This window comes from Ochlerotatus camptorhynchus, unplaced genomic scaffold (genome assembly GCF_037179485.1).
Source record: "Ochlerotatus camptorhynchus isolate MF236.1 unplaced genomic scaffold, CSIRO-AGI_Acam_v1.1 ptg000626l, whole genome shotgun sequence".
Taxonomy (NCBI): Eukaryota; Metazoa; Arthropoda; class Insecta; order Diptera; family Culicidae; genus Ochlerotatus; species Ochlerotatus camptorhynchus.
The window spans coordinates 887,588-1,420,000 of record NW_027041105.1 but is presented as its reverse complement, the minus strand read 5'-3'; the positions used below and the strand labels follow the sequence as shown (position 1 = coordinate 1,420,000).

Genomic DNA, 532,413 nt, shown 5'->3' with positions numbered 1-532,413 from the left:
CCCGCCTGGTATTGCCCCACGAACTCTCTTGCATATGGTGACAGACGGCGGCATAGAATTTGGGAGAGTACCTTGTAGGCGGCACTCAGCAGTGTGATCGCGCGGTAGTTGCAGCAATCCAACTTGTCGCCCTTTTTGTAGATTTGGCATACGACACCTTCCATCCACTCCTCCGGTAATATCTCCTCCTCCCAAATCTTGGCAATTACCCAGTGCAGCGCTCTAGCCAGTGCTTCACCACCGTATTTTAATAGCTCACTTGGTAGTTGATCTACACCAGTTGCTTTGTTGTTCTTCAGCCGACCGATCTCCTCCTCAACTTCTTGAAGATCAGGGGCCGGTAGTCTGTCGTCTTCTGCGCGTGCTCCAAGGTCTGTTGCCGTGCCACCTTCGTTTTCTGCTGCTTCACCGTTGAGGTGCTCGTCATAGTACTGCTTCCACCTCTCAATCACCTCACACTCGTTCGTGAGAAGGTTACCGTCCAAGTCCTTGCACATATCGGCTTGCGGCACGTAGCCTTTGCGCGAACTATTTAGCTTCTCGTAGAACTTCCGTGTGTCGTTTACGCGGTACAAATTTTCCATCGCCTCGCGATCTCGGTCTTCCTGCTGACGCTTCTTCCTTCGGAAAACCGAGTTTTGTCTGTTCCGCGCTTGTCTGTATCGCTCCACATTCAATCTCGTGCGGTGTTGCAGCATTCTCGCCCGTGCTGCATTCTTCTCCTCTACTAACAGTTTGCATTCGCCGTCAAACCAGTCATTTCTTCGGTCGCGGCGTTGGGTCGCGGCGTTCGACTTCAACGTTTGTTATGCACCGTCGAGAGTTTTGAGCGCATGCATACTGCAACTAGGTAGTGGTCCGAATCTATGTTCGCACTGCGGTACGTGCGGACGTTGATAATGTCGGAGAAGAATTTCCCGTCGATTAGAACGTGATCGATTTGGTTTTCTGTGTGTTGGTCAGGTGATCTCCAGGTGGCTTTGTTGATATCCTTGTGGGGGAAAAAGGTACTTCAAACAACCATGCCCCGGGAGGCTGCAAAGTTCACGCATCGTTGGCCGTTGTCGTTCGATACGGCATGCAGGCTGTTTGTCCCGATTGCCGGTCTATACATTGCCTCCCATCCTACCTGAGCGTTCATGTCGCCGATGACGATTTTGACGTCCCGTTGCGAACAGTCGTCGTACACCTGCTCCAGCTGCGCATAGAACGCTTCTTTCTCGTCGTCGGGTCTCCCTTCGTGTGGGCAGTGCACGTTGATGATGCTGTAGTTGAAGAAACGGCCCTTAATCCTCAACTTGCACATCCTCGCGTTGATCGGCTGCCAACCAATCACGCGTTGGCGCATCTTACCCAGCACTACAAAGCCGGTTCCCAGCTCGTTGGTGGTGCCACAGCTCTGGTAGAAAGTAGCCGCTCGATGCCCGCTTTTCCATACCTTTTGTCCCGTCCAGCAAAGTTCCTGCAGTGCTACGGCTTCGAAGTTGCGTGGTTGAAGTTCGTCATAGATTAACCTATCGCAACCCGGGAAGCCGAGCGATTTGCAGTTCCATGTTCCGAGTTTCCAATCGTAGTCCTTATTTCGTCGCGTAGGTCTGTGCCGATTGTTCCGATCCGTATTTCTTTCTTCGGTATTTGCAACTTTGTTTTTTTTGTCTAGGAAAAAACTAGGACGCATGATCAGCCGCTAGGACGGTGGCACTAGGACGGTGATCAGCCGCTCCTAACATGGAGAACAGACGCCGTTTTGAGCCGCACCTCCATGGTGAACAGACGCTCAGGTTTGGTGAAGCATTTCCTCTATCACCGTACTATGGTTACCGCGCCAGTGTTCGCGTCGCACCTCTTCACTTTGCTATTGCCGGACTGGCAACATTGCCCAGGCTACGCCACCCAGCTGTGTCCATGTTTCAGCTGGTAGTCTTTTGTTATCATATGACTCGAGGAGGAGTGAAGTAGGAACTTGTGAGGACCAGGGCTAGGTATTCCGCTCCTTCCAGGTTGTCAACTCACCATTTTGTAGCCCAAACCTATATTTCAATCAATGCTATCGATATCTATCTTATATCGATTAGTAAATTGAATGCACAGGTAGATTAATATTGTAAATATAACTATACAAATCATAATTCAAGCTGAGCATTGCATTAGGTCCTAAGTAAAATTGCCAGATTCTCTTCGTCGACTTTCTCTCTGTATCTCCACGGCCATGTAAATACATTCCTAGGTATTTCCAGCACACAGATCTGTAAAAGAAGCTTTTATCTTGCATCTAATACGACAAACACAACATGAAACGGTTTTGTACTCAAGTTATTAACGAAAGAGAATGTCGACGAAGAGAATCGATCAATGTTACTTAGGACCTAATTCAATGTTCAGCTTGAATTGTCTTTATGATGTTCATAAAGAAAATAGCAAGCATGCTGATTTACTCGTAAGGAAAAAAATAACAAAACGTAGATTTCAATGATAAATGTGGAAGCTCTTTTAAAAAATATCAAATTTTGTTTTTAATCATATTTTTTAGAAATATCAAAAAATATCAAAATATAAACTCAACTGAAATTAAAAACATAATTTGATATAATTTTTATAATATTTTGATATCCGACTTTGCTCGGGTATCGAAGTCAGCATGGGTAACCAATTGGCTACAAAGTTGAAATTAATCAGTTAAGACCAAATCAATAGTTGAGGGATTTCATGCTGAAGAAAATCATTTTGGGCTGTTTGGATATTGCCTAGTGTAACAGCCTGCAGAACATTCATCAAATAGTATTTAAGCGTTGGAATTGCTTCAAGCAAAATTATCAATAATGATAAATTATTCAACCTATTACGAAGATCACCCCAGAGAAAATTCTTTTACTGCCCTACGCTTCGAAATGGTAACTAGGCAGCTATAAATGTAAGTTGTCCAAATTCTGTTTTGACAGAAACCCCCAAAGTTTCAAAAACATTGGTTCAATGAAGAAAGTATTTGATATTTGATACGCCATTGAGCAATGATGGTAACGCCATTACAACCGGCTCCATCAAGGCGATCATTACGGTATACGAAATAATTAAAGTCTCTCTTTTTACCTTATTACCAGGTTTGAGAAAAGTTTCTGTTATAACAGAAATATGCACGTTATGAATTCGTAAAAAGTTAAAGAGCTTGTCCTCATTATCTTTAATAGATATTCATTGTTTTAAATTCATTACTGAATTTTGGAGTCATGACGATATTGTTCGCAAATTTAACTCCAGTTTGCATTGCATCAAACAAGAAGTTAATTTTCAGCATACCAGTAATCATATCGATCAATGATTTCTGAAAAATAACTCCATTTTAGGGGCGGTGATGCTACCTAAGTCAAAAAAGTCATGATAACTAGAATTTTGATTTCGTTTTCTCAATTTACTTGCTATTGTATTTACTTGTACTATTGTAGCTCAATTTACGTGCTGAACATTGTTAGCAGCGGGTATGGATGATGAATTTGAAGCTTGTACATTGTTGGTATCTACGGGTACGAATGTAGAATTTGTTCCTCGCTGACCGCTGGAGCATTTTCCTCCTGACCCTTAGTACGAGATTGTAAGATCGCTTTGCGAGCCTTGCGTTCCCAACAATTGGATTTATGATTTCCACCTCAATTTGAACGTTTAAATTTCTAAGAATCTTATTTCACAGGACAGACGTTCTTTGCATGAGATAAATCACCACAATTCATGCATTTAGCTGGCATGTAGCAATGTTTTGTGACCCCATCCCTGGCATGGAACATAAGGCTAGCTTTTATAAAGGGGTGTTACCAATCTTTCGGTCATTTTCAAACTGTAGGTAAAATGAATACTTTTAACTCTATCAATGCTTAATCATGTTTATTAACAAAAGAAGATTTAAATTATATTTTTTTGTAAAAACAAAAGCTTTTGATATTATTAAAAATGGCGTTCGAAAATACCCGTGTCCGCTGTGCACTCCTGACTGGCCGATAGGTTTTATCTGCAACGACTAATCTGTAACACATAAAGGCATGCAATTAGCAATCTATATAAGATTCTTTTGCTAATTTCTCACTCACATAAAAAAATGTTATTTAACAAAATGGCGGCCATACGAAAAAAAGTGGTCGATTTTGTCTTATTTTTTACTGTTTTCGGGCACTTGGAAAAAATGTTAAATATTAATATATTGACATGAAAATGGGAGATTAGCCGAAGGAAGACAAGTATAAAGAACCAAAATTAAAAAGCTTAAGTCAATTAGTTGTATAGTTTCTGAGAAAACTTAAAGGCCAGCGAAAAAAAAAAGTGGTTCGGAGAAAAACGCGTTTAAAGATTTGACTGTACTGTACGGTACCCTTTGCTTCAATACGCGAAAAATCGGATACCGATTTCGCGTATCGAAAAACGACTTGGGGGAATGAAACCAGATAGTATATAGTACTACTAAAAATTAAAAAAAAAATCGATTTTTTGAAAAAAAAATAATAAATAAAAGTTTGGTAACACCCCCTTAAGGTTATTTTGTTCACTTGACTTGAAGTGAACTAAATAAAAATAATTAGAAATCCCTTAGTGCGAATCGCCAGTATGGGATTTCATTTTTACTTTGATTACTTGGACTGGCCGGCGTCGCTGGTGTAGTGACTGCTTTCTCACCCCCAATGGGTCTGGATACAATCCCAGCCGAGGTGGTCGGTGGGATTTTTCTGAGGCATAAAAATCTCTGGCCACGTCTTCCTTCGGAACGGCTTGGTCCCGGCTCATGTGTGTTGAATGTGTGTTGAATGGGTGTGATATCCTACGCAGGTGTGGAAACTGCCTTCCTGCACATTCGGTTGCCGTCAATGGATGGCAATCGATGTCCGTCGGTGATTGGCACTAGATTGCGGAACAGAGACCGACGTTAATTAAAAGAAAGAAGAAGTACTTGGACTGGCTCAACTCCACGTAAATTTGTCAATACATCTTTGATCTAATCCAGGGATTCATCACTGGGCAGACCTTTCAAGACAATCTTGAACAGACGTTCAGTTTTGGTGTCGGCATCATAGAGAAGTCAACTTCCACTTGACACAGTTCCTGTCTGGTCATGGATGCTTCAGGAAGTACCTGCATCGGTTCGGACACACAACGTCACTCTTCTGTCTGAGCAGTAACGCAGATCATGTCAGCGCTGCAGCGAAAATGGCGAGAAGACCAACTAGAAAGTAGTGATGTGCTCACACAAGTGCGAACTGAAAGCCGAATCCGGGAGAACTCTCCGTCAGAGTAGGCTGAATCCACCACCGGGGATAACCGAGTAGAACGTGACGCTGGGAGCTAAATGGCTCACAAATTGGAGGGATGATCAGCGAACTGGAAGCACCAATTAGCTGAGGTAAAGTGAGGTGCGAAATGCACGGCCCCCTCCGAAGTAATACGACAAGTGGTTCCGGGGGAAAAGGGCAAGGCGTCCAAGGAGGTTTTAGTGTGGTAAGAATCCCACACACCGTGTCACCGCGACTGTGCGCCCAGTCGTCAAGCGGTGGCACGATGGCCTTTGTAAAGGTTTCCTCCTTGCCAAAAAACACACACACACACACGCACACACTATTATATTTAAGTCCACCTGCGGTATATTTTGCACAGTTTATCACATATTTATTTTCAGTAAAATTTTTCATTTAGTGTCAGTAAATTGAAAATACACTGGAGTCGCTTTTTACGCGGTTTTTAACACGGTTTTTGTTTACGCGATTTTTTACGCGGATTTCGGAATTTACGCGGTTTTTTTACGCGGCACGCATCACCCACGTAAAAAGCGACTCCAGTGTATTGGCAATCTAACGATAGCATAAAGCGCCACTTGGCAAATAGGAGAACTAGAAAACTGATGATGGTATCATAATTTTGCACGGCGAGGTATGGGAGAATATTTTAAAAACGCTTTTATTTAACGAATAAATTTGGTTGTGCATACAAGGCTAGAAAAGTTCAGTTCTAAAAATCTAAACGAAAACTAAAAAACATAAAATTTTAAAATTATACGTCTATCGGATACCTTTTGAGATTTCTTCCCCCGAAGCAGCTTTTAAAAAATGACAAATATATTTTTTTTTCAGATAATAAATGCTTTTCAAGATTTCTTTCCTATACCTCAACGTGCAAAATTTTAAGACCATCATCATTTTTCTATTTCTCCTATTCGCCACGAGCGCTATCATACGCATTTTCACACTCGTGCTGAATCGGTCCAAAACCAATGTTGCCTGGGTGGCATAACTGAACCCAACTTTCAGAATTATAATTTTTAAATGTACTAGGGTAAACGCTCCTATAGTTGCGGTACGTTAGAAGCGTTAGGCTCCTATAGTTGTGTATTGAGTTTCCATGCACAACTATAGGAACCTAACGCTTCTAACGCACCGCAACTATAGGAGCGTTTCCCCTATACATTTTGAACATGCGAATGTGGTTATTGTGTCAATTAAACCCGATTGAAACCGTTTCTTAGCTCGTTGAAGCGAAGTCAAAATTGGATGCCTTAGCAACAAAATAATAGTCCTCCCGTAGCTCACATGACCAATGAGAAAAACTCAGAGCGAGGGTTACTTCTACTCAGTTGTATGACAAATTTATTAAAACTGCAGGTACTCAGCGCTGAGTTCCAGCAGTTTTTTTTTTTTTTTTTTTTTCTCCATACTTCTGAGTAGAAGTGACTCTCCCTCTGAGTTATTTTCATCGGCAATGTGAGCTAATACCCCGTACAGACTATGGCCGCGGCCAGGGTAGACGCGACACGCGATGCAACTCACGCAAAAAAAATAAATAATAAGATTCTTTTGAATTGGTTGCATCGCATCGCGAATCGCGTCTACCCTGGTCGCCACCTATGGTTTATACCCCGTACAGACTATGGCCCATACCATGTAATATAGGCTGTCTTGCAATGACCACTCATACATCTAGTTTTCATTGGAAATCCTATGTATGAGTGCTCATTGCAAGACAGCCTATATTACGTGATATAAGCCATAGTCTGTACGAGGTATAAATCTAGATAGAGCAGGAATTTGGGCGTAACAGCTTTTGTAAACAATGACTTCTATCGACGATTTCTAGGAATTTAAGGCACGTCCACGCAGACCAACCTAACCATCGGATAGGGGAAGTCTTTCCCTACCCGATGAGGATGTTGGTTTGCGTGGGCTAGCCTTAAATTTCTAGAAATCATCAAGAGAAGTCATTGTTTACAAAAGCTGTTAGGCCCTAATTCCAGCTCTATCTATAAATCTCAATTCTAGATGCTTGAGAAATCAGATCAGCACAGAAAACCAAAATCTTTCCTGCAGCGAAGATAGAGTCATCCCCCTCGATACTTCATCATTTCTCAATAGTGATGGAGTAAAACGATATGCACTAAACTAAGGACACGGGATATACTGTAACCCGTCAGCCTGACGAGCTTTCCGTTGAAAGTAAAATGGCTTAAGCGCCACTCCCGAGGGAGACCATTTACCAATTTTGAGGTTGCCCGACCGTATGAGACCTTGCAGGATTAGGTTCCTATTTTTCCCAAATTTTGTTCGGGAAGCGAGTTGGCTGACTAGAGCTATTCGATTAGAAAAAGTATGTCACAAATAGTGAAGTAAATGCAACTGAGGAGAAAATGCTGACAATAAAACGCCCGGGCCAAGATTAACCAATGCGAGTGGTTATCATCACATACCAAGACTCTACTTTCACCCTGAGACAACCCGTGTTAGATTTGGAAGTTTTCCAGTTGGTTCCGGAGCCAACCTCTCCAGTAAAAACCTCAAAAGAGAAAAAAAAACTACAGCAGGAAAAAAGACCGGTGACATGAAAGTCTTCCAAACAGATTCACTTCTATCTCATCAAGGCAGATCTATAACAACCTTTTTTGGCATAACGAAATTACAGGACTTTATTGCATATTTGCCAATCCAAAACCAAAGAGAGCTTTATTCCATAATGTTTATTGTCTAGTCTACTTACAGGCGCGAAAGTTCATGTTCTGTTCATTTTGTTTGCTTTGTCTACCTAGTGCCTAATTGCCTCTAACTTTCCCTCACTGAACGAAGTATTCCGATTGTTTTTAATAGAAAAATCAGATGCATACGCTAAGATTCAATTTTAATAAGTTCTATATGAATCTTATAATCATTATATGATGCTCTAATAGAGATAATGTGATTAACTCATAATAACTATATGAGTTTCCATTAAATTTCATGTGATTTACAGCTATCATGAAGGATGTGCAAAATCAGATAGAATGTATGTGATTTTCCAATGTGAAAAAAACATAGTGTTTTCAAGATGGCGGCTAGCAAGCAAACTTTGTTCGCTGATCTCGGATTTCCTGACGATTTACTGGAGTTATTTAATCGTAGGTGTATTTTCTAATTTATTGGCGGGTAATTTAACATTTGTTATATTTCTAGAATGTGGAATTACTCTGTTTGAATTAGTTTCGTGTTCGTTTGAGGATTTCAAGAACAGATTGAAATCAACGTCAGTCCAGTGGGAATACGAAGTTCTCTTCGACGCTATTGAAGCTTGGCGAAAGCGCAATGTAAGTTTTTTGATTATATTTGTATTTAAATGCATATTTTAATATAGTTTAATCAATTTAGAGATTGTTTGTGGTAAGACAATTTCCGACAAAACCAGAGCCACTTGAGTCAACAGAGCTAGAAGAAAGACAACCGGTTCACATCGTAGACACTTCTGAGGAACACGACGATCATCCAAGTACGCCAGCTATAGACAATTCTGGTCGAAGAGTGAAAAAAGAATTATATGATGTTCCGGATGTCACATCATGCATTAACGAAACGCTTGTGGCAGCTGGATCGGATGAAAACGATGACCCAGTGATTGCATACGAAGAATGCTCATACGTACCTCGGCAAATCTCAGCACCAGCAACTATATCAACACAAACAACTATATCAGAAGTGAATAGTCCAATAGATGAATCGGAACATCCATCTGTAGAAGCAAGCCCCGCATTTTCGCCAAAAGTCTTGCTGTCGTTGTTGGAAGCAACAGAGGAACGAAAAGAAATTATTGAGAAGTCGAAGGTCGGTGAATTATCAGAGGCAAAACAGTTGCAACTAGCTGGGACCATTGCCAGATTCCACCTGAAGAACAGAAACAGGCTTAGGACAGAGGATTTGGAAGTTTACAGTTTGGTATTGACAACACTGTTTAAATTCGAAAGAAAGGTAAGTTTAATAGATTTTGTGTTGATGTTTTTTTTTCTGATTATGTACTGATTACAGGAAAACTATTACATTTGCCGTGGTGGAGATCGACGAAATCATGGTGGCAAAATTGCAAACAAGGTTGCAAACTTGAAGCAAAAAAAGCGTAAAAGTGAATGCAAAGAGCAGGAGCATGCAAAAAACTTAAAACTGTCTGCGGAATCTGTACAAATCCATGAGCCGACGTCAAAAGCAGCTATTGAGTGGCTGAATCTAAATCAAGAACCGTGGGATACGGTCTTGTACAACTGGCCTATAAGTTTCAGTTACCGGAAACAGTATCTCAACCACCACAATTTCGTTACTCGATTGTTTACGACGTTTCCACACTATAAGGCACCTCATGGTTATCAATTGGTAAGTTTTTTTTCATTGTATATTGCTTATTTGTGTCGATTTACCATCAATGCTTCTGCTTATTGCTATAAATCAGTTTAGTGAAGTACTTTTGAAGCTATTATCAGTTGAGTGAAGTATTTTTGAAGCTATGTTCAAGCTCCAATACTGGAGAAAGTCTGAATTAGTCTTATTCACAACCATAGTGGAAGCCGGGGTAAACAGAAATGCAAAATGTAAAAAGAAACATCCCATTTTCATAACATATTGAAACATAAACGGATTTGGTTAGTTTTATTTATTATAATAAAAAGGTACAGTGGGGTAAGTGAAAATTAGGTGAGGCAAGTGGGTAATTGCTTTCAAACCAGTGAACTATAATAAAATTAATTCAATTTATTTGAATTACCCATTAATTCGTAATGCTGTCTTAAGGAGCCAACTTAATAAAACATTGTCCGTTGCTATTGTGGCTTAAGACAATTTACCAGCTTGTCCGAACCAATTTTCACTTACCCCACTGTACCTTACATAATAAAACTGACGAAATTCGTTGAAATTTGACTATTTTATGAAAATCGAATGTTTTTTATTACCCTGTTTTCCCCTATCGATAGTTTTTGTTTTTTTTTTTTTTATCAGAAATATAGGTATACATTCTCATTTTTCTTTAAAGGTCGATATCGATTATCGTTTCTTGGAATTGGGCGCGTCCGATGGATTAACTAAACTGGAACACCTTACACCAGCTATTGTATCGTACATTGCTAGAAAGGGCACTGACCCATCTGTTGTCAATTTGCTGAAACATCTCACGAACAGCAACACAAATGCAGGTAAAGCGCTGTCCAGACTCAGCAGTTATAACATGTTATAATGGTTGTCAAATAATTGCAACACAGAAATCACCATCAAGATAGCGCTATAACATGTTATAACTCTATAGTCTGAACGTACTATAAGACTTATTATTTGATAGTTAATTTGTTGATGTAATAACGATGGTTTTCTTCCGTAGATACTAGATTGTCCACCTTGCTGCTAGGCTTAAGCACAGTACTACCACCACTCATAGTTGGCCTCCGATTCAAACCAACAATTCACCTGGCACAGGAGGATACAATCATCTTCGCCGAATCAATAGACCAGGTAGCATCAAAAGTTCAAGCAATTTACGCGTCATATGCTGAACGGAAAATACCTATTGTGCCAAAACTTGTTGTACTGGGAACCGGCATAGATCATATCGACGGGCGCTTCTTCGTGTGCTATTTGGACATCTGTTATGAACTGCAGTCTCTTGCAAGAGCTATTGACGTGCTGATCAAGATATCTGTTACTCTTGGAGTACCATACTCCAAAGTGTCCAAACTTGTTTGGCATTTCTTAGCAAGCTCTGCCTACGGTATCAAACATCCGGAATCTTACGCGAGTATCAATCGGCTGAATGGTTTTTTGAAAGCAGCTAAGGATCAACTGTAAATCATGTTCAACTGTATGTTAAAAGAGTGTAACGATGTTTTCGAGACAGCAGAATCGTATCTGGATCACCTTAAAGAGTTCCACCGGGTACCAACTATCTATCGTTATGAATGCATGAAGTTGGATTGCCGTCAAATTTTTACCAAATATCATCCGTTTAGAAAGCACATCATAGGCCATTCCGAACATCGAGCTGCGAATATACAGTATGATACAACCAATATCAACGATGATACCAATGTCATAGACGAACACGTGGAAGCTACATGTGAAGAATCTCCACATTCCAGTGCTAAAAGGCAAAAGTTTGAGGAAGCTACCACCAGCTACGATCTAGAACGGGATAATACTGAGAAACATGACAAGGTAGACCAGGCAGCTGTAATGTTTACATTAAGTTTGCATAATAAGAATAATATTACTAGAAAAGATGTATACGATATTCAAAACGAAGCAGGTATTATATTTTCGGAGCTAGCACATTTGTTGGGTGATTTGAATATGGCGTTAGAAGATGTAGAGGATGAATTCAATTTTAAAAACTACCTTGAAAAGATGAAAAACGTGTTTAGATTTATAAGCTCAGATTTTAAATTGTTTAATTACTTGCGTAAAACTGGAAACTTTCAATTACCAACAATAGTAACGGTAGAGAAAAATAAGATAAAGTCTAAGCTCATACAATTTGAAGCAGACGTTGAAATAGGACAGGACAAAAACTTCCTTATTCTAATGCCTATAGAATTCCAAATAAAGTCGTTTTTAGAATCGCATAATGTACTGCAAGCAATCATTTCACACACCGCAAAACTAGAAAAGGCTGCAAAAATTGTAAACTTCGTCAATGGAACTAAATGGCACGAAATCAAGCAAAAGTACATTAACGACACAGTGCTACCTATCTGGTTGTATACAGATGAATATGAAATTAACGATAGTCAAAGCTCCCATAGTAACAGGCATGCTGTATACGGAATTTATTACAATTTTCCGACTATTCCAGAAGAATTTCAAGCAAAACTAAGTCATATATTTGTAGCAGGCATGTTGAAGAAAGTCGATGTAAAAGATAGTGGAATTAACAACCTAATGAACGCATTGATAGAGGAATTCTCTCAATTGGAACAAAACGCAGTAGAATTGAAGCTTAATAACGAAACGATCAAAGTCAGATTTATACTATGTCTTCTACAAGGAGATAATTTGGGCATACATACAACTTTGCTTATGTCAAGTGGTTTTAACGCAAACTTCTACTGTCGGTTCTGTCGACGGCCTAAGGAACTATTGAAAAATGATACTAAAGAACACGCTGATTGTATACGACGCAGAGCCGATTATACAGAAGACTTAGATATTGATATGCATAGCGAGACAGGCATAGCAGGATACTCAGTTTTTAATAATTTACCATCATTTCACGTAGTGGAAAACAAAAGCGTAGATCCAATGCATGATTTATTTAGTACGGGTGTGTGTAAATACGGCTTTACTGAAATACTTGATTACTGCATTTATCGTAAAAAATATTTAACTATTAATGACTTCAATATTACCCGGAAAAATATTGGGAAGCTTAGTTTGGATGATGAGCTTAAACGAATGCCAGAATTATCAGAAACTTACAATAGTAAAGAAAAACGCAAATCCGTGTCTATGCGTCTCACTTCCAATGAAATGCGCATATTTTGCCATTATTTTACATTAATAGTTGGAAGATTTGTTCCCCAGGATGATGAGGTTTGGAATTACTGCAAAGCATTAGTACAATTAGTAGACATGTGTTTGAAACGCTCATTTACTGACACGGAGCTTGACATGTTGAGAGAAGTAATTTGCAATCATCATAACTTATATTTGAAATTTTTTAAAAGAGATTTAAAACCTAAGCACCATTTTTTAGTCCACTATCCTGGAGTAATTCGTACATCTGGACCTGTAGAAAAAATGATGTGCTTTAGAAACGAAGCCAAACACAAAGGATTCAAGCAATATTCGCACATAATGCCATCTCGCAAAAACATTTGCTACACTTTGTGCATAAAAGCATCATTACAATTCACTTATGATCTTGTAAATAACAATTTCTTAAAAGTTTCTGTTGAAGGAAATTTTAATTTATTTGACATCCGATTGCGTAATTATTACAAAATGATCATTCAACCATTATGTATTAGTTCTGGGTTTGAAATAATGTGTTCAAATAGTATTGTATTCAAAGGAACAAACTATAAAATTGGAAACTTCATGTCACTACTCACCAACATGCATCAATATCTATTTGAAATATTAGATATAGTTAGATACGAAGACACGTTTTATCTGGTTCTTCAATCGTGGAAAGTAGGTATATACAGTAATCACTACTTAGCTTATGAAGCCATTGAATGTCTTCCTATAGTTGATATTATATCCATAGAAGCATTCAGTTTGCCACCAATAATGGTACACAATATCGATAATCGCTTCTACTTTCGTAACAAGCCTAGTTTCAATGTGGAATATTAGGATCTTAGATATAAGTAAGGATATGATGTACTTAATATTACGAAACCGTTATACAAACTTGAAATATATGTCTATATGTCAAATTCTTATGTATCTAGTACACATACTGTTCATACAATTTTATTTGGAACATAAGGCTATTTTCAATCGAATCAGATTCACATGCGATTATTTTAAAAAATGGAATAGGGTGTTAGTCTATTTATTTTCCAACCTGTATGAACTGTATAAACTACTAGACTCGTTCTGTATACATTATTTCCACTAATTCCAAATAATTCCCATATATTTTCATTAGAAAATGACAATAAAAAGTACTTGATAATACATTACATGTCATTAGATTTTCCAATACAATCTATTTTAATATCGCATAGAGTTCATATGATGTGTCATATGGTTCGAATCGCGATTCAATTGAATTTTTATGTTCATTTCATATAAAAGTTATGTGATAAACTTATAAACACTATCTATGTGATTTTCAAATAACTCTCATGTGAAAACCATTATGGATGAAATCCATATGATTTTTTTAATGGTTTTTAGATGGAATATTCTTAGAGTGCTCTTTATCTACCTGTCTGTTGAGCGTGTGTGTGTTGGGTTATGTTCTGATATGTTTCATCCTCCTGTGCGTGTTCAAACGGCTCTCATTTGGGTTCACGTGCAAACGTTTAGAAAGTGTACGCCTCGCAAGACCGGAAAAGTGCTACGGTTCCGAGATGTTTTTAAGACAGGTGGGCAGGAACTCACGGTCTCCCAGTGTTGGTGAGTTCTTTGCCGTTAATGTCCACGAAAAGTTCACTATTTTGCCATACAGAAATTCAATACAAAATTTTTTATCTGCGGATTGAACCGCCCATTTTGTTATGGCAAGTTTTGCTATAAGAAATGCTCCTCGTGTGTATTAGCGAAATTCACATCAAAGCATGATTAATTGCGTAGGAAATCAGTTTGGCACGGCATTTGTGACCAGCATAAAACTTCCGGTCGTATGAAACAGGTCAAAAACTGTCCAAATCCGCAGATAAAAATTTTTGTATTGAATTTCTGTATGGCAAAATAGTGAACTTTTCGTGAACATTAACGGCAAAGAACTCACCAACACTGGGAGACCGTGAATTCCTGCCCACCTGTCTTAAAAACATCTCGGACCACTCCTGCCTCTTCCACTGATCAGTCCAAAGTGATCGATAAATTTTTAGGGATCCTCAGATTAAACGCATTATCGTAATCTTCGGCACCGGAAATCACGTCAATCTAACGAAGTTAGATATTCGTGATACAACGAAAATTGTTCTCGTGCTCTCATCAATTGCATCCCCCGCTACAGGAATGTTTCTCTAACAAACAACTCCAATCATCCAATTCGCTGCTCGGCTCAAAATTCAGGGATAGGAGAGAAATTCGAGAAAGGTTAACAAATCATCAAAGGATCTGTACCGGGTCGATGTACGTACGCGCTAAACGACGATCGAGCAACCTTCCGCCTGCTTGCAGTAATTGGACATGAATACCACCCCGGCTCTCACTACTGAACTAGAACTCATTTACAATTTGCCAAGTGGTGGATATCTACTTCACTCTCGAATTCATTACCTACTAATAGAATTCACTCAACGACTGCGGTGATTATTTATGAGATTTATTTTAAATTCATGTTCCTAACAAATATTGATGAAAATTGAATTCAGAAATATGGTACTCGTTACAATACTACAATACCAGAACAACATGTGAAAAGGGCATACAAGCTTTTTGTAAACAATCCTTCTTATGCCCTTTTCTCGCCACCCATATGACACCAACGCAAACCTTTAACATCACCGGGTAGGGGACACTTTCCCCTTCCCGATGATATTGCTGGTTTGCGTGGGTGACCCTCGGTTGGTGAGAAAAGGGCCTACAAAGGTTTGTTTACAAAAAGCTTGTATGCCCTTTTCAAATGTTGCTCTGGAATAGATCAAATTACTGGTCGCAGTGGTTTCATGTCCCGAATAGAGGAAAAACGGGAGGACTCGACAGGATCTATTGAATTCAATAACGATTCTTTGACTTGTTTAACCTGAATTGTCTCCTATCTCCCCTAAAATGAGCCAGAATTGATAGCATCACTTTCTACCTAAAATATATGTGCTCCGATTTTTTACCCACAACATATGAATACAATCGTATGCTTCCTGTTCAGGTATAATTTATGTGTCTTATAAAGTGTAAGGTACGAACAACATTAATTTGAGCCTGCTTCAAAACAGTCTACACTCTACTTTCAATCAGGCATATTATTTCCAAGTAGGATCCTGCATCATAGTTTTAACACGTTTCATTTTCTACAGGCAACTTAATTTACAATGGTCGCGCAAAACGCGGATAATCAACGCCACAAGCTGGATTCCATCGAAATCACAGGACGACCCAGCTTCTCACACCGTGATCTGGACTACAAGATGAAAATGCTGCAGCTTACCTTGGTGTATCGCCGCTCTGTAGTGGAAGATCGCCTGCCATCGATTGATCAACCAAACAGGCACTCAATTGCTCAAGAAACGTTTGCCAAAGTAAAACCCTTTGCGATTGGACAACCCTTTCATCGGCCAAAGATTCTCGCTGTGGAACCGAAGTTGAAACAGAACATAGACCAAAAACCTAGTAAACCACTGGTCAGTATAACAAGTGCCACCTTGCCGTCGAATCCTCAGCATAGTAAAGTGCAACGGTTGGTCCAAATGTTTGAAACCGGTACCAACACTACTGCAAAAATACATTCCCGTTCGCTCTTAAAACAACCGATAAAGCAACAAGCAACAATTGAATTGAAGACACCGCAGCAAAGTCCGCCTAAGAACAACGCAACAGTTCTCAAGAAAGAAGAATCCGCACCAAATGACGACGAGATTAGAGCTAACTTGAAGCAACGTAAAAAGGTAAAGCTTTTATGCAAATTCTTTGAGCAACAAGCTAAGAATTGATTCGTTCTTTTATTTGACAGCTTGACTCCTCGTGAAAGGCTGTATGCTATATAATAAATTTGTGCGTATTATATTCACTATACTTTGCATGTAATAAAGCAAAACTGATTTTGATTTGGAAATAAATAAATATATGACTAAACCTGGATCTCTAAAAATTTATTTTTGTGATTAGCACTCACTGTCTTAGATTAAGACTCATACTAGACAAAATATAATGCTGTCCATGTAAGTATTGGTTGTGATGTTAATCTCAAAATTCAAACTTCTTTTGTTATAAATTCAATATAATTGGCATTGTTGAGATTCTCTAAATTAATGGTACAATTCACCATAAAATTGACATTTCACGGTCTAGTACAAATGTATTCATGTTGAAAAACAGTATTTGCAATGATTCATAACCATAACCATAACCAAAATATGAGTTTGTGCAAAAATTGCTCTAACTTTGGTTCTAGTTGACCAAACGATGAAACAATGTAATATGTGATTGCTATGACACATGTTGCTTTACGTTGCAAATGAGTATTATCGGTACAGTTGAAAACCCCACAAGCGGCAAGCGATTGACGTTGACGGCGACTCTGTAGCTCTTTACTCCACTCCCTCCGCTGGCAAAAAAGTCATCCAAAAACACTTTGCTTGAAGCCGATTTTGTTGGCTCTTTGGTTCGATTATACGTCAGTCACAGACAAACAGACATAACACTGGCAATTTGTTCATCGAACACGCATTTAACGGTCAATTTAAATGTTTTTAGTTGGTAATACCGCCACCTGTAGCGCGCATAGTCAATAACCCTTGCGTTTGACGTTTACACACTACCGCCATTTGTTCAGCGTACTACCCATCACAGTATACTCAACAGATGGCGGTAGTGTTTTAGCAACGATGTTTTAAATTGAAAAGTATTCAATGTGTTATGTCTGTTTGTCTGTGCGTCAGTTATTGACAGCTGATGTAAAAATTACGTGTTTCAGTTCCGTTTATGCGTTTGTTTTTACGGCCATGGTAACGTTGTGGTATTGATGAACATTTCTCAAGTGAATAGTTTTTTTTTCAATTATTCTCTCGGTGTTTCTCAGTTTTGTTTCTATCGCTCTATGAAATTAAAAGAAAGAACTGCATGAAAGTGAGTTCACGGTGGCTGCAAGAAAAAATGACCGTCCTATCAAAGATGAATACTAAGATGAAACTGTCGGAAGAAAAACTTTCTATTTTAGTGTCCTCTTTCACGGTCCCTTTCCTCCAATGAATACCCCCCGTATTCAAGGTAATTTTGTGGTTTTGCTGCCCCCTCGACAGAGATGAAATTTCGCGCTCGTTTTTATCAAAACAAACACACCAAAATCAGAGGTGTCCGATTTTTTAATTACTCGATTAACAACTAATCGATTTTTTTTTGTTCGCTGTGCTGCCATATTTCCATCAATGAGAGTGTAGCACATGTTTGAAACGATCGGTGATGATCCTCTGGAGAAGTTAATGCTTATATCGGCATGATATAACCGATTACAAATATTTTACTTCTCGGTTCGTTAATCGATTAATCGATAATTCGAATGAAAATCGGCCATCACTAGATTAATGTGAAACGTCATTTCAAATATATGAAACGTACATAAATAATGATACAATTTGAAAGGGACCGGGGCTCATCACAAATTACGTCCACACGGTAACTGAAATAAACACGAGTGTTCACCGGTTGGTCCTATCGGTTGGTCATACTCGGATGGGTGAAACTCATCGCTATGCCATGATGATGGTAACGTATGACCGAAGCTTAAAATCATTCCAACATCAACGCCGCCGTTAAGCCTGGTACGCAGCTGAAAAGTAATGACGTTTTTATGTGCTACCGGATAGGACACGGAATGCAAAAGAAATTATTTTTCCTCAGCATTTCTTGACCCAGTACGCAGTTCAAAAGAAATCGGTAAAGGAAACATCGATTACATTAGTATCGTGATCGACATGAAGGTGGCGCATTCTGAATGCAATTTCACTTTCCTTGCGGAATAATGGTCTGATCAATTATTCCGTTAGGTAATGTTGGCGTTTATTGCAAAACTGATGTTTTGGATGCATTTAAACAACATAAACACTAATAAGTGTTGATTTTACAATTTGACGACATCTCCCTATAATCTCAAAATTTAGCAGACTATAGCTGTCAAATTTTCTTTTGGGAAAAATCCTCAAAAATTACTTTTCCGTTTTCTTTTCAGCTGCGTACCAGGCTTTATCACTGACGGCAGCTTCAAGAACCAACGGCCGTGCCAGAGGATTGTTTACTACAATGTTAAAATCCATAAGCTAACGTCAGACTGTCCGTGAAACATGGCAGACTTCGTACTATCGTTTCACTCCACGGAAAATTCCCATAAGAAACTGTCAATCTTTTCTTGAAGAGACGATTTTTCGGCGGTGCCGTCAACGCCAATTTTACTCTTGTTATGTCCGTTAAACATAGTGTCGGACATAGTGTTTAACGTTGTTTTACGTCTGACGATATGTTTAATGTACAGAACGGGAGAAAAACACGAATGCCGTGTTTGGGGTTTTCCGGTGTCCAACTTGACCGACAAGAATTGGCATTGACGGCACCGTCAAAAAAATGTCCTTTCTAGAAAAGATTGACAGTCTCTTATGGGATTTTTCGGTGGAGTGAAAGGATAGTACGAAGTCCACCATGTGTCACGCACAGTCTGACTTTTGCTTATAGATTTTATCATGGGCCCATGCATTAATTATGTCACACTAAATCGACGAGAAATTTACCCTCCCCCCCCCCCCCTCATATCGTGACGTTTTTCCTATACCTACACGGTAACCGCAAAATACCCAATAATGGCTACAAAGTAAGCATTTTCGAGGGAAACTGGGACTACTTATTAAATGAGTAAAATTTTACCCATTTATGACACAAACGACACAAAGTTATGATTATAATTTAATTAAAAAAAATTTCTTTTGATTTGGAGATATGCACACAGGTTTCAGTGTACATGTCAACTTCAATTAAATAAAATGCTATACTAAGTATTCGGCTCTCCAAATTGTATTTTAAATTTAACAACAAAATATTAACAAGTAAGTTTTCTGCCTTACCGTTTTTGTCATCTCTGAGAAACTATTAAGAGAAATTTGATGATGATTCCAAATGAGTTTTTATGAGATTTTAATAATTTCTAGGGATAATATCAAAGTATTTCAGAGATCAATTCCTAGAGAATTGTGGAAAGAACTCTAAGAGCACTTTGACTAGAACTCCAACTCTCAAACGATTCCTGGTCCATTGCTATTGAATATTCCAAAAAAGTTCTGAGAAGGATTAGGGGAGAGATCTAATCACATTTAAAAAAAAAATCAGGGTGTTGAATTCTTAGGATAGCTCCAAATTTATTCTAGGGCAAATTCCAATGCAATTCTAAAAATAATTTCAAGTGAATTCTGAAGAGAGTTCCGAGGGGGGCGACACATCTAAATCTCAATTCTAGATGCTCAAAAAATCTCACACTAGCGAATCAATCGTCGAAAAATCATCTTTCATTTCTCGCATCTACTTGCATCGCGCTTCATCTTTTTGCAGGAAATCTTCAAAATCGACATAAATCTTTCTTCTATCTACTCAGCGTGCGTGCAGCTAGCTACAGCAAAACACAATCTTTTCTGCATCGTAGATAGAGTCGTCCCCCTCGGAGAGTTCCAAGGGAATTTTGAGAAGAAAACCAAGAGAAACGGTTTTTCAGGGTAAAATTTCAATTAAATTCTTAGAAGATTTTTAAATACAGAACAATTCTAAGCAGAATTTCTAAAGAGCATAATAGAAAAAGCGATTATTTTCCATTCAATTTCACCTAGTATTTTGTATCCATGACAGATTTGACGTATTTCGATTACAATGTGCAGTCTTTACTGTAGTATTCAAATATTGACGCATTGTCGCAATTTTCATTGGAATTTATTAGACTGCCTTATGATGTACATTTGTAGTTTTAGTTCAGTGTACTAAAGATGTTAATGCTCAGGACCAGGCAGACATTTCTCGCACGGATCTGAACAGGTACGGATTTATATATCATGAACATCATAATTCATCAACCTTTTAACGTTCTTACGTGCAAACCCGTCCATCAAAACGTACCTATCCTGTGGTCTCACTCATTTCTACCAAAGCAAGGCATTTAAAGCTCTCTTCCTGTTGGATATCCCCAGTTACTTGTAAATTGGTTTCTCAACAGTACGCTTGGGTAGAAATATCAAAATCGAATCGAAGGAAGATGTGTCAAATCGAAAATAATCACAGTATCCAGAGGACGTACTCGAGGTCCGACTTTGACTACAAGATTAAAATGTTTCAGCTAAGGAACATTTTCGAACATGGCTACTGCCAAACAGCAATATCGGTACCCAGGATGTCATCGAAGCCTAGAGTAATCGGAATGGTGCCCAAGTGTTATAACAACAATGGTAATTTATCAAAAGCCAACGAAAAATCGGCACCACCTGCCGGTTACCGTAATATTAGAAATCGAGATACTGCTACTAGCCCGAGCAAAAGTAATGTAAAACGATTGAAACAGTTCTTTGAAAACATTACCAAATGATGGGAATTATTTGCATATTCTGAGTTAGTTGGATAAGTGTTATTGTATGTATATTATGTTTTAAAATAAATAATTTATTATTCAAAGCTGTTTTAAGGATTTTTAAGCAGGCTTGCAATTGCTCATTACAGCTAAAATGCTATTTTTCGTAATTATGAAACAATGAGATACCACAGACAAACAGACATAACACATTAAATACTTTTCAATTTAAAACATCGTTGCTAAAACACTACCGCCATCTGTTGAGTATACTGTGATGGGTAGTACGCTGAACAGATGGCGGTAGCATAGAGGTAACTCTAAGACCACTGGGTCCCGAAGACAATCATTATTATTTTTGGCTCACTCAGTACCAGAACAACGGTCCCAAGCAGTCCCAAGCTATTTCACTCACCCCTGCATGTTCTGCATGAATCCACACACCCCTGATGTTATCTGTCAAACTTTCATAGCGAATCAAAACAAACATAGTGTAGTAATAGAATTTCAACTAGAATAGGGTACGTTAATCGTTTGCTTGGGACCAATAGGCTACTAAAGTGGTGAGCCAATTTAAAATCGTTAGTTTCGTATTGATTGTTGGCGGTAGTGTGTAAACGTCAAACGCAAGGGTTATTGACTATGCGCGCTACAGGTGGCGGTATTACCAACTAAAACATTTAAATTGACCGTTAAATGCGTGTTCGATGAACAAATTGCCAGTGTTATGTCTGTTTCTCTGTGGAGATACTATAATCACAGACAAACAGACGTAACTCTTAGAAAAACTTGTTCTTGAAAACATAGTATCTCAAAACATATAACCTCAGTAACGACATCTCTCTGGCTTCTCGCGGAAAACAAGCTTGCTCGCTAACTCGTAAACAATATTGCATAGAATTTCTATAGAATATATAGAGACGTCAAAATGATCCGATGCCAGCGCTGCGGCGAGTAGTTCGCGGAACAGATAATATTCAAATCAACCGTTAAATGCATGAACGAAGATACACAATGAAGGGTTACGTCCGTTTGTCTGTGCTATAATGATAATTTTTATTTGTAGGATGCAAGAAAAGGTGGTAAAGTTTATGTATGACATATCAAATTTGTCAATTTTGCTTTCAGAAGGTCACAACTAGCGATTAGCTGTAACGATGAGCAACGCGATGAGCGAGCAATCAGCGATCATAAAATCGCTAGTTGTGACCTTCTGAAAGCAAAATTGACAAATTTTATGTATCATACACAAACTTTACCACCGCTTCTTGGATCCTACAAATAAAAATTACCATTATAATATCTCATTGTTTCATAATTACGAAAAATAGCATTTTAGCTGTAATGAGCAATTGCAAGCCTGTTTTTAAGGAATAATGATAATGGGTTGTTCTGGTTGCTCGGAATGTTTGTCTCAACATGCAACTGCACAGATGTTAATTCCGACAGATGAAACCAAAGATGAATACTAAGATGAAACTGTCGGAAGAAAAACTTTCTATTTTAGTGTCCTCTTTCACGGTCCCTTTCCTCCAATGAATACCCCCCGTATTCAAGGTAATTTTGTGGTTTTGCTGCCCCCTCGACAGAGATGAAATTTCGCGCTCGTTTTTATCAAAACAAACACACCAAAATCAGAGGTGTCCGATTTTTTAATTACTCGATTAACAACTAATCGATTTTTTTTTGTTCGCTGTGCTGCCATATTTCCATCAATGAGAGTGTAGCACATGTTTGAAACGATCGGTGATGATCCTCTGGAGAAGTTAATGCTTATATCGGCATGATATAACCGATTACAAATATTTTACTTCTCGGTTCGTTAATCGATTAATCGATAATTCGAATGAAAATCGGCCATCACTAGATTAATGTGAAACGTCATTTCAAATATATGAAACGTACATAAATAATGATACAATTTGAAAGGGACCGGGGCTCATCACAAATTACGTCCACACGGTAACTGAAATAAACACGAGTGTTCACCGGTTGGATGAAACTGTCGGAAGAAAAACTTTCTATTTTAGTGTCCTCTTTCACGGTCTGTTTCATCCAATGAATACCCCCCGTATTCAAGGTAATTTTTTGGTTTTGCTGCCCCCTTGATAGAGATGAAATTTTGCGCTCATTTTTATCAAAACAAACACCAAAATCAGAGATGTCCAATTTTTTAATTACTCGATTAACAACTAATCGATTATTTTTTGTTCGCTGTGCTGCCATTTTTCAACCAATGAGAGTGCAGCACATGTTTGAAACGATCGGTGGTGATGATCCTATGGAGATGTTAATGCTTATATCGGCACGATATAACCATATATTTTACTTTTCGGTTCGTTAATCGATTAATCAATTATTCGAATGAAAATCGGCCATCACTAGATGAATGTGAAACGTCATTTCAAATATAAGGACCGTACATAAATAATGATACAATTTGAAAGGGACCGGGGCTAATCACAAATTACGTCCCCACGGTAACTGTCACGAGTGTTCACCGGTTGACTGCACTTCTGAATAATTTTATTGGACTGCAGACTGCATCATAACTGTACTATTTTCAAATACACTTTCTGTTCATGCTTTGTAATGGATTAAATCAGCCACAAAATTGTTGTCCACGGAATGTCAGACTATAATATCGAGGGTAAATTATTCGACTTCAGTGCGTGGCACTGTTTTTGAAAGTGTAATGTCGTGCGCATAACTGTTGGAGCCTTAACAACAAGCCTGCATTAGTTTATCGGTATGCTAATGCGCTTCATCGGAAGTTTTCATCTCAATGAGTAATTCCCCTATAAATGGAGTTCGCTGAGAATCGATGTAGAACGGTTGTGTTTTTTTCCACTGCGTGCTTTTATGTTTTTATAGTTTGAGCTACTTTTGTGCTGGCATCTTAATGAAATGTGATGCTCGTTATCGATTTTTCTTATGAATTTCTTTCGAAAATTAAAGAAATTTAAAGAAATGGTTAGTCGGGATGTATAAGATTATCGGTACAGTTGAAAACCGGAGAGCCACACACGCAACAATCGATTTTACGCTTGTTCTGTACGTTGAATATAGTGTCGGACATAGAGGGCTCTATTCGCACAATGATACACTATAATGCGCACTGGGTCCGACGTTATGTTTAACGTACAGAACGAGAATAAAATCGAATGTCGCGTGTGGGGTTTTCCGGTGCCAAACTTGACTGGCAATATAGAACAATTGTGTGACAAATGAGGGGTTGGGGGTATTACAAAATCCAATTTTTGCGTCACATAATATCTGAACGGGCCCTTAAAATTGAAACGTTACACTGAAAACTAATCTTATTCAGAGAGTGAGTCACACTTTTCCCATTTTTCGTATGATAAATTTCTAAAAAAAAATGATACTCATAAAAATTTCTCCATACAAATGAGTAAAAGTCATTCGACAGCCATTACTCATATTCATCGGACCTGTGCTCGTTCTACTCTGCTTAACTTGGTGAAATATTGCAGCGAAAATGAGTGTAGTTCGTAAAAACCGAGGGGGGCGACACATCTAAATCTCAATTCTAGATGCTCAAAAAATCTCACACTAGCCAATAAATCTTTGAAAAATCTTCTTTCATTTCTCGCATCTACTTGCATCGCGCATCATCTTTTTGCAGGAAATCTTCAAAATCGTGATAAATCTTCTTTCTATCTACTCAGCGTACGCGCAGCTAGCCACAGCAAAACACAATATTTCCTGCATCGTAGATAGAGTCGTCCCCCTCGGTAAAAACCAAGTACCCGGCAAGATGACAGATAACCTTAGTTTCACGTACCCACTTGCAAATAGTAGATGTCGCCACACATCATAAACAAAGGGATTGTCCTTCACCGCCGCAACAACATTTCTCTATGGGGATTCAACTTTTTGTTTCTCCATGTGTGGATGTCAAACAACAGGCTAAAATGCTATATGATAAGAGCGAATTTATTATTTTCGTGGTGAAATGAAATAATCCAAACAAATTGAAACCGATTGATGGAGGTTCATTTTCTTATATAATCAAATGACAATAAAAATACTTTGTTGTCTTCTAATTTGTTTTGCTCTTGAATATAATCAGCCTACAGATTTTTTTGATCATAGTGGTGCGATAAAGGCTTGCCATGGGCCGTATGAATAAACAAAATTTTACTTTCCTGTGTTTCTCTATTCTTGTGTTCTTGTGTATTCTTCTAACATGCAAGACTTCTGAAACTAAACTGAAAACACTCATTAATCACCACAAATATTTCAACGTTGGAAGATATTCCATACGGCTTGAACATAGAATCACAGACAAACAAACATAACACTGGCAATTTGTTCATCGAACACGCATTTAACGGTCAATTTAAATGTTTTAGTTGGTAATACCGCCACCTGTAGCGCGCATAGTCAATAACCCTTGCGTTTGACGTTTACACACTACCGCCATCTGTTCAGCGTACTACCCATCACAGTATACTCAACAGATGGCGGTAGTGTTTTAGCAACGATGTTTTAAATTGAAAAGTATTCAATGTGTTATGTCTGTTTGTCTGTGATAGAATCCTAATGAGCATCTGCAATATTCATCAACATGTTTTTTTAACTATCAGGACTTCTTTTTAAGCAGGATGCAGTAAAAAATCATCGCAATATCTTGATAAAATTGTGCATCGATTGTTATTTAAAACTCCGGCTTGAGGAATATGCCAAAAACATTGGAAGTATTCAGAATTCTATCCGCAAAAAACTTACAAAACTGATTATATTTCGCGGTGAGTAGTAGTTTGCTGGGTGATGAGGAACATTTTGTAGATCCATTTAAAATTGAAGAAATACATATAATTAAATGAATTAAATCAAATGAGGGTCTCACAAAAAATATTTATAATGAGCTTCTAAAACGAATAAATTAAAGTGATTATCTTGTGTTGCACCCATCCGTATCATTAACGTTATTCCTCACCAAACTTGAAGTCTCAAGAAACAGATGAGTTGGCAGCTTTGTTTATATATTTGTCGATTCAATTTTGGAATCGGTAAAGTAGAATTCGATGAAGTATAATATTGTACAGCATTTGGAGTGCAAAGCTATTGATACCACCATGTGAAGCCCATAGATTCCAAGTGTGTCACAATTCGAACCAATAGTATTTAGGCATGGTTCACAGCATAAGATTCACACAAAAAATGGATGTGTTTCACAATAAGTGCAGAATTAAGTGTGAGATACATGATGATGACGTGTGGGATTTTTTGAGAGTAACGTCGCGTGTGTGATTTGGTGCGACAATAAAATGAATTTTAAACTTTAGTTTTGTTTACCGGACATCATTTCTGCATTCGCCCTTTTCAGATAACACTTCTGAAATTTGTGAATTTGACAGAACCACCAGCACCTACCAGCACCAAATTGTCGGGGTACACTGGCAATGTACTGGAGCTGTCAAGTTGCCTCCGACTTGGTAAAAACACACTTGTTGTTAACTTCAGTGTCCTTCCAGTTCGTCCCAATACGGGAAAAGTGCAAAAATTCTTCGGGAAAAATAGTAAGCTTCAATATTTGGACGTTAGATGCATTCAGTTTCATAACGTCCGAAATTGTGTTTTTATTGAGATGATTGATAATGAAGTTTATTTGTTTATTTGTTTATTTGTTATGGTTGCATCAACAGACTAGAAATAGTCCCAATGATGTGTTGTAAAAAAGTACAGATTATACAGACGACATACATATACTACAGTTACTACAGTTACAAACGAAAATAACTTGGAAAGCATTGTCAAGTTACTAAAAATTTATAAGTCTTAAATTTTACACTTAGCTGTTGGGTATCAAGCGCCTTCGGTCAGCAAAAAAGGCAGAGAATCTTCGGCGACACACGACGCCTTTGCGCTATGAAAAGGCGCACAACCATAAACACGCGTTCCTCTGTGCGAAGAGTGAGTTGTTCGACTTTTGCGAATGCGACTCGAAAGCGCCATTCCATCATACATCACGGTCGACAACGAAACAACGTTGGTAACGTACGACAAGCAACGAAAAACGTGCCGCCATTGTGGCCGAGCAGAACATCCCAAACAGAATTTTTTGAATGTAGCCACATCGAACAATAGCACCGCTCCAGCAGCTCCACCAACCGAGGAGGTACCCAACAAAAAATTTGAGCTGGTTAACTGTTGATTAAGCCACTTTTTAGCTTAAAACGCATATTTTTGAGTTAATAAGCTCTTAATTAGCTTCCAATGTTTGTTGGGTATTCAGTCTCGCTGATTTTCCGTCGATGGATATCGAACAAAACCAGCCAACGACATCGGTCTCAGTAGAAGAACAACAGCGAAACACCGACAATCAAACCGAGGATCATCACACTTCAAACGTTAAAAGTAACAACGAAAACTCTAGCTCCAGGTCATCAAACGGCGATCAAACGCCACAAATGATTTCATTGAAAATACCAACAAACGCTGGCTGTCGAAGCACAAGGAGAACGAAAAAAAAGAAAGTTCGTGCTGATCAGTGCACCCATAGAAGACTGGTCAGTAAACAGATCGTTTAGATGAATATAATGCAAAAATAAAAGCGGAAAGGGATTATAAAATTAATTATAAATAATGGTCATCGGCCCAAAAAGAGTAAAAGCGACTCACAACCGATTGAAAGTGGCTCACTCTCTGAGTTAATTTCGTTTTCAGTGTACCGCTGAATTCAGCACGCAGCCATGCGTTGAGTTTGGCGAATTGCCCCCTTCATATATAGTTTATAGACGACGCCTTTTGCAAATACATTTGACACATCATCTCAAAACAACGCGCTTCGGTTTTCGGGTTTCTGGCCGCTACTTGTTTACGTTGTTGTTTTGGGACAAATTATTGGAAAATTATCTCGATTCTACATTTAATTAGTAAAAAAATATGAGCGCAATGGAGGAGGAATACGAAGAGGAAGGATGGATTAACCGGAACAATCAACCTGGCGAAGAAGAGGTATGTTGTGACTCCCTCAAAATGTGTGTGTCGCCCGCTGTTTCCTCCAGTTGTTTACGTTTGATAGCTAATATTTTTGTTCCTCCTTTAATGTTAAATTAACTTCCAGGCTGATGGACACGAAGAACCCCTGGAAAATCCCCAGGAAGTGCTCAACGAATGCTTGGGGAAATTTGCCACTTCCGATTACATTATGGAACCGGGAATTTTCACCCAGCTGAAACGGTACTTCCAAGCGGGTGGTACTCCGGAACAAGTAATCAACCAACTCTCAGCTAACTATACCGCGGTTGCTCAGATGGCCAATCTCCTGGCGGAATGGTTGATATTGGCTGGAGTTCGCGTTACCGATGTACAGGCAATGGTTGAAAACCATCTCAAGGACATGATTCTCAAAACGTTCGATCCGAAGAAGGCAGATAAAATTTTCACCGAAGAAGGTGAAACACCAGCCTGGTTGACGGAAATGATTGAACACCATACATGGCGGTCTTTGATCTACAGGCTAGCTGAGGAATATCCGGATTGTCTTATGTTGAATTTCACCATCAAACTTATCTCGGATGCCGGATTTCAGAGCGAAATTACTTCAATTTCCACGGCAGCCCAGCAGATTGAAGTATTCTCAAGGGTGCTGAAGACGGCGATTGCTAAATTTCTGAACCATCCAGACGATTGGCAATCTGCTATCCACGAATGTGCCAAAATGGTATGTCACGGCCAGCATACGTACGTTTATAGCCAAGTGTTGGTTCAAGTTCTATCGCAAGAACCCAAAGGAGGATTCATTATGAAGCGCTTGGCTCAGGAAATCACGAAATATGCATCGAAAAAGTAGGTTTATCAACTTGTCATTTTATGCATTCAATTATATTAATGGTCCTCCTTTCATAGCAATCATAATGTAACACCTATTACGATGGCCCTAAATGGTTCTGCTCGGCATCCACAAGCTTGTGAAGCTCTTACTTCCATGCTTACTAGAAATGCCCTCAATCCGGCTGATATAACGGTCTTGTACCGGAACTATTCCTCCCTGGAAGCACCACCGATCGACCTGATCCGTAATCCTCAATTTTTGGATTTACTGGTCGATTCGCTATTTAAAGTAGGCGTCAAAATTAATCAAGAACACAAATCCAAGTACATTTATCTGTTGGCCTATGCGGCGAGTGTATGTGAAACATCCGCGAAAAAAGGGCAACCCAAAGGCCATCGGAATATAAACAAGGATGAACTGAAGCCAACTATCCAGGTAAGTTATTTATTAGTGTATCATGAATTGTTTCTATATTTTCCAACATCCTAGGCAGTGGAAAAGGTGCACACCATCTGCAATGTGAATCGTGGTTCTACTGAACTGATCGCTGAAATAGCCACCTTGTACAATTGCATCCGCTTCCCGGTGGTTGGAGTGGGTGTAATTCGATGGGTCGAAAATACCGTTACAGAACCTTCCTATTTTAAACTGTGCACTGAGAGTTGTCCCCTTCACCTGGCCCTGCTGGACGAAGTCGCTCAGGTTCATTCGTCGTTACACGATCAAATCCTTCGGCTGCTGATACAACTGTTTGAATCAAAACAAGATGAGCTGGAAATTCTCGTGCAGCTGGAAATGAAAAAAATGTTGCTCGATCGTATGGTCAACCTGTTGACCAGGGGATGTGTGGTTCCAGTCGTGAAATACATCCGTCAGTGTTGCACCCGGGGAGACACCGATATCTCGTTGATACGTTATTTTGTCACCGAAGTGCTCGAAACGATAACGCACCCGTACTCGCCAGAGTTTGTGCAATTATTTTTGCCCATGGTGGAAAACGAAGAAATTACGGGATCGATGCGCGGAGAAGGTGATAACGATCCAGTTTCGGAGTTCATCGTGCATTGTAAAGCACATTACACGACTATTTAGATCAAGGTAGGTAAGCGTATTGAAAATGATGGTAGTCGTATGAATTTGGAATATAGTATAGGGAATTCGAGCTGCACATTTCACTCCATCCGAACGCATTGTAGGAATTGTCTGTCGATAACTATTTGTGATGTTACCTAACTGGTTACAGTTACAGATAATATATATATTATGTATAAATTTCCTCTAAAGTTAACAGCGATATAAATGTGGAGAAACTTAGGCGTTCACCTTGTTGTCCACCTAAAATATTCACAAGTATTTTCAGCTATCAAGAGTTTTTATTTAGTTTTTATCTGCTGTTCGAAGAAGTCGTCTCCACTGTACTCGATCCATGGCCACACTTCGCCAGTCTCGTAGTCTGCGAAGGGTCCGCAGGTTGCCTTCTTTTTGGTCAATCCAACTTGCCCGCTGCGCGCCTCTTCTTCTTTCTTCGTGTTCCAGTTGAGTCGCTTTCGAGAACCATTTTCACTGGGTCGTTGTGCGGCATTCTTACGACGTGCCCAGCCCACCGTAGTCTGCCAATTTTTGCAATGTGCAATTCGTGGTTCATTCGCCTCCTCCAGGCTCCGTCATCCATCTGCATACCACCGTAGCTGGTACGCAACACCTTCCGTTCGAAAACACCAAGGGCGCGTTGGTCCTCCTCGAGCTTAGTCCAGTTGTTGTGGCCGTAGAGGACCACCGGTCTAATCAGCGTTTTGTAGATAGTCAACTTCGTCGAATTTTATTCGATCGTAGGGTTCTTGGATTTTCTCTGCCGGTATTATTTTCGGCGGTCACCAGTGAGCCCAAATACACGGATTCGACGACCACTTCGATTTCGTCACCGTCAATCTGAACTCGGGGTGGAAGGCTAACATTGTCTTCCCTAGAACCTCGTCCTCTCAAGTATTTCGTCATCGTCTCAAAGTTCCGTGCCATGATATCGATGTCATCGGTGAAGCCAAGAAGCTGGATGGTCTTCCTGAAGATCGTGCCATTCTCGTCTATCCCAGCTCTTCTGATCACACTTTCTAACGCGATGTTAAATAGCAGACACGAAAATGTGAAGTTCTTTTGACACCTGCAATTCTAGGAACTTCGTAAAAGTTCCTGCAGTTTTTCGGAAGATAATAAAACCGCTTTAATGTTCCTTAAAGCATCCAGTAAGTTCCCCATATTTAGAGACTGTTAACCCCATATTTACAAACAAAATTAGAACATGTAGGCATCGATTGTAATATCAGATCCTACGCACTGCAAGAAGAATGATCAATCTTGAAATAAATTCACGCTAAAAAAATTGAGAATAGTGACTAATTACAAGAAAAAGTGACTTTAGGGACTTTGCCTTGAAAAAAGAGTATTCTAGTAGTGGCTTGAAAAAAGTGACCAAGTCATCCAAAAGTGACTCACTACCAGCCCTACACTGGCAACTAAGCTCAATGCCCTCTCCAGCATGACATAATAAACCCAAATACCGTAAAACGGGGTAACTTTGATAGTTTATTGAAGTATATTCTAAATATTTGTTACAACAATGAATGTTTTTCATTTTTTTTAACAGGTGCTGAGGATCCTTAAGTCAATTCGTAAGTAATATTTTTGTTTATTTGTTTATTTGTTATGTTTGCATCAACAGACTAGAAATAGTCCCAATGATGTATTGTGAAAAAAAGTACAGATTATACAGACTACATATGCTACAGTTACAAACGAAAATAACTAGGAAAGCATTGTCAAGTTACTAAAAATGTATAAGTATTAAATATTACGCTTAGCTGTTGGACGTCAAGCCACCGACAAACCGACATGAATGACCATAGCTAAAACAATAATTGTTTTGACCAAAGCACACTACAGACATCTGGCTCCGTGTTCTCGGGAAACATTTAGATAAACTATGAACCCGCATTCAAAAGTTATGAATTGGTTCATGTCTGATCTATTCTGAACAAATTATTTTTATCTAGATAAAAAATTCCTATGGTTTTGACAGTTCGGATCAGGGCTCTACAATTTCGAAGCTCTAAAATGAACTCGTGTTTTGTTTCTCTCATACATACGTGTTCGACGCTTCATTTCTATAACGCCTAGCTAGACTATCAGCAAGAAACGAAAATAAAAAAGAAGGACGCTTGGAAGGAAAGGCTGGCTGTGGAACTTCTCGTCGTTGCTTTGCTCATCGCTTTCAATGTAAATAACGTCGATTTTCTAGTTAAACGAACTTCATTATGGCTTTCAATCCCCTTTCACGAACACTCTATCGCCGCTCTTTCAATTTGTTTAAAATGCGTTATGTCCCGTTTTCGATCATTTTTTTAGATAAATATATGGATGGAAGATAAATTAGAAATATGACGTGTAATCTTCAAGTGTTTTGACGTGAGAAATGCTTTAAATGTGTTATTTCATTTTCCGTCATATACGTCATGAAACCTCTGTTGATGTGTTTCATGAAAGAGAAAACTATCAAAGTCGAGCGCTCTTTCGCTCATCCATTTCGACGAAGCTTGAAAGGAAGACCAATGGAGCGACGGGAGAAAGAGAGACAAGCGATTGAACATTTGTTTGTGCACGCCGACTGAGGTTCTAGAATGCTGCGAAGCTGTTCGACTTTAACAGAAAAAGAAAGCCAGCAGTCTCTTCGTCGCATCGATTTGGTCGATTGAAGCTGATATTGTGACGCCCTGGTTCGGATCACTGCACATTTAAATCGGCCGTTTACGATTTTCGGGCATGAGTTAGAATTAAGTGTCATGTCGGTTTGTTGGTGGTCAAGCGCCTTCGGTCAGCAAAAAAGGCATAGAATCTTCGGCGAAGCATATTCCGTGTCTAGTGGTAATCGAACATCGACGCTACTGCAAGCCGTAAATAGCGCTCCCTAAGCTATAATTAGTTCGAAGAAGTAGAAGTCTCAGCATAAGACTGTTGCGTAGTGATTGAGGTTGAACATTAATGTTCACTTGTTGCAGAATTGCTTCGCAGTCGATTCTTCCTTGCAGAGTATCGACGACGATTAAGGCTCTGAAAACATCTCTTCGGATGCGTAAGGGTTGACGATGGGTTGACCACCAGTCGGTTTAGACTACACCAGTCACCAAAGATGTCAATCTGATTTTGGAGAGAAAGGCAGTCGGCGAGTGAGCGGATGCGCAGAAAAACTTTCAGATCGTCTGCAAACGATAATCGTGGCCCTGTGATAACATGGTGAAGGTCGTCGAAGTAAAGGAGAAATACCAATGGTCTCAGATGGCTACCCTGAGGTATACCGAACTTTGCGCAGAAGCTTGCTGAGCGACAAGTACCCAAAGTTACTGTCAGTTGGCGCTTCGTGAGGAATAAACGAAACCATCTCAAAAGATTCCCACCGATCCCTAGCCTATCAAGCTTAGCGATTGCAATTTTGTGGTTCAGCTTATGGAAGGCTGCCGTAAGATCTGTGTAGATAACGTCCGTTTGGGGCCGAGCAATCAAACTGCCTGTGATGTAAGATGTTAGGCACAGCAGGTTCGTAGTTGTGGAACGCCCAGTTATGAATCCGTGTTGATCTATAATTAGATAGGGTAGAGAACTACTTCGGCCTAATCGCCCGTTTTGGGCCTATTGAGCAGAAAACTTCAAATAAATCCATGATTTCAGAGTTAACAAGTCAATTATGCGTTTGGTACGATACTTTAGTTAATGAGCTACCGAACGAAGTCAATGAGAATGCGTGATATGAAGGTTTGCACCCATTATTCCCAAAAACAAAAGAAGCGCTCCGACCGAATCAATTTTTATCTTCATCCGATAGGCCAAAGTAAATTCATTGGCGTTTCAATGCGTTAGGCCGAGTTTAGAATCCGTAGGCCGAGTTTGGTGTCAAGAAGCAGTCTAACACTTTTGATAATATCTCAACGATTGATTTCTCTTTATCAAATCTTGAGGTACATCCAGAAAAGTAAATAAATTTGGAAGCCATCAGTAATAATAACATTCCGTTTGGTGCTAAACTGCGCTAGATTAAAAAAATTGTATGTGCGGGTTGTGCTTAATAGGACGGAAATGGGGTAGTTAACCCTATTGCTTTCAATGCGCATTTAGGGACTCTATGACAACCAATTCCAAAAGTTTTGATACAGCACTCAGCGACGTGATTCCCCGGTAGTTGTTTGCGTCGCGTTTACTTCCCTTTTTATGAACAGGAAACATATCCGCAGTCTTCCAGCAAGACGGAAAGAGAGAGCTGGAATATGCGACGAAGTGGATCTAAAAGACAAAAGTGATGTTCTTTTTAAGAATAATCGATGGAACACCATCGGGTTCAGCCTTAGCTGAAGTCTTAAGTTTAGATGCTGCTCTAGAAATCATATCTATAGTGGCTTCGACTTAGCGCTTAGCGTTTTGTTGACCAAAGGAACATTACTGGCCGCGGAAGTAATTAGTTCTTTTCAACGAAGATCGTTCTTCATCCACGGGACGCGAGAGTCGATATGTATGATCTTTTTGGAAACGTGCCTGTCAATGACATATGCCAAGACGTGAGAAAAGGTTTGTGCAGCAATGTTGACGTCTACAGGATCTTTAAATAAAGAATTAAAAAAAAAGTACAGGATCTAGAATATGCTCCCAATCTAGGTTAGACAGCACATGGACAATACTGCGATGGTCAGCTCTACGGATGTCATATGACACAGCGTTTGGAGTGCTGATGAAATCGTGGACAATATTATTTTCAATCACGATAACTAAAGTAGGGTGATGATGCACTTCCTTGACTAAAGTTTTGGGTGCCGTGGAGAGGAAAGGAGATGTATCACGAGCACTCACAAAGCAAAGATCCAGGGTGCGGTTGTTTTCACTCAACAGGCCATTGATTTGTGACAGAACTGCGGTACTATAACTGTTGTGAATGCGATAAATTAGCAATAATTGAAGAACGTTCTCGAATCACCCAAGACGATGCAAAGAAGTAAAAGTTCAAAGTCAAATATAAACAGCTGTTCTGTTTATCATCCCTTCTGCTTAGTCAGGTTCAATGAATACGAGAGCATCGAAAATGGCACAAAGTTCCAGGTCAATGCCATGTAATAAGAGAACGCATAAGCGGTACGCTCTCGTTTGCACCATAGGATTTACCCAACGGCTGCACGCAGCATAAAGCAAAGCAATAAAACTCAGCATAGGGAAACTATACGCTTGCACCAGTTTAGCTTAGGTATAAGCGCTGCATAGGAGTCAAGTGCATCCTAGACGTATGCATTAGACTGCCAGCGAAAATGGTAATTTTTAATTTCGCTAACAAACCATGTACAAAATGTTTATTGCCTCGAAAAATGACCCTATGCAAAATTTGAGCTCAATCGGACATGATTTAGGGGTGGCGCAAACGCGTCAAAGTTTGAGTTTTTCACTCTCGAAAATCTCCCAAGGGGAGGGTACATGAAATTTCGGAAATCAAAAAAAATTTTTTTGATGCCAAATGTCTTAAAAATGCATGAAACGTCAAGATTTGGTGTTATTTCAAAAATCGACTTTCTGGGACTTAGAATTTTTTTTCATGAGTTCTATATGGAATATAGAAGATTGATGAGTCGGCTTCTAAAACTGTTCACAATTGTCTCCAACCTGCTTATATATCGAATTAAACCACCATTTAGGATCTAATACGAAATAATTCACTAGGGTGGTCCAATTATTCTTCATTAGGGTGGTCCAAAAATCAAAATAGGTATGTAAAAACCATTACTTTTTACCAAACGCATGTATCTGAAAATATCATCATGTTGTGTTTTTTTGAATTTTTAAGAATCCAAACTTCAAAACATTTGATGATATTACTTGTTAGTATCTGAGACCACGAAAATAGAAGCATAGACAGACATAAATCGTAGAATAATTCCGAAAATTGTACAGGACAACCGTTAGTGCTGTTTAGTTTACAGTACAATCTGACGAAAGTACAATGACTTTTTAACATATCCACCTAATACAGGACAACCCTTTATATGTGTTTCTTTTAAATTCCTACCCTATAGAGGTGCCAAAAAAGTATCCGCATAAAGCATATTGTTTATCTGGCTTCCTTTTGGGTATTAATTAAAAAACACACACTAACAGTGTTCTCCTACAGGCAAGCAACGGTCTCAAGTACTTATTTCTGCGTAAACTTTTCTGGGAGATTTTCGAGAGTGAAAAAAGTCAAACTTTGACGCGTTTGCGCCACCCCTAAATCATGTCCGATTGAGCTCAAATTTAGCATAGGGTCATTTTTCGAGGCAATAAACATTTTGTATATGGTTTGTTAGCGAAATTTGATGGTCAACTTTTTCCCATACATTCATTGGCAGTCTAGTATGCATACATACGAGATTATTCTGGAAGGATTGCGTTGGTCCCGAAATGCCTCACATGATCTTGAAGGAGAACGATGGATAAGTTTAGATTAGGAATACTTTCTGTCTCTTTCGTTCTAATTAACATTACGTTAGGAAGATCTTAGCAGGAGACAAATCTTTCTAGGCTCAAACCCCTATATAAGGCAAATTTTGTACTTAATAAATCGAATGTTTTCGTTAGTCTTAAAACGTCTGTCGATCTGTTAAGATCCGAATTCCTTCCAGCCAGTACCTTCATCTGGTTTTAAACTAAGATTACTGATGAGACCAGAACCTCTAATTTAGTGAGAAGTTCAGTCCTCAGTCTACAATCAAAGTCCAAACACCTGATGCTAAAGGCACTCCTTTTCTTTCTATCAAAATCTGAACCACGCTATTGTAACAGTCTCTTAATTTAGTAGAGTAACTGTCTTAGCGTCTTGAACAGTTTTTTGATAGAATCGAGAAAAAAGGCACTCGCTCCAGCTGTCCCGGCAGGGCAACGGCGTACCATCCAAACCGTTCGGTGTGGTAAGTAAACCTTCGCGTGATTAAACAAAGCTCGGGACAGCTTGTTTTAACTCCTCTGCCATCCGTGCCGAACAATAACTGTCCAGGAGTTGGATGGTTCCTCGTGATCAGGGCAAAAGAAACCACTATGGGTTGGAGTCCATGCAATGTCCGGTAACTTCGTCGGAAGGGCCTGCTTTGTGTGAAGCGACCAAGACGGATCGACAATGTGCGTCAATAAGCCTCCACAGAAACAAAATCCATTGGCAAAAATACTATATTGATGGTTTAAATTAAATACTCCCACCAATAGATTTTGGCAGAAACGAAATTCATTTAATTTTACTATTTTTTCTATCAAAACTACTATGCCATTTGAGTAAGCATAGTAGTTTTGACAGAATGGTAGTAAATTTGATTATATTTATAGTCAATTATACTGAAATCATGGTAGATTTAACGGTATTAAGCGTAGTTATACTGAAAATAAGTGTTTTCTGCAAAATAGTATTCCTAACTATTATCTGTGTTTCAGTGATCCCCCAGTAGTTTTCCTACTATTATTCGTGTTTCGATCGCAGCGAAATATTTCGTAGCCAGCACCAAAGACATAGTTTGGAATGGTTCGACAATTGAGCCATGTTCCGTTAAAAACTAAAATGTCGTCACAGTGATTCACGACGGCCAGATGATAATATTCTACGAGGCCGTTCATACCGCATCGTTCTGATAGTAAATCGATATGTCCGACCTCCGCTGTTCGGGAACAATGGAAGGTTCAGCGTGTAGTTGCATTTGGGAGCTGGTAGATGTCACTTGACGGAGGAAGGATGTTCTAGTTGGGCCGCTGAAAACCAAGATACTTTCAGGCGATAATATATTCGTCGGTTGATCATACTTGCCAATAACAGGAGTGTGGAAGACCCCTTCTCCCATCTCAAACGCAGGGTCGGGACGACTACTGGTCGCTGGCAGGAGGGGTTCGACTGCGATGAGCGTAATAGGGGCTTCCTCAGGGCAGACGGCAAGAATGCGTCCCGGAGAGCTTTAACAGATGTTTAACATAAATTATTGCATTTGCACTATTTTTTGTCTTGTAACCGAACATCAGTTTTTGCTTTGGGGTTACTTTGATAATACTCGATTAATGTTGAAAAAATATGCGTAAAACTCACACAATCTAGTTCAAGAAATATGAAACTTTGAATGAATATTTAATAAGAAACATCATAAGCAAAAGTGTAGTGGTAAGCGTGATTACCTCTCACCCCAGCAGGCCTGGGTTCAATCCCAGTCGGCGCCGCCGGGATGTTCTGAGGCATAACATCTCTGATCACGCCTTCCTTCGGATGGAAAGTAAAGCCGTTGGTCCCCGGTTCATGAGTTGATGGGTCGATAGGTAGGGTCCAGATGTGGGAGCTGCCTTCCTGGCACGTCGGTAGCATTGGTGCTCAGCACGGAAAACAAGATCGACGGAAAAAACAAACCAAAGGAAAAAAAATCATAAGCAAAAAGAAGACAGCATTATTTTTTAGATGACTCTATCGGAAATACATTTGATAAGTGATTTTTGAGTGCCTTTTCAAACAGGAGAAAATAAGAAAATTTATTTTTTCTGATATTTGGAAATATGTAACACAAACTTTATAAAAACTCTATACGTTATCAAAGATAATACCCTAAGCTACAAATTTGAACCAATGTTTTGAATTGGAAAATAGTGCAGAAGGTAAATTTAGTCAATCTCAGTTCTAATATCAAAGTTACCCGCATTATCAAAGATACCCCGTTTTACGGTACCATAGGTCCTTGCCCTTTTGACGTAGGACTACGTCTTTGATTTCTATATGGGAGTACACTTTGTGAAAACCGAAATGGAACATGTAACAAATTAAGAAAGATTTTGAACGTTAATAACTCAGCTGCCCCTGGTCCAATTTCAATAATTTTATCACCAATCGATCAGAAATATGGCTACGCATTGATAAAAAAGGTTCCAAATGTTGATTTTCAACAAGAAACTATTGAAAAACTGGTAAATGTTCAGCATTGTCCAAAAGCGTCGAATTAACTAACAAATCCACCAATTACCTACATGCATATGCTGCTTCCCCAGCATAGTCATCAGAGAGTAGACGAAGTAGACGAAACAAGTCGAAGTGGCATTCGCCTCCGATCCTCGGGCGCGTGCGAATAGGGAGGATGGAATTGCGTAATACTTTTCACACTCATCGCCATGTTCAGAACCAAACGCAAATTCTTCGAGATAACCACCATCCGTCGTCTGGCTCGCCGTGGCGGTGTCTGACGTATCTCCGGTTTGATTTACGAGGTGTGCTGAAGGTGTTCATGAAAAATGAGATCCGTGATGCTGTCACCTACACTAAACACGCCAATCGTAAGCGGCCATGGATGTCATCTACGTTTTTGAAGTGACAGAGACGCACTCTGTTTGGTTTCGGAGGTTAAATCATCACCAACATTGGAAACAAAACGGCTCTTTTCAGGACCACCAAGCTTATTATAGAAAAGAGTAGGAATAGAATTCATCTGCCTTTTTGTCCATATTCAGAACCACCGACCACACAAAATGCTCATGTAATCAAACTGGAAGCAGGGATACAAATTATTTTGATCAACCTTGATCAACTTTGAATCGCCACGGCCGGATATTTTCGATGGAAGAAGCAACAATCTAGCATCTAATTCGACGAAGACGTCAGGAAACATTTCTGGATCAACAATAGAATAGGGCCCATCAGCATTTGTAAACAAACCGTTCCAAAGCCTCACAAATCGAAGGCCACTCACACAAACCAACACCAACATCTTGTAGGTAGAAGTTTCCCCTATCCGATGATGGTGTTGGTTTGTGTGGGTGGCCTTCGCTTTGTTAGTAAAGGGCTTTGGAACGGTTTGTTTACAAATGCTGATGGGCTCTTTTCTATTGTTGATTTGTGAAGCCGAGTTATTTACGAAAGAGAGTGTCGATGAAGAGAATCGATCAATGTAGATAGGACCTATTGAAAAGTGATGCGAGATTTGTTTTCCGTACTGAGCTCCAATGCTACCGACGCCAGGGAGGCAGCTCCCAGAGATGTTATGCCTTAGAACATGCCGATGGCGCCGACCCCAGGCCTGCTGGGGTGAGAGGTAATCACGCTAACCACAGACGCCGATATCTATCACGGCGAATGAGAACGACCCAAATTTGAGTTCTCAGAAATAAGAAATAAAGTGCATGAACTCAGCGATGAGTAAATTTGCCTCATGTTTTCCCAGGTTTTTCCAGGATTTTGCAGGGAAAAATTCCCGAATTTGAGAAAAGTAAAGATTTGATTCACTCAGTCTATTGGAACTACTCCGAGACTGAATAAAATTTTCGTCAATCTCCTCATTTTCTGGCAGATTTTTTAGGTTTTCCACACGAAATCATGAGACAAATTTACTCATCGCTGAGTTCCTACACTTTTGGCGATTATGAGTGAACTAAACTCAAATTTGGGTCGTTCTCATTTGCCGTGTACGCAAAAAGAAAATAGCCAGTGTCGCTACTTGATAGCAAACTACTCATAATGGGAGGAGTCTTTGTAGCTTTTATACCACTTGGTTGCACATCATTCTGCTTTAACCTAAAAAATATAAAGCAGCGCTGCTGTCTGGTATCAGCTCGTCACTCTTTGCTCGACTGTTGAGCTGTTCAGTTCGTTTTCTTTTTCGCTCGATTTCTCGCTTCGATTCGGTTTGTGCTGTCGCGTTGCGCCGTGGAAGCGTCGCCACCTTCGCGCGTTCTGGCAAGTTTACTGCAACTTGCCAACACGAAACAAATGGTGCGTAAACGTACCAATGATTCAGCAGCGGGCCCTTCAAAGAAGGTGGTAATCCAGCACAGCGCGTCGCAGGATGACGCCGGAAAACGGGTACTGCAAGCCAACCAGTTTGCGGTGCTCCCCGAAGAAAATGGCGATGGTGACGTCGTTCCCATCGCTGCAAGAGAGCGGATTCCCCCGCTTTTCACGCCGGAGAAGGATGTTGCCAAGCTGCGTGCCGAACTGGCAAAACACAAGCTGCTGCCTCGCTTCAAGCTTTGCAGCATCGGCACCAAAATCATGTGCTCCAGCCTGGAGGAGTACAATCAAACAGGATGTTTCCTAAAGGAAAACAACGTTGACTTCTTCACGCACGATCTGCCATCGAGCAAGCCACTGAAGCTGGTATTGCGTGGATTACCGTCGTTCGAGGCGGCTGTGGTTAAATCCGAGCTGGAGCGGCTTGGGCTCAAACCTGAGGCGGTGTTCCCAATAAACCGGCGTTCCAACCACAACACCAGCTTCCGTGACCAGTTGTTCCTGGTGCACTTCACGAAGGGATCCACCAGTCTAGCGGTTCTGAGATCCAAAATCCGGGACCTGTTTCAGGTCATCATCAGTTGGGAACATTACAAATCCCAACATCGTGATGTTACGCAGTGTATGAACTGCCTCTCCTACGGCCATGGCACCAAAAACTGCCATATGAAGACTATCTGCGGCAAGTGTGCTGGAACTCACTCGACTGCGTCCTGTGAGCAAGATGATGACATCGAGCCAACGTGTGTCAACTGCGGTGGTAACCACCAAGCCTCCAATCGCGGATGTCCCAAGCGAGTGGAGTTCATCAATATCCGTCGGAAGGCTACGATCAATAATCAGCCCGGTCGCCTCCGTAATCATCGTTCGCCTCCTGCACGCACGGAAGTCCAGTACCCAGCTCTCCAGCCCCGTCGACATGTTCCGAACTTAGAACCACTTCCGCTCAACAACCAACAAGTCAAGCATGTGAGTATTCCTAACAATCGAACAGTCCAACATCGTCTCGCTGCTGCTGCTGCCCAGCCAATGCCAGGTCCCTCCACCGCCCCTGGTTTATCATACGCTGGTGTTGTCTCAGGTGAGCCTGTCGACGATTCTCCGTTCTCCTCGGAGGAACTTGTAACGCTCGTGGCCGAGGTCATCATCATCTTGCGCACCTGCAAGACTCGATCTGAACAGCTTCATGCTGCCCTGTCCCTTGTCACTAAGTATGGACCGTGAAGCCATCAAGATCGTAAATTGGAACGCTTGCTCCTTGAAGAGCAAAAACATCGAGTTTGTTGAGTTTCTCAATGAACGAAACATCGACATTGCCATCATAACTGAAACCCACCTGAAGCCTGAAACAAACGTCTACCTTCCCGATTTCCGGCTCGTGAGGCTAGATCGAACCAACTCTGGAGGAGGAGGAGTGGCTATTGCAATAAGGAGAAACATCTGCTGTCGACTGATGCCCAGCTTTCAGCTGAAGATCATTGAAGCCGTAGGGGTGGAAGTTTCTACTCCTATCGGCCCCATCACCATCGTCGCGGCTTACTGCCCCAAACAAGTCAACATCAGGGACGGATCGGCAGCAGATCTGCGACGAGATATTATCAAGCTAACACGACGACGGGAAAACTTTATCATCGCTGGTGACCTGAACGCCAAACATCTAGCTTGGGGCAACAATCGGCGCAATCAAAACGGCACCATCCTGAACAACGACCTGCAGGAAGCGCAGTACAACATCTTGAGTCCGGAAACTCCCACCCGGTTGAGTCGGTCCGGTGTTCACGCTACCATCGATATCTTCATCAGCAACATGGGCAACAACATCGCTCAACCTATCACCTATCAGGAACTCAGCTCGGACCACTACCCGGTGGTGACTGAGGTGGGATCCTCCGTAAATCGATTTGAAGCTTTCCGGCGCAACTATCATCGTGTTGACTGGGGTCAGTTCCAACATTGCGTCGACACCGCTGTAGACTACGATGTCCAACCGGAATCGTCCGAAGATGTTGACCGGTGTCTGCGCTCCATTGATCAAGCAATTCCCCGGGCCAGGGAGCTACATGTGCCAGTATCCAGACAGGTGAGTAATACTCTGAACCTTGACAGGCCTACTAAAGACCTCATTAGACTCCGCAACACGATTCGTAGGCAGTACCAGCGTACTGGGCTGCCTAACCTGAAGACCAATTGCAACCGTTTGAACAAAATCATCTGCAGTATCACAGGCAATGGCTAGTGTCGCTGCCACCCCCGTAGTTGTCCCTGACGAAAGTAGAATATCGGGTGATGAGGTGATAGCAGCGATTAAATCAACAAAGAACATGAAGGCCGCTGGTGTCGATGGAGTGGTCAACCTCGAGCTGAAAAACTTGAGTGTTGACTTCTTCAAGCACCTTGCAGTGGTCTTCAACAAGTGTTTAATGCTTGGCTACTTCCCTGCTTGCTGGAAGCTAGCCAAAGTTATTCCAATTCACAAACCTGGCAAAGACCCTAGCAGTGCCAAAAGCTATCGCACGATTGTCTTGTCCTCCATCTCGAAGCTATTCGAAAAATTGATACTCAGCCGTCTGCTGGTGTTTTCAAATGATAATAACATCTTTCTCAAAGAGCAATTCGGGTTTAGGAAAGGCCACTCTACCATCCACCAACTCTCACGGGTTACTAACATCATCAAGCGGAACAAGTCCGTTTCCAATACATCTGCCATGGCATTGTTGGACGTCGAGAAGGCGTTCGACAATGTCTGGCATGATGGTCTAGTGTACAAGCTGCATCGATACAACTTTCCGAACTACCTCGTGAAGATCATCAAAAACTACTTGTCGGGCAGATCATTCCAGGTCTACTTGAACAATGTCTCCTCTGATACGTTCAACGTTGATGCAGGGGTCCCTCAAGGTAGCCTGCTTGGGCCTATCCTATTCAACATTTTCACGTCAGACGTTCCTCCCCTGCCGGGTGGTGGTATCCTGTCAATGTTCGCAGATGACACCTCCATCATCTATAAGGGTCGAGTGATCCGTGCTCTGGCGAGTAAACTACAATCAGGCCTGGATGTTTTGTCCGACTATTTTAAGAGCTGGAAGATTTGTATCAATGCAGCTAAAACACAAACCATTCTGTTTCCACATTCGTATTCACCTCGGCTTGTTCCCCCTGCTAACGTCAAGATCCATCTTGATAGCACTCCCATTGAATGGTCGAGTGAAGTAGTCTACCTTGGTCTCACCCTCGATAGCAAATTGCTATTCCGATCCCATGTGGACAAGACATCCACCAAGTGTAACATCTTGATCAGGTCGCTCTACCCTCTGATAAACAGGAAGTCCACCCTGTCCCTCAAAAACAAGCCTGCTGTCCACAAGCAAATCATTCTGCCGGCTATTGAGTATGGTATACCAATCTGGGAGAGTTGTGCAAAGTGCCACCACTTAAAGCTTCAGAGGATCCAAAACAAGATCCTCAGAATGATCCTTAACAGTCCACCGCGAACTCGTAATTCTGAGATTCGCCACCTGGCCGGTCTTCAAACACTCGAGGAGCGAAAGACTTCCACGCTGGAAAGGTTCAAAGTCGCCTGTCTGCGATCAAACCACCAGATCATTCGTGATTTGGCAACCTAGTTTAAGTAGTTAGGTGCTCAAGTAGGTAGGTTATCAAATTTTTAAATTCAAACCAAAACAATCCCACAAAGGGTATCCTGTAAATTAGCGCTAAACGCAATCATCACATTAGAATAACAAATTAACTAGAATAAAGATGAAGAGCCAAAGGCTAACCAATTGAAATGTTAAATCAAATGTTGAAACATAAAACCCAGAAAATAAACGTAAATTTTACTACTACTGCTCATTTTCGCTTCAGACGGCGTGGTCAGCAATTGCAGCAGAAGGTCGTGGCTGGTCGTGGCAAAGGAGGTGCCAATCGTCATCGCAAATTCTTCGAGGTAACCACCATCCGTCGTCTGGCTCGCCGTGGCAGTGTCTGACGTATCTCCGGTCTGATCTACGAGGTGTGCTGAAGGTGTTCGTGGAAAATTAGGTCCGTGATGCTGTCACGTACTCTAAACACGCCAAACGTAAGTGGCCATGGATGTCCTCTTCAATAAAACGGCCCTTTTCAGGGCCATCAAGCTTACATCAGTAAAGAGTTGGAATAGAATTTATCTGTGCTTGTTTGTCCATATTCAGAACCACAAGCCCCCAACGACCACACGCACTTGGAAGCAGGGGTGCAAGTGATTTTGATTGATTCTCGTAATCAACTTTCTTTTTGAAAAAGATTACCACAAATTTGGATCGCCTACAATTCAAAAACGGAAGGAGTTGAGATAATAAATATTATTGATCAATTAAAAGAACTTAATGCTCTTCACATTTATTCCGTCCACTAGCGGTCCTACGTCAAGCTTCCGTTCGTGCCCCTAGGCACAGACCCTTCTACTTTTTTAATTCAACCGCTAGTCAGATGCTACTTGCAGTATGTTGAATTGACCACTTTGTCAAACAGTTTTGGCGTGACTTTCTACCAGCGATTTCACAAAACTGCACCAACTAATTTCTATTTTTTATGAAACGCACAAATGTTGGCTACTTTTCTCGTGGTTCTAGAAGAAATCTCAAAATAATGTTTTATTTCAAAGTTCGAAGGGGAATTAACGTCATTTTAACTGCTCGAATAAAGTGGTTAATGCAAAATGATGACGAAATTTGATCTTGCTGTTGAGTGGAGCCGCATGCAGGGCAAGACCCAAGCTAGGATGGTGGCTACTTACATACGCATACATACATACATACCAACCGTCAACATACATCAAAGAGTAGAAAGGAATACCATGTGGATAAATTGAGATACACAAAAGCAAGTATTGATCGAATCATCTGTATATATTTGCCCAACTTCAATTTGCAATAATTGTAAAATGAATGTTTTTGTCTTGTGGTCGTTCTTAATACTAGAACAACTGTCGTTTATAGTGTATTGCTTTCTTTTGAACCATTGGAACAAGGTAAAAGGACAATTCAATCTCACCCACTGTGATCAAATCGTGCTTTTATCAGTCGTGTTGGTATTCAATTTTGATTGAATTTGCATTGAGAATTGGGTTCAGTTTAATCGAGAATGATAGTTGAAAGTTGCTTTAAGTCCTGTCGTTTCCGTTGGTCGTTCTTCTCATCAATCTAATTTGTCTCCAAAATGTCTCATCTTTTGACTAGAATGCCTCAATCTAGCTATTATAATTTGTAGTTCGTTCTTAAAATTAAAAGCCACTCAGGCATTGCGTTCACATTGCACCGATCTGTGTGTTTGTGTGTACAAACTTAAAACAAAATCGCAGGAATAACATAAAACTAAAATAATGTAAAAAGTCGTCTTGAGCGTTGCATCTACCACCAGGGCAGACGCGTTTCTTAGTTGGACTTTTTGGCGTCCTTGGACTCTTCCTTGGCCTGTCCGCGGCCGAGGATCTTAGCCAAACTGTCCCAGATACCACCGAAGAACAATGCACAGCTCAGGTTCTCGAATGGCACAAATGGATCGTGAATGCCGAGCAGTATCGACGACAGCTTGAAGTAAACCAAGAAGATCACAATGCCGAAGTAGACGAGGGCATGTGGAGCGGAGATCAGGTCGGTCTTCTTGTCCAACACGAAAATAATGGATGCAATCAGCGAGGCCTTAGTGTAGCTGAAAGATTAAATTGTGTTAAATCATGGCTGTTGCTGTAGATGAAGTCAAATGTATATAATTACAAGCTTGGCTGCAAGAATTCCATGGCAGTTGGAGTCCATACACCGCGGATCAATCGTTCCAGCAGCTTGGTGAAACCAGCTCCATTGCCCTTCAGAGTACCGATGATGATCATGATGATGAACGCATTAGGGTACAACTTGGCAGCATGGGTCACACCATCGTGGATCTACAAATAGAAACTTCGTTAGTATGGAGCTAAATGTGGAAGATCAACAGTCCCAACCTTCTTGGCGCGATAGATTTCCTTCATGGCACTGGCAACCAGCTTCACTGGCAAGAACTTGGCAACCTTGTAACCGATGTCGAATGGAGTGTAGAAAACAATGTACCAGCAAGCCGTGGCCACGAGCAACTGTGGGGTGTTCTTCAACGGGGCAAGGATCGGTTCTCCCAGCAGTCCGTTCGCGACCATTCCACCGGCAAAGACAACCAGCATCGTTGATAGCCAGCATGCAAGCGGGTGCTTGCGGGAGAATGCTTGCGCTCCGGCACCGAGATCCTCCTTAACCGACAAGGCGCACAGTAAACTGTGCGCAATGTCGAAGTAGGGGAACATCTTCAGCTTTATCACCTGATTGGCGATATCGAGGAATGCTTCCGGATCCATGGTCGGTGTTTTTGTTGGTCGAGTTCGATTCCACAAGCGCTAGTCTGCAAAAGGGACGCAAGCGAATTTAAGCAATGCTTTAGAGCTTCCTGATTTGAATTTGCAACAATGAGTGCGAGCCACTTAAAGAGTAGATTTGTCGTCCCTAATTTAAATTATACTTTCGCTGAACACTGAACTGTGTGCGTGTATTGAGCCCGGAGATGAAGTAGAAGTCTGGCACCCACCATATAATTTTGACTGAATAGGAACGGCGTTAGTAGACCTTCTGAAATGACCACAATTATTGATTACCAGTGTACATTTCGATCCATTCAAAAGTAAAAATACTTTCCATCCAATTTCAATAATTCAAAGCGAAGCTAGGCCTATTTATAATGCCTGTTCAGTTCAACATTGATATGTTTGATCAAATATTGTTGGAGATTTGTGTTCATATTGGATAGAGTGCAATAATTGTCAAGCTCCGCATTTCTTAATATTGCCTGTTAAGATAAAATCCGTAACGCTTTGCTATTAAAATGTTTCGCTAGTTTGTGCTTTACCGGCAATATAAAAAAAAAAACAAAAGTTAAATTTGAGTACTTCTACCTACGCCACAGGCATTTTCGCGGTGTATGAAATAAAAATCAAGCAATATGTATGAACAATTGCACATAAATGTTATTGTTAATTTCCTCATGTGTAGAAGTTAGCACAAGTCCTGCTGCACCAACATTGTAAATAGTAGCACTTCAAACAAACAAAACCTACGTCATAAATGAAATAGGTATTAGTCTCAAAGAAACTTCTGCACGACTACGTAACGTGAACAACACATTATTTCTTCATTAGCATTCTATTTTTCACTTCACCAACTGGGAAAAAATCATCGGCTAGCTACGTGGTTACATTTTCACAAACCCACGCTTCAGGTTATGATCCTATGTACACACACAAACCTGGCCGTGAAAATCGTTCACCTCACACTTGACTTTCGCGAGGACGATGTCACCGAAAATTTCTCCTCTCCCTCTTAACACGTTTTTCTTCCTGGGTGTCGGCCGACACCAGGCGAAATCGATCACGCGTGGATTTGGTTGTAATAAACCCAAATATTCGATACTTATCCAGGTTTTTCACGAACGTGTTCTCCGTTTTCAAATGCACCAACACACGCACAGACCCAAATTTCCCCAGTCGGTCTAAACTTATCCTACTGCTCTGAAGATCACAGTTTAGTAGCGTACCGTAGCACACGTCCGCACAGGCCGAGCTCCAGGGGCGAAAAGAGTCAGAATTCACGCACGATCCCCTGCCAGACTGCCAGCTAGATCTAGCTCGGAGCCTCGGTCTGGGTTCTGGGTGCAACTTTCTAATACTTTGAGCGCAAATGCACTCGATGCAGAATTAAATATGCAAAATTAAAACGTACTTCTCTGGATAGATAGGAGGAAGCCTCTCGGGAAGGAGAAGAATTTTCCTGCTGCCGCTTGCTAGACGAATTTTCCGTACACTGCCTTCAGTACACACACGCATACGTACGCACTCCGTGAGCAACCCGGCGGCGGTGCTTTTCAGGGGGGTTCTAAATTTAGCCCACACGAAGAGGTAATCGTCTTCAGAAAGAGAGAAAAAGATTCGTTCTTGCTTCGTGTACTGCGCCAAGAAGATCGGTTAGTGCACGCGCACTTTCTTCCTTGTGATCGCGTCGTGACGCCATCATCACTATATTAAAAAGAAACCGTTGGCACTCACGTGAGCGGAGAAGCGAGAAGATCTCAAGTTCTCGCGGAGAACTTAGTAAGGCGATAGTTAATTGAGTTTAAGCACTTTGAGTATCTATTCGTACCCTTTGCAGCATATAGGGGAAAGTGGGGCAGTTTGGTTACATTAAGAAAATCATCACTAATTATACAAAATTCAGTGGAATATTCGAATGATGTTTAACCAAATCGATAGTTTCAAGTCTAGCATTTAGCATTAGCATCGAACAAGTTGCACAATATCGTAGGTGGTACAAATTCAAAACTATTAAGAGCAAGACGGATATCTATTACTGGACAGATAGTAAGTAAGAAATAATTACTATCTCCCAGATAAAGATATATCCCGCTCCAACAGTTAAGGATTGTCCTGACCACGTCCTTACAACTGGTAGGGATAGGAAAGGTATGTTAGTCCAACATTTACTTAAGAGAGATGCAGAGAACTCTACGACCCCTCATAAATGTCTCGGGAATTTAGGAATTATGTTAGTAGGGAAGGTAGACCATAGGATACACCCAGTCAGTTTCAAGCCCTATTTACATCATGAATACAAATTGAATATTAAAAGTAGAAACTTTTGAATCTTATGCAAGGACATTTAAAAAAATCGTTTTGTAACCGAAATAAAACCGTTGGGGTACAATGAGTCAGCAATGAACAGTTTTAGCATAAAAAGATTTAATATAAACAATTGTTTTCTGTAGAATAAGTTAAATTTAAGAAGTACTGCCTATTTAAGGCTATATTTTTTCAGTCTTGCCGTCTTGCCAATGACTGATTTGTCACCAAAGCAGCTGTTTCAAAACGTTATTTCGAATAATATAGTAAAATTTATGAAAGGAATAATGCAAAATTGAAGAATTTAAGTTGAAATATCACTGGTGCTAATATTCCCTGCGCTTTGGTCAGATAGCGTATAGGGCGTCGTTGTGACAATTTGGTCGTGGCACATTTCGAGAGTCACATGGTGATTGCAGTTTGCTCAAAGGTGCCTGAGTAAAATGCAAGTACTTTTGATGACTACCCGTAGTTGTTACAATGAAGAATACACCCATATTCTCGTTTATATCTGAACGTGTTTGCCATACAGAAACATTTTTATTTTATTTTGTGTGGTGGATGGGTTTCGGGTGTTGACGGGCATATGGATGATAATATTTAGTTTACGTTAGGATAACGTTGAAAAATTGAGAAATGTATCGCTTCACTTCGCAACCGATGAACCATTCTGACGGCCCACATTGCCGTGCAGGCGCCGTGTGTTGGCAGGGTCCAATATTGGACAGTTTGATGTTTATAAAGTACCATCAGTTAAAACTGTATTTTTGAGCTTTATCTCTATACATTCTTAGGTGTTTCTTAACAGATTATCATGTTTTTTTTTTTTTTTTTTTTTTTCCTTGGATTTGTTTTCCGTCGATCTTGTTTTCCGTGCTGAGCACCAATGCTACCGACGCCAGGAAGGCAGCTCCCACACCTGGACCCTACCACCTATCGACCCATCAACTCATGAACCGGGGACCAACGGCTTTACTTCCCTTCCGAAGGAAGGCGTGATCAGAGATGTTATGCCTCAGAACATCCCGGCGGCGCCGACTGGGATTGAACCCAGGCCAGCTGGGGTGAGAGGCAATCACGCTTACCACTACACCACCGGCACCGCTAGCAGATTATCATGTTGGTGTACGCTGATTCAAAGAGTAAAAGGTATTAACATTGAGCTGTCCATAGTTGGGCTTTGTTGCACTTGTGTTACTTGCACAACATTTCATGTGAGTACTAAAGAAACCATATAATCACAAATAACTTTAAATGTAGGTTCAAATGGCACTGAGATATGGTTGGTTGGGTATTCAGATGAATCTATTACTTTAAAAAACTAATCCTGGTTGTATCTCTTTTTCTGTTTGAGATTACTAACCGCACCGAGCGTTCATACCGGGTGGTAAGCGAACCTGAAGAAGAAGAAGCTGACTATACAGGATGAGTGGTACCATGAGGCCCTTCTCGGAACGAGTGTATTGTTGATGAACCTGGCCTACGATTCAAGGTTGGATTCTGTGATGAAAAGTATCACATAAAAGGTAAAATAGGTAGCATCATCTTTATCGAAATGTAAATATTATTGACAATAATCATAACTAGATGATATGCAAATTTATGCGTTAATTCTGCATTTCAACACCTTTGCCTCTCCTTTCTCTTATCCTTGAACAATGCATCTACGCTTCTATGATAAGGATCAACTTAACCCTTATTCAATCGACTCGCATAAGTCATTATCTAAGAACCATCTCATCTTTATCTATTTGATTGCTGCATGGAAGGTTTATAATTGGTTATCACCATTACACTGGTACCAGGCTCAATGCCATCTCCAGCATGGCACAATAACAATAAATATCATTAGTGCTCATATTGCCCCGAATGGACTTAAGTTATATTTTCTTAAGAAAATCTTTAATTCTTATTAAAATGTAGAAAACATCTTGTCATATAAGAAATCATTCGTAAATTAGGTTGGACATCATTTCCTCTTCCATCATATGCATGCTTATAAACATACAAACATTAAGAGAGCGACGTGAATATGCAATGGTTTCGTTTGTAAACGATATCGTTTCGCAGCGCATTAACTTAGTAGAACTTTTATCAAAATTAATTTTTTATGCACCTACTCGACAACTCAGAAATCGAAATTAATTTGCAATAACCCATCATCGCACAAATTATGCAAAATTTGGGCCATTAAATCGCATGATGGCGTCTTACAATCAATATTGGCAAACCATTGACTTTTCAATGTCTCGGCATAAACTAAAACAATATTTTAACTCCACACGGAATCATAACTCGTAAGAAGTAAAAATAGAATAGCAGACATTTTTTTTATTCTTAAGAAAAACAAATTTGTATATGTATTTGTACTAGTCTACATCTATTGATGAAATAAATAAATAAAAATAAACCAATGCCATTTACAAAGCAGCTGAATGAATATCAACGATAAGTTCTGAGAAACTACTGATAGACCTTACTTTCTGATTCAGAAATCTTATAACAGTTTTTACCACAAACGAAGTGACAGACGACTAACTGGCGAAGAAATCAATTAAAATAATGTGGTTCGCTGTAATATAATTTTCTTAGAAGCTTGTGCCATCATCCACCAGATGGGATACTATTTTTGTTTTAGTTTTGCACAAAGTTGATTTTGTGTACAATGATTCTTTGACAGTTTGCACACTGTATGTGTATCATTTTGTCATTTTTTTATGCATTTCAGTTTTGAGTAGAGTGAAAGAGATAGAACCAAAACATTCTAGTACATTTAGTGAAAATGCTAGTTCAATCCAGTAGTAGCAACAATCAATACGAAACTAACGATTTTAAATTGGCTCACCACTTTAGTAGCCTATTGGTCCCAAGCAAACGATTAACGTACCCTATTCTAGTTGAAATTCTATTACTACACTATGTTTGTTTTGATTCGCTATGAAAGTTTGACAGATAACATCAGGGGTGTGTGGATTCATGCAGAACATGCAGGGGTGAGTGAAATAGCTTGGGACTGCTTGGGACCGTTGTTCTGGTACTGAGTGAGCCAAAAATAATAATGATTTTCTTCGGGACCCAGTGGTCTTAGAGTTACCTCTATGGTAGTAGTGTTGCCATGTGGTACACCGAAAAATTGCAATAGCAGGTTAGTCACCAAAGTTTTCGAGCCGCTCCGTCTGTCACTTAGTTTGTGGTTTTGACGGGCTGCAAAATTGTGAGTTGACAACCTGCAAGGAGCGTGGTACCTAGCTGCGGTCCTCACAAGTCCCTACCTCACGTCTCCACGAGTCATGGACACATAAGTCATGGGTGGCGTAACCTAGGCAATGTTGTCAATCCGATAATAGCAAAGTAAGGAGGTGCGGCGTGAACACTGGCACGATAATCGAAGCACGGTGTTAGAGGAAATACTTCGCCAACCCGAGCGTCCACCACGGAGGACAGAAACCAACAGAGAAAGAAAAAAAAGATAAAGAATTGGAACTAGATGCACATGAGGATCCAGTGGAGGTGCCAAGGTGTTTTTATCCTAGGCAAAAGGTAAGCTCGAAATTCGCTATTATCATCGACCGTAAAAAATAGGGGAAAAGTTGGCTTCGGCAATACCTTAACCTATTACCGTCAGGGGGTAAACAACGTCCTTGAGAGCTCAATTTTGGCATGTGGATACATTGTGTTTCAGAGCAACTATTGGCCAAATTTGAGTGCTCTAGGACTTTGTTTACCCCCCTGACGATAATAGGTTAAGGTATTGCCGGAGCCAACATTTCCCCTACATGAATTATCGCGAATCTTAATCGTTCGTTACGTACCAAAAGATAATTTAATCGTACTTTGATGCGAAGCACTGTGGATTGTGAGATGGGTTTAATCCCCAGCTCTTCTTCATGACTCTTAAAATGCATGATCACTAAACTAAATGAATATTTTCTTTCGACATTCGACTATCGAAAGATTAAATGAGCTACACATAAACAATATATACTATTGGTTGCATCGCCAGCTTGAGGAATCCTAACCGAATACCCTACCCTACCCTCCAACTCCGTAGCACTTATGAGGGTGTCGCTAAGTCGGTGGCCTCTCATTAAGGAATTAAGTCATCAACATCTCCTTCCCTTTCCCTAGTTATGGTAAATATGGGTGTGACCGGGAATAGCGACAGTCATGCTTCTATTACTCTTGTTTAGATTGGAACCAATGTTTACTCCCCAGCATTATTCCTGAAAGTAGTCTAATAGTACGTTCAGACTACAGAGTTATAACATGTTATCGCTATCTTGATGGTGGTTTCTGTGTTGCAATTATTTTCCAACCGTTATAACATGTTATAACTCGCCAGTCTGGACAGCGTTTAACTGAGAATTTGAAAAGAGTTGTGTGTTTCGCTGGTATCCAATCTACGAAAATCGAAGTCATGGCAAGCAATCAAACCATGTGATCCCACTTACCCCATATCCATTCACAATGCATGCTATATCTTATATTTGTGCATTTATTTTTTTGAAACTGCATTTTATTTTGGGATTTGCAAACTAATTGAATCATACCACATAACTTAAATTTGATAATGGACCATCCAATAAATGACGTAGCCAGTGATGGAAAAAATCGCATCGCATAACGTTCAATTTGAAATCATTTACAAACATGTTCTTGGAAATATTTCAATCTCAGTTATCATCTCTATGGAGAGTAACGCATTCCCGTGAATGAAGGAGAGAAAGCAAAAGAAAGATAAACATACGACAGCGATCATTGATGTTTTTGTTCATGCGTTGGTTCATTCCTACAATGCATTCATCGTTCTATGAATGACAGACAGAAGAATCGTTTATGAATGCATTCATTGATTCACAAAGATTGTTTACAAAACATTCATCTGGATCGTTCATAAGTTGGTTTTGTTTTTCTCGGCTTTGTTCACTGCTATTTGGATTAATTTTGCGATTTCAAGGTGCTATTTGATACCAGTGTGATATCACAGGTAAGTACTATTCAGGATGAAACTGAGCTAAACTGATACTTTTTTGCATTTTTTGAATGAAACGACGATGCACACAGAAATACACCATGCTGCAGGTCATTCAGCAGGAGGGTGGCAAGTTCTGCTGCAAGGCTGAGGAATCATGCGGATACAAGCAGGACACACTGATGCCCGGTAATTTCAAACGGCACTTATTCAAACAACATGCTACAGTATATGCTGCGCTGAATTTGCCGATGCCGTCAGCCGAAAGTGGATCAGAGCCGGTCAAGAAAAAAACAAAGAAGCTTCAAGTGGACTCCTCAAAGGATGTTATTCTTCTCGGCACATTACAACTTGCCACCGTAAACCACCTGCCATACTCGTTCCCGGAAATGAGTGGTTTCAAAACGCTTCTGGATCCGTTGTATAAAGCTGCAGGTATTACGATGAATCGTAGAATTGTGGCAGGAATGGTGGATGATTCCGCTATTAAAGCTCGGCAGCTCATTGCAAAGGAATTGCAGCAACAACCACTGCTAACGATTGAAGTCGATGGAGCTTCCAGAGGGAGTCGTCACTTTCTTGGCATCAATGCTCGAATCATTGTTGATGGTGAAGTTATCGTCCGCAATCTGGGTAAAGTATTAGCTCACATATCGGATGGGATATTACATAAATAATACATAAATCCTCGATGATCGCCGTAGTTCCGTATAATCACCGCTATTTCTCGATTGATTTTCAACCGATTAAGCTGATTTTTTGCATGTGAGTAAGGTTAACCGTCAACTTGTAACCTCCAGAAAATCAGCTTAGTGAGAAAAAGTGGTGAGTTGATGGAACCTCCTGATTATCAGAAGGAACGGGGTGTAAGTCAAACAGAAATTTCTACTATTGTAGTATAATATGAGCTGTAAATACTTATCAACATACCCCTCCCCCTCTAGAAATGTCTACGCAATATATGGGCAGCCCTTAACGTAAATGGAGTAGGTATATAAAATTATGATCAAAGTATCGATAACTGCATTTTACGCATGTCATGTGGACTGATACTTACACCACTTTCCGTCTAACCCCCTCATATAGTCTCAATTGTATGTAGGCAATTTGGTTAATGGCTCATAATTTGTTTACCACGTAACCATTGCACATTCCGACTTGATTAAGGGAGGTCCTGAAAAAATATAGTTTTTTTTGCTCTTAATTTAATTTTTATCATTTCTATGAACTTTTTAAGCTTAAAACGATTGTTATTTTTGCCGTTTTTAAATAAGGGTGTTCTTAAAATTATCGGTGTAGAAAATCCAGCTATTTTGTTTTAGAAAATAAAGACGCATGCTCTCCGAAAAAGTTGTAGCTGAGATAATTTGAAGCTATTGTTGTTGAATTTTTTTTTTACCTTTAATTAACCATGTTTTTATTACTTCATGCGTGAAGTTAACGATTCACATAGTTGGAAATGTTGAGTAGCTAAGATAATTTCAAGCTACTCTGTTATTACGGCTTAACGTTATCGTTTTTATTTTTTCCTTGATTTGTTTTCCGTCGATCTTATTTTCCGTGCTGAGCACCAATGCTACCGACGCCAGGGAGGCAACTCACACACCTGGACCCTACATATCGACCCATCAACTCATGAACCGGGGACCAACGGCTTTACTTCCCTCAGAGATGTTATGCCTCTGAACATCCCGGTGACGCCGACTGGGATTGAACCCAGGCCTGCTGGGGCTTAACGTTCTCATTTTAGAACAATTTTACTAGAGCATGCGCCTTTATTTTTAAAATGTAGTTTTTCTATGTTAATAATCTGAGGACCACCCTAGTTGTACAAACTACAAAAAAGGAGCTTTTCATGCTTAAAAAGTTCACAGAAGACACTTAACCTTTCAACATTAACATAAAGGCACTAGGTCTTTTGTCTTGCTAAATTGCCATCCCAAACCATTGTGCATTGGTGTTATTTTTTTTATATTTTTATTACTTTTTTTTAGCATTCATGTTTTATTTTGACAATATAGTATTTAACACTCGATTTTTTTTTTATTTTAGCAATTAAAGAAACACAAGAACGGCAAACAAAAGAACATCTCAAAAAGTTGATTGAGGACGTTCTGAGCGACTTCGGCGTTAAACTCCAACAAGTCTACTCGGTCACTCATGACAATGGAGCTAACATGGTAGCCTCAGTCGGGGAAATCAAAAAGATATTCGAGTCTGCTCACATCAAAGTCTATGATACGTATCTCGATAACGCCTCACAAATAGACGATGACACTTCTGACTCGGAGGACCAGCGCATGGATGAAAGCATAGATGAAGATGATAACTCCGACGATGAGAACGACGATTTCGTAAATGGGAAAGATGGTGACAACGTTATTTCTGAGGCAATTCCCGTGGCAGATGACTCTTTCGACGTTAATATGTCTGATATCTTAGGCAGCGTACGTTGCGCTGCTCATACTGCTCAACTAGCTGTTTGGGATGTGGTAAAACCATACGAAAAACGCATTTCGAAGATTCAAAAACTCGTTGTAAAGATGCGGCAACGAGAATATTATAAATTTACGAAACTTCACGATGCTCATTTACCACCGTTAAGCAACAAGACACGTTGGAACAGCACCTTTGTCATGTTGAATTCTCTGTTGACACAGAAGTCATTTTTCACCATGGTTAAGAAATCGTATCCAGAAGTTGGTAAGTACCTAGATACGCTACTTGTTTTTAATAAGTATATAGAGAAACCATGAAGAATTACTCAACTACAACCTACAACAGGCAGCCATTACCCTATACAGGGTGATTCGGAATAACTGTCCCTTTTTAAAATGGTCATAACGATTGAACGCTTGCATGAATTTTTGATATCATTATATTCCAGATATTCTACATATATAATCTTCAACTAAGCATAGTTTATTTCAAATCTCTCTCCCTTTACCTTAATTATCAGCCACATTTGTCATGAAAATTAACCATAGCTGGCACGCACGCTTTAGTTCCAGCACTTTTTGAGTCCTGGTGATGCGTTTAAGCTCTGATATTGAACGGATTTTCCAAGCATGCTTCCTTCGTACCTCTATAATGATGCAAAAATAAATGTTACATTCTTGCGAAGAGATTTCAGTTTCTAAAAGATAACACACGATTTTTTAAAGATTTATGCCATTCTTCATTTTGACGTCAATGGCTGCTTGAAATCACAAACGAATGAAATTTCAAATCCTACTATCAATACAAGCTGATATTTGTACACACTTAAAACAAAAATACTTGAACATATTCCCATTTTACCCATTGAGAATTGCATATTTGTGAAATCGGTGACAGTTATTCTGAATCACCCTGCATTAAAAAAAAACACTTGTTTTTTAATCTATTGAAATACACAATCCACGTTTTACATTTTATTGCAGATTTTACTTCACACTGGAAGTTTATCGAGAAGTTTTGTGAAGCATTTGAAGCACCATTTGTCCTTACTTTGCAGTTGCAAAAACAACATGTCGATCTGAGTGAGTTTTACGCATGCTGGTTGATATGCCAGGCTAAGCTAACGAGATTGGCAAATAACTCTTTGGCCAAAAAACTTTTGAAAGCATTTCAAAAGCGTTTGCAAAAACTCACTGAGAGCATGCAGTTCAAGGCATGTATCTTCCTTGATCCCCGCTTCAATTTCCTGGGATCCAAGAGAATTTCTTCGAATGATAAAGAACAGATCCAAGTATGTATAAAAACCATATATTGTTTCTAGATGAAGTTTTCGGCATAATTCTTTGTTCATTCCTTGGTAGCCGATTTTTGGTAATAAATATACCATTTGTGGTCAGTACTCTTAATATCAAAAACCAGGCAAAGAATTCGTAAAAAGGGATACCGGCTAAAAGTTCATCCACAAACAACGTTACCACTCTATTAAAAAGGCAAACAAAACAAGAATTCTTGCAAGAGCACGGTGGTTGGTTCAGTTCTCCCATAGTTATTTCTTGGCTATGTTCCATCCAATTAAACTGATTTTTTCCTACGTGATGAGTATCAACCTAATATATGCTCATCACTCATCCATTCACCGTGCTATTCGATGGCTACCTGTAATAAATCTATAGAAAAGCACCTACTGCATTACAAATTGAAAAAAAAATTACTCAATATTCTCAAAATCCCTTTAATTCGATAGTACATAGATAGAAAGAAATTGCGGTGGGTGGACGGCACAACATACTGTGTAAATTGAGGGTTCCTGCATATATATTTTTGCTCGATTTTTTGTGCCATTTAATATATTCAATATGTTGACTTCATGTTGAGCATTTTATTGTTGCTATCAGACCATAACAATTCTTATGGTGTAATATAATGTTGCAGGAATTTCTCATCAAACTCCATGGCTGTGTAAATGGAAAAGCCGACGATTCCAGCGATGTTTCAAACAACGACATAAACGAAGATGATCTGGAGATAATCTTGGCAGGATTTTTTAATGAAGATGCACAAGGAAACTCATCGATGACCAGCAAATGTTCCATTGCTCAGAAAATTAAGCAGCTCGAAATGAGGGAGAAGGTACCTATTATTGAAACTTCACGTCCAGGATCATCTAAGAGCAATGAACCACCAGCTCATTTTGATCTGGTTAAATACTGGGAAGCTCAAAAATTCATCAATCCCGAGCTTTACAGAGTTGCGATGATCGTTCTGTCAAGTTCAGCTACACAGGTTTCAGTTGAACGTGGATTTAGTGCACTGAAGCTTATGCTATCTGATCGCAGGATGAACCTAACAGCAGCATCCGTCGAGAATTCTCTCTTGCTAAAACTCAATCCAGACCTTCTCCCTAAGATTTCTCTGTTGATGAGTGAGGAAGACGACTGAAACTGATGTGATTTAGGCTGCTTTGATTATGGTTCTGTTGAATATAAATAAATCTTTCGAACTGGCTGGAATTATTATTATTTTTTAAAAGGTTGCTCCCCTAGCAAAGTTGGAAGTTTTATCAAGGTTTGAAAGCATTCTACAAGTCAAAATCATGGTCTACAAAACCCTCATAAAGGTAGGGAAATATTTGTTGGTGATCGTGAGCTCTTATTCGCGAGAAATAAGCAATTGAAAACATTGTTTACAAAAGCATTTCGCTCCATTTAGGGTAGGTGTTCTAGTCACCCAAGTAACAATTCAGTAACCATTGGGCATCCACTCTGATTTATTATGGTTTTTAACGGTAATGAACAATCCATTTAGTTTAAATTCAGCATTTCAAAGTGAAAAACATTCCTGTAATTCAGCTTTTTGCTGTTTTAAAAACCTTTTATAGTCTAGCAAAGAAGTCATAAACAGTATTGTTTTAAAAATAAATTTAAAACAGTTCTTAATCCCTCCTTTAAACTTACATTCTTAGCTGAGTGGTGCGAAGACGGACCTCAAAATCGAACCACTTTCGAGCTGTCAAATCGAACCACTTTTTTTATCATTGTGGTTCGTTGAAATAGATAGAAGTATTGTTATCGTCCAAAATAAAAAATAAATATTTTTCAGTAATGTTTTTGATCTTTTTAAAAACGTGATTCGAAACGACTCAAACAATTAAAAATAACAGTATTATTGCGTATTTTGGACCAAAGTAGACTCCTGCGCTGAAAAAAACCCCTCCGATTTTTTTCGCTCAGGAACGACTGTGACTTCGGAGAACGTTCTAAGGAGATTTGTGATGATAGTACAAAAGTTCCAGGAAATTTCAACAGATTTTTCCCGCGACAGAAGAGGTTTCAGTGGATATTTTAGTTGCTGCCAGCGAGGTTCTACGGGGGTTCTATAGAGTTTTCATGTTCGAGTTTCACACGATTTGGAGGGAAGTCAAATCGTTGCCATTGGAGGTCCCAGGGAATTTCGACAGCACTTTCATAGATATCGTCCATCTTTATAATTGCAAAAGTGAGCAAAACACTTCATTCTGAATCCTGATGAATGTGGGCGTCTTAGTGGAATACCTGTATAATGAGAGAGAAAAGGATTAGTATTTTCCATTTAATTCCACTACTTTATTTGCTTATCCTTGACAGATACGCGTATTTCGTCTACAATGTGCAGACTTCTTCAGTGTCTTGTACTAATACTCGACTGGTCGAGTATTAGTACAAGACACTGAAGAAGTCTGCACATTGTAGACGAAATACGCGTATCTGTCAAGGATAAGCAAATAAAGTAGTGGAATTAAATGGAAAATACTAATCCTTTTCTCTCTCATTATTCATTCTGAATTTTATTCCACTCCGTAAAAACTTCAGCTATGAACAATGTCAACAAACAATCACAAAGTCACGAATCGGCTCTGCACAAAAAACCGTTTGACACTTCTCTCTACCAACCGACGGTGATGAAACGTTTATTTCAACACTACCAACATGAAGAAAATTTCACTTCGCACCACTCAGATTCTTAGTTTTTCAATCTATATATCCTTGGATATAACTATATTTTGGTAAATTTAGCAATGAGCAAACTTTTAAATGCGAAAATCCAAAAAAAAAATCTCGGCCAAGCTCGATCTGAAGAATAATTGTTATTTTCAATGTAAATTAATTAGTCAAATCGACGTTTTACGAGGGCGGATTCATTTTTTTCGATGTTTTCACGTACATTTCACATAATATCTAATAAGGCACTTAGATACAATGAGAACTATTGTAATAAATTTGGATATTCCACAAGATGTTTATACCATCAGTTTCTATTTTAATTATTTTGATAAGCTCAGATTCATAAATCCTCTTCTATCTTGATTGATGCTTTCCTAGTGGAGCGGCTAGGGGAAATGGCTAGGAAAGGGTTTTTATTGTATATTATAGCTTTCAAATGGTTTTCAATGCGTTCGAGAGCTCCGAGAATACATTCTTCAGAACTTTCTCCAGGGTGGGCCAACTAGACATATTCTAGTCTTAATGAGGTTTTGGTGGATGCATTAATGATAAAATAGCCTTGACCAGGGTTTTATGAATGTTGTTTTATAGTTGCTTTGTAGTATTTCATAAAACATAAAATGTTACTTAGGCATAGTGGTGTACCTATAGTTGCGGTTTCGGGGTTGTGCCGGAATGGTGAGTAATACACGGATAAGATTATTGTTTATCGGTAGCTCTCCTAAAATAAAACATATTTGCATATTTCAAACTTAAAATTAGCCCAAAAAATGTTGGAAATTTATTAATTTTCCGTAAGATTTTCACTACTTTGCACTAATAGTTGTGGTAGTATTTTTATAATAGTTGAATCCATAAGAACCTAACGCATTCCACTATTATATTAACCAAAGATAGGAACTATCATTACTACTGGAACAGTGTTCCTATTAATGGAAGACGAGTTTTCAAAAAAAGTATGAACTTTTATTGCAATGTGATATTTTTATAGCAAAATAAAGCATTAGATTGACGTATAAAAGCTTGTGTGTACATTACGTAACATTATTCCTGAAGAAATCAATTCAGGAGAATACGAATGAATAACAAATATAATTGGAAAAGTGAGCCAGTTTTTGACCCTACCGGTTCTCTTATTGGCCCTATCTTAATTGCCAATATTTTCATTATTTTATAAATTTATATCGATACAAGTTTGGAACAAATATGTTACCATTATCTATGAAATTGAATCCATGAAAATTATTTCCAATTTGATTTAACCCTACGGCCGAACACTGAAACTTTAGTACCATAACTAGCACACTTACCCTGTTTTGTTATCAAAACAGTATCCCTCATGTCTTGATAACGCGAAATTAACGATTTCCGTATTTTACGTAGGGTTTCAGATAACCTCGTCAGTAAAGGCACGATATTAGCAAGCCGGAGGCAGCGAGTTCGGTCGAAGGAATCTTTCGAGTTGTTGGTTTGCATAGAAAGCTCTCAATTAATAACAGTATGTTGAGAGTTCGCAATGCGCTCCCTACAGATGCGTAAAAATTCTAGAAGACGGATACGAAGTGCATCTAGAAAATTTTGTTACGAACCGAAAAACAAAACTTGCTAAATAAGCGCAAACAGCTACAAGCCTAGAAGAATAGCATTTGCGACTTTACTTCTATTCCATTCTACACACAAATTCATGAATGCAATCTTGCATTCATATGGATTCATAAATTTGATTCACGAATGATTTTTTAGAAAGCAATCCTATTGACGAGTGCACGGATGGATTTGAGTTCACTCACTCGACAAAAAGTGACACAACAGCGGGGCCCTGTTTACTAAAAATGAACACATGTGTTCATTTTTAGTAAACAGGGCCCCGCTGTTGTGTCACTTTTTGTCGAGTGAGTGAACTCAAATTCATCTGTGCACTCGTCAATGACTCAAATGATTCCTAATGAATGTGGATAAAGCGTATGTTGTTTTGTTAGAGTCATTCAGGCGCTTCATTTGCTGATTCATGAATTCATCGGTATAAACAATCTACAGAGTTCATTGGGAGAGTTTTTATGCGGCTGGGAATGATCGAAAAAGAAACGTCAAGCAAAGCATACAGTCAGCAAGAAGAATTCAAGTGAATGAAATTTTCCATCCTTGGACGTAGCTTATTCTTGACCAATTTTAGACCCCCTTTCATCTCGTACCATACCTAATACATGGCCATTAACAACTTCTGAAATATCTCCCTCCTCCCTCAAATCGAAGACAACAAACCAAGAAGACTGACAACTCTTCCATTTTCTCATACGAACGCTTCTTGATATGATGTCATTTTCGTGTGGCAGGTTTGAAAGAAAACTGTTGATTTTTTCGGTTCCACTTCCCCCACACGAAACGAAAATCAATTATTTTATTCATGTGTTTCACTTATACATATTTGCCAAAACATCAGCCTTATACCTTCCATAAGATAAACCACATAGGTCATATAATAATGCATAAAAGGTATGTGTTACCGCTTATAAATTTCATTTGTCACATGATCTTCATTAAATTTTTGCAAGGCGTCTGCTTAATAGTTGACTTATACATTTTATGAATAATCAGCAATAGAATTTGCCAAAAGGTATCAGGAGATTTCTATCCGTGGTAGTGTTGTAGGTACTTTAGTTGTTTATGGTTAGATCGGAATTGAAAATTACTCAACCGATTCCAGTAACTTTTCGTAGGGAATAAAGACAGCGTTTCTCAATCTATGGGTCATAACCCACCGGTGGGTCGCGTGCTGTCGCAAAAGTTCCGATCATGTTGTCAGGAAAATTTATCGCAATTTAAAATTAATATTATTAATGGTTTGTAATATATCGGTCTACTTTATTTGAATTAAACTGCGTATTGGTAACCATAAAAATAATGATATATTAATCGTAAAACTATAACAGATATAATAAATTATTATGCGAGGCAAGTAGACAATGGTTTGGAATTGTGAATTGTGTCCAATGTGACACTGGGCGCTTGACATAACCATCATTGTACTTGTTTTTGAATTCTCATGTGATTTGAGTTGTCACAAAATGGGTTTTAATCCAATTTAGAAACTGGCCACTTCGCCGGGGGTACTCATAAAATGTCCGGATGTGTCCAACGTGGTCCTGGGCACTTGATATAACTACCATTGTACTTGTTTTTGAAATAGTCATGTGATTTGAGGTGTCGGAATAATGGCTTTTGGTCCAAGTCAGAAACTGGTCACTTCCCCGGGAGCAGGGTTGCTTCCACTCACTTGCTATAAAAAAACGATTTTCTGAATTTTGAAATCATTCGATGTTATAATGATATTTTGTACTTGTTAGATACAAGAAGCGGATGAAAGGCAAGTGTTTGACTCATAAAACCTGTCAATTTTGCTACCAGAGTGTTACAATAAGCGATTTTATGATTCGTGAGCGTTCACTCTGAGTGAGCGCTCGCGAGTCGTAAAATCGCTGATTGTGACTATCTGAAAGCGAATTGGACAGGTTTCATGTGTCAAACACTTGCCTTTCAACCTCTTCTTGTATCTAACAAGTACAAAATATGATTATAACATCTAATGATTTCAAAATTCAGAAAATCATGTTTTTATAGCAAGTGAGTGGAAGCAAGCCTGCCCGGGAGTATCCGGAACATATCCGGATGTGGCCAATTTCGTCCTGGATGCTCAACATGACCACCATTGATTTTCTTTTATGAATTATGGTGTGATTTGAGATCACCTGATAGATTTAACACGTTTCAGGCCGATTCTAGGATTGCGACGCGTATTCACCGGAACATGTTCCGGTCATATCAGTGGACCGATTCAAAAGAAAACTATAACTAACTAAAACTAATTATAACTAAAAATCCTCTGAAGATTTCTAATTAGAATCTACGTTGTGTATAGTGTACCGTGTGGTGCCCGTTCACCACTTTTGACCTCCATTCCCAACTCATTGTGTCAAAATTTGTTGAAAAAGTTCCCAATATGAGTTCTAAACTAGAAATACTCAAAGGGAGAGATAGGCGGAGAAAACAAAATACAATTCGGCAGTAGGGATTTGTACCTAAATGTTCTTGCAACCCTTGCCAGAATTTCACAGGACTTTTATTTTTGATTCGATTGACGTGCAAAATAACAATTGATTGCATCGCAATATGTTGCACATTTCATGGTGCCATTTATTAACCAACTAAGATCAATTAATCAATAGAGTTAGAATATTGTTTTTGATTCCAAAAACTAGTTGAATTTGAGAAGCACACGAAGCATAAAGGTGATTGAATTTCTGTTCGATTGCAATACTCTCACATTTAATATAGTAAGAATAGGAAATCCTCGGCCAAATTCTAATGGGAATGTTCGATTGGCTCAGATTTTGGTAGTTCATTTGGCTCAAAACATTCTCTTCATTCTTTGAGTATTTCTATTCTAAACATGCGTTTAACCGACTAATTCACTCGTTTAAGATGCCTGATCATATTTAACCATCGGCACTTTTATTTATTGTTTATTATCAAAAAAAAAAAAACTTTTGTCTAGACTTTTGTTTACATCCATTTGAGCGGTGAATGGCGACCATGGATACCCAACAATGAATAAGGGTTCCCTCCACCGGTCACTCCAAAAATAAACTTAAAATAGACATTGCTACCAATATTTCATAACAATATCTAATACCTATAGAGACGAACCAGCCTAGGGCTGAAAGTCTCTTTAATAAAAAAAAAACAAAAAATCTAATACCTTAATATCATAAAAACCATATAATGCGTTAAATGGCCTGAAAAGATGGGCAATTCGAAAAGTAAATATTTTCACTACGGCATGAACGGTAAATGGGATCCCTGGTTACATGCACTTATGTGTCTCGAAATCAATGTTAACAGCATTGTTTTGGATGTTTTATATTTTATCCACAATCTTATGATATTGACCTTTGAGCTAGTGCAAAAATATGATCAATATATTTATGAAAAGTAATTTAACTAACTTAAATGAACTTAATTTTGCTCTTAAGTAGGCGGTGAGCGGGCACCACACTGTAGCAAATCCATGTAATAGTGTAATATGATTTTTTTGGAATTACAGTGCGGATTCGATTTTTGCAACGTTTGTCTTTTGTTTGTGCCTTTAATTTGCTTTGCACTTTAAATTCTAAAATTCTGTTTTGATTTTCCGGATAATTTTGATGTTTGTACGTGATCAAATATCCGGTTTGGAAAACTTCAAAGGTCAGACGAAAGAAGAAGAAAACTTTAAATTAACGAGAATCATGTTACCCAAATTGGACCCTTACTTTGCATCACTATTTGCTACGTTGTTTAATTCACTATGTATCTTTGTTTTTGCTGTGCAGTCTTGTAGTATACATCTGGCATCGGGTTTATAGTTAAGCTAATTAAGTAACTCACTGGTCCTAGCAACATTCCACCGAACTGATTGGATTGCATACATTGCATATTTATTACCTTATAACACAAAAGACTAACACAATTCACAGCTACAATGTTTTTCACTTAGCTAATATGTCATAAAATTAGATCCTTCTACTAATTTGTGTTTCTTCTTAAAACTTGGATTCCGAAATATTGTTCGCACCATGTTATTTGTTGCACACATCATAGTAAGAAAAAATCTTGTAAAATATTTATTTTCGAATCGCAATCTTCATTCCACGTCGATTGTACATTTGAAAATTTAAATAAAATGCGTGTGTCCGTACCGATAAAATATGTACATCTCAATGATAAAAACACTTCCACAAACTATCAAAAATTATAACTTACCGGTACGATTTGTGTACCTCTGCAACTAAAAGGTGTGGGAGGTCTTGTCTACAGTTCGTTCCACTCTGTGTGTATTTAGGCCGGTCACATATCTTTCACCAAAAAATTATCAACCGCGAGTTTACCAATCTCCGACAGATGATTAGATAACTGAATGGAAAAAAGTGACTCTACAATTGCTTTTTTTGAATGCATTTTTGAAAACCTAAAAAGTGGAACCTACTGATGTAGGAGAAGGAAAGTAAAATGTTATCATTTTATCCGTGGCATAATAGAAACATGACGGTAAACATAATTATGTAAAAGCATAAAATATCTAACCAGTAAGCTTGCGTGAAAAAATATAAACAACAACGATCTTTTAAAAGGCGCAAAGGGCCTATCAACTTTACAGCACAAGGTACTGTCATTTGATTGTCAACATTTCAATACGGTAAGAAAAAAGGACTCAGCGGCCATTTGCGGCTTTTACGCTTTTACCACTTTTGCTTATAAATATTTATTTTGAATTAACGACTTAATTTTTTCACTATATATTGTCGGCGTTGGTGGTGTAGTGATAAGCGTGACTGCTTTCTCACCCCAATGGGTCTGAGTTCAATCCCAGCCGAGGTCGGTGGGATTTTTCTGATGCATAAACATCTCTGGTCACGTCTTGATGATGATGATGATGATGATGATGGTCCCACCTCTTACCCCTACAAAGGTTTGAGCTGGACGAGTTATCTTTAAGATAATTAAATATAAACATTTTAACCAGGTTTGCAAACAAAATCGAGCTGGTTACAATTACAGATATAAATGTCCTGTTAAATATGCTATAGGCATCAACCAAAAACATTCAAAGGTGTAACTAGTTATCAAAAGTCCAAGTATAGTCCTCGACAATACTTCCATTTACACGTGACCTGGGATTTACACGTTTAAGATTCCGCAGTGCCAGGACTATATCCAAGGAAACGACTTCCAGCCAACCCTTTACTAATTCAAGGCTTTTGCCACAATTTCCACGTATTAGTCATTTATACCTGTATTCCGCGCGCGAGGCTCAAACCATCGTAGACTACTCAAAGCTATTTTTACTATTACTACTACAAAATCAAAAAACTAAAAATCCATCATCACCATCGAGGCAAGCAATGTAGTTTTTTGTATATGCTACACCAATTACTAAAATGTCTATATGACAGTCTCCATACAAAATAATCCGTTAGAGATAACTTTGTCAAGATACATGATTTATCCATTCATAAAAATTTAACTGCTCAATAAACAGCTTTTACATGTGAAATGCAGCGTCTCTTGAATTCTGTAAGTGTAGTTGCACGCTTGATGTGTCTAGGCATCGAATTGAAAACATTTATAGGGTAGACGTACCAGTTATGGCTATACGTTCCCATTATGGTGTGTTCCAATTATGGCCTATGGAATTCCATAGGCCATATTTGGAACACACCATAATGGGAACGTATAGCCATAACTGGTACGTCTACCCTACCTTTGAAAAATAATGAATTTTGTGAAGCATTATTCAAAAGATGTGCTGTTCTTACTTCATCCGCGTTTCTAGTGTTATATCTATGAAAATCACTTCCTCTTTCAATCCGATCACACAAATATCGAGGCAGCAAACCGTTAACTACTTTAAAAATGAACACCATAGTCAAAAACACAATTCTTTGCTTCACTGACAGCCATTGCAAAGCGTCCAGCATAAAAGTTGAGGAAGTGAATCTATTACATCTTAAAATCAAACGCATTACTTTATTCTGCAAACGCTGTAATCTCGATATTTGTGTTTCATTGGCCAAAAATAAAATGGAAGGGCAAAAGTCTAGATGAGGGGAGATGATTGATTTGTATATCTGTATTTTACTACCAATAGTTAAATCGTTTTTCAAGCGACATAGGATTCCATACTTCTTGGCAATTTTCTTGATGACATTTTCAATATGAGAATTGAACTTGAGTTTGTCATCAAATCACGCCAAGATATTTAATTTCCTGAACGCGATCAAGTGTCTCATCATCAATAACAACAGAGACATCATCATCTACACGATTCCGCGAAATTACCATGAATTTAGTTTTACTTATATTCAATTTCAATTGTTTATACTTCAACCATCTACTTAGAGAACGCAAATCTTCATTCAAGCGTGAAACGGCTTCTTCTAAATCTTTAGCTGCAATGAATAACACAGTATCGTCAGCAAAAAGATTAATATCACAAAACCGTAAAACTCGTCGCAAGTCATTAATATACATAATAAATAAAAGGGGCCCTAATACACTTCCCTGAGGCACTCCAAGGTAATTGTCAACGGGACAAGATACAAAATCATTAAAAACAGTCCTTTGTGTTCTGTCAGATAAATAGCTTTCAAACCATTTGTATGCAGAACCCGAAATTCCAAAGCGCTTGATTGTTCTTAACAATAAGGGCCTAGAAATTGTCTCAAAAGCGCGTTTTAGATCCAAAAACACAGCAACAATCGTATCTTTATGCTCCAAATTTTCTTTCCATTTAGCTAACACTAAGTTTAACGCGGTTTCACAAGAATGGCCTTCCCGGTATCCCGATTGTTCCGGTATCAACAAACAGTTACTATTTAAATATTCTAACAGCTGGCCTTTTACAACAAGTTCTAAAATTTTCTCTAATGTGTGCAACATGTTGATGGGACGAAACTCTTCGGCTTTAATCGTCCCAGCAACTTTTTGTATAGGAACAACTAAAGATTCTTTCCAAATATGCGGCACGTGCCCAGATTGCAATGATTGATTAATAAGGTCCCGCAGAGTGTGTCGAATGACATGAAAGCAATCTTGAATAACTCTAGCATTAACATTATCTACTCCAGCCGTTTTTCCTAATGAAAAGCAAATATTTTTAAGTTCATCTAATGTAATTGGGTGAAAACCATTAAATCTACAATTACTATTAATCGGCTGTTTTATTTCGTCCGGTTCATTGATCAGTTCAATAGATTGATTGATCAGTGAAACGCTCTCGACGAAATAGTCATTAAACTTAGAAGCAATTACTTGTTCTGACTGTTCTAATATGCCATCAAAAGTTATGGTCCGCGATTTACAATTACTAGGCTTCATCAAAGATTTCAAAATTTTCCATAACTCTTTGCTGTTGTTTTGATGCTGATCAATTTTCCTCTGAATATATTCACATCGAGTTTTCTTAATCGATTGTGAATATTTATTACGCACGACCGTGTACCTATTCCAATGATTATCACTATTAGATCTACAAAACTTTTAGTACCATTTGTCCATCTTACGTTTAAGACGCAAAAGATCCAAATTGTACCAGCTGTTCGAGTTTTTCAAAGAAACAAACTTTTGTTCAACTAATTTATTGGTACAAGTTTTCAAAACGTTAGTAAGAACAGCTGCATCTTCATCTAAAGTTCCGGTAACTAATGGAAAATCCACGCTTCTCTCAACAAGATTCGAAACAGCTTGCTTCGAATATTTTCTCCAGCACTTCAATTTTACAAAATTATCGTTATCGTTAACACTGTCTAAAACATTAATTACTAAAGTTTCATGATCGGTTATTTTCAAATCAGCTTGAGTAACTGAACTGACAGAATCAAAATTAGAATAAACATGGTCAATCAAAGTTCTACTGTGCCGGGAAATACGCGTACATTCACTTACTAATTGTTTTAAATTAAAGAAATCAGCTAATTGCTTCAGATGGTTCGAATTGCTAGTATCATGCCAATTAATGTTAAAATCACCCGCAAGTATATTTAATTTACTAGAATCTAAAAATGTCTCGAACCAGTTCTCTAAAATTTCAATAAAACGCTGATTACTTGAACTGGGAGAATGATACAAAACACCATAATTACCCATCTTCATGCCACGTTCAACTGTAATGCCTAAGAACCAATTGCCATCAATAACTTCGTTTTGGCGAATATTGAATTGAACTGATTCTTTGACATAAATAGCAACACCGCCAGTGTGCCTCGAATGTGACAAACAAGCAGCAGCTTTATATCCCGGAATGCTATACTGATCAAAAGATTCAATTTCTACAATATGTGTTTCTGCTAACAAAACCAAAAGTGGACGATTTTCTTCTACAATCTGACGTAATGTTACGTAGTTTGTAGATAACCCCGCAATATTCAAATATAAAATCTCTAATTTACTCACATTACTACTGGAACTTGGTTGCTATTTATTGAAATATAAGCTGCTTTTTTTCTGATCATATAGTTTTTTATACACAAAACAATTAGAACTAAATGCTGCGTGGTTGACGTCCAGATTTAATTTACGCTCCTTATTAGTTTTTAAACAATTAACGCATTTCAATACAGTTGACGTACACTTAGAGGTGCTATGTTGTTTGCTGCATCTAGAGCATCGTTCGCAATTTTTGCAATCCGTGTTTTTGTGCCCAAATTCTCCACATCTGAAGCATCGCAAAACATTAATCGCGGGAACTATCGAGCACCGATCAAACCCTACATTTACTTTTTTCGCACATAACAAACATTTATACGTCTCGATATCGACTTCAATCACAACACTAAACTTGTTGTAAGTGAAGCGTGGATTTTCAAACATGTTAACTACTTTTACATCATTAATTGCGATGTCTTCATTTTGACTTTTTAAGAAGTCAATGAAGACATCGGAGGAATACTGATCGCTCATGGCCACCACTTTTAACATTGGCACCGATGTGGGAACAACAGCGTTGTAGTTTTCACCCAAATTGCTTTCAATGCCCTTTTTCACCTCATTTACATTGTATCCTGTTGCACACTCAACAATAATGGAGCCATCTTTCCCGTTTCTAAAGTTACTGATTTTGTGTGTTTTTGGATCCAGGTTTGTTTTCAAAAACTTGCGAGTTTCCTCGCAGTCTTGTTTGGACTCTTTAGGTTTAATCACAATGACCGGGCGAGCCTTACGGTTGTTCAGTTTTTTACTTTCAAACTTACTTTTATCATTTTCAACTTTATTTTTACTGATATCCTTACTTTTACTGTCCCCTTGTCCGTTTTTCAAAGCATCAGCGAAACTACATTTAACTTTATCATTAGTAGAATTCTCTTCGTCATGACTATTACTATTACCATCGGGGATTTGACCCGCTTCAGAGGGAATCGGCCCAGATCCACTGCTATTATTCATTGCAACTAAATTTTTGTCCGCAATAATTCTCGAAAATGAACTAGTCATATTTTCCAATTTTTCATTTAATAATATTTCAAGTCCGCCAACGGCTTCCTTCAGGGTACCATTTACATTTAAACGGATAGCTTCCATACCGGTCTTCAACGCGTTATCAATTTGAGCAGCAATCTGATCTCGCATGTTTGTGATTGAGGCCGAAATAGAAGATATTCTTTTCACTTCTTCCTCAATATTTCTAACATGCGAGATCGAATCACTCGGCTCGTCACAACTAGACAGACAATCGTCACACTTGTATAGGAGATTAACATTCTCCATGACAACCTTTGCCGTACTCCTAGTAAGTGTAGTGCATCTCATGTGGAACACACGAGAACACTTACCACTACAGGTTAACGGCAGATCGCTTGCCATTACCCCCGACTCGCATTTTGGACATTCCATTTCTACCTAAACACAGTCAACAGACGCTGCATGCAACAATACACAGGGTACAGAAGAGACAATTAAATATCGATTTCACCGCCGCAGCTACTATAGGAAAGCAATTGCTTCCTTTCAGTGAGCCGGGGGGATCGAAGAATAAGCAAAATTTTACGAGAACGGCTACTTTTGTAACCTGTTCTCCTACTTATCCTGTTATCAAATACAATTGGGCACGCGTCCACGCGTTGCAATTGATCAATCGCGGCACACAACACAATTTCACACGTAATTAAAAATAATTTTTTCACTGCACAACAAATTGAACTACACTGTTTGCCATCACACAGAGCAACACGTCTTCCTTCGAAAGGGAAGTAAAACCATAGAGGTAACTCCATAGAGGTAACTCTAAGACTAGTAGGTCCTGAAGAAAATCATTATTATTTTTGGCTCACTCAGTACCAGAACAACGGTCCCAAGCAGTCCCAAGCTATTTCACTCACCCCTGCATGTTCTGCATGAATCCACACACCCCTGATGTTATCTGTCAAACTTTCATAGCGAATCAAAACAAACATAGTGTAGTAATAGAATTTCAACTAGAATAGGGTACGTTAATCGTTTGCTTGGGACCAATAGGCTACTAAAGTGGTGAGCCAATTTAAAATCGTTAGTTTCGTATTGATTGTTGGTAACTCTAAGACCACTGGGTCCCGAAGGAAATCATTATTATTTTTGGCTCACTCAGTACCAGAACAACGGTCCCAAGCAGTCCCAAGCTATTTCACTCACCCCTGCATGTTCTGCATGAATCCACACACCCCTGATGTTATCTGTCAAACTTTCATAGCGAATCAAAACAAACATAGTGTAGTAATAGAATTTCAACTAGAATAGGGTACGTTAATCGTTTGCTTGGGACCAATAGCACAAACGAAGTGACAGACGGAGCGGCTCGAAAACTTTGGTGACTAACCTGCTATTTCAATTTTTCAGTGTACCACATGGCAACACCACTATTATGTACTGGATTGTACCACATGGCAACACTACTACTGGATTGTACTAGCATTTTCACCAAATGTATTAGAATGTTTTGGTTCTATCTCTTTCACTCTACTCAAAACTGAAATGCATAAAAAAATGACAAAATGATACGCACTCTTTGCACACTGTCAAAGAATCATTGTACACAAAATCAACTTTGTTCAAATCAAAACAAAAAAACTAACCCATCTGGTGGATGATGGCACAAGCTTCCAAGAAAATTCTATTACAGTGAACCACATTATTTCAATGGATTTCTTCGCCAGTTAGTCGTCTGTCACTTCGTTTGTGCCAATAGGCTACTAAAGTGGTGAGCCAATTTAAAATCGTTAGTTTCGTATTGATTGTTGGTAAAACCGTTGGTCCCGGCCCATTAGTGTTTGAATAGGTGCGATCTCGGGTGCGATATCCTACGCAGGTGTGGAAGCTGCCTTCCTTCACATTCGATTGCCTTCAATGGATGGCAATCGATGTCCGTCGGTGATTGGCTCTAGATTGCGGAACAGAGACCAACGTTAAATAAAGGAAAGAAGAAGAAGAAAGTCACTATATTTAAAATGCGACTATACTTAATTCGAACAGTTCTTCTAGGTCCTCGAAAAAAGTATCCATTTTTTTACTTTAATTAAGAAATAGTAATGTGTTAGTTCAGTTTTTGGAAATCGCTGGGATAAAATCACACCAAAACTGCTTTACAAAGTGCTCCACTCCTGCCATTACACCATACTGTTTGAAACAATTGAAAACTTCACTTCTAGATAGAGCTGGAATTCGGGCCTAACAGCATTTGTAAAAAGAAAGATTTTCGCTATCCGATGGTTAAGTTGGTCTGCGTGGGAGCTCGCGTGGGAGTGCCTTGAATTCCTAGAAATCATCGATAGAAGTCATTGTTTACTAAAGCTGTTGCGCCCTAATTCCAGCTCTATCTAGACTTTTTCACTTGATGGAATATATCTCAGAGTAAAGGCCCACGCACATTAGATCCGGATCGGACGCGTTGCGGCAAAGTGAAAGCTAAATCTATTGTCTAACTGTCAAATTTACGTCAACGCAACGCAAACGGATCTAATGTGGGTGGCCCTTAAGAGAGTTTCTTAGAGTAACTCTAGCTTGCTCTAATTTTTTTTTCACTGTCCGCTCCCTCGGTGTAGCTCTCACAAACTCCGGCAAACAGTTCACACGGAAACCGCAAAATACTCAAAAATGACTATAAAGGACTCAATTTTTACTATAAAGTATGCATATTCGGCTAAAACGGGACTATACCTAAAATGTGTGTATTTTTTACACCTTTTACTCGACCTTTTATGAGTATCTGTTACTCATAAATGCATAAATTTTATTCATTATTGTACTAGTAATTACTCATAAATGTGTAAAATTTTACCGCACGTTGGACACCTCTTCGACCAGTGAACGGGTCATCAATTCCAGCTTGAGAAGGGTTCTTGACCGAAAGCAATTTTTTTTTTCGCAAAACCGGAATGAAAATTAACTTTTTTATACTGATTTTCTCGTTCTTGTTAGAAAAACCAGTTAGCTCTCCTTAGCATTGATCGATTTTCTTCGTCGACTTTCTCTTTCGGTAATAACTCGAGCCCACAACCTTTCCTTGTTGTGTTTGTTGTATTAGCTTCTAGATAAAAGCTTATTTTATCGATTTGTGTGCTGAAAATACCTGGGAATGTCTTAAAATGGTCGTGGGGATACAAAGAAAAAGTCGACGAAGAGAATCTGTCAATGTTACTTAGGACCTAATGCAATGTTCAGCTTGAATACAGTCTCTTTAGTTTTGCTGAGTACCACCCATATTCTTATTTTCGTTCGAACCGTATTTTGCATACCAAAAAACTTTTTTTTTTTGTCCGCTAAAAAAAATAACTCTAGTATGCGTGTTCGCGACGCGCGTGTCACGTTCATCAGACGAAGCCGAAGGGGCTTCGTCCTTTATTATTATTTTTCGAGAGGAACTCGCAATCCGCGAAGGATCACGCGGCGAACTTTCGGCGTGCGGTTATTCACAGACCAGACCGGAGGAAGGGGTTCGAATGCCTCACGGAGGATCCTAATCGAATTGGTAGGTTTCGACTGGCTTCGAGCTCGTCGTTCCAACAGCAGGAACCGATACCACTTGAAGCGAGATTCGCCTACTTTCGAACAGGATTCCTTAGGACTTGGCTGAGTGCTCTACGGTTGGGATATGGTTGGACGGTAGCTGCCCAGCTCAGATGGGGGCAGTAGCGCGATTCCAACAGATACACCAGCGGTAAACCTGATCAGCCTAGTCGGGGAGTGCCCAAACTCTGAAACGGGTTCCGACCAATAAAGGTGCTCGGCCGGTACTTGCCCAGCTCAGATGGGGGCAGTAGCGTCGATTCCGAGGAAACTCTTATTGGAAACGGATTACCGCGAGAGAGTTTGATAGGCTGGAGGCGAAGAGTGTTATTGAGGTGATATGTAGGAGTAAGGGTGGACCTGGCGACAAGTCCGTACACTTGGATAGGATAGTGAAAACTGAATATATTTTGGTTGTATCAAAACGCTTTTATAGCGTCCCTTAGACCTAAGTTTTGGGCGTCGGTGCCCACGTACGCATGTGCGTCTATCTTCCCGCACAGGGGTTCTAGACGCACTTTCTTCCTAATTCTAGATTTCCCTTGGTCACGCATCCTAGTAGGGGAACGTTTTCATTTTTAACTTTTATGACCCAAGTTCTCGCGCCTCGCTGGTGCATGTAAATTACTTTAAATCAATCCGCACCAGGCTTCCTGTTTACATTGGCCCGCTCCCCAGATCTAGCCTATAGCTTGGATGCGTACGCATGCATCGCTGCCTATCTAGGCCTAAGTGCATTTTTCCATTGATTTTGCTCTCTGCGGTGGAACCGTCGCTAGCTCGGTTTTATTGCCCTTTGTGTTTTTGGAAGGATGCCGAACGCAAGATTGTCCCTTGGGACGATTTCATTGCTTTCTATTAATGCTTCAACTATCCTTCCCAAGACTGGTTCTATTACGATAATTCGTTTATCTTGGCGTTGTTACGCATCTTTTTAGGGAACCAGATTTTATTACCTTTGCGCCAGGCTCGCATTGCCGGGCGCACCGAGCTCCATGCGACCGATTCATTACCATTCCATTCACATAGCACGCGGACTGCCTTGGCATCGAGCGTCTAATACACCGCAGCGCTGCACGCATTGCAGGGCTGCATATGGTTCACCGTGGAGCGAAGAAAGTGGAAAGTAAATGCGTACTGATTCTATATGCGTCAGCCAGATCTGGCGGTGTGGCATGTTTACTTCTCGTTTACGAGGCGTGAGTTAGGGTAGGTTTGGTCTTGACTTTGTGCTTCTTGCACCTCTCTTAGACAAATTTCTTGCTTTCGCTTATTTCCCGTACGAGGGCGGTGACCTATCGTGGGAACTTGAAAATGCATAATGAATTGCGATATTTTACGTTGCATCTGCAACAATGCGATTAAGTGTGTAGTAAAGCCTGTAGACTATTATCAACACTATTATCATAGAGGTAACTCTAAGACCACTGGGTCCCGAAGAAAATCATTATTATTTTTGGCTCACTCAGTACCAGAACAACGGTCCCAAGCAGTCCCAAGCTATTTCACTCACCCCTGCATGTTCTGCATGAATCCACACACCCCTGATGTTATCTGTCAAACTTTCATAGCGAATCAAAACAAACATAGTGTAGTAATAGAATTTCAACTAGAATAGGGTACGTTAATCGTTTGCTTGGGACCAATAGGCTACTAAAGTGGTGAGCCAATTTAAAATCGTTAGTTTCGTATTGATTGTTGCTATTATACTAGACCCTCTCTAGAGTAGAGCATACTTTACCTATTAGTGGAGGTGGAATATTTTTAGTATAAATGGGTATTTTTTACCCATTAAGGGTATTCGCCAAACACCGCAAAAATAGCAGCGAATAAATAATAATCATAATGGCGGTTGTTTTCGTTCAGTGTGGCACGTTTATGTCATTTGACGTTCTTTTTTTGTGTGCTGTCAAAATTCAATAATAATTGACTGAGGTGTGTGAGTTGATGAAATTACAGACAGATTTCTTAAAAAAAAATTAGATTATTTACGCTCTAATCCCATTTTATCCAAGCGGAACAATTAAACTTCTCAGTTGATAACGTTATTTTGTTGAGCTATTTCCCACAGAGCGGTGACCCCGCATTGGTTAGGACAAAGTTGTTATCTATGAACCAAGGTGCGAGCTTGGAAGTGTTTTTGTTAGCTGCAACTAAATGTTACACGAAGCAATAAATGATATGCGTGGGAGATTGTAAATCTTAGCTGTTTATTTTCCAGGCGCAATCGCATAATAGCATTGATTAGTCATTGATAAAATCCTTAAGGTGATCTGGAGGAAAACGTGTTAAATAATGGTGAAGCTATACGCCATCAGTGTGTTCTACAAGGCCCCCAATGAGGCTCGATTACTGAAGTCGGCATACGACCTGCAGAGTTTCTCATTTTTTCAAAGAGGTTCGGTACAGGAATTTATCAGGTAATAAACATTGGTTCCCTTGAAGGGTATCCCATATTATGTTACTTATTTCAGTTTTGCAAGCAAAACCCTCGTCGAGCGTACCCAAGCGGCTACACGTCAATCCGTAAAGCAGGACGTTTATATGTGCCACGTATATGTCCGAGCGGACAACCTGGGCGCTGTGCTAATCTCAGACCACGAATATCCCCATCGGGTGGCTCATACCCTGTTGACCAAAATTCTGGACGATTTCAACGCCAAGGTGGTTAAAGATCAGTGGCCTTCTGGAAGTGAATCTTCAATTGATTTTACTACACTGCCCGCAACGCTCAGTAAGTACCAGGATCCACGGGAAGCCGATGCTCTCACAAAAATGCAGGAAGATCTGGATGAAACGAAGATTATCCTTCGAAATACGATAGAAGCTGTGCTGGAGCGCGGGGAAAAGTTGGACGACCTGGTGTACAAATCCGAATCGCTTTCGATACAGAGCAAAGCGTTTTACAAGACGGCTAAGAAGACCAATTCTTGTTGCAACTTTGGCTAAGTTCGCTTGAAGGCAATCATGCAGTCAAGAAAATTTCAACCCACCAAAATATTGAACACAAAGAAAATATCTCTTTTGGTTAGGTTGTTGGAATTCTGGAATTATTTGGCAGTGGAAAGCATTCTCAAGATTGAACTGTATTATTTGTGCTAGACAAATCTTAATTAAACAACAACATTTTACTATTAGTTTTACCGAATACGACGCAAGATTATGTTATGTTTCTTGAGTTGAACTGCGAAAAATATTATATTGTTTGTCAATGTTTCCCAATACTCCATTTTTTGTCATTTGAACATCACCATGAAATATTGTCATGGATAATTGGCTTTAGTTCAAATGTTTCAAATAAGAAGAGAAGTAGACCGTTTTTTCTAGGTTCAACGTTTTTCTTTTAGGTTATCTAATTTGTTATATTTTTAAAAGATACGCGAAATCAAACATGCATAAATAAAGCATAATGGGTTAACATCATTGTAGTAGTATATACGTGAATACTGCTACAAACACTGACGTGAAATTATCACTATTCCGTCATTTATTGGAAACTATAACAAAAAGCTTGTGCGTTATGTGATTACATACTGCTGGTCGTAACAAGTGGGATAAGTGGAGGAACGAACATATACATACATATACCTAAACAAATAATAACGATAAAGCTATTAATGATGTTTTGAAAAAGTTGCTGTTCACATATTGAGCATTCTACTACGGCATTACTGGCATTATGGAGCCTTGCAGGTCGGAAGTAAATAAAATAGCCTCTCGCCATGGATGGTGTTCTTGTTGCTTCTTTACTTATCACTTTCTAGTATTAAACATCTTTCTTGCTCATATGCATGTCTAATCAAATCCCTAATTTAAAGCTAAAAAAAGTAAAAGACAAATGTTCAATAATTGCCAATTGTTTAGAGAAAAGTCTGAACCCTGATCCAAATAACTAGCGTTCACTCAGAGTGAGCGCTCGTGTTTCGTAGAATCGTTCATTGTGACTATATACAAGCGAGGGTTTGTATGTCGGACACTTGCCTTTTGGTCTCTTCTTGTGTCTAATAGCGAATTCGTTTATTATTCAGTTCCAACCTGGATCGGGTATCAAGATTGGGTCTGCTTGTTTTCTGACAAACGCCAGTTTGATCGTTTGTTTTTAAAACCCAGCTCAGGTTGAGGTTCGCACTGACAAAAAGTTCGGGTTCGCACTGGGTTGGAACTGGTTCCAACCCCGATAATAAACGAATTCGCTATAACATGTACTTACAGGTATAGCATCTGATGGTTTCAGGATTCCGGGGATCATCTTTTGTGGTGAATGAGTGGAAGCAGGCCTGGTTGCGTGAAATACATTTGGGAGAATATCTTTTTGAGATTTTAGTAGTCACGTTTTGTTTGTAGTTTATATTTTATTACTTTCATATACTGCCTTTATACGCATAACTGTCCCATGTTCTATGCAATCCTTATGCACCGTGGGACTCTTATGCGTATAACGGCAGTATAATTATCGTAAATAATAGTTATTCAATAATAGATCATTCATCCATATATTCAATAATAAATTTACGAATGACTATATTTTGGATACCTAACAATTGGACAGAATCAGTAGCAAGAATAGGTTGCAGAATGTTCGCCTTCGAAAATATCGATACGTTTTTCAGGGTTGTAGTTTTGGTTTCCAGGTTTTGGGTTGTCAGGGTTCTAGTTTTGGTTTTTGGTTCAACCACAAAAGACATTGGCGGATTCTGGTTCGGAATGACAGGTTGCTATTTTGAGCAACTTATCGTCGTAAAATTATAAATTATATTAAGGTATTAGTCAACAAATGTGGATAGTAAGTTAGACATGTTATGGTATGAACTTTTGCTATCATTATTAACAGGTAAATTTTAATTTTTTTAGATTACTACATTATACTGTTAACACTCTCACTCAATTCAATAAGGCATATTTAATTGACCTGCATTGGGTTATTATTTTGCATGCAATGATATGGGAAAAGGGGGGACTCCCGATTCTGCATGGAGAGTGTATGGGAGCCGTTCTAGGGTTTGGTTGGGGCATGTGATTCATTTTAGACATTATAGTTTGACGTGATAACCATATTCCACTCACGTTCTGGAATGTGGCCTTGAGACTTGAGATCTGGCCTTTATAAGACCCCCTTCTGTCTCTCAAAATCAAAATCAATAATCAAAACTAACAAAAACACGCAATAGGACTATCAATTTCTGAAATTTAATTTCTCGCATGAAAGGCAACATATAGAACAACTCGCCCTATGAACTCAATAAAACCGGTATGATTTACGATTTGAGGATTGCTTAACTGCAACCAGGTCCCAGGGCTTGTCTGCATCTCTACATTTTGAAAGATGCACATTAGTGATGCCAGTTGTGATGTAGCGGACCAAAAGTTTGTTGGAATTTAACTACAAACCAAAATTAAATAATTGTGTAGTATTGAATTATGATTTTAACTATGAATTGTTTTTTCTAAATTATTGAGTCTAATGGCTGCAATTTTATTTTAGTTCAACACTTTTGGAATGCGACATCACACAGGTACTCCCTTTGAATTTGGCTTGATCGAGTGACGTTTTTCTTTTCTTTAGATCAAGAAGATGAAGTTTTGAAGAAGACAACGATCATAAATCACAGAATAGAAAAAAAGTTGGTCGCCTTGTGAGACTTAGGTTAAGAAAATCTTTAATGTTTATTAAAAATTAAATTAATTAAAATATCGCGTCATATAAGAAACCAATGAGCCGGCGCCGGTGGTGTAGTGGTAAGCGTGACTGCTTTCTAACACCCCAATGGGTCTGGGTTCAATCCCAGCCGAGGTCGGTGGGATTTTTCTGAGGCATAAAAATCTCTGGTCACGTCTTCCTTCGGAAGGGAAGTAAAGCCGTTGGTCCCGGCCCATGTGTGTTGTGAATGGGTGCGATATCCTACGCAGGTGTGGAAGCTGCCTTCCTGCACATTCGATTGCCGTCAATGGATGGCAATCGATGTCCGTCGGTGATTGGCACTAGATTGCGGAACAGAGGAATAAAGGAAAAGAAAAGAAGAAACCAATGACCATTTATAAAGGTGCTGAAGGGATATCAATGATAAGTAATAAGAAAGAAACTATTGATAGACCTTATTTTCTGATTCAGAAATCTTATAACAATTTTGACATTTTGAGCTAGTTTAACATTTTTCGAATATTTGCTCTAGAGAAAAGTATTTTGTTCGACATAAATCAAATATAGTTGAAGTAGTTTATTAAAAAAAAGTTCAATAAGTTGATTTTTAAGCGGGTGGCCACATTGCCCCACTTTCCCCTACATAGAACATCGACCAAAGGAGGCATCGACTTGTGGAAATATCGACTTAGAGTACGAGTACACGGTAAGAAAAAAGTACCTAACGGCCATACCACAGACAAACAGACATAACACATTGAATATTTCTCAATGTAAAACATCGTCGCTAAAACATTACCGCCATCTGTTGAACACAGTGTGGTGGGTAGTACGCTGAACAGATGGCGGTAGTGTGTAAACGTCAAACGCAAGGGAATTTACTATGCGCGCCACAGGTGGCGGTGCTACCAACTAAGTTACTATTAAATTGACCGTTAAATGCTTGTTCGATGAACAACTTGCGACTGTTATGTCTGTTTGTCTGTGGCCATACTTTTACCTACTATTGACTAGTTTGTCTCCTTTTCTTCTGCTAATGTTGTCAAAAACGGAGAAGCAAAACCACCCAACAGGGGTAGTTCAGTGTGGGAATCCAACGTTGAGTATAATCATATTTACCTACTTTTGGGTACAACTAACTTACTTTTGGGTAGAAAGCGAGTGGAAAATTCCATACGAATTGCACACAAGTAAATGAAAACCGCTTTATACCTTGTACAGACATACAAAGTTCACTGTTGTACATGGTTGTACCAACAATCAATACGAAACTAACGATTTTAAATTGACTCACCACTTTAGTAGCCTATTGGTCCCAAGCAAACGATTAACGTACCTTATTCTAGTTGAAATTCTATTACTACACTATGTTTGTTTTGATTCGCTATGAAAGTTTGACAGATAACATCAGGGGTGTGTGGATTCATGCAGAACATGCAGGGGTGAGTGAAATAGCTTAGGACTGCTTGGGACCGTTGTTCTGGTACTGAGTGAGCCAAAAATAATAATGATTTTCTTCGGGACCCAGTGGTCTTAGAGTTACCTCTATGGTTGTACCAACAATCAATACGAAACTAACGATTTTAAATTGGCTCACCACTTTAGTAGCCTATTGGTCCCAAGCAAACGATTAACGTACCCTATTCTAGTTGAAATTCTATTACTACACTATGTTTGTTTTGATTCGCTATGAAAGTTTGACAGATAACATCAGGGGTGTGTGGATTCATGCAGAACATGCAGGGGTGAGTGAAACAGCTTGGGACTGCTTGGGACCGTTGCTCTGGTATTGAGTGAGCCAAAAATAATAATGATTTTCTTCGGGACCCAGTGGTCTTAGAGTTACCTCTATGGTTGTACTACCGTTTTACTGCTTTAAGCTAGTACCACAAATTGTACTTTTTGAGGTACTAGATTAAAGGAGTACAACACAACGGTACTAACTTAGAGGTAACACTAAGCCCAGAAGGTCCCGAAGAATCGAATTCAAATTTTTGGCTCAGCTCTGGTACTATCTTCGGTCCAAAGTTAACCGATGCAAAGTTAACCGAAACATAGGAAAATCCACGAACCCCTCATTTTATCTGTCAAAGTTTCAAAGCGAATCAAAACAAACATTGTGTAGTACTAGAATTTCGACTAGAATGGGGCACGTTAATCGATTTGCTTGGGACCAATACTGCCCATAATCGCATATCAGTCCCATATGGATAGGAAATCAAGCAAAGATGGGACTGATATGCGATTATGGGTAGAATAGGCAAGTCGCATTTCAACCTTATTGCATATCGCATATTAGCTTATTGCGTGCTCCCAACTTAGTGTTCTAGATGCACTTCAACAGTTATTAATTGAGAGCTTTCGATGCCTGTACCATTTTTGCATTGGTATAATTGTGTGGCAAGTCCAATCATACTTCTATGCCCAGGGAAGTCGAGAAATTTTCCAACCCGAAAAATTCCTAGACCGGACCGGGAATTGAACCCAGCCACCTCCAGCATGGTCTTGCTTTGTAGCTGCGCCTTTACCGACTGAGCTAAGGGAGGCCCCTTTATTGTTGCTTATTATTTTAATAGAAATTTTCCCTTCTTTCAAACATAAGCTGTTTTTTTTAATCATTATTGGAGCTGGCGTAGCATTAGTGATTGTGTATTGTTGTTTTACATCAACAGGCTGGATGAAGCTCCAATGATGTTAATGTTATCAACTATAGTAAAAAACGTACATTCGAGCATGGTCATAACATAAAAAAAACATTCATCTTACATATAGTCAGTTACTCCTGCCGTCGAAAAACGGAAGAAAACTTTCGACGAAGCGCATCACGGGTGAGATGAAAGTAGAAGACAGATGCAACTCTGTTGAACAATCTCTGCAACCAGCAAATCGCACCGTATGATCCATAATATGTGCGACTTAGATGTAACCTTAGCATGAGGTTGTTACGAAGCGGTCGGGGTTGAACATTCAGGTCAATTTGCCTCAAGATAGCTTCGCAATCTGTCCTTCCCTGCAGATATCGGCGACGGTTAGGTCTCTGCTTGTGTCCGTTCTAGTCCGGAGAGGTTCTAGGTCGATAAGTTGACATTGGCTTTCGTAACTGGGTAATCGAAACGGTGCATTACAAGGCAATCTACGTTGCGCAAAACGAAGAAGGCGACGTTGAACAGATTCGATTCTCTCGGCAGCGTTGTTGTACTGTGCGCTGAACAATACTCAAGCGTCAAATCGAACAAGTGAACAATAGATGCTGTAAAAAATGTTATATTCTCCTTAAAAGACATTGAAACTATCTGCAGATTCAGAATCCAGTAATTTCTTGATCAATTTTCCCTTTTGATAACACATTGCGTGCAATTTCCTAGCGGAATCAACTCACTTGAACTGCGAAATTAACGTCCAAAATCTGGTCGATGCCGGACTTGCTCTATTCGATGTCAAGTCAATTGAACGCCGACTATCAGATCGGGGGTGAGTAGAATTCAACTCACTTGCCTTGGCTTAAACGGGAATATGAGTGATTGACTTAAGAGGAAGTCTATGAAGAGATTCGATCAATGCAGATAGAACCTTTTAAAATATTCATCTAGAAAATTTATCAATAAAAAAAAGAAACTCTTCATTAATTCATGTTCGATATTTCGGACAGTTTCAGCTAATTAAAATCTTGTCTCTTTTTTGCTGATTTTAAGTTTCATTTAAACATAGACCACAATTTATCGCTTATAAAACCGGTCCGCGACTTTAGCCGCCCAAAGCTCAGGATGGGCCACCTTTTTGTGGGTGTACATGTTCGAACTCGAATTACACGTTCGTGGACAGTATGGGCACGAATACAGGACCTCCCCGCGGTGGTTCGCCTCGTGCTCCTTCAACCGCAAAATACGCTTAAATTGTTTACCACAGTAACTGCAAGCAAATGACGGCCGTTCCTCGTGGTTGAACCGCTTATGGCTGGCTAAGGCTAGCTCGTTTACCGCTTCTTTTCCACAAATATCGCACGTAACCGGACCACCGGCTAGACATCGCTTTAGATGATTCATGTACGTATCCTTATTCTTGAGCCACTTCTTACAGTGTTCGCACTGCTTCTTCAAACTTGCTGCTCCTTCTTCCGAGTGCGAAAGACGATGGTTCTCCAGAAGTGATTTATGGACGAACCCTTTGGCACATATGTCACATACCCAACTAGAAGCGGCTCCGTGTATGTTTTGCTGGTGAGCCCGCAGGAGGACGGCAGTACCAAATCTGAAGAAGGAATCTTAACATTACTAAAAATACGCTACCTAGGCCTAGATACTGACGATTTATCACAATCTTTGCAGTTGAAGATTTTCTGCTCCATAGAAATGTGATACTTCATATGGTTTCGTAGCAAATAGTCCTTGTAGAAGGCAGCATCGCATATCTCACATTTGAAGGGCTTTTCCGAGTCCGGCGTGTGCACCCATTTGTTATGTTTCTCCAATCCGTCGCTCTCGGTGAAAGACTTGTTGCAAAGCTTTCGAAATTAAAAATATAATAGTTATGTTATCATCAACCGTAAGAAATGACTGGAATTCCAGCACAACTCACCTCACAACGGAACATATCCGGATTGATGTGCCGCTGGCAGTGTTCGAACAACCTTCGCTTCTTGCAAAACTTGCGCCCACAGCAGACAGCGTACCCGCGCATGTCGTGCTCGGTTTTGTAATGTTTCTCCAGTTGATAGTAGCTTTTACCAACAAATTCACACTTTTCGCATATGAGAGTACAAAACCGTCGTATGATTTCATCCTGTTCGGCGATTTCTCCAGCGGTTTTCAGTGTTTTCCTAGGTGGCGCGGATACAACACGTGACGTTGGCGAAGAATACTCTGGAATTGTTGTAGCTGGCGGATGTTCTGTACTAGTAATTATCGGCTCCGGAATGTTTGAGTCAGCGGTAATCTTCGTCTCACAATCCACCGTTGTGGCTGGCGTTGAAAAGATTACCATCGTTTCTGAATGATGCGCTCGCATGTGAGTGTTTAATGTACGGACTGAATTAAAATATTTGTTACATTTATCACAATAAATATTCAAACTCTCTACATTTTGATGCCAATTTTTGTGACCGGAGAGTTGCCACTCGCTAGCAAAAGCCTTCTCGCATTGATCACACTTGTACTTTTTCTCCGACTCAATCGTATGGCATACCACTTTGTGCAATTGCAAACCCTCTTCATCCTTAAAACTTCTCACTGGTTCACACAATTCACACTGGAATGGCGAATCATCCTTATCGTGACTGCCGGATTCATGTTTGCACACGTGCTCAAACAAACTAGATTTCTTTTGAAAGCTACGTTCACAACATGTAACGTAACCCTGTATGTGATGTATTTTTCTATAGTGCAACAATAATCGAGAAAATGTTGTTGATCTATGATCACATGCATCACATTTAAGTTGGACATATGTTGCTATTAATTCATTCCGTTCGAGATTCATCTTTCTCTGAGAGTTAACATGTCGCTTTTTACGAATCGGTTCGCTACTAAACTTAGTTGAAGATTTCCGTCTAGTAGATCTACATCTCTCAGCTATGGGAACAGTTGAATTCTCTTCTGAATCGTCAGACGTTCCTGACTCGTTCTTGACCTAAAATAAAAACTAATATAACATCCAATTTCAGAAAATAATCAAGACTAGATACCTCAGCATCCAATCCATCCATACTAATTCGACCCTCTATTTCATCCTGATCATTAAGATTCTCACAATTTACGTCATCATCCGAATCCTCATTACTTTGTATCTCAAAACTCTGTTTCATTGGAACATCCTCTGTTTTGAGCAATTCACACGCAAACAGTTGCTGTTGATGTTCGTTTTCATCAAACAGTTGTTCCGTCTTGATGACGGCTTCCAACAAATGCTCCCGATCCCAAAGCTGTTCAACTTCACAGTAGAATTTGTGGAAATCTTCAATCTTCTCCCAACAGCTGGTACAAAGGACCCGATGTTCATACTCGTTGACCTTTTTGATAGAAGAAACGAAATGTGCTGCTCTCATTACATGATCACTTCGAGAATTCAAATTCAATACTAACCTTGAACCAAAAGTGCCTTCTGAGGATAGCCTCGACATCCTCTACACTGGTTTCGTCCGTTATTCGAAGGTAATTTTCAGTTTTTCTCTGGCAAGTCAAGCAGTCTTCCAGCGTTTCGGTCATTTTTGTTTTGTTTTGACTGCCTAAAAGTGCATCCGATGCATTCGGATATAAACAAATTCTGACATTTTAGGCAGTGTTGCCATGTCCTGTAGGTTCATGGATCTCAGAGGATCTCAGTGGCTGCATGTATACACGGAGAAGCGAAACAACTCAGAATCGAAATTGAAAGTACTTAAAAATAAGTATTTATCCAACACTATGCTGTTTTGGATACATTTCTGTTCTCATTGATGAGCTCTTTTAACTTAATCTTGCAGTATAATCAAAACAGCTACTTTTACTTTGAAAGTATCCAAATTGCGCAAATTGCGATTGTACTTCGTTTTGGATGAAAAATCGCGACGAGTGCCAGTTTTATTTCGGCTATGTCTCCTGCCGAGAACAAAATTTTACCAACAATCAATACGAAACTAACGATATTAAATTGGCTCACTACTTGACTAGCCTATTGGTCCCAAGCAATTCGATTACGTACCCCATTCTAGTCAAAATTCTAGTACTACAGTATGTTTGTTTTGATTCGCTATGAAAGTTTGACAGATAAAGTGAGGGGTTAGTGGATTTTCCTATGTTTCGAGGGGTGAATCGATTAGCTTGGGACCAAAGAAAGTACCAGAGCTGAGCCAAAAAGTTGAGCACGCTTCTTCAGGTCCTTCTGGTCTTACCTCTATGATTTTACCCGTTCCGAATTTTAACATCGGAGTTGCGTACCATAACTAGTTAAATTCACGTACTAGTTTACTGTTCCGGAGAGGAAAAAGGTAAGTTCTACATGGTTCTACCATAGAGGTAACTCTAAGACCACTGGGTTCCGAAGAAAATCATTATTATTTTTGGCTCACTCAGTACCAGAACAACGGTCCCAAGCAGTCCCAAGCTATTTCATTCACCCCTGCATGTTCTGCATGAATCCACACACCCCTGATGTTATCTGTCAAACTTTCATAGCGAATCAAAACAAACATAGTGTAGTAATAGAATTTCAACTAGAATAGGGTACGTTAATCGTTTGCTTGGGACCAATAGGCTACTAAAGTGGTGAGCTAATTTAAAATCGTTAGTTTCGTATTGATTGTTGGTTCTACTAAACAATACGTGATAGATTTCCCGAAAAGTGGCAGTAATAACAACAATCAACGATTTTAAATTGGCTCACCACTTTAGTAGCCTATTGGTCCCAAGCAAACGATTAACGTACCCTATTCTAGTTGAAATTCTATTACTACACTATGTTTGTTTTGATTCGCTATGAAAGTTTGACAGATAACATCAGGGGTGTGTGGATTCATGCAGAACATGCAGGGGTGAGTGAAATAGCTTGGGACTGCTTGGGACCGTTGTTCTGGTACTGAGTGAGCCAAAAATAATAATGATTTTCTTCGGGACCTACTAGTCTTAGAGTTACCTCTATGGTAATAATCCTCGAATTAAACATAATTCCTTCTTAAACACCGTGCCAAAAGCACGTAAAAATTCCATAAGAATCACTTATGAGTATTAGCCACAAGAAATCGATATGAATCCCATAGATTTGCCTCATGAAAAATAATGTCGACATAAAAATAATTAAACGGAGCAGAATGGTTTCGGTTCCATGGACGTTGAGATTACAGGTCTTGTGTCTGGATCACTCGTCTTTCAGCGCTTGGGTAAATGGAATGGCTAAAGGCGTATAAGAGCTACCTTATGTTAGACGAAAATCCTTCATAAGTCACACTTATGAAATTCATATGTGTTGTTCATAAGTCGAGCCTTATGAAATTCTTAAAGCCCAAACGCAATATGGGCGGAAGCGGAACGGAAACGGAAAGTTTGACAGTTGGCACAAATGACATCAAGATGCCTAACCGAAGTCGATTTGGTTCTAACTAGTTTTCAATCCGGCTTTTCCGCTTGCCGCTTTTTCTTTTGAATAATAGGGCGTCATATGACTGGATCACCCAGACAACCAGAATACATATATTGCAAAGATAACCGTGAAAAATTAATGTAAATTTTTGCGATACATAGCGCACACGTTGTTAACGCTAGATTTAGCGTAAAATACCATATTTCGGGTAAATTTAAGCGAGATTTTGCTTAAACCAGCAGTAATTCATACAAGCTTGTAGACAGTTTCGCTGTTGATGCCGACTTTAGCTTAAAATATTATACGAAAGTAAATATCACCCGAATTTTTTCTGTGTTGTTTTTTATAATACAAACAGCAATCCTAACGACTGCGCCATTGTCGTGACCCGTTTCCAGCCTCGGTCGTATGTCTCAACAAATAGCTAGCCGTTAATCGCCTGCTACGGCCGCTACGCTTCCATTACTGCGTGAACGAGCAACGCAGGGAATCCGGGCTCCCATCGTCTATGGAATTCAACTGAGAAGTTGCTGGCACTGTTCAGGATATATGCCACCTTTTTTCCGAAAAGTTTGCCAGTGTATTCACTAATGAGATACTAACTGACGACCATATTAACCTGGCTGCCAGGAACGTTCCAGTAAACGACCAAACGCTGGGTGCAATTGATGTTAATGCAGAAATGATTTCTAAGGCCGGGAATCTGCTCAAGTCATCCTTCAATCCTGGACCTGATGGAGTTCCATCTGTATTTTTGAAGAGCCATATTGCTAACTTGTTAATTCCGCTTCTTCGCCTGTTTCGAATGTCTCTCTCAGGTGGCATATTTCCATCTTGCTGGAAATTTGCGCACATGTTTCCCGTCCACAAAAAAGGAAGGAAACGAGCTGTGGATAACTATCGAGCAATTACATCGTTAAGTGCCGTTTCGAAGCTATTCGACACGGACAGAAAATTGTTTGTATTGAACCAAAAAAATCTTTAATTGTATTTAAGCAAACAATTCCAGTTGAAATTATATTGCTTTTTGTTGTTTCAATAATACTTATTCATATAAATTCAAAATAGGATTCTTTTTGTTTTAATCAGCCACTTTTCAAATGCAACTATTGTAAAAATAACAATATTCTATTATTAAGCCAACAATAGTTAATTTTAATTTAGCATTTATTTGCTGTGTCCATTCTCTGGGCCATTAAAGCAAAAATAAATAAATACCAACCATTCCCTCGTTTTCACCCGAACAAAAATGTAAACAATAACAATACTTACGCGTTCCACGTAAGTATTGTTTTTAATTGTAAATTTCGGGAAATAAGTGCAAGATTTTCGAAAATCTTGAGACTTGAGTTAAGTAAGTATGCTGCAATTCGAGCTGCAGGTAATAAATATAATCAATTTTTCTGTTTTTTTTCCTTTATTTTTTTCCGTCGATCTTGTTTTCCGTACTGAGTACCAATGCTCCCGACGCCAGGAAGGCAGCTCCCACATCTGGACCCTACATATCGACCCATCAACTCATGAACCGGGGGCAGAAATTCAATTACAATTTCTGCAATTTTGTTTCAAAATGAAAACGAAACATAAAAAAAATTGCCATATTATTTTTACATCAATAAACACATTTTTATTTCTACTGCGTGAATTGTCAGATTGAATCAACAAGAAATCTCTTTTAAAAACAAACATATTTTTGTTGTTAACCCAGCTGCCAAATTTGACAGCTTACGTCAAAACCATGAAAGCTCTTGTAAATTCTAAAAGATTTTCTTTTTGATTTAACAATCCATGGGTTTTTAGAAACAAAAATACTGGATTGTTGAAACAATTATGATTTCTTTTTGCAGCCAAAACAAAATGAATTTCTTATTGATTTTACGTCAAATATTATTACGTTTAAAATATTTTTTTCTGCGTGGAGCTAGTGATTATGGAAGCGTTGCTGTCCCATTGCAAGCAGTATTTGAGTGCTGATCAACATAGGTTTACTGTTGGCCGCTCTACAACCACCAATCTGCTGTGTCTCACATCGTATATAACCGAAAGCATATGGGATCGGGTTCTAACGGACGTTATTTATTCAGACCTATCAGCAGCATTCGACAAGTTGAACCATGCTATTGCGATTGCTAAACTCGGCAGACTCGGCGTATGCGGTAATCTTCTGAGTTGGTTTTGATCATATCTTACCGGTCGGCAACTAAAGGTTGCCATAGGAGATTGCAGATCAGCTACCGTCTTCGCCACATCAGGTATACCTCAGGGAAGCCACATGGGACCGTTAATTGTTATACTGTATTTCAACGACGTGCATCTGGTCATCGATGCTCCTCAGTTATCATATGCAGTGCAGATGACCTCAAAATCTTCCTACGAATCTGCTCCATTGCTGACTGTCATTTTCTTCAACGTCAACTGAATGTATTCGCTAGTTGGTGCAGGTTAAACAGAATGGTAGTGAACCCAGCCAAATGCTCTGCTATTACGTTCTCACGAAAAAAAAAACAACCGATAATATTTAGCTATGACCTGCTTGGCTCGACAATCGAACGCGTGAATCAGGTGAAAGACTTGGGTGTGATCTTGGATTCGCAGCTTTCATTCAAGCAATACATTGCATATGTTGTTGATAAGGCGTCAAGAACTTCAGGGTTCATTTTTAGGATAGCTAAAAACTTCACTGATATCTACTGTCTAAAATCTCTCTATTGTTCGCTTGTACGATCGACGCTTGAGTATTGTTCAGCGGTTTGGAACCCAAACTACAACAACGGTGCCGAGAGAATTGAATCTGTTCAACGTCGTTTTCTTCGTTTTGCGTTGCGTAGATTGCCTTGGAATGATCCGTTTCGATTACCCAGTTACGAAAGTCGTTGTCAACTTATCGACCTAGAACTTCTCCGGACTAGAAGAGACACAAGAAGAGCCTTAACCGTGGCCGATATCATGCAAGGAAGGACAGATTGCGAGGCTATCCTGAGGCAAATTGACCTGAATGTTCAACCCCGACCGCTTCGTAATAACCTTATGCTAAGACTGCCTCTACGTCACACCAATTATGGAGTATACGGTGCGATTTGCGGACTGCAGAGAACATTCAACAAAGTTGCATCTGTTTTCGACTTTCATCTCTCCCGTGATACGCTTCGTCGAAAGTTTTCTTCTGTTTCTCGCCGGCACGAGTAAAGGCCCAAGCGCAATGACGGCGGAAGCGGAACGGCAACGGCAGCGAAAAAGCCCGATCTGAGTAAGCCTACTTGTCGGATTGATAACTAGTTAGATCCAAATCGACTTCGGTTAGGCATCTTGATGTCATTAGTGACAACTGTCAAACTTTCCGTTTCCGTTCCGCTTCCGCCCACATTGCGTTTGGGCCTTAACTGATTATAAGATATATGTTTTTTAATGTTTTTTATCTTATGACCATGCTTGAATGTATTTTTCTGTTTTACCATAGTTGATAAGGTTAACATCATTGGGGCTTCATCCAGCCTGTTGATGTAAAACAACAATAAAACAATAAAACAATAAAATTGCTGCTGTTGTTACTGCTGCTGCTGCTGCTGATATCCGTCGCTTCCAAAGTTCGTTACAAGAATGTCTTCAACAATTTTTTTTTCCTTTGGTTTGTTTTTTTCCGTCGATCTTGTTTTCCGTGCTGAGCACCAATGCTATCGACGTGCCAGGAAGGCAGCTCCCACACCTGGACCCTACCTATCGACCCATCAACTCATGAACCGGGGACCAACGGCTTTACTTCCCATCCGAAGGATGGCGTGATCAGAGATGTTATGCCTCAGAACATCCCGGCGGCGCCGACTGGGATTGAACCCAGGCCTGCTGGGGTGAGAGGTAATCACACTTACCACTACACCACCGGCGCCGTTAGTCTTCAACAAGTATAGGTATAGCTCATATTTATACCATCCGTTTTTTCCCTCATTTATCCAGCACTGCTTGCTGTGTAAGAATTTTCCCTCACATCTGTCATGCTTCACGCTAATTTAGCTCGACTCAAATGGAGTGTTTCATTACTTGACGCAACTCTCAAGCTTTTGTTTTATTTATTTTATTATTATTAAATATTATTCCACATAAACCTTATCTACCACACAAATGAGATGCCTAATTTATGTACAAATATAAAAATATAATGCTCGATGTAATGCTTAAAAACATTTGTTTAACTGATACTATATTTCACTGAATGAATAACAAACAACTAAAAGCCAGTTGACAAGTTTTAACTTCATAATATTGATGTTGCTGATTGCAACTGCCCCAAAAATTCAAAAAATGTTTGTTTCCGTCGTATCGTTTTGGTGTCTTCTCTTCAGTGTTTGCATCATAAGGAATAAACGCACCAAAGACACTGAGCCGATTAGACGGAAACTCGCAATATTAGCGCTATTATCACACTTTTTAATGAGTGAAACGCGCGCATTTCCCAACTAACAATTTTAGCTGCAGATTAGCTTATACAGCCGAAAATTGGCTTATACAGCTAATTTTTGCCTGTATAAGCTAGTCTGCAGCTAAAATTGTTTGTTGGGTTGTCCAGTTGGTGTGAAATGTACAATTAGTTAAGGTGAAATAAGAATATCCAGTTAAATAAATACTATATGAGATGACCGTCGTTTAATTTCGATTTTAGCTATTCAAACTTACGTTGTTCTACGGTAGAAGAGACTTTTTTGTTTAAATGGTATGCGGTTTTCTTTTGAATTTGGCATCATTTTTAATGCCCTATCAGCGAAAATGCTGACTTGTTGACACGCATGCACTCAAAAGGCACTCATTCACTCAAATTGCTGACCGAACGAAGCGACGCGCGGGCAAACTGGGTGACGCCACTTGACAGGTTGATGGGTGACTGATAGAGGAAAATTTTCTCCCTGTCTTGGATGCCACAAACAAGTGACTCGTGAGTGTGACTCTCGTTTAATAGTGGAAAATAGTGCAAAAGTGATCAATTATCGCCGGAAAATAGTGAAAAAGTGTACCCGAGTGGGTGGGGAACAATTCATAACAATTTTCGGTAAGTTCAAATCATTGGTTAGCACCGAAAACTGAAGTTGAAAATTGTGCTTACGCCAGCCATAGCACAGGATTGTAGCCAGCTATTTCGATCTCTTCGTTTCCACTTCCTCCCCTGTACGCGCGTTCCGCTCTCTTCCCCTCTCCTCGTGTCTAAATTTGGAGTGCCGTTGCCAGGGTTGCCAAAACTACAAATTTTTAACCAATCAAAAACAACAGATTTTTAGGTTCACCATAGATTATACAAAAAGGCTACTACACAGCAAAAAAAGTTGTTGAATATTACATCGAAACTGCTGCAACCAGGTCAATCAATCGGATGTGTAATATCACATTGTACGATGTACATCGATTCTGCGAACAAAATTACATCCATTGATGTAATATTGTATCTGCTTTTTGCTATTACATCATTATTTCATACATCAGCTTGAATTACGTTGATCGATATTACATTTTTTTTTGCTGTGTAGCTACTGACTTAGTCTTCTATTGTTGAAATAGTTCGCTTCAGTATAATTTTCGAATAACATACTTTTATCCACTCTAATCAAATTGTTATGGTTATTTTGCTTAACGACGTTTTCAGGTATCCAATCCATCGTGGAATAGTTATATTATTTGGGTTATCGTACGTTTATGGTTATTTTTTATTAGGGCATCTATTTTTAAAAAAATCATGTAAACTTTCAGATACGTCTTTTGCAAGGAAAATACAATTTTCTTATATTTATTTGCATAGTGCAATAAAAAACTGTGATCATTTTTTTTAAGAATATTTTTATTGGGCTTAGGCGGAACGATTAGGCTTTAAAAAAAACGAAGATAAAAATATTGTTTGATTTCAATTTGGCAACCCTGGCCGTTACTCGTTGATGGTGAACGGAAGGGAGTTCCACGACATCGCATTTGCGTTTGCTCGCTGTGAGTGGACTCCATCTTGAGTTTCATTCGTTCTCGTGAACCAAAGTAATTTTGTTATGTGCGTGTGGGATATAGCATGAGTGTTGGGATTGGACCGTGCTGGTAGAGCTTTTCTCAAATTGCGACGAAAAAGAGCGACTTTTGTTGTGAATTCGTGATAAAATTGGGTGGCTTCGATATTTGAAAGAGTTCTCTATCGAATTCATTTTACTTAGGTGGTTATGTTTATAATTTTGAATCATTAGTATCTGTAGTATCGGTGCCGTTATTTTCTGTAAGTATCTACCTTACATTATTTCCTTTGTCAGTTATGTCTTTCTGATCTGAGAAAGTATCAGTTTTATTCAGTACCTTTATATCATTGACCGACAAGATTGTAGTACCGTGGTACTCCTTTAATCTAGTACGTCGATTGTGGTACTGGACTAAAGGAGTACGGTACAACGGTATTACAATCATATTTGTCATAGGCATTACTTAAATACAGTGGGATAAGTGTTATCGATTTTATATTGGTATGTATTGACTCGACGACATCAGCGCAATTTTGTACTAAGGGAAATTGCCTAATGTTGTCCTATGGATCTAAGATTGGGCCCATCGCTTGACCAGTTCACTTTTACCTACTTTTGACTAGTTGGTCTCCTTTTCTCCTTCTAATGTTGTCAAAAACGGAGGAGCAAAACCACCCAACAGGGGTAGTAAAGTGTGGAAACCCAACGTTGAGTATAATCATATTTACCTACTTTTGGGTACAACTAACCTACTTTTGGGTAGAAAGCGAGTGGAAAATTCCATACGAATTGCACACAAGTAAATGAAAACTACATTAAACCACTTTGCCTACTCTTGGTTCCTGCACTAGAGTGCCGAGATGAGTGAAAAGAACTTACTTTTGGGTACTTTTTTCTTACCGTGTAGATGAACGCTTCATTGGGTCGTATGAATAAAAAGAGTTTACTTTACTTTCCCGTGCTTTTCTTACGGGAAAAGTAAAGTAAACGCTTTTATTCATACGACCTATTGGGACGGTACTAATGGATATTTTTGGTTGCTATTGAAAATTTAGTCGATTGCTGAATTTATGTATGCCCACCACCCCCCACCCAACCCTTCTAAAATGCAACGTCCCTTGTCTGAAGTTGCGGTTACAATAAAATCTTAAAGATTGTAAAATTTAGCAAACAAAAGCAGTAAATTAAATGGTATTAGCCACAGAATTGTTCGCAAGAGAATTAATGTTTTTTTATCGTAGATATACTTAGGCCGTTCGCAATGCTGTTGTATTTTATAAGGACTGTTTCAATTTGAAACTAGAACAGAAACGCACCTCTCGCAATGCTGAGTTGCAGTTTCATTATTCGAGCACTATTTTGCACCAGATTTGCAACTGCTCGACTATTTATCGACTGTTTTATTTCTGAGCGAGTTTGAAACACGATTGGAACTCTGTTTCAAATTTCTTTGGATGTGTTAGAGATGTTTCGAGAGCTTCACAAATAAAAACGGAGAATTTCATAGAGAACAGTAAAGTTTATGGAACTTGATGATTACAAACATCTTTTAGAACTGTGCGTTGCGCTGATCGTGTTGCAGTTTTATTTTTGACAGTTTCAAATTATAGAATTGACGAGTAGTTTAAAACAATTTTGAAACTCAGCATTGCGAACGGCCTTATGGTGGGAAGCTCCAACCGATATTATCTTCGGATTAAATCCCGATCAAGAATGTCCGACTGCTTTGATGTCACCATCCGAGTTAATCAAGACGATTTTAAGCAAACAGGGCCGGTATGAAAAGTTAATCCGAGTTGGAGCTTACCACCTTTAATGATACATATGCTAAACCCTTGAGGCACACTTAACCTAATTTTTCTTAGTCCGGAATTGAAAATCATTAAAAAAACCTAATGACTTCGGAGCCTCAAACATTTTCAAAGTCCTGAGGTGGTTTTACCGATCAGACCTTATAATGGGGTTCGACTCGTGTCGTGTTAGTTAAACTTCCCCTTTTGAACAGTTTTCCTAGACCGGGATCTTAAATTTCTGTGTTCTGGACCTTCACATATTTCTAGCGTTCAGAATCAGAATCATAAGGGCCTACCTAACTGCAATGATTGATTTTCTTCATAGATTTTCTCTTTTATTAATAACTCAGCTAGAATAATATTTCTCTTTGATGTTGCTTCTGTTAGTCAATAGGTACAACCTTTTGCATCACTGTGTTGGAAACATTTCGAAAATAGTTTCACTAAGAGAATCGATCATCGCAGTTAGGCCCTTATGATTCTGAACGCTAGTTTTCTTCTTCTTTTACTTCACAGTGCTCTCAATTTAGTGTTCTAAATGCACTTCTACAGTTATTAATTGAGGGCATTCGATGGCTGTAGCATTTTTGCAATAATATAATATGCCCAGAGAAATCGATAAATTTTCCAACCCGAAAAGATCCTAGACCAACAAGCCTGTATCATTGAATTCAGGTTTAATTGAGAACTACGCCGCTAGAGACGCTTCACTTTTATGTTACTTATAACGGGCGCTATAATATATGGATCTTCTGGAAACAAACCAGCCACCAGCAACATGGTCTTGCTTTGCGCTTTTACCGACTGAGCTAAAGGAGGCCCCAAGGAGGCTAGATTTGCAATGCCTAAATTAACTAGATAGTTTCTGTAATTTCTAGATTTCTTAAAGAAAGCGTACATGTCCCTCACCTCGATCTAATATGAAGTCTTCAATAACATTTTATGCCAATTCTTATTTAAGAATTGAGCTGCATAAGAAATTTCACTATCAACATGCATGTTTCTTATCATTGTTTATCATGCTACATAAAAGTTGTTTTATTTTTTCGGGCAGCCGGGACACTTGTATGATAATCTATGAACATGAGCATTATTTGTAGAATAAATTATGAGCACATCCAAAAATTATACAAGTGTGATCATGGATAATGGTCATAATTTATTATTCAAATAATGCTCATGCTCATAGTTTGTCATTCAAGTGTATACGCGTGTATTGACTGTATTCACTTTCAGTTGATTTTCATTTTACTGGTGCATTTTGTACGTTTTCAATATTTGGTTCCATTTGGTGAATTTTCAAATAAACCTGCTATTCCACCAGACTTATAACTGACAGGCGAGGAATCAATTTTAACAAACACCTTCTCGAAAATAATTTAAGTGAACAGTCGTCCCGCATAAACGATAACGATAAGGAGTGCCTAACAACCTATTCGGGTTATCATCCCAACAATATATGGTACGGTGGCACGATTTGTGGTATCGTTAATGTATGGTGCTCGTTTATTAGGGATCATATTGAACACAGCCTTAAGACCCTTAAGGTGAATCGTGTGGATACTTTATTTCTGATTGATCTTACTCTCGAAATTTCAACATCACAAATATCAGCTCCTACAAAACATACAACAATGAAACCGGAAGTTAGCGTTTGCTGTAGTGCAGCAAACAGGGAGTTCCAATTTGACGAGCGATGTCGCAACATTTTCCGAGATTTGTGCTCTAGAAAACTTGAAAGGATAGGGTATAACAGGGCCATTTTTGGACTCCTCAAGGAATGATCTTAAATGGTAGTTCCATTTTCCCTCAAATTGCAAATTATACATAGTCATTATTGAGTATTTTTCGAGTTTTGATAACGAAAAACTTGATTTAAGTTTTGAACGTCTAGTTATTTTTTTTAATTTGGGAAGGGTCGAAAACTAGTGCTAGGTCAGGTCGAACTGACTTTTGATTGCCCTAATATAAAGTGTTCTAGTCCTAACTATTTCCTAACACCTTCTTCCAGCTTCAGCTCGAGTCTGGCCGCACAATGTCAGCTCAGCAATTCTCTCTCCGGTGGAATAACTACACCAACTACATTACCGGAGCGTTCGATTCGCTACGCTACGAGGAAGATCTCGTAGATGTGACGCTCTGCTGTGAAGGGCGCAAAATCCGCGCTCACAAAATCCTCCTATCGGCATGCAGTGCGTACTTCAAGGAGATATTTAAAGAAAATCCCTGTCAGCATCCGGTCATCATATTCAAGAATGTCAAGTACACCGATCTCATGTCGATCGTGGAGTTCATGTACCAAGGTGAAGTTAGCGTGGTACAAGAATCGCTGCCATCGTTCTTGCATACGGCCGAGCTACTCTCGATCCGAGGACTTACGGATAACAGCGGAGATACCAGACAGCAGCAGACTCAACAAGCAACATCTTCACTGGCTCAGCAGATCATCCAGACACAAAATCAAACTCTGCTGGATAAGGCAACGATTACGACGGCTGAATCCGTATATCTTACATTGCCGTCAAATTCCACCATCGTCCATCAACCTGCGAAGCTTCTGCAGGCCCAAATTCAAACCACTCCACAAATTCTGAACAAAACCATAATCAAAACGACTCCCGCTGAAATTCCTTCGTTGACAGCCACAGGTGCCACCATTACCGTCCCAATCTCCCAACCTCAGCAACAGCAGACCATTGCCGCCAAGATCCATGTTCAACCGCAACAAACGGCAACAGTACAGCAGCAGCAAACTCAACAGGTTCAAGTTCAGCAACAAGTTCAAGTTCAAACCCAACAGCAGCAGCCTCAACAGCAACAGCAGCAAACTCAAGCCACTACTCTGCAGGAGGTAGTCGACAGTGTCGTCAGCCAGCCCAAGAAGAAAAAAATCAAAGTACAACAAATCATAACGTCAACACCGAATCAATCTATAGCAGGCGGAACTACGACAACGGTTGTGACTGCTCAAATCCCACAAAGTGCAGCCACTCAGGTAGCGGACACGGAAATCTACGAAACGTCAACGGAAACCTATCACATTACTACGGCCAAATCAGAAGCGGAGGACAACCGGGTACAAGAACAAGAGCAAGGTATATGGATGGTCTATGATTTCAATGTTTCTTTGGTATCAACAAGATCTATTTTACAGTCGAATCCTACGCAGAATCGGCGCAAGCAACAGGCGCTTCGTTGAAAATGGAAATACCAGAATACATCGACTGTGGCGAAGCTATCAACACATCCAATGCGAACAATACGTCCTATATTCAAGGTTACTCATTAATTTTATTTAAGCTTGTTTAATTTTACGTTCGATCTAACATTTGATTTTTTTTTTCTGCAGAAGAAAGCTACGAATTGGTCGGTGAAGCCGAACACATTGAAAAAGATGTGGACGACGAGGATATGAATCAGGACAACATCGAAATGGAAGCCACGGAGATGGATATGAGTAAGATGAGCTGTCAATTTTCTGGTGGGCCAACGCGAACTAATCGCGTGCAAATGCTTTTGTTTATCTTTTACAGGCCGTATTTTCCAGGGAGCATCCGATGAGACTAAGGCAAATTTGCTGCAAGGTAAGTACCCTTTTTGCGTGTTTATGTTTACTTGTGTAAAGGTTGAAAATGGTTGAAAATGCGCCTACCGTCGAATTCGTGCACTGAACCGCAGAGTAGTTGTTATTAAGCTTTAAGTGAAACCATATTTTAAAATGCCGCACTCGTGTGATTCTGCATCTATGTTCAACAAAATGCCATAAATGCGGACAACGTAACCGTCTCCCATTGGTCATTGAGTAACACTCATTGGCAATGCGTTGCTGGCATGGAGTGCTCCAAACATGGACATCTATTTGTCACTTGTAACGATCTGCATTTTGGATAGGGAATTTCGTTACTGCCATATTGCTATGCAAGTAGAGTGTGTGTGTGTGTGTTTACAATTTAATACGCACTGTCTGGCAGTGGTATTGTGGATAAAATCTCCCTGCAATAATTTTTTATGAATGCAAGAAACTTGAACCTTCCCAGTCGGCGCCGCCGGGATGTTCTGAGGCATAACATCTCTGATCACGCCTAGTAAGGAAAGCCGTTGGTCCCCGGTTCATGAGTTGATGGGTTGATAAGTAGGGTCCAGCTGTAGGAGCTTCTTCCCTCTTCGGTAGCATTGGTGCTCAGCACGGAAAACAAGATTGACGGAAAACAAAAAAAAAGAAGTTTGAGCCCGGCTCTTCGATTAACCCTTAAATGCATGATTTTTTATTTTGTGGTGATTTTTTTTTCTTGTAGTATATATTGCTCTTACTATTAAAATGTTGTTTCACCATGTTTAAAGACCAACATAGGTATGTTGCCAAATGGCAACACTATGCATTTAAGGGTTAAGATAGTTCTACCATAGCTCCAATAGTCCATTTCAAGAACGCAAGCATTTCCAAGCTATTTTCACAAGGCCCGCTCCAATGCATTACCGATGCTAATATACACATTGATAATGTACTAAAACTTTCAATCAAGCAGTAATGCAATTATAAATTAAGGTATGGCTGATATGTAAAAATAAGTTAAAAGGGGCTTAAATGTTTTAAGCGATAAATCACTTAAATCCCGAAAATATCGTATATAAATCGATTCTTCATTTATAAGGCATACTAGCTGAAACCCGTGCGAGCGTTGCTTCGCTTGCTACTAAATGAACGGAAATTTAATAGAATAGTTATGCAGAAATTTCTGTTTCATTTGTATGGGATGGATCTCGAACCATGATAAGAACTGAAGGAACTACGTGGACAGGACGGGGCAATAATGAACAGGCCGAGACTTAACGAACAAAAGAATGTTTTACTAAAGCAAACTTGAATTGCTCACATGGAGCTTTTGAATTGGAATGACAGCGAAAAATAACAGGAGTGAACAGGTCAGGTAATCCAACGACTACTTTGATTTCAAGAACCTTTCCCGGCCCCATAACCTCTGCATACAAATTTTCTCGCCGACCATTTCAGTAGTTTCCGATTCTATAAGGGTCAGACATACAGACAGAAATTCATTTTTATATATATATATAGATTAGCTATTCGAATTTTGACGTAGGACTACGTCTGTGATTTTTATAAGGGGGCATACTTTGTGAAAACCGAAAATGGAACATGTAACGAAATTATGAAAGATTTTGAACGTTATTAACTCAGCTGTCACTAGACCAATTTCAATCATTTTATCACCAATCGATTAGAAATACTTCGATGCGTCTATTGCAATGCTTCCAACTGTTGATTTTTTTAACAAGGAACTGTTGAAAAAGTGGTAAATGTCAAGCATTGTCCAAAAGCGTTGAAATTGTTTCTGCGTTCAAAGTCTTCAAAACGTGTTCGTTCAGAACTATTTACATGATTGCTTATGAATGTTCCCAAGAATTAGCTTTAAAATCATATACTTTCACAGAATTCAAAATTCCTCTAACATAAATTTTATATTATCTCTGATCCGTTAAAATTTTTGTTTGCAACGACCAGTCGATCTCTGCAGAAACCTCAAAAAATAAAAACGTGTAATTTATCCTAAGATTCTCTTCGAATTATCAATTAAACGACCAAGAATTCATTTCAGCCAGTGCTGAGATTTGTCATTGTCATTGAAAGACTTCATGTGATATTGACAAAATAAATTCTGACTTCTTCACTGGAAGAAATAATTCTCAAAAAAAAAAACCTTCGTCAAAATCTCATTCATTTTGACGTAGGACTACGTCTGTGATTTCTATTTGAGAGCGTTTTGTGAAAACCGAAAATGGAACATGTAACAAAATAATGAAAGATTTTGAACGTTAATAACTCAGCTGCCCCTGGACCAATTTCAATAATTTTATCACTAATCGATCAGATATATTTCTACGCATCTGTTAAATTTAAGACATCATTTTTCAAAATTTCACTAATGAAAATTTCACAACTGTGCAACTGTTGCTTTGATAACTAAAATGGTCACCGATTGCCTGCGAAAAGCGATTTCCCTAACACAGATTTCAAAGTTGAATTCTATCCGGTCTCACCAAACGGTGTTTATTCAATCACCGCGTGGTGAGTAGTTGTGGTATTTTCCAGTACACAACGAAAGGCAAGCAGCTAGCTACCAAGGCGGGCCTCAACCGCTGATCGGATTCAGTTCCTATCACCGTGTGTGGTGATGTCCGGCCGTCGACATCAGCTGTAGCATCAACAGTGCTTTCGGCGCGTGGCGTTGAACATTGTTCTCCAGTACACAACGAAAGGCTGCCTGCAAGCAGTGAGCTGCAGCCTACATTCACACATCGCTGTCAAGCATAGTAACATACCGGTTACTACTTGAACTTATTAGGAAAAAAAAATGTGAATTTAGAAAAATGCGATGCTTTCCTGTTATTGCCAACACGTGATTTTTGTCTATCAAATTTATCGAACGCTTTATTCAATTTAGGATTGTACTGGGTCATTCGGATAGGTACTGTATCTGGATTTAGAAAATCAGGATATTTGGTTATCTTCATTGAGTCGACACCCTGTAAGAGGAAAAAAAATGATCTTTTGGTACAGCTTTTATCTTAAAATAGTTCAGAGTTGGTTGGAAATGCTATCTAATATGAAGCTTTAGTGTGATAATTTATTAGCTAGAGAATGGTCTTAGAAGAGGGTAAGTGGATAGGACCGTTAGAGTATGGCAGTATGACAATTGAATAGAAGTTGAAAATAAACGAAGGGTCATTAATGCGATAGTACGAGTCAAAGGCACACTATTTTGCCTAACCCGTACGATGTACACTGAAGTCTTTTTTACACGGTTTTTCGCGATTTACACGGTACGTTTTTAACGATTTCTCGACAACGATACAACCTATCGACTTGATTCCAATTACATTATCCGTTTCAAGCTATAGGTAATCGAATGACGTACTTTAAAAAAATCACAATTTTTGGTGTAAACACAGAAATTTTTAAAATATGTCTATATGGACAATAGCATGCTATAATTACAAATGGCATCAAAATCCGATTTTTTTCAAACAATTATACAATTTTGAACGGTACATATCCCCCGTGTTAAAAAAGACCTGAGTGTATGTCTTCAATATTCAATACTTCAAATCTCCGTGTACATCTATGGGTTACGCTTTTGCCTAACCCATAGATGTAGTGTGCGTTTGACTCGTGCTGTCGCATTAATGGCCCTTCGCTTATTTTCAACTTCTATTCAATTTTCATACTGCCGTACTCTAACGGAACTATCCACCTATCCTCTTCTAAGACCATTCTCTAGCTAATAAATGATCACACTAAAGCTTCATGTTAGACAGCATTTCCAACCAACTCTGAAAATCGCAAACTTCGCGTATGAAGTAACATAACAGCACTTTGAATGTTAAAATAGTTGTTAATTTACTGTAAAATCAATTAAAATAATTGATTCCCATACTCTTTACTTTACTTTACTCTCGCCTTACTACTAAAAGAGTAAGCTATTGTGTCGATCACACAATTCTCTCCCACACGAGCTCAATCTCTTTCCATGTGTTTTGATGACACACGATTTATGTTTTCCCTCTCACAGACTTCAGAACATAGTACCTGTCACTGAAAAAAAGACCATTTCTCTTATTCAACGATGCCATTTATCCTGATTTTTGTACACGAAAAAAGTTGGAATCCCTTCGTTTATTTAGCTACCGTTAGGTTCTGGAACAATTTTGTTAGTTCAAAAATAGTTATGGTTTGGAACTATTTTTTTTTTTGAAGTAATAAACTTGGTGCAGTACCTTACTGTTGGGAATCTCGTGAATCGGATGCAGAAGAAAACAAACTAGTCCTTTCAGCAGCCTTTTATGCGTTGGCAGCTTTAAAGCTGAAATATATTCTTTGATAGTAATAATTAGCATGCTTTATGGCTATATACACAAATGTGTCTTACATTCTAGCCTACGCTTTCGTCCAATTCTCTCCGATCTTCACAGCATCAATCTTCCAATTCAAGAATTCTTCTTGCTACGCGATCGACCAATAATCCACTTCAGCAAGTCGTCCGTTTTCGTTCCCGTTCCACGAGTAACAGCAAACCACCTACAATCCAGAATCGAACTCCAATAAAGGTTTCCACTGCAACTTCAATTCCGTTTCTTACCGATACTTTAGAACTGCCTTACTGTTCAAATTTCACTGGCCAAGACTTTAAAATAGCTTGAATACTAATTAATTATATTCACTTTAGAAATCAATCTCCGCTTTCCTGTTACGTTGTCTTTTTTTTCCTTGTTCTTTCTATGCTGCCCTTTGTCGATCGGCTGACAGCTGTCACTCCGTGTCAGGAGTTCCCGGGACTCACCTCGAAGTTGTTCAGAGTTGCCGTTCGTCGCACGGTGGGTTCGATAACACCTTACGGTATCAAAATAAACAAGGGAGTCCCAACTTTTATCGTGTACAAAAATCAGCCCTTATGTTTTATCTAGTTCGTTTATTTGTAAGGCTCAATCGCGTTAGCTTTACGGAGCCGATAATTCATTGTTCTTAGTTTGTAACAAAATTCACCTAATTCTACTCTAACGGAACTATCCACCTACCCTCTTCTAAAGATCATTCTCTAGCTAATAAATCATCACACTAAAAGCTTCATGTTAGCATTTCCAACCAACTCTGAAAATCGTTAACTTCGCGTATGAAGTAACATAAAAAACACTTTGAACCTAATTCTATGTCTAGTAGGAGTTGGACCGAACGCTCGCGGTTTACACAAGGTTAGAGGGGTACATTGTCGAAGGATATGAAAAGAGGAGGAGCTTGGGGGTAGGGTTTCGTTGTCTCATCAGCGCGATGTCGCGGTCAGCCCTTATTTATAACATTAGATTTCCATTCGAAGTCCTTCTTTTTTAGCAATCTCAACACAACACCCCAACCACAGAATAATTTCACGTCTTTTTTTTTTCTTGCGTCAGGTAACCTTCACATATTTGTATTTGTAAGTAACAAGTAAGCCTCTTAAAGTTTGTGTTTAACACATGAAAGCTTGAAGATGCTAATTTCAAATAACAGACTGTAGTGGTAATTTTTATACGATAGATGGAGTAGATGAAAGCATAGAGTTGATAGTTCCGTTAGAGTACGGCAGTCAAAGTACATAACTCTGGATGGGAGCATACCATCAATTACTGTCAATGGTCGAAAGGTACAGTAGCAACACCTACCCCACCCGTGTCCCCTCGAGATCGTCAAGTCGACGATGACAGGAGCACATATCGTGGTAGGGGTAAACAATAGTTGCAATTTCCAAACCTACGACTGGATGCCTTCCTTCAAATAACAATTGAAGTGCGGTAAAAATCGGTAGAACTGTTTCAAACACGCAGTTGGTACATGAGTGGTCGGTTTTCATCTCTTTTTGCCAGTGGTGGCGGGGGGGGGGGGACACCCCTCACCATCCCTCTCCAAAGGGGGAGTTTGGTAAAGAGAGATGAAAAAACCGATTTGTACCTTCCTTAAAAGTTGTCCTAGTTCGCTATTCTAATATCTATATACAATCTTCACACTGCCGTACTCTAACGGAACTATCAACTCTATGCTTTCATCTACTCCATCTATCGTATAAAAATTACCACTACAGTCTGTTATTTGAAATTAGCATCTTCAACTATGTAAATCGTTGACTTCACGTAGAAGTAATACTAAAAACATATAGTCAAAGTACATGAAAGCTGCAAATATCGTTTTCTGAGTGTTGCAATAAGCGATTTAATTATTTTATCATTCATCACAAAGGCGTCGCGCGTCTCATTTGTTTACCTGTGCACCAAGCTTTGTTCGTTATAGTTTACCACCACATGTTAGTTTTTGTTTTATTTTTCAATGCTCCATGAATTCGAGGGACATTTTCTCCATCGCTATATTGATCACTACCTAACGTAACATTTGAATGGCCCTTTTCGCGCTAACCGAAATAGGAGGAATTGCAAAACTTAACTAATTCCAGCTGAACATTGCATTAGGTTCAAAGTAATATTGATCGATTCTCTTCGTCGACTTTCCATTTCGTTAATAACTTGATTGCCGGTGGAAGCATAACTGTCCCATGTTACAAAACACAAAAATGAGAAAACTGCAGTTAAAGATTGAACAGACGTTTTGCTGCTATCGTAAAATTTCACGGAAAAATTCGGTTGTGCTTCGAAAAACTGACGTAATACAACTATTCCATAGAAAGTTTGTCAAAATTTTGCATAGAAAGAAATTTTTCCATTACAAAATCTTCTGTGACACTTATGCTGCGAATTTCTCTGACGAGTTGAAAAATGTACGCATATCTGTCCCACTGTGAACAACTTATCAGTTGCTGCTGTTGTTATGTTTGACACTTCGTGAGTGACGGTTGGAGTTTTTTCTTTAAAATTGTTAATTTCAGTACCAACATTTCAAAGGGGCGTAATTACATTTGTAAACATCTGGATTTCTCATGGAAAAAAGCTCACTCATGAAAGTTAATGACACCACAGAGACACAGGCAGAAGAATGTTTCATCTAGCATTGCTAATTTGGAGGGGTGAGCATGTACTTGCGAGATATCGACGGCTAAAGCCAATGTTTACAAAAGCAATTACCCCCTTTTGAAATGTTGACACTGATTTGAATGTGGGCCGGAATAAAGCCCTACAGAAAATTTAAAGCAGTACGGTGGTCCCAGTGGTAGTGATAGCTATTCGTCCTTACCTTAAGGTGATACTCTAAGGAAGTCTTAGCGTGAAACTTTAAAGGCCAAATGTAAGCTTCCACAAAACATAAACATTTGAAATTGCTACTCCTTGTTTGCTGTGCTACTACAAACAGAGAGTAGCAATTTCAAATTTGTATGTTTTGTGGAAGCTGACATTTGTGCCTTTGAAGTTTCACGCTAAGGCTTCCTTAGAGTATCACCTTAACTAGACAATTGCTCCTGTTGGCGCATACGCACGATCATTTCCAGTGTCTGCATGTACACGTTACACGTACAGTACACGTTGAACTTATTCAAGCCTCGCCTTTGCGTGGACATCATGAGAAAATTGTTTTTCTCAAAAAGGACGATACGAGCTAGGTAACGCAAGCAACATCAACAGTGAGAACCTTAAATACTGCAAACTGTTTTCCAAGAAACAACTCCAGCTGATCGCCAACGATACGTTCTCTACTGAAGCTAACGTACTCTGGTAAAGGTCTCCTCGTTGAATTGAAGTAGATAGGAAGGCCTCTCTGTTGGCAGTTGTCGTACCTGTTATTGGAGCAGACGAAACATCATTTTTAGTTGGCCTTCCGACCAAGCAACATGCTTCAGAATGATAGTTATTTAAGGTTAACCGTTGTATGCATTTCTTTTATTTAAAAAAATCTCATCATTTTACTCTATAGTGTATTATCAGACAGACTATAACTTTTGAAGAATTTTTTATACATATTAAAAATTGGAGCAGTGGGACAGATATGCGTCCATTTTTGCAATGGGACAAAACGACTTCAATTTTTTTTTTAATTTTTCTAGAATAAACAGCATGTTTTAATATAATATTTAAAAAATATGTATTGATTTATAACGTTAAGCATCATAACCTCAAAAAAGTCAAAATGTTACATGGGACAGTTATGCTTCCACCGGCAGTTGAGCACATAACCATTTCTTGTTGTGTTTGTCGTTTTAGATGCTAGATAAAAGCTTCTTTTATCGATCTGTGTGCTGAAAATACTTGGGAATGTATTTACATGGCCGTAGAGATACAAAGAGGAAGTCGACGCAGATAATCTGTCAATGTTACTTAGGACCTAATGCAATGTTCAGCTTGAATTTTCGTTTTTATCAAAAGGCTAACTCTTTCGACTGAAGTGTAATAAAGAAGATCCGTCAAACACTTCCGAAAACATTTTTTGATACAAAACAAAATTCATAGTCCCCTGGGTAGCGAACTTGAATTAATCAACTCTTTATTCATCAGAACAACACTTTCAGAATGAACCAGGGGAAGTTCATAAGTTTTGACAGCGTACCGGCGCAACTATCGGTAATTGAGAGATTCACAACTGACAAGAGAGTGAGAGCCGGCTTTTGCGCTCTCTTTCTCCATTGCCCTCTTTGTCTGCAATCAGATATCCAAGTGCACAGCGAGAAATGCACACTTGGGCACCCATACATCACAAATGTTCTAATTTAAACTCACGCATTCAAACCGGTTTGCAAGTATGATAACGTCCAAAGCGTACCAGACTGCTGTTTCCGTGTTGCTCCCGTTTGACGCGTGACTGCTGAAAGCTTGAATTACAATCAGTGGTGCAAACCGCCATGTATTGTGGAAAATTTGTGGTATGTTTCAAGAGGTGATAGAAGGTCTGCTTGGCTTACATCAGGCAGTTGGCCATTCACAAACTTACCACCCGCCACCCAAAAGAGCTCGCTTTTAGGTGCACTATTTAATGAGTTTTGTCATGGTAGTGATATCGACATGCTTTGAAATCAATGCATTAGGGATTAGGCAGACCATCCCAACTGAATTTAACGCTTTTTGTGGTCTGGAGTAAAGAAGTACAGCTATAATGTGACCATAAAAGCTGTAAAAATCTAAACGCATTTTTTTAATTGTTTACACCTGTGTCGTGCACAGGTTGAACATGTGGAAGCGACGCCACTGATTCATCATTCTTCGCGAACAGCGATCAGACTATCAAAAGCCCCAATTCTAATTCTAATAACAGTTGACAATTCACACTTTCTAATAGAGTGACAAATTCGAAAAAAATAACAGGTAAAACTCTAGGCAATATAAAAACAAAAAAGTTCGAAGGTTCAACAAAAAACTGCAACTTAAATTAAAATTCAAGTACTGTCCATAAAAGCATAATTGTCCCATATGAATAGCAAATCAGGCGAAGAGGGAACAATTATGCGAGTATCGGCAGTGTAGGCTCCCATACATTGTTCTCCGTATTCAGAAAGAGACGAAATCGCCATCCTTTTGACCAAGTTAAAGTTGCCATTGCCATGTTCTTCAGCTTTTGCGTTATTCCAATTTTGAAGGAAATATAGTCAATCGTTGATGTGTCTTTCCATGGAGGCACTAATTACCTTACTGTTATTTCGCCATCGTAAAGAAGAGAAACTCAGAATCTCGTACCATATTACGTATATCGTCTTCAGATGTGTAACTAGCGATCCTTCAGAAATACATCCAAAACCGACGTGATGGAGAGCTAGTGCTACAACCCGAGAAGCTTGGTGAATTACCTTTGGTACCACATAGCAATCTTGACGGATTGGATGCTTTCAAACTGCATTGGGTGATTTACTGACATTATCAGGTGTGCTTGATGTACACATTATGTATGCACGATCCCTTAGCAAACGGTGTTACACTAAACGATTCTTGGTAACGCGAACGCCTACAATTTAGGGAAAAAGTACTCCCTCCTCTCCCTGTCTCTTTTTTCAAATATTTCGTAAGGTACGATCTAGTTGATTTATTGTTTTTTGTCAACATCAACGGTCTCAATATAGCCCCAATGCTGGTTTGAAAAAAGCAAACCATCATTGGGGTTGCGTTGATATTGACAAGCAAATATATTAATAAATGTACAAACTAACCCATCTTTGCTCATCTTACCCTACGAGACTTCTGTCGCAAATTCGTGATCTTCCTCTATCTTGTCCCCCTTGACAGGCATATTTCCGTCCAGTGATAGTTATGCACAACATGCGCGATTTTATGTTCGTTAAATCGAGTGTCAGCTTGGGGTTCTATGTAATTTGAAGGTTGTCTCTGTCATATGCTTGCCGAATTCGTGAAAGCTCCTATTTATAGTCCCGAGAGGTCCGAAGCATAACGAACTGTTACAGCATTTAGTTTAAAGTGCTGCACAACTTAGTGGAATGATGTGATTAGTTATTAGTGCGATAAACGGAAAAATAGAATAAAACCGATATTCGATCCGTGAGACCTATCCGGGTATGTACTGTCATAATATATCAATGTTTTTTTTAAACCTTTTTTTTTTCAATGCCCGTTTATTTGCCATCCTGATTTTCATTCACATTAGAAACTTAATCAGGACAATCATAGATACCCACTTAAGTTTGACACGTAATTTATTTTACTCGGATCTCATTTAACTAAGTTTGTTCTATTTTTTCGTTCATCAACACTGGTCTGCTGGGGTGCAAATTCGGTATCCCTTTCCCCTGGATGAGTTGCCTTGTTTGTTGTGTTTGTCCCCGTCGTCTTGTTTTAGCGGAAATAAGTGGTGAAAGTTTTGGAGCAAGCGTCTAACATTTGGTCTTCTCTCTCTCTCTCTTGTTATCTTCCAGACGCTGAGCTCCGTTTCCGCTGCAGTATCTGCTGGAAGGGCTTCAAGCATCCGATGTCATTAACCCTGCACAAGGATCTGCACTCGGGCAAGACCAAGTGTCCAGTATGTTTGCGCTCGTTCTCACGTAGCTACGATATGCGCATCCACTTGAGCAAGATACATAAAATTACGCTTAAATTGGACGCTAAAATTAACATTAAAAATGTTACCAACCTAAAGTAAGCGAATGAAAGGAATACTTGAGGGTTTCGTTCGTTTGTGTCTGTTTGTGTGGATGAAAACCTTTTCTGTCTGTGAAGTGTTCTTGTCGCTATTCTGGGTAGGCTACCATTCTTGTAAAACGAAGCGTCGATTTACATGATCAAAATTTGCCATTTGCATTCGTTCTAATATTACGTAACGCATAAAAAAGCGAATTTTTCAGAACCGTCGGTCACGTACTTTTCTTAACCGTAATACATGGTATGTAACGCTGCGTCATCATTCTCATTTTGTATTACGTAATATTTGAACGGGTTCTTATCACTAACAATCATGTAATAGAATATTTTGACTAGTTTCAATTCAGATATTTGACCCCTGGACTCTCTTGAGGTGTTTGGTACATATTGTCATGATGGATCTCTTGTTTCTATCACAATGTCCAATGTGTTGTTACGTTATTATAGTTAATAGTCAAAAGATAGACCTACCTACATATTTACAGTGGCTTAGCTTAGCGATCATGCATAATTTCCGTAACATTTTAAGGAACAGAAACTGCCTACAATCGTATATCAGTCCTATCTTTACTAGATGTCATATCCATGTGGGTCTAACATGCGATTATGGGTAGATAATGTCTGAGGATGTATGCCCTTTTATATAAGTAGGTGGACTGATACGCGTCTTAAAAAACAATTAAGTTCCACTACTTTCGAAAATTGATCAAAAATATCCTACGTCATTTTATGCATGGTCCCTATTCATCGCTATTCATCATAACCGTAGCCAACCATATTAGGAACAGTAGAGTAAAATTAATTCTTCAAATGTTCTTGTGCTGTGCTCTATACCACCCACAATCGCATTATTGCTTTGCGCTTATGGGTAGTACGTGTGTGGAAAAAAATGATTACAAACGATAGTGTTAAGAGCGAGCCATGGACAATGCATCCGGATTGTCGGAACGTGCACCGTACTTTACTGTTCCTTATATGATATGGTATGACAACATTTTCCACCTTTTAATGTGAAAATATGTGCATATAATCGTGCATGCCATATCAGATCTCAGACGACGACAATGGAAACATTATCAACGTGACTAATTTATTACTATTCTGACAGTTGCAATTTTTGAATGGGGGAACAATCATCATTACGGAAGAGCCAGCAGGATGCGATTAGTTGAGGAGAATTGAGTAGCTTATAAGATCCCACAAAAGCTTCCTAGAAGCACCAAAAATGTTGAACATTTTAATAATTTTAGTTTTATCTTTTGGTCTATTGTTAATAGATGGATTTAAAGTGATTTTTTGTATAATATGTGTACAACAAAGTATAGTGAACATACTATGGACTGATGATGATGCTTACAACAGGCTATTTTTTGTACAATTGGATTTACTAAAAAAATAAAAAAAAAAAAATATGAAATATTAGTTTTCAAATTAAACATTGAGAAAATAGTGTAGTACATATCACAATTTAAAAAAATAAATCAAAAAAACGCACATCTATTTTCAACCTTCACGTTTGTTTTGAAACAGGGGAGCAGATAATCATATTTATTTCTCAAAATTTTCGCTGTGTGAAACGATCTAAAGTGCTAAACAGTGCTTGTGTTTGCCTAAAGTGAAAAAGCTAATTTCGTGACATTCAATTTCATCAAGTATTTCTAGTTTCAATTTTGCTCAAACACTTCTTCGTACTTTGTTGTTGTTCTTAGTATTCGATCGGCTACCGATTCCAAGCATCGATAGTTTAGAAAATTGAATCCATAGAATATGACTAGTTTAGTTAGGAAATGAACGTGATTTGTTTCCCCTGAATCAAACAAATTTACACTTTTTTTGTTTTCGTTGAAGAAGAGAACCACAAGCTGATCAATATCTCGTTTCTTTTCTCTCTACTCTCTCTATTTCGCAGAAGTGTTTGAGCAAAAAATGAAACCGAAGAAGTACAAGTGCAAAGACTGCGATAAGAGCTTCGCCGCCTGGAAGTCGCTCACGATGCATAATCACATCCACAAGGGGCTCACCAAGTGCACGATCTGCGGAGCGGTACTCTCACGGACGGCTAATCTCAAGCGGCACATGAAGCTGAAGCACGAACGGGAGGAATCGTTCAAAGCGGAACAACAGGGTTGCATCCCGCAGACGGGCTGAGCTCTGCACAAGCTCTTGTAATGTGTAGAATTAAGGCGTTTAATATATTGGAGAAGATACTAAAATGGAAATATTATTGTGTAATACAAGATGTGAAATGTGCTCAGAGTTTTTGTTATTGCTATTTGTGCAATTCCCTGCAAAGTCTACAGCGAAGACTGTTAGTAAATTTGAAATTTCGTGGGACGGCTGGCAGCAACGATGGAAAAGTTTGCGAAAATCCACTAGGGCTTGGATCTAATGTTGGACCCACTAAACACAACTCGCATTTTGCATCTCTTTTTCGAGTGAACTTTTTCACGAAATTGAATGTTTCTACTACAGATGTCTTCCAAATTTATTTACCTTTCCACATAACGTTAGATTTGATAAAGAGTCATAACTTCATGCCATAGGACGAGATTAATTTTTATGCTGAAGACCATATTATTATTATTCGGTGTTTATTTTTATAATTGCTGTTTTTGTGTCATTATATTAATCCTTGTATTTTCAAAAGATATGGAGTTTTTACGCCTATTTGCCAAATAGGGTTTTCCCCATTAATCTTCATTTAGACAACAAAAGTCCGATGAAGAGAATAATGACTAAATAAATAAATTGTTAAGATATTGTCAACAATCTAACACCCTTTCTTGACTCCAAACTCGGCCTACGAGTTTCGAATTCCGTCCTAACGCATTGAAACACCATTTATTTTACTTTGGCGTACACGCAGAGAAAATATTTTTGAACATAGCAATATTCAGTATAGTTTCAACAAAAAAGTTGTATTATCTCCCGGCTTATAAGGCAATATCTTTGGTTCAACAATAATCATGCTTTCGTTTCAATAATATTTATTGTTGAATTCAAAAGTGGGATGATACGACCACGTAGTAATATTTTTTTAAAAAGCAAAATGATTTTTTGAGAAACAACAATATCTGGTGTTTAAAAGGAACATAGTTAATTTTTGGACCCAAAATGCTATTTTTCTTGGTTTAAATAAAAATTTATTTAGCTCAATAAATAAATATGGTTGTTTTTATAATTCGTGGTATTTTCTTGTTTTATTTTTTAAATAAGTGAGAAATTTTTTTGATGCGTATATTATGCCATAATTGCTTCAGTAAGCTCACAAGCTCTATCCAGAAGTTCCGACGATGACAGCTTAGAGAAGCGGGTTTTGAACTCGTCAACAACGATGTGGATGACACTTTTTTTTGTCAGATCTGGAGAGGAACGCGGTTTTGCTGTACTTCCTTAGGATGGCTTGCCCTTTCGATGACGCGTTCAATAAGAAGGTGGCAGTATAGGCTTCTCGAGTCACTTGAGTCTCTTCAGAGGGCCGCGCGTTGTTGTCTAGGGTCGCAGATGAATTGTTGTTCGCTGACTTTTGAAAGCCCCTGTAATGAAAGGGAATAGCTAGTTAGTTGCAATAAACAAGAATGATTTGATGATAATTTACCTGTGCCTCCCTTCAAGAGTTCAATTCATGAATGAATCTGGTTCGCTCAGCAAGAAACGGCGAAGGAAGGAGTTCCTCAATTTCCTTGCTCTGTATGATTTTCAATGTTTCGATGGTGTAACAATTAACTGCAATAATAATGTTAGGATACCGTAACTGAATAAAAAAAAAACTACCTACCGAGAAATGCTTCAATAACTCGTTAGGACATTCTATAACTATTCAATAAAATTATCAACTTGATTTCTTCAACCGACACCTTTTATACATCCAGTTCTTCAATAATTATTGAATTATCGGAACCGGAACACATTTTGATACGCAAAACTTTACTGGCACGTGAACAAAATGGCGAAGGACGGGTTCGGTTTCTAGCTTATCCACACTGAACAAAAAAATATAATTCAATCAACAATCATGGTATCTGAATTAATTTTATGTTGCCCTTGAAATAAACCATGCGTTTTGTTAAATCTACAATTTTGATGCTTTGGAAATTTGAGCAAGAGAACAAAAAATAATATTGTTATTAAAAAAAAATTAAAAATGTTTGAACAAAAATACCCCATTGAAACAATAATAAAGCGATCGTTGACCACTACAATATTATTTTTTGTTTTAAACCATCAACAATTCTCTGCGTGTACGGATGAAGTTTAAAATGGATTAGGCCGGAGCTCTTCTTTTGTTTTGAGAAAAATTGGTGTTAACATTCCGTATGTTCTTAATTCTTATAGAAAATCTTTGGTTTGGTAGCTTTTAATGTAATGAAACAAATAAATGATTCGTTACGCCAAAATCATGGATATATTTGATATTTTCTGCTGGATATGCCCAACATGGGCGGAAGTATTTCACAGGATGACCAGAGAACCGCGAACCAGGAAAAATATATTAACCATACCATAGGAACACTTTTTTACACCAGAATTTCAGAATAAACCATTCAACAGTGTGATTCTTTACCAAATGAATGTAGGGCTGGTAGCAGGTGACTGTTTAGTGACTAGGTCACTTTTTGCATTGACGTTTTCTATCACTCGAACTGGTTCAAGATTGAACAATCAAGTGGGAGCAGGAGTAACTGGCCCAGGGATAGAAATATCGGTTCCTATGGGCAGATGGCCAACTGTGTTCCAAGCTGAAATTCAAGCAATTTTAGAGTGTTCCGTTATATGTTTGCGTAGAAACTATAAGAGTTCAAATATATGCGTCATGTCCGATAGTCAAGCTGCTCTAAATGCTTTAAAGTCGGCGACATGTACATCAAAACTTGTCAGGGAATGTGTTTAACCACTTCAAAAATTGTCTTGTCAGAATCAAGTCAACTTACATTGGGTTCCTGGTCATTGCGAGATTGAGGGAAATGAAAGAGCTGATGCACTAGCAAGACTCGGATCTTCTCATAAGTTCATCGGGCCAGAGCTCTTTTGTGGCTTATCGGCAGCATCTCTTAGAATGGAGCTAAAAGCGTGGGAATCTTCAAAAGTGGAGGAAAACTGGAAGAACACTTCCATTGCTAGGCAGTCGAAGCAATTCAATCATTTCTGTGACCCACAAAATCCTGGAACTTGCTAAAAAAGATCTTAGTATATATGCAGGTCTTGTAACAGGTCATTGTCCGAGCCGTTATCACTTGAAGCTGATTGGAAAACTTCAAGATGATGTATGTCGCTTCTGTGGCATAGAAATGGAAGACTCGGAACATTTGCTATGCCACTGTCCGGCAATTTTCAATAAAAGGCGTAAGTTCTTCGACAAGGGGCTGATAGAACCCTTTGACATTTGGAGAACAACTCCCAGTACGGCAGTGCACTTTATTCGAAGTATAATGCCGTGCTGGGATAATGCTATTAGTCAAACGATGGCGATCACTCCTAATAATAGTGATACGGCATCTTGATATAGCTAAAGAAAAAAATGGGGAATATATCACAATATTTGCCAAATAGGGTTTTCCCCATTAATCTTCATTTAGACAACAAAAGTCCGATGAAGAGAATAATGACTAAATAAATAAATTGTTAAGACATTGTCAACAATATAACACCCTTTCTTGACTTCAAACTCGGCCTACGAGTTTCGGATTCCGTCCTAACGCATTGAAACACCATTTATTTTACTGGCGCGCGGATGAAGTTTAAAATGGAATGGAAAAATGGATTAGGCCGGAGCTCTTCTTTTGTTTTGAGAATAATTGGTGTAAACATTCCGTATGTTCTTAATTCCTATGGATTTACGCCAAAATCACGGATATATTTGATATTTTCTGCTCGATATGCCCAACATGGGCGGAAGTATTTCACAGGATGACCAGCGAACCGGGAAATATCCGGGAACACTGTTTTACACCAGAATTTCAGAATAAACCATTCAACAGTGTGATGCTTTACCAAATGAATGAAGTTTGTCACTTTTTGCATCAAAAAGTTGCTATTTCCCTAAAAATTGTCACTGAAGTCACTTTTTCTTAACCTATTGATGAGGATTTGAAATTGGAAAATATCATCAAAATGTTTAAATTGAGTATATGGAACTAAGTAAGTCTACAGTAGTCGTACGGCGAAATATGCATATCGGAAAAAAACTGGGAATAGTGTTGAATCTCGATGACAAATTGGGGAAAATATAGTTTCTTTTCCCGAAAATAAATTCTGAACTTTGGAAACTTCTGTGCTGGTTTGTGCTAGATTTTCAGAAGTCTTAAAAGAATTATCTAGAAATTTTAATGGAAATTCCAAAGGAAAATGGACGAGAATTTTAAAGTAATTCTAGGGATGACGCCAAGATATTTCAGAGACGAATACCAAACTACACACTACGAAAGTTTGGATGAGAATTCTTAGTCCAAATTCTAATACCTAAGTAAGGGAATTTACGTATTCTCGGCAACTTAAGCGGTGACCATCTTTATATAGCCTTGTTCTCTAAGGAACGCACACATATGCAGTATTGATTTGTTTACAATCTTTTGGTGCCAGCTGCTCTAACAATTTCAGTCGATGTCGCATTAAAGTCTAAAAGAAGTTTTATCTACAAACTATAATTTCAATTTATTCAAAAATATTTGATTTACGTTAAATATAGCGCTAGAAATACGCGATAACAATGTGAACTAATCGTATTTATTGACTGGTGATGTAAGTACTTCATTGAATAAGGTTTTGCACCGCCAGGGTTAACCTAATCGGATGCCAGTTCAGTGGTACTGTTAACGTGGACTTCATCGATTTTTTCTTGTGAGATTTTCTCGATAATTTTTTATTGCTGATTGCATCTGAAACTGGACTGTCCCAAAAATGCGAAAAGTGTGATAAAAGTGCACGTCAAATCGTTTTGATGATGATGCATCATAAGGAATAAGTGCACCGAAGACACCAAGACGATTAGACGTAAACTTGCAATTTTATCACACTTTTTAATAAGTAAAAACGCGCTTATTAGTCCAATTTGGTGTGAAATGCGCAATAACTGCTGTGAGATGTAAACCACACTTTTGCAATGTCCGCGAGCAATAATTGTAATTATTACGTGTTTTGGGAATGAAATGCTGTTTCAAGTGATCCATATGAAAATCAAGTGATTTTCACGTAAATTTTATTGGACGGTCGTCAAAATTGGCTTCACTTAAAAGTTACGTGAATTGTTTAGTAATCGTCACTGGGTTTTGTAGTAATTTTTATTTGAATTCGTGGTATGGGTTGATGCATATATTATGTCACGCTCTAGGGGGGCCCCTCCTAGACCCCCTGTCTAAGATTTTTTGACAAGCAATGCATTAAGTATAGGAGCATACGGTGGTAAATTCAGCGGGTCACTCCATGGAAGATAGCGCAGTGCGTATCTGACGAATTTGCGTTGAACAGTTTCGAATCGTCCACTCCGACGAATTTGTTTCGAGAAGCTGTGTTGCTGTGGCGTCGCGTCGGTTGGTTTTTCATTTCGTTTGTTTTTGGTGCTTTGCCTCCCTCCCAAGAAGAGTTTTACCGGGTATTTTTTTTTTTCTTTTCTTGGTGCTGGCGTTCTGCCTTCCGGAGGATGCACACGAATGAGGTGTCAAGCAAAAATTCGGTGCAAATGAAAAACTTCGAATGTGATTCAAAATGTCGTGTTGGGTTGTAAATACAACGCGGAAGATTTTTTCGATTACCGCGAGTGAACAAATCGATCCTTTTTTGGAGGCAGAATTTGGTGAGATCCATCTGATTTATAATCAATAATGGAAGTGTGTTTGCAGTACCATTATTCATATGATAACGGTAGTGTTTACATGCGGGGCTTATTGTATGTGAAAGTAACCTCGGAATAGACGTGAATTACCAGGCATTCTGAAATGGGTTGCTGAATCTGCAGTAGAGCTATCGATTTCTAACTCCCGGATTAAACTTGTTTCAAATTATAACATCAAGGATTGTTGTAAGCAAATTTCTTCCATAATACCACTGCCGGCCAGTGGGGGTTAGATTGAATACACACACACAAAAAAAGCTGCTCTAACAATTTCAGTCGAAGGAATGGATCGCATCATTCGAGCAGTTTAAAATGACGTTTTCTACCACTCGAACTTTACCACGGAGCATTATTATAAGATTCTTTCTTCTAGAACCTCTAGAAAATAAGGTTTTATTTATTCTAGGCCTAATAAATCTTAAATCTATTGCCTTATTTGCTTAAAATCTCTGGTAGAAGGTCGTCCGAAAACTGCTCGACAATATGATTAATTGTCAAAAACTGTTTTGAAACGCTTTTCCAAAGCTCCAATCTTCTCTGGTGAGAACGACTATTGTAGGCAACATCTTTTTATTCGATAACCTTTGCATTTGAGCTGCACACAGCTGTGCTTTCATCGGCAACTCGAAATCAGCAGCATTTTGTAGTGCGTGTGTTTTATTTCAAGTAAATCCTGCTAGATTGTCTTTTCTCAGTGGTAAAAATATAAGCAATTTGAAGCTGAAAGCCTAAAGAATCGTTCGAATGCATTCAGCGAAGTGTTTTCATAAGAAAATCCAGTGAAATTAGCGTTTCAATTTGGGTTGCCGAAGTCGTCATGTTCCCTATTTAAAATAAGTTAAAAGATTTTTTTTATGAGAGCTCCGATAACAATTCCAAAGATCTCCCGTGATCTCCACAGATGTCCAAATTCTGGGGATAGTTCTGGACAGAGGTGGTAATAGTACATTTTTTTGCAAAACCATCGTCCAGAGCAAAACAAAACAGCCAGCACACGGGCGGTCGTGTATTTCTACATAGGGTCAGGTGGGGCAAGAGTGCCATATGGGGCAAAAGTGCCACCTGCTTGTATCGAAGCCTGAAATACATGTTTGATATTTCTTATTAATGGGATGCTATAAAAAGCCCTTCAGATATACTGCATCAAATTTGGTTATACATTATGATGTAAATATTATCAAAAAATCTAAAAAACTTACACGTTATCGAAAACTTCAAAATGTTATAAGAAATAGGTAGGGTCCCTCGCAAAACGCTATCGAAATATGTGCTGCTGGCGTTGGAACCTGGGTCGCAACATTTGGGGCGCTTCGAGCAAGTTTTTTTTCTGTGCAACAGGAACAGGAACTAGTTGAGCATGTTATCAAACTGGAACTGGAACTGGAATTTTTATTACAACGAACAATAAAATTGCACAATGCTTTTTTTAAGGCTTAATTTTTTTTAAATACATGTTTAAAGGAGTACTTGACACTGTTGGTTAAATCTTTCCCCTTGTTGACTAATTAAAAAGTAGTTTAAGAAGAATATGAACCGTTTGATTGCGAAATTTTGATGATTTTCAGTCTATTGACAGTCTATTATCATCTCCTTTATTTACGCATAATTTTAACATCTATGCTTATGCATGGTTAGTATTATCATGGCTATAATGGCTATAATGGCTATAATTATCCAGAAATAAGCAAAATTCTACATGACATAAATTTATGTCGCACGCGCGCGCCGCTGGTCTTGTCTGCTTCATTGTGAGAAAATGTTCTGTCGCCTGCAGAAAACAGTTTAGAAAAGTCGTGACATTTTTCCGCTTGCCAGTTTGTGTTTGTGTGTCTTCACTATGGTAATTGCGCAAAGTATCAAATGTTAAGGAAAAAACGTTAAACTCCAGGAGTTCTTAGCGAATTATTAAGGTTAATTTACCTAGATAGGTATATAGATTTTTATGATTTTGGACGCAGAAACAAATTAAAAATGCTTTGTTTAAACATTAGTTTAAATGTATATTACTCACAATAAAATTTACAAAATTCCGGGAAAATCCAGAAAATTGCAAATGCTATTGATTACGTAATCAAAAGAAAATTATTCAAATCACTTCACAAGCTCTTCATATGGGATTTCGTTGAGAGATTCGATATAATTAGAGGAATGTAGATAATGAAATGTAGGTTCCATGTCAAAAAAATTGAATTTATTCCATTATCAAACCGTATTTGAATTTCTGAGTCACCATATAAATGTCACTCTTGGTTACTTATTTATTATTTAAAAGGCACTATTTGGTCACTATTTCCGTAATTGTAGTCGCTATTATTATATCGCATCAACACTACCAGCCTTGTATCTTGCTCTATTAGCTGTATAATTTTCTTCAGTTTCCCGTCTTATTTTTTTCATTTAATCACCCAGTAATATTTAAAATTGACTTTGGGTAGTTTCAATTTCAGGTGTAAAATTCATGGGCCTTAAAAGATAATCACCCCTATTCTGTATTTCGTTTCGAACGAAATTCCCATACAAAAAAATATTTTTTTGTATGGGAATTTCGTTCGAAACGAAATACAGAATAGGGGTGAATATTAAAGATGCTGGACTTAGGAAACAAATATTTGTAGAAACCGAAAATGAACTATTCTTTACCGGTGTTTTAATTTTTCGTTTCTCTTAATATGAATTCCAGAATTAGCCTGGAATTCTGTTCTGAATTAGCATGGTATTCTTCTGAAATTAAACAGAAAACACTCCGCGTAATAATTATCGTTTAATTATTTTTGAAATTTCCTTGACATCCCTTCTAAGAATTTGATTGGAATCCTTTTTAGAATTCCCTTGTACCTATTCGGATTCCGTCGAGATTCTTTTCAAAATTTTCTATTAACTCTATTCAAAGCAGCAGAAATCTTTCGAAATTTTATTTAGAAACCTCTTGGAGTATTTTAAAGAATGTCTTTCTAATTATTTGCAATCAATTTTGTTGGAGCTCTAGGGTTGAAATTATCCCCTGAACAATCTTTTTTTTTTTTTTTATAATGCGTTTATTTTTCCAGGCTCATTTGCCGTAGCTTTGCGGAGCCGATATTCATCGTTTGGGTACAAAATTACTTAAAACTAACGTTAGTAAAGCGGGGGCCGATTACTCGCGGCTTTCTCGAGGTTAGGGGTAACAAATTGTAACAAACGGGTGGCAGGGTAGGGATTGAGAACACAAGGTTTTTTAGAGCAATGTGCTCTTGATCTAGAACTAAGCGACATACTGGAGAAAAAGACAAACATGGGGGTACACTGATGGAGACCTAGCAACTTGAGAGAACACAAGATGACACTAACTACTAAATCCTCAGATCTATCCGTTTTAAAAACACATAAATTAAATTAAAATAATCGAGATCTCGGCTCGCCAAGATGTCTCTAACGGGCCGCATAGGTTGTTTTCCTCGGGCCCTGAGGGATGCGGATAACTCGGATCTAGCAACACAATGTAGGGTGCATGACCAAAGCACGTGGTCGATATCGTGGTAGCCACTACCACAAGCGCACAAATTGCTGCCTGCGAGCCCGATTCGGAAGAAATGCGAGTCTAACGAGTAGTGATTGGACATGAGCCTTGACATGACACGTATAAAGTCACGGCTCATGTCCAATCCTTTGAACCATGGCTTGTTCGACACCTGTGGGAGAATAGAATGTAACCATCTTCCCAGATCACTCTCATTCCATTTTTGTTGCCAGTTGGTGAGGACGTGCTGACGGGTAATTGAAAAAAATTCCGCAAAGGCGATTTGTCGATCAAAAATATCGCCTTCCATAGCGCCCACCTTAGCTAGCGAGTCCGCTTTCTCATTACCCGGAATTGAGCAATGAGATGGGACCCAAGCTAAGGTGATAGTATAGGAGCAGTTAGATAAAGTACTCAATTTAGCTCGGATTTCGGTCAGGAAATACGAGGAGTGCTTCATCGGCCTCATTGATCGAATAGCCTCCAACGAGCTAAGGCTATCAGTGAAAATAAAATAGTGATCAGATGGTAGTGAGGCAATTTGCTCTACTGCGTAGAATATGGCTGCTAGTTCCGCAACCTATACGGAACAGGGTTTTTGCAGTTGATATGAGGCGCTATGAAATTCGTTGAATACTCCAAATCCAGTGGAAGCGTTTATAGTTGACCCATCTGTGAAAAAACTCTTATTGTTACTAATATGGTGGTACTTGTTTGCAAAAATTAAGGGAACAACCATCGACCGATGGTGATCTGGTATTCCACGGATTTCTTGCAACATGGTCAGATCAAAATTTACAGAGGAACTATAAAAGTCTTGGAGGCAAACACGAGAGGAATTGAATGAAGAAGGGCCAATCTCCAGCGTCATGTAATCGTAATAGAGACTCATGAATCTTGTTTGAGGATTTCTGTCGAGCAGCTTCTCAAAGTTTTCTATTACCAATGGGTTCATTACTTCACAACGGATAAGAAACCGAAAGGACAGCTCCGCGGAACGATCTGTCAGTGGAAGAACACATTCATCATCAGAGACATTGAATATACTGAAGAAGCTATCCACAATACCAGAAAACGTGAACATGGGAGCATGTTCTTGCTGATTATTCAGCTGATTTTCTGGCCGAAAAACTGGAACATCTGGGGTTTAAGATGATCCTGGAAGTGACGGAAAGTTCTTCTCATAATTACAAGGTTTATAACCCGGTGGAATGGGTTTCGGTGAATTTCCGTTACTTCTTGATTTTTCCAAGGTGGAAGGGTGGTCCGTACGAGTGGCCTTACGAGGCTTTTCGGTGGTGTGTTGTTTTGCTCGTTTTCTCGTATTGCCTTTAAAGACAAACGGACTACCCTCACCGCCCTCTGAGTCAGAGTCTAGATCATCAACTGGCAAAATGGAGAACGTGTTACTGCTTTTTGGTGTGGTCTGAGAAGATGAAGCGGTATTCTTCAAGAGTTCTGCTAGAGTTCTCTTGGAGCGAGCTTGCAGAGACCGCTTAAGTTTTTCTCCCTGCTGTTTATACCTCGGGCAGTCAGTCAGGGTATGTAGGCTTTCCTTGCAGTACACGCATTTTGGAGGAGCACCGCAAGGGCCCTCTTGATGTTGCTCGCCACACTGATCGCAGCGTGGTTTGTTCGAGCAGTAGTCCGATGTATGACCAAGTTGTTTACATTTCGAGCAGTTCATTACCCGAGGTACAAACAGACGTACAGGCAGCCGAACCTTGCCAATAGCGACGTAGTGAGGTAACGCTGAACCCGAAGAGGTCACACGAAACGAGTTTGACAAGGAATACGTTTTTTTGGAGCCTACTACGGATACTGACTGCATTTGAAGGCAGTCCAATATCTTCACCTTCGGCAGGGCACGGTTTTTAAAGATTCCGAAGGAATCGGGACCCAAGAAATCATCACTAGTCAAACTCGCTTCGGTGACCACTCCTTCAATTTCTACCTCACTACTGGGTATGTAGACTCGGTATTCCAATGAAAAAAGCTCGCACGCAACAATTTGGTTAGCCTGCTTCCGGTCATCAACGGTAACGCGCAGTTTTATTGGTGTTACCTTTAAAATATCGGTAACGGCCGAAAAATGTGTTGTTAGATCCTTAGAGATCCTCGGAATGTTCAAAGGTTTTTGTTTGGGCCGGAAAAAAACAACCCATGGGCCTTTCGAGGCTTCTGGGTAAGCCTTTAGGCGGGGGAGCGCAGAGGTTTTCGGGGGAAATGGTGTGGGGGGTGCAGGTGGACGAGGAGGAGATGGTGGGGGAGAGGGTTGTGGGCGATATCTTTTCTTGGGATATGCTCCAGTATTTTTGCTGGAGAGCGAGTCAACTGGAACGTCAAGGGTTTCCATTTCCACAACTTCCTCGAGACTTTCGTGTGAGGTGGAATTAAGAGTTTTGTCGTCTGAGATGGAAAGCGACCATCCCCCGCCTTTATCATTTTCATCCATTGCGGTTAAATATCGCCGCAATGGTGTTTTTGGTAAATATTTTACAAATAATTACAGTAATTTCAAATAATATGAAAAATAGAAAAACAAAAATGCAAAAAATAAACAAAAAAAAAAAAAATTGATATAGTTTTACTCTACTAAAGAGTAATATGAAAGAAACAAAAAAAACCAAGAAAAAAAAAATAGAAAAAAAAATATATATATACTGAAAAAAAAATTGGATCACCCTAACTATACTCTACTTAAAAATAGTACGAGAAAAAAAAAATAAAAAAAAAAAATATTATAGATGTATACTATTTACAAGATTTTGGATCACCCTAATTATGACCCAGCCTAATCTAATACTGGACCATGCGGGAAGATGCGATACTGGTGAAAACAAAGCGACACGTTATACCTATTGCACTGAGGCGGCAGATGACTGGTGCGATGCTATTGTATTCCCCAACGGCTGTTGGGTCGATAGCCTTGCAGCTGGTTTGCCTCTTTCGCCTCGGTAGGCAATTTAACGTGCTTTCGTTGTTGCTATCAATGGGCCGATAGTGGTGATGATTTTACAGATGTTGATGTTAAAGCTGGACCGTAATCAAAGCGCTCGGCGTATGATTAACGGCTTCCTCACTCGCGCACTAGTTGTCTTAACACTATGCCAACTAACTTTGGCGAGAAAAAACCCTCGCGTGGGGAAAAACTCAAAAACTCAAAAACTAGTGTCGTACAACGAGACCGATGCGACTTGATCGGCTCAGCGTGCGAGACGGAATAAACTGAACAATCTTAGAACTCTATTTCTTGATGAATTCTCATCATAATTCTCTTGGAGTGGCGCCGCCGGGATGTTCTGATGCATAACATCTCTGATCACGCCTTCCTTCGGAAGGAAAGTAAAGCCGTTGGTACCCGGTTCATGAGTTGATGGGTCGATAGGTAGGGTCCAGGTTTGGGAGCTCCCTGGCGTCGGTAGCATTGGTGCTCAGCACGGACAACAAGATCGACGGAAAACAAAATCAAGGAAATAAAATTCTCTTGGAATTCTTCTTAAATCTGTCATTTTCCTCACGATCCCCATAAAAATCTCCTCAGCATCACTTAGGAATTTTCCTTAGTTTTTTTTCACAACCTTCTTTTGAAATCTTCTAAAATTACCTAAGAATTTGATTCAGAACTTGCATTCTTCTCCACACAAATCCCTCCAAATTCATCGAACAACTTCTAAGGACTTTCTTGTCAGATTAATTTTCAGGACAAATAAGGACTTTCATGGTCAAAACTTCTCATTCGAAAATTGTGAGAATCCTCCTCAATATTTGTTTGAAATCAACACTTTGGATACTTTTAAATTTTACTAAAAATTCCAGGGTTTGTCCGCAAGATTCTATAGATTGATCTGTAATTTGTTATAACTCTTAAAATGCTTCCAAGTCTCTGAGTCTTGACAATTATGACTCTACGACCCTTAAGTATGATTTTTTTTTTCAATTCTGTGATTCAATTTTCAAAATGGCACATTTTAATTATATTTTCTTCAAATCTTGCATCTCGAATATTGTTATTAATCAAACATTTTGAAGAAAAGTTTTAGTTCCAGACTACACAAATGTTAAAGCCCCAGAATCGTGTTCTTTGTACCGAGCTTTGTACATCAGCGCGAGTACTGAAAGGTTAATATTAACGTCATGTTAGTATACTGCCAATAATCGCAAGTCAGTCCCATCGGTAAAAACCTGGAAATGAGAAAACAGCGTTCAAAGATTTTACAAATTTTCTGATTTGACACTTATTTTAGAGGGAATAATTTAAAAATAAACGTACAATGTGATAGAATGCATCTATATTTACCAAAAAATATTGGATAAAATTTAGTGAAATTTTTATTTTATGGTCAAAATCTGAGTGGGACTGACTTGCGATTACATTTAACGTCAATGGGATAAATAACCGATTCCATGACGATGCTGCATTAGAGTTTAGCACAGTACTGAACTGTAGAAAGATACCATGGTCCCATAGAACGTTATTGTATGTTACTGAATTTGTTCCGCTGCTTCCAGAGCAATGGCCGGAACATATTTCGGTGAGCATGGGTCTTCATCAGACCAGAGTCAAACATGCCAAACCCACCATGCGATAAATCAATTCACATGAGAATTCAAAAATAAGATCAATAAGAGTCATGATGTGTGACCAGCACCATGTTGGCCACACCCGGACATGTTCCGGGTATTCCCGGGGATGTGGTAAATCCTTTTTAAATCAAAATCTATCAAGCGATACATCAAATCTAGACTAACATTTGAAAGGGGCGTAAGAGCCAAAATGTAAACAAACCATATTTTGCCACATATAGAGAGAATAGTTCACAAGCTACTCGATAAACACGAAAAAGTAGAAGAAAATATCACTTCAAATCATCAAAAACGTTTCTTCTTACATGGCGTATTTCCAACTTTCAACTCTATGATGCATCTGGTTGTTATGCCTTGCGCCAGAACTACGAATTATATCGTTTTAATGTGTCAAACGTATTGAGTCTGTAGTATCTAGTCACGCCCGATTCATTTGAAATGCATCCGATTGATAGTTCACGTGTAAACAACGAACAAAAAGAAGACCAAAAAAATCTCCGGGCGTAATTCCACTCTCACAAAATTTGCGAACGAAGAACCAAGGCGGAACAACAAACAAAAAAATCCCGAGGGTGTACTTCCACGGCGTATCACCAGTGTTGGCAGTTCAAAGGGTGGAAGATCCGGGGGGTAACAACATGTATGAAATTATCAGGGCGTATGATGTTTTCTTCTCGATTTCACGACAAAGAAAACTTTTTTTGAGTTTTTAGTGATGCATGATGATAGATTACACTATTAACTATATGTCAAGCTTATAAAATCATCCAGAAAATGGAAAGTCGTGAAATAGGATTAATTTTTAGGTCATCAAAATTCAGAAGCGATTTTCTCGATATGGTGAATTTGGAATTACGCCCTTTTCAAATGTTAGTCTAGAAATCAGATGAGAATTCAAAGCCATATCCATTGGCGGTTCAACCATAGAGGTAACTCTAAGACTAGTAGGTCCCGAAGAAACGTGCTCAACTTTTTGGCTCAGCTCTGGTACTATCTTCGGTCCCAAGCTAATCGATTCACCCCTCGAAACATAGGAAAATCCTCTAACCCCTCATTTATCTGTCAAACTTTCATAGCGAATCAAAACAAACATAGTGTAGTACTAGAATTTTGACTAGAATGGGGTACGTAATCGATTTGCTTGGGACCAATAGGCTAGTCATGTATTGAGCCAATTTAAAATCGTTAGTTTCGTATTGATTGTTGGTCAAACTGAGTATCGTAAGAACTATATTGGCCATATCCGGACATGTTCTAGATACCCTAGGGAACGTGGACAAAATCTGTCTTGAGACAAATCTAATGATGCGATGTGTTGTCGAACAATTTTAATTCTATAGAAGCAATCCTAAAAACATATCTGTGACGTTGTTTCATAGTTTATTTAATGAAATCTTATTTTTTTTTTCTAATGGGACTGACTTAGAGGTAACTCTAAAACGCTGTCCAGACTGGAGAGTTATAACATATTTGCAACACAGGAACCACTAGCGCATCAAGATAGCGCTATAACATGTTATAACCATAGAGGTAACTCTATGATAGAACCTTACTGACTGCATTAGTGTGTAGACTTGTTTCGATAAGAATCAGGGCAACGTTTAAATCGGGCAATCAGCATGATTTCAGTCAACGATATAAAAACGATTGGGTAGGACGGGGCTAGTTAGTTGGGCAAGATGAGCATCCTTGAATTTTTCATCAAATATCCTAATTTTTTGAAAACTGCACATACGTACCATAGAGGTAACTCTAAGACCAGAAGGTCCCGAAGAAACGGGCTCAACTTTTTGGCTCAGCTCTGGTACTATCTTCGGTCCCAAGCTAATCGATGCACCCCTCGAAACATAGAAAAATCCACGAGCCCCTCATTTTATCTGTCAAACTTTCATAGCGAATCATAACAAACATAGAGTAGTACTAGAATTTTGACAAGAACGGGGTACGTTAATCGATTTGCTTGGGACCAATAGGCTAGTCAAGTAGTGAGCCAATTTAAAATCGTTAGTTTCGTATTGATTGTTGTACGTACCCTTAAACAATGATCCTACGATGCAACTTTCCAAAAATTATTGAGATATACGGTTGAAAACAAGCTCTTATTCCGTGTTTTTTTTTCGTAGTCGATTTACCCGAAAAACGATAAATTTTGACAGCGCACCTTCCCAATGGTCAGTTCACACTGCCAACCTCGAGCTAGATTATAAAAATAAACGAACAAATTAACGTTTGTTAGAAAACAAGGAGTTTTTTTTTGTCTTCTAAAAGCATCTCTCGGAACTGGTATGCTTCTTTATTGATTGTGATAGTGTAGTATGGAAGGGGGTCAAGGGCCAAGTCTCCGATACTTTTATGCACCGTACATGCTATACCAGTTGACAGGGGGTGGCATCATATGAGGTTAAATATGTTTTGTGTAATCTACGAATGTGAAATCATCACCGGTAGGGTAACGTATAGGTAAGACCCCATCTCAACAGAAGAGAAGAGACAAGGGAGGGGGGTTTGTGTCGATTCATAGATAACTGTAACTTAAGGTGGTTAATTCGAGTATAAGTAAAATATAGGTAAAATTAGTAAGAAAACATCTGATTGTTTATAATGCCTGACTTTACCGTGATGTTGTTGGCGCTCTTGATGACGCCACCCTCTATAGGTTTGACGATGAGTCCGATGAAAATCCCAGCATGGCGTTTATTTCCTCATCAGGGAATCCCTAGAATTTCGTTGGGTTAAGGTCATCGCTGCTGCTATCGTCTGATACTATTCCATCGCTCGCTTCGTACACAAATTCAACCGTTGTAGTTGTGTTGTAGGTTGTGTTTTGAAATTGTTTTCTGTTATTTGCCAGCTCTTTCTAGAAATTCAATGAATGGGCCGAGCTGTAATACGGCGACCAACTTTTTTATTCCCCGTGATTTATGATCGTTGTCTTCTTCAAAGCTTTGTTGCGGTTCCCCGGTAGCGGTAGATCCTTCTTCACTATGAAGCACTTATTTTCTTCCGGAATTCGTGGCTCCACAAACCGGAAAAGCGCTGAGATGTCCCGGTAATATTTTGCAAAAGACTCACTGGCTCCTTGGAAACGAAAACTGACTTCCAGGCGAAGAATCTGGGAGTATCCACTTGGCAAAAACTCTGCGGATCTCCCGCTTGAAAGCGTCCCATGATGGTAACAATTGTTGTGACGTTGCACGGGCATACCAGTCGAGTGCGTCTTCCTGCAACAAATGCTTGATAGAAGTCAGCAGTGTCTCGTCGCTCATTCCTTCCGTTCTGGCAAATGTCTCGACGCGATCCAAAAACACGTTGAGGGAGGTGGTGTCCTTCTCTCCTCGAAACTTGAATGGCCAATTATGCACTGCTTTCAGCATTCTTCTTTCATCATCCCGCCTTACTGGAGGCCTTTCTTGGCAAAGCAAGCGATGCAGTAGATCATCCCGAATCCTGTGATACTCTTCTGTGGCTTGCACTTCTCGGGCTCGAGCATCCCTTGCTTGTGCGTTCCTTTCTCCCTCTTCTCTGGCCCGCGCGTCTCTGGTCTGTGCGTCCCAGGCTCGTGCTTCTGCTTCTCTGGCTCGCGCCTCCCTCGTTTGTGCTTCCCTTTCCTCGGCTTCTCTGGCTCGTGCTTCCCTGGACTCGTACTCGTGGACGTCGTACGGTGGAGGTGGAATATCGTTACATTTTTTTACGTTGAGTTGGAGGAGACTTTTGCTACACCAGGTGTAGAATAGATTTATTTCATTCTGGAATATTCCTGCGTCGGATTCATTTCTTATTTCTATGAAGAGCTTCATGTCGTCTGCATACACAAGTAATTCAGTAATCTTAAGTATGAAGGAAATGTCGTTTACGTACAAAATAAAAAGAAGTGGGCTCAAATGAGATCCCTGGCGGATAGAATTTCGATCTATCAATAAGCGGAACCAATTCAATATATTGTAGACCAACAATTGAAAAGATACTATCAATTTTATGAACAAAAACACAAAAAACGTTGATTATTCTTTCCTCGCCAATCTACCGCAAATTACCAGCATCATCGGATAGGGGAAACTTTCCCCAAGAACCAGCCTGCGGCTGAAAATCTCCTAAATAAAGAGCCTTGAGTCACGAGAAAATGGTTTCCGAAGTTTTGATCGCAATAGCTGATGTGCTCTTTTCTGTTGTTGGTCGTGATTTCCTCGATTGGATCCGCTATTTGACAGCTCAATTGGTTCCCGATATTCTATCCGCCAGACTATGAATATAGCGACTATAACTAGAATGGGTTCTAAAAATTTATTTTGAAGGCGTACAATTTGCTTACGGTTTGTTAAGTAGGACTGGATCCAGTTCAAAAGTCCAGCTTCCATTCCTACTTTCTGTACCTTAAAGACTATGAATATAGTGATTACAGCATAGACAAACACTTAGCCTTGGTCACTCCCGAAGAAACTTGCTCAATCTTGGTTCAGTAAGTACCAGACCTTCGGTCCCAAGCTAATTAGAGCACCCCTCGAAACGTAGAACGATCCCCTCATTAAACTCTGTCAAATTTACAAGGCGAATCAAAACAAATACAAATTCTAGTACTAGAATGAGATACGCTTATAAATGTACTAGAACCAATGGGGGCTAGTCACGTAATGAGCCAGTTTAAGCCCATTAGTTTCGTACTGATTATTGACTATAGTGTCACATCTATCATAATTGAACCCGGGCGAAGCACCCCACCAGACCACGCCACTGGGCCATTGAACAGTTATAAAGTACCTGGTCGTGTTGGTGCTGTTTATGGTGTTTATAGTTGGAAATGCGTTTTTAAGTACATTAGGCATTTTTAGATTGTTGTGGCTTTTTAAGGCCATGTCATTATTTTCAGGGTGATTTTGGCATTTTTAATACTACTTACTAGTAGCCTACTGTAGGATTTGTGAGACATTCGTGGACTTTTTAAAGTATATTTTTTTTACGATTTTCATGTTTTTAAATAATTTTATAAGTTGTTGTAAACCATCATCTCCGGACATTAGAGTTAGATCTTGTCTTAGTGCTATGTAGGACGAACATTGATGATGACAAATCGAAGAATCAAAAGCGTTTTAGCAGATGTGTGTTGTGATTCGTTGAGCTTAATATGTGTGATACAGAAATCCCTTTTCCTAACGAGAAAGAGTTAACAAAGAAAGCATAAGTTGTGACAATTTTCAATCTTATCAAGTCTCGACCAGCAATTGAAAAGGGCCTGTCAGCTTTTGTAAAAAGAAATGTAATGGCCTTTTCCAGCGAACCGTAGCTCGCCTATGCAAAGCAACAACACCATCGGTACGGGAAATTCTCCCTTTCCGGATAGTGTTGTTGGTTTGTGTAGGCGAGGTTCGGTTTGCGCGAAAAGGGCATTATAAGCTATGTTTTCAATAACTGATAGGCCCTTTTCAATTGTTGGTCGAGATAGTATTTACCATATTTTCCAAATTTTATTCTACCCTACGTACATTTATAATGTTCGCACTGAGCACTTTGTTGTCATTATTAGTTGAATAGTTATCTAAATAATTCCGCTATTGCTCAACTCAAATCAGTCAAACCAACTTCCAATGTCTTTCTCTGTTCTCTTTCTCTCTTCTTTTAGATATTGTAAGTACGAACAAATGGTCGCAATGTCAGATCTGTAAATTGGTCATAACGTCTGTAAATCTTTGGCGACACATGCGAACGCAACACACGAACCAAGAACCACAAAAGTGTAACCGTTGTAACAAACAGTTCAAGAACAAATACAGCCTTCGTGAGCATGTGCGCATGGCTCATGAAAACAAACAGCAGCACCAGTCGGAACATCATCAACAACAACAACATTCACTCGACGCTGGTGGCAGTGGAGGTTTATCACCACGATCGACCTCAATTCCAATGGGTTCGGTCCTGGAAGGAAACAGTCCCACGGAATCGGTTGATGCTTCCACGGCTGTTGGACTGAGCGTGCTGTCCGAAGCGCACCTGACTGCAGCATCGACAATGAAACTGTTCTGATTTTAGGCTTTGATTCCTTCCTTATAATAGATCATTGAAAGTACAAACAGCGGGTCATCGGAATAGGTGTTATTGGTAGTAGATCTACATTAAGTGGTGACCCTAGACCTGAAGTATTTGTTATTTTTGTTTATGTGCTTAAACTAGTCAAGATTAATGTATATATGTATATACGAAGGACTCTCTAATTTGTAATTTTAAGCATGTACAAATTAAATGTCAGTGATATAATGTATTTAACTTATTGATATGTAAACTAACTTAAGTAATAAAATGCGAAATGATTCGGAAACACGTTTGTGCATTTGTCGTTCGTTCAAAGTTTAGATACTGCTCATTGTGAGAATGTTCTTTTCCTTAAACGGTTTAATTGTATGCATATAGACTACCCATAATCGCGTACCAGTCCCATTTCTTCTTCTTCTTCTCTTGGCTTTATTACATTATGCCGGTTCTCAACTTAGTGCTCTTTGAGTACTCCCACCGTTGTTAATTGAAAGCTTCCTAAGCGAAAAATTCCTAGGCTGGACCAGAAATTGAACCCAGCCACCTCCAGCAGGGTCTTGCTTTACCTATAGCTACGCCTTTACCGACTGAGCTAATGGAGGCCCATATGGATAGAAAGTCAAGCAAAGATGGGACTGACATGCGATTATGTGCAGTATAGATATCAGGCGAATAACTTCTAACAGTTGATTTAATTTGTATCGTTTTAGTTTCCCACTCATCCGAGAATAAGCAACTGCACACCTGTTCCGAGTGTCACCGGCAGTTCTGCTCGATGAATGCAATGAAACGACACAAGCTAGCCAAGCACGGCGATAACAAGGTCTCATACAGCTGCGTGATGTGCAATGCGACGTTCAAAACGAAATGGTCCCTATCGACACACAAGAGCAAGTATCATCGTGATAAGGTAATGGTTCTCCCGGTAAAGACGGAAGTATCCGATAGTACACCTTCTACACCTACCGCAGCCATAATCAGCACAACAAACAGTACAACGCCAGGAACCCCGACAGCAACTCCGGTACCGGTTGCGGTGCGTAAACTCGGGCAGACTACGGTTACACCGGCGAGTATCAGCAGGAAGACTTTTCAAATATCCACCAGCGGGAGGATCACTCCATGAGGGACGATAAATCCGGTAAATTGTGCTGCAACTTCCAACAAATCATCAGAACCGAAGAAGCAATCACCGGAAGCGAGAAAATCAATTAAGACAACTAAGTTATAAAGTTCATGAAATTCGAATCGTATGTTACGATGGCTAGTAGCGCTTTGTACAAATGCAAAACTGTTTCTTTTTAGTTTTTTTTTTCGTTTGAACAATGCGAGAATAGTTAACAGTTTTTTCGCAATATCTCAATTGAATTTTGTTCAATTTAAGTTAAAATCAACTCTTTTACTTTGAAAATTTAATTAGGGACGGTAAGTAAAAAAACAGTGTAAGGAAATGTTCACTGTTGGCTATTGCATATTGCATTACTAATTGTGAGAAGAAGCAGAACATACTTTCAAATTGTGAAAAAATCTTAACCGCCAGTAGAACTCATTGGATGGAAAAATCAAATACTTTTAAGCTGATGACTGTAGTGAAATGTTTGTGAATAAGAAGCCTTTTCATATGTGTAAGCAAGTTTAGTTTCATTTTGAAAGATATTCCCCTGCTTATATTCCTAGACGATAAATCAAAGCAAATAACACACAATTTGTGAAACTCTTAGCTTAAATTTATTATTGTTTGCAAACGATGTTTAGCTCGATTCTTCTTTAGGTTTCGCATCTTCCAACGTAGTCGAGGGCTCAAATCCAGGTGGATAGGTACCATTCTTCATGTGAAGCCTGTAGTGGGCCGTAAGATTGTGTTTAACGGTGAAAAATTTGAGACATATTTCACATGGATACTCGGCAATACCGGAGTGCACCGTGGAGTGGACTTTTAGTTTGCATCTAAAAAGAAATTCGATACATTAACACATCTTCTTCAACATCCAACGAAGCTGATCCTACTTTCGTCTGAACTTCTTCCCGCAAATGTCGCAGGAAAACCGTGGCTCTTCAGTGTGTATCTTCCGATGTATTAGCCAGTAGGCAGTCCCTTTGATGCGTTTACCGCATACTTCGCAGTCGTAAAATCGGCTTGTAGATTTGTGACGGCTGCGATGCTGTTGTAGGGCAAACTTCGAATGCAACTTAGCTTCGCAACCTTCAACATCACATGCAAAAGGTTGCACACCCAAATGGCGATTCAGGTGTCCCTCTAACCCTTGCTGGGATACTAACTCACCGCAGGTCACGCAAACCACTTTCTCTCGATTATCTCTCTCGCTATCGGATTTTGCTCTTCCTCTTCGTCTTCTAGGTGCCAGGATCTTGCTACCGGTGTCATCGTTAGTCGTAATGCAATCAAAGCTCTCGCTTTCCATTTCTATTTCATCCTTTACTTGGTTATCAAACGTCATGGAGTCTGAATTACGATATTGTACGACATCCAGACAAGGCTCGCCATTACTATCTGTATATTGAATTTCAATAACCTGATCTTCGGCCACAAACTCTTCTTTAATAAATTCTTCGACATGGTCATCAATTAAGGCTACGTTTTCCGGCAACAGTTGGGAAGGGCTTGTTTCTGGATCATATACGACATCTTCGTCAAAATCATACTTCCTGGAAACTGCGTCTATATCCTGCTGATGTCGTTCAACCAATTCGGCTGCCTTTTGAAAAATGTCAACTTCATTCAAAATTGACCATGCGTCTGATTCGAGTTCGTACGAACTATTTTTCAGAAGAACTTCACTCTGCAAACAAGCTATTTTGAAGGTGTTGATCAGCGAAACAATATGCCGGCAATGCACGCAAATACGTGTGGTTGGGTCTTCTCGAAGGGGCTGGAATTAAAAGAATGTCTATTATTTGAAGACCGTTCAGTTTGGAAGTACCGAATAGTGACAGAAGCTAGCGGGTTAGATGCAATTACACATGGAACGTAATAACGTTCCATGTGTAAAATGCATCTACACTTAACGACTCAAAGGGATCAAGCAAATCTCGATAATGAATTGAAAAGGGCCCATAAGCCTTTGTAAACAAAACTTTCCCCTATATGATGATGCTGTAGGTTTGCGTCTGACTTTAAAAACTGTCGCATTAATGGGCCTTCGCTCATTTTCAACTTCTATTCAATTTTCATACTGCCGTACTCTAACGGAAATATCCACCTACCCTCTTCTAAAGATCTTTCTCTAGCTAATAATTTATCACACTAAAGCTTCACGTTAGCATTTCCAACCAACTCTACTAAACTTGTTTTAAAACATTATCCCATCCGGATAATGTTTTAAAACAACAAACAAACAAACTTTTCGTGAAAAAAATGTCTGCCCCCCCTAACATAGCCATGTATCTATGGACCATGCACTTACTACGTAAGATTTTAAAGGAATAGTTTTCCTACAAGGGAGGGAAGAAATCTCAGTAAAATTTTACATAGGGGCAAATTTATGTAATGTCGGCCTAAGTGTCCCTAATTTGGGCCCATACATTCAGCAAGTGACTAAATTTTCAATAGCAACCAAAAATATCCATTAGTACCGTCCCAATGACGCGGTCATCTAGATACAATTGATAAATAACAGATTTTTAGCGATGGGCCCAATCTTAGATCCATAGGCCAACACTAGAGCCATTTCCCCTAACCATGAAGAATACAGAACATGTTAATGTTCGATGTAAGATCTTACGAAGACGGAGCTGGGATAGAAAAACTTTAAGGAATAAGTGCACAGTTCCCTACACAGGATTATTTTATGCGATTGATACGTCCTCGTAAAACTAAAATCGCGTTAAAGGCATGTAATTTCGAACAATATGCTCAACAAGTCTACTGGACTTGATCTAAAAGAGCTCTGTTACGTCTCTTGAAGACCCACACAATCTGCACCGTAGATCCATGACAGTTTTTAATATAATCCATAAAACCTCTACTTAGCCCAACTTACGATATCTACCTGAATAGAAACGGCTGCGAATATTGTTTGCTCATCCGCAGATCCATTGCTGAATATTTCCACCAGCTGCTCATTGCTGTAAACTCGAAGGCATAGGCGGCACATGGGTGACTGGAGATCAGATTCGTTCTCCATTATGTTATTTGAATTTTATTGGTACATTTATTTTCGGAAACTTAGGCACTCCACCAAACAAAGCTGACGAAATATTAAATTTTAATAACAATAATCAGTGTTTACTTCTAGCCAGTCGGATGTTTATAAGCAAAGCTGAGAGACAGTTATTGGCTTGACGGCGACTCTGTAGCTCTTTACTCCTACGGTGAAATCCATAAGCAAACGTCAGACTGTGCGTGAAACATGGCGGACTTTATACTATCCTTTCACTCCATCGAAAAATCCCATGAAAAACTGTCAATCTTTTCTAGAAGAGACAATTTTTCGACGGTGCCGTTAACGCCAATATGTCAAACAGCTAGCAGCCCTGCGGGAAAGTGCAGCTACTGTGCATGATTGGGTCATTAGGGATGTCAGCTATTCATAATGGTTTGTTTACAGCTAAGAGAAGAGGAGACAATACGGGGGCGAAAACGAACCACTTTTCTGACAAACGCGAACCAGCTCGTGATCGAGCTCGTGATTGGCCGATTTGCAGTTTTTTTTAAATTCTTTATTTAAGATTTGAAGTACGTAAGATAGAGATAGAGATAGATATAGACAGATATAGAGATAGAGATGAAAAACTAAAAAGCCAGTTGTCTCCTCTTCCTCTTAGATTTACAGTTTGGAAAATCAAGAGCCACATGTGAAAAGGACATCAAGGTTTTTGTAAGCGAACTTTTGTAGACCCGTTTCTCGCCAATCGAAAGTCGCCCACGCAAACCAACAACAAAATCGGGAAGGGGAATTTTCTCTTGATGGTTTGCGTGGGTGTCATGTGGGTGGCGATAAAGGGTATAAGAAGATTTCAAGGTGAACATTGTATTAGGTCCTAAGTAACATTGACAGATTCTCTTCGTCGACTTTCTCTTTGTAGTCCCACGGCCATGTAAATATATTCTCAGGTATTTTCGGCACACAGAACGATAAAAGAAGCTTTTATCTAGCATATCTAGACCAACAATTGCAAAAGGCGGAACAACCAAACATAAACAATGGCTTTAAACGAAAATTTCTCGATAATCAAAGCACATCCAAGCAATCTAACACCGTCATCATCGGTCAGTCGATGGCTCAAATTCTTCGCTAGGTTCTCTAGCATTCTCCCGGCGCCGTTTTGGACTTCGTTAGAACTGGATTCCGAAAATAGATTTTTTTATGCTAAATATAAAAAGATAAAATCGACAATGAGCATGCATAAGGGCGTATACGCGATGATCGATTCTCTTCATCGTTTTTCTCTTTGCATTGCTCCAGCTAAGCGAAACAATTTTATAGAATTTGTTCAATGCAGAGTTGTAAGAGGTTGTACTGGTTATCAAAAGCAACAGCAAACGTACCGATAAACGTTAAATCTAGCGAGTTAATAACAAAAGAGAAAATCGATGAAGAGAATCGATCATCGCTTATACGCCCTTATGAATGCTCACTGTCGAAATGAAGAACGGATTTGACTAAATACGAAGCACAACGGCTTAAAAAACGAGAGACGACGGGTATCGATAAAGAGAAATTGGTGAAATCTTCGGTGTTTCTGTTTAAATAATAGAATCTCAATTGTGGCGACGGCTACTTTTCCCACACACAGAAATCAAAACAAAGACGCGAAAAGTTGCCGTCGAGGCAGCTGTCAAAATGCAATGTCATATATAACAGGTTTGGCAATGAGGATTAGACATCCCTTTCACTCTGTCACTGTTTTTATGTAACCACGAGTTTGACGTCATAGTCGTCGTTACATAAGAACAGCGGCATGATGAAAGTGATGACACATTCTCATTGCCGGACTTGTTCTTTATGACATTCGTTAAACTGCATGGTAAGAGTATGTGTGAGGTGTGCAAATATTCACTGTGCCAAAAATTTTTGCACAGCAGTCTAATGAGGTGCAAAATGCGCAATACTGTGCAAAAGCTAAAAAGCTCAATAAAATCCTGCAAATTGAATTAATGTATGAAAGCAAACATGATAATAAACAAAATTTGAAAATAAAATTGCCTAAAACTTAACACTAGTTTTATTTAATTCACTAACAAAGTGTATTTATAATTGACGGAACAGTCTATCACAATATAAATACTTACTAACTATAGCTGTAGGTCGAGCCGCAGGTAGCATTCACCATCCAAACAGATCCGTAAAGGTAAAGTTTTAGAATCAGAATTATATATTTTGAACATTAAAACATTTACTGGCAGCGCAAGAATCACCCTTTGATACCTGCACCATTTTTAACTTTGAGAAAATTCCGATTAGAACAACTTACCCAGAATCTGATCTCATCAGAACAATTCTAGTTTTCCCAGATTTTGATAACTTCTTACTGGATACAAGAATGGGTGCCATCTACGGTGCCGTACTCTAACGGAACTATCAACTCTATAATTTCATCTCCTCATCTATCGTATAAATGACCAGTTAAAGTCTGATATTTGACATTAGACATCTCCAACTTGATAAATATTTCATTTTTTCAATGTATTTTGAATAATTTCATGTATATTCTAGATTTAACATATGAGGAATTCCAGACGAATTGGCAGATCCATTAATTGCAGATTAGAGTCGGTGTATAATGAGTCACGCCAAGAGTGAAACCAAGTCGACCTATTGAACTGTCAAACCGGCTACCTATCGTGCAAAGTAAACAAACATTACGATGCTATGAAAGGTCCACGAAAGGTATTGCAATAAAATATAAAATAAAATTGAAGAAATGATCATAAACACGCAGTGAGCATTAAATTGTCATGGGATACGTTTGCTAATGATCAGTAATGAGAATTTCTACTATTGTTTGATAAGATAATTTGACAAAATCACTGATATAATGATTCACTACAGCCGCAATTTTTTGTTCTAGCTAGAAGTCATTTGAAGTTGATGTAGAAGCATAGAGGTAACTCTAAGACTAGAAGGTCCCGAAGAAACGTGCTCAACTTTTTGGCTCAGCTCTGGTACTCTCTTCGGTCCCAAGCTAATCGATTCACCCCTCGAAACATAGGAAAATCCACTAACCCCTCATTTTATCTGTCAAACTTTTATAGCTAATCAAAACAAACATAGTTTAGTACTGGAATTTATACTAGAATAGGGTACGTTAATCGTTTGCTTGGGACCAATAGGCTAGTCAAGTAGTGAGCCAATTTAAAATCGTTAGTTTCGTATTGATTGTTGGTAGAAGTCCTCTGTTGCCAAGTGAAAAGAAAGGGAATCCTTCGAAAACCGTGATGCGAGTTCAACCACAAACGAAGTGACAGACGGAGCGGCTCGAAAACTTTGATGACTAACCTGCTATTGCAATTTTTCAGTGTACCACATGGCAACACCACTACTACTGGATTGTACCACATGGCAACACTACTACTGGATTGAAATAGCATTTTCACCAAATGTACTAGAATGTTTTGGTTCTATCAACAATCAATATGAAACTAACGATTTTAAATTGGCTCACCACTTTAGTAGCCTATTGGTCCCAAGCAAACGATTAACGTACCCTATTCTATTCGAAATTCTAGTACTACGCAATGTTTGTTTTGATTCGCTATGAAAGTTTGACAGATAAAATGAGGGGTTATTGGTTTTTCCTATGTTTCGAGGGGTGATTCGACAAGCTTGGGACCGAAGATAGTACCAGAGGTGAGCCAAAAAGTTGAGCACGTTTCTTCGGGACCTACTTGTCTTAGAGTTCCCTCTATGGTTCTATCTCTTTCACTCCACTCAAAACTGAAATGCATAAAAAAATGAAAAAATTATACACTCTTTGCACACTGTCAAAGAATCATTGTACACAAAATCAACTTTGTGCAAAACCATAACAAAAATACTATCCCATCTGGTGGATGATGGCACAAGCCTCTAAGAAAATTCTATTACAGCGAACCGCATTATTTTAATTGATTTGTTCGCCAGTTAGTCGTCTGTCACTTCGTTTGTGGTTCAACTGTTTTTCTCTTGGCGTGACTCATTATACATCGACTCTATTGCAGATCACCATTTTAAATCAAGCCTTAATTTTGAAAAGGGCCTATAGAAAAATGTTAAGCTTATGTCCAGAAAACTGTTACTCGAAAAATGTTTGTCCAATCGGTTTGATACATTCGACAATGTTGTAGGGAACATGTGGTACTAGTTGAAAAAAAAATTGCACTCTAAAAAAATGATCACCATTTTTAATTAATTTAGAATTAAAAATTTAAAATCGTTCCGCTCGTAAATGTTTTTTTTTTAATTTTTTTGTATGGTTTTAGGGGACAATAAATTCCACCTTTTGCATTATAGGTCAAAATGGAGAAATGATGGACAAAAAAGTTTTGATTTTTGAAAAAAAAATGGAGAAATATCTAAAACTTAGTTCAATTGTTTTTTTTCAACTAGATACATTGAAAGCACATCAAATTAACAATAAAAAAGCACGAGCATAATTTTTTGCTAAGTCACACCGTTTTCGAGATGTAGCAGTTTGAACGAAGATTTTTTTAAATGTAGGTAATTTTTGGCAATTTTCGAACGTATTTCTGCGGTTCTCCAGTTCCAACAAAAAAAATTTTACGAAAGATTGGGAAATTTCCTTGTGAGACAGGCACAATCGCGTTATCTGCCGCTCAAAGGTAAATGCTCCGAACGAATTTGATTGCAATGATTCCAACCCAAAAGAAAGCACTTGCTCATTTTTGTATGTGTTGCTTCCATCTTCGCTCAAACGCAGCGCTATTATACCTGTCACTTGTAATCTGACAAAGTTTCCAGTCTTCCTGATATGTTGTCTTCAAATTAAGCTAGTGGAATTCAATGAAAATTACTAATCATTCTCTTATACAGGTATTCCACTATAGACGTTCACATTCATCACAATTCTTACAACACTGTCCTATCTAACTTAATGTTTTATTTTATTTTTGTAAGCATTTGGAATGCTGAAGGAAGAACATACAGGAAACTGACTTGAAAATTTGCTGTAGAATGAACAAAAGGCACAAACTACGTGTTCTCAAAATAGAAATCTAACCGTATTCATGTTTCCTGATGAATGTGTGCGTCTTAAAGGAATACCTGTATAATGAGAGAGAGAGAAGGATTAGTAATTTCCATTTAATTCCACTACCTTATTTGCTTATCCTTGACAGATACGCGTATTTCGTCTACAATGTGCAGACTTCTTCAGTGTCTTGAACTAATACCCGACTTGAATACAGTCGAGTATTAGTACAAGACACTGAAGAAGTCTGCACATTGTAGACGAAATACGCGTATCTGTCAAGGATAAGCAAATAAGGTAGTGGAATTAAATGGAAATTACTAATTCTTCTCTCTCTCTCTCTTTATACGCATTCATGTTACTTTTATGAATTGTATCATCAATACTGCCAATGTAACATATATATTTAGTACATACTTAGAAATACCTAATCTTACACGTGACGGAATCCATCTTTGACATAAAGGATGAGACGTAAACAGACATGTCATGTAAAATTAAGTGCTCCGAGACTGAACAGTTCGAAATTACGCTTGATTGAGCTGAATTTTGCGTCTGTTATGATTCAAATTTATGTCAAAATTGACGCTCGTATATGTCAGTCTCAGAGCACCTAAATTTACTTGAAGTTTTCTAAGTGTGTAGGATGGGTCAACATGATGATTTTGACGTAGGATTATGTCTTTCGGCAACATATGGGGGTGCAATTTCAAAAAACCAAAATTGATCGCATTACGAAAAGTGGTCAGGTTTTGACTACATATAACCATAGAGGTAACTCTAAGACCACTGGGTCCCGAAGAAAATCATTATTATTTTTGGCTCACTCAGTACCAGAACAACGGTCCCAAGCAGTCCCAAGCTATTTCACTCACCCCTGCATGTTCTGCATGAATCCACACACCCCTGATGTTATCTGTCAAACTTTCATAGCGAATCAAAACAAACATAGTGTAGTAATAGAATTTCAACTAGAATAGGGTACGTTAATCGTTTGCTTGGGACCAATAGGCTACTAAAGTGGTGAGCCAATTTAAAATCGTTAGTTTCGTATTGATTGTTGATATAACTCTGTCAATAGCGGATGGATTTTAATTCTAAACAAACCAATCGATTAGAATTTTTGCTATGAATCTGCTAAATAGAACACTTTAATAATTTTCAATAGGTCACAGTGGTAGTGATCAAAATTATCACCGATTGCCTGCAAACAGCGCATTCCTTAACACAGATTTCTAAATCGAATTCGATTCTGTCTCCCTGAACGGTGGTTATTCAATTACTGTGTGTGGTGGTGTCCGGTCGGTCGTCACCAGCAATAGTGCTTTCGGAGCGTGGCGTTGAACATTGTACACAATGAAAGGCTGCCTCACCGCTACTGAACGGGATCCAACTTCGTGAGTAGGTGAGGGCCATCTATGCCAAGCGCGTCACCTTCGTTCCAAACAACATACAGCACGCCAGCCTCATCCTTGTTGATCACCCTAATCACCCTAAATCAACATTACTAAACCATCCTGCAAAATGGTTATTTACATGACCAACATAAATTTGATAAAGAGTATTTTTTGGACATTTTTCAAGGTCATAAATCGGATGTCGGTTCCCATATGTTTAGATCTAACATACCATATATTTTTAAGGTAACATTGGCGGAATCCAAAGTCGGTCGCGGTATGAAACTGGCCTGATTTTGATCCAGAGATGATGGATTTTAATTCTGAACACGCAAATCGATAGCAAATTTTCCACGAATATTTTAAAATTAAGGATGCATCATTTTTAAGATGTCACTATTGAAAATTGCACGAATGTGTAGCTGTTGCTAAAATGGTCACCGATGGCCTGCGAAAAGCGCTTTCTCTAACACAGATTTCAAAATTGAATTCCATCCGGTCTTACCGAACGCTGTTCATTCAATCATCGCGTGTAGTGAGTGGTGGTGTTCTCCAGTACACAACGAAAGGTTCCCGCAAGCAGCTAGCTACCAAGGCTGTCCTCAACCGCTGATCGGATTCAGTTGCTCGTCGTGAGCCGCTATGGGCCATCTATGCCGAGCGCGTCATTGCCGTTCCAAACAACATACAGCTCGTCAGCCTCATCCGTGTTGAATACCCTAATAGCTCAGCATTACTCAACCATAACGACAAAACGGTTCTTTTCAGGATCACCATAAATTAATGCTGTTTAAGAATTAATATTCATTGAACGTTCGCTCGCCTTGCTGCCAGCCACATCACCCCTAAAGCTCTTTGATAATGGAACCAGCAACCAAACGTTTGTGGTTAAATGCGTCAAGTATTAAAGTGGTACATAAAAATTCTTGCAATGACTTAATACCACATGACCATGTCAAATAACCAGAAGCCGGCGCCGGTGGTGTAGTGGTAAGCGTGACTGCTTTCTCACACCCCAATGGGTCTGGGTTCAATCCCAGCCGAGGCCGGTGGGATTTTTCTGAGGCATAAAAATCTCTGGTCACGTCTTCCTTCGGAAGAGAAGTAAAGCCGTTGGTCCCGGCCCATGTGCGTTGAATGGGTGCGATATCCTACGCAGGTGTGGAAGCTGCCTTCCTTCATATTCGATTGCCGTTAATGGATGGCAATCGATGTTCGTCGGTGATTGGCACTAGATTGCGGAACAGAGACCGATGTTAAATAAAGGAAAGAAGAAGAAAAAGAAGAAGAAGAAATAGCCAGAAACTTTTCGTAAGGTTTTCTTTCTTCTCGAATTTATATGATTGATCCCGAATATCTCGCGATTGGAAATATTTTAGCAAGAAATTCCTCCAATCAATTTTCGCTTTTTTACTATCTATTGAATAAACCAAAAGTTCCGTGCGTTTTGTGCACGAAAATGCGTTTCCCGTGATGGGAAAAGTGGTTTCCCTAACACAGTCGCCGAATATTGATACCAAGCACTGTCGGACGGTACACAGCAAAAAAAGTTGTTGAATATTACATCGAAACTGCTGCAACCAGGTCAATCCATCGGTTGTGTAATATTACATTGTACGATGTACATCGATTTTGCGAACAAAATTACATCCATTGATGTAATATTGTATCTGATTTTTGCTATTACATCATTATTTCATACATCAGCTTGAATTACGTTGATCGATATTACATTTTTTTTTTGCTGTGTACCTATCTCTATGTCTTTTGTTGCAAAGTCAAGCCTCTCCTATTAAGAGAATTATGCCAAAAAAAATCTTGCCGAATTCTCTTAAAATTTGCATCAAAAAGCATAAACGTAGGTATCGTCCAGTAGGCTCAGATTCTGTGATTGATGTGTTTTCACTAATTCATATTTAATTTCCGCACCGCTATCATCTCCAAGAACATCGAGGACAAATTTCCACAGCATTGTTCTAAACTGGCTTCCAAGCTTCTAACTCATCGGTCCTTTTCAGGACCACAAATGACTGATAAATGAGTTAACTACAGAGTTAGAGCTTGTATCCAAGACATATCGTCCAGAATTGACATGTACTACATGGACATCGAAAGAGCACCTTACAAACAGAACTCTCAAATTGCTTCCGAATTTCAACCTATCGAACTTTTTCACTGATAACGAGTTAAGAAATCAATTTAATATGGTTCTAATGTTGGCCTATGGATTTAAGATTAGACCCATCGCTAAAAATCTGCTATTTATCAATAACGGTTCTAATGGATATTTTTGGTCGCTATTGAAAATTTGGTCGATTGCTGAATTTATGTATGTATGGTCCCAAATTAAGGGCATTTAGGCCGACATTACATCCATTTCCCCTACTGTACTTTTGCTGTGACATCAAAATTACCTCTCGCAATCCTACGTTAAAAGTATTCCTGATGAATGTGGGCGTCTTAGTGGAATACCTGTATAATGAGAGAGAGAAGGATTAGTATTTTCCATTTAATTCCACTACTTTATTTGCTTATCCTTGGCAGATACGCGTATTTCGTCTACAATGTGCAGACTTCTTCAGTGTCTTGTACTAATACTCGACTGTATTCAAGTCGGGTATTAGTACAAGACACTGAAGAAGTCTGCACATTGTAGACGAAATACGCGTATCTGTCAAGGATAAGCAAATAAAGTAGTGGAATTAAATGGAAAATACTAATCCTTCTCTCTTTCAAAAGTATTGTTAATAATATTGATGCAAATATCGATGAAGAAAATATTGTTGCCAATATAGACGCAAAATCTTAAAACTTTGATTTCGTGTTTCAATATGTCCCCTCATTTTCCCTTTATGATTGACTACAGCAGTAGATGGGGCCAGACCCTGAGCATCATCGGATATAACAAAATTAGTGAGAAGCTACCCTGTATTGATTACCCAGTAAAAACATTATTGGAAAGATTGACGTGAAAATATTGACGAAACTTCTATCGTGTGGGGTGCATTATGCGCCTATGGGTAAAGTAGAAGATGTTAAAAGCATCCTCAATGCCTCCTGCTTGGAATTGAAGTCAGGTAGAAATTAACAAATCATTTATAAGTTTAAATAAAAAATCAGTTTGTAAAAGTTTATTCAGATTTATAGGAAGCTTTTCACGGTTTCAGTTGTTAAATACATCGAACACAATAGAAATAAATATACATTTATACTACACAATCTCTGCTGGACGGTTCTCGCATGTACGGCTTTTGATTTGTTTATAAACTTGGGCAGTTTTTATCTAGATACAACCATCAGTGAAATCTAATCAGCGTTGAAAGTGTCCCAATCAGTACAACACATATCATTGCAAAGCTTGAAGATATCCTTAAATTCATAGCACCATTGCACAGATCTCCTTGACAGAAGCACATGTAGACCTTTTTGTAGTTGTACACAGTGTAGGCGCACCGATCCTCCGAATCCGATGGACCCCGCTGTACGCACATTCGCTGTGTGGCCATGTCGTAATCTGAATGAAAATGATTTTCGTCAGTCAGATACGTTCACGCAATCTTTCCAGCAATATTTACCATCTTCCCTGAACGATCCTTGACCCTCGATCACCTTTCCGCACCAACCGGAAGCACACGGAACGGCCGTCACGCCACGTTCATTTTCCGCCTGGGTTGCATTGAACGTGAACGGGTCCTTGCAACTCCCGAGCTCGCCTCGCGATCTGCATTGGTAGCATCTTTTCAGTAGAGCTGTAGAGCAGCAAACAAATAAAAAAAAATGCAGATTGAATAACAAATAAGCATACATTTAATTGGCGAATCCAGCAAAAGGAAAACCAATTTTGTGTGACTCAATATGTGCATCATCAGACACGACACAGAACGATGCCCTTGACGTGCTGAAAAAAGGTTCGGTTGTTTGGAGCCAGCTCGAGGTGTGATATTTAGAGTGACTTAAACGAGAGGAGTGCTGCATAGGCGACGAACCCGATTCTCAAGGTCTTTTTTGTTAGGATCTAGAATTTAACTTTCGATTTCGGTAGCTTGAAAACCTGTCACTAATGATTTGTGATGTTGAGCTGTTGCTGTCCCTTTCTGGCTCAACGAATCCAACTTACCATTGGTTTGGGAGATCTGATTAGAAAGTAATATCACACCAAGTGAAAGAAGCGCTAAATCGAACGGTTTCCACATTGCTAGTTTCTATTCTACTTGATGCACGGAGATCTTTAGATACACTAGAAATATACCAATGGGTACACCACGACGCAAAGGAGGAAGCAATTAATCCGTCGAAAAAGTTGACTTGACTGGTTTCAGCAGCGACTGCAATCCTCCGTGTTCGTGGTACTTCTTCTGTCAAGATTGGTTTCTTGACTTTTGTAAGCGTGTATGTGTGGGGGTGATCGCGATCTACCTAACAAACACAGCACTGAAAGACGAAAGTAAACTATAAGGAAAATGCAAATGCATCCAACGAGATCTGACAGGTAAGCGATGTAGCTTACCTGGGTAGACGACTCCCGAGTAAAAGTAGACAGCTAATTTCGGTTTTACTTCGAAACGTTCGAAACAAGTCATTGATACATGGAAATAGTTTCACAGTGAACGCGATCCTGACATCAGTCAGATTATGGAATTCAAACTGATTGATTTATTTGATTTATCGATTAATGAAGATGCGGTGACTACACTCAGAAAAAATCTAAACTACCTAGTTTAAAAGTCGCACTAAATCGCTATTCGCATGGTTGACCCCTAGCTAGGAATAAAGAGAGAGAATACGAACTTAGTATAAACATCGATTATACATAGGACAGTATAAAGTGCGTTTATAAATACTTTGTTTAACGGTGGATTATCCGTAGAATGTCATTTCAATGTTATTATTGTTATTGATTGAAAAGAAATAATATCGAATCAAGCGTAACTATTCAAATCGTATCTGCTTTTGTAAATAATCACTTCAATCGACGATTTGTCTTAACCGCTAACTCACGCACGCAAACAAATACCATCATCAGGTAGGGGAATCTTTCCCCTACTAGCTGTTGTTGTTAATTTCTTTGAGTGAGCTAGCAGTTGCCATAAATCGTCGATAGAAGTGATTGTTTACAAAACCAAATACGTCGATTTGAATAGTTACGCTTGAAATGATATAAAGTTTATTTTCATAAATTGAAAATTGTAAAATCAGTGTTCGAAAGCTCATTTTCAAAAAAAAAATCTTCCGCAGTTCTTCGGAGAATCATTTCGCTTAAGAACTACACTCAAAAAATATTCAAATCTAAATAGTATAAAACCTACACACTACGAAAAAGACATGTAAATTTCAGTGTCCTGAGACTGACACATGCAAGCGGCCCTTTTGACATAAGAATCATTGAAAAGGACGAGAAAATCAATTCAATGAAACGCACTTTTCGTCGAGTTGCATATGTTTCAGTTTCAGGACACTTAATTTTACATGCCATGTTTGTTTACGTTCCATGATTTACATCAAAGCTGAATTACGTCTCGTGTAAAAATAATAATTTCTAAGTGTGTGTACGCTAACCTTACCGACGCATAGCTCGGTATTAAAAGAGTGTATACTAATTACAATCTGGGGACAAATGACCGAATCTTGGAACCAGAATTCTCGACCATCGCTCACATCGACATGCTACACCTACCCTTTGCGACGTTTTTCATCAGCTACGCGGTAGAATCTCATAGAAATACTAACCACCAGTGAATAATTGAACATTTTGAACGAATTCCAAACTATACTTACGACTCACTGCTTTGTTTCGAATCCGTCTCCAATTCGTTGATGGTCTCTGATCCACATTTTTATCCTGTATGTAGGGGAAATGACGGCTTCGGCATGACAGACTATTTTTGGCAACCCAAATTGAAACGGTAATTTCACTAGATTTTCTTAAGAAAACACTTCGCTGAATGCATTCAAACTATTCGTTAGGCTTTCAGCTTCAATTTGATTATATGTTTACCACTGAGAAAAAGCAATCTAGCAGGGTTTTCTTGAAATGAAACACACGCACTATAAAATGCTGCTGATTTCGAGTTGCCGATGAAAACACAGCTGTTAACCGCAGCTCATATAGAAAGGTTGCCGAATAAAAAGAGGATGCCCACAATAGTCGCTCTCACTAGAGAAGATTGGAGCATTGTAAAAGCGTTTCAAAACAGTTTTTGATAATTCTTTCCACTGAAATTGTTAGAGCAGCTGTCAGCAAAAGATTGTAAATAAACCAATACTGCATATGTGTGCGTTCCATAGAGAAAAAGGCTATAGAAAGACGGTCGCTGCTTAGGTTGCCGAGAATACGTAAATTCCCCTACTTATCTTTCAACTACCACAGCCGGTTCGATAGCATTGATCTTGGTTCAGAAATACCGCATTATCATCCATGTCGTGTAGGATCATCATCAGTAGCTCGCTTCGGACCATGTAAACTACGTAGCCAGTCACGCTTTTCAGCATGTAATTAGAGGCGCCTGTGTGGATTATGTGATTGTGACAACAATCATAATCTTGTCACCGTAAGCACCACGCTCAAAAGCATCAAAGCTGTCGTTCTCCGGGTGTATCTCAAATGAAGCTTGCGTTTCTTTGTGTTAGATGAATTCTGAAATAAGTTGGATTCTAATTTAAACAAAATGCAAACACTTGTAACTCACGTTTTTGGTTACTGCTTTGATTAGTGAGATTAGCACGGTAGTCAAGTCAAATTGTAAGGGCCGTCAAAATGGCACGGTTTCCTCTTTCGTTGTCCTCTACCAGGAGATTTGCGCGCTTGTTCAACTCAACCATCAAATTCCGCTAGCACATACCATACCAGCAGAATCTTCGGAATCTTTGACGATTTGCTGGATTTCAGATATGATGGGCCACTCAATCGATTCTGAGACAACAGAGTAACTGACTGCTTTTCGCTGGTGGATTTCTGTAATATGCAAACAAATAAGTACTTCCGGAAAACAAAAACTTACTCCATCTCCATCTCGTTGTCGCTGCTAACCTTATGAATCCGGTAACGTTTTCGGTATGAACATGGATCGAAATTCTTAAAATCACAAACTTTTCAAAGCTGATGGGAAGAAAACTAAACGCAATTTCCTGTTCAAACGGTACATTGAACATTAAAAGAAAAACTACAAACTCGCCTGTCAAAATCAAAAAAAAAAAAAAAAAGGCGTACGCTGACCGAATTCTGCAACATTATTCGGACTTAGTATAATTTTGAAGTAGATTGTAAACGGATCAATGTACAAACATTGATTAACCATTGAAATGATTAAATTTTAATCATTTTTTGTTAGGTGAAACTAACGATTTTAAATTGGTTCACTACTTGACTAGCCTATTGGTCCCAAGCAAATCGACTAACGTACCCGATTATAGTATAAATTCCAGTACTACACAATATTTGTTTTGGTTCGCTATGAAAGTTTGACAGATAGAATGAGGGGTTAGTGGATTTTCCTATGTTTCGAGGGGTGAATCGATTAGCTTGGGACCGAAGATAGTACCAGAGCTGAGCCAAAAAGTTGAGCTCGTTTCTTCGGGACCTGCTGGTCTTAGAGTTACCTCTATGATAAAAGTTCCCGAACGAGATGTGCGGAACAGTTCAGCAAACGACTCCGATAGAGAATTCCAATTTATTTCTCTCAACCTCGAGAAACCTCAGCTAGCTCAGGTCATTGTCTCCTGTATAGCTATGTCATGTTTCGTCGCGGAGTAGAATGAAATTATCTCGCTTAACTTTTGCCATTCTGCTGATTCTTTCTTTTTCTAGATTAGGTGCTATCAAAGACAACATATCAAGAAAACTGGCAACTCTTCCATTTTCTCGTACACCGCTATGAGACAGGTAAAATCGCGTCATCTGCCGCTCAAAGGTAAATGCTTCGAACGAATTTGATAGCAAAGATTACATCCTCAGAGGAAAGGTTTATGTATTTTCTCATTTCTCTATGCGCTGCTTCCACCTTCCCTCAAGCGCAGCGCTACTGTATCTGTCGCTTGGAATCTGGCAAAGTTGCCAGTCTTCTTGATATGATGTCTTTGATGTTATGCTTTATGCATGATGATATTTAGATTACATAGATGTAAGAGCTACGTGCGTTATAATTGGTGTAAGTATACATTTATAATTCATTTAATACACACTTATAAGGTTTTCACTTTTTGTAACTCTTGTTTTACGTTACTCACAATAACAATTCGATGCACGGAGAACAAATTCGTTAAGTTAAGATAACATTCCTAATAGCTACTTTCACATGGAAAAATATTGTTATTTGAAAGAAACCTATAGTTATTCCAACATTAATTTGACCGTCAACTCAATCATATCTACCTAATAGATTCAACTGTTCATCTTATCCTCAATTCAACTATAACTTTGATCAATTATAACAACCGTCAAATGTAATTTATTGATATAATTTGGTTTCAAGTGATCATCATAAATCCACATACTTTTAACTTGTGATGCGTAGAGCAGGCGATAAGATAGCTGGCTCTCACGCAAATGAACACGGTTCAAATCTAAGTTGAATGTTCTTGTTCACCTTTTTATGATTTTGCAGTTGTGTTTTTGAGATCGATAAAGAAGCAAAACAAACTTCCTTAATATGTCGATAATGAAGAGCAGTTCGTTTAATGAACATTGTAAAATTTCGCTTTCCTAACAATAGTTTTCTTGAATCAACTAAAACATAGTTGTATTTTGAAGTTTAGCGTTTGTTCATCTACTGAAAAATATAGTTGAGCCAACCGAGGAGCCAACTATGGACTATAGTTGTTGCCTTCTATATATAGTCAAATCAACTTTAGTTTCGGGTTATCTCTAAAACAATTGAACAATATAGTTATTTTGACCGGAAAAATAATTGCGTCTGCTATAATTTATTCTCGGTGTGGCTACTCACGAGTTACCAATAAAAAAGTTCACGAGTCATATTTCGCGATCTATTTCATCACATATCGGGAACGAAAAGTTGTGCAAAGGAAGCTAGAGTGAAACATACACTAATAAAATTCTAAACTTATAGTTTATTTGGTTCGTACACATACTTCTTATAACATATTCAAAACATTATTTTTATATGAGTAAACATAAACATCATAACAAACCCCTTATCTGTTATAAGATAGCCCATAACACTTATATGAGTGACATATTTTATTTATATGTGTGATACCATAAAAAATATGTTTTGCATCATTATGCATCACATAATTTTGATGTTTGAGCGCTGAGTGGTGCTAACTTCTAACTGATTGGTGCAAGGCAAACGTGAGTAGGTGCATATAAATGATTTGTTTGAAATAACATTTTTTTTGCGAATTTTTCCGCAGGGATACGTCCAGGACGAGCAGGCTAGACCCTCTGATGCACCTTTCGACAGAAACGGGATGACTCAAACGGAAAACGTCTCCACGCGGAAAATCCCTCTGAAATTACCGATGTAGGCGAAATGTATGTAATGTCAGCCCAAGTGTCCCTAATTTGGGCCCTGACATCAATTCAGCAATCGACTAAATTTTCAATAGCAACCAAAAATATCAATTAATACCGTCCCAATGACGCGTTCATCTAAATTCAATTGATAAATAGCAGATTTTTAGTGATGGGCCCAATCTTAGATCCATAGGCCAACATTAGAGCCATTTCCCCTATTACGTATGAAGTAACAAAAAAAAAAAACACCGGATGCATGTATCTTTATTATTTTATTGTGTATATTTTTTTTTAATATTTTTAGTACATATAAAATATATGTACTTGACACGTAAACATTATTGTGTGTACCATGACTTTCATTTTAAAACGATACATAATCTTTATTTTCAACCAAGAAATAAATGTTATAAACCTCACACATAAATTTTATTTGCTTCGGCTAATGAAATTCATTTATTTTAGAACATTGATTTTATTTGCGGGAAACCAAATAATTTTTGAGTTCTCAAACATATTTTTTATTTGTGAAGGCTAATTGCAAAAAAATATGTGGTTTCACACATAAATGATATACGGATATTCTCCTCGGTGATATATTTTAACATACCTACACAGCTAAAAATAAATTTTAATATTACATCCAAGAGAATGCACTTTAATCACAGACAAACAGACATAACACTCACAAGTTGTTCATCGAACAAGCATTTAACAGTAAATTTAAAAGTATCTCAGTTGGTAGTACTGCCACTTGTGGCGCGCATAGTCAATTCCCTTGCGTTTGACGTTTACACACTACCGCCATCTGTTCAGCGTACTACCCACCACAGTCTACTCAACAGATGGCGGTAATGTTTTAGCGACGATGTTTTACAGTGAGAAATATTCAATGTGTTATGTCTGTTTGTCTGTGCTTCAATCATGTCGAAAATCTCATGCAATTTTTATGGCCACAACAATAAACAAATGCAGTAAAAGCAACGTCAGTTCATGCACTGTATTATTGATAATTTTGTCCTTTTTGGCAAGTAATAGGGGAAATGACGGCTTCGGCATGACAGACTATTTCCGGCAACCCAAATTGAAACACTATTTTTACTGGATTTTCTTACGAAAACACTTCGCTGAATGCATGCAAACGATTCTTTATGCTTTCAGCTTCAATTTGACTATATTTTTATCACTGAGAAAAAGCAATCTAGCAGGGTTTTCTTGAAATGAAACACACGCACTACAAATTGTAGCTGATTTCGAGTTGCCGATAATAGAACAGCAGATTTACATGCAGTTTAAATGGAACGGTTGCCGAAGAAAAACTGGCTGCCGACAATACTCGCTCTCACTAGAGAAGATTGGAGCTTTGTAAAAGCGTTTCAAAACAGTTTTTGACAATTCTTTCGACTGAAATTGTTAGAGCAGCTGGCAGCAAAAGATTGTAAACAAACCAATATTGCATATGTGTGCGTTCCATAGAGAAAAAGGCTATAGAAAGAAGGTCGCTGCTCAGGTTGCCGAGAATACGTAAATTCCCCTATTACACCATATTTTCAACACGATTGAAGTGCATCCACTTTAATGTGATATTAAAATTATTTTTTGCTGTGTACGCTCTCTTTTACTCTAATTACTATGCGGAGAACCAAAACTACTCAAACGGTTGAGTTCTTTAAACTTACTATTGAGTTGATGCCTCTAACTTGCTCTCTTGTTGTTGTCAAAAACGAAAAGAGCAAAACAACCCAAAATTGAGTTCTATTCACCCAACTCGACAGTTCCGTGTGCCAAGTTAAAATTGAGTAAGTTGTGTAAAACTCAATTTTGAGAATTTTGAACTTGACGTTGAGTGAAAACAACTTAAAAGTAAGTGATCCTGTTTACATGCGAGTGAATGACAACAACTCAAAATTGAGTAGGCGCTAGAACTCTAAATTGAGTTGGCGCACGGAACTGCCAACCTGGGTGAAAAGAACTCAAAATTAAGTTCTTTTCTCTTTCCGTGTAGATTGGATGGCTTGAAAGCTCAAGCTAAACATTGCATGAAAGTAACGAGCCAGACGGGCTACGTTCAAAAACCCCTAACCCCTGGTCAAGCCACGGAGGTCGTCTGGGGTGGGCTTCATCCGCCTCTTTTATGGGTTAGCTCACCTTTTAATTCTCAGGGTCGGCCACCGACCTCTTGAGGACTCAGAATCAACCGATCACTTACTTTACACATCAACAACTAACCACCGAACGGACTACAAACCCTCATCTGCCGAACAGGCTGGCTCTTTCGAAAAAAGGAATACTAATCAATAGAGAGAGAATTTAAATTCAAATGTTTATTTGAGCCGTTCTGTATAACCGTTGCAGCGCTGGGTCTCGTTGGTTGTGGGAGTCGGAAGGATGGATGGGTGATGAAACGTACCTTTCGCAGGGTTAGCCGAATAGTGCCGGCGGGCTTCGACGGGTGATACAAGCGGCGACGGCGGCGGTACTTTCAGCAGCGGCGGCCGCAGAGTTGCTACGGCGGAGATGTGTGCCGTCCGTATTTTTACCACGTGGGTTCCACGTACAGTGGAGTCGGTCGAATCCGCTCTGAGACCGTTAACGGTAGGTCCCCAGCGGAGGTGGTCGGGTTACGGTTAATCTGCCTACACGCTAGGAAACGGCTTGGTGTGCAGCAGAACGGGCGCGTGAGTATCGGTGGATCTTCTGCTATGACACCGTACAGCGTGGTGTATAGTAGACCTCACAATTGCGGACACTTAATGACGAACTGTTCGCACTCTATTCGCGTTACTTGTTATGTAACCGATCCAATAACTCACGATTTAGCTCCTCGGAGCGTCACTTGCACCAAATCGACCGAACTTTAATCACTTTTTGTGAGGAATTTTTATATAGACTTAATTGTTTCCTGGTCCTGACAAGAGTGATCGAGGCCTTCCCAATCCACTCCTATCCAAGCCATCCATCTCCTATTCCTTTTCTCTTCCATCCCATCATCTTCTTTTCACTCCCGGATCCAGTGCTGATGTGATGACTTTATTCCCTCTTTAATCCGCATTACTCCAACAAAGGTTTTTTATACCACTTCACCTCTGGCGGTGGCTCCATAGTAGAATTAATTTTGAATTCATTTTAACAATACTAGGTATCATATTTATGATTTTATATTTATGTTTTACTCGCAGTTTTCTATTATTTACAAGAACCAGTCCAAAAGGAAAAGTTTCAACAATTATCAAAATTCAAGAATACTTCATAAACAAAACGTAAATATAAATTCGGATAGATGACGGTTTATTGTTGCGGATTCTGTGAATCGGTAACATGCATTAGGTCCAGGGGGCGACACATCTAAATCTCAATTCTAGATGCTCAAAAAATCTCACACTAGCGAATAAATCTTCGAAAAATCTTCTTTCATTTCTCGCATCTACTTGCATCGCGAATCATCTTTTTGCAGGAAATCTTCAAAATCGTGATAAATCTTCTTTCTATCTACTCAGCGTACGCGCAGCTAGCCACAGCAAAACACAATATTTCCTGCATCGTAAATAGAGTCGTCCCCCTCGCATTAGGTCCTAAGTAACATTGATCGATTCTCTTCGTCGATTTTCTCTTTCGTTAATATCTTGAGCACATAACCTTTTTTTTGTTGTGTTTGTCGTATTAATGCTAGATAAAAGCTTCTTTTATCGATCTGTGTGCTGAAAATCCCTTGGAATGTTTTTTCATGGTCGTGGGGATACAATGAGAAAGTCGACGAAGATAATCGATCAATGTTACCTAGGACCTAATGCAATGTTCAGCTTAAACTGTAATTTTCTCGCAGTGATTGGTCGCATTCAACGAGACATTAGCTCCCGTAGGGAACTGGGACGGGACTTGACAACCCTAATAAAATTTGTATGGTTATTTTTCTTAACGACGTGATTGGAACAAATCCAAATCATTTGTGGAGAAGTTCTATAATTTGGGTTATCGTTCGCTTATGGTACACTGAAGTCTTTTTTTACACGGTTTTTTTTGTACGGTTATTTTTACAAGGTTTTCCACGATTTACACGGTACGTTTTTAACGATTTCTCGACAACGATACAACCTATCGACTTGATTCCAATCACATTATCCGTTTCAAGCTATAGGTAATCGAATGGCATACTTAGAAAAAAATCACATTTTTTGGTGTAAATACAGAAATTTTTAAAATATGTCTGTATGGACCATATCATGCTTTAATTACTGATGAGTATTCACTCGAGATACACTGGTCAATCTTTCATTAAACTGAAACACTACTGGTTGTCGCAAAGACCGAAACGAAAGTGATCAGCTCGATCGGTTCGTATATTAACAAAAGCTCTCGATCTCGCCCGCAGGCGTTACATGCGTTTTCATACATTGACAGTTGATGGAGAAGGTTGGTATCCAACAGTTCTTCCCCTTTGGAAAGCTCAAACTGTAAACAAGCAAATTAAATCGATATTTCACAAAGAAAAACCTGAATCTATTTTCATCTATTCGTACCATACTCGAAAGTATTATGTTAAATCTAATTTAATATTTATAACTTTTAATTCGAAAGTGATATTTACCACCACGCAAAAAACAGAATTCACTCCATACCTTCACTTCTTCCGATCAATATATTCGATCATTCTGGATACCAAAATTCATCATCCCTCGTTGACTTCCGAATACGTTTAGACCGCCTTACGCCAACATCGGTCATATCGCTCCATTCTTGCTTCCGCTTCCTGTTCCGATTTCGTGGTACCGGATCCCCGACTGGCTCCTCAGCTACCAATCCATCACGAATTCCCGATCCATTCGGATCATCTTCAATCCTCGGTCTTTGCCGATTCATCGTCATTGGTTGTTGATGTTGTTGTATGGAAATCGTAACGTTGGGCCTTGAGAACGCCCCACTATTTTTAGTGATCCGTAGCTGATTCCGGTGTGCCATAGTGACCACGCTTCCAAGCTGTACCTGAATTGTCATTGTCGTCGTCCTCTGTCCTCAAATACTGTAGTCGTTCACACAGGTCCGCGCTGGATTGTCCCACCTCCTCTTCGTCCGTCTCCTCAACGAAATGCACTGAATCACGCCTCATGTTCCTCAGTTTAAAGCATTTACGTTTGATGTGACCTCGTACGCCACAGAAGTCACACACCAAATCAGCATGGGGTCGAGTTTGGTTCCTTCTCCACTCCACAGGTTTAAAATTAGCGCTGTTCCTATTATTTCCCTGCCCACGCCTTCCAAATGTACCTCTTCCAGGTTGTGCTCCATTAAAAGGTCTATTAAAGCCCAATCTACTTTTCACAGGTCCCCTACTGGAACCTGCTTGATCAGAAAAACGATACACTGCCGCTAATTTTGCTAACGCTGAGCCATTAGGAGATTGAATTGAAGCTATTTGCACTGCATTTCCCACATCTTGCAACCTCCGAGCATTGGCCCCTGCCATCTCCCAAGTTGTGCAAATCTTTTCAGCCGAAGCTAGAGTCAATTTTTCTTCGTTGAATAAACGTTGTTGAAGTAATCTATCGCGCACACCTGCTACAATTCTATCTCTTATCGCCGAATCTTTAAAATCTGCAGAACTCTGCCTGCAGTTTTACCGAAAGAATAAAATCCTCAACCGATTCGTCGGGTTGCTGAACACGGTTGTTAAATTTATAACGCTGTATCAAATCCGTTTCTGTTTTATCAAAACGAGACTTCAGCCCGGCTACCATGTCGTCATATGACGCGTTCGTTAAAGCGTCATTAGGAAACAACAATTTAAGTTCAGTGAACACTGTTGGACCACTCATCGTAATGAGGTGTGCTTTTTTCATTTAAGTCTCCACCTGGTTCACCAAAAAGAAATAACCAAGGCGTTCAATCCAGTCGGCAAAAGAGTTACCCTTACGGTATGGTTCTATTGTAAGGGAAATATTGGTTTGAGCCATTTTCTATGGAATTTAGCTTTGTACGCGCTTTATTACAAAGTTCACACAAAAAAAGGTAAAAAGAAATGGAATAGGCTTACCGAGATTGCTGATGCTGTCGACCTTTGCCGTACACAGCTGGACCTTCTACCCTTTGGCAGACGATGTTTTAAGAAGCAGTGGGCAGAAAAAGGAACAGGACCAAGGTGATATAACCCGGTTGGCGTACTTGATTTGGAGGCGATAAAACTGCACCGGATGTACAGATAACGGCGACTCTAATCGTTGCTGTTTTAATTGGTCCGAACTAAAGTCCAGCACGTTGTCGGTTTTCTGGCCAGAGATGACTATTGCGTCGCCTTTTTAATAAAAACCGTTTTTCCTCGTCGACACTGATGAGTATTCACTCGAGATACACTGGTCAATCTTTCATTAAACTGAAACACTACTGGTTGTCGCAAAGACCGAAACGAAAGTGATCAGCTCGATCGGTTCGTATATTAACAAAACCTCTAGATCTCGCCCGCAGGCGTTACATGCGTTTTCATACATTGACAGTTGATGGAGAAGGTTGGTATCCAACAATTACAAATTGCATCAAAATCCGATTTTTTTTTAAAACATTTAAGCATGCGAAAAATCAAAATCTCGTAAGTTTTTTTTTACACGGTTTTTTTTACACGGTACGTATCCCCCGTGTAAAAAAAGACCTGAGTGTATTTGTTTATTAGGGAATCATGTAGCGAGCCAATTTTCTGTCAAATCCGAGCCAGTTTCTGATTGGTCGTTTTGACAGTAGCAATCGTGGAACAAAAAGGACAGAGGGATCCAGCCCAGTGGCAGACGCGTAGTCAACATGTTATACCGTGACAGCGGGCCCAGCATAGCAAAATAAACGATTTGGGCCCGGGACATGCTGCCTACTGTCAAACGCTGCTGTTGGTATAGACCTTGTTATTGGCCTGGAGGGATCGCATCAATCTGGCTGGCAGTGATGCCGGAATCAATGTTTACGTCACTGTCAACGTCAATGAAAGTTGAAATTGAGTGCACTGTGTGTTTTAAGCGATGGATATTGTTGTTTGTTTATGGTTGTTTTTATTGCGTTGAGCAAAAATGATGTACAAGCTGCTAAACTGCGGTAGAAACTCCGAATAAAATCCAAATTAAAATAGAAAAAAAAAACATATTTAACATTCTTGGCATCATTGGTCAACTCCTAAGAGGAAGAGGTGACAATTGGCTTCTTCCTCTTTTATTTCTATCTCTATCTCTATCTTTATCTATCTCTATCTCTATCTTACGCACATGAAATCGGCCAATCAGTAGCTGGTTCACGTTTGACAGAAAAGTGGTTCTTTTTCGCCGCCGTATTGTCACCTCTTCTCTTAGGTCAACTCCGTCAAACACCACGCACAATTTTCCGAAGGGCATTTTTCAAAAACATTAAGCAGAGTGAGAAGCTTGATTGTCAAGTCCCGTCCCGGGTACGGAAGTACGGCCGATCTATTCCAGTTGTCGCTTGCCTGCACACTTACTTCAGCTTATTCACCGGGTGAGTCGATCGTACTCAATTGCGTCTGATGCATTAGGTTGTCAAAATCTTAGTAAACGAGAAATGTCAAACTGAGTAAAAGCCACTCAGTCAGCCAAATCCGGGACTTAGAAAAAATGCCTGCCATGGTGGAGCAAAGTCTTTAGCTTCAGTTAAATGAATCTGGGGCAGGTAATTTCCATTTTTTATCAAAACAAATAAAAAACAAACTTCCCGGCTGAAAATATCACAGAGTGTCTTTGATTCACTCTGCGTAAGAACGTCGTCTGCTCAAAAGTGAGTAAAAGTGCGCCCGACCGATTTTCCCCCTCACCTATTCAACATCTCCCAGTACGGGTTGAATAAATTGAAACCTCGTCCACACTCCGAATCGACCATATTCGGAAAGTATTATTGAAAAAGGGGTGCTACAAATTTCACTACAGCAGCAGCGTAACAGACTATGATAATCAAATCAGTTATTTAAGATACATTTAATAAAGAAAGTAACCAAAGAAATCTACCATAAATTCACATAAATATTACTGCAAAATCCAGTGACATTTAGTTGAAAATCTCGTAACTTTCGAGTGAAGCCAATTGGGCGATGATCGTCCGATAAAATTTACGTGAAAATCACCAAATTTTCATATGAACCACTTGAAATAAAAATTCATTTCCAAAACACGTACTATTCACCTGAAAAGTACGATGGAAAATATCTATGTACCTTTTCAGGTGAATATTACGTGAATTTTATTTGCAGTGTATGTATTTACAGGCTGTTCGGGAGATATTGCTTAGAGAACTCAATACCATATCCTTTACTGCCTGCACATTGTAGGCGAAATTTGCGTAAATAAGTAAGAAATAAAGGTATTTAACCTTATCCGTTGCCATTTGACCTTTCATTATCGGAGTAACACATTGATGTTGATTTTCGGATCTCTGCATTTGAAATACCATTAGCTCAATTTTTCATAATTATTTTATTTTTGTATATATAATATATTTTAAATTTTTCATATACTTAAAGACATACTTTTTGTTTCCACTTTTCACTTAATTCTGAATGACATCTTCACCAAGTAACTTTTCTTTCGAGTTATTTTCATTCAAGCATGCTTTTGATTCCTTGCTGGATATCTCGCCATGTTGCAAATTTTTCTTGTGTTAGTAAAAACTAAGGGGACATTTGATAGAAACATCTTTCATCCTGTCTTGGAAAACATCGTTCCGTTCCGTTTTTGGCACAAATTGCACACTAATAATAGAAAGAAAGTAATCTTTGGAAGAAATTATAAACCTCTGTATAAATTTAATACAATTGTCAACGGGCAACTAAGAAAATCGTATGCTTACGTTCTAACTGAAGCCTAATTAACTTATTTCTACTAGAAAAGTATAATTTTTTTTGGCATCGATTCTACCGTTTTCGCTATAGCTCTGTTTGATAAATCTGTACAGGAAATTTTGAAAACAAATATCAAAATTAAACGAAGAGCACGAAATTCTTTGGATTGCTAGCTTTGGGACCGAAAATTATGAAACTATAATTTCATTTTGTACAAACTTATGATGGTTACTTTAATCGAAGAGAAATCAAATGTACATTTCCTTATGACCTATTAAGAGCAATCGAAGAAGATTCATTCATTAAAGTGAGCGCTGAAATTTGGGAGAAATTCGTTGTTTAGGAAACCTTGCCGTTTGTGCGGAAATGAAATGAGGGAGAGGGATCTATGCAGTATAGATTTTGAGCATATATAAGTTAAATCAATAATAAGGCAAAAATTTGCTAAAATTAGCGCGAGAATGTATCGAGAGCACGACTAGCGCATGTGCGACTGCCCTCACGTGGCAAATGTGGGAAGCATTCGTGTGTTAAGCGTTTCTCTTTGCTCGATGTGTCGGGGGTTCGCGTTCTGGCTATTATTGGCACGTACACGCTGGCTAGTCGGAGTTTGAATTCATTGTGGCATTCCATTCGTTATTAATTTTATATTATTGTCTGGTAACAAGATCAACTCCTTACAATTTGTTTTCTTTTATATTCTGTCTGTTAGTTACACGTTTTCGTTATATGTTGTTGTAATTTGCCTAAAGTAGTGAGAAACTTTTCGCTCGGGAAAAGAATGTATTTTTCGAGAACTTTCCCATCAATCAGCTTCCTTTAGTTCATTTTCTTTTCTTTTTTTTTACTGGAATGGTTATTTTTTAAGTTTTGTTGTTTTGAATTTTTTACGCTTGAATTTATGATTATTCGTAGAAATATTTAACAATACTTTATTATTAAATATAATATTTTCTTATTTTCCACTTACGTTCCTTAAGTCATAATTCAATAACTAAATAATGCTCAATAATAATATTCAGTAGTAATAATAAAAATAGTAATTCAAGTTAATGTTAATTCAAAAGACACTTGTTTTGCGTCATCAGCAACGCGCGTGTTAGCGCCGTGGGCTGTGACAATACGTTTGCTAAATTAACAGTTTCGTTGTTCGCTCGGTTTTACTGTTCATTGATTTCTTTGTAGACTGTATTTTGTAAAAAAGATTACAATATAACTCGATGTACTATTTCCATATCTTCAACCAGCATCTTACGTCAAATATGTCTTATAAATGTATAATACAGCTTAACATATTACATATTTTACAATGAGATAACCTTAGTCTTGCTATAGTTTCCATTTTGCTACTCAAAACAAAACGTTGCTCGGCGTTGTTGCAAGTATTTACACAGATATACTTATTAGTTTACGTTTTAGCAATTATCCAAACGTGTTTACATTACATGCTGCAAGCGGACAATTGATTCAAACCCTATTCTGGCAGCGAAGGCCGCTGCGTCGATGGGGGTTGCTGAAACCATTTGGTGATGAAGATGATCAATGCAAGCGGTTGGTGTCTGAATCGTTTAGTGTTCTGGGTAATTTCTTTACAATTTTCTGATCGTTGATTATTTTTTTATCCGTATTTAAGGAAGGAGTTAAAGGGATTCGTTTTCATCCGTTACTTTAGATAGGATAGATATTTATCGTTTGGAAGAAAAAGTATGGGGAAAAGTGTACTTTGTAGTATAATAGAAAGTTTGAGATATTAGTTGTCAATTCGTTTCAAAGGTTAAATTTTACTTTATTGTATTGTCTTGTTAACACCGTGTGGTCCAAAAATGCGTATATATTTTTTTTCTGATTTCTTTTCTTTATCTAGAGTATTTCCATAGGTTTTGAAATAAAACATAAAATTAAAAGAATAATTGCTAGACCCAGCCTTGAATGATGTTTATTTGTTTTTTTTTGCAATAGTTGTTTTCATGTTTGGCATAAAATCAACACTTTTTCCTTCATTATGGCAACTGAATTCACGTGAGTATTTTACAGGTTGTGCACATCGTGAGTTTTTTTTTCATCACACAGTGACACGCAGCTTAAACGCTAAATCACTTATCAGTTAGCAAAAAATAAGTAATCCGAGAGTCGTAACAGGCTAAATTCTAGACACTACACAAATAAACCTTAGCGAAGGAATGAGATTCGAGTTGCTTGCTTAAGAGTTTTACCTTTTTCACCTTTCTTATGTAGGCATAAGAAGAGTATAGCCGGAGACAATCAACACTGTATAGGGTTGGTCTCTCGAGGATCGATAAGAAATTTTAAATGCACAGCTTCTATTAACACCTCAACGCCCCGTGACACTGACTGGGTCACTAGCGATGTGCGTCAAAATATAATAAAACTGGGATCAGTTCACTGTTGATTTTGAAGTTTTCAATTTTTAAGTACGATCATTCGTTTTGCCTTGTTTGTTGCCGAAAATACCGCGAATGAATTTATTAACCAATAATCAACACTAACTAAATCAAGTTATCGAAAAAGTTCGAACAACTTTTCGATGGAGCAGTTATATACATAATGTTGTTTGTTTGCCTTTTCTAATGTACTCCACCGATTCCACTGCCGTAGCCCATGAAGCTCGAGTTGAGATAACTGTCCACAAGTAGGCGTCGATCAAAGTATGAAACTGGCGGTATCGAGGTTTGGAATGGCACAGTAGGCGGTGGTCCTCCCATCGAAGGTGGCGGCGGCGGAGGCGGAGGCGGCGGAGGTGGCGGTGGTCCAGGAAAAACTAGCGAACTAGTACATCCTGGCCGACGGCCGCGTCTGCCGGGTCGGTTCTGTGGCGGATGGTGAGACAGCGCTGAGGCAGCCGTCATTGGTGAGTAACCACCGGCGACGGCTGGGGACGGAACTTCCCGCCCCTGATCCTCATCTTATTTACCTTCCCTGTATGGCTTGCAGTACGAGTATCGGTGGTTCATGTGCTGGCTGTAGGAACCCGAGTGCGAGAATCGTTTGAGACATTTGCAACACTGGAATGGTTTCTCGCCGCTGTGCAGCCGTTTGTGCTCCGTCAGGTGGTGTTTGTGTTTGAAGGCCTTTGGACACTCGACGCACTTGTAGGGACGCTGACCTGTGGGTGGGCGAAAAGTGTGAACACAGGTTAGTGGAGATGCTGGTATACTATTACTATGACTAATAAATATTCACTCAAGGATACGGTGACTAGGGTTGGCAATACCGGAGGTTTATTTCTAAAACCGGTAAAACCGGTATTAGGAGGAACTATAGAAAAACTGCATAATTATAAGAAAATATGTTTCTTGGTAAATGATTCGATTCAGTAGGAAATGCACTCATCAAAGCTAGGCTTGTTCGTTAAAGTAAAATTTAAGAAAGTAAAGAGCGTTTATCGTATTATCTCCCAAACGAGAACGGATCTTACTGACGAAGTAAGTAGGATGTACAATACAAAGGGCATCGTAAATCATCTTCATATATTTGCCTTTCAAACCCTCAGCATAGGCAGTAGGCAAACTCTTGTTTAATAACTTTTTTCAAACTGTTTGCAGACGTTGACGCTGAACTAGTTCTGCAAACTTTGACTGCTGCAACCGTCTTTCAAATTTTTCCTTCACGGTCAAACCATCGTTCTTTACATCAGCTGTATCAACCAGTCAATTCAGCTCCTCTCTTCGCTCGTCTTATGCATGTTTTCTGTTGTCTTCCAAATCAATCAAACGACGAAGAATTTCAAGCGAATGCTTTATCAAAGTAGACCGCGATGTCTTGAAGAATACTCCAAAGAAGGAGGGTCTAGTATAAGAGAGGAGCGGATTCAAAACAAACTGCCATGGCAACCTATGTCTAGGTGAATTCTAGCAACACTGCCAATGCAATCAAGGTAGGCGCTGCTCGATTGGCTCTAACTTTGACAGTTCGTTTGGCTCAAAACCAGCCTGTCCGATTCTCTCTTATACTAAACCCTCTCTACAAAGTCATTTGTCATTGTATGTATATAAATTATATTATTCTTTTTTGTTTTCAATATTACAAACATTCATTTATTTATATTTCAGTCACTATGGTAAACATGTAAAAAAAAACAATGAAATATGCTGGACAAATCCAACAAAAATACCGAAAATACCGGTTTTTTATCGCACAAAAACCGGTTTTTCGGTATTGTAAAATAGCACGGTAATACCGGTAAAACCGGTTAATCAACCCTAACGGTGACTGCGTATATTCTATTCAAACTCTATCTACGATGTAGGAAATTTGTATTTTACTGTGGTTAGCTGCGCGCACGCTGAGTAGATAGAAAGAAGATTGGTGACGATTCTGAAGATTTCTTGCAAAAAGATGATGTGCGATGCAAGTAGATGTGAGAAATGAAAGAAATTTTTCGAAGATTGATTCGCTAGTGTGAGATATGTTGAGCATCTAGAATTGAGATTTAGAAGTGTCGCCCCCCTCGATTCAAATGCACGACATGATCAATAATCTATGTAGAATTGATTTGCGATGTTCCAATTTCCTAACATATAAATCATAAGGAGATAGCAGAATAATGTGGAATGTCTTGAGTTGTATCGAAGCCTCATTGATTCACGGAATTCTCAATTTAAGGAATTCTAACAAAAGCGGCGCCCGTGGTGTAGTGGTAGGCGTGTTTACCTCTCACTCTAAAAGTGCCTGGGTTCAATCCCAGGCGGTGCCACCATAGAGGTAACTCTAAGACCAGAAGGTGCCGAAGAAACGAGCTTAACTTTTTGGCTCAGCTCTGGTACTATCTTCGGTCCCAAGCTAATCGATTCACCCCTCGAAACATAGGAAAATCCACTAACCCCTCATTTTATCTGTCAAACTTTCATAGCGAATCAAAACAAACATAGTGTAGTACTGGAATTTATACTAGAATGGGTTACGTTAGTCGATTTGCTTGGGACAAAAGGCTAGTCAAGTAGTGAGCCAATTTAAAATCGTTAGTTTCGTATTGATTGTTTGTGCCACCGGATTTTCGAGGCATAAAATCTCTGATCACGCCTTCCGGGAAGTAAAGCCATTGGTCCCCGGTCTATGAGTTGATGGGTCGATAGGTGGGTCCAGGTGTGGGAGCTGCCTCCTGACGTCGGGTAGCATTGGTACTCAGTACGGAAACCAAGATTGACGGAAAAAAAGTCAAGGAAAAAAAAACCCGCTTCAAAATTACAAAATATTGAAGTAGCAAACAAAAAATTCAGCCCTTTTCAAAAACGTCCCTTGTTGATTCTAAAACTTCACATTTTTTAAATTTATTATTAATATATTAAATGATACGAGATGTTCAGATATTAATTTTTGCTTCATCCCTTTTTATTTATTTTTGCATTGGCTCGACAAACTATGATCAATGGTACACAAAACGACATCCATAGGCCTCCGTAGAACTGGTTCCGGATATTCCGGATCATGATTTCAGATGATCAAACTCTCTCTCATAGCCACTTTAAAAATAGCTCTGGATATTCCGGGTTGTTGTTCCATATGGTCGAAATGATTATCTTTCATGGTTATGACAAGTGAAATATCAAATCACATCTTCATGAAATATGACCAATGACACTCAAAACAGGTACAGGTAACGGATTTACATTCTGCAAATTCATGATTAATCATTATCATATCATACTATATATCATCAAACCATATCTACTCGACGAAATATTTATCACCACTTCTTATTTGGCTGCGTTACGTCCTCTCTGGGATTCTACCACAGTTCTCAACTTAGCGTTCTTTGAGCACTTCCACAATTTTCCCAACCCGAAAAATGCATTACCAGGACTGGGAATCGAACCCAGTCACCTTCAGCATGGTCTTGCTTTATAGCTATGGCTTAACCGATTGAGCTAAGTCAATGGCATTCACATAAAAAATCATTACACAAAATGGACCTCGGCTTCAGATGTTCCAAAAAAACGTTTGGTTACAGGCAAATCCGTTGTTTATTATTTTTTGGATCTAAGATTCCAAATATTTGGTATCCATGGTCTTTATTCAGAAACTGGCAAATATGTATGAATGAATGTATTCACCGGGGAAGGTGGTACCTAAATTCTCTATAAAACGATCTGCGTTGTTTATGGACAGACCCAAAGCAACTGTCACTCTATCAGCCAGTTTCAGATACGCGATTAGAGGAAACATTCATCTGATGTTAGGTCCTATCAACATTCCACAAGACTAGTTTGTGAGAGCGTTTAAACCCCACCTCCCCCTGCATAAACAATCATCCATACAAATTTATTCAATTTTGTATGGACTGTGGATATTCGCCAACCTCCCTTCCCCCTAAAACATAAAATATTTCCATCTTGGTTGGCTATTTGGTTTGGCTTTGACCTGGGCCTTGGTCCAATTCTAATCGACTAGCTTGATGTTCTTGTTGAAACTCTTCTCGCAGCTCCACTGCCATGACTGATGCCTCTGCTGCGACATCTTGCCTTGTTCTAATCCAGCTTTCGTTTCCGCCCGTCCATAGTGAATCGTCGATTCACCTTCACTTATGTTTCCGAAAGTCTGTTTATACCGACTTCAGATGTGTCGTATTCATTTTAGCTATATAATGCCATATAGGGGAATTGGATGTAATGTCGGCTTAAATGCCCCTAATTTGGGCCCATACATAAATTCAGCAATCGACTAAATTTTTTATAACGACAAAAAATATCCATTAGTACCGTCCCAATGACGCGTTCATGAAGATAAAATTGATAAATAGCAGATTTTTAGCGATGGGCCCAATCTTAGATTCATAGGCCAACATGAGAGCCACTTCCCCTATATTCGGTACATCTTAAATCACCTTTCAGGTGTCCAACTGGCTCTATGATTGTTGTTATGAGTGCCATTGGCCATATTTCGTTGAGTAGATGTCATCTGTCGAAATCTTTGGCAGTGGTTTGTTTACACCTCTATAGAGAACAACTGGTGCAAGTTTGATCAAAGTAGACAATCGCGTTCAGAAATAACGTCAAATGGAACTCGAAAGAAGAAAAAATATTGCGCACAAACACCTGGAAGTGCTGAAGATGCCAAACACAACAGTTTGTCGAGTGCTGAAAACCTACAAGGAAACCCTGAGTGTGGAAAGCAATCAGTGGACCTACGAATAAACTGGAATCAGAGATCGTCAGCTGCGCAGCAAGGTGTTGAGGTGCGTTAATGCCAACCCCGGTCTTTCGATCCGATATGTGGCCAGAAGGTACAACACAACGCCAATTTTCAAACAGTGCGGAACATCCTTGCCATGGAAGGATACAAGTCGTACAAAGCCAGTAAACATCCAAACCGGTTCATGCAGCAGAATTCCGAGGCCAAAAAGCGTGCAAAGCTCTTGTACGACTGTGTTTTGACGAAACACAACGGTTGCACTTTGATCGATGACGAAACATACGTCAAACTCGATTTTAAGCAGCATCCTGGTCAAAAGTTTTAGATCGCGACTGGACGTGGGGATGTGCCGGGAAGATTCAAGTTCATGCTTGCCGACAATTTCGCAAAGAAGGTCATGATTTGGCAAGCGATTTGCAGTTGTGGCCTGAAAACGGAACCATTCGTCACATCCTCGACGAGTTTACATCGAAGAATGCCTGAAAAAGCGTGTATTGTCGCTGCCACTACTCCAAAATGGTTCTGAAGTGGTATGCTGCCAACAAGATCGATTTTGTCCCCAAGCTAGTGAATCCTCCGAATTGCCCGGAACTTCGACCAATCGAAAATTGCTGGGCAATTTCAAAGCAGAGACTTCGACGAAGCGCCGGGGCAGTCAAGGGCATCCAGCAAATGGGGGCAACATGGAAGAAATGCGCTGATTCCGTGTCCGTTTCTACTGTGAGGGCGCTGATGGCCTCTATCAAGAGGAAGGTTCGAGATTTCGTTTGAACTGGAGAAATTTAACCATATAATGCTGAAACTTTGAAGTTTTAATAAAAGTACTGTAAAGCAACTATTAGTGGACTGTTTTAAACTTATTGAATCACGAATTACAGGTCTTTTTGTGTGTACCAATTAACTTTTAGTCAGCCTTTATGGCAAGGATAGATAACACATTTCTAGATAGAGCTAGAAATAGAGCATAACATCTTTTGTAAACAATGACTTCTCTCGATGATTTCTCGGAAGTCATGGCTCTCCCTGGCAAATCGACATGACCATCGAGTAGAGGAAGACTTCTCCTACCCGATGGATAGGGTGGTTTGTGTAGGCGTGCCTTGAATTCCGATAAATCAACAAGAGAAGTCTTTGTTTACAAAGGCTGTTACGCCCTAATTCCAGCTCTATCTAGATTTGACTATGTGAAGCCATCCATAAGTATATCCCGGTGGCCATAAGGCTCTGTTTTAATTGTTAGAGCTATTGCTCATATTTTGTCGAGTAGATGTGATTTGACATGTCGTTTGATAAGGTTAAGATAAATAGCAAATTTAACCATTTAGAAGCATAATCCTGAATATCCGGAACCGGTTCTACGGTGGCTATATGGCTCTATGGTTGTCGTTTTAAGTGCCATTGGTCATATTTCGTCGAATAGATGTGCTTTGATATGTCGCTTGATATGGTTATGAGAGATATCATATACATAATCCAGAATATCCGGAACCGATTCCAAGGTAGGCATGAGGTTTTGTGATTTTTGGGAGTTTAATAAGGAACCCAAGTAACATTACAGGTTTTATCGCGGTTTTATAGCGTTCTACAAGCCTAAATCATGGTCTGCAATACCCTTATTAAACCAAAATTGTTACTTGGGAAGGCATATGATAACGATTGAAAAAAAAACACTCCCGTTCGATAGCTATTTTTGTAGTAAATTTTCTTAGCTACAACTTTGCTGAAGATCGTTTTTAACTCAAACGACAAATGAAGTGGTTAAGAATTATTTAAAAGATTAGTAATCTTATGACATAACCATGCAGCTACTTTGTGGGCAACACTGTTAATACAAATATTGCTTCCTGAGCAGTTAATTAAGCATAATCTTAAGGCATCAGGGGATTTTTATTTTTACAGGTGTGATAACTCATTTATCGTTATCTGATCGACAAAAAAAAAACACCTTTAGGAGCTCGACAAGGGTACCCGGGTACCCACAAATTGAAAAACTTGCTACTGCGGCAAATTTAAACCGATTTTGAATCTTTTGGCCCCACTGGATTCAGAAACTTATCCACTGCCTTGCCAATAATGTCCATCCGGAATCGTCTGGTTCCCAGGAATCTGGATTTCCGGTGTAATGTTCCAGAACTAAGCAGTTTCTTGCCAGTTATGCTCGAATTTCGAAGGAATAGATATCAGAATATCAGAATTTACTTCAAAAAACAATTTCATCTCACTTGAGACCAATTTTAAGGTTTATCTCCAGAATGGCCATTCTGGAGCAGGCTCCCGTAGAGCCTCTAGTGGCCATAGAAGTGTTTGGGAAGAAACCCCTGCAGTATGAGTAGCAAAATTCATGACTTTACAGCAGGTTACTGTTTATCATAATTTTGTGATCATCCAATGGATTGCCCCCGGAACGGTCATTCCGGAGCAGGCTCTCGTAGGCCCTCTAGTGGCCATAGAAGTGTTTGGGAAGGAACCTCTACAATATGGGTATCGTAATTCATGAATTTCCAGACTGTTTATCATAACTTTGTGATCATCCGACGGATTGTCCCCGGAAAGTGGTCTCTTGGGTAGTCACCACAGCTGAGCACGTTAGATGCTTTTTTGTTGGTTTCCGTCAAAATGATCGAACGCATTTCCGGTGTGATAATCGTTCGGAAAATATCCACCGCTGTAAACCAATTTGTTCCGCGATGAGCCTGCGTCTGCTGGGTCCTGGCTTGTCCATTTCCAGAAAACTTTTCGAAGGAAATTTCAATTTTTCCACGATTGCGTAGCTTCGTCACCCGGGAAGACTAAATAACACTGCTCTTCAAACAGGGTCGTCAAACTGATATAAACATTTCACGGATACACATAAACCTTGCAACAGACTTTTGACTGCAAAATCTCACCAACACTTAAGCGGGCTAAAGGTGAATAATAAAACATTTTTCAAGAGTAACACGAGAAAAGGGTCTACAAGTTTTTCGTAAACAAACCTTCTCACGCCAAAGTTTTCATCGGGAAAATTCTCTTCCATTGACATTGACATGGTTACCCTATTACGCAATAGGTATTACTGCGCTTTGTGAGAAAGTATTAGTGAAAATCCGTGGCAAATAATAGCAAACCGCTGTCAGCTCTACGGGAACCTGCTCCGGAATGGCCGTTCCGAGGACAATCCATCAAATGGCCACAAAATTATGATAAACGGTCTTCTGTTGTAAATTCATGAATTTTGATACCCATGCTGTAGTGGTTTTTTCCCAAACACTTCTATGGCCACTAGAGGCCCTACGGGAACCTGCTCTGGAATGGCCGTTCCGGGGACAAACCTTAAACTGGGCCTCAAGTGAACAGAAATTGTTTCTTGAAGCGAAAGTGGCAAGAAAGTGCTTAGTTCTGGAACACTATACAGGAATTCCAGATTTGTGGGTACCCGGGTACCCTTGTCGAGCTCCTAAAGGGTATACAATTTCAGGAAAATTGCCGAAAATTGAATTCAGTTTAGGAGTAGTACCAATGGACTGAGTGAATTCAATCTTCACTTTTCTTATATTCGGGAATGTTATCCTGGACAAACCTGGAAAAAACATGACCCAATTTTACTCATCGCTTAGTTCCTGCACTTTATGTGATTTATGAGTAAACTAAACTAAAATTTGGGTCGTTATAATTCGCTGTGCACGCCATTTTAAGAAAATCATAAAAAGGGACATGCATAAAGGACGTAAAATTTGAGGGGGAAAGGGGGGTGGGGGTTCAGAAGTTGTTGTCGGCCATGTATTAGGTATAGCGAAATACGTTACGAAGCGGGAGGAGGGTCTAACATTGGTCAAAAATTAGCTACGTCATTTATGGATGGCCCTAAATAAACAAGAAAACGATAATTTTCATAGCTTTGCTTCGTTAGTTTTTAGGTCATATCTGAAAAACGGTAGGAGACCACCAGTGAAAAATTAAAGTTTTCAAGCAAGAAAACAATCACTAGAAACAGGCGAACCAGCCTTTAGGATGAAAACCTCTTAAATAAACAAAAAAAAAAATCATTAGAAACAATTTCATTACCCTTCCATTGGGAAAAACAAATCTCACCAACGCCCAAGATCACGGTTGATTTTCGTAGACAAAAATCAACAAGCAAACTACTGCGGTTGATTTTGCAAGCTGTGATATCGCAGTTAGGAATATCAAGCTAACAAAACTCACCAACTGCAAATCTCACCAAACTGTGGTGAGATTGAGTTTAATAGTTTTTGCTTTACACCCGAATGCAACCGAAACTTCCATAACGGCTTGCAGCAGTCCCTTCGCGTCTGCCATCAGTGAAGATTAAAAAGAGATAGCAAACTATGTTTTCTCTTTCTAAAAAAACGATGTGCAATGGAATCATTTTTGTGTCGAGTCAACTCTCAGGCTGATTTTTGCACATTGTGAATAGTCTCGCAATATCAAAGGAGCTTGTAAAATCAATATCAAGCATGATATTTTGTTGCAATCTCACGCGTGATATTGCGAGCGCATAAGAGCGGCAAAATATCAATTGATTTCTGATTTTGCCAACACTGACCCTGGCAACGGGTTTTCCTGATTTTCCTAACAACCCGAAATGTTTTGAATTTGTTTTCGTTCATATAACCATAAACTGTATCTGTGGGAAAACTTTCATTAAATTCTGAGACGTTTTGATCCATTATGCCCGTTACTAATAAAAAAATCCCCACTTGCTCAGTTTTCTTGTCTTGATGTTCATGTTTATTTTAAGTTCTAGATTAATTTATTTGTATTGTACGTAGTATATTATTGTCATGTTTTATATGAAGGCAAAACTATTTTCATTTGTTAAATGGGCGTAATTGGTAAGCAAGTGTCAACAACGGTGCTCATCATCAACACACGCAGAAGATCAGAAAACAAAAATGCAACGTAGTCTAATCACGAGCAAGTTAGTGCGAATTAGTGTCTTGCTGTAAACAACACACGTATCGCTTGTTTGTTACAAACCAATAAAACCTGCTCCAAAAATAACCATGTAAATCTAGTTTACCGGATAGAAGTCATGAATCATTGGATCGTAGATTGAACTAAGATTCCTCAAAACAACTATCTGCCAATGCGACCACAGTGGAGCAAATCCACGCCAACTGACGAATCGATTTTACTTTACCCTCACAGTTCGAACAAGTTGTGTAAATTTCTGTTACTATGATGCCCATAAATGGAGCGTCATTTGTCATACAAGTTTACATTTTAGATCGTGTAAAGTTATGAGACATTTCATGAAATCTCGATTAATTTTTCGATGGGACGTATCAGCTTTTGCAAACAATGCATTTGATCGTCAATTTGTCATAACTGGTAGCTCGCTCGTACACGCATGCTAACGCTACTATCAGATAGGGAAAAATTTTCCATCTTTGTTGCAACATTTCTTACAAGTTGCTAGTTTACATGCATGTATGTTTAACATCATCAGTTAAATTCAGAACTTCGCATAATTGTTCGCTAGGGGCAATGAAACAAGTTTGTGCTGGGATTATGCCATTTTGTCTCTCGCCTAACTTTCCAAAATGGCGTTTACGAGATTTTTCAATACATCATAGCCCGAAAACGGCTCATCAAATCGAAATGAAATCTGACTGGATTGCGTTGTCAGAAAAAAAATATACACTGAAAAAATAAATCACATTTTTTGTTAAAAAATGCAAAACCTGTTGAAAACTACAATAGCAAAAAAAGGTGCTTAATTCGACAGTGAGCATGCAGAAGGGCGTAAACGCCAACCTGTTACAACTCTGCATTTACCAATTCTAGATTATTTTTTTCCGCTTAGCTGTAGTAATGCAAAGAGAAAATCGACGAAGAGAATCGATCATAGCGTTTACGCCCTTATGCAAGCTCACTGTCGAATTCATATTTTTAATCTTATGCTTATTTGAAAGCATATAAAAAATTATATCTTTTCTGATGTTCGACACTTTAAAATTGACCAAAATCGTAGAGCGTCAACTTTTAGTAAGCATTTTGCATATTTTTTTAGACGTCATTTCGTTTAAATGAGCATTTCGTGCTATGATTTATTGAGAAATATCGAAAACGCGATATCGGAAAATAAGGCGGAAGGATTCAAAATGGTCGAACTCCAGCACAACCCTAATACAAATTGTTATGGTTATTTTCCTTAACGACGTGTTCTGGGTATATTCCAAACCTTTTGTGGAATAGTTAAATCATTTGGGTTATCATTCGTTTATGGTACATTTTTATCAGGGAAACTTGATCCATAGAGGCTGCCAACAATTATGCGAAGTTTCGTGGAATTCTAAGAGGTAAAGCTAGAAATTCGTTTATTTGTTCGCTATTTGGGGTGGATTTTCTCATGAACCGACGCTTGTTTACTAACCCCACGTTAGCAAGAGAATGACGTCTGACACGTTAGCGAAAACAGCATCGCACAACGCGCTTCTGCCGGGTCAACCCTTATCGCGCTAAATAGCCACGGAGGCCGTGCTCCAATTTTTCTACGAAGCTATCAGCGGCTCGAGTGAATGAGTTGTAAAAGTGAAATATTCCACTTACCTGAATGTTCGTACTTGTGCCGCTGGAGCGAGCTGTGCTTGTTGAAGGCCTTATCGCACTGATCGCACACGTACTGGCCTTCGGCGTCCGGTTGCTCCTTGCCGGTGTTGGCCGTCGAGTAGAGCACCCGTTTGGGAACGTTCAGCATTGATTGCATGTGTAGCAGTTTTTGTTCGTCGTACGGTGATTGACTGTGCAGTTTAACGGCGGCTTCGTACTGTTCCAAATCACGCCACGCCCGTTTTTCCGCTCCGGGACTCAGGCTATCCGCTCGGTGTGGTGGCCGTGCCAGTTCCGGAGAAAACTGCTGCAGAAGACGATCCATACCAACGAAACCGGTCGCTGCTGGAGCCAACGGTGGATAGCCAGTGACGACTGGAGGGCGTATCTGTTGTTGGCGTGGGTGGGATGCGGCTTCGTTCGGAGAGGGTGTTTGACGGATCATCATGTCGGTGGAGAATTGATTGTACGGATAGAATCCCTTGAAGGGCGTGGAACTACGAGATGACTTTACACTGAGATTCATAGCTTCGTCCAGCAAGGTAGAAGTTTCCGGTTGCGTGAGAGGAGCCGTTCCGTACCGTGGTGAGCTGGAGGGGATGGAGTCAGTTTTCTTGACAGACAGGTCTAGCGGTTGGTCGGTTTCCGAAGAGTGAATGGCTGCAGGAGCGTCCGTTGGGAACAGCACAGGTCCGGTGCTTTCAGTTGGTATTGGGCCGCGAGTGATGGGAAGGTTTCCCATTTTTCTTTCTCGCGATCGGTTGTTCTGGAACCACACTTGCACAACCCGAGCCTCCATGCCAACGCGCTTGGCAATCATCTGGAATTCTTCCCGATTTGGCTTATTGTTCATGGCGTAATACTTTTTGAGTTCGTTCTGTTGTTCTTCGGAGATAGCGGTTCGTACACGAACTTTCCCACTACGCTCCGAAGATATTTTGGAACCATCGAAATCCATGTCATCTTCGCTGCCACTGTTCAGTGGCAAGTAGTTGTTTGCAGCTGCTGCAGCAGCAGCTGCGGCTGCCATCTGTTTCTGGAACAGCAGAGATTGACACAATACCTGTTCGTGCTGAATCAATTCCGCCTGATGGTTGAAGGTAGCTTGGCACTGTTGACACTGGAGGATGGAAGACTTATCTTCCATTTTATCCGATTCCTCGTCGTCCTTGTACTCCTGTTTGATTTGTGGTACAGGAGAGGATACCTGCACAGGACTAGGGCTGCGATGATCAATATCGATATTAAGTTCCGGGGATGACATCGATTCCGGTCGTTCCGTTTTAATCTGCTCACCACCACTCGCATTTACCGGTGTCGATTGTCTATGTGCTACCTGTTCTCCGACGGACATACGATGAGCTGCATCGAGTATTTTCTGTTTTACATCATCGAAAATATTACGGTAATCATTCTCCGATGAGACCTCAGCCCTCGCAGAATGATGATGTTCGACGACAACCGGTGAAGGCTGGGTGGAACGCCGCTCGATTGGAAACTTCTGCTCCTCTTCCTCGTCATCTTCGTCCACTTTGATGTCTTTCTTGTCGGAATCTTCATCATCTTCCTGAACGTCGTCTTCATCGTCGACGTCCATCACGAGTTTCGGTTCCTCCTCTTCTGCGACCTCTTCGATCATGTCTTCCGCATCGGAATGGACGCTCGGTGATTTGGATCTTCTGCCCATGTCCGACTTGAGAGTGGCATTGAATTGCTGTTGAGTTTTGAGAATCAGTGACTCCATTGATTCTGCACCGGGAGCTGAGCCAGCAGCTGCCGACAATTCAAGCAAACGCTGTATACTGTAAGGACTGAAGGCGGCACTGCTCGGATTCAGAGCGGAAATGGGATAGAAGTGATTGAACGAGGCCAGCAGGGCAGCCGTTTCGTAGTTTGGCGGATGCAGCATGGGAAAAAATGCATTGGAGTTGGAGCCGTTGCTAACATTTTGACCGTTGGGCAGCTGTCCATTGGATAGTCCTGCCGCTGCCGGGCTACCTCCGGGAAGATAGGATCCCGATCGTCGACCAGTTTTGTCAGATTTTCCACTTCCCGGAGGGCTGTTATTATTGTTCGCCACGGTAGCATTGTTGTTGTTCAGTTTCAGCCCCATGCTAATACATTTCTTCGACGTCATGTGGCTCGAGTAGGAACCGGAATGGGAGAACCGTTTGCCGCAGTTGGTGCAGCCGAATGGTTTCTCACCCGAATGTATGCGCACGTGTTCCTTCAGGTGATGCTTGAATTTGAACGCCTTATCACAGTCGGTACATTTGAATTTACGCAGCAGCGTCGATTCGTCGTGGGAGATCATGTGACGCTGGAGACGGTACACGTTGGCAAACTGCTTGTGGCATACCTTGCAGCTCTGTAATGAAACCGAGAGATAGTGGAAGCATTGGATTAGTCAACTGATAATCGGCGTAAAAAGCTGGAAATGGTAGTACTAGAGTATACAATACGCATAAAAACGTGAACCGATTCCTAGCTACGGTGCTGATTAGGAACACGGAGGAAATTACTCCGCGACGCGTTGTATCAGAATGTGGCGTGGAATTGAGTTCGATTTATTTATAAAAAAGCGATTTGTTTTGAAAGAGTCTGATAGGTGCAAACGGGTCGAGTGGAAAAAAAAATATGAACGAACGGGTGGAGGGCGGGTGGTTCAGCACGCTTAAAGTGGAGCAAAAATCTACGCGCTTCGAACTGATTGATCGATTTATGATGGGAATTTTATATGAAGCACACGATACGCACCATTTTGGACCAGCTTTCAATCACGCGTGAAATGCGCTCGTATGCACACACGTACGCAGATGGATGGGCCAGCATTGAACGCTAGTGCGCTGGAAGCCGATGATCAAATGGACGGGAAAATGTAATAAAATTCGTATAATAAAAAAGCAGGAGCAAAAAAAAACGGAATATTTTTTAACGAATATCTGTGTTCAAACTACCGCAACGCGGCAATGCGCCAGTAATTTCCGTTTGCAATCAAAATATTTTTGTTTTTACACGTTCGATTTTTATGGTGTAAATTAAACAAGCTGGTGCTTTTATTGACACCCGATCGAGAGGAGAGGCGATCCGCAGCGGAACGGGTTGGCCAGACGGCAGTCAGGATTTAGCCGATATATTTTTATCTTCCCGTGCGAAGACTCGAGTGGTGAAATGTACCAACGAAAAAAAAAAAAAACGAACCGTCAATCGTGCATACCATGATGGAGTGTTTGAGTGCATGTGTGTGTGTGTGTGTGTGGAAAAAAACCTGTGAGGTAAGAATGTACTCCAGCATCGAGACAACGCAGATGTACATACGTCGCTTTACTTAAGCGGATACCACAATCCGCTCTTCAAAGGGAAGAGAGATTTAAAAATAAAAAAGGCCATGATGCATGAAGAATACCGCGCACACGGTTCTTGGCACCGGGCAAGCACCTTTTCTTTGTGTGCTATGTCCTTTGGAACAGATGTGTTGCAGTTGCTTAACTCTAGTAACACATAAGACTAATAGCGTTTTGTGCTGATCGCGAGAAATTAGTCATTTATCAAAATCGAAAATTTTGAACTACGAGAAATACGCGGAAACTATTTTTAAAACAACACTAACACAGTTGCAGGGTCACTGTTTTTTTTTTGGTTGTCTAACATAGTTTTCCTGGATTGATTGAAACAGCCAAATATGATAAAAAATACCCCAAATATCATCACAAGTTTTATCGAGGTTCTACAAAAGTGAAGTCTATAAGCTAATGATAAACCCAACACTGTTACTTGTGTCACAGATTACGATTTCGTATAGCTTTTGACCCATAGGAATGCAGTTTTTTCGGAGAATCGTTGAGTCTCAACGAAATTTTTAGAAGAAACTCGAATGAATTCCGGGGAGAATCAAAACTTAATTTAAGAGGATCGCAACAAACAATTTTGTTGTTGTTTATATACGAGAAAGGCACTTGTCATCGGTAGGTTGTTTGATTTTGCGTTTTTGCGCCACTTAAGCGTTTTTGGATCATTGTGGCCTTTCATCATCTGTCTTCAATATTGGTGGGTCGTCCTTAAAATTATAGCTACAAAGTTTCATAAAGCTAAGCATGTTATGTGCTCAGTTGATGATTGAATGTTGTGGTGTGTTATCAAAAGCTCCCCCAGCAAATTTAATTCCTTCGTCATCCAAAAGCAATTTGAAAATACGACGTAGTAGGTATGTTTGTTTTGCTCAAAACGATGAAAATTAATTGAGCCAAACATTGAGGCCTACACGTACGTCGTAAAGCAGTCTCAAGAGCCGAGTGAAACTTTTCCTCAAATTGGAACCAAACAGTCCTACACCTTGGCGTACACAAACATACTTGAAGCGAATATTTTTAGCCTAATCTCTGCGCGTCTATCCGCGGCGAGAGGTGCGACAGAAAAATGTGGACCAATAAAAAGTAACAAATTTCAATCTCACGATTTAATTCAATCCATCACCATGTAAATTTAGGACTAGGTACACTACGGCAGCACCCGAGAATGCGAACGTTGTTGGGTAGAGTGACAAACGGCGCGCGGCGTCCACCGCATGCAGAATGGCGCTAATCGAAGTAGCACACACTTGGACGAGTGTCGGTTTCGAACCGGTGAAATCGAACGTTTCCCAACTGCATCGGAATGAAGCTTAGTAGCGATAATCAAGTCTGGCGTTGATCTCCGCGAACCAATTGGGCATGTAGGCATCTTCTGATTTACTTATGCACACCGTTCTGTGATCGAATTTCCGAACGAAAACATGCTGAATAGGTGCGAGGACTGTGCGTAGGTATGTGGAAATCTACGGTATGCTGAAGGGCTATAATTAGCATCTAGTTTCCGTTCGAGTGTGGAAAGAATTTCTTCTTGAGCAGCCAGCAAAAAATGCAAACAAAGGATTAAGCCCGATTACCTATTTTGGTTGCTTTCTTTGGCCAGCCTGCTTGACTTGCTAGATCAAAATATTTTCGTTCGAAAGTGTCTTTGCGCGACAGGAAAAAATACGTAGCTCTGCTTACAATTCCCTTTTGTTTTGATTCGATTGTACCCGAGGGGTGATCCGAATCAAAATAAGCGCTCGAATTCTCCGAACGAACGCCACCCACGTAGCTTGCGCGGTCATCAGTTTACGTAAAGACAGAGCTAATTCATTCACGAATTGCTTAAAATCCCACCGCTAATTTTGTGCTGTCACATAGAAGTCGCGCGCGTACCGGGCGCCATTTTACCACCTGTCATCTTCGTCATCTAGCATATGCGCGCTCGGCTAGAGACGCTCTTTGTATACCTCCGGGAAAACCTAGCACCCAGCATTTATCTCCAATTTATAATCCAGCGCATTTCGCCACCTGCTCGGCACTTTCGCTCTCACATCACTCTCTAATCTCCTCGCTGGCCGTCATCCGAAAGCCATATATTTTACCGTCCTCCTCCTTTCGAAGCAGTGCACCCCACTGTCGTACCGATGCTCTTTTTTCACTTCACACCTAACGCTAATTATTTCCACTTTTAATTATAAACAGAACATCACAGCCCCAGTAAGAGGGATTTTCGTGAGCCGATAGATACCGGTTGAGGGGGCACCACATGTGACACCGCGCTGCTGGTGTTTGACGTGTATACGCACCTAGGCCGCTGCCGCACATGGGCGCCACGGTATCTCTCAAAGCCGTGAAAAGTGCTGCACGATTATGTTTCGGAAAAAGATCTCTGCAGCAGCGGTCGTCAACCCAAAGTGGTGCGACCAAACAAACGAGCTCGACAAAGTAAGTTTTGATTAATCAGCCGCCGAAAGCGGAACATGAAATTGAACTTCTCACTGGGCGTTTATCTTGTTTCGACCCGCCGCCACAGGGGTGCTAACAAATTGACTAACCCGAGATTTTTCCTATTATGAGGTAGGTATTTCATATTAGCTGTTGTCTATTATTTACGGTAAAGTTTGTTATAACAAGCATCACCAGATATCAGCGATGTTACAGGGATGTTTGCGATGAAACAAACCTTTGAAAAACGCTCCGTAGCTACTACGATTTACTGTCCTGCCCGTGCTTGTTTAGTTGGAGGAGCGTAGCTTTTTTCTAGAATCTTAAGGTGGTTAAATCGAGGAACTGATTCTAGACAGGACGTCGACTCAATGAAGAAAATCAAATTCTCTGATTTTACAGCAATTATAAAAAAAATCCAGGTGCAGTGCCTCCCCGGTTTTGGACAACTTCATCAGCTATTAATTTTCTCAGATATGTACTAGTGCTACCCTCAGGATCTAATTTCAACTCAGGAGTGTGCCAACAGTGCAAGCTGAATTTATATCGGGCCCAAAATACGCTTTTATTTGAGTAATTTTTGGTCTACTTGCAAAAATACAACCAAACGTTCGTAACAATATTCAAAATTCGAAATAAACAACCATCCTCAAACTAAACCCAGTAATTAAGTTATTTGAAACTAGCAAAGTCAGTAATACTGTGATTACGAAATATTTCCCACAATTTTAATTAAATTACCCGAGATTTCCTGATTTTCCAGGTCCAAAAATTGATTCCCTGATATTCCATGATTATCCAAGTTTTTTTCTCAGGTAGACGACATCTTGCTAAAGTGCCAAGATTCTTGAGAGATAAACTGTCATGCACGTTATACGGATTTACGGCTTCTACATAACCATCCACTGACTTCCAGAGTCCAAATTCAGATCACAACTTCAAATAATTAATCATTGTTACCAGTGCTGATACAAATAATTCCTTCTACACTCAACTTAGCTGAAAATAAAGACAACCTTAACAGATAGATCAACTACCTGCATGAATTTGAATTTTGACATATGAACACATTCTCTTGATCAAGGCAACCTCTGAGTATCGAAGTCAGCATTTGTTTTTGTTCACTCGTGGCTGGAAGTTTACTATCGCTTGTGTTGTTGTCAATATCAATGTTCATCTTCATCTTGGTGGAGATGATTTTGAGAATCAAATTCAAAATGATTATTTTCATATTACACAAATACAGCGCTGTAGAACGTGTTGTACTGGTTTTTATACACAGATTGATGGAAACTTATTGCCTCATGCTGAATTGATGATAATATCGAGGTTTAAGGCTCTGGTATCGACAATATTCAAAATAATCATTTTTGAGAATCGCTTCTGATTTTGACAATTTTGGGTTTGATAATCAATTAGTGGTAAATATCAACAAACGCGTATTCGTTGAAGTATAATGAACTAATTTGTTCGTTTCGCTCGTTCTTCACAGCGAAGATATTCAAAACGAACGCAATTCATCTCCCCTGGGTTGAAGCGCTATTCCTTGCGTGTGATGGTAAATGATAAAAACAGACACTGATTCTTACATCACAACTAAGAGTGTTTTCGAAAAAAAATGAGGGGCTCCACTCTAGGATCAGTTACATAAATTTACCACTTTTAAGGGTCTATATTTAGGTCACAACTCAAAATTACTTCTTAGCGTCATCGGAGCTCTAGACTCCGTATAATAAATTGGACAATTTAACGGATAGGCTGGAATTTCCGAAGGATCAGCTTGTACTTCATGACACTTCTTAAACTTCAGGCACCCCAGAAAACTCCAATAAATCTGGGCACTGAAGACAATCCTATACATACCAGTCAGGCTAAGGCCTGGGTGTCCTTTGCTGTACACATCTCCATTTCACTCGATCCCATAGGCGTAAACAGGATGCTGCCCATGGCCCTAGCTGGCAAGACATAAACTATCGGTAGTAAAGTTGAGGGTGTGGAAAGGTGTATACTATTTCAGAAACTTAGTCTTTACAGGAACCTTTTTAGAGAAGTCACTGGCAATTCGTAGAAGGTAAGGCTTAAGAGAACGTCACTTGATTTCAGGGATCTCCCTAGAAGGTTGGGGAACTACGCACAAGTTTAGGAAATGTTATAGCATATCATGTAACTTTATACATCTTCAGAAACTTTATATAAATTTTCCATTATCGGGTTTGCGATTGCCGTGTGATCTAATATAAGGCGATTTAAATTGGTGCTGATCGGCAATGAATTAACTCAAATTTCCTTGATTTGTTTTCCGTCGATCTTGTTTTCCATACTAAGTAACGATGCTACCGACGCCAGGGAGAACGCTCCCAAAACTGGACACTACATATCAACCCATCAACTCATGGACCGGGGACAAACGACTTTACTTCCCTTCCGAAGGAAGACGTGATCAGAGATTGTATGCCTTAGAAAATCCCGACGGCGTCGACTGGGATTGAACCCACATTCTTTGGAGTGAGAGGCGCTCACGCTTACCACTACACCACCGGCGCCGCTGGAAATCAATGTTCGATAGTACTCTAGGATAGAGCAAGTATGAAATTTGAAAGAGCGAGTTCGAGAAGTAGAGAGAGAGAGAGAGAGATATCAGGACCATATGGACATGCATTAAACCCGTTCGGGTGAAGATCAGTGAGTTAAGTCGCACTGTCCTATACTCGATATGATATGGTTCAAGTACAGGTCACAGCTGTAACATGTACTTTGACACAGACATCTCTAGTAGCGTGACAAAGGATTGCTTCCAACACGTTCAATACATGTCCATATGGGCGTGCTCTCTCTCTCTCTCTATCCCTCTTAAATGTCATACTTGCTTTATTCGAGACTACTACCAGTTTATATAACCTTTATATGGCTAGTTTTGGTTGTAAAGCAGTTTACTCAACGTAATTCTATGTGTTACTTGGGTATCGAACATTGAATTCCGTTCATATTCCTAATCATTTGAGTTAATTAACTACCGATCAGTACCAATTTAAATCGCCTAATATTCATACAACTTTATAAATCTTTTTAGAACTTTAGTGGACTGCGTATAAGTTCAGGTAACTTTCTAGGAGTGCAACAAATTATATAGGAGATCAGATAGCATCATAGTAATTCAGTGAGCATCGTAAAAGTTCAATGAACTTCGTAGGAACACAGATAATTTTGTAGATATACAGATAATTTTGTAAAATTACATCAAACTTTGAAGAATTTTATTGAAATTTGGTTAAGTTCATTGAAGTTCAAGCCTTTTTCTGGACCTTTATTGATCTTCTTAAAACTTCAGTGACTGTGGAGATGTTCAAGAAAAACTAATATAACTAAACTAATAATAAGCTTCGAAATAATTCTGAAAAACTTGCTTGAAATGATTTAAACTTACAAGAAACTTTATTAATATTCCGGGACCATCTTTCAATTTTAGGGCTTTTTTGAAAATAGGTCTTGAAAATTCTCAAAAGTTCGGAAAGCTTCATAGGAGTGACGCAAATTTATAGTAGCTAAGCGATCTTTGTAGAAGATAGGCGAATAAAGTTGATTTTTTTTAAGTTCATGGAATTACACAGAACCTCGGTCAACTTTGTTAAACCTCAGTGAACTTCGAAGGAGGTCAAAGGTTCAGCGCTCAGGGAATATTGTTGAAAGCAAACTTCTAATAACAATTCATGTCACTTCCCGGAAGTTGTGGAAACTTTGTGTCGCACATATGTTCAAGAAATTTCGTAAAAAGGTTAAGGGTCTTCCAGGAGGATTGATATTCAATATTCGGCGGCTGTGGCACTTTGAACCACTTTGTTGCTGGCAATCGGTGATAATTTTGATCACCATTGCAACAGTTGGACATTTGTGTAATTTTCAATAGTGACCTACTGAAAATTGACAAGATTCGTAGAAAAAATTTCAATTGATTGGCTTATTTAGATTTAAAATCCATCCGCTATTGACAGAGTTATAAGTGGTCGAAACCTGACCAGTTTTTGTAACGTGGTCGATTATAGTTTTTTTAAATGTTGCCGAAAGACGTAATCCTACGTCAAAAAAATATGATGCTTTGAATAAATTCAGGGAGCAGTGCATGAGTTATAGGATATATGTACAAGTTTAGCAATCTTGGTATTAATCCAGTTTGTATAAGCTATAAACGGGGGCTTAGCTCACTCAGTAAAGACGCAGATACAAAGCAAGACCATGCTGGAGGTGGCTGGGTTCGATTACCGGTCCAGGCTAGGAATTTTTCGGGTTAGAAAATTTCTCGATTTCCCTGGGCAATACAGTATAATTGTACTTGGCACACAATTATACCAATGCAAACATGGTACAGACATCGAAAGCTTTCAATTAATAACTGTGGAAGTGTATCTAGAACACACTAAGATGAGAGGACGCAATAATATGCTTTAAGCAATAAGCTTGAAATGCGAAGAAGAAGAAGAAGAAAGTAAGCTGTGGACAAATCGCATGATTTCAGGAAACTTCCTAGAAGTGGTAGCTACAGGAACCTAGATATCAGTTATATGATTTAGATAGTTTTCAAAGTCTTGGTAAATGATAAGGTGATCAACCAAGTTCTAAATATCAGAAGCTGTTCAAAATCTCAAATTTATCAGATATTTTTTCAAGGTCAGTAAGTATTTGGAAGATCTCCAGTCAATCGAAGATTTCTATACAGTTCTTTAGATTTAATTTCAAGATTGTACCAAGTACCGTTCTGAAGATTCTTGCTGGTTCATAAGATATTAGCATGGGAATGTTTTGAAAGATCCCCATATGATAATATATTTCAGTATCTGGTCCTCTGTTTCCGTTTTCAATTGAAGTCTTTGATCAAGAAGTTGATCAAGTTCATTCTGAGGTTTTTAACCTTTTCAATAGTTCAAATTGCGTCTACTGATATTTTCTAAATATGGCTGGTTGATCAAGAAATATATCCAGCTGATCGAGGATTTTGATTAATTTTGATATTTTTAAAGGCTTTAGGTTGATCAGTTCTTATTTTGAAAACCGTCACCTGTTCAAATAATCAAATATCGCCCCTTATAGATTCTTTCAGAATGGCACATTGACAACATGTTCAAGGCGGGTGCGGGACATTTCGCTGAAGGTCATTTCGTCAAATGAGTCATTTCACCGAATGGGTCATTTCGCCGAAGAGCAAGCCATTTTCTACGGTTTTGAACTTTTCTCAAAGCTCAGTAAATTTTGAAATGAGTCTCGAAAAAAGATTAAGAAGGTTCGATTTTTCCAACCTGGCAAGCTATTCAAATGTAATGCTTCCTTATTTTGAACATGAGCAGTTCTTTCGAGTTGTACTGATTTCAGTGATCTTTCAATAATCAATATATTTGATTTATAGGAATGCTTCCTTTTTTAACCTGATCAGTTCTTTCGAGTTGTACTGATTTCGGAAACTTTTAAATAATCAATGTTTTGCATTTGTAGAAATGTTTCCTTCTTTTTAACATGAGCAATTATTTCAAGTTTTATTGATCTAGAAATTTTTAAATAATCATTATTTTCGGAATGCTCCCTTGTTTTAAACATTAGCAGTTCTTTCGAGTTGCTTTATATGGGAGAATCTATTATTTAAATGTGCTCCAAGTTCATTTTAATTTTATATTGATTCATGATTAAAATTCGGCGAAATGACCCATTCAGCGAAACGCCCTTCGGTGAAATGACATAGCCCCGTTCACTACAGAGCTTAAAACAGAAAATCAGAATCTTCATTTCAATAGTAAAAATCTTCACATGTCTGCTTAAAATTCAAAAAGCCTTCGGATGTCTTCTTCAATTCCCGCATATTGAAGATATTCTCAGAGAGAAGCGTCAACAATACTGATGATGGCATAGCACGCAACACCACCCTACTGTGCTTCTCTCTGAGATGACTACGTTGGTCATGACGAGAGAGCAAAACGATAGTTGGGTAAAGAAGAATTCGACAGTGAGCATGCGAATTGCATTATAGCACACCAGCGGCAACGTGGGACGTTAGGTAGTGATAAACGTCGCTAGAACTATTCCAGTATCTGAGCAAGTCAAACGTGCACTCTTTTGCCCGTGGATTTAAGGAAATACCTCAAATCCCCCCATCCATCAATGTATGAGCAAGGTAAAGGAGTGTGCGTTTGATTAGTATTGTTGCATTGATTTGGCGCTTCGCTCAATTTCAACTTCTGTTAAATTTTCACACTGCCGTAAATTATCCCATTAAAGTTTCATGTTGATATAAGTATAGCAGTTCCTCCCAATTCTGAAAATCGTAAACTTCACATACGAAGTAACAACACACTTTGATTGAATGTGAAAGAATTATGTTTTGCCTAGACACAGGGCTGGTACTGGGTATTGGATTAATAGTAGTGGCTTTAGTAACTAAAATAACGAAAATGGTTACTTTAAAACGATAAAAAAGTGACCAATAGTGGCATTTATTGAGCGGAAAGATATGGTTCCAATATTCCGTTGGTTGTGACCCACTTTGAGAAACATGATACACTCACAACCTGGGCCCCACAAAGTCACTTTCAATCGAAAATCATCAAGTGACGATGAAGCTGTAAACCATCACTTTCAATTGAAAGCAATTCTGTCTTATTTTCCAGCAGATCCCCGTCAACATCAACAGAACCACTTTCGATCAGTTTTCATGCTGTTTATTTTGGCTTGACTCGTGTTTATTTCTTCTTTCATTGTCAAATGAACTTACTTTTGCATTGATGCGAAGCTGTTCGTTCCGAATTCGCGCAGTTTTTATGACTTTTGTTGATTGTTCACTCAGTTCATTTAAGCGTATGTGCGCATAGATCTGTGCACGTGGATTTCAAATTTGTCATTGTTGGGTGGTTTGTTTACCCTCAATATGGCTTTTTTTTTAAATTGGGGTGACGTCTAGAGATCGAAAATTGATTTTTTTTTTTTATAAATACTTTATTTGTACAGGCTCAATCGAATAAACTTTACAGAGCCGAGTTATTCTTTGCGTTATACATTATTACTGTCTTAAATTTAAAGTTAAAGGAACTGGACCGAGTACTCGCGGTTGTCTCGAGGTTAGTGGAGATTTACAATTTTTTGGATGGGAAAAGGGAAGAAGGAGGTTTGAAATGTGGTTTACGATACAACTATTTAATTAATCCTAAAGCATGAAATTATTTCTATTCATCTTGAAAACAAACATTGAAAAAAAAACCCACACGTACAAAATACAAACTAAACACAAGGTTAATCAAACTTACAATCTAAGGTTAATATCCTTAAAGTAAACATATATGAGTTTCATAAACTCCAGATCGCGTCTAGCCAAAATATCCCGAACTGGAACATTAGGTTGTCTACCTCGAGCCCGAAGGGAATCATAAAAATGTGATCTGACTCCACGATACTCCACACAAGACCAAAGGATGTGATCAGCGTCCTGGTAACCTTGTCCACATTCACAGAGATTGCTGTTTCCCAACCCCACACGGAACAAGTGAGCGTTTAGACAATAGTGATTGGACATGAGACGAGACATCACGCGTATGAAGTCTCGACTCAAGTCCAACCCTTTGAACCATGCAAACTTCGACACCTTAGGGATTATTGAATGTAGCCATCGTCCCAAGCTCCCTTCACTCCATTGATGTTGCCAGCTAACGAGCGACTGCTGACGATAAATAGAGAAAAATTCACTATAGGCGATCTGTCGATCATAAATGTCGCCTTCCATAGCGCCCACCTTCGCAAGTGAATCCGCCTTCTCATTGCCCAAAATTGAGCAATGCGAAGGGACCCACGCGAAGGTGATGATGAAAGAGCGCACGGATAAAGTACTAAGCAGTTCTCGTATTTTCAAGAGAAAATACGAGAAGTGCTTTACCGGCCTAATGGAACGGATAGCCTCGACAGAACTGAGACTATCCGTAAAAATAAAGTAGTGGTCTGGAAGAAGTGAAGCAATTGTTTCCAAAGTGTAGTGAATTGCTGCCAGTTCAGCCACATACACAGAACAAGGAGCTTCAAGTTTTCGAGAGGCGCTATGAAATTCATTAAATACACCAAAACCAGCGGACTCCTCTATTAGAGATCCATCTGTGAAAAACGTTCTTGCAGAATCAACATGGCCAAACTTTGCAGCGTATAATGACGGAGCAATCATAGAACGATGATGCTCTGGAATTCCGCGGATTTCCTGCGTCATAGATAAATCAAAATTCACTGAATTGCCGAAATCGGAGAAGATTACACGATTGGGAATATTTCTCGAAGGGCTGACATCCTGTGTTAAATAAAGGTAGTACAAAGTCATAAAACATGTTTGAGGATTTAGCTCCAGAAGCTTCTCAAAATTTTCGATCACCAGTGGGTTCATTACTTCGCAACGGGTGAGGAGCCTAAGAGATAACTCTGAAAAACGGACGGATAGTGGCAACATGCCCGCCAGCACTTCGAGACTCATAGTATGAGTCGAGTGCATGCATCCTAACGCGATACGAAGACAACGATACTGGATCCGTTCCAGCTTGATGATGTGCGTTTTAGCTGCCGACTGGAAGCAAAAACTACCGTACTCTAAAACCGATAAAATCGTTGTCCGGTACAACGTCAGAAGATCTTGTGGATGGGCTCCCCACCACGTTCCGGTAATTGATCGAAGGAAATTGATCCTTAGTTGGCATTTTCGTCTCAGATACTCAATGTGGGATCTCCAGGTGCATTTGGAATCGAACCAGACCCCGAGATATTTAAAGGACATGGAATGAGTGATCGGTTTACCCAAAAGTTGAAGCTTCGGTTGTGCTGGGCTATGCTTCCTAGAAAAAACGACCAACTCAGTTTTCTCCGTGGAGAATTCGATACCTAGCTGGATAGCCCAAGTAGACAAATTGTCCAAGGTATCCTGTAAGGGTCCTTGCAGGTCAACCTCTTTTGGCCCTGTGATAGACACTACGCGATCATCTGCAAGTTGTCTCAACGTGCAATTGTCACTAAGACAATTGTCAATTTCTCTAACGTAGGAATTGTACAAAAGGGGGCTTAAACATGAGCCTTGGGGGAGACCCATGTAGCTAAATCGAAAAGCTGTAGAGTTTCCATGAGAAAAGCTCATATGTTTTTCTGACAGCAAATTGTACAAAAAATTATTAATTAATGGAGACAATCCACAAACGTGGAGTTTCTCTGAAAGAACTTCAACGGATACTGAATCAAAAGCCCCCTTGATATCCAAGAACACAGAAGCCATTTGCTCTTTCTTAGCAAAAGCTAACTGAATTTCCGAGGAAAGCAACGCGAGACAGTTGTTCGTTCCCTTACCCCTACGGAAACCAAATTGAGTATCTGAAAGAAGGTGGTTCGTCTCAACCCATTTGTCGAGGCGAAAAAGGATCATTTTCTCCATCAATTTCCGAATACACGACAGCATCGCGATGGGCCGATACGAATTGTGATCCGACGCGGGTTTATCAGGCTTTTTAATGGCTATCACCCTTACTCGTCTCCAATCGTCAGGAACAATATTGAGCTCCAAGAACTGATTGTACAAGTTCAACATGCGCCTCTTAGCGACGTCTGGGAGGTTTTTCAGCAAGTTGAACTTGATTCTATCAGATCCCGGGGCAGAATTGCCACACGAAAGGAGAGCGAGTGAAAGTTCGACCATTGAAAAAGGCTGACTGATTTCGTCTACCGAATTCGCGGTTTCGCGAGGAATCAACTGCGACGGCACGGAATCCGGACACACTTTTCGCGCGAATTTAAGAATCCATTGATCCGAGCATTCCTCGCTTTCGTTGTTAGTAGACCGGTTACGCATTCTTCGCGCCGTACTCCAAAGCGTATTCATAGACGTTTCGCGTGACAATCCGTCTACAAACTGCCGCCAGTAACCCCGTTTTTTGGCCTTGATGAGGCTCTTGAGTTCGCGTTCAAGAGATGTGTATGCGTCGAAATGCTCGCGTGTTCCGCGTTTCCGAAAAAGTTTAAACGCGTCGGACTTTTTACGGTAAACCTCCGTGCATTGTTGATCCCACCAGAGCGATGGTGTTTTCTTACGAATAGACGATCGCGGCACCGGTCGTGTTTGAGCTTGAAGTGCGCTGTCGACGATGAGATTAGAGAGGAAATTATATTCCTCCAACGGCGGAAGCTCTTCCACTGACGATACTGTATCGTCTATCGCGGATTGGAACTTAGTCCAATCAATGTTACGGGTTAGATCATACGCGACGTTAACGGATTCTGACGAGTTGAACCCACTGGCAATCGAAATTTTGATCGGCAGATGATCACTACCGTGCGGATCCTGGATTACATGCCAAGTGCAATCCAACGATAGTGAATTGGAGCAAAAGGTGAGGTCTAATCTGCTACCATTCGAGGATGGACCAGCCAAACGTGTTACTTCTCCATTGTTAAGGATTGTCATGTTGAAGTTGTCGCAGAGATCATAAATCAAAGTAGAACGGTTATCATCGTACAGTTCCCCCCAGCCTGTACCGTGGGAGTTAAAATCTCCCATGATCAACCATGGAGCGGGAAGTACCGCACATATGTCGAAAAGTTCTTTGCGATTAACAGACACTCTAGGAGCAATATATACAGAAGCAATACAAAGGCTCTTACCTTTAATGGTAGCCTGACATGCGACAACTTCAATACCGGGGAATTCGGGAAGATTCACTCTATAGAAGGAATGGCACTTTTTGATCCCCAAAAGTACCCCTCCTCCACGTGAATCCTCACGATCCAATCGAATAATGTTAAAATCAAAAAAAGGGAGATCAATTTCTGAAGAAAGCCATGTTTCACAGAGGGCAAATGCATCGCAATTATTGTTATGGACTAAATACTTGAACGAATCTAATTTCGGAATAAGACTTCGACAATTCCACTGTAGAACAGTGATCAAATCCCCGACCTCGTTTGGAAAATTATCCATCGAAGGAGATGATAGCTGCAAGAAGGGGCCATTTTGAAGTCAATTGCTTCAAGAAGGATTTCACAGTCGGAAGCAATGTGAGGACAATGCTTTTCAGAGGATCAGAAATGTTGAGGTATTTGAGAATACCGTCCACAATGTCATCAAATGAGAACAGCCCAGATGAAGAAGGGGTTTCTGTTCTTAAAATTGGGGCATCAGGGGTTTTGGATGTCCCCGGAAGAGGTGGAAAATCCTGGGTATAATCAGTTCTGCGGAATCCAGGAGGAGTAGAAGTCTTCTTTTTTCCACCACTCCTTGATTTGGGCAAGCTGATTTGGGGTTCTTGATCTGCAACTTTCCGCGAACGGATGCGTTTTCGTTTCCGGGCAGAACCTTCCGGAAAACTGAAAGAAACTCCCTCCTCAGACAAGTCAGAGCCAGACTCGTCATCTGACAAAAGAGCGAAGGGATTTGTTTCGTTGGTCGATGGCTTGGCTGTCTTAAGCATTTCTGCAAAAGACCGCCTGGAACGTTCCTTAAGGGAGCGTTTCATTTTGTCTCCGAGCTGTTTGTACGCCGGGCACGACGAGAGAGCATGAGGAGGAGTTCCATTGCAATACACGCATTTTGGTGCAGTAGCTGCGCAGGCACCATCCTCATGCTTCTCCCCGCATGTGGAGCAGCGTGCCTTGTTGCCGCAGTGGGAGGCCGTATGTCCCAACCGCTTACAATTCTGGCAGTTCATGACCCGAGGTACAAACAACCGCACAGGAAGACGAAGTTTTCCCAGCTCGATGTATTGAGGAAGGGCAGATCCAGAAAAGGTCACCCGAAACGAGTCTGTGGGGGTAAAACTCTTTTTACCCTCGCTGAGCGATACTGACTTCATTCTATGAACGGCCAGTATCTTTACCGGAGGAAGCAAGGGGTTCTTGAATCGGCCAACCGCTTGCTTCTCCAGTATCTCGGGGTTCAGGCTCGCCTCAGTGACCACGCCTTCGATCTCCACATCAGAGGCTGGAATGTACACCCTATATTCCAGTGTGAAAAACTGGGAAACAGCAATTTCATTGGCCTGTTTCAGGTTAGCGACGGTCACACGAAGTTTGTTGTGCCTAACCTTCGTTATTTCGGTCACGGCAGAGAATCGCTTTGTCAGATCATCAGATATCTGAACAACATTCAAGGGTTTGTTTTTGGGCTGAAAATAGACAACCCATGGGCCAGTCGAGTCATTCGGGTAGGCCCGCAATCTGGAGCTTTTCTCAGCCTGCCCATTGTCAGACTGAGACGACGAACCATGGATGACATCATCATTATTCTGAGATGAATGGTCATCCATGTCGTCTTCTGACAAAACATCCATTTTGTTCAACTAGTGGGAGCGCAAAACGCTCTCCCACTGAACGCACAGACACAATACACAGAAAACACTACAAACACAGAAATACAAAATGAAAATTTAACTAATGGGGAAGGAAAAGAAACAAGAAAAAAACAAAAACTTATCTGATAATCCTATACTACTACCACCGAGCGTTATATGTGTAGGCGTTTACACAGATGGCTGGAAGAGACGCGCTGCGTGGATGACCTTCGTTGTGGTGCACTTGATCGAAGCTCGGTACTCAGCGCACACAGGCGCACGATGATTGATGAACGATGTAGATGTAGAAACGGGTGCTCACACTCGATGATGATGATACGTAAGCGGGTATGCGTGAGCGCGTATGCGTGACCACGCAACGATGATGCCCAAATTGGTTTGCGAATTACCAATAGCACGGATTAATCGTTCCGAAAATGACACTTTCTACTACAAAAAAAACTCACTTTTCGATCAATTTACCGGGAACTATGCCAGGAGTCACTTAGTGAGAAAAAAACTGATAATTTATATCAAGCGAATACCGAGAAAACTTCCAAAACAACGGAGCGCGAAACAAGTCGACCGTACTTCTTGCTAGGACGCAGTGAGATCGAAAATTGATATGCGACGCCATTTTTAAATCCAAGATGGCGATTTCCAGTTAAGTAAAAATTGGGAAATACGGTCAAATACCTATAAATAAAAGTATTTTTCGAATCTGGATGATGTCTAGAGGATGAAAATCAATATCAAACGTGTTTTTGAAATCGAATATGGCGGCTTCCGACTTAAGAATAAGTGGAAATATAGACAAATACACATCAATATTGACATTTTTGTAATCAGTATGTCTACAGATCGAAACCTGATATGCGACGCCATTTTGAAATCCAAGATGGCAGCTTCCAATTTCAGAAAAAATGGGAAATATTGTCAAATACCCATCAATATAGGTATTTTTTAATCGGGATGGCGTCTAGAGGCCGAAAATCGATATCCGACGCCATTTTGAAATCCAAGACGAGGACTTTCGATTTGCGAAAAATGTCAAATACCCAAAAAAATTAGCTTATTTCCAAAATGAGGATGAGACGTAGATGCCGAAAATTGATGTCACACCGTCTTTAAATCCAAGATGGCGGCTTTGGTTCAGAGAAACTGTGAAATACTGTCAAATACCGATCATTGTTGGTTTTTTGGAATCGGAGTGACATCTAGGAGCCAGAAATCGATGTCCGACGCCATCTTGAAATTCAAGATAGTCGCTTCCGATTCCAGAAGAAGTGTCAAATGGCCTGCGAATGGCATCGAATATCGATTTTCAGAATCTACGCGTCGTGGGAATCGGAAAGGTCCCCGTTCCGAAAAATATCCTGATATTAGGGTATTTGACACTTTTTATGAAACCTGATGGATGCCATGTTGGATTCCAAAATGGTATCTGATATCGATTTTCGGCAGCTACATGTTGTCCCCGTTCCGAATATACCCATATTGTAGGGTATTAGACGCTTTCTGAATCCTGATGGCCGCCATGTTGGATTCCAAAATGGTATCTGATACCGATTTTCGGCATCTACACGTTGTCCCCGTTCCAAGCATACCATATTGTAGGGTATTTGACACTTTTTTCCGAAACCCGATGGCCGCCATATTGAAGTCCAACATAGCGTTGGATATCGATTTTCGGCATCCACGCGTTGTCTTCGGTCGAAAAATTCCCATATCTTAGGGTATTTGACACGTTATATGAAACTTGATGGCCACCGTCTTGGATTCCAAAGTGGCGTTGAATATCGATTTTTGACATCTACGCTTCGTTCCTGTTCCTAAAATACCCATATACTAGGGTATTTGACACTTCCGAAGTGATTTAAGATTTGGGCGTAATTGCATTTGTAAACAAACACGTCAATCACTGATTTCTCGTGAATAAAAGCTCAATCTAGAAAACTAATAACGCTATGAGATAGAGGAATGATTCCTCTATCATTTGGTATAGTTGGTTTATGAGATTGAGCTTTAATTCAAGAGAAATCGGTTATTTACGTCTTTGTTTACAAAAGAAATTACGCCCAAATCTCAAATCACTCCGGAATTGTCACTATTTTGGATTCCAAAATGGCGTCGGGTATCGATTTTTGGCACCTTCACGTCGTCCCCGTTCCGAAAATACCCATATTGTAGAGTATTTGAGACTTTTCCTGACACCGATGGCCACCATCTTGGACTCCAGAATGGCTTCGTTAATTTAATTTCCGTTTAACATAAAATAATATATTATTACTACATATAATCCGGATGCCATCCCTATTGGAAACCGATATTGTGCGGATACTATATTTTTATGCTTGACGATGCGATGCGTGTCAAGTCGATTGAACCCGAATTGAAGTGAAAGTGGAAAAAAGGAAGGAAGCCGTTTTCGAGTCATTCATTGCGTCAATTGAAACAAGTCTTTGCTTCAAATGAAATGAACTGAAGCATTTGACGAAAGAAACAAGCGATAGTCAAGTCATGTTTGAAAGGAGGAATGTTGATCGTGACTCGACAACAAGAAACACAATGACTTACACGAAAATGATATTGCTGATAAATTAAGCGATTCTGCGGAGAGTTCATTTTCTTTTCTTTGTTTCGAAAATGCATAACTCTGCGTCACAACCCACTTTAGGCATTTGTTTCTATAAAACAAAAAAAAATAAAAATGGAGAAAGGATCCCACAAATTTGTTCTAGGAAAATCAGTATGAATTGAATGAGCATGAGCACCTCCATTTTATCACACAGGACTCATTTTTCCACCTCGATTTTTTAAGCTAAACCATTCCAAAGGTAGATTTATAGATTTAGTTCGCGAATCGGCTGTTAGAAATAATATCGGGATGATAAAGATTCATTGAACATAGACATTTAAAACTAAGGCACCGACAAAAATGTTTAAAGTCTCAGACTTAGACAAACTTGGATAATTTTAAGAAAAATCGTTTGAAAGATCTCGAATATAGAAATTTATGTAACACCTCAAACATAGACCATTTTTCATAACTCTGCGATCTAGCCAACTTTTCTAGGTCGCAGCTAAGAAAAATTCTCATTATTCTGGAACGAAGAAAATTATCCAAGATTTTCTAACTTGAAAAGATTACCGACAGTGAAAATTTTACTTGCGGCTAGGATTTAAAGGATAAATTTTAGAAATTCACGATATCAAAAACAAACAAATTAAGAAAGTGCGAACTGGAATAATTGTTGATATAAATTAAGTTTACAGTACTATGTATTTTTTTAATGCTTCTGAAATATAGAAAATAGTTCATGATCTTGGGCATACAATGTATCTCAAAATTGAGCGTACACTTGAATGGACAATTTTTTGAATCACTATAAATAGATAGATTTTTGAAATTTTTGTCGGGGGTTGAACAACTATGCATTAATTTGTCGGTATAGTTTTGGACATTATTGGCGGAGCCTGTATAAAATTTGAGTTTTACTAAGTAAAACGGTCGATTTTCAACTTTTTTTCGAGATACTGTACACTGTAGATTTCTTTTTAAAATCTTAGCTAGGAAATTTTTGATTCCAGCTTGTAAAAAGTACAATTTGATAAACTTAGAAGAGAATTCAAGATTCCACGATATGATTTTTTTTCAATGTTTGGACAGATACTAAACACTAAGGTTATATGTGATTTTCTAAAGGCCATTTTTTCTACTTTCAACATTGGTCGTAAAAAAGTGACTTTAGTGACAAGATTTTAAGAAATAGAAATCGTGACTGAATTGAAAATAGTAACCAAGTCACTGAAAAGTGACTTGCTACCATACCTACTAAAATAAGAAACATTTTACTAAATTTGCCTAAACTTCGTACAAACTACGCCGATCAAGCTCAAAATTTTACCAAATTTTGTGTGAATATTTATTCCATCAGTTCCAATATTTCAAAAATGTTGAAGTGGAAAGTTACAGCCGGCCTTTCTGACAAAATCCACGCCACAGAGCTCAGAATGCATATTCCGCGAGAAACGTGAAATTTGCGCCGGCTGTAGCAGCCCTGAGAGCTGCACAAGAGCATTGTTAAGTTAGCGTTTTTTAAACGTGTTAAAATACTTGAAGACATCGCCTTGTTTTAAGGTGAACCACCAGGTGGTCAAGTAGCTGCCGTTAAACAAGAGTAGCCGCCCATAAATCCTCGAACGAGAAAATGTATACGCTTTGTTTACACAGCCATTCAACGGAAAGGTCCATTCATTCATTAATTCATTCATGTTTAACTCAATTTTCATTTCCTCAACCGGAGTCGAACTTTTTGATTTACTTTCTCGGAAGCACATACGACGGTTTCCTCCTTCCTGATGGAGGCACACACCTCAATAAACCTGTCAATGTTTGGTTTATGGCTTCCCCGGTCCCGTGAGATCAAAACCTTTAAGCGCGCGCGCAAGTGTGAGTGTTAGCTGAAGGTGCCAATCAAATTCGAATTTGAGAAGCGGTCTGCCCCCGGTCGAAATCGATCCATTTAAAAAGGCATTTTTCCTCGGAAACCTAGCCGTTTGGGACTGAGAATCTTTATTTATGTTGTTTATTTTTCTGGCTGCTCGGTGTTCGTTTTGAAACCGAAACACCTTTTGATAATTTTTCATTTCTGCGACCTTCTTCTGCCGGTTGTAAAGCAGGTGTGGCGGCGGCAGAACTGCAACCCACGGGAGAGGTATTAATTTATTTTGACTCATGTAAACCGTGCTAGAATGTAGGCCGTGTTGTTTTTCCTCGAATGTTGATGAAAGTAAAAAAAAAAACACGTAGACGCATCTCATCGTTACTGCTCGAAAGGTTTCACTGAAGGCGGCGGGGAAAGGATTTTCCGAGAATATTTTCGTATAAAGCGGTAAACTTGATTTCTCACGTCCGGCGCTCCTGTCATAAGTTACCTATATTCACGGCAACGGTGTTACTGTCAAATTTCTCCATACCTCCCCAGCGTTGGAAAGGCATCAGATGGAGGAAACAAAAACAAATTTATGTGCCTAATATTTACTTAATTATGATTATGTGCTACGATTATTTACAAAATATCGCATTATTTATGGCAAGTCGACTCCATTTTTCTCGAACTGGTCCGGTGGAAAATTAGGCAGCGTGGAAAATAATTGACACCGGGTGCTTCGAGCGGTGGTAAAACGCTTAAATCATTTGCGGTGAAATATACCGACGCCCCAATCCGGATTCGTCGCGTGCTTCCGAATCCCGACTGGAAGGGGGGGAGCGATGATGGAGGTCGCTCCCATTGGCAACATGCTTTTCAAGAGTATGAGGTGGGGTTAACAAACTCCTTCGATTTTGATGACCCATGATTGCCAAACGCCAAACATGCTGCTGCTTCTGATGTTTTTATTTTTATTGGAATCATGGTTAAAGGGTCTGCTCCCCATCATCATCCATCGAAGAAAAAAGAGAAACTAATGTGGTAGAAAAGCACGAGCTCCCGTAAATCATATTGAGGAAAAATCATTAAACCAACTTGGCGCGGCGGTGGAAAACGTGGGAGACTCATCTGTGGGGGGAGAGGAAAATTAAAGAAAAACAGCATCCGCGTTGAACATACGCGCTACACCTGTCATATCTTAGCCTTTGTTATGTTTTCCCTATGTTGATGATGGCTGTCTGGTAGAGAAAGGTAGTCGAAAGGGGTTCTCTCACATGCATGCATAGCGCTCGTTCTGCTAGGGTTACCAGTCGGAATTACACCATGCAACATTTATTCCAATGCGGATGGTTACCCAAAACCACAGAACAGAGTTTTCCAGCAGCGAAGAAAAGTGTTGATCATCTACCTATAGCTATAAAAACAGCAACGACGACGACGACGACGACGCGGGGAAGGCAGCTGGACTGTTTTTCTCAATACAAGGGAAAAGTTGAAGAACCTTATGAAGCATTAGCAACGTTCTTCTTCAAGACACGATCGCTGTTTATTTTTAGAGTTTTCCGTTTTTTTTTTCGCTTACACAATATATAGAGATGTATATTGGAAAAATTATTACCTCTTTTCCATTAGTCATGCCATCTGAGGTAGAAGAGGGACGACGCAGGTGCAGGTGCACACTAAGAGGGAGCACGTAAATGACTCAAAGGTGAACGACGCGATGGCAGACTGTCTTTGCTGTCTTTCCCGAGAGGCAATCATCGGGTTAGAGGACAAAAAGGTTGAGCCAAAGGTAGCGAGGAACATTAGTGATCTTCTTTGTTTCGTTTACAGTGGCGATCTTTCTAATTTTGACTGTGGAGCTTGAAAACTATGAAAGAATTCATCTGTTGAAAAATCAATCCAATGCTTGCTGCTGAAAGCGTTTCTCTATACAGTGATGCCTTCATTTATACGGTCGGTGGTGCCGTCCAGCCACCACTAATTCTTGGCTGTTATGCAAACCAATTGAGATGATTTTAACTAGTTTGTGGTTGACACTAATCACATACGAAAATCAGCGTAATTGGTTGAAGGACAGCCGAGAAATAGTTGAGGACGAATGGAGGGATTACTGTACACTAGGGTGCTTCATTTTGAAAAAAAGTGACGAATTTTTGATAGGCCACCGCCAGCTCGGTTCATAACCCTATAATATGAGCCTGTTCAAAAATGGTAAAGATTGATGACGTTAGAGGTTGCGCAAATGGTTTGAAGTTTGTATGGAGATTTCTGTAATTATTGATTTTCAGTTACGTTGCTATAACTTTGGTTGTAGTTGTCCAAACATTGAAAAAAAAATAGTATGTGGTTGTCATGACAACGATCAACAAGTCTGTTGTTGTTGTTGTTGTTGTTGTTGTTGTTGTTGTTGTTGTTGTTGTTGTTGTTGTTGTTGTTGTTGTTGTTGTTGTTGTGATTCGCAAATCGTTTCGGATCGACCTTCTACGATTATGATGAAACTTTGCACAGTTATTTGTTACTGCCCAACATGCCATTTTACATATATGGTTCCCTAGTTTTGCACACGACTAACACTTGAAAAGGGCTTATGTAAAAATGATACGCATCAATAGAAAAATATATATCTCGTGAACGATTTGTTTGATCGAGATGGTGTCTTGGGCGAACTTGCGGACAAGTATTGTGCCTGTCAAGAAAAATATACACTGTAAAATTTTTTTTACAAAAAATCAAAATTATCAAAAAAAAATTAAAATGACTCAAATTACATATTATTAATAAATGATTTTTTTTATATTTATTATGTAGTTTAGGTAAAGTATTACCTACTGACACTGTGCATTTGCTGGGCAAATCATAAACAACAAAGTTATGAATTATTGAAAAAATAAGTATTTTCCAAAATACTACCAATAGTTATCGAATATCTTTGAAATAGTGTTTATATTAAAACACATTAAATTTACAACAAAAAAGCTCATAATGCTTAAATTTCCCAAAGTTGTTATTTTCGAGATACTCGTAGGTTAAAATTCACTTATCGCATATTTTGAGAAATTTTCGCCCTTCTGAGATGTTATTCGTTAGTGTTCAATCTTGAAAATGTTTTTAACAAAACGCCCAATTAATTTCCTTAAACTTTGCTGTTCACAGTTTTTTAATCAACGCATGAGTTAAGATATATACTGAACTAGCTAGCCGTATATGGGGCCAAACAGAAAAATACACTTTTCCCATACGGTCTCTTACTCATAATAAACGAAATATTTCGTAATTTTTTCACATTTCAATCTTATTGATCTGCTCAGTCGGTAAGCTACAAAGAAAGACCAAATTTATATATTTTACCCCTCAGAATTCCATGAAACTTTGCATAATTGTTCGCTAGGGATAATGAACCAAGTTTGTGCTGGAACTCGACTGGAACTGGACTCGGGCCTAATGTTTCAAAATGGCGTGCTCGATATTTTTCAATAAATCAAAGCACGGAAGCAAAGTTGTTGGAAACTGGACTGCATTTCCAGAAAAAAAAATACACACTGAAAAAATAATTACAAACTTAGGTTAAAAATGAAAAAAAAAAACTGTTTAAAACTTCAAAAACAAAGTAAGTACACTTTTTAGGATTTAAAGCTTATTAAAAACTCTAACTTAACTGAAATGGTCACAATAGACACTTCAAATTTGACCAACATCTCAGAACATAAACTTTTAGTTAAATGAACTTTTTTACGCTATAGTTATGTGATAGGCTTTTCCAGTAAACCATCTATGTAGAGCAGCGTTGCCAGCTAGTTTCCAAGCTTATCGGTATCAAATGTTTGAACTAGCTTCTGAAGGAAGCCGAAAAAACTTCCAGAGAAGGAATATACAAGCTCTTCTGGAGGAAGTTTGAAAAAATTCTAAGAAAAGTCGGAGAAACTTCCAAGACAAACGGTAAGTGAGCTAGTTTTTGGCCCAAGTGATTCCCAATTGGTCCGATCTTAATTTTCAATATTTTTCATTATTTACCAAATTTATTTCCCTGCAAAGTTAGAACACACATTTTGTCATATATCTACGCGAATGAAACCATGACAATTTATTTCAAATTTGAGTTAGGCAGTATGACTAACAACTGGAGCACTAGTGCCATAACTGGCTCACTAACCTTATTGAAAAATTTGTGGTGAAAATTTAAAGAAACTTTCGGAAAAAATCGGATGACACGTCCAAAGGAACGGATTCTGAAATTGGAAGCAAATTCCAGGAGTAGCCATGTCCAGAAGTTCAGAAAAATCTTCCAATAGAAGTCGAAAAAAACCTACGTAGAATGGCTTTCATAGGAAAATTTCTGGAAGATACATTCGGTAGAAGATTAATCGAACTGCCTGGAGAAGGCAGAAGAAACTTCCTGGAGACACTGGAAGAAGTTTCGTAAAGTAGATTGGAAGAAGCTACTGGAGAAAGCGGGAAGTCAGAGGATTTACGGAACTGTCGAAAGAAACTTCAAGGAGAAGTTGGGAAAACATTCGGAAGAAAGAGATTTCTTGGGGATGATTGCACAACATTCCCTGAAGTTCCTTACATGTTCTAATAATTCAGCAATTTTTCAGATATTCATGAAACATCGCTGAATACCCCTCAATGTCCATGAAGTTTTCAGAGCATTCCTGAAATGCACCTCTGAATATCCCATAATCCTGAAGTTAATGGGGTTGTTTTGTAGTTCTCTTCTGATCATCCTCGAAGTAGTTGGAACTGCCCTGATTACAATGACACTACCGACAATTCTCTAATCTCTAGTTTTCTGGACTTTTCTGAATTCCAAAACAATTAATTGATCTGTTCAATTCTCGTGAAACAAATAGAACTGTCCTGAAATCCTGAAGTTCTTTGAACTTGTGAACATTCCAAAATATTTCTGATGTGTCCTTAAGTTCATTGGAGTTCTCTGGACATTCCATTTTCTCGCGAACCGAAAGCTGCGTTCGTAAACCTAAAACACAATCGGGTAGAGGGGAATTACCTCAACCTGTTGGTTGGCGGACTTCGGTTCGTGACAGAATGGGCTAGCAAGCTTTATTTACAAAAAAAGAGTTGAGGCCTTTTCAATTGTTGGTCTTGAAATGAGAATGATCCATGCCATCGTCAAATGACTAAGCAAACTAATAACACTCATTCGAAGGAGGCCCCTCTGATAACGGATAACTGCTGATTTGAAAAACCAATTAGCTGATTGGGTTTGCTTGTGTGCTACTTCAGGTGGTCCAAAAACGATTGAAGAAATCTGTTTATTTTTCTGAACAAATAGGTAATATTTTTTTTCCTCTCGCTTTCTTAGTCATAACTTTCATAAGCAATGCACAATGATCATTAAGAGATAATTGAAAAATCTTTTGGTAAAAGTTAAGGGTTGTGCCCAAAGCACCTAATATATTAATAACAAAATAAATGGTTTAGAAACTTAACTCCAAAATGAACAATTCATTATTCAAATTTTTTTAAATTGGGTGGTAATTGAATAAATCCTAATATTAGGGTTATCTTTGGCCGAATTCTTGTTGACTCGACACAATCGCGTTCAGCAACAGTCCGCGTCTGTTTAGCAGGTTTCCCTGCTTCCTAGTCTCTCACGCGCTTCCGATAATCGCGGAGATATTTTGCAGCCATGTGTTGAAACATTTTGAAGATTTTTACAGAATTTCTCAATAAACACTTGATTCATTTCGAATATTGGCGCTATCCAATGCGGAGTGTAAACACCGAAGAACTTACTGTACCAATTGAAATATACAGAGAATGCTACAATGTATAATAACGATGGTGTTTCAATATGATGTCTGTGTTTGGGAAACAATCACAAAATGAAATTTTGATTGCCTTTCTTTTTGCACACGCCGGTAAGCTACACACTGAAGTAGCGACACTCTCCCTTTGCTTAGTTTGCCAATGTCAATCTTTCAAAGCAAAGGGCAATTAACGAGTTATTAACGAAAGATGAAGAGAATCGATCAAAATCACTTGCACCCCTGCTTCCAAGTTTGGTTACAAGATTACAGCTCTGGAGAGCATGTCGTGTGGTCTTTGGAGGCGTGTGTTCTGAATATGGACAAACAGGTACAGATAAATTCTATTCAAACTCTTTACTGTAATAAGCTTGTTGGCCATGGAAAGGGTCGTTTTGTTGCCAAAGTTGGTGATAATTTAACCGTACAGAGTGCGTCTGTCGCTTCAAAGCGTAGACGACATTCATGGCCGCTTACGCTTGGCGTGTTCAGAGTTAGTGGCAGCATCACAGATCACATTTTCCAGGAACACCTTCAGCACACCTCGTGTTTTCTCGTTGATCAGACAGGAGATACCTTTGACACCGCCATGGCGAACCAGTCGACGGATGTTATTATTACGGTTGTTACAAAGAACCTTGCGATGACGTTTGGCGCCTTCTTTACCAAGACCTTTTCCTCCTTTGCCACGACTAGTCATTATTGCCTGTTATTGTAGAAGAGTGGACTACCTAACCTGCCACCACCTATTTGCTGCTTCTGCTGAAGCGAAAATGAGTTGAGGCTAGACAGCAGCGTTCTTTTATATCTTTTCAGATTAAAGCAGAATGATGTGCAACCAAAGTGGTACTCGATAATGACGACTGAGTTTGGGAAGAACGTATATTTCATGAAAACAGTGACCAGATTACCAAAATTCCACTTTTTAATAGTTTATTGTCGAAAATCATCAGTCAGAAACATTACTATTGATGCGTAGACATATTTCTGATCGATTGGTGATAAAATGATTGAAATTGTTCCAGGGGCAGCTGAGATATTAATGTTTAAAATCTTTCATAATTTTGTTACATGTTTTATTTTCGGTTTTCACAAAGTGTACCCCCATATAGAAATCACAGGCGTAGTCCTACGTCAAAAATGTGTCATGTTATTTTTTGGCATATAAACATTGGTTCTTGTTGAAAACGTTTATTAAGCGTGAAATTAAACAGCTAACAGGAAGCAACGGGGATGTGTAATGATTAGTTCCAGAATCAACACTAGGGTGGATCAACTTCACAACTCCTTGATCCCCAGTGCTTTTTCGATGTGTGTTGAGGTTCCGAAAAACTGTGCCAAATTTGAATCGATTTGGCTATGATTTGCATTTGCAGGAGAATTTTATATTTTGTACAGGAAGCGGAATGAAAATTTTCATTTAGTTAGTTGAAGATACCTTAATGTCAAATTTCAGACTACAAGTGGTCATTTTATACGATAGATGAGGAGATGAAAGTAGAGAGTTGATAGTTCCGTTAGAGCACGGCACTATCAACTCGATACTTGCATCTCAACATCTATCGTATAAAATGACCACTTGTAGTCTGAAATTTGACATTAAGGTATCTCCAACTATGTAAATCGTTTGCTTCACGCATGGTGTAATACAAATATGATTAGTCAAAGTTCATTTAGCAAACTTGAATTAATCAACACTTCATTCATCAGAACAACGCTATCTGAATGAAACACAGAAAGCTCTTAAGGTAATTGAGAGATTTGCAACTGGAAAGAGAGTGAGAGCGAGTAATATTTACACAAAATGAACATTTTTTGAAAGCTTTTGCACTCCCTTTCTCTGTTCCTCGACAATCAGACACCCAAGTGCACAGCGAGAACTGCACGCTTTAGGCACCCATACATCACCAATGTTCTTCTAATTTAAACTCGCACATTCAAACCCACCACACAAGTATTATATACGTTCAAAGTGTACCAGACTGCTGTTTCAGTGTTGCTCTCGTTTAGCGCGTGCTTGCTTGAAAGTTTAAAATTAAGACTAGTGGCGCAAACAACAATGTTGACAATGTGTGGTATGTTTCAAGCATGATTTAATTCTATCTCCATGTGATAGAAAATATGGCAATCACTTAACTTACATTAAGCATTTGACCATTCACAAACTTGCCACTATTCAACGAGTTTTGTCATGGTGCCGACATGTTTGGAAATCAATGCATTAGGGATTAGGCACCAAGGCAGCAGGAGGAATGGCTTCGTCGGTACAGCGGGTGAAGGGGACATGACAGGTTCCTCGATAGGTGAAGTTAAGGATGCTATCCGACAAGTTAAGAACAACAAAGCAGCTGGTAAAGATGGTATCGGAGCGGAACTTATTAAAATGTGCCCGGATAAGTTGACCACTTGTCTGCATCGACTGATAGTCAAGATCTCGGATACAGAACAGCTACAGGAGGAGTGGAAGGAGGGAGTATTATGCCCAATATAAGGGCGATAAGGTAGAATGTGAGAACTATCGAGCGATCACTATTCACAACGCGGGCTACAAAGTGCTTTCCCAGATCATCTTTCGCCGTCTATCGCCGCTAGCAAGCAGATTTGTGGGAAGTTATCAGGGCGGTTTTGTGGACGGGCGATCGACAACGGACCAAATCTTTACGTTGCGGCAGATCCTCCACAAGTGCCGTGAATATCATATCCCTATTCATCGATATCAAGGCCTCTATTGACCATGAAGAACTATCGAAGATTCTGGACGGGAACGGTTTTCCCGGGAAGCTCACCAGACTGTTCAGGGCTACGATGGATGATGTACAGTTTTGCGTGAAGATATTGGGTGCGTTATCGGACTCGTTTGAAACTTGCTAAGGACTTCGACAAGGCGATGGTCTTTTCTGCCTCCTGTTCAACATTGCGCTAGAAGGTGTTATGAAACGTACTGGCTTTAACATGCGGGGCACGATCTTCAATAAGTTCATCTGCTTCGCTGACGACGTGAACATTGTCAGAAGAACGTTTCGGGCCGTGGCGGAGCAATATACCAGGCTGAAACGTGAAGCAGAGAAGGTTGGTTTAAAGGTGAATACGTCGAAGACAAAATATCTGTTAGCTGGAGGAACCAAGCGCGATAGGGCTCGCATAGGCATAAGCGTGACAATCGACGGAGATAAGTTCGAGGTGGTGGATGAATTTGTGTACCTCGAATCATTGGTGACGTCGGATAACAACTGCAGCAGGGAAATTCGTAGCCGTGTAATTGCCGGAAGGCGTCCTTACTACGGACTTCACAAGACCCTGAGGTCAGGTAAACTTCACCCCGTACTAAATGCACCATGTACAAGACGCTGATAAGACCGGTAGTTCTCTATGGGCACGAGACGTGGACGATGCTCGAGGCTCGAGGAGGACCTGCAACCACTGGGTGTATTCGAACGCCGAGTGCTTAGGATCATATTTGGCGGGGTATGTGAGAACGGTGTATGGAGGAGAAGGATGAACCACGAGCTGGCACAACTCTTTGGTGAACCCAAATAAAAGTCGCGAAAGCTGGACGGGTACGATGGGCGGGCCACTTGTTTGCCTTGAGTCTGGCCGGTACAAAACGCAGAGGTGCACAGCGAGCAAGGTGGTTAGACCAAGTAGAGCAAGATCTAGGAAGTGTGGGACGGTTAAGAAATTGGAGACAAGCAGCCACGAACCGAGCTAGTTGGCGTAACAATGTGACGCAGGTGCAATCCTGAGGGACGTCGGACCAGGAAAAGTAAAGTAAAGGGATTAGGCAGACCATCTGGACTGAAATTAATCTTTCTTGAAGCAAATCAAGTTCAAAGATTTAATTGACCAACACTATAAATTTATGTATTTATGGTCACTTGTGGTCTGGCGTATAGAAAGCTATAATGTGACCATAAAATCTATAAAAATCTAAGTCATAATTTTATACTTTGACTTTCCTTTAGTATTACTTCTGCGTGAAGTCAACGATTTACATACATATTTACATTTACAACGATTTACCGATTTGTACCTTCCTAAAAGTTGTCCTTAGCTCGCTGTCTGCTCTCTATATGCAATTTTCACACTGCCGTACTCTAAACGGAACTATCAGCGTATTCAAGACTAAACCCGTCACAGATCATAGCCTGGCATTGAGAACTGTACCCAGAGATGTATTGGAGATTGGAAACTTAGCTTTCACGGAACAAAACGTCCTTGATGCTATTCAGAAACTGAAATCTTCCCCAGCTGCTGGACCCGATGGAATTCCTTCAATTGTACTGAAGAGATGTGCTAGCTCCATTGTTGCTCCGTTGACAATTATTACAAATAAGTTACTATCACACGCAAAGTTTCCAGAACTGTGGAAAGAATCCATAATGTTCGCTATGCGGTGTGCTTTTTGATACAGTAAAATCGATCCTTTCATCTGATCAGCATCGACAGTAATCTCGTAGAGTTTTCGTCGTATTGCATCAAGGCTATTTAGAAAGGGGCTCAAATTGACACAGTCTACGTAGATCTCAAAGCAGCTTTTGACCGTGCAGATCATCATCTACTGCTGGCTAAGATCAGTCTACTTGGAGCCTCTTCACTCTTCACTGGTTGGCTGGAGTCTTACTTGATGAACAGACGACTCACTGTCAAGCTTAGATCATCGCAGTCCTACATCTTCTCTAACATTTCAGGCGTTCTCCATGGAAGTAATCTAGGACCATTACTGTTCTCAATATTTTTCAACGATGTTTTTCTACTCATACCACCGGGGTGTAGACTTGTATATGCGGACGACCTTAAGATCTTTATTATCGTCAAATCAATTGAGGATTGCCGGGAACTACAGACGTTAAGTAAGCTATTTGAGAGCTGGTGTTCTGTGGATCAACTGGCAATCAGCGTACAAAAGTGTAGTGTCATCTCTTTCACATGAAAGAAATCTCCAGTTCACTGGATTTGTTAGATTTGCGGTTCTTCGATCGAAAGAGTTAGCGTGGTCGAGGATCTTGGAGTTCGGCTAATTATAAAAAGAGCTGCCAACGGTTTTCGAGATGTTTTCGGTTCGTTCGGTTCTGGAAGCTGCTGTATTGAAGCAATCCAATCCCGGTTTATTAAATTTGCGCTGAGGTATCTTCCTTGGCCTAACCCTGCCTGCTTGTCTCCGTATAAAGATTGCTGTAGTTTGTTCGGAATGGAAACGCTTCAACAACGACGAGACTCCGCTAGAGCTTTGTTTGTTGCTAAGCTGCAACTTGGAGACGCGGATTCATCCCAAATTCTTGGACAGATCAAGATCGAGATAATTTAATATTTTGTTTTAGGAGAACGGATTACGGGCATAATGAGCCGATTCAAGCTATGTGTCGGAAAATCATATGTTTGATTTTTCCCATTCTGCTAGTATTTTGAAAAGTTGTTTGAAAGTATTCAACTCGTCTGTGTAAGATGTATTTTTTTGTTGACTGTTTAGGATTAGTTATGTTTTATTCGTGTAGACTTCTTATCAGGTGGATTAATAAATAAATAAATATTCATATTTATGGGAAATGTAATAATACACGCTGTAGCGAACAAGCAACATTAACTTGAATTATCGTATAAAACTTTCACAGATTTTAGCTTTAATGCATTGGTAGAAATCAACCATTCATAAAATTAGCTAACAACTTCACATAGTCTGTATATGCGGTGATTTATACTGGTGGCTAAAGTGAAATTGTCCATCCCTGACCAATAGACTGATGCAAAATTTGACTTTTTCGCTCCACAGTGGTTAAATGGTTTCAAATCGGGTCCTGATTAGCCTCCCAAAGTTATAACTCATTTGATTAGAAACAGGCTTCGCACAAGCCATTTAAAATTTGCATGTAAATTACTATGGAAAATCTCAACTTTTTGTTCATTGCCTTCTAGGCTTTTTCCATATTGAGCTGCGGAACATTTCGATAGCCATTTTTATAGAAAATTTTCTCGGCTAAAACATTGCTGAAGATCGTTTCTATGTAAAACGAGACAGGAAAAAGTTATTAATTATTTAAGAGATTGGTAAACTTATGACATGATCAAGCAGCTGCTCTGTAGGCAACACTGTATTTTGCAGTGTGACATAGTAGCCATGATTTTTGTGTCCTATTCAACGCTCCAGAAACACCAATGTTGCCTGCTGAGCAGTTGATTGAGCATGATCATAAGATATCAGCGCATTTAACCATTGATAACTTTCGATCCTTGCATTTAATCAAAAAGCGGTCTTTAGCAAAGTTGTAGCTGGGAAAATTTTCTACAAGTACAGTTGAAAGCTTTTGAAGCAGACCGATATGGTGAATTATTAGATAAACATGAAAAAAAATCTTGGTTTTACAATAGTAATTCCCATACAAACTTCAAATGGTTTGTGCCATCTTAGTTTCAAACCAAATGGGTTCAAATTTTGAGAGGTTAGTCAGGATCCGATTTGGAATCGTTTAAGTATTGTGGAGCGAAAATTTCAAATTTTGCATCACTCTACTGACCAATATAGATCCTTTCCGTAAAACCGAACCTATGAACTTATTCAGAATGAAAAATTGAATAGTTTGACTGTGATTATTAAGTTTCTTGACAGCAATAACCCATTTGGCGTTCATAAATTGTTTCTAAACAATATGTGAATACTTTGAGGATAAGAATTTTATGTGAATTTCTCCAATGTAACTAAACAAGAGAAGAACAAAAAAGCATATTCAAAACTAATCGTTTCCCATTTGGTTCCCGTGCTTCGTTTGTCTCCTATGGGAAGGCATTCGAAAAATTTCCATTTTCTCTGACCGTGGACAGCTAGCCCGCGCCCGCTAAGAGAACCATTTTTCTCCAGGATTTTTTTTACTTCTCTGCCTTGTGGAGTTGGGCGGTGTGGCTAAAAAGTTGAACCGGGAGCAGCTTGTCATTTAGTTCGAGTAGTTGTGTGTACAGCCAGGAATGCGGCTGTCTAATTACAAAACAGAAACGCGAATGAGACCGGAGAATGCGGAGTAGCCCCGGACCATTAGAGCAGACCATTCAGCCAGCGGCAGCATCCAGCGCACGGGGGCTCTCGATAGGACGGACTGGCTGGTAGTTCATTTTGTGCACGCCACCGCCGCCGTCGTCGTCGTGTCAGTCGTTCGCGCGCGCATTTTCCAGCTTTTGCGGTCGGTAAGATCGCGAAGGAATTTTTTCATTAGCATTCAATGTTTCATTTCTTCTTTCCACGAGAATTTCTTCGTGGCATTATTTGTCAAGTGCATCTTTGTGTGTGCTGTGCTGTGGGGAATTTGTCCGGAATGTACAAGTTTGATAAGATAACCTATTTCGAAGCCGCATGCGGCAGGTACTATGTTTCGCCCCTTCCAGTAGATTGATGCTGTTTACAAACACCAACACATTCTGACTCATTTGTGCCAAACATCACCAAATGGAAGCCAACGTCACAAATGTTATTCAACTTCCTCGCCATCGCCTGCGAAGAGTTGGCCATGAACGGTCGCTCAACTGGAGAGAATTCACGGCGAGATAACCTCAATTTCAGACGTATGTATTGTTGACTCTGGTTGATCGTTCTCGGAGCCTCTGTTTACAACTTTCCATCAATAATCATTTTGCCGTATTTATCGCGCGTTCTGGTAAATATTTCCTATATAAATTTATTCTATACGTGTTCGTCGAGTAAATATTCTGAATGAGTCAGCGGAGATGCACGGCGGGAGGTTGAAATTTGGAACTCTTATCAGCATTAAAACGGCTGTGTGGGTGGCCTTTGTGAGGGAACGAACGATCACCTCTTTTGGAACGAATTTCAAGATGGCTGCCACGCAGCATACCTACACCGATCACCGGAGTCGGATGACTCAGGTTATTGTATGGGCTACGGCGGGCGAGCAGAGCAAAAAAGACGAAAATTAATGTATCCTTGAAAGTGAATCAGACCTTTTCATGTGTGCTCTCACTCTTATTTATCAGGCATCTCTTGAGAACATAGACACCAATACAGCACACAGGGGGACAGAAAGCGCGACCATGTGTGTTTGAAAGAATTCCTACTTCTTCTCTGTTTTTCCTGCGAGCTCATGTCTGTGCCGTGGAAGCAACGGCACTCAGGAACCGGGCAGGTTCCGTGAAGAGAAACGAAGCGATAAATAAATCACTCAATAATAAATTAAAAATGAAAATTCATTAACTTCGCAGAGTTGGACGCTTTCTGTGGTTTGCTTGGTTTGGTTTTTTTTAGTTGGGTATGTTTTGCTACGGGAAACGGTGAGCAGCCCCAACTTGAAATACGATCGACTCTCGTCCGAGCGATTTGTAGTCGTATCGATCAAAGATGGCCGTTCGCTCGTCTGGTTGGTGAGTGTGCGGAGGAGATGCTCATCAGCCAACCGTGGCCAACTACGAGTGATTGAATTAATTCTGATCAGTGGTAATGCGCGGGCAGGCATGAAAAACGAGTTATATCACCATGGTAAGATGGTAGCAATAATTAAAATTAATTAAGTAAAAAGGGAGAGGAGAAAATATGGCAAAAAATGCTTTAAATCATCCCGTCAAGAGCTGACCACTATTTATTGCGAATGGAGCCGAAACACAACATAAGGAGGTTCGTCCAATAGCACCACCAACTGGATGACATTCGTCGATTAGCAAATACAGAGATGCCGTGAAACAATGTATTCGACCATTGTCTGCACCGCGATGAGGTCACCGGACGAAAATTCCCTTCAATTAAAACGCGACGGTTAACTGGTAGCAATTTAATTCAATCAAAAGCTCGGCATGGTATTCCCTCGAAGGTACCTACTCCGCCATCTTGGTCAACAAGTGTGTGACATAGAGCAGTGAAGTGCGAAACGGTATAACGCGTACTGAACTGAACTGACTGATGAGCAAACAAAGAATCGTCGTTTTATGTCCAACACGGGTGGAGGAACGAAACCCGTCATGATGGGGTTTCAGTTAATTAGCCGAATGAGTTTTTAATTGACGATCACTGTGCGAGGGAGCGAAGAGGGCTGTTTCGCGTACGTATCCTTCGAATGAAGGGGGACTTCTTCGTTCAGTGTCAAGTTTCAGTGCGGATTGTGTGTCATGGTTTGAGCAAACCTACTAATCAACGGGGATCCGGTAGGCAAGGAATGTCAAGCGGATCGGTAGTTTTATAGGTGCAGGAAAGTTGAAGACCAATGAAATTTCAGTCAAACCAGTGCAGCTATCTGGACTGTAAACTTTTCCAAATCTTATGTTTGATATGGTTTGTTTCAATAGAGCTTCAATTTGAGTTTAGTTTACTCATAAATCGCAAAAAGTGCAGGAACTTAGCGATGAATAAATTTGCCTCATGTTTTTCTACGTTTATCACGGAAAAAAATTCCGAATATGAGAAATGTAAAGATTGGATTCTCTCAGTCTATTGGTACTACTCTTAGAATGGGTAAAATTTTCATAAATTTTCCTCATTTTCCGGCAGACATTTCCAAATAGATTGCATTAGCAATCTGTAATGTCAATTCTTGTGACAAATCAATCATGAGGTTCACAGCTAATCAAAGAAAGCTTAGATACTGTTAACTTTAATTTTTTGTCTTCCGGGTGATTATAAATAAATCTTATAGAAAGATAGTTAATTTTAGAGTGATTTTCAAGCCTGTAAAACTTTGGCTTAGTCTGCAATCTGTAGAGATAAGTGGAGTCCCACATTTATTTATACAGCCATTCCATAGCAAAACGATATAGTGGTTTTCAGAGTTTCGTAAAAGTTTGTAGTTTTGTTCCTTACCAGAAAATAAGGCCGGAACAAATCTCAAGTTTTTCTTTTGTCACCCCCCCCCCCCCCTTCAAAAGTTTGGAATATCACCAAAAATATCATTGTATATTTATTTTTCGAGAATCGCTACTTCATTTGGGTATGGATATTCGCTTTGCTACATTTTAATATGTTGTAGAATATGACAACAATCAATACGCAACTAACGATTTTAAATTGGCTCACTACTTGACTAGCCTATTGGTCCCAAGCAAATGATTAACGTACCCCATTCTAGTCAAAATTCTAGTACGATACAATGTTTGTTTTGATTCGCTATGAAAGTTTTACAGATAAAATGAGGGGTTAGTGGATTTTACTATGTTTCGAGGGGTGAATCGATTTGCTTGGGACCGAAGAGAGTACCAGAGCTGAGCCAAAAAGTAGAGCACGTTTTTTCGGGACCTGCTAGTCTTAGAGTTACCTCTATGATATCACCTTCTTCTTCTACAGAATTTTGACTTCAATCGGTACGGCAGAACAGGTCTTTGAAATCCGTCGAGCCGGTTTCAGTTGTTGAAAACGGATTTTATCGAACTCATTCCTAATCTTATTTGGCAACTCACTAGGTAAGCCGCCTTCAATCTGATTGATCCCCCTTGTTCGCTGCGCACATCTTCGTCTTGTTCCAGTCGAGTCGCTACCAAAAACCATTTTCATCGGATCGTTATCCGACATTGTTACGATGTACCCAGCCCACCGTAGCTTAAAAACGTGCTGCAATGCTACTTAATGATTCAATTATTTTCTACAGTGATTCAACAATTTCCGAGCTAAATCCAATATTTTCAGAATTGATTTAAAATTTTTAGAAGTGAGACCAAATCAGACACGATTCAGGAAATTCCTAATTGAGGTGAAATTTTTCAAAGCAGATTCAAAACTGAGTCGAATAAGTCATCAACACTTTTCTAACTGAGTCTAAACCTTTCTATTATGTTATTCAATCCTTTTTAAAGTTGTCAAAACTTTCATGAAGTGATCCAACATATCCCGAACTAAAGCTTTAAAGAGTTGATTTCGCATTTTCTGGAGTGAGCCCACATTAGCTGATTTAATCTCTTTCCTTAATGAATCCAAGGTTTCAACTTTTTCCGAACTGAATCCAAACTTGTCAGGACGCGTTTGACATTTTCCTAAGTGAGCCCCAGATTTTTGTTAAATGTTTTGGCATTTGTCAAGGACACAAATCTTGTTTAGTTTTCCTAAAAGTGTAAAGAGTTTTTCGAAGGGAACCGACACTTTTTGAGCTTAAATTTTCCAAACGGTGCCTTCCTTAGGGATTCCAAACTTTTCTGTTGAGTGATTGTAGGGGAAAAGTTGGCTTCGGCAATACCTTAACCTATTATCGTCAGGGGGTAAACAACGTCCTTGAGAGCTAAATTTTGGCATGTGGATACATTGTGTTTCAGAGCAACTTTTGGCCAAATTTGAGTGCTCTAGGACTTTGTTTACCCCCTGACGATAATAGGTTAAGGTATTGCCGAAGCCAACTTTTGCCCTATTATATTTAATGTTAGTCTGAGCTTTCCTGAAGCGGTTTAACAAACTTTTAACATAGATTCCGCTCCCCTAGACTCCTTCCTCGTTCTTGTGAGATTCATATCCTTTGAAAGTTAGGCTGAGATTTTAAAGAATGGACCTTCGTGAGTTCATACCTGATGCTAGATTTTTTTAAGGAAGCACAATTGTTGAGAAAACTGGGTTTACATCCACAAAAGTACGTATTCTTATAGAAATTTGGGTTTCTTGATCAGCCAAGTTGGATTTTGGCTCCTTTCTTTGAAAAACAGGCTTGGATTTTATAGAATAGACCTTTGTGAGTTCATACGTGATGGTAGATTTTTTTGAAGCCAGGTTGAATTTCGATTCTATCGTTTGAAGTTTGTGCTTGGATTTTATAGAATGGAACTTGCTGAATCTATACGTGAAGGACCAACCTGGTTAATATTCACAAAAGTAGGTATTTTCATAGAAATTAGATTTTTCTGTTTTGCCGAACTGAATTTTGGTTCCTATCTTTGTAAACTAGGCTTGTATTTTATAGAATAAAACTTGCTGAATCCATACGTGAGGGTTGAATTTCTCAATTTGTGAGAAAATCGAGTTTAAATTCACAAAAGTACGTATTTTCATATAAACTTTGATTTTCTGTTCTGCCAAGTTGAATTTCGGCTCTGATATTTGAAAAATAGGCTTAGATTTTATGGGCTGGACCTTGCTGAATCCATACGTGATGGTACTGGGTTTAAATTCTCAAAAGTACGTATTTTCATAGAAATTTTTGTTTTCTATTCAGCCAAGTTGAATTTTGGCGTCTTCCTTTTTTCTTTCCTTTAGTCGAGAATTTTATAGAATGGCTGAATCCATACGTATTTTCATAGAAATTTGGTTTTTCGGTACTGACAAATTGCATTTCAGATCATATTTATGAAAAATAAGCTTGTATTTTATTGAATGGACCTTGCTGAAACCATACCTGAAGGTTGAACCGGGTTTGTAATTTGAAAAGTATATTTTTAGAAATTTGGGTTTCCGTTTGCTGCTGGATTTTGATACCGTCATTTGAAAGTTATGCTTGGATTTAATAGAATGGACCTTGCTGAATTCAGGTTTAAATTGACAAAAGTACGTATTTTTGTTAACATTTGGTTTTCTATGTTCAGCCAAGATGGATTTTGGCTCCTTCCTGAATCCATCCGACTAGTTAGATTTGCAGCACGCGTAATTGTTGAGAAAACTGAGTTTCAATTCACAAAGTAGGTATTTTCATATCAATTTTGGTTTCCTGTTCTGCCATGTTATGTTTGAATAAGGAGTAACTATCGAAAACAGAACGTTTTTTTATTTAAAGAACTATTACGTTTGTAGTATTCCGCATGATGGTTTACCCGGTATTTATCAAAATTCAAAAATCAGTTGCTTTGATCCTACTCCTACTACCAATGTTCTTCCTTAAAAGGATACAAAAACTTATGCGGGAAATGTCTTGTTGATAACCGGAGTGTTACACATAACAAAGCCGACATTTGTGGCTTCTGTTATGCATTATTGTCAAAAATCACGACTCCAAAGAAGTATAAGGCTAAAGCAAAGGCTAAGAAGGAATGCAAACGCTTGAAATATACGGTTTAGATGTGATGTAAAACGAATTTTGAATGTTCTATTTTTATTTTGGTTTATTTTTTAATCCCCCTCCCCTGAACTGGCACGAGCATCGAGTGACAAAAGAAAAACTTGTAATTTGTTCCGGCCTAATAGACCCGTTTTTTTTTGTCATTAGGATGACCATTTCCAGGTTAAAGGGGTCCAAAAAATCTTTTTGTTTTAAATGAATCACTTTTGATATATTAAAACATGGGGATTTTGGATTGAAAATCATTGATTTTTTTATGGTTTTCATGGTTTGTAGACAGAGGGCGCAATATGTTCTTATATTTTTCCTTGACAATTTAGGCTTTTTACATAACATATAAAAAATCAGCAATGTGTTGTTTTTTTTCGTTTTGGAGTTAATTTTTTTAGTTTTTAAGTTTTGGGTTTTCGCTCAATACTCCTATGCGAATAGTCTACCATGCATCTCCATTGATTTATAGCGACTGTAAAATGGTCACGACGCATGACCAGATTAGCATTGGGCGATCTCAAGGCAAGAATCGATCTAGTTGATCGATTAATTTTTTTGGAAGTCGATTTCGATTCTGTGTGGCTTCACCAGTTTTAGAGCATGGCCTCTCTGACAGAGCGAGACGTGGGATATTCTCGTGTGAAAGACAGAAGTGGAAGAGAATGCAAAGTACACTCAAAATAATCGACACGTTGTTGTTACGTGAAAAATTACGTAGGGTATCTCTTTTTAAATTTTACGTGGTCCAAGTAAACTCTACATGATACCACTTATATGTGAACCGAAACTCCTTTCGAAAGCGTCAGATTTTTTAGTGAAGTTTGCGTGAATTACACATACACAGATTCAATGTTCGTTTCACGTAAACCATAAGTGATTTTCACGTCTGAAAAAATAAATGAGTGATTCACTCAATAGTGCTATACAATATGGCGCTAGTTCATTGTGCATGTTTACATGCCATTGAAATCCAGATTGGTTTGGTCTTTACTGAGATAATTTCGAGTTGTAAGTATAACAATTTAAAATATACATGGAGATTAATTTAGTTTGTTCCTTTTTTAGTATAACGACAAGAACCACCATGTATGGACTTTCAATCAAGTGGAAGTTACAAGCCGGTGCATTTTTATTAGTGTTCCTGTTCCCGATCCTTGTCTCTGTCGAATTTTATTTCATTATATGTTTAATGCCAATGTGTTTTTTGTCTATTTATGTCTATTAAGAAATAAAAAATAAATTTTATTTAAATCTAATCGGAATTAATAATCAATTGGAATCACCATGCATTTTATTGGAAGAATCACGTAACTTTTACGTGATAATCCAGTGACGTTGAAGCTCACTAAATTGAGTGTCTACATATGAGAATCATGTAAGTCTTACGTGAAAAATGCGATGGAAAAAATCTATGTGTGTTTTCACGTTGCATTGATGTGAGGATTATTTTGAGTGTACTATACGCCGTACAGAGAGACGATTATAGAGATTTCTGATGTTTAATCGGCGCACACTACTGCACAATTTAAATCGAATGAGCGCGAGCAAGAGGGAAACAGATTAGTGGGAAAACAAACCTTCCGTTCATCCATGTGTGCTAGATAGAGAAAGACAATTAAACGTCAAAAAGGTCTGTAAACGTCTCTGGAGCCCCAAACTTTCTCTTTCTCGTTCTTGCCAGAGACGTTGATAGAGACGCGCAATGAAAATTTCTGTCGAAACAGCAGCACGGTTTTTGAGGGATCTTTTGGCAATGTCACTGGCAACCATGTTTCTTCGAGTGGCTTCAAATAACTTTCATACAGTGCCGCAATGTTATTAAGAAAATTTAAACGTTCGACCGGAACTGAATTAAAATGAAGTGCGCGGCAACATTTTGCAAAAAATAAAGCAAAGACAGTCGCTCCATGACAGTATAGATTTTGTCAACTTTTACTGTTTTGCTTGCAGCGCAATAATTTGTGTTACCATAAAACTAAATAAAACGTTCCAATTCGATTTTTCATCACTAATAAATGTTGTATTAAATTGCATCAACAATAAATAAATAAATAACAGATTTCAAATATTTCGTGAAAATAATTAAACACTTTTATCATCATTGAGAACAATACTCTTTTCTGATGGTTTGAGCGAATAGTAATGTTTATTTACTTTGTTCGTTTGGTTTAGCGTTTGATGGTTAGTTTGGTTCTTCTTGCTTCAGCCTATGCGTGTCTCTATTTAACGTCTCTGGTTGTTGCCTACTGAACTGTCACACTGGTTGTTTGCAGAATTAATGTTCAAGGTAAGTAATGTGCAAAGGTGAATATTAAATTGCAAATGCAAATGCACTGAAAATTTTGTTTGGATCGAAACAAAAATCGAATGAAAAGAATCGATCCAATCGATTTTTGTCATGTTTGAGATCGATTCAAAAAATCGATTAATCGACCCAAAATAATCGATCTTTTGTGTTTCGATCCAAGATCGCCCATTGCTAGACCAGATTATAAAACAATTGATTAATATAGTTGAAGCAATTGATACCAAACTTTAAACCAGAGAGTATGCTGCAACAAGCGTGCTTTTCATCCTTCCTGACTAAGGGAAACCAAGTTTCGATAAAATGAGTACCATGTTGTATTCTAAATGCGGCAAATAGCGTACAAGATTGTTTACATTGGTTCATAAGTTGTAAAGTGTTGCAAGTTACACCATTTTACGGTACACATTTCGAAAAAGTAGTGGCAATTCCTGTTCAATATGATGCACATAAATGGAGCAGCACATATCATAGAAGTTTACATTGGTCGTGTAAAGTTATGAGTCATCTATTCGAATATTTCAAATGTTGAATGAAAGCGGCCATGTCGGTTTGCTACATTTCTTGCAAGTTGCTAGTTTGTGTGAAAATAAATACAAGTATACGCGTATCTTTACTAGAGTCGGTGTATAAGAGTCACGCCAAGAGTGAAGCCAAGTCTACACGATAAGAAAAACATGATCAAAATTTAGTTAACAAACTCTACGTGGGTTTCTATCCTGTGAGGTCCATTTAGTAGGACGACAATTAGATAAAAATGGCTTTTAATTTCATCATCTTCTTCTTCTTCTTCTTTTCTTATTCGCATTTCAAGCTTATTGCTTAGCGCATATTAGCTTATTGCGTGCTCTCAACTTAGTGTTCTAAATGCACTTCCACAGTTATTAATTGAGAGCTTTCAACCCGAAAAATTTCTAGACCGGACCGGGAATCGAACCTAGCCACCTCCAGCATGGTCTTGTTTTGTAGCTGCGCCTTTACCGACTGAGCTAAGGGAGGCGCCTCATAATTTTATCTATAAATTACAAAGTTATAAGCGTTCAAAACCTTACACCTTTTCGTGACGGTCGCAATTTTAGATTTTTGATTTACCCCCAATACCTTCCCGTAAGACGTAGTATACGTCAAAAACCTTATACTCGGACACAGAGCATCAATTATACATTAGTTTTTCGTAGTGGGTATGAAATCATTTGTTTTCTGAATATTAACAGGGCTTAACACATAAATTTAGAATACAAACTTTAAAATTTTATAAAATTGGCAGAATATTCAAATTTGTATTTACTTATTTGATGTCGTTGAAATAAACCTATGATACCCACTTTCTCTGCAGTGAAATTTGGGGACGAAAAATGCCAAAACGCAAATACGCCCTAAGGTGTACTGCAGAAAGAAGAGCCATGTGTTATTTTTTTTATTGGCACAATCTCAATACCGTCATCCTCCCAGAAGGTTTCTGGTCATTTCACCTTCACAATTCATTGGAGACGACTAACGTTGGTGGATATACCTACGTGTTTTTATATTTGTTCACTTTACCCACCGCACGCAAAGCAAAGTGGAGGGAGAGTCGCAGTATTTACTCCAGGCAGATCATCGCCTTTTAGACCAGCGAGATCGTACAGTGAACAAAAAAAAAGCGTCTAGCTTGTGTGAAGGGACGTAACGGGCGAAACGAATTGTTTATATATTAATAAATATTTTTTACGATTATTGTTATGATTATCATTTTCTTCTTCTGCTTCTTCCTCCCAATATTTCTCGTCCAGTCCACTTGCCTGGTTGTCCAAATATTATGTGTGTCTGAGGTATGTTTTCGGGGCTGTGTCCAGCTCTAGCCGGAGTCAAGATTTACGACGACTAGGGCCAACTGTCACTCAGTCGGCGTACGTACTTCCAGTTGTCAAAACTCACCTACCGAACCGATTGATAGAAAACACCCCGTTGGTTGCTTGGCTTGGGGCATAACAGAAATGTTTTATGATGATAACCGTGACCGTTGGCTATCGGACCGAATTTCGCTCACAAAGAAGCTTCAGGGAATTTCGCTCATCGAAACGGGATGTTCTTTATCGTAAGGCCAGAAACAAGCAACCGCTCACGTCTCAGTTGCAAGCGAGACACCCTCCGCCCCCTTTTCGATCCCGGTCGGTTGGCAGTCAATTGGCTCTTTTTATGTTTATTATTTACACACCACCACTTACTGTGTGTACCCACTCCATACGTTTGAATCGGGCGACGCTGAACAACGTTATCAGCTTGTTATCGTATTCCCCCTCGACTAACTGAAACTCGCCTTCCTCCTTGGCCTATCTGATGTGTTCTTCTTCTGACGACGACGACGACGACGACTATGACGATGGTAAGACGGGGGGAGAAGCTGAAAACCCCAAAAAAAGTATCCCTGGCTGGAATTGACGGTTTCGATACGCCTACACAACAAAAACAACAACCTTGCGCCCACCGGCACCGCCGACCGCCCGGTACACTGTCCATGTTGGCCATTTTTTTTTTGTTTATTTTACCACCGACTATTCGAGATCGAGAGTTCTTTTCGGTTCATTTAGAGAGTGATGTACTGTATTGGCTCACGCTGTTTTCTGCTTTCGGGGTAACAAAGCAACCCACTACCAACTTCCATTTTGGCGGTTGGAACAGAAGCAATAATAATAAGAAGAATCCACCGACAGATCAGCAGTGGAACCACTCACTATATAGATGTCGCTAGTCGCTGAGCCTTCGGTTGAAGCGGGAGGTAAAAAAGCGAACCGAAACGGTTAATTAAGCGAATTCTCATCTCATTTTCTTCCCGGCGATTCGGAGACTCTTCTGAGAGGGAACAACAAACGGGTCCGTTCTGGCTGATGGTATCACCACCGTTCATCTCGCGTTCAGTCGGCCCGTGGTTGGTTGGTTGGTTGACTGGCTGAAGTTACCAACCGATAGGGTCACAGCTAGAGAGCGAGAGAGACAGGTCCGAGCCACCAGACGGGATCAACTTTAATTAAAATTGAAATGAATAAATACTCCCTCATGCGGAGAGAAAGAGAGATACATACAAACACACACACACACACACACAACAGCCGGAGACGATGGAAGCTTCAATCGCCATCAAGGACGCGCAGGAGGAGATACTTCTGGTCTGATGGCTCGATGCGCTTCTCTGCATTCGGTAAGATGCAACTTGTCGTTTGTTTTTGATAGTGTTCAAGGAAAAAAGCATGACTTCAAAGAACAAAGAAATTGACTATTGTATTGAAATCCTGGCGGAATATTTAGTTTGAATGCTTCTTTTTGCGTGTTTCGAAGCATGATTTCTAATTTAATGGGTGCGTAATGTAATTTTCTGGTGTCTTTGATTAACAAAGTCACCGAAAGGGGTTTTGCGGCCGGATTGGTTCGCATGATAATTAGTTGCAACGGTATTGAGGGCAAGATTTACAAAAAGGAATCTGAAAGATAGGTATCTGTTTTTGCAGAGATGGACCAACTTTTGAAATTATGCCTTATTTTTGGTTATATTAGAGAGGCTTTAAGCCGAAGGCTGGTTTATCTCTTATGAACGATGTCCAATTAGAATGCAGTAATTTACAGTGAAGACTTCTGACCATAGATGTTATCCATTTGCCTCTCAACATAGTTTACCCATTTTTGGGTAGGTTCAGTTTTGACCGATCTGTGAGGGTTCTACTCAAATTTGGCTGGTTTAGAAATAGCTTGTTAAATACCGTTGCCTTTGATAACCGTCAATAACGTCAGCGTGAACGTCTGCAATGGGGGTGAATAAACCGGTTGAAACCCTTAAAAAATAAAAATGTCTGCAATGGTAAATTTGCATTGCAGATTTTAACGCAGACGTTGTCGATGGTTATCGATTAACAACCCTGCCGTCTACGACAATTCTGCTCAGTATTGTCCTCAAATGGTTAGCAAAAGTGGTCTTCAGAAGAGTTGTAGGGTAAATAATGATACACATTTTTATTCAACAAATTATATGAGTATTAACTTTACATTCAAAAGTTATGGGTGATTTTAACCCAAACAATATTGGTAGTATTATTTTTATAAGGCATCAGAAGACAACACATAACGTAACATTGAATGTTAAAACTGAAAGTTCAATTTTTCTAAAACGAAGTTAAGGAGCTTTAAAATGCTTAACAATAATTTGAAAATTATGTGAACATCAGAAATGCCTAAATATAGTAACTAACTGCCTGGTGCAAAAATGTAGACTGATACTAGATCTGAAAGTCTCCCTTACACTAATTTTTGACGAAATGCGCAACAAAATAGTTAGACTAGAATATAAATATTGTTTTAGAGCGACCCAAAATAATAAAAAAAAAAAAAACTGAAAAATAGCTCTAGCATGGCCAATGAAGAGCTAAACATGCGGCGTATTCAGCAATATTGCTTAACATATGTTTTTCTAACACTGCTGAAGAATTGAGAACTTCACACAAGGAACTTTATTTTTTTATTTAAATTTTAAATAAAGACCACCTTATAGTGATTTTAGTGACCATATTGAAGAAATAAGTGACCAAATCGTGGCTTATAGTTGTAAAAAAGTGACTAAAAAGAGACCTAAGGGAAGAAAATTAGTCGTTCTGATGGCATATCTAATAAATGTTTGATGTTTTAGACCTATTCAATTAGATTCTCATAAATACTTAAATATGTACGATAGAATCCTGTAAAGCGAAAGATTCAATAGAAAGTTTGTGACTTAACCTACAAGCTTTTACTACCTGGAAAAACATGAAAAACCAAGAATTCGCAGGGAATTTTATTTTTCCTAAAATTACCTGGAAGTATTAGGGAATTTTATAATTTCTCATGAAATTTAATAATTTTCTTACTAAGAATGTATTTTAAAATAAAAACATTTAATATTCCTAGTTATTTTCATTCACACATTGAACTTTATAGATCCAGAATGGATAAATCTTCAGTAACAAATACATAAATTTAGAAATTCTATAATACTTCAACAAATTTTCAAGAATCTGGAGTCAAGTTCCTTGCACAGGCTCATGAAATTTTATTATAATTTCTAAAGACCTCATTCCACGGGAGTTCTGGGAAAAAAAATCTATGAGAAAAACATCAACTACAATCTGCTTTCATTGTACTTCTGAGGAATTTTAGACTTCATGTGAAGCCTAGGATTAAGATAGTAAACTGCATGCGAATTTTTATGAGAAATCTGCGTTGAATATGGAATGTACTAGCCTGAGGTCTTCATAACTACTTGAAAGTTCCCAAAATATTCCTGAATTTAATTAAACTGGCTTAAAGTTCTTTTGTAGTTTGAGAAACTAACCTGATACTCGAAATACTTATCATAATTTCTTTTACCTTTTCTAAACTTTTTCGGACTTCCTTAAAGTTCCACAATTTTCCTAACGATCATGAATCTGCTCTAAAGTGTTAACAATTCACTGAATTTCTCGAAACTATTTCAAAATTTATGTAATTTCCCTGCTCTGGAATATCTCTGCCCTGAGGATATCCGTTCTTTCTTGAAGTTTGTTTGTTTGTTTAGAGCTTTATTAGCGAGATCAATATCTTTCTCGAAGCTCTCGAAACTTCTCTAAAGTGTTTGCAGTTCTCATGAAGTTTATTGTACTACCATGAATTTAATTGAACTGTTCTAAAAATGTGAACTTTTGGACTTATGGGAAAACACACAATAACTTTCTTAGCATCTCTAAAGTTCTTTGAAAATCAGGGAACTTCTTGAAATTTCCCGCTTATTTGGTAAAGCTAATTGAACTGAAATTTCGGGACGGGAATTTCAGGGGAGCCCTTTGTTTTGAAGCTTTACTAAGCTTATTTGAGATGCTCCCGAAATGTTCATAAAAGTTCCTGACGTTCTCGGATCTTCCCTTAAGTTCCATAGACTTTTATGAAGTTTTCGAAATGTTTCTGAAGATCTCTGTACTTTTATGAAATAGTCGAAGTTATTCTGAAATTTCAGGAACGTCTTTAGGCTTCCAGTCAGCAGCGGAATAATTTATATAGTTCTATGATTTTCACTGAAGTTCTCAATAGTCTAGAGTTTCCTGATGTTTTTAAAACTGCCCAAAATATTTCACAATTTCCTTAAAATTCTCTAGACTGCCCTGCCTTAGTAGTTTTTTAAAAGAACCCATCATTTAACTGGAATTTATAAAGTTTTATAAAGCTTATAAACGATCACGGAACTTTGCTTTAAATCACTCATTTTCCCTGCAAAATGTTTTCTATGTTGACTTTAATTCCTCTAAATTGATCAAATATTTCTGATATATATTTATAACTCCCTGAAGCTTAGTTGAAGATGCTAATTTCAAATAACAGACTAAAGTGGTAATTTTTACACGATAGATGAGGAGATGAAAGTAAAAAAAATGATAGTTCCGTTAGAGTACGGCAGTGTGAAAATTGCATATACCGTATGCGTGATAATGTTTACACCATCATACAAATAAGGTTCCCGTTTCACCTGTGCATACACCTTGGTTTTCTTTGCATGCGCGTAACCTATAACTCATACCGTAGTAGGCTGTGTATAAAAGAAAATTATTTACTTAGTTTGACAGTTGCACCATGACGAAGTGGCAGCATATTCGTGATTTGTCCCACGCGCAAATGTCGCGGGAGTGTCCCGGTGGACCGTCAAAAGGGTTTTAGCCCGAGAAAAAAAAGGACAACTATCCGCGAAGGTGGCCACAGGTCGTCCGAGGTCAGCTCGGGTTCCGAGGGTTATCGCTGCTATCAAAAGGATGATTCGGTTGAATCCAGTGCGTTCAATAAGCAAAATGGCAAAGGAACACGGGATCAGTTACTTAACGGCACGGAAGATCGTAAAGGAAGATTGCGGTGCGAAGTCGAGGGCACGGAAAAAAACTCACATGATTACCAACCGCATCCGGGAGCTACGAGTCGAACGATGCAAGAAAATCTTGAACTTCCTTAAGCGAAAAAATCCGGTTATTCTGTTCACCGACGAGAGCATGTTAACCGTTGATCCCGTATCAAATTCCAGAAACGACCGGTATATTAGTTCTCTTCCGGTAAAAGACGTGGCCGACGAGCACAAGAACGGGTATCTAACCAAGCATCCTGCTAGCGTTATGGTGTTTGGATTGGTGGTTTCCGATGAATGGAAATGGAAAAATGGACCCGGTGTTCATTCCAGAAGGCGATAAGATCAACACGGAGGTCTACATCGGGATTTTAAGTAAGTATGTTCTTCCGTGGATCAAACAACAGTACGGCCCGAAGCCAAATGTTGTATTTCAACAAGATGGGGCTCCGTGCCATACCTCGAACCGCACTCAGAAGTGGTTGCAGGAACATCTTCCGTTCTGGGCGAAGGATATGTGGCCGCCATCCAGCCCCGATCTTAATCCGCTGGATTACTTAATATGGCGCGTCATGAAGGCCAAGGCCTGTTCTAAACGCCATGCTTGGCATACACAGTTTTGGTCACGAACTGCTCATTTGCTAATAACTTTGCACACAGTTGACGGAACATAGTTCTTTTTGAAGCAGTAGATAGAATAGAGTGTAAGCTTGTTATAGATATGTAAAAAAAGTAGATTTTAATGCTAGTAGTAAACTGTATTTGTTTTTACGTTGTAAAGATGAGGTGAGAAATGCTCACTACACATCTCGGAATTTAAATGTTAAATTGATTAGTGTTGATTCAAATGTTGAGCTTTACCTTATTATCGCATATCTATAGTAAACTATGAGCCTAATCTATCAATTACTTTAAAGAAAAATAAATTTCAACATCTGAGTGAAAAGTTATTACCAAATGAGCAGTTGGTGTGCACAACTGTGCATGCAAAGCATGCTAAACGCCACCCAAATACAACAAGTCTCAGACAAACATTGACCCGTACCTCGAGAGAAATGGATCCAGACTACATTATTAGAACCTGCCGTGCATTCCGCAAGCGTGTGAAGGCCGTAATTGCAGCAAGTGGAAACTCGATCGATGATTAACATAGTTTAAGACTCTGAGATACATCCTCCTTTTGAATAATTAAAAAAAAACTCGAAAACGAAATTTTTTAGAATTTTTTTAAAATTTTGACATTGCTCAATGGTTCAAACATTATCACGCATACGGTAGTTCTCTACCATACTGCTGAAATCATTACAAGCTCTTATTTTTTAAGATCACAGTGTTACAGTGAGATTTCATCATCCTGAAGGTGCAATTTTCGAACGTTTTTACAGTTCTCTGAACGTATTTGAGTATTTAAAACATCCAAGACTCTGACAGCTCTAAAACTTTTCAGAACCTCTACGACCTTATCAGTTCATTAGAGCTCATTGGACATCTCTGAAGCTCTCAAGAACTCTGCAAAGTTGGAAGTTCGCAGATTCTTTCTTAAGCACATTAAAGTTCTACTATATTCAATGACCCTATCTGTAGTTCTTCGAACCTCACATAAGTTCTCCCAGGTTCACATATTTCCATTAGCTACTCTGCTGGTCCTACCAGAAGTACTCTGCAAAGTTAAGAGAATTTCAGAGAAGTTAAGCGATCTCCAGAGAAGTCTTGCGAACTTTTGAAATGAAATCATGAATTTCAAAGAAGATCTAGATTTCAGAGATATTCAGCGAAGTTCAAAGAAGCACATGAACCATTATTGTAGTTTATGAAATATCAAAGGACTCAGTGATTACCACAGAGATGTTTGAGAGAATTTCAGAGATGTTTAAGAACTTCAGGTAGACTCTTGAAAGTCGTTTAAGGGAACTTCAGGGAAGCTTAAGATAAGTTTAGAGAAGGTAAATAAAATGAACCACCGGGTAGTGTTTTTTTTTCAGAAAAGCTAAGAGAACTTACAAAATGTTTAGGGAATCATGGTAATCCTTTGGAAAACTTTATTAGGATTAGAACCTCAGAGAAAGTCATAGAAATTCCAGGAAATTAGGCAACCTCAGAGTTCAGGGGCCTCCCTTAGCTCACTCGGTAAAGGCGCAGCTACAAAGCAAGACCATGCTGGAGGTGGCTGGATTCAATTCCCAGTCCGGTCTAGGAATTTTTTGGGTTGGAAAATGTCTCGACTTCCCTCGGCATAGAAGTATGATTGGACTTGCCACACAATTATACCAATGCAAAAATGGTACAGGCATCGAAAGCTCTCAATTAATAACTGTGGAAGTGCATCTAGAACACTAAGTTGAAAGCACGTAATAAGCTAATATGCGATATGCAATAAGCTTGAAATGCGAAGAAGAAGAAGAAGAAGAAGAGTTCAGGATACTTTAGAGTTGTTTAGAGAACACAAACAGAATTCAAGAAAACTCAGAAAAACTTTGAAATCACCAAAGTAGTTCAGGAAACCTCATCAAAATTTAAGGAATCTCGTGAAAAATCAGGACATTTCGGAGAAGTTTAAGAAAGGTAGATTTGCTTCGATATTAAGGTGACAGCCCTACATTTCAATATTGGCTGCATTTGACAATATATTCATCTTCTTCTTCTTCTACGATTTTTAAGCTTCTTGTGCGAGCGTTTTGCAAAAAATAGCTCTAGCATGCTCAAATGAAGAGCTAGGGATACGATGTTTTTAACGCAAACGTTTTAAAGCAGTTTTAAAGAAACAGCTTTAGCTCAAATCCAATAAATGTTGAAGTTGAACACTTACTTCATTTAAGTAAATTTAAGATCACAACATTTTTAATTTTTTGACGTTTCGTACTATCAAACATGTGGAAACTTTAATGAAGTTCTATTGATCTCAGAAAATCTAGATCTAGAGATCTTTGGGGAATTCCAGAGATCTTAAGGGGATGTCCCCGAAACTTTAGCTCAGACTATTGAATTGGTTTCAAAATCTAAAAGCGTGAGTTTAGACAATGAGGATAGTTCTATGAGGTGCTGAAATAAAATCGAGAACCCTTAAGATGTTCCGAGCGTTTCAGCAGTATAGAGACCTTAAGAAAATTTATGAAAACTTCAGAAATATTTCAGGAACTTTTCAGAAATCCAAAGAATTCCAGGGAAGTTTAAAGGTGTTTACGAGAATTCCATTTATTTTAAAGCAGAACTGAGATCTTCTTGAGAGTTTTAGGGACGCTTCGAGAACATGAAGACAGATCAGAGAATTAAAAGGCAGTTCAAAAAAAAATCAAGGAAATTACAGATACCGGAAATTCCGGAAACTTCGGTTTGCTCAGAGAAAATTTGTGGAACGCAATAAAAATTATATGAAATTCCGGAAAATGTGAGAGTATTTCAAGGGTGTTAAGTCATGGGAATTTCAAGATCTATAGAAAATTTGAAATTTTAGCTAAGTTGATTAGAGAACATTAACGAAGTACCATTAATTTAAAAAAAAGGCGAGCACTTTTAGCAAGCACCGATATTTTCAAGAAATTCCAGAGAACTTCTAAGAAATTTATATATTTTTGATTGTTTCATTATATTCAGTGAAGTTCGAGTGCTTCGAGGACAATTAGATAACATCAGAAAAATCCCATTGACTTAAGGAAATTTGCAGCGACTAACAAGGAGATCCTTAGAATTATGAGATATTCCGAGAATTCTATGATTGATCTTTAAACTTTAGAAGATTCAGGGACTTTGACTACCGTATGCGTGATAATGTTTGCACCATTGAGCAATGTCAAAATAAAAAAAAATCTCAAAAATTTCGTTTTCGAGGTTTTTATTTATTCAAAGGCGGGATGTTTCTCAGAGTCTTAAACTATGTCAATCATCGATCTATATCGATCAATATTTACATCGATCATATCATATCTACATCGATCTATATCGATCAATATCTCATGAATTTGTTACTCTTTATCAAATATTACGGTACGCACGGAAAAGTAAATAACTTTAGAAGGCATCTGCAGCGAAAACCATCTTTTGGATAGGAATCATCCGCAAATTTTGTAAGGGAATAGGGGGGAGGGGGTGTCTCAACATTTATTAGTTTCTTAAAGTAGGGGTTGAAATTTTCTTGAACAATATTTAATGGGGGAAGAAAATAATTTGATCTCAAGCGATTTGATGCCAAAACACCTCAATATACATTATATGATCAATTTATGTAAAAATGGACCCAACTCAACACGATTTTCGGGGAATTTTCAAATCTAGGTATGCTGTAACCCAAGCAGCACACGTCCATCATAATAAGTTTCTGCAACTGAAATAAGTTGCATACAAGAAACCACAACTGATCAGTGACAAGCGTGCTGCTTGGGAAAGGGGGAGTGACTTAAAATCTTACAGTGTTGTTCAACTGGGTGGGGACGAAAGATCTAATAATCATTGCTTCACTTTCAACATTTTTCAGCCGTTGGAAAAAAAATAACTTCGAGCTTCAAACCTTCAGGTAAACATCAACATTCAATGATCCGAATATTCTAACACAATTTAAACTATAGTTTTTTTTTAAGTTTTAGACCTATTGAGAAAGATAATTGTTGTTTTGTACCATTTAAAATTCTCAATTTTCTTTTAAAAAATTCCATTTCACGGAATAGGTGATCAGTAGAATTTTGCCAGCACAGGTCCAAAAATAGTTTTTCTCAGAAATCAATAAAACAAATGACACGATAATAAACTTAGAAACACATGCTCGTTCTTGTCTCTGCTGAATGAGTTTTTTTTGGTCGTATCTTTGAATTAGACTCAATTAATTCTGCGAAATTCTTTATGATTCGGATGACATATTTTTCTGCACCTAAAGCCAGTTCCCTTGGGCACGGAATACATAGATCATCCGGGTAGAGCTCGGTATAATCCGAGTTGCATCGTAAAACGTGATTTACACCGGCAGCGTATTGTTTTCCTCATAAGAGTCACAAGTTTACGTTCACGCACACGCTGCTGCCGAAGTCGCACCAGAAAGGTATAGAAAACTTATTTTATTTCGACAACCGTAAAAAATATTTATTCAAAATAAACAAACCGGCCGATGACGGGTGCGTTTTTTAGAACCCGTCAAAAAAAAAAAAAAAAATCATCGGTTGGACCACAGCGCCAAAGGCCTTAAGTTTCCTACACGACAATGAAACTGCACGCGAGGTGTGCGGAGACTTTACTACCGCTTGGCGTCGGTTGAAGTCGGTGTTTTTCGTTTGTCAGTTTGCAAACAATTTTGCACTGTTGCTGGTGAGGTTCGTCCGACAGAAAGGAATCGAAAAGAACGGTGCCGGCCGGAAATCCTGATTAACTATAGTTTTAATTCGGTTCGACTGGGTTACTCTTTTGGGGCCCACGGTACAAGATGCCAGATATACCGACACAGGAAGAATTGCAAGACAGCGGTCCCGGGGAAAATTTTATGGGATTTTTATTGAAATGCTTTCGGTCAACTTTTTTTTTTCGGTCCGTACGCTAATTATTCAGTGCTTCTTGAACCTTGGCTCGTTTGGCAATTTGGGGTTACTAAAATCAGTTAGATCTCGAGGCCAACGGAAGCACGTTTGCAGCCGCGAGTTGCGATCCAGACACGGCATCAAACGGTAACCCGACCGACAACGACAACGACGACGACGACGACGTGACCGAGGGTTTCCATTTATTTATTATAGGATAAAACACGACGGAATAGGAACAGTTGAAAAAAAAAAAGTAATCACAGAAAATTTACGCGATTTGCTTCCTTGTCATCTACGTGGGCAGCGACGGTCCATGTGGGAGATGTGTAGTTATTAGGAATCGTTGCGGTAATGCCGACAGCTTGCTACCGACGAACCGCATAACCGCAAAATGTCGTTACAATTTCCAATGATGTCGATGTCTTTATTTTTCGCGTGATATTTGAAAGGGGCCTATGCTAAGATGTGCGTTTGGTATGTTAGTGTTGATTCAGTTAGTTCAATCAGAGCGTCTTATTTCTATTGGCTTATTACGTCTATGCTGACGCTTATGACTGTGAAAAAGTAAGAGGTTGTATTGAAGACACGACCGTAGATTTGACGTAGGATTACGAAAGGTACTTTTAATTTCACAGCAAAAGTATAGTTAATTTTAAATTGATTTCTTAACTCGTTATCAGTGAAAAAAGTTCGATAGGTTGAAAATCGAAAGCAATTAGAGAGTTTGTTTTTGCGGTGCTCAGTCGGTGTCCTGGACGATATGTCTTGGATACAAGCTCTTACTTGAACTCTTCAGTTAACTCTTATATCAATCGTTTGTGGTCTTCAAAGCACCGTTGGGTTGGAAGCTTGGAATCCAGTTTAGAACAATGCTGTGGATTTTTTTCATAGATGTTCTTGGAGATGATAGCGATGCAGAAATGAAATATGTATTGGGGAAAACACATCAATCACAGAAACTGAGCATACTGGACAGTACCTACGTTTATGCCTTTTTGATGCAGATTTTAAGCCCCTTCTATTAATATAATTCGGCAAGATCTTTTTTGGCATAATTCTCTTAATAGGATGGGGCTTAAACTTTGCATCAAAAGGCATAAACATAGGTACCGTCTGGCAAACTCAGTAGATGACATTTCAATCGATTGCCTTGTTTAGAATTAATATCCATCCGCTATCGACAAAGTTATAAGTGGTCAAATCCTGACCACTTTTCGTAACGCGATCGATTTTGGTTTTTTGAAATTGCACCCCCAACATGTTGCCAACGGAAGACGTAATTCTACTTCAAAAATTGTCGATAGAACTGCTTCCGCACACCGAATGTACGTGAGCAAATCGGCGATCACCTCTTTTGCAAGTGGTGGCGCGGGGAGGAACCCCTCACAATCACTCCCCAACAGGGGAATTTGGTAAAGGAGATGATTAACCCGATGCGTGCCTTCCTCAATTTGACGTTAAGCATCGTTATCTCTTCCGCCACGGTAGTAATAAACACCGTCGTCAGGGAGCTGACTCCACCTGTCTGGACTCTACATATTTTCTTTAGCTTTATTACGTCCCTACTGGGACTCATCTTAGCGTTCCTTGAGCACTTCTACAGTTGTAAATTGAGAGCTTGCTAAGCCTGCACCATTTTTGCATTCCTATAATTGTGTGACAAGGCAATCATACGGTATGCCCAGGGAAGTCGAGAAATTGTTTAGCCCGAAAAATTCCTAGACGGAACCGGGAATCGAACCCAGCCACCTCCAGCATGGTCTTGCTTTAAAGTTATGCCTTCAACGACTGAGCTAAGGGAAACCCTACACGGAGAACCAAAACTACCCAACGTTTGAGCTCTTTAAACTTACTATTTAATTGATACCTCTCACTTGCTCTCTTGTTGTTGACAAAAACGAAAAGAGCAAAACAACCCGAAATTGAGTTCTATTCACCCAACTCGACAGTTCCGTGCACCGAGTTAAAATTGAGCAAGTTGTGTAAAACTCAATTTTGAGAAGTTTGAACTTGACGTTGTGTGAAAACAACTTAAAAGTAAGAAATCTTGTTTACATACGAGTGAATGACAACGACCCTTATTACCAATGTCACTTCACGGTGAAGTGACAACTTATCACTCACGGTAAAGTGATACCCATTTGATTTACACGGCAATCACTTCGTTTTCACCGTGAAGTGACACTCGTAATAAGGGCTAACAACTCAAAATTTAGTAGGCGCTAGAACTCTTAATTCTAGCGGCGCCGGTGGTGTAGTGGTAAGCATGATTACCTCTAACCCCAGCAGGCCTGGTTTCAATCCCAGTCGGCGCGCCGGGATGTTCTAAGGCATAACATCTCTGATCACGCCTTCCTTCGGAAAGGAAGTAAAACCGTTGGTCCCCGGTTCATGAGTTGATGAGTCGATAAGTAGGGTTCAGATGTGGGAGCGCCTCCCTGGTGTCGGTAGCATTGGTGCTCAGCACGGAAAACAAGATCAACGGAAAACAAATCAAGGAAAATAAAACTCTAAATTGAGTTGGCACAGGGAACTGCCAACCTGGGTGAAAAGAACTCAACATTTTTACTTTTTCTGTCCGTGTATACATCAAACCCATCAACATATGGGTTAAAGCGAAGACACCATATCAAGAAGACTGGCAACTTTGCCAGAATCCAAGCGACACGTACAGTAGCGCTGCGCTTGAGTGAAGGTGGAAGCAACGCATAGTTTTCTGAGCAAATACACAAACCTTTCTTCTGAGGATGTAATCTTTGCTATTAAATCCGTTCGAAGCATTTACCTTTGAGCGGCAGATGACGCGAATGTACCTGTCTCAGCGTTCGTATGAGAAAATTGAAGAGTTGCCAGTCTTCTTGATATGTTGCCTTCGGTTTAAGCCAATGCACCTTGCTCTATTGATTGAAATAGATTTCCAGCTGTCGAAATAGAGTGGGAAAATTTTATTTTTGTGTTCTCAATATTTCTTCACGGGGGGGCGACCCCGGCGTAGTGGTTAACATCCATACCTCTCACGCCAAAGTCACGAGTTCAAATGTCACCCCCGGACAAGTCACGAATGACCCAAGAGTGTTAAAGTGACCATAATAAAAAAAAAATCTTCACGACTTGGATTCTTAAATATCGACTAAGCCGGGATACCTAAAAAAATCTTAGTCTTATTTCTCGAAAAATGTTTAATGTCCATCGTGAAAATCATCCAAGTTCTTAAGGATTCTGACACCTCAATCAATATCCTTAGAATATCAAAAAATAATATTTTTTTATTAGGTATGCCCAACAATCATGAAAATGGATCCTTCTTATTATTATTAGTTGATTATATTTTCGAAACCCGGTGTATTGATATCGCGAAAGTCTTCCAGAATTTCGAAAACAAAAATTTATTTCCAAAATCTTGAACATTTTCAATACGAATTTTGCACCTTTTGCTCTGTTTGAATTACTTTCATCATTGCATTGAAATCCTTGACTTTTTGAGTTTCCTTCTTTTATTTCAAGAATACTCTTTACATAATCTCAGAATTGACCAGTTCCATGCCAATGACAAATCGGAAAAAAAAATCGACCTGCTCCGATTTGCATGTAATTTTGCATAATTGTTAGTTATAGTGCACATTTTACCTGAAACTCGACCATTTTGGATCTTGCAAAATTTTCAAAATGACTCCTTTGAAATAAAAAAAAATGTAGCACGGAAACGGTACTTCTGATGGAAATGATGTCTGAGGCAAAATTGTAGAGGAAAATAATGTTTATCCGCGATTTTTTATTTGTAATTTCAAGTAAAAAAAAAAAAAAATAAAAAACTAATTATCTCAAAATGTTCTTATCCGTTTTATGATTAAAAAAAAGCTCATGAAAAATGCGAATTATCAAAATTGTAGAACAAGAACTTTTGGTAATTTTTTTGAACTCAGAAAAACATTGAGACAACAAGCGTACTAACATTTTTGTTCTACGATTCTTGTCAGCGGGTATTGGCGACCGTGTTTTTATTTTTGTTAAGGTTCGGTGCCTTCCGGACCTTTTAGACGTGGATGTCGGCACGTTTCATCGTTTTTTGGACAAACCGAATGGAAACATCCGCCTTCTTCACCGCATCACGGTACTAAAGATTCGTTCAACGCTTGAACAGACTCAACACCTTCCTGGCCTTCACCGGGTCAACTGTATTTGGTTTTCTGTCACCGCCGCTGGTACGTCTGGGTCTTCTTGAATGATTTCACCACCCGGGAAACCGTCAAATGATGGACGCCCAGGTGTTTCCCGATCCATCTGTGGGACGCAGTGGGATTTTCGACGACGGCACACACAATTTTTTGGCGGATCTGCTCTTGCTCCGATGCCATATCGAAAACCACTTGACAGATTGTCTAATCTAATCTAATCTAATCTAATAAAAACGCAGCCAGTACGAGAAAGCATCCTGGGAAATGATTATGTTAGATGAGGTCTAATCATTTTTCTTGTCTAATTGATGTTTACAGCATATCTGAGATATGATATAAACATCAATACGTCCAGGCCTACTGCGTTGTATTTGCCGCAAAGATGATTCTTGGAAATTAATGGGAACATTTCTTGAATCTACAGGGGTGGAAGGATGCGTGGACATACCGTACAAAAACGCTCCGAGCTACTACGTGTAGTTGTGTGTAATGTGTAAATATTCGTACAATATTGAAGAATAATAAAATAATGCAATGGAAGGATCATACCGAATCTTCTGCTATGTTGGTAATGATTATTTTGCGCTAAAAAGTTTCGTTGGATGCATCCGCTCCTTGTTTATCATGGGGTTTGAGATGCAGTTCCTCGTCATTGCTCGTGGTTACCAAATCCTTAGCCATAATCTTGACCGCATCCATCTGACTTTCTTTGGCCAGCTTTTTGATGTCGGTGATGATCTTCTTTTCCTGTTGTTCATCTGCTGTTTTCATCTTCTCCCGATCCAAATCCCGCATCGCTTTATTCAGAGCCCGCTGGTTCTTGCGCATCATCTCGCCCGGAGACATTTTTTACCGAACAGCCACTCCATTTTGCTGGTTGTTTTCCGGATCAAATAGTGGTAAAACTGGTTGAATAAAGCGGAACTTCGGTGGTCTCACAAGCTAATCTTGCACAAAATTGGATTCTAATTTGCTTTTCGAATCTGAGTCTACTTGTAATCGGAATGCCGGTCATAAATGCACTTGGAAAAAAAAACCTTCTTTCGGCCATAAAAAGAAAAACTATTCTTCAAAAAACTTATCGACTTGAAAACTGGCAAATCATCTTCAGATAAAATTTGGAAAACCACGACGAAAACATAATATACGAGCAATTTGACAGCAGAATTTTTTCGCATCCGTTTTGAAGCAGAGCACACTTCGATTCTCGATAACCACTTGACAGATTGTGATGAAATTCTGTGAGCGTAAACATTACACTCTTAACTAGTTTCTTTATCAATTTTTCTCCTCACACGCTTAAAAGTTACAAACTAATCAATGTGTCTTACACACTTAGTTTTTTTCTACCGAGCTCGGCTGTGCAAATCTCGGCAGAGCATGAGCATGACTGACCACCCACGGTTGCTACTCTGTTATTGCCAGATCAGCTGTAATTACATAGAGAACCAATAGACGATGCTTGGGACTAGCAATCATCCTCAATGTGTAAAAACTGGTGATCTCGAATTAGGCAATACCAGCGCCAGCCGCGCCTGAACGCAGGTCAAGAAAGGAATGGGTAGGAATGTGTTGACGTGACACTCGCTTTGATGGAAGCCGAGGAGTCCTCTGCACTTCCACGAGGAATCACAGGGATGTTGGGTTAGAGGGTTGGGTTTGCAGCAGGGTTCGTTTTGGTAAACGATAAGCTGAATTGATGTCCTAGCGATCGTATAACGCGAAGGAGCTTGGCATTGAACCCACGGTCTTCTGCTCAGTAAGCAACAACGTTTGCTACTAGGCAAACGAGCTCCTTTTGAATCATCGATTTGCTTTTATTACCATGTAGTCATATTAACAAATAAAACGATTGACGAATCTTGATGTGGATGGGCTTGAGATTAGACTCAGGATGTTCTGCTCAGTAAGCAAAAACGGTTGCTCTAAGGCCACCGAGCCCCTCATATCACATCACACCGTTACTCAAGTTGTTATAACTATTCAAACCCTGCGCCAACGACTACGAAAGGTTTAGTAAAATACGCGATAAACAAGCGATCTTACCATACATTTTTAATATGAAAGGACCTGGGACCACGTTTTTCTGCTCAGTAAGCAAGCCACTGCAACCGACGATCTTTCAAATCCAAAAACAAAAGGCTACGAAAAAGTATTTAGGCCTTGATTAAATTCCACTATCACGCGACGTTCAATAGTTCGATTTGCTCTTTACGCATTGTTCAGGCAATCATAACAAGCTATGACCGACGTGACGATTGTTTAAAGTAATATGAGTAATATGAGTATTATTGTACAAATTACAGTACATTGTAAAAGTTACCTCATTCAGCTAAGCATTATCCGAGACTCAGCAATCAAATGTCACTTTTGCTGAGATCTCAGTGAAACTTATTTTGCCGAGATTTGCACAGCCGAGCTCGGTAGAAAAAAAAAACTAAGTGTGTGGAAACGTTTTTACGTAGAAGGTTTTTGAATTCGCCTAAATGTCGCAACCCCTCACAATTAGCGGTGCTGGTCGAGACCAACGGCTTAAATTCTAAGACTTTATCAGAGATTTTGCGTTTCAGATAAAGATCACCGACCTAAATTGATACAAATACTGTGTGAAAAAGATTTACTAAAAAACAAATATCTTTGTTTCTCGTTAGTTGTGTACTCTTGTATCAACCGCAGTAGAATTCGACTTTAAAATATCAGCCTTATTATTTTGAAATCCGTCACATGAAATACATCGAAAATTTATTATGGATGAGAAAGTAAACAAAGATGCGCTTCTGTGCCTCGAATATTGGTCAGCAATAAGCTTGGCAGCAGAAGCAAATAATTATCAGCGAATGATTAAAAAAACGATAAATGCAATTGGTTAATTGTTCGGTTGGCTCGTTTGGATCATTTTCCATCTCGCGTTTGGATCACCTCAAATAAATGCGCCAAACGGGACGATAAAAAAACACAACTCCCGTGAGCGATGGGGGAGTATTCCATCGACACATAATTTGACAGAAATTTTGTCGTTAAAATTACCAACTAATTTTCCTTTGAAATGCCATAAATTACCCCGTTTTGAAGAAATGTGTGAGTGTGTGTGTGCGTATGTGTGCGTGTGAATCTGATTTTTCGTACCTCGTTGTATTTTTTCGCGGCTGCCATTTGGACTGTTTTCACGAAACTTGAGCATAATTTATAACATGGGCATCAATAAATGTCGCGCGTGCACACCGGCCGGTGTGTGGTGGCTTGAGGCGAGAAAACATGGCGGAAAAAGAACTTAACGAAACAACCTGCCAACTAACTCGAATAGTTGTCACCGCCGACTCAACACCAAACTTCCAGCTTGCAGCATAGGGATGCCGTCTATTGCTGGTCATATGTGTGTATGGCAGAAACATGCAACGGTGCAAATATAACGCATGTACCAAATCCATAATTTATTGACCCTGTTCTGTCAGTGGAAGAGAGAGAAAACCGCGCGGTGAGGCCGACTCAGCGAGATCAGAAATTAAAACGAGAAGGTGATTTGTTTGCATCACCACTCGGCTTTTATGGAGATCAATGCGGAGCAGGCGGCGGAAGTGCAGGGATTGAGCGATGTCAATTGATAGAACGGTTCTGAAAAGCTAGTGTGCTGAGAGATACATGGCTGACCCGGCACAAATAGGCATATGAGCGATGGAAAATTTCTTTTGAAAGCAGAATGATTCACATTCGAATCATTGTGCTGAAATAAAACGGGCTATTGATTAGGTCGGTTGCGCTCAAATTAAGTTGGTGTGACTAATGCCGTTTTCGTTGAATACGAACGAAACATCGTTTTACGAGTGTGTAACCACTTAAACGTGTTTGTTATAAATCAGAAAAATTGAACGATCGTGGCAGTGATGTCAGATTTGATTTAGTTCGACGAGCTACGTAATTTTTCTCCGTGCATCATCGATAACTAACCACCTGTAACCGTTATTAGATTTTGAACTGGAAATGGGTTTCCTTCGCGGAGTCGGCACCACTGACAGGAGTGGGTTTTCTGGTGGTCATTGCAGCGCCTTGGTTCGACGCGGAGTGCACACTGGAAATAGTCGTCACACTAAAGGCACTAAAATATTTTTCCAGCTCTTCAAAACGATTATTGTTCTCATTTCGTTAACGGCATCAAGGCAAAGAGAGAAGAACAAACATATATGAAGCGCAAAATGTTGAATGCGTTTTTTGACGTTCCATTTTTCGGTGCTTTAGCTGGAGACTTGAAGCCATCAATTTTTAAGGGATTTTTATGTGAATCAAACTGTTTGTTCTCTCGTCTATGGCCTCGTCCTCATCGGAGAACGGGCGGAGCAAGTGCGTCTTGCTTGGTTTTGAAAGCGAAAGCACACATCCCAAACGGTGCGCAATGAAGTCGAAGAAAAATATGGCCCTGACGAATCGAGCGAACGAAATGTTTTTTTTTTTTCGGTCAGCCATCACACATAATCGACCTCCATTCTGGTTTGTGAGTTAACTGGTGTACTGGATAGAGATGGACAGGAAATTTAAATCATATTTAACGATAATCGTTCTGGACCGAAAGTGTCCGAGAGGGCGATCAAGGGCGAAAGGCGCGTCGGTTAACGAAGAATTGACACTTTGTGTTTCGATAAGTTTGGCCGTTTCGTGAAAAATGCGCCACGGGTTAGTGATCCGGGAAGCGACTAGTAGAGAGCGCCGTCGTAAGCCAACTCGTAAAATACTTAGGTCGGTGAGGGCTTAGTTGCGATGGACGTTCGTATGAAAAAAGAAAACATTCCGAGGATATTTTTTTACCAAGCGGCGCGACGACCACACAAATTATGGCGAAGAGTAATAAATCTTTGTATCGTTATCGCTACAGTGTTAGTTCGTTGGGTTATTTTTTCGTTGTCGGTTAGGGTGTCGCATTGAGTTTTAACGTTTCGGTGTAGAATGCAACATCTGAAGAATGTTTTCTCACAATGCTTCGCTCTCTCTGTCTCTTTTAGTTGGTTGCGGGGTTTTCGGTTGAGACACAGCGTAAATTTCTTGCTTTATTATGCTTTCTGGTGTAGTCGTAGTGGAACGATATTCAAATGTTGGTAAAAAGTGATTCAGCAAAGCGCATACGAGTATGTGTGTTTTTCTTTGCCTTCCGCAGACAGCGGACCACACGAGAATGATAAATATATTTAAAATTTATTCGCCCAAAAAGTTTAATCATTCAACTGTTTCGAAAAGGGAATTAAAATATCTTCAATTTCAATTTAACAATACACTGATTGTCTTGCTTCCGGCAATAGACGCCGGTCGCGACGCCGACGGAAAATGTGACGCATGGTCGCACTATAGACAGCAGAAAGGATGGAACAATGGGCTTACAAGATCGATGTCTTAGTCGGCCTTGTTTCTTTTATCGCACGTAAATGGCCTTTTAGGTAGAACCCAGTAGGCCGTGAGAGCATAAATTATCATCTCTAAAGGGAAACGTGGACGACGCGGACCTAGCGAAAGCAACATGATGAGAGACACGTGAAATTGGCCGCACTCATTCGATTCGTATCGCATCGCTGATTACCTATCTGGCAGATGGGTGGTGACCGGCGGGAATCGGCTGAAGAGAGAAGTCTGTGCATATATATGTATCAGACGGACGGCCAAAGCGGCGTCAATGAAGCACTCCTCTAGTCCTCTGCCTCTGACGGATGCTGGCCCGAGAAGCCGTATAAGCGTGACAAACGATTAGCGCCCAATCGAGCGTTTACAGCCACGCGCGGACTCTCTTCCTCGGTTGGTTTCTGTTTCCCACTGACTGGGAGGAGCGCAGCGGAACGATGGGAAACCAAAACAATATGGCGATGAGTTTATGCGTGATCCTAATCATGGGGCCTCGGGCAGACTGCAAACTAAACACATACAAGGTGCTTGCTTCCACTACTGCACGGACGCGAATCAGTTCGATACGGCTATTGATACGGATTCATTAAATTAAAATAAAATTAAATTAATGGCAATTACCCATCGCCGCAAACATAGGTCGATCGGTTTTCTGCGTGCCTGGCCTGCAAGCCAACAGGCTTGCATGAGCATTGGTGGATGCTCTCTTTCGCTCCTGTTGAGCGTTTGTTTCGATTGTGTGTAAATAAAGTCAAATTAAATGTTAATTGAAGTGATGAAAGTGCACCCAGATGCCGCAACAGTTCTGTCAGAGTCGAGGGCGGTTTGTTTGATGGTTAATTTTGCTGGTTGATGGCTATGCAAATGGAACCGTGGAAGCTTGATGAATGCTGCAGTGACCAAGTAAGAGCATGAAACTGGTGCATTCTGCCTGTCTCATTTTGGCTAAAACCAATAAAACGGTAATTTGTCAACGATGTTGAAGTAGGAGTTCTTCAAGAACCGTTGGAAACAGCATTTATATTTGTAAAAACTTTACTTATTATAAATCTTTTGAATGAGACTCAAAGCCCACTTGTTGTACGACTCATTTCCACCATAAAAATCCTAAAGTTGCTCTAATGTTCCTTGAACCATACTTTCATTGCTCATTACAGCTAAAATGCTATTTTTCGTAATTATGAAACTATGAGATACTATAATGATAATTTTTATTTGTAAAGAGCAAGAATATGTGGTAAAGTTTGTGTATTACACATAAAATTTGTCAATTTTGTTTTCAGAAGGTCACAACTAGCGATTTTATGATCGCTGATTGCTCGTTCATCGCTTTGCTCATCGTTACAGCTAATCGCTATTGTGATCGTCTGAAAGTTAAATTGACAGGTTTTATGTGTCATACACAAACTCTACCTTATCTTCTTGCAACTTGTAAATAAGAATTATCATTAAAATATTTCATAGCTTCCTAAATCCTAAAAATAGCATTTTGCTGTAATAAGCATTTGCAAGCTTGCCTTGAAAATCTACAAAGTTCCCTTATATTTACTTCTGGAAAAATTGTCTCATCAACTTCTTCCAAGTTCCATAATTATTTATATATGTTCTTTCATTTCGACCAAGATGATCTTTTCAAAACTTCAGCAAAGACCTTGACGATTTTTCCTAAACATCTGGGCTAAACAAAGTTCCCAAAACATCCAGTAACTTTCTAAATAAAACCTTGAAGTTCTTAGAAGTATGCTAAACTTCTATAATGCTCCCTGAGCTTCTACAAAGCTTACCGAGTTTCTAGAATTCTGGCTGAGCTTTTACGAAGTTCCATGAACTTTCATCAGGTTTTACGAAGTTCCATGAACTTTCATCAGGTTTTACGAAGTTCCTCGAATTGCTACGTAATTTGCTTGACTTCTATAGAGTTTTCAGAACCAGGGCGTCACAAAATCAGCTTCAATCGACGAAATCGATGCGACGAAGAGACTGCTAGCTTTCCTTTTTTCTGTTGAAGTCGAGCAACTTCGCAGCATTCTAGTGGCTCAGTCGGCGTCTACAAATAAATTTTCAATCTCCCGTCGCTTCATTCGTCTTTCTTTCAAGCTTCGGTGAAGCGGACGAGTGAAGGAACGCGCGACTTTGATAGTTTCTTCTTTTATGAAACATATGAAAATGAAAATATATAATTAAAGCATTTCCCACGTGAAAACACTTGAAGATTACACGTAATATGTTTAATTTATCTTCCAACTACATATCTACTATCTATGAAAAAGTAATGAAAACGGGATGTAACGCATATTAAACAAATTGAAAGCGCGGTGACAGACTGTAGGTGAATGGGATTGAAAGCCATGATAGGGTTTCGTTTCACTCGAAAATCGACAATACTTTCATTGAAAGCAGGTGGCATAACATTTACATTCAATTGCCTCTAACTTTTTTCATCAACAGCATTCCTCAAAATGATGTATAGAGCTTTAGTAGGTTTTTTTTTATTAGCTACAACTTTTGCTCATAACTCAAATCTGTATCTCTTATGCATCACGAATTAGAGCGGGTAGAACTTGTTACTGTTTTTCATTGAATGTAAAATAAATTCATTGAAAAACAGTAGTGGCTTCTGTTCACTCTGGTGCATCATGCATAAAGGATGCGGATTTGAGTTGTTACCAAAAGTTGTACCTAATAACAAAGCCTGCAAAAGTTCCATACATTATTTTGCGGAATTCTGTTGATGAAAAATGTTAGGGGCAAATGAATGTAAATGAATGCACGAAATGAATGCAAATGATTTTCCATGCCTGATAACAACAACGAGAAAATCTACAACCAGCCTTTCCTTCTAAGCGTGCTTCTTTCGTGTTGATAGTTTAGCTAGGTGTTATATAAATGATGCGTTAAACACGTTGTATGAAAGAAAGATAAATCGAGTTCATTTTAGAGCCTCGAAAATGTAGAACCCGGCTCAGAACTCCTATGAAGTTTTCTGAACTTCTACAAACTACTTATTAGAATTATGTTGAAAGTGAGAATCTTTCATCATAAAACTGCAAGGGACAACCCTATGGGGTTGTGCGCAATCTTGACGTAGGACTATGTGGTCTTAAATAAGTGTTATTTGTTAACTGCAGCAGGAGCTTGTATTTTGTGTAGGAATTTGAACGGGGTTCTCTCTGTTTATATGAATTTCAGCTGGGACACGTTCAGAAATTTAACTCTTTTGGAAAATCTTGGTGGCCCTGAAAAAGGCCGATGGTAGTACAGGCTAAAAGCCTTTGGAAAATGATGATGACGAGTAGGCAGTTGGATCAGCAAATCGGACTGGACAATCCCATATTCTTCGGTTCATTGATTGGGCACTCGCAAGAGTCTCGGCCGTCTGCTGCTGGACATGGGTTGAACTGATGTCTACGACAGATTGGAAGGCCGCAGAATATCAGTGTCCACCCAGCTAAAGCCCCTCCCCTTGTTGGATTTGTTAGTTATTTTTGACGCTTTTGGACAATGCTTGACATTTACCAATTTTCAATAGTTTCTTGTTAAAAAATCAACAGTCGAAAGCATTGCTATCGATGCGTAGAAATGTTTCTGATCGATTGGTGATAAAATTATTCGAATTGGTCCAGAGGCAGCTGAGTTATTAACGTTCAAAATCTTTCATAATTTCGTTACATGTTCCATTTTTGGTTTTCACAAAGTGTACCCCCATATAGAAATCACAGACGTAGTGCTACGTCAAAAGAATTAATGTAATCTGTCTTTCAATACTGATGAATACGTTTATTCTTCCTTCCTTTTCTTCTGACTTGTCCTAATCCTATTCTCCTCTTCCTAATCTTGGTAATTTTTCACAACGCTTACATGTTATCCGTACTAACACAGTTTACAATGGAGACAATCTCGCATATTTGCGATTAGCGAAACTGATTTTGTTGGACTGATATAACTTTTCTCCACAGCTTCCGGGGAAACTCACGTCGGATGCCGGATTTTCACATTTTGTGTGTGCGTCTTGTGGTAGCAGATCTTACACCACTCCCGCGAAACTTGGCCCATTGCTTGCGAATACATGCGGTGCATTTGGATTGTTCCATTGTCCACCGCTCGGTACCAAAAGCGTTAATGATACGCGATGATTCCTCGCTGAACGGTTCACTTCAAAACTTTTCTTCAGACGGTGAGATCAGGCTAAGTTCGGCGCGTCCAGATGTGACCACGGTCCGAATGGAAGAGAGACTTTTTTCCTTATTTTAAAGCGATAACACCTCGGATCAGTGTTCACTTGGCTGTCGAAAGAAGCAGGCCACTCTCGATGTGTGTCACGCGATGGTCTGTTTACTCGGCAGACACCATTGCGCTGCCATCCTCCTCATTGTTTTTCATCAGCAGTTCTTTTGGTGCATGCGTCGTCGACTTTGGAAAGCAACCGTTTCGTGATGAGTGTGTGAGTGATGAGCACGTTTTGCGTCCATTGCTGCAATGGAAGCGCGCTTTCTTTGGCGATACTGCCATACAATCAAACCTCTGGAAGCGGATCCCGTTCTGATGGAGGGGCTTATTGGATAGCGGAAGATAAAGTGTTTATTGTGCTGTACCTTTTGACTATTGTTTTAAGATGTATTGTATAGTGAACAATAATCCTCGGCTCTATTTGATTGACCTTATCAAATAAATTAATAAACAACAACAGGGTGTCGACTCAAAGTCGAAAATAAAATTCCCTGACTTTCCCTGACTTTCCAGCCGGTTTTCAGAAATATTCCAGTCATCAAAACTTCGTTATTTTAACCTAAGAAGCTACAACGTGATGTGCTTTATTATAACGTAGTGTAAATTAAGGTTAGTTTAAAATGAGCAGCAGGGTAAGTTTTCGAAGATATCAAGAATAGCATACTCATGGCACGTACTACAGAACTTGATACTAATACAATTTTTACAGAACATATGACCGACTACCTACGAAGGATGTGAATAGGCCTATAGGGCTATAAATATATATTATAATATAATAATGAATAACTACTGCTCACAACTAGGCTCACTATTCATTACTAAGTAATCACTGTCACCAAGCTCTCAATTTGTGTTCATAATTTCACAGCCAAATAAAAATCAACCCGTAGACGATCCTTTCTCTTAACATATAAATTATTGTAAAATAGCAGAGCAGTGATTATTCTTGCATTGGCAACCGAACATGAGGATGCACTGCTCATGCATTAGTCAGTTTCGTACTCTCTGTAACTCCATATGACAACCACAGACATGGCAAAATAATGTAAGTTTAATTATCATTAACATTTTATTCTCTCAGTGAGTTCACATTACAACGAGAAATTGCAAGTTGAATATGTGTTTATTTTCATTTTCGGATTTGTTTTAAAAATGTTTATCATTTGAGCAGAACAATTTTCTCCTGCAAACTTTCGGCTTCTTTTTAAGCATCTTGAGTTTTCGGAATCGAGAGCTTCTTTCATACGACGATCCTTGTCTACATGGAAAGCGAATGCGATTTTTCGAACTCACTGAATAAGTTTATTCTAAATTTGTAAGTTTTCCAACCCACCTGCATGAGTAACACCATCATAGATCTGACGTCGCGCTACGACTGAAAGCCCAAACGCAATGTGGGCGGAAGCGGAACGGAAACGGAATGTTTGACAATTGTCACAAATGACATCAAGTTGCCTAACCGCAGTCGATTTGATTCTAACTAGTTTGCAATCCGACAAATAGGCTTACGCTGTCATTGCGCTTGGGCCTTGACTCTTCCCTCATGTTTTCAAAAAGATGTTCTGCATTTACTGACAAACCTCTCTCTGCATTGGCGTTTCCATGCGATAAGCAGCAAATCATTTTCACAACCAACAATAGTTCTGAATACGCCGACCAATAACCTGTGCCAAAAAACTTCCTGTCGTTCCTTTTTGCGATCTTATTGATCAAATGTGCATTTACCTGTGCAATATTGTTCAGATAATCAATATGAATGAACCTTTCCAAAATGCCTCTAACAATTGGAGACATCGCGTTGTACAAAAAAGGCACCATAGGGTTTTCCGTCTGAAATTCGCATAGAAATGGCTCAACTTCGACAGCAACTGATTTGAAGAAAGCTAGCTTAATACCACATTCAGACAACTACAGAGTTATAACATGTTATAACGGTTGTCCAATAATTGCAACACAGAAACCACCATCAAGATAGCGCTATAACATGTTATAAATCTGTAATCTGAACTTACTATTAGCCATAAGCAGCGAGTCATTCAAACCGTTTTTAACATCTTGGTAGGAGCTGACGTTTTGTCTTTCTGGACGCCTTGAATAAATTTTCGTATTTGCGGAGTAATTTTGATTGCCCTCTGCAGGGCTGGTAGCGATGACTGCTGTCAGAAATAGTAATTTTAGTGACCATGTTGAATAAATAAGTGACCAAATAGTGACTTAAAGTTGTAAAAATAGTGTCTAAAAGGTGACCTAAGAGAAGGTACATCAAATAAATGTTTGATGTTTTAGACTTATCAAATTATTATCTCATAAACACTTATGTACGATATATACTTTAAAGCGACATATTCAATAGAAACTTTATAACCAAACCCACAGTATTAGTCACGGTGTCTATTAATTTCAAAAATCTGGAAAACCGGGAATCTTCAAGAAATTTTTTGTTTCCCTAAAATACCTGGAAGTCCGAAGAATTTAAAAAAATTCTTACTAAGGAAAATTTAAAGAAAATAATGAATTTTAAAATACAACCATTTATTTTTTCTCGATATTTTCATTCACACTTTGAACTTTTAAGATTCGCAGTGGATTAATCTTCAGTAAGAAATAAATTTAAAAAAATAAATATATTTTTTTGGTTTCTGAAGACCACTGTCTTTCTGTAACGTTTCCGAAATTTTTCTAAATTTATGGAACTTTTGTGCTCCCGAAATTTTCATGGAATTAGAACGAAATAATTAATATATTTCTATAATTTTCACTGAAGTTCTCAAGATTTTTCTGAAGTTCATAAAACTTCCCTTAAATTATCGACACTAATTTAAAACTTCTTCAATAGTCTAGACTTTCTTGGTGTCTAAACGATTACTGAATTTCTTTAAAGTTATCTAGACTACCCTGAATTTATCAGGATTTTTTAAGAACCCGCAATTTTACTGAAATTAATTAATATGCCTTGTAGTTTCGACAATGTTCCTTAAGTATTATAACCATTATTAACACTCGCTTTTCCCTGAACTTATCTATGCTTACCTGAAGTTCTCTAAATTTGTTTAATAATCCAGCAAATTTTCTGATACATATTCATAATTCCCTGACGCTTCTGGGCCGGGTAAAGCAGGTGCATAAGAACGCCTATCAATGGTTGTTGGGTTCTGCCCTGACCGGCAATTTGCGACCTCTGTGCACCTGAACTCCGATTCTTACATCCACGCGGTGCCCGGTGGGGTTGCTGGCGGTGATATTTGCCGTCAGTAATGCAAACAAGAACGGAGGATCATCGTTGTCACTAATGCACTATTGTCAATAAATCGGTTTTGCCCGTGATGAGGATGACAGAGCAAAGAGGTTATAGCCAACTCTAAGTAGCCTGTGATTATCGCTACCTGGGGATGCTAACCGGCTGGGTGCTGGAACTCCTTGTAAGTTGCTGCAAATTTGCTGAAGTTAATGGGATTATTCTGAAGCTAACTGATCATCCTCGAAGTACTCGGAACTTCGCTGAATATCATTAAACTATCTAGAAATATCTAAATTTAGTTCTCTGGAATTTCTAGAATATATCACTGCTTGCTTTAAAGTTCTCGCTTTTTTATTAATGGAACTTCGTTTATGTTCTCTAACCAACTAAGCTAAATTTTCACATTTTTTAAGTTCTTGAAATCTCCATGATATATCACCCTTAAAATATTCTCACGTTTTCCGGATGTTCATAAAATTTCCAGGAATTCTCTCGAAGCTTTGCTGAAGTTTTCGAAAATGCACTGAGCTTCTCGAAACTTTTTTAAGGTTTCTAATATTTCCTTGAAATTATTTGAACGGCCCTTTGATTCTCTGATCTGTCTTGATGTTCTCGAAGCTTGAATTTGTACATGGAATACGAAACTTCAAGACATTGAAAATTTTCAGACTTTGGACATACTTACTTGGAAAACTGAGGTAATTTTATCCAGAAAAATGAATAGACATCCATACATAGAGACAGACGATTAAACGTCACAACGTAAATAATGATCAATCTTGAAATAAATTTACGCTAAAAAAGTTGAAAATAGTTACTTATTGCAAGAAAAAGTGACTTTAGTGACTCGGTCTTAAAAAAGAGACTTTTTAGTAACTGACTTGAAAAAAGTGACCAAGTCACTAAAAATGACTCGCTACCAGCCCTGCCTCTGAACAGCAGCACTATTTTCCAACCATCGGTGACCGCAAAACTTTAACGGGAATATGGTACATCCAGAATACATCGTGATAAACGCTCGTCTTGCTGGTACATCTTTAAAGATATTTTAGATACCACGCAAATATTGGACAACATCCCAACTGATACTGCGAACACTATCCTTGAATGCATTATGCAAAATAAACAGCCCACAGCTTCCCAGATCTATCAGCTTCTCGCCACCTTTTTTTACCTCTAGCTTCAATTCACATTGGGCCCATCCGCAACCGGCAAGGGCATCCATAAACGCAGCGAGTAGATCTGATGCCCGGGATCGTCCCAAAAACATTGACGTCATGCACTGATAAAATTTCAAATATTGTTTTTATGAGTTCCACACGTGATTTTTTGCGATGTGATCAACATAATTTTTTTCCCTGACCTACACTAAAATTCCCTGACATTCCCTGACTTTCCAGATCATAAATAGAATTCCCTGACATTCCCTGACTTTCCAGGTTTTTCCAGGTAGTCGACACCCTGAACAAACACCTCGGATAGCACTATTCGATTTTGTTTTAGTGTGCTCTCAAACCGCTGAGAAAATCCTTCTAGGCAGTTCAATGAATGTCAACGAAGTTTTCGAAAGTTCTACGATGTTTTTAGAACATCTATGAAATCTGAAATATTAAACACTTCTAACCTCCCGCAAATTTCAAAAGTTAGAGAGTTATTTTTCTAAATACACCTGGCATCCCTGGACTAAACAACTCCCACTTCCATGCCATATCTCTTTCTCTTTTACGCTACCCTTATGGAATGTGATGAAGGCATGAGGCAAATATAAAAAGAGGCATGGGAGGGGCGTTTAACTGAGGGTTTGCCACCTAAACAAAAGTCCTGAGTATGGCTCACATCGATAAAATATGGCTGGATGCATCTTAGAATGAAATTGTTCAGCTAGAAGAATCATTCTGTTATCGTAAAATTCCGGTTTATTGTACTTTAGATAACATTTATTTTACTAATTTGATTGAATTTTTCAACTAGGGTTGTTTAACCGGTTTTACCGTGCCATTCTGCAGTATCAAAATACTTCTGAAAACTGGAAATTTCGATACTTTTTATATCCAAAGGGTTATTGTTTATTAGTTCAATAAGAGCATTTATCAGGTTTACTGATCTGGTTGACATTAACAATCAAGAACTATCAATTTAAATCAATACAAAAATCTTATGTTATAAGATTCTTCAAAGGTTATTCAGGTACGAATTGTGTTTCAAAACAGCGTTTAATGCACTTTTTTGATTTTTATTTAGTTCACTTCAAGTCTAGTGAACTGAACAACCCTAAGCCCTTGAAAAAAGCTAGCCTTATGCTTAATGTCCGAGTGAAGTGGGAAAACTTCAGGAAGACTGGAGAAAATTTACAAAACCTCACCCAGTGGAATGTTACAGATTGAAGTGAAGTTCACGTTAAATAACAATGTTTTTTTTGTGATACAAAGTTATATCATTATCTAACGGTCATATTATAGCGCATTGCGCACATTGTAAGTGTGACGAAAATAGTGTACAATTATTACTTTAACAAAACAATTATAAAAAAAAAACATTAATTGGTCTACCTATGGCACGATCTGGCCCTTTTAACTAATTTTATATTTAACAAGAATGCCATGCTCATATGTTCGGCAATAATGTTTTTTTTTTTAATTCCTATGTGAATTGATGTCTCTTACACTGAGGCAAATAGACTTAAGAATTTCATAAGGCTCGACTTATGAACGATACAAAGTCATATGAATTTCATAAGAAAGACTTATGAAAAATTTTCGTCTTACATTACTCTTCTACGCCATTAGTCATTCCATTTTCCCAAGCGTTGACAGACGAGTGGTCTAGACACAGGACTCGTAATCTCAACGTCCATGGTTCGGTGGTGGTGGTGGTGGTAAGTGGTCTGCTCAGTTTTTTTTTATTTTTTCATAAGGCAAATCAATAAAAATCATGCTGATTTCTTATGGAATTCTTACGTTCTTTTGCCTCAGTGTATGATGAGATTTGACCATATTCAGGCCACTTCCCCGGAGGTATTTGGAAATCCTGGTGGCTGTAACAATTCCAAATGTCGAAAAGAGGCTCGGGAGCTTAGTCTAGATCAGTGGTGCTCAGGTAATATTGTATATTGCAAGGTTTTGCTTGTAATTTTTCATTTCTCGTGTAACACGGGAAATGGGCCTATCGAATTTTTTTTATGAATAACACGATTATAAACGCTCGAAATTATCATGGAGAGAAAATAGATGAAGAGATTCGATCAAAAATCATAGGCCCTTTTTCGTGTTGATTTTGGTATTTGCCAGAAGGGACTGTGCATGTACGTATGTACAGTACACATGGTTTCACTAACTCATTCACAAAAAGCGGAGTTGATATCAAAACTGTTTTTAAGCCTTGTAAAAACGATTCAACTGGGATGTTTGATTTCCAAACACATACCGGATTTTATACATCATCGGAATGAGCTTCGTTTCTGAGCACAAAGATATTTTTATCAATCCCATAGACATTCATATCGATTAATAAATCAAGATTTACATTTTGAATTTTTAACACTAAATCTATTAGATGACAGCTCGCTCCCACACAAAGTCCCACTGAGGGGCGCTAAGATGGTGATTTTTGCTGATGTAATCGCACTTTTTTTTTTTTAAATAGTTCATTTCGATTCCATTTTCAATGCAGATTACGAATATGTATTTAACTCAATACCCGTAAACACATCCAATTGAGCAGTTCGATATCAAATGACAACTCGACCAGACTCCTTCAATAGACATGAAACTTTGCATAACTGTTTGTTATGGGCATCATTTACATAGGTTAGGTTAGCTTTATTAATGAAACTATCAGCCGTTGGTAGGTTTGTCTCATTCCCAATTCATGGAATTCACATTTCAAGCCGAACATTGAATTAGGTCCTAAGTTTGACAGATTATCTCAGTCGAGACATCCTCACTGTCATTGATAAAAGAAACTATTATCTAACATCTAATACGGATAACACGGCAAAAAATGGCTTTGTTGCCAAGTTATAAAAACTCTGAACACGATGCCTTCGGTAAAATGTGTAATGGCAAACTTGCAATGTTTAAAAAATCATAGCTCAGCCATTTACTGACGAATATAAAATCTATTGTCGCCATTTGAAACTACATACTTTGAAGATTTATTCGGTATCAATTTGACACATTTTTGAAATCACTGAAACATTTCATTCCTTGCAGAAATCATGGTTCTAAAGAAGTTACGTGCACTTGAAAAGCACGAAAGCTAGATCAATCGAGATCTCCACGTTAATAGAATGAGCGTAATTCTATTCCAAGGTACAGAATCAAAGCATTTAGACTTAGGTGCCAAAACATGTTCACAAATCCGTCGTCCATCGATCGTTCATTGGCCGCTTTGTTCCTTCCGCGGGCAGAGTTAGTTGTTGAAATTAATTTATCTTACATGGAAATGTTTAATTAATTTCCCCAACCCGTCCCTCATTTGTCCTGCCATTTGTTCCTGTTTGCACCGTCTCCGAACCGTACGCTGTACTTGTGGGAATACACACTTCGTTCGGCTGCTACTGCTACCATGGATAGATATAGGGTTCATTCGTTATGATGATCTGCACTGAGAACTAAACCCGTCAGTTCAAGAGAAACTTCACGGGAAAAACTGAGCGCAAGTACCTACCTCCTCATCGGAAGGGTCCTCTGCTCTTCTGTGCACTGTTTCTGCCGGTGCTCTGTGTGTGCATATTTCACTTAATTCCCATCATCATTCTCATTTCGCTTTTATTTCTTTTTTCTTCACGTTGCGCCCCCCACCACCACCCGTTCCGATCCTTACTGCAACGGGCAGATATCTCTGTCTGTCTACGTTTCACAGTCTTGTCGGAGACAGTGTAGGAAACCTTCTCCTATAAGGTGGTTTTCTTTCGTTGCCGAGTATACAACAAAGATTCCACTGGTGCATCCTCGTTATGCAGCTGCGACACCGACCGAAGGCACGGTAGCGTGTCATTTTGGATTTTATGTTTTTCTCTTGGCAAGAAGAAAACACAAGTTTTGATTGCTATTGTTAGTTAGTTGTGATGAGAGAAGAAAATGACAACTACAAACAACGAGTAAAACATTTTGTTAACTTAACGAAGCCATCTGTCAAGCAAATCTTGCGTGTTTCGTCAAGTTTCTTCCAAAGTACATAAAGAATCAAAAACCATGTCAAGGTGTGCCATGGTGCAAAGGAGACGGGCGAAGGCGAGCGCAATGTGGAACACCTTATATAGAGTTAACTTGAATTTTTACTGGTGTGAGCAAATGAAAACGGAGAAAGAAAGAGAGGGAGCGGCTCGGTTCGCCGTAGATGGAGTTTGAGAGAAGATAACGCGACGGGTGAACTCGTTCGTTTCGGTGTGATTTCCCAGGTCGATAATGGAAAGCGAGTGGAAGTGAACAAAAAAAAAAGTCTTAATAGAACAGAAAATTTGTCTCTCACACGACGAATATAAAGAGCCCAAGGCGTTGTGTGTAAAATAAATATTCAAGGTAAGGTAGACGGGTAGAAGAAGAGAGAGAGAGCAACTTACCACCAGAGCATTAGGTACATGCATCAGCTCATGTTTCTCAAGTAAGTCACGATTTGGGAATGAGGCGGAGCATTGTAAGCATGCGTAGGGTTCTCCACCGTTGCTGCTGCTGCCGTGGCCTCCACCGACCCCACAGTTGCTTCCTCCACCAATACTGCTGCTGTTGCTGTACGTCGGACTAATAGACCGCCCACCTTCGTCAGCAATTGCGGCAGCAGTGGCGGCACTGAGACCACCACCTGCCGAGGTACTTCTACTACAGCTACTGCTACTGCTGCTGCTACTACTGCTGTTGCTATTACTACTACTACTTCTGCCATTAGTCGCCAGCGAGGTTGGCTCGTTACAGTGGCTGCTGTCTAGAGCAGAGGTGGAGGCAGGAGGCGATGGAAGCGAAGTACCTATTGGTTGGAACGATTGCCGATAGAATGCTGACAGTGGCGGGGAGGGCGTCGCCGAGCTATGCTCCTGCTTAATCATGGAATGCACGGTGTCTATGTGCGTTTTTAGTGCCTGCAGGTGAAATCGGAAACAGGAAATGTCAAATCTATGTTCACTGTAAAAATATATTCCAAGTCTCACCTGAAAACCCTGCAGCGTTTGGTGACACTGCGGACACTGGAGGAAGCAATCCGCCTGTGGAGTGTTGCTCTCATCATCTTTTGGTAGTCCGGATGCCAATGCTGGAACTGGAAGAAAAGCAGAAACAACGAAATCGTCATAAGTAACTGTCTGCGAGCAATGGAAGGAATTTTAAAGCGAAAGCAGATGATGATCTCATCGGTTCTGTTCCATCCAAGTGCGGAGATCACATCGAGCACACAGCGAGCTCGTACATCACTACCACTAGAAAGCGACTATGGCGTGTGATGATGATAGCAATCATATAATATAATGATAATCTCATATTTTCCTTTTCGCATCAGCAACATCAAACGAATACGTGGTGGATGCCCTGTGGAAGGGCTCTCAGTACGCTCAGCATTCTCGTCAAATCATCCCAGTCTATTCAAATTCCACGACCCACTTGCTGTTGTAGTGCTTTTGTGTTCACTCCTCTGGCTCTCTATTCGTTATCGTTGAGTTGCCGTTGGAACTGTTTCGTTCGACAAGGAGTGAGAGTGAGTCACACGCAACCACCTTAATTTATATCAATTAACTGGACCGCAACAACCGACCGGAGACGACGACGACGAGAATCGACTCTTCAAACGTCGGCATCAGAAAACATGCTGGCCCAGTCCTGAATGTGATGATGGGGGTACCAATTCAGGGCTTTATGTTTCTTTTTATTTATTGTTTCACTTTCCGATTTCTGAACTCCAGATGAGTCTGCAGCCTCGGAGGGAACAAGATTTTATTTACTCGCCCGGTATACTTCTACGAACACAAGCCGGACTTGTTGAATGTGTTCAAACAAGCGGAAGGAGCCAGAAAACTGTCAAACTAGCACCGTTGGAACAATTGTAGTGTTTCCACCACCGCCCTCCCCTTCTCCGCATGGCCTTTGAGAAGTAAACTTTTCCCATACACGTATTTTCGTATGCAAGTTCGGGGGAAAACTTACTCTTTTTATGCGGAGCGTGCAAACAAATCCGACACACAAGGGTAGAACATAAGTAGGATCATTTATTTCCATAAACTCCCTCACATGCGGGTCCTACCCGTCTACGCATCACAATTGGCAACCTTGAAATAGGATCGGAAATCCTATTTTGACAGTTTGGATTATTCCTTGTGCCGCTGCTCCTTTGGGACTTGCCGTGTGTAGACATACCCGTCGTCGTCATCGTCGTCGCTACTTTGGCCCCCAGAGACATCAACAGTCGATTAAGCCTGTTGTCTTTAGCGGAGACAAGAACCGATTTGTTTTGCCATGGCAACCTCCCTCCCACCGATGCACCGCAAGCTCGGTCACGGGAGAAAGTTGAATAATGAAGCTCATTATTTACTGATTTCGGCATTCCCATGCCACATACAGCTCTGTACAGAACTCACCGGTCTTGAGAGACGGGGAATGCAAACAGCTGTCAACTCGTCGTGGGGGTGGATCAGGCAGAAAGTTCTGTTTAGACAGGCGTGCTCCCCGGTAGATATTTCAATATATTCCAATAAAACTTTCAAATAATATTTCATTTTCGTTCGTTCAGTGCGCCTCGGAAATGCCGACGGCTCTGAAGAGTGAAAGTGGTAGACACTGCTCCGCACGCACACGGCTTCAGTCAATTTAAAAATACGCCTGTCAAACTTTCACGCTGCTCATTTTTCTCTTTTGTTTCCTGCTCGCGGTCGGTTTCAAGGCTAGAAGCTCCGCTGCTTAGAAATCCTACCTGTCAGCTTGCGCCGGCTCTGCCTAATTGACCGGTTCGCTTTACATCAGTCGATTTCCCCCCGTGGTTGTCAATTTGTCTTCTGCAGTTTCGGGTATGACCATTTTTCAGCTTAATTGAAATTCTTTTCGGCGCTAATAATGCAGCAACCAGAAGGAATCGGTTCGTTTAGCGCAATACACGAGACGAACACTTTTTTTTTCTCTTGGAGATCGCCATCAAAGTAACACGGAATGTTATCGCTATCAATACGTGCGCTCGCGACCTGCTGGGATGTCTGTGCGAACAATAACCTCAATTTTTCGCTCTCTCTCTCGTGTCGCAATAGGAACGAGGGAGAGGACACGACGACCCGATGAAAGATGCAGGGATGGGTTTCTTGGACGAAAACGACAAATTGATTTCATGTCGACTTCGAGTGGCTCGATTGACGGTTATGAAGTGTGCTAGCGAGTCCGTGGACTGCGCTGATAGCATGGTGTTTCTGTCAAACGGCGACGATGACGACGATGATGATGACGGCGGCGGTGCGATGATGAAAATGATTACATGTATCGATGGCGTAAATTGCCGTCGCCGGGTGATGAAGTTTTATGATGAATGAGCTCTTCTTTCCCGAGCACGGTCGGCACGGTGTTTCGCGGGCCGGATTTGACCTGGGGAGTACCAAAATAGAAGAAGGTTTCCTCCCCTCGCACCCCCACTCCACGCACGTGAAGTGATCAATGTGGAAATTAATTGGCTGCGGTGCTGCGTTCGATAGAATTCAAAACCATAAATCTCGGAATGGTTAGTTGGAAAAAATGCGACAGTCGAAATTCCATCTGTTGGAGAGTTCTTTTCTTCACAATGGTGTCACGCCGTCGTCGTTCCACCATATGTGTGCGTTGCGTTCCTGAATGTTTCGGTGGCGTGACTTTGTTTTCTCGGGATTATGTCACATTCTTTGTCTTTGAAGGTGATCACGATGAACTGGCTCCGAACTCTTAGAGAAAGAAGCCCTAGCTGTTGTGAAATCGAAGTTAACGATCCTACTGATGAACGGAACTTTCACAAAAGCAGGTGAACCGAAACCCTGCACAACACTCACATGTGCGTGCATTATAGGAAATTCAATTTCCATAAATCACACTTCCAAACTTCGGTGCAGAGCGACTCACTATTCCCAAGTTTCCTCGGTCACCTTTCAACGCGTGAAGCAATAAATTTCTTTCACGATTTACATTAATAAAATGGTTCATCTTTCTCATACTTGTGAGTTTTTTCGTTTTTCCGTTCATCACCGGAACTCGGGTCTCGTAAAAAAGAATACTGCACTCAAATGTGTTAAGACGATCCCTTAGGTGTCATTTCTTGGGAAAGGCCATTTTCATAACACATTAATTTTATGCCTTTTAAATGATCCCGCAGCTAAGTGGGCTTTCCCATCAATCGCTATCACCTTGTGATGTTTTCGTGGAAAAATGGAGGTGGATTCTCAATGAACGAACCCGTCGCCAGTAATTCTAGACCATTAGGCAAAAAGCAAGATGCACTCCGTTAGGATCGTTGCTACAGTTGGTGCTATTTTCCGTTGACCACCGGCGGAGTGACCCCACGGCGCGAGCAAAAAAAACAATAATAAACACAATTGTTAATGGTCCGGCAAGATGTCATCAGTAATAAACGTCAAACGACGCAACAAGAGTGTTTACTTAGCCTCCTCCGGTCATTTTTTTTGTCTGCTTTGTATACCATTGTCAGTTTCTTTTCTAGACCGGGCGGTTGCGTGTCGAGTTGCGGGTGGTGAAATGGATTTTTAATACTCACGTCAATTTCCTCGAGCTAATTTTCTATCACGAGTCGCACGAGCAACCAGTTACGTACGTGCGACGCCAACAACGCGACAACGACTCAAAGGGAAGGACACTTAATTAGTTGAAATATAAGCAACCGGTGACCGGTGTCGTCCACACACAGGAAAAAGGTGAAAAAACAAACGTCAATTTTCACTATTCACCACACCGCTGATGCGCGACCGGCTGTTAATGGTGGTGCGGCAATCGACGTTTGATTGAGGTGACTGACATATATGCGGAGACTAATGGCGCTTCTTGATGAGGTAGATGGACGTGCGGATCGCAAGGTAAACACGTACACCTCCACGGTGGTACTGAAGCGAATGGTGGACTATTTTCAGGGGAGCAATCTGCGGTAAAAGAGTTTAATGTTATTTTTGCTTTTTTTTTCGCTCGCTCACTCTCGCTTGTTGTGCTTGCCGAGGGATGCTGATCGTAAAATAAGACAGGAAAATGTGGTAAGAACGTTGTTTTCTTGTGTGTTATTCTTTTTCCAAACAAATGCCGAGAGCGAGAGGACCCAGGAGCGTATGTGGAGAAGGTGTCTGCGAAGGAAAAACTTGCGTTTGTTTACACAAGTGGTGGACAACGACGTGCCGTGAGTTCTGGTTCCAAAATCTTCAATATGTTGGCATTTTTATCTTGCTTGAGGTAAAGTGGTTTCTCGTTAGGAAATAGCCCATATTGTTTTTCGTTCCCGGATGAGGTTACCGGTAGTGACCTCTCTCGGTGAGCTCGAATTAAGATCTTTCTGTGAAGCAATGAGACAGCTGCAGTGACAGCCAAACACGTGGATTAACTATTTGACATTTTGAGGCCCCGGCGGTTATCGAACATCAGGGCAAGTCTGCGGCAGATGAAACGTGAAATGTAAACAACCGCACCTTTCGACGGAGCATACCGCCGTACGTGCTACACTACGACACGGTTTGTAAACATACCGTGTACCCGCACGTTGCAGTCCGATGCATCGCTACGCCAAACGTCAGTGTTTGCATGAAGTGATTAATTTGAGAGACTGCGTCCCCCACCGTAATTGGGTTACACACGGCTTACACGGAACATATTTTAAAATGATAATAGACAGAGAAACGGCCGTTCCCAGAGCCACGGGAAAAGTGAGATTTATGTGGTTGATTTTCTGGTCGAGTTTGTTTTCGTCCATCGGTATCGGTTGGGAATCAGACGGACTGAAGGCTTGTGTGCTTCATCCCCTCCCCCCCCCCCCCCCCCCTCATCACTCCTCGGTGACATAGGTAAATAAATTTTCGTTCAACTCTTTTCAGAAACATTCTACGCGCACGAGAGCGGGCACTGCTGATAAACAAATAAATTTTGCACAGTGCGCGCCACTTCGGCCATTGAGACCAAGCGGAGCGATTTATCGTTTCGGTTGTCCCTTTTGGGGGCGGTAACAGCCAACAACAACAACAGTTCAATTACACCGGCACTTATAGTAGGTAGCTCTATGTGCGTCCATTGTGAGCAGTAATTTGACTCCAGAAAGCAGCAGTACGTTTAATTCACCTCATTAGTGTAAATTGACAGCTTGAGTGGAGCGTTGCCGTATTGAGCGATTAAACCCGCATCTTGTCGAAGAGGAACAATCCAGATCCAAAGAGAACTGAGCGTCCTCACTTTAGCTCAAATGGTGTCAATTATCTGTCTTAAATTGAATCATGTGAAATTCCAAAGATCCTCTAGACGAGAAAAAAAAGTGTCTACGGCACATGCATGTGTGCGACTGTGTGCATTCTACCAGTTGTAGTTGAATGAAAGTAAATTACGGAGACAGTAGCGGCGGTGAGGCGAGCAGCTCTCGGCTCGACTCGAAATGGACTCAAATCAGGGCTACACACTATATATGTAGGTACACTTTGTCAACCAGCATGTGAATCAATTGCGAGAAGACTGTATACGGTCGCGACGGATCATACCTGATCTTTCCGTGTTTCGGGAGATTTTTCTAGAGGAACCCTATGGCACGGTAGTGCGGCCGTTCACCGGAAATGCGAGGGTGAGAAGAATCGCATCTGCAAGGGTCGTATCGTATCACGGCAATCTACGCACGCATACCCGGACACTTATGACTGCACTGTTTGTGTGTGTGTGTGTGTGTGTGAGAGAGTGCATGGAACGATAAAACTAAAACAAATTGAGCTTAAATCACCTCCGGTGAACGTTGCAACGCAATTTGAGGAGAAAGAACAATCACCGCACGGAGCGGACAATACCGATTGCATCGACTCGTCTTTGTAGGCGTTGCTGCGGACGTAGAGGCAGCCACAACACTCACTGACTGGTAGATAGGTGGTAGGTACGTACTGGAGTTAGAAAGAAGTAAAAGACTTTCAACCGTGTGTGTTTATGTTTGTGATGTTGTTGGCATTATGCTTATGATGGAAAACGATGAAAGCGAAAATAATATTTAGAAAACGTATAACATTTCGCTTACGATCGCTGTTCGTCGTGTCTACCTGCCACGCCAAGCTGCAGCAGTCAGCCCCGTATTTAGACCTGTGGTGAGACGTGATGTTTACGAATTGCAACTATAGCCGCCGCAGCCTACTTCTATCCCTCTTGGAGCGTAGCATAACTCACCTCAACAAGCGCAAGAGAGGAAAAAACTCACATGTTTATGAAAATCGCTCTTCTCGGAAGCCCTAGGAGTGGCATGAGTTTATGAATGCAATTCTTTCACAAAAGAAGCAACGAGATGTGGAGAAGAAATGCCCAAAGTAATTTCTCGAATAAATAAACAATAAAACGATTGAAGGGAGAGACAGAGTGCAGTGAAGTCTCACTGGCTTGGTGTATATGTGTAAGGTTCGGAAGAGGAGGAGAGTGACGTGTGAGGTAAGAATAATTAACAGTTAATAAGTGTCTGCCATATTGTTGATTAGTTTGATTGTTTGTTTTCGTTATTCTCGATAAAGAAAAGATGAAATAAAAGATGTTTTAGGTGAAGGAACTCATTTTTCTCGCTGGAGTTCCCGTCCGGTCGTTGGGTAAATCGCATTCATTCAACAGCTGCGAACGATTCAACGATCGGGAACCGGCAGGCAGGCACGATGAAACACGACGCGCTTGGTGTGCAATATGGTCCGGAGCAAGGTGCTCTCCTGGTGTAAGCCTAGTGAATGGAAGCAATTTCAAGGTAATTCAACTCCTTGTAAACACAACGGTTTCAAGTGAACGAAGGTAAAGAAAAGGTGAGACCCTTTGTTTTGCAAGCTGTTTGCTTTGTTTACGTTAAGCATATTCAAAGACGATAAGCAGGCTGCTAAAGAAAGCGATGAAGTTGCCAATTCAATAGCTATAGGAGCTGCCAATATCATTTTTAACCCGTTGTGGGAATCTATAAACAAAAGGTACGTTGTTCGGTAGTGAAGTTTTTAATTAAACCGATGACAGATGATCACGGTAGCCATAACAAAAGAGGTGCGCTCACTGCTGATACTAGAACGCTCTCGGTGTGTATAGTAGTCCTTGAAATTTAATTAAACCAATTTCGCACTCTCATGAACAAAGCATTAATCACAGGTTACCCACCCCACGCAGCTTGCTTGGATCAGTGTAGGGATGGAGCGGAAAATCAAAATGTTAACCCCCTGAATCCCTGAGGTTAAGCTCCCCGCCTACCGTATCGTTCCAGGAAAGCCAAGTCGGCGTCATATGTGTGTTAGCTTTTTTTCTGCTTGGAGCTTGGAGCGAACTCTCGCTCCTCTGATTGAAGCTGGGGATAATTAATTACGTAAACCTTTTTGTCCTATCTCTGAATCGTCCGGTTGCTGCTGCTGCGGCCGGATACGCTTGTGCTCTTGTGCACGGGTCAAGGTAGCTTACATCTACACAAGAGGACAAACAGAAAAAAAAGGTTTGGTCAAATCTAATTGCTTCCACTCACAGAAGTGGAATCGTTAGCCAAACACAACCGTCACTGCTTTCTGAGACGGAGAGGGTGTGAAAAGGTATTATTTGACCGCAAAAGAAAATAAACAACCACTCTCTCTCAATCTCCATGGGGCCTTCAATGAGCTGTAGTCGTACCTGACTTAATTTTTCCAACATTTCAATGAATGACCTGTCGACTCCTTGTCTTTTTACGGCATCCCTGCTGGTCATGTTGCTACCTTGACAGCTCTCTTCGCACTCAATTATCTTCGGGCAACACCTCTTCTCCTTTCACAAAACCTGTCCTATTTGGGTTCCTCGTTTTTTTTCCCTCTCCGGTGATTGAGGTTATGTTAAGGAAAGAAAAACTACCGCATTCTCCCTATAGCTTCTTTTGTGCTCGTTTAGGTAAATGCTTGCAAGACCTGACCTGAATGGATGACGCCACCGTGACTCACAGGTTGTCCGCAAGCAGGCAGTCAGGCGCCCTATCTCGCTCACACTCGGGCCGGATGGTACGCAAATTGAAGAATCATTTATTTCTCCCCCTGCTAGCTGCCGGCTCGGGTCGGCTTCTGTCAGCTTCCTACGTTGTCGTCCGTCGTCGGTGTGATTCCTAGCTAGACATTTCACCTTCCTATTGCTACCTACTTACGTCATCCTCCGATCAGGAGAAGCAAGGATTTTTCCTCCGATTGCGTCTTTTTCTTATTTGTATTCGGTTAGGGCAGAGGGGGAGAAAATCACCGAAGGAATGGGTGTGGAATGAGGGGACGCGTTTCGAGACGAAGGAAAGTTGTGTAGGTACTCCGGGAATGAGTCTAATTCTGGAGGGGTTACCTTGATACGGTATTTATTTGATCGTCGAAACGGCGACACAGTGGCGACGACGACGACGACGACGAGTCATATGAGCGAGGTTAGATTTCGAGGTATAGGGAGGGGGCGACAAGTGCTTTGTTCTGGCTGGGAGCAAAACCGACAGGTGAATGTAGGGTTGCAAGGAATTTAGTCTTATTCATCGATGCTAAATGTAGCTGGTGGAGTTAGTAGAGTTTGAGTAGCTTTGGTGATGCGTACTGTACGCATTGGCGTTCCTTCGAGGAGGGGTTATATTTTCGAAACCATCCTGATAAACTGGAAATCTGAAAATGCGGGTACAAACCAGTCTACGGCTAAATATCTCATAAAAGAAACTCACAATTTTCGTTTTGTCCCAGAATATTGAAAATATTGTTACGTGCCAAAGGAATCCGCTTGGATTTTTCTACATACTTCGCTCATAAATACTTGAGCCATCCTTCAAACATTCATTCAAAACATTCCTTCAAACACTCCAGTGATAAATACCAAACCTGTAGAATTACCTTTCAATCAGCTTGGGTCGCTAAATTGATTGATTTTGATCACAGCAAAACGATATAGTGGTTTTCAGAATTTCACAAAAAATAGGTTAGTTTTGTTCCTTATCGCAAAATATTAGACCCATAGGTTTTTACTTTATCATTAGGGTGACCATTTCCATGTTAGTATAATTTCAAATTGAATAACGCGTCCGATACATTTTATAGAATGCAAAAAATACAGAAATCGTTTGTTGCCAAAAATGGGAAAGAACCATATTTTTTCAAATACACACATTGTAAACGTGGTAAACGCCAGGTATGCAATTCAAGTAGTAACTGGGATTGAAACCGACGTGTGAAGGAATCTGCAATCATCTCGATATTACTCTACAAAAAGGCTTGCAGAGTTATATCGCAAGTTCATGATCCGTTTCTCATTTCGATTTACTCACTGATACGAGAAGAGGTCCTTCGCATGGAAATTTTCTCACCCTTAGAAGTTCTTTTCTGATTGCTTCCGAACTCAACCCTAGGGGCATAAGTTCATCCAGATCTCCTCCATCTTCATGGTGACCAGCAAATCTCGATTAGAAAGTTCACGTTTTTCTCCCGGAATTTTGGAGATTTTCCCGGTTTAGCGATATACATTTAAATTAAGCATAAAACTGAATGCGATTGAGCCGAATGGGTCATTTCTAAGACAGTAGCACATTTGCTGGATCTTGAATTTGGTTCTGCGACACGTTCGAAGTCTTCGCTCAAAGCTTTACAGGCTTTCATTTGATTGAGAGTTCTTTTCAGAATTATTCTAAAATATATTTGAAATTCTCTCTTGAAGTCCATTGAAAATATGTTTATAACAGTCCAGAAATTCTCTGTAGAACACTTCAAAACATTATTAAAATTCGTCTTAGATTCTGTTCGAATTTTAAACTCTTTTTCTAAGAATTCATTCGAGTTTCGATCTTTTTTTTAATTTTACTTGAAATTCTCCATACAGTTCCCATGCAATTCACCTCAGTTTCTTGACCAACGGCTTATTACCTCTAATGAGCAAAACTTGCAATCCCCCATCCCTGCCAAAACCATCGGGCAGGGGAAATTCTCCCGCCAAGAATTAGCATAGCATAGCATAGCATAAACCAGGTTGCACAATGTCGTAGGTGGTACGAGCTCCAAACTGTTGTTTAGAAGGAGACCCACCGTCATCCGTTGCTGTTAGATAGTAATTTGTGATTAATTACTACCTCTTAGATAAAGGATTTGTCTCCATTCAACAGACCAGAGCTGTCCTGGCCACGTCCTTGCATCTGGTGGGGAAAGAGGAGGAATGTTAGTCCGACACTTACTTAAGAGAGATGCAGAGAACTCTACGACCCCTCATAAGTGTCACGGGAAGGGTGGATTTTTGTTAGTAGGGAGGGTAAGCCATAGGATACGCCCAGCCGGCGTTGCTGGCAATCGTTATATCAAGCATTTAATAAATATAAATTGTAAGTAGTTTATCTGTCCGTTTTGAGCTACAAAATGATGAGTTGACAACCTGGAAGGAGCGGAATACCTAGCTCTGGTCCTCACAAGTTCCTACTTCACGCCTCCTCGAGTCATATGATAACAAAACATGGACACAGCTGGGTGGCGTAGCCTGGGCAATGTTGCCAGTCCGGCAATAGCAAACTGAAGAGGTGCGACGCGAACACTGGCGTGGTAACCATAGTACGGTGATAGAGGAAATGCTTCACCTAACTTGAGCGTCTGTTCATCATGGAGGTGCGGCTCAAAACGGCGTCTGTTCTCCATGTTAGGAGCGGCTGATCACCGTCCTAGTGCCAGCGTGGGACTCTAAACAGAGCTTTGCACGATGGTCCTCCGGCGAGACAGGGGGTTGGGGCAGGCCCAACAAGCCGCCCTGAAAAAACATAAAGTTGCAAATACTGAAGAAAGAAATACGGATCGGAACAATCGGCACAGACCTACGCGACGAAATAAGGACCACGATTGGAAACTCGGAACATGAAACTGCAAATTGCTCGGCCTCCCGGGCTGCGATTGGTTAATCTATGACGAACCTGCGGACCCTTCGCAGACTACGAGGCTGGCGACGTGTGGCCATGGAGACGACTTCTTTGAACAGCAGAGGACAACAAGGCCTCAGCCTAATTGGTAAGGTAAGGTTATCTGTCCGTTGTTGCTGCCCATTACCTAAACATATTATTAAAAACAGTCTTCAGATTTTGGAATTAAGAAACGTTATCAGTTCGATCCTGTTGCTACTTTGCGCCTGAAAATGTTTGTTGATCCTAAACATATGCACAATGCATTCTGATCGATAGGAGGTGCTCAGGTGTAAAAGGTTATTAATAGTATGTGGAATCGTAGATTAGAATGAAGATTCGCCCTTGGCCTAACTCCCACTGTCTGGCAGTTACATTATGGATAAAATCTGCCTGCAATCATTTCTTATGAATGCAAGAAGCTTGAACCCGGGAGTTAGAAGGTCGACAGCTCTACCGCAGCTAAAATAGCCCATTTCAAGAACGCAAGCATTTCGAAGCTATTTCACACATGATAAGCCATGCTCCAATACATTATCGATGCAAATATACACCATTGATAATGTACTGAAAGCAGTAGTGCAATGATGATCGTCTTGAAATAGATGCATATTTTCTATCGAGGACAGAGGAACGAAAAGGTAAATAAACTTAGCTGAGCGTAACTACGCGTAGGTTAGAACAGTCGGCACCACATGCAACGGATAAGAATTTGAAAATTTTCACTTAATGCACTTGTCAACATCACTTCTGTATTTTTAAATTAACACTTTTTAAAAATGAAATTGTAAATTTATAATATTTTCACTAGAACGAAAACTACGCAGCAAAACAACAACACGTCGGGAAATTCTCCCGCCGAGAATTACCTTCAAATTTTGCTCGGAATTATCTTGGAGTTCTCCTCTTAATTTTTTCTGGAAATTGCAAGGAATTCTCTTTAAAATTCTCTATAAATTCCATTCGAAATACGCTTGGAATTATTCTCAGAATTTCCATATAGATCTTCGCAGAATTATTTCAGAATTGTACCCTCAAAATTCGCTTTCCTTGGTATTTTTCACGAATCCTGGAATCCTGTTCACTCTTAGAGATTTTCATAAAGCTCACTAGAATTTGTTTTCCTGAAATATCATAGTGTTATCTATAGAATTCATTCTAAAATCTGTTAAAAAAAATTCTGGAAGCAAAATCCAAAATTCTCTTAATAGTTCTTAAAAGTGGTTGTATTCTGAAAATCTAGTCAAGTCCAAGGATATTGAAATCTTATTATTTCCGAAGAGAGGATAAATTATATTTCTCCAGATTTGTTATCTTTCGGTTTTTTTTCTGGTGACTTCAAATTCCTAGCTATTTTCTAAGTTTTCCTGGTTAACTGGACACTCTGCATTTTACATACGAAACACCTTTTTTTAATCCCATAATATTTGTTTTACCTTGAGCACATTTTGAGACCCAACTCCTCAAGAAAATCATTCCGGATAATACGCTTAATAAAAAGCTAATTCGCGGGCAACTTCCTCCACTGATAAATAATAAAAAAAAAAAAAAACCAGCGCTTTCACCTCCAAAATTATGTGAGTTAATTCCATATTAAATGCAATACCAGCAATATTACAATAGTAAAACTTCACTGACAAGCACTGATCCCAGATCCAAATTCGTTCATTTAGCATCACAACAAGTGATTTAACCAAAAATCGCTGAGCTATATATGATCTTTTTTATGAATTGACAACCTTTACGGATGTTGCGGATCTTCCGGAGGACCGTTTCTTGAGCCCCTGGGTCTCAACCATCAATCTTTAATCTTCATGGTTAGGTATATCAATATTGTTAGAAAAAATAATCACGAAGCTCTGCGATCAGTTTCAGCTCGAAGCTCTGCGATCAGTTTCAGCTCGAAGTTCCACGATAAGTTTAGCAACTACCGGTGAGCAAGTCAAAAAATAAATTAACAATCATGATACCAACGGCTAAAGTTGTTCAACTAGCATCCCGAATAGCACATAAAATCATTTTTATGATACGAAATCGTTCGTTTTAACAAAATCTAATTTTAGATTCGTAATCAGCAACCCAACATTAAGTAAAATTAGTAATTACACTAAACACAGAACCAGTTTTTTTTTTAATTATAGTCACTTTAACACTCATGGGTCATTCGTAACTTTTCCGGGGATGAGATTTGAACTCGCGACTTTGGCGTCGGTGCCTTCCGCACAGCACCAGAATAAATGCTGGTTCTGATAGGATTTTTAAGAACTCAGTTAAAAGTTGCATATTTTATCACTTCATCAGAATGCATCGTTTGTTAGGAAAAACCTTTCAAAAGTACTTTTTTAAACTACTCAATGAAATGCTAAACAAATAAACTTTTTTTTAGTGATCACAGTGGCATCATGCTAAAACTCTGTAATTCAAATCTGGATCACTTGTAATCAATGTTGGAAAAGTTCGCGATATTTCACGAAGTTCACCAAGGGAAAAGTTCGCGAGTCATAGTGAGTTTTCGCGAACTTTTCCATCACTGCTTGTAATATTATCTGTCACCTCAGTGGGTCTGGGTTCAATCCCAGCCGCGGTCGTTGAGATTTTATATGGCAAAACATTGTAATGGAAGCAAGGCCGTCGGTTCAAACCCATGTTTAAATCGGATCGACATATATAAGGTAACCAGGCGTGCAGTCACAGACTGACCGAAAACAAAGGAAGAAAGAAGAAGATATCCATGAAAGGCTGGGAGCCCCCATCTCAAGCAACGCCCATGGCTCTCCGGATACACGAAGAGAAAACATGTACGACAACTGCGACCAATGGCACCGATGATGACGAAAATGACAATAATATCATTTACATGTGAGAGACTTACCGTGCCGAGTCCTCATGGTTCGAATTTAGGAGGTTTATTATTATTCCCTTTAAAAAGGGGAATTGATTGCGCTCCGGTGACGCGTGCCTTCGACTATACGTAGAAGCTGGCCAGGGCCACACGTAACGGCCTTGTAGGAAGGGTGAGATTTTTAAATCCGCATCTATTTGTGCAAGTGGCACACACCTTGTCGGACGGTTGTACCCCTCTGGGTAGAAAATATTCAAATCTCCTAGAGGGTGTCTGCACCGGGACAAAGGTATACGTTCGTAGCGAGATTAGAATAGAAGTTTAATGAATTTTGCTCCGGTCCAGCGCAACGTTGCCGAAGTTAATCAGATTCTGCGTGCAGATAATGCGAGTTACGATCGATTAATGAATTGCTACATCTGGCCTAATGCTGACCGCAGACGAGCGGTGATCAACTGCGAAAGACTTAAAATGGCTGTCCCAAAGCATGTTGTTGTCATAAATTAACTATCCAACAAAGACCATTATGTGCGGTGTTGAACGCGCGCCAAGCTCCTCCCACAAATACTTGAAAACCGGTTTCACGTTGTAGGTAACTACCATCAAAACACGCTCGACGAGCACCAACAACGGCGGTTTACCTGCGGTTGAATGATGGGGAATCACACGGCAATGCTCGCTCACACTGCTTGTCATAAAGTGACCGGGCCAGCGTGTGACGCACACGTAGGTATAGATTATTTTCAAAAAATCTTCCGAGTTTCGTTTCCTCACGCAACGAATTCAGTGTGTGTGTGTTTCATACATGAAGAAGGGGGGTGAAAGATGTGACTGCTATAACCATATCAGGTAGTGACCAACACAAAATGGACGTGCTGTTTAAGTGTGTCGATATCTGCCGTTTACCTCTTATCGCCACATAAATTCTAAATTTAACCTAATCACCCTGCGAGCATCAATTTGAATTATAATTTACAACTACGGGCTTATCAACTGTCTAGGAAGAAGCTTAGAAAGTAGCCTACCTTACATCGTTATCAGCAGTAACCAGGCAAAGTATTTCTACACACATCTTCGCTCTGCCTGGGATGATGACGATGACATCACAAACAACAGGAAATTCTTGGAACTTTTCCCTTCCAATCAGCTTTCTCAATTGGTCGAGCACACAAATATGACGAAAAATGCCCATCGTCGATTGAGGTGTGCTCTTCACGTTGCACTTGAACGAGCGGGCTGACCCGCTCTGTCCGTCCAACCAACCGTCCAACTAAAATCAAGCAAAGTGTCTACCAGGCGACTGCTCGGCAATAAAAAGTTATATTTTATTACCTTTCGGATCAGCGTGCACGCGCGAGGTGGCGGCAATGGCGAGGGCTTCACTTGCACTGCTCCAAGATGGCGTTTGTCACTTTGTCTTGAGACTGAGAGCGCCGCCAATATCTACAGGCGGCTGCTGCCTGCCGAACGGGACGAAGATCAAAGGTACCTACTTTTTGGATGCACCGTCGTCGATGGAAATGTTGCTAGGTGAAGAATGTCAATGTTGCAGAAATTGAACGATCGTATATCCCATGTTCGCCGCTTTTGCGTTCAATTCTGACATGTTCGAGTGGATAGCCATCCTCAGCGAGTCAGTAGTGTTGAAGCAGATCTCGTACACGTACCGATCGAGACTAGGATCGAATTTCTGCGGTTATTCCGGCAGCAAGCGCTGTTAGTTTGGTTTCTGACACGTAGCGGTGCATCCAGTTGGGTTCCGAATCAGAGATAGAGTCAGAAAGGGTGGCGTCAATCAATAATTACTACGGCGAGATGACATTGCGATGTTGATAGCACGCCTGGGTTTCAAATTGCTCGTGTCCAACGCATTAGATGGATCATTGGTTAGCACTGTAAGCATTTGTCCGATTCGATAAAACTTTAATGCTGACAAAATTGGAGACAGGAGTTCCAAAACTTCTGACGAAGGCGTAATTAACTCCATTTGGGGTTTTGAGTTAGGGTAGGTGTATCGGTGATGACTATAAATGCCATTTATGGTGTGCTCCAATTATGGCATATGTGAATTCCTTTGGCCATAATTGGAAATGTTCGCGATATTTCACGAAGATCACCAAGGGAAAAGTTCGCGAGTCATAGTGAGTTTTTGCGAACTTTTCCATCACTGATTGGAGCACAGCTTATTTAATAGGAACGTATAGCCATGACTGGTACACCTACGCTTCATAATTAAAAGAAATCAGAAGGTTCCTGACACTGATTTTAACAAAGAGATAGTTTTAGATAGGCAGTATACAGCAATTCACGAAAAAAAAAAAAAAAATGGAGAGTATCTTAGAAATTCGTAACAATTGGTAATTTTGTTCCTTTAAAAAAAGACCCGTATTTTTTTTATTTCACCTTAGGGTGACCCATTCCGTGTTAGGGTGGTACTGGGATTGTGATTACTATTTGTATTTAGCTATGCATGAACTTTAAATTCATCAAGATTCTGTGAGACTTTCCGTGTTAGGGTGGTCCGATTAATCAGCATTTCTCCTAATTTTAATATTTTTTAAAATCATATCTTTTGAATCACTTCTCAATGAAAGATTATTAAGGACTGTATCGAAAATAAGTTGCGAAAAAAATTTTAATTCAATTCCGTACAAAATATTTTTTAATTGAAAAAAAACTTCGATTATGTGTGTGATGGTCTTCTTTGAAACTTAACAAGGAAAAACAAAACCAAAATTATTCTATAAAGGACTGGTATCATGCTAGATTTTATTCCTTTATTCCTCCTTAGAACTCTTAATATCCGTTTTAAGATGCTCTTTACAATCGCCATTCAGCATCAGCAATCGTCATTCAAAAGGTTGTAATTGCGAACAAGTTGAATTGGGTCACTCTCGACGGAAATATATTTTTCATTTTTCAGCAAGAATGACGTTCAGAATTGATGTTAAATTAAGCCAAAACGATTGTACATTGTAGTGTTTTCTTCACAACCTTTCCCATTGATATTGAACAAGCCACTAAGATCATGAAACAGCTTCAAAAAATATTTTACGATGTGTTCCTATAAGACCAAAATCTAACTTCTTAAGAAGAACATTACATAAACAATTGAAGAATATTTTTCCATTTTAAAATATTTATTATGGATTTGGAAAGAAAAATTTGTTTACAAGTCATTTTTGATACAGTACTTAAATCTGGTAGAGGAAATGGATGTCATGTCGGCCTTTATGCCCCTAATTTGGGACCATACATAAATTCAGCAATCGACCAAAAATATCCAGTAGTACCGTCTAGATCATCTACCGTTCATCTAGATAAAATTGATAAATAGCAGATTTTTAGCGATGGACCCTATCTTAGATCTATAGGCCAACATTAGAGCCATTTCCCCTATTTGAAAAAAAAAAATATGAATATGGACTTTAATGGTGGTTTTACATTGATTTATTGATTACTTTATCGAAGAGGCATTCAGCCGTGGGCTGGTGCACCTCTGAAAACCCCAGAGAGAGGTTTTCCGTAGTTAGAAAGGCTAGGAATTCCAGAAGGAAACTCCCAAAATTACAGAGTTTGATGTAAGGGATCCCGGATGGAGGTCTCCAGAAATAAGTGGAACCCCAGCGGGGGATCCACTTTATACAGAGCGATTCTTTTACAAAGTTTGAAAAGTTTGTTTGCTGTCAAAGCTACTTAGTAGTTTTCCTTAATCACGTCCTTCTGCGAGATATTCGAGAGTTGTTGTGTGGGTAGCGGAAGTCATTGTGATGTTATGTGGAAGGTCCTGTTTCGTTGCAGTAAAGCAGCGTAAGTTAGTAGAACGTAATTCATTTTGGTGAATATAGTGAATCCATTGGCGTTGTGGTGGTCAGGTTTTAAGATGAGGAAATTAGATTTGGTCAAAGAGGCCGGCCTCACGAAGGAAGCACATCAGTGCCGCAGTCCTGACCGGGTCGTCGCTGAGTGCATCTTTGATGGTACCTGAAACGTCGTAGCATTCACGGGGACCCTCATATTGTGGGCAATGGCAGATACAAAATTTCCCACCTACGAGTATCGCCCTTAAATGTACTAATGAATAGGTCCCTCGATTGGGACCATGAGGTTGACCATGCATTTCTGATAGCGTTTTCAACCCACTTGTTTAGATCCCCCCGTGGAATCTCCCAAAAGAACAGTGGTTTGTCTTCCCGAGGCCGCTAGATGGTCTGCCTTCTCGTTTCCGCGAATGCCAACGTGCCCAGGGATCCAGACAAAGGTGGTATTTCTGCGAGCGTATTTTTGGATGGCTTGAATCCATGAATGTTTGGCTAGATCATAGTCGAGGGCTTGTACTACGCTGGCAGAGTCCGTGAATACGACAATCGGATTATTTGAAGGAGTAGTGGCGGCGATGAAGGCAGCGAATATTGATTCGGTAGTCGATGGCATACGGACATATGCGGGTCCGAGATTCCGATGCCGACACCGCCACGGGAGACCGAGCCATCGGAGTACCGGATGGTGTAATTATTATACCTGGTTCTCTGGAGCTTTGGAGCGACCGATCTCATAAGCGCAGGAGAATTGACTCCTGCCTTGAAGTTCCTCTTTAACGTCAAGCCGGTAGTGGGTCCGGGCAGGTTCCAATCTTTGGCTCCGCATCAGTGGACCCTGGACACCGGAGAGAGCTCCAGGTTGGTAGTATCTGAGAGGAACTGTTTAGCCTTGGTGAGAAGGAATGCTCTCTCATCTAAGCTTTCAGTCTTCTCCTCGAAGCTGATGGATCGGTTGCAAAGAGTCTGAATAATTAGTGGGTCAAACGGTAGTACTTCACTTTCTATGGAAACTGCTGTTACAGGTGTGGATGGTAGGAGGCCAGAGGACATACGTATTGCTTGATGGTACGTGGAGGCTAGTTTGGTGGTGAGTTGGTCACGGGCTAGGCAGGTGATTTCTATCCCGTGAAGCAAAATAGTTCTAGCGGGATTTACATTGAAAAACATTTGTTATAATCGATTTTCATGATTTCAAATTCATCTCATTGTCGTGCGCCCACCAAGCCGGAACGCGCGTCCGGCGTCAAAATTAACATTAGTGGCATAGGAAGTCCAGTGATGCCAACGAGAAATGTCGTTTTGATTTTCAGTCGTATGCACAATGCATAATCACTTTATGAAGCTTTTTTTGTAGTCTCGTGTGTATTTGAGTAGAACAGAACGAAAAGTTTAAACATATGATTTGATAAAAGAAAATATGTGTTAGTCATCCAATTAATCGAAACAAATGAGAATTGAGCGAGGATAATATCGATGATTTCAACGCTAAATATTGCTATTATCGTCGATGATGAACAAAAAGAGAATGGTTTTGCAGCGAATAAGAGCGTACTTATTACAGTATCCCCCACTAATCCGACCAATTTGGTAATCTGACTGTAAAGTCCATACAAATCAATGTTACTAATTTAAAAAAAAACTCCATAAGAGACCGTGATATCGGATTAGGGAGTGGGGAGCTACTGTATTCGCAGCTAGTACTGCAAAATGTACAATTTGAGGTACACGCTTATAAAAGTACAGTGGTGCACTTTGTGAGTCTTTCGTAGGCCTTAAATGCATTACAGCTTAGTATTTAATATATCATGCAATTTGACTAATTTTCAATTTCAGCTGTTTGTTTTACTTACCCCGTAAGGGAAACACGGGAAAGTTTTTTTTTAATGTTACGGGTCCAGGACAAGGCTTCATTACACAACTATGCTCAAAGCAATAATCTGAAGGATGATCAAATTCAAGAGCAAAAATAATTGAAGAAACCAAAGTATTATTATTGCTGGATGGATTTATTTAATTTCCCTGCGAAAATCATAAATTCACTCTTTTCATATGGAATTCTTGTCTGTTGTTTGACATCCACACATGGTGAAACAAAAAGTTGGTTTTCCATAGAGAAATACCATTGCGACGGTGAAGGACAATCCCTTTGTTTACGTCGTGTGGCGACATCTACTATTTGCAAGTGGGTACGTGAACCTAAGGTTATCTGTCACCTTGCCGGGGGCTTGGACAATTCTAATAGCAGCGCGAATGCTGCTTAGATTGACGAGAATACATAAATTCGCCTACCCAATGCAATTATTTATTTCTTGAACTATCCCTTTATTGATTTCAGTAATAATTGAGCTAAAAAAGGTAAAATATGGCAGCTGGAGACGTGCATTTCTATGGTTTTTTTATCCCTCAAATATGACTGAGCTTCGATATTAAGTGATGAGCTACGCGGTTAGAAATTATCAGGGACTTCGGTTATTTTTACCAAAATCTCAACAACTGAACTATTTGGTAAAAATATAGGCAGTCCAATTTAATTGTTTTTAAAGCTACAAAAACATGAAAATTTCACTACAATGACAAGATTTGTTCAGTTGAATATAGTTGAACGTGTTTTGAAACTATTTTTTTTAAAGGAAAGCAGGCTTAGATGTTGAGATTTCTGTAAAACATTGTCGTGACTTCTGAGTGTAGAGGCGGTGTTTTTGACAGTTGAGTATTGATTTCAAGCTTGCTGATTGTTCAGTAAACTAAACTTTTACTTAATTCATTACCGAATGTTTCACTATTTTAAAGTCTGTAAAATTATTTCCGATAATCGTAAAAAATTTGCTGTGTAGTCGAGGAAGTTCTGAGAAGTTTTGAGGGGTTCTACTGAGAACTTTAGAAATTTCATCAGTCACTGGGGGAGATTCCATCAGGCACTGAAACTTTAAAGAAATCAGGGCTTTATCTTAATGAAATAATGAAATTGGATTGTTAGCGGAATGTCGAAAAAACTGCAGAAAAGGTGATCTTCCATTTCATTTCACTTAATTAATTTTTGTATCCATGACAAATACGTATTTTGACTACAATGTGCGGTCTTCATCAGTATCATTTCCACTAAAAACCAACTAAATCCAACCCTCTTAAGTACTCATCCCCTAGGTAAAAATGTCACGATCACAGGTATAAACATGAAACTACAACGTGCAGAATCGGAACCTACCTAACTAACCCAATAATTAAGTAAAGTATATAATAAAGAAAATCTCAACAACTCTTTAATAAGGAAATTGTTTAGATTTTCCATGAATTGATGGATGAACGATAACATTTTTTGTTAACTTTAATGATTTAATAAAAATTAATTTTTAAATTTAATCGTTAATAATTCATCTAAGTTCCTCCTAAGCTCCCATTCTAGTGTGAGGGTGAACATCAAAACAATGTCCTCAGAAATTTATTGTTTCAATCATGATGTTATTTTAGTGAATTTATTAGCCTTGACTTGGCGGACAGCTGAACAAAGGATGATTCTAATTAAAAGTACTGACCGTAAAGAGACCTAAGCTACATATAAATAGTTCATTGAACAAGACTACCTATGTTCATCTTATCAAATGGAACATAAAAAATAAGGAACTAAAATTCATTTGAAAGGAACTAAAATTCATTTGTTAACCCATAATACGCTGAAAATGTTTCTTATAAAAGAAATAAAAATTAAGATGTAGTGAGCATGTGATTTAAACCAAGAGAAACAAGTTTTATAAAAAAATCTTTGGCAACGCGAGGCTGTGCGTGTGATCGAACCCGACGTTTGTTTTTTTTTCCGTGGAGTTGTTTTTATCTCGGTTGCTGATCTGGCCAAAACCAGGCCCAAGAGACAACGTCTAGTTCTTAAGTCCCTATTATTTGCCGCTGAGAAACTGTTCCGAACCCAAGTAGAACATCCACGAGGCGTTCCATCATTCTTCCCATCATTAGTTCCATCATTCGTTGAGTCGCAGCGTTGAACCTGACTATTGGCCACGAAAAGGCTTGCCAATGCACATAAAAAATCGAGTACATCAGGCATAACATTTGATAACGGCACAAAAGCATTTGTAAACAAACTTTCTAAGGCCCTTTACACGCGATCCAAACTACGCCCACGCAAACCAATACCACTTTCGGAAAGGTGATAGTTGCTCGTATCCGATGATGTTGTGGGTTTGCGTAAGCGTACTTCGGTTCGCGTTTAAAGAGCCTTAAAAAGTTTGTTTACAAAAGCTTTTGTGCCGTTATCAAATGTTACGCCTGACATACATCCGAACATTTGATTATCTCAAATCGACGGAAGACATTCCGCGCAACTACCATAAACCGGACTAGTTCATGTTGATCTTCGTCATGCTTCGTCTACAATTTGGACTTCTACATCAACACATGTCAAGCAGCCTTCAGGTTCAATTGGCTAAACTTGGTGAGTTCGCTCCATTTTGTAAATTTTTATCTTTTCCAACCAGTAACGTTGGGAGATCACCTTTTTGTGGTGCGCTACTGGTATAAGGTCTACCACCGAACTCTCGTTATGACAACTTCAAACAAGGGTATCAGGAGTTTCCAGTTATCAAAAGAATCACATAATAGTGACAAGACTCGGGTAGTGACCACCGCCGTTATGCATTTCTATACTGTATATTTCAAATCAAAAATATTGTTTATGTTCATAGATTTCACATAATCCTTTTCCCTTTGTCCTTTTCCTTTTCCTTTCCCTCTTCTCTTTTCAGAAAGCGAGTAATGGCGCCATAGCCATAAGTCATAAGAGGCAAGGACAAGAGTTAGTGCTCATGCCCCAACCGCCAGAAGAAAATGGAGCATCACTCAACCTTTCTAGCGTTGATGCTTCCAACGACCAACCAATCATATAATTACCAAAATCGGAACGTACGGTACGAGATGTCCACGTTTCATCAATTTATTGGATTCTGAAGCATCGTGTTTAAATCTTCGATTTAAACAGGTCCGATGTTTTCTGAATCATCTTGCCCCTTAAATGCTGCACAGTAGGCCTGGCCGTTTTTGATATGTGATCTTCGATGTAAAACATATATCAAATAGACAAGAAAAATGTTGTAAGTATATATATCATTTTCCAGGATGCTTTCAAGAACTGGCTGTGTTGATGTTAGATTAGATTATATTAGATTAGAAAAAAATCTTTGGCAACGCCTAAAAATATTCTTGAAATTATGTCCTCAGCGTCCAGAGTTTCCTTGTTCACCGTTATCAACGAGGTCTGATTTACCGGTAAAATGGGTTTATGCTTTGCAAAATTACAGCAATTTTATTGTGACTAAAATGAGTCCTATAGAAGTTAACGTTTGTGACCAGGCTTGAACATGCTCATTAAGGTACTAGAAGACGAGGTAAAGTTTGTGTAGGACACATAAAACCTCTAAGTTTCGCTTTCAGAGTGTCACAATTAGCAATTAGCTCACTCATAGCGATTACTCTCATTACAGCTAAAATAGCCAATTGTGACCCTCTTAAAGAAACATTTACATGTTTTATATGTCATACACAAACTTTTCTTCTTGCATCCTACATATAAAAAAATATTATTATTATGCCTCAGTATCACAATTTTGAAAAGTAGCATTTTAGCCTTCCCCGGGTGTTTTCCCCAGAGCCTTCCTCCAACTTCTCGTGGATGTTCCTTAAAGGTTTCGTTTTATTTATTTCTTTCAATTTGCTACAAACACTGCGACCTGACCCTAGCAAAGCTGAAAATCAAACTGAAAACAAAATTTGCTGTTATGATGTAACTTTTTTTGATTACTCCAGTTGATCTCGTGTTGAAAACTGCGAGCATATTTTTACACTGTTGAATCAAACGGAAAACTTATACTGCTTTAAATGAATCAATTGGATTACTAGGAGGAATGGCTCTAATGTTGGCTTATGGATCTAAGATTGGGCCCATCGCTAAAAATCTGCTATTTATCAATTTTACCTAGATGAACGTGTCATTGCGACGATACTAATGGATATTTTTCGTCATTATTGAAAATTTAGTCGATTGCTGAATTTATGTATGGGCTCAAATTAGGGGCATTTAGGCCGACATTACATCCATTCCCCTATTTGTTTTTAGCTACGCATGAACTTTGATGAATATCAAGATTCTACGAGAAAAAGTTTAAAACCTTAAATTTAGGATCCTTTTTATGGCATTAGTTTGATTCCAAATGCTTGGATTATTACGATATTTCAAATCTTCAAGTAAGGTCAAAATATTGCTTCATATTACTCTACTAGACGCTATCTTAAAGATCTCTTCAGATTGAACAACTTTGCCAGCAATGGAATAGTTCTACATGGTCAGGATCATGATATATTATGTTAAACAATATATCTTTCTTGAAAATCCGTGATTCAAATTAGCTTAATTTGTGTTTACCCACACTCAAAAAAAAAAAAAAATATTTTAAGTGTTCTCAAATCCTTCCACTGAAAAAAACTCACAAAGATTATAAATGCATTTGATACCGCAATAATCGCTGTACTTTCTAGTAAATGAGCCATTTCTGTTCTGTTGCAACATCGAGAAAACTGATTCCATGTTTACATACCTAAAAATCATCAATATTTGATTTTTATTCATGAATGAGTTCAGTTGATTTTCAATCGAGGTGGATACATTAAAGTCTTTATTAGAAATTCACAATGCCATCCAAGTTAAAATCAAGTGTAGGGTGAACAGGTGGGGTAAAATGAACAGGTGGAGTAAAATGAACAAGTAGCGTAATACAGCTAACCTATTCGAAGAGTATTTTAAGCTGTTCAAAACATCAGGAGCTGTTAGATGTGAAGAAATGTAAATGCACTGCTTGCAATGCAAGCTTTTTCTACGTGAAAATCAAAATCCAATAAATTCTAACCATTTGGTTTTTTTTTAATTTGAAGTATTGTTAAGGATTTATCGAAGATTGCAAGATTTTTTTTTTGTTTTAAATAAGCAATTGAAAAAAATTGATATTTGGGGGGCTAAAATTAACTGTTTATGATGGGGCTAAAATGAACAGTGCGCACAATGTTCATGTTACCCTCAGCACTGGTTCAAATTACACCCACTGTATGTTCATTTTACCCCCATCACATGTTCATTTTTCCCCCAGTAGCGGTTTAATTTCTTCCCAATGAATGTTAGTTTTACCCCCATTATATGTTCAGTGTATTCGTATGCATAAAAACCCAGCCTTGTAATGGGAGTTGGTGAAAATACAGGATTTATAATGAAAATGTGATTTTTGATTCATTGCTATGGTCTACTGTTTAGAATATGAATGGAAGCTTTACTTTATGCGATAAGTCCATCATTGGTTTGGGTTATAAAAGAGAAAACAGTTAAATTCATTTGTGGTGCTCATTTTACTCCCAGTTTACCTAGGATACAAGTTTTCTAAAACAAACATTATTAAACTAAGCCATACTACAGCCAACACCCATGTTCTCGTTTTCGTTCAAACCGTATTTTCCACACAATCGATACGATCCGTATCGAATGAAAACAAAATAATATGGGTGATAGCCTATGTCCAGGTAAGTTAATAATCCGAATAAAAAATTGGGTTACCAGATCGGGAATTCCGATACCTTAGCTGCCTAGGCTATTTAAGCACTTAGATTTTTTGGCCGAGCTCGACAAAAAAATGTGCCGAGAATCCAACAGCCGGATCTTCGGCAAACTCCTCGGTAAAATATTCAATTGCCGTGAAATCGACAAAGCAAAATTTGCCTCTTGGAGTCTTGGAACAAATTGTTGACCGGTTATCGGTATTATTTTTTTTTTTGTAAATTCCGGAAGTTCACAATATTTTTTTTTTTTAATTTTGTTGCTTCCATATGTAATAATTGACTGAGAAGCAGTTCTGAGAAGAAATAATAGAAGTAGTATACAATTTTACTACATTCCATTTTTTTAATTTGTTTATTTATTTATTGTTTATTTGTATATTGAAAAAATCAACTGACAATTATTGTTACGGTCAACGGTACCGAAAAGGCCAAGTAACCGAGGACGAAACACGTCAGCTGATACATTGAAGTCGATCATATAAAAGAAGTTTTTTGAATTGTCGGCTGATTGCTCGAATTGGCTCGTGTTGTGTATAATTTCGGCTCCGTGGTTCCAAAAACAGAAAGTCGCGTTGACGAAGAGGCCTCTCAGGGGCATACTATTTAGCTGAGCCAGCAGTGTTGGACAGTCAATGTCACCCGTAAGCAGCTTTCCAGCGAACATAGCTTGAGCGACCGTCCGTCTCACCTCTAATGGTTCGATTCCCAGGAGAGGGCAACGCTCCTCGTACGGTGGCAGGTTTGTTGGGTCACGCAAGAGCATATTTCTTGCGTTGCGTTGAACGGATTCAATTCTAGTGATCCAGCTAGCATGGCAAGGGCACCAAACAACTGAACTTGACTCCAATAAGGATCGCACAAGCTATCAGTAGAGTGACCTGAGGCACAGCGTTGGCAATTTTGAAAATGAAGGCCGATTGTCGATTAGCTCTGGAGATTACTGCCTTGCGGGACTCCCGAGTTGTTTGAGAAAACAAGTTGGTGGTTTAACGACAACCTTCTTTTCAGTTTGGTTACCACTTTCACTTTCCATGCGCACCTAACAGAGTGGTCGATTTCATTCTGACAGTTATTTTATGTATTCTCGGCAAAACGGAAGTTTGGAATGTGTCTGGATTCGTTTTGACAGATATTTGAAGTATTTTCGGCAAAGTAAAATGTGAATGCCGTAAAGTTCGCTGAATTATTTTGCTGATTTCGCTATCAGTGATTACTACTGACGAAGCTTGGTAAATGATTGTTGCTACCGAGATTTTGCTAAAACCAGGTCCGAAATTCGGTTAACTATTATATATGCAACAACACTTCGGAACATTTTCAGTTTACTGAACTGTTACAGATATATATATATTTCACCAAGTGTGTACTGTATCGAAAAATTAGCCGAAATTTCATACAAAATTGGAAAAGGTTTTTCTCTATTAGATTACCAAAAACTGGAAATCTTAGATACGAAAAGATTGATTAACACCATTAGATATTTATAAAATGTGGCTGGGTTCGATTCCCGGTCCGGTCTAGGAATTTTCCGGGTTGAAAAATTTCTCGACTTCCCTGGGCATTGAGTATGATTCCACACAATTATACTAATGCAAAAATGGTACAAGCATCGAAAGCTCTCAATTAATACCTGTGGAAGTGCATCTATAGAACGCTGAGTTGAGAGTACCCAATAAGCTAATATTCAATAAGCAATAAGCTTGAAATGCGAAACAGTAGAATAATTATTTAATTAATTTTAGTTTAATATCTTTGTGCATTGGAAACTCAATGCTTTTTAACAGAATTTTGCTTTGCCATGTACAAATTCAAATCATTGTAATTCTCATTGGAATTTAATAGAATTGATTGAAGTCAAACTCAAACAAGTTTCACCGCATTAAAAAATGCCCTTGATCCCCAATAATGAACCTTCCAACTTTGCTTGCATCATATGCTTTGTTTTAAATGTAGAAGAGTCGGTATTTGTTTTAAATGTAGAAGAGTCGGTAGAACAAAAACTGGCTGATTCGCTTTTCTAGGCTCCTTTTCAGAAATGAAATCGCAAAATCTGCCAACCGAAAAAAAAACTCATTGATGACTTACTGAATAAGTTTTTTTTTTTAACTTTTCACTGCTCTAGAATGCACTTTAACAGTATTCGTGACTTGTTGGTAGACATCGATTTTGCCGCTTGCTTGTTCTGTTTAGAATTGATTTTCCAAAAGTAATTATCTTTACAGCTCAAATTCAATTTAATCAATATTGAGGATGGTTTAAGAGTGGAATTGGTTTAAAATGTACAAAATTCCTCCTTTGAATAAAATATTCTTGGAAACCGACAAATAGTAGAGATCGCTTTTAAAAAAAGAACATAATCGTTTCTTGCAGAGCACAATCGAAATCAGTGGAAAAAATTTAACTGCTTCAAATAACTACTTAATTGTTATAAAAATAACTAGGGGTAGCATAAAGGGAAACGCACTTGTTGAATTGTAAATCATGTAATTTTTTTAAACACAACTGCACTGGCATTTTAATTGTAGCTTTGATATGCCATTATACTTTTTCTTAGCTTTTAAAAAGCCTGTTATGTTAACTGGTTTAATTAGAAACATAGACAGACGGATTATTTTTTAAGCAAATTTAGCTCGATATTATTAAATTATTTAGAATGCAAAAATGACGTCTCTCATTAGGTGTTTGATTACATTTTTATTAAAGTCACTTAAACACTTTTTAGGTCATTCATGGCTTGTGTATTGCAGGTAGTAGAATCATTGAGGCTCCTGGATAACAGGAGTATTTTAGTATTTATTACGTAGCTGTTTAAGTATTTAATCGCTAGAACTATCTACGTTTTAGAGCAAAGGATAACTATTATATTACGCAACTAATCCCAATCGATAGAAATAGAGGATAGTTAGCAAGAGGGTTTTAAAGCGATGAATAGATCTAAATACTAGCAAAGTTGTTAATTCTCAAAGTGTTACGATTTATCATCGTTAATCCCCATTTAAAGTCGCATGAATCACCCTAGGTTTTTACTCTGCATTTATTAAAAAAATACGACAGAAACCTCAATATTTTGTTAGGAAAACTCTTTTTTTACAGGCAATCTCTGATAATTTTGATCACCATTGCAACAGTTGGACATTTGTGTAATTTTCAATAGTGGCCTATTGAAAATTGATAAAGTATTTCCTTTAGCAGATCTGTAGACGAATTTCCAATCGATTGGCATATTAAGAATTAGAATTCATTCGCTATTGACAGAGTTATAAGTGGTAAAAACCTGACCACTTTTCGTAACGCGGTCGATTTTGGTTTTTTTTTAAATTGCACCCCCAATATGTTGCCGAAATACATAATCCTACGTCAAAAAAAAAAAAAGACTATTGCACTGAATGGAAAGATTTATCAATTGACCTGTAACCCATTAGTCTCCTGAACTGTTTATGCGAAGCAGAATTTCTTAAAATTTTAATTGTAAATATTCACTATGTTTCAAACGCACTGAACGTTCGGTAAATTCACATTTGAATCAATGTAAAAACAGTGAACTCTCTAGAATTATCAAGTTATACAAAATCGCTATCACAGCAGCCATGAAATTCATTTTTACTACGCTTCTATAACTCGATATCGAGTTAGTGGACATCGAATTGTGGAGAGTAGACTATAGCACTACACATTGGAATCTTGTTAAGTCGATCAAAACCCATTAAAAACATAAAACAAAAAAAATACATACACTGCAGGGCGAACGTGGCGGATGACGGCATGACACTGTCTTCTTGTCCGAAACGTGGCGGCACCAGGCAAGACAACATTTGGAACCGGTGTGGGCTGCGCTCCCGCCTATGTTTTGCACTTTCTTCTGTTTTCTTCTTCGATTGTAACTCACTCACTTCACACAATGGCTCACCCACAATCGTACTTGATGAATTGTAACGAGTGTTGCATCGGATAAATATAACAGAAAATGAAACTTAAATCAAGAAATGAACGAATTCGTTGCGTTTTCGACTGATCACTAGAATGCTTCTTTTCTTAATCAATCAATCCATTGCGATTAGTACTGGCTTCCACTATTTAATCTCAATGTTTAATGCTTCACTTCCGTTCGGCTCCATCTTGCGGCGACGTTCTCGACGATTTACGCACACTTTTTCACGAGCGCAAAGCTGTCTCTTCGATATCTTCCGCATAGAACGGGTGTAGGAACAGTAAACAAGATCAATCACACTCTGACCCAAGGATCACCTTTGTGGGCGTCTTCGTTGTTGTTGTTATTACTGCGTTGTTGTACAGGCTTTTGTCATTAGATTTCGTTGTCGTTGGTCTTCCTTGGTTTTTCCAAAACAACTAAAGTGAAACTTTGTGCACAGTGCCACTACTTTGTATTCCTTTGTCTCGTCACTACACGGAGTACCCCAGGGGGAAAGGTGTGCGACTCTTTGTTCAGCTCGGCGCTCAATGTTTTCGTGGGTCACTACAGTTTCCTTGACTCAACGCGCGGGTTTATTCGACGCGTCGCGAACCCTCTCACACGATCGGAAACTTCACTTACGACCGGAATCGGAATCGACTAAGCAAGGTGTGTTCTCACTCGGCACACCGGACAACCGTGATCGATGGTTAACTAATTTGAAATATCACACGGGTCTCTCGCAGTAGTGCCTTCTTCTTCTATATAATTCACTCTCGGGACACTCTACACCTAATATAATTTGTATATGCGTTCTGTGGAGGGCTCATAATCTCGTGTTTACGCTGCGACGTTTCAGTCGCTACTAAATTGTATGTACGATAGGTACAACACACCGCACCAACGCCAGCACATATCTCACACGACGAACCGTTCAAATCGTCCTCTCCTCCCCCTCTTGCTGCGGCGGCTGCTGGCTTCTTCGTGTCCCGTAAATACCGCTCTCGTGACGAGATTGTGTACACAGTCCACCGTTACGCCAGTGTATGAGTGTATGGAAGAGAATCACCGGTGTGCCGTACCAGGCCAAGCCAGCAGCACCCTCATCTTTTGTGATCCCTCGAGTTTACGAAGGAAAAAGTAATTTACCAGATGATGCTCCTGTCGTCGTCTGCCTGCTCAGGGCTGAACCGCATTGCACAAACATGCTTCTCGAACCGGGCACTCAGCGAAGCACTCGCCTCACTCACTCATCTCAGTAGGTGTTCATCAGCGCAGAGTGTGTGTTCATCTGCCTTGCACTTTCCCCACGATGGAAAATGAACAGGTGGGCAGGAACTCACAGTCTCCCAGTGTTGGTGAGTTCTTTGCCGTTAATGTTCACGAAAAGTTCACTATTTTGCTATACAGAAATTCAAAACAAAAATTTTATCTGCGGATTTGAACAGTTTTTGACCTGTTTCATACTACCGGAAGGTGTATGCTGGTCACAAATGCCGTGCCAAACTGATTTCCTACTCAATTAATCAATCTTTGATGTGAAATTCGCTAATAAACACGAGGCGCATTTCGTATAGCAAACATGCCATAACAAAATGGGCATGGTTCATTTAAGTAAACAAACTAACACTTCTTCCGACTGTTACACCTATGTATTAGCCGTCTCGCACTTTCCCCACTGTGTTGTACTTGTACACGAGACGCACCTACACATCTATCGACCGTGGCCGGAGCGAATGTGTGTGTATTTAAAGAACCCTTCTACGATCCAGGCGAGTAAGAGAGGTGCCACAGTCGGAATAAGTGTTAGTTTGTTTACTTAAATGAACCATGCCCATTTTGTTATGGCAAGTTTGCTATAAGAAATGCTCCTCGTGTTTATTAGCGAAATTCACACCAAAGATTGATTAATTGAGTAGGAAATCAGTTTGGCACGGCATTTGTGACCAACATACACTTTCCGGTCGTACGAAACAGGTCAAAAACAGTCCAAATCCGCAGATAAAAATTTTTGTTTTTAATTTCTGTATGGCAAAATAGTGAACTTTTCGTGAACATTAACGGCAAAGAACTCACCAACACTGGGAGACCGTGAGTTCCTGCCCACCTGTCATTTCCTATCTTGTTCTACGATTACTACACGGCATGGGATCGTCGTCGTACACCGGAGCATAGCGGTACAGTGAACTTTCATTCATTATTTCCCGCACGCTGAAAGCTTCTTATCGTTTCGTTGTGTGGATGTTGTTTACACTTGTATCATGAATAAGCAAAAGGAAGGTGGAGTTTCTTCGAGCTGTGGTGGTGTTTCTTCTCCGCTTTTTCTTGACTCGCTGTCGTCGTACACGTATATGTACGATGAGCCGTGTAGGTACAACAGGGAGGAGAAGTTGCGCATTTTGTTATGCTTTTCGGTGTAAAAAGATGCTAATCTTTCTTCAGCCGGACGGGAAGGTGCACGTGTGTGCATTTTTTTTTTATATTTCAGGAACGGACACTTTGTATTTCGGGAAAGGTGAAGATGGTGTGCGTAGGATTAGTGTAGAAGGAAGATGGAAAGTCAGTGTTCTTCATTTTATGAGACAACCGGTTCTAAGGGCAGAAGAGGTTTGTTCGTTGAGGAAAAGCTCTATATCTGCTTCTTGGAGTCGTGAAGCTTTTTCTAAAAAAAGCTGTCGAGATGTCAAGTGTTTCTTATGATGGTAACCATGAAGTAGCTTTCCCCTATTTATGCATTTGATTGATTCCGCACGAAGAGAACCACACAAATGGTGTGTACGGCATTAAATGTTGGTCAAGTTGGGCCCAAGTTCTAGTGTCTTGATAATAGTTGTGTCTTCGGTACCGGCTGATTCAATTTTGAATCCATATATTTTCATGATCATATATCAAAAACTCTAGATAATCCTCAATCGGTTTATTTGAATGTGATTTTAGCGGAATTTGCTTGAATTTGCATCTCACAATTGGTCTGGTGCAGATTTGGCGCTGATTCGTTCTACTGTTTTGATTTTAAATATTTCAAGGCTCCATTCCGATCATTTCAAAGATAACTTGAGTGTTAATTTACGGTACCATTACATCGACCGTCAATTTGTCACTTGCCCACGCAAACTGTTGTTTTTATTACGATGCAATCTCAATCACAAAATTTAAAATAAAATGACTAAAAGTCGTTAACTGTTAGTAATGTTTCCAGTATCCGTTCAATTTTAGCAACACAACCGCTTTTTTGGCACAGGGTTCAATTTTGGGAACGTCGAATATGTCTGTGAGACTGCTTGAAGGGCCAGCCTGGTTTGCAGCATTGGAAACTAAGCAGAACCAAAGGAACTTGAGCAGTACGTTCCGGCTCATGGCCATGCGAGTCGTGAGTGTATACATAACCATCTCATCGGAAGCAGTATGCGCTATCGACATCACCCGGAGGAGGACAACGAGTGCTACAGTCGGAGAGAAGCCGGTAGAGTACGGAAAATGGCGAAATCGGAGTCTTTGGCAAAGTGGCAATAGGAGTGACCACGGTGGATAGCGGTAGATGGACACATCGGTTATTACCGATTCGTTCGATCTAGGTGAACAGAAAACACGGAGAAGTCAACCACCACCGGACGCAGTTCCTGTCTGGCCACGCTGCTTCAGGAAATACCTGCATCGGTTCGGACACGCAGCGTCACCTTTCTGTCCGGAGTGTGGCAACGTGGATGAAACGCTGCAGCTTGTGGTCTTCGACTTAGACAGTGCGAAGGGAGATGCTTGTCCTTAACGTGGAGAATGTCGTCGATGAAATGTGTCCAGAGGAAGGCACTTGGAATGGAGAGAGGAGCAGTGATCTAGCTACGCCAGCTAGAACTGAGAGTATGAGAAGTGCTAGCCCCCTCGAAGTAGTCGGTTCAGCTTGGTCCCGGGGAGATCCAAGGAGAGTAGAGAGTAAGGAATGGGCTTTAGTGGAGCTACAATAGGCAACTAGTGGATACCACCCCGTGCCAACTTCAATACAGGTCTGGCTTTTTGACTTCTCTGCTTTGACAGTTAATACATATTTCATTATCATCAAAGGAAAATTAAATCAATAATTCTAATTATTTGATGGTTTAGAAGAGTTTTTTTTTACAAATAATTGCATTATTCTGTAATAGTTTTGATCAAAAATATAATGGGAATTTTTTCCCGATTTTGCCAGCCTAAAATTTGAGAAGGGGCTGACAAAATCGGGAAAGCACTGTAATGTATTTTTGCTCCTTGTGATCGAGGACCAAGCTTGAAAGGCGATTGGTAATCAAAAATTACCACAAATTATTAAAATAATAAGTGAATTTAAAATTGCTCAGTAATTTCAATGTAATAAAAATAATTGTGGGTAATTTATGGGTAATTTCAGTAATTCCTACTGCTTGGAAAGTAATTTCAAAGATAACTAAGCAGTAATTCTAGTAATTCTATAAATATTTGTACTCGGGAATTATCATATTCTTTATTATTCTATGTAAATTTTATGATTCTAGTTGTTTCAGGTATACTTTATTATTGAATTACTGGAAATCGAATTTAGATATTAAAAAAATGAATATTTGAAAAAAATAAATTAGGATCCATGATGCAACCGAATGAAATCGACTTTTTCATATTCTTTGGTGCAAGCAAACTAGGTAATCATGACGTTTGATTAATGAAAACAATTTGAATGAAGAAAAGAGATCTTCTGCTGTCCTAAGAGGAAGAGGAGAAAATAGGGAACCAATTTTCTGTCAAACGCGAACCAGCATCTGATTGGTCGGGTGAACGTATAGAAACTCGAGAATTTTTAAAACAAGGAATCTATTTTCTTGTATTTTGACAATCGACTGTGTCGCCCATAATTAAATAGTATTTTTAGATAGAGCTGGAGTTAGGGCGTAACAGATTTTGTAAACAATGACTTCTTTCGATGATTTCTAGAAAATCAAGCCAACGCAAATAAACATCACCATCGGGTAGGGGACAACTTCCTCTACCCAAAGGTAATGTTAGTTTGCGTGGGCGTGCCTTGAATTCCTAGAAATCATCGAGAGAATTTATTATTTACAAAAGCGGTTACGCCCTAATTCTAGCTCTATCTAGATTTGCACGATCGTTTCCGCGAGAGAAGAAGAACACTTCACAGACAAAAAAAAAGCCAGTTGTCTTATCTTCCTCTTAGCTGCTGTCATGATTACCTGAGATTTGTCAAATAATGTAAATATTTACACCGATTTCATCGAATAATTAGCGCGATAATCGAGATTTGTTTTCCAATTTTGATGACATTCGCATCAGCGCACATAAATGTCCAAATCCAAATCAAAAAAAAAATCAACAGATGAGTCTCGCTATATTGTATTTAGAGTAAAACTTTCAAATTCTGACTTTTCAATGATTTTTTTTAAATCTCAGTTTGAAATATAAGTTTAACATGATTGCAGTTTAGATTTTTATTAATCGAGCTTGGATGTTATCGTATTACCAACAATCAATACGAAAAACGATTTTAAATTGGCTCACTACTTGACTAGCCTATTGGTCCCAAGAAAACGATTAACGTACCCCATTCTAGTCGAAATTCTAGATCTACGCAATGTTTGTTTTGATTCGCTATGAAAGTTTGACAAATAAAATGAGGGGTTAGCGGTTTTTCCTATGTTTCGAGGGGTGAATCGATTAGCTTGGGACCGAAGAGAGTACCAGAGCTAACCAAAAAAGTTGAGCACGTTATTTCGGGACCTTCTAGTCTAAGAGTTACCTCTATGATATTACTCCAGCAATCTCTAAGTTGGAAACATTGTTAATCATTGAATAATTGAGTAATTTCTTAAATTATTTAAGTAATCGTAGTAACTTCAGTAATCGAGAGTAATAAAAGTAATTTCAAAGTAATAAAGTAATTTTAATTAATTGAAAGTTATCAGAGCAATTTTCGGTTATCTGACTGGCACTGACCGTTAGTTATCTCTGGTAGAAACCCTCCGCTTGTGATTACAATTTTTTAATAAGGTCAATAGCTTGAAGTTGGGCAAAATTGGCCAAAACAGGTATACTTAAAATGCAGCCCAATGTATACCAAATCATTGGTCTTCTTTAGTATTCTCTGCCGATCTGCTTATTACCAAACTATAGGGCCGCGACTCCTGTATAATTGTGTTGCTGTTGTTGTTTTTTTATGAACATTAAAAACAACATTACTACCTCAAATGATTACTACCTATATCTCTATATAGTTATATTTCATCAACCATTTCATGTAATACCAAAGAAAAACAATATTCATGGCTACCCATTTCCTCGCCACTTTCAGAATTGTCGCTTACTTCTGTTTCACCATCGGTTCATGCATCGGTAGATGGAACTAAAAGAGTTTGAGCATCTTCGGATAAAAGTTTTGCTTGTTTTGGAAGGGGTCTTATTGTTGAAATTAACGGGTCAGATGATTCAAGCAGACGATTCAGAAGGTCGACGTTTGTTACTGTTCGGGAAATTTTTCGAGGATGGTGTATCCGAAAGCGCCTGATGTATTTATTCCTTGACACCTGGGCCTCCTCGGATAACTGCCCAATTGGGACAAGTTATGTTTGACCCACAGCTTTTGGAAGTAGTGACAGATGCTCTTGACATATTCCTCTACTTCTGAAACGACATCTGGCATGAAAATCATATATATTTTATGAACAGCCATAACCTCGGAAGCTACGCAGTCCCATTTTTTTTTTACTTTGGTTCCCTGCGGTTTTCCTCCATAGATTAAACAACTCACGTTTTTCAATTAACGGGTGTGTACCTCGTCACGTTTCAAATAGTGATCAAAACAAATTGCACTCACCTGAACCAACCAAAAAAGATATTTCAGAACTCATTATCGTGAGTATACTTTATATACGTTCGAAAGCCTATGACACATTTCTACAGACACCGGAACTCAAATAGTGGGAGGAACAAGGACCAATGTTCGTTCAATCAATCGGTGACTACTACCGACTCTGTGAATCACCTGCTGGGGGGTTCAGTCATTTTTTAAACACTACAATAGACACCGGGACTTACCTGCCACAAGAAACAAGAACCACTGTTTATTCAGTCTACCAATCACTACAATAGACACTACGAATCACCTTCTTGTCCAGTCAACCGGTCACTACAATTTAGAATTTGGAATCAAAACTTTTAACACACGCGGCTTTGCAACGCCTACTCTTTTTTTCGCATGCCTACTTCGATTTAACCGAATTCGAATTTTCTTCCTTCAACACCAAGAGTAAGTGACGTATGAAGGAGCCTCTATGAACAAATGCAAGAAAACGATTATCTGCACACGATTTACTTTAGTTTGGTAATAAGCAGATCAGCAGAGAATACTAAAGAAGACTAATGATTTGGTATGCATTGGACAGCATTTTAAGTATACTTTCAAATGTAATTAACCTGGTTTGCCCAGTTTTGCCCAGCTTCGAGCTATTGACCTTAATAATAGTGCTAATTTTGGATCAAAACCTTGAATAGCTTGAGAAATATTGGAGATAGGGACTTGCTTCCCCAGACAAAATGGCGTATTAAAAAAAAACGTTTGTGTAGAACATACTAATGTCAAAAAATTGCTTCCTGAAAAGTTATTTGCAAAAAATTGATTTTCATAAGGCTCTTACCAAAAAATGACATATATCTGTAAACGTAAGAGATAGAGGGTTTACAACTTCAGCAAAAGTGTTTGTTTTAATATTCTCTTCTCTAAAACTTTGTTTCAGACACCATTTTGCTATCTCGACAAACAAAAAAGTAAATTGTTCATCTACCTGCTAGGTGGATTAATCATGAAATGACTCAGCTCAAAAGAAGGGGCTTTTTAAGTACACCAACTTCTCTCAAGACACTATATGGCTTAAATGGACCGTTCTTGCATAAACTAAAAAACGCACGTTTTGGCACCGAATTTCTAAATGGCTTCAGACAGTAATATTGGATTTCAAAATATCTTCAGACATGGATTTGCGGTCTAGCGGCGCCGGTGGTATAGTGGCAAGCGTGATTACCTCTCACCCGAAAGTCCTAGGTTCAATCCGACTCCAGTGTAAATCGTAATTAAGTGGTGAAAAATCATACTTTTTAAGAAAAAAATAGTAATAACTCACCTATTTGGCTATGTTGTGTGCTATACTATTTATAGAATTTGTGTGTATTGCTGTTTTGAACAACTTTGTAAAACATTTCCAGACGAGTAGGAGTTTATAGAAAATTATTATAAAAGGGGCGACCCCGGTGTAGTGGTTAACAACTAGCGCTTTCGGATGCATCTCTCACGCCAAAGTCACGAGTTCAAATCTCACTCCCGGACAAGTCACGAATGACCCAAGAGCGTTAAAGTGATTAAATTATAAAGTTTAATTTTTTACTAAGAAGTTTTCCTCGAAAAACGGTCCATATTTCAATCAGATGAAGAGCAAAGTTTCTTGTTTTTATATTTTCTAAAACTTTGCCGAAGACACCGACCCACAATATGATTTTTTTCAACAAAAAAAATGATTTTGGATATCACTTCTAAGGGGATTAACCATTGGTTTGTCCATTCCAAAATAAGGGTCTTGTCATATAGAAACTTTTCCGAATAAACCACTAGTCTAAAAAGCAAGATTCACGAGATAATGACTTTTGACCGTCTTTTCACAGTTCTGGACCACTGTGCGACAGCCCCGTACAATTTATTTCACAGCATTCGTAATTCAACTCGTGAGCAAAGCATTTGAAATATGAATGTTAGATGTAGCTGTTTGATTTAAATGGTTTTCAATGCGTATGTTGAAAATGGGTCCTATATGCCAAAGAAGTGCTCCACCCTATTTTGAGATTTCTGTTCTGGAACTTCGAGAAATCAGAATTCTATTTACTAGCGATTTAAGATAACTTGACCAACAAATTTCAACTTTTTTTTAATGAATGAGACATCTTTTGGCTACTTTTCTCGTGATTCTTAAAGAAAATAATAGCAAAATATTGTTTTATTTCGATCTTTCAGTGGTAGGGGAAATGGCTCTAACGTTGGCCTATGGATCTAAGATTGGGCCCATCGCTAAAAATCTGCTATTTATCAATTTTATTTAGATGAACGCGTCATTGGGACGGTACTAATTGATATTTTTGGTCGCTTTTGAAAATTTAGTCGATTGCTGCATTTATGTATGGGTCCAAGTTAGGGGCATTTAGACCGACATTACATCCATTTCTCCTTCTGCTCGAATAAAATGGTTAATTTAATTTAAACAAGAAACTTTTAATGACATTTCTGGTAGAAGGGCGCCTCAAAACTAGTCGATTGAGTGATAAATTTCTAGGAGAATTTCAAGGGAGCTAAAAAGAGAACGCCATGAGAGTTCCGAAAAATAGTTCATTAGATTCTGGGAAGGCTGTGTTCCACTTGGTGAATTTTCACTTAAATTTGACATTTAGAAATTAAATTATAATGGTTGAAAATCCGATTTTTGAGAAGGTTTTTTGTCAAAATTGATTCTTGGTCTCAGAAATAAGTCTGGTACAGTAGCAGGTATATTTGAAAATTTTACTTCTGTAAAATTTGAGTGAAAATAGACCAAAATGGAACATAGCCTTGGTCGAGCAGTTTAAGAACGACATTTTCTGTTACCAGAGTTTTTAAGAAAATTAGATTACAGATCGTAATTATAATCATATTAACAGAACTCTATCAACACATTGTTCCACGCTCCACAGCTAAGTTCGAGTGGCAGGAAACACAATTTTAAACTACTCGAATGATGTGATTAATTCAAGGAATAATTCCATTAAAGTTTTTGGAGAATATTTACCAAATGCAGAGCTAAATTCCAATTAAATTTTCAGAAGAATTCTGAGGATTATTCCAAAAAAAAATCTGCTAGAAAAATAAGAAAATCGAAAAGAATTAGTGCTCCATGATAATTCGGATATATAGCAGTAATTGATTGTTATGGTAAATGATTCTGATTTTTGCTGAAATACAGCCACTTTAAAGTTTCAAAATGGCGTCTAGAAAATTTTCAAAAAAATGTAGCACGGAAACGGCACTTCTGATCGAAATGACGTCTGAGACAAATTGTAGAGGAAAATAAAGTTGTTCTGTGAAAAATATACAAAGAACTGATTTTTATAATTTCAACTAAAAATTCAAAAACCTAAATATCTCAAAATAGCCTTGTCTGGTTTTTAAACCTATTTTTGTTGTTGTTGGGGGGAGTTGAACCACTGCGTCAATTATTTGAACTTTTGTGGTACCCCTGTTTATTGTTCGTATCATGCAAGCTGATCACCATTCAATGAGTGGATAGCTAATTGGCAGAAGACGTCCTTTCCCAGTCAGGATTAGCAGACCAAATTCCACAAGATTGTAAGATTACACTACGAAGAAATTTAGATCTACACCCGCAACTGCAGAGCAGATGTTCCGAGGATTCACGTTCTATGCTACAGAAACGGCAGATATCGCTCTGAACCCGACCAATGTTCTTCAAATGATATCTACTCGGACAGTGCCCAGCTACTAGGTCAGTGTTTATACTAAGAGCCCGTTTATTGAGCTCTAAGAGCTTTTTGGTACGTCTTGCATTTGGAGTTATAAATCTTTTCGACTGGTTGACTTTGTTCTTCCCAGCGTTTGAGTTCTATTTTTACCGTACAGTTTGATATTCCACAGTATGGTTCTGGGCCAATAAATGGTGAATTGGAACCTAATTTTGCGAGATCGTCTGCCCTTTCATTCCCTTTAATGCCACAGTGTCCAGGAACCCAATATAAGTTTACTGAGTTCTTTTGCACAGCTGTCGCAACAAGAGAATGCATTCCCAGACAATCTTTGATGTACATTTGTAAGCACGAAGCGCTTTTAGTGCTGCTTGACTGTCAAAAAAAAATACAGATATTTGCACATCTATATTTTCTCCTTAGGCAAACACTTACACATTCAAGTATGGCCACGATTTCCGCTTGAAACACTGTTGGACAATGTCCCATCGCTACTGAAATATTTGTCCCAGGGCCAAAGATTCGCTAGGACCACCGACTTCCCAATCCGAACGCAACATTTCACATACGTTGAAGGGAGTGTCATAATTGTCCTGGTTTCATTCAGTCTCCATTCATACTCATCACTGGTCCTCTTTGGAAGTATTGTAAAATGCTTAGGTGATCAACCAGGTTTAGACCTTTTCAGTCTTAAAGCACGCTTCTAGTTGCACGTATTCATGCAAGGGTAGTAGGTAGATTGAGAATTGCATCTAACGCTTTTGATGGGGTGCTGCGCATCGCACCCGTTATAGCAATACATGCTAGACGTTGTAGTTTTGCCAGCTTCCTCTGTGCGGTAGCCTCTTTCGTTTTTGGCCACCACACTAACGAAGCATAAGTTACTTTTGGACGGATTACTGATGTGTAAATCCACATTGTCATTGTTGGTTTCAAACACCATTTTCTACCAACAGTTTTGGAGCATAACCACAGGGCACTGGTTGCTTTGTTGATCACAGAATCAATCTGAACATTCCAATTCAACTTGGCATCCAATATAACTCCTAGGTATTTGACCTGTTCACTAAGATGGATCTGTTCTCCTCCAAGCTTGAACTCCTTTAGGTTGAACTTACTCTTTCTAGTAAAAGGAACGATTACTACTTTTGACGGATTAATGTTTAGGCCCTCCTCAATACACCAAGATTGGGTAAACTTTAGAGCTTGTTTAAACCTTAAAAGAAATGCTCATAAAAAATGCAAACTTTTGGACACTTTAAAATTGACAAAAATTGCAGAACAAGAACTTTTGGTCAAATGTTTGAACTTTGAAACGTTTAATTATGTAATTTATACTCAGAAAACAAAGTTTGAAAAATTTTAAATAATTTTCTGTGCAAATAATACACAGGAAAAGGTATTAACAAAAAGTTAAAAAATTTGACCAACAGTGCTTGTTGAACAATTTTTGTCAGTTTTTCTAGTTTCCATTGTTTTGAATATTCCAAAAATTTGCATTTACCTAAATAAGCTTTTTTTTTTAAATAAAATGAAAAATCGGTAAATACATTTTGAGGTTAGGTTAGGTTTCTTTATTAAAGAGACTTTCAGCTGGTTCGTCGCTAACGACATTTTGAGAAATTTGGACTGGCCGAATTTTAGCAAAAATGTGGATGTTTGATTATAACAAACAATCACTTAAAGTTTCTTACAAATCGGAGAAAGTCAATTCCAAAATTCATTTTTGTTTTCGCTATTTTACTACATTGTATCTATGTATGTATGTAAATGATATCATTGTTGCAGGGTACAGCAATTAGAAGGTGGACTGTCCATTAGACTGATGCAAAATTTGACTTTTTCGCTCCACAGTGCTTAATTGGTTTCAAATAGGGTCCTGATTAGCCTCCAAAAGTTACAACTCATTTGGTTAGAAACAGACTTCGCACAAACCATTTGAAGTTTACATGTAAATTACTATGGGAAATCTCAATTTTTTGTTCATTGCCTTCTAGTCTTTTTCCATATTGAGCTGCGAAACAGTTCTATAGCCATTCTTATAGAAAATTTTCTCAGCTACAACTTTGCTGAGAATCATTTCTATGTAAAACGAGACAGCAAAAAGTTATTAATTATTTAAGAGATTGGTAAACTTATGACATGATCAAGCAGCTGCTCTGTAGGCAACACTGTATTTTGCAGTGTTACATAGTAGCCATGATTTTTGTGTCCTATTCAACGCCCCAGAAACACCAATGTTGCCTGCTGAGCAGTTGATTGAGCATGATCATAAGACATCAGCGCATTGAACCATTGATAACTTTCGATCCTTTCATTTAATCAAAAAGTGGTCTTGGACAAAGTTGTAGCTGGAAAAATTTCCTACAAGTAAAGTTGAAAGTTTTTGAAGCAAATCGATATGGTGAATTATTAGATAGACATGAACAAAAATCTTGGTTTTACCATAGTAATTCCCATACAAAATTCAAATGGTTTGTGCCATCTCAGTTTCTCACCAAATGGGTTCAAATTTTGAGAGGTTAGTCAGGATCCGATTTGGAATCGTTTAAGTATTCTGGAGTGAAAATTTCAAATTTTGCATCACTCTACTGTCCATCTTGTATGACTTGATCAAGTACGATACCTGGTTGTATTCAATTTACCACTGTATGAAGGGCCAAAAACCGGAGAGTGGACCCCAGAGCTGGAAAGCACCTCAAAGCGTTAGCAAAGCAACTTTGTGCATGCATCTCACAGCACTTGACCAAGAGTGTGTGGTTCTCCCATTTACTTCGCACACTCTTTTCCAACTAATCTGTGAGAAAGCGTACCACACAATGAGCGGTACACTCCGTGTGGCGCAGGGAGCGAATATAATACAACAAGCGCTAATGCCTTCTTTGAATTGACCACTTTGTCAAGCAGTTTTGGCGTGACCTTCGACCAGCGATATCACAAAACTGGACCAACTAATTTCTATTTTTTTTATGAAACGCACAAATGTTGGCTACTTCTCAAAGTAATGTTTTATTTCATAGTTCGAGTGGTAGTAAACGTTATTTTAACTGCTCGAATGGAGTGATTAATTGTTTGTAGACTTTGCTTACCACGACTGCATGCATAGGAGATGAAGAAAGGCATAACGAAGAAGAATTTTGTCTTTTTGCTGGGTTTCCCATTTGCAACTCTACACTGAGTGGTGCTCTTTGCGTCGGAGCCGTCGGAGCGTTGAGCTTTCGTTATTTTTGGGTGTGTATCTGTCTTCTCTTCTCCGCAGCTTTATAGTTGCGCAGGGTGAAAATCAAGCCAACTTTGTGTTTGCTTGATTCTTACTTTGTATATATCAGAAAATCAGTACATTGCGCGCATTGAGTGATCAAATGACAGCCCTGGTGGACCCGTCAGAAGAGACTGCTTGTTCCATCCCTACCCAATGAATTTATATGTTTATATGAAAATATGTTGGATATAAGAATAGAACATAATTGCTGCCAACGGTGACTGCCATGACGAAAACAGCGAACTTGGAACTTACCATTTGTCTAGGATATAATACCTTTGCCCGGCACCTTCACTGGATCTTCATGTTCACCATCTGTCACTGTCTGCAATAATATCTAAGAGCAATTACCTGTGTTGTGATACTTCCTTCAACGAAAACAATTTTTCTGGTAGTCGCTGGTCCACCGAGCACCCGGAATGAGTGTCTGTACATCATTGAATCGATGTGGAGATTAGTATGAGATGGTGTTATATGCAAAATGCGAAAAGAGAATGAAAGAAATACAAAAGGTACCAGTTTCAAGAAGTGACAGTTTCATCGGATTCCTCAACTAACCATACTTAAGCAAGTATGTATATACAAGCTATATTGCGACTATATGGTTACTTGGGTACTCATATGGCCGTCAGAATGGTTCATCGGTTGCGAAGTGAAGTATTTCTGAAAGTGATGCGTTATATTTCTCAATGTTTTGATTTTATCCTAACGTTATCTCAGTATTATATCACAGACAAACAGACACAACTCATTGAACCAGTCAGCGCCGGGAAGTAAAGCCGTTGGTCACCGGCTCATGAGTTGATGGTCGATAGGTATGGAGATGTGGGAGCTGTCTTCCTGGCGTCGGTAGCATTGGTATTCAGTACGGAAAATAACCAAAACTCATTGAACTTTTTCTCATTGTAAACACTACCGCCATCTTTCGTATACACTGTAATGAGCAATACCTTCAACAAGTTATGTCTGCTTGTCTGTGTCGCAACTTCGGGTAATCCGCGAAAGTACTTGCATTTTTCTCAGGCACTTTAGATCTAACTGTAATCACTCTCTCATTCTCGAAATGTGCCACGATCAAATAGGCACAACGACTATGTTACTTGATATTCCCCTCAAACATGAACAAACACACTTGCACTGTTCTTATGAAAACGTGTCTGAAGAATCGAATGGTGGTGGTCTCATTTTGGGCAGACTTCATAAAATGGTCTACTTTGCCCGATGGCCCCCTAATTAAAAAAAAATCAAGATAAGTGAAGTCTAAATTTGAATTGGCACTGAAATTTTAAAACCTATATGCATTTAACTAATATAGAATTGTCCAAGGATGGTGTTAGTTTCATCTTGTGGTGACCTCTATAATCCTCAATTTGACCAGATATTTCCCTCAAACTAATCTAATATATCATGGGGCTTAATGGATGGGCATTCCTAGGGTTTCTAGATGATTTTGATTGCAAAAAACTTGAAAATAGAGTCGTCTACTTTTTTAAAAAGCGAAAAGAGTTGTTACACGTTTTGTTGAAACATGTGTTTGTATGGTTTTGCAAGTGGTGCAAGATCTGTAATTTAGATTAATGGGCACAAATGTTCACAATTAGCCAGAATACAGTCATGGTTCCTATATATGGATCCTGGAGACAACGGAACGGTCCTCGAAAAATCCGGAACATCCATAAAAAATAGTCAATCCATGATCCTGATCCTAGAGCTCTGCGGTTTTTTTTGAAAACATTAGGAACTGTGATATAAACAAATATTTGGGGTCGTGACATAAACATGTACCTGGATGGCCATGGGACCGTTCTCCGGAAGATCCGGAACATCCGTATAAGTGGACAATCCATGAAACTAATCCTAGAGCTCCGTGTTTTTTTAACATTAGGATCTGTGATATAAGAATGAATTTGGGTCATGGACCCAGATGGCCATGGGACCGTCCTTCGGAAGATCCGGAACATCCGTAAAAGTAGTAAATCCACGATACTGATCCTAGAGCAGTGTTGGAAAAGTTCGCGATATTTCACGAAGTTCACCAAGGGAAAAGTTCGCGAGTCATAGTGAGTTTTCGCGAACTTTTCCATCACTGTCCTAGAGCTCCGCGTTTTTTTTTATAAAAATTAGGAACTGTGATGATATACAGAATTTGGGCTTGTGACATAAACATGAACCTGGATGTCCATAGGACCGCCCTCCGGAAGATCCGTAAAAGTGATCAATTCATGAAACTGATCCTAGAGCTACGCGTTTTTTTTTAACATTAGGATCTGTGATATAAGAATGAATTTGGGTCATGGACCAAGATGGCCATCGGACCGCATGCGGAAGATCCGGAACATCCGTAAAAGAAGTAAATCAACGATCCTGATCCTAGAGCTCCGTTGTTTTCTTGAAAACATTAGGAACTGTGTTGATGGAAAGAATTTGGGCTTGTGACATAAACATGAAACTGGATGTCCATAGGACCGTCCTCCGGAAGATCCGGAACATCCGTTAAAGTGGTAAATCCACATATCCGCAACATCCGTAAAAATGGTCAATCCATAATCCTGATCCTAGAGCTCTGGGGTTTTTTTTTTTTAAACATTAGGAACTGTGATATAAACAAATATTTGGGGTCGTGACATAAACATGTACCTGGCCATGGAACCATCCTCCGGAAGATCCGGAACATCCGTATAAGTGGACAATCCATGGAACTGATCCTAGAGCTTCGTGTTTTTTTTAACATTAGGATCTGTGATATAAGAATGAATTTGGGTCATGGACTCAGATGGCCATGGGACCGTCCTCCGGAAGATCCGGAACATCCGGAACATTAAGAAATGGCTAAGTTGTGCCTCTGTCAACTTGCCGTTACACGTGTTTCGGAGGCATCGTATTCGGAGTGTTAAAACAGTGCCAATTCAAATTTTTACATGATTTATCTTGATTTTTTTATTAAATCGGGCAAAACCATTTCCTGAAGTCTGCCCAAAATAAGACCATCACAATTCGACTATTCGGACATTATAACATGAGTACAGTGCAAGTGGGTGTAATATCAATGACGCCAATCTATAAAACCACTTAATATATGAGTTTGTTAAAGTTTGAGTGGACTATAGGGTAACATTGGGTTTTACAGAAGTCTCTACAAGACGAGATTAACACCATTCGATTCTTGGATAATTCTACAATTGTTAAGTGGTTATAGGTTTAAAAATCATAGTGCGATTCCTGGTGTACACAGTAAAAACAGATTTGAATGTACATTGCCAACGAAAAAAAATGTACACATGTAAGCTGTTGTTATTCTGTAACCACGATACTATAGGGTTTCCCAGAAAGATTAGCACACTTTAAGCTTACCTCAATTTCTACGAGGCATTTTCCCGGAAAGTTCAAACAGATCGTGCACAAATGACTGGCCCACATTTATGCCATTAATTGAGAAAAGCACTCTCTGAAAATTACAGGTCATTCGGATGTAACACGAGCTGGCACTTTTGATTTAAAGTTTATATGGGGATATTGGTTGAAATGTATGAAGAAATAACATTCCTACACTCTGTCGTGCATAGAACTGGATCAGCAAACACGATTAAGCTCAGAATTTCAGCATACGTAGCTTAGGCTATAAGGAAAAACTTTGCTCAAGACAGCATCACGATTCAAGTTAGTATTATGGAGATATTAATTAATTATGTGCATCCTGCTCGTATATTGCAACAAAATACAGGCAGCTTATGCAACGTACCAACTAGATTGCAACTAAAAATAAAAGTTCATATTTTCCACTGGTAAACATCCAGGCTCGTGTCTATTGGTGCGATAACCACTCTCTGATTGGTTGATTTGGTTGAAATTTTCATATACAAAATGCTCACACAAATTCAAAATCTAAAATCTCAATAAAACTGACTGGATTCATGATGCAATCTTCAGCAAACTTGTGACTCATTAATTGAACTACAAGTTTTGAAAATCTGAATCAAATCGAGAATAAGGAAACTTTTTATGATCGATAGAGTGTAGGAGTATCATTTGTTCATGTATTTTATCCAAATTCCCCATACAAAATTCAAACTAAAAGCGCCAGCTCGTGTTACATCCGAATGAGCTGAAATTTTCAAGAGTGGTTTTCTCACCTAATGGCACAAATCTACGGGTTGGCCCGTGGAAAATTAGAACTTTTATTTTTGTGGGCCAGTCTAATGATGCACCATTGCGGCCTATCACAATCACGATTGTCAAACAGCTGATGGTACTAACACTTGGTACATTCCTATCAATGTGTTTGTCGAAGCACTCTCCATGACCGTCCATCAAGTTGACGAAAGAACCAAAAATCAACTGGTGAAAGTCGTCTTCGGTAGTGATCCATCACCGATCTGGTCATTCCCGACAATCACGACACTCGTCTGTATTCGTTTTGAAGCAGTTGCAGCTTTGCTTGCTTATGTGAGTGTGTTGGTGAGTGAGTCCAACAGCATTCGTTTAGTTTTACCAGCTTTGTTTGCTACTGACACAGTCGCGCGTATCGAGACGAACTTGGAATGCGTAGGCATTGTTTTCATTTTCTTCTGTCGTTTCGTTTTTTCTCATCATCGTACTGCAGAAATCTTCATAGTTATCGTTGTGCTTTACATCATCAACAGCGACCATTACTTGTGTTTGTTGTTTGCCATGGCTCTACCTCTCATTGGGTGGCAAAACGTTCTGTCAGGGATAGTCGGTTGATGCGTTGACGAGTGTCGAGTGAGTGTCATGATATTTTGCATCACTGCCTATCAGTAAAGAAGTGGGCCAAAATGGATGAAGTAAGTATCGGAGCAGTATAAACCGCCATCCGGAAGTTTGGTGAAGAAGTTACCTTCGAGGACACATCGAAATCTGGCCGTAAGAAACAGGCTGAAAATTTTAAAGAAACAGAAGAAGCCGAAACGGAGTCAGAAACAAGCCGCATCCGTCAGCCTGTTATGTGGAAAATTGGCGTGCTGTCAAATCAGCCTACTGATCTTCTTTTATGAAACTGGTTCCAAGCGTAAACAAACGCTGTAGGTTTCTTATGGCTTGTTTACGTTTGGAACCAGTTATGCGAGGTAGGCGACGATTGTTCGTATTTGACAGCCACCTCCCCCCCTTGGTGTCATCATGGACGATGAAACACAATGACGTTTATATAAGGTCTGGGCCAAAGAGCTTATTGGTATTAGTGAAATGAGCAAATGTTTAGTGGTGTTCGTATTTTATTGCAATGTTTATCTTTTTACACGAAACAGCTGTTGGCAGTGACGTATTTCTATCTGTTCTCAGTATGTTGACAGTGACGTATATCTATCTGTTCGCAGATGTTCAGCAATGTTTACAACATTTTTGATTCTAACACCAGCAAGCTGCCTGTTGGCCCAGACCTTATATAAATGTCATTGGATGAAACATACATCAAATTTGACTACAAGACGCTTCCGGGAGACCAATACTACACAGGTAAGAAGACCATGGTTTGGCAAGCAATACGTGAATGTTGCAAGTTGTCAAAGCCATTTGTGAAATTTACGTTCGGGAGTGTTTGAATCGACGTATGCGGCCCATGATCCGTAAACATGATGGCCCAGTTCTATATTGGTCCGATTTGGTGTCAATGCACTATTCGAAAGACAGGGTAGCTTAGTACAAAGCAAACTATGTGCAATACGTGCCAAAAGAGATGAGGCCTGGTCAATCGAAACTTTTTAGGCGCTTTCCAAGGGATATCTACGGAAACACTTTAAATCAAAGAATTTGAAAAAAGACTGGACAAAAGTGGTAAAACTTATCGCGAAGGAAGCTGAAGCTCATGGGCAGCGTCAGATCAAAAGTTCGCTCCTTGGCATACGATTAAAGGAACTGTGGATTATTTTCATCCAATTGACAGATAATACTACAGCGAACATTATGAAAAAAAAAAATGAGTTCATTAACATAACGTTGTTCCAATAATAAACTGTGCTGGAACACCCTATAAATGACTTGAAATTTCCATTTGGTCAGAAATAACACATCAAATTTTGTTTCATTGGAAATCCAAACTTTTTGTTTGTAGAATGGTTAGAGAGTTCATCAGAGTTAAACGAATAAACGATAAAAGATGTAAATCTCGTTTTCTAACTAATATTTATGCTGGATTTTTTCGCTATGTATATATTACAAATGAGTTTCAAAATGCATCCAATTCCCAAACATCGATTGCATTCTGCGAGTTGCAACACGTCACCACAGCAAGAACAGCACCAACGAATAGAAAGAGTTCCTCTGTTTAACAACAAACTGGACCGCCTTCTTTTCAACTGCTGATAACAGGCCGTCCGGTGCTGGTGATAGCGCGGCTGTTGCAACTTTCAACGTACCGATGATGATGGAATGCACATTCATCGTCACCGCACACACTCTGCACAGGTTCCCGGCGTCGTCATTTCATTGGCTGTGATGTTTTGTTTACTTCTTACGTTCGTAACCCACAACGAATCGATGCGACGACGACGACGACGCGTAGGGCGTCGTAGTTGCTTGATGTGCGGGGCCTCGTTCTTATTATTCTCTAGCGCGGTGGCACAAGCGAAGCCGTCTTATCGTTGTTAACACTTCCGCTGATGTTGTTTGCTTGCTTTAAGATTTTTATTTTCATGTGCAACTATACTGGCGATATATGTATAACTGTCTCATGTTCTATGTAAACCTTATGGACCGTGAGACACTTATGCGCATACCAGCAGTATAACTCCGTATAGAACGGTGCTGATTGGATTGCGGCACATTGTTCCCGTGTTCCGCTATCACCATCCCCCTACAGTTTGTGCTATTGCTATCAAATCGGAATACGACGGAGAAAATTAACAATTCTCATTAGCACTACAGTAGTACACATCTATAGGTTTAACTGAACTACCACCGGGGCCGGGTTCGCTGCATATACTTTGAGTACACAAGGTTTGCTTATCAGCTAATTACGTTGTTTCTAAGATTGACCACCATTTCCAAGTTGTGATCTGAATCATTGCTGAGGTTTTGCGGTTAAAGTGATATGACTTGACAATTTATGTTCAGAAACATTTGGTTAGCTGGAAATTTGTTTGTCTTTAACTCGAGCTTCCCGTGATAAGATTATTTAATTGATAACAATCGGTGAGAAATCAATCTGTGTGTTTAGAATAATAACTATTACATAATCGATTGAATGTGACACACACGCGAGTACGGAGAAGGTTTTAGATCGCTATCCCGGACTTCTGGTGGTATGTCGTAAACTCTCACGTACTGAACGGTGCCCCCAGCAGCTGACATGCGTACCTTGACTGACTTCCTGTCGGCATAATGAAAAATCACTTGTTCACGGTTGTGTGCCAGACAATGAAGCATGGAATCTTCTGATTTGAACTTGATGATTTCTTCAACTATGCGATATGTAGCGATCATCTGAGTGGGATCCGCGTCGATTTCACAAAATTCGCAATTTCTTCCATTGATGGTTTCTCCGATCCATATGGGAAGCTGAATCTTATCGTCAATTTTATTTCGCTCGACATCTTCGCTAGTTGTTTTCTTCCAACAGGGCTACAGCAAAAGCGAACGAACTTCAAACAATGAGCAAGCACCACAACAATGAGTTTTTGCGTAATATTTGAAAAGGGCCTATCCTCGTTGATCGATTCTCTTCATCGACTTTCTCTTTGGTTTACCACGGCTACATAAAAGAACTTCTCGCTAAGCTCGAGGCACAGTTCGACGGAAGATGATGTTAGCTTGCGCCTGGAATAACACACTCAATGGAAAATTCATTTGCAGTCGGATTATTCGCGGTTCTCAAATTCTTGTTGATATTGGGTTCTGATTACATCAACCATTTAGCTCAGCGCTGGAGATCCAATAGTGAGGCGCAAAGGTAGCCCTATTGAGTCATTGTGCTTGCCACAAAAAATACACAATTATTCATTTGCGTTGACATAGATAGCTCTCCATTAACACCAAATTGAGTGCCGGCAAAACGCTCGCTACAGAAGCGTAAAAAGCCTAAAAGATGAAAAAGAGTGCCACGTGATGGATGAATTTGTGTACCTCGGGTCTTTGATAACTTTGGATAACAACTGTAGCATAGAACTACTCGTGAGATGCATTATTGGCGGAAGTTCTGTGTGAGGTCTGGTAAACTTCATAGCCGACTAAAGTGTACCATGTACAAAACGTTGATAAGATGGAGTGTTCTCAACGGGCACGAGTCGTGGACGATCTTCAGGAACGACCTGCAAGCTACAAGTACTGGAAGTTTTCAAACGACGCTTGCTTACGAGCATATTTTGTGGAGTATATGCAAACGGCATATGGAGTAGAAGAATGAACTGTATCAAAGATAGAGGGGTACAATGGACGGGACACGTTGTGACAATGCCGGTCAATAATCTCACATCCCAGTCGATACAAAACACAGAGGATCCAAATGAGCTAGTGGATAGACCAAGTGGTGCAAAATTAAGTTGAAGTGTGAGCCGTTTGAGGAACTGAAGACAAGCTGCCACTAATCAAGTTAGTTGGTGTAACGGTATGCCTCTGATTTAGGGGTATGTGTTTCATATAAGGTTTAGGCGGAATTAAATACAACTCGAAATAGATTTTTTTTAATTCTGTACGGATAGAACTAACCCAAGTAACCAAAAGTTCTGATGAAAGGCTATTTGTTGCTTAAGCAGCTTGGTTGAAGGTGGTCTATAGAATTCTAAGCAGCCTCATTTTAAAGTCGTTGTAAGAACTTGAAATTTCTGGTACCATAATTGAACAGGATTCTAAGCAGCTTCTGGCGGAACTTGTACGGAACTTTTAGAAAATAAGGTTTTTGTCCTTTACACCAATTCTATATTTAGTTCGCACTTTTATGAAAGTTATTTCTAAATGCAGATATTCATGTGTATTTGATTTATGGCATTAGTAGTGGAATTGGAGCTATTTGAAGAATTAAACCCCGTCGTTCTGCGTGAGAGCCCCAGCACAAACCGCTACGTCATCTGAGATATATTAAAGTGAGCTGTTGTCCCGCCTACTGTTGGAGTTTTCAGTGCCAGCTGACTCACTTGAATACGAAACACAACATCTTGATGAATTTTAAATTGGTGTTTGTCCGCTTGTGGCGCAGTGGTTAGCAATCGTAGATCGCATGCCGAATACACGGGTTCGAATCCAGGAAATTACTTTTTATTTTTTATGTTTGGTAGAATGTTGATGCACTGCATAAATTTAAGAATTATGATTTATTCAGGCCACTGATCATTTCATATTTACGTACATTAAATTTTGTTGCTAATAAAGACTTGTGCGGATTGAGCTTTAAAGTTCTGTCGGAACTTTATTTGAACTTTATGGAACTTGAAAGTTCTGTCGGAACTTTATTTGAAATTTATGGAACTTGAAAGTTCTGTCTGAACTTTATTCGAACTTTATGGAATTAAAAATGTTCTGTCGGAACTTCATTCGAACTTTATGGAACTTGAAAGTTCTGTCGGGACTTTATTCGAACTTTATGGAACTTGAAAGTTCTGTCGGAACTTTATTTGAACTTTATGGAACTTGAAAGTTCTGTCGGGACTTTATTCGAACTTTATGGAACTAGAAAGTTCTGTCGGAACTTTATTTAAACTTTATGGAACTTGAAAGTTCTGTCGGAACTTTATTTGAAATTTATGGAACTTGAATTGTTTGGTCGGAACTTTATTTGAACTTCATGGAACTTGGAAGTGATTTTAATCGTAGAATGCTAAAAAGAGCCTCTTTACATCAAGTGCATCATTGAACGGCAACAATTAGACATTCAGTGCTTTCCAAACTATTCTGCAGTTAAGATCTTGAAGATCTACAGGCTCAAAGAAATATTGAACGATGTCTTGAAATTCTTTATGAATTCATGAAGCTCACGAGATTCTACTGACAACATTAATTAATTAATTTAGCTTTATTTAGGAGGCTTTCAGCCTTAGGTTGGTTCGCCTCCGAACATACTGACAACATGCACAACCATTCTGAAGATCAAATCTTGAAGTTCTTCACTAAAGTCTTAACAATGTCCTGAAAATCTTTATGAACCCCCATGAAGCTCAGGAAAGCCTCTTAACTACATGTATGTTACGGAAGATATGTATTGCTCTCCAAAGTATTCTTCTTATTTTCTTCTTACTCGCATTTCAAGCTTATTGCTTATCGCATATTAGCTTATTGCATGCTCTCAGCTTAGCGTTCTAGATGCACTTCCACAGTTATTAATTGAGAGCTTTCGATGCCTGTACCATTTTTGCATTAGTATATTTGTGTGGCAAGTACAATCATACTGTATACCCAGGGAAGTTGAGAAATTTTTCAACCCGAAAAATTCCTAGACCGGACCAGAAATCGGTCTTGCGTTGTAGCTGCGCCTTTACCGAGTGAGCTAAGGGAGCTCTTAAAGTATACTGGAGTTCAAATCTTGAAGTTCTACAACAGGCTCAATGAAGTCTTGAATAATGTCTTGAAAATCTTTATGAGGTCATGAAGTTCAAGAGAGCCTCTTGATTTCTTCCACTTTTGTTAAATACGTTAGTGATTCTCGCGTGATCTTATATAAAGCGATTTTGATAGATACTGGTCGGCAACTAATCAATTCAAATTTTCAGGTTGGAAGGAAATGTGCGATAATGTATTAGCTAGAGAAAGTTTTGAAGAAGATAGATTGATAGTTCCGTTTCAGTACGGCAGTATGCAAATTGAACAGAAGTTGAAATTGTGTAAAGGGCCATTAATGCAACGATACTAATCAAATGCGCACTTCTTTACCTAAGTAACACTTTGATGGGTGAGGGGATTTGAAGCATTTACTTTCCAGCACCGAACACCACCCTACTGCTTCTCTCTGAGATGACTACCTAAGTAACCAACAAGCCCGCTAATCGCCCTTTTTGCAATATAAAGCTTATATACGACTGATATAAAGTTCGGAAACCCTATATTTACCGTATATCGCAAAAAGGGGGATTATCGGGTAGTTAGCGGACTTGATGGTTACTTGGGTACGTTGGTCATGACGAAAGAATCAAAGAATCGAGTCCCCACCGTCAGCCATCATCGAGCCGTCGTCCTTCGCGTCGAAAAACCTGCGCAGTAGACTGATGCAAAATTTGAAATTTTCGCTCCACAGTGCTCAAACGGTGCCAAATCGGGTCCTGATTAGCCTCCAAAAGTGAAAACTCATTTTATAAGAAACTGACTTGGCACAAACCATTTGAAGTTTACATGGAAATTACTATGGGAAAACAAAACTTTTTGTTCATTGTCTTCTAGCCTTTTTACATATTGTACTGTTAACACATTCTATTGCTATTCTTATGGGAATTTTTATCAGCTACAACTTTGCAGAAGATCATTTTTCAGCCAAACGTCAAATTAAATAGTTATTAATTTTTCAAGAGATTGATAATCTTATCGCAAGATTAAGCAACTGTATTGTGGGCAACACTGTATTCTGCAGTGTGACATAGTAGCCATGATTTTTGTCCTCTATTCTACGCGCCATAAACACCAATGTTGCCTGCTTAACAGTTGATTGAGCATAATCATAAGACATCAGTGACTTGAATCATTAATAATTTTTGTTCCTTACATTTGATCGAAAAGTGGTTTTCAACAAAGTTGTAGCTGAGAAAATTTTCAACAAGCTCAGCTATCATTTTTTTAAAGTAGAGTGAACTGGTGAATTTTGAGATAGATAACTGAAATTATGGTTTCTCCATAGTAATTCCCATCCCATCCCATTTCTAACTAAATGATTTCAAATATTTTGGGAGGCTAATCAGGGCCCAATTTGGAACCATTTGAGCACTGTGGAGCGAAAATTTCAAATTTTGCATCAGTCTACTGCGCAGGTATGTTAGAGCATGTCTTTATTCATGACCATGATTTGCTCTTTTTCCATACACTCATCCAGAAGTCCAACCCGAACAAACGAACTCAATAATAGTGGTTAATGAAAATTGAAGATTAGTTTTTTATGCTTTAGAATGTTTTTTCCCTGGAATAAAAGACACTAGCTATCTTTTTTTTTTGCTTTATTAGAGAGATTTTTCTCACACACTCGCTATCTTACGTTCAGTTTTTCCTTCGATTACCGCTCAGTTGAGTAAGAATTCCTTCTTTCTCTTTCCGTTTCGTTCATGTTCTGGGTAAGTCAGAGTAATTCTTTCGTTCCGATAAAATCTGCGGTTCTACAGGACTTGGCGTTTTACTTTTGATAAAGCTAGTTGTGCCATTAGTAATCGGAAACCGTTCAAGAGGTTCTCTGAGATAAGGTTTCATAAATCGGGAAAAATTCGAACATGACCTCTCCTAATCGAGAGTGGCGCTTAAGCCACTGAGTTTTACGAAAACCTCAACGAAAATTCGTGAACGGTTACATTGGTTGCATTGTAATACATCATTGCCTAAAAATGCTTTCGGCAACTTGGGGCTTTAGGTAGTGTTAAACGTTGCTAGAACTATTTCACAGCCGCAGACAATATCTGAGCAAGTGACTGCGCAATATTTTGCCTGTGGATTTGAGAAAATACCTCATACCCCCTCACCCATCAAAGTGTGATTTAGGTAAAGACCCTTCGTTCAATTTCAACTTCTGTTCAGCTTTCAAACTGCCGTCCTATAACGGAATTATAAATCTATCCTCTTCAAAAAATTCTCTAGTTTAAAAGATATCGCACCAAAGCTTCATGTCGATATTAGTACAGCTTTTCATCCCAACTCTGAAAATGGTAAACTTCACGTATGATGTAACAAAAACACTTCGATTGCATGTAATTCAAATTATTGGGAATATGAAAGTAAATTAAAGTACAGCTATCCCCGAAGAACGCGTTACCCACTGAGTTCTACCCATCGATTTTTCTCGGCGGTGTTTCAATCAGTTGGTTTGATTTTTTATGTTAGTTGTATCAATGGAGGACCATGTGGATATACATTGAACACGCAAGCAATTTTTTGCCTCGCTACTAGAGGTATATGTGTAAAATTCTGTGAATGTACATGTCACTAAATTTGACCTGTACTGTAGCTCGCTTGGGTATAGATCAGTGGGTTAAGTCTCTCTGTCCTATGCTTGATCTGCTAGTGGGTCCAAATCAAAGTTGCGTACGGAAAGTTGATTTTTAGTTTAAAGCTTGTGACTTATTACCAAAAATACCGGTATTTTGAGCCATGTAAAACCGGTGTCTCGGTAGTGGGTTTAGGGTCGGTATTACCGGTATTGAAACCCCTAGTACAAACATGTGTTTACTCGCTTGTGATTTGTGAAGTAAAATGTTTGTCATTTTTTTTACATATGTAACTAATAGCCAACAAGCAGTTAAATGTTTGTTTTTAACGGTGAAGGCAGATTTCAGACAAAAATATTCGGCCCAGTACAAAGGGGTGGAATATTCGACGTATTACTAACAAAAATGACCCCTGGTGTCGTTCGACGTTGTATCTCTGTTCCCCAAAGACCTAGTGATACATTATGTAATACAAACCTGGGACAGATTCAAGGCCGTCACAAACATAAATCTAGACCTGTTCCTCGAAGTAATAGAATTTTGCCTCAACAGCTCATACATCTGCTTTAGAGGCAAACATTTGTTACATCCAAACGTTCGGAGCCGCTATAGGAAGCCCTCTTTCCCCCATACTAGCAGTTATGAACAATCTTCTACAAACGGTTACGAAGGACATACGATGTGGAATACCTGTCCTAAAGAAGTATGTAGACGATTTCATACTAGCGTTACTTGCCGACCAAATACATACCTTCAACAATTACCTGTGAAACAGAAAACGACAAGTTACCGTTTCTGGATACCCTCATCACCCGCCACGATGATGATGATGATGATTGAGACTACCACTCATGCAGCAAGGCGCCTGCACATAGCAATGGGCAATTCAATCTGGACGGCTTGATCAAGTCCCACTGACAAATCATATTCAGCTTGGCGCTGTATGAAGGGCCAAAAACGGAGGGGTGGACCCGTAAGCAGAAACACCCACACGAAACCCACCGGGAACAGAATAGGAATCTCCTTCCAGCAACCAAGATCATATAATTCGCAATGGAACAAGCCCTCGTCCTGAAGGATGCCCCATGAGTGCGGAGAAGAGCCCGCCCTCTATCCACAAAATGTTAGCAACAGGAAGTTGGCAATCCCACTCTCCCTATCCAAATCGCTTCAATCGGTTGCCCTGTTGGACCCTCCCTTCCCTTTTGTATGTGTATTTAAGTGTATACTGTAATTAATATGTTTATATAATGATTCATCAATGACAGTCACTTACCTTGATATCAACATTTTAGAATGATCTTACCATGTATAGTTTTTTTTTTTTTTTATTGAAAACATTTTGTTTGTCATCTCTCAAGTCTTTGTTTATTTTTTTTTGTTTTAACTGATATGAATTTCACATCTATTTGTTAATTTTACATTTTTGTTTTCCAATGTTTGTATCTATCTCTTTCACTCTCGTTTTCATCCGTAGATTCCTCTTCTGATATTTCGCTTGAACTATCTTTATAAATTGTTTCAGCTGCTTTTTTGAGTTTTTCTCTATATTTAACTAACTCTATCCAATCTCTCTCTGTTAATTCTCTATATCTATTTTTATCTTCCTCCAAAGAATCCTTCCAAGTTAAACTAGGTCTTCCTTCTTTCTTTTTATTGAATTTTAATTGAAATGCTTTTCTAAGAGGATGTTCCCTTTCCCTGCGCATAATGTGTCCGAAGTAGCTTAACCGCCCTATTCATATTTTTCTGTTGATCGTTTTACCCTCCAATAGTTTTTTTGCATTGATCTTATACTATTTGCTTTTTTACAATGGTTAAATATATTTCTCAGTATTAGTTTTTCACAATTTGTCATCGAAATTCTGCTTTTCTTAGTTAAAACTGACACTTTTGTACCATATGTTAATGACGGTGCTATAACAGGTTTGTAAATAAGTTTGAATTTTTTACAGCACTCTACCACAATTTGACTAGTTTTATAAGCGTTCAAGCATCTCTGCCTGTTAGTTAATTTCCGGTTTAGAGTTGAAGTTAGTGTTACTTCTAAATATCTCATTTTTTCACTAACTTTGAATGTATTACCATTTAGAGTTATTTCAGTTAGCGATTTAGATTTATCGTTGAGAAACCTAATAAGGACTTGACATTTATCAAAATTTACTTCTAATGCTACTGTCTTCAACTTGTCTAATAATGCCTTAAGTATTTTTTCAAGTTCTTCTTTATTTCTAGCTATTATAATCAAATCATCTGCGAATGCTAAAATTATTGGCAATTCTAGGTAGCCCAAATCTAATAATTTAAGCCCCGGATAACGGCGCCGGTGGTGTAGTGGTAAGCGTGATTACCTCTCACCCCAGCAGGCCTGGGTTCAATCCCAGTCGGCGCCGCCGGGATGTTCTGAGGCATAACATCTCTGATCACGCCTTCCTTCGGATGGGAAGTAAAGCCGTTGGTCCCCGGTTCATGAGTTGATGGGTCGATAGGTAGGGTCCAGGTGTGGGAGCTGCCTTCCTGGCACGTCGATAGCATTGGTGCTCAGCACGGAAAACAAGATCGACGGAAAAATCAAACCAAAGGAAAAAAAAAAAAAAATAATAAGTCCCGGAATCTCGTCAGCTCATTTCGATAAAATACTTTGTATTAAATAATTAAATAATGATGGAGATAACGGGCACCCCTGCTTAATTCCCTTTCCTCTTTTTGCTTCCTTAGATAATTGTCCCTCCCACTTAATCCTTGTGATTTCATCTTTAACGCAAACTAAAATCCTATCGACTAAACGGGATGGTAGGGTTACGGTATGTAATGTGGGTCTAGTCCTTTCATTCGGCCTATCACGCAAATAAATAATTAATTAAGGAATATTACACAAAAAATAAGGAAAATATTGATCACTGATGGTTGATAAATGTGTACCACACACAAATCAATTTATATCACAACATTTCAATACATTTTCAGCTCTCGTAAGTAATAAAACTGGTTGAGAATATCACAATGTTCGGAGTTTTTAGCCGCCATGACTTATAAGGTTAAGATGGGAAGGTTGACTGACGATCATCAAATGGCCTGATTATGGCATTTATTGATTGGAATTACCTGATAATACACACTAGACGTAAAACTTACAGTTGCTGTTTGAATATTTTATGTTTATTTTAATTGTTTAACAACGTTTTCACAAGTAAAACATGGACCCAACTTTAGGGACACATTTCTTTTCTATGTTCCTAACTATGGCCCATGAAATTCATTTGACAGCATATAGCAATAAGAGTAACGTCAACAATGTTGTTTTGCATTTGGATGATAAGGAACGAACAGGAAGGGAGATTTTTTCTGCCAAACCTGTATAATGAACATCACAATGTTCTGATTTAGATATTCTGCGGTCAAAAGACGATAAGCGAAATTTTTAATTTTTAATTTTTAAATTGAGTGATTTAATGTAGTTTTCGTAAAATTTTCTCTAAGAAATGTTTTGAGGAATGAAGAGCATTAAGTTAACAGTGATAGTGATAAAAAAAAATACATCAGAAAACGTTACCAAGAGCGTTTTTTTGAGGATCAAACAAGGTAGGACGAAGTTGCATCCATAAATAGACCCAATTTGGGGACAATAGACCCATATTACATACATTTCCCTCGTGAGTTATTGTCTTAAAAAAAGTAAGTTTTTCAACTTTTCGTGGTTTCTGATAGCAAACGACATGATAAGCATATCTAAGCATACCATTTAGCAGTAGAATATCGTTTGCAGGTAAATTCATTGATGAGTTATGATTAAAAACGTAATCGATGGCTGCATATTAGACCGAGGTTAGGGACGTATACCCTACTTGCAATTTCAACAGCACGTCCTTTAAACTTTGTATTTTGACCATATTAAAAGCTTTTTTAATATCTAATGCAAACATATATAGACACATATAGATCGCCTGGTGATGAATAAATGATCATCAGTCGATCTATTACTTGTGAAAGCTGCCTGATGCAGTCCTGGTTCACCAGCAAAATCAATTAGCTTCTTCGTAATCCATCTAGCATACATTTTGTAAGCTACATTGCATAATGACTATCATCACCCGCCACGATGACCAATTACTAAGCACCTGTTGGCATAGTAAGCACATAGCCTCCGGGGTAATTTTGAACTACCACTCCTTCCATCCAACAACAATGAAGATGAATGTAGCTCAAAATTTCATCAATCGTGTCATGAAATTGACAACAAACCAGCCCCTAGTATAGCAGAAAACAATTATCTTCCGATATCTACGCCAAACCCAGCAACATTAATCAACATGTTGTAACGCATCCACTCCACGAACCAGCCCAACCGATCAGAAAACCAGATTCCACCCCGAAACAACACTTCACCACCAGCTGTTTCACCACTAGATACCCCACCACCGCAACCAGCCAACCATCCACCACTCGACGTACCAACATCCACTATAGCAGCCGTATCTCCAATATCCTTCCAAAACTTATTACCAGGAGCCAACACCATCATCAATACACCCCAAAACAAGCCACCGATAACTGCCCAAGAACATGAAACTCCTCCATCAGCACCACTGAGCATCATCTACCGATCCATCCCGTTTATCCCCCAACTGACGACCAACATAGCGCACTTCCTAAAACGAGATTACCCAAATCATCTTAAACCGGTAAAGGACCCAACATCAACACAACAAAGATCCAAAGTCATCTACAGTACTCAATGCAAATTAGATAAGCTACGACAAACCAATACCACTCGATCAGACGAAGAATTGAGTACACTCAGGGAAACCACAGCTCTAATGGACCATGCTATACAGAACGAGCACAAATTCAACCTAGCCAAAACTATCATATTAGACCAAGCCCGGAGAGAATCGGTTCTTCCAATATTATACTTAAAAATGTGCCACACACACAGCAAATGTTCAAACAGACGTTGACAACCTAAATACCACCTATGCGGGTATTATACACACTGTTATAAACACTAGAAGTAGAAAACAAAGATTTCCCGATTTAGATAACTATACACAGACGTAAGCCTTAAGATAAAAGCTCCATCAGTATAAATCACCATTTTTAAAATTATCGTTGTCCTCAAGTGGTGATCAAAATTGTGACCATTAAATATTATTAAATGTATTAAAACTTATAGTTAAAATAACTCCCAAAACACCAAATACCACCTAAAACTTACAATCACCTATTTAGGAAACCAAAATATGAAAAATCAACCACAACAACGACTAAACTATTAACAATAACGACAGACAATGTAAGACAATCAAATAATGACTATGTAAAACAACTAATTAACTATTTATAATACAGATTTCCCTTGCAAAAGGCCACAACCCATGGCCGAAACGTCGGGCAGATTACATCGTAGTCGTTAGAGTGTTTGAAGACTGAGAAAGCCGTTGAACAAGGCAGTATGTAGCAACATTTATTTCCTCAAATCAACCAGGGTATTTGGAAAAGATGGATTTTGATTAATACTGTTTGTCAGCTTGTAGATGACAGCTAGTACAAAAGCAACTAAAATCTGTTATAGTTTAGTGTATCATCTGTATATCTGTATAGTATATACTTAGTTACAGGCTGCGAATGTGACTTTGGATGCTCTAGTTATGTATGTATATTCGTTGGTAGATTGTGTGGTGGTTTAGAATATTGCTCATTGCGAATTTAGGTTTTTAATTGGGGACCAGCCATAGAATATCCGTAGAAAAAACATATTTCCGGAAAATCTCGTAAAACAAAAAGCTTCATCCTTCTAGCTTCTATTTCGCTACATTTTACCTCAATTTTATTAACGTCACACATAGCTCACTTATCTCAATTGCACATCCCTGGATTGCAGTTCAACCTGCTGCACCCGCCACCAGCTACGGCAGTAAAGCTAACAGATGGCTAAGAAGTCATCGGCAAACTTGTAATTTCGGTAAATTCATTCGTAAACACCACCCGTCCGTGACAAAGCGGATGAATAAAAGTCGAACCACTACGTACCACGCATACAGTGCGGTGTCCTATAGTCCACAGCACAGGGTCGTATAGTCGAAAAGGTGGAAAATCCATAAACGTCATCTGTTCAATTTCCATGTATGAATGAATCGCCTCGCTGCAGGCCGGTGAGATATGTACAACTGTAGGAAATCCGTACAGCAGCGTAGTTATAGTAGGGGCTATTGCCAAACCTGTAATTGGATTTCCCTTCGCTCTCCGATGAGATGCACTAGCGTCCACGTACCTAGCTAAATCTTTTGTTCCTGCGATTAGAGCGCTATTTCAATGAGCAAGCGATCAACGAAGCACCACCGCGATGAATTGTGTTCGTATTCCAGCGCAACCCTGGAAGGGGCAGGGGACCGAAGAAGTGTTACGTCCTGAGGTGTTTAGTCAACTGTCTTCATTCGCGTTCGGGGAACGGTTTATGGACCGGTATCAAGGCTGCTGTTGCAGCAGTTTCAATAAATATGAGGGTGAACGAGTGAAAGGTATAGTGTTTCCCTCGATTAAAATTTCCATTGCACCCACGGACGAGGGTCAGGTACAACTAGGATGAGGGTGCTGAAAATGAAGGTACAGAAGTACACATTTTATTGTTGCATTAACGCACATGTGTCGTGATTGAAATGATTTTACGGTATATTTTGGACATTTTGTTTTGCGTTATGCTCATGCAACTATTTGGAGAAATCTTATGATGTTCTGATAATACTAAGAACAATCTGTTTTACCTGGACACATTATCGCATGCTTCTGGATCGAACCGAAATCTGATACCGATCCACTCTTAAATTCCTTTTCTGTTTAAACAGACCTCTCCGATGAGCAGTAAGTTCAACAAACGGAAGGTATCACCGGTGCAGTATCACCTTACAACTCACGGAACGAACGAACGAGAGAAAAAAAAATTAACCAACAACGGCTTTCAACCCTCATCCTAACCCTCCTGAGGTAGCTACAACCGTTTGTCGAAAAAAAAACACACGCAACCAATTCAATGCGATTTATCGCCAATTTAACTGCACACTGTGTCCAGAAGATCGGGTAAGCTATAGACCAAGCTGCTCACCGTGGTTGCTCACCGTTGCAGTTTTGGGAATGCACTCTAGCAAAACAATAACACTGTTGTTGCTCGGCATTCGGCAGGGATGTTCAATGTTTTCTAGTAGTGATTCCATTTCGTGTCCATTTTTGGCTAACGGTGAATCGGGAAACATGACTGATGGCTATTCCCAGGAATTTCTGGAAATCGAGAAATATTCCAGTAATATATTAGACTTTTCATTTCTACCATTTTTTGAACGATCCATGAGGAATTCTGGCTTCTGCTGTCGGGCTCGAGGTAGACAACCTAATGTTCCAGTTCGGGATGTTTTGGCTAGACGTGATCTGGAGTTTATGAAACTTATATATGTTTTCCTGAAGAATTTTAACATTAGATTGTAAGTTTGATTAACTTTGTATTTAGTTTGTATCTTGTGTGTTTGGTTTTTTTTTAATTTTTGTTTTTGTAATAATTGTAAAATTATACAGCTGATAACTAGTTGAATAGAAATAAGTTCATGTTTTAGAAATAGTGAAATCTCCTCCTTCCTCTCCCCATCCATAAAATTGTAAATCTCCACTAACCTCGAGACGACCGCGAGTATTCGGTTCAATCCCTGTAATTCTAGATTTAAGATTAGGATTAAGTATGTATAACGAAAATGATAACTTGGCTCTGTAAAGTTTATTCGATTGAGCCTGTACAAATAAATCAATTCATACAAAAAATAGCACTCGGTTCACTGCACGGCAAAAAGTCATCACATCTAATCCAAATGCTCTTGCACTTGACTCCCCAAGTAACAATTTCGGTTTTATAAGAGTTCTCTAGACCATGATTTAGACTTGTAGCATGCTTTAAAACCTCCATCAAACTTGCAATGTTACTTGGGTCAGTTTGTTATGCGTTACTACGAATCGAAGTGCTTTATCATTGATTTTCAAGTGATTTACGTTTTGAAACAAAGTGATTTGTCATTGAAAAATATGTACTGTATAGCACCTTTAAATAAAAATCATTACCATTTGAATTGACACCACTGTTTCCATCCATTGAATTTGATTAGTTTTTTTTTAAGCAAATGTCAAAAACGCACATGCCAAACCAAAACCAATTTCCACCCGAAATAATTTGTATTTTAGAGCGCGCGTATTACGAAATTGTTGCTGTACTCAATATTAGTTCAATATCACTTGGACACAGTGTTGCCAAGTCATTTTCCGAAAAATCTGGACCGGGTAAAATATAAAATCTGGAAAATTCTGGAATGCTCCAAAAAATCCTCTTTTTAATATAATGTTATTGAAATCAAAGTGATGTGGCAATCTCCTGTAAAAATAGGTCAGTATGATCATCTGGAATTTATTTAAAGTACTAGAATGGCTATAAATTACATGTTCAAATAAATTATATAAAGCAAATAACTTGTAAGCATTGCTAAAATCATTCAAAAGTTGAAAAGTATTGACACGGTGTGCCCAAAAAGTCCAAATATCAGCAGAAAATATGGTTATAATTTTTTATCTAAACTGCAACTTTTTTAAAAAGAATGAGAAGCAAAGAATCAAGAAAATTTGATGGGATAGATTTTTTGAACTGTCGATGTAGACCTTACTATTTAATGCAGTAGGGGAAATGTTGGCTTCGGCAATACCTTAACCTATTATCGTCAGGGGGTAAACAACGTCATTGAGAGCTCAATTTTGGCCTGTGGATACATTGTGTTCCAGAGCATCTATTGGCAAAATTTGAGAGCTCTAGGACTTTGTTTACCCCCCTGATGTTAATAGGTTAAGGTATTGCCGAAGCCAACATTTCCCCTACCAGAATTTAAAGATTGTGTTAGTTCTAAAAAATTCTAATATTACTCTGAGGTTGATCAGATTTACAATTTAATTCTTGACATCATACAACACATCGAATATCCAGTCCAGCTCCTTTAACTTTAAATATAAGACATCAATAATGTATAACGAAAATGATAACTCGGCTCTGTAAAGTTTATTCGATTAAGCCTGTGCAAATAAAGCAATTAAAACATATCATACAACACACAACACCCAGCAGACCAGTAGGCAATGTTATTTTGAAGGTAAATTCACCGGGCTGAAGTGGGAATCAAAGCCTAACATCGTGGAACTCACACACAGTTTACCTAAACGAGTAACTCCACTATTCGCATGACCATTACGAATAATTGTATGCCAAAGAATAATTTTATTATATTACTTATTTGAAAGTCTGATTGCTTCATTTTTGAAGTATCAGGATCTTGCAATGATTCTAAATTCCAGAATTTATGTTTTTCCTGCGTCCCAGTTCATGATTTTTTTTGTTAGTCTCAATTTACTTAGAACTCTTTAAAGGATATCTTCGTCTTTTTTAATTCAATTTTAATCAACCTAGAATTCCATCATATTTCTTTTCTATATTCCCCTAAAATAATCTTGAAAATATCTAAACTTTTCCAGTAACATTCTAATAGTTCTTAGCATTACCTCTCGTAATCTCTTATAAATCACTGTCCAATTCCACAACTCCCTCAAACTGGCAAGAATTGGCTCAATTGTGTGTCCATTTTTCTCTGTGAAATTCTTAAAATAGTCCATTTTCCTTGGTACACCATTTACTTTTTGTTGAAAGATCCATTTGTTGAAAGATCCATGAAGAATTCTGGCTTCTGCTGGGGTTGTCTTCCGACATTCCAGGATGTGTTTTTCGAACGTCTTCCAGGACTGCCTAGAACCACATTGGTCATACCCGGTCATGTTTCGGGTACCCCCGGGGTTGTACCAAAATCCATCTTGTGATCTCTCGAATCATATGAAAATTCAAAATCAAGTTCAATTGTGGTCATATCGAGTGCCTAGGACTACATTGGCTACATATACTCTTTGAAATACTGCACCTGGGTGAGAGATTCACACTCACTGGGTAAATCACTGATCGTCTCTGCGGATGTTCACCATATTCTCTTAACAAATTTTCACTCTCTCTTCGGTGAGATGAACAGCGCAATTGTGCTTCCATAACTCTGCAGAGCATCACGCTCACGGAACACTGCCGTTGACGTTGCACGGACTTTTGCCATAAGAATGATTGCCATCAGAGTTGATAATAGAAGAGTTACGCAGAGTAACGCTTGCAACACTGATGTCGATCAATGGGCATTTTTTTTTATTATTTTGGCAACCTTTGTTTTTGTTCACACCTCAAATGACTTCACCTAAGTTGTGAAAGTTTCCTCTAGTGACTGGAACGACCAAAAATTGGTCGACAAAAAATCGTTTCTTTCAGTCAAAACTCATATCACAAAAATCTTCTTATTTTGCTTTTGGTAGTTCAATTCATATATTTAAAGGAAAAAATGTTCGTTTATTCTTTTGGTTTGCCAAATCCGAACTACCGTGCCTTCCGCTTAGCCTCTTCCATTAAATTTTGCCCAGTGGTCTCATCGACCTTATTCGCCACCGAACGCCAGTTAGATTTAAACTGCTGCTCGTTTTCCATGGATTTAATAGTTTTTTTGAAATTCCGTTTGACCAAGGCCCAATACCGTTCGATAGGGCGGAGTTCTGGGCTGTTAGGAGGGTTGTGGTCTTTGGGTACCATAACCACGTTGTTCGCATCGTACCACTCGATTGCCTTCTTCCCATAGTGGCAGCTCGCCAAGTCCGACCAGAACAGCACAGGTCTATTATGTTGCTTTAGGAATGGTAGCAGCCGCTTTTCCAGGCACTCTTGGACGTAGATCTCTTGATTGATGGTTCCCGTAGTAATGAAAATGCCGCTTTTTAGACCACACGTGTATATGGCCTCCCAACAAACAATTCAAAGTCACAAATAAGCATACACATTGAATAAATGCTGTAGAACAGTGTACAATGCTGAATAAAACAGGATGTCGAATTATGTGCTGAAAAGAGCTCATTGAGATCGATAGATGCGCCTTTATTCCGCGGTTTGCTCTGATATGATTAATTTCCTTATTAAAAGCTTTATAAACGTTGACTGTCTTCCTTATTCAGAAACAGAAGTTTGATCTTATAACAAACTGAATAAGTGTAATTTGCACATACATTGTCGCTTTAATTCGACTGTTTTCAATTGATTGAATAAAATGCTCTATTAAACGTCTTATAAATGTTTTCTAGCTCCATTATTAGATTTCACTGCATTGCTTTACCATATTGCTGTATAAAGGTGAATACACTCAGCAAAATAGCTCTTATACCACCCAACAAACAATTCAGAGTGACAAATAAGCATGTATATTGAATAAATGCTGTATAACAGTGTACAATGCTGAATACAAAGAGTTGTCGAATTATGTGCTGAAAAAGCTCATTGAGATCGATAGATGCACATTTATTCCACTGTTTGCTCTGATCTGATTAATTTACTTATTAAAAGCTGTAAAAGTGTTAAATGTCTTCCCAATTCAACGCCAGAAGTTCGATCTAATAACATACTGAATAAGTACATACATTGACACTTTAATTCGACTGTTTTCAATTGATTTAATAACATGCTTTATTAGACGTCTAATAAATGTTATCCAGCTCCTTTATTAGATTTCATTGCATTACTTTACAATATTGCTGAATAAAGGTGAACACAGTCAGCATAATAGCTCTTATACCACTATGCGTCCATGTTTTAATTGCATGCTTTGTAAATGCTTTATAAACGACGTATTAAATTCATTATTCCACAACACTGATTCAGTCTTACAACAAAGCGAAATCAGTAGAGTAGTGGTTATCGTTAACGCTTTCCAATTCAAAGGTCGTGAGTTCAATCCCAAGCTCAACCCTTTTTTTATTTGTGTAGAACATAATTAATTTAAATAGTAATCATCGATCACATGACTCTCGATAGTGAATGCATTGGTCTAGTTTAAAATATAACCGAGCATCCTTTCTTTCGACTTGGAGATGTGAAGAGGCAACATTGGTCTCATTTAAAACAACGATGAATGAATTAATCATTCCCACAGGGCCTTTAAGGAGCTAGAGTTGCGATCGGGAGTGCTGATAGGTATTTACTTTCATTCAAGCTTTTATTGATTATTGAGTTAAGAGATGAACTAGCCTCAGGCTAAAAATCTCTAAAATAAAGACAAAAAAAAAAAAAAAAAAAAAAAAGATTATTGAGTTGCCTATATGATGAATTCTAGGATAGCTCAGATGACAAGGCAAGCGGCTGGTGATCGGAAGGTACATGGTTCGAATCTCATACAACGACATGTATAAAGTATTTAATAAATTTTCTAATTTCTGTGTGGTGCGAGCCAAGTCAGAAATAATGAAATACAATACACTTAAAAAACACCACACCCTTCCCTGTCCCGTCCCTCTTATTTTCGGATTAATTTTCCCACAGTTGAATAATCGTTTAATAAATGTATAACAATGTCTAATTAAACGTTACTTCACATGAGAATCAAGCGTATACAGAGCATCCCTGTTTTAAGGAAGCAGGTAATGTCTAATAAACGCTGAATAATTAAAAAAAATATCGTATAAACTCTGTTACAACTCATATAAGTCGAATAAAAGCTTCTCGACATACCTTATACAACACCAAGTGATTCAATGTTGTGGTTGAATAAATTCTCCAGATTTGTGTGAACAAAGCCTGAACAGAAGTTATTATTAAAAATAGTACAAGTACTATTAGGCATGCAGTTGAATAAAATGGCTAACAAGTCGTTTCTTCAATAGACGATTGTTTGTTGGGCTGCCAGACGAGATATTTTTTCCGGGAACTTCGATAGTTTGATGGTTTTGAAAATTTCAGCCACCTTCCCTTTTCCTGATGTGGTATAAAACTCCTGTCCCGGAAGCTGCTTGTAATCCGCTTTCACATAAGTTTCGTCGTCAATGACGACACAGTCGAACTTTGTGAGCAGATTCTTTTACAGCTTTCGGGACCGCTGCTTTGCCGACGTGTTTTGTTTGTAACCTCGGTTCGCCACCTTCACCTTCTTAAACGTCGACAACCCGGCTCGTTTCTTGGCCCACTGCACAGTAGTATGGGAGAAATTGAGCTTGTCAGTGACGTCCCGTATGGAGAGGTTAGGATTCCGCTTATATTTCACCGCCACCATCTTCGTGGTCGCTTCCACGTCCGGATTACGATTGCTGCCGCTTCCAGGCTTCCTGGCGGTCGACAGACGCTCCCCGAACACTTTTAAAACGTTTGTCACGGTCGATTTGGCCACATCCAGCAAGTTTGCCAACTTGGCGTGTGAGAACGTCGGATTCCCTTTCTGCGCGAGCAAAATTTTGACACGTTGCTCCTCTTGCTTGGATGTCATTTTAAAAACTGGAAAGCAAACGGTGAAAACTCATCATAGCAACCATTGTTTATACACTCAACTTTCAAATGCAGCATTTCAGGTTAGTTATGCATTTTTAACAGAAATACTCCAATTTGAAGTTGATTAATTATTGCGCGTTCCAGACTTTATCTACTCTGGATGTTAGCCAAAAGCCTGTAAATTCGAGTAAAATTATTTGTTTCGAACACGAATAGTCTGTTTGGCTCATAGACGTTTGCCATATTTTATGATTTATCCTTATTTTGTGACTGGGAAAAATGAGAACTAACAAAATTATGTGTGCTCTACCAAAACAGATTGCTGTAAATGAACTAGCAATCCATTATTTGGTGGAAAAACAACACCCTACAGAGATATATTTTCCAGCAATACGTGTAGTTCAGTAATTTATGACAATCAATCAAAGTTTTGTAGTAATTTATGATATTTGTTTTTATTTTGTCTAAGATTCTATAAAATTTCTCTCAATTTCTATTACTGTAGATGTTATAACATCAAAAGATTCATTACCCTGAACGATATCCTTAATTTTGAGTTAAATTGTAAGACTTGTATCAGTCGAAAAAAAAAATCAGCTCATGGAAATTGGACTCAACTACAAGAAGAGAAATGGCTTGATTATTACAGTTATATTTGAAAACAAATATTTAATCTGTCAAAAAACAGCTCATGAGCTTTTCAGTGGAAGTTTTTGAAAAAAATATCTTTCAAAGAACAGCTTATGATATAAACACAGACAAACAGACATAACACATTGAATATTTTTCACTATAAAACATCGTCGCTAAAACACTACCGCCATCTGTTGAGTATACTGTGATGGGCAGTACGCTGAACAGATGGCGGTAGTGTGTAAACGTCAAACGCAAGGGACTTGACTATGCGCGCCACAGGTGGCGGTACTACCAACTAAAAAACATTTAAATTGGCCGTTAAACGCGTGTTCGATGAACAAATTGCGAGTGTTATGTCTGTGATATAAACAAGGAGTCAACTCCAAAAGAGAAATAACTGTTGAGCAGCTTTATTCGAAACAAATTTCATTAACGAATGAAAACGTAGTCGGCTGTGGCATTTCTCCATTTAGCATTTCTCCATGAAAATCGTAATGAAACTAGCCAAAAGTAAATTATTTCGATGATATTAATATGGTAACGTACAATTAGTTTTATTCTATACAAAGCTAGAACTGTTAAGCTAGTTGGTTTTAATATATACTAGACAATAGAAGAACTAACTTGCACTTATTGTAAAGGCCCACGCACATTAGATCCGGATCGGACGCGTTGCGACAAAGTGACAGCTGAATCTATTATCTAACTGTCAAATTAACGTCAACGCAACGCAAACGGATCTAATATGGGTGGCCCTTAAGTGTATGTTTGTGTTTCTTATCTAATCTAATCTAATCTAACATCAACACAGCCAGTTCATGAAAGCATCCTGGAAAACGACCTCCATCATTTTCTTGACTAAAGTGTGTCCCTAGTCAAATTGCATCACGGAAAAAACGCTGTAGAAAATTACCCATTGGGTATTTTCTCTTGAAAATTTGGGTAGAAGTAGTTTAGAGTGTATTGTTTACACTGCATTTTTATCGCTGTCAGTTTTTCGAAAGTGGGAAAAAATGGCGTCACCCGAAAAGCAACGTCGCGAATTGATTTTGCGCAAGCACCTGGAAAATCCTCAACTCTCTCATCGGGGCATCGGAAAACAGCTCGGAATTGTGCAGTCAACGGTGAGTCCTGTGACTAAACGTTACTACGAAACTCTGAGCATCGAACGGAAGGATAAATGCGGTCAGAATGGATGTTCTATTAGTGATCAGGATCACAAGCGTGTCGTGAAAGCGTTTAAGCGGAACCCCAATGCTAACCTTTCGTTCAGAGAGCCAAGAACCGGAAGGGACTGCATACGTACAAAGTGCAGAAGGCTCCAAATCGTGACGAACGGCAAAATACGGTGGGAAAGTCACGGGCCCGGAAACTGAAACACCCAGATGCTGACGAAGTCTCATTGTCTCATCATGGATGATGAGACTTACGGCAAGGCGGACTTTCGTCGATGTTCCGGAGGAAGTAAGGAAGCAGAAACTTTCAAAGTTTGCCAAGAAATACATGATTTGGCAATCGATCTGCGCCGTTCGTGACTATCGGGACTGTAAACGGGGAGATTTTCCTCAAGGAGTGTCTACAGAAGCGTCTGCTTCCTCTGTTGAAGCAACACGAGGGCCCTACGATATTCTGACTGGATCTAGCTTCGTGCCACTATTCAAATGTTGTCCTGGAGTGGTACGAAGCCAACGGGTTCACTTTCGTACCCAAGGACATGAACCCCTCCCTCCCCCCAACGCACTGGAACTAAGGCCCATAGAAAATACTGGGCTATTATGCAGCAGGCACTACGGAAGCATCCCAAGGAGGTCAAATCTGAGGAAGACATGAAGAAAAAGTTGGTTTCCGTTCAGAAGAAGCTGCAGCCAGATGTTGTACAGAACCTAATGAGTGGAGTTAAGCTCAAGGTGCGGGGGTACGGTTATGGTATTGAAGTTGAATGAAATAAATATGCCGAAAGCTTACACGCTTATTCTGGTCAACTCAAAATTGAGTTGAATGTACTCATCTCAGCGGCAAGTAGGGCTACTCAAAATTGAGTAGCCTTATGTTGACTCACTTTTGAGTAAACGACGTTCTCACGTAGACTGATTCAAATCCACTCAGCGATATTTTCAGTTGCGGGGGGTTTTTGTTTTGATTCCGGATTCATTCGACCGGAGCAGAAAATGTTTCAAAACCATTGCCCTAAGCAATGCCTACTTCCCTGAAGGAATTTCCACCGGTTTTGAGTGAAACATTCGCCCGTTTTCTAGGACATTTCCTCCAACATAGTGGAGATTTTTTCGAAGTCCAGGATTTTGCTGACTGAGTGGCTTTTACTCAATTTGACATTTCGCGTTTACTTAGTTTTTGACAACTTGATACAACGGACGAAAGTGAGTACGATCGACTCACCCGGTGAGTAAGCTGAAGTTAGCGTGTACTAATGGGTTATATTTTATTGTTTGGAAGTTTGAAATGGATCGGTCATATATAGCGTTTTTTTTCCGTGATGCAATTTGATGTGAGACATCCTTTATTTGATAACGGCCAAGCCTAATGTGCAGTATTTAAGGGGCAAGATGATTCAGAAAACCCAGGATTTAAACACGATGCTTCAGAATCCAATAAATGGATGAAACGTGAACCGTACGATCCGTTTTTGCTAATTATATGATTGGTAGGTCGTTGGAAGCATTTAAGCTAGAAAGGCTAAGTGATACTCCATTTTGTCCTAGCCTTTTATGGCTTATGGATATAGCACCATTACTCACTTTCTGAAAAGATAAGAGGAAAAAGTAAAAGGAAAAGGAGAAGGACAAAGGGAAAAGGATTATATCTAGATAGAGCTGGAATTAGGGCCTAACAGCTTTTGTAAACAATGACTTCTATCGATGATTTCTAGAAATTCAAGGCTCGCCCACGCAAACCAAAATCCTCATCGGGTAGGGGAGTTCCACTATCCGATGGTTGTGTTGGTCTGCGTGGGCGTGCCTTCACCGTTCGAAAAATTCATGTAAATTTCTGCGAGATATAGCGCACATAAAATTAACGCTAGATTTGGCATAAATTTACGCGATATTTCGTGTAAATTTAAGCGCAATATCGCATAAATTAGCAATATTGTATGCAAGCTTGTAAACGATTTCGTTGTTTATGCCATGTATAGCTCACAATTAAACGAAAGGAGATTTTATGCGATAGTTAAAATTCATAATTTTTTTCTGTGTTGAGTTTCCAGAAATCATCGATAGAAGTCATTGTTTACAAAAGCTTTTTCGCCCTAATTCCAGCTCTACCTAGATATGTACTCTATGAACATAAACAATATTTTTTATTTGAAATATACATTATAACAGTTCATTACGGAGATGGTTTGTGTTGCCTTGATAACTGAAAAATCCTGTTCCCCTAGTTTGAAGTTTTTTTTAACTAGTTCGTTTATTTGGAAGGCTCAATCGCGTTAGCTTTACGAAGCCGATAGTTCATTGTTCTTTGTTTGTAACAAAATTCACTTAATTCTATGTCTAGTAGGAGTTGGGCCGAATACTCGCGGCTTACTCGAGGTTAGAGAGGTACATTGTCGAAGGATAGGATCAGGGGAGGAGCTTGGGGGTAAGGTTTAGTTGTCACCAGTATGAACGGTAGTGCGGTTCTAGTTTCGTCTGGAATTCGACCGGCTATGGTGACCAGTGGGCGACGATGAGATAGTTTGAAGTTGTCAGGACTATGATTCGGCGATAGATCTTATACCAGTAACGCACCACGAAAAAGTGATCTAGCAGCGTTACTGGTTTGAAAAGATAAAAATGGACAAAAAGGAACGGAAATCGGAGTTCGTGATTTTTTATGAATTTCCCAGAATGTCCCAGTTTGTATAATAACTTTAGGAATTTAATCAAATTATCATGCGTGAGGCCCGGGACTAATAAAAAATGCAGCCTCACATAGCCTTATTGTTTTGAGTTTGGTGAAGATGCTAGAAAAACGCCGCAAATATATAAATAATTGAACGAATAAACATAGAAAAATATTGCTTTCCCAACAATAATTTAGTTTCTGGGAAAACTCTCCGAGAAATGTAAATCCAGCCGAGTGACAAAATCGAATCTCTCATTGCAGTTGATGATTATTTTCGATTTGTGTTTCAACATTTTGTGCAGTGGTAACCTATTGAATGTGCTGGTGATGATACATGGCTTCCATAAACCATAGAAACTGTGACATCCCAACATTCCCAACAACCTACCGCACGTTCCAAAAATGTGCTCTCCCCCGATGTCCACCCCTTCCCGAACCAAATCGACATTCATACATTGCGCACATGGAGGAACAACTATTTGAAAAGGAATAAATCATCCCTCACTTGCCAAGGTAGGGTGTGCGAGATTTGGCTCGCTCCGGTGATAGTGGTAAGGTATTTGTGTGTATGTATGCATGATTGTTTGGCTTATAGGTAGAACGGTGAATCCAGCTGGAGGATGATGGGATTTAAATTTTTACCGGTTTTTTGGCGGAGTGCTCTGACGTTTGTCGCCGGAGGGTGAGAGTGGATAACCGATGGCAGGGAACGGAAAAAATTCGACACGGCAATGATCAGCAATAGGTCGAACGTGGAGGATATTCATTTCGATGTGGCAAATTGACGGTCGGTGACGAGGACGAGGACGATGACGACGACTACGACGACGTCGGTCGGTGGCTTCGACTAAAGTTGACGGTTTGGCTTTTAATCGGATGGCTCTGTATGGGTGCGTTTGTTGTGTGTTTAAAAGGTAACGGTTGTACACAATGGCAATAAATGTACATTCCACGCACGGTACGGGGAAGGTGCATCTCGTTTCGGAATATTTCGAGGGTGAACAAACGAGTGAGATATTGGAAATTGATGGGATTGTTGGCTGGGATTTGTCTGCCAAATGCGATGAACTAGCCGACCGGCGGCGGTGTGAAAGGTATTGTCAGCTTCTTTTTTTTGATTTTGTATCGTGCTTTTAGAGAAGTTGGGAACGCGTTTTTGAAATTATAACGCTTCCGATTCACATTGTTCCGCTTCATGTGTGCATGATGTGCGTGCGTTCCGTTGTATGGGTGAGACAAATTGGTTTGTGTTCTATTCCTTTGTCCAATGAAAGCACGTGCCGATTTCGGTGTTGCAAATTGATTGCACTTTGAACAGCGTGATGATATGGGAAAAAAAAGTCTGTGCAACGTGGGATAAAGGTGAGATCAGCTGATCATTGGTTAATCGTATCAGTTTTCATCTTAGATTTTCCGTTAAGGCTCAATACACCGCCACTCAATTTGTATTCTTCTACATTTTACGTAAGCTGTGATCAACACGGCTTCATTTCCGGTCTGATATGTTTCTAGCCACGTCAAGAATATCTCAAGGAAGTCATATGGGAGTAACGGTCTTCTTACTTTACATCAATGACGTGAATTTGGTTATGGAAAGTCCATGACTCAATAGATTGCTGCCTACGACGCTGTAACAACTATTACTGTGAACTCTATAAATCTTGTGAATCTAATATTTTTAATACCATTATATTTTTTTGTGAAAAGCATTTTTAATTACCTTTCATTTGATATTTTAATGATCCACCTTTTTCCGAGCAAACCGCATAGAAACCTATTTAAATTTTCTAGATTAATAAGTTTGAGATTTTAGCTAAAGGGATTTTAGAAATTTAGATAACGACTATTAAGATTATTGAAACAATCAACTCTTGTAAAACACTTTTCATTAAATTATGAGACATAACAGAAGCTGTTACAATTTGACTTGTATCGGAGTAAGACGACCACCTTTCGTTGTGATGTGCCTAGGTTGAAACAGAACGCAGTAAATTTCAATATTTCGTTTCTGAAATATATCAGGCGTTTCTCGAAAACATATGTAGATCTGTCATAAGTATGAATTCGTTATATGAATGCCCCGGGAGATCCACCGGGAAATCCGAAACATCCGTAAAAGCGGTCAATTCACAAAACTAGTTTCTGGATTTTTAAGCAGCTCCGGTATTGATATTATGCTTGATCATAGGCATAAGATCATGAATAATATGATCAAGGCATTACCAATGTTGATGGTGCACAGGTAGATTTGGAATTCATGTGAAAATCTTGTATCTATAAGCAATATCTTGAAGTCTTCACCGTCTACGAAAGCAGGACATCTACGTGAGGTCCACACGCATAGTGAGAGAATTATGGACTAACCAGCTCACTAATAAGAAGACATTGGTCACCAGAACGACTTTCCTGAAAACGGAAACTTTCTAAATAGAAAAGATCTCAAGATATAATGACTTGCACATTAGCGCCACATAGTTAGAAAATTTTGTACTCCAATCCATCTTGACCTACTGTGCAATTTTGCCGAATACAGTAGCCTTTTATCTAGCCAGGATCATGGAATATTCCATGTGGCCATCTTAACCGCATGTATTTTTTCTTTCATTATGTAGTCTTTTTTGGTTCATGATAAAACATCATTAAATGAAAAGGAAATTTTGTGAACATCTGTGTAATTAGGGTAAGTGCTCTAAAGATCACTATTCACAAAAAAATATCGACTAAATTTTATACAGTGTGGTTAAATTTTAAACTATGGGTGGCCGTCTTACCCCGTCGTCCTCGAAATTAAAAACAATCTTTGTTTGCAACGTCGACCCTGCCTGTTTGGGGTGTTCGGGTTTGGAATCATGCAACATTCTGCGCAGGAACTAGATAATTCTGTGGAGATGCCTGCCCCGCTAGTTCCCCCAATGAGACACGCCAATAAGTGAATTGTGATGTCTGTGTTAGGACTTTGTTTTTTTTTATTGATTTTTATAAATTTATTTTTTATTTAAATCGCGCACGTTGTAGTTGCTATTCCGTTACTGGTCAGAATCAGTGAAATTGTACAGAGAACCACATAGACGGAGCTTAGGATTAGAATTAAATCTTCAATGTACAACGTCATTGATTCATTCGCCGTGGGAAGGATTGATGTTTGTGTTAGCGGGGTTGGGTTATTTTGAGATCAGGATTCACTGTGGTAAGTGATGCGATCAGTGAAAGCCACAGACTGTTTTTATTTTAAATATAGTGGTGATAGAATAAGGCATAGTGAAAAATTGCATGGAAAGGGGATGGAACTGGGATTGACCTCCCGACCTTCTGCTCACCTCACTATTTTCCCACAACAGAAACGATCCGTTTTCTTATGCAAAATTTTGGGAGTACGATTAAAAAAAAAAGCAATAATTAGCTAAACTGAAAACTGTTTTGAGGGATTTCTGGCTTAGATGTTCTGATCGCTAAATATTCGTGATAAATTGTCAAATTTCCAAGGGGGAATCAACTCTGCACACTATGCTGAATCACAGTATGACACTCTGTTCGGCACGTCAAGGCACACGCTGATACGTATGACACGAAAAATATTATATTAAACGGCAACACTGTTGATCGTTGAAGTTTTTCTTATCGGTTTACCCGTTGCTAAGGTTTGTTTACTCCAAATGAAAATATCCGTCAATACTGGTGTAACAGTGATTAATCCTAGAATTATAAAAGTTTTTTGAGATGTACCAAGTTTGGTGCCGTTTTAAAATGGATGAGGTAAGTATTGTCAAAAGTTCTACTCGATTGAAAAACTATTAAATATAATATACAAACTAAACTCTTAGGCGTAATTTTGGAAACAGTTGGAGCTGGAGTATGGCCAAATAAATCTCCACATCAAGCATATTAAGAACACAAACATTAAAGTCTGAATAAGATAGAGCTGTACACCGAGGAATTGGGAGGCCCCCATCAGGCAGATAGGAAAAGAATTTAAAAACTACAAGGGACAGCCCTATGGGGTTGTACGCAATGGTGACGTAGGTCTACGTGGTATTATATAAACAAGCTTATTCGTTAACTGCAGCAGGAGCTTGTATTTTGTGTAGGAATAGGAATTTGAGCGGGGTTCTCTCTATTTATACTCTTTAGTATGACGCGCTTGACATAGATGGCCCACAGCGACTCACGAAGAGCTACTGATTCCGATCCATAGCATAGCGGTGCAGCTTCTTCCTCCTTTGATGGTTGCTTATGTTGGCTCTGCAACTCGTTGCTTGCAGGTAGCCTTTCGTTGTTACTGGAGAACAATTTTCAACGCCACACGCTGAAAGCACTGCTACTGCTGCTACTGCTGTGACTAATTTCGACGACCGAACACCACCACACAGTGGTGTGGTCGTTGGGAGCGTGTGGTTCTGAGTAAGCAAAATATTACGCAATTCCATCCTCCCTATTCGCACGCGCCCGAAGATCGGAGGCGAATGCCACTTCGACTTGTTTCGTCTACTTACTATTCTCTGACGACTGTGCTGGGGAAGCAGCATATGCATGTAGGTAATTGGTGGATTTGTTAGATAATTCGACGCTTTTGGACAATGCTGGACATTTACCAGTTTTTCAATAGTTTCTTGTTGAAAATCAACATTGTTATCGATGCGTAGCCATATTTCTGATCGATTGGTGATAAAAATATTGAAATTGGACCAGGGGCAGCTGAGTTATTAACGTTCAAAATCTTTCTTAATTTGTTACATGTTCCGTTTTCGGTTTTCACAAAGTGTACCCCCATATCGAAATCAAAGACGTAGTCCTACGCCAAAAGACTAAATTTTAAAATACAATGCAGCATCCTTTTAAAAGTGCATTACTGCTGCCAGTGTGGAGGGTGGAGGGATCATCACCCAGCTTGTCGCGTATGCAATTTGGTAGCCCGTGGAGTTTCCGCAGGTTCTGATACTGAGGGCATAAACATAGAATGTGCTCTATTGAGGCTGGGGTTCTACAACCGACGCAAGTCCTGTGGAACGGCATTCCACCGAAATTGTGCGAGATCTTGCTGTGACCGGTCCTCAAACGCGACGCTATCTTCTGATCCCACTGGTTTAACGATTCTGTCCACTTCCTCGTCGTCCCTTTGATTCGTCTGATGAAGATGGAGCGGTTTTGAGCCCACTCCGCGTCCCAAGCTTCCCATAATTTGCTCACGATCCAGCGCTTGACATCGTGTAACGGTACTTCGTTGATATAGTGAGGGGCAGATAGTCAGCTTCAGAGTTGCCTGGTATTCCGCAGTGCCCCGGAACCCAGCAGAATACCATGTTTGGTGGCGCGGACTTCATCGTCGCCTGTACCCAGGGATGAGTTGGGGCCTCGGATTTCACGGCTTGTTTGACGCTGTGCGAATCCGTGAGGACCAGGATCGATCGGATCGAGGGCGTGGTAGCAGCGATTAAAATGGCAGCAGCTTCAGCAGAGAAGACAAAACATTGCGGCGGTAAGTTGCAGCTGGTTGGTGTGATTTTTCCGGCAAGACCAATATCGACTCCGGCCCGTTGCAAATGTAGCTTAAAGGAGATATTAATATAATAAACTATAAAAATTATAATCTACAGGTCGATAAAAATCTTGTCCACTCACATCTGTTCCTTTACTGTGCTTTCCATATGGCTAAACATCTCTATAATAAAGAAAAAAAACTAACTAACCTTTACGATGCCCTGACGATAAAAACCCTATAGGCATCATGGTTTTGGGTAACTTTTACACCATTGCTTCAACTGGAGAACTAACCTTATCAAATGATATTAATCGACAAGCAAACATTTGTGCCTACATTTCACTTATGGAGTCGCCGAAAAAAGATTTATTTTTGTCAAGCAACGCCCTAATCTATTTGCAATCATTATTTATAGAAGATAAATCTTAAACACAGCTTTTAATGTAATTGTTTCTTGTTCAGAAATATATTTCAAAAGCAACAACACCATCATTATCAGCATTATGAACATGATCGATAATAACCTAACAATCTTTTGAAATAAGGGAGCAAATTTAGGAAAAAATAACATTCGTTCCCGATTTTCAATGAACCATCCATGAGAGCTTGAAGTTGTAAACAAAAAATCTCAAAATTCATAACTGCAGGGTTGCCAAACTCATGGGATACTGAGAGCGACAGCTTGATTGCCACAATGCGGCACGTTCGGCGCAACACTGGGCACAGATAAAGTACTAGGCACAGATTGAGATGTGCACAGTTGAGTACCCCTTGCAAATTTCGCTAAACATATGTATACATCCCATTGTGATCCATGCAAAGGAACATGTTCAAGACTAATAGAAATATTTATGTCGTCGGAAAAAGAGGCTGCCGACAATAGTCACACTCACCTGAGAAGTTTGGAGTGTTGTAAAAACGCTTTCAAACAGTTTTGCGCAATTCTGTCAATTGGAATTGATAGAGAAGCAAGCAGCAAATATATGTAAACAAACAAACAAACTCGTTATATGTGTGCGTGACGCTGAAAAAATGCCAATAGAAATGTAGACGCTGCTTAGATTGACGAGAATACGGAAATTCTCCTAGTTGATATTGCGCAAATGCTCATTTTTCACCATCATTACGTCATGACAATTGAATTTGTATGCCTGCCCTCAACTTCATCGTGAGTAGGCCGTACTTCCGCAGTTGTTAATAATTAATTATTGAGAGCTGTTTAAGCCTATCACTTTTTTGTATTTTTATATTTTGTGAGTGTTTATTATTTGCAAAGCGTCATGGTTTGCTTTGTTTCGATTTGACTTTCATTCGGAAAATGGACAAAAGATTCAAATTTCAAGAAAAGAATTTGCAACATATGGTCAGCATATGTATCCTCTAGTAGTCCCTCTCAAAACATAGACAAGACAAAATTAGAATTGAAGACGCAAGCGAGAAAAGGAACGCTCCGAAAGTTAATGAATGAGCTTCCCTGCCCTAGCACTCAGCATGTTGACGTGTCGATGCATTCTAAAATCAACAAAAGGTGTGTAAATGTCAATTTGCTTCGGAACGTCACTTCAACAGCCTTAAGGAGGCGCTTATAAGCGCCCTTCATACCTGCTGGGGAAATGTTGCCTTCAAAACTGTTTTGAAGATTGTATCTTCGTTTTCTTTGTTCTGTGAAACAGACTACCTTGAAATCGGTTGGAATCCCATGTTGAGTCAAGCCTATGAATGAAAGAAAGAACAGAAAATGTGAAACTATCCAACAACATAGCAAATGACAGCAGTCATAAAAATGGAGGTTATCTGTTTCTTACGTTTCTGACTGCGGCGATAAACGCTTCGTCACTTCGTCGGTTCTGTAGAGATTGGTGGTGGTTTTGTGTATCACTGCTTCATTATTATGGTGAACGAGTTGGAAAATCCCAGTTGGTTAGTGTTCTGGTCTCCGATCGCAGCACGTACTGATAAGAACCGTTTCTGTACGACTGCTACGGTAGAAAAAGGTGATAAGCATGCTTCAGGAATGCAATCGAAAGAGGAGGAAATTACCCCGACTGCTCTAGAACTGCCTTCGAGTCGAGGTTCTGATAACTTGGCAGTGATAAGAGTGACATTGTTACCTTTCGCTGCATAAATGTTCAATGAATAGAGCTGAGATTCGTAGCTAAGCTAAGAAAGTTTTTGAACACTGTAGCATTGAAATTTATGGTTCTTAATTTTAATGATAATTCTTCATTAGCAAAGGATCCTTTCCTTTAATTATATGAATTATCTCCCCCCAAAGGGCGCTATCGGTAATCATACGATTCACATTGCACATGGCCATATAAATTTAACGATTTCAGCGGTGTCTTTTGTTCGGCTCCTACGCAGATATTCCCTCTTTTTGGGTGGCATGGTTGCCGCGCGTTAATTGGCCACATTAAAGATGGCCATAAGTGACCACCATGATTACCACTTTAGATAAAAACCCTTAGGGAACCGAACTGCAACTGTGCGGTATACGTGCAATCCAAAACCACATATCGCACCGTGACTCGTCGTATTCAGAATGAAAATGGAACTTTGTATAGCCTGTTTAGGTCTCGAGTTTCCCACCACGGCTGATGATAGCAAGAGGAGCGCAACTACTGACCAATTAAACTGACCTGCGAATAGTGCAGATTGTAGTTGTTGGTTGAAAGATGCCTCCGGCTAAGGACCTACAGCGCGCGCAAAAGCAGGCAAGCAATCTGATCCTGTGATCCGGTTTTCATCGGCTTGCCATACCAGGCCATAGAGACGGAACACCCACCGTCCGGCCGAGGAAGCAAGATCGAGATGAGTGTGTAATAGAATAACAATTAATTTTATGGTTGCTCATAAATTTAAATTTACGTCTATATTCTGGAAACCTTTCGAGTCCCGAGGCCCAAGAGGCCGGAGATTGTGGAAAATGTTTTCACACGCAGGACACACATAGTTCAGAGCCAAACCAAGCATCCACACGTTCGCACACGCGTTATCTTCCTGAAAAGGTTCCCTTGAAAGGCGAGGCGCGGTCCAGTGAAACTGATATCGTGCGTGTGTGCGGCCGTTTGCAGAGGAAATTGGCGTATTTAATGGTCACTTCCATAACAACGTCGATACCGTCCCAACAGAAGCGCGCGGTGACATAAAATTGGTACGGCTTTCTCTTTCGCTCTCTAGGAGAACAAACATCTTCTACTCGGGCGTAACGTAACACGGATCCCTCTTGCCATCACTAGTGGCGGAAATTGAAACTGTTTCAGCAGCAAATAGATGCATCTTCAATACGGTCAACCGGTTTCTAATGATTGTGTTGAAAGCCATATGCTCGGTTCCTTCTGTCCGTAATTGGCTATTAATTTTCACACTTGCCGTACGATTAATTAATTTGAATGTGTCAAAGGGCTGTTGGGGCTCGTTTTCAGCTGTTTTCAGCGTTTCATCAGGAGCGCGTGATCGTTAGGCAAGCTTTGAAATAAAGTGCACAACAGGAGGGACTTGTTCAAAATTAAATTTTATATTCGAATCAGAGAGGAAAGTGGCTATGATTTGTAATATATCATAGGTGCATATTTAAATGTCAACAAATGTTAAAGGTGTATAACAAGTATTGGCCCTTATTTTGAATACTAGGGTGGTTCCAACTTCTCTTAATATCTCGCACTTTCATAGAGTTTTCATTTCTTCATGAACTTCCCTAAATCTTCAAGAAGTTCTTGGAACTCCTCTATCGTTCCATACATTTTCCTGATATTCATGGTCTGCCCTGAAGACTACGCCATTTTCCTATTTTTTTTAAACATTCCTTCCATTTTTATAATTCCCCGGAACATCTTGAACTACTCTGAAGTTCTCTGATCTTTCTTCAAGTATTAGGAACATCCTCAATTCTTTTGACATCCTTGAAGATCTCGGAACTATACTGAAGATTTCGGAAATTCCCTGAGTTTCTTTAAACTTTTGTAAAATTCCTACAATTTCCTTGAAGTTATTTGAACTGCCCTGAGGATCTATGATCTTCCCTGGTTCTTCTGAAAATGATGTTGGATATGCCAAGAAATAAATAAAATTGTCCGAAAAATCTTTAAACATCCTTGAAATTCTTTGGGCGTTCCTGAAATTTTAGGAACTTCATCTTAAAAGTAAGTAAAAGTCTGGACTTTCCGGAAGTTATTGGCATTGTCCTTAAGGTCTCTGAACATTTTCGAAGATGGCTAGACATAACATACCTGAGATTTTTGGAACTCATTTAAAGTTTACAAAATTTTCCTCAAGTTCTCTGAACTTCTTTGAAGTTTTCTAAACTTCCCGGAAGTTTCTCTGGATATTCCTGAAATTCTGAGAACTTTTTATAAAGCTCCTGCAATTTCCCCGACGCTGATGGAACAGCCTTGAAGTGTTCAAAGCTTCCCAAAGCATCGTCTGTTCATGAAACTCCCCTGGAACCCTCGATATTTCTTTTCGGAATTTCTTTATAGTTCCTATATTTTTTGGGGATCACCATAAGTTCTTGAATAATCGCTGATGCTCTCATTACTCTTCTGATGATGTTCTTGGAATTGCTCTGAAATTGATAAAACTGGCTTAAAGATCTCTAAACTTCCCGAAGTTCTCAGCTGTTCCGTGAATTTCTCAAAGTGTCTGTGAAGGGTCCGTTTTTTCCTTAAATTCTTTAAACTTTCCTCATGATCTCTGGGATATCATTAATTTTTGGAACATCTTGAAGGCTCTCTTATGACTGCCTCTTACTCCAAGGGCCTGGGTTCAATCCCTGTCGGTGCCGTCAGGATTTTCTGAGGCATACAATGACACGGGAAGTAAAGTCGTTGGTGCCAGTCTTTGAGTTGATGGGTCGATAGGTATGATTCAGGTGCGGGAACTGCCTACCTGGTACTCCATACGGAAAAAAAGTTCGAACTTTTGTTAAACTCCTCAAACTTTGCTTAATTTAATGGAACTGTCTTGAAGCTTTTGATTTTCTCTAATGTGCCCGACATTAGTTTAACTCTATGAAACTGCCCTGAAGCTATGCCAAGTAACATTGAAAGTTTTATCGAGGTTTTAAAACATTCTACAAGTCTTAATCATGATCCACAGAACCCTCATAAAACCCTAATTGTTACTAGGGATCGCAACTTAACATAAAGAACGTTACAACGTCCCCGTAGTTCTGAACGTTGTCCGAACTACCCTGAAGTTTTCGGACCTTCCATCAAATTTATTGCCTTGTAATTTTCAGAACTTTTTGAAGGTTCCCGAATTTTTTTCTGTGGTTAATGGAACTAACATAAACTTCTTAAAAAAATCCTGTAGCTCATGGGACTGCCAAATTATTTGTACTTTCCTAGACTTTGTTCTTAGCAAGGTTGCAAAGACTCATTTCAGCTAAAATAATGTTTTTCGGAATAATAAAACCAAAAGATGGTATGATGGCATGTTTTACTTGTAACTTACAAGAAGAGGTTACAAAGTATGCGTTGGAAACATAAAACCTGTAAATTTTGCTTTCTATGAGTCACAATCAGCGATTTGCTGATCGCTGAGTGAGTGAGTGAGTGAGTGAGTGAGTTTGTGAAAAATCGCTGATTGTGACTCTCATGAAGTGAAATAAACAGGTTTAATATGTCAAACACATTCTTTGCAACCTCTTCTTGTATCCTACCAATTCAAAATTTGATCATGGCATCTAATTATTTCATAATTTAGAAAAACATTGTTTTAGCTGAAATGAGTCTTTGCAACCTTGGTTCTTAGAACATATGTAATATTCGACCCTGAAGTTCTTGAAACATTCCTGAAATTTTCGGAACAATCGCAAATTTATTCGGATGTTCACCCCGAGGTTCTCAGAACTTTCCCGAAGCTCACTGAACTTTCCTATAGATCTTTAAAGTCCCCTGAATTTTTCTGGAGTTTCTTGAAGTTCTTGTGAAGTACTTGCATTTGTTTTGAAGTTAACCTGTCATGGAAGAACATGGAACTTCATCTTGCTTCATTTAAGATCATGAAATTTTCATGGAGTTCATGGAAGAGCCCTGATGTTCTTAGAACTTACTCTCAAAGATTTTTAAATTTTTCTAAAGTTCTGCAATAGAGCATAAAGAATAAAGTGATGGGAATGGCTGGGACTGGAAGGAATTGCTTGTTGTAACGGCTTGCTAAGTCATAAATTCGCTATAACGGTTTCGCTATAACGAATCGTTAGAGTGAATTTATTACTGAGAAAAATTGCAGATATAACCTAACGTTCTTGAAATATGCTTGAAGTTTTCGAGGGTTTCCTGAAGTTTTATAAACAGCTATTAAGAGCTCTAAACTTCCCTGATTTTTTTGGGCTTCCCTGGTTTCTATATAGTTCTTGCAAATTTCTTGGGTCAACATATGCATTTTTTTTAAATTCAGCAGAATGTTATTCTAGTGTTTGGTTGATATTCTCTTTAATTAACAAGTGTTTGGTTTAATATTGTGTTATTCTAGTGTTTGGTTTAATTTTCTCTTTAATTAACAAGTGTTTATTTTTATCACTAGGGGTGTGGACAAGTTTCTTTACTTCTAAGTGAAAATTGACATCCTAAAATTCCTTAATTAATTTGGAGATGTAAAAGCCTGCCTTCACAGGAGCATAGCTGATCGTTGTGTTTGTGTTTGTTTGTGTAACGAAATAATGTAAGCTATGTTTCTCGATAACCACTGAATTTGGAAGCAACAACGTCGTCTATGACACATAATGGTAATGTGGCCTCATGTACGCAAGATATCTATCAGCTGTTCTCTGAAAAATTTGCTAGTGTCTTCACGGATGAGAGACTGAGTGACGACCATGCCCGACTGGCTGCCAGTTACGTACCACTCTCTGGCCAAACCATGAGCAGAATTGACATAAATCCCGAGATGTTTTTCAGGGCTTCCTCGAAACTCAAGTCATCGTACAATCCGGGTCCTGACGGAATTCCATCGGCGTTCATCAAAACGCACTTGGACAGTTTGTTGTCTATACTGCTGCACGTTTTTCAACGGTCTGTGGACGTCGGAGTTTTCCCATCCTGTTGGAAGCTAGCGCACATGTTTCCAGCACATAAAAAAGGCAACAAACAGGACGTTGGCAACTACCGTGGCATTACTTCGCTTAGCGCTGTTGCTAAATTGTTCGAACTCGTTGTTATGGAACCGTTACTCGCTCACTGTAAGCCTTATATTAGTATCGACCAGCATGGTTTCATGGCTGGTCGCTCCACTGCCACTAACTTGCTGTGCCTTACTTCCTACATCTCTAACAGTATGTCGGATCGTGCTCAGACGGATGTCATTTATACTGACTTATCTGCTGCCTTCGATAAATTGAATCACCGCATATCAATGGCTAAACTGGACAGGCTTGGTATCCAGAGGCTGCCTTTTGCAATGGTTTCAGTCGTACCTCACCGATCGCTATCTTACTGTTGTCATTGGTGATCACCAGTCCCGTACGTTCGCTGCCACATCCGGCATACCCCAGGGTAGTCACCTGGGACCACTGATTTTCCTGATTTATTTCAACGACGTGACTCTGGTAATTGAGGGACCACGATTATCTTACGCAGATGACCTTAAACTCTACCTCCGAATTCACTCAATTGAAGAATGTTGCTTCCTTCAACGTCAGCTGAATGCTTTTGCTGATTGGTGTATTCTGAATCGTATGGAGGTTAACCCGTCCAAATGCTCGGTTATCTCTTTTTAGCGCAAGAAAGAGACTATTATGTTCAAGTATGTTTTGTTAGGCACTGAAATTGAGCGGGTCAGCCAAATTAAGGACCTAGGCATGATTCTGGATACAAAACTCTCTTCCAAGCAGCATATCTCGCACGCCGTCGACAAAGCTTCCAGAATTCTAGGGTTCATCTTCAGGATTGCCAAAGACTTCACGGATATCTACTGCCTTAAATCGTTGTACTGCTCCTTGTCTCGCTCCTTATTAGAATACTGCTCGGTTGTCTGGACTCCTCACTACAACAACGGTGTCGAAAGAGTTAAGTCTGTTCAGCGACGGTTCCTGAGATATGCGCTACGTAAACTGCCGTGGACGGATCCCTTCCAATTGCCTAGCTACAAAAGTTGTTTGCAACTGATCCATCTGGAGCGCCTGTCGGTCCGAAAAGATACAGCAAGGGCATTGCTAATTGCGGATATTTTGCAAGGACGCTCCGATTGCCCTGTCCTCCTTGATCAAATTGACATCAATGTTCAACCCCGAGCCCTACGGAATAATTCAATGCTGCGGCTGCCCATACAGTGAACTAATTATAGCATGTTCGGTGCAATCGGTGGTTTACAGAGACTCTTCAAAGAGTGTACCCCATTAGGCATAAATACGTTAGGCATACGGACGTTAGGCATACGGACGTTAGGCATAATGGACGTTAGGCATAAAGTCATTAGGCATAATGGACGTTAGGCATAATATACGTTAGGCATAATGGACGTTAGGCATAAAATACCTTGCTGCTGTGCAACTCTAGAAACCTGCTTAACCTGTAAACCTGTAAACAATGCTTAAATTAGGCTTAGCGTTGAATAAAAAATGGTACAAGTTAAACAAACATAGTTTATTTAATAAGCACAGTTTGGAATCTATTATTAATCATATCATAAGTGACGTATCTACATATTTACTTAGATCCATGATTAGTAGCGATAGTGGTTAAGTAATCTTACAATGCACAGTGGTCCAGAATGCAGATTTAGGTGGAATGATATGTTTTGAGCCTGAAATTGAAACTTTAGACTAAAAGTCTCTTCTACAAAGTTGTTCCTTATAGTTAGGCCCTCATTTTTACGACAATAAATTCTAGGGTGGTTCCTATTATCATTAAAAAACAAAAATCTAACTTTTTTGTTTGAATAAATGAAGGTATACATTCTTGGGCAAAGTTATAGTTGAGCTAATTTCAAGCAACTTTGTTGAAAATAACTTTTTTGTATCTCTTAAATTGGCCGATTTAGAGCTATTTTCTTGAATTGAGTTAGGGTGGCTCTTAGAAAAACAGTTTTTTTGCTCTAGTTTTCTTATTTAGAATTTCTCACCAAAGGTTTCTTCAGATAACTTTTAGATCTTAAGAAGATCTTGCTGTACAAAATTTGTAAATTTTGCTGTACAAAATTTGTCAATATCTTTCGGCAATCAAGAGTTATTGACGTTTTTATACTAAAAATATGCTGTTTTCAAATGTTAATATCTCTGGTTGGGGCAAACAAAAAAAAAGTTTTTTTACGGCACTTGAAAGGGCGTATGTTATTCTCAATAATATGACAAAATTGGAGGTATATTATTTTTTTGAACTCGTATAAAATCAATTTGAATTTATTCATATTTTTTACTATATTTAGGTATATCTTTTTTATTAGAAGAGATACAGGCAACAAATTCAGCTATAAAACATTCATCTTAAAGAGTTTTAAAATTCTCTAGAAGGTAACTTTCATGAGAAATTTCAAATAAAAAAGTTATTGCTAAAAACTATTTTTTCCAGGAACACCCTAAGTCAACTCCGAAAAATTACTCTAAAATGAGAACGTTAAGACATAGAAAAAAATTTTCTTCGACAAAGTTGCTTGCAATTATCTTAGCTAATTTTTTTTGAAACAACACATGTTTTTATTTTATAAAACCAAAAAGTAAGTTTTAAAAATTCCTTAATTTGAGGACCACCCTGACGTTTGCAAACACCAAAAGAAGGGAATTTTTAAGAACAAAAACTTCTTCGAAGACACTTAATGTCCAAATATTGAAACAAATGTACTAGCACATTTTATATAAATTTGTCATTAGAGTGGTCCTATGAAATCCATCTTTTGCCTATAACTTTTTTATTTGAAATTTATCATGAAAGTCATCTTGTAGAGACATTTAAAACTCTTTAAGACGAATGTTTTATAGCTGAATTTGTTGCCTGTATCTCTTCTAATAAAAAAGATATACCCAAACGTAGTAAAATATATGAACAATTTCAAATTGATTTTATACGAGTTTAAAAAATAACAAACCTCCAATTTTGTCATATTATTGAGAATAACATACGCCCTTTCAAATGCCGTTGAAAAACTTTTTTTTTTGTTTGCCTCAACCAGAGATATTAACATTTGAAAAGTGCATATTTTTAGTATAAAAACGTCAATAACTCTTGATCGGCGAAAGATATTGACAAACTTTGTGCAGACAAATTTGCGTCTTCTTAAGATCTAAAAGTTATCTGAAGACACGTTTGCTGAGAAATTCTAAATAAGAAACTAGAGCAAAAAAACTGTTTTTTAAGAGCCACCCTAACTCAATTCAAGAAAATAGCTCTAAATCAGCCAATTTAAGAGATAAATAAAAGTTATTTTCAACAAAGTTGCTTGAAATTAGCTCAGCTATAACTTTGCCCAAGAATGTATACCTTAATTTATTCAAACAAAAAAGTTAGATTTTTGATTTTAATGATAATAGGAACCAACCTAGAATTAATTGTCATAAAAATGAGGGCCTAACTATAAGGAACAACTTTGTAGAAGAGACTTTTAGTCTAAAGTTTCAATTTCAGGCTCAAAACATATCATTCCACCTAAATCTGCATTCTGAACCACTGTGCAATGAAAACTCAGCTTAGTTTTGAACTATATCTTGAAATCAATCGCATCTAGAAATAAAAAAAATCACACATTTGTTGTGATATATTCTTACACACATATTGCAAAAGTCAAAGAAGAAAAGGTTTTCCTCAAAGAACAGCTCATGAAATAAAGAATGGTGAATTCTGTGATTTTTCATTCAATAACAAAAAAACAGCCAAGGTTGAATAAAATATGATGCCAAAGAACAGCTCATGAAATCAAGAATGGTTAATTCTGTGGTTTTTCATTCAATAACAAAAAAAAACATACCTGCTGCTTCCAGGATTTCCTGCCATACTTTTCGATACAACGATTCTGATTTTGTTGTCATCAGAATGAAAACTAGCGGAACCGTCTGCTGATGTGAGGGAGCGATACTTCCATGAACAGTGACGAGTTGCCGAAACAAACAAGGAACTGTGGCAAACGTACCATCTGTAACCCAATAGTTTGCCTGTCCAAGACGTCGTTCATGAGTTCCAAAAATTAAGGCTCTTTCATTATTGTCACTGAAGTCAGCAATCAATAGACGGTCTCCATTATCATCCTTCTGGAATTCATCCGGTAGATTATGCCTAACGTCCATTATACCTAACGTCCTTTATGCCCAACGTCCATTATGCCTATCGTACATTATGCCTAACGTCCGTATGCCTAACGTACGTATGCCTAACGTCCGTATGCCTAACGACCGTATGCCTAACGTCGTGCACCCCTCTTCAATAGGGTCTCCGCACTGTTTGATTTGGACCTGACTCGCCAGCTGCTTCGCCGGATGTTTAGTTCGTTTTTTTTCTAGATCAGTTTAGTTTGTTTAGTAATGTTCTTTTTTTTACGAGATGACTATCTGTGTACTTATTGATGTTTTGTTTTAGTACTTTTCATGTTTAGTTTAAGTTACATCATTGGGGCAAATAACGCCTGTTGATGTTCAGTCATAAATAAATAAATAAATAAATAAATAAATAAATAAATAAATAAATAAACAACCTTCAAATGAATGGTACCTGGTATCTCCAGCAAGCTTGTAATTGCTCATTACAGCTAAAATGCTATTTTTCGTTATTATGAAACTATGAGATACTACTATAATGATAATTTTAATTTGTTAGAAGCAAGAATAGGTGGCAAAGTTTGTGTATGACAAATAAAATTTGTCAATTTTGCTTTCAGAAGGTCACAACTAGCGATTTTAGGATCGCTGATTGCTCGCTCATCACGTTGCTCATCGTTACAGCTAATCGCTATAGTGACCCTCTGAAAGCTAAATTGACAGGTTTTATGTGCCATACACACACTTTACCTTCTATTCTTGCATCTTGTAAATAACAATTATCATTAAAATATCCCTTAAATCCGAAAAATACCATTTTAGCTGTAATGAACATTTGCCAATTTGATCTCCAGGAACATGTTCCGGTGAGTATCGGTCATAAAGGGCGAACACGAAATTATTGCGACACATTCAACAGGGCATAACTTTTTTACCATTGGGTAAAAATCAACCAAATTTTGCATACTTTCTCATTGATGTGTATTGTGTACATGCTGTCAAACTCGAAGTCGTGTTTTTCGATTCAACGAAAATGGAGGTGAACCAACGCGAGTTGAGAGAACAAATTCTTTCCAAACACCTGGAATTTCCTGACCTGTCGCACCGGCAGTTGGGAAAAATGTTGAACATTCACCATTCAACCGTCTCCAGAGTGTTGAAGCGGTTCCAGGAGCGGTTGACGTTGGACCACGGCAAAGGAGCTGGAAGAAAACCGGGACCGGAGAACAAAAAGACGGAGGGAAAGGTGAAGCGGATGATTAAAGCAAATCCCAACGTCTCAAGCCGTGATTTGGTTAAAAAGAACGGCATGTCGCAGAGCTACGTCCAGAATGCAAAGAAGAGAGCTGGACTACATACATACAAGGTACAGAACTTCGAAAACCGCGATGAGCGGCAACAATCGACGGCTAAAACTCGGGTACGGAAGCTCTACGAGAAGATGCTGACAAAATATGGCTGCTGTGTGATGGACGACGAAACGTATATAAAAGCCGATTTTAAGCAAATTCCGGGGTTGGAGTTTTTCACCGGCAAGAGCAAGTTCGATGTGGACGACAAATTTAAGAAGAAGAAAATGTCGAAGTTCGCCTCCAAATATCTCATTTGGCAGGCCATCTGCTCTTGCGGACTGAGGAGTGAGCCTTTCGTGACAAAGGGCACAGTAAATGGCGAGATCTACAAATCTGAGTGCCTCGAGAAGCGCCTTTTGCCGTTCTTGCAGCAGCACGACGAAGCTCCGCTATTTTGGCCAGATTTGGCATCATGCCACTATTCTAAAAGTGTCCTGGAGTGGTATGAGGCCAATTCTGTCCATTTTGTTCCAAAGGACATGAATCCGCCAAACTGTCCGGAGCTGCGTCCGGTGGAGCAGTACTGGGCAATAATGAAGCGGGAACTTCGGAAGAGCAAGAAGACAGTCAAAGACGAGAAGGACATGTTAAGAAAATGAAAAAAAAAAAACCGAGAAACTGGTACCGGATGACACTGTAAAGACTTTGATGGAGGGCATCAAGCGAAAATGCGTTCAATTTTACACTCAAGGCTCCATCGATTAAGTTTTCTTTTGATTTTTGAAGTAAATATATGTATAAAACTACTCTAAAATTTTGGTTTGATTCTAAACATTATAAGAAAATTGGCATGACATTTTCGGTGTCGCAATAATTTCGTGTTCGCCCTTAACTACTAAAACCGATCTGACACGTGCAAGATACATCATATGACGCCTCAAATCACATGAGAAGTCAAACATATGATCATTGGTAGCCTTTTTGAGTATCCAAGCCCACATTGGATACACCCGAACATGTTTTGGGTTCCCCGGGGAAGTGGTCAGAATGTGACTTGAACTAAAATCCGTCATACGACACATAAAATCACATGAGAATTCAACACTAAGATCATCGATAATCTTATTGAGTGTTTAGGATCACATTGGTCACAGTTGGTTCCCCGGGGAAGTGGCCAGAATCTGACTAAACTAAAGCTCATCATCCGACACTTCAAGTCACAGGAGAATAAGATCATTAAAAGTATTATAGAGTTCCTCATTGCTCACACTCGGAAATCTTCCGAGATCCCCGGGGAAGTGCTCAGAATCTTACTTGAACTAAAATCCATCATGAACCTAGCTCTGGACTGATCAGTAGCAGTAGGCGTCTTCTGGCCAGTGTATCTACGTCGATGCTGAGGTATGGAGGTCCAGCCTGGATTGCAGTGCTGAAAGCCAAGCGGAATCATGCGAAGTTGTTCAGTACGTTCCGGCTCATGGCCATGCAAGTCGTGAGTGCATACAGAACCATCTCGTTGGAAGCAGTTTGCGGCATTAGCATGGAGGACAGCGAGTGCTACATGTGAAAGGAAACCAGAGAGTAGTCTGGAAATTAGTGAGAGCGGAGTCGATGGCCAAGTGGCAGCAGGAATTGGGCACGCTGGAGAACGGTAGATGGATACACAGGCTAATACCGATTCTCTCGACCTGGATGAACAGAAAGCTTGGAGAGGTAAATTTCCCCCTGATGCAAGATTACCCCTCAGTCCGGAATGCAGAAATGTGAAGGAAACATCGGAGTACGTGGTCTTCGAATATCCTAGATTCGAGGCAGTGCGAAGAGAGGTGCCTGCTGTTAACGCGCAGAATTTCATTGATGGAATGCCGTCAGCAGGGCAGTCCCGCAAATGCTGTTGGAGTTGCAAGGTAAATTTAGATATGATTAGTCAACCTGCAACGCCAGCTAGCGCTGAGAATGTGAGGAGTGCATGAGCACATCCCCCCTACAATAATAGCTGTCATTTTACCGCAACGTATCACTAACAGGTGCAATGTGCGTGGGCCTTGAGTGTCACATTTAATCCGGTCAACTAACTAAATTCAATTCCGTTTAGGTGCAGTTGTCTTTCTGGAAAGGCAGGAAAAGCTGTCCCTTCAATCCAGTGACAAGCAGTTGCACAATTCTGATGTTTTTTCCTTGGAATTCGTCATGTTGCCGTAGTCAATCTTGATGAGAAAGGTGCATCCCCTTGGGAATACATGTCGCTCAAATCTCAAGGAAGCAACAGTGACATCCATCATTCTCAACGTTTGCTTTCAAAATCGTGAAATGCAAGTATATCGCGTGATGGTTTAGGGGGCAGGTGTGCCCTTGAAAATGTACCTACATTATGCCATCCAAATTGAACCAATTTCCGTTGTTAGCTTCGTTTCATCGACGGCAGATTGTACACATCATAGCGCATTCTTTTGATCACACTCGAAAGTACCATGTGATCTACTTTCCCATCAAGACAAATCGAAGCAATTTTCATTTCTCCCAACTCTTCACCCTTCCGCATCGGGCGCGAGCTTTAACTTTCAAGAGGCAAACGATTTAGAGAACGCTATTTACCGTATCCTTCGGATAGGTAAAGCGTCCCAGCCTAGTAAGTAGAAGGGTGATGTTTGTCGTTGTGTGAGTGCACTTGGAATACCTTTTCTTGGTGCGGTCGGAGGGGTGTTCTCCGTTCTGATGCGGGCATCGTGCGCCTGCATATTTCCCATGGCTTTGCGGAGGTAAGTTCGTCACCCTCCTGTCCAATATTCGCTTGGCAAAAGATGAGTCAGATCGCGTGCTCCTGCTGTGACGCTCTGGCTTCCAGGAGATTATTGCAATTATTGTCGCTATTGTCCGTGCTCCGAGACTGTACCTACATAGGTACCTACTCCCTGAGATAAAGCTAGAGTCGTTTTATATAATTGCACATCTTCCACGTGCTATCCCACCTCTATGGTGCCCAAACAATAAAATTAGGGTAAATATTATTCCTACGTCGCCGCGCCGTCATCCTTTTCGACGTAGAAAAAAGCGGCTGGAATCAGCATTCTTTTGTTGCGTCGCGTGCCAGTTCGTACACACAGCAATTCAATTAAACCTCAGCTGCAAGGGTTGCAAGCGAAACTTATTGTTACCGTTTCCGCAATCTTGCCATCATCGCATATCGCTAGGAGGAGTGGTGCCATGGATTAGGAAACGTCACAAATGAAAATATATTCGATAATTAATAAAACATACTCCAAATATCGCCGTTTTCAAATGGCTATCATTCCTCAGGCTGTCACGACGAGGGTCCCATTCGGATTCAGTGTGTGGGAAAGTGTGGAACCACACGCGAGCTGTGCCCGTTTCTAACCACTTACGTTCCTCACTCCTCGGTTAATTGTCAAATTAAAAGCGGGAAAAGTGTCATTTGTTTATTTGTATCCCATTTTTTCACTCTCTTCTGTTCTTCGTCACTTCTTTCGCATTGGTGTGGAAGACGACGCCGGCTGAGTTGGGTCGTGCTAAACGATGAGTGAGGAGTCAGTGGTGTTTCGGTGATACCACACCACCTACCCAAAGCCCATGTGCGTTGCTTTGGACAAACGCACAGTGGTCGAATGTAGAGTGCCCAGACGATAACTGTTGTTCAGTACATTTGTTTTATAATTTGCACAGGGTGAATAATGATAAAAAAAATCACGTTTGCGGCCAAACAACAAAATAGACCATATATTCAATAATACCATAAACACGAAAAATACACAATAGCTTGGGTTATAGCAGCAACCACAACTGCACAGTCAGTTACGAAAAGCAATCAAGCGCGGGCTATAAAACACGAAGCTTTTTATTCAAAGTGTAGGTGAGAACATAGCTTTAGACCAGTTTATGTTTCAGTTATTTCAAATCAAAAACAGTGAAACCCAAAAATTACTTTAACCCGTAAAGTACCAGGACGAACGATTTTTTTTCAACAAACTCGTTCTCAGCAATGAATGATCCGATTTTCATAAACTAGGATTTATATGTAAGTTGAACTAACTTTTGACGTAGGTACCACCCCCTTGTTCTTGGGAGATTTGAATATGTCTGTGTTTTTTTTAACCAGTTTGACCAAATGTTTTAAATTTTCATGTGAATTGGTTATCTGGTGCATCAAATGATATCAGATAGATGAAATATGACTAGTAAGACTCAATTAGATGTTTCCATAACTTATTGCTACGATATTATCGGATCCGGGAGTCCCGGAGCTCGGTTCTGTAGGACATAGTAATATCTCAGGCAAAAGTATCTTGTGGCATGTCAAATAGTTAGAATCAAGTGAATGAAGATGATTTAAGATGATTTTGGCCAGTTTGATATGGGTTCCGGAGCGCGGATCTGTGAATTCCGGCGAACGGTTTGTTGGGATATAATTACAATGAGTTTATGATATCATATTATGCCAAAATGACAAGCTATGATCAATGATATTGGGTTGTAGTGTATCTGGTGACATATGGGCACATTGGCATCGGTTCCGGGAAATCCGTGGAATCCGGTTTTATACACCGCAGTAACAATCCCGGTATAATAATCATGTCGCATATCAAATCATGTTAGCATGATAAGGTATGGTCAATAAAGGTTATTTGTAGTGATTCCTTTGAAATATGGTCACATTGACATCGGTTCCGGGATTTCGGAATTCCATTTCATAGATTCCGCAATACGATACGGTAGGGTATAATCATATTCATGAAAACCTGTGGTGGTTCCAATCACGACAAAAAGGAAGCTATGCATAATGAAAACAGTTTGAGATAAATCCTGTGACACATGGCCACATTGACATCGGTTCCTGTGATCTTGAAACCCAGTTCTTTGAGCCATAGTTATATTTGAGGCAAATGAATCATTCTGCATATCAAATCATAGGATATGGATATGGATAATTTCATTGCCATATAGACACATTGGCATCATTTCCAAGGACTCCAGTATCTGGTTCCGTAAATTCTGGATTATGACTAGGAATGATACATTCGAAACTACTATATCGTGCGGTACGTAAAATCATGCATGTTCAACCGAGGTGAATATTATAATGCAAACAAAACATAAATCTGAGGACAGTAGCCACCATTCAGGATCTGACCCTGGTGCTCTGGAAGTAATTATAAACTAACGGTCCAGCTGCCTTGTAACGTGGGTAAATCACCTTTTCGTGGTACGTTACGGGATGTAAGATCAACCACCGATTCCTAGTCCTAACTGCTTCAAATTAGAGGAACAGGATTTTTCAGTAATCCAAGGAACACGTCTTAGTGCTTGTTACTGTTTACGCCTTGTTGATAGTGACAAGAATCGGCTTTGTCTACCGTGGATAATTTTGAAACAAGGAAAAAATGAGTTAGTTAGTCTTCATCTATGTAATTCTTAATCTTCTTGAAGTGATTAAGACAAGGGTTCTGATGCATGGTCATTATCGGTGTCATTGTTTAATTTTGTTGCTAATGGGGTGTTTACACATATGCTATTTCAATAGCGCTTATGAGCCAGCTGCTAGCAAAAAAGCTCACCAGCACAATGTAAACAGGGTATCAGCGTCTACCAGCATGATTTTCAGGAGCAACTGAAATTCGCGCTAGTTGGCTAGTACACTAGCGCTAGTAAATCCACACAGATGTAAAAACCTCATAAGGAATCCAATTTTGACTGACAAAGGGGCGCGCCTTTAGAGGGTGTTTCAACACTCCGAATAGCACACAGCAAAAAAAAAAAAAAATGATATCACATCAAACTGGATGCACTTCAATCGTGTCTAAAATATGGTGTAATATTACTTGCCAAATAGTACAACATTATCTTTAATACAGTACATGAACCTACTCTGCTTTTACTTTTTTTTTCCTTTATTTACAAGGCTTTCAGCCATTGGCTGGTTCGCCTTGGGAACTCCAGAAGGGAGTTCCAAAAGGTTTGTAAGAGCTGCTATAGTGTTTGTATAACCATTAACTCCATTAACATAAAACACAAATCACAAAGGACATATTAAAATAAGAACTGGCGTGGTACATCTGCGTTAATTCAGTTGGATTTCCAATTGGATTGCGGTAAGTTGTCATCAGGGTTCAGGGTTGAAACGAATCGTGGTGTATGCCGGTAGTTGGAGCTAGTCATTGAGGGTTGCGTGGGTCGAGTAATTTAAATCATATTGAAGAGTCCGGTTTCCTTCAGGAAGATGAACAGTGTAGCAGTCTGAACGGGATCATCGGAGAGGACATCCCGGATGTTGCCGGAAATGTCGTTGCTTCTCCTGGTTCCATCGTATTTCGGGCATATGCAGATGAAGTGCTCGACGGTCTGTGTGATGTGGCAGTGGTCGCATATCCTTCGGAAGGGTCTTATAGTTGTGGGAGACGTTTGTGTGGCCGGACCGGAGTCGCGATAAAACGACCTGCTCACGGTGGAGGGGTGGATCCTCCCATCTGCTGGTGTCCCCTTTTATATTCCGTATAAACAGTATACTTCCGGCGAGCCAGTCCCGGCTCCAGGATTGGTCTACGGTCTTGGTGACCCACTTCTTCAGATCCTGCCGGGTATATTTGGTCATACGACGGCCTGATCCGGCGAGATGATCAGCTTCCTCATTCCCTTTTACACCGCAATGTCCAGGCAACCAAATTAATACCGTGTTGGGTGGCGCGTACTCTTGGATGGCCTGTATCCAGGGGTGCCTGCTGGTTGCGGATTCAAGTTCAGAGTCTGTGAAAAGTGCGATTGGCCGTGTATCCGGGGTAGTAACTGCGATAAAAGCTGCGGCTGTCTGCTTTTACTGAATTTGTTTATTTTTGTGATCATACAAATTAAATGAGATTTTGGACATGATTGAAGTGCATCCTTTTGGATGTAATATTAAAATTTATGTTTTGCTGTGTATAAATAGTGGGACCCTTCAATTAGAGTTGGATCCTTGCGATAAATGCAAGAATGACTGTAAAAAAAATCGAATACTTCATCATTTCTCAAGGGGCTGTCCATAAACTACGTAGACAGATTTTTAGAGGTTTTAGACACCCCCTTGCCCTAAAGAGTCTATTTAGGTAGTTTATGAACTTACTTTTTATCACAATATAGTCACAGTATAATTTTAGTATTACTTTATAATGAAAGTTTTTAGTAAGCATAGTTATCTTTATAACGGTAATAAAAGAATCATATTTGGTCTAAAAATGAGAAAGTTACATCCTTAAACGCAATCTTTTTTATCACAATTCCGTATACAATGTTTTTAATGTCAAACATAGCAATGTCAGAATTTTATTTCACAGACATGCAGTGTTTCGAATTCGGTTAACAAATGACTAAGTTATATCAGGTTGAATTTAATTTTTTATTTAAATTAGCAAAAATTGAAACAAAAATTCCCCGTCAAATTCATACTTGGTGCAGAATCAGACAGATCTTGCATTAAACTAACATTTCAGAAAATTTAGTTGAAAGAGAAGAGTGCAAACAGTTATAAAATTGGTTGAAAAATGATCGAGTTACGATGCTTTTAGTAAAAGTAATATCCTAAAGGTCAAAAAGCCACCTTCAAGACGTTTGCGCCTCCTCTAAATCTAAATATGTTTGCTTCATGATCCACTTCGACCCTTTGCTTATACCTTCGCTTTTTCATGGTGGTAAGTCCCAACCGGAGTTATCCTCGGATTAAATACCGAATGCAAGGCTGCTTTAATGTTGACGTCTATGTTAATCAATGCGATCATAAACAAATATTTGGAAGCTCCTCTAATCAGGGGGCCGGTCCCAAAAGTTATTCCATGTTGGAGCTACCTGCCATCAGGGTTGTGCCAGCCCCCTCATTCATCCTAAAATCTTATTAATAATAAAAAAAATTGAGAATATTATTAGGAACACTTTTATATAAATTAATCACTTTTTTATACGCCCATACGTTCAGGGTTCTTACTTAAACCGGTTAAAGTTAAATTATTGCTTATGCCTATTAAATTTTTTGTAATACAAATTTACCTTCCCACTACCTCCTTCCATTGTAAGCAACCGTAAGAAATTTAGAGGCGCCCCCTATTCCTTTACATAGTTTATGGATGTCCCTTTACTGAGTTACCTTTTAAATAAATTTCTATCGAAGAGGTGAACCTGCCAATAGCTGATAGCCTATATAATAAATAAAAATAAAAATCTCTATCAATCTCAATCCATAATTTGACCAAATTTCCCTCCGTGAGACCACTGTACGATGTGAACTGTTCCGAAGAATAGCGTGTTAAACTTAACGATTTAAATGACAAAACCAGAGACGAATTCTGTCCTGCACTTAAGTAGGCAGGTCATTTTTCGGCACTCAATATTGTTTGTTTTATTGAGCAACTCTTTCGAGCGCGATTTTGTTGACACTTTCAAGCCCGGAAAAGTGGGACACCCGGAATCATGTGTTTATAATTATTATTTGCCCGGCGTTTCGATAGGTTGGATGACTAGCGTCGTTCTAGCCTAACCGATTTCAATAAATCGCTTTGGCATCATAATCAACCAGACCCCACATGTCTTCGATGACGCAAATACTTCCTTCATCGCCAATTAAACCAGCAGGTTCGCCGTCTATGCTGCGCGCCAGCATTTAACCAGGCAGTGCCAATGACCGACCATCCTTTCTACCAGGGAACAGGGGGAACAGAACTACTACTTAAAAGGGACTCCCGTTCCGAACCTTCGACTCTAGCCGTCGCCGGGAATTGTTATTGATGATTACGAGTATACCTTCATTTAGGATTAAATTGATTTTAATTGAATTTAATTAACTTCCACTCTCGTTCTGCGGCAGCTCCGAACCAGCAGCATTATTCTTCGGTCCAACATAAACAGCAGCAGGTCGTCGTCGGTCGTTCCTTCTGGGGCCTTGACGGTCGTCCTACTATATACTACCACCATCACCACCGTTATCGTACTTGTACGAACGTTCAAGTTGGCAGTGGCACTCATCCAGCAACACGGTGTGAATAGTTTCCTCCATTGATTGGGTGAGTTTCATCCTCTTCATCGAGAACATGTGAGCCGGAGCTAAATGGACAAGAAATGAAATGAACCATCATCTGCTCATATGGTTCTTTTCGACCCATCCGCAGATAGGTATGCTCGCGTTGGTATTGGTAGGTATATATTGACTCAGGGTTCGGTTTCTGCTGGCTTTTCAGTTTCCGAGTCGAACTTTTTATCGGAACTTGCAATCTAGCTTTTCTTACAATTTAAAAACCCCGATGAATGGATTTCGATTTGTTATCCCTCTTGTTTGCCGTAGTGAAGGGTTCTTGTTTCGGGTTAGTGTACTAATCAGTGCGGTTGGAAAATGTTCGATACTGTTTTTTTTTGCGTATGCAACTTTCATTGGTAGTTCGTTCTATAATATTGGATAGCGCATTTTTTCTAACTTTGGATTACTAATTTAGAGAATACATTGTTGTTTTGATTTATATTTGGAAAGCACATTGCCTCAGATAGCCTAGTTAATAAACGCACAGTGTTACCAAGCTGGAGGCAGCGGGTTCGGTTCCGGGTCCAGTCGAGGAAATCTTTCAGGTTGGATATAGAGCAGAGATGCCAGATCTTTTTTTCACAAGTCTGCGAAAAATGTCTGTGAATTTTAGATATGTCTATAATTGGGCTGCATCAAATTAGTAGAAGTTTTGCGTGTGATGAAGAGGGGAGGGGGTAAAAGTCATGTTCCAGCTAAAAAGAACCTGCTTTTAACGAAATGAACCTTATTGGAATTGGGAATGCCGTATACGTTTAAAGCTATTAATAAAAAGATAAATTACGATTACATGAAAAATGAGGTCAACTCAAAGTTGACATTAGTTCACTCATATTCTTAAAAACGTAGTTAACTCATAGACTGAGTAACACTTCCCGAGCTTTTTCAGGAATTTGTTTTCTAATATGAGCAACATCTCGATGTACATATGAAATTAGTACACGGAAAAAAGTTTTCATGTAGTTTCTATTGGGCATGCACATCATGTTTTTTTCCATTATTTGTACAGGCTCAATCGAATAAACTTAACAGAGCCAAGTTATCATTTTCTTTATACATTATAAATGTCTTAAATCCGGAGAACTTTGAGATTAGGGCGTAATTGCTTTTGTAAACAAACACGTCAATCACCGATTTCTCGCAAATTAAAGCTCAATAAAAAATAAACAACATAAACAGGTAGATAAATGATTCCTCTATCATTTGGTATCATTTTTTTTCGGGAGATTGAGTTTCAATTCATGAGAAATCGACGATAGACGTGTTTGTTTACAAAAGCAATTACGCCCAAATCTCTAAGTTCTCCGGAAATCTAAGATTAGAGGATTTAACCGATTACTCGCGGTCTTCTCGAAGTTAGGGGATGACAACTGTTTGGATCGGGAGAGGGGAAAGGAGTTCTATATGATAAATCACTTAAATTTCATATGACACATAAGGTTCATGTGATTTTGTGGTATAATTCCAATGAATATTTTCCATTGGATATGTGGTTTATTCTTTTAGTGTGTACTTCCAAAATGAGTAAATTTTTCGTCGATTTTTGTCATATTCGAAAAGATTTATGAGACTCTGAAAATTTTACTCATTCTACAAGTAAACTACGTTTTCTAGAGTTTGAGTAATTTAAGCTTAAATTTGAGTCGATTTTATATGCCATGTAGTGTGAAAATCCGTTAGTTACTTAGTGCTGGTTCTTTTGCACGCCAGCAGATTGGGAACGAGCACATCATAGTGAGAGATTCAACTTTTCACCATCTAAATATTGAGAAATCGACAATCAAAAGAGCAATTTATAAGCTTATTACGATTCTAAACACTTCGTGCCAAAAAAGTTCATGTTCAAACTCTGGAAGCAACGATATTTGCCCGGAGATTTGGCAACAGAATTGATGGCCAAACGTGACCAAACCCAAGACCAAACGATAGGTGCCATCGATGCTGATCTTCACTGGATGCCTGAGATTGTGGAAGTCTGTTGAGGTTGCGATGGAAATTAGTAATGACCTTGGAGATATAGGAGAATTCCCATTCGTGACATATGCGTTTCCGTACTTCCTATAATGCGTGTAATGCGCTATACTATCACCTCAAAACTTCAAGAGCACAGCTGCCACAAAACATACAACAATGAAACTGGAACTTCACATTTGATGCAGCAGACAGGGAGTTCCAATTTCATGAGTGATGTCACAACTGTGTCCGAAATTTGTTCTCTAGAACACTTGAAGTGATAGGGCATTTCAGCCATCATCAGGCAATTCGTGGGCTCTTCGAGGAATCACCATTAATGATTTTTGATCATACGATTTTCGAACAGATTTATCAACCAAAAATCCTAAATGGTGGATCAGCAAACATGTAATGACCTTATCTTGCAAACTGAAGCACGCCAACGCAAATCAATTCCACGATCGAATAGGAGAGAATTTTCCCTAGCCGACGGTGTTGTTGATTTGGAAAGGTGAGCTTCGATTTGCGAGAAAAGATCATTACAAGATTTGATTACAAAAGCTGACCCATCTTTTTGAATTGTTGGTTGAGATTTCACGACGTTCCTTTCGTATAAACAAACGGGTGTCATCGTTACCTGTCATGATACTTCTAGAAATGTGAACCGCTATAAGAGATAGCACGATTATATCGGGTGAATCCGATAAAATGGATTTCTCCGACTATAAATCAATAAATCAAACTTTAGAGTAATTTTTGGCAAATTTTGAATAAATCTGGGATTTTCGTCCCCTTTGATTTCATTCACTTTTCGTTCGTGTGGTGGATTTTAAAACGCGCAAATTTATAATGCGTGTTGAAAAATGCATCGCACTTGTAATTTGATTAAAGATGTAAAACAGTGTAACACAATAAATTTTAAAATTTTCCCTTGATTACAAAAGTCTGTTAATATCTGTGAAAAAACTAAAAAGTCTGTTTATGTCTGTAACGAAAAAAATTTCTATGAAATAAAATAAAAGTCTGTAAATTCACAGACATGTCTGTAAATCTGGCATCTCTGATATATAGTATCATTTTGTTCGGAGGTAATGCTGTACTTGCAGTAAATTTCATTAGCTTAAGTTTAGTCAGTTTTGACCGAGATTAGCAATAGTTTGAACCTCCATAGTTGACCTCTACTCTACCATATTCAGGAATAATTTTACTTTAACGTTGAAGTCACAACAGTAACATAGTGCCAAATTCCATATCTACGAAGTGGGTTATGTATGCCAACGCCATCCATCCAAATTTGGGACTTCTTCCCAAAAATATATTCAATCATGCCTACCAAAATGTTCAACGCACGTAAACAAAACAGCCGCATGCTTCAATTGAAATCAATTAAAGGTATTTAACTATTCTATCAAATTGTACCCCAGCAGCGACTGTCTCCCGCATGTTCCCCTTGTGATCTAATTTACCTTTTTTTTGCTGCTGCATCTCTCCCTCTTGTCCGGAACAATAATTCACTCTAGCCACCCGCATGTCATTTCACTTATCAAGATTGCAGTGTCTCATGATATCTTGGCAGCCGATGATACGATGGATGGCGGTCGGTGTCATAATCCACGTCGGAGAAAACAGGTACGGCCAGCAATGGAACCAGCATCACCTCATCTGTCAGAGGAAAAAGTGCCACCAGCACACGCTACTCTTGGCTGCTCCTGCTAGACAGGGGATCATTATTCAATTAAGGTCCCCTTTCAGAGTTCTAAGATTTTTCCATAGGTACACTTTCGACCAGAACCAGCAGATCTTCTTATTAACAAGCCGAGTCTCAATTCAATCGCTCGTAGACACGGGTGCAGTGCACTCACACAAAACCGATCTGATTCAATTCTGACAGCTAATGGACGTGAGCCGCACACGTCGGTGTTAATTATCACCGAAATTATTCAGGTTTTTTCCTGCTCTCTTCAGAACCCTCCAGGTCCTTTGCCGTGGCACGTGACGCCCGGTTCAGGAGAGATGATTGAACACCTTTTTCGGTCATATTTCATAGGATAGCTGGAAGGATAGACCATTTGAAAATCGAAAAATTCAGCTGAAGATGCTCAACGATTGCACTAAAACGATGGAAGCAACTCTAGCTGAACATATTTTATGAAGTGCTATGTTTCAGTACAATTTACATTTCCTTCCACATTTCACTGCGAGGGATGATGATGGTCCACAAAACTGTCAACTACAAACATAGCGCACTTCTTTTCGCACCGAGATCGCAGCCGTAGTCCATCCCACCTTTGCTTGATGGTGTTTTTGAATACACCGAAGGGGAAAATAATCCCTGGAGGGTACGAAAACGCACATATGGCACCAGGTTGTTTGATAGATTGAAGCTTTGATTCCCGAGCCTAGAAGTTTTAACGTCTCATCTGCTGCCAGTGTGCACCACGCACAGAAGAGATTTCCATTCCCTACTCGCTTTGCACCGGATCAGTGAAGTTGATAACAGGTCAGTTGCTTTACCGTCGTCACCGTCACCGAGTGCCGTTTCGCTGCCTGAGGCCACTAGCACAATCGGGCAGCTGCGACTTTATCGCTACTCGCCTCTTCCTAGAAGTGTGTGTACGACGACGGCCCGTGTAATTGCATGGAGAAAGAGAGAAATTTTTATCAGAAACTTGTCAGCGTGGAAATAGATTTTCTGAGACATCTCGACAGATACTTCTTAAGGATTCTAGCATTTGCTATTGTCATCGTTTACACAACTCGTCAAATGAGGAACATGTACTTCCGTGTCAAAGACAACACATCGATTTCCTGTTCAACTAGCTTTCATATGCTCCTGTACTTTTAACGCAATCTGGATGACTACCAGTACAGAATGAATCAGATACTTCAAACTTTTATATTAGAAATTAAATATGGAAATTGCAGAATTTAAATGACATGCAATATTGCAATTGAAACCTACAAAATGCGTGGCGATGATAAGATGAAGCATGTTTCACGGCAATGGGACAGGTATGCTGTGTCACAGCATCGACAAGCATTTTGCAGTTTTATGGTATCATGGCAGTTAACATAGCTTCATATCAGTGGCGCCGGTGGTGTAGTGGTAAGCGTGAATACCTCTCACAAAAGTCGGCGCCACCGGGATGTTCTGAGGCATAACATCTCTGATCACACCTTCGAAAGGGAAGTAAAGCCGTTGGTCCCCGGTTCATGAGTTAATGGGTCGATAGGTAGGGTCCAGGTGTGGGAGCTGCCTCCCTGGCGTCGGTAGCATTCATGCTCAGCACGGAAAACAAGATCAGATCGACGGAAAATAAATCACGGAAAAAAATAGCTTTATGTAAAAGTTAAACTAACTGATGTTGAGAACTTGTAACAAATCAATAAGTTTCAGATCAATGGAACAATCTCAAATCTTGCTGTCATTACTAGTTACGTATCTATGTTGTTTATCTGCCAATATTATTTGAATTTATCGGAGCTTCTTATGCCTTTGTCATCTGCTCTTGTGAATTTATTGAATGCATTGTGAATTAACATTTTAGCTGATTCTTATGCATGCATTTGCAGTGCTGTGAACTTTCAGTCCCAAAAATCGCGGAAACATTAAATGATGTCGCGAAAATCGCGAAGGGACTGATGTGCTGTCACAAAAATTGTGGAATTCATTGTAACCTTTCCGTCCCGGATTAATCTGCTCTCATCAATTTTGTTGTTCGTTTGGCTCTCAATTTTTTTACCGGTTCAAACCAAACACCCTGCAAATAGTCGAGAAATGATCTCAATTCCAAAAGTCACACAGGATGTACACGGAAATTCCCTGAGGTCTATCCAATGTGAGACATTTTCGTTTTTTTCGAATATGAACATAGCATTTTTCGTTGTCACATCAGAGCATTTCCAGCTCAAATCGTTAAAAAAAAAGTCAATTTTGTCTCGACCCCTTCTGATTTGAATGAAACATTGCTCACGTGTTCGCTGCTACTAATGGTTGCATTTTTCATTTAAATATGATTTTTGCCTCCAGAGTAACTTTTGAAAAGGGCGTATTAAAAAAAATGGATTATTTTTTTTCCAAAAAATCATAACTTGCAAACTATTGATTTGATCAAAACGGCATATGAAAAGAAGTTTTAGGTAATTAAATTATCTTTGCGGAAAAAATACACTGAAAGAAAAAACTTCGTAAATTAGTATTTAAAAAACGTAAAACGATGATTATCTCAAAACACCCCCCCTTCGATCTTTATAATTTATTTTTTTCAAGAAAATTGATGAAATACCCTTAAATTTTGTGAAAAGCGTATGCTGGTAACTTTCTTAAAAAGAAAGCTATAATTTTTTAAATTTTTGTTGATTTTTACAAATTTATGAAAATGCATATTTTTTATAAAATAATAATTTATTTGGATTCTACGCATAATTTTCGATAACTTTGCATACCGAAACTTTTTTTCTAAGTCCAGCCGTTCTCAAGTTAATGCGAATTAAAAAAATATAAATATAACAATTTTCAACATATTAGGCCATTTTCAAATGTTCGTCGAGATGTCCAGCAACGAGATTTTATTTCATGATTGTATATTAAAAACCAAACAATTCATTCTCAGATATGGTAGCTGTTAGACTTACCCGTTTCTATCTAGAGGCAGCGGAAGAGAAGCACGTTGATGTGGTCAAATGAAAGATTCGTTGAGATAAGAAACAGTATATATTTATTATTTTATTTTACAACTCATATTATTTGAATACATTGAATAATTTGGGTGTATCGTTTGATTTAGAGAATATTTTTACTGCAATTTGGTTGTTTGAAACTGGAATATAGCAATGATATTTTCGAGTTCCAAGAATTGGTTTCACTTTCTTAAAAATTGGATCAAATTCCGTGTCAGCCTTTTTGTATTCTTCCGTAGAAACATAACAAAATTACATTTTTGTTTGAAGATATTCTTTACGACTATTTGCCCAGTCGTACAGTTGCTTAGGGTTCGTTATAGGGTGCTCGTGTTGCTTAGCTAAACTTGCTCTGGTTGCCATTCTCTTAAGGGTACCGCCAATCGCATCACAAGGACCTTTGTCCTGTGAAGTTGCAAAAAAAAATGCCATTCAATTTCTACATTATGCTTATCTTTAAATCCACAAAGGCTAGCAAAAATTTTTATGTTTTTGTATTGTGATGCTGCTCCATCTGACATAAAAATACACTTTTGGACTGTTATTTGCGACTTTAAAAATTCTAATAATTTTGAGATAAACAACTGAACTGCTACTGTGTCATGCTTTGAAATGTCCGAAATAACCCCAAAACTTAAATGGTTTAGTGTACCATTATCATTAAAATAAACGACAAATGGATGAATTGTACATTGAGAATTATTCCAATGATAGCTTTGAACCTCATCTTGCAGAACAAATGTGTAGTTTTCAGAAAAGTCGCAAATAACAACGACTTCGCCATCTTCTAGTGTTTGTTTTTTTGTTTTTAAGAATTCTGCCTGCTTATTTTTTATAAAATCGTGATGTATTAATTTGTCTAACTTTTCCGTAAAGAAAAATGAAAAATCTTCGGAAGGCAAAGTTTTCAACTCAATATTACACCTATCTGTCGTAGTCCACTGTTCAAATGACACTTCTAATATTTGTTTCTCTTCCAATATTTCTAATAATTTTGTTTCGGATAATGACGTATCGTAACAATTCATGCACGTTCGAAGATGACAAAAGTCTGTTCTAGATTGTAAATCGCAAAGAAGTTGTTCCATATAGATAGTGCGATCACACAATATGCGATCTTTTTTCAGGCTGTTCAACATTAGATTAACATTTTCGTGAATCGTACATACACAAACATTATGAGATCCTGATTTACTAAGAAGTTTACAATTTTTTGGCCGTAAGGCTGCAAATGAGCTAAAGCTAATATTGATATCTTTATGGGTTTCCGTAAAATGCAAGTATGTTTCTTTGAGCGACATTGTTAGTAGACGTTTTTGTATTACCTGGCGTACACCACTCGTCACTACAGAGACATAATCTCTTTGGCCCGGCATAACTCAGCTTATATCGTCATCTTCGTAGAATTTCACAACTGTATCTACTAACTCTGCTCTCAGTCCATGTTCTGCTTTGGAACGAGGGAAACATAATATTCCATCTTCGGCGACCAAATCTTTTACCTGGGATGAAAGAAAATGAAAATTATTTTTAATTTTTCCTTTATGGTGTTTAAAAAAAATATAAATCTTACCTGTGCTGCAGTATATCTGTTGACACCGAATTCATCCATGATTCTTTGTACAGGCCAAGATTTCGGTAATACGGATAATACTTGTGTCTTTTCTTCTCGAGTGCATTCTGGATCTGCGTATTTTTCCTTTAGTTGGCTCATCATTTCATCGTAATCCTTAGCCTTGGCGTTGAGGATTCCTTGGTCATCATCTTCCGAAAGATCGAATATGTGTCGCTTAACCCCATCCATGATTTCTTTGGTTTTCTGTTGAGGATAACACGCGCTTCTCAGCCTCTTTGTCGTAATCGGTGATACATGGATACCCACGATGCCTTGGTTGAATGTCTCAATATTATGGGACAAACTGATTCTATTAACAACAGAATCTGCTGAAGTCGATGAAGCCAGATACGTAACCGATGGGATGATATTCACAATGGATTCACTCTCGATATCTATGGGTGCTGTTGAGCGTACACAACTGGTAGAAGGTTGTTCCAGATCTTGCTGCATTCCGTCATTCGAAGGCGTTTTGTTTGATGGCAAACGGTAAACTTGAAGACGACATCTACTACAAATTTTCAAAGAACTATCCAGAGGTATTTTACAGCCAAAACATTTTAATTTTTCTATTACTCCATCTGACTAGTTTCTTGTATCTGAACAACACTTTTTTGATTTAGGTAGAGGTTTAAAACACTTGAAATTGTTATCCATAGTAAAAAACTACTTGCTTTTTAACTTGAAACGCTAAGAGAGATGAACTGAATGGAACAGGTGAAGAACGTCCCAATATATATATATATGTAGCAGAATAATTACAATGTTGACATTATACCTATCTTCATTAGGTACAATTGATTATAGCAAACTTTTTTAAGTGTGAGTGTAAGAAGCCTCCACGGGGTGCCTTTTTATGTAGTTGTGATATCGCGGGATGAGCTCTTAAGGCACAATATGGTATACGTAAGAGAAGTACCTAGAGAATTTATCTCAATTACAGGTTTAATAACATATTTGTTTACCTGTTTATGTTTTGAGCCTCTGTTATGACCAGGGCTCTACATTTTCGAAGCTCTAAAATGAACTCGAGTTTTGTTTCTCTCATACAAACAGGTTCAACGCTTCACTTCCATAACGCCTAGCTAGACTATCAGCAAGAAATGATAATGAAAAAGAAGCATGCTTAGAAGGAAACGCTGGCTGTGGATCTTCTCGTCGTTGCTTTGCTCATCGCTTTCAATGTAAGTAACGTCGATTTTCTAGTTAAACGAAACCTCATTATGGCTTTCAATCCCCTTTCACGAACACTCTATCACCGCTCTTTCAATTTGTTTAAAATGCGTTATGTCCCGTTTTCGTTAATTTTTTTTTGATAAATATGTGGATGGAAGATAAATCAAACATATTGCGTGTAATCTTCAAGTGGTTTCACGTGAGAAATGCTTTAAATATGTAATTTCATTTTCCGTCATATACGTCATGAAACCTCTGTTGATGTATTTCATGGAAGAGAAAACTATCAAAGTCGAGCGCTCTTTCGCTCATCCGTTTCACCGAAGCTTGAAAGGAAGACCAATGGAGCGACGGGAGAAAGAGAGACAAGCGATTGAACATTTGTTTGTGAACGCCGACTGAGGTTCTAGAATGCTGCGAACCTGTTCGACTTTAACAGAAAAAGAAAGCCAGCAGTCTCTTCGTCGCATCGATTTGGTCGATTGAAGTTGATATTGTGACGCTCTGGTTATGACATACACAATTCTATCCAGGTGTACAACTAATAGAGGACAGAAAAAAGGCACATGAGTGGATTTGTTGATTATTTGGGTATATTTTAGAGTATTTACTTATAAACTTGTTTCTTTTCCGCTGCGTCTAAATAGAAACGGGTAAGTCTGACAGCTACCATATTTGAGAATGAACTGTTTGTTTTTTAATATATATTCATGGAAAAACATCTCGTTGCTGGACATCACGACTAACATTTGAAAATGGCCCAAAATGTAGAAAATTATTATAATTCTTTTTTTTAAATTGCATTAACTTGAGAACGACTGGACTTAGGAAAAAAGTTTTTATATGCATAGTTTTTGAAAATTACGCGTAGAATTCAAATAAATTATTATTTTACTAAAAAATATGCAATTTCACCAACTTGTAAAAACCAACAAAAATTTCAAAAATTATAGATTTTTTTTAAGAAAGTTACCAGCATACATTCTTCACCAAATATTAGGGCATTTTTTCAGTTTTCTTGAAAAAAAAATTATAAAGATCGAATGGGGGGTGTTTTGAGATAATCATCGTTTTACGTTTTTTAAATACTAATTTACTAAGTTTTTCTTTCAGTGTATTTTTTCCGCAAAGATAATTTAACTACCTAAAACTTCTTTTCATATGGCATTTTGATCAGATCAATAGTTTTCAAGTTATGATTTAAAAAAAATAATCCATTTTTTATACGCCCTTTTCAAAAGTTACTCTGGAGGAAAAAATCATATTTAAATGAAAAATGCAACCATTAGTAGCAGCGAACACGTGAGAAATGTTTCATTCAAATCGGAAACACTCATGTCCAACCGGTTTGCGTTTTGGGCTGGAAATGCTCATCATAAACAAATCGTATATATGCGAGTAATTGCCATGTATACCGGATATTCTAGGTTCTCCAAATCGTCCTGGAGTTCAGTTGATTTGTTTTACTATATCAACCAAGACCGCAATACGTCCAAATAGATTCAAAGTGTTTATGTGGATTGTACCCGACCTATTGCTAGGTATACAAGATGTTATAGGTTCTGAAATCATTCTGGAGATCAGATTATTTTTCTACTAGATCAGCCAAGACTAAATCAATATCTGTAGTATCGAAATATGTCCAAACAAATTTGCAGTGTCTATGTAGATCATGCCAACCTACTTCCGTGTATGCCAAAAGTTCTAGGATTTACAAATCGATATTTCGATACTGCAGATATTATCCTAGTATTTGTTGATCTAGTGAAACAAATCATCTGAACTGCAGGACGATTTGGAGAATCTGGATAATCTGGTAAATGTGGAAATAATTAAAAATTATCCATATAAACAATATGAATCTGTTTGGACATATTTCGATCCTACAGACTTGATCCCAGTCATGGTTGATCTAGTAGAATAAATCATCTGAACTCCAGAACGATTTGAAGAACTTAAAACATCTGGTATACATGACAATAGTTCATGCATGATCCACATAGACACTGTGCATCTGTCTGGAAATATTTCGATACTAAAGACATTGTCCCAATCTCGGTTGATTTAGTAGATCAAATTATCTGAACTCCAGGACGATTTGAAGAACCTAGAACATCTGGATTACTCGGAAATAGATCATGCATTATCCACATAGACACTTTGAATCTGATTGGACATTTTTCGATACTACAGACATTATTGCAGTCTTGGTTGATCTAGTAGAACAAATCAACTGATGTCCTGGACGATTTGGAAAACCTATAATTTACGGTACACACAGTAATGTATCGTGCATGATCCACAAAGTCACATATATACGATTCGGTATCTGTGTAAATACAGAACCGCGACCAACAAGTGTGACTTATGAAACCCTGGTAATTTCTCGATTATGTGCAGGATTTTTGGTTTGAATCGGTAAAAAATTGAGAAAACTAGAGTCAAAGTAACCATAACATTTAGGACAGCAAAATACGTCAGGTTAATTTTCAAGAAAATTTGCATTTCAAATTAAAATGCATTATTTTTTTTAAATAATGTTTCATCAACTCTAAGCCGGAATTATTCAATAGAATCTGAAAATGTAAGGGTGTTATATTATGTTCAGAATTTATACTATACATAAATAACTGAAGATGATACATTGTAATTTTTTTATTTTATTTTTTCAAAGGTTACAAACGATACTCCCTTAGCTCAGTCGGTAAAGGCGCAACTACAACGCAAGTCCATGCTGGAGGCGACTGAGTTCGTTTACCGTCCGGACTATTAATTTTTCGGGTTGGAAAAGTTCTCTACTTCCTTGGGCATAGGATGGTACAGTAGACTGATGCAAAATTTGACTTTTTTGCTCCTCAGTGCTTAAATGGTTTCAAATTGGGTCCTGATTAGCCTCCCAAAGCAACAACTCATTTGGTTAGAAACAGACTTCGCACAAGCCATTTGAAGTTTACATGTAAATTACTATGGGAAATCTCAACTTTTTGTTCATTGCTTTCTAGTCATTTTCCATATTGCGCTGCGAAACAGTTCGATAGCCATTCTTATAGAAAGTTTTCTAGTTACAACTTTGCTTGCGTTTCTATGTAAAACGAGACAGAAGAAGTTATTAATTATTTAAGAGATTGGTAAACTTATGACATGATCAAGCAGTTGCTCTGTAGGCAACACTGTATTTTGCTACTATAGCCACGATTTTTGTGTCCATTCAACGCCCCAGAAACACCAATGTTGCCTGCTTAACAGTTGATTGAGCATGATCAGAAGCCATCAGCGCATTGAACCATTAATAACTGTCGATCCTTGCATTTAATCAAAAAGTGGTCTTGAGCAAAGTTGTAGCTGGGAAAATTTCGAACAAGTACAGTTGAAAGCTTTTAAAGCAGACCGATATGGTGAATTATTAGATAGACATGAACAAAAAGCTTGGTTTTACCATAGTAATTCCCATACAAACTTCAAATCGTTTGTGCCATCTCAGTTTCTCACCAAATGGGTTCAAATTTTGAGAGGTCAGTCAGGATCCGATTTGGAATCGTTTAAGTATTGTAGAGCGAAAATTTCAAATTTTGCATCACTCTAATGGTACAGGCATAGAAAGCTCTCAATTAAAATGTGAAAGTACTTCAAAGAACACTTAGTTGAGAACAGGCAAAAATCTAATATGCTATAAGCAATAAGCTTGAAATGCCATGTAGTAGTATACAAATGGTATTTTTAGGCAAGGAAAACAGTTTTTTGTTGGTGTTTAATATTGAAGTCGCGCATTTCATCGGAGAAATTGCGGATTTCACGGATCAAATTTAGAAAATCTTGTAACAGCCCTGCATTTCTCTAAATAAAATTTCCTGAGTTGTCTAGATTTTTGCAGAAATTTTCGGATACTCCATGTTTATAAGAAAACTGTTGATAAATATGTTATTTTTGGCAAAACAACAACTGTATTTTCACAAAGGATTTCAAGACATGGCAATCAGTTTTAAGATATCCGCTTTACAATCATAACTATTACAAGTTTAACATTTATTTGAGTCTAAGATCTCATAAAATATAAAAAGTTTGAATTCCAACTCCAAGATCTAGAAACTTTTCCAAGTGTGAAAATCTTTTTTTTTTATATTTTTTGATGTAAAAGTTTACCGTCAAAGTTTTTTTTGTTTTACCCGTCAATTTGATCAAGATGAAAGTTCAATTCAGCTATATCAATTCTACCGTTACAATCGTTAACGAAGCAGTTATATGTAATAAACATATTCAGAACTGCCACTCTCTGTCTGTCGTTTATTCCTAATAGGGCAGGTCTTAGCAAGTCTTCGAACTCGAGTCGCCTCCATCCACCCAAGATGACTGCTATTCTCTGCTGAAGAACCGTCCAAGCCGGGCCGACGCGAGCACAAGCGCAAAATTTGTGGGAGAGAGTTTCTGCTGTACGGTTGCCACAATGCGTACAGTTTTCGTCATCTACTCGCCGCATCACGAAAAGCAGTTTGCGGTGCTCTATCTTCTCGTTCACCAACAAGTAAAGCTTCGTTCTCTACGCTGAAGTAAGCTGCCTCGATGCAATGTTTCGCCATGTGCGTGACCAGTCACTTGCGGGACTGCTACGTTCCACCCTTGGTAGCTCAGTTTGCTGGACGAAGTGCTGGTGAATTTGGTGGGGAATTTGGGATAAGTTTGATAGGATTTGTCTAAGGTCCGGAAGATCTTCGGCTGGGAGGGGATTATCGTGGAAAATAAGGGATCTATAAAACGGAAGGGATTCGATCTCTTGTAGGTGTCGGTTGATTGCGAGTGACTTACATTTCAGAGCTGGTAGTTGCAGCTTCAGGCCTCCATTCTCCCTACTGCGTGCCAGCTGCATCATTGGGACACGGGCGACAGTCCCTCTCCAGAGGAACGTACCCATTGCTGATGTTATTTTTGCCGTATGCACTCCCAACGGCGGTAGTATGGACGTGAGGTACCATATCCTGGACGTTCCGAACGTGTTGAGCATGATGAACCTTTGGTGCAGCGTCAGCGTGCGCAGAGAATGCAGCCACATTTGTTGCGCGAACTTCCCCGCTAGCGCATTCCAGTTCATCGTTGTCATCAGTCGTATTGAATTTGCGAAAACAACACCCAGAATGTTAACTACATTGACTGTTTGTAGCTACTGAGTGTTGATTGTGTTGCCTTCGCAAAGCCCAACATCGACGGCAACAGTTTTCCGCAAATTTAATTTTGCCCCAGCAGCTCTCTCGAAACGAGTGGACAGCCTATTTATTTCATCGATTTACCTGGTCGATGTGACGATCCCACTGATGTCGTCCGCATACGCCACCAGCAGATCTTCCCGCACACTCTTTCGAGTCTGCACACTAGTGGATGTAGGTAGAGAACGAAGAGGCGCATGGATAGCGGATCCCCTTGCCGTACAGAGCGTTGAATTTCGAACGGACGAGAAAGGTGCCCATTGATCAACAGCCGAGAAGTGGACCGGCTGGCGATTCGCGAGAGTAGAGCGATGAGATCCTAGTTGAAGCCGAGCGAGCCCATGGTTTCGAAGAGAAAAGTGTGCCGACCCGATCGAAAGCGTGAGCGAGATCATAGCTGATTAGCTTCCCGGCACGGCGGTGGTGGCGGAGATGTGCTATCCGATCCTTGAGAGCAAGAGTGGCTTGAAAGATATTGTGCTCTGAGTTGGAGCATTTCTGCCCATCGCTTAAGACGTGGTGCTCCCTCATCACTTGCTCGAGTCTGGTTTGAGAATGCGGGAGAAGACCTTGTAGTCACTGTTGAGCAGCGACTTCTTAACCAGCACGATGATGCCATCGACAAACGCTGGAGGAAGATTACCGCTGAGTGCCTCATTCAGCAACAGATTCAACTCTCGGTGGATGACGTCGAACATGCGATGGTAGAACTCTCTCGGAATACCATCGCAGCCGGGAGATTTGCGTGGGGCACTCGCTGTTATGGCAGACCAGATTTCTGCCGTCGTGATGTCGTCCGTGCAGGCTTCATTTGATGGGTCGTTGGGTGGGATAACACTATTGCAGACGAAACTGTTCTCATTCTCTTCTATTTATCCTAAGAGATCAGTTTCAACAAATCTAGCTCCGTTCATTTCTTTATGTCTTCGGAGTATGGAAGCTGGAGCGCAGGTGGACGTTGTATATACAGATCCTAAGGCTGCATTCGACCGGGTTGACCACTCCATACTGCTAGCTAAACTTGAAAAACTCGGTCTATTCTCGGGTTTAACTCGTTGGTTCAAGTCCTATCTGACCAATCGGGAACTTTGTGTTAGAATCGGATCAGAGCAATCGGACTATTTTACAAACAGCTCCGGTATTCCTCAAGGTAGCAACTTGGGACCATTGCTATTCTTGATTTTTGTGAATGAGGCCGGAGCGTCCCAACTGGTTGCCGATCCTTCTACGAGACTGATGTGAAGATCTATGTGATTGTTCGTAGCTTCGCCGATTGCTTGCGGCTTCAGCACCTAATCGATACTTTCGAAGAGTAGTGCTCAAGAAACTATCTCACGTTGAATGTACAAAATGTAATATTATCTCATTTCATCGCAAGCTGAAACCAGTGGCATTCAACTATACGATAAATCACCAACTTCTGCAACGTGTGGACAATGTTCGTGACCTAGGAATCACGCTGGACTGCGCCTTAACATTCAAGCTTCATTACTCGGGCATCGTTGCGAAAGCTAACAGGCAACTCGGGTTCATTTTCAAGATTGCTGACGAGTTTCGCGATCCTGCCTGTCTAAAAGCTCTATACTGCTCTCTAGTGCGATCGATCTTGGAATTCAGCTCGGTAGTATGGTGCCCGTATCAAGCAGTTTGGATAGCGAGGATTGAATCTGTTCAAAGGAAATTTGTACGGTATGCCTTTCGTCACCTTCCTTGGAATGACCCTGTGAACCTTCCGCCGTACCAAGATCGTTGTCAACTCCTGGGTCTTGAAACACTAAAACATAGGCGGACGATTACTCAGGCCGTGTTCGCAGCGAAAGTACTTATTGGTGATATCGACTCTCCAGGAATCTTGGCTGAATTCCAAATCTACGCACCCGAACGAGTTCTTCGGTCGAGGAGTTTCCTGCATCTTGGACCTCGTGCTGCGAACTACAGCTTCCATGACCCAATACGGTTCATGTGTGAGCGTTTCAACGAGTTTTACGAGTTTTTCGGCTTTTTCGACTTTAACTGTGCAGCGGAAACCTTTCGTCACCGTATTCAACGCAGACTCCTGAGAAGGTGAGTAGCTGTCCATTTAATTTACACGTGAAGGATTGTGCCACCTGTTTATTTTTTGTTTCCGGTTCAACTGCCTGACGAGGACTTCTACCTGTTTCACAGACAACTCTATGCCATAGGAGGATAACTTTTTTTATGCTATAGACTTGATTAATGTTCGTTGTAATTGTATTGTATTATTGTGATTCATGTATTTCGAAAAGATATGGGGTTTTTACGCCTTTTCTAGGCTTTTCCCCATCAGGTTTCATTTAGACACGTTAAGTCCGATGAAGAAAAATAAATTAAATAAATAAATAAATAGCTATATTAAAATTGCCTCCTCCGAGTACAGCGTCGAGAAGTAGTCCGTCATGTGCGTCTCGATCGCTCATGACTCTGATACTGTTTCGTCTTGCTCTGTCTGCAGCTGCGTGATGACGGTTCTCTTCCTTCACCTCTCCCCCAATTGGAATATTGACATGGGTTCTCAGAACTAGAAGAATGAAGTCTCAGCCATTTGATTAATTTCAAATTCACAACCTCAAATTTCAAAGTATGGCATTTCAAATATTTTTGCTAGTTTTGGAACTGGAAAACTTCTCACGTTCCCTAATATTTCCCGTAATCCCCCCTTTATAACCAGAATATTTAATTTTAAATAAAACACCCTGAATCTTGAAGATTTATCTTAATCCAAGATCATACAATTTTCTAAGCATTAATCTATCAAAATCTAAGCCTCAGAATTTTCATTTTTCAGGATCTCCAAATTGTATATGACAAAAATAAATTTGCTTATAATTTCCTCCATGGTACTCTTGAAAATCTTATGCAGAACACTCTTTAAGTTCACACAGGATTTCGCCGAAATATACTTCTGAATAAAATCACTTGGAGTTCTCCTCAGCACTTAATATTCTTCTGAATTTCACACGGAATAATCATAGGAATTCGTTGGTCGTTCTGCTCAGAGTTCCCATTAATTCTTCGAAATGCTCCTTATAATTTCCTTGAAACTTTCTTTTGAATTTTCAAACCAAAATATCACCAAAATATCCTTGGAATACTCCTCACAATTGTTTTGAAATTTTCCTCAAAATTTAGTTGAAACTATCCTCGGAATTCAGAACTCAATTCCCCTGGAATGTTCTTTGGATTTGCCTCAAATTTTTGGTTTCTGAGTGTCACAATCAGCAATTTTCCGATTCGTAAACGTTCACTCAGAGTGAGCGCTCACGAATCATAAAATCGCTTATTGCGACACTTAAAAAAATATTGACAGGTTTTATGTATCAAATGCATACTTTACAACCTTTTCTTGTAAATTACAAGTACCACATTTCATTATAACATCTAATCGTTTCATAATTCTGAAAAACATTTTTTTAGGAAGTGAGTGGAAGCAAGACTGAGCTCTCCCGGATTTGCGTTCTGTACTCAATGGCGGTGAGGATGATTTGCTTGTGGACGGCAAGCTTGTTTTTAACGGAAAGGGTGGACTATCTGTTGATAAGAGGAAAGAGCAACCTAATCAAGATGTTGCACTTGGTGGATGTTTTGTCCACATGGGAACGGAACAGTAACTTGCTATCAAGGTAGGTGAGACCAAGGTAGACGTCTTCACTCAACCATTCATCTTCAAGCTTTTGACAGAACATCCAGGCCTACTTGGAGTTTTCTCGTCAGAGTACGGATCATTCGACCCTTATAGATGATGGCCGTATCGTCCGCAAACATTGACAAAATACCACCACCCGGAAGGGAGGAACATCAGACTTGAAGACGTTGAAAAGGATAGGACCAAGGAGGCTACCCTGGGTAACCCCAGCATCAACGTTGAACGTTTCGGAAGGTGAATTGTTCATGAAGACCTGGAATGATCTGCCACTAGGCCAGCTCAGCCCAAATAAGACGATTAACTAGAGAGTCGTAGGAAAAGTGATCATTTTTTAGTCGATTTTCATCGGAATAAATCTGACCAAACGGATAAAACGACGATTATTTTGATTTTATTCTAAAAAACATGTTACTTAAAGATGGCATAAAACAAAATTCTTCAGAAATTCATAAGAATATTGTAACTAACGGCTAGCTAGCACACCTCTTTTCACGCCTCTCAAGGTCGGCACACCGTAGCTAGGGAAAACTCACTTTTTTTTACCTTTTGTTCTCAACCTGTAATCAAGTTCAGTGCATGCAAGTAATGAACGCGACTCAAAATTTAAAGGTCTAGGTTGAATTCAAGTGGGTTTTATTCTAACCAGAAGGGTTTCCGAAAGAAGGTAAAACTTTGACTCACTCTTCTGCTGTCGCTGCTGCTCTCGATGAACCGAGGCCAAATTCTTTGACCTTTACTTCGGCGGATTCCAGCTCCAATGCCGGACGGGAATTTCAGTACCTTTTGCCGAAACGGGTGTTCTAGCACTGCTTGCCAGAAATGATGGGTATCATAGACAGACCCGTGGAAGGAACCAGAGACTCCGTATGTCTGATTCTACGCTGTAATTGGTGAAGCGTGAAAGAGGGCCGTATGGTGACGGACGGACCCTTTTCGGATCTCTGGGAAGCACTTATCACTGAACACTTAGATCTAGTGAGCACGAAGCTCCTTTGAAATCAACCACTAGCCCGTCCTGCTAACGTGCGAGTCGAAACTCCTATACGATTAGCACTATACCACTGCGAGACTATCTCCTTAACTTTTAGCAATACTTTTTAGAAAAACTTTTGGTACAAATAACCGAACTTCACTTGTTGCTTTCCCAGGAAAAAAAGAGACTCGATCCTAGTAGTAGTAAAATTTACGTTTATTTTCTGTTTTTTATGTTTCAACATTTGGTTTAACAGTTCAATTGATTAGCCTTTGGCTCTTCATCTTCGTTCTAGTTAATTGGTTATTCTAATAAGATGATTGCGTTTAGCGCTAATGTTTTAGTTTGAATTAAAAAAATTGATAACCTACCTACTGAGGCTCGAACCTTGAGGAAACTGGGCTTATATAGCTCAGTGGGCGCAGATTCAAAATCGGATAATCATCACCCTACCCTACCTACGATCACATGATGCACGAATCGCGCTATCGGGAATTGCTGTAGAGTAGCGTATATTGCCATTTTGACGGCACATCCCTTATTTTTGTCATCATGCTCGTGTTTTTAGAAAATTTAATTATTGTTGCCATATTTCATTTAATAATAAAAGGGTTTTGATGCGAATCATTGTCATGATTCAAAAATTTGAATTTCTATTACTTGATAATTAGTTTAGCAACCCTTCCATCTATTATCCTTTTACCTTCTTCATATTTTTCTGCCATGGTTTATGGAAGGGGTGACGTGCAAATTACTGATGGTGGCGCCTAACGAACTTCTCTGGTCGCACAACACGTTTCCCAATCTAATTACGGTAAAATCAACACTGGCTGTAACAAAATTTCCATTTTTTGGGCACATCATCAGCGCCAGAAAAACAGAGTAGCAAAAACAGCAACAAACAATTCAACAACTCACCTACCAGCGATCCTCAAGTTCTGCCAGCAGCCAGCGTGGGTTGCATTCTGAAGACGAAAAAACCAACTTTCCGCCAAAGTAGAAAAACAATCAAAGGGTTTTCCTACTTTGTGCCGATTTCTCACCCTCATCTCATTAGGAATTTGAAGGAACTTCTCGCTTGCCTATTCTTCCTGTTGCACGGCGGTTCTGGTGCACGGAGTCACAAAGTTTCCTTCCGAAAATCTAATTATCTGAAATAAATTAAAGAAAAACATCTTGCGAGCAGATTTTGGCTCTACCTACATACCTCTTTGTTGTGCTGCTGATGGGATTGCTTCTTCCACTTCTGCTTCGGTGCCGGTATACAGCTCACTTTTTCTCTGATGAACTGTGCATAATTTAAAAGTATACGATGCAAGGCGATTCTCTACCTATATGTATAGCTGACCTTCTTGGTTTGCTAGGAGCAAAGCCAGTGGTCACATCGGGAGGTCCAAACGAAGCTACGAGCACATGAAACATATGTTTCATATTTTTAAAGATACTTACATATGACTTTCGAGCGGAACAAGGCCATTTGAGGGTTTGTTTACATTATTTAGTTTATAAATAAACCAGTTTTCAATGTTTGGGATCAAATCATAAAATATATTTCATTATGAAATCAAAACAATGTGAAAACTCAGATCTATTCCAAATAAAAAAAAACACTCACACATAAATTACGTTCGGATGCTTCGGATTAAGGTTTTGAAAAAAAAACTGTTCACAACTAACGCTAAACATCAAGTGAGCTTTATTCAATTTTGGCAATTATAAAAATGTTTCTACCTGGTAATCCGTAAGAGCCCGGGACGAACTTTTTATTTTCAAAAGTTTGGGTCCCAGATATGCCATGGCTGATAAAATTGATTTTTTTTAACATCAACTGTTGGGTGGTACTCCCCCCGGCCTATCCCTCTTTGTTATATATTCTAGAATGTGCTGGTACGGGGGTGTTTTTCAATCTTTATCATATATCTTTCTTATTATTGCGACAACATATTTTTTTTCATGAAACTCCCGGAAATGATAGCGAACAGTCATTGGACCACATGCGTACACGGGAAAAAATCCGATTCTATTTTTTCATGAATAAAAAATCATGGAATAAAAAAACTTGCCATCCCATAAAATCATAACAATGATTCATGATTTCGTTATGGAAATTCATGATTTCATAATGCAGTGGAATCATGACCGCTTCAAACGTTACCTGGAAAACCGTGTTCACCGCACTACATAGGTTTCTCTTGTACGCCTTTTTCCTTCTATCTGTATGGTGGCTGGTATGTTGGGTTATATGATGGGGCCGTTGGTAACTTATATATGAAAGCATGAACTATTTCGAAATGAAACAAACGGTTATAACAGCGATCCTGGTGCATGATTTACCTCAAATCACATGAGAATTCATCTTTCACCTCACATCCTATGAGCAATTCTGGAATTTCTATTAGTAAGATAGGTCAGATCTCACCATCCCATACACAATATTTGTTTATGTTATTTATTTCGATGTTTCAAATGTTGACAAGCTAAAATTTGTTTCACAACATTATCAATAATAAAATAACAAAGAACTGTAGACTTTGTCTCTCTTTATTAGTTTTTGTTTGTCTTGTCCTCCCGATTCGATGAGTCTTATCGTCGCCCATAGCCGGTCGAACTCCAGACGAATCTAGAACCGCATTACCGTTCATACAGGCGAAAACGTTCTGATGAAACAAGGAAACCCCACAACAAGCTCCTCCCCTGATCCTAACATTCAACAATTACATAGACATAGTAGACAAAGAAATAAGAGAATTTTGTTACAAATAATGAACAATGAATTATCGGCTCCATAAAGCTAAAGCAATTGAGCCTCCCAAATAAAAAATGAGAATTTTTTAAGTCAAAAAATGAAGCTAGTAAAAAAATTTTTTTTCAACGAGTTCAGTATTTTTTTTATTAAAAACATTATGTTTATTCTTCAAAAAAACGTCAATGAATATTGGAGAAGGGGCCCAACTTAGTCGCGATGCTCTCAAGAGCGCTGGACGGTATTGAAATCATTCTAATTTTTTATTGAACACCCATTAAATAAAAAAAGAACTGTAGATCACTAATTCTTCCAAGATTCGATGCAATCCAGAGGGGGGTGGCCGAATTACCCTATGGCCGCGATACCCTGTTTTCCCTTACCAAAACGATGGACACAGAATGAATGAACCGGAGTCCCAGACAAGTTCAGAATTGTCTACGGAATAATAATTTCTGTATGCAAACAAACATGATTGGAATCGAGTGTCTAGATTTGCACCTTTTGGTTCATTTATGTATGACCTTGATTATGCGTTCGCGTGGAGTGCGATCTTTTGTGAGTACCAGTAAAACAAAGGGATAAGCTAGAAGAGCGTTATCAGTGATTGCGGTGGTTCAAGGAAAACTAAATAAAGCATTTCCGAAAACATGACGCTACAAATTGACTAGGCCATTCGGGTAAGATCTTGTCATTTAACTATTTATATTACATTTTTTGGTCGGTAAATGCTGGGTAATGCGCAATACAGATCCCATCGAGATCACTAGCCTCTTCCCAACAACTCCTATCCCTACCTCCCCGTGGTACCGGCTGGAAACTGTGAGCAATCTTAGGGAAGATCGGGTAACCATCGGGGGGTTTGCTTCGGCAAGCCTGAGCGTCTGTTCTTCAGGAGGAGCGGCTCACCACAGCGTCTGTTCCCCATGATCTACGTCCGAGTGCCAGTGAAGGACTCTAATACAACTGTGCACCCTGGTCCTCCGGAAAGTTAGGGGGTTGGTGTCAGGCCCTGCGAGCCAGTCGTAATTGGAAACTCGGCACGTGGAACTGTCAATCTCTCAATTTCATCGGGAGCACCCGAATACTGAAGGACCGCGGATTCGGCATCGTAGCGCTGCAGGTGGTGTGTTGGACAGGATCCATGGTGCGAACGTTTAGAGGTAATCATACCATCTACCAGAGCTGCGGCAACACACGCGAGCAGGGCACTGCTTTCATCGTGATGGGCGAAATGCAGAAGTGCGTGATCGGTTGGTGGCCGATCGACGAAAGAACGTGCAGGTTGAGGATCAAGGGCCGATTCTTTAACTTTAGCATAATCAACGTGCACAGCCTTTGGTCCAGAAGCACTGATGATGACAAGAACGCATTTTACGCGCAGTTCGACCGCGAGTACAATCGCTGCCCAAGCCACGACGTCAAGATCATCATAGGAGACCTAAACGCTCAGGTAGACCAGGAGGAGGAATTCAGACCGACGATTGGAAAGTTCAGTGCCCTAACGGCGCCGGTGGTGTAGTGGTAAGCGTGATTACCTCTCACCCCAGCAGACCTGGGTTCAATCCCAGTCGGCGCCGCCGGGATGTTTTGAGGCATAACATCTCTGATCACGTCTTCCTTCGGATGGGAAGCAAAGCCGTTGGTCCCCGGTTCATGAGTTGATGGGTCGATAGGTAGGGTCCAGGTGTGGGAGCTGCCTTCCTGACACGTCGGAAGCATTGGTGCTCAGCACGGAAAACAAGATCGACGAAAAAACAAACCAAAGGAAAAAAAAAAAAGTTCAGTGCCCACCAGCTGAACGGGAACGTCCTACGACTCATCGATTTCGCCGCCTCTAAGAACATGACCATACGTAGCTCCTTTTTCCAACACAGCCTCCTCGTTACACCTACCTGGAGATAACCACAGCAGACGGAATCGCAAATCGACCACGTTCTGATTGATGGACGGCACTTCTCCGACATTATCAACGTCAGGACCTATCGTGGCGCTGTGCAGCAGAGTACGGAACTGACTCAACTCCCACGCTGAAGGAAGTTAAGGATGCCATTCAGCAGCTCAAAAACAACAAAGCAGCTGGTAAGGATGGTATCGCAGCCGAACTCATCAAGATGGGCCCAGAAAAGTTGGCCACCTGCCTGCACCGGATGATAGTCAGGATCTGGGAAACAGCACAGCTACCGGAGGAGTGGAAGGAGAGGGATAATCTGCCCCATTCACAAGAAAGGTGACCATTTGGAATGTAAGAACTTCAGAGCGATCACCATTTTGAATGCCGCCTACCAAGTGCTATCCCAGATCATCTTCTGTCGTCTATCACCTAAAATGACCCAGTTCGTGGGAAGTTATCAAGCCGGCTTCATCGACGGCCGATCAACAACGGACCAGATCTTCACCGTACGGCAAATCCTCCAGAAATGCCGCGAATGCCAGGTCCCAACGCATCATTTGTTCATCGACTTTAAGGCGGCATACGACAGTATCGACCGCACAGAGCTATGGAAAATCATGGACGAGAACGGCTTTCCTGGGAAGCTGATCAGACTGATCAAAGCAACGATGGACGGTGTGCAAAACTGCGTAAGGGTTTCCGGTGAACTATCCAGTGCATTCGAATGTCGCCGGGGCCTGCAACAAGGTGACGGACTGTCATGCCTACTCTTCAACATCGCTCTAGAAGGTGTAATGTGACGAGCCGGGCTCAACAGCCGGGGTACGATTTTCACGAAATCCGGTCAATTTGTGTGCTTTGCGGACGACATGGACATTATCGCAAGAACGTTTGGAACGGTGGTAGAACTATACACCCGTCTGAAACACGAAGCAGCAAAGGTCGGACTGGTGGCGGAACCGAACATGACAGGATTCGTCTAGGAAGTAATGTCACGATAAACTTTCGAGGTAGTGGAGGAATTCGTTTACCTTGGATCCTTAATGACGGCTGAAATACGAAGGCGCATCATCAGTGGAAGTCGTGCCTACTACGGGCTCCAGAAGAAACTACGGTCAAAAAAGATTCACCCCCGCACCAAATGTACCATGTAAAGAACGTTAATAAGACCGGTGGTTCTCTATGGCCACGAGGCATGGACTATTCTCGAAGAGGACCTGCAAGCACTCGGAGTTTTCGAACGACGTGTGCTAAGGACGATCTTCGGCGGTGTGCAGGAGAACGGTGATTGGCGGCGAAGAATGAACCACGAGCTCACTGCACTCTACGGTGAACCCAGCATCCAGAAGGTGGCCAAAGCCGGAAGGATGCGGTGGGCAGGGCATGTTGCAAGAATGCCGGACAACAACCCTGCAAAGTTGGTGTTCGCTACTGATCCGGTTGGCACAAGAAGGGGTGGAGCGCAGAGAGCACGATGGGCGGACCAGGAAGAGCGTGATCTAGCGAGCAATGGGCATGACCGAGGATGGAGAGCGGCAGCCGCAAACCGAGTATTGTGGCGTACTTTTGTTGATTATGTCTTATATTAAATGTGATGTACAAATAAATGTATGTATGTTATATTCCATTTTTATTAATGATTTATCAAATGCTCTTTATTGACGACTAGAGTTTCCTAATCATTCACCCTTCCACACAACTCTTCAGTGTTCACTCGGCTGTTGACAGAAGCAGACCACTCCTTATGTGTGTCACGCGATCGTCTGTTTACTCCCCTAGCAGCACACATGTCACTTAATAGTAGTTGTTACTTGTTTGCACCTTATTTCAGTCACAATCAAGTTGCAGCAACCTATTTTGATGGATGTGTGTTGCTTGGGTCGGGAGCAACCATTGTGTTGTCCTCCTCATTGTTCTTCATCAGCAGTTTTTTTCATTCTATGCGTCGTCGACTTTGGAAAGCAACCGTTTCGTGATGAGTGTGACCATGTTTTGCGTCCATTGCTGCAATGGAAGCGCTCTGACCTCCGTTGACGAATCTGCCATACAATGAAACTACTGGAAGCGGCTCTCGTTCTGGTGGAGTACCTTTTGACTATAGTTTTAAGATGTATTGTATAGTGAACAAGAATCTTCGGCTCTGTAAAGTTAATTCGGTTGAGCCTTATCAACTAAATTAATAAACAAAACAAAAATAACACAAATCGTCCCTTCCTGTGACATCTATGAAGGTAGTATGGGTTCCCTGCACATTCTTAAGTACATAGATGATGGATTAACTTTTCATCCCTTCCCCTGCGGTTGCAAGGATGTGGCCAGGTGTGTAATGCGATGCTTGTTAAGAAGATTTTATTTTTGTGTAGGGAATGTCACTAATCCCAAGTGTTTTTTTCTGCGTCAACACACGATATTTTCTGCAAAACGTATTAGTTGACCATTACATAGCCACCCACGATTTGTACAATCGCATATGATATGCTATGCTATGCTATGCAAACAAACAGTTTTTTTTTAATTTGTGCAGTGAAATCCGGAATACACATGATTGTCGCTGTTTTATATTTTAATGGGTCATGATTTATTCGATAGTGATTAGCGATATCAAAATATAATTTCGGCCATTTAAAGGCGAAACTTTCTATTTACATTCGTGGCACCCCGAAAAAAAAATCGCACTCGCATATTTCTTCGAAAATGTGCCGTCTTATTCCTCCCGGTGGAAGCACTTTTGGCAACGTTCCTTGGACATTACTTCCAAATGATCATTCGCAGCCAAGTGAGACAACGATATGTTGCCCACTAAATAGAACAAAACGGACTGCGATTGTAAGTGGGAGTGCCAAGAATATCCTCGAGGAAGCGGCACGGGTTAATCTTATAATTTTTAATAATGCTCATAACAAAACAAAATTGCCATCTCGTACATGCGATGACACCCCGCAAAAGACGTTTTCATTTCTAAGGCACCCCTTCCAACGCGCCCGCGGACCAGTCTCCGATGGCAATATCTGCACCATCAGAAGCGATGGGGTTTGCCATGTTTCTTCGCCGAAAAGAAACTTGTATTTAACTATTATTATTATTGTTATGATGGTCCATAAAGTGCCAAAATGTATATGTTTGCACTGGGTGGTACCGCTTTAGGATTTGATCCATCATCGCGAAGATTGCCATTGGCTCTGGTGGAAGCAGGGAGAAGGAAAGGGAGGGGAAATTTATTGCAATCGAATTGAGGCGCGCACAAATGTCGTCCTCGCTCTTCTCGGTTCTGTTGTATGATTCTGTCGTCATCTACTACTGCTGTTGCACATTTTTAGCAAAAATAGCCAACAACCGAACCAAGCAGAGATCCAATTTAATTAATTTCCTGGCAACTGGCAACAACGATGAAGACGATTTTATGTGCAATCACCCATATGGGCTTATCTTGTAATTAACCATCAACCGGAATGCACAGAGGGTCTATACGTACTTACGTAGGTCAAAGGCAGGAGATTCTTGGTCGTTCCACGTGCGGTAAGAGCAGCAATCGTAGCTTTCCAATTTACGCTTATCGTGGTTGACATTAAAAATAAACGTAACCTCAGGAAATTTCCCCACGCCATCGGTGTATAAGCAACTATGCAGCGCTGCGGTGTCATTTGAGATGCGAGATAAGAAAGAAAGTATAACTTTTTATTTTCATGGGTGATTCAGTGACAAATCCGAGAGGTTGGTGTCATCTGCAAGTTTTGATGAGTCACTCAAGTTTTAAACATAAGGTAGTAAGCGGTCATACTTGAGAATGTATCTGTGGTCCGAGCTACTAGACCTTGGTTTCTAGCGCTGCAACCCAAGCTGGGCCTCCGTACCTAAGTATCGACGAAGATACGCTAGCCAGAAGCATAAATCGCAAAACAATGGAATGAATTCACTTTTCGTATATTTTTGAGATGTTTTACTTAATGAATCACAGTTTAACACTCTATGGAGACCTTATTTCTGATGTAACTTGAAGGAATAATTATTTGCAATACCTCATGCCTTTGTATTCTGTACTTGCAGGAGTTATGGTTTGTCTATCATGTGGTGCATTTTACCGCAATGTTGTGGTGCGTTTTGGCGATTGTTGTCGTGCGTCTTGCCCCAATGCCCATGAATCAGGCATTTGCGCCGCTATCATTTTGGAACTGATTTATAAAATACCTTGAAAATCATAAAAAATCATCGTTTTGTAGTTTGAAATCACTCAATATTCGTAGAAAACATACTAATGCACCATGCATCATTACTTTCTCCTTTAGTTTAGCTTCCATGCGCCAGCAATTGGGTTCTTTAATTTTGAAAAAAAATATCGGTTTTTATATATCATCTGAAAGAGCTTCATTTTCTGAGCACAGCGATATTTTTTTCGAAACCACACACTTTCATCTCGATTTTTAAATCAAGATTTAAAGCAAAATAATAACTTCACTGTTTGACACTAAACTGACACACTGACAGCTCGCTCCCATACAAAGTGACACCGAGGGGCGCTTATGAGGCGATTTTTGCAAATGTAATCGTACTTATTAAAAATAGTTCCAGTGTACCAAAAGTGATGAAATTTTGGATTTGTGTTCCATTTTTAATGCAGATTACGAATATGCATTTACCTCAATACCCTTAAAGAACCCAAGTGACGGTTTTGCTTAAACGGTGCGTTTTGCACCATCCTACCCTACTGCTTCCACCTCTCAATCACACACATTCTGGTGGATAGAATTTCGATCTATCAAAAATCGGAACCAGTACAATTGTAGACCAACAATTTAAAAGGTACCATGTATCAACAAAACGTTGATTATTCTTTCCTCGCAAATCGATCGCAAATTACCAGCATCATCGGATAGGGGAAACTTTTCCCAACGCAAAGATGGTGTTAGTTAGATACGTTTGCGTTGCGTTGACGTAAATTTGACAGTTAGACAATAGATTTAGCTGTCACTTTGCCGCAACGCGTCCGATCCGGATCTAATGTGCGTGAGCCTTTAGCGTAGATGAGCCTTGAGTCACGAGAAAAGGTTTTCCGAAGTTTTGTTCACAATAGCTAATGTGCTCTTTTCTGTTGTTGGTCGTGATTTGCTCGATTGGTTCCGCTATTGGACAGCTCAATTGGTTTCCGAGATTCTATCCGCCAGACTTTGAATATAGCGACTATACATCACACTCGTTCGCATAGGCGTAGCCGGAGGGAGGCATGGGGGGAAACTGCCCCCTAAACTCAGCAACACAAAGGCTTTCGGTTAAATGGCATTCGGCCAAATTTTTCATAGCAAATTATTTTTTCACCCCTCCCTAGCTTGAAACCTGGCTACGCCCTTGCTCGTTTGTGAGGAGGTTACCGTCCAAGTCCTTGCACATATCGGCTTGCGGTAAGCGTGACTGCTTTCAATCCCAGTCGAGGTCGGTGGGATTTTTCTGAGGCATAAAAATCTCTGGTCACCATTGGTTCCGACCTATGTGTATTGAATGGGTGCGATATCCTACGCAGGTGTGGAAGCTATCTTCCTGCACATTCGATTGTCGTCAATGGATGGCAATCGATGTCCGTCGGGGCACTAGATTGCGGAACAGAGACCGACGATAAATAAAGGAAATAAGAAGAAGAAGAAGAAGAAGAAGCGGCACGTAGACTTTGCGCGAACTATTTAGCTTCTCATGGAATTTTCGTGTGTCGTTTACGCGGTACAGATTTTCCATCGCCTCGCGATTTCGGCCTTCCTGCTGACGCTTCTGCCTTCGAGTTTAGTCTATTCCGCGCTTGTTTATATCGCTCTACATTCAATCTCGTGCGGTGTTGCAGTATTCTGGCCCGTGCTGCATTCTTCTTATCTCCTAACAGTTTGCGTTCGCTGTCAATCCAGTGATTTTTTCGGTCCAGGATCGCAGTACCTAGTGCCGCTACAGCAGTACTACCTATAGTGGAACGGATGTCTCTCCAGCCATCTTCAAGAGTAGCTGCGCCAAGCGGAAGAACGTGGGGTAGTGCAGCTTCAGGCTGCTGCACGTAATCCAGCGCATCTCCAGCGTCCCATAATTGCTCAAGTTTGGGTGGTGGCGTTCGACTACAACGGGTGTTATGCACCGTCGATAGTTTTGAGCGCATGCATATTGCAACTAAGTAGTGGTCCGAATCTATGGTCGCACTGTGGTACGTGCGGACGTTGATAACGTTGGAGAAGAATTTCCCGTTGATTAGAATGTGATCGATTTGGTTTTCTCAGTGTTGGTCAGGTGATATCCAGGTGGCTTTGTGGATATCCTTGCGGGGAAAAAGGTACATTGGACTACCATACCACGGGAGGCTGAAAAGTTCACGCATCGTTGGCCATTGCCTCTATTTGGTCGGTACATTGCCTGAGCGTTCATGTCGCCGATGACGATTTTGACGTCCCGTTGCGAAAAGCCGTCGAACACCTACTCCAGCTGTGCATTAAACGCTTCTTTCTCATCGTCGGATCTCCCTTCGTGTGGGCAGTGTACGTTGATGATGCTGTAGTTGAAAAAAAGGCCCTTAACCGTGATCTAACGTGATCTAAAACCCATCATGCAACCCCTCAAATCATATGAGATTTAAAAAATATGATATAGTCTAGTCTAATTGAGCGTCCAGGACCATATTTGCTCCATCCGGGAATGTTTCGGGTATCCCAGGAGAAGTGGCCAGAATCTGACCTGAACTAAGATTCATCATGCGACACCTCAAATAACATGATAATTCTAAAATAAGATCAATGGTGAGTGTTCAGGATTACGTTTGCCTCTTCCAATAATTCGGTGGTTTCCCCCGGGAAACTGGCCAGAATCTGACTTGGACTAATCATGCGACAGATAAAGTCACAGGAGAATAAACAACTAAGATCATCGGTAGTGTTGGGAAGACGGCGAAACTCGACACCAAATTTTATGAATATATTCCGTATTGTTGGAAAAAATTATAAAATTCCTGCGAAAGGAACTCTTATAAACAATTTAAACATAGGGGAAATGGCTCTAATGTTGGCCTATGAATCTTACATTGGGCCCACTTAAAATCTGCTATTGATCAATTTTATCTAGATGAACGCGTCATTGGGACGGTACTAATGGATATTTTTTGGTTGCTATTGAAAATTTAGTCGATTGCTGAATTTTTGTATGGGCCCAAATTAGGGACACTTAGGCCGACATTACATAAATTTCCCCTTTTTGTCATTTTTGCCTCACTATCAGCGTTTCTAGTCTCGTAGTTTTCTCGTGCAACAATTGTTCTTGTACCCATTCCGTATCGAGCGCTGAGCCAGTTAACAGCATCCTGATCTCTTCATACGACACTCGTTTTTACCGCGTTTCCATCGCTATCGTTGTTGAAAAAAAGTGTTCAGGTGAATCGCGCACGGTTTTCGGAAGCAGCTATCGTAAGCTGAGTCTTACGTATAGACTGTTCACCTTTACCCCAGTGATCGATCATCATCAAATCATCACCATCATCATCGCACCATCTCCGTCAATAGCAGCAATAGTAGCAGCAGCAAACGGAATACCTAGCTGCACCGGCTGATAGGTTGTTTACACAACCGGCATAAGTATAGTACAATACATTTTGCAAGTCCATTGCCTCCCTATTGTAGTTTTGTTTTGCCTCGTGGCGCGTGGTTCTGTCTCTATCCCCTGGTAAGGGAGTATGGTTCATAGTAAGACAACTTGTTGCAACTAGATAAAAGTTTTTTTTTCGATTTTTTTTCGCCTTAATTTGCTTGTACGCCGTGCAAAAAATTTAATTACTAGTAATTAAAATTAATAAATTGGAGAAGGTTTTTATTTTTTTTTTCCTTCTTAAGCGATTGCGCACCGCTTTTGCGCAACACTTATGGCATCTTCCGATGCCAACGTTGCGCGAACCAGGTATTACCAACCACTTTCGAAAGGACCATGGGTTATCTTTTTTCGGCCTAAAAATAAACCCTTGAAAACTCTCGATATTTCGATGCTGCGTAAGTATCCGGGAATCTTGGTACATAAGGAGAGATTTAACAAACTGCGTGTAGAAGCACCGAATTATGATGTAGCAAATAAAATTGCTGATCACGAGTTGTTTAGTGTTGAGTACAACATCTACATCCCTTCTCGAGATGTGGAGATAGAAGGCGTGGTCTCCGACGCAAGTCTGTCTGTCGAGGACTTGAAACGTGCCTCGGGTTGTTTTAAAAACAGAAAAGTCACAAGCGAGCTTGTAAAGATACTGGATGTAAGGCAACTGCATTCAGTGTCTTTACAAGATGGCAAGAAAGTCTATCAGCATTCAGACTCGTTTCGGGTGACTTTCGCTGGTTCAGTTCTCCCTAACTTTGTCAAAGTTGATGGTGATTTTTTTCCGGTGCGGTTGTTTGTACAGAGGGTTTATAACTGTACCAACTGCAAAAGGCTAGGACACTCGGCCAGCCATTGCGGCAACAAAACTCGTTGTGGCAAATGTGGTGAAAACCACAAAGAGGATTCTTGCCACAAAGAATCAGTAAAATGCGCGTACTGTGGCGAGAATCCTCACCCCTTGCAGGAGTGCCCGATGTACAAGCAGCACTCCGATAAAGTGCAGCGTTCAATCTCAGGACGCTCCAAGCAGACATATGCTCAAATGGTGAAGGCTGCATCAGCCGTCCAAGATGCAAACCAATTTTCGATTTTGTCAGCTGAAGAATCGAACTCTGACTCATCCGATGAAGGTGATTCTACGGTGGTACACGCACTTTCAAAAATGGACGGATCCTCAAAAAGAAAATGCCCCTCCCCGAAAGTGCGCCGTAAGAAAACTAAAGTCACCTCCAGAAGATTGGCAAATTCCCAGGGTAATGGGGATGAAAAAACGAAACCGAAGGCTCCTGCTGAACCAATCCCTGGATGCAGCAGGAATTTTCCACCATTGCCCAAAAAAGATAAGAAAAATAATAAAGCTGCTCCTCAAACTTCTCAAAAGAAATCCAAGTCCGAACGAGGTTTGCTAGCTTTTTCGGACATTGTGGAATTCATATTAAATATGTTCAACATACAAGACGCTCTTAGAAGCTTAGTTTCTGCCTTGCTTCCAACATTAGAATCATATCTTAAGCAATTGACTGTTTCATGGCCTCTCCTTGCATCAATCATATCTTTCGATGGATAATTCGTCGAACGAGGTTGAAGATATGATCACTGTGCTACAGTGGAACTGCCGTAGTCTAGTGCCTAAACTAGACTCGTTCAAATTTTTACTTCACAATTCTGATTGTGATATATTTGCTCTCTGTGAAACATGGCTTTCTTTCGATGAAGAACTCAACTTCCACGATTTTAACATTATACGTCGGGATAGAGACGATTCTTATGGAGGAGTACTTTTAGGGATCAAAAAGTGCTACCCTTTCTACAAAATTTCCCTTCCTGCTCTATCAGGCGTCGAAATCGTCGCTTGCCAAATAAATGTGAAGAACAAAGACCTTTGCATAGCTTCAGTTTATGTTCCACCAAGAACCTCCATTAGCCGTAGTCAACTCTGGAATCTAGTTTCAATTCTTCCATCCCCAGTATTAATTCTGGGTGATATGAACTCCCATGGTACTGGGTGGGGCGATCTATATGATGACAATAGAGCGGCTATTTTTTACGATTTATGCGACGATTTCAACTTGACTATTTTGAACACTGGTGAAGCGACACGTATAGCAAAACCTCCGGCTCGAGAAAGCCGACTCGACCTATCTTTGTGTTCAAGATCGCTATCATTGGATTGTCAGTGGAAGGTTATCAATGATCCCCATGGTAGCGATCATTTGCCAATCATCATTTCAATTAAGTGTGCCCCTCACTCTGCAGAACCATCTCGAGTTCCATTTGATCTTACAAGCAACATAGATTGGCATAAATATGCAACGGCGGTGACAATCGGTGCCGAATCAATAGATACGCTTCCACCATTGGAAGAATCGATTCCTCGCCGATTTGATTTACAAAAGCTCACTGGCAGCACAAAAAAGAAAAGTTACAAGTGCGCACGTCAAAAGGAGACCAGCCACACCTGGATGGGAGGAAGAATGCACAAAATTGTATGTAGAAAAATCTGATGCTTTCAAAGCTTTTCGTAGACACAAAACCTCCACATACTTCGAGGAATATTCAAAGCTTGAGACAAAGCTGAAACAATTAGTCAAAGAAAAGAAACGCAGTTATTGGCGCAATTTCGTCGAGGGACTCTCACGAGAAACCTCAATGAACACCTTGTGGAGGGTGGCTCGGAACATGCGTAACCGCTCATCTTCTAATGAGAGTGAAGAATACTCCAACCGATGGATATTCGATTTCGCTAAAAAGGTCTGTCCGGACTCAGCTCCAGCACAACACATTCTTCGAGAAGCGTCTCCGAGCAGCAGCTCTCTGGATAGACCATTCACAATGCTGGAATTCTCTATGGCTCTTCTTTCATCGAACAACTCCTCACCGGGAAGCGATATGATGAAATTCAATCTTCTGAAAAATCTCCCAGATATCGCAAAAAGACGCTTGCTAGATTTATTCAATTCCTTGCTAGAAAACAACATTGTACCGCCTGAATGGAGACAGGTCAAAGTAATAGCCATTCGAAAACCTGGAAAACCAGCGTCTGACCATAACTCATACCGCCCGATTGCGATGCTTTCGTGCATTAGGAAATTGTTGGAGAAAATGATCCTTCGGAGACTCGATCAGTGGGTCGAAACAAATAACTTGCTATCAAATACACAGTTTGGGTTCCGCAAGAGTAAAGGAACAAACGATTGTCTAGCGCTGCTTTCCACAGATATTCAACTGGCCTTTGCGCACAAGGAGCAATTGGCTTCAGTATTCTTGGACATTAAGGGGGCTTTTGATTCAGTTTCCATTGAAATTCTGTCAGACAATCTGCACAGATGTGGACTTTCTGGAATTTTAAATAATTTCTTGTACAATTTGTTGTCAGAAAAGCAAATGAACTTTTCCCTTGGACAACTGACAACTTCCAGAATTAGCTACATGGGTCTGCCCCAAGGCTCATGTCTCAGCCCTCTTCTTTATAACTTTTATGTCAAAGATATCGACAACTGTTTGGCAGAACAATGCACGCTAAGACAACTTGCAGATGACGGTGTGGTTTCCATAAGAGGTCCACATGCCGTGGACTTGCAAGGACCATTGCAAAGTTCCTTAGACAACTTGTCTTCTTGGGCTAGGAATCTAGGGATCGAATTCTCGCCGCAGAAAACTGAACTGGTAGTGTTTACTCGAAAGCGGTACCCAGCCCAAATGTATCTTAATCTTTTGGGCAGAAACATTACTCAATCATTGTTTTTCAAGTACCTTGGGGTCTGGTTTGATTCAAAGTGCACTTGGAATACCCATATTACGTATTTGAAGCAAAAATGTCAGCAGAGGATCAACTTTCTCCGTTCAATTTGCGGAACATGGTGGGGTCCTCATCCGGGAGACCTCATAACGCTTTATAAAACAACTATTCTCTCTGTTCTAGAGTACGACTCTTTCTGCTTTCTCTCGGCAAGAAAAAGTCACCTAATAAAATTGGAACGAATTCAATATCGATGTCTGCGTATTGCTCTTGGCTGTATGCACTCAACGCATAACATGAGTCTCGAGGTTCTAGCAGGAGTAACACCCCTCCAGAACCGTTTCAGGGAGCTTTTTCTCAGAATACTAATCAAATGCGGAGTGATAAACACACTTATAATTGCAAATTTTGAAGAAATTCTTGGACTGAACACACAATCTCGATTTATGAAAATATACCACCACTACATATCGTCAGATATGTGACTTCCTTGTTACACTCCAGACCGTTCTCACTTCACCAATCGCAGTTCCTCAATTGAATATGATCTGACCATGAAACAAGTGATTAACGGGATTCCAGATCAACTTCGAACTATTATTATCCCGCGTATTTTTACTGAAAAGTACCAACACGTCAATTGCGTAAACAGATATTTTACAGACGGGTCTCGTCTCAGTGGATCCACTGGCTTCGGTGTCTTCAATGAAAACTCTAGCGCCTTCCGCAAACTCCAGGAACCTTGTTCCGTTTTTGTTGCTGAGCTGGCAGCAATCAACTTCGCATTGGGGATGATTTCCAACATGCCCGCAGACCATTACTTCATCTTCTCGGATAGTCTCAGTTCGATTGAAGCTATTCGATCGATGAAACAAAGTAGGCACCCATCTTATTTCCTTTCAAAGGTAAGGGAGCAGATGTGTGTGCTGGTCGAAAGATCATATATGATTACCTTTGTATGGGTCCTCTCACATTGCTCAATCCCAGGCAATGAGAAGGCGGACTCTCTCGCAAAGGTGGGCGCGCAGGAAGGCGAAATGTATGACAGGCAAATTTCACACGATGAATTTTACCATTTAGTGCGTCAGAGTACCCTTTCGAGTTGGCAAACCGATTGGGACAATGGAAATCTTGGACGGTGGTTACATTCAATTATTCCTAATGTTTCTTCGAGAGCGTGGTTTAAAGGCTTGAACTTAAGTCGTGACTTCATTCGCGTGATGAGTAGACTTATGTCCAACCACTACTCGCTAGATACTCATCTCAATAGAATAAACCTCGTAGACAGCAACATCTGTCGGTGTGGAAACGGTTACGATGACATCGATCACGCAGTTTGGCAATGTACGGATAATGACGCCGCCAGAAAGCGACTTTTGAATACCCTTGAGGCCCAAGGAAGACAACCCTATGTTCCTATCAGAGACGTGTTGGGAACTCGCGATATCTGCTATATGCAGTCGGTTTATGTGTTTCTTCAAATGTCTAGTATAAGAATTTAATTCCTTTGTCTTTTGTCTCTCTTTAATAGTTTTTTTTTGTCTTGTCCCCCCGTCTCGATGAGTCTCATCGTCGCCCACTGGTCACCATAGCCGGTCGAACTCCAGACGAAACTAGAACCGCACTACCATTCATACTGGCGACAACGTTCTGATGAGACAACGAAACCTTACCCCCAAACTCCTCCCCTGATCATATCCTTCGACAATGTACCTCTCTACCCTCGAGTAAGCCGCGAGTATTCGGCCCAACTCCTACTAGACATAGAATTAAGTGAATTTTGTTACAAACAAAGAACAATGAACTATCGGCTCCGTAAAGCTAACGCGATTGAGCCTCCCAAATAAACGAACTAGTTAAAAAAAAAACAATTGTTCTAATGTCCTACTTATTCTATATATCGGCCTGTAGTTTTACTTTTAACAGTACGACATTCCATTAACGTGGACTGTTCTCAGAGGTTTTCCTCCACGTTTTCGTCCAGACAAAGTAGAATATAGCATATAATTTTCCCTCTCATCTCTCATTACGTGACATCTCACCTAGATTTAGCTTTATCAAGAGGTACTAAGTTATCATATTGAGTGCAAGAATGGTCAGATCTCTCCTTAGGTGGATAATTTCAGGTTTTTCCAACTCTATTGTCGTACATGTCATTTTAATTAGAGGCACCATTTAGAAAAATTAGGCTAGAGTAAAAATGGCCAAATTCGCTCACAAATTTGAATGATAACCCATAGAGCATTTCCAGCCCAAAACGCAAACTGGTTGGACATGAGTGTTTCCCATTTGAATGAAACATTACTCATATGTTTGTAATTTTTTCTTCGCAGTAACTTTTGAAAAGGGTGTATTAAAAAAATTGATTATATTTTTTCAAAAAATCATAACACGAAAACTATTGATCTGACCAAGATGACATCTGAAAAGAAGTTGTAGGTAGTTAAATTATCTTTAAGGAAAAAATACATTGCAATAAAAAAAACTAAGTAAATTAATATTAAAAAACGTAAAACGTTGATTATCTCAAAACACCCCCCTTTTAGTAATAGGATAATAATTCATTTGAATTTTAAAGCATAATTTTCAATAAATTTTTATATAATATTGTTTTTCCTAAGTCCAGCCTTACTCAAGTTAATCCGATTTAATAATAATAGTAATAATAATTTTCAACATTGTATACCAGAGCTTTGAGTGTGTTGATTTATTTCCTTTTAATTCCGTTATAATTGCTCATCTTTTTTTCAGATAAGTGTATTTCGTCTACTACTTGCAGACTTCATCCGTGCCAAGTACTGTGGTGTAGAGTACTTGGCACTGATGAAGTCTGGAAGTAGTAGACGAAATACGTTTATCTGAAAAAAGATAAGCATTGATAACGTTATTAAAAAGAAAAAAACCAACACACTCAAAGCTCTTCATAAAGGGATTCCGTTAAGAGGTTCGACAAATTTAAAAGATTTTCAAATGTTAGCCGTGATGTCCAGCAGCTAGTTGTGTTTTCCATGATTGTATATTACAAAACAAACAATTCATTCTCAGATATCGTAGCTGTCAGACTTACCCATTTCTATTTAGACGCAGCGGAAAAAAAGAAGTTTATAAGTGAATACTCCCCAATACACCCAAATAATCAACAAACCCCCTAACGTGCCTATTTTCAGTCCTCTATTAGTTGTTTACCTGGGTAGAATTGTGTATTTCATAACATAGGTAAAAAATATAAACAGGTAAACTAATACTACATTAAACTTGTATTTTTTTTTTATATCTTTATTAAGGAGACTTTCAGCCGTTGGCTGGCTCGTCTCCGAAAAAACTTGTATTTGAGATAAATTCTCTAGGTACTTCTCTGACGTTTACCATATTGTGCCTAAGGAGCTCATCCCATAGAGATCTCCTGGTTCAATCTCACCAACACTAAAGTCCAACGTGATAAAATAATAAGAAGACCACGACAGGTATCCCGCGATATCACAACTACTTAAAAAGGCACTCCGTGGAGGCTTCTTACACTCACACTTAAAAAAGTTTGCTGTAGTAAATTGTACCTAATAAAGATAGGTTTAATGTCAACATTGTAATTATTCTGCTACATATATATATTGGGAAATCCTTCACCTGTTCCATTCAGTTCATCTCTCTTAGCGTTTCAAGTTAAAAATCAAGTTATTTTTTGACCATGAATAATAATTTCAAGTGTTGTAAACCTTTACCTAAATCAAAGAAGTGTTGTTCAGAAACAAGAAACTTGTCAGATGGAGTTATAGAAAAATTAAAATGTTTTGGTTGTAAAATACCTCTGGATAATTCTTTGAAAATTTGTAGTAGATGCCGTCTTCAAGTTTTTCGTTTGCCATCAAACAAAACGCCTTCGAATGACGGAATGCAGCAAGATGTGGAACATCCTTCTACCAGTGGTGTACGCTCAATAGCACCCGTAGATATCGAGACTGAATCAAACAAACAAAAAGGCTGACAAGGAATTTGATCCGATTTTTAAGAAAGTGAAACCAATTCATTGCTATATTCTAGTTTCAAACAACCAAATTGCAGTAAAAATATTCTCTAGTTCTAACGATACACCCAAAATATTCAATTTATTCAAATAATATGAGTTGAAAAAAAAAAACTATTTCTTTTCATGGAAAAAAAAAACATTTCGGTGCTGAACATCACGACTAACATTTGAAAATGGTATTAAATGTTAAAATTATTATTACTATTATTATTAATTCGCATTTACTTGAGAACGACTGGGCTTAGGAAAAAGTTATCATGTGCAAATTTATTGAAAATTAGGCGCAAAACTCAAATAAATTATAATTTTCTTAAAAAATATGCAATTCCATAAATTTTTCAAATAAAAATAATAATAATTTACTATGTTTTTTTTAGTAATTATCCTTAAGGAAAAAATAAATTTAATTTTTTTCTTAGAGATAATTTAACTATCTACAACTTCTTTTCAAATGTCATTTTGATCAGATCAATAGTTATCATGTTATGATTTTTTGAAAAAGTATAATCATTTTTTAAAGTTGAAAAAAATCATATTTAAATGAAAAATGCAACCATTGATAGCAGCGAACAAGTGAGCAATGTTTTATTCAAATCAGAAGGGGTCGAGAAAAAAAAATTGGCATATTTTTTAGCGTTTTGGGCTGGACATGCTCCATAGCGAACATTCATGCAAAGTTTCGTGAAAATAAGCACACGGAAAAATGACTCATCGTGTTTAAAATAAAACTTTTTAAATGATTTTCCAATCCAGATGGCAGTAAACAACTCAAATACTATTTGTCCAAGCACATGCAACATTTCCGATTTTATTATGGTCTTCAAGTCCATTCTGAACCTTCAACCTCTTCAAAACCACGATAAAACCAAAATTGGTATTAGGAAGGTGCAATCGATTGTAATGAAATTATATTTGAAATCCATGCACCAGAAAAAGTTCCTTGATCAAGAAAATTGCTTTCAGGTGAGGGAGCTGCCTCCCTGGCATCGGTAGCGTTGGTACTCAGAACGGAAATCAAGTCATGGAAGGATAGAAAAGAAAATTGCTTTATTTTGGACCCTGTGCGACTGACGTTATGCAACGCTGTAGATTTTAGCGGATTTCAACGATTTCTACGGAAGCCTTTAGTCACTGGAAGCTATGCAGACTCCTGGATATACTATGGCCTTTTAATGTGGTCAAAACAAAACATCCTTCTCAAACATACTCTGGCTCTTGCTGTTAACCCTAGCTTATCCACAAAAATCCTTCCAAATAAAAAAGTCTCCCACGATCAATTTGATAAAACTCAACGACAACTTGCTAAATCCCGCGGGAAACGGTGCAAACTCCCACAAACCACTTGAGGAAAGCATGCCGCAGCGTTCGTATGGGCCAACGCGCCGCCGTTGGATGAAATTTATTGTCCCAGAAATCATCGCAACAGTTTAATTTCAGTAAATTATTGTAATTATTATAAATGCGAGCTTAATGCATCATAAAGCTGAATTATTTATATTCGTTAGTACACTTGTGCCACACCTCACCGAACCCAGCCAGTAGGGAGGGTTTTCGACGGCACACGGGGCGTGTGAAAGTGCGAAAATCAACTTCGGGGATTTTCCCCCTGCTTGCATTTGTGTGTTTTCATTTGCTGGCACAAACTTAAATAGTGCCTATGCCTGTATAACAGGCTGTATAGCACACTCTGTTTTGGATGGAAACTCGGCGTATTTTCACTAATTCAATTAGCGCCACACAAATAAGTGAAACGACCGGGATTCCCTGTTGTTCTTTCCGTAGCTTTCCATGGGTGTTGGGAATCCAGGCACGCGAGTTTTTCGGTGTAAATCTTCGAATTAGAGGAAACGCATCACTGACTATTCTCGCTAACTGTTACTTTTTGCCGTTGTTGCCATCGTCGTCGTCGCCATCAGTTACCCTTACAGCGAAAAGGACGTACCAGAGTGCACGGGATAAAGATGCGCGTCCTGTCTGTCACCAAGAGGGCGCAAAATAGGACGGGGAATTTTCCCTGGTGTATACATTATTTAGTTTTTGTGGGAAGGAAGCAGAGAAAAAAAAATGTTGCAACTTTAGCCGCTCGAGTGCAAAACACCACCACCTTGTCACGTGGCAGCCCTAATCGGACGTGACAGATGACGGTTCCGCTACTGTCAACAAAACTAAAGCACACCGTCGCCGTCGTCGTTTTCCTTGTCGTCATCACCGGCGTCTGGTTAAAGTGGATGCGTTTTAGGAGACAAGGCCCCAACCAAGCCAACCGAATGCTTCCACACGGTATAAGTTCAATAATGGTAAAAACTGACAATGACACGTCGTTGACAGAAGCCAAAAGGCAAGCGACGACGACGACGACCAGGACATGTTTACTAGACCTGCTGGAGATGTCAGGTTGTCTTTCGCAATCACTTCTAGCGGAAAATTAGAATACAGCAGTTAACACGATAGGACGCTACTTGGTATCCATGCAATGATCGCAAAGATACATTTCGAGTTCTATGCATAGGATACAGATGAATGCATTGTAATTACACAATTGTTACACAACTCACCACATCCTGTAAGTTGCTGGGTGAATTTAAGAAGTTTAAAACATGTTATGTTTTACTATTACGGATATGTTCATAATAATGAATAAGTAAGAGGTCATGCTATAATTAGGTATGCAGATGATTGCAAGATTTTTTTTTCCGTCAGTCTTGTTTTCCGTGCTGAGCACCAATGCTACCGACGCCTACGCCTACCTACTCTACCTATCGACCCATCAAGACTGTAAGACTTACACACTTAGAAGTTATCGCCGACTTCGGTAATTTTTACCGAAATCTGAACAACTGAACTGTTCGGTAATTTTTTTGCAATTCAATTCAATTGCTTTTCAGCTACTTTGAAACTAAATCTCCACTAAAATGACAAGAATTGATCATTTAAACAAGGTTGAACATGTTTTGAAATTATTTTCAAATTCAATAGCCCTTAAAATGAAGGTCAAAGTTTTACCGAACGTTCAGCTGTTCTGATTTCGGTAAAATTTACCGAACACGGAAACAAAATCTTAGTGTGTAGTAAATTCAATAAAAATTGCCCTTCCACTTTCAAAAGAGGTTACTTACCTTACTTTTCCATTCAGGACACGGCTAGTACACCGTACCAGGATGTTTGACATTGAGTAAAATTTGAAATTTGGCCAAATGGATGTTTGGCCAAAAATTGTATTCACACATAGGGGTTTTTTATCTAATTTCCGTCCTACTAAGCACAACTTGCACTTTACCTCTCTTTTCTGAACGAGTTTAAACTAAAAATGGAATTTTTCTGTCAAAGATGACTTCTAAATTTATTCACCTTTCCATACGTACCGTTGGATTTGATAAAGAGCCACAAATTGTGGAGGTATTGTTTTGTGTACGGTGAAATCATTGATATTATTGATCTTTTCTGATCGATAGAACGGAAATGGGCGATTACGACGAAGTAGCGCTCTACCCTATTTGACATTTTGGATACTCGAACTTGAACAAATTTTTGAGAATTCTCAGCATTATTTCCTTTTTTCCCTTTAGTTGAGAGACTTTCAGCCGTAGGCTGACACTAAGCATTTCTCGATAGCATCCAGACATAGTGATTCTCAAGATTTTGAGCACTTAAATATTGTGTCGAGACCATTTGGGGTTGGAGAAACGTGTGAGGACTAAGTGAAGTATTCAAGAAAGCTGAACTGTGATTTGAAGTTTTCTATGAATAGATAAATGATTATATCCTATGAGCTTTGGCAGCTCCCTCACCCTGACCCCACCTATCGACTCATCAACTCATGAACCGGGGATCAACCAATGGCTTTACTTCCCTTTAGGCTTTTGATAAGGTTATCTCTGGGAGTTTTGGTGAGGATAAAGAAAATTCCATCATCACTTAGAGCTTTTACACAGCAAAAAAATAATTTTGATATCACATCAAAGTGGATGCACTACAATCATGTCGAAAATTTCATGTAATTTTTATGACCACATAAATAAACAAATGCAGTAAAAGCAGCATAATGTCAGTTCATGCATTGTATTAATGATAATTTTGTCCTTTTTAGCAAGTAATATTACACCATATTTTCGACATGATTGTAGTGCATCCACTTTGACGTGATATCAAAATTATTTTTTTGCTGTGTATATTATGAAACTTTTTAGTTATTGATCTAATTTCGTCCAATTAAGTCCCCCCGGAATCATAAAATATTTTCCCGAGAGGGAATATTCAGATAATCCCAAGCAACCTGATTCTCAATTGGACCAGGAAGACCTAAACTGAAATTATGGGAACTCTCAAATTGCTTAGCAAGTTTCTAAGTTGTTATGAGATTGATAATAACTAGGTAGGTCATGACCTTTCATACACATTTCCTGACAGTTGGTGAAAGGTCATTTGGATTCAAGCTGCTGTACGGGTAAGTTGAACATTGATAAGCTGCGTCGTGGGTGATTTGCCCATAATTAATATTGGCGGATTTTCACATTTCTGGCGATCCTGCCAGGAGACGAAGCTGAAATCTTGGAGACCCCCGATAGGTAATAAAAGGGAAAATCACCCACTTGCTAGGAAAATAGGATAAGAACGCGACTTCTGAATGCGAGTGAGGACGGATTTGCAAAAATCGTCTCTTCGCCTTGGCAAAGCCACAGGAGAGAACGCGACCGGGACGGCCGTTCTGACAAAACGAGTGAGGACGGATTTGAAAAAAATCGTCTTCTCGCCGTGGCAAAGCCACAGGAGAGAACGCGACCGGGACGGCCGTTCTGAGAATACGAGTGAGGACGGATTTGGAAAAAAGAATCGCCTCCTAGTAGTGACACTGCCACAGGATAAGAACGCGACCGGGACGGCCGTTCTGAATGCAAGTGAGGACGGATTTGGAAAAATCGTCTCCTCGCCGTAGAAAAGCCACAGGAGAGAACGCGACCGGGACGGCCGTTCTGAGAAAATGTGTGAGTCCTTCTTAATGCTGCTAACAGAATTGTGAAGGTAACCACACCGGAGGTAACGTATTTATAAACGCGATCGGAACCGCCAGCAGGGGATAAGTATGCAATTCCGGCAAAACCAAGTAAGGATGAAAGTCATGAAGGAACAACAAGCAAGAGTAGGAGGTAGAGAGAAGGTAGTAATCAAACGTTGAAAACCGGTATCTAGATCCTAGATACGCATTTGCATGCTGCTGGAAATTATTTGATGGACGATGAGGATAAACGGATTAAAAGTAAATAGTTGAGAACCATGAGAATGAAGAAGAGCAGCACTATTTATTTTTGTGTTGTTATTAGACAATCTCAGTGATTTTCAGGATCTTCTGTTTATTTATTTTTTTTTTTTTCCTTGATTTGTTTTCCGTCGATCTTGTTTTCCGTGCTGAGCACCAATGCTACCGACGCCAGGAAGGCAGCTCCCACACCTGGACCCTACCTATCGACCCATCAACTCATGAACCGGGGACCAACGGCTTTACTTCCCTTCCGAAGGAAGGCGTGATCAGAGATGTTATGCCTCAGAACATCCCGGCGGCGCCGACTGGGATTGAACCCAGGCCTGCTGGGGTGAGAGGTAATCACGCTTACCACTACACCACCGGCACCGCTGTTCTGTTTATTTATTAGGCTGTTCAAAAGTTCAAAACCATGCGTCCAATCGATTGACTCTCCCACCAAAACATGTTTAGCAAACATAGATGAATTCAGTACCCAAAAGTTAAGGCTAACAATAGGGAGTAACTGAAGGTCTATTGCTGCTTCTACTATCGCCAGTTGGAATTTTAGGACGAATCCTTCTTGATTTCTAGGTTGAAACATTGTCCGAGAACCATGATGATAATGTAGAGGTACATTTTCCACTTGCCGGGTGGGTCATAAGTACAGGTTTCGGCAAACGTCTACCAGAATGAGACACGGTAAAGAAATTTCTTGTCCTGGATGGACAGCTTCTGCCATCACTCACCCTTCTCCTTCTCGTGGAGGAGTTGAACTTAATGGTTGGCAACGGTCAGCGTATACTGGCTAACAGTTCCAGCAGTGGCCGACGACCTCGCGCTTACCAATCTTATCATCGAGCAAGAGGAATGAATGTTGTACAAAGAAAAACTCACATTCGTGTTACTTGATGCACGTTTTACTAATTAACAGGACAGGCACAGTGATTACCCTCGTATATACTATGGAAAATACACAGCTATATCTCGTTTAACCATCCATGAGAACTTGGCGATGTAAACAAACAATCTCAAAAGACATAACTGCAGGGTTGTCAAACTCATGGGATACTGAGATCGACAGCTTGATTGCCACACTTCGGCACACTCGACCCAACGCTTGCCACAGTTTTCGGCACAGATAAAGTTCTCGCGAGGTTCGACAAATTTAAAAGATCGAAGTTTCTGAGATTTTTTTTTTGACGTTGTGCTACGTCTTTGATTTCTATACTGGGGGTCACATAAAAAAAATCAAAACTCAGACATGCAACGAAAAATCCCAAACACGGACGCAACGATATAGCGCATATCGAACACACGACACATGGCGCATGCTCACATGAGCGAGCTCAATGCTCGGTTGACCGCTCACCATTTCACCAATGAAAGGAAGGGAGGAGAAAAGCAGTGATAATAAAAACGCTTGCCATATCGTTTTATTAGTGAAGGATTGAGCGATCTTCAGAGAAACACGTATTTTTTTAAGATTCGAAAGATCGAAAGAAGAGATCGATATTTTTGATCTTTTCGTGGACAAAGAATGGATCCGAAAAATCGGAAATCGGGACGAAAAAGATCGATTTTCCAAAGATCGATTTTCCAAAGATCGATCCAAGATCGCCCAAACCTATCTTCGTCATTTGCTTTCGAGCATCATGCGGATAAGCGTCGGACACGACGCATGTGTGGAACAGCACGCATCGCACCAATACAAAGACGAAGCAGTGTTGCCACATCATTTCCAATTTGAATCTGTATTTTCACCGTAAACAATCTTTAAATCTGTTTCTGGCTGACAAAAATCTTTATCCATTCGTCGGATATACTTTGAGTTCATTTGAAGTTCAGAAATAGTTTCTTTATAGTTTAGAATCTTGAAGAATGGCTAAAGCTGGCTTTCTAAAGAATTCTCGCGTCACTTTTCAAAAGGTCCTAAGTGCCAAATGTGAACAAATCGAGTTAAGCGATACAAACTATTGCTCTTCTATCATTGTATGTGATACAAAAATACCCATCCTAATTTACTTTTGTTTATTTAAGATAATCATAGGTCAAAATTGGTACATGATTGTTACTTCAGTCATTTGGACTGCCTAACATGATCGGTGCTCATTTTCCAAAGGCGAGGCCAATCTGAGGTTAGGTACTCTACTCTGAAATCTGTGAAAGGGAATCTAGTATAATGTAGAACAAAACGTCCAATGTAACACTCATTGATTATGTCATTGAGAAAAATCGTGCAATGTTACATGTCCGATGTACAACTTGATTAGTCAAAATTTCCAATGTGGTTTTTTTTCTATGTTGTAGCATTAAATTCAAAGTAAAATTGTGATTTCACCGTTTCTACTGAATTTTCAACGTCATTATTCACTGACTACATTAAAAATAGTTTTGCAAAATATATTGCTTCTAAACAGTTAAAATATTAATCTGTTGAATTTCAACTTCGATTTTCTCTAAATGGTGGATATGATAGATTGGTCTATTTGAAAAGTGACGCGAGAATTAATCTATTCCTGAATCTTGATTCTTCAACGTAGGAATACGTCTTTTGGCAAAATATTGGGGATGCAATTAAAAAAAAAAAACTAAAACCTACCGCGTTACGAAAAGTGATCAGGTTTTGACCACTTATAACTCTGTCAATAGCAAACGGATTTTTATTTTAAACAAGCCAATCGGTTGGAAATTTATTTACAAATCTGCTAAAATTAATACTTCATCAATTTTCAACAGGTCACTACTGAAAATTACACACGTGTCTAACTGTTGCAATGGTGATCAAAATTATCACCGATTGCTTGCAAAAAGCACTTTCCCTAACACTGGTGCTTATTCAATGTGGTGGTGTCCGGTCGGTCGTGCAGCAGTGCTTTCGGCGCGTGGCGTTGAACATTGTTCTCCAGTACACAAAGAAAAACTCCCACACTGCAGCCCACATGAGCGTCCATTTACCGAAGAAGGAGGAAGAAGCTGCACCGCTACTGATCGGATTCAGTAGCTCTTCGTGAGTCGCTTTGGGCCATCTATGCCAAGCGCGTCACCCTCGTTCCAAACAACATACAGCTCGCCAGCCTCATCCAATTGACTACAAAGTTGACATGAATCAGTTAAGACCAAATCAATAGTCGAGGAATTTCTTGTTGAAGAAAAACATGTCGGGCTGTTTGGATATTGAATAGTGTAATAACCTGCTGAACAATCATCAAACAGAATATTACAATTGGAATTGCTTTGAGCATTAAAATCACCAATGCTGAAGAATTTAGACCTCTGGCGGGTCACCTTTAAGAAAATTATGTTGCTGACCGACCCAGTGGAATGGCAAATAGGCAGCTATAAACGTAAGTTGTCCAAATTTTGTTTCGACAGAAACTCCCAAAAGCGGTGCCGGTGGTGTAGTAATAAGCGTGATTGCCTCTCACTCCAAAGGGCCTGGGTGCAATCCCAGTCGGCGTAGCTGGGATTTTCTGAGTAATAAAATCTCTCACCACGCCTTCCATCGGAAAGGAAGTAAAGCAATTGGTCCCATGAGTTGATGGGTCGATAGGTAGGGTGCAGGTGTGGGAGCTGCCGCCCTGGCGCCGATAGCATTGATACTCAGTACGGAAAACAAATCAAAGAAAAAAAAAAAAGATTAAAAACCTTTGATTTCTAAAGAACAAAGGATTTGATGTTTGATACGTCTATGGCACGTTGTAGGAATGCCGGACAAAAATCCCGCAAAACTGGTGTTTGCCTCGAATGTGGTTGGTACAAGCGCAGTGAACTAAGGCTTGTACTCGAAAAAATGCACCATTTTTATCCGTGTGTAACTTTTTTATCCGTGGGTAAAAATTGATGAAAATCTGGGTATAACTAGTTTGGAGTGAATTGTTTACATGTGCAAAATTTCATAACAATCGGTTCAGTGGTTATTGAGATGTAATCGAAACAAGAATAAAATCGCCGGAGAATTTTGCGCGCCGTCATGGAAAATCCGACTGCGACGATGAGATGAATCGGAAGACAACTGGGAATCACCCATACAACTGTGTCTTGGGTGGTAAAATCGTTTAAGGAGTCCCAGACGACCAAGCGGCGGGCTGGGAGTGGAAGAAAATCGAAGACAGCTGACCCTGTGAAGGCTTGGAAGGTGTTGGATTATTTCAAGCGTAATCCGAACCTTTCGATTCGCGACGTGGCTCTGAAGGCAAAGTGTTCCGCCTGGTTCGTTCAGCAAACCATGAAACGAGCTGGGCCTCGTGTATTCAAGGTCCGGAAGGCACCGAACCGGCGTGATCAACAAAACACGGCGGCCAAATCCCGCGCAAGGAAGCTGTATCGAGAGTGGTTAACGAAACCGATGTGTGTGGTTATGGATGACGAAACCTACATCAAGGCAGACGCAAAGCAGATACCGGGGCTGGAGTTCTACGTTTCCAAATCACGGTTTGATGTTCCGGAAGACATAAGGAAGAAGAAAGTGGACAAATCGCCAAAAAATACTTGCTCTGACAGGCCATATGCCAACGCGGTAAACTGAGTAAACCGTACATCACAATGGGTACCATCAACAGCGAAATTTACCGCACCGAGTGCCTCCAGAAGCGTCTGTTGCCCTTCCTGCGGTCCCACGGAGACGAGACATTATTTTGGCCGGACCTGGCATCATACCATTACGCGCGATCGACGTTGGATTGGTACAGATACAATAACGTTGTTTTTGTACCAAAAACCGCCAACCCCCCAAATTCACCAGAGATTCGTCCGGTGGAAAGATTTTGGGCCATAATGAAGGCCAAAGCTCGAAAATCATCCAAGGTGTTTAAGAACGAGCTGGAGTTGAAGAAATAATGGATGAAAGTTACCAAAAAGGTCGGCTCCACCATTGCACAAAATGTAATGAGGGGTCTTAAGGGAAAGGTGCGGGCTTTCAGTTATGGAAAAAAATTGAATAAAGTAATGCCGAAACATAATCCATATGTATTAGTTCATTCCCTGAAAGTTTCAAGAAAATCCGACTTAAAATACATTTTTGGCGAACACTTTTGTCTGGTGCATTTTTTCGAGTACAGGCCTTAGATGGTTAGACCATGTGAAGCAAGATCTTGGTCAAGGAAGTATGGGACGCTCAAGAAAATGTAGACAACCAGCCTAGAACCGAGTTAGTTGTATTGTAATGCAGGGCAAATCTTAAGAGACTTCAGACCAGCAAAAGCAAGTTAGTAATGAGCAGAGATGCTAGGTGTATTTAGACAAAATCTTCAACGTGATTTGCGAAATGTCTTCACATGTCTTTATCGTTACTTTTAAAACTAGCGGGCGGGGGAAGGCGACCAATAAACCTTATTCATGAAACAAAGTCTTTACAGAAGTTAAGGGATCTTCTGATTGTAATTCGTAAAAGTTTAGAGAACATCATTTTAATTCAAAGAACTTCGTAGCAGTTCAGAGAACTTCGAGAAAGTTTCGGGATCGTTGAAGAACTTTATCTTCAGAAATCTTCGTAGAAGTTCATATAACTGCGTTATACCATAGAGGTAACTCTAAGACCAGAAGGTCCCGAAGAAACGAGCTCAACTTTTTGGCTCATCTCTGGTACTATCATAGAGGTAACTCTAAGACTTGAAGGTCCCGAAATAACGTGCTCAACTTTTTGGCTCAGCTCTGGTACTCTCTTCGGTCCCAAGCTAATCGATTCACCCCTCGGAAATCCACTAACCCCTCATTTAACCTGTCAAACTTTCATAGCGAAGTAAAACAAATATTGTGTAGTAGTAGAATTTCGACTAGAATGGGGTACGTTAATCGTTTGCTTGGGACCAATAGGCTAATCAAGTAGTGAGCCAATTTAAAATCGTTAGTTTCGTATTGATTGTTGGTACTATATTCGGTCCCAAGCTAATCGATTCACCCCTCGAAACATAGGAAAATCCATTAACCCCTCATTTTATCTGCCAAACTTTCATAGCTAATCAAAACAAACATAGTGTAGTACTGGAATTTATACTAGAATGGGGTACGCTAGTCGATTTGCTTGGGACCAATAGGCTAGTCAAGTAGTGAGCCAATTTAAAATCGTTAGTTTCATATTGATTGTTGGTTATACTGCCCCTCATGGAAAGTCCGTTCCATAGCACAAATCAGCAAGCCGAGAAAAACGCGTTTTAAGTTTACTTCGTAACACTTCTTTTTAGAAGATGGAACAACCAGTTTTGCTGTTTTTCCAAACTGTTTTAAAAGTTCATCCATTATCATGAAAATATGGGTGATTAACTACCGTTTCCATTTAAAAACACAGTTTTGACAAAAACGCAAATGGGACCGACTTTCGATGAGGGGCAGTAAAGTTCTGAAAACTTTCTAGAAATGTAGCAACTTTTACAGGGGTTCAGCTAACTTTTAAAAGTTCAACGAACTTATTAGAAGGTCAGCAAACTTCAAAGAACTCCAGTAGACTTAGAAGAAGTGCTGAGAATTTGTAAAAATTCAGAGAACTTTGATAGATTTTCATCAAACTAAGTAGAAATTTAGCGAACTTCAGAAAGATTAACCAAATTTTGAGGAAATTCTGTGAGCTTCATTGAAGCTCAGAGATTTTTCTTCAACTTTTTTGAACTTACTAAATTATAAAGGACTTCATTTACTTTATAGGGGTCGTCGTAGGAATTCTGGCAATTTAATAAAAACTCGGGGAACTTCATCGTGCTTGATACAACTTCTTTAAACTTCAGAGAGCTTTGTAGAAATTCAGGGAGCTTTATAGGCATTTCAAAAATCTTCGAAGAAGTAGGAACTTTTTACGAGTTTGCGGTACTTCGTTCATGTTAAGGGAACATGGTTTGATTTAAAGAAATTTCATAAAAGTTCCGGGACCTTCAACTTCAAGGCATTTCGTCAAAGTTTAATGGCTTTAAGTTGCTGCTAATGGTTATGCTTGATCTTCACTACAAAATATAACTATAAGCATAAATTCACTGAACAAAATATACATATTAAAAAAAAATAGTAAAAGAGGAAAAAGTTTTCTTTTGAAAATATAATACGTTGACTCTACTCACTGAAAATGTTTTCCTGAAGAGGTACTAGTAGCGCAAACGAGTTAAAACAATGAGTTTGTGCTATCCATCACTATGCGGCAGCAAATTCGTTTGTATTCACTTCAATCATGAGCATCATTCTTGGATATTTCCTGCTTTCCGAGCTCACAAAAGAACGGTTTAATAAATATCGGAGGAAATATATGGAAATGTGTTGTTTTTTTGTTGAAAACGCAATGTATACTAAACAGTAATGAACAGGAAATGTGTTGTAGTAAAACATATTCATATCTATGAATTGGTGTAACTACGAGGTAGGGTGGGGCTACTGCCCACTATGATTAATATAGCCCCCTAGAATTGTTACTACAATTACTAATTTTCCTTACACCTCAACATTATTCGCGAATCACCTTCCAACAACAGATCATACAACCGTTAAAAAAACAGACCATCCAACAGGAGCATGCCCCAATGAGTGGGGAGAAGAGCCTACCCTCTATTCACGAAATGTTTCGTTTCGTTATAAATCCGATGTAAGGTTTGGGCTGGTAATTTTTCTCGTGCTTCGCAAATATAACTTCTCACTGCAGCTCACTCACGACTTGGACTGGTGGTGCTAGGTCACACAAGATCAATGTGTTGGTCACAGAAATTATGCCACGATCGAGGAGGTAACAAATTAGTAAATAGTAAACAAAACAATAGATATTTATTTACTTTTCAATGCTTAAAGTATGAACTGCAATTCAAATTCCAAACATCCATGCCGCTAATTAAAAATATTTTTCGATACCAACCGATACCGACTCAAAATGTGCCTCATCTTAGCCAATTTCATTCCATTACCATTCCAATCTCGTGCGGAATGTTTGTTATTCAAATTTTATTTTCAATTTACTCAACTCCTTCGCCAACAATTTGCGATTGCACTCAGGGAAGCCAAAGCGTAGGACCTCGTTTTGGGTGGGTGCTGGCTATTTTCGAGTCAAGTTCATATACACAAATCCCTCCTTCTAATCTAATGCCTGCGTATTTGTCAACAGATTGCGCGGTAGAACTGATGCCAGGGGAGGCAATTTCCAACCAGTTCCACCAAACTATCAAGTGTATTGTCACTGTTGTACTTCGTCGCTTCAATGGCAGGCAATCGAGAAGTAAATTTGTTTTAGCAACTTTTTTTTTGCCGTGACTCTTGGCATGCGAGTAAGCCGTAGTGAACATAAAACTTGTCGGGAAAAGTAGTTTTTCTGATTAAATTGGTTGGAACGCAGAATCGTCGGAGGTCGATAGGTTCAAAAGTGCGTGTTGGAGAGGCAAATGTAATTCAATTTGCTGCGAAAGAAATATGCACTAGCATATGTAAATTGGAACTAATACTGCTGCTGCTACTACAAGAGTGCCTTGTCATCGGATTAAGAATGAATTTGCATGAAAATCTTCCATTCGTCCTATGTTTCAATTTCGTTTCGCGCCATGATCTGCTGACGCTGAGATTTGTGAAAATTTGAATGGAAAAAATACTCCAATTTTCGTATTTCTAAATGGCCTCGGTGCAATAAAACCTCCCTGCATGAGAGGACGGATAAGTAGGATGTTTCGTTCCAAGTATAGCAGAAAGGGACGCAATTAGGACTCGCTTTCGTTCTCCATACACTTTGACCTCGATGTTGTAAGAGAGGATGTCCCCTTTTTACCTCATGAATAAAAATTCAATTCCGGGAGAAAAGGAGGAAAAATGTGCGCAACCTCTGCTGCCGCTGCTGCTGTTTCTACTACCGTGCAGAATGTAAACATGCATAATTTTTGTCGACTTTTCGCGACCGATTATGATAATCGACGCGAAACGGTACACAATGGAACTGTTTTTCCCGGTGACAGTAAACACTTTATGGCTCGCTGACTTCAGAAGACTTTTTCCCTTCACGTCATGCTAGGCTTACATTTCTAGATGTGGGGGCTTTCAATATCCGGATCCGTGCACGGACATGGCTCATAAAGTGAAGAAAATGTAATCGATCGAAAACCTGTGACGAATACAATCCTATTCAAACCAAACTGTGTAGCAAGCTAATGATGCATTGCATTGAAGTTGATTGCAGCAGTACTTAACAAAGAAAACAAAACATAATTGTGATGAAATAAAGAAATTGTACGCAACGAGCACCAAATGAAAGGTATCATGGTCCCAAAAAAGGTATTACATATTTTGGAATCCGTCGACTGATTCTGGAGAAATGCCCAAACATGTAAATTCAAAACTGGATCAATGGCAGTCATACTAACACACTTAGAATGATGACCGACTTCGGCAATTTTTACCGATACTTTCAACAGCTGAACTGTTCGGAAAAATTTGGCATTTTTTTCCCTTGATTTGTTTTCCGTCGATCTTGTTTTTCGTACTACTGAGTACCAATGCTACCGACGCCAGGGAGGCAGCTCCGACACCTGGGCCCTACCTATCAACCCATCAATTCATGGACCGGGAACCAACGGCTTTACTCCACTTCCCGTTTTTGAAGACCTTTCCTGTTTTTTTTGTCGAAGCATTTCTTGCTTGGGAGCCATCTCGATAACCACTTGACAAATCAACAACAGTGAAATCTCGCATAACATTTGAAAAGACCCTATCCTCGTTGATCGATTCTCTTCATCGACTTTCTCTTTGGTTTACCACGGCAACATAAACGAATTTCTCTCTAAGCTCGCAGCACAGTTCGACAGAAGATGATGTTAGCTTGCGCCTTTTGCGCTTTTCATCACTTTCAAAACAAACTAGGTTAAATATCCAGCTGAAGATTTAAAAAAACCTTAAACGATCCTTAAACTCGAATTGTTGTCAAGAAATAAATAAGACCTTTTGCAAAAATCCACTAGCAATGAGAGAAAGATTCGCTTAGAGAGTAAGAGAGTTTCCTAGAGTAACTATAGATTGCTCTAAATTTTTCACTGTCTAACCCCTCCCCACCTTCTCGCCGGGATTCGAACTTGCCGCCTCCAGCTTGGTAAAGATTGTACTCGAAAAAAAAAATGCAGCACTTTCTTTTGCATGCGCAAAAGTTGATGAAATTTTGAGTAAAACTAGTTTATAGTGTAACGTTTACATGTGTAAAATCTCGCCACAATCTGTCAAGTAGTTATCGAGATGGCTTCCAAGCAAGAAGTGCTTCGACAAAAAAATTATGGAAGCGGTCGTGGAAAATCCAGGCCAGTTCCTCAGGCAAGGTTGTAAATACTCATTTCAGCTAAAATGATGTGTTTCGGAATAATAAAACCAAAATATGGTATGATGACATGGTTTACTTGTAAATTACAAGAAGAGGTTACAAAGTATGTGTTTGAAACATAAAACCTGTAAATTTTGCTTTCTATGAGTCACAATCAGCGATTTTCTGATCGCTGAGTGAGTGAGTGAGTGAGTGTGTGAAAAATCGCTGATTGTGACTCTCATGAAGTGAAATAAACAGGTTTAATATGTCAAACACATTCTTTGCAACCTCCTCTTGTATCTTACCAGTTCAAAATATGATCATATGGGTGGGGCTATGTACAAGGCACGACCGCAGGGTTGACGTAGACTACGTTAAGCTGTGTAGTGAAATTCTCGTGCATTTTTTCTAGATATTGATTTAAAATACTGTAGAAGTAACCTATGATTTCGGTCCTATGTACATATTTTGGATTTCGTACTTAGTAAAACTTGGTTAATTTCAGGACCTCATAAAAATGTGAATACATATTCTATTTCATTTGGTTCCTAAATTACAATCAGATATGAGGCTTTCTTCAAGTGATTCATTGAAGTGTCCAACAATGACCGTCATGATGACTGATATTCCCTAGCACTTCAAGATTTCTAGGACACAAATCTTGGACGGTTGTGACATCACTCATGAAACTGAAACTCCTTGTGTACTGGACTGCAACAAACGTGATGTTCCAGTTTCTTTGTTATAAGTTTTGTGAGAGCTGATATCTGTACTCAGCGATTCAACTTCAAAACGCCAAAAATAAATGCACACACAAAAACGGAGTGCACAATTTTGTTCCAATGTTATGCAACATTTCAAAGTTGATCAAGATGATATCAATTAGCCATGAATCCCTCCAATAAGTTCTCGGTACATCTTTTATCTACCGATTGAACAAATAAAAACATACTAAGTCTATGTTCCATTTGGAAAATTTTCACTTAGATTTGACAGTTAGAAAATAAATTAAGATGTTCGAAAATCCCTCTGTTGTAGATCGGCCAATTTTTGAGAAAGCGTCTGTCAAATTGATTCCTTGTCTGTCAGAAATAAGTCTGCTGGAATAGCAGATTTATTTGAAAATTTTCCATCTGTCAAATTTAAGTAAAAATTCACAGAATCGTTTCTTGTTGTGTTTGTCGTATTAGATGCTAGATAAAAACTTCTTTTATCGATACGTGTACTGAAAGTACCTGGGCCGAGTAAATTCGAGGAGAAAGTCGACGAAGAGAATCTTGTCAGTGTTACTTAGGACCTAATACAATGTTCAACTTGAATCAATCATTTCGTCCGACCACTTTCCACAGAGATGGCGCTGTTCCGCTGGTAGGAAGTGATAAAAATCCCCATATAGACATTGAGAGCAGTGGGAATAATTCGCTTTCGGTGCATATTCAGTTCAAAAAAAGTAAACGACAATCTAAAGAAATTAGTCAGGGACTTTGTCGTTCACTTTTTTCCCGGAAATTATAGTTAAACAAGCTACAACTAAAAAAACGGTTTTTCCCCATACAGTTTTACCTGCGTTACTATCAGTCCCCAGAGAGCCAACAAATTCAAATTTGAGAGAGAAAATTTGCTCTCACGACCTTAATCTCTCAACATGCCAGGTAATTTGATGACACTCGATTTGTCATTTCCCTTTCACAGATTACAAAATAGAGTACCTGACACTACAAAACATGTCTGGTACTTCTATATACGCATTTACTTTAACATTTGAAGTCCCTCCTTTTTTACATATTCTCCGCAAAATATACTTTTTGCTCCACCCCATTCATAAAAATTGGCGGGAAATTCTGTGAGGGGTGAGCTATTTTGTGTGCAGATTTTGTAAAAAGGAGGGACTTCGAATATTAATCTAAATGGATATATAGAGGTACCAGACATGTTTTGCACTGCAGTGTCCTCTGTGAACAAATAACGGAAAACAGATTGTGTGCAGTTTCCGATACATGTCACTGAAAATAACAGCAGTGACATCTGATGGAACATGAATGCAGAAGCTTGACAAAATGATTAATTGATTCGCTTAGCTGTAAACAGAAAATCGATGAAGAGAATCGAACATTACAAGTAGACCCTTTTGAACGCTCACTGTCAAATTTCAGAATCTAGCACTGAAAAAAAAACTCGAAGGTACCTCTATTTATGCTAAGAGATGAGCATTGTAAGTCCCTCCTACTTGAAGAATTATGCGAAAAAAAAACTGGGGTTGTATAAACCGTTCTATAGCATAATTTTTCAAGTAGGAGAGACTTTCATAGCTAATCTTAAAGCATAAATAGAGGTGATAATTTCAGTTCATCATTCTTTGCTCGACTGTCGAGCTGTTCAGTCCGTATATTCGCTCGAGTTCTCGATTCAATTTTGTTCCGTTTTGTGCTGTCGCGTTGCGCCGTGGAAGTGTCGCCACCTTCTCGCGTTCTGGCAAGTTTACTTGAACTCCAAACACGAAACAAATGGTGCGTAAACGTGTCAATGAGTCATCAGTGGGCCCTTCAAAGAAGGTGCTAATCAAGCCCAGTGCGACGCAGGATGACGCCGGAAAACGAGTACTGCAAGCCAACCAGTATGCAGTACTCCCGGAAGAAAATGGCGATGGTGACGCCGCTCCCATTGCAAGAAGAGAGCGGATTCCCCCGCTTTTCACGCCGATGAAGGATGTTGCCAAGCTGGGTGCCGAACTGACAAAACACAAGCTGCTGCCTCGCTTCAAGCTTTGCAGCATCGGTTCCAAAATCATGTGCTCCAGCCTGGAGGAGTACAAACAAATAAGATGTTTCCTGAAGGACAACAACGTGGACTTCTTGACGCATGATCTGCCATCGAGCAAGCCACTGAAGGTGGTTTTGCGTGGATTACCTTCGTTCGAGGCGACTGCGGTGAAATCCGAGCTGGAGCGGTTTGGGCTCAAGCCTGAGGCAGTGTACTCGATGAACCGGCGTCCCAACCACAACACCAGCTTCCGTGATCAGTTGTTCCTGGTGCATTTCACGAAGGGATCCACCAGTCTTGCGGCTCTGAGATCCAAAATCCGGGACCTGTTTCAGGTCATCATCAGTTGGGAGCATTATAAACCCCAACATCGTGATGTAACGCAGTGTATGAACTGCCTCTCATACGGCCATGGCACCAAAAACTGCCTCATGAAGGCAAACTGTGGCAAGTGTGCTGGAACTCACTCAACTGCGTCCTGCGAGCAAGTCGATGACATCGAGCCAACGTGTGTCAACTGCGGTGGAAACCACCAAGCCTCCAATCGCGGATGTCCCAAGCGAGTGGAGTTCATTAATATCCGTCGGAAGGCCAGAATCAACAACCAGCTCTGTTGCCTCCGTAATCATCGTTCGCCTCCTGTACTCACGGAAGTCCAGTACCCAGCTCTCCAGCCCCGTCGACATGTTCCGAAGCTAGCCCCGCTTCCGCTCAACAAATAACAAGCCAATCCTGCGAGTATCCAAATGGTTCCCAACAGTCGGACAGTTCAGCATCGTCTCGCTGCTGCTGCGACCCAGCCAATTCCAGGTTCATCCACCGCCCCTGGTTTATCATACGCTGGTGCTGCCTTAGATGAATCTGTCGATGATTCTCCGTTCACCTCGGAGGAACTTGTGACGCTCGTGGCCGAGGTCATCATCATCATGCGCACCTGCAAGACTCGATCTGAACAGCTTCATCCTGCCTTGCCACTCGTCACCAAGTATGGACCGTGAAGCTTTGAAAATTGGAAATTGGAACGCTTGCTCACTGACGAACAAGCATAGAGAGCTACTCGATTTCCTCAACACCAAGGAGGTCTACATTGCTATCATCACCGAGACGCATCTGAAGCCCGAACTGAACGTATTCCTTCCCGACTTCCGGCTCGTCAGACTTGATCGCACCTGCTCTGGAAGTGGAGGAGTGGCCATCGCTGCAAGACGGAACATCAGTTGCCGGCTGCAACCAAACTTCCAGCTGAAAACAATTGAAGCCATCGGAGTGGAGGTGAGCACATCACTTGGCCCAATCACCATCATCGCGGCCTACTGCCCCAAGCAAACCAACATCAGGGACGGGTCGTCAGTGGCCCTCCGCAAAGACATCATCAAACTCACCCGGAGGAGCGGGAACTTTATCATCGCTGGCGATCTGAACGCAAAACATCAAGCTTGGGGCAACGGTCGGAACAATAGAAATGGCATCATCCTCAATGAAGACCTGCAAGAGGACCACTATACTATCTTGGCCCCGGACTCTCCCATGCACCCTGTTGAGTCGGTCTGGGGTCCATGCGATCATCGACATCTTCGTAAGCAACATGGGACACAACATCTCGTAACCTGTGGCATTCCAGGAGCTGAGCTCGGACCACTACCCGGTGGTGGCCGAAGTTGGATTCTCGGTAAACCGATTCGAAGCTTCCCGGCGCAACTACCATCGAGTCAACTGGGCGCAATATCAACACTGCGTCGACACAACCATCGACTACGATGTCCAACCGGGGACGTCCGAAGATGTTGACCAGTGTGAAACCATCGAGGAGGCGATTTCCCGGGCCAGGGAACAACACGTGCCAGTATCCAGGCAGGTGAGTAACACTCTGAACCTTGACAGCCCTACCAAAGATCTCATTAGACTCCGTAACACCATTCGTAGGCAGTACCAGCGTACTGGCCTGCCTAACTTGAAGACCAATTGTAATCGATTAACAAAGATCATTCAGGCCAGAATGGTGGATCTCAGAAATAACGATTTTGCTAGTAAGATCCGCTCTCTCCCAGATTGTGCTAAGCCCTTCTGGAAACTTACAAAAATTCTTAAAAACAAGCCAAGGCCCATTCCACCACTTAACTCCGGAAGAGAAGGCTACCGCGATAGGTCAACACTTCGTCAGCTCCCATCATCTCGGACAAAACATCGTCAGCCCTCATGAATCTGAGGTTGCTGAAAATGCAACCAATCTTCTTCAGATTCCTTACATTTTTCCAGAGGAATCCGATATATCATATCATCTAAAAACGTGAAGGCCCCAGGTTTCGACAACATCCTGAATCTGGAACTCAAACACTTGAGTTCCAGATTCTACAACTATCTGGCACTGATTTTTAATCAGTGCCTCAGGCTTGGCTACTTCCCCTCGTGTTGGAAGTCAGCTAAAGTCATACCCATCCGGAAACCTGGGAGGGATCCGTCCTCTCCTTCAAGTTATCAACCAATCAGCCTTCTCTCAGGGTTATCAAAACTGTTCGAAAGAGCCGGCTCCTAACATCTGCCGATGAAAACAACTTGTTACTCGAGAAACATTTTGGTTTTCGGAAAGGTCGTTCGACCGTCCACCAGCTGACTCGAGTAACAAACATTCTCAGACGGAACAAGTCTGTTTCGAAAACATCTGCCATGGCGTTGTTGGACGTTGAAAAAGCGTTCGACAATGTCTGGCATGATGGCCTGGTGTTCAAATTGCAGCAGCTATTAGTTATGCCAAACCGACGATAAAATGCGTAGTTTACAAAAGCTGATATGTCCTTCCGAAAAGTAATCGAGATTTGTAGTTATCATTCAGGCAAGGAGCGCTTGCGCCATCGAGGTGACGCCGCTACCAGTAGTCAATGCTTTCGACGGGAACGACGCGCAAAGTTCGAGGTGCAAAACTTGAACTCTGCGCGCTTGACAGGAACCGCCTTCCTACTGCTGCTACTGCTGATGCTACCTGCTTACCCGTCGTCCGAAGCGAAAATGAGTTGAGGCACATTAGCAGTACATTTCTGATTCAAGCAGCACAATGTGCAACCAAATTGTACTTGATTATGAGGACTGGGTTTGGGGAGAACGTTTATTTCATGAAAACAGTGATAAAATTATCACTTTTTATTTGTCAATTTTTAAACCAGTTTTTTATGAAAAAAAAATGCAAAAAAGGTTTATTGCAACAGCTTACGAAAGTTATTGTCTATTGATTGGTGTATTCGGATTTTAATTTCATCTATATATGACAAAGCTTATAGCGTTCAAAAAATTACACCTTTTCGTGACGGTCGCAATTTTAGATTTTCTATTTACCCCCAATACCTTCCCGTAAGACGTAGTCTACGTCAAAAAAAAACATTGTTTTAGCTGAAATGAGTATTTGCAACCTTGCCCACAGGTGGATCGCGAAACAGTTTGGAATCGACAATTCGACCGTGTGGTTAAATCGTACAAGGAGAGCCAGCCGACCCAGTGGCTAGCTGGCAGCGGAAGAAAAGCGAAGACGACCGACCCCGTGAACGCAAGGAAGGTGAGGGATTACTTCAAGCGCAATCCGAACCTTTGGATTCGGGACGTGGTCAATTCTTCCGTCTGGTTCGTCTAGCAGACAATGAAGTGGGTCGCACTTCATGTCTTCAAGGCGCCTAACCGAACCGATAAACATAATACGGAGCCAAATTCCGCGCCAGGAAGCTGTACCGCGAGTGTTTGGAGCTGCCGAAATGCATCGTAATGAACGACGAGACTTACTTTAAAGCGGACGCCAAGCAGATCCCCGGCCTGGAGTTTTTCGTTGGCAAGTCCCGCCAGGATGTTCCGCAGAAGTTCCGGAAGAACAAGGTAGACAAATGGGTCAAGAAGTACTTCGTGTGGCAGGTGATCTGTTTGTGCGGCAAATTCAGCAAGCCGTACATAACGACCGGCACCATCAATCACCAAATATATAAAGAAGAATGCCTCCAGAAGCGCCTGCTATCCTTCCTCCGGTTCCACGAAGGTGACACTCTGTTTTGGTCGGATCGGGCATCGTGCCATTACGCAAAACCGGTGATAGAGTGGTACGAAGCCAACGATGTTGATTTTGTGCCGAAGGAGGCTAATCCGCCAACCTCGCCAGAACTTCGCCCAATAGAAAAATTCTGGGCGATTTTCAAGGGCAAACTCCGGGAAAAAAGGAAAGGTCTTCAAAAACGACAAGGATTTGAAGAATGAGTGAATGAAAGTGTTTAAGAAAGATAGCGCAAGTGTTGCACAGGATTTAGGTCCAAGGTGCGGGAATTTAGCCTAGGAGAGGAGGTTGAATAAACCAACTTTGTAAAAATATAGCTAATATGTGTTTATTCATTCCCTGAGAGCTTAAAAAATATCTGACTTAAAATGAATTTTTTGTGATCATTTTTGTCAGTTGATGTTTTTTCAAGTACAGTCTTTAGTAGCGTGCCCTTACTGACTATAGACTATCTGAAGCCTCTACGAAGGTGATTATGCAATTGTCAATTCTTCCAGTGATATTGTCAAAAGTGTTCCTGACAATATCTCGTGAAATATGATGTTATTTATATTATGATTGAATTATGAAAAATAATAATGAATAAATACAAACATATAGGTACCGTAAAATCATGTTTCTTTGATAATGCGGGTAACTTTGATAGTGTAATGTTAAGATTAAATTTGCTCGCTCCGCTTTTTCCAAATTAGAAACATTGGTTCCATGTTGTAGCTTAGAGTATATGCGTTGATATCGTATATAGTTTTTATTTAGTATGTGTTACATACTTTACAAGCATTAAAAAAAAAACAATTTTCGTGATTTTCGCCTGTTTAAAAAAGCACTCAAACCATCGAAACGTATATAGCCATCACAAATTCAATGTTGTATTCTTATTGCTTATGATGTTTTTTGATTATATAGGGGAAATGGCTCTAATGTTGACCTATGGATTGGGTCCATCGCTGAAATCTGCTATTTAACAATTTTATCTAGATGTACGCGTCATTGGGACGGTACTAATCGATATTTTTGGTCGCTATTGAAAATTTAGTCGATTGCTGAATTTATGTATGGGCCCAAATTAGGAGCATTTAGGCCGACATTGCATCCATTTCCCCTATTCATATAATAATATTTGAAAATTTGAAAAACATTCATTGCCGTAAAAATTATTTTGAATACCCTTTAAAAACTAGCAATGCTACCCCGTTTTACGGTACTTACTAAACACTTTGATTTGAATTTATTGTTTCATTGTCTCGAACACTATTTTTTTTTCAAAATACCATCCTTACACCCGAACACTATTTTTTTTTTCAAAATACCATCCTTACACGGGTACGTCGATGCTTGTATTGAAACTGAATGAGTCACTCCCCTCCAACCACCAACCACAGTGCCACACATTGATTGATATCTTCATCATCGAACCTGTCAGCTCCCTGAGATTTCGGCAGTGTTGTCTTGCAGAGAACCGTACACCGTAGCACAACTTCAACGGTACATCCGGAAATGGGATTCGGAAGTGCTGCGAAAGTTGCTGTGTACGTACACACGCGCCCATCACTAGCAGGGAGATTTTACCAGCTCGACAAGAAGCATCCATTGTAAGGTTATAGAGCAGCAGTTTCCATAGAGATGAAGCAGGCAACGGTAATACATTTTCAACGTCCGGAACGGCGAACGGTTGTGCAAATAATTTCCAAAGATGCAAAACTATTCTTCTTGTTCCGCCACGGGGCACATGTGCTAGGGAAGGAAACCCCACCTTCATGTAGGGGAAATCAGGGTAAGACGGACGCCTTCAGGATTGTTATTGTTTCATGCACACTTGGAAAAAATCATGTACATTTAGGTGCTCTGAGACTGACATATACGAGCGTCAATTTTGACATAAAATAGAGTCATAATAGACGAGAAATTCAGCTCAATCAAACGTACTTTTCGTCGAGAAACGAACTTTTCAGTCTCGGAGCACTTTTTACATGACATGTTTGTGTAAAATTAGTTATTTCTAAGGGTGTGGTCAATAAATACAGCATTTTGTATATAATATCATTATTTTGTCAGTTAAACACATGCAAAGGAAATTAGAACAACACCAATTTATTTTGCAGGGTGACGTAGATTACCTGTCACTGAATTAACATGTATGCAATTATCATTAGGTAAAATGAAAATATATGTTCAAGTATTTTTGTTTTAAATTGTGAACACATGGTTGACATGGACGTTAGAATAGAGAACCAAGTCTGGAGACATTGAACGTCAGCTTATGCACGTTCACAGTACGTAGTACCGTAAAACAGGGTACCATTGATAATTTTTTAGAGTATATTCTAAATATTTTTTGCAGCAATTAATATTTTTTAAATTTTATATTTTTAAAACAAGTACTGAGGATCCAGGAGTTAATTCGTAAGTTATTTGTTTAACGGAAATTAAAGCATTTGCATTATTTTTTAAGTTGTGTGACCGAACATCAGTATGTTGATTTGGGGTTACTTTGATAATGCTCGATGAATATAGAAAAAAATCGTTCTTTAAATATGAAACTTTGAATGAGTATATAATCAGAAAACATCATAGGCAATAATAATACAACATTGAATTTTTGATGGCTATATAGGAAATACATTTCATAAATGATGGTTTGAGTGCTTTTTCAAACAGGCGAAAAATACGAAAATGGTTTTTTAATATGTTTGTAAAATATGTAACACATACTATACAAAAACCATATACGATATTAACGGAAATACCCTCAGTTACAATATGGAACTAATATTTTTAATTTAGAAAAAGCGCAGCGAGTAAATTTAATCTTTACATTATACTATCAAAATTACCCGCATTATCAAAGCTACCCCGTTTTACGGTACGTATGCTTGTTAGAACGCAAATCAAAATTAAACCGGATACGGAGGAAATTTTGAAGAAGTCTGTTATCGTATCATCGAGGAATTAAAAGGGAAATTGTTTGTTCATCCGACAAATTTTTACTACGCTTTTAGAATTAAAACTAGAAGGTGGTAGAACTAGGGCTTACCGATTGACACGATTTCGATTGAGTATGGAATGATAGTGAACAAGCTAGCAGGTGCAGTTGGTAGGTCACACAAACAATCCCATCAATATCAAGTAAATTAATCCCGACTAGGGTAGATGTACCAGTTATGGCTATACGTTCCAATTATGGTGTGATCCAATTAAGGACTATGGGAATTTCATAGGTCATAATCGGAAAACACCATAATAGGACCGTATGGCCATAGCTGGCACATCTACTCTATATGCCGGTGATGAACCCTCAGTTCAGCCACTAGAGGCTTTATTCCAGAATACGCTTCTTATTTTAGGACTAAATATTTTGTACTGTCGTGGGTATCCGATCTCCAAGTGAACAACAAAGGATTAGAGCAGAATCTTCTGCGAGAGTTGAGCTACATTTACAAGTTTGTTATGCAGAATAAACGCGAAAGATAAAAATCTTATTATAGGGGGCGGCCACTGACCAGATTCGAATATTGGTGTTGCCGAGGATCATACCGGATGTAAATTTTAATTTTCCCCTGCGTGTTTCCTCGGATATTCTAGCCAGTCTTCGACTTCGATGGGATATCCACAGGACTTTATAGGGATGTCCATCTCTTTTCGAAAGAAGTCTCAGTACTGCTGGGGGGATGTTTTTTTTGGTTTTGTTTATTAATTTATTTGATAAGGCTCAACCGAATTAACTTCACAGAGCCGAGGATTCTTGTTCACTGTACAATACATCTTAAAACTATAGTCAAAAGTTACAACATAATAAACATTTTATCTTCCACTATCCAATAAGCCTTCTCCGTTCTGGTGGAGCTGCTTCCAGTGGTTTCATTGTACGGCAAATTCGCCAACGGGGCCGCTTCCATTGCAGCATGGACGCACGTGGTCAGCACTCACACATTCATCGCGAAACGGTTGCTTTTCAAAGTCGACGACGCATCGACCGAAAGAACTGCTGATGAAGAACAATGAGGAGGACCACACAATGCATGCAGCCGAGTAAACAGACGATCGCGTGGCACACATTGAGAGTGGTCTGGTTCTGTCGACAGCCGAGTGAACCTGCTGGGGGATGTTGATACGTACTATATTGACCCCACATATTCCATCAGACCTGGATCGGTGTACGATTTGCACAATAGTACAGGATTTATAGGAACGGATCATTGAAGTTAGAAATTCAATTTTATTCTATTTCACGAATCATCAAGCACATCCTCGTCATCAGATTCGGACATTTTCCAATTGCATCTCTGTGATCATCCTTCTGTTGTATTCGCTCGTATCAAGGGACTCCAGTGCGATGGGTACCCTACCGATCGGTAAACCGTAAGGCCTCGATCATTATTGAATATATGATTCGACGTTTTAATGAAAAGTGGCGTGAGGATGTTGCTCCTAGGTTGGGATTGAACTCTACTGTCCTGTTCTAGTTCTATGTTACTTTAGTCGGAAAGTATTGGAAAGGCAGCAGGAGGCAATTTCATCCATCATCGATCGGTTTACGCCTTCGTTTCTGTACATCTGCAAGAAATCAGCATGTTCAAAGGGACATCGAGCCGGACTTTGGTGCTTGAACACCGTATAGTTTTGATGGCTTCCACTTCCTCTTCCACCTCCCGATCCGGTAACGCTCTAATGAGCTTTAAAGGAAGCGGAATGCTTGCCGGGATCAAAAAATTGAGAATGTAAACACAATTACAAAAGTAATAATATGGGCACACCTTGATTAAAAACTTGATAGGCCTGTTCGACACAGTGCTTGACACAGCTGTCGGCACAGCTTTTAGCCTAGATTTTGGCACAGCTTTCGGAACAGCTTTCGGCACAGCTTTCGGCACAGCTTTCGGCACAGCTCAATCACGGATTAAGGTTTGCAGAGTTGAATATCCCTTGGTATATGGCTGTTGTTACCAGGACTGGTAAATGTAATTTTCCATGAAAGATCTCACTTCTTCTTCTTCTTCTTCGCATTTCAAGCTTATTGCATATCGCATATTAGCTTATTGCGTGCTCTCAACTTAGTGTTCTAGATGCACTTCCACAGTTATTAATTGAGAGCTTTCGATGCCTGTACCATTTTTGCATTGGTATAATTGTGTGGCAAGTCCAATCATACTTCTATGCCCAGGGAAGTCGAGAAATTTTCCAACCCGAAAAATTCCTAGACCGGACCGGGAATTGAACCCAGCCACCTCCAGCATGGTCTTGCTTTGTAGCTGCGCCTTTACCGACTGAGCTAAGGGAGGCCCCAGATGAAAGATCTCACGCGATATTTAAAAAGATACTTTAGTCACTATCATCGGATCATAAAACGATGATGGAGATTTTCTTCAAAATCTCATCGATTTTTTTGTCATGAAAGATCGTAACAGTGTTAAGATCATCGCTTATTTATTGTTATTAAAGTTACTTGTACCGAGGAAATCTTAATAACGTATTCAATTTACCGATTATATAAGGTTGCTTGCTTAAATTCATCTTAATCAGTTAGAAATGTTGATGCCAAAACCGCATAAGAATTATTCTCATAAGTGCTTGATCATTGGAAAATTACTAGAAAGCTAATGATAGGCAATTGCGTCTCGTGATAGTGAGAGGACCTGTTTTCTCATTGTCAAATGGCGACCGTGATATTTACCATCTCTGGTTGCTACTAACAGCCTAATAAGCCATTAATAGTGAGCAGGTTAAAATGTCAAAAATCGATTTTTTTGACATCATATCAATGTCATGAACTTCAATACATTTTGCAGGTTGGATTATTTTATTTTATTAAATTCCTGTATGTTGTACGTTATATTGCTTTATACACAAACGTATTTTATATTTAAGGTAAAAGTAAACCCCAATATCTCTTAATTTGATAGTATGCAATTGTTGCAACAACATTTTCTCTCCATTTGATCATTAATTTGTTATATTTTATAATATTTTTTTGTTTCAAGTGACTACATATATTTCTTGAGATAATCATTGCAATAAGACAACACTTCGGTAGACATTTGAGTCTTACGGTGAGATGCTACCATTATTTTTTTCATAATAATTCATTTAATATTTTATGTGCCATTCATTACATTATACCACAAACAAACAGACATAACTCTTAAAAGAAAATTCTTCAAAAAATATCGACAAGTGTATTTTGCATGCGCACTAGCACCATCTATCATCAACATTCCCAAGCAATGTTTTGCAACCGGAGCATCCCTCGTGCATGTAATTTTTTCACTAGTTAGTTTTCCCTCGTTCTGTCAACGCGTCAGTGTTGAATAAAAACAAAACAGATGGATGTCAGTGATGTCGGTTCTATGAAATTTTCAGAAGATCTATATAATTGATTGAATTTTTCAGAAATACGGATAGGAAAAATTCTCATAAGCTAAGACTTGTTTTAGGGATGTGTTTTGTTTGCTTAGTGTGCTTTTTCTTTTTCTGTAAACAAGTTTTTTAAACGAGGTAATGCATCACTTATTAGTGCCCTTTCTACCACCGCTCATCACTTCAATGTGTACACAGAAGAAAAAAAAAATTATATGTATCAATGATACTTATCAATGATACTTATCAATGATACTTATCAATGATATTGATCAATGATATTGATGGTGAAGTATTGAATATCAAGTTGATAGAATATAACAGTCATCAACATGATTTGTTCTAAAATTCTGTGTACATCGTACAACGTAATATTAGGAACGGAATGTGCAGCAGTTTTTTTCTGTATTCATCAGATGTGGTATGTGAGACACACACTGGAGACCAGTGGGATGCCTTGACCACTTATCATTTTCAAGAGCTGACATCTACTAACTAACATCTCTGAACACGCCTTCCTTCGGATGGGAAGTAAAGCCGTTGGTCCCCGGTTCATGAGTTGATGGGTCGATAGGTAGGGTCCAGGTGTGGGAGCTGCCTTCCTGGCACGTCGGTAGCATTGGTGCTCAGCACGGAAAACAAGATCGACGGAAAAAACAAACCAAAGGAAAAAAATCTACTAACTAGACGTGAAAAAGAACTGGCATCACTGATAAGTTCGAAATGTGGAGGCTTGCTCAATGCTTCAGTGGCGCCACCATGACAAATGCAAGCACACTCCCAACTAAAACATTATTTGCGATGAATGTGATTGGGAGGGTTATGTCTGTTTGTCTGTGATTATACATTTTTATTACATTCACATCTACATAACTAGGAAATGTCTCGTGGTTTGAATGTAATTATTTAAATTCGAAGCATTTTCCAGAATCATTTTCAATGTTTTTTTCCTTGATTTGTTTACCGTCGATATTATTTTCCGTACTTAGTACCAATGCCACTGACACCAGGGAGGCAGTTCTCACACCTGGACCAATTCGGTGGCAGAAACGTCATCCACCAACATTTAACTTGAAGTCAAAGTTTTTGGTTCTTTGTTTCGATAATCTGTTAATCAATGTCAGCTGATGCAAACATTGTGCAATTAAGCTCAGTTCACATAAATTTTAAATATGTTGCGCAACAAGATAATTATGAGAAATGTTGAACAAAACACGTACATGTAGGAATTAAATGTTTATTGTATTAATATTTCTAGATTAAGCTTGTTAATCCCGGAAAAATATAAGTTTTTATTAATGATTATTCATCTATGATATTTTAACGCAAACATGTCTTTAAAGCACGTATAAACAAAACATAAAAACTGAAGGCTACTGTGCTGATACCACCAATGGTGGTGGCGTCAGTAACCCTCCTTCTTGGCAAAGGATTGACCTGGACCCAAGGGGTAGGTTACTCAGCACAGTGTGCCATAAACACAGTAGGGCACACCATGGCTCACTCAGTGGTACTGTTTGGCACCCATGGTACATATTTTTTGTGATCTCTAAAGTAGCTGGCATCACTGCATTATGTCTGTGCATACGCAGTGGGAATGTATCAAAATTTGATTGTTGACACAAACAATTTTCCAACTCAGCCTTACTGTGATCCACAACCGGAGCAACGGAAGATGCTGACATCACGACGACGCCAACGCAGGGGTGCAGAAACTGCACGTTTATGCACTTCTGTATTGACCTCTAGATGTTTCACGGATTTTGAAGCAAAAACATTCACTAACTGTTGTAAAGCTCCAGAGATAGATACGCTATCCGGCACACCGACAAAACCACCAACCGGCCAAATCGCCAGGAAGCATTTAAAGCTCAACCTGGACTAGTTCTGGATTGATTAAAGTAGAATCATTGCTACTCCGCCACTAGACATTAAAAATGAATCCCAAAATATATTAATTAAATAGCAGTAAATCATTATTTTTTTTTATAAATTTAATAATTTATTCGACATTGGACATGCTCATTCTCATATTCACCATCGACATCATCCAATATCGAAATGCTGTGCGGCGACGAGGACAGTCCCGTCTGGCTGTAGCAGATATTTGCATCTACGTAGCGCTTCTACGGATTGATTTCGTACAGTTGGCTGGGGACGGTTTTGGGAAAATTGAACTGTGACGAGTTGATTTCCTGCGTCATCCATTCCGCCTCCAGTAGCTCCTGGATGGTGATCCAAGTTTTGGGATTCTTGTCAACGGATTTCCTCAACGTCCACGAATGGGTTCTCTAAGACCAACAACACGTACAGTGTCACACAGAGAGCCCACATTTACAGTTCAGGGCAGCAGTAGCGGTTGCCTACCAACACTTCCGGACTGCAGTACTCGGTCGGGCCGTAGAATGTAGAAAAAAGTTGCCCTTCCTGTACGAAAGTCGCCGATCCGAAGTCAATCAGCTTGATATGGAAATGGTGATCGATGATAACGTCCTTATCTTTGATGTCCCGGTGAAGAATGTTTAATGAGTGCATTTCCTATGCTCCTCACCAGCGTGTAATGTTTGCTTTACTCTCCGTGGATCAAATCTTCATCGCACTCCGACATACAGGAAACGGAACTGGGCCGATCCGAGTGCTGTAGTATTCTTGATGGGTTTCCCATTCTGTTGATCTGGCGTTGACGTGACCATTGTCTTCGACAGCTCGTACGGTTTAATACACAAAAATAAAACATTTGAATTTTCAAAATACCGGGTTGCCAAACATACAATTATTCTAAAAAAAAAAAAACAGTTCGATGACATGGCACTCTCGGCACAGCGTGACACACTTGAGGCACACTGAGAAAAATATTGGCGCAAAATGAGTGTGTAGAGTGACCATCCCAAAGGCGTGATCAGAGATTTTATGCGTCCGAAAATCCCGACTGCGCCGACGGATCCCAGTCCCTTTGGAGTGAAAGGCTATCACGCTTACCACTACACACTTGGCACCGCTAAGCTTCAATGGTGATAAGCAAAATGATTAGACGTTATCTAATCTAATCATTTTGCTTTTTGAATTGCACATACACACAACAAATAATCGTTGGCGAAATTAAAGAAACAATTGGTAGAATTAAAAATTAGCATTGGAACGTTTTGGTGGAAAGCGGTTGGCTTTCTTAACTAAAGTCCTATCAATTTGTTGGCTTTCTAAACTAATACCTGTCAATTCAAAAGTTTCACGCTACCTGTTTTTTTTTTTAAATTGAAACTTTTAAATCGAATTGTAGAACTGTCATATACATATCATGACAGAGTTCAAATTAAAAGTTGATTGTTTTAGTTCAAAACAAACTGTTGATATGAAGGATTGGTATAGCTGAAATGACATGTGCCATTTTTAATTGATAAAACCAATGTTTTCACTTTAATAGCAGGCTTTTTTTATATATTTTGTGATGTTTTTATTCAGGATATTATATTTTTAAATTATTACTTGATTAATAAAATATTTGTATTATGTCTACCCTGAGAGTTACCCTAGGTCTACCCGGTTTTTGGAGTTTCCATAGCTGGGACCTCGGAGTTCTTGGATGATTTTTCCTCTGCTGCTGAAAAATTGCATATTTGACAGTGGAGAGTTGAGTTGTTTAAAATTAATGCACTTTTAAAATTATTAGTTCCGGGTGAAAGGAAACACTTTCAAAACAAAAAAAAATCTATCTTTTATTTACAATAGTGTTTTGAACCACAATTACTAAATTTTGGAAACTTTTAATTTAAAATGGCAATAATTTTACTGCAACAATTGTTGTTCTTTGTGTGTCTTTTTCACTGATATAACAAAACATACAAGCTCCATTGCAACTGATTTTAATTTGCAAATAAAAAACATCAATAAATTTACTATGATTTATCAAATATTTACGTGGAAATTGCTGTTCTTTACTTTGACTACCATTTTCTCAGTGCCTACTTTTTCCATATGGGACTTATTGACGAGTGCACGGATGGATTTGAGTTCACTCACTCGACAAAAAGTGACACAATAGCGGGGCCCTGTTTACTAAAAATGAACACATGAATAATACTCACGTAAAATTTGAAACGGGTCTATCAACTTATGTACACAAAACTTGTTAAGCCTTTTTCGCGCGAACCGAATACGCTCACGCGCACTAACAACACCATCGAGCAGAGGAAATTCTCCCCTTCCCGATAGTGCTCTTGGTTTGCGTGGGCGGACTTCGGTTCTCGTGAAAAGGACCTAGCAAATTATTTACAAAAGTTGATAGGCCCTTTTCAAATGTTACTTGAGCATTATTCATGTGTTCATTTTTAGTAAACAGGGCCCCGCTGTTGTGTCAATTTTTTTTCAGAAGATGAACAAAAGTTCATCTGTGCACTCGTCTATATGCGATTATAGGCAGTTTACAACCTTAGGAATTGCACGCCAAGATATACAATACTTCGCCGCTAGAATAATTACTTTTTCATTTTGTTTATACTTTCAAAATTTGACATTTCCCGTGGAATGCATTGAACATCGTAAATTAAGAGTGGACGTGGCAAAAACCTATTAGTCAATAGTTAAGCAATCAAACAATCAGCTGTCCGTCTTACCCCGAATACCCTTACGTTGGATGGGTATGTACGTACATTCCCGGTTAGGCAGCAACGACTCTACGGTGGTGGTACAGTGACTAATGTTTTCGTTGTCAAAAAAATTTCCATTTACTTTCCGCTTGGTTTTTTTGTTGTTGCTTGGTGCCGCAAAGATGTAGAATTTTTGCTGCGCTATTCTCACTTTTATACCTCCCTTCTTGGTTTTCGGACGGACAGTTCCGCCCGGTACAGGAAGACATAGTTTCCGGAATTTCTGCCTAATCAAGAGGCTCGCTTCGTGCAAACCAGATAGGAAGGAATTCTGGCGTAAAAAATATATGGCTTTTGCTGGGCAACGCCTACTTTGATGGATGATGCTGTTTTAAAAAAGGTTATCTCGGCAGAAAACGTGCGGACTGTGGCTGTCAAAATAGAGTGGAACGAGTTACGGCCGGAAGATGGAGAAGCGGTTCCTGTCGACTCGCGGTCCATGTGGCAGCATGTAAAACAGTCATCGATGGGAAATTAAATTACGGCACTATCAACGTCACTTTCTATGCATACGTATTTGCGAAAAGAGGCGTTGATAGTCATTTCTCTTCTTAGCTGTGCTGATGTTTGCACAGCATCACTATATGGACGTTTCCTGCAGGGAGTCGGCATATCATCTGAGGGGCTAGTTTACCAGCGATGGCTGTTTGCTACGTTGGATGATAATAATGGCGGAATCAGGACGGTAGCTGAAGCAAATCTGACAATATCCTGTAGGAGTCGGCAGAATCATGTGATTTTTATAGAGTATGTATTGCAGTTTGCAGCTCCGTGAACTATGCATCACTAAGGGGTTATCAAACCATTCCCGCCAATACCAAGAGGCACACACAAGCAACCAATGGCCTGACATGAGTCGCCTTCATAAGGTGTCTGTTTACCATCCATCACCTCCTCTTCTTAGAGTATTTTTTATATATAGGGTAGCACTCTACTTCGTCGCAATTGCCTACCTCCGTTCTATCGAGTAGAAAACAATAATAACATCAATGTTTTATTTTTCTGGAAGAATATTAACCTTAGATTGTAAGTTTGATTAACCTTGTGTTTAGTTTGTATTTTGTGTGTGTGCAGTTTTGTTGAATGTTTGTTTTGTAATAATAGTAAAATTGCACAGCTGATATCAAGTTGAATAGAATTAAGTTCATGTTTAAGAAATAGTGAAATTGCATCACTTTGGAAAGTACTGAATAATTTAAGAAGAGTTTGGAATCACTTCAAAATGAAATGAATAACTTCAGAAAAGTTCGGTATCACTTCAGAAGGTACTGAATCATTTCATACAATTTCGTAATTGCTCCGGAAAGTACTAAATCAGTTCATAAAAGTTTGAAAACTGAATCACTTCTAAAAGAACTGAATCATTTCAGACAAATTTTCAATCATTTCAGAAAGTCCTTAATCGCTTCACAGAAAAATCGGAAACAATTAAAAAAGCACTGAATTGCTTCACACATTTTTACACAATTCACCGCACGTAAACATTACAGAAAACAGTTCAATATACATCACAATCTTCACCAACGTAAGAGGTTCGTGATTCAAGATCTGCATGCAAGAAACGGAATGCTCCATCTTATCCCAACAACAAAGTATCTTTATATATACGGTACTTTTTAAACGGAAGGCCTACTTCTTGTAAATCAAAGATCATCAATTGGGTAGCATTTCTCAATATTATGAAATTTACAACTTTACCCAAGAAACCCTCTCCCTAGGACGCTCTATAAAAAATTTAAATCGATATCGTTCTAGGCGGTGGGACAAAGAACAGATACAAATGTTGAACTTTGCACCCCACTAGGTTGGACGGACTTGAAACTCGTACGACGGAATTGGAATCAAGAAGCAGCGTTAGATTTTTAACAATATCTCAACAATCTCAAATCCGGTACGCATTGAAAGGTTAATACATTTAGAAGTCTTCATTAAATTTTTTGTTCAAATCCATTCGAAATAGAGCGGTAAATAGCAGGTTGTGCTGAGTAGGTCGGAAATTAGATCAAAACCCTATTTTGCAATAAAAAATATCCATTCGAAACCCCATCTAACGAACAGTATCAAGAAAAACTCAATCCAACATGTGGTTGAAGTTCATATCCGTCTGTGTTCATGCCGCTTTTCGAAAAAAATAAATACAGACACCATACCAACGAACGGTGCACCAACCAGAGAGGTAGGTACATTTTTGCTTGGCATCATCTCAATTCCAAGAACTACTCTCCGATGTGTGATACCTCTGGCCAAAGAATTCCGTTTTTTGTTCCCATTCGTTTGCCGGTAGGTACAGGGACGAACTTCTTCCAGGAGGTCGGTCATCATCCCAGCAGCCAGAATGAACAAGATGGCAGAGATCGAGAGAGGTTGAGAAACATAAAACTCAAACGTGTTTCATTTCCTTTTCTTAAAATTTATCCTCTCGATGATTTACGATTCTGCCTACAGACGAGAAACGTGTTCTGCCGCAGCCGTGCTTGCCAAATAGTTTCACGAATGATCGACGCCGGTTTGATGGACGGTTTTCGGTGTGCGAGAGTGTGTACAGCCATTGACTGGCAATGTTGTTGGCGTAATTGTCGAATTAAACGCAATTTGATTCGTGCTGCTCCCGAACAGACGCATTTTGCACGCATAATTATTTATGATTAAGTGCAATTTTATATTATAATTTATGACGGTTGGATGTGCGTATACCGTGGCCTCACACGCACTCGGGCGTTGTTAATTGTTTCATGGTAAGGAGGTTCAGACCGACGTGCGATTTGAAAGAGGTGTGCAGTTATTTACATTGTTGTACTACACATAAAAAATATTAATATTCATCATTCACTATCGAGATTGATAAATCACATGCGCAGACATTTTCAAATGTTTGGATTATGTTAGCTCATGAAATTTTAGCAAGCTAGGGATTTAAAGTTTTTTTTTTTTAATTTCTGGATTTACATCAAAAATTTATATTTTTTAATATACTTCATTTGATTACTTTTTACTCAAAACAGATAATATGATTGAAAATATGTTGTGAAGTTGTTCCGTTTTCAAAGAAATCGTTAAAAACGTACCATGTAAAAAGCGACTCCCAGTGTGTTTTGCGAAGTAAGCGATAGTTGACGTACTAGAAGCCCAGTTATGAATTGTTTACCTAGTAGGGTGGTTCAAAATATAGATTTTGCTCCATCAAGCTCAATCGATTCTAAATCAGGAAATGATCATCCCACAATTTGAGCTCATTTTGTTGCGATCTTTTATTGCACATATTTTGGTATCTTTGCAGTACTTATTTCTTGCGTGATAAGCAGTCTAGTTTCAGATGCAATCAGCAATATTTTATACCTCTACACGTCTCCCCACTTCGAAACATAGCCATATTGTAGGATCTGATGTTTTTTTTTAAACCGATGGCCACGATCTTGGATTTCAAAATGATGGTGGACATCGATTTTTAAGTTAAATTTTAGCATAGTGGTGCACATCGATTTTGAAGATAAATATCTACACGTTGTTCTCATTCCGAAAATACCCATATTGTTGGGTATTTGACAGTATTTCTAAAACCAGTGGACGTCATCTTGGGCTCCAACATGGCGTCCAATATCGATTTTCGACTTTTACACGTCGTCCCGGTTCCGGAAATACACATATGACAGTTGTTCTAAAACAGATATGGCGGACATCTGTTTCCAAAATGGCGTCCAGCATCCATTTTTAGCTATCTAAACGTCAATCCTGTTCCAAAAATACTCACATTTAACAGCAAGATACCATACGGGGTAAGCTTCAAGACATGGCATATTCAGGAAGCCAGCGCCACGTAGTGAGAGAGTTCTGAGCTAATATGACTCCCATCCAGAAGACCGTGGTCATGTAAATAAATTATCTAAAGACAGAAGCCTTCTATATGCCAGGATTTCGAAATATAGATTATACAGGAAGTTCGCATGCACACTAGCGCCTCGTTGTGAGAGAGTTCTGATTTATTATGAACGCCATCCGAAAAGACTTGGTCATCTAAACAATTTTGCTGAAGTCAGCAACCTTTTATATGGCCATGATCTCGAGATACAGCTTATATAGGAAGTTCATATGTACACTAGCACCGCGTAGTGAGAGTTCTGAACTAGTATGACCACCAGTCATACTAAGGAAGGAAAAGGACTTGGTCACCTGAGCAACTGAGCAACAATTTTCTACAATAGTGGCTTGGGATAAATCGTGATGTATTGCCAACAGTATCGCTTTTCTTATGTTCTATCTAAAACTGCAAAATATATCGCGATCGAGGTCATCCCGCCAGGAAAGAAACGGATTGTTTTTAACTGGAACAAGCACACCAAATACAATCACCATGGTAGCACCAACACAACCTTAAATAAATTTTGGAAAATTTAAAAAAAAAAAGAAAATAAGAAATACACATAACCACATAAAAGGACATAAATAGGGAATATGGCACTCTTCTTAATGCAAAAACCACCACCATAAAACCTTAATCGAACTTTTTGAATCACAACACATTATAAACAGTGACAATTTTAACCGATCCGGAAACCGATCCAAAAAAGTTCGCACCTCTAACCTCTAAAATCGATTAATCACAAACTAATCAACGGAATATTTACGCGTGATAATCCGAATGTCCACTGTAGTCACACTATTTAGAACAATAGCTCCAGAAACAATCATAAACTTGTGTCAACAACCCACCGAAACCGTACAACACGAACGAAGGTAACCGGTGAAACTATGTGGGCTACCGTGCCCCTTACTTCATAAAGTACACTACGACTGATTCGCAATCCGGCGCAACCGGCATCCCGCCCACGCATGCCAACACCACCACTAAATAGGGAAAATTTTATCCTACCTGATAGCGGCGCTAGCACTTGCGCGCGAGTCACCAGCCACACCAAACCGACGATCAAACGCACTGCCCACAAAAGCAGACACGTCCCCTCAAAAATGTAATCGAGAAATGTACAAGAACAATCTTGAACTGGATCGTAGTCACCAAATCAATATCTCCGGTAGCGCAATCCACGCATATTTTCCTACAGTCATTTTTAAGCAATTCCTCCTCCAGCGATTCCAACCACACAATAACGAGATATCACTTTTTTTTCAATTCTCACTGTGCACAAAAGCAATGCACATTGCAAAAACTTAACAATAGATCAGCGCGGTCAAGTCGCACCGGCATCAAAGAGAAGCGAGAACTAACCAAACACCTAAGCAACAGGGGGAAAACATCAGCACGAACCCCTCCAAATCAAACCATCCCGCCCTTGACACAAAACTCCACAAACTCTACGCCATCACCCTTATCGAACAACTCGACAGAGCGAGAAAAAACCGAACTGTACTGCTTGACGGTCCCGCCCTGCAACTAACTCCAGCAGCAATGAAAATCTCCAATGAAATCGTGCAGAAGCTCCCAACGGAACTCCCGCTTTTAACATCGAAAACCTTCACCAAAATAGCGCAAAACCACCAAAAACGCGAGAAACCTGCGTTCAAATTCCGTGGAACCTCCGTTGGCAGCATAAAAAAACCTCCACCGGAATCTTCCGGAAGCTTTTCCACCAAAAAAACGTATAAATTTCCTGGAGCTTCCGTTGGCAGCACAGAAATAGTGCGGAAGCATCCCCACCGTGAACACGGGGAATCTTCATCGAAACCTGGGGGTAAGACAGCTTTCGAGCATGAGTAAAATCGGAGCTAATTTTGAGTAGCTCTGTGTAACTCACGTTACTCAATATCTTATACACATAGCAACCTGATTGTTATATTGAAAACAATGTTGAAACCGATGCTGTCAAGCAAAGTAAGTTGACGTGCTTTCCAGTTTTCAATGATGAACCTCGATGTAAGTGTCAACTAAAATAGGAAACTAATAATCTATTCTAATTATAAAACTACACAACATAAGACCGGTGTTATTCGTACTATGTTTAAAAATTCAGATATTATTCTAATATTTCAAAAGTGCAGAATATGAAATTGTCGTTCCATTTACGCAGGCTTTCTTTACGACGAATGCAGCCCAGCGAGCACTCGCTGAAATTCCAGAACGATTCCGGCGATGCTGGATGATCAGATACTGACATAGGCATAACCAAGGGGGGGAGGGGGTGGTTGTTTATCTTCCACATTTGTTTGAGTTTCCGAATCAGATTGAAGTTAGATTCATTATTTCAATAAACTCGAAAAAAAAAGCTAAAAATTTTTTTTCTTGATAATTACAGACTACGAAAATCCTCATGATTCTTGGTTTTTGTTTAAGGACTAAGAACAGATTTTAAAATTTTAGAATATATTGTTCTTTAAATACAACTTGTAACTTTGATTTTTTTCTCTTCCATGAAACTTCAATGATTCTAAAACTTTTCCAATAATCTGTCATTTTGAAATATTTTCAAAGTTCTTATAATTAGCTTGTTTTTCAACAGTCTGGCACTTCAAAGATTGACAATAAGAATTCTTATGAAATTTGCAGCTCGAGAGATAATTTCAATGGGTTCTTAATAAATATTAGAAAATTTTAAGAAGAACATCAACACACGTCGTCGCAATCTTCGGTCGCACTCGTTTATCACCATCTCTCCGGCAAGAACTAATTATGGCTTTCACGAACCTTTGCGAAGCATGTCCCGTGTATTCAACCGGTGTTATTATGTGTACGATTTCAACGTGTCACGAGAAACAAACAAGCGTAGTTTTAAACAAGTTTTATGTTAATTTATGTTATTCGTTAGTTTTGTATTTAGTTGTAGAACAGTTGTCATTGGGGTAAACATTTTACCTGTTGACTGATAAACAATAAACTCTTGCAACGTTCTAAGAAGAATTTAACAAAGTTGTGAGCAAATTTTCAGGAGTTTTCTGAGGAGAGTTTCATTAAAATTATTAGCAAACTTCAATAGCAGGTCGGAGGTGAATTTATCATTTTGCTTTGCTTAATGGAGTCACAAAATATTGAAAAAAATTATACATTGTTATCGTTTAGACATTGTTGAATTCTCCATAGATTTTTAAACTTTTACCGAACTGTTCTGTAATTTAATAACCCAGTAAAACCTTACTGACTGGATTAGTGTGTGTACATCATATCCGCTTGTTCGATGGGAAAGGGCAATCAAACGGATTTTCCACTGTAGTAACATCTCTGGGGGCTCACTCCCTTGGAGACTTCATATATTTACGTGGCTATAAATGTTGAAATCATCTGCCCAAATAAGAGAATTCCCCCGGTACCAATAGCGAATGCTCACGTAGAGAAGCATTCCGTAATACCGTATAACTCACTGTTAGCAAAGACATCATGGTCGAATAAATAATCACACCGATGCACGGTGGGACGAAATCAAAATTAGTGGGACATGGTTAGTGCGACGAAACTTTTTTTTTCATTTTTTGAGTACTTTAATTTAATAGTAAAAATTTTTGCTTAAGGGAGGTATACACTCAGATAAAAAAAAACTTTTTTATGTCTTGTTAAAATTGATGTACATCTATGGAAACATTGTAGAAGAAATAATTTTAAGAAACTTTATTGAAGACTAAAAATTTGGATCTCTCCAGTGGACGAAGCTATAGCGTGAAAATGAAGTGCAACCGGTAGTACCCTCTTAAAAATATTTTGTATCATGACTTTTTGTTTGAATTTTACTATTTTATCAATGTTTTACGAAGTTGTAAATTTAAAGCATATGCACATTGTTGTAGAAAGAAGATAATCGTTATTACTTTTTTAAAGATCTACGCCTGTTTGAATATTTTTTTTAACATTATCTTTAAGGTGGCTAATCTCGTCATTTTGTTCAACAATGTATACCCTTATGCTCAATATACAACTCATAGGGGGATCCAAGGGAATGCTTAATGAATTTTCAAATAGAGCACATCAATGTTTTGTTATGTTTTGCTGTTTTCATGACCATTTTTTCCAAGAATGTGCATTAGGGTGAGTCTATTTAACAACCCCCTGTTCCCCACTTCTATTTCATTGTGTATTGTAGTCCCCAACAGCTGTGCAAAATTTGATCGAATTTGGTTATAATCTCGATGTAAGGGAGAATTTTAAATTTTGTATGGGAAGCGGAACGATCCTATTCATTTGCGTACCAAAACTCCAAACACTGCTTAAATTTCACCAAACCTCGGACTTAGGTTGATAATACTATAAAATACAACTTATTCGAAGACATACATTTACATATTTGAAAAAAAAAAGTAAGAGGTTGTATCCAAGACACGACCATAGATTTGACGTAGGATTACGAAAGGTAGTATAGCAAAAGTATAGTAAATATTAAATTGATTTCGTACAATTGTAGAAATTTGAATAGATTGAACTGCTCATCAATTTTGGTATTCGAAAATGAAATCTGCATACCGGACGGTACTTACCTTTATGCTTTTAGATGCAAATTTTTAGCCCCTCCTACTAAGAGAATTCGGCACGATTAGATTTTGGCATAATTCTCTTAATAGGAGGGGCTTCAAATTTGCATCAAAAGGCATAAAGATAGGTACCGTCTAGCATGCTATCACGGTATCATGGAAAAGCTTCGTTTTATGATGACGTAATTACGCATTTCCGTGCACAAAACGCACGGATTTTTTGGCTTTTTCCATAAATGAAAAATATGCGAAAATTGATTGTAGGAATCAAAGATGGGATACCTCGACAAATGTTCAAATAATACTCTTTAAAAAATTTAAGGTGGCCCTGAGAAGGGCCGTTTTGTCGTGATGGTTGAGTAATGCTGAGCTGGGTGTTTATCACTGATGAGGCTGTCGAGCTGTATGTTGTTTGAAGCGAGGGTGACTCGCTTGGCATAGATGACCGACCCCCGCACGGAGCGACTCACGAAGAGCTATTGATTCTGATTCTGATTCCAAGCGGTGGTGCTTCTTCTTCCTATAGTTGCTTATGTGGGCTCTGCAGCTCGCTGTTTGCAGGCAACCTTTCGTAGCGTACGGGAGAAAACGCGCCGAAAGCATTGCTGCTGCTGCTGCTACTGCTGCTACTGCTGCTGCTGCTGTAGACACCGTCGACCGTGTCCCACCGCACACGGTGATTGAATGAGCACCATTCAGTGAGACAGGATTGAATTCGATTTTTAAATCTGTGTTAGGGAATGCGCTGATTTCAGGCAATCGGTGATAATTTTGATCACCATTGCAACAGTCGGGCATTTGTGTATTTTTCAATAGTGACCTATTGAAAATTAATAGTGTTCATTTTAGCAGATTGGTAGATAAATTTCCAATCGTTTGGTTTGTTTAGAATTAAAATCCATCTGCTATTGGTAGAAACCTGACCAATTCAGGCCTTACATTAATTTGATAACGGCACAAAAGCATTTGTAAACAAACTTTCTAAGGCCTTTTACACGCAAACCAAAGTATGCCCGCGCAAACCAACAACATCATCGGATAGGGGCAACTATCACCTTTCCGAAAGTGGTATTGGTTTGCGTGGGCGTACTTTGGTTCGCGTGTAAAGGGCCTTAGAAAGTTTGTTTACAAATGCTTTTGTGCCGTTATCAAATGTTATGCCTGAATTTTCGAAAGCGGTCGATTTTGGCTTTTTTTTTGTAAATCCTGTGGAGATCTATCTAGCCCTGACGTATGTAATTTCAAGTAGGTCCTAAGTAACATTGACAGATTCTCTTCGTCCACTTTCTCTTTGCATCCCCACGGCTATGTAAAGATATATCCAGGTATTTTCAGCACACAGATCGATAAAAGAAGCTTTTATCTAGCATCTTATACGACAAACACATCAAGAAACGGTTCTATGCTCAAGTTATTAAAGAGAAAGAGAAAGTCGACGAAGAGAATCGATAAATGTTACTTAGGACCTAATGCAATGTTCAGCTGGATTTGTGAAAGTAAAACAAATCCTAGCTAGCTCTGCATGATGATTTTGTTTGATTGTATTATTTTGTAAAGCCGCCGGGAAATACCAGCTGGTGATTTGTTTTTTTTATGATATCTCCTTACTAGAAAACAGGCAAAAACTCACAAACAGGCTTCTTTTCATGGTATACAGTGTGATAATTAAGTAATCAATTAATCTCAATTAATTATCTCAACATCTGCCACTAACCATTCATAAATTTCGGTAACATACAAGAAATTCAATAATCCATATTAAATTTCCTATGAAAGCGTCGATCGAAACAAACTTTTTGACGTCACTACAAGGGTGATTGAGTAAACGAATGAAACTAATCGTGCGAAGCGGAATGAACATCGAGTGAAAACGAATTGCACTAATACATTCAGGCCTACAATTCCACACCTTCTATAGACCAGGTTGAGCTTTGATAATTAGCTGCTTGCGGGAACTGACATCCGATTGATGACCTTTACAAATGTCCAAAACATACTCTTTAACAAATTTGTGGTGGTCCTGAAAAGGACCGTTTAGTCGTGATGGTTGAGTAATGCTGAGCTATTAGGGTGAGGCTGGGGAGCTGTTAATTGTTTGGAGCAAGGTTGACACGCTTGGCATAGATGACCCACAGCTACTCACGAGGAAACTGATTTCGATCCAGCGGGTTCTTCCTCCTTCTATGGGTGCTCATGTGGGCTCTGCAGCTCACAGGCAGAGCAGCCCGTGGTGTACTGGAGAACAATGTAAACGCCACACGCTGAAAGCAATGCTGTTGCTGATGCTGCTGCTGCTGACGTTGACGACCGGACACCACCACACACGGTGATTGAATGAGCACCGTTCAGTGAGACAGGATGGAATTCGATTTTTAAATCTGTGTTAGGGAATGCGCTGTTTGCAGGTAATCGGTGATAATTTTGATCACCATTGCAACAGTTGGACATTTGTGTATTTTTCAATAGTGACCTATTGAAAATTAATAAAGTGTTCAATTTAGCAGATTGGTAGATAAATTCCCAATTCTTTGGCTTGTTTAGAATTAAAATTCATCTGCTATTGACAGAGGTATATGTGGTCAAAACCTGACCTATTTTCGTCCCGCGGTCGATTTTGGTTTTTTTGAAATTGCACCCCCAATATGTTGCCGAAAGACGTAATCCTACGTCAAAATGGTCATGAAAACAGCAAAACGTAACAAAACATTGAAGTGCTTTATTTGAAAATTCATTAGGGCCCGCTTCGATGTCGGTTTGAATTGTATATGTATCTGTACACACTTAGAAAAAATCATGTAAATTTAGGTGCTCTGAGAGTGACATATACGAGCGTCAATTTTGACATAAATTTGAGTCATGACAGACGCGAAATATAGTCCAATCAAACGCACTTTTCGTCGAGCAATGAACTTTGTTTGTTTACGTCTCATCTTTTATGTCAAAGACGGATTCCGTCACGTGTAAAATTAGTTATTTTTAAGTGTGTAGGGTATAAATTTCTAAACGAAATGGCATTGAGATTAGCTGCTAATACCTGCTAAACTGCAAGATACACCCCCTTAAAGATATTGTTAAGAAAATATAAAAACGGACGTTAATCCTTAAAACGAAGAGATTGGGATTTGCTTCACTGTACAAAATTATGCATTTTTCAAGGTATTACAACTTTGTAGAACATTGAATAAATGGTAAAATTCAAACAAAAAAGTTAAGGTAAAAACGCTTTTCAAGGGGGTAGCACCGTTTGTACTTCATTTTCACCCTATAACTTCGTTCAATTGAGAGATAGAATATTTTCGTACTGGACAAATTTTCTTAAAATGGCTTGATCTATCTGTTTCCAAGGATGTAAATCCATTTTAACAAGACATAATTTTTTTTTTATCTGAGTATATACCCCTTTAAGCAAAAATTTTCTCTACTCAATTCAAGTACTAAAAAAATGAAGAAACATTCCAGAAGGCATCAAAATGCTCCACTCAATAGTTTCGTCGCAATAGCCATGTCCCACTATTTTTTTTATTTCGTCCCGCTGTGCGATGCACCGGGGAGAATCAACTGCGGTGTGTGAGGGTACTCAGCACACACGGACACCGTAGGCCAGCTGCAAGATCAAAGCCGCCCAGAAATTTTGCTTAGATTTAATGGACCAATAAAAGCCATCAGAATGGGAATTTATTCGCGCGCAACTCCGAGGACCCGACGGTAGGCACATGTCCGAGAGTGGTGAAGCGTGAAACAGAGCAATGTGTTACCTATACCTGCACATTACTCTTGTTGGTGCATATTCGCACTCATCGGTCGTCCCGATCCTGTGCGGCTCGAAAGTATTTATTGGAACAAGAGGCGAGCTGCATTTGCTCTTTGATGCCGGATTCGGCTTGCAGCGTAGTAGGTAGTACCTTACACTTGAGGGTTTGGACATTTCTCGGGTGGTCAAGTGGTCCCCATGTCTAGTAGATGTACACACGGTTGTGAGAACTAATGTGTTTACCAGGCACTTGAAAGGGGCCCGACGAAACGATTTATTTGAATAGCGATTCGAAACAGTTTAGAAGCGATGATGTTTTCTCAAGTGATCGTGTCGTGTCTCACGGTATTTTGTGATTTGTCGAAGGAACAAGTGATGAATGATCGAATATGTTGAATAACGCGTTGGCAGTTTGTTGATCGCTTGGTGAGCTATGCGCAAAATTGTTCAAGGTTTGCATAGAAAACTAATCAAATTTATATATTTGACCTGCTATTCATGGCCTTCACGTTGAATATCAGCTTGGCATGGCTGACACGGACTATAAGAAAATATTTTGATATTATCTAGTTAATTTTCCAAGGACTTTTTATAAAACGGACACAAACCTATTATTGTTCCTTTCTCACTATACATTGTATCCATAATGCATATTCGGGATATATACATTAGACTGATGCAAAATTTGACTTTTTCGCTTCACAGTGCTTAAATGGGTTCAAATCGGATCCTGATTAGCCTCCCAAAGTTACAACTAATTTGGTTAGAAACAGACTTAGCACAAGCCATTTGAAGTTTACATGTAAATTACTATGGGAAGTCTCAAATTTTTGTTCATTGGCATCTAGTCTTTTTCCATATTGAGCTGCGAAAGAGTTCGATAACCATTCTTATAGAAAATTTTCTCAGCTACAACTTTGTTCAAGATAGTTTCTATGTAAAACGAGACAGGAAAAAGTTATTAATTATTTAAGAGATTGGTAAACTTATGACATGATCAAGCAGCTGCTCTGTAGGCAACACTGTATTTTGCAGTGTGACATAGTAGCCATGATTTTGTGTTCTATTCAACGCCCCAGAAACACCAATGTTGCCTGCTGAGCAGTTGATTGAGCATGATCATAAGACATTAGCGCATTGAACCATTGATAACTTTCGATCCTTACATTAAATCAAAAAGTGGTTTTAGGCAAAGTTGTAGCTGGGAAAATTTTCTACAAGTAAAGTTGAAAGTTTTTGAAGCAGACCGATATGGTGAATTATTAGATAGACATGAACAAAAATCTTGGTTTTACCATAGTAATTCCCATACAAACTTCAGATGGTTTGTGCCATCTCAGTTTCTCACCAAATGGGTTCAAATTTTGAGAGGTTAGTCAGGATCCGATTTAGAATCGTTTAAGTATTGTGGAGCAAAAATTTCAAATTTTGCATCACTCTAATGTACATATTAGGATCCATACAAAATTATGCATTGCTTAAATTAATGACAATCAAACGCATAGCTTCAGAATAAACCAAAAAATATACTATCCCAGATAATATTGCCGAGGTTTTAAATCATTCTAGTACAAGTCTAAATGATGGTCTACAGAACCCACATAAATCCATAATTTTTGCTTGTCTGTATGTTTTCTCGTGTGTAACCGACTGTTACAAATTGTTAGAATTTTTTCAATTCGTGCTTTTATTTTGTGTACAGTCACATTTATAGAGTTAAGTGGTGTTAGATTGAAATGAGAGTTAGTAGTAGGTTTAGTAAAATGTTTGTAAAAATGTACCTATTGTCTATTAAAAAAAAAATGTTATAGGTTAATAGAATTTCAATTTTGTACAAAACAAGTGGGGTGAATCGCATGCAATCCAGTGGGTACAGCAACTAAATGATAGAGTAGACCAGCAGCCCCCCCCCCTCTCCACCCAAACCTCACAGGCAGCAACAAAGAAGTTTCAACGGGGTTGAAGAGAATAAGGAGGAGCGCCATTGCTCATAAAGTTACAGGCATTCGTCTGCACAAGAGCCAAATTATAAACTGAATTTTAATTGAGTGGTATCCAGCTAAAAAGGGAGAGGGCGACGGATTCGTCAGGTACGTTAATGACCTATCCTACGCTTGAAATCTAACTAAATCTAGCTCACTACTAATGACTAGAAAATTAGTACGGCGTCTCTAATACCTCCCATTACCCTCACAGGACCTTTGGTATAATACTGTTAATTCAGCTGAAAGTCGCCATTTTGTCTGGTCAGAATCTCGCCCAGGTGCACACGATCCGGCGTAGACCTCGGTTTGCTACGTCTAACCACAAAGGACCATTTCCAACCTCTAGGCAAATATTATAAATTAACAATATGGTTCACTCTTCTATTATACCCAAGACACGATTTTTCCCGACACTAGCGGCTCTAGTGACGCGAAAGGTGACTAGTACACTGTAAATTGAGCGTAAAATTTAACCACACGGTATGAAAAAAATAGTCAAAATTAAGTTTATAGCTCAAGCGCCGCCCGGATTTTCTGAGGTACAAAATCTCTGATCACGAAGGGTGGGTGTGGAAGCTGCTTCTTGGGCGTCGGTAGCATTGGTATTCAGTACGGAAAACAAATCAAGGAAAAAAAGTTTATTTCACCCAACTAGGTACTATGTGGGAAGCCAAAAGTAAGTAAAGTCCCATGTACTCAATTAATCATGTTTTGTTGTTTTTGACATCATCCACATCCAGAGGGCCAGTCACTTTTGAATATATGCACCCAACCGAGGGATGTAAGATTCGCTTACAATTATGTGGGATTCATCATCAGAGGATGTTAGTGGAGACCGCATGAACGAGGATGCGATATACCTGGCTGCGGTCCAATGCAAGAAAATTGGAGACCTAAAAATGTAGAGTGTATTAGTGAGGTAAATTAGTTATGTCGAAAAAAATATTAATCTGATTGCCGACTGGATTCGAACCAAGAACGCTTCGATTATCAGACCTGTGCTTTCTCCACTGCTCTCTCTATGCTCCTGAATATGGATAGCCTAAAAGCAAACATGAAGCGCTCATTTTCTCGCATACTCGACTTCGTATGCTTTTTCTGCTGGAGAGATTCGAGGCAAGTGTGTGCGTTGTTCTACAATGTTCTACAATGTGCGTCGTTCTACAAGCTTACTGGTATAGTCGAAAGCGTAGATAGAACACGAAATGAAAAAGACAAAAAACCATTACATCGCCTGTAAGGTCAACTTCTAACATTCGCTGCGATGTTCATGAACAGAGGATGATAGGAAACTGAACTAACATTCATTGTAATAGATTTTTGGTTTGCGTGTGGGAATGGTAGGACACCATTTGGAAATGCATGAACATTTTCAGTTTTTTTTTCATTATAGTCTTTATGAGCAGTTTGGCAGTTGTCACAAATGACGTCAAGATGCCTAGCCGGAGTCAATTTTGTTCTAAATTGTTTTCAATCCGACAAGTAGGCTTACTCAGATTGGGCTTTTCCGCTTTTCGCGCTGCCGTTCCGCTTCCGCTGTAAAGGCCCAAACGGAATGTGGGCGGAAGCGGAACGGAAACGGAAAGTTTGACAGTTGTGACAAATGACATCAAGATGCCTAACCGAAGTCGATTAGATTCTAACTAGTTTTCAATTCGACAAGTAAGCTTACTCAGATCGGGCTTTTCTGCTTCCGCTGCCGTTCCGCTTCCGCTGTCATTGCGCTTGGGCCTTAATTGCGTAATAAATAATAAAGCGGAATGAAACGATGCAAAATGGCAAGCGGAACCAAAACAAAACCGCAAATAAGGCTACCAGAAACTCAAATTTCTAATGGTCATAGGGTTACAAGAAGTTCAAAATAGAAATAAACCCCGTTAATATGCACGAAATGTCATTCAGATTAGTGGGGGTCCACAGTATTGTAGGATATTTGGACACCGCAAAAATCTCCCTTTTATACCTGCAGCATTCTATATATGCGATTATAACCATTTCCCCAGAATTTGGGTACATTTTACTCATCGTAATAAAACTGGTTTACTCAGATTCTGCCAACTCCTACTGCACATAAGAATGAGTACCGTCTACCCAGTCTCAGGGTACACAGAAAATGAAACTTACCCAAAGCTTGAGTTTAAACAACTCAAATTTAAGTAAAACCACAGTAAACTCAGCACGGAAAACACGATCGACCGAAAACAAATCAAGAAAAAAAAAATCTCTATAGACGAGTGCACGGATGGATTTGAGTTCACTCGCTCGACAAAAAGTGACACAACAGCGGGGTCCTGTTTACTAAAAATGAACACATGAATAATACTCGCGTAACATTTGAAACGGGCCTATCGACTTTTGTACACAAAACTTGTTAAGCCCTTTTCGCGCGAACCGAATACGCCCACGCAAACTAACAACACCATCGGGTAGGAGAAATTCTCCCCTTCCCAATAGTGCTCTTGGTTTACGTAAGCATACTTCGGTTCTCGTGAACAGAACCTTGCAAGTTGTTTAGAAAAATTTATAATCCATTTTCAAATGTTATGCGAGCATTATTCATGTGTTCATTTTTAGTAAACAGGGCCCCGCTGTTGTGTCACTTTTTGTCGAGTGAGTGAACTCAAATTCATCCGTGCACTCGTCTATAGTATTTAGTACTTACTTCTTCTTCTTCTTTCCTTTATTTAACGTCGGTCTCTGTTCCGCAATCTAGTGCCAATCACCGACGGACATCGATTGCCATCCATTGACGACAATCGAATGTGCAGGAAGGCAGCTTCCACACCTGCGTAGGATATCGCACCCATTCACAACAACACACCTGGGCCGGGACCAACGGCTTTACTCAGGGGTTGAAACGGTTGACGTTTTTAACGACAATCGCTTCGTTGTTGTGCGCGACAGTCCGTTTATATTCGTACACTCATGCTCTACTGTCGTCTATCTCACACAACACGAACGGTAGAATAACATTCGAGTTAAAAGAAAATTATCAAATAACTATCGTATAACATGTGTGATTTCGATGTAATTCCTCAATTTGGTGTAAATTAAACCATTTCTGATCAGAAATGTTTTTACTAATACATCATTGCTTGCTATTTTCAGAATTCACTCAAACACAACAACAGCAGCTCTTATTATGAGAAAAACAAAAATACATACATTCGTGACGGTCTTCGGCAACAGTGTCGTATGACAGAACCTGTCATATGACATTTCAGTTTGGTACTTTACTATGATAGCTTGTTTTGCAAGTGTCGGAGGCAAAGGCAGTCGATTATCATAGAAAATGTGTCGGCTACCGTGACCGCTTACAAGACTGGCTTTACTTCCCTTCCGAAGGAAGACGTGACCAGAGATTTTTATGCCTCAGAAAAATCCCACCGACCTCGGCTGGGATTGAACCCAGACCCATTGGGGTGTTAAAAAGCAGTCACGCTTACCACTACACCACCGGCGCCGGCTATTTAGTACTTACGACCACTATAAATTTCCAACGATTGCACATAAACACTCTCCATAGTCCAGTCCACAACACTCAACTTTATCATTTTTGTTTTGAGCTATGATGGTTTTGACGTATGATACAGAAAGCTAGTAAGTAGAGAAACATGTAAAAAAAACCTATTTACCAAATGTAAACAATGACTTTGAACGATTTCTCATGAGTATTGACTCAATCTGGCAAACTGACACCAACATCTGAGAGATAATTTGCTCTATCAGATGATATAGTTAGTTTGAGTGGGCATGTTGCAATTCGGGAACAACTGACGTTTAAATGCATTGCATACATGTGGCTTGTATGCCTTTGCACATGTTGCTATATGGAGATCGAGGTACCCAACACGCTAACTTGAAAGTACCCATTTATAAGTAAAAAAAAAGGTCCATTTTGAAGAAACGTGACTAAACTAGTATTAGTAGTTTCTAACCCATTAATAAGTAACTGTTATCCATTAATGGGTAACAGATACTAATGAATGGGTAAACATTGCTAATTTAAAGGTAATTCACTTATCTTTAAAATTTATATTTTTTACCCAATAATGGGTACTTTAAAGTTAGTTAAAAATTGAGTTCACTTTCACTCATCATGTGGCTTCCATGAGGCTAGGTAAAATTAAATAAATTATGAAAACTAAATTTTGAGAAATCCTCATCATTAATCCATTGAGTGAAAATTACCTAACCATCAATTGAATGCAATTGGCGTTGACAGCGCCTCTGTAGCTCTTTACTCCTATGTTAAAATCCATAAGTAAACTTCAGATTGTGCGTGAAACATGGCGGACTTCGTACTATCAACCGGTGGAAACTAACGATTTTAAATTGATTCACTACTTTTGCCAGCCTATTGGTCCCAAGCAAATCGATTAAAGTACCCTATTCTAGTCGAAATTCTAGTACTACACTATGTTTGTTTTGATTCTGTATGGAAGTTTGACAGATAAAATGAGGGGCTCATGGATTTTCCTATGTTTCGAGGGGTGCATCGATTAGCTTGGGACCGAAGATAGTACCAGAACTGAGCCAAGAAGATGAGCACATTTTTTCGGGACCTTCTGGTCTTAGAGTTACCTCTATGGTACAATCCTTTCACTTCAAAAAATCCCATAAGAAACTGTCAATCATTTCTAGCAGAGACCATTTTTCGACGGTGCCGTCAACGCCAAAAATGGAGCACGAACGAAGGCGATGAAGCACACAAAAATGACAGTATCAAAGGCAGTGCAGGTTGCTATGATTTTCATCAAAAAAAAAAGTTAAAATTTTCCAATGTTGAAAACATGACGGTTGAGTACTTTTAACTTAAAATCAAATTCATTTTTATTTTTTTGGTTTTTGAGCTTTTTTTGAAATTCAAGTGTTTTTGAGTGTTTTTTTCTTACCGTGTTTGTTAATCTATTACCCAAAATTGGGTTAACGATTAATAACGTGTTGAGAATTTTCCTCCTGTCAGTTGCCAATGTGGTATGTAAAGAGGGATGGCAGATATAATCTGCATTTTCTTTTATTTGTTTGGATTACCTCTAAGCTTATTGTACATTCAAACTTTAGCGGATATCACGTTATTTAGGCACTTTTGATAACGCTATTACGTTATTAATATCAACTATAGTCTGAACGTAGTACAATGTCATGACATCAGGGTAGGCGTGTAACATGCATGAGAAAGCTAATACTGTTTGCCACACCTTTTATTTGACTAAACGTATGAATTGATTACACGCTTAAATAATAAGGCCACGAATGTTTTTAGTCACCTTTCTCACCGGGAGAGGGTATTACCAACAATCAATACGAAACTAACGATTTTAAATTGGCTCACCACTTTAGTAGCCTATTGGTCCCAAGCAAACGATTAACGTACCCTATTCTAGTTGAAATTCTATTACTACACTATGTTTGTTTTGATTCGCTATGAAAGTTTGACAGATAACATCAGGGGTGTGTGGATTCATGCAGAACATGCAGGGGTGAGTGAAATAGCTTGGGACTGCTTGGGACCGTTGTTCTGGTACTGAGTGAGCCAAAAATAATAATGATTTTCTTCGGGACCCAGTGGTCTTAGAGTTTCCTCTATGGTATTACTTATGCGTCGTTTTAGAAATATATGGGAATTCTGGAAGTGAACCATATTGTTAATTTATAATATTTGCTCTAGGTCAGCCGTTCGTTAAGAAGGTTTTCAAGCTCGGGGTTTAAAGTAGCATTGGGCGATCTTGAGGCAAAAATCGATCTTAGTGAATCGATTCATTATTTGAAAATAATCGATTCACTGATTTAATCAATAATTTTGAATCGATCTTTTTGAATCGATCTTATTAATCGATTCATTTTTCAAAATGGCACAAAAATGTTTCAAATATAACGGATCATAGGAAAGTTGGGGCAAACTAAGCCAAGTTCAGTCTAGAGTTGATATTACGTTACATAAGCTATCTTGTTATAACATTTCACCTATAATAGTCATTTAGTGTGATGATTGATATCATTTAGAAATAAACTGTGTAGTACGTACGCAGTGAATGTTGTGAGTGTAACATACATTGCTGGTCAGTAAAATATGTATAATCAAAATAAATACGAAATTTTAAATTATGTTCATTCAACTTCATTTTATTCGAATTTAAAGTTGAGCATTTGATAGTGTAACAAAAATTAAGCAATTGCACGAGAAAACTCAAAGTTAAAACATTAAATGACTCACTCATTAGAATCATATATAAAATATGCCTGGTCAGTGAAATAGGTGTGTTGCATACAGCCACATAACATATGTGGAACTCGATCTTCAAAAATGGACCCCATTTCAGTGGTTTTAAGTGGTACCGAAGCACATCGATCTGTCAAATTGATTATACTAGCTGTAAAATGAGAAGGGCGATCAAGGGGTTAGTCAATTATTTTAAAATAATTCTAACGTGTTTTATAATTCTATGTGTATAACTTAACATAACTTTTTTACCATTGGGTAAAAATCAACCAAATTTTGCACACTTTCTCATTGATGTGTATTGTGTACATGCTGTCAAACTCGAAGTCGTGTTTTTCGATTCAACGAAAATGGAGGTGAACCAACGCGAGTTGAGAGAACAAATTCTTTCCAAACACCTGGAATTTCCTGACCTGTCGCACCGGCAGTTGGGAAAAATGTTGAACATTGACCATTCAACCGTCTCCAGAGTGTGAAGCGGTTCCAGAAGCGGTTGACGTTGGACCACGGCAAAGGAAGAAAACCGGGACCGGAGAACAAAAAGATGGAGGGAAAGGTGAAGCGGATGATTTAAGCAAATCCCAACGTCTCAAGCCGTGATTTGGCTAAAAAGATCGGCATGTCGCAGAGCTACGTCCAGAATGTAAAGAAGAGAGCTGGACTACATACATACAAGGTACAGAACTTCCCAAACCGCGATGAGCGGCAACAATCGACGGCTAAAACTCAGGCACGGAAGCTCTACGAGAAGATGCTGACAAAATATGGCTGCTGTGTGATGGACGACGAAACGTATATAAAAGCCGATTTTAAGCAAATTCCGGGGTTGGAGTTTTTCACCGACAAGAGCAAGTTCGATGTGGACGACAAATTTAAGAAGAAGAAAATGTCGAAGTTCGCCTCCAAATATCTCATTTGGCAGGCCATCTGCTCTTGCGGACTGAGGAGTGATCCTTTCGTGACAAAGGGCACAGTAAATGGCGAGATCTACAAATCTGAGTGCCTCGAGAAGCGCCTTTTGCCGTTCTTGCAGCAGCACGACGAAGCTCCGCTATTTTGGCCAGATTTGGCATCATGCCAGTGTCCTGGAGTGGTATGAGGCCAATTCTGTCCATTTTGTTCCAAAGGACATGAATCCGCCAAACTGTCCGGAGCTGCGCCCGGTGGAGCAGTACTGGGCAATAATGAAGCGGGAACTTCGGAAGAGCAAGAAGACAGTCAAAGACGAGAAGGACATGTTAAGAAAATGGAGAAAAAAAAACTGAGAAACTGGTACCGGATGACACTGTAAAGACTTTGATGGAGGGCATCAAGCGAAAATGCGTTCAATTTTACACTCAAGGCTCCATCGATTAACTTTTCTTTTGATTTTTGAAGTAAATATATGTATAAAACTACCCTAAAATTTTGGTTTGATTCTAAACATTATCAGAAAATTGGCATGACATTTTCGGTGTCGCAATAATTTCGTGTTCGCCCTTTATGCATCAACAGTTGTTACGTGATGTAATCATAAGTTGACTCATTAAAAGCACAGTTAACAATATTTCAACATACCACAGACAAAATAGTAGTTTTACATCTATTCAATGTAATCATCAAATCTTCGAGTAATTTGCATTAAATTCCATTCAATTAACATAATTTCCGTAATCAATCCAATGCAATTAGATCAAAGAGCCGAAGAAATATTACATCTATAAATAGGCAATACTGATTAACAACGCTCTTTATTAGCTTCTGACTGACTGAAAATGCTAGTTAAAAAATCCTTCGAAAAGCCCCCTGTCGAGCTAGTCGAAAAAGAATGCCCACACGTCAAACTCTGTCAAGTATTTAAACAGCAGAGAAACCTCCTTTTGACCTCCTTGGGATACTTCCGGTGCGTTGGGAGGGGGGTTCATGTCCTCGGGTACGAAAGTGACCCCGTTGGCTTCGTACTACTCCAGGACAACATTTGAATAGTGGCACGAAGCTAGATCCAGCCAGAAGATCGTACGGCCCTCGTGTTGCTTCAACAGAGGAAGCAGGCGCTTCTGTAAACACTCCTTGAGGTAGATCTCCCCGTTTACAGTCCTGGTAGTCACGAACGGCGCACTCCGTTTGCCACATGAGCAGATCGCTTGCCAAATCATGTATTTCTTGGCAAACTTTGAAAGTTTCTGCTTCCTTACTTCTTCCGGAACATCAAACACCAAACTTGTGCTGGGCGGTGAAGAACAGTAGCCCCGGGAGCTGCCAGAAGTCCGCCTTGACGTAAGTCTCATCATCCATGATGAGACAATGAGGCTTCGTCAGCATCTGGGTGTACAGTTTCCAGATCCATGACTTTCCCACCGTATTTTGCCATTCGTCACGATTTGGAGCCTTCTGCACTTTGTACGTTTGCAGTCCCTCCCGGTCCTTGACTCTCTGAACGAAAAACTTGGATTCCGCTTAAACGCTTTCACGACACGCTTGTGATCCTGATCACTAATAGAACATCCATTCTGACCGCATTTCTCCTTCCGTTCGATGCTCAGAGTTTCATAGTAACGTTTAATCTCACGACTCACCGTTGACTGCACAATTCCGAGTTGTTTTCCGATGTTCCGATGAGAGAATTGAGGATTTTCCAGATGCTTGCGTAAAATCAATTCGCGACGTTGCTTTTCGGATGACGAAATTTTTCCCAACTTTCAAAAAACTGACAGTGATAAAATACAGTGTAAACAATACACTCTACACTACTTCTACCCAAATTTTCAAGAGAAAATACCCAATGGGTAATTTTCTACATCGTTTTTTTTCCGTGATGCGATTTGACTAGGGACACCATTTAGTCAAGATGATAAGTTGTTGTCACACTAGCGCCTCCTGGTGAGTGAATTCTGAGATAAGTCTTGCCCTTCTGAACAACTTTGCTCAAGAAGGGAACCATCCATATTAGCAGGAACTCAAGGGGTTGGTCACTCTACACAGTGTGCCAAAATCAAACTTGGGCACACCCGGGTGCAGTCATTGGCGTTGTTTGAACATATTTATTTATTTATTTCTACTTGTCAACAGATAAAATAGTTACCCTAATGACAATTTTCTATATCTAAACATCAAAACTGCTTCAAACACAAAATTAACGCAAACATCTCTTAAAGCTACGCTTATTTTTCTCGCGGGACACATTAAAATCGAACACATAATAACAACTATTGAAAACGCGGCACATACTCAACATTGGTTCGTGTACGCCATAGTTGGTCCTCGAACGCCGGTTGTTGAAAAACGCATGCAGCCGGAGGTCCCGTCGTTGAGTGTTGATGTCAAGAAGACTGAGAAGTGTGGAGCAGTCGACGTTCCCTTGCAGAAGATCCGCAACGAAACAAGCCTTCGCCACATTACGCCTTCCTTCCAAGAGCTCCAGGTCGATGAGGTTACAGCGACTTTCATAGGTCGGCAAGTTACGCGGGTCGTGCCAACGAAGGTGTCGCAACGCAAAGCGAATAAATTTTCGCTGAACAGCTTCAATTCTATGGATGGCATTCTGATAGAATGGCGACCAAACAACGGCAGAGTATTCCAGTATAGGTCGAACCAGGGAATAGTATAAAGCCTTTAGGCAATAGGGTAAACGCTCCTATAGTTGCGGTACGTTAGAAGCGTTAGGTTCCTATAGTTGTGTATGGAGACTCCATACACAACTATAGGAACCTAACGCTTCTAACGTACCGCAACTATAGGAGCGTTTCCCCTACACGTCCTTGAAGCTTTTGGCGAAACGGAATAAAAATCCTAGCTGCGATGAAGCTTTAGATACAACATAAGCAATGTGATCCTTGAACGTTAATTTGCAATCGAGCATGACTCCCAAGTCCTTGACAGTCGATTCGCGTTTCAAGCTTATTCCTCTTAAGGTGTAATCGTGGAAATGCATCGCCCGTTTACGGCCAAAGGAGATGATCGAGCACTTGGACACATTTAAAGACATCCTGTTTATCCGGCACCAATCATCAAAGACTTCAAGCTCTTGGTGGAGGAAATGAGCGTCTTGAGGCCCTTTTATTACGTAGTAGAGCTTCATGTCGTCGGCGTACGAGAGTTTAAGGCATTTGAGGATCAAGTTCACGTCGATCATATACAACAGGAAAAGCAATGGCCCCAGGTGGCTGCCTTGAGGAACACCAGATGTAACAATGAAGGATGGAGAAGCGTAGTCACCGATCTTAACAGACATAGATCTGCCAGTCAGATAGGAGCGAAGCCAGGTAAGTAGACTCCCATGAACACCCATTTTGTCATATTTAGAGATGGTAATTTCATGGTTCACTCTATCAAAAGCTGCAGAGAGGTCGGTGTATATGGCGTCAACTTGATGGCCACGTTCAATCTCACGAATAATGAACGATGTAAAAACAGTTAGATTAGTCGTCGTCGAGCGCTTAGGCATGAAGCCGTGTTGATCCTGAGAAATACTGTACGAGCAGTCTTGAACCAACTTTTCCAGGACAATTAGCTCGAATAGTTTGGAGATAGCACTCAATGCTGCTATTCCGCGGTAATTGGCGACAGTCTGCTTGCATCCTTTTTTGTGAACAGGGAAAACAAACGAATCCTTCCAACATTCTGGAAAAACTCCGGAGGTCATTGACAAGTTGAAGACCTTAGCTAAGGGCTCTGAAAGAGTGTCTAAGCAACGTTTCAGTACTAATGAGGGAATGCCATCTGGACCAGATCCTGTTGATGTTTTCATCTGTTTCCCGGCTGGCACCCATTTTTAAAATTTTTATGATCTTTAAAGTTACTGGCAACACTGAACTTTTTCTGCGCCTGCACAGTGTGCATGTGTCAAAATTTGCTATTGATGTTGCCACTCCTAGCCAAATTATTATCAAAACAACCGTGAATCTCCACCAAGTCTCGCCATGGATTCTCAAAATCGTTACACCCGTGATGGCAGTCCCATCTACATTTCCTCCCAGACGAAGAACAGCTGACAGCGGTATCTTGACCTGACCGAGGTTTGCGGCCATGGCTACACGAACTAGCGATGCAGCTCCCACGGCTGCGGCTGCTTCCAATGCTGCTGCTGGTCCGTCTTTTTGGACGAATTTTAGAGGAGACGGCCCAGCAGAAGGAACAGCAGCAGCAGAAACTGCTCGAATACATCCATGGCGGTGGCTGCTACACCAACCATTCCATTTTCCAACATATAATGTTGGAGGACCGTCTTGGCAAAATCTCAAAAAGTTCAAATAATTTTTACTATCCTTCCTTTTTGCACTTCCAACTAACACAATAAGAAATTATAATAACGAATCATAACATTGACTACACAGAAAAAGGAAAATCCTTTGTTCTCGTTGCTCCACGCACCGTTCATCTTCTTGGAGGAGAAGCACAACTTCATAATGAACGGGAATTTTGTGCATTTGTGATCGATCGTGCTGTGGTTGCACTTCATGATGACGTTCACCGCCAGGGCTACGCTCGGGAACTCGACCAATCCGGAGGAGGAACTTTCCGATTTCAGTGGGAACATTCGCACTTGCGACGGGTGGCAGTCCTTGGAGGTGAATGCAGTCAGCAGCAGATCCTCGGACGGCATACGGGTGAGGTATTGAAGAAGTGGAGAATGCAATTTTTGCTGGTCTGGGAAGCGATTGTTCTTGGAAGCGCTGTAGACCTTGAAGCTGATCGAATTGTCCGGCAGGGTGTACCCGGTGGACTCTAACAAGTAGTTCTGCTTGGAAAATTGACTGGTCCGTTTCGGGTCAGCGGTGCGTCCTTCATCAGTTTGACGTTGACTAATGATTGACGTTCGTTGAGTCGACCTTCCGACGGAGATGGAAGGATCGTGTAACAACGGAGCTCGTCCGTTGCAGGCATCCTTGGAGACGGATACATCATGCATGCAGTGTGTAGTCCCAGCTGGAGTCCGTGTCGTTTTTGAAAACATTGAAAAACAAAACAAAAACAAGAGCTGTTAAAATACCGGGTTGCCAAACAAGGCATTATTCACAAGCAATCAAAAGTCAGTTCAATGACTTCTTGGCACTGACGGTACAGCCATAGAGGTAACTCTAAGACTAGCAGGTTCCGAAGAAACGTGCTCACCTTTTTGGCTCAGCTTTGGTCCTATCTTCGGTCCCAAGCTAATCGATTCACCCCTCGAAACATAGGAAAATCCACTAGCCCCTCATTTTATCAGTCAAACTTTCATAGCAAATCAAAACAAACCTTGTGTAGTACTAGAATTTTGACTAGAATGGGGTACGTTAATCGTTTGCTTACGACCAATGGGCTAGTCAAGCAGTGAGCCAATTTGAAATCGTTAGTTTCGTATTGATTGTTGGTACAGCTGCGGCACACTGAGGTACACTGAGAAAAAAGTTGGCGCAAAACAAGTGTGTAGAGTGACCACCCCTTACAGGAACTGTAGATAGCGTTACATAATATGTATTTAAGATGGCACATCTTGATCATTTTCGTGTTAGCGATATCTAGTGAGTTAACTCTGTCATATACAGTCCTGAGTACTGCGAACTCAGCCGATTTTATTTTTCAAGTGAGCTAGAAAACATCTTGAAAATCTTCCGAAGTTTCAAATGGTTTTGCTGAAACAGCTCACGAAACTGTATATACATGCTGTCAAATGAACTCTTGGCTCCTCCTCCTCTGGTCCAGAAATAACGTTTACATGGTGATGGGAGTGCGCCTGCCCACAAAGCTCACATGACTCTTATAAAGTTTGATTACATTCTTGTTTCAGCAACCCAGTTTTGGCATTATTAATATAAAATAATAACACTTTTTCGAGCATCACTCTCGATGATTTCCGCCTACTAAGGTACTGTCCATAGTTTTAATATCTTTGCAGGAGGAAGACCTCCTGATATTAACATCTCTTACACCATGCCTCTTTATGGGTATATTTTCACAATCACTCCTCCCTATGATAGAACCGCCCCTCTAAAAAGTCATCATTAGAAATTTCAGAAATCCATTGACATTTCGTCAAGATACGGCAATTTGAATTTAGGGTCAAATTGACCTCAGGGTACATACAACGTACACACTAAAAAAAATTTCGCCGAGATTCCAACAGCCGAGCAGTTCTGAAATTTATTTTGCTGAGATTCAGTAAAACAATTGCCGAGATTCAGCTAACAAATAACATTAGATGTGTAGATGTGTGTAGTGTAGATATCATCTAACAAACAGATATTTTGCAGAGATATCAGCAAAAGTAATTGGCTGTTGGAGATTTTACCTAGCTAGATTAAGTGTGTAAGTATTTCAATTTCTATTGTTTTCAAGTTTTTTTTGGAGCAGACTTCATCTAATATTACAGAACTCTGGTGGACGCACCTAGTCATGAATGAATTAGAAAAATCCATCGACAAATAAAAAAGTTACAGCCTTTCAAAGTTCCTTGGGGTCAAATTGAAAGCGTTAAGTTTCGCTGTTTAGTTCATGCAAAACTGCAACTATTTATGGTGGGGTCGAATGTAATAACCATAACCATTTTCATACTAAGTGCATATTACCTCTCTTTATACCTGGTCATGCGTCGGTAAGGAGCGTTGCGATTTAGTGTAGCTTTTATGCTATTTAGATTTCAATATTTTTGTGTGTACATCTCATCCTCCGTTCATGCAGTCTCCACTAGAATCCCTTATAATTGTAAGCAAATCGTAAATCCCCCGGTTGGGTGAGCGTTTACAACGTGTGCGCAGAAATTCACATGAATTTTTCATACGGTGCAGCAGATTTGCTTCGATTAGCCGGATCGGACAATGCAGAGCGCATCATTCCAAAAATCTCCTTCAGCCGGTATTTGGCTGTATCTTCTATGATGTCATTTCGACTTAGTTTCATTTGAAGATTTAGAGACTCAAGAAGCATTCACATTTTCTTCTTTTCCTAAAGTGTCTTGAATGCATGCAAATGGTCTAGTTAATAATTTGTTGACTATATTACTAATCAAACATAATTACCTCGCGTTTAAATTTTGACAACACATGTAATGATGCATCACATAATGGGAAGATTTAAAATTAGTGATCGCTGTGAGATTTATAGAATATTGACAAATGTAAAATCTCTTATTTTTCAAATCTAATACATCGTCTCCTGAAAAATACCAAACGAATGATAGAGGTATGTCGGGCACACAGAAAAATGATGAAATATGATTGACTCTATCCAGCATGCATCCAGTTCCATGTGTTTGTCCCAGCAAAGTCCTGGTACAGTAGAAACAACAATCTAATTCTCCAAACCCTGGGCTGTCTGATCTCTCTCATTTGTTATTGTTCCAAGGGATTAAGTGTTTCATATCGTCTGGTTGTTGAGAGATCTAAATTTCCTTGTGTCTACATATGCTCATTTGCACCGGACCCGACTGCGACGACGATGACGACGACTGTCGGAACACGGAGGATGAGGGGTGGGCTCTAAAAGTGAAATAAAAACAACATCCAAACAGGAACAGGGCGAGGAGGAAAATATGAAATGAAAATTTTATGACAGTTGATGAGTTTAAACGTTGATGAATGGCAGTGTATCATTAAGAAGTCGTAGTTAAATGCCGGGTTCATGTGTGCTCTCAGCTCGAGTGATGGCCGTGTTAACCGTGATGATGTAATTTGAGAGGTTTGGCTTATTCTCATCGCCGGTTCCTGCAGTAGCTGCCCTCTGTTCGGTTATGGCTTCGAGTAAAAAAAAACACAAACAAATTGTATCTCTTCGAATGTGTTTTTCCTCATTCCTTGTCCGCTCGTACATAAGCAAAGCAACAGCCAATCAACGCAGTCGGTAACCACTAATACACCTGTGTCCAACGTTTTCTCACCTGTTTGCACACACACCTTCCCGGCAAACCGGATTTTCCAGACACCACACAACTGGAAACGAGCGTAAACGACAGAGAACAGCAGCGTGTTAAAATATGGTTTACCTTCAACCGTGTGAACACGATAACTCCACCCCCTAGCAAACGCAAAGCGAACCCTACATCGGTATTGGTTTCCTCTGGTGCAGGTGTTTCCTGAATGGTGAAAACAGCCAGCAATCGATAGCTGTCAATCAGCAGTTGCAACGGTTTTTGGGAATACGCCTACAATCCAACTGAATCGATTATGACGAGCGCAGGGGAACATTGCTCTTTGATTCCTGCCACCCTTCTGGCAAGTACCGGCAGACACATTGTTCCGGGTGTGTTTCCGAACAGATCAAAGGAAGCCGGAAAAATTGAAACAATTTTCACTTTCACACGATCACTGGCGTTCTGGCAACGAGATCAAAGTAGGATACTTGACTTGACAACTAGCAGTGAGGCAGTATCGAAGTGTCACCCCTTTCTTTTTGTGACGGACGCATTTCTCACCCAAGAGAGGAAGATATCTCGTGACGATTGCTTGAGAATTGTGATCATTAAAAATCTCCCCTCCCTCGCGACATCGCCAACTTTCGCGGCGTACAATATGGTGAGTTACTTTCGCTTTTAACATTTAATGATTATTAGGATCGTTTTCTTGCGTTCTAGATGCGTGTGATAGCTCTGGTCTTGTCTTGAGCGCTGGGCATCTTGGGATTGGGAGTAGTAAAAACACAAACTGACGAGTGTTGACATTGTTGGGGAGCGCGGGTTCACTTGTACCTACTTGTATGCGGCTAATGCCTTGTCAACGCGCCCAACCACGGCAAGTGTCAGTATAGTATTGCTCGGTGCGGGGGAAGTAAGATAGGCGATGGTGGTGTCGGTTGATCGTGGGAATCGAAAAACCCCTGGGCGTATTTCACTTGTGTCGGAACGGTGCAGTGTTTCGTTCATTAAATACAAACCAGACACATCATTTCTGATACATGTTGTAGCTTGATCCGAAGGAAGATTACTGCAGTTAATATGTTGCACAGTTTTCGTGATTTAATCACACGGTTATTTCACTTCTAAGTACACTACCATTGAACAGCACACCGTGGTCGCAATGTGAAACGCAAAACATCTGTAAGATTCCTTTTGATTTCATAGAATTATCTCAAATATTGCTGGGTGGATAATACCTGTTCGTTAGAATAGAATACAAGCTGAACTTTGCATTAGGTCGTAAGTAACATTGATCGATTCTCTTCGTCAACTTTCTCTTTCATTAATAACTTATTCACAGAACCGTTTCTTGATGTGTTTGTCGTATTGGATGCTAGATAAAAGCTTCTTTTATCGATTTATGTGCTGAATATACCTGGGAATGTCTTTACATGACCGTGGGGATGCGAAGAGAAAGTCGACGAAGAGAATCTGTCAATGTTACTTAGGACCTAATGGAATGTTCAGCTTGAATAGAAGTCAGGTTGTCAAGCGAAGTCTCCATAGTTTCGAGGAAATCATGGTACGTGAATACACATATTTGACCACATCTCTTACAATTCGGGTTATATACTTTTAATATTTTTCCCCATTTGTGAGAAATTGGAGAGTATGAATAGTTCATTTTTAAAAAACAATGTGGAAAACAAATTACCTGTAAAGAACGATCAGTGCAGTGGATCTAGGACAATTCAGTCAGAATTGGACCAAAATACCATGCGCAAAAATAGGAAATTCCAAAATAGTAGAGGTATTCACTATGCGCATCGTCAACATATCAAGCTGAACATTGCATTAGGTCCTAAGTAACATTGACAGATTCTCTTCGTCAACTTTCTCTTTGCATCCTCACGGCCATGTTGAGACATTCCCAGCTATTTCAGCTCATAGATCGATGAAAGAAGCTATTATCTATCTTCTAAAACGACAAACATGACAAGAAATGGTTCTATACCCAAGTTATTAAGAAAGAGAAATTCGATGAAGAGAATCGAGCAATGTTACTTGGGACGTAATGCAATGTTCAGCTTAATATACATTATCGTAAAAATACCAGGGTTCATTGGAGTGTAATGGAAGTATACGTTTACGTAGTAGTGATAATGATGTTTTTCAAGAATAAGCAAGTTTTGCGAATGTTATAAAAACACTTGGATAATAAACTATGAGCATGAGCATTATTTGTATAATAATTATGAGCACTATACAACAACTACACAAAAAACTATACAAGAGTGACCATGGATGTGCTCATAATTTATTATACAAATAATGCTCATGTTCATAGTTTGTCATACTAGTGTATCCGCGGTATAACAGTAACAAACCGGATAATCGTAAAACTCATCCGGTCATTGTGATTAAACCAAAAGAGTCCAAACAAGCTTGCGAAGATACTCGTAAGTTTATGAAAACACAGTTGGATCCAACAAAAACACACAAAATCAGTAATTTTAGGAATGGTGTTGCGGATCTTGATACTCACTTGATCATGTAATTAGAATTCTTTGCATTTGAAATTAAACACAGTTGAACAATTGAAAAGTACATCAAGCAAACCACACGCATTTTTTCATCGACTGCCCGAAAAGTGTCTATTACACCCAGACCACCGATTTGTCTTCTGTTCCGTTCGCCGGTTTAGTCGTTGGCCACCAAACTCGGCAAGATCCACTACATTATTTGGTGCCGAAACCCGGGATTTCGCTATGAGGAGATTGCTTGTTCGCGTGGCAGTCGGCCCTGCCGATACTACGTAGATACATGCTCCGTATCCTTTCGAAGAAGCGTCGACAAAGCAGTGCAGCTCGTACCTTACTGCATCATCTCTGAATACCCATCGTGGTATACGAAGATCTCGGATGACACCAACCGATTCTCGAAAGGACAGCCACCAAGATTGAAGAGTCTCCGGAAGTCCATCGTCCCAATTCAGTTGCTCCTGCCATAGCCGCTGAACGAACATCTTCGCACTGGCGACTACTGGACCGATGAGACCCAAAGGGTCGAAAAGCTGCGACATCTCCGACAGGACAATGCGTTTTGTAACTCGTTGTAGTTGTGGAAGATCAGGAACTTTGAACGCAAAATCGTCGTTTTCCGGGGACCATAAGAGACCAAGTGTTTTGATGGATGAGGTGCGATCAAGCTCTAGAGACGGTTGATTCTCCTTGAGGTCGTCTGGGAAGTGTTCCAGGATACTAGGATGGTTCGCGCTCCACTTGCGCAGATTGAAACCACCTCTCTTTAGGAGGCCGTCCAGTTGGGTGCTTGTGTCGACTAGTGTTTCGATGCTGTCGGCTCCGGTCAAGACATCATCAACATAAAAGTCCTTCTTGACAATGGAGGCAGCCAGTGGAAAGTCATGCCCTTCATCGTCAGCTAACTGATTTAGGACCCAGGTTGCCAGATATGGAGCACAAGATGTGCCGTAGGTGACGGTGTTCAAACAGTAGGTTTTCAGTGGCTCTGACTCCTTTCTGCGCCAAGCAACTTGCTGTAGTAGTCGATCGTCCGGATGAACCAAAGCCTGACGATACATTTTCTCCACGTCTGCTTTCATGACAAATCGGTGGAAACGAGAGTTGATGACGATGCACAACATTGAAGGCTGAACTGTTGGTCCTGTTAACAGAAGGTCGTTCAAGGAGAGCTGATTGCTGCTTTTGGCCGAGCCATAGAACACGACTCTTATCTTGGTTGTAGACGAATCGGGACGATGAATTGCGTGATGGGGCAAGAAAAACTGGGGCAACGCGACGCGCGTCTTCACCTCCTCCATATGGCCGAGTTGTTGGTACTCGTCCATGAACTGCACGTAGCTTGTACGAAGAGCATCATCGGTCCGAAAGCGTTTCTCCACAGCGGTGAATCGTCGAGCGGCCATTGGCCATGTCTCCCCGATGAGAGGTAACATCTCTTGGCGAACTGGTAGACGGACCACATAGTGTCCCTCAGCGTTGCGGGTGTGAGTTTTGGCAAAGTGAGTTTCACATCGTTGTTCTTCGGCCGTGAAAGTCTTGCCGTGGTCGAAGTCTTCCACTTCCCAGAATCTCTTCACTTGAGCGTCTAGGCTGTCAAGAGTAGACACCAGACACGTAATTTGAGCGGGTGTGCTCGTAGGAACTTTGCCAGAAAAGATGTATCCAAGGCTGGTTTTCTGTAGAACCGGGAGGTGGTCATTGAACGAAATTTGCTCTGCTTGCAGTAGGATCGAGAACAGCTCGGCACCAACGATGAGGTCAATGCCGTGACTCACGTTGAATTGAGGATCTGCCAACGGTAGATGCTTAGGGATCTTCCAGGTGCTAATATCAACCGTCTTTGTTGGTAGACAAACGGTTAACTTGGGTAGCACCAAGCATTCTAAATTATGATCATGTGATCCGAAACGAGAGGAGAATTGTACTGTCACTATATAGCGAACGTTTACTAGAGCTTGTCCGATGCCACTCACCGGCACGTTCACTTTTCTGCGATTTAACGCAAGCCGTTGGCATAACGCTTCGGACACGAAACTTGATTGTGACCCGCTGTCCAAGAGTGCACGAGCGAGTTGGTATTGTCCACGGTTGTCCCGGATCTTGACAAGTGCTGTGAACAACATCACTGTGGAATCACTTACAACATTAGATGAGGTTGTTGGACAGGCATTGGAGGGAGGTGAGACTGTACCGGACGGTGCGAGAAAGGACGCGGAAACCGGCGGCGGCAACAACGAGACCGAACGATCGACCGAAGCGACTGCGGTGTCTCATAATTGCGGCACGATAGGAGAATGCGACATATGTTGAGTGTTGACAGAGTGCATTTGGGGCTGTCCATAAACTACGTAGACAGATTTTTCTCTATTTCCAACACCCCCCCTCCCCCCTCGTAGACAACCGTAGATATTTAGCAACTCCCCCCCCCCCTACCTGTCTACGTGGTTTTTTTCCAATGCTCCTAAATACGCTGAAAACCAAAAAAATAGAATTCTTCTGAAAAACAACAAATTCAAATTTTTATTTGTATACGTAGATATAACTAAGAAAAAAAAACTCAAGAGTAAAGTAAGAAGTAAGGAAAAATAAAAAAAATAAAAACAATAAAAAACCTTAATAGTGACTCTCCATATAGTCTTCAAAAGGTTGCTCAACACCAAACGTTGAAATTGTCAATCACCGGGAACTCCATGTCTGAATTATTGAACAACATCTCATCAGGAGGCAACTCAACAGAAACGTTATCCAGCCAGACAACTTCCATGACATCTGCTGGGCCGTCAACCACACAAAGCACTTCCTCCGATCACTGCTTCAATATTTTAAGTGGCCGTGCCTTGAATTGACTGCCAGTCAGTTTGTGGAAGTTTTTAATGTGAGCTGCCACATTGCTCTTTGATGCAAAGTATAGGCCATATACAGTGCACACGCGTCCTGGAAAAAGGTAAACATTAAAAAAATAATCGATACCGATTGTCGTTTGGGCAAATCCAGACCAATGAGCTAAAATCGGAATTTCAGACTCGACCCTTTCAGATTACCGTGAAACTTTGCAAATTGTTCACTATGGGAAATCATTAACACTCCCGATAAAAAAATTGGGGGCACCCCCGAGACAACATACCATTTAACGTAAAATTTCCATTTTCTGTGTGAAATTTGAAAGATATTGAATTAAATTTACTTCGTAAGTATTTGGATCCATAAGTTTTGTAAAATAAAACTTCACCTAAAGTTACATTTTCCCAAATTCAAATTGAACAATCATGACTGATTTTCTCAGAATTTGGTTGGCCAAATTTTGAAATTAAAGTGGTAGTAGCACCCTTATTGTATACCCATCAAGCACCGTTCATGATTTTTTTTTTATTTTGAAAATATTTTAAATAATTAAAATAGTTAATTATGTCATCGCTCACAAGTTTGGAGTCACCCTAAAAAACTGAAAACCTCGTACTTTGATAATTTATAACTCATTGTAGAAATGACGTTGTACAGAGAAATGATAAGAAAATTATCTCATAAATTACATTCAAATAGCAATCTATTTATCTGAAAAATGTTTTCAACGGCATTTATCACAGTGGAGGAAAATCGAAAGAAAAATCAGGAAAAACCTTTGCCAGGTTTATGAAAATTTTCTTATGGCTTAATACATCCTTGAATACTTCTTATCTTTCAGTGGTGACCGGCCATAAATTCTCTAAGAAAACTATCATTTTCTTGTTTAATGATTTTCTTAAAATGGCCCATAATCGTCCATTCATTTTTCCGATAATTACTTTAAAACGGTAAAAGATACCCAGTCCGAAATTTGCACCAGTAAAAGATAAGAAGTAATGTACACCGGGGCAAGTTGAAACTGTATTTTGAAACTTGAACTTTAAGGCTCTCTGGAACAGTAATTAATTTAGAGACACCAGATGTTTTTACACCAACAGTTTCATGAAAGAGTTTTCCATTATAAAAAATATAAAATTACACATAAGACCACAGAAGCATATTTGTTAAGCATACAATAATAGCAACAATCAATACGAAACTAACGATTTTAAATTGGCTCACTACTTGACTAGCCTATTGGTCCCAAGCAAACGATTAACGTACCCCATTCTAGTCGAAATTCTAGTACTACGCAATGTTTGTTTTGATTCGCTATGAAAGTTTGACAGATAAAATGAGGGGTTAGTGGATTTTCCTATGTTTCGAGGGGTGAATCGATTAGCTTGGGACCGAAGATAGTACCAGAGCTGAGCCAAAAAGTTGAGCACATTTCTTCGGGACCTACTGGTCTTAGAGTTACCTCTATGATAAAAGTGTGTATTATTTCATGTTACCCCATATAGTGGGGTTAGTTGAAACACTTATTATACAGCAGTTGAACGATGATGTAAAACACGTTTACTCATGTATAAATTACCCTTTGTGGATATTATAAACCCCTGGCGGCCTGGCGGGATTAAAAGTATCTCCCAAAGTGTACGGTTTATTTTTTTTCCTTGTCGGGTATTTCCATCACTGCAACAATTTTTCTGATCTATTGTGATATATTCCCCATTTTTTTTTAGCTATATAAATATGCCGCCATCGCTTGACCAATAGCATTATCCCAGCACGCCATTATACTTCGAATAAAGTGCACTGCTGTACTGGGAGTTGTTCTCCAAATGTCAAAGGGTTTTATCAGCCCCTTGTCGAAGAACTGACACCTTTTATTGAAAATTGCCGGACAGTGGCATAGCAAATGTTCCGAGCCTTCCTTTTCTATGCCACAGAAGTGATATACATCATCTTGAAGTTTACCAATCAGCTTCAAGTGATAACGGCTCGGACAATGACCTGTTGTAAGACCTGCATATATACTAAGATCTTTTCTTAGAAAGTTCCAGGATTTTGTGGGTCACATAAATGTTTGGATTAATGAATTGCTTCGAATGCCTAGTAATAGAAGTGTTCTTCCAGTTTTCCTCCACTTTTGAAGATTCCCACGCTTTTAGCCCCATTCTAAAAGATGCAGCCGATAAGCCACAAAAGGGCTCTGGCTCGATGAACTTATGAGAAGATCCGAGTCTTGCTAGTGCATCGGATCTTTCATTTCCCTCAATCCCGCAATGACCAGGAACCCACTATAAGTTGACTTGATTATGACAAGACAATTTTTGAAGTGATTGAACACACTCCCAGACAAGCTTTGATGTACATGTCGCCGACTTTAAAGCATTTAGAGCAGCTTGACTGTCGGACATGACGCATATATTTGAACTCTTACAGTTTCTACGCAAACATATAACGGAACACTCTAAAATTGCATGGATTTTAGCTTGGAACATGGCTTGGCCATCTGCCCATAGGAACCGATATTTCTATCCCTGGGCCAGTTACTCCTGCTCCCACTTGATTGTTCAATCTTGAACCATCTGTATAAAGAAAATCGATCCTGGACAAAGAACCGGGCCACCAAATTGCCATGAATTACCGCCCATGGTCAACTACTTGAAAAAGTCGATTGAAATTGTATCTTTTCTCCATCCAGTCTTCGTTGTTCCTTACTACACACTAAGATTATTTTACAGATTTCTGTAAAATTTTACCGAAATCTCAACAGCTGAACGTTCGGTAAACAATTTTACAGATTTTCTGTAATTATTTACAGATATCTGTGAAAAGTTCACAGATATTTGTGAAAAATTACAGAAAATTTGCGAAACTGTTTACCGAACGTTCAGCTGTTGAGATTTCGGTAAAATTTTACAGATTTCTGTAAAAAATTCTAAGTGTGTAGAGAGTTGATACTAACAGTTTTTAGAATCCTAAGATCTCGTCTAAGGTCTCCTTCAAAGAGTTTCACTGACCTTGTAATCCTTAGAGCACACTTTTCGGCTTCTAATTGTACCATGATACAATTGTGATAATTGATGATAATTGTACAAATGATACCAATTGCTGTTGTCGTTACGTTTTGGTCTTCGTTTGAATTAATAATAGAACATAGAAAATGCGTTCTCATCATCAACTCTAACGTTTCATTTGTAAAAGTAGTAAAAGAGCCATCCTCTTTTTTCAAAGTGCTCAGACCATTGGAATGATCTTTAGCGAGTATTTTCTGCAACCTAGCAGTTGCTGGAGTATTTTCAATGTTCTCACATGTATGCCTCCAGTGTATCCTCTTTGATCTCCATATTTCCTTATTATAAGTGGTGAGGGATTTCTTATATTGTTCCCACTGTTGTGTTCGTTTAGCCCTATTGAAAAGCTTCCGGGTTTTTTTACGAAGTTTCTGTACTGTAGTGTACGGTTGGTAGTGTAGTACAATGAAATAAACATTTAACAAAATACTTTCAATTGTTGACAACTACTCGCAATATAAATGTAATTTATTAGCAATATGAACATATTTAGTGTTACTACAATAAGTTGACCCCAGTCTGTCTGTAAATGCATAATACATTTATGCGTTATAATAATTTGTAACAATGAAAAACATTTTAAATGATCGGATAGAGCAACAATCAATTACTCGTCATCTATCACTACTATTTCTGGTTTGTCCTCCAACCAACTGCACTGTTTTTTTGTAATGAGATTGTGACAATCATCATCCATTTTAACATGCTCCTGTACTCATTTCATTTTATCCTATGGGGTGCAAAAATATGGGGCAAGTTGAAATGCTTTAAATATTTCGGAAAATTAGTGTGACCGAAATTTTTTGTGCAATCACTCTAACTGGCCTTCATATGTACATCACTGGATTAAATTATACAAAATTCATCTTTTTGGGGAAGATAACTACTTCCAACTACTTGTTTTAACAGTAAAAAAAAATGCATATAGGTGCTTATTACACTGCGTAGTTCCACGCCAAATGACGAATCGATCAGACGCGACCTTCTCCGATTTGAATGAAACTTTTCATAATTGTTTGTTATGGTCAATCATGTACATTTGAGCTTGAATTTGGCGATTTTGAATCTTGTAAAAAAACTTCAAAATGGCGTATTCAAAACTTTGCAATAAACCATAACACGAAATCGTTATTTCCAATCAAAATGACGTCTGAGACAAAATTGTAGGAAAAATAATGCTTTTCAGAAAAAATATAAAAGATTCACCAAATTAATGTAACTTTTGGTACAAATCCATAAAAGTGTTAAAAACTTTAATAACAGAAAATGACCCTCTTCAATATTTTTGAACCATTTTTATTAAAAAGCATACTCAAAGTTCTTTTGTATTGTGAAATTTTCAAGTTGAACACTTAAAAATTGACAAAAATCATGGCATAAATTTAAGACTTGTTGTTTATATGTATTAGTTTTTGTAAGTTTTTTCACAGAAAACAATTTATTAGGTCTAAGCAATCAAATTGTGTGCAACAACATACCAACAAATCGTTTTAACAAAAAGTTAAAACATTTGACTAGAAGTTCTTGTTCTATGATATTTATCAATTTTTAAGTGTCCATTATGAAAAATTCTATTTTTTGTGAAATTTTCATGTTGGACACTTAAAAATTGATAAAAATCATAAAACAACAACTGTTGATCAAATATTTTAGCTTTTTGTTTAGACGATTTTTTGGTATATAGTTGAACACAATTTAATTCTTTGGACCTAATAAATTGTTTTCTGTGAGAAAACTTGCAAAAAGTTGTATAAACAAAAAGTTTTAAAGTTTTTCCATGATTTTTGTCAATTTTTAAGTGTCCAACTTGAAAATTTCACAAAAAATAGAACTTTGAGTATGCTTTTTAATAAAAATGGTTTGAAAATATTAAAGAGGGTCATTTCTGTTATTAATGTTTTTAACACTTTTTAGATTTTTTACCAAAAATTTCGTTAATTTTTGTACCATTTATATTTTTTTCTGAAAAGCATTTATTTCTTCCTACAACATTGTCTCAGATGTCATTTCGATTTGTTGTGGCGTTTTCGTGGATTTATTGAAATATTTTAAATACGCCATTTTGAAACTTTTTGCATGATTCAAAATGGCTTAATTTCAGCTGAAATGTGAATGATTTACCATACAAGGCAACTATTTATATAAAGTTTTATGCAAATCGGAGAAGGTCGAGTCTGAAAATCATTTTTTTGCTATTTGGCCTGGAACTACTCTGTTCAATCACAGTGATATCACACTTCTGCTAATAGTTACGCCTTTCTTTTCAACTTACCCCGGTGTACCTTATTCAAGCATAAAAAATTATAAGAAAAAATGTTTCACCCTGGCAAAGGTTTTCCGGATTTTCCATGCGGGTTTTTCGTGGATTGCTGAGATGATTTACTTATGCCACGGATACACTTGTATGAGAATCTATGAGCATAAGCATTATTTGTATAATAATTATGAGCACTTAGCATAAACTAGTAATCCTGACCAAGATTACCAATGGATTTTTTTTTCTTCAAAAACGGTTTTTTTTAAGTCAATTTTTGAACCGCACGGCCGATTCCAAAGATCAAAATATAAAATGAAAGGTAATTAAAAATGCTTCTTAGGAGAAATATGATGATAATACTCTACTTGTCTTTTTTGATTTATGTTAGCTATGTATCAATGGAGACGTATGGTAGTCTAGTCGCTAAGGAGTATTGAGTAAAAACCCAAAACTTGATAACTGATAACATCGCTGATTTTTTAAATTTTGTGTAAAAAAGAGAGAATATCTATTCGTATTACTATGTCCTAAGGATTTCCTATATACATGGAACTGCGAATAGCGTTGGTATCCACAACCTATTTCCACTTATCTCCAACTCTTCCTGGGTCTCTCCTTAAATGATACTGCAAAATAATTTGAATATCCAGCTAATTTGTCAAATCTTACTTAAAGCTCACGCACATTTGTTTCGTTTGCGAAGCGTTGATGCAAATTTGATAGTTAGACAATAGATTGAGCTTTTATTTTGCAGGAACGTATAACAACCGGATCAAATGTGCGTGACACTTTATGCATTGTGCGCCGGCCTTCAACCGTTTGCACTTAGCGAAATGGAATCCTTTTAGATGAATTGGAACAGCATTTCGCTGCTGACCTTATATTTTATTCTAACTGCATAATACTCCAGATAGTGGTCATTTGAATTTCATAGACTTAACAACTAATCAATAATCCAAAAAGGCCAATAATTCGGTCAGCGTCGCATCCTGATTTATCCAAAACTGAATTGAGGCACACCAAATTTTATGCAATTCAACTGTTTATTCCTGTGGTGATGTTTCCTCATAATGTTCAATGATTGGGATATTTTGTGGTTTTGTTCTTGATCTCTCAATGAAAATGTTCTATTCGGAATAAATTTGTAGATGGAAGCATCACAATAGTAAGCGGCTAAATGCATAAAAAAAACTGTTCTAATAAAACAACGTAGACAGGACCTTCACCCCTCCCCCCCCCCCCGTAGACAAACGTAGACATTTTTGGAACCCCTCCCTCCCCCCCAACCGTCTACGTAGTTTATGGACAGCCCCTTTGCTGCTGGAGCATTTGGGTGTTGGTAGGTTGGGTGTGTGGTGGAGCTGCTGTTGCAATTAATGTGGAACTAGGTGAGAGGTGAAGCAGTGTGTGATGCTTTCTCTGGCAATATTTGCAGGCTCCGCCACTGCAATTCTTCGCTTGATGCGTGGCTTTCAAGCAATTGCGGCAAAGATTGCTCCGTTTGACCAGGTCGAAGCGTTGCTGGGCTGTCTGGGCCCGGAAAGACTCACACTGGAATAAAAAGTGTGATTGTTTACAAGCTACGCATCTCAGAACCTGCTCAGATGCTGAGTGGTTGGTTACCGAGCGAGATTTTGAAGGCTTGGCCTCCATGAAGGAAATAGCGTTTTGGGAGAGCTTAAGTGACTGCAGAGTACGAGAATGCTCGTGTGTAAACTGCATTAATTCTTCGTACGAAGGGCGTATTGTTTTGTCCCGCTGGTTTTCCCATAGTTTCTGTGAGTCGGTGTCCATCCGGCTAAACAAGAGTTCCACCAACACAGAATCCCAATGTTGCGCCTTCGTCTCCAGGGAATCCAAAATTTGCACATGCTTCTCAAATTCATCAGCAAGATCTAACAACTCACTTGCTGACTCCTTCCGTAAAGGTGTAATCGAGAACAGGGCAGAAATATGCTGCTTGATGAGCAGATTTTTGTCTTCGAAGCGATCACATACCATTTTCCAAGCGATGACGTAGCTGGTCGCAGCCATTGGAAGAGAGCAAATAATGCGCGCCGCATCTCCTTTGAGAGAATCTTAAGGAGATAATGCAATTTATGGATGCTGGAGAGTGACGCGTTGTCATTGATCATTGTCTTAAACAAATCGTGAAATCCTGACCAATGTTCCGGACTCCCATCAAATTCGGGAAGTCTTAATTCCGGAAGACGCACACCAGAAGAAACTGCCGGAATTTCATGTACGGGAGCAGGAGGATTAGCTGGTGGAGGAGTAGGTCGTTTGCTTGACAAAGAACCCTTTAAACGGAAATAAATCGTCTGATGTTCTGCACGAGTATCCGAAAAGACTGGATCGCCAGAACGATGTGTGTCTAGCTCAGTCTCCACATATTCAAGCTCCTCCATAAGCTTGTCCAGCCGCTCGAGACGAAAGAGAATTTCAAGCGATTTTGTTTCGTCATAATTATCGTCGAAATCACGGATCAAATCAAGTGATCCCAAAATATAGGAACGCTTGGCGTGCAGTTATTTGATTTGCTTGGCTTTTTTGTTTCGAGTCGCGGTAGCCATTTTACTCAAAAAAGTAAAGAAAGAAAATGTGCACCCACCTGCTCACGGCGTACTCAACCTCCAAGTTGGTTTTTGGTTTAACAAAGCCTTCCGTTATCCAAGCGCTGATGCGGTCTGCAGGAACGACAAGTCTTCCGTTATCCTCAGCGGCACCAAGGAAGCAGCTTACAGTAGTCGATAACAGGGCAAACCACTGCGCGTGCTGTTATTGTGAGAAGCTCGAAAAGGAAGCACTTCTTCAAAATGGTGGTGTTGAACACTTTTCACGTCCGGCTGATTATTTTGTCACAAGAACTGGGATTGTCCCAATCGCGAATTTCAGTCAGCGATGACGAAATTGAAACCGACCGACGGTACGAAAATGTTCACTCTCAGACAACGTACGCAGTTGCCACCGACGACCGCGAGCAGAAATTATTATCCCGATTCTCGATGCACGACGTCTCACGGCGAACAAAGAACTTGATATGCACTAGCGGAACAAAAGATCTTCTTGCTGACGCAGTTTAGATGCTGCACAATCAACGACCCCGAAACCTTCTAACTTTCCGACACAAATCCCGGGTTTCGGCACCAACCACTCAGCATCTGAGCAGGTTCTGAGATGCGCAGCTTGTAAACAATCAACATACAAATGGTAAGGATGGCTCTATTATTGTTGAGTGTGCAACAGGAGCTAATCTAAATGATGTGAAAAATTGTATTGAAAGCAATCTGGGTGAAAAATATAATGCTGTTCTTCCCACTTCGGTGCCAAGAATGAAAATAGTGGACATTAGCGATCAGTATTCCTTCGATGTCTTCGTTAACTACTTAAAAAGTCAAAATGAAGACATCGTTATAAATGATGTAAAAGTTGTCAATATGTTTGAAAATCCACTTACAATAAGTTTAGTGTTGTGATTGAAGTAGATGTAGATACGTAGTAAATATGAGATGCTTTGAATGTAACCAATTATGAGACCTTAGTGATTAAAATATTAGATGATACCAATAACGACGAGGATTTTGTAAAAATGATGTGCTGGAAGAAATAATCGAAACAGGCTGTTTCGAATATTCTGGAGAGAAGCGTGAATTTTTCATTTGCGACCGGCAATTTAGACGAATCTACAGCTGTTCTAACTAATGCTTTGAAAAAGTGTACCAATCAATTAGTTGAGCAATTTGAATCTTTTGCATCTAAAACAGAAAAGCGACAAATGGTTTAAAAAGTTTGTAGATCAAATAGTGACAATTATTATTATTATTATTTAACTTTATTAAGGAGGCTTTCAGCCTTGGGCTGGTTCGCCTCCAACAAATAGTGACAATCATTGGAATGTGGAAAGGTATACAATCACTTGTAATAAATATTCACAATCGATAAAAAAAAACCCGTTGTGAATATGTCCAGAAGAAGATTTATCAGCATCGAAACAACACCAAAGAGGCATGGAAAATGTTGAAATCTTTTTTTTTAATTTAGTAATTGCAAACCGCGGTCCATAACTTGTAATGGCACATTACAACAGCAAGAACAAGTAATTGCATCTAAGTTTAATGATTTTTTTTTGTAGACAGTGTTTCATTGATTAATCAATCAATTGAATTGGTCGATGAACCTGACAAAATAAAACAGCCAGTTAATAGTAGTTGAAGATTAATTACATTAGATGAACTAAGAAATATTTGTTTTCCATTAGGCAAATCGGCTGGCGTAGACAATGTTAATGCTGGAGTTATTCAAGATTGCTATAATGTCATTGGCCACATCTTGCTGGATCTTATTAATGAATCATTGCAAACCGGACATGTGCCATAAATTTAGAAGGAATCCTTAGTGGTTCCTATTCAAAAAGTTGCTGGAACGATTAAAGCCGCAGAGTTTCGTTCCATCAACTGGTTGCACACATTTGAGAAAATTTGAGAACTTTTTGTAAAAGGCCAGCTGTTGGAGTATTTCAATAGTAATAGTTTGTTGATACTAGAACAATCGAGATATCGGGAAGGTAATCCTTTTGAAACCGCGTTGAATTTGGTATTAGTGAAGTGGAAAGATAACTTGGTTGTTGCTGTTTTTATGGATCTAAAACGTGCTTTTGAAACAAGTTTTAGGCCCTTATTGTTACGATCAATCATGCGTGTTGGGATTACGAGTACTGCATATAAATGGTTTGAAAGCTATTTGTGTGACAGGACTAAACAGACTGTTTTTAATGATTCTGTTTCCAGCCCGAGGAGAATAACCTTGGAGTGCCCCAGGGAAGTGTATTAGGGCATCTTTTTATTTATTATGTATATTAATGACTTGCGCCGTGATTTATGATTTTGCGACAATAATCATTTTGCAGATCAACTGTGTTATTCATTGCAGCTAAGGATTTAGATGATACCGTTTTACCCTTGAATGAAGATTTGCATTATCTAAGTTGAAGTATAAGCAATTGAGATTGAATATTGGTAAAACTAAATTCATGGTAATGAGAACGTCTCCGTTGTAATTGATCGCGTTCGGGAGATTCAATATCTTGGCGTGAGTATTGATGACAAACTTAAGTTCAACTCCCAAATTGAAAATGTCATCAAAACATTGCCAAAAAGTATGGAATTCTATGTAGATTGAAAAACGATTTAACTATTGCCAGTAAAATACAGCTCTACAAATCTCTCCTTATCTAGAATTTTGCCATTCCATTTCATTTTTGGCCAATGCAACACAAATATTGAGATTAACGCGCTTGCAGATGAACATAATGCGTTTGATTTTGAGATGTAGTAGATTCACTTCCTCATCTTTGATGCTAGACGCTTTAAAATGGTTGTCGGTGAAGCAAAGAATTGTATATTCGACTATGCTGTAAATTTTTAAAGCAGTTAACGATCGATATTTATGTGATCAAATTGGAAGGTAAGTGATTTCTATAGATATAATACTAGACACGCGCTTTGTTGATTGTTCATTAACGCTTGTAATACTTATGCATATTTTTAGGTGGACAAAAAGGCGAACGTTTTTTTTTTACATTTATGTCACTGTGAAGCAACTGTAAACTCTTGAGGGAATTTATATATGTAATTTTAATCAATTCGTTTTTGTTTGCTAACCTGGATAAAATGTCATACTTAATTATCTTAAAGATAAATCGTCCAGCTCATACCTTTGTAGGGGTATGAGGTGGGACCATCAGCATCATCATCATCATCATTTAGCGAGAATCTTTGCCAATCATCCTAGATGCAATTAGGGATATCAAGTTTACTTATGAACAAGAAAGTGATGAATTGTTACCGTTCTTGGATGTTCTAATTATTGGGGACTCTACTTCACTGACATTTGAAATCTACAGAAAACCGACAAATATGAGACGAGTTATACCAAACACTTCCAACCATTCTCACGAACATAAAGCGGCTGCTTTCCACCACATGATCCATAGACTAAAGACTGTACCATTTAGTGTAACAGGAAAGAAAACAGAGTTAGACTATATATTTGAGACAGCTAGGCTAAACGGATACCCAAGAAAAAAACATCCAGTCCAGGGTAAAAAAAAACATCCAGTCCAGGGTAAAAAAAACATCCAGTCCAGGGTAAAAACATACAGGAAAATCACAGAAACAACGAAAACAAAAGATCATTGACTACTTTAACACCAATAACAGAAAGCCTACGACGAGTGTCTGTAGATTGCGACCATAGCTTAACCAGACCATTACGAACTAAATTGAAAAACATTGGCATTGACATTGTTTTCCCCAGCAGAAACAACCAACTTAAGACGAGATTAGGGTCTTTAAATTAACGATTTAGAAAAAGCAGGAGTTTTCAAAATATCTTTTTCCCAGTGTGACAAAATATACATAGGGCAGACAAAAAGAACTTAGGACACAAGATTTAAAGAACAATTAGTGACAAAAACTACTAAAGACACGGAAATAGGTACCGTAAAACGGAGTAGCTTTGATAGTTTTTTTTTTGAAAAATATTCTAAATGTTTTTTTCAACAATTAATGTTTTTCAAATATTTTTTTTTTAAACAGGTACTGAGGATCCTAGAGTCAATCTGTTAGTTATATGTTTGACGGAAATTATTGTACACTGAGTCTTTTTTACACGGTTTTTTACACGGTTTCTCGACAACGATACAATCTATCGATTTGATTCCAATCACATTATCCGTTTCAAGCTATAATTAATCGAATGGCATAGGTACTTTTAAAAAAATCACAATTTTTGGTGTAAATACAGAAATTTTTAAAATATCTCTATATGGACCATTGCATGCTATAATTACAAATGGCATCAAAATCCGATTTTTTTTTAAACATTTAAGTATGTGAAAAATCAAAATCTCGGTAGGTTTTTTTTACACGGTACATATCCCCCGTGTAAAAAAAGACCTGAGTGTATTTGCACTATTTTTTTGTCTTGTTACCGCAAAAAAGTTTTTTGTTTTGAGGTTACTTTGATAATACTCGATGAATGTAGACTAACATTCATGAATCTCAAACAATTTAGTTCATTAAATATGAAACATTGAATAAGTTTATAATCAGAAACATCATAAGCAATAAGAAGAGAACATTGAATCTTCATCATTGTGAAAGTCTCTATTACGAGTACATGACGCTGGAGATTGGCCCTTCTTCATTCAATTCCTCACGTGTTTGCCTCCAAAACTTTTATAGTTCCTCTGTAAATTTTGATCTGACCATGTTGCAAGAAATCTGTGGAATACCAGATCACCATCGGTCGATGGTTGCTCCCTTAATTTTTGCAAACAAGTACCACAGTGTCAGTAACAATAAGAGTTTTTTCAAAGATGGGTCAACTACAAACGCTTCCACTGGATTTGGAGTATTCAACGAATTTCATAGCGCCTCATATCAACTGAAAAAACCCTGTTCCGTATACGTTGCGGAGCTAGCAGCCATATTTTACGCAGTAGAGCAAATTTCCTCACTACCATCTGATCACTATTTTATTTTTACAGATAGCCTTAGCTCGTTGGAGGCTATTTGATCAATGAGGCCGATAAAGCACTCCTCGTATTTCCTGACCGAAATCCGAGCTAAGCTGAGTACTTTATCTAACTGCTCCTATACCATCACTTTAGTCTGGGTCTCATCTCATTGCTCTATTCTGGGTAACGAGAAAGCGGACTCGTTGGCTAAAGTGGGCGCTATGGAAGGCGATATTTTTGATCGACAAATCGTCGTTGCGGATTTTTTCTCAATTACCCGTCAGCAAATCCTCACCAACTGACAACAAAAATGGAATGCGAGTGATCTGGGAAGATGGTTACATTCTTTTCTCCCACAAGTGTCGACAAGCCATGGTTCAAAGGATTGGACATGAGCCGTGACTTTATACACTGCTCGTTAGACTCGCATTTCTTTCGAATCGGGCTCGCAGGCAGCAATTTGTGCGCTTGTGGTAGTGGCTACCACGATATCGACCACGTGCTTTAGTCATGCACCCTACATTGTGTTGCTATATCCGAGTTATCCGCATCCCTCAGGGCCTGAGGAAAACAACCTTTGCGGCCCGTTAGAGACATCTTGGCGAGCCGAGATCTCGATTATTTTAGTTTAATTTATGTGTATTTAAAACGGATAGATCTGAGGATTTAGTAGTTAGTGTCATCTGGTGTTCTCCCAAGTTGTTAGCTGCCCATCGGTGTACCCCCATGTTTGTCTTTTTCATCAGTTGGTCGCTTAGTTCGAGATCAAGAGCACATTGCTCTCCAAACCTTGTGTTCTCAATCCCTACCCTGCCATCCATTCGTTACAATTTGTTACCCCTAACCTCGAGATAGCCGCGAGTAATCGGCCCCCGCTTTACTAACGTTAGTTTTATGAAATTTTGTAACCTAAACAATGAATATCGGCTCCGCAAAGCTACGGCAAATGAGCCTGGAAAAATAAACGCATTTAAAAAAAAAACTTTGCTGAAGACAGCATCACGGTTCAAGTTGGTATCATGGAGATATTATTTTTTGAATTATTATATGAATTTTGCTCGTATATTGTAACAAAACACAGTCAGAGATCGAAGAGTGCTGTGCTTGTAGATGGAAGCGAAAAAATGTCTTGTGTTGTTCCGGATTTTTTTTAACCGTGAAGCGAAGTGATTTGGTGAGTTCGTTCCATTTTGTCTTTTATAATATTTTCATACTTAATTTCCGAGTACTAGTACTAGTACTAGTGATACTACAAACATGTCCAACTCATAAAATCCGTGTCAATCAAGCAAAAAATGATTGAAAGTTTCAGTACATTATTAATGATTCCCACGTTGAAATCTGAGTACTGCGAACTCAGCCGATTTTATTTTTCAAGTGAGCTAGAAAACATCTTGAAAATCTTCCGAAGTTTCAAATTGTTTTGCTGAAACAGCTCACGAAATTGTATATACATGCTGTCAAATGAACTCTTGGCTCCTCCTCCTCTGCTCCAGAAATAACATATAAATGGTGATGGGAGTGCACCTGCGCACAAAGCTTACATGACTCTTATAAAGTTTGATTACATTCTTGTTTCAGCAACCCAGTTTTGGCATTATTAATATCAAATAAAAATACTTTTTCGAGCATTCCGCTCGATGATTTACATTATCCACCAACTAAGGTTAATGTTTCCACAGTTTCATAATGATAATTATTAATTTGTTTTCAGTAGGTGGCAACACCTTTACTTGTGGTTCAAACAGTAACTACCTACGTGACTTCTGAGCTCTTTTCAATGTTTGGCTCCCGTTTGACAGTTTGACTCGGCTCCCAGATGACAAGCATTTTGAGTTAGTTCGCAGTACTCAGGTTGAAATGTGTTGTAGCAGGGATTGCTTGCGTTCTTGCTTCCGGAATGCTTGCGTTCTTGAAATGGGCTTTTGGAGTTGCGATAGAGCTGTCAACTTCTAACTCCCCGATTTAAGCTTCTTGCAATTATTTATATGAAAGATGGTTGCAGGAGGATTCTATCCACACATACACACACACATATTGCAACAAAATCAAGCAGCTTATGTAACGTATCAACTAGATTGCCACTAAAAAACTAAAAGTTCATATTTTCCACAGGTCAACATCCAGACTCATGTCGGTAGGTGAAATAACCACTCTCTGAATGTTTCCGCTGTTTTTGACGTAGCACGGACTGGTACTTTTGGTATTATGTTTGTATAAGGGATTTGTTTGAAATTTGCATATACAAAATTCTAATATACATTAAAAAGCGAATATCTCAATGAAACTAACCGGATTCCAAAAATATCAGCTATATTGGCACACCAACGTATAAAACTAATTCAGAAGTTCAGAATTAAGCTTTATTATTGAACGTAAAATAAAAATTGTTTGATTTAGTAGAAAGAAAACGCACAGATATTTCCTTCTTTGAAAATGCGGCCCTGTATCCAGCACTCGTTTCAAAAGTCGGTTTTCCAAGCGGTATGTGTATCCTTATTTGTTAGACGGGTAATAACTGCAATCATATTTCAAAATTAACTATTTTGGCCTAAAATTCATATTTTTGAAAACATTGGAGATGGCATTGGAGCCTCAGTGTTCAAATTCAAAATCCACGCACGATGTCTTTGTAAAAATAACTACAACACAATAAATTCGGCATTCACGAAACTTCACCATTCGAATGAGTGGGCTTTTCCTGTCATTTTGGAGAAGGTTTCGCGAATAGCATTAATGATCCTGTAACTCTAAACAAAATCAAAATTTCAGGGCTGATTTCAAAAAAATAAGTGTTATTCTGATAGTTTATTTAAAAAAAAAATGCTATTTTTTTTAATGATTCTGATTGATAACTAAAAAAATTGCTTTTTATGGAACAAGTTGCAAAAAGAAGATTTTTTCAACAAGAGTCGTAGTTTATGCAACGAGGCTTGTCGAGTTGGATAATTACGACGAGTGTTGACAAAACAGAATTTTGCAACGAGTTGCATTCAAACATTTTTGCACTCAAAACAGTGTCAAAAAGTAGAACTTTTCGGCACGGGATGCTAAAAAGTAGTTCTTTCGACACTGTTATTTTAATTGTGAAAAGTACCCAAGTAAGCAACAAGCCCGCTAATCACCCTTTTATCAATTTAATGCTGATATACACACTTAATCTAGCTCGGTAAAATCTCCAACAGCCAATTACTTCAGCATTCACTTTTGCTGATATCTCTGCAAAATTTCTGTTTGTTAGCTGATAGGTAGAGGAGGGACATACTGAACAGGTGGGGCATAGTGAGCATCCCGCAGTTTGGCCCTGGATCTCTAGCTGCATGAAACAAATCAACTGGTTCAATATCATTATGATATTGACCCTACCACCAATAAATTTGTTCCGAACGGCCGGAAGTCCAAGCTGGTGCACGGGATGCTCACTATGCCCCACCTGTTCACTATGCCCCTCTTACCCCTATCTCAACAAAATGTTATTTGTTAGCTGAGTCTCGGCAATTGTTTGACTGCATCTAAACAAAATAAATTGCAGAATTACTCGGCTGTTGAAATCTCGGCGAAAAAATTTAAGTGTGTACGACTGATATAAAGCTTGGGGGCTGTTCATTAACTACGTAGACAGTTTTTTGAGATTCTAGACAATTGTCCATACGAAATTTTTAAAATTTGTATGGACCGTGGATGATTGACAACCCCCCCCCCCCTCAACTGTCTACGTAGTTTATGAACAGCCCCTTGAAAGCCCTATAACCTTATATTGAAAAAATAGCGATTTGCGTGCTACTAGCGGGCTTGGCGGTTACTTGGGTAGGCCATTATGTTATACAAAACAGTGCCGAAAAGTGGCACTAAAAGAAATATTTTGTTACTGAATTATATTCTCAATTTAAACCAAAATATTTACGTTGAGAGCGCATAATAAACAATTCCCCATATACGAATAGCTACCCGTAATCCGTTGGAACTACTCGATTTGTCATACTAGTTTATCATTTCTGTCATGGAGATTCAGCGCGTTTAATTATGTTGTTAAAAATTATCCCACTTACACAGCGCCCGATGTGACAACCGACAGTAACATGCCGAACAACCACATCGGCCGGTCTCTGTTCCGTCATGATCCATCACCGGTCGTAGGTATCATGTACCTTGTACCTCCGTTGAGGCACTACCTATAGTACATTACTACTGCCTCTGGTCTATCGCCGCAACTTACGTGCCGAGTTATTATACACAGGAGTTCAACGGTAGTATAGCAGATATTAGCTAATCCACCGCGTGAGACTGTGCGCTGCTAAACCGTAGACATGAGAATGGGGTAATAAATATTAATGCGTTTTAGCGATAAAGAGTGTGTGGGATTGCACGATGCCTTAGGGATGCTCACATTTTGCAATTCATCTTTTATTGGTGCTTTTACCACACGCGTTGTAGTCTAGGATGACATCCCTAGCGGCAGTTCTACCTCAACACCTTCTGCGTATTTCGGTTTGGCTCCTGCACCAGCAATGTCAATTAGAAATTTCACCCAGATCACCCAGTGAACGTCTTTTATAAAATCCACATTGCGCAGACGAATTTACACGAATAAATACGTAGCACCGAACGTGTCTGGTAGGTTAGGTATATAGTAGTAACATACGTAAATGCGTTGTACGTACAAGTGAGCTAATGGGTAGACCACCAAAGTGATGAACGGTACGAATCAGCATGACTATATCGTGAATTAACGGCCCAGAATAGATGCATTACGCATTACGAGCATGGAGAATGGATTGGGGAAACTGAAGAAAGTTTTGAAGAAACGTGATTTTCAATTTACGCATTGGTGATTCATGATGCACCGGGTGCTCCGAGGATAGGGCCAGAATACATTGTTTGTGGGAGATTAAAGGGATATTGATTAGGGAAACCTGATGAAAATTCCTGATGAATAATTAATTTAATATCGAGTATTTGTTGACAGAGTATACGGAGAGTTGACTGTATTTGTTGATGTTGAAAACTTAAATCAGCAAAATTCAATGAGATGCCGTCATTCTGATAGTTGTTATTGTTATTTCTGACCTTTACACGTCATTTCTGTCCCTAAAATACTCATAATGTACAGTATCATATAATTTTTTTGGAAATTATAAACTGCGAACTTGGATTTTAATGGCGCCTGACACAATTTTCAGTAACTACCAACGCCTTATCAACTATACCGATGATAGCAGCTTCATAGATGGCTAGAATCTCAAGTTATAGCATAATCATGAAATTCACATGTACACTAGCACCACGTAGTGATATAATTCTAAATTAATTTGTCATTCATCAACCATCCACGGAAGCCCCTTCTTCTCCCGCCACAATCGAGTTAATCCAGTCATCGTCCTGCAGTCGTCCCGGACCTGTGTGTTTGTGCTTGGAGTAGAGGTCTTCATATCCGCATTTCAAGGCTAGTATGTTCGTGTCATTACCAGTTCCACTCCAGATTCGTCCGTTACGATTTATTCCTGGCTGTTGCTGACTGCGAGTATGACGTTATCATCTTGATTGAAACCGGACTTGACGATAGGCATATGGCATGAAAAGGGTCTAACAAGTTTTGTTTGCAAAAGTTGATAGGCTTTTTTCAAATGTTACGCGTTTTCATTTGTAGTAAACAGGGGCTCCGCTGTTGTGTCAAATTTTGTTCAGTGAGTGAACTCCAGTTGACCCGTGCGCAGGTCTATAACCCAAGCATTATTATGGTTTTCAAGTCCATTCTAAGTCTTTAAGGTCTGTATCCACAATAATCCGGACATATCAAAACTTAAGTAAAACACAAATTTCGCATTATATTTCAATTGTAGTTGTTTATTTAAGATTCTTGGGTAATGATTTGAAAATTTTCGACGTCGGTATTTGCATAAAATTTTCGAACTTTGCACTTAACTCCCTCAATTAGGGTTTGTACAGACTCCTCAGACACCGTGGTGGCCGTCTATGTCCAAATTTGTTGGAGGTGTTTGATATATTTGATTCCTTGTTTCTTTCCAGAAAGCTTCCGCATCATCAGAGCTCATTAACTCTCGATTGGACGTAACTCCGGACAATTTGGTGGCTTTGCGATTTTTGGTACAATAATCACTTGATTTGCTTCGTACCACTCCATCACAGTATTAGCATAATGACATGAAGCCAAATCGGGCCAGAACAAAGGGTTTTCTTTGTGGCTTTTGATGAAGTGTAGCAATCGCTTCTGCAGGCACTCTTTCTGGTAAATCTCCTGGTTGATTGTGGCTTCTGCTTAAAATCCTCCAGTACATAAGATTCATCGTCCATAATAACGCATGAAAACTTCGTCAAATATTCACATTACAAACGTTGAGCCCGTGATTGTTCTGTCAAATTCTGTTTGTCGTTGCGATTCGGATTTTCCTTCAGTGACCTTTTCACCTTTCGGTCCATGACAGGATCAGCACGACCAATATTTTTATTACTTCTCGATCGTCAAACGTTCCAAAAATGATTTAAGCACACCGTGAACAGTGGATTTAGGTAAATCATATTTTTTGCAAGTTCTCATGTTGTCAACATGAGATGTGTATGACGTCCGTAAAAAATTCGCTCGCGTACGTGTCTATCATTAGTAGCCATCTTGAACACTAAATATGGAATGGTGTTTACCAATCATAGTCTTTTTCATCAATGACTAAAGACAGTTCTCGAAAAAAAAATGTTCACCAACAATTCATTTTAAGTCGGATATTTTTGAAACTCTCAGGGAATATATAAACACATATTGAGCCTTATTACGGGTCTCACTTCACGGTGAATACGAAGTGAAATGACAAGTTGTCATTCACTGTGAAGTGATTACCATTTGATTTGCCCGGGAATTACTTCACCGTGAATGATAATTTGTCACTTCACTTCGTATTCACCGTGAAGTGACACTCATAATAAGGGCCATTAGCTATGTTTTTGCAAGCTTAGTTTATTCAACCTCCTCTCCTAGGCTAAATGCCCTCACCTTGGACTTAACGTTACCCATAAACTTGCGCCATCTTTCTTACACACTTTCATCCACTCTTTCTTCAAATCCTTGTCGTTTCTGAAGACCTTCCCTGTTTTCCGGAGCTTGCCCTTCATAATCGCCCAGAATTTTTCTATTGGCGAGTTTGGCGGATTCGTCTCCTTCGGCACAAAAACAACATCGTTAGCTTCGTACCGCACGTCGTTATGTACGGCTTGCTCAATTGTCCGCATCCACAGATCGCCTGCCACACTAAGTACTTCTTGGCAAATTTGTCGACCTTCTTCTTCTGGAACTTTTCCGGAACATCCAGGCGGGACTTGCCGACGAAAAACCCCAGGCCGGGGATTTACTTGGCGTCCGCTTTAATGTACGTATCGTCGTCCATTACGATGCATTTCGGCTGCATCAACCCCTCGTGGTACAGCTTATTGGCGCGGGATTTGGCCACCGTATTCTGTTTATCGGTTCGGTTAGTTGCCTTCCTTACCTTGAAGACATGAAGTCCGGCCCGTTTCATTGTCTACTGGATGAACCAGACGGAAGAATTGACCTTCTTGGCCATGTCCCGAATCGAAAGGTTCGGATTGCGCTTGAAGTAATCCCTCACCTTCCTTTCGTTCACGGGATCGGCTGTCTTCGCTTTTCTTCTACTGCCAGCTCGCCGCTGGGTTGTCTGGGTCTGCTTGAATGATTTTACCTCACGGGGAATGGTCGAATTGTCTATTCCAAACTGTTTCGCGATCCTGGATTTGCCACAACCCTTCGCATATTTTTTTTGTCGAAGCACTTCTTGCTTGGAAGCCATCTCGATAACCACTTGACAGATTGTGATGATATTTTCACATGTAAACATTACACTCTAAACTTGTTGTAATTAAAATTTCATCAATTTTTACCCATGCATTAAAAAGTTATACACAAAAGAAAGTGTTGCATCGAGTACAATCTTACCAGCCATGCCTCAGTGAAATGTTTCACTCCTACGAGCAATATTTCAAATATTACAGTGCTTTGATTAATGTGGATACAGGCCTTAAAACCTCTAAAAAACCATGATACAACATTGTTTCTTGGGAAACGCTCCCATGAACATTTATCATGTAGCACAAGCATTACACGCACCTGTCAAACATTGCTCACAAAACGCACTACATAAGTAGCTCTTATACGCCTTTCGTATTCCGACCTCAACCGATGTCAATAGTATTTCGGGAATCTACAGGGTGTTTCAGAATAACTATCACCGATTTCATATGGGTGTATGTTCAGGTTTTTTTGTATAAAGGTGTGAATAAATATCAGCTTGTTTTGATAGTAGGATTTGAAATCTCATTCGGTTTGGATTTCAAGCAGCCATGGACGTGTATTACCTTTAGAAACTGAAATCCCCTCGAAAGAATGAAACATTTATTTTTCGCATCGTTATTGAGGTAAAAAGGAACAATTTGTGGAAAATCCGTTCAATATCAGGACTTAGACGCATCGCCAGGACTCCAAAAAAAGCTGGAACTAAAACGTGGTAGCTGTGGTTCATTTTCGTGACAAATGTTGTTGGTAATTAGAGGTAAAAGATTTGAATTAAAGTATGCTAAGTTGAAGGTTATAAGGATTGTTCATTAATGAAAGTAGACACAATATTTATTTTCGAACAAATTCATAAGTTTACTTAATACAAATGAAAATCAACATACATATGACCGATTTCACGTGAGTTTGAATGTTTACTTCTCATTTCTGAAGAACGTGCGGACTTTTCTCTTGATATCGCCCATTAGATTCTGCACAACTTACTTCTTAACTTTTCGTTGTGCTGCAGTCAACAGAGCTTACTTCTGTTCCATCTTTCCTAAGATGCCGTTTAATTATTTCCCAGTATCTTTCGATAGGACGCAGTTCAGGGCAATTTTGGAGATTTTGGAATTTTTCAACATTATCAACTTTTTCCTTCTTGAGCATCTCCAACGTATCAGAAGCATAGTGAGCAGATGCCAGATCAGGTAGATGGGTAGAAGCCGTTTGTTGATGCATTCTTTTCTGTAATTTTCATCATTGATTGTGCCCGTTGTGCTTCTTGTAGGTTCTGATATTGTTACGTTTTTTGATATTCTGCACAGTTCAAACGCTTATGTCCAATTTTTTTGCAATTTCACGTTTATGTGATTTCAAAAGGCGTACTGCTGCCAGCTCCTTTTTCTGGTGCGATGCGCCCTTTTTGCGACCAAATTTCGGTAAATCTTCAAGAGAACACGTTTCTCTAAACTTCTTAACAATCTTAAACACTGTACATTTACTAAACTTCACGCTTTTTGCCAATTCTCGAAACGACAACTTTTCGGAAAACCATTTGTGCAGAATTAATCAAAAATTTCTCACTTTATTTTTTATTTTTCAGGTGTGTTTCCAAAATAAACAATGTTTTTACATACTGAGCGAAAATTCACAATTTTTCGTTGCGTTTTAACCCTAAGCCATTGATAAACAGGTGTCCATTTTCTTTAATGAACAGTCCATATATGCAGTATATCTGGAATATGCTGATATCAAATAATCATGCAAGCGTTCAACTGTTATGATCATTTAAAAAAGTGACAGTTATTCCGAATCTTCCTGTAGTTTAGACTTTAGACATCAGAAAAAATCATAATGGTTGGTTACATTACGCATGATAGGTCATGATAATATGAATATTATTAATGGTGTATTTTCACAACATGAAACGAAATCATGAGCCATTTTCTCATTTCGCAGATTTAACTTGCTCCCATGCCCAAATAACCCATTATACTAAAAAATTGCTTTAAATAGCTAAATGATTTTGACACGGCAATATATTTAAGATTCTTTTAATTTGGCTGATAAGTTGTTTTAAATTTAACAAATTTTGAAGCAGAGATGGATGGGCCTTTTGCGGCTTATTCATTGCATTTTTTCTAACGTAAAATCCAGTTGAATTTTCAGTTAATCCATCGTAAAAAAGATGGTTTAATGCTATTAATCTTCCTTTCAAATTGCAAAATTTCCGCAACGTTGTGCTCTCAATTTTCCAATTTTACGATGGGACTGAAAACTTAACTGGATTTAACGTATGCATTCTATTATAAAAAGTAATGAAAATGTTCCAAAAATCATGAATCATGATCAGCAATCCAATGCTTTACTGAAAAACAGCAAACGATATTTTTACCGAAAAAATCAGCTCACATAAACTAACACCCAGTCAAAGAGCTGTCAAACTGTTAGCATCACAGTCGCAAGTATTTTTGCATTCGTACACCACCGGTCAAACCGCAGGAGGAGGAAGAGGTAAAAAGAACTACAAATAAATAAAATTATGAAGGTAAGGACACTGGCTCGGACACTGGTTATATTTATTAAATGGTACTCGGAAAAGAGTCTGGCGATTTTATCTTTATTATTCGTATATTTGTATCAATGATCTTTTACAGAAGCTGGAAGCTCATATAGTGAAAACAAAAGTCTAAAATCAGTAAAATTTTGCTGATTTTCAGCGATTTAAATTTGGTGTGTACCGATGGGTTGTGGACTGCTTTCAGGTGGGTCACAGAAATTCAGATAACTTAATAATTTTTTTTTTAAATTTCGGGCAAAATTTATCTGAATATCACTGTATTAGGGTAAGATGGGGTAAGAAGCACCCCCGGGACAAGATTACTTTTTGCAAATTTTGAATACCTTTTCAATATATTTTCGTGAATTTATTTTGCAGCATTGCTAGTTCAGACATTATACTTGAAAAAGATTAAAAAAAAAAAGTATTAAAAACGCCAACAATACATTTTGCCTCGGAGGTACATCTTACCTCATCTTACACTATGTCCTTTACGTATGTCCTCAACTTATTCATGCATCATTTTGCATTTTTATTGTACGTGTTGCGTATTCTCTTCGTGTGACACCACACCTACTCATTTACCACACTGCTGTAGCGGTGCTGCATCGATACCTTGCGCAGGAGTGTGAAGTTGCCCTGCGATATTCAACCGACAAGCGGAGCTGTCAAATCATCGGCACCGGGCCAGGACGGAGAAATGTAAGAAAAAAGTTAAAAACCGGTCAAAACGTCAATTAGATTAAATCGTGCAAAGTTTTCTCTTAAATAAATACTTAAAAAACTAGTGAATTTCCTTAAAATACCATAAAATAACAGTAAATTACCTAAACTAGTGACTTAGCGTAAGGTAGAAGGTTAAACGATAAAAAAAAACTACAAGGCACAGCCCCAAGCAACACACATGTACTAAAACAGTTTATATAACCTTTATATGACTAATTTTTGTTGTATAGCAGTTTACTCAACATAATTTTTTTTTCGATATAACACCAAATCTCGACGTTTCATACATTTTAAAGACATTTGGCATCAAAAAAACTACAAGGGACAGCCCAATGGGGTTGTACGCAATGATGACGTAGGACTACGTGGTATGATATAATAAATATTTTTGTTAACTGCAGCAGGAGCTTGTGTTTTGTGTAGGAATAGGAATTTTAGCGGGGTTCTCTCTGTTTATACTCTTTAGTATGACTATGATTGCCCTGAAAAGAATCTTTTGATACGAATTTTAGTTGGGACATGTTCAGAAAATTAACTCTTTTTGAGTTCATTTCAGAAAAGAGTTAGAGTAGAATTTTTAAAGAACTACAAAAATAGTTTTCACCATTAAGTCAAGGTTTTTTTTCTTCTCATTGATGGCGCTGTTCCATTGATAGTAGGTTAGAAATTTGGAAAAGTGGATGGAACGCTTTGGATGCATATTATGGTCAAAATAAGTCAAAAAAAAAAACATTCATTATCGTTCAGTTTTTTCCTAGAAATTTTCGATAAATAGTATTTTCTTGCAGGCTTTCTTGTTAAAAGGGAGGGAGTTTTTATGTATTTTTTATGCAGAATATGCAAAATGGGAGGGAATTCAAATGTAAATCCTCCCTCCCCCACTGCTTTGGTGATAAAATTATTGAAAATGGACCAGGGGCAGCTGAGTTATTAACGTTCAAAATCTTTCTTAATTTGTTACATGTTCCATTTTCGGTTTTCACAAAGTGTACCCCCATATAGAAATCAAAGACGCAGTCCTACGTAAAAAAAATGAATATCCCTATAATATTAACGAAATTTTGAAGCAGTTCGGTTTGAAGGAAGGTTATGTAGGGTAGAGAACTACTTCGGACTAATCGCCAACTTTGGGCCTATCGAGCAGAAAACATCAAATAAATCCATGATTTCAGAATTAACAAGTCGATTATGCGTTTGGTACGATACTTTCGTAAATAAGCTATGGAACGAAGTCAATGAGAAGGCGTGATATGAACGTTTGCACCCATTATTCCCAAAAACAAAAGAAGCGCTCCGACCGAATCAATTTTTATCTTCATCCAATAGGCCGAAGTGAATTCATTGACGTTTCAATGGCGTTTCTACAACTGGTAGAAACTAACGATTTTAAATTGGCTCACTACTTGACTAGCCTATTGGTCCCAAGCAAATCGATTAACCTACCCCATTCTAGTTGAAATTCTAGTACTACACAATGTTTGTTTTGATTCGCTATGAAAATTTGACAGATTAAATGAGGGGCTTGTGGATTTTCCTATGTTTCGAGGGGTGCATCGATTAGCTAGGGACCGAAGAGAGTACCAGAGCTTAGCCAAAAAGTTGTGTACGTTTCTTCGGGACCTTCTGGTCTTAGAGTTACCTCTATGGTTTCAATGCGTTAGGCCGAGTTTAGAATCCGTAGGCTGAGTTTGGCGTCAAGAAGTAGTGTTAGACTTTTGACAATATCTCAACGATTGGTTTCTCTTTATCAAATCTTACGGTACATACGGAAAGGTAAATAAATTTGGAAGCCATCAATAATAATAACATTCCGTTTTGTGCTAAACTGCGCTAAATTAAGAAAGACTACGTACGGGTTGTGCTCAATAGGCCGGAAATGGGGTAGTTAACCCTAAGAGGTTATATTTACATAATTGTCCATGGAAGTTCGATAATCTTCAAAGTAGTCGAGTTAAAATTCATTTGTTTCTTATAGTTAAACATAATTTTCCTTATTTAGCTAAACATATACACAGAAATTGTTAGCTGTCGTATACCGCTATGACGATCCGGAAACCAGCACAAAAGTAGTAAGATTAATTATATGGCCATTAATAATTTGTAATCACGTTCGCAAGAGAGTTTTAACCGTTCCTCCAAGAATAAACGCGTTAAAAATCGGATTGAGTTTTCCTTCTGTTGCCGAAGCAACAGTACGTATTGTCCTTTCTGAAACGGCAATTAAAGCTGCAATCTCCAGTATCCTTCATAATCGCAATACTTTACTATCTGGAACACATAACGTGATTAACTAAATTTTAAATTCGAGCATTGACTGTATTCAAACCGTTGAATAATACAGGCAGTCATGTTTAATCCATCCCCAACCATCACAGTACGCGTCAAATCCGTCTGACATTAATTGAAAACATGTGAAAAATACATTGCCGCAATCATGTTTGGTGAATGTTTCCTAAATTTCTAATGTTTCGGGGATCTCCAATCGAGTTGCTCCGATGGTGTCAATTAAATGCTTCGCTCGCTTCGTGAGAAGAAGAAACCGCACTTCCTCACCGGCTCTTTTTAACCCTGTTCTATTTTTCGGTGATGGTGATGGAATGAAGTGTAATTTAATCTTTTATTATTTTTTTTCTCGAGGATAAGCCTCTCGCATTTATGTTGTTATTATTTTTTTTTTCGAAGTAAAAACCGAACTCAAGTGTTTGCATGGCACGCTATTGACTCATACGTGGCAGTGTTGCCGGATTTTTCACATACTTAGAATCCTTCATCTGAAACCGATGAACAATGTCTTCCAACCAGGCCACTATCACACCGTGCCTAAATGCTAAGAGCCGTTCTAATTTACGATCGCGATCACATAAATATATCGTTTTACTCCTGACTCCCGCATATCTCGGTGTTGTTTTTTTTTTTCATTCATTGGACGAGTCGATGGAGCCAAAAAGTCGTTCCACGTTTGATGCCGCTTCTGGGTATGGTGCTTGGCAAAAGCAGCAGCAGCAGCAGCAACAGCAGGGAAAGATGTCGGGTTTTAATTTACTTTTATTTGGTTTCGTTAATTTCCACTAAGGCTTAATTGAATGGCGTACCGAGCGAAGCCAAAGAGCTCAGTGTATGTTATTGTATGTGTCAGACCTCGAAAAACTGGGGCCCCAAAATGGTTCTGCTACGTATCGCTTCCCCGCACCCCAATCCCTCACGTATGCCTCCATGCTAGAAGGTTAGAAGTTGATGGGTTATGTGATTTCATCCCGGAGCGAGTCCCATCATTTTTGGCCGCTCATTGAGCGGGGTAGGAAACACTTCCAAGAAACGAATTCATAAATCAATCCAGAGCTCCGTGACGAAGAATATTGCGCGCGCGGTGACTCCAGCCCAAGCCAGCAGTCAGCGCAGCGAAAAAGAGATTGAACCAGAGCGATAATGTTTTTGGAAACGATGGGATTCTTTAATTAACGTATTTATGAAGCAAAATCATTAACCGTTCATAATCGGCTGCTGCGAGTTCGGGAGTACGTGAAGTTATGAGTTCGTTGGCTGGATAAATGCTCAAAGACTCGTAAAATATATGAGGAGTGTAATCAAACTAGCACGGAAATTCATCCCGACAAGTGCTGGGTTCTCGGAATATTAAAGTTCTAGTGTTCGCTATATCAATCGGACGGAAGAGTTTTTAAGGTACTCTTTTTGTATAACAATGCTATGCATTTTTTAATCCGGCAAGGACCGTCGGACGGGGCTTCTTTTGATACGTTTTTGGTGTAAGCGATCTTTAACATGTCCGTATAAAATAAATAAAGTAGATAATATAAATATAGAAAATCAAAAATAGAAAAAAAAATGGCTCAAAAAACCTATTACAGAGAACAAAATAATAAATAGTAACCTCACAATTTATTTGAACATATGTTATCATTTGAAATGGGAAATAAAAAACCCATACGAACGGTATAACACTCTGGTTGAAGACAACATTAAATCAGACCCGAAATCGTTTTTCAGCTTTGAAAAACAAACAGACAAACAAATGTCAATTAATTATCCTTAAAAAATGCTGAGGTGTTTCAGGATATTTACACAAATCATGATAACCAAGATTAGCGACGCCAGTGGTGTAGTGGTAAGCGTGATTACTTCTCACCCCAGCAGGCCTGGGTTCAATCCCAGTCGGCGCCGCCGGGATGTTCTGAGGCATAACATCTCTGATCATGCCTTCCTTCGGAAGGGAAGTAAAGCCGTTGGTCCCCGGTTCATGAGTTGATGGGTCGATACCGGTCCAGGTGTGGGAGCTGCCTCTCTAGCGTCGGTAGCATTGGTGCTCAGTTCGGAAAACAAGATCGACGGAAAACAAATGAAGGAAAAAAAATGATAACCAAGACGGGGACTACCAGTATTTCTCATACCTTCCTGAGCCAATTAGAGATATTGTAGTAAATAATGTTACCCTCAACGAAATCTTATATTCTCTACATACATTGGATGCATTAAAGGGTGCAAGACCAGATGGATTGCCACCAGTATTCTTGAAATCAGTATCGCAGGAGATAGCATTTCAAGCTTATTGCTTATTGCATTTTAGCTTATTGCGTGCTCAAACCTGAGTGGTCTACACAGCAAAAAAATAATTTTGATATCACATCAAAGTGGATGCACTACAATCATGTCGAAAATTTCATGTAATTTTTATGACCACATAAATAAACAAATGCAGTAAAAGCAGCGTAATGTCAGTTCATGCATTGTATTAATGATAATTTTGTCCTTTTTAGCAAGTAATATTACACCATATTTTCGACATGATTGTAGTGCATCCACTTTGACGTGATATCAAAATTATTTTTTTGCTGTGTAGATACACTTCGAGAAATGTTCCAACCCAAAAAATTCCTAGACCGGACTGGGAATCGAATCCAGCCACATAACAGCATGGTCTTGCTTTGTAGCTGCGTCTTTACCGACTGTTTGAATATTTTCTCTATGCCCAGGGTAGTCGAGAAATGTTCCAACCCAAAAAATTCCTAGACCGGACTGGGAATCGAATCCAGCCACATTACAGCATGGTCTTGCTTTGTAGCTGCGTCTTTACCGACTGTTTGAATATTTTCTGGACTTATCTGGGCACACACAGTATGCAAATTCATGCACTGGTTGACATAGAAAGCCGTCAATCAATAACTGTGAACGTGCTTCAAGAGCTCTAAGTAGGCGAAAGCTCATTTAAGAGCGTCAATGCCAGGTAGAAGAAGTTTTTTTTTCTGAAGTTGAACGTCTTTGTGGGCTATACTGGGGTGCAAAATAAAGTGTGACGATATAGTGTTAAGTTTTGAACGCTTGTAACTTTGTCATTCATAGATAAAATTCAAATCCACATATACCAATCGATAAGAAATAACTCTACAAATCTGCTAAAGTAAATACTACCAAATTTCCATAAAAATCTTACGAATAACCTACAAATTATAGTTTTTATATCTTTTTTTTTATGAAATAATCGTTTTCCCCAAACCCAGTCGCCATAATCGAGTACCATTTGGTAGCACATCGTTTTTCTTGAACCTGGAAAGTTGTAAAATAGCGCTGCTGTCGTCTTCTTCTTCTTCTTCGCATTTCAAGCTTATTGCAGATCGCATATTTAGCTTATTGCGTGCTCTCAACTTAGTGTTCTAGATGCACTTCCACAGTTATTAATTGAGAGCTTTCGATGCCTGTTCCATTTTTGCATTGGTATAATTGTGTGGCAAGTCCAATCATACTTCTATGCCCAGGGAAGTCGAGAAATTTTCCAATCCGAAAAATTCCTAGACCGAACCGGGAATTGAACCCAGCCACCTCCAGTATGGTGGTCTTGCTTTGTAGCTGCGCCTTTACCGACTGAGCTAAGGGAGGCGCTGCTGTCGTGCCTCTGCTTATTTCCGCTTCGGACGGCGTGGAAAGCAGCAAGCAGGAGCAAGTCAGTGATTAAAGGTGGATTTTATCCCTCTCTCTCTTTGCCGTCGTGTTGAACATGGTGGGCGTATTTAAAGAGCTCTGCTGTCGTACCTCTGTTCATCCCTCTCCTCCATGGATTCTGGAGAAAACCAACAATGCAAAAAACAACCCCGCTCTTCGTAAGTGCTGCAGTAAGCCCGAGCAGATCCAAGTACTCGGTAAGTTTACCATCCAGTATGGCGTCTAAACCGCTAACTATAGTCACCTGGAACGCTTGCTCCTTAAGAGCCACCTCAAGTTCGGTAACAGTTGCGGACTACAACATCACTCGGCTTGATTCTACCAGCTCCATAGGGGGTGTTGCCATCATCGTCAGGAAAGAAATAAAATACCGCAGTCCCATATCCGCACCTCTAACATCGAGGTCATTGGTGTGGAGGTGGAGTCGTCGACTGGATACGTCCAGTTCATCACCGTCTATTACTTCAACAGTGTGTCACCAGCAGTGGACTAGCGCCTGTCCACCATCAACCGTAACGGTTCCCGCTTCGTTGTTGGAGGAGATCTGAATGTTCACCATGAGGCCTGGTGGAACTACCAGCAGAACCAGAACGGCCGTCTGCTGTTCGACCACTCGCAGCATGGGCTGTACTCCGTTTGGTTCTCGGACGAGCCAACATTCATCTCCCCGGTGGGCAACCAATCAACGCTAGACCTGTTCTTGACAAATAACGGCTTGTCCAAGTCTGTAGCCTTGAACGAACTCAGCCCCGACCACCAACCGGTGGTGGCTGAACTGGGCTGCAACGTGGCCCCTGCTCCAAGCATGCGCAAGGACTACCACCGCGTAAACTAGGCCCAATTTGGACGCGAGGTAGACAGGCCGCTTGACACCGTGGAGGACATCCACTGAGCTTTGGAGGGACTCCACCAAGCCATAACCGTAGCTGACGAGGCGTTCGTCCGACGAGTTCCAGCGAGGAAACGTGAAATGGCCGATCTGAACAAGGAGATTACTTCCAGAATGGTCTTACTCAGGAACGAAAGTTTCGGGCGGCTCGTCTAGAATCTGGACGATCGATCCAGACCATTCTGGATTTCTGGTTTCTGGACCCCAAACCCATTCCATCACTCAAAGATGAATATGATGACAATCGGCTCATAATATAGGTGGTGCATATTGCCAATTCGCACTTGCTTGGAGCCAACATCCAAAGTCCGCTCAAATATCAGGTTGCGCAATGCGTACTCAACCTTTATTCTTCCCTTTGTGCTATCCCTCCGGAAGATAGGATCTCAGTGGAATAGATTTGCTCAGCGCTGAAAGCCACCAAAAACATGAAGGCCCTCGGGTTCGACGGTATATTCAACCTAGGGTTGAAAAAACTCAGCATGAAGGCTCACTCTCTGCTGGTCACTGTCTTCAACAGATGCTTGAAACTGCACTACTGCATCTGGAAGACAGCGAAAGTCATACCAATCCGCAAACCCGGGAAGGGCCCAACATTAGCTTCAATCTACAAACCGATCAGCATCCTTTTAGCGCTGAGCAAGCTGTTTGAGAAACTGATCCTCAACCGCCTGAATAAGTTTGTGGAAGAACACAACATACTCTTTCCGGAACAGTTTGGGTTCAGGAAAGGACACTCCATAAATCATCAGTTATTACCAGGCTTGCTGAATATCTTCAAACTTACTGGAGGTTTTAAAACACTCATGTCCTGGGAGTTTAACCAGCCCTCACCTCGAGTGAGTGGTGTCAGGAATTTGGGAGAAGTATACAAAAAATCCTCGAGAGAGAGGGAGAGTGAACTTCAGCGAGAGGATGATTTGACGTGAGGGACGCTTTTCGAGACTCCGGATGACTTTTTTGTTCGACGCAAGAAGGTCAGAGTTCACCCAGAGTGAGAGTAAGAGCGTGTTATAGAAAACATGAACATGAATGGCAGCAAACCTCACTCTCATTTTATCCCCCTTCGCTCACACGCTCTGAAACTCAGTGAAGTGATTTGGCAGTAGGCATTCTACTCCTCAGAAAAATGCTACGCTCGGCTCATTTCAAACTCGCGAGTGAGGCTCCATCAAGCCTGGTTATTATGGGTGATCAATAAAATCCAAAGTAACAAGGCTGTATCCAAATCCACAGCCATGGCCGAGATGGAAAATAACAGGTGGGCAGGAACTCATGGTCTCCCAGTGTTGGTGAGTTCTTTGCCGTTAATGTTCACGAAAAGTTCACTATTTTGCCATACAGAAATGCAAAACAAAAAAAAAATATATGGGCGGATTTGGACAGTTTTTGACCTGCTTCATACGACCGGAAGGTGTATGCTGGTCACAAATGCCGTGTTTACACCTGCAGCCAAAAAAATCAGCATCATATGCAGATTTTCATGAAAATTAGCCAACTGTTGCGTAATTTTGTTCTGTTATATTCAATTAAGCTTATATTGTTATGCAGATCCAAACTATGGTGAATTTTGCGTGTACAAAAAATTATTTAATATAAGTATCTTGAAATATTTCGAATATCAAAAACGCTATTATTTTCAACATTTATAACGTCAATTTTTCCAGGAGTTTCAAAAAGTTTGGCCGTTTGTTCACGGAAAATGCAGCATATTGTGGTTCTGTGTCAAAATTTCAGCTCAATTGATCATAACAGAACAAAGTTACAACATGTTAAATTCGGCAAGTTTGTAAACAAAGTTCGGCCTTTCGTGCTTTTTAATTGACCGCAGATGTAAGTGTATTTATATATTTTTTATTTAAAGTATTATTATTTCCCAACATTTCATCCTTTCACGGTAACTAAATTCGAAGAATACTTAACAAATTACAAGTTAAAAAAACATCTTTATAACATGACCCTCCCACCCCCTCCAAAACATGACTCCACCCTTTTTTGACCAAACAATTTTATTATCCTTGCATAATAAGATGTATGTGACAAGTTAGAGTGGTTAAATATTTTTGGCCAGCTACAATAAATAAATACTCCACTGTGCGTCGGTCGGATCCATGCCAATGTTGTATAGTGTGTCAGCTTGTCACTCCCAACATAGTGTACCCATTTTTGAGTAGGTTCAGTTGTGACCGATCTGGGAGGATTCTACTCAAATTGGAGTAGTTTTGAAATAACGTGTAAGTATTGACGTTGACGGTGGCTTTCTAGCTCTTTACTCCTATAGAGATTGCTAAAGTGTGATTGTTTCAGTGATTTGTTTTCATCTTGAAAAAAATCCGCTTTGAAGTTTTTTTTTCCTGATGAAAACATTTTGCGTATACCTATACGTGACGTTGTGTGCGTACGATAAACGTCAGCAATCTCTATGGTAAAATCCCGAAGGCTAGCGGATTTTGTCTTATCTCTTAAGGTAAGGTAATGTCTAACATGTTTCTCGCACAGAGTGACGTTTGCTTATGGGATTTTACCATAGGAGTAAAGAGTTACAGAGTGACCGAAAAGGCTAACTGTCAAGGTAATGCGGCCATTCTTTTTTACACTTGCTCTGGGGCACAGGGGGCCTTTCAAAGGATTTATAACGCGTGTTTTCAAGTCGGTCAGAAGTGAATCAAGCGTATTGTTAACCAGTCATACTGTAGATAACCAGTCAGTAGATCTTTGTGTTGGGATTTGAGCAGAAACATTCAATTTTACGCTATTGAGAAACAGAGAGAGGGTTGAAACTTTGGGTAATACAGGTATCGTTAAGCGCTCGATTTCATTTGTCATCCTTCTTGCAAAATTCTTGTGAATGAAAAGATGCAAGGGTAGCTCAAAACACTGCATATGTCTGTTTTACGTATTAATTCCAAGAAGAAGAAGTTCCGATACAGCTATCAAATGAACAAGGCTTCAAAGAATCACCAGCAAATATACTTCAATTTCTCAACGCACACTATGTTTTTTTTTCAATATTTAGCTCTTCTTTATACTGACTCCAAATTTGGGCGGTCGTTTTTTCCCTTCATACATTATGAAATGAAATCAAAGTTTGATGCAATTGGTTCCAACAAAAAATGATAATGGAAAAAAATGGAGCATACATTTATTTTCTAAATTTATCATAGAGAAAGACAATTAAAAAAAAACCCATGCAAATTTAAAGAAATAAACAAGTATTCGCTTGGTGTTTCTCAAATTTTTGGTAATAATTACAGAAAAGCAATATGCATCGCTTTCATAATTGAATTGTAAACAGTTAACCCATGGCAGCTTAAAATTAGGTTTTTTTAGGTGGCAAGTCATCGCTTAAAACATTTTCAAAAATTGGCTCCTTTTTTATGCAAACGATAATTTATAATTATAAATTAAGCTATATAATTAAAAATAAAGAACGTAAATTATTATGGCCATACAAAGACATGAGTTCTAGAGCGCTAAGAAGATATAGAATTATAAACTACATTAGAAATATTTTAATAGAATTGACTACCCCCTTGATCTCTTTTCACAATTTACAGCTGGTATAACCAGTACGGGTATGACCGTGTTCCACATATGTTATGTGCTGTGAATGACAATTTGTCACTTAGATTCGTTTTCACCGTGAAGTGACACCCGTAAGAAGAGCCATAGCTCTACAGAAGATGCCATCAACAGTGAACTCGTTGTCGTAACATCCAGAAAGGTGTGCATTATGATGGACGTTTTAAGCAAATTTGGGGTCTACAATTGTAACTGTAAACTACAGTAATTCAAATTACATGGATTGAATTTATGAAGAAGCACGGAAAACAAGATCGACGGAAAAAAACAAACCAAAGGAAAATAAAAATGAAGAAGCAAATTCAAGAAGGTTACGAGCTTTATTCGAATTGACCGAGCATAATATTTTTAATAAACAAATTTGACTAGACGACGAAAAGCTTCTTTTTCATTGATTCCGTGACATACTTACTAGAAAATGGAATTTCTTTTAATTAATATTCCAGAAAACTATGTGAATCAGGCATTCCTAAAAAAATACAAAGGTTATTTTCTTAGTACCATTAAACTATAGTCGTGATGATGCCACATGTTATACTAGAGAAGTAGCGGGTTGCCTACAATATTTTTTAATCGATTTTCAATGGAAAGGCTGAACCTATGTAAAAGAAATATAACCAGGAGCATTACCTAGAATAACACTAGGATTTTTTTATATTACTCTGTTAAAGATATTATGATAATTTAATTTACTCTTCTCAGAGACGACAAAACACTTAGATTTCTATTACGAATGCAATGTTTTCCATGCTGATGGTGATCATTGAATGATGATTGTCTGCATTCAATTCAGGTAAAAACTGCTTAGGCTGTGAACCATTTGCCGACTTAAATTTAACTCGTGGTTTAAAGTGACGTTTCGAAAGCTATTTTCTTTGTTTGAAAATCCCTGTGCTGTTGATCGACCGGTTTTCGAGAAGAACTTAGCCACAGTTGTCAAAATGTAACTTCTTGTCTGTCAGAAGTAACCACACTCGAATAGCAGAGTTAATCGATAACTTTCCATCTGTCAAATTTTAACCAAAAGTTAAAATAATCCACCAAATGGTTCAGAGCCTTAGTAAGGTTAAGCAGAAAAGGTACGAAGATTATGGAATTTTATGATAGTGATCCAGTATGATACGTCAATGAATGATGGTGGGTTTGAGACTTCTGAAATGTTTGCTTCGTCAAACATTTCAAGATCAACAATTGAAAAGGCCTCAACTCCATTTTGTAAACAAACCTTGTAAGGCCGTTTTATCGCGAACCAGAGGTTTCGGTTCATGAAAAAATGGCCTTACAAGGTTTGTTTACAAAAATGGAGTTAAGGCCTTTTCAATTGTTGGTCTTGATCTGACGGTAACATTTGGAAAACAAACACGTACAAAAACAGGTTGCTGTGTTACCGTGCATTCAATAATGAGCAACTCGAGTTACTCAGAGTTATTCAAAATTAACTCCAATATTACTCATGATTAAAAGCTGTCTTGCCCCTAGCTTATTGACTGGAAATTATTGTTAAACAAACTTCAATAAAGTATAAATAAAGTTTAATTCCGTGGACTTTTCAGCATTGTTGTCCTATTCGTCAAATCAGCTAGCTGTGAAAAACGCTGTTGAAGATTTTTTTCTACATGGGCTCTTATGCATGAGACAATATTGTGTATTTTTGAGACATTTTCTGAACAAAGAAGGAAACTTTTCGTGTACATTATAAATTCATGGTACTTGACAATTGATTGATTGACAATTGTATAACTCATTTCCGTCAAAAATGCTAATGGGACTGTTATGCCGCACAGGGCAGTATTTTTTAAATATTTACTTTATTTGATAGGCTCAATCGAATAAACTTTACAGAGCAGAGTTATCATCTTCGTTATACATTTTTACTGTCTTATATTTAAAGTTAAAGGTACTGAACCGAATACTCGAGGCTGTCTCGAGGTTAGTGGAGTTTTACAATATTTTGGATGGGAAAAGGGAGAAGGAGGTTAGAAATGTGATTTACGATACAAATATTTAATTAATCCTAAAACATGAACTTATTTCCATTCATCTTGAGAAACACAGGGCAGTATAATGGGGTGCAAACCAAAAAAAAATGTTGACGAAATAGTATCAGGTTTTGAACGGTCATTTATGAATAAAATTTAATTTTAACTACACCATTTTATTTATTATTAAGATTTGTTTAGTATAAATATTAAAAAACTGTTAATTTTGAAGATAAATTTCTTAACCATTTATTTTGTTATTAATTATTAATATATTTATTTATTTTATTGAATGGAGCAGCAAAAATAATCCCGTAATTCTACGTCAACACTGCGGTCGTGCCTTGGACACAACCCTTAACTTTTTTTTTGCTTTATTAGAGACGTTTCCAGCCTTGGTCTGGTTATTCTCTTAGTGGAAGAAGGAGATACTTACTTAAGATATTTATGAGATCTCCTCTCTCCCACGTAAGAAAACGTAAGCGAATTTCAAACACCCCCCCCCCCCCCCCCCTAAATGATTACGTAACTATTGAATGTGATGAAAAAAAAAATTTGTTATCCTTCCGTTCGTGATGCCGAATTTGCTGATGTATCCAAACAAATCGCGTCCCATACTGTTGTTTTAGGAATGTGGAGGTGTGGCACGAAAATTCGTCATGCAAGGCACGCTTTCTGAAAACCGCGCTAGCCGGTGATAGTGGAAAAGGGACGACAGCAATAAATCTGATCATGTAAAACACCTCTTGACATTTTCGTTGTCTCAATTCGTGGCATCGCGACGACACGTTCTGCCAGAGTCATAAGAGACACGACAGCCGAAAAAAAAATTGTGGGCACCTATAAATGAAAAAAAAAAAAAAAAAAAAACAACAACAACCTCAGGCAGATGATAAAAGGGAACAACAGCGCCATGGCAAGAAAAGCTGGTCATGAAGCGACAATAAATTCATAGCCCAAACCAACAAGCGGCGAACTTCGTTTCCTCTTCCTCTGCGGCCATCCTCGTACCTTAAGGTGACGTGCTGTATTACTTGGGAAATACACTGGCCAGTCCGAGTCGTTACCTCCACCGTCGTCGCCAGTGTGCGGCAGATCTAGCTCATAAACCACGATTTATGATAAGTCGTATAAGGGTTGTTAAACAAGCACTTCTTCTACTTCCTCTACAAGCGCAGAAACAGCCATACATATCAGTACACTTTAGCGCGTCTAGTTCCGTACGAACGCATCAGGTATATTTTCATCCCCTCCAACTGCCACCACCCGAAGCCGTGAAACGGCCAGCGCCGACCCTGGCCAAGTGGCAGTGAATAAATTATAATTAAGTGATAATTAAATTTGACTAATGTCGGCTGGGTACGTGTGGCTTCCGTGAGACATTGGCCGCAACAAGACGCGTTTCTCGTCGCAGCATCTTATGAAGTCGTCCCATATAGGCCAAAGCGTAAAAGTTGCGTCTACGGAACGAAAGTTTCTGCCTCGCCTGACCTGTCAAGAAATGGGTAATTCATTGTGCCCAGGTGATTTGCCGCTGGGTGGAGCCGTGAGTATGGGCGGCGTAATAAAATGTGCTATTGTTTATGAATGTCGCAGTAAATTATGGCTATAGAGATCAAATGTGAAAAACTATGCTCCCGGAGTCGAGTAACTAACCCCGTGAGCGCGGTTTTATTGCATGACGTTATTGCAATACTTGGCTGTATGAAACTACATAGATTATGGCTTTATTTTTTATGCATACGTTGTGTTGTTGGGTCAGTGAGCTGAATAATATGGAGAATTCCGACCTTTCTGACGGAATCAAAATCTGGCATGTGTCCGAATTCTATGGATTCAGAATGATTTCTAAAAACCAAGTAGTCAATTTTCTTTTCCTTTTCCTTTGGAACATGCTATAAATAAGATATATTTAAGATATATTCATGTTTGCTCATGTTTAAAAAAACTGAAACATGAAAACATGTTGTATATAAGACTAGCGAGTTTTCACCAAATACAATCAGTTATAAAGGTGTTATAAACAGGTAATGAAGTCATGCAATACCAAATTATAACTTCATAATAATAATTGCCTGACAGAAAGGTTGAATAAAGGGTGTATTCGATAAAAATGGCACACACATATTTACCCACCAAAATTTAACCTATAATCGGTCTTCGAAGAAAAGTTGCGGACGTCGCCAGAATTTACTGAATTCATGAACATTTATTCCGAGAGTAAACGATGTTATCAGTTCCTAATAGGATTTCAATATGTTAAATTTTGCATAAATTACCGGATATCAAATACGACATACTTTTGCTAATTCAACACCTCTTCAAACATAAATCCGATTGCGTCGTAGGCATCTCTAGTTTGCGCAGTTTCAGCTGTTGCATTTTAAATGTTGATTAGCAAACGGGTGCTTATAATCTTCAAATTAATTAATTTTCCCTTTCCTTTTAGTTCGGTAATAAAGACTTAATTGCAGTTTGTAGAAAAATCTAGCAGTTTCTCCAAAATTTATATTTATAGATGTAACCTATTATTTAAGAACACTATAAAAAGACACTTTCTTGTGGAAATAATAAAAAACACTTTTAACTTGGGTTGCTGTCCAGAAACTAATCATCAGAACACATTTATTCACCTTAACTTTAACACTAAACATCGCATATCTGATTTTGACAGATGTTGGATTCATCGCAAATGGGGTTTTCCCTAGTATACCGAATTACACGCTAAATCTAAATCATGCAATTTTCAGTTCATCTCACAAACACTAGTCTGTAATTTGATTCGGTATTTGTAATTTGGTCTTCTCACCTTATGTTGATTTCAGTATTAACTGTAGGAAAACAACTATGTTTAAGCACTAGATAGGTTAGCTTAAAGGGCGAACACGAAATTATTGCGACACATTCAACAGGGCATAACTTTTTTACCATTGGGTAAAAATCAACCAAATTTTGCACACTTTCTCATTGATGTGTATTGTGTACATGCTGTCAAACTCGAAGTCGTGTTTTTCGATTCAACAAAAATGGAGGTGAACCAACGCGAATTGAGAGAACAAATTCTCTCCAAACACCTGGAATTTCCTGACCTGTCGCACCGGCAGTTGGGAAAAATGTTGAACATTCACCATTTAACCGTCTCCAGAGTGTTGAAGCGGTTCCAGGAGCGGTTGACGTTGGACCACGGCAAATGAGCTGGAAGAAAACCGGGACCGGAGAACAAAAAGACGGAGGGAAAGGTGAAGCGGATGATTAAAGCAAATCCCAACGTCTCAAGCCGTGATTTGGCTAAAAAGATCGGCATGTCGCAGAGCTACGTCCAGAATGCAAAGAAGAGAGCTGGACTACATACATACAAGGTACAGAACTTCCCAAACCGCGATGAGCGGCAACAATCGACGGCTAAAACTCGGGCACGGAAGCTCTACGAGAAGATGCTGACAAAATATGGCTGCTGTGTGATGGACGACGAAACGTATATAAAAGCCGATTTTAAGCAAATTCCGGGATTGGAGTTTTTCACCGGCAAGAGCAAGTTCGATGTGGACGACAAATTTAAGAAGAAGAAAATGTCGAAGTTCGCCTCCAAATATCTCATTTGGCAGGCCATCTGCTCTTGCGGACTGAGGAGTGAGCCTTTCGTTACAAAGGGCACAGTAAATGGCGAGATCTACAAATCTGAGTGCCTCGAGAAGCGCCTTTTGCCGTTCTTGCAGCAGCACGACGAAGCTCCGCTATTTTGGCCAGATTTGGCATCATGCCACTATTCTAAAAGTGTCCTGGAGTGGTATGAGGCCAATTCTGTCCATTTTGTTCCAAAGGACATGAATCCGCCAAACTGTCTGGAGCTGCGCCCGGTGGAGCAGTACTGGGCAATAATGAAGCGGGAACTTCGGAAGAGCAAGAAGACAGTCAAAGACGAGACGGACATGTTAAGAAAATGGAAAAAAAAACTGAGAAACTGGTACCGGATGACACTGTAAAGACTTTGATGGAGGGCATCAAGCAAAAATGCGTTCAATTTTACACTCAAATCTCCATCGATTAACCTTTCTTTTGATTTTTGAAGTAAATATATGGATAAAACTACCCTAAAATTTTGGTTTGATTTTAAAAATTATAAGAAAATTGGCATGACATTTTCGGTGTCGCAATAATTTCGTGTTCGCCCTTTAGGTTTAGATACTAGATTTTAAGGAAACTTTGAGATATTAAGCATAGAATAATTTTCACTTTGACTTTCTTATCTATCGAGCTACTTTTGTCTTCTATATACGTTTGGCAAATCATCAACGGATGACAGATCGCGATCACGACAGCGAAGATGACGTAGCGATCATGAAGTGATGATCATGCGAGATCCCGAATGCTCACACCATTTTGTACAACCGATTTTCCCAGTGGTTTTGTTGTTTTCAAATTTTCTTCAATACAGCTCCGTTTTAATAGTTTTGGGATGTTTGCGAAGTTCCGTCTTCATATTACCCAGAATTTTTCAATAGGGCGTAGTTCCAGCGCACAAAATTGACGCTTCGAGCGTAGTGGCAGGATGCTAGATCAGGCCAAAACAGAGTTGTTCCTTTTTGCTTCCTTATGAATGGCAAGAGACGCTTCTTAAGGCACTCTTCCGTGTAAATCGCACCGTTGATTGTTCCGGAAGTGATGAAGGGAGCGCTTATTTCACCACATCCGCAAATCACCTGCCAAATCAAGAATTTCTTTGCAAATTTCGATAATTTCTTCTTTTGAACATCTTCCGGAACATCGAACTTAGACTTGGCAATGAAATATTCTTGCCCAGTAAGTTGACGAAAGTCAGCCTTGACGTAAGTTTCATCATCCATCACGATGCAACACGATTTGGTGCGCAACTTCGTGTACAGTTTCCGGGCGCGGGTTTTCGCAGTGATGTTTTGCTATTTAATTCCGGTTTGGGGCTTTTGTTCCTTGTAAACATGTTTGGACGGTTCTCTAACAGTTGCACCACTTTCCTGGCCATTTTACTGACCATTGGACCACTTTGACGACCACTCCCTTTCTTCCTTCGGGCACTCAGACGTTCCTTGAAGATTCTTATCACACGAGACACAATTGTATTTGCAATTCTAAGCTTTTAGCGATGTATCGGTGGGACGCCTGTGGATTTTGATTGTAAGTGCACAACCTTTTTTCACGGACAATTTCTTGTTTCGATGACATGACTGAAACTACTGTTTGAATCACTATGAATAAGATTTCCTCAAATTTTCAGGTTTTTACCCATACGGTTCAAAAGTTAAAGAAGATTTTTGGTGTGCCATTTTTATAGAATACACCCTTTACTTCACAAACAACAATAGCACATCTACACTATATGAAGGTCGTTCTGCTATTGATGAGAGTGCAGCGTTTCATTAGTTTTTGATTCAGTTATCATATGACGAGTGGCAGGAGAATGCGAAACGCGTCATCACCGGTCAACGAAGACAAGGAGTACTCAGACAGTTGGATATTCAGCTTCGCGCGGAAAGTTTGCCCGGATTCGGTGTCGGTTCAAACCAACGTTCGTGATCGTCCGTCGGGTAGTAACGAAATAGATTCCCCGTTTTCGATGGTGGAATTCTCACTTGCTCTCCTCTCATGTAACAACTCAGCTCCAGGAATGGATAGAATCAAGTTCAACTTGCTTAAAAATCTCCCAGACGTCGCGAAGAGACGCTTGTTGAACTTATTCAATCAATTTCTGGAGCACAACATTGTTCCGGATGACTGGAGGCAAGTAAGAGTTATCGCCATTCGAAAACCCGGTAAACCCGCATCGGATTATAACTCGTACCGTCCCATCGCGATGCTGTCCTGTATACGGAAATTGTTGGAGAAAATGATTCATTTTCGTCTAGACAAATGGGTCGAGTCGAATGGTTTACTTTCAGATACGCAATTTGGATTTCGGAGAGGCAAAGGAACGAGCGACTGTCTTGCGTTGCTTTCAACTGAAATTCGCAAAAAATGCGCAAAAACAGCAAATGGGTTCAGTTTTCTTGGACATTAAGGGGGCTTTTGATTCTGTTTGTATCGATGTCCTTTCGGATAAGCTCCACGATAGTGGGCTCTCACCAATTATGAACAACTATTTGAGCAACTTGTTGTCTGAGAAATATATGAGCTTTTCTCATGGAAACTCGACAACTTCACGAATTAGTTACATGGGTCTCCCCCAGGGCTCATGTTTAAGCCCCCTTCTTTATAATTTTTATGTAAAAGACATTGATGGTTGTCTTGATGAAAATTGCTCGCTAAGGCAGCTTGCAGATGACGGCGTTGTGTCCGTTATAGGACCAAGTGCACCGGACCTGCAAGGACCATTGCAAGATACCTTAGACAATTTGTCTACTTGGGCTACGAAGCTGGGTATCGAATTCTCTCCGGAGAAAACTGAGTTGGTTGTTTTTTCTAGGAAGCATCATCCTGCACAGTTACAGCTTCAACTAAAGGGTAGAACAATCACTCAAAGTATATCTCTCAAGTATTTAGGTGTCTGGTTCGATTCCAAAAGCACGTGGGGAAAGCATGTTGCGTATGTGAAACAAAAATGCCAACAAAGTATCAATTTTCTTCGTACAATTACTGGAACTTGGTGGGGAGCACACCCGGAAGATCTGATCAGGTTGTATCGAACAACCATCTTGTCGGTCCTAGAGTACGGTAGCTTCTGCTTTCAATCCGCGGCAAAAACACACATCCTGAAGCTACAACGGGTTCAATACCGTTGCCTCCGAATCGCGCTTGGCTGTATGCACTCGACGCATACGATGAGCCTCGAAGTACTCGCGGGTGTTCTCCCACTGACAGATCGTTTCGCGGAACTGTCCTTCCGGTTTCTTATCCGTTGTGAAGTAATGAACCCATTGATAATAGAAAACTTTGAGAAGCTGCTCGACCGAAATCCTCAAACAAGATTCATGAGTTTGTACTATGAGTACATGACGCTGGAGGTTGGCCCTTCTTCATTAATCTCCAATCGTGATTGCTTTCAAGCCTTCTATAGTTCCTCTGTAAATTTTGATCTGACCATGATGCAAGAAATCCATGGAATACCAGATCACCATCGGTCGATGGTTGTTCCCTCAATTTTTGCAATCAAGTACCACCATGTAAGTAACGATAAAAGATTTTTCACAGATGGGTCAACCATAAATGCTTCCACTGGATTTGGTGTATTTAATCAATTTCATAGCGCCTCTTTTAAACTGCAGAAACCATGCTCAGTATACGTTGCGGAACTCGCAGCTATATTTTACGCAGTAGAGCGAATTGCCTCACTACCGTCTGACCATTATTTTATTTTTACGAATAGTCTTAGCTCATTGGAGGCTATTCGTTCAATGAGGCCGATGAAGCACTCCTCGTATTTCCTGCCTGAAATACGATCTAAACTGAGTGCTTTATCTAACTGCTCCTATACTATCACCTTAGCTTGGGTCCCATCTCATTGCTCAATTCCGGGTAATGAGAAAGCGGACTCGTTGGCTAAGGTGGGCGCTATGGAAGGCGATATTTTTGAGCGACATATTGCCTTCAACGAATTTTTCTCCATTGCTCGTCAGCAAGTCCTCATCAGTTGGCAACAACAATGGAATGATGGTGATTTGGGAAGATGGTTACATTCTATTCTCCCACAGGTGTCGAACAAACCATGGTTCAAAGGGTTGGACATGAGCCGCGACTTTATACGCGTTATATCAAGGCTTATGTCCAATCACTGCTCGTTAGACTCGCACTTCTATCGAATTGGGCTCTCAGGCAGAAATTTATGTGCGTGTGGCAGTGGTTATCACGATATCGAGCATGTTGTTTGGTCGTGTACCCTACACCGTGTTGCCAGATCTGATTTATCCACATCCCTCAGGGCCCGAGGAAAACAACCCGCGATACCCGTTAGAGATGTCTTGGCGAGCCGAGATCTCGACTATTTGAATTTAATTTATGTGTTTTTAAAACGGATAGATCTGAGGATTTAGTAGTTAGTGTCATCTTGTGTTCTCTCAAGTTGTTAGCTGCCCATCGGTGTACCCCCATGTTTGTCTTTTTCATCAGAGTGTCGCTTAGTTCGAGATCAAGAGCACATTGCTCTCCAAACCTTGTGTTCACAATCCCTACCCTGCCATCCATTTGTTACAATTTGTCACCTCTAACCTCGAGATAGCCGCGAGTAATCGGCCCCCGCTTTACTAACGTTAGTTTTAAGTAATTTTGTAATCTAATCAATGAATATTGGCTCCGCAAAGCTATAGCAAATGAGCCTAGAAAAATAAACGCATTATAAAAAAAAAAAAAATCATATGACGAGTGGCTGCTTCAAAATGTGATTGTATTTTGGTAAACGACCAGCTTTTTGGCAACAATTTGAGGATTTAATTTTGTAGTTGTACTGTATCCGCTATTTGAAAAGAGGATTTTATATTCAATAAAACAGATTCGAAATCTTCGTTCGCATCAGTAACCTAATCGGGAAACCATTTCCTTATTGTGCCCAAAAATTTTTAATACATTTCGCCAACTGTCGAACCACGGTAATTACTGCTTGAAGGATATAGCTGGTGCAAATAGTGGTGAAGCTTCCACGGTAATTACTGCTTGAAGGATATAGCTGGTGCAAATAGTGGTGAAGCTTCCACCATTGAAGCTGGTGAAGCATGTTTGCCGGATCCTACCGACGAAGGAGCGTCTCTTGTTGCAGCTGGTGAGAACATTGGAGAAACGTGCTAACCTGTATCTACTATCTACGAAGGAGCGGTCACTAAATCCTCATGCTCGTTCCTGTGTGACAGCTTTAGCTGACAATTTGTACACAGTTTCATTTTATCCGTTACCCATTGCACGCCTTTCGAATGTATCTCAAACATATTGTTCTGAGTAACACACCGCAAAGATTTCCTCACTCCTTTGTGGCCATCTAGGGTGAACTACCCCATTTCCGGCCTATTAAGCACAACCCGCACTTAGTCTTTCTTAATCTAGGGTAGTTTAGCTCCAAACGGAATGTTATTATTACTGATGGCTTTCAAATTTATTTACCTTTCCGTATGTACCGTAAGATTTGATAAAGAGAAACCAATCGTTGAGATATTGTCAAAAGTCTAACACTGTTTCTTGACGCCAAACTTGGCCTACGAATTCTAAACTCGGCCTAACGCTTTGAAACGCCATTGAAACGCCAATGCATTCACTTCGGCCTATCGAATGAAGATTAAGATTGATTCGGTCGGAGTGCTTCATTTGTATTTGAGAATATTGGGTGCAAACATTCATATCACGCGTTCTTATTGACTTCATTCAATAGCATTTGATCTAAAGTATCGTACCGAACGTATCATTTACCTGTTTACGCCGAAATCATGGATTTATGTGATGTTTTCTGCTTGATAGACCCAAAATTGGCGCTTAGGCCGAAGTAGTTCTCTACCCTATTTCGAAGGGATTCCAGCAATATTCTTGATCGTTGTAGTAGGGTAATGGAGGTATTTTGGACCGCTTTAGGAAGTCGTTATACAATTTCTTGAAAAAAGTATGATTTTGTTACAATAAATAGTTAATTCATTAGGTCATTACAAAGGGCTGAATGTGTTTGTCAAAACAAATCGTTGTACAACGCAATCTGACAAACAAATAAGCAGGAAATATCACAAATACTTAAGCAGCTTTTAATTTCATTTTGGACCGCTAACAAAACATATTTTGGCCCAACTTTTCTACTTCAGGCTGCTTGTGAAAACATATTTTGGACCAAGTTTGGAACATATTTTGGACCACATGAATGTGCTCATAATTTTACTTAATTTTTGAGTTTTTATATAGTAAATCTTTGCTTTAAAATTAACAAAAAAATGCATATTTTAATATTTTTCATCTTCATTGGCTATAAAAAGAAAAATAAAGAGAAGTTGAACGTTTATTTCATTCATTTTATTGGATCAAACATATTGAACGAAATACATGGTTAGATTGAATTTTCATAGTTGGCTTGCCGGTTCTGAAAAGCCTCTTTCGGGATTCTTCTCGATGAAACTCATTATGGTGTTTAGCACACGGTATCTGGTAGCCGGGAACCCTTTGCAGGCCATTTTTTCAATCCAATTTACCAGTTCCTTTTCCTCCGTACCTTCAAGGGCAGTGGGTGGTCCGGTTCTTCCCTGATTCTTGCACTTTTTCCCTAAGCGGAATTTAATCGTAGAACGAGGAACCCTGTTGCGGAAACAAGCTTTGCGGATGGACATTCCTTGCTGAATTTCACGCAAATATCTGCTTACGTCACCCTCTGAATACGGCTTCTGCCGTGGAGTTTTCGAAACTTTCGTCATCTGGAAATAAAGTTTACAGTTCCATGAAGGTTTTGTTAGCATTTTCGTAGAGCTTTCACTAGCTTATCAGTCCTAAATATTAATGGAAATATAACCTGTAATTAATTCAGCACTGCTGCTCTGCTTGGGGAGGAGTAGACGAATGATAAACAAAGAGCTGTCAGAATTGGTTAGCAGGTATGGCGAAAATATGTTTTCTAGATAATGGCACTATTTTAACACATTTTATCGCTTCTTCGAGCTAAGAAACGGATGCAGTGGGATTTAATTGACGCAATAATCACATTCACATGTTCAAAATATATACGTTTTAAAAATAATAAATCTCAATAGTTGGGTTCAATTATGCCGCCTCCTATTGATTGTGGATCAATTCAGCAAGAGCGTGAAAATGCGTGAGTTTATTTTCAATTTACTAACATTAAATGGTAGCTTTTACTGAAAACAAAAACGGAAGATATTGCAATAAATTTCATGTAACTTTCACAATATTCTAAAATGTTTTAATTTCAATACGGTAAAATGTGCAAAATATAGGCAGGTGGGCCAAAATACATCCGTTAACCTACGCTACCTTATTCATGAATAGTCCTGTGGAAGTTTAAAATTTGTTTTATTGTTAAAGGTCTTGGAAGTGATTAATTGAACTTTTTGAATAATTAAGAACATAGGTTATTTTGGATTCCTCCAGAATAAATAAGGCGAATTCACTTGCGTCCGATTTTTAACAAACTAATTGATGAATTTGATGATGCATTACTATAACCAACAGTTACTGACTGATACTTCAACGAGCTTTACCAACTCCCGTTTTTAAATCAGGTATAATATCTTCTCCCTTAGTTCAGTCGGTAACGGCACAGCTACAAAGCAAGACCATGCTAGAAATTTTTCGGGTTGGAAAATTTCTCGACTCCTTGGACATAGAGTATGATTGTACTTGCCACTCAATTATACTAATGCAAAAATGGTACAGGCATCGAAAGCTCTCAATTAATAACTGTGGAAGTGCATATAGAGCACTTAGTTGAGAGCATGCAATAAGCTAATATGCGATACGCAATAAGCTTGAAATGTGAGGAAGAAGAAGATGAAGATGAAGATAATATCTTCAACACATATCTATATTTACCTAAAAACGGTTTTAACGGCGTTATTAGGTATAGATAGTGGCGACGATCAACCGAACGATCTGTTTCATAATGTTGACCAGATTGCTTGACCTAGACGTTTCAACTCGGCCGACCCCTTGATTTTAATGTAATTTAATTTGATCTAGTAGGTAGGTATTTGAGCTGCTACGCGTACGGACGGAATTTGAAGGGTGAACAAACTGGCTGGCTACAAACAAATCATAGCACCTGCGATCCTCTATGCAGCTCCGGTGTGGGAATCATGTGCAAAGACTCACCAGCAAATCCAGGTCGCTCAGAATAGAGTGCTGAGAATTTCCGATCTCCATCTAGAGGTGAACGTTCCTAAATTAGATTTTAAAATTGCCGACATTAAGACATTAAGAACAAGCATGACTGTGCAGTACTTGGTTCAAAAGTTATGATTTTTAAAAAATTTATGGTGTCCGAGAAAATCGGAAACTTTAACTAAGGTTTTCCAGCCCTGATTTTTTTTAAATTTACTTTTGTTAATATATCCTCACTACCGCTGTTTAGAGGCCACTATATTGGATTTCGGTCCACCATCTTGAATTCCAAAATGGCGGTGGATGTCAATTTTTCACTTCTACTCATCGAGCCCATTTCGTAGATATCTATACTGCATGGGTTTAGATGCATGTACGCTGTCCGGAGGATTTTGGTCCGCCATCTTTGATTTGTGGAAGCGATCTTGGGTTGAAATCCACCATTTTAATTTCATCCGGAATGCTGACTTGAATTTCGGAATGTCCCAGACTCTAGAATTTAACATATCATCCAATCCTATGATTTTCGATGATTTTGATCTTGGCTGATTTTTTTTTCATTGATTTGTTTTCCGTCGATTTAGTTTTCCGTGCTGAGCCGACGCCAGGGAGGAAGCTCCCACACCTGGACCCTACCTATCGACCCATCAGCTCATGAACCGGGGACCAACGGCTTTACTTCTCTTTCGAAGGAAGGTGTGATCAGAGATGTTATGCCTCAGAACATTCCGGCGGCGCCGACTGGGATTGAATCCAGGCCTGCTGGGGTGGATCTTGACTGATATTGATGCTGGTTGATTTTGGGAATCGAAAATCACAGCTGATATTGGTCAAAAATCACGAGTGATTTTCGTGGTGATGATGGCTTGTGATATTTGTGTGATTGTTTGTGTGGTGATATGTGCCTGTGAGAGAAGAGCTGTAGGGATGTTTCACTCCCACGGGTTTCCTTTTCCAAATAAATAAATAAATAAACTTTCGATGAGTAAAATTCTTTTTTAATTAAAAAAAAATATTTTCCGTTTCAAGAAGGTACCCAACAAATTTTCAAAAAATTTGATGATGGATGATGGGGCAGATGTCATGAATTTAGTGAGAGCATAACGCTCTCACAACTGGGTTAAATTCAATCACTTCATTTCATGCAATTAACTATCAAATAAATAAGTTCCATGTGTAGTTTCCCTCGACTAAACCATTTTTACTGAAAACGGGAAACACGTAAGGCTGACAGGCTTACGCTTGATAATTAAATCCATTGAGTTCTACCTTAAAACTTAGAAATCCAGCAAAAAAAGTAAATACAATTTCAAGCTTGAATAAAGCTACGATAAATCGCACAGACAATGAAACGTTCACAATGACTCACGGTACACCGTTACAAAAGATCGCTTTGTAGAGTGCGATCGTTCACAATCAGCTCAACCGTTGGTCGGTGATTCATTGACCTGCTTGGGAACGAATAATTACTTTGTTGGCATGAATATTTCGGACTTCAAACCCCTGGCGGCAGCAGCAGAAGTATACGGAACTGAGCAGTAAATTAGCCGGAATCGACGTTTACGTGTGACTCGAACGTGATTTTCGCGCAATCTGGTCAGTACGATGGGCGTGCGGCGCACACGTTTACCATCCGTTGTTCTTACCTATAAACTCCATGGATGCGCTGCCACTCGGATGGCGTGGAGCCGCGCGTGTTTGACAAGCTATTTCTGGTGAACCACACTGTCACGGAGACGAAGATGACGGGGCGGGTCGCGGATCCTCTTGCAACCTATTTTCGTCCAACCGGTTGCTGTGCGTACGCAATCTTTTAACGAGGGAATTACCGCACGGAAAATGCTCCCAAATGTTCAATTAGCAAAGTACATAACTTTGGTGGTCAACAAAAGTGCCTCAACGTGGCCATTCGGCGTAATGATGCGGGGTGAAATGGATTTTCCTCTCCGAAACCGCGATCATCCAGGGCAGCGATTTTACGACTGGTTGTCGTTGTGAGCCGGATTAATGGTTTTTTGGCCCCGGTTGCAAAAGTAGGTTCTCCGAGGGCAACATTGTTGCCGTTGAATCAGGAACGGATGGTTTTTCATTAGGATTCGGTTGTTTTCAAAAGTAAATGCGTGCACAAATTTCAGTATAAGTTAGGCATTTTGATTGACAATTGTTCTATTAAATTGTCTGCTGTCAGCAATCCAGAATACTCAGGTCTTTTGTTGCACAAGGGTATGCACCGTGTAAAAAACCTACCGAGATTTTGACTTTCCACATGCAAAAATGTTTAAATATTATTATGCCGATCAAAATTACAGCATACTATGGTCTATGCAGAAATAAAAAGTTCTGTATTTACACCAAAAAATGTGATTTTCCTAAGTATGCTATTCGATTACTTATTACTTGAAAAGGATAATGTGATTCGAATCAAGTCGATTGGTTGTATCGTTATCGAGAAATCATTATAAACGTACCGTGTAAACTGCGTGTAATAATAGGTACGTGTAAAAAACCGTTAAGAAAAGACTTGAGTGCATTAAAATCTATTGACACTGTATTTGACTGAATTTGTCCCACTGTGAAGCATGGTACCAGAAACGAGCATGTTTTGTGGCTAATTTAATTCTCACTTTTATGGAATTTTGTCGCCTTTGGTCTTATGGTTACTTGGAATTTTGGGAATAACTGTGAATCGAAATTATTATTATTGAGCCAACAATTCCGTTACTAACAAACTAAACTTTAACAGGATACACTTATGACTCAATTCGTTCACCTCTAGCTTTTATGATTGCTTTGAGTCTTTCTATCTCTTTGGAATTGTTAGTGGCACGCTCCTGATGTTTAGGAACTTTGTTCTATATTTTTTCAAAGTTTACTTTCATTTGTGGGTCCCCATTGGTTTAAGGTTCTTAAATATATCATCCATAATTACTCAAATCTAAAAAAGTTCTAATGGATTCGCATCCAGCGAAAAGGCTGGTCAAATTTCTTTAGTGAAGTCCAGAAAATGTTTGTTCAGATTCAGCACGTTGTTATTCATTATAGGGGAAATGGATGTAATGTCGGCCTAAATGCCCCTAATTTGGGCCCATACTAGACTAAATATTCAATAGCGGCCAAAAATATCCATTAGTACCATCCCAATGACGCGTTCATCTAGATAAAATTTATAAATAGCAGATTTTTAGCTCGAAACTTAGCTCGGGTCAGTTTTGAGTGTCACATTTCGCTACTCATTTATGAGTCGTTTTGAAATAGTATGTTGGGAGCCAACCAGGGTTGTTAATCGATAATCATTGATGACGACATTTTGATCAACAACCATCAGGTCAACCCTGTAGTACTGCTATGCCATTAATCAGTACTGCTAAATTTAACATGCCACCGCGAAAGTCGCTATCGCTATCGCTATCGTAAAGCTCCTTCTAGGTTGCTATTATAGCTTTTTAATGTTGCGACTCCAACAAAAACATGTCCATTTTCAACCGTGTGTTGCAAAAGCCTGAAGTTCTTTCGGGTTGCTATGTGAAGTTCTCTCAGAATTAAAGATCACAGAAAATACCTAAAGATCCCTCAGAACTTCTCTGAGTTACTCCAAAGTTCACTTAGAATTTCCCTGAAGTTCCTTCGGAACATCCATGAAGTTCCCTTGAAACTTGTCAGAAGTTTCATCGAAGCTTTCTTAAAGTTCTCTCGTAACATTTCTTAAGTGCTCACTGATCTTTTGATATGTTTATAAGGATCCGTGATTGTGAAGTTCCATTAGAACTTCTCTGAGGTTGCCTGAGAAATTCATTGAAACTCTCTCGGAACTTGTTTTTAGTTCCCTCGAAACTTCTGCTTAGTTCTCTCAGTTCCGTAGAGCTTTCGGAACATACCTAACGGTCGCTCAGATTTTCTGAATTTCTTTGAAGTCCACTTGGAATTTACCTGAAATACCCTAGAAAAATCCTCAGAAGTTTCCCCGAAACTATTCCAAAAGCTGCCGAGAAATATTCCAGAAGTTCACCCAAAACGGCTCAAAAAATCTCTCCAAACTTTCCAGGGGATATTTCCAACAGGAATTTTAGGGAAGTTCCCTCGGATTTTCTCTGGCAGGAACTTCCCAGCAGTTCCTTCAGAGCTTACATAGAGGTTTCGAAACAGGCCACATTAATTTTTATCCTGATCCTACGATACTGCTACTTTTAATGCGATAAATACTGGGGAAAATCCAACTTTATAAGAACACCACCTAAATTTCTGGACTTCGTCTTCATGTGGGTAGCGGTGTCTACGAGAGCTCGGTGAAACTTTTTCTAACTGGAAATTGGACTGCATGTCTACTGGGTGTTGAGTGTTATCCGTTGTCTAGTGTAAAGAGTTTAGTCTGTGCAAACTCTGGTTGAAGACGGCTTCAATTGCAATTCTGTTAACATCTCTCTAGTTCCGTAAACTTCACTCAAGTCCAGTGATCTTTTCCTAAGTTTAGTTAACTTCTTCGAAGTTGTGAAAACTTCTCCCATGAACTTCTTCTAAGTTCCGTGAACTTCTACAAAGTTTCGTTAATTTCTTCCAAGTTCTGTTAGATTATCTAAAGGTATGTGAACTTTTCCTAACCTCTCCCAAGTAGTTTACTAAATATGGGATAGGTTCGGAAAAGTTCGCAGAAATTTGCAGCAGCTAACAGAACTTGTAAAAAGTTACCAAAACTTGGTAGCAGTTCACGGATCTTGGAAGAACTTTATGGGAAATTGGAGAGGTTCGCGGAAATTCTGTTAAGGTCACGGATCTTCGGAAAAGATCATAAAAATTTGCTAGAAGTTCACGGAACTTCTTTACCGTGGAATTCTTCCGAAATAACGGAATTTGAGAGAAGTTTACAGAAGTTGGGAGGAGTTTATGGAACTTAGAAAAAGTTCACGGAACGGAACGACAGCAATCTCTGTGCATCGTGGAGTCAGATCTGACTTAAACGATTCCTGTTGCAACACCGCAGAGGTGAATCTGGCAACACTGCATAACGGTACTGCAGATTGAGTGCTGCCGTTTAATGTTGACAAATAGGAATGGAGATAAGTAAACAAGATGATAGTATGTAGTAGTAGTGGTAGTAGTAGTAATATAGATAATAGTGAGTGGTAAACATAATTCGCCATCGCAAATAAAATCTCGATGTATTATTAGAATATAAAAAATTCAGTTCCGCGGTTAAAGTTTATAAATCGATATATCGACTTTATATAAATAGTGCTAGATTGGTCGCAGGAGGTACAAAAAACGTTCCTAATTTATCGCTAAATCCTATTAGTAAACGAAAAAGAATGACATTTAGTTAAGTTAGTGTATGAAATTGAATGTAAATATTTACCCTCGTTTACTTACCTGCAGCGACGGTCGATCGTGGTGGATACCTGTAAAGGATACATTCACCCAAAAAGTATCTACCATTCCTCGTTGGATTTAGATTGTAAGTAAAATAAAGTATAATACACATATTTTTAGTAACTAGAATGTTTTTGATAGCACCTGCAAATAGGTCGAGCATATAGCACAACAACGTTAGGGTAGTTGGACCGAAGTTCGGATCAAGCGCAAATTATACAGCAAATCGTAAGTTTCGTAGCGTTAGTGATGAGTGATCATTAATTAAAATTAATTAAATTAATAGGAGGAAGAAAAGGAAGCTTTATACAGTGGGAAAGGAAACCACTTTATTGTAAGTAACATCTAATATTAATAAAAATTGTAAGCTAATGATAATAAATGTTTACAGTTTGAGCGTTGCTGAAAACTAGTCAGCTGCTGTTGAAAATTTGGTTTCCCTACGGGAACAATTTCTCAAAAATAAAGTGACACAAGCGGTGTCCAAGTGAGAAGTTCGGACCTTCCCAAAGAAATGGCTTCCGATTCCGAAACGGCGGACAAAACAGTAATGGACCTGACAGCAACTCCGTGTGGAATCTGCGGGCCGTGAACATGCGACGAAGAAATGGTAGGTTGCGACGGTTGCGCAAGCTGGTTTCATTCTCGCTGTGTAGGTCTAACGGAGGGACTGAAGCCGAAGAAATGGTACTGCCAAAACGAAGCCTGTTAGCTCCAGGCTCAGGAGTACCAAAAGCAGCTCAAAGAAGCCAAGAAGCAGGCTCGTCTTCGGAAGCCTACCGACGAGTCTGACAAGTCTAGCGTCAACTCTCGCAAAGGCTTTTCCATCGTGGAGCAAAAAGTGAAGGCGTTGGAGGAAAGGCAAAAGCGGCAGTATGAAGAGCTAGAGGCGGAGATGCAGCTGCGGAAGAAGGAAAAAGAGATGCAGCGCGCATTTGAAAGAAAAAGGTTGGAAATGGAGAGAGAGATGCGCGCTGAAGAAGAAGAAGAAGAAGAAGAAGAACAAAGAGCTTTGCAGGAAGAGATTCTGCAGAAGAAGAAGGCACAGATTGCGCGGATTAAAGCGAATCAGAAGTCATTCGAATAAGAGATGGCGGACCTGGATCAGGAGTTGGCAGAGCTATCAGTCGTCAAGGTTCCCAAGACGGTGCATAAAAAAGATGAAGACGGGATCAAAGCAGGACCCTCTGGCAAAGAGAGCAAAAAACCGCTGAAGCTAACTAAAGAAAATTTGAAGAAGCTCGCCGGAGACAACGAGAATACCGAAGACGATGACGATGAGGACGATAGCAAAGAGGATGATACACGGTCGGAAGATTCGAAGGTAGCTTCCAAACATACCGAACCATCCGTGAAAAGTATTTCGCAGAAAGTTAAGAAGGTGGAGGAAAGAAGCCAAAACGGGCTAGGGCATAAGCAGGTCGGACAGACAAAGGCACAGCTGGCCGCGAGAAAGGGGTTGACATTCAAACTCCCCAAGTTCTCTGGAAAACCAGCACAATGGCCATTGTTCTACGCGGCCTACAAAACTTCGAACGAAGCCTGTGGCTACATGGACCACGAGAACTTAATGCGCAGGAATCCCTCGAAGGCGATGCTCTTGAGCTGGTGTCCGGTCAACTGCTTCTTCCCGAGTCGATTCCGAGGGTCATCGAGAAGCTGCGTCGGCACTATGGTCGTCCGGAACAACTGCTCCAGAATCTACTGGACAAAGTTAATCATTTGGAGCCTCCAATGCCAGACAACCTGAGGAGTTTCGTTCCTTTCGGAAATACCGTAGAACAACTCTGCGGACATTTGGAGGCCGCAGAACTACGGCAACAGCTCGTCAATCCACTGTTGATTAAATCTCTGGTTGCCAAGCTTCCGGACCGTGAAAAGCGTGAATGGGTTCATTACCGGAGAAACAAAGGAGAACAAACGCTGCGAACGCTGACGGATTTTCTCATGCAGATAGTCGAGGACGCCTGTGAGGCAAACGTCGACGTGGATTTCAAGCCGGCGTATCAGCCCAAAGGTGGGCCATCGTCCGGAAAGAAGAAACCGAAGGAAAAGGGTGCGTTGTACTGCCATAGTGGAGAAAATAGTCCAGGTGCAAGTTCGAGCGACCGGAAGAGATTAAAACCGTGTAATCTATGTCAAAGCATGGAACATCGTCTTCGGCACTGTGCGGACTTTAAGAAGCTGTCGTACACGAACCGACTGAAGCTAACGACCCGCGATAAACTATGTCACGTGAGCCTCAACGAGCATGGTGGTTCATGTAGGTTCAGAATTTTCTGCAACATCGGCGATTATAAGGAGCACCACAATCCGCTGATGCATCCTGTGCGGCACACTTTCGGAATGAGTGCACATATTCGTTCAAACTGTACTGCCATGTTCCGTATGGTACCGGTACAGCTTCACTGTGGTGGAAAATCGATCACGGTCCTGGCGTTCCTGGATGAAGGTGCCTCCGATCGTGGAAGCGGTAACCAAGGGTTCGGATGGAAGAATCCGACAGGTGAACGTGAGGACCGCTGATGGCAAAGTTCAAAGACGTGGGGTAGTGAATCTAGCGGTGTTGGAGATTCAGTAAATTCGGATTTCAAGCATTACCGGATGTTACGGGCTGGGGTGTTGCAACACCGCAGAGGTGAATCTGGCAACACTGCATAACGGTACTGCAAATTGAGTGCTGCCGTTAAATGTTGACAAATAGGAATGGAGATAAGTAAACAAGATGATAGATGATAGTATGATGTATACAATACGAATATGCAATATTATTGTCGAAGTTCAGGAAAGTCCTGCTGAAGTTCAGAGAAGTCCTGCCGAAGTTCAGGGAAGTACTGCTGAAGTTCAGGGAAGTTTTGCTGAATTTCAGGGAAGTCCTGTCAATGTTCAAGGAAGGCCTGCCAAAGTTCAGGTAAGTATTGCCGAAGTTCAGGGAAGTCCTGCTGAAGTTCTGCCAAAGCTCAGGGAAGTCCTGCCAAAGTTCAGGAAAGCCCTTCCAAAGTTCAGGAAAGTCCTTCCAAAGTTCAGGAAAGTCCTTCCGAAGTTCAGAGATGTCCTTCCAAAGTTTATGGAAGTATTTCCGAAGTTCAGGGAAGTCCTGCCGAAGTTCAGGGAAGATCTGTTGAAGTTCAGGGAAGTTTTGTAGAATTTCAGGGAAGTCCTGCCAATATTCAGGGATGTCCTGCCAAACTTTAGGCAAGTCCTGCCGAAGTTCAGGAAAGTCCTTCCGAAGTTCAGGAAAGTCCTTCTGAAGTTCAGGGAAGTCCTGCCAAAGTTCATGGAAGTATTTCCGAAGTTCAGGGAAGTCCTGATGAACTTCAGAGAAGTTCTGCCGAAGTTCAGGGAAGTTCTGTTGAAGTTCTGGGAAGTTTTGTTGAATTTCAGGGATGTCCTGCCAATATTCAGGGATGTCCTGCTGAAGTTCAGGAAAGTCCTTCCGAAGTTCAGGAAAGTCTTTCCGAAGTTCAGGGAAGTCCTACCAAAGTTCATGGAAGTATTTCCGAAGTCGTGCTGAGCTTCAGAGAAGTCCTGCCGAAGTTCAGGGAAGTTCTGCTGAAGTTCAGGGAAGTTTTGCTGTATTTCAGGAAAGTCCTGCCAATATTCAGGGATGTCCTGCCGAAGTTCAGGCAAGCCCTGCCGAAATTCAAGAAAGTCCTTCCAAAGTTAAGGGGAGTCCTTCCGAAGTTCAGGGAAGTCCTGCCAAAGTTCATGGAAGTCCTGCTGAAGTTCAGGGAACTTTTGCTGAATTTCAGGGAAGTCCTGCCAATGTTCAGGGAAAGCCTGCCAAAGTTCAGGAAAGTATTGCCGAAATTCAGGGAAGTCCTGCTGAAGTTTATAGAAGTCTTGCCGAAGTTCAAGAAAGTTCCGCTGAAGTTCAGGGAAGTTTTGCTGAATTTCAGGGAAGTCCTTCTAATCTTCAGAGATGTCCTGCCAAAGTTCAGGGAAGTCGTGCCGAAGTTCAGGAAAGTTTTTCCAAAGTTAAGGAAAGTCCTGTCAAAGTTCAGGCAAGTCCTGCCGATGTTCAGGGAAGGTCTGCCAAAGTTCAGGGAAGTATTGCCGAAGTTCAGGGAAGTCCTGCTGAAGTTCAGAGAAGTTCTACCGAAGTTCAGGAAAATCCTGCCAGTTTAATTCTTGGATGTTGGTTTATTTTCCACTAGTAGATCCAAGATGGCGTATGATTTTCAAAATGGTGGATTTAAATCGGTAAGTATTTGATAAAATGTTCGATCTTTCTAAATATAATGCAGTTGTAATGGGAAATTTTAATTTCAAGCTGTGGAATAATTTTCAAATGTTGTATTAACGATGGTGGGTCTTCGAGAAATAGTCGGTCTTCCAATATTATAGTATACAGTAATGACCTGCTTTTGTCAGCCCCTCCGTCCTTCAGACGTTTATTTCTCAATAATTCGACGTAACCGCAATTCCTAATCTTTCTCATTCATCTTCAAAATGGATATTTAAGGTATGCTTTGGTACAATAAGACGACTGAAAATCGCATGAGTTTCGTAGAGCATTAGAAAACGTTTTCTAACAATTAAAATTTCAAGATAGAGGATGAATTTCAAATTGACGGTTAATTAAAATAATGGTGTATCCAAAAAGGTGGATGGATTTCAAAACAGTGGTTTAAAGATGTCGGGTCTTTCATGAAAAAGTTGATCATCCTAAGTGTAATAAAGGGTGTCTCACATCAAATTGTATCAGGGAAAAAACGCTTTTCAAACTTTCAGACAATAAAATATAACCCATTAGTTAGTTTTTTAAATTTTTATTTCCTTCAACTTCAATACCATAACCGTACGCTCGCACCTTACGCTTAACTCCACTCATTAGGTTCTGTACAACATCTGGCTGCAGCTTCTTCTGTACGGAAACCCACTTTTTTTTTCATGTCTTCCTCATATTCGACCTCCTTGGGATGTTTCCGCAGTGCCTGCTTCATAATAGCCCAGCATTTTTCGAAAGTACGAAAGTGACCCCGTTGACGTTGTACCACTCCAGGACAACATTTGAATAGTGGAACGAAGTTAGATCTGGCCAGAAGATCGTAGGGCCCTCGTGTTGTTTCAACAGAGCAAGCAGACGCTTCTGTAGACACTCCTTGACGTAGATCTCCCCGTTTACAGTCCTGGTAGTCACAAACGGTGCACTCCGTTTGCCACATGAGCAGATCGCTTGCCAAATCATGTATTTCTTGGCAAACTTTGAAAGTTTTTGCTTCCTTACTTCCTCCGGAACATCAAACTTGTGATGGGCGGTGAAGAACAGTAGCCCCGGAAGCTGCCGGAAGTTCGCCTTGACGTAAGTTTCATCATCCATGATGAGACAATGAGGCCTCGTCAGCATCTAAGTGTACAATTTCCTTTCCCACCGCATTTTGTCATTCGTCACGATTTGGAGCCTTTTGCACTTTGTACGTATGTAGTCCCTCCCGGTCCTTGGCTCTCTGAACGAAAGACTCGGACAGATTCAACAACCTTGTCCGAAGCATTGGGATTCCGCTTAAACGCTTTCACGACACGCTTGTGATCCTGATCACTAATAAAACATCTAACCGCATTTCTCCTTCCGTTCGATGCTCAGAGGTTCGTAGTAACGTTTAATCACACGACTCACCGTTGACTGCACGATTCCGAGTTGTTTTCCGATGTCTCGATGAGAGAGTTTGAGGATTTTCCAGGTGCTTGCGCAAAATCAATTCGTGACGTTGCTTTTCGGGTGACGCCATTTTCTCCAACTTTCGAAAAACTGACAGCGATAAAAAAACAGTGTAAACAATACACTCTAAACTACTTCTACTCAAATTTTCAAGAGAAAAAAAAACAAAATGTGATTTTCTACAGCTTATTTTCCTTGATGCAATTTGATGAGGGACACCCTTTATTGTTGTATAGTTTTGATAATTCCACTATTAACTAATAAAATTTCCAGATATATCCCAATACCTCCATCAAATAGGCTGAAATTTTCACTGAATACCCTCATATACTTGTGAAACATGAGGATCAATTTGGTTTAAAAACTATTTTATTTATCAATGGCAAAGGTGGATGATTCCTTCAATAGTTGAAGATATAGTTCAATTTAACTAATATCTTTAAAAATTTCAAGATATATCAGAATACCTTCATCAAAAAGTCTGACATTTTTGAAAAATATATTTTCAAATACTTGTGAAACAACTTGTGAAAGTTGATGATCAATTTGGTACTACCAGCAATACGAAAGCTTTTTTACCGTATCGGGCAGTGATTATTTGAAAATTGCCATTGAAATGCACGGCATACTTCTGTAAAAATACACCTAATAAAACGTTACAAAATGTCAGCTTCTTCTGGTTACCCAAAGACAGCATCGTCAGAGAAAAGTGGGTTCAATTCTGTCGGCTTCCTCCGGATGAAAACATGACGGAAAACTCTCTATTATGAAGCGTAAGTGATCTACCATATTTGTACTATGTTTTAGTAATTGTTGTGGATTTGTTTGACGGTTTGATTGGAGTTTTGGTTTCAGTCATCGCGAGTCTATTATTTAACATCGTCTCTGCTCTTGACCAGCTCTGATGGAGGATGTATTTCTTTATCTTTTAATATTACTGGTTTGCGTGGGGGAATTTTAATTTATGGCTAATTACTTGATAGATTATCAATACTTATGATGTTTGAATAAGTTTTGAAACTTAAATTACTCAGACTGCTATTCGTTGAGCACCTCTCTCATGTGCTAAATTATGTAAGCATCTTACTTTCTGTGAATCAACTCTCGCCATTTGCAACAATACTTCCCTGTAGATCACGTCGTGTTGATGATACCCAAACAAAATAATTCAATCGTACCATACCATGTAAATATCAGCCCCGAGATCCCATCAAACTTTGCGCCACAATGGAATAACGCTCAGCGAAACGGACGCCATAATAAAGTTGATTTACACTGACAGATGCTCTATATAGGAACAGGTATGATAAACGAACCTTCGACCAGCCAGCGATATCGCTTTACTCGGCACATCTTGGGTGCATGATCGATCTCTTGTCTTACTTTGCTTATTTATTCCCATGCCATTTCCAAAGTCCACGTTGCGATTAAACCTGTGCCGCCACCATGCCACCAACATCGCCGCTTGATGTAAACAAACAACACAACCGCAACTTCTCGAACGTGACGTGTACATGACAGCACGTGGTTGCTCGCCTACTTGAATGGTCGAAATCATACCGCCTGTCTGACGGACTGCTGCCTGCTGAGTGAAGGGTGAAATTTGATGTTCGATCGCCACCTCAGATTTATTGTTATAAATGCATGAAACAATGAAACCAAAGAGCGAATCGTTCGTTTACCGTTGATTTTTAATATTTGTTGAGAAGCGGAATATGGAAGTCCAAATCAAAATAAACAACTGAAGATCGAGAGTGTAAAGCAACACCGTCGCGTCGACCGACTGGTAAAAGAAGTTTTTTGTTGCTTAGTCTACACCGTTCCATGAGATTGAATCATCACATAAAGTTGATAAATACTGCGAACTAGCTGGTCGAGAACGTGACTTTTGGTAAAGGTGGTGATTTCCTGTTTGCTGTTGTGTGAGAATTAAATTTAATAAGCCAAACCAATTTGTCGTGTAAGTTTCTGCTATGAGAAGTCATAAAAAATAGCCCCTTCCGTGACAATGCACCACTTGAGTGCATTGCCGTGACCAGGATTCGAACCTGGGTTACTACGGCCACAACGTAGGGTCCTAACCACTAGACGATCACGGCTATCAGGGGACATGAAAGCATTTCTTCCTACAATGATCCAATTTACCGGCTGCAAACTAGAACACTATCACTGAACTTCGACCTGAGAAAATCCGGCGCCATCCAAATGTCCACCGAGCGCTGCCATTCACTAGCGACCGACCAACAGCAGAGCAGCACATGAGCGACGATTAATTCAGCTATCCCAAGAATTGGAAGCATCGCCAAAAACACGTCGTCGCGATACCGGCCAACAGCCAGCAGACGTGGCGTCGGTCAAAGGAGAAAGTGAATTTTTTCCACTCCTCTCTCATTGCCTTTCATCTCGAAAGATTTGAACAGTTCTCAACGATGGGCGTCTTGGCTTTCTTCTTGCTGGTGGTGTACCTTGTGCAGAGTGGCGCAACAATTAACATTTTAGTTCAAAGTCGACGCCAGTGTACGGTCCAAGTTTCATGTTGAAAATAAAATAGTGAAAGTATAGTAGAAATTAAAGAGGGGCTATGATAAGAGAGGAGCGGACTAGCTGGTTTTGAACCAAATGAGCTGCCAATACCAGGGTCAATTGAGCAGATTGAATAAATCGACCTGAGTTCAATCGATGTTGTCCATTTGTCAACTAGTCACTTCCAACTTAGTTTACTCATTTTTGAGTAGCTTCGCTTTTGACCGATATGAGTGGATCCTACTCAAATTTTGGTTGTTTAGAAATAGGGTGTATCTTGATTGCATTGGCAGGTAGTTTGATTTGAATCCGCTCCTCTCTTATCCTAGACCCTCTCTAGTCCCTAGTAGAAATGAATGGCAGCGTATGGGAAATTTTTGACTTGTTTGAAACATCACCAATGTATCCAAGCAGTCGTGGCCGAGCGGTTAAGGCGTCTGACTAGAAATCAGATTCCCTCTGGGAGCGTAGGTTCGAATCCTACCGACTGCGAAAGATTTTTTTTTCACCGTTCCAATTTTCCAATAACCTCGTCCACACAGCATCAAAACAATGTGAAAGAATTTGTAGCACACAGGTGGCGCCGCTTGTCTCATGCGTATTCGAAACCGTTTCACCTTAATCTCGATTCGCTGAGTTTTTGTCTCTCACATCTGCTATTTACGAGACGGTGAAATGTGTTTTGGCAAAAGACCTACCATCGAATCTGCGCCAGTCGTCGTGGTCGTCGTCGTCGTCGGACGGAAGGATGAAATGGTAGAGAGATAGCGCACCATAAGGAATGTGAATTATTTTCATCGGTGTCTCACCTCTTTACCTCGAATTGTCACCGCGCGCTGCTGCCAGTGCTGGTGGGTGCGCTTTTCTCTACTTGGCGCGGAAATCCGAGGGACAATCGGTGGAAATCGGAGGGAGTGCAAAAGTACCTAAAGTGACAGAGTGAGAAACGAGTTGGCAACTGTACAAAAGCCGTTTAATTCAATCTTTTTTGCTACGGTTGGCTTGATTCGGTTGATTTTGGATGCTTTGATCTGCTAGTTTTTTTTATATATTTAAATAAAGAAAGAGTTGTGAACGTGTATTTCAGCATGTGACATTTATGCTCAAAAGCTCAGCAGTTAAATAAATTTGGTAATCCATTTTCGTTGCATGGCATGCTTGTCTGTAAAATGCAGAATGTTCAAAAAGTCTGTTTTAAAATAGTTGAGAGAACAATTTAATTTTTATAAAAAAAAAATTCAAAAGGCGTAAACTAGTTTGGCATTACTATTACCCAGAAGGGGGCACAGCTAGCCGAAAACTTGGTTTCGATAGTCGTTAAACAAAAAATTCACTAGTTTACAAAATAAATCAAAAGTGATGAACTTTATTACTCGACTATTGTTCCAATGTGAAATTTGACGTTGATTCCAAAAATGCAGTCAGAAAAAATAAAAGTAGAACTGTTTTCGAGATATGGCTTAAAGTTGATTTTGTTATAAATTAACAAAAACACATTTTAAGTTTAACACATTTTTTTGCAAAAACTGTTCTACTTTTATTTTTCCTGACTGCATTTTTGGAATCAGCGTAAAATATCTATGGCTTGTGTGCTCCAATTTCAATATATTTTATTCATAAAATGAAACAATATTAAATTTTATAAACATTAAGACATTGTAGGAGAAATAGTTCCGACGCTATAAATAAATTATTTTTTATTTTATTTTTCAAATCCATTTAAAAATATCATACTTAACATATGATTAATACCAAAATAAAATAAACAAAAAATAATTTCAAACATTGAGCTAGAAGACAATGAAGAAACGAAGAAAATACGCACTTAATTGTAAAAATCGGTTGAAAAATGAGGAAGTATTGCTGGTTTGAAGAAATTTTATTAAAAAACTTAAAAATGTTTCAAATTTAGGTTTCGTTGTTTATGCGCCGAAACCAACAGTAATCATCCAGCATTGAGTCGTCCCAAAAGCCCTGATAAAGTCCTTCTATTTGCTTTATTTGTTGGTGGAATCGTTCACCGTGCTCATCACTTTCGTCACCAAGATTCGGTGGGAAGAAATCCAAATGTGAGTAGAGGAAATGGATTTTCAACGACATGTTCACACCTTTATTCATGAAGAGCATGGAGCTATACACTGAGTACATGAAAACATTACTATTTAAAAAGTTGTTGTTAGATTTAATATTACCTACTTTTCTATAGTTTTTCAGTACAATCCCGACATTTATTTATTTTGACGTAGGATTACGTCTTTCGGCAACATATTGGGGGTGCAATTTCAAAAAAAACCAAAATCGACCGCGGGACGAAAATAGGTCAGGTTTTGACCACATATACCACTATCAATAGCAGATGAATTTTAATTCTAAACAAGCCAAAGAATTGGGAATTTATCTACCAATCTGCTAAATTGAACACTTTATTAATTACACTATTGAAAAATACACAAATGTCCAACTGTTGGAATGGTGATCAAAATTATCACCGGTTACCTGCAAACAGCGCATTCCCTAACACAGATTTAAAAATCGAATTCGATCCTGCCTCACTAAACGGTGCTCATTTAATCACCGTGTGTGGTGGTGTCCGGTCGTCAACGTCAGCAGCAGCAGCAGCAGCAGTGATTAGCGTGTGGCGTACCCCACGAAAGGCAGCCTGCAAGCAGTGAGCTGCAGAGCCCACATGAGCACCCATAGAAGGAGGAAGAAGCCGCTGGATCGAAATCAGTTTCCTCGTGACAATATTACAAACAGTTAACAGCTCGCCAACCACACCCCAATAGCTCAGCATTACTCAACCATCACGACTAAACGGTCCTTTTCAGGACCACCACAAATTTGTTAAAGAGTATGTTTTGGATATTGTAAAGATTATCAATCGGATGTCAGTTCCCGCAAGCAGCTAACTATCAAAGCTCAACCTGGTCTATAGAATGTGTGGAATTGTAGGCCTGAATGTATTGGTGCAATTCGTTTTTCACTAGGTTTTCATTTCGATTCGCACGATTCGTTTACTCAGTCACCCTTGTAGTGGCGTCATAATGTTTGTTTCGATCGGCATAGGAAATTAATATGAATTATAGAATTTGTGTATGTTACCAAAATGTTTGAATGGTCTGCCACTAAATGTTGAGATAATTAATAGATTATTGAATATCACACTGTGTATACCATAAAAAAGCAGTCTGTTTGTGAGTTCCATATAACATACAGCTCGCCAGCCTTATCCGTGTTGAACATCCTAATATATCAGCATTACTCAACCATCACGAGAAAACGGTCCTTTTCAGGACCATCATAAATATGGTAAAGAGTATTTTTTTTACGTAGGATTACGTCTTTGGGCAACATATTGGGGGTCCAATTTCAGAAAATCAAATTCGACCGCATTACGAAAAGAGGTCAGGTGTTGATTACATACATATAACTTTGTCAATAGCAGATGGATTTAAATTCTAAACAAGCCAAACGATTGGAAATTTAGCTGGCAAATTGCTACAATGGACACATTATTAATTTTCAATAAGTCACTATTCAAAAATACACAATGTCCACCTGTTGCAATGGTGATAAAAATTATCACCGATTACCTGCAAACAGCGCATTCCTTAACACAGATTTAAAAATCGAATTCGATCCTGCCTCACTAAACGGTGCTCATTTAATCACCGTGTGTGGTGGTGTCCGGTCGGCGGTGTCCGCAGCAGCACCATCAGTAGCAGCAGTGCTTTCGGCGTGTGGCGTTGAACATCGTTATCCTGTACACCACGAAAGGCATCCTGAAAGCAGCGAGCATCCATAGAAGGAAGACGAAGCCGCACCGCGATCGAAATCAGTTTCCTCGTGAGAAGCTGTGGGTCATCAATGCCTAGCGCCGTCAACCTTGCTCCAAACAATTAAGAGATCGCCAGCCTCATCCGTGTTGAACACCTTAATAGCTCAGCATTACTCAACCATCACGACTAAACGGTCCTTTTCAGGACTAGCACAAAATTGTTAAAGAGTATTATTTGGACATTTGTCGAGGTCATCAGTTCCCGCAACCAGCTAGCTATCAAGGCTCAACCTGTCTATATAAGGTGTGGAATTGTAGGCCTGATTGTATTGGTGAGATTAATCATATCGTCCGGCCATTTGCCAGAGACGGAGCTGTTCCGCTGGTAGGAAGTTATAAAAATCCACATATAGAATTTGAAAGAAGTGGAAATAATTCGCTTTAGGTACATATTCAGGTAAAAAGTGAACGACAAGTTAAATTTATTAGTCAGGGACAATCATTTGTTTTCCCGGAAAATACTGTTTAATATAAATGATTTTTCTTCATACAGTTTTACCTGCTTTACTACCAATCCTCAGAAAGCCAAAAAATAATCAAATTTGTGAGTAAATTAGCTCTCACGAGCTCAATCTCTCAATTGCCATATTTTTATGAAACCCAATTTGTGATTTCCTTTCATAGATTACAAAATAGAGTAGGGTAGAGAACTACTTCGGTCTAATAGCCGATTTTGGGCCTATCGAGCAGAAAACTTCAAATAAATCCATGATTTCAGAGTTAACAAGTCAATTGGGCGTTTTGTACGATAATTTAGTTAATAAGCTACCGAATAAAGTCAATGAAAACGCGTGATATGAAGGTTTGCACCCATAATTCCCACAAACAAAAGAAGTTCTCCGACCGAATCAATTTTTTTTCTTTATCAGATAGTCCGAAGTGAATTCATTGGCGTTTCAATGCGTAAGGCCGAGTTTAGAATCCGTAGGCCGAGTTTGGCGTCAATAAGGAGTGTTAGACTTATAACAATATCTAAACAATTTGTTTCTCTATATCAAATTTTACGGTTCCTACATAAACGTAAATAAATTTGGAAGCCATCAGTAATAATAAAATTCCGTTTGGTGCTAAACTGCGCTAGATTAAGAAAGACTAAGTGCGGGTTGTGCTTAATAAGCCGGAAATAAGGTAGTGAACCCTATCTGGCAGTACAAAACATGTCTGGTACCACATTTAGATTAACATTCTAAGTCCCTCCTTTTTTACATATTCTGCTCAAACGCTACTTTCTGCCCCGCCCCATTCATACAATTCGGAAGGAAATCCTGAGAGGGGTGAGCTATTTTGAGTGCAGAATGTGTAAAGAAGGAGGGACTTCAGTTGTTAATCTAAATGCATATATAGAGGTACCAGACATGTTTTGCACTGCGATAGCCAGCGGAAGGACTACCATCAACTCAACTGGGTCCAGTTTCGACGCGTGGTCGACCGCCACATCGACGACAACCCACCGCTCGACACAGTGGAGGACATCGACCGGGCCCTGGAGGGTCTCCATCAAGCCATATCCATGGCTGACGAAGAGTGCGTTCGACGAGTTCCTGTGAGGGGTAAGTTTCAAGCAATTGATTCCCACACCAAACTCTTGATTCGGCTCAGAAATGTTCGTAGACGCCAGTTTCAGCGGACTGGGGATCTGCAGTGTAAATGCGAAATGGTCGATCTGAATCGGCAGATCGCTTCCAGAATGATCTCAATCCGGAACGAGAGTTTCGGGCGGCTCGTTCAGAACCTGGATGACCGTTCCAGACCATTCTGGAAGGTTGCTAAGGTGCTGAAGTCTCACCCCAAGCCCATTCCACCACTTAGAGTCAATGACGAACGGCTTATCACCAACGAAGAGAAGGCCAATGCAATTGGGGAGCACATTGCCCAGTCGCATTTGCTTGGCTCTACAATCCCAAGTCCACTCGAGAACCAGGTTGTGCAGTGCGTCCAGACGTTAGATACCTCCCCTTGTGCCGTACCTCCAGAAGAACGGATTATAGAGGAACAAATTTGCTCAGCGCTGAAATATAGTAAAAACATGAAGGCTCCCGGGTTTGACGGAATATTCAACCTAGCGTTGAAAAATCTCAGCCCGAGGGTCCACTCGCTGCTGGCTGCCATCCTCAACAGATGCTTGGAGCTGCACTACTTTCCAAGCATCTGGAAGGTGGCAAAAATCATCCCGATCCGCAAACCTGGGAAAGACCCTTCACTACCGTCAAGCTACAGACCGATTAGCCTGCTCTCAGCGCTGAGCAAGCTGTTCGAAAAATTGATCCTCAGCCGACTAAACAAGTTTGTGGAGGAACATGACATTCTTCTTCCGGAACAGTTCGGGTTCCGCAAGGGGCATTCCACCAATCATCAGCTAGTGCGGGTGATGAATAACATCCGAAGTAACAAAGCTGTATCCAAGTCCACAGCCATGGCCTTGTTAGACGTCGAAAAGGCGTTTGACAATGTCTGGCACGACGGACTTATATACAAGCTTTGTAACTCCAACTTTCCACCATACCTTGTGAAAATCACCCGTAACTATCTCCAGCAAAGGTCGTTCAGGGTGTCGTTGAATAGTTCCCTTTCGGGACAATTTCCGATCCCAGCAGGTGTTCCGCAAGGGAGTCTGCTGGGACCACTGCTTTACAGCATCTACACGTCGGACATCCCTCCTCTAGGAGACGGTTGCGTGTTCTTTCTGTTCGCAGATGACACCGCGATAGCCGTCAAGGGTAGGATGCCTCGTGAAATTACGAACAAGCTCCAACGATGCCTTGACACCTTTACTGATTATGCCACCACGTGGAAAATCAAAATCAACGCCTCGAAAACCCAAGCGATCATGTTCCTTCACAGACAATCACCAAAACTTAAACCGTCTCCCTCCTGTACCGTAATAATGGATGGTACAAGGGTCGAGTGGTCCACTGATGTTACTTATCTCGGGATGTTGTTCGATGAGAAGCTCCTGTTCCGCTCGCACATAGAGAAAACCCTAGTTAAGTGCTCCGCCTTGGTTAGGTGTTTGTATCCGCTCATTTGCCGCAGATCCCGCCTCTCAAGGCAAAACAAACTGGCTGTTTACAAACAGATCATAGCCCCCGCGATCTTCTATGCCGCCCCGGTGTGGGAATCGTGCGCTCAGACCCACAGGAACAAAATCCAGGTTGCACAGAATAGAGTGTTGAGGATGATCCTAGATCGTCCATTCGACACAAGAATAGCAGACCTCTATCAAGAGGCAGAAATTCCCAAAGTAGATTCCAAAATTGATGATATGACAACCAAATTTATTCAAAAATGCAATCTTTCTGAACATGCTTTAATAAGCAATTTGTACATAGTAGGTTAAGTGTATATAGTAGAGTAGGTTAGTTTTAAGCTGTAAATAGTAGTATTAAGTAGTTTCTCTTCAAATTCTAAAAACAAAACAAACCAATCCAACCAAGGTGGTCGACCGTGTACTAAGTCTAGGACTAATTCTGTATAACAAATTTTGAATTTTGCCCATACCTAAAGATGAAGAAAGCAATTAAATCACTTAGTAAAAAAAAATTTATATGGTAATCGTCCAAGTTAAACTGAAATAAAGATCATTTAAACTAAAAAAAACTAAAATGTTTTGCACTGCACTGTCCTCTGTGAACAGTTATTGGAAAACAAATTATGTGTAGTTTCCGATCGATGCCACCGCCAACAACAGCAGTGACATCTGATGGAACATGAAAGCAGAAGCTCGACAAAATGATTAATCCGTTTTTCTCTCAGCTTTCATTCCGCTTTGCACGATTCGTTTTTGACGTAGGATTACGTCTTTCGGCAACATATTGGGGGTGCAATTTCAAAAAAACCAAAATCAACCAAAATTACACAAATGTCCAACTGTGGAAATGGTTATCAAAATTATCACCGATTTCCTGCAAAAAGTGGTTTCCCTAACATAGTCGCCAAATATTGATACCGAGCACGTAATCCTACGTCAAATCTACGGTCGAGTCTTGGATACATTACTTTTTTTTACTTTTTATTTATTTTTACTATTCACCTAGTGTTGAGCAGAAAATTGAGGGCTCAGTCCCAGACTGCCTCCCCCTAAACTCAGCAACACAAAGGCTTTAGGGGAAATGGCATTAGGCCAAATTTTCCATAGTAAATTTTTTTTCGGCGATTCTAACAAAAATAAACATAGAACCCGATCGTGTCTGTGGATCTATCGG

At 39.4% G+C, this 532,413-nt stretch overlaps 11 protein-coding genes and 2 non-coding genes across 24 annotated transcripts; 6 read left to right on the top strand and 7 right to left on the bottom strand.

Annotated features, from left to right (window-relative positions):
• Positions 1–15,949: 15,949 nt before the first annotated feature.
• Positions 15,950–16,602, top strand: LOC135714207 (uncharacterized). Its single transcript, XM_065237524.1, has 2 exons — positions 15,950–16,522; positions 16,588–16,602. The coding sequence occupies exons 1-2, from the start codon at positions 15,950–15,952 to the stop codon at positions 16,600–16,602; spliced, it is 588 nt and encodes a 195-aa protein (XP_065093596.1).
• Positions 16,603–28,012: 11,410 nt separating this feature from the next.
• Positions 28,013–30,131, top strand: LOC135714190 (negative elongation factor D-like). Its single transcript, XM_065237495.1, has 4 exons — positions 28,013–28,149; positions 28,259–28,983; positions 29,044–29,404; positions 29,459–30,131. Exons 1-4 carry the CDS (start codon positions 28,078–28,080, stop codon positions 30,059–30,061), a joined length of 1,761 nt encoding a protein of 586 aa, XP_065093567.1. The 5' UTR covers positions 28,013–28,077; the 3' UTR covers positions 30,062–30,131.
• Positions 30,132–45,625: 15,494 nt separating this feature from the next.
• Positions 45,626–66,640, bottom strand: LOC135714195 (trimeric intracellular cation channel type 1B.1). 4 transcript variants are annotated; one of them, XM_065237510.1, is made up of 4 exons: positions 66,619–66,640; positions 46,738–47,165; positions 46,514–46,680; positions 45,626–46,448 (listed from the first exon to the last, which is right to left on the bottom strand). In XM_065237510.1, exons 2-4 carry the CDS (start codon positions 47,119–47,121, stop codon positions 46,172–46,174), a joined length of 828 nt encoding a protein of 275 aa, XP_065093582.1. In that variant the 5' UTR covers positions 47,122–47,165; positions 66,619–66,640; the 3' UTR covers positions 45,626–46,171. The 4 variants fall into 4 exon arrangements, with proteins under 4 accessions (XP_065093582.1, XP_065093579.1, XP_065093581.1 ...); XM_065237507.1 differs by lacking the exon at positions 66,619–66,640 and adding an exon at positions 48,536–48,622; XM_065237509.1 differs by lacking the exon at positions 66,619–66,640 and adding an exon at positions 48,351–48,440.
• Positions 54,187–59,473, top strand: LOC135714189 (uncharacterized). Its single transcript, XM_065237494.1, has 4 exons — positions 54,187–55,033; positions 56,453–57,103; positions 57,823–58,130; positions 58,772–59,473. The coding sequence occupies exons 1-4, from the start codon at positions 54,472–54,474 to the stop codon at positions 59,276–59,278; spliced, it is 2,028 nt and encodes a 675-aa protein (XP_065093566.1). The 5' UTR covers positions 54,187–54,471; the 3' UTR covers positions 59,279–59,473.
• Positions 66,641–77,353: 10,713 nt separating the features above from the next.
• Ykt6 (YKT6 v-SNARE) lies at positions 77,354–79,112 on the top strand. 3 transcript variants are annotated; one of them, XM_065237517.1, is made up of 3 exons: positions 77,354–77,507; positions 77,609–77,807; positions 77,862–79,112. In XM_065237517.1, the coding sequence occupies exons 2-3, from the start codon at positions 77,683–77,685 to the stop codon at positions 78,334–78,336; spliced, it is 600 nt and encodes a 199-aa protein (XP_065093589.1). In that variant the 5' UTR covers positions 77,354–77,507; positions 77,609–77,682; the 3' UTR covers positions 78,337–79,112. The 3 variants fall into 3 exon arrangements, with proteins under 3 accessions (XP_065093589.1, XP_065093587.1, XP_065093586.1); XM_065237515.1 differs by having other exon boundaries at positions 77,354–77,546; XM_065237514.1 differs by having other exon boundaries at positions 77,354–77,807.
• Positions 79,113–84,721: 5,609 nt separating this feature from the next.
• LOC135714188 (zinc finger protein 91-like) lies at positions 84,722–87,268 on the bottom strand. The gene is made up of 5 exons (XM_065237493.1): positions 87,103–87,268; positions 86,706–87,029; positions 85,601–86,650; positions 85,330–85,526; positions 84,722–85,273 (listed from the first exon to the last, which is right to left on the bottom strand). Exons 1-5 carry the CDS (start codon positions 87,223–87,225, stop codon positions 84,742–84,744), a joined length of 2,226 nt encoding a protein of 741 aa, XP_065093565.1. The 5' UTR covers positions 87,226–87,268; the 3' UTR covers positions 84,722–84,741.
• A 6,684-nt stretch (positions 87,269–93,952) lies between these two features.
• On the top strand, positions 93,953–134,968 carry LOC135714191 (modifier of mdg4-like). Of its 7 annotated transcripts, none has more exons than XM_065237503.1 (7): positions 93,955–94,112; positions 98,854–99,937; positions 99,997–100,119; positions 100,192–100,299; positions 100,376–100,426; positions 134,050–134,249; positions 134,311–134,395. In XM_065237503.1, exons 2-7 carry the CDS (start codon positions 98,878–98,880, stop codon positions 134,314–134,316), a joined length of 1,548 nt encoding a protein of 515 aa, XP_065093575.1. In that variant the 5' UTR covers positions 93,955–94,112; positions 98,854–98,877; the 3' UTR covers positions 134,317–134,395. The 7 variants fall into 7 exon arrangements, with proteins under 7 accessions (XP_065093569.1, XP_065093568.1, XP_065093575.1 ...); XM_065237498.1 differs by lacking the exon at positions 134,311–134,395 and adding an exon at positions 111,185–111,404 and having other exon boundaries at positions 134,050–134,207; XM_065237502.1 differs by lacking the exons at positions 134,050–134,249; positions 134,311–134,395 and adding exons at positions 111,185–111,404; positions 113,317–113,459.
• A 72-nt stretch (positions 134,969–135,040) lies between these two features.
• LOC135714194 (zinc finger protein ZIPIC-like) lies at positions 135,041–137,624 on the bottom strand. Its single transcript, XM_065237506.1, has 3 exons — positions 137,350–137,624; positions 135,347–136,230; positions 135,041–135,286 (listed from the first exon to the last, which is right to left on the bottom strand). Exons 1-3 carry the CDS (start codon positions 137,482–137,484, stop codon positions 135,091–135,093), a joined length of 1,215 nt encoding a protein of 404 aa, XP_065093578.1. The 5' UTR covers positions 137,485–137,624; the 3' UTR covers positions 135,041–135,090.
• Positions 137,625–147,013: 9,389 nt separating this feature from the next.
• Positions 147,014–148,264, bottom strand: rtv (QVR superfamily protein rtv). The gene is made up of 3 exons (XM_065237512.1): positions 148,004–148,264; positions 147,462–147,635; positions 147,014–147,400 (listed from the first exon to the last, which is right to left on the bottom strand). The coding sequence occupies exons 1-3, from the start codon at positions 148,077–148,079 to the stop codon at positions 147,183–147,185; spliced, it is 468 nt and encodes a 155-aa protein (XP_065093584.1). The 5' UTR covers positions 148,080–148,264; the 3' UTR covers positions 147,014–147,182.
• Positions 148,265–161,794: 13,530 nt separating this feature from the next.
• On the bottom strand, positions 161,795–284,998 carry zfh1 (Zn finger homeodomain 1). The gene is made up of 5 exons (XM_065237492.1): positions 283,824–284,998; positions 254,943–255,049; positions 254,361–254,873; positions 175,881–178,248; positions 161,795–165,300 (listed from the first exon to the last, which is right to left on the bottom strand). Exons 1-5 carry the CDS (start codon positions 283,900–283,902, stop codon positions 165,101–165,103), a joined length of 3,267 nt encoding a protein of 1,088 aa, XP_065093564.1. The 5' UTR covers positions 283,903–284,998; the 3' UTR covers positions 161,795–165,100.
• A 140,694-nt stretch (positions 284,999–425,692) lies between these two features.
• LOC135714206 (uncharacterized) lies at positions 425,693–483,107 on the bottom strand. Its single transcript, XM_065237523.1, has 3 exons — positions 482,941–483,107; positions 460,289–461,489; positions 425,693–425,857 (listed from the first exon to the last, which is right to left on the bottom strand). The coding sequence occupies exons 1-3, from the start codon at positions 483,105–483,107 to the stop codon at positions 425,693–425,695; spliced, it is 1,533 nt and encodes a 510-aa protein (XP_065093595.1).
• A 40,770-nt stretch (positions 483,108–523,877) lies between these two features.
• On the bottom strand, positions 523,878–523,949 carry TRNAH-GUG (transfer RNA histidin (anticodon GUG)). Its single transcript has one exon. It is a non-coding gene; the product is annotated as a tRNA-His (tRNA).
• An 834-nt stretch (positions 523,950–524,783) lies between these two features.
• On the top strand, positions 524,784–524,865 carry TRNAS-AGA (transfer RNA serine (anticodon AGA)). The gene has a single exon. It is a non-coding gene; the product is annotated as a tRNA-Ser (tRNA).
• The last annotated feature ends 7,548 nt before the right edge of the window (positions 524,866–532,413 follow it).

Coding starts and splice junctions, on each gene's coding strand:
- LOC135714194 (XM_065237506.1), bottom strand. CDS start 137,484: ATGGAGAACGAATCTGATCTCCAGTCACCCATGTGCCGCCTATGCCTT. Junction 136,231..137,349: donor TCGCAGCCGTTTCTATTCAG/GTAGATATCGTA, acceptor TTTTAATTCCAG/CCCCTTCGAGAAGACCCAAC. Junction 135,287..135,346: donor GGGAAGAAGTTCAGACGAAA/GTAGGATCAGCT, acceptor ATTTCTTTTTAG/ATGCAAACTAAAAGTCCACT.
- LOC135714207 (XM_065237524.1), top strand. CDS start 15,950: ATGGTCGCGCAAAACGCGGATAATCAACGCCACAAGCTGGATTCCATC.
- LOC135714195 (XM_065237510.1), bottom strand. CDS start 47,121: ATGGATCCGGAAGCATTCCTCGATATCGCCAATCAGGTGATAAAGCTG. Junction 46,681..46,737: donor AAATCTATCGCGCCAAGAAG/GTTGGGACTGTT, acceptor TTCTATTTGTAG/ATCCACGATGGTGTGACCCA. Junction 46,449..46,513: donor GAATTCTTGCAGCCAAGCTT/GTAATTATATAC, acceptor TTAATCTTTCAG/CTACACTAAGGCCTCGCTGA.
- zfh1 (XM_065237492.1), bottom strand. CDS start 283,902: ATGTTGTCTTGCCTGGTGCCGCCACGTTTCGGACAAGAAGACAGTGTC. Junction 255,050..283,823: donor CGCCACGTTCGCCCTGCAGT/GTATGTATTTTT, acceptor CTTTTCTTCCAG/TTCCAGCATTGGCATCCGGA. Junction 178,249..254,360: donor ATGTACCTAATGCTCTGGTG/GTAAGTTGCTCT, acceptor GTTTCATTACAG/AGCTGCAAGGTATGCCACAA.
- LOC135714188 (XM_065237493.1), bottom strand. CDS start 87,225: ATGACCGAAACGCTGGAAGACTGCTTGACTTGCCAGAGAAAAACTGAA. Junction 87,030..87,102: donor GAAGGCACTTTTGGTTCAAG/GTTAGTATTGAA, acceptor TCTATCAAAAAG/GTCAACGAGTATGAACATCG. Junction 85,527..85,600: donor CGGATATGTTCCGTTGTGAG/GTGAGTTGTGCT, acceptor TAATTTCGAAAG/CTTTGCAACAAGTCTTTCAC.
- LOC135714190 (XM_065237495.1), top strand. CDS start 28,078: ATGAGCGCAATGGAGGAGGAATACGAAGAGGAAGGATGGATTAACCGG. Junction 28,984..29,043: donor ACGAAATATGCATCGAAAAA/GTAGGTTTATCA, acceptor CTCCTTTCATAG/CAATCATAATGTAACACCTA. Junction 29,405..29,458: donor AACTGAAGCCAACTATCCAG/GTAAGTTATTTA, acceptor CCAACATCCTAG/GCAGTGGAAAAGGTGCACAC.
- LOC135714189 (XM_065237494.1), top strand. CDS start 54,472: ATGAAACGACGATGCACACAGAAATACACCATGCTGCAGGTCATTCAG. Junction 55,034..56,452: donor AGTTATCGTCCGCAATCTGG/GTAAAGTATTAG, acceptor TTTTTATTTTAG/CAATTAAAGAAACACAAGAA. Junction 58,131..58,771: donor ATGATAAAGAACAGATCCAA/GTATGTATAAAA, acceptor ATAATGTTGCAG/GAATTTCTCATCAAACTCCA.
- Ykt6 (XM_065237517.1), top strand. CDS start 77,683: ATGGTGAAGCTATACGCCATCAGTGTGTTCTACAAGGCCCCCAATGAG. Junction 77,808..77,861: donor TCGGTACAGGAATTTATCAG/GTAATAAACATT, acceptor TACTTATTTCAG/TTTTGCAAGCAAAACCCTCG.
- rtv (XM_065237512.1), bottom strand. CDS start 148,079: ATGTGGAAACCGTTCGATTTAGCGCTTCTTTCACTTGGTGTGATATTA. Junction 147,636..148,003: donor TCAGATCTCCCAAACCAATG/GTAAGTTGGATT, acceptor GCTGCTCTACAG/CTCTACTGAAAAGATGCTAC. Junction 147,401..147,461: donor AGGATCGTTCAGGGAAGATG/GTAAATATTGCT, acceptor ATTTTCATTCAG/ATTACGACATGGCCACACAG.
- LOC135714191 (XM_065237496.1), top strand. CDS start 98,878: ATGTCAGCTCAGCAATTCTCTCTCCGGTGGAATAACTACACCAACTAC. Junction 100,120..100,191: donor CAATACGTCCTATATTCAAG/GTTACTCATTAA, acceptor TTTTTTCTGCAG/AAGAAAGCTACGAATTGGTC. Junction 100,427..134,049: donor TAAGGCAAATTTGCTGCAAG/GTAAGTACCCTT, acceptor GTATCGTTTTAG/TTTCCCACTCATCCGAGAAT.
- LOC135714206 (XM_065237523.1), bottom strand. CDS start 483,107: ATGAAACGGGCCGGACTTCATGTCTTCAAGGTAAGGAAGGCAACTAAC. Junction 461,490..482,940: donor TACATTAAAGCGGACGCCAA/GTAAATCCCCGG, acceptor TACTCTTGACAG/CCTAGACGCTCAAGTGAAGA. Junction 425,858..460,288: donor GGCTGTCCTTTCGAGAATCG/GTTGGTGTCATC, acceptor TGTTGGTCTTAG/AGAACCCATTCGTGGACGTT.